This window comes from Falco peregrinus, chromosome 7 (assembly GCF_023634155.1).
Source record: "Falco peregrinus isolate bFalPer1 chromosome 7, bFalPer1.pri, whole genome shotgun sequence".
Taxonomy (NCBI): Eukaryota; Metazoa; Chordata; class Aves; order Falconiformes; family Falconidae; genus Falco; species Falco peregrinus.
The window spans coordinates 12828628-13405343 of NC_073727.1; the positions used below are offsets into that span (position 1 = coordinate 12828628).

General features: G+C 43.0%; 7 protein-coding genes and 1 long non-coding RNA gene across 26 annotated transcripts; 4 read left to right on the top strand and 4 right to left on the bottom strand.

Annotated features, from left to right (window-relative positions):
* Window positions 1–84191: 84191 nt before the first annotated feature.
* ERMARD (ER membrane associated RNA degradation) lies at window positions 84192–102588 on the bottom strand. Of its 3 annotated transcripts, none has more exons than XM_055810664.1 (18): window positions 102266–102588; window positions 100766–100934; window positions 99449–99588; window positions 98822–98923; window positions 96905–96994; window positions 95774–95871; window positions 95069–95205; window positions 93657–93771; window positions 92982–93084; window positions 92494–92523; window positions 91914–91982; window positions 90945–91115; window positions 89954–90037; window positions 89055–89134; window positions 88110–88238; window positions 86436–86645; window positions 85392–85505; window positions 84192–84709 (listed from the first exon to the last, which is right to left on the bottom strand). In XM_055810664.1, exons 2-18 carry the CDS (start codon window positions 100932–100934, stop codon window positions 84550–84552), a joined length of 2001 nt encoding a protein of 666 aa, XP_055666639.1. In that variant the 5' UTR covers window positions 102266–102588; the 3' UTR covers window positions 84192–84549. The 3 variants fall into 3 exon arrangements, with proteins under 3 accessions (XP_055666639.1, XP_027644884.2, XP_005239168.4); XM_027789083.2 differs by lacking the exon at window positions 102266–102588 and adding an exon at window positions 101888–102155; XM_005239111.4 differs by lacking the exon at window positions 102266–102588 and adding an exon at window positions 101711–101881.
* Window positions 102589–104321: 1733 nt separating this feature from the next.
* Window positions 104322–109093, top strand: DYNLT2 (dynein light chain Tctex-type 2). The gene is given in 4 exon segments (XM_027789084.2): window positions 104322–105741; window positions 105744–105820; window positions 106658–106816; window positions 108163–109093. Coding segments are annotated over 4 exon segments (459 nt in total). The 5' UTR covers window positions 104322–105614; the 3' UTR covers window positions 108259–109093.
* On the bottom strand, window positions 105614–114326 carry LOC129784896 (uncharacterized). 2 transcript variants are annotated; one of them, XR_008748104.1, is made up of 2 exons: window positions 114203–114326; window positions 105614–112721 (listed from the first exon to the last, which is right to left on the bottom strand). It is a non-coding gene; the product is annotated as an uncharacterized LOC129784896 (long non-coding RNA). The 2 variants fall into 2 exon arrangements; XR_008748105.1 differs by having other exon boundaries at window positions 105614–112716; window positions 114203–114313.
* FAM228B (family with sequence similarity 228 member B) lies at window positions 114208–132155 on the top strand. Of its 4 annotated transcripts, none has more exons than XR_008748103.1 (10): window positions 114208–114584; window positions 116895–117002; window positions 119091–119192; window positions 120033–120152; window positions 123116–123184; window positions 123841–124038; window positions 127712–127789; window positions 128626–128713; window positions 128818–130701; window positions 131621–132155. XR_008748103.1 is itself a non-coding variant. In XM_055810666.1 (9 exons), exons 1-9 carry the CDS (start codon window positions 114237–114239, stop codon window positions 129057–129059), a joined length of 1353 nt encoding a protein of 450 aa, XP_055666641.1. In that variant the 5' UTR covers window positions 114208–114236; the 3' UTR covers window positions 129060–132155. The 4 variants fall into 4 exon arrangements, 2 of the variants coding, with proteins under 2 accessions (XP_055666641.1, XP_055666642.1); XR_008748102.1 differs by having other exon boundaries at window positions 128818–130561; XM_055810666.1 differs by having other exon boundaries at window positions 128818–132155.
* On the bottom strand, window positions 131749–219268 carry ITSN2 (intersectin 2). 3 transcript variants are annotated; one of them, XM_055810661.1, is made up of 39 exons: window positions 219146–219268; window positions 203835–203898; window positions 186224–186316; window positions 184500–184563; window positions 182704–182867; window positions 181254–181451; window positions 180864–180960; window positions 179157–179299; window positions 177813–177876; window positions 175938–176075; window positions 175748–175833; window positions 174490–174752; window positions 173645–173794; window positions 173275–173415; window positions 172393–172480; window positions 171653–171792; window positions 168798–168934; window positions 166373–166818; window positions 165117–165238; window positions 163269–163444; window positions 162837–162981; window positions 162158–162363; window positions 161274–161338; window positions 160191–160357; window positions 159814–159859; window positions 159508–159629; window positions 157749–157845; window positions 155966–156157; window positions 141153–141274; window positions 140182–140288; window positions 138873–139056; window positions 137922–138020; window positions 137582–137749; window positions 136510–136722; window positions 135664–135785; window positions 135028–135110; window positions 134781–134864; window positions 134357–134530; window positions 131749–133228 (listed from the first exon to the last, which is right to left on the bottom strand). In XM_055810661.1, exons 2-39 carry the CDS (start codon window positions 203863–203865, stop codon window positions 133071–133073), a joined length of 5295 nt encoding a protein of 1764 aa, XP_055666636.1. In that variant the 5' UTR covers window positions 203866–203898; window positions 219146–219268; the 3' UTR covers window positions 131749–133070. The 3 variants fall into 3 exon arrangements, with proteins under 3 accessions (XP_055666636.1, XP_055666637.1, XP_055666638.1); XM_055810662.1 differs by lacking the exon at window positions 219146–219268 and adding an exon at window positions 218825–219139; XM_055810663.1 differs by lacking the exons at window positions 131749–133228; window positions 134357–134530; window positions 134781–134864; ... (6 more) ...; window positions 140182–140288; window positions 141153–141274 and adding an exon at window positions 145593–149291 and having other exon boundaries at window positions 219146–219267.
* A 9333-nt stretch (window positions 219269–228601) lies between these two features.
* Window positions 228602–250579, top strand: GCFC2 (GC-rich sequence DNA-binding factor 2). Of its 2 annotated transcripts, none has more exons than XM_055810373.1 (18): window positions 228602–229034; window positions 229766–229873; window positions 231167–231325; window positions 231981–232199; window positions 233163–233248; window positions 234720–234835; window positions 236509–236695; window positions 237672–237795; window positions 239479–239557; window positions 240758–240870; window positions 241577–241776; window positions 242212–242365; window positions 242649–242770; window positions 243935–244011; window positions 244769–244835; window positions 248369–248515; window positions 248862–248986; window positions 249334–250579. In XM_055810373.1, the coding sequence occupies exons 1-18, from the start codon at window positions 228647–228649 to the stop codon at window positions 249446–249448; spliced, it is 2586 nt and encodes an 861-aa protein (XP_055666348.1). In that variant the 5' UTR covers window positions 228602–228646; the 3' UTR covers window positions 249449–250579. The 2 variants fall into 2 exon arrangements, with proteins under 2 accessions (XP_055666348.1, XP_055666349.1); XM_055810374.1 differs by having other exon boundaries at window positions 242215–242365.
* On the bottom strand, window positions 249133–256340 carry MRPL19 (mitochondrial ribosomal protein L19). Of its 3 annotated transcripts, none has more exons than XM_055810377.1 (7): window positions 256225–256340; window positions 255835–255946; window positions 254000–254118; window positions 253336–253470; window positions 252341–252522; window positions 251382–251573; window positions 249133–249437 (listed from the first exon to the last, which is right to left on the bottom strand). In XM_055810377.1, the coding sequence occupies exons 1-7, from the start codon at window positions 256280–256282 to the stop codon at window positions 249432–249434; spliced, it is 804 nt and encodes a 267-aa protein (XP_055666352.1). In that variant the 5' UTR covers window positions 256283–256340; the 3' UTR covers window positions 249133–249431. The 3 variants fall into 3 exon arrangements, with proteins under 3 accessions (XP_055666352.1, XP_055666351.1, XP_055666350.1); XM_055810376.1 differs by lacking the exon at window positions 249133–249437 and adding an exon at window positions 250482–250894; XM_055810375.1 differs by lacking the exon at window positions 249133–249437 and having other exon boundaries at window positions 251075–251573.
* A 137-nt stretch (window positions 256341–256477) lies between these two features.
* EVA1A (eva-1 homolog A, regulator of programmed cell death) lies at window positions 256478–480887 on the top strand. 8 transcript variants are annotated; one of them, XM_027789182.2, is made up of 9 exons: window positions 256478–256659; window positions 263895–263964; window positions 329684–329898; window positions 341407–341530; window positions 357678–357830; window positions 374795–374938; window positions 467709–467873; window positions 471862–472035; window positions 479412–480887. In XM_027789182.2, exons 3-9 carry the CDS (start codon window positions 329818–329820, stop codon window positions 479780–479782), a joined length of 1212 nt encoding a protein of 403 aa, XP_027644983.1. In that variant the 5' UTR covers window positions 256478–256659; window positions 263895–263964; window positions 329684–329817; the 3' UTR covers window positions 479783–480887. The 8 variants fall into 8 exon arrangements, with proteins under 8 accessions (XP_027644983.1, XP_055666965.1, XP_055666966.1 ...); XM_055810990.1 differs by lacking the exons at window positions 256478–256659; window positions 263895–263964 and adding an exon at window positions 270411–270628; XM_055810991.1 differs by lacking the exons at window positions 256478–256659; window positions 263895–263964 and adding an exon at window positions 270412–270628 and having other exon boundaries at window positions 471865–472035.
* The last annotated feature ends 95829 nt before the right edge of the window (window positions 480888–576716 follow it).

Below are 576716 nucleotides of genomic sequence, written 5' to 3' on the forward strand. Positions count from 1 at the left end.
CGCTGAACACTGGGATCTGCTTAGGCATGGTGCAAAGATGCTGTGAAAAGCCACCAAGCAGAGGCAGCTTGTTCAGTGAACCACGCGGAGTGCAGAGGGAAGCCCTAGCAGGGACCACCCCAGCTTTCCCATTCCCTGGGCTCTCCCAGAGGCAGAGGCTGCCAGGCATAGAAAGCAGAAGCAAAGTAACCAAGTGTAGATTGTCACAGCAGGATGGGTGAAGGGATAAGCAACATTCCCACTTCCATGGGACTGTGAGACGTATATATAGATTTTTCCTACCATGTGGGGTACCTGGCTCTTGTGCTGGCTGGGAGGCCGGCCCAGGTGGGATGGGGAGTGGGCCTCATGGGGCACTGCTGGGGGGAGCAAGGAGGAGGAGGAGGAGGAGAAGTGTGACCATGTGTGAGAGGAAGCAGCAGTGGTGGCGGGGTGGTGTAGCTTGCTGAGGGCAGATTTTAACAGGTGCTTTAGAAACCAGTTGTGCTTTTAACAGCTGCCCTGCTTGCTGTACCAAACACAGCCCTCAAACTAGCCAGCTTTTATTTCTGAGGCGTGCAAAAACCCCTGCAGCTTCAGCTCAATGGGATGCACCGAGCAGGTTTATACCAAATACATCCAGGAGGTAAACGCTCCACAGAGGCGCAGCTCTCCCTGCTCACCCCTGCACAGGGGGCTGGGGAGATGGCAGCCCAGCAGAGAGACAGCTCTCTCCCCCAGTGTGATACCTCTTTATTGGTGCCAGCTGAGTCCTGAAATCTCTGCTTTGGAGAGATGAAACACATGCTCATATATTGAGATGGGACAGCTCTAGGGCACAGCCACACTTGGCTCTGTTTATTTCATTATCTTTCATTTATTCTTTGGTGTTCACCCTACCAGAAATAAAATAATAATCAGACAGATAAATTAAACAAACCAGAATCTCTGCCTAAAGATTCAATAAAAATTGAGCTTAACTGTCTAGTAAGATCAAACAAACAAAAAAAACCCCTTGTAATTAATTTTCCTTTCCATCTTGCCTTCTATTTAATTTAATTAAAAATATTCTGGGTCCAGAAGTAGAACTATCAAAATCCTTTGGGAAATACATCCATTTCCAGCTCAGCTAGAAAGAAATTTGCACAGAGTCTTGTGTGGGGACTCATGTTTTTGTGGCTTGCAGCCTGTTTTAGCAGTTACAAAGAGATGTCAGTGTCTCAGTACTGCAAGCGCCTGTATCAGCAGAATTTCTGAAGCTCCCAAAGTTTGTCTATTACTGTGGGTTTGTTTTGTTTAAAAGTTATAGTACAAACCCCCAAAACCCAACACAATGAAATCAGAAATGACCTAATGACTCCTCCAAGAGGGAACCAGGACCCCCTCTGAGCTTTGGCACATCTCAGCGTGCCAGGCTGCTGTTGGAGTCTGCACCCATTCCCATCAAATGAGTTCATTCAGTTAGTCCCCATCCCTGCAGGGGCATATCTTAAAGCCAATTTATTTTGATCACAGTCACTGCAAAAGCAGACCAACCTGCCAACAAATAGCTGCATCGTTCAGTAAAATTCACTTGTTCCTGTGGCTTCCTCAACACAAAGTCACTAATCAGTGGTGAGAGGAGAGCTAGAGTGATGACATGTTTACTCAGCATCATGTACCTATGCCATCCATGTCACCTGAGCCACCTGGACATCACAACTTTTCCTATGCCATCCATGTCACCTGAGCCACCTGGACATCACAACTTTTCCTTTCTGGCAGCATTGATGTCCTTCAGGAAGGTGGCAGTCAGGGGATGATGTGAGGGCCAACGCAAGGCCTTCTTGTCCCCATCTTCCACTGCTTAAATTTTGTTGTTATATCTGTTATAATTAATTCAAATAAAGACCTTAACTGCTCAAAGATGTATTCATATTTTCCATCACTGAAGCTCTACAGGCCAGTGAAAGGCATTTCTAGGAAAGTGATACTCCAGGATATCTCTAGGCAATAAATTATCCTTTCCCCACTCCCCCTCCCCACTCATTTCATTTAAAAGTGAAGGGTGCTGAGTTTTATTAGGCCCCCTCTTGTCATCACAGCCTGTGATTTGCAGTCCCAGGGCCAGACTTTTCTTCCCTTTTTTCTCCCAAGCGCCGCGAGATCGCATTACATTAGACGGGGAGGTCTGCCAGGTCACAGCCCCGGTCGCTGTCACCCACTTCCCGTTTCCTGCAAAATCCATACATGGGAACATTTTCCCTTTATCTTTGTGAAAAAGAGAAAAAAAAAAAAAAAAGGAAAAAAATGGCCTGAGGGTTTGTCTGTGCAAAGGCTGGCAAACAAAGACACTGGCTGTATTTGTGTGTGTGTATTGATGTACACAGCTCTACCTATGAGCCAGATGGGAAGAAAACCTGAAAGAAAACGGAGGGAAAGTGGTTAAATCTGGGTGTCTGGAAAACACATTCCCCACTCTTGTACCACTTGTCACTGCCTTTCAAGCAAGCCATCACTCTGATAGCAATGTCCCGCTGTTCAGCAGTATCCCTCTTGCTACCTGGGCACACAGCGAGCTGGTCCAGCTGCTGCTCCAGGACCGGCCAATTATTAAGCTCAAAGCAAAGTAAAACAAACGCTGACACGAGCATCAGTGACAGCAAGGGAGCAAAGTACATGCTTTCCAAAAACATTTATGATGTGAGACCCACGGGGACCCGGGAGGATACTCAGAGAGTAACATTGATGTCCGTCTCCTTGCAAATATAGGTGTGAGTTGATACTGTATTTCATTTGTCAAATGGCACATGCACCCAAACCTGCAACCTGCCCACATGGGCACAGCTGGGCTGGCAGAGCCCTGGGCTGCCCAAGAGCGAGTACCCTGCGGTGCCAGCGGAGGGATGAACCGGGGTCTCCACCTCCGTCCCAGAGCAAACACCTATGGCTGTGGGAATGCTGGTGGGTGACAAAAAAGACCTTGGGATTGGCCAACAGAATCTGAAATCTTAGACGCTTTTGCTCCCAAGTGATTTAAGCAGCAAGTTATGCACTACAATCACTGCAGGGGGACCAAGGGTATCTCTGCCGTCTGAGTACTGGAAAACAAAGACGGTTCCCCTCAGGGGAGTGGGAGAACCAAATAATTTTCTTTCTTCTGTGTCTCTTGGATTAAACCCTTGTCTTCTCTGCTAACATAGCCCACAGCCAGAGCTGGAATAGAGGGCTGACTTTATCAGACTCTGCAGGTTAGCTCATTCTCCTTTATGGAATCAGTAACAGGAAGGAATTTTCTTTCTTATGTAGGAAGTGAACCTAAAATTACTTTTCCTCAGGCTCCTGGCTTAACTGAATGGTATTTACCATTAAGAAACAGCAACTGTTAGCTGTAGAAGAGTGGGGCCCCTTTCCCTGGGAGGGTGATGGAGATGGCTCTGCTAGCATCTGGAGTGAAGGGACGGGAAGCACAGCAATCTTTCTTTTATGAATTATTAGCAGCACAAAGCGGGTATGCAGTGGAGGTTTAACCACATGCTTACCCAGCGTCTGAGGCAAAACCAAAATGGTGTAGACCTTCAATACTGCAAAGCTGTGGTTTTGAATGTTTGACATTTACAGTGTAAGTCAGACCATATTCTGTGTTCTTCTTACAGGTTCATCTTCCCTAAAGGTCCCTGTCCTGAAGCCATATTAACAAGTAGGGACACCAGACTTCTTTTTGAAGGTAAGCTTCCAAGCCTTAAGTCCAAAAAGAAGTTTGAATACATGAATCTTGAAGGCTATTTAGGTATATTAGGTGTAGAAGAGTATACTGCACATGAAGACAGCCACGAGAAACCAGGCCTGAGATATTTGAATAGGACAAGGAATGAAAAAAAGCAAACCCAAGGAAGCTGGCTGAAGGGGAGCTGTGTAGAGCTTCAAAGAGAAAGGCAAAAGAGACTTGACCTTACCCTGGGGTGCCAGTAAGAGTCTGGGAGATTCACATGGGGAGTGATGTGTCTGAGAAGAAGGGAAAGATGGTGCTGGTAGAGACAGTCTGTGTGAAGTCCTTCCAGAGCAGACAGGAGAAAATGGCAAAGAGCAAAGCAAGAGTTAATCAATGCTTGGTCAAGGGATGTCGCAGTAAACACAGGAAGAAAAACAAAGTGTTGGAAAGGAAGAAAATACTCGACAGTTTCCAGTAACAAGCCAGGGTGATGAAAAGAGAGGAAAGAGGGGAATAAAATCTGACAGTAGAGGTGCAAAAGGAGGTAACAGGGAAGTTAACATCAGTGAGAGAGGCAAGTGGAGCATTGCAAAAGAAAGCATGTCTTCTGTGCCTGTCATTCTGGCTCTGCATAGCCAGATGGGAGGGTGAAGGAGCAGGCAACAATGTTCAGTACAACATAAACGGAGAAGCCAAGACAGAGAAGTTGGTCAACACAGGGCTGCTTCTGCAGTCCAAGATGTAACTGAAGTCACCTTCTAGAAGGCAGAGAAATAAAGAGGATCAAAAGCCAAGTTGAAAATGAACTTGAAAACCAGAAGCAAAGATGGTACCTGCCAAGAAGCAGCAAGAGGAAGAGGAGTTCCCTGAGAATGTAAAGAGCACAGGAGGTGAAACTGTTGTGTTCTGAAATGAAATATTGAGATAAATGGCCAAAAAGGGGTCTCTCCCAGCCAAGTCTGCACAGTAGCAAAGCAGTCTCCCCTCACTACATACATGCTCCAAAAAACAAGCAGTTTGGGTTTGATAGCAGACCACTGGGGTGGTGTTCCAACATTAACTGCAGGCACAAAAATCAAAATTGATGGAAGTATCCTGGCTTGAGATTCAGGTGAGAAGAAGGACTGCTTGGCATAGCACAGGTTCGCAGAGGGAGGAAACTGTACCCTTCTCATGTGGGGTGTGAAGGAGATAAGAGGGTGTCTGACCTGCCTGGAAGAACAAACAAGGCCTCTGTCAGCAGCGCAGTCATATTTGCAAGGAGTCTTGATATCAAAACACAGCATGGCAGATATAAAAACAACACAGGAAAAAAGCAAAGGTGGCCCAAGCAGACACTGAAGAAGCACAATAACACTTCAGATGGCGTGGCAGTCTTAAGGAATAGCAGAGCTTTATGCAGCTTGTTATCTCACAGCTTTTAAACCTGTCTACCCATGGTGAGTCACTTGCATGGGCCTGACCAAGTATCACACAGTATCTTAACAGGAGTTTTAGCCTGGACCCTCCCCAATTAAGAACCACCAGGCATGGCACATTCCTATTAGGACGGATGCAGGAGAAGGAAGCAATGCTTTGTTTCAACAGGCTCACCCTTACCAGCCCTGCACGGCCAGCAAGGTTTCCAGCCTGCTTTATTACTTGGGCTTCTTTCAGTCTTCCCACCTCTCTCTTCTCTGGTGTCTCAGCTCCTCCTCCTGCCTGAACCTGACCTCTGTGGGACTTGGTCTGGCAGGTCAGGACAGAGAAGCAGTCTCAAAGACCATGTTGCAGGTGGGTTACTCTCCATCTGTGACTGCCACCTTGTTTGTCATGCCCAAACTAGCTAATGCAGTGAGTGGGAGAGATCTCTGTGTGGGCTGCAAAGCAAGTGTAAATGTGCAGGGAGTTAGATGGTGTGGAGCTGCCTCCTGGTGTAGCTGTACTGCAGTGCTCAAGGGGCTTGAAATTTTCTGGGAAGTGTCTTTGGGAGCTACTTCCACCATTCAGGTGATGGGCAGGCACCCCTGGGAGAAGCAGTGTCTGTTGCAGGCGTTGGTGGCTTTGCCTTGCTCTTTTCCATGGCATGGAGAAGCCAGCTTGCAGTGAGACCTATGGCTCTCAGTGAGTTTTGCCTGGCTATTTGAGAGGGAGATTTATTCCAGGGTTTTTCTCCCTTTTCTGCCGCAATTTTTCTACTCCAAGTGTATGAAGCATTTGAAGTGAATCTGATTTCCCTGGCAGTCCCAAGGGGAATGAGGGGAAGCCTCAAGGAGAGGCAGAAAATTGAAGATTTAATGACTTATAGATGCTCTGCTCAGCCCCCTGCTCTCTGGTGAGATTAAAAGCTTGACCTGCTTCCTATGTATCTCAAGGCTGGATTTTTGTTTTATTTGAACAGAGCAACACCAGGTCTGTAAGACTTGCTACTTCTTTTCTTCTGCTGGGAAATGTGCTGTAAGAGCGAGGGTTTGTGAGTCAGACCTCTCCATGGGTCAGAGGGCAAACAAGGAACAAAATACTTCTAGAAGTAGACTTCAGAGTGGCACATGAAACATGAAAGTCTGATTGAAAACCGTGTACAGCTGTGAATGTGTCTCCTCTTCTGCACAGGCAAATGCTCCGGAGTGTCCAAAAAGTAGGGCATGGGGAAAGAGTTCAGGCTGTTAAATTAGCAGTAGAGATAATTCTAAACAAATTGCCTGAGAATCCCTGCCAGGCTGGGATGCCACGGACATTTTAGGACATGTGTTTTCTTTCTTATAATTAATTTCTTGAGTATTAACCCCCCCTTGGATTCTTTCCATTGCCCCATGAATGGCAAAGATACTGTCTGAAAGAACTAAATTAAAATTTCTGGATGAGCATTTGGGTTTAAGTTCCCTAGTCTAGAATTCATATAAAACACCAGCAAAACTGAAGCTGGTGAAATTTCTGGCCTGAAAACACAACTCTCTGACAAAGCACTCCCAAACCTACAGTGCCTTTCAGACTGGTTGTGGACATCGTTCTGTCTCATGCCAAGGCCACTTACTGTGGCTCTAACTTTCGTATTGGGAATACAGTCTTTCCACTCACATTCTGTCAGGTAAATGAAGTCTCAATTTCTAAAAATATAATTACCTCTAAAGTGAAAGACACATTTATAAAATTATAGCGGAACAAACTTTATAAAAGTTTGTAAATACTTAAGTATTTAAAAGCTTTTCATAAAGGCTTCTAAAAACTCTTTCTTGAAGTTTCTTGCTCCTCCTAAAATTAAATTAAAATTTCTCATAGCAAATTGGACAAAATTTTGCAACAAGGATGGAGTTTTGCTTGGTCTAAGCTTTCACCCCACATCAAACTGGGTTCAAAACTTCTGAAACATGTAATGAACCTGTCCCAAGTTTACAGTTTATATTTTTACCTAATACTGGCAAAATTAAACCTGATTCATTGTGAAAGGTAGCCCAAGGTTGAATTTTTAAGCTGGCAAGGCTGCAATAGACAGCAAAGTTGATGGTATTGCATAGAAAATGAGTCCCATGTTTGTGATTCAAAAAGTACTGGGGCATTCATCTTTGAAGCATCAAAGCTCTTCTGTTTCTTTAGTACTTCAAAAGCATACAAATAGCACCATGGAGATCACAAATAAATTTAAAGTTACACATGGTGTAGTCCATTGCTGGATCTAGGAACAACTAAGCATGCCAATATATAAAATCAAACCATGGAGGATGTCTATGAACACTTCAGCATCCCCTATCAGTCTACTATGTTGGCATTTTAAATGTTCAGGTATGGGTACAGATATATGTGAAAGAAGTATAAATTTTTCCTACTTCCATTTAGGTTGATCCTAGTGACAGCTACTCTTTCATCTAGAGAAGCCTACAGAGAAATTTTTCATCTTTTCTACTCTGAAAACACCATCCTGGTGTTGGAGATAGAACAGTCCTAGGCTCTCACAAGGTCTCTTGTTTACCTGACCCAACCAAACACAAAAGAGTTTTTACCATTTAAATGTTTCATTAAGCATTGATTAACAGGGGACTGACCTGCCCCAGCTTTTTGCTCTCTGTAGTTGAGCACAAGTGACTGGAGTCAGGGTACGAATGAGGACGTGATGCTGGGTGACTGGCAGGTGCTTGTAGGTGTGAGAGGATGGGAGGGCAAAGTTGTCTGCACACAAGCACATGCCATTTAGGCAAGAGTTAAAGGAGAGCTATAAAAATTATTCAGTTCCATGCAGGTTTTTAAGGTGAGAGATCATTCAGGCCTGTCAAGCAGCAAGCAGAAAGGTCTTTTGGCGCTAATGTCTAAAGCTGTGAAAATGGGACATTTTTCCTATCAATGCTTTAATAATCTGCCATGCAAGGCAGGGTTAAATTTTCTCTTTCATCACATGCCAGTCACTCCAGGTGTTGCTAATGTCTGAAATAAAATCTCAGTGTCTTCCCAGCTCAAGTGATGCTCTGGGCCTCTTTTCTCTTTGGGTTCCCATCCCCCGGAACCTGTCACCACATTAAATATGTATTGTTTAAGTTGGCCTGTGGGAGAAACAGTGACTGTGTCATGTACTAACAACTGTATTTTTAGGGGGATTACCTCCCAGGGTTGTATCTTGGCCAGTGACACATTGCCTGAGAGTGTAATGGTAATGAGCAGATTTGCACCTGACTTTGTAAAAGATTATTACTCATTTGCTATTTTTATTTGCTCTCCTTAATCCCCTCTGCCCTTCCTCCTTGTGCTGCGGGATGCTGTGAGGATGCAGGGAAGCTCACTGAGCCCCGCACTATGGCTCCGCTGTGTGCATGTACACACAAAGCAGGACCAACCTCCCCACTACAAAAAAAGCTGGGAAATAGCAACATCTTGCATTTTCCCTCCCAGACACAGGCCTTAAAGGGCCCTGATATGCCTCAGTGGCATTTTTACATCAACCTGGAAGCAGAATCCAGACTTGAATAAACAGATCTTTTTCGCCTTTGGGTTCTCAGCAGGGGTTATTTGTGCCGTCAGAGTCTAGGGAAGACAGAGGTAAATACTTGCTTAAGAGGAACCCCAGGCAGACAGAAGGAGAGGTAGACTGGTCAGACACCAAGTGGTCTGAAGTGTCCCCACAGTGGTGGAAGCACAGATCCCAGGGAGCTCCACTCTATGGCTTGGAATAGGACGTGTCCTATTTTGTTTCATTATAGTAACGCTTCCTACAGCTGGACATAGTCAAACCACAGAAAGATACAGGTTCAGCTGCTTTTTTCTTCATGAGATTTGGAGGGTCTCACCATATTTTTTGGATACCTGCTACTTTTGCCAAAGCACTGGAGGGAAAATCTGTATCTCCCAGAACAACAAGAAAGAATTTCTTAGGTTTTGGCTAAGATTTGAGTAGGTGTGCGCTACCTACAAACTCGCGCAGTTTACAGAAATGTCTGTTAGCTTCAAGAGGACCAACTAATGAACACAAATTACAACATACCACCCAAAAGTTGTTTGACTGATGACCCATTGGGAGCTAATTTTACTTCTAGTCCTGTGAAAGAACAGTACATTCCCACTGTAAACTCACATCACCTTGCTATGACATTTGTTCAAAGCAAATGAGGTCTCAAGTTTGTTCCGCTGCTTTCTCTTTTTTTTTTCAAGGTTCTAGCTTCAATTCCCAGTTCTTCCAAATCTTTCTTCACCGGTTTTCATACTGTTGTGAAAATATGTGATAGTGGAAGAGTTTGCTCTAAATAAGGAGTGGAAGAAGCTGAAGCGACAGTCTGCACACTGGCTTTCTCAGCTCAAGCATGGACACAGCTAGCTGTCAGCATTTCAGTGGCCCCAGGGCCTGCTGGTCTTCTGGTGAGGATATGGGCATGAGGATGGGGAGGCATGAAAGTGTGGGTAGGTCCAGGGCAGAGCAGCACATCCAGAAGGTAAGAAGGTGCTTAGGCATAATCATCATCCTGCCATGCCAGGGGTGTAAAGAAGGCCACATGGAGCCAGGGCACTTACCTCTGCCCGCTCCTTTGGGTGTTGAGGGTCAATTCATAGCCATCTATCTGCAAGCAGCACTTCACCTTCAGAGTCCCACCACCTGCTGCAATGTTTTTGGTAGGTGAGATATTTTCCTGCACAAGCATAACACAGCCCAGCTCATCTTAGATTTTGAAGTTTCTTGGAAGTCAGCAGAAATGGAGAAGTAACCTCACCCTGGCCTTCTGTCCTTGATAAACTATAACCAAAGAGTTCAGCAAAAGTGCCCCTATGTTGTCTTTCTCTATGATTACCTTCTCTTAAAAGTCAACATTCAACTGAAGGCAACAAAAAGTTAGAAAGAATGGTCAGGTATGAAGAAGACATATATTTCCTTAGGAGGCAGAACTCTGGGGAGGGTAATGGGGGCCAGTGGATAAAGAAAATTTTTGCAGAAAACAACTTGGGTGGATGAAGGTCTATGCCATGAAGAGGTGTTTCAGATCTCAAAATGCAGCAGCCAAAGTAAATAAAAAGTCAGACCTTTGCAAAATTGTAGTTACATCTAATAAGGTCTGTTACTCGATTCTTAATCCAGTTTCAAGGGCTTGCCATCACTTGAAATCTTCTGTTGAAATGCATCTGATTTTTGTTGCATTCTCTGAAATTTGAGAAGAAGCCACTTGAAAGACAAGCTAAAAACTCTGCAATAAATTAAGGAATTTTTTACATTTTTGCCTGTGTAACTGGAGAAGCCAGGATTGATAGACTGAGACCACTGCTCATAGAACTCAGTGCAGGGCATTCACAGTAAATTTAAATCAGTAAATAAATAGGGGCAATTTTGAAGAGTTCCCGTTAACATGATAGATAAATCCAAAACACAAAAGCAGATTGAAGAAGCTGAAGCCACAGTATTTCAACAAGCAAAGGACAGGTCCATTCTGACCTTACTCATTAAAAATTAGTAAAAAGGAAGAAAGAATTAGGAAAAGACACTGACAGGAAGGAAGTTAAGAAGCCAAGAGTAAAGCGCTAGAACATGCACCACCATATCATTTATGGAGGGGAAGATTTATGAATCACAGAGGACTGCAGTAGGCCATTTGCAGACAAAATTAAACAACAGTCATTTCTTTCCTAAAGAACTGCCAGTCCAATGCCAACTACTGAAAATTATGAAAACCAAAATGATTAATGGGACAAGAAAGATGGATGTTTCCTGTTCCATTGGTGTACAGCCTTAAAAAATCAAAGGCAGGCTACACTGTACCCTCCAAAGCATATCCAGAGCGTTCAGTGGTTTTATTTGGATAAAACAGGCACAGAAACAAAAGGGGAAAAGCAATCTTAAACATAACCTTATCACCACACTTCCTAATCAGCAACCACCTACCAAAACATTTTGACTACTTTTCTGGTCTTCTTCCTTTTCTAATTTCTAATTTTCAGATGGGAGAGACCAAGATCATTGAAGGAGTCTCGGGATCTGGATCCTTGACTGGCCATTGCCTCTGCCTACCTCCATCTTTCTCTGACCTCAGGGAATTGATATGTCCCTCTTTGATTCTGGTTAGTATATACTGTGAAAGAAATAACATTTATTTACTTCAGATGGGTGTCAGGACCTGTAAGAACTCTAGAGAAATGCAGGTGCTTCTGAAAGGACAGTGTGAATATAATGAAATACAATAGAAAATACCAACAATTAGGCCAACATTGTCCAACATTGGTGCTGATGCTTACATTTCTAGACATTAGTAATAAGAAATTTGTTTCACCATTGAAGTCAGTGGGCAATTAAAGTGCTCATCACATTAGTATGAGACCACTTACTTACATGCCTCACCAGAGATAAAGACTAAAGTCTCTGTGTTTCAAAATCCTGGCCTTGGTTATGAGCCAAACTGTGTTATACCTCCTTTTTTTTAGCACAGGAAGATTCTGCGCTAACTCTGACTGCAGGAGCAAGCAATTATCTATGACTGTTACTCTGTAACTTGGTGTCCTTAAGAAAAATAATTTTACAAAATAGCTGAAGAAATCAACTGTTTTTTCTTGGCAAAAAAATGGCTGAGAGGGGATGTGACTGCTGAGTGTAAATACATCAAGGAGCAGTAAACCTGAGGGAGGTGAAATGAGCTATTTAAGCTAAAAAGTAACCTTGGCACATGAACAAACAAATGCTAACTGGCCATGAATAAAATTAGGAAAAGTAGAAGCACGTTGCCAGTGATCCAAACAATGAGAGAAGGAAGGACCTTCCCAATAGAAGAAAAGCAAGCACAATACCAAAGTACTTCTTTTTAAAAAGGAGTTTTAACTAGTTCCTGAAAGGGAATAAAAGCATTCAGCTGGTTGCTGTGGCTAAGCAGACCGGCCTGGTGTCACTTCCATGTCAGGTTGATATTCAGGTTGGATAACCTCTTTCTCCCACCTCCTTGCATCCTGTTTTACATCAACAAAGAGAGCGAGGCCAGCAGCAGAAGGCAAAGTAAGAAGGGTGATGGCACAGCATGCCTCAGTTAGATCTCTTTCCTGGAAATTCAGGGAATCAAGAATTCAGTCAATGCTGCAGAGTGAACCCTCACCTAGGTCTCCCTTGTGATACTGAAGGACTGTAGTAACATGCTCACAAAGTTGCCTTTTCTGTTTCTGTCAGTTAATACTCCTGTATTTTCTATATTTAGAAGATATTTAAAGAAAACTCCCCCACATTATATATACATAAAAAAGCAAGACCTCCCACACATACTTTGTTATCATGATGCCAGACGTGCTGAGAGAGATGATCATTCCAACAGCTAAATAGCAAATCTTTAGTTAATTAAACAACTGTTGATTATTAAACTGAACACCTGACTGTGATCCTTACAAGGCTCTGTAGGACCACAGGAAAGCTCTGATCCTTTGACTGGCACACTGATGTGACTTTTCCTCTTTGAAGAATATGACTTTTACGGATGCCACATCACTGCTCAAGTGTTTGTTCTGTTTCCTGACTTGATTTTTACCCTGTCACTGTAAAAGCTCCTTAATTACATGTACTGGTTTGTTATATATAACGAACACAGCAACAGCTTCTACCCTGTCAAGTGAAATTGCACCAGGTAAAAAAAGATCGTCTAAAAAGTAGAGTTTGACGATTGATGTTTAATGTGACACACGTCTTATTCAGCTGCAGGCAATGTTACTCTATTCTTTCTAAAATGATGAACCTGTCTGCTTGTACTGATAAAATAATTAGAGCTAAAGTGTGATGATCAAATTGAGTTTACAAAGCTATTTTCTAGCTTTTTCCAAAACTGCCAGACAGACTACTAAGCCTCAAATGTCTCACATACCATACCATCATTTACTTTACCATCAAACTTCTAGCTGGAAAGGTCATTCATTTTCTCACCAAGAGGTCCCATGACTTGAAGTTTCTACCATGAGAATATTGTCTGCAACTTTTATGTGATGTTGTCACTTTTTTTGCCTTGCTTCTGTCCCTTGGCTAACTGACAAGCCAGTTTTGTATCGAGCAATACAAGGCTAAAGTCCTCATTCCTTGGACGAGCAGCTCTCCCACATTCAGACAAAGCCTTGTGGAGACAGTTACCCATCACATTGCTTGAGCACTGGTGCCCAGCCACTTACCTCAGGAAACAAAAGCAAAGACTCCAGTCTCACCATCATCATGAGGAGGATCTTTTCACTGTCCCTGTGAGCAGGTGTTGATTAACCTCATTTCCTGGGTGCAGGGTGTGCAGACAGCCTTTGTGTCCTTGGGAAGTGATCCATGCACAACTCTGTCACTTCTCAGGTCCATTATCATCAACTCTTCCTCTTTGCTGATCCTTTGGAAAGGGGATAATTTTTTTCCCAGGCTGTTCATTACTGTGAACAAGAGGAGGAGGGGCAGAAACAGCAGCCACAGTTTGACAAATGACCCTTAGTAACAGATTAAACAAATGGTAAAAATTAGCTGTGCTACAAACTCCCTTAACTCCCGCTCCTTTCACTTCTGCACAAGCCCCTTCCTTCCCACCTGCATCCATATAATAGGCTGAAAGAGATCTTCTCAGGGTCCTTAATTAGCAAGAACACATTAATGGAGAGGAAGGATGACCAAAGCACACACAATTAGTCACTGAATATAATTGTAATTCAGGACAGATTCAGTGACTAATTGATTCTCAAATCCAGTATCACCCAGGCACCAATAAGAATGCCCGGCATGGGAGTGCTCTGCCTCTAGTAATCACTTTCACACCAAAAACTGTGTCACAATGACTTATACCAACAAAAACAATCAGTATATTTGCAGCTGAGTCAATTGTTAACCTACCCCATGCAATGGACCTTCTCACTCCCTGGAAAAGAAAAGGTATGGCGTTGGTTCAGACCTTCTAGCTCCCACCTGGAGCTGAGGAGGCAGCTGGAGTTTCATCATCATCAGTCAGTTTAGGAGCACAGGACTGGCCCAGTTCCTCCTAACTCTGTCAGACAGTTTTGAAACACCTCCTCTTGCAGGAATATATTTACACCTAGAGCTTGAACACAAAAATAGTGGCTCTGCATCTGGAAATCTCTAAGGTCAAGATTAGTAGAGGCTGAGAAAATAGACCTCTGGCCTTACCCAGATTGGTCATTCTTATGATCTCAGTGGAGGCTGTGCGGGCACACCTGCCTTGCTGCTCAGCCTGCCCCATCACGTCTCTGCATACAACCAGCCAGCTGGTAGGGGAACCTAGCACTGGGGCACACCTCTTATCCTGTGCATGATCATGCTGACTTCTCATCTTTTTCTAAGCTTCATCTGACAAGAGCCCTTTTATCTCCTGCTGTTGCTTTATATTTGTCTTCTAGTGCATTTAATGGTAGTATTTGAGTGGAAATAGTCAATGAGGTCAAGCTCTCTTCTGTTGCCTTTTCATTTTTTATTAAGGTGCACAAGTTCTGCCCTGTTGTTAAACAGGTGCATCTTTTAACCTCACTAGGGATTATTCTGTTTCTTTCAGCAAGTTTGAGGGCAAATCCTTTGAATGATACTCTCCTTGAATCCCTTGAATGAAAACAAAGACCAAGCCCATCAGTGATGGTGGTAGATCCTCTGGGATAATGTATTTAAGAAGGGGAAAAGAACCTGTGCAATAAATTGCAGCTAGAGACAGGAAGGAGTGAGAGTAGGCGAGAGCAACAACTCTGTAGACACCAAGGTCAGTGAAGGAGCGGCAGGAGGAGGCAGGTTTGCTGGCAGGACCTGTGGCCCCATGGGGGACCCACGCTGGAGCAGTGTGTTCCTGAAGGGCTGCACCCTGTGGGAGGGACCCACACTGGGGCAGTTCATGGAGGACTGCCTCCCATGAGAGGGACCCTACACTGGAGCAGGGGAAGAGTGTGAGGAGGAAGGAGCGGCAGAGACAGTGTGTGAGGGACTGATCGCAGCTCCCATTCCCCATCCCCCTGCGCCACTCAGGGGGAGGAGGTAGAGAAATTGGGAGTGAAGGTGAGCCTGGGAAGAAGGGAGAGGTGGAAGGAAGGTGGTTTTAAGTTTTGGTTTAATTTCTCATTATCCTGCTCTGATTTGATTGGTAATAAATTAATTTCCCCAAGTCAAGTCTGCCTGTGATGGTAATTGGTGAGCGATCTCTCCCTGCCCTTGTCTCAGCCCACAGATTTTTGCACAGTATCCAGAAAGGTCTGAGGGTTTTGGGGTGCAAAGGAAAGACCAGGACAATGTCTGAGCTCCCATCGCAGACCATGGCCAATGCCAGCACACCTCTAGGAATGGGACCATCCTCGGGCCACTTGCCCTCTGTCCTTTGCTGCCAAGTCAGGGAAGGAGAAAGGTCTACAGGAGATCTCAGCAGATCTCTGAGATTTCCTTTCAGCTCATGGAAATAGCTCTGCAGAGAGCGCACACAATCATCTTGTAAATAACTACTCTACCGAATCTGGGTCTGTTAGGAGTGATGAAGGCTTGACTCCTGACAAAAGCATGAGGGGAACATTTTGGGGTGAAGAGTGAAAATCTGCCAACTCACTTCAAGTGAAATCCCTGAAAGATGGCCTTGTTGGACTAAGTGTCTGTGCAACCCAGCTTATCTATTTTCTTATCCAAAGTCATAAAGTAGGATTTTAATAGACCACCTACCACCTCATCCTCCTGGATAAAGGCTTGATTCGGAGCTGGCAAATAGTTAATTTCAATGTAAACCTGTTCAAGGAACACTGCTGCTTACACAGGGCTCTATTTTTGTTCAGACAGATGATTAAATCCTCAGTTTTGTTTGCCATTAGCAATGCAAATAACAGTGTGTGGCTGAGTCATCGCTAACCCAACACTGTTTCAGGAAAACTGTAGTCAAGCCTGTCATGAGTGCTTACCTCCATGTGATGTTCCTGTACACCCCTATCGTCCCCAGACATTCAGCCCTGCTGGAGGCTGTGGGTATCATCACAGTCACCATGGTGGAAGCATTTAGCCTCTGCAGCCTGCAGTGCTCCAGAGGAGACTGCTTTTCTCAGGCATGGCCTTTTACTCACTTACATCAAGAGTATAACACTGACTTGGCATAATGGGTCAACTGCTCAGCTGTATAAATCACTTCAGCTCCCTTTATTTGCTGTACCAGCTAACTCCAAGGATGGGTCATCTACCACCTCTCTGAGCAACTTGTTCCAGTGTTGCACCACCCTCATTGTAAAAAATTTCTTCCTTGTATCTAGTTTAAATCTACCCTCTTTTTGTTTAAAACCATTACCCCTTATTCTATAGCAACAGGCCCTGCTAAAATGTCCTCATCTTTCTTACAGGGATGTTCGACAGGAGTACAGAAATCACTCTGAAGTGCTGTGTTCAGCATCTGGGTCTTGGGATCCCCTAAGGTGGCCAGCGTTCATGCTCACACTATTCACAATTGTTGTGTGCAAGGCAAGTACTTTTAGTGTGAAGTCTGGGGCTCTCCACAGGTTGCAAATAGCCAGGAAAGTTTGCTATAGTTGTGGTCTGATATTTCTACTGCTCTTCTGAGGCCAGGTCCACCCTTAGTAAAGTGTTCCATGGAAAGGAATTGCCTCACAAAGGGCCAAGTTTCTAAAGAAGCAAGAAACCGAGAACTGAGTCATTGCCCATTACAAAGTCAGGTAACATCACTCCAAAGTTTTATCAGAAGAAGCACATAGAATCACAAAATCATTTAAGTTGGAAAAGACCCTTAAGATCATTGAGTCCAAACACACACCACCTTTTTTTTTTTCCTCTGAAGGATTAAGCTGACACAAAAACATTTATTTCATAGACCTAGCATAAATTACAATCTTATCTGACTGTGCAAGCCAGGAATCTCACAATAATGTTTCCCAGTAAGATTTCCAAAACATTGCTTTTAGGTTTGAATTTTGTGAGAATAACCCTTTTTTCCTGGTATTTTGGTGCTCTTTCTTCAAGTCAAAAGCAGAAGCACAGAATGCTAAAAATGAGAGGGAGAATTCCAGCAAAATGGGAGTCAAATGGGAACTTGCTAAAAGGCTCAGTTTGGTATGATTTGGCGATGAAATGGGCAGAACTAGCTTGGTCTTCACAGAACCCTGTCCCAGCTGGGTCTGTGTTCATGCTGGTCCGTATCCCATCAGCGAGGATGGCCTACAGGGTTCAGTCCTGCCTGTTTGCAGAGTCTTGTAAAGGCAGCCTTCTTTTGCACAGAGAGAAGCTGTTAACAGCTCTGTTGAGATCCGAGCTTCAGCGAGTTGACTCACAGCTCACCTCTGAATTTGGCCCTGTGAACTAACTCTGGTATCTCTTTGATGAAAATGTTTTAAAACAACATATCAGCAAAAAAGTACGGTAAAAGCTAAGTGGTTTGCAGAAAGTTTTGTCTACCCCTTCAAAGCTAGAAACTCTAAGCAAATATTTACAGTCTGCTTATTAAGAGTTTAGATACAAACCTACCAGACCTATTTACAGTCTGCTCGTTAGGAGTTTAGATACACACTGATATCAGCCCTCGAGAATTAGTCACTCTTCCTTTTCCCATTCTGCAATGGATTCAAGAGAAAAGCTTCCTCCTCTGATGTTTGCTGTGGGGAAGGTACATTTAACCATGAGGGGTAACTTGGTCAGTGATGCAGAGGTCCCACCTCACTAGCATCCTAGGCAGTGTTATGTGAACAGTGGGAATCCTTCAAAGTAAGTGTCTGGCTGTGGCAGGACTTCCACACACCCCAGCAAGATGCCTTGATTCCCTTTTTATGGGGTTATTCTTGAAAGTGGTTGAATTGAGAGTAGTTTGACAGCAGAAGAAACCAGTCGGAGGCCTCCCACATGAACACCAGCTCTGTCCATGGCTCTGTTTTCCATGTCACCTGTGCATGCACCAAATGCTCGCAGCTGCCCACTCTCCACACTGCTCAGTAACTGCAAAGAAATTAAGCAAGCAAGCCAGAAGCCACAGGCAGGCTCTCTTTGCCCCTGTCCCATAAACCAGTACCGTATATCACAGTATATCACAGCTCGTACTTCACTCCTGCACATGTGCTTACCACTTCACATTAACCCCTGCAGACTTTGCATGTGTTCACCATGCGCATGTTGGGAAAAAGCCTTTGGGAAACACAGCTCTATAATAGAAAAGATTCTGAAATACAGTTGTAAGAATAGTTAGCTTTTTTATTTTCCTCACAGTGTTACTTATATTCATCTTTAACAAGGCAAAAAGCTTCTACAGGTATCACTCCATTAGAGGACAAAGAAGAGTGAGCTTGAAATGCAGCCCAAGCAGGTGCATGTTGCCCTCCTGAATGCTGTTTCCCTTCTTCCCCAGCTCCTTTTTCCTCCGACATAAGCTGTTTTCTTAGCAAACTGGAATGTAAGAGTGTTGTGGTCTGAAGCAGGATAATTTTGGGCAGCCATGAGTTAAGAATTAGTTAATATTACTTAAAGTAAACAGCACTATTAGTTTTACCTTTCCAAAATGTGATAATAAAACAATAATGTAAGCCACCGATTCCTGGCCTTTCTCCAGTATTCTGAAGTTTTGTTATGATTTACTGGATACAACAATGTCAGGCAAATCTATTATCTTTCAGATGGCTGTTTATCTCAAGCCTGGTCTCCAGACCTGGCTGTTTTTTTCAAGGCATGCAGCTTTATCTTGAATTCACAGAGATTGACCTGTCTGACTCCTGCTAGAATATGCTATGGTTACTTTCCAAACTATACACAAATATATACATGAAAAGCAAAAAAGAAGCATATAGTGATGCCAGAATTTTAGTTACATTTTGTGTTGGGGCAAGTTTGATTTTATTGTTTTTAATGTCTTTGGTGGAATGAAACCGGCGGTATACAATTGCATGCCTACATCAAAACATTGACAGATATATTAAGTGATAACATTGTAGTTCCTAATTCCACTGACATAAACTCCAGTGTGGATCTCCTTCTTCTCTTGTTACTCATTACAAGTTCCACTTTTGCTTTTTGTTTTGTTGGTTTTGTGTGTTTGGTTGGTTGTTTTTTTTTTTTAAATCTGGGATTTGAGCCTATTGCATTGAAAGAAATGAGACATCAGTAAGATTAGCTTCAGGCCCCAATGTCTTAAAGGTGGGGTAACTGCAGTGTGCAATTACTTTACACAAGGTAGGTAATTACAGTGTGTGGTTCCAGGCCTGGTTTAGAGCTGTCTGCAGGTGTCTAACTGAAGAGGACTCATAGCTAGGTCTGAAAACATTTATTGGAGGCTATCTGGCTCCCAAACTTGCTATGAGATCCATCTACTCAGGTGGCGTGCTTTCTCCTTCCCACTGCAGTGGTTCAGTAAGTCCTTTCTGTCCATCACGTTAGTTTATCAAGCAATTTATCGCAGGGTTGACTGTTCTGTAAAAAAAGCATCACCCCACAAGCTATAGCATGGGAGCACACCTGTTTGGAAGCATGGGGTGTAGAGAACATAGATTTTGCATTCTGTGGTATAATTGCTTAGATATAAGCATTTTCATAGTTAAGCAAAAAGGTGATATTAAATAGGAGAGCACTTAAAACACTGGGTTCATGTTATTCTTTGATGCCCAGCATACAGAGAGGATTTTTTGTTATTTATTAAGTGTTGATTAACTCTGCCAAAGGGTAGAGTTTCCTGGGGCTCAGAAGAACATTTTCTGCTTCCAGAACCAGGACCACAACATCAAATGGGCACCAGAGGGCAATAACCCACCTGACGTCTTCCTGCTTCTTTACAACACCTCAGCAAACTTTTCAGTCTAAAGCTGTGGCCCTACCTTTTTGTCTCCTTTGATGTACCCCAGTAGCACATATTTGCAAAAAAAAATGAGCTATTGCAAAATTGCAATTATATTTTTATTTCATGACAACACACTGGGAACTGAGGACATGTCTTTGGCGATGACAACCTAATTGTCTCATCCTTGACAATGCAACTGTGGAGGAGGATGCTGAAAGGACATCTCCTTTGGGTTTATATTTGCAACAGTACAATGGAGAGATGAATTGTCCTGGAGAAGTTCTTGTGCTGTCTCTCTGTTACAGTCACATGCAGAAGAACCACATTGCGTATGAACCTTGAATGTGTATGATGACTTCTTCTTAGGCTTACAGCTGATTTCTCCTTCAGAGAGCTAAAGTAAACAGAGTGTTGATGAATTTTTAACTTGGTTATCTAAGAGATATGTCAAACCATGCTTAGTAGTTTGGGAGGAGCAAAGGGTGCCCACAGCTGTGGGAGGCATAACCCAGGAGCTGACCGTAGGTACATCTGTTGCTGGTCTTGCTTTTCGCAAGAACATCTGTCCTTCCCCAGCTTCTTCAGTGGGGCTTCCCCTGAGCTCTGACCTGGACAGTGAATGAGGAAATAGCCAGCCTGCAGCCACATTGCCCAGCCATTTGTCCCACCATCTCTGTTGAGCAGGAAATGTGATGGAAAATGGCAATGCCATTGCCTGTTTTGCTCACCAGGCTCCTCTGGCTTGAAAGATGCAAGTCATCAGATGCCCCGGACTGAGGCTGAAGGCAGGATGTGAAACCTTTATGTCTCCTCAACTACTGTGTCCAAGGCAAAGTTAAAATCATTGTTTCTTCGGTAGACTGACGAAGCCATGTCAAGGCTATATATACTTCTGCCTGTATTTTTTCCCAAACAGCGAAGAGTTTAACCATGGAGCTTGTGGCTAGTATCCTGCGTACTGACAGAGGTCAGGCACTGGCTGTATTATGTCCTGGTTTTTTTCACGCAACACCTGTTTTCTTTTGGAAAGAGCATACTGGATGTGTCACATAGCATATTTTCTTTCTTCTTTTAAGCCATCATCTTTCTAATAGCAGCAGCTGCAGAGGTTTTGTGTGTGATCTGAGTGAAATCCTAGTAGCCCCACACTTTCGTCCTGTGCCTAAAACTCAGGGAACAGGAATCTTTACAAGAGGGCAGTGGCCAACTGCATTTTCATAATTGGTATTTTACTATTAGCAAAAACCAGCAACAAGGCTACCCCTCTTGTGTCTATGAACTGCTGTGATAAGCTGTAGCTGCTCTCCTCCAGCAGCAGAGAGCAGAGGAAAGGCTTGTGAGCAAACTTGTCCTGGCGAACCAGCTTTGCCAGGTGTAGGCATTTTCCAACTGGATGTTGCAAGGCATGTACTGACTGAAAGGTTTGGTGTGATTGGGAAGCAGCTTGTGCCATAGATGCTGAGGAACAGCAGCCCTGCTTCATGGTTCTTGTATAGGACTAACGGTTTGATCCTTTTTGATCAGGAGCTGGTTTGATCAGGAGCTACTGAAAGAAGCTGGACAGAAAACCTTTTCCCTAAGGTGCTGGGGGAAGGTTGAATATATTCCACTAAAACCAGCAGTAGATTCAAGACAAAATATTATAATTGGGGTGGGAAGGAATCACAAAGAGATTGTGTTATTTCCATTGAGGCAGTCTTCCTTCAGTTCCTGAGCCCTAATGCTAAGGCTGGATGTCAGCCTGTCATGCTTTCATTGGGTTATTCCTGGAGAATGACACCAAGTATTGCCTCTAGAAATGGAAAAGAGCCAGAAATGGTGGTTTTACACAGCTTGCTTTAAAATACTGCTAGTAGATTCTAAATGTAAAGCAGGAAAATGCAAATACTTGCCAGGCAATTAAGCTGGAGTTAAAATTTACCTTCTGTTGTCATTACAGAGATAATTTTCTCCATCTTTCAGTGAAGTCTCTGCTACCAACCTAGCAGTTTCCTGGCTTGCCTGTTAGATGCAAATGGCTGCCCTTGAACTCCCATCTGACTCCCCAGGGCTAGATATCATGCTGCCATGTGCCTTTGCAAGACAGTTGTCCCAGATTTGCAATGATATCCTTCTTTGAATGCTGCACTCCTGATCACAAGGTTTGGGGGGCATTCCTACTTTTGCTCCTTGAAGGACATTAAAATCTGACCAGTTTATCCACAGAAAAATACCCCTGGTTGAACTGCATTTGGTGTGTCTTATTCTTTTTTTTTTTTTTTTTTGGAGGGGGGGGCGTTAATTGTGATTCTCTAAACCAGTCAACATCATCTGGGAACGGCTGCAAACACCAACATTTTTTAATTATATGCACACATAATAGTGAACAAAGATTTGTCAGTGATCCTCCCGTTGGCACATCTCTGCTCAAAAGAAACGTCTGTCTTTTAACCATACCCCTCTAAGCCTTTCTTTTATGAGGCATCCTGTTATGCAAGACCTTGGCTGCGATCCAAACCATATTGGGCCCCTTTTAAGCATCCCTTTTACAACCTATCTTTTACAGTAACACACCAGTCCCTTGTTTCCCAACAACAACTTTCTGTACAGAAAGCTTTCAGTCCCAAAGAAGCCTTTAGACCCAGCGGTCGTGCGATTTTCACCATAAATAACAGCTCTTATTAATCAGCAGCATTAATCTATAAAGGCATTATTCCCCAAACTTGCAGCTTTTCAGAATTTGCTGAGAACGCTGCTAGAACAGTAACACCTAGAAAATCCCTTGGATTTGATTAGTGTTGACTTTCTTTTGGGTTGTAATGTTCAGTGCTGTTAAGATATCCTCAGTCGCCACTTTGGTTGACCTAGAGGACACAGTGTATACATTAGCCATCTACTGATCTCCAGAGAAATTCTCCTGAACTAATCACTGAGCCCGTTATGGGCTTATTTCACAAAGACTTAAGAACTGAGAATGTGGAGATCTCGATATCCCGTTACACACCCGCCTTGCGCTGCCAGCTGGTTAACAAGCCACTACCCAGGAAAGTAATTCGTCAATCCATAGGTCTCCATGAAGAAGGCAAAGAGAATGAATTTCTGAATGAAATTCAAAATCAGATCATTATTTAGGATATGGAAGAAATCAGAAAAAAAGAAGGCACCACCCAAGACTTGTATCTCTTGCAGTAGATGGAAATGTAAAATTTAGCAGCCTAGTTAAGAAACATTTCTGTCCTGTAGACAGAATACCACCTGTTCATTACAGTGGCCCACCTCTAAATAGCATGAATGAGTTTTAAACTGTTAATATCTTGATTTTTCAAGTATTTTGATTTTGCAAACGTAATAGGTACATATGGATGCTTTGCTAGGGAAATTACAGTTGCTGCCTTGCAGATTATGACTCAGACATAGGCCTGGAGGAGATGGTATTTTGGCAGGAGGGTAAAATATCACTGGATGTTTTCATTATCATTGAGTATAAAGGTAAAATGAGCACATTTTATGCCTGGGCTGGTAAATTTTCAGGCCAAATTGAAAGCTGAATTACAATACCTAGTACAGAAATTGCTTATTGGACCATGCTAGCCATAGTCTCTAGTGGGAATTTGGAGAAGTCTGCCTTTGAAAGACTGGGAAATAAACCATAATGGATTATTAGCAGCAACTGTGTTACAGTGACAAGCAAAATGGTGATCTGCTATCATGTTCTTGGTCCTGTGACACACCCAAAAAATCCTTTGGTCTGACTTTTCTTAGAGTTATGGCGGTGTAATTTAGAGATGATGAGTTGGATGGGAAAGGAGAATCAGAATCCAAATCTGGCATTCCTGCCACTTACATGGACATCTATAGAAGGATGTTATGGATCACATCAATGTATGTACACCTTTGTTGTATGTTCAGTATTGTCCAGATCAGACTGTCTCAGGTTTGCTACTCCTCACTGACCTTAGAACCTGGTCTCTCCACACACTGAGCCAAGGGCAGCTGGTGAAGGGGAACCTCACTTTCTTTTTTATTATGCACATCTTACTGCTATATCCAGTCGGGGTCGCTGATTCTGCTTTGGGGGTAGCCTCAGGAGAGTGACACTCACAGCTCTGTGTAATGGAAAAAATCAGCCACTGTTTGTATCTGCATTGTGCAACTTCAGGACCTCTTGCAGTCCTCTCCAGGCTCTCTCCAGCCTCACCAAAAACAGTTTAATTAATTTGTGAGGCTAGCCTGGTCTTGCTAATGTATTTGGGAGCAGTTTTCAAGCTAGATTATTAAATATATTTTTGGAAGGGAGTGGGAATAGAAACAGGGGAAGGGCATTTTTCCTATTAGTTCTTCAACTGAAGCTATCATTGTACAAACATGATTGGAAAAAAACCAAGAATAAGCAAATACATGACTTCAGCAGGGCTTTAATTTCTTTGGTGTCAGGTATTAATTTAAGCTGCAACTAAAACAATGGGCAGTTGGGTGCTATTGGTGCAGCCGAAAGCCTGGTGCACATGACTTTTCCACTGGAATGCTTTCAAGGTCTTTTTCCTCTTCCTATCCTAGCTTCGAAACCTTTATGCAAACGGTCTTAGTCACAATTAGATTACATCAAAGAATGTTTGTCTTGGTTTCAAGCCTGCTTGGGCTAAAACCAAGATAAATTGCAAATTGGCTAAAACCACCAAAAAACACCCACTTTTTCTGGTCATTACAGATGAGGAATGTACAGTGCCTTTAGGTCTTATATTTCCACCGCCCTATCCTGTCCTTAGTCAGCAATTTGTTAGGTAATTGGAAAACAAAGTTCAATAGACTGTCTCAGAGCGGGTGGGGATTTTTTCTTTCCTCTTTTGGCTTTTGTGCGTCACAGAGTACTTACAAAGGAATCAGCTTATAACTGGACACATGTAAAAGCAGCCACATGTGAAGCACAAAGAGAGGAGGCATCCCTCAGTGCATAATCCTTGAAGGCAAGTAAAACTTAATATGACAAACGACAAGGGAAGGCAACCCTTTTCTGCCTCCTCCTCTCCCTCCGCAGTCACAACTGAGGAAGGTAAAGAGTTACCGAGCGAGTTTGTTTTCCCTTGCTAATGTAAAGCTGCCACCCTCAAAATTGTCTGCAGGCTACAAAACTAGATCGGGATCCTTTCAGCAGCCACTAAAAGAGAAATGCCTCTGGAGGGACACACCACACCATGGCACAGCAAAGCTCCAGTTGGGAGCCCCGGAAAGGCTGGTGAGGGTGGAATTAAACACCCTGCAATCAGCCAAGCAGGGATGTGAAGAATGCATTAACACAACTATTTTTTGCGGGCCTTGCCATGAGATAGGTAGTGAAGTTGAGAGCCAGGACTGACTTCACAGCCCATGGACTGGAAATGAAAAGTCACTGTTGGTGTAAATGGAGTTTTGCTTCTGGAGGCTGAAGGGGGCCATGCAATCCCACCCTGTTAGGGCCGTGCTGTTCACCTCTCTCTGCCCCATGCCAATTTCACTACTTAAGTTTTAAATCTGTGTAGCTCAGTAGACACTCGAAGAGTTATTCTAGACTTATACCATTAGTTTTTAATAGAGGTGGCCAGAAAAAATAAATATGATCCATGAAAAAAGTTTAAAGTACAAAAATACCCTTGGCTAGATATTTACCATGAGGAATATTTGCTCCTTGATATTTACGTTGGCCAATCAGCCCAAAATAGAAAATTTTCCAAGAAAAAAATCCATGAAGGTACATTTTCAGAGACATTTTTTTCAGACTTTTTCCCTTAAGTATTCCTGCCAGAGCTCAAGGTGGCTGCCACGGCTGCTAGTGCCATGCTGAAATCTCTGCCATTTAATCACAGGGTGGCATAAAGGCTGTGCAGAAAATCCTAACAGCTGGAAATTCAGGATGTCAGACAGTAGTTTCAGCTGTGTGCTGCTGCATGCAGTCAATTAATACACTCCTCTGGAATGCAGAACAACCATAATTATCACTTAGCCCAAACTGAATGAGAGAAGTGGGACTGATCATCTTCCCAGGTATGTGCAACTGTCTGCTTCCTCACTTTTCCTTTCCAAGCCTTTATCCACCTCAGTTCCATGTCCTTCACACCAGAAGTTCCCCTGGGTTTTGGTATTTTCACCCACCACCATTCTTTTAAAAGCATCAAGCTTATTCTAAAGAGTAATGTAATCCTCTGCAGTCAGAGCAGAGGCACGAAAACTGGTCCCTGAGCTAGGATGGAAATCACAGTTTTAAACATGAAATAGATCCAGCTTTTAGCAAGTAAATGTGTTAGTACATTTTCATTTTACATGAATGGTAACTGGTAAGCTAAAGGTCACTTTGAACATTTCATGGTGGATTTTCTCTAAGAGGTTCTGGTTTACATGGCGAACTGATGCTGAGTTCAGTGGGGTAGAAAATGGCTCATACTGCTCCCAAGAGTAACTCTTCCAGTAACTGTGCTGATATTGGTACACAGCATGGCCTGGTCTGGAACAGTAACAAGGACTGCAAATGGATGTTTTCATCTTCATAGTCACTGAAGCTGTCACCAGAGACTAAGCAAAAATGCGATCTGTCAGAAAATACCCCGAAACACTTTTTGAACAAATTTGTGAAATATAATCCCAGCAGATTGACTAGACATGCGAGCCTACAATGAGCATTGAATTAATCTGTATTGTCCATTTAGACCCGTGTTCAACATGCAGCACAATGTGCCCTGGCGTCTTGGCCACCTCCAGCCGTGCAGGGGGCACAGTGGCAAAAGAAACCTGACAGAGGAGGACAGCTAGTGCCCAAATCTCAATCAGAGAAGAGTCCTTAGGTGGGCTCGGTGCTGCACCCGGACTGGGGGACTGTCTCCCAGCTGTGAAAACACAGATGTAGCCTAGGGTATAATGGATACCTCTACTTGACATAATGTGAAAGTTAGGTACAAGCTGATAGGTAACCAATCCCAGTGCATTATTTTCTGATGGAAGAAAAGGTTTTAAAATTAATTTAGCGCCTTCCACAGGCTTTGAAAGCCCTCATGATTTACTAACCATATAGGCATTTTCTCCAAAAACTTGAAAAAGCAAAGTAGCACTCTAAAAAGTACAACTGACATTAAAGAGAACAGTTGTTGCTATTATGAAGTGTTCGGTTTCTAAGGAGTTGGCAAATGCTTCTTCCCTGATGCTTTGATAATGAAGTAGAAATTAAGATTTTCAAAAAGTATGGGTGGTTGGGGGTGAGTTGTGTCTGTGTGTCAAAGTGGTGTCTCATTTCAGGCCTGATTTTCAGAAATGCTCAGAAATGCCTCTCTGAAAAACGACCCATCTAACACTGTTGAAAATCTCAGAGTTCGGATCCAAACATAGTTACAAATTTCAGGAGTGATTAAGTCAGTGGTCTGGTTTTTATCCTTTACAATTATTGTGATGACTTATGAGGCTGGGATCTGATTCCAGATTTCCCGAAAGTGTGTGACAGTTTTGATCTGGCATGTCCTAAGGCCATGTGCCCATTTAAATTACTTGACTGAAAAGCGTGGATTAAAATAACATACTAGCTTTTAAAGATAAAGCATCAGCAAGCTACTGCAGCCTACGTACATATGTGATTGCCAACCAGCAAAATGTTTGCAGATTCAAAGACAAGGCAATGAGAAGGGTTCGTTACAATCATTGAGTAAGAAATTTTACAGAGCTTTCCAGAGTGAAAAGTTTTCACATTAATTTCTGCTTTGGATCCATAGCTTCTGTTGCACAAATGTTTTTCTGATGAATTTGAGGCCAGAATGGGGACCCTGTGGACAAGGGTTTTATGGCTCTCTGTTGTGCCCTGCCTATGCTTACCTTCTACATGCTCTGTAGCAGGGTATGCCTTCCCGTTCCATGCCTGCAGCACACAGCAGTTTCATTCTGCCATCATATGCTTATTTAGGGTAAAAAGACAGAAAAATGCATGCCTGGTATTAACTAACATTATCAGATGCTCACGGATCGTGCTTTGACCTCATCTGATAGAACAGCTCTGGTCAGGTCACATAGAGCATTCTCCCGTTTTGTAACCGTTCAGCTAAGCTGATTAAGGCTGGTGGGTCATAGGAAGGTTGGTGGTGGCTGGGTCTCCTGCAGGTAGCAAGGGCAGCTGGTCAGCCCCCCGTCTCCTCCTTGTGACTGAGTCTGGGAGTTTCTGGACATTACTTTTGCCTAGAAATGCCTTGATGGAGACAAAAGAAATTCTCCTTGTCCTCTCTTTAGGGCATAATTCAAAGCTCGCTGCAGTGGGAAGGTTTCTTCTAAGCTTTACATCGGTCAAGGGTTAAACTACATATATAAACCACAAGCTGTTTGGAGACTTCTTGTGAAAGTCTCTGAAGTCTGGGGTGTCCCTGCCTGCAGTAACAAATCCAGCCTCACTAAGAGATGGATATGCTCAATAAGACAAAGAAAACAAAGCAGATCTGGTGAACAAAGAACACATCGTATCAGAAACAAAAGCATAAGCCAGAAAATAATTCAGTTCAAAAAGTTGAACCAGAAAATCATACTTTTAATGCACCTGATTTCTCCCTCACCCTGAAACAGACCAGTGAAGCAAAGAACAAATCTGATCTTCCAGGGAAGAAAGAAATGTTGTCATGGATCAAGTTTTGAGGGAAGGATTTTCAGCAGAGTTGAAAACTAAGTTCAGAGTGCGCAACTACAGTCAGATTTAAGCATCAAGCACAGTCAGTGATGGCACCGGGATGGTTCAGAACAACCAGCAGTGATTCAGTGCTGTGTTTGAGGACATTGTGGGAGAATTCTGCATTATTTGTTTTCATAAGGAAACATTAATCTTTCTTACGTCCAGCTAAAACCATTTGTTGTTGGAAGGAGCATGTTTACCAGGGAATGTCTGCAGGACTCTTGGGTCCTCTATACACTGCAAATGTGACCTGCATGTGCAGGCACAGCCCAGGGAGGAGAAGACAATGATCCAAGCACTTTCCCTCCCACCTCTGCGTTACATCCAGCAGGGCTGTAACAGCAGCAGAAGAGGCAGCTACTGTTAATACTACGTGGAATGGTCCAATCAGAAAGGGAGAAGTGATGGGGAAATGCCAGTCAGCAGCGGTCGTAGGAAGGCATCCAGGGCTGAATTCCTGGCAGACTTGGGCTGTTTTTATAATTTTCTTGCAGGTTGCCAAGGGTTTTGTTTTTTCTTCCTTTCTTTCTTTCTTTTTTTTTTTTTTTTTAGGCAGTGTGCACATTCCTTAGAGTGATTTTTTGTTCCTCTCCCTCACTTCTCTGCACACTCATGCGTCACTGCACAATTTTTCTGCCTTGCTTGGTGGTGTGATGGGGAGGGAAGGTGTGGGGGGCAGACGAGTCACTGCTCATGACCCGACAGCGTGGCAGCCGTTGCAGCTGGCAGGGAGCAGAGGGAAGGTTCTCAACGGAGCCATTGCTGAAGTTGGTTTTAATCAATTTAATTGTTAACGTTTGGGGGAGAGAGGGAGGAAGCAGACCACAGACTAACGTGGTGGGGTTAATGGAAAGAGAAGTGATAAAATATAACCTTACAGCCTGCTGTGCAGCAAGTCTCTGAGAGATTAAAAAGTTATCAAGCGAGAGAACAATTAAACTGATTTGTAATTAACTCTGCAGAGAGTAAAACCAGCGAGTTAATGGAAGGCAAAATACTGCTTGCTGCGTTTGTCCCTAAAAACTGTTTTGATGCCTGACACTTTTTGTCTGTGCCCTTTTGCAATCCCAAAGAGCTGGCAAGAGGGTCGGCGGCGAGCTCACCCTGGGTGGGTGCACGCTGGTGCTGCTGGGCTTGCTGCAAGCCCACAGTAGTGCTAGCCCCGGGTGCTAGCCCTGCCGCCAGTGCTCAGCGCTGAAGAGGAACAGTGGGGAAAGGGAGGCAATTATCCCTGATGCTTTAGGCAGCTGCACAAATACTCGCCACAGGGCTGGCAGGCGTGTGGCCACCGCCAGTGGACCAGGGCAGGGGGGAGGTGGTGAGCCCCTACCCCACACCAGTGCGCGCAGGCAGGGCTGTTTGGGCACCCTTGCTCTGGGCAGCCGCCACGCGGAGGTGGGGTGACAAACCGCAAAGCCCTGCTAGTGACCCAGCAGGGCCGTGTGGACGTGGGTAGTGTAACACGGATGGTGGCAACTGCCCTGGAAAGGCTCCTTGCTGCTCCTGTGTCTTCGTGGTCACGCTCCCCAGGCCTTGCGCTCGTGGCTGAGTTTGTCAGAGCAGCAATGTCCTGCTTGCTTGTGAAAACATTAGTTTCTCTGGCTTAATGTGGATTTGAGAATAACCCTGCTCAGAGAGCAATGTCTCCTCTTGGAGGGGATCTGTGTTTCAGGACGAACCCTGGCTCACTTTAACCCAGCTCCCATTGGCTCCGACAAGCCCCTAACTCAAGGCTACCAGTGCGTTTAACTAAGCCATTCACCCTGTCTTTGGTTATAAACTAAAACATCACTCGCAGCCTGTTTACTTTGTAGTGTGGATATAACCTAAACCCCTAAATGCTACCAGTGTGTTCCTGTCTTGCCGTAATTAGCAGGATGAAGTCACTGCAACCACACGGCAGCTCTGCGGCGTGACTCTTCTCCCCGGGGCACACACCATGTGTGTGGTGCTAACCACCACCACCGTCTGCGGGGAAGATGTGCTGTTAATTTCAAGCTTCCCACTTATCTGTGCTCATGGCTCACATGGCTACTTGGGCCACAGAGGTGGAGGAAAGTCCCCAGGCAAGGGGACAGGCAGGAGCAACGGGCTTACCTCCAATGATTTGGATGGATGAGAGAGAAACCTCACCCAACCAAGAGTTTTGCTCAGCTGCCTTCTATTTCTGCAGGTTGTTTGCCTGTGTTTTGCTGCCTTTTGGGGACACAATGTTTTTTAGTTGCAGGTTGTTGTTCTAAAGCTGCTGGTAGGCTGAGAAAATACAGGGTGAAGTTTTTTTTCCTTTTTGCAATAAAAATGTAACATGGAAGGAAGCAAGGGAAGAAACAGGAGAAGAGAGGGAAGTAAGGAGACAGTTAAAATAAATACAGAGGGGAAGAGGGAAGTTAATGAACTTGTTCCGTCTAATAAACAGTTTCCTTCTCTCCCCCCTGTGAATGCTGTTGTTTCACCAGCCCGCGCCAGTGGCTTTTTCCTGGTGCTCCCTGCCCAGGCTGCTGGGGAGCGAGGGCCATCCACCACGCACCGCTTGAGCGATGGGGTCAGGGTTTTCCGCAGCAACTCCAGAGGCAGAGGGGCTGCCCTGAGGAGGGAGCGGGAAAGCTGGTCTCCATGGCCCAGACAAGCCCTGGTCTCTTTTCTCAGCATGCCAATAGGGACAGCAATTAATGCCAAGGGGGGTGGTGGCTTTAATGATGTGGACACCTGTTCCCCGAGAAATGGCCTCAGCTCTATTTGGCACGAGTTGCTGCCGAGGCTCCTCAGACACAAATTGCTTTTCCATAAAGGCAAAGCAGCTTTGTTTATAAACTGCTGTAGATAGGCTGGAGTTTTCATGATGAGAGCACAGAAGCAACAGTCATTACAGCCATATAAATGAGTTTATTTATTCAGCGAGAGCACATCTGCCAGGCTGTCGTGAGGTAATCTGCTGCTGCTACAGCCCACAATTAATGGCTGCTGGGGGATGAGCGAGACGAGAAAGCGACTCGCCGGTGGGGAGGGGATTGCTCCACCGGCTTCACAGGGGACCCAGTGCTGCCTGCACTGGCACCAGTGCCCTCGCGGCAGCGAGGCTTTGGCCAGGGACCACCGGAGGAGTGGGGCTGGCAGACCTGGCCCCGACCTTACCTCGGGCATGGAGCTTGCTGGAAAGACGAAGGGGCTGGAAATGCAGCTGTAGCAGCTCCACCCCAAAATGAGCAGCCTGGAGGGTAGAGCTGTCCCTGCTTATTCTGCTGGACGCTGAAACAAGAAGCAAGAATAAATCTGGGCTGGAAACAGAGGGTGGATTCAAGGCTCAGATTTCAGATCCAGGCTGTTAAAAATGGTACCCTTCAGAGACTGTTTGGATCCAGAGCTTTGACTTGATTCACCAAAGAAGTTGGAACCGTTTCTTGACTCTGTATCGGTTTCTTGGCTCTGATTTTGGGGTGGGGGTGAGTGCAAAAGAGGTGTTAATCCAAGGGTTTGGTTTGGACTTTTGCTTAGCTGGAAATGAATATCTTGCCTGTGGCACAGCTCCTGCGGGCAAGTTGCAGATGATTAGTCGGCTGTCATATATTTGACCCAATGAGGCCTGAAGAATTTGTTTGCAATGCCACTAAACTGGTCAAATGCTGAAACATGAAGGACAGATGGAAATAACCGTAAAATGCTGTAACCTGGCATGTCACCAACACTTCACAGCTTTCATAATGACTGCCAGCAGTAGCAGAAACAGGCATTAACAGGAAAAGTGAAAACCTAGAAGATGACCTCAGTTATAGGAGGCAATGCTGAGAGAGGTTGTGAGTTGTTCCGCACAACCGAGTGTAATCATTCAGATGGCTGGAGAAACATGGCAAAATAAGAGGATGTCACAGGCAAAGACAAGATGAAACCCCCCCCATCCTTCCCCTTCCACCTCCAGGGTGAGGTAGACGTGACTGGCAGGCCCAGCTGATACTACTGCTGCTGCTTGTCTGGTCCCATCCAATGGTCCTGACAGATGTTTTAATCTACTGTTTGAAGAATGACTTCTGCACAGCTCTGCTGTTCAAACATCTGTTTCTGTTTAGATAGACAGAGGCATTTCAAACTGCACTGGCCATGCCACACACTGGGAATTGTTTAAACGGCAACCCAAGTTGCTTACATTACTCAGTTACAGCATGAGGAGGATTTACTGCAGCAAACCTTGACATATTTTTAAGCCCTGTAAAACAGATCATTCACTAAAAAGGAACCATTTTGCTTCCTAAATACATCCTTTAAAAAAAGGGGTATTTAAAGTTATAAAACCATAAAGGCATCTCTGAAAAGCCAGGGCTTTTCTACTTGCATCCGGGTTCCCACGTCAAGGGAAGAAATACTTGCTTAATCATGATTTCACTGTCCTTGGCTTTCCTGGCTTTTGTAGTTGAGTGTGTGTGTGTTTTTGCTGTACCACTTCTCGCCCTGCTGTTGTCAACACCCTCCGATTACTCCTGCTCCAAACAGCCCATGACACATTTCATGTCAGATGATTTCTATGCCAGCCTTCTCAGTTTCTCAACAGAGAGGAACAAGAAGCAGATACATTCCTGATGACTATGGTGAAAGGTCAGTATCACTAAGCCAGTAGAATTCAAAGGACTTTCTGCGTACCTACCATCCTACCCATGAAATTAAAGAAGATGCTATCATCTCCCTGCTTTTCCTCTGACTTGCCTAGTTGTTCAAGCCTCGAACTACAAAGCACATGGCAAGATTGGATTTTCCGTTGGTCAATAATTGCTGTTTATCACATGTAAGAAATATCCTGATTGCTGGCCATCAAGTGGGAGCTGCCATCATCCAGCCCCTTGCCTGCATTCTTGTAACAGGTGGAGCACTTCGTTAATGCATTTGGCTTTTCATTTTCAGTGGTGAAATATTCCCCTGGGGTTCTGGTTTTAAAAATAGCAGAAATCAGAGCTTGTCTACAAAGTGATAGAAGGAGCACAGTGAGCTTTTGCTTCTTTTGTCCTACTGGGAATTACCAGGATAAAAACACACGCTGAAGGACATGCTGCTTGTTTTCTTTAGCATCCTTCCCCCTTCTCTGTGACTTTTCAGATTTGTAAGCCAAGGAGCTGGGGTACAAGTCTCCCTGGTAAGCTTTTCTTTTCCAGTTGCAGGCTCCATTAACAAGCACCTCTCAAAATCAAACATGCAACAATACTTTTGTCCTTATACACTGTTTCTATTCTCTATGAAAAAAATAATAGGTTAAAAGGAAGCCCTTACATAAACATGAACACGCTGGTTTGTGGCTGGCTGTGTCTCTGTGCACGAACGGTATTTCTGTGCTATGCAATACTCAAGGGATTAATTTTCCTTTATGGGTTTGGTTATACGGCTCAGCTTCATCAAAGTCCTTAACTACTTGTGTAACTCTAAGCCTGTAAATAATCCCAAATTGGACGAACAGCTCACCTTCTTTAAATTAGATGTGTTTGAATACGCTCCTCATTTGGGTCCTGCAGTAATTAGCCTGGAAACAGCAGATAGCCAGTTGCATTGAGCTGAACTTTTCTTTCAAAGAAATGCCAAAAATTGAAAGAGACTAATGATATTTCCTGAGATCCACCTGTTGCTCAGTTTCCCTTCAATTAAGCGACAAAGGGGAGGTGCAGGAACTGCTTCTAGTTATAAACACAAATTAGTATTCGGACAAATGAAGCTGGGAAGAGAAAGGTGAAAGCAAGGCGAAACAATGAGAGAAAAGCCGCCTCTGCTTTATCACGGGCTGGCCATGCGCAGGGGCGCTCAGGAAGAGGCACATTCCGATGCAGCACGAAGGCTGAAAGAACAATGCAGTCCTTCCTCAATAAGGCATTTGAACAGGCTAAATGATCCCTCTGGAGATTATATGGAAGTGAAATACATCAAAATAAGAAAGGAGAAAGAAACACATTTCTGCCTTGATGAGGCACAGCCCACGTTTTTCTGAGACACGACAATGGACTTCTAGTAAATAAACCAAGCAGCAGATGAAGATTTTTCAGGGGGTAGTCGCCAGCCTGTACTCTGTGGCTGTGTGAATGTCCCTTGGGGGCACCAAGCACTTAGCCAGCTGTCTTTGCTTGTGCCGTACTCCCGGCTACCCCCATGTCCTTTTCCTCCATCCTGCAGTTCCTTGACAGCACTCTCTTCTGCATGCTTTATTCTAGGTGTCTTTGGCATCTCTGATCAAAATGTGGGTTTAAGGAGCTACAGCTCCACTGCAGCACTATTACTTTAATGCCTGTAGGCACAAAGCAGAGGAGGAGATGACTTATTCATTAGTCTTCAGGAATTACCCAGCATCCGGAAGCACCTGCACAGTGTCATGGCCTTGAAGTCACCCCCCTGTGGAGTCACTGCTTCATGAAGCAGTGGCCATGCCTCTTCTCACTGCACGTTGGTCCCCATGGCATGAGTACTGTGGTGCCTGTCAGGCAATTAGGCCCACCTGCTAGGGCAAATGAGGAACTGGGTATTTACTGATGATGGCCAGTGAGGGTTAAAGGCCCTGTTTCAGCCAGGACATGCCCCAGGGCTGCCCTGCCAACTCCCTTTGTCCTGCTTGTGACTGAGGACAATGGTTATGGAGGTGCTTCTCAGCCCTTGGTGCTCAGCAGCCCTTGTTTTGTCATGGTACGATGCCCAGCTCTGGTCTTAAGCCCTGTTAGGAAAGGGACCCCTTGTTGTCTTCCCTGTTGCCACGTGGGATGTCTCCAGGACCCTCCAAGCATAAGCTGGGAATCAGAAGGGATTTTGCAGGTATTCAGGATGCCGGCAAAGAAGCAGAAATCCTTAAACAGGCCATCCTGTACCTCTTCTATTGCTGAACAGCACCCGGGCTTTCACTACAGACTAATTTCCTCAGTCTCCCTGAAATCTTCCACAATGCTGCAGGCAGCCTCACAGAGGAGCATCACAAATTCATCCTGAACCACAGGAAACCTGCGTCTGCAGAGTGGTGCAGGTTGCTCTGCAGTTCCCCCCGCCAGGTGCCACATGCAGCATTCTTGCATCCCTGCCCCTGCATGTCCTTATCTACTCTGCAGGGAAACTCAGGTGTACAGTCCCTCCTGCCTGGCGACTGAGGGACCACTCCTCTGCTGTGCTCCAAAAAGCACATTAGCCCCATGCTGTCAGCACAGCCGGGAAAAGCCATCCTGACACTTGTCCAAAGGTGTTACAGCATATTCCATACCCTATGGTCACATGAATTTCAGACCCAGGTGACATATAGGCCTTGTTATGGAAAATCAGTAGGGGCTGTTGGAAAGACTACTTATGACCTTTGTCTGGGAACCCATGCCAGCATTTGTTAGTGGTCTCCTCAAGAAGCTCACCTACTCCTGAGTGTTTTGTAACTTCAGGTAATCCATGTGTTGTTCAAAATATCCCTTTCTTCACTCCAGAGATCTCATTGTCCCACCACTGGGAGATACCACAGCCAGGTACTTTCCCAACAGATCAGGTAAGAGCAAGTAAACGACTCTTCAGGAGGAGGCTATTCTACTTTCAATTAAGTTAATTTGTGATGAGATTATACTGGCGCCTATACTTGCGGACCATTCAGCATTATTTAGCAGATGATTTTCCTGGTGATGTCCATTTAGGCAACTTTATCCTTGCTTTGACATGAAACAAGTTGCTGTCCAGGTGTATATTCATTCAATGTTCAATTCAACAATCAGAAGGAAAGCAAAAAACCCAACCGTGTCTTGAAAATCACTAAGGAGCACGCAGGCCAGTATAATTTGAGTATATTGATACAGGTCTCAGCTGGGGTGAGCATGGAGGTGACAGGGACCTGGTGGCGTTACTGTGAGCTGGGATAAAGTCATGTGGAACAAAATCTGCTGACAACCACTGCTCTGGCACCATGCTGCCTGGGGAGTAAGTTTTTCTTATGTATAATGTTTGTGTATTTACATCCATTTGCATCTTCAGACTGCACAAGAACTGTTCTCACCACTCTTTGAGCCTGCTGGTATCGTGTTTTCACAAGTCTTCATAGAATGGGCCAACTTCTACTCTGACCTTGAAGCAATTTGTGAAGTTCTTTCTTCAGAAGCAAAGCTTCATTTAAAAACTGTGGTTTCTTGAAGAAATGCTCTTCAGGGCAATTCCCTATTTTACATGAAAGTAGAAGACCACAGAACTATTGCTACAGAAAATAGGTAAAGCTTCAGACTGGATCACATTCATAAGTGTATGAAAAAATGTCTGCCTTTATAGATAATGTAAATACCTTTGACAAATACCCATTGCTTCAACTATCACGTTTGAGGGTTTTTTGTGTACACATGCACTAATAGCATTTTACTTAGGGAGGAAAAGCTTCTGAGGTAGATGATTCATTCTGTCAATCATTCCTTGAATGATTTATATAGTATTAGCATGTAATTAGGAACTGTCTTTAAAGTCACAGTGTAACACGTTCAATTCTTTTAACTGTTTTGTAGTCTGTGGCAGTGAATTGTGAGCACTGGGTTGGGTTTGTATGAGGCCGGGTACCTGTTGTCCAGAATAAAGGTCTCCATGTAAAGGTTGGCCTGTGTTTTCAGCAAGATATCCTGCTGACCTTTGCTGGGGAACAATGCGTATCTTTTGCCTAGATACACATATACATGTTTATTTGATGGTGTGGTGGAAGATGTTTATTCCAGCAACTGGTTGCTGGAGGCAAAGGAGCTACCTTCTAGGGGAGACCTCATGAGACCAGTGAGATTCACAGTCCTTCGTGGGGCTGGAGCAGGAAGCGCTTAGCTGTGCCTCACACAGTCTTAAATCCTATACGTACTTGCAAAAGCCAAAAAGGTGTGTATGTCTGGGACTGGGGAAATGGAAACCTTCCAACCTTCCCGTCTTACCTTGGCTCAGTTTGATATTATTTCGACCCAAGTAAAAGCAACAGCTGATTATATATAATAAAGATAAATGCTACATTGCAGTACTGTGTTTATTAAATCACTGCATTTGTAGGGGAGTTCCTTGGTATTGTTTGTCCGTGATATAAATATTTTAAGTCTCTGTTGGTAAGTGAGGCTGGTGTGTGTATATTACATAGTGTACTCTCTTATCCGGTTAAGAAAAGCAACAGATGCAAATTGTCCAAACAAACATTTTGTTTCTCCCCACAGCTGGCCTGATTGTCATTATTCCTTCCAGCCTCGGGCTCCTTCTCTGCTTTGGGTCAAACGTTTTACAGGTGTGGACTGCACTGGTGAGGACAATCTGAGCCGTGGATTTCCCCCTTTCTCCACTGCTCAGATCATCTCCTGTAAATTCAGCCCACCGCTCGCTCCACCAGAAAGCCAAGGCTGCATCCATCTGCAGTCCTCCAGCACAGCCCATTTTTCTTGCCCTGTCTACAGTGAATATAGAGAAGAGTTTATTTCCTTCCTCTTTGCAGCAGCCACTTACACAACTACATTTATGTTATTGAACCTCCTCTCAGTCCTGTCCTTATTCTAAACAACCTCAGTTCTTTCAGCCCTCCCTCATAGGTTATGTTTTTGAGCTCTCTCATCACTATTCCCCGGACTGTTTCCAGTTGGTCCACATCCCTCTTGAATTGTGGTGCCCCGGCTGGGACACAGCACTCCAGATGAGACCTTCAAGCACAGAGGAGTTACGTTGCTTGCCTTAGGATGTTCAGCAATCCCATCGTACTTCATACTTCACATTGCAAGAACACAGCAAAATTACCCACTACCAAGGGGAAAGCAGGCTTTCTCTGTGTCAGAAATGACTGGTTCCTTACAGAAAGCCAGAAGATCACACCAGTTGCATCTGAGCTAAACTGTAGTGTTCTGCTATGGCTTAATTTAGGGTGCTAAGCACTTAACTCTTACAAGCCACTTTCTGATGAAACCAAGATGTGAGTTTGGCAGTTGGGTCTTATCCTGCTCTACAATGACCTGGTAGCATGCCTGAGTCCCTCCTCAGTTTAGACAGAGGCACCAATGGTAAAGCTCAGAAGAAAAATCAAGGCTGCCAAATGACTGGCAAGCTCCGCAGGGGGGAGGGAGGTGGCTGAGGGCAGTGAACGGTGGAGTCATAGCAGCTACCAGCACAGGACATCCTATTCCTGAAATGGATGAGGGAAAAAAAAGGACTTGAGGAAGGGTAAATTTCACTCAACATCAAAAGAAATGCCTGAAAAAGGGTTATTTCTGATCTTGGCCACTATTGCACAGAAATAATCACAGGAAATAAACATGGTAGAGCTAGAGAAACCCCCCACCAGAGACTAATGTAGAGTCCAGCAGCACTGATGGATGGATCCCTGTGCTTCCACATCCCAGTTGTGTCCAGACCCTTAGAACACACTTCACATTATAAACAGAGGAAAAAATTACTGGGTCTGGATGAATTTAAAGGTCTGAATGAAGTGCATGCATGAACAGCCAAGAAAAGTGGGATGGAACCACATTTTTAATGGATCAGTAAAGATGAGTGTAAATAGATGATTGACAGGTGATACTGAAAAAAAATTTTGGTGTGAGCGTTCTTTGTGTGAAATACAAAGCTAACATGGGGGCTGTAAGAGCAGGAGTGTTCCTGGGGCAGAGCGGCTGGGGTCTCAGGGTTTGGAGTGCAGGTGTCCACAGCCGGGTCAGTTCTTCATCTCAGAATCAGCTCCTGCAGCATCCCCAGCACTGCTGTATCCCCAGTGCATGTGGTCTTGCGTCGTTTTAACAGCGCCATTTGTTTAACAAACTAAAAGACACCCAAAGTAATTTGGTGCAAAGATGAGGAAGTGGACATGATTTCAACTGCAAAAGGTAGCTTCTTCTCTAACTGCTGAAAACATACTTTCTTCTTTATTATCCAAGCAATTGAGAGTGCCTCTTATCAAAATGTAAAACTTTAAATGCATCGTTTTTCACCATCTTACGTTATTAGAAAGCAAGTTATTTTGGTAAAAAGACAGATGTCACGCTTACATGCAGTTATAAACCATAACTATTTCTGTTGCGGGAGTGATTAAGAAAGATATTTGGCAGTGGTTACTACAGTTAGAAGCCCAGAAGGATTCAAGAGCTGTCAAAGGAGTGGCCCAGAATCATTCATTCTGATTTTTATAAAATAAATCTTGATGCCCAAGAGACAGTCTGGTGTATTGGGAAAGATCTTCATGCTGCCTCCATACTAAAGATCTGAATTGGATAACCTGGTGCAAGATAAAGGAATAGTTCATGTAAGATGCAAGCAAGAGCTGAAACTTCATTACTGTCATTAACACAGTCAACATGGGCTGACAGACAGGTTTTACCTAACTAGTCAACTTTTAGACATCAAAGTTAAGGCAGCCTACATATCTTTTAAACTACGTATCTTTTAAACTACCATTCAGATTTAACCAACAAGGGTGAAAGTGTTGATGAAATTACCAATTAATTTCCCTCTTTTTATGATGTCATTTTGACTGAAGATACTGAGGAATGTACTAAGGGATTTAAGTCTGTTTTCTTTTTCATGTTACCAACTCATCAGATTCTGAGGGGAATGTTTACAACCAGCAGGAAACGCTGCTTTGTTTCTTCGGCTAGGTTATAGTCTTCAAAACCCAGGTGGGGTATAGATGCTCAAACTTTTCTTCCTACCTCATGAGGACATTAAAATTGGAATGTACCTCTAAAGTTTTCTGATTAACAGTCTCCAAAGTGCACTTACCAACTGGCATCTCCAACCAGTCTCAAATCCTTGAAGGCAGCAGTCTGGACGAGTATCCTGCACATACAACAGTGCCTGCTAAACTCCTGGGGCCAGTATCCTAGAAACAAAGAATTAAAAAAACCCAAAACAAACCATAAAACTCTAGCAAAATCAGGATGCTGCACTGATCACCCATTCCCAGAGTATTTTCCAGGAGGTGCACTGCTCAGTAGGTTGAAGAAAGCAAGTCTAAAAATCAACTTGAAAAAAAATATTTCCTTGGAAGGTATAAATAAGCTAATCCATCACCTTACGCTTCCTTTTGAGAGTGACAAAACCACCAGTGATTAATATCCCAGCACAAGATCACATGACAGCATCTCTACAGTAGGACTCACCATATGTATAATAACATCTTGTCATTTGTCAACCCCTGAGGTAACCTGATGGCTTTTGTTACGCATGCTTTTGGCAGTGACTGTGCTTCCTCTGAATTTTTGCCGTTAAAAAAGTGAGGAAAAAATCAGAATGTGACATTAAAAATATAGAGATATGTTAGAAATTGATATTCTGACACTTTAATTGTGCTCACTGTCCCAAGTATTAAAAGCACTTTAGATATAGTGGCTGAGTTCAGCATTTGCTCAACGGTGGCTTGCTGTGCAAAGCTGCAGGAGGCAGCATGACTGCATTGCTGAGAAGTGAGTGACCATTTTAGGGAAAAACTCTATGAAATGTGTACTTGTGTGTTATCACTTCTCTTTCTGCAGATCACACTGGACCTGAACGATGCACAGTACTAATGCACAAGCTCGATACACCATAAGTCACAATGGCTGCACTATATTAGCAATCTAAATGGTGCTAGGGCCCATTCCCTGGTCCTGAGGCCAGCTAATGCGGTGTAGTTAAGTCCATGCAGCTGAACTCCCCAATTGCCAAAAGCTGCCAGTTGCACCTGAGCTGCCTGTTGGGGATGGCCGGCGTCCCCCGCCAAGCCCTGGGCTGTGCCCAGGATCTGTCTGTCACTCCCGTCTGTGTGGGGCCAACACCTTGCCAGGAGATACGGAAAATATTTACCGGTGTAGGTGGACTTCCACCCTGAGGTGTTTAATTTAGTGGTATCGGTACAGCCAGCAAATGTTAAACCCTAATTTAGTTACCATTGTGACTCGGCAGCGCTGGGCGTACGCAGGGATGGACAGCCCAGGAGGGAACGCAGCGCTGGTCCGCAGGAATGGGCTGGCACGAGGCACCACCCTGCCAGCCCTTCCCTGTGGGAACAGCCGTGGGAGCAGACGCTGAGAGGAAACGTTAGGAAGGGAGAAAGAAAAATGGGGGAGACTAGAAAGAGAACAGGGAAGGATTGGGCAGAGTGGGCAGTCTGGGGCAATGGGGATGTGGGGGGAGAGCAGAGAGGGCACCAAGACACGCCATGCCGTGATGCTGGAGCATGGTAGGAAAGTGGAACAACAAAGCCGAAGAGAACAAAGAGAACAAATACACAGTAAAAGGCCAGGAGACTTCAGGTTGTTAATACCTGCTCCATTAATTTCAACGGCCTTCTGCAAAGGTCTAACTCACTTTGACTTTTAGCGGGATCCAGTCAGAAGTGTGTTACTAGAACCATTTTAACAGGCCGCAGCTACTCCTCCATGTTGTTTTCAGGCAAGTATGCCATTGTACCAAGCCCCATGGAGAGACAGGAGCTGAGGCTGAAGGAGGGAAGGGTCATAAGGCAGTGCTGGGAAGTCAGCCCCATGTGTGGGAATATAGCTGCAGTCCTCTTGTTTAGTAAATAATTCAGTAGCAAATAAGTCAGTTTAGTCTTACGATGACTGAACTCTCTGGTGTTGTTTCTCAGTCCATGACACATTTCCTACTGATATTGATGGTAAAAATGTTCTTTACTTGACAGAAAACACAATGTTTAAAAAACACTCTGCATTTTGTGTATTCATTCCTGTTCTTCAGCTGATTTTACCCCTAGCCTATGTTGAGTTAAAAGAGATAGCTGCGCCTAGGTCCATAGCTGACATTTGGATGTCCAGAGTGAATTCCCATATGTTGTTCTTGGCTGCTAGCACAACCCCTGTGGAGAGTGCTGGAAGAGGGAGCCCAGCCCATGCCCGTGGCACAGGGATGGAAGGTTTGCTCTCAGCCTCACCTTGAGCAGGATTTGGCGTGATCGATGCTGTGGGCATTTGTCAGCAGGCCAGAGGAGGGGCGTCTCACCTGCAGCCTGGCAGGGGTGTGAGGGCAGCCCGACGCATCTCTCAGCCCTCCAGTGTTTCACTTAAGCTTTTTAGAGCAGGGATGGTGCTGAACAGGAACGTTCCACTCTTGAACAAGAACTCTAGCAGGCAATATAATTAAGCTCTTTTTAAATGTACACTGTATACATTTTTTGCATACATTACGGTAGTTCCTGGCACAGCCTTCAATATGTGCAAATGCTGATTGTAGAAGATTTGCATAGCCTTTCACTTTGTCAGCTGTATCAAGCCAGCCATGGTTCCTGCACCCATTCGAACACCTCCTTTACCTGCCTCATATGGAAATCTTCAAGCTTTTAGCTGAAAAAGAAAGATGGAGCAAAGGTGTGATATGATCAGGCCTCCACACGGAGCTGTAATAGTTGGAAATGTAAATAATCTGCTTCTAGTCTGTTCCTCTGAGCCGTATTGGTATTACTCAAGCAGGTTGTGTATGCTGGAAATGTCTTAGAGTTTTATTCTGTTCTGTTCTTATAGTTTTATTCTGATTTGGGTCTCCCTGAACTGCCTACCCTGGGAAAGTTAAATACCGGGCACAATTGCTTCCTCAAAGGGAAGTGAGTATTATGCACAAACACTGCTTTTCTTATTCCCAGGAAAGTTTAGCATTAGAGGTATCCAGTGTAGCAAGCAATGCACATCTTATTGGGCATTTTCCAGGAATGAATGTTGTTCTTAGAGGATGGCTTATTAACAAGGGAAAGCAGCCCAACAAATTTTGTATTCACATAAATCGACATAGGATTGTAACAGATGGGGTCTGTTTAGGTTTGGCTTTTTTTAACAGCACAGGGAAGGGTTCTCAACTAAACTACATTAGATGATCCATCAGCAAGAGGGTTCAGTCGAAAGGACTGAAAGGAGAAAAAAAAAATCCCATTCATTTACAGCTACAGCCATCCAAGTTAAAGCCTCTCTCGCCTGACAGCAGCAAGTGGCAAACTTAGGGAAGCAATGGGTCATGGGAAAGGTCCCATTAGATCAGTGGGAGCACACACTAAACAAATACAGCCACATGGATGCACACATTTAAATACTGCCCAAGGGAATATGTGGACATATGTTCAGTGTGGCTGAGAGAGGCAGGCTCTAGGCCTTGAGAAAGCTATGTTAAAAAAAAAAAAAAAAAAAAAAAAAAGAATTCCATCAATCAGTCCTTGGGCCCTGTGAAGTATGAAGATGAAAACTGCAAAGGAAACATGTGCTCAGCTCTCTCCACCAGCTGCCCCATTAAACAGCACTGTTCCGCAATACTGCCCTGGAGACCCTGCAACTTCAGTTCCAGCCTCCCTTTAAGCCCGGATGAGAGAGGGAGGGAGGGAAAAAAGAAAGAATTAAAAAGATAGACTAGCATCGTTTAGCTTTTTCTGTGACCTGGTTTTTTTGCTAGTGATAATGAAATTTACTTTTTATGTTGGTCTCTGTCCTTTTGAGAGGGCTGATTGAGGCTTATATGGTAATAGAAATGCTATTAGCACAGCAAAGCAGGGAAAAAAGAAAAGACAGACACAAACTCGAACATGATAATCTGACAGTGCCAACTCAGCTGCTGCCAGCCGGGGCTTTGTGATGCCATCTGCAGTGATGCTGTCACTGGGGCATTTCCCTGCTTCGGAAATAAGATCAAATCAAAGTAAAAGAAATGGGTCTTCAACCCATAGCACTGTGCCACTTGCAGATGTTATTTTTAACAGTCGGGTGTGCTCCCTTGCTTCACATTGCTCAGGCACATTGCCCCAGTGCGTGCACAAAGCCTCCTCCGGGCTCTGCCCATGGGGCAGGCAGGGTGGCTGTGCCTGGGGGCAGAGGGACAGGGTGGCAGTGTCCATGGGTGGGTGCTGGCCTCGGCTGGAGGCACCTTGCTCATTCCCATGTCAAGGTGTCAGGGTGGCTTTGTTGGGAATATCCCTAAACAACTGGCCTGTCATCCAGTTCTCTGTCCTCCCTGGTGTCTTTAGAAAAGCCATAGAAAGGACCTGGGACATACTAGCATCAGCTGTTAGCAGTATTTTCGAGAACTGCCTTGCAGCCAGGAGACCTGGTTCTAACCTAGCCATGCTTCCCAAACCTGGCCCAGGATTTGGTTTTTTAGCTTATGCCAGGCAGGAGCACCAGCACTGCAGGAGATTTGCAGGATGATGTCTGGGGATGCAGGATGCTTCAGCCACCAGGCAGCCACCAGAGAGCAATGGGGCACTTTGAAGGCTGTCCTTTTGCTTAAGGGAGCACCTACTCCTGTGTGCCTGGGGGTATCTTCCCTAGGAAAAGGAGCACCCTGCCCTCTCTTTCCAGACCAGCCTTCCTGGTGGCTGGTACTTCTTTCAAAAGTAATTCTCCGCATCAGAGCAGGGTCCGGGTACCAGCAAAGCTGGTTCTTGGGACAGTGCAATGTTAGAAGCAGCAAAGTAACTACAGACCTGCTGCCTCATTTGTCCCTGCTAGAGCCTGCTGGCCCTGAGGGCACGGAAGAAGCAGGATACCTGCTGCGGCAGCACTGCAGGAAGATTTCCTTTTTATGGCATGTAGGAAGAGAAAAACCTAACTTTACATGGATATCCTGCAACTCTTCAGCCCCCTCAGAAAGTTGTGGGGAGCTATTTGTTAGGGTTTTCCACCAGGTTCAGCCCACGGTGTGCAATGCTGCCATGGGCACTGACAAAGTTGCACTTAGCCTCCGCAGGACCTGTCCTTGCTGAAAGAACATGCCCTGTACTGTGGGATCATCAGGTACAAAGGCTAGATTTCTAGCTTTATCGTGTAGGAGCCTGTAAGGGACATGGCAGATTTCCAATGACAGAAAAAAACCCTAGACTATGGCAAGCGATGGAGAGTTTCCCCCTCCACGTGCTTGGTGCTCCCTGCCAAGAGACCCCCACAAGTTCCCTCCCAGGAATGGCATCTGGGAGCTGGTTAGAGGGTGGGGAAAAGAGGCGTGTGGTAAGCGAGGCTTGGGCAGGTTAAAATTTGACACTCAGCTTTATATTGATATCCCAAAAGATTTCCTCCACTCCTTCCCCCACCACAGCCCCAGCTACTCAGAGGCAGGGAACCTCCAGAAGTGTGGCCACCCCAGGGGCCTCGTGCTGGAGGGACACAGAGCGAGAGACAGCCCCAGTCCCTCCTACGGTGCTGGGTACCCATCTGCTCACTTCAGGAGGATCTAAACTCCTTGTCTAAGATTTCTCACTATTTGACATTTTCCCTCTGAAAGAGAAGAAGACCTTATATATTGAGAAGAAGAAATACACAGGCATCCTTACATAGACTGTAAGCTGGAATACGCAGCTGACCACCACTACCGACTTACGAAAAAATTAAAATAAATAAATTAATTAAAATATATCTAGCTATCTCAATATATGCTTAGGAAACTGCTCACAGGTAATTATCGCTCCCATTACACACACAAGAGCACTCCCCCCCTCCCTCTCTCCCCATGCACAGAGCCCTTCACACACAACAAAGAGGGAGGCAGAAGCCTGCATTTTATGTCCCTTTTGACCTACAACATGGATCTGTTCCAATCTAGCAGGTAATTAAGTGATGAGGCATCTTTTTAATCCACATTTTATGTTCACAATCAGGTCTTTGGGGTATTGATATAATTAAATCATGTGATCCCCTATAATGAAATCCTTAATTAGGGAAAATATAATTAAACTGGGTTTCTTAAAAACTGAATGTCACAGTGCTTAAGTGTGTTTTTCTTTTAAACATGTGCAGCAATCAGGCTAAATCTGCTGATGCTTTGCTCAATCTTCTGTTTGAAATGCCACTATCTATATTTATAAGTTTAAATAGAACAAAAAGATTTGAAACTAATTTTTAAATATAGCTTTTTAAATTAGCTCTTAATGCAAGATTACCAGATTCCAGATATTTTACTCTGCAGAACAGGAAAAAACCTACCCAAGCTGAGGAGTGTGTTTGGCAAATCTCATGCTTATAATGTTTAAGCTTTCAATCATTAAATACTGAAAACGAGACATGTTTTTGGCTGCTTTGTTTGCTTTTTAGCATGAAACCATTTCTTCATAAAAGTTGCCACGCAGAGAGCTGCTGGAGACCCCAGGAGCAGTTCCTTCCCCCGTCCCTAACCTCACGCTGTAACATCTTTCAGCAAGCTTGCTAGGTGGAGGCAGAGGTGGCAGGGGTCTGAGGCTGGGAGGTAGCCCACCTTTCCCCCCTGTCTGTCTGCCCCTGTAAGCTACTGCTTTTTAGTATCAGGTTTTTGGGGAGATGGATGGCCTTTTTGTCCTGTATTGGTACAGCCCATGGCACAGCACCGCCCTGCTTTGTACTGAGGTTTTGTGGTTTCTCAGGCTGTGGGACGCGTGACATCCAGACGGCATGGAGGGGCATCGGTCCCGGCCACAGGCCAGGTTTTGCGGTGGGTGCACACCTGATGCACAACAGACATGTACTAGTGGGCACTGAGGGGACCTGAGCATGAGGTTTCCAGGCTAAGCTTGCGAGTACCCTGACATGAGAGTACAGAGACATCCCTTCATGCTATCTGGCACGTTCATCTACCATGCTTTCCTGAGAGGACAGTGGGAAGAGATCCTGGTTTCTTTCCATTTATGCTAATACATGGCAGACTGGTGACAAACAAGATTTGAGTTCAATGTTTGCTAAAAGGATGAAGACCCTAAGCTGACCACCATCAGCATCTGCTAGCTGCTCAGGGCTGCAGGGCTTTCTCTGGGGCCATTGGTGTCAGCGACAGGTTTGGTACCACCTAAGCAACAGGCAAACAAAAAACCTGGCTGTGCTTTTTGCATCCTACCGTGGATGCCATCAGGCTTCTGCTCCTGCAGTGACTCTGGGCTGGTGGTGACACCGTGGCTCCCGCTGCATCGAGCAATACATCTTATGCTGGTTTAGGCAGGAAGGAAGAAGGACTGGAGGAATGGAGAAGGCAGTGTGTCTGAAACTGGTGGAAAACAGTGTTTGAAATAAGAACCATAATTTTATGCGTGGTTGTCCAGAAAGCAAAGAAAGTTTTCTCAGTTTCTAGTGCAGCAAAATCAGCAGTAGCACGTTTGGTAATGAACAATACAAAAAAATCTATTCTGTTTTATAACCAGTGAAATGCACTCTATTTTAAAATAATTTGTTTATAACTGCAAATGCTTTACTACTTTAAGGCAGCGTTTGCCTGGTTGTTTGGGTGCAAGTCAATCTGTTGAGAGGATAAACACCACATCTTAGACTTGTGATTGACGTTCCTCAAGGAACCGATTTTGTCAGAAGCTCTTCATCACCAATAGGTTTTCAGGGCCCACATTAATCTTGACTCCTGAAGACAAGTATATAAAAAGTTTGCATTATTTCTGGAAATAAATAACTCCTTAAGAGAGAGTACAAGCTTCTGACCAGTCTCCTGAAGGAAGCAGGTGAATCTGAAGCCAGGGGCTGATGTTGATACTCCAAGCATTTGTATTTTAAGATTCATTTCATAAGGAAAGTATTAATGGGTCTGGAAAATAACAGACTTCACCAGACACATGATATTACCTGTAATCACTTTCTGACTGAAACTGGCAATGAGATTGGCATTTCATCTACGGCTCATCCGTGTCACCCTTCCCACACAGATGGGACACCTGGTTTTCCACTGATCTTGTCCAAAACTCCTGTACTGCCCACTGCCTGCTGTGTGGGTGGTCACCGTTAGTGTTTCTTACAGTGCATTTGCTAACGGGTGGTGTTGAAGCACACTCCTAACACCTAATAACCCTTGCAAGGTAGCTGTAATAAGTCAAGTTTCCCAGCCATTTCTCTGAACTTGAAGCTGAAGTTGATGAAGAAAATATATAACAGTACCAATCTAAAGTGCTTTCATGTTCGTGTTTCAGTTCAGATCTGTACTGCAATTCTGAAGTGAATTTTGTGGTAGTCCCCACCTACCACACTTCAGTTTACACCAGAGAGCAGTGCCAGAGATCCCAAATTGGATTTCTTTTGTGCAAAACTAAGCCAGAAGACATGCTGCAAGAGCACAACCTAATTTGCTCTGGCCATTAGTGGACATTCAGTTCCTGAAATTGGAAGAGGGCAAGAGAAACCCCTCAGAACCAGCCAGTTTTGTCTGCTGGTGCACTTGAGGAGGTGCCTCCGGGATTCCTCAGAAGGCTGAAACTGCAGCCAGTGCTTCCTCCCAGCCCTGAAACACCATCCCATGGCTGCAGCGGGACTGCCTGGGTGGGACAGGGCTGGCACCGAATCTCCCGCAGTAATCACAGACGTGGGAAGAGCATGCCCAGGAATGGGGAGTGAGCCCCACTTGTGGGAACTTGGCAATAGGTACCTAGAAAGTGAGAATGAAGGGGCAGGAGTTCAAGCCCAGCATCACAGTGTAACCTCCTGCCTGGCAACTGCAGCACTTGCAGCAAAACCGCTGGCAGATGTGGTTTAGTCTTTGGACCACAGGGGAAAAAAGAACCCAATCCTGTTGTGGTTAGATCCGCTTTTTACCACATTACATCATGACTGTGGTGCAGTACGGGAGAGAAAAGCAGCTTCTCCGCATAGATGCATGGAAACAGGCCAGTGATGCCAGCCTTACCTTAGCAGCGGCTTTGAACGGAGGCAAACAGCACAAAGCAACACGATGAGGAGAAAGCCAGGCATCACAGGGCCAGCCCAGCCAAGTGCTGGCCGTGCACAGAGCCTTCCAGCTTCAGGACGTGGGCTTGGGTCAGGGAGGTGCAGGGGGCTGACACCCCGCTCCAGTGCTACAAGGCAGCCGAGGCTTTTCCACATCTTACGGCTTCTGCGGCGCTAAATGTCAGCAAGAGAAACCACAGGCACAGGCCAGGCACACAGCCCACACAGCCCTTCCTGCATGGCAGCCCTGAGCTCCCAGTAACACCGGAGCCCTAGTGGGTCATTGCTACCAGTGTCATTGTAAATCAGGACGCAAAATGTGGAGAGTAAGAGGAAGTGAGAGCCTGCCTGCTTTGCCTCATGCAATCAAAAGGTGGGTCTCTCCCATAATGGTCTCGTCATGTTGTCTGGCTGGAAACAAAAGAGAAAAAAATTCAAGTGCACAAACTAAGTAAACAGTAGCATGGCTGAAAATATGTGGCCGTTACAGTGCACCTCCAACCGAGCAAGCAGTCGCTTTTCAGATTTTTTTTTCTCCGAAAGTGAAAAACCACATCCTTGACTGGTCCACGCACTCCTGCTATGACAGTCGTTGAAAATACTTACTTCAAATGCCCCTGAGGTCTCAGCTGGGGTAGTGAGTCTGGCTTTGGGGTCTGAAGGCAGATACTGGAAGGCAAGCCAAAAATACAGAGCTGAGAAACCACAAAAGGCTGCAGGGAGAGGCTGGCAGAGATGGGTCTGCCTCACCAGGGAGGAGGGAGAATAAAACAGGCTGCAAGGAGAATATCCCAGTATTTAAAGTGATGTCGTTTTAGTGAGTATGATCCACTATTCTTCATCCCCTCTGGCGATGTGACAAGATTAACTGTGTTATGAAGTAACAAAGGAGATGTAAGTAATGCAGAGGGGAAACATAATAACTAAAAAGGTATAATAGACTCTTTGGTTTGGTGCAGTCATTGGTTACATCAATGGAGCAGGGTAGCTTGTAGGACTGAAAACCTCCTCACTAGTGTTTAAGCACAGGACCAGGCAAACCCGTGGTCTCAGGGGAGCAGAAGCGGTCCCCTGCCAGGGGCCACACCACCACGGGTCACGGGGGTCCCTCCAGCCACCCATTCCTCTGGGTCTTTGTGAGAGACACCTGGAAAGAAATAGGAAGTCTGTTCGGGTTTTTAGCATAAGATTCTTATTTTCCTGCTGATTAAGAAAGCAGCAGTCAGGAATGGCGGTAGTTATTAACAAATTTAATGAAAAATAACAGCCAAAGGTCACATATTTGGGTTATTGTTATTTTTTATCAGTACTGTATTTTAGTAAATATCAAAATTTACAATTTTTTGTTGTCATGGAAAATGGTGTTGGGACAGCCACCTTTGATAGATTATATATACCATCACATATGAAATTGAACTACTTTCATGCATACACTGTTATTTGTTTCACTGTAATTGTTTGGCAATTGGAAGGCTGTTTATCTTCAGCTCTGATTCTCGGCCTGAAAAGAAAAAGGAAGCCTTCCCATGGCTTTGTATCAGCTTAGGCAGTCAAGTATAAAATACAGTAAGTTAATTAAATGATTCAGCATGTTTCTCTGCTCCAAAGTGAGCATTTTTAGCTGATGTGACCAAAGAGAAATTGTTCCAGTGCTTCTCTTTGCATTCTACTTTCCCTAGAAAATGAGTTTGCCTCAGTATTGGGGAAAAATATTTTCACACAGCAATGCTGTTCCCTGCAGTTTCGCTAAGGTGCTCTGTCTGCAGATGAACCTAGTGGCTGCTAGTATGTTTTGGGGTTTAGTAGATAACATCTCTATTAACACCTTTTTTTTTTTTTCCTGTTGACTGCTTTATGATTTCTCTCATTTCTGAGGAGGATTTTAAGCTTCAGCACTTTTCACGTTTTACATAATACTCCCAAAGTAAGAAAATCAACTTTATTGTCCTCTTCGTTTTGTACACATCATGCTGATTTCAGCTTAATGAAACACCATGTCAGAGCAATGCTTGGACTGCATGCAAGTTTCACAACAGCATCCTCCACACAAAGATCAAAATAGAGCCTCTTGTTTGCACATTTGAAGATCACAGAGAAATGACCCATATTTTTTTTCTCCCAGTCAACATTGTCTTTAGTACCATGACATGAAAAGTACATGAAACACCCAACAAGCTCACATGAACATGGTCTCTAACATTAGCTTTTATGACACCGAATTGCTGCTGATGCACAGAGTTTTCCCAGAGAACGTATATCCCCCCAGATTGCTGTTTAACAGCAGGCCCCAAACTTTGCTTCCATTGAATCAACTTCTGATGTTTGAACACAGTTTTTGCACTTAACAAATTTTGTGCATATACTTTAACTGCTAAAGCACCCCCAATGCCAAGCTTCCCATTGCACCCTCGAGCTTCTTCAGCAACCAGAGAATAATTGAAACTTTGCAAACTGTCAGCTATTTGTTTGATAACTGTCATATGCTTCAGGAAGATATATTGTCAATAGTTGTCATCTCAGGAGAAATGTTTAACAAGAATGCGTGTTTGCTTAGTAAAACTAACGAAGGCTTGAAAATTGAGCCCTATCATAATACACGGCACGCACCGAGTCCCACAGGACCTCATCCACCAGATTTGATTCTCTATATGTATGCCCCAAGCACAGCACTCTAAAGTTTTATGAAGTTTTTTCTCAGGCCTTAATTTGATGCAACTAGCAGATTCATTTTTTTTTAACTACCCAGAAATTGCTTTCTTTACCATTTGCTTCACTGCTACAATGTTTGTGGCTTGAAATCATAATATCCACACTGTTCCTTTTCTTCAAACATTTGCTTCCAGCTCTTTACACTCTGTGTGACGCTCTTTAGTGGCTTCTCCACACGTTCCATTCTCACAAACCAGCTTCGCATTCAATTAAATGTACATCTTTTTTGCATCTAAACATCAGGCTTTTATTGACAAGTTTGTTTTGGCAGGGAGGGAGCATGGCAGAGGAAAGCCAATTACAAATTGCTTCTTAAGAAAAAAAAAAAAAAACAAAAAAACACACAAACGCAAAAAGTCACCATAGTCCACCACCGAGTCTTTTAGTGAGGAACACCAAATTGGAAGGGGATTGCTTCAATCCAAAATACAAAAAAAGCTTTATGCTGGGTAGTGCTTACACTTGTCTCTCTCCCAGTCTCCTGGAGCACCCAGTGTGACAGATATCAAGGTACACTCACTCATCTCTTCTTATCAATAGCCTTCTCCTAAGGAGTGAGGAAACTTTAAGGTGTCCATAGCTAAACAGAGAATATAGGGGCTCACCACCTCTGGCTATGGAGAAGAGAAAGCACATTATTCAAAAGCTTTGGGCAACATGACCCTTTCTCTTCTCTCATTTTCTAAATGTACCCTCTTTTCCACTGCATTGCTTGTATCTCATGCACTTTTCCATTCCAGGCAAGAAACATCAGTTAATTTGGTGGGCTCAGAGCTATCCCTGTCAAAAGAGCTCCTGCCATACATCCCCAAATCATCTTCCAGCATCCAAACAGCTCTACCTTTAAGACTCACTTAACCTCACCCCACCCCTACAAATAACTCATATTCCTTGGCAAGCTCTGGTCCCACATCCTCTGCCCTCCCATCTTGTCTCCCAACACCTTCATTACCCAATATGCTGCTCCAGCACACAGACCTCTTTCCATATTGCTAGAGCCAGCAACCTTGTGTTCTGCTGATTACACAAAGATAACATTACAGATAAAAACAAATAAATCTTTCTTTCAGCTGCAACATTACCCTCCCCAGCACAGAATCCTCTTTACTCCCCAAGACTGGAGAGACCCTCCTGTCCCCTATTTATCTGCACCTGTCCAATTAGCACCTCATTAAGAAACACACCTGCAGTGGCTTTACTTCCACCCACTGCACTGTAACCATTAACTCTCTATGGTACGTTACATGAATAGCATCCTCTGCTTCAGAACCACTGAGACTTTCTCTATCTGTTTTTTCAGCTGTTAATTGAGCATTAATTTAGCCTGAGACTTGGACGGTAATAAATACAATGTAATGCAAATTCACACCTGAGTAACACTGGGAATTTATGCTGGTGTCAGTGAGGTGTCAGTCTAGTACTATGGGCTGTTCTGTGATTTCTGTATATCTAGGACACAACCCATCCTAGCACTGTGTTGCTGGAAAGGAGGGGGTTATACAGTGTGGAGGACAAAGACAATGGCACATCTAGGTGGAACAACATGAAATTACTTTTCCTTTGAATTATTTTCTACAAGACAGCACTGTTTTAAATTCACAGGCAATTGGAAAGGACAACAGTCCTGTATGATTAATCTCACAGGCAAAAATTAATGAAGATATTCTCTCTGTACTGCTAAGGACACATAAGTAGACTTGTCTCTGATCTTCATTTTGTTTTATGTTTTTGCTAGTATAGCCTGTGAGAGGCAACAGCTGAGGGAATTTGTAGCAGTAAAACCTGAGCCAGATCACATCACAGCTGACATCGTACCTCCAGCAGCAGCCTCCCGCTCCATGCTCCAGGCAAAGACAACAACAAAAAGCTCCAGCCCAAACCTTGTTCCCAGTGGGCAGTCCCACATCCTTTAGCCGCAAAAAAAAACCCAGAATCATAAAGAAATCAAGGGCGCCACTACATTAAACTGTATCAGGACTCAGCTGATTTAAATTCTTAATAAAACTCCAGGTGTCTTTTGTGAAGCAGGCTTAGGCAAAGCTCCAGTGAACTGAGGTGGGCTTCTCCTCCATCTCGAGGCATTCATGGAGCGCAGGTCACTCTTTCTAAGCTACCTGCAGGAGAAATTTCTTCTTATACCTTCTAGCAATTGATCTGTGCCCTACAGCAAATTCAGCTTATTGTGCAGATGAACACAGGATCTCCTGCTCTTCTTTTATTCAGATCTGTTCCCCAAAAATTAACTGTGTATTTGATTATTTTCCCCCCAATGTAGAGAATTTCACAGGCTGACCATCACTACACAAACCAACCTTTTCTTATTCTGGACCCAAATTTTATCCCCATTTATTTAATATGATGTCGTAATTGCCCCAAAAATATCTCCAAAAGGTATAAAGTAGCCTTCCCTCCACATTTCTTGACTATCCCACAAATATTCTTTGATAAATGAAACTGAAATAAGCCCAAGATTTTCATGAGTTTGTCTTCTGTTGAAATTGTTTTCTGATCAAAAATATTCATCAGTTATAAAGCCAGCACCACTGTAATCATGCTGTAACACAGCGTGTAAAAGTCTTTTGAATCAAGTAAAACATCTCTTTTTTGGTTGGGGAAGAGATGAGGAAATTCTGAGGTGATTTGAAATTCTCCAGTGACAGGGAGTCCATCACAGCCCTCAGAAAGTAACGTCAGTGGTTCATTATCCTCTCTTAACGAATCCTTTCTTTAGGATTTAGCTTTAGCTTGCATCTGCCTAATTTCAACTTCTTGCTCTAGATTTTGTTATACCTCAGCAGACTGAGGACTGATGCTTTGCCAGATTTCCTTTCCCAGAGGAGATGCTTGGGGTGGGGAGCCCTTGCTGTTACACTGGAGCTGGACACATGTCCCCATTTTTCATTCGAGCTTATAGCTCTGCCCAGCACCCTTCCCTGAAGCCTGCTCTGCCTTCCTCACCTCCCTTGCAAACTTTGCTCTCTGCCAGCCTTTGTACATAACATGGCTTTTATTTTATTTCCAGATCACTGATAAAAGTGTTAAAGAACTTGGTTCAAGAACACATCCTTTGAAAGCCACTAGAAACATATTTTTTGCTTTCTATTAACTTTGGAGATGTATCAGCTGTTTCCTGTGCAATCCATTTAGTGCATTTTATATCTTTCTAGCCTCTTCATTAATAAATCTTGCAAAATCAAGCAAAACGTCCTTACACAGCCCAAGTGCCTTAGTGACCCAAATACACAAATTCACACACACACAAAGAGAAATCACATTACTCGGATAAAAGCAGTTTTCCTTACTTCCTAAGTTACTGGCACAAACTATACAAGTCCCTTTTAATTCCCCATTAAGTAAATCTCACATTAGCTATTGACTCAATATTATTTGTTTGTTGTCACAAGAAAACAACCTGAAAAAAATTTAAAGGTCAAATGTAGGTAGGAGGCTACATGGAAGAAGAACATCTGTTCTCATTAAAAGGATGGGTTTATTGCCTAGCATTGATTGCTGGTATCGGGACCATACAGCAGCACTTCAGGGTGTAACCACCCAACACTCCAACGTTTTAACATCAGCGCAGGCCTTTTAAACAGCTGTGAGCAAAATGAATGTGCTCATGCTTCTCTTTGCCTGTGTGAATAACCTTTCCCAGCAATGCAACCAACATGGAAAGCAAGGGTTGCTTCTCTGAGAAATCAGAGGAAAAATAAGCCCTGTCCAAAAAACACCCAGCACAGCCTTTTTCTCTTCATCTTCTTCTCTTTTTTTGTTTTCTTTTAAGGGGAGGGGGGAGCTGGGAGGAGGCTCAGGCAGAGACAAAAGACTAGATTTGTCTTCAAATAGCAGCACTTAAATGCTAAGCCCCGACCACGGCAGGTGTTTCAATCCCTGATGAGCAGGTGCAACAAACTGGCTATTGGGCCTTGCAATGCCCTCCAGCCAGATTAGACCATTCATTCAGGGAAAGAAAAGGAATGTGCAAAGCCATCGGGGATCTGGCCAAACGCTGGGTGACTCTCAAGAAGGCCACCGCTCCTAAAGTGCCCAAGGCCAGAATAATGGGAGCCTCCACTCTTGGTGCCTGCCTTGCATCTGTCACCCTGTCTCCCCCAGAGAGAGGGGGACAGGGTGAGCCCAGCAGAGCTGCCGCCAGCCACCCTGAGCCTGCAGCATGTGGGGCCTCATCCTGCACGCTGTCCCTCGCCAGCACCAGGGGAGGCAAGCCTGGCCAGGAGGCAAGTGAAGCGGGCATCGTTGGGATGTCCCCCCTTCCCCCTTTGGGGATGAAGAGATGGGAGCTGGGGGGCCCGGGGAGCAGCCTGCATCCCCTGCCCCATGGATGGGGCATGTGGGGCAGGGAGAGGAGCTGTGCCATTGGTACAGGGGACAGGGGGGAGTGTAGCACTGTACGCACAGCATAGGCTCTGCTACTGCAACCTGCACATCCGAGTTCACCCCAAATTTTGCTGAGAGTTCCTCTTGGTTTGCTTCAAGCCTACAGTTTGTACTGGAAAAGCATCCCACTGGTGAGCAGAGCCCTGAAGGTGCCCCTCGGATGCACGGGAAGCCCAGCTGGTGTGCACACGGGGAGAGGGGCTTCCCAGCATCACCCCCTCCTTGGGCAGCTGGGACCGGTGTCCCACATGGTTGTGTCTGCGTGGGACAGCGGTGATGGGGGAGACACATGTTTCTCCTAAGAACACTCTGCAAAATGCAGAGCAGCTGAGTGCCATCTGCTCAGGGTGGCTGTGCCACCAGCAGCCATACACCACGCAAGCCTACAGCTGCCAGTGCCGGGCAGCATGCCACACGCATTCCTGGGGACACGGTGCCCCCATGCAGGCTTGGAAGCTGCTGGGTGAGCATCACACTGTGCAGGGCAGGTTGCTCTTGGCCATGTCCACGGGTGGCACCCTTTTGTCCTTTCATGTCCTCCTCAGCTGCTGGCCCCCACACAGCCCCCTGCTTCCCTGTACCCTGCCAAAATGAGGTGACCACAGACATGCCAGAGGCTGACCCCACGATCCTGCTGCCTTGTCATTTGTGGACAGGATATGTGGTTGCCCAAAAGCCAGTAAAGAAATCAAATCTGTTGGCAAAGGGCAGGATCCTTCCACCTCCTGCTTATTAGCTCCATGGCTGCCATTAAAACAGACAGCTCATTAACAGCTTGTAATGAACATCAATAAAGCATGTGCTGGTAAATAATAAATATATGTGGTTATCCGATCCGGCAATTACAAGCATAGATGATGTTGTTGGATGACTCAGTTCTGGAATATTATGGTTGAGCAGGATTTCACTAGCTAGGCGCAGCTCGGTAAGGAGGAACCAGCAGTTTTTCCAGACCTTCCTTGCCCATGGAGGGTGCTGAGTGCTCTTCTTCCATCCTCGCTGGCTGCACAAGCTGGGCTCAGTGGGTGTGATAAGGAGCACGTCCTCTGCTGCATATTTGCACAGAAAATATCTCACTGTCTGTAATCTCAACCATGCCAACATATAACTGTACCTATAAATCATTTCTGCAAAGAGTCAAGCAAGCTATGAGGTCAGGATCTGGGAAAGCTCCCGGCAGTAAGCTGAACTTCAAGCATCAGTTGCCTCATTGGGATGGGTATAGAAGTAGGCACAGTGTGTTTGCAGGACAGGGTCTGAGAGTCTAGAAATGCTTTGCAAAGCACGAATTAAGGTCCTGAGCCCATAGGTATGTAAGAACGGTGCTACTCGTTCAGAAAAACAAACCCAGGCTTAAGGAAGGTATCTCAGCAGGGCTGAGTGTGGCAGGGGGTGATGGGCAAGGGGTGGGCAGCCAGCTGAGGTTGTCCACTCCCTGCTTGTTGCTTGTTCGTATGGTATAGATCCTGGAGGATGTAAAAAATTCAACCCGAACTCCTACAATGGAAAGTGCAAAGGGTTGTTCTGAGTGTAACTACACAGGAAACTGAAATGGAAAGATGAGTCTGTCGTTGTGGTACAGGCACTCTCATGAGCCATTTGAGAAACCATCACCAGCTGGGTGAGTGGCTGCCCTGGTGTCACGCGTTTCAGGTCCATTAGCTTTACTGGGGACCAGAGCATCCTGCCTGGCCTGCGCAGCTGGAGAGGTGCTGAGCACACGCAGGACAAGGCAAGCTCAGAGGCAGCCCTGGATGGATGGATGCTTTTACCTGGGTTTTGGGTAATGGCAGAGAGAGCCTGGGAAGACTATTACAAACCCCTGTCTGGACCCATCATGACCCATAAGGCTTCCTAGGGGCACCTCCATGAAGAAACATCTTGCTCAGATCCCACTGCCTCCCAGTGTGTGCTGTGAAGGCTGCGCATGGATGAGGCTTGGCATGGAAGAGATGCCCCACATGCAGTCTTCAATTTACCAAGCTCTTGCCACCACCTGATTAAATTACACCCCTTCTGCCACACACAAGCTTAGTGGCCTAGAAAAGAAGGCTGAATTTGTCCCAGCTGGTCAAAATACTATGAAAAAGTCTATTTCCATAATCTGCCAAACAAGTCAGTGCTAGAAAGCCCTTAAAGGATCCTGATGGCTGCAGTTTTGTGAAGCTGGCTCATCAAAGGGAAAGGGCTTAAAAAATGATTCAAAAAGCAACCTGCCTTATTCCCCCACATGCAGGGGCAAGAGAAAAAGAAAACTGCTTATCCTTGCAGCTGCCTACTAAACCAACCCCCGAGGCTGGACGGCAGCCCCTGGAAGGGTGAGAGGGCACAGGACAGGGACAGTTCAGATCAGCACACATGGGACAGCAGTGATTTTGCTCTGCAATCATAATAAGCATTTGGGAAGAGGGGAAAGGGAAGATCAACAAGCTTTCATAGGGCAAACACACATCCCAGTCTGGCAGCAATGCATCACAGCCATCCTCTCTCAGGCTCTTTGGGTGGGCATGTTTACAGCATAGAGCACAGAGCACTAGCAGGGGCATGAGGAAAACATCACAGCTGCAGCAAAGAAAAGTTTGGTTAGACCTCCTGAGTTCATCAGAGCATTCCTGATCTTGGGAGTCAGATGACACCTCCTATCGACAGCAGTCAAAACCTCGTACACACAGCATTTAGCAGAGTGTGGTCCTCCCCGAGCCCTGCACACACCAGCATCACCAAGTATGCAGCCCTGATCTGCTGGCTCTTCATCTGCCTTGGTACATGGTTTAATGCACCTCTCAAAACACTTTTCAAACAAGCTGCCTTGTGCATCCTGAACTTCTGATGCAGTAATGAATGAAAGGTGTAAAGTAGCTTGTTTTGCTTTGATTTCTTATGTTCTGTAGATATCTCATGGTTTACATTTTGGAGGCATCTTTTACACATTTCGCATCCCTTTCATCTACGCAGCCTTTCATCTCTGAAAAATCATTGTTCAAAACTTCAAGAGTTTGGGTAGCTATCCTCATCCAACCAAGCTGTGCTGGGAGCAGGACAAGGCTGGGGAGGGAAGGGAAGAGGGGCATCAAGTCTGTTACATCAAGTCACTCTACCCCACTCAGGACCATGGCAGGGATGAGCGCTGTCTTGCGTGTCTACAACATTGTGGCAGGCTGCAGGTCCAAGAGCACAATGCTACGGGTTATTTTGCTCAGTCAAAATGTGGCTGCCAAGGGTGAGCTCAGGTTCCTACTGGGATGGCTTGCATGCTTCCAGGCTGCTTCCTTGTAAGTGTTTTTTTTTAATCTCCAAAGCAGAGTGTCTAGAAAGTGGGACCAAAGAAACCTAGGGCTTGAAAATTCCTAACACACTATCAATTTCACTGCCAGTGCTGCAAACGGCTCCTTTGATACTCTGCAGACGGATGCTTTATTTGTGCTGTAATTTGGCATGGATTTTATTCACCTTTTTGTATATGTGCCAGGTGCCTTGCTGTTCATGAACCCCAACCCTGCTGCTTCTAAGGAGCCAGGAAAGCAAACAAGCAGTGGTGACATGCCAGTGGCACAAAATGCTCTCATCTCCGAAGGCCAGCAGCGAGGGCAGGGGCGTACGGCATGAGCTAATACGCGAACGGCAGCCAAGAGGTTGAATGTGCCTTCTCATTTCCTCTGCTTCAGGAGGTTAAAGGTGGGCCTTTCATGTTCCTTAAGTGTAGCTTTGGTTTTGATGACTCTAACTAATCATACATGGTTGGACACCTATATTTATAGTAGATTGTGCCTCCTGGTAGCTCTCTCACCACCGCGGAGCTCCTACCCTTTTAAGGAGGGGCCGGGAGCTATCAGCTAGTTGATATTCATTTTGAATTGTATACTCGTTTCAAAAGCTTCATCCTCTTTTCTCCATGGCTGCTTGCTGCCAAGAGCCCCTGACCGCTTGTTTCCTTATCTTGTGTGCCCCCCTCAGTCGCACGCTGTCCCCAGCTTTTTTGGCAGTGAGCTCTGCAGACGCAGGACTTGTCCAAGTCCTCCTCCCAGCTCTCCCAGTAACCTTTGCAGGAAGAAGTGTCCCATTAAATGTGAGGTGTTAACTGCTCTCCTGCCTACATATTCCAAGATGTTTCCTGCTCATATTTCAGGAGCGGTCTGCAATGTTGCAACCCCCACTGGGGCCGTTCTGTCAGTCCAAGCATTTAATTAGCTAATTACAACCTGCTGACATGAATACACAGAATATGGTGTTCGAAGAGCAATTTTTTTTTCAATTCATTTATTATTAACCCCCAGTAAACATCTGATATGCTCTTCCCCGAGGGGACAGAGTGGTAATTGGTCCCTTGAACACTGAGTTCCCTTTCTAATCTGCCTGAGCTGGAGCCGAGTGTCACCATCTGTCAGTGTTTGCATATACAGCCCACCACGCGTTTCACGTGGTGAAAGGGGAGAAAGAGAAAAAGGAAGCAGGAAAATCTCAGGGAAGGACTTTGAATGTAGTCAGGTCCCAGATCCTCTGCCTGTCACTCACTGCTTGCACATCTGCACCCGGCCCGGCGGGCGGTACGCAGGGACCAGCTGAAACGCCCTGCCCAGGGTGCTGCGCTAATTGGGCTGGTTCCCCTCAGCCTTGCTTTCTTCCGTGCTTCATCAGGCATCTGCACAAAGTCTGAGGTAGCAGTGGAAATGACTCTCCCCTCCAGTGCCCTGACCAAAGTGCTACAAAGCAGCAATAGCTGGGTTATGTTTCTGAAGGGAGCAAGGATGCCTTATAAATGTAAAATGTTATGGACATCTGATCCTGGGTGAAGCACCGTAGCTGGAGACTCTCTGGTGAGCACAAGATCTACCAGATGAGGCTTGGCTGGTCCACTCAGTGCTTCTGGAAGAAAAGAAAATTATGTTTGCATCAAAATAGCTCCTACAAGCCCCTTGGTGCTGTTATGTTTGGAACCATGGCAGTGCAAATCTCACATGGACAGAAACAAACCCTGCCCCATGGAGCTGGGAAGGGCACAGGCAGCAGCGGGTGGGCAGGCAGGGGGAGCAGGGAGCAGGGGGGTGTCCCAGCAGGGCACGGTGGCTGCTGCAGCATGCCCAGTGTGCACAGCCCAGCTTTTCCCTCTGCCTTGGCCACCTTGCTCCCACAGCACCAGGCTGCACCCCCAGAGGTGTTAGAAAGACTTAAACCAAACTCCTAAGTATTGACATTAAGAAAACTCAGAAAAACTGCTAGAAGACTTGTTTATGATATTTTAAAGCACCTGGATTTCAACTGTATCCACGCTGCTCTGGTATTTGCTTTCTATGAATGCAACAGATTGCCAAAACACAGTAAATGCTGAGAAATGCATGGAAAAAGCAAAATTCTAGACTGATTTTACCAGTAGAGACATTTCTGCTTAATGTGATGAGAAGTCTCTCGAATGGGTACGTTGTCTGCAGTGTTTTCACAGTGGTACACGTCAGGGTCCCACAGTCCAACAGCAAAGTCAAGGTGGAGACATGGAAAAAGGCAGGTGAATCTGGGAAACCACAGCAGTCAGGGATCTTTGGTTATAAGTAACAAAACCTAGCTTATAGTCTCATCAAATATTTTCAAGATTTCAACAAAAAAAAATAACACACATCTATCTCTGGGCTTATAAAAATGTGATTTTCCCACATCTGCCTTGGAGGAAAAAGCAGCAGAATCCAGAGGAAACAGAAAAGTAAATAAATAAATGAGAAAAAGAAATACAAATGTGTGTCAGAGGGTGGATGGGGGAAGACTGAGTACCTTGAGCTAGGTAATTGAAAGGCAGATGTCTGACTGTAAACAGCTTGTCTTGGTGCCATCCTGCACAGATGGGAGAAGCTGGTGGTTATCCAGAACTTGTCCTATACAGGGTGAATCAAGCACAGGCAGGTGCAGTTATCATTGCTGAGCTTGACTAAGACCCACGCGTTTAGCTCTGGGAGCAGAAAAAAAATTACAGTGCAGTGGCTGGGTGGTTTAAACAGAGACTAACTTGTGGCTAGACTTCTCTGGCTCCAAATGTTGACTATATCAGTGCTGACTCTGAGCCCAGCATGGCTTTTTTTGCTGACGGGCTATGAGCACATAGCGCAGAATCCGTCACAAAGCCAGTTAACAGCATTTTCTACTCCCATGTATTAATTTCTAATTATTTCTAATGTAAAGTCTATGAAAAAGTTTCTGCTTTGGGAGACCTTGCTCTTTAGAAAGCCTTGGGCTGCAGTTCAGGCACAAACTAGTGACATTTTGGCATCCTGAGAGATCATTCAAAGCTGCTAAGGAAAAAACTTGTGCTATGCACAGTGCTCAGGAGGAAAACCTTAGGTCTAAAGCAGAGGGCTTTAAAAATGTTGCTTTTACCCCACATAAGAGCAGAGTCCAGCCTTCAGATCTGGGAACCAAGCACGAACTTCATCTTACTTCAGGCATATTTGGGGGTTGGATCTGGTCCATCTCCTCCTGCAAAAGAAAGGTTCCATTCTGATATGATTTTTCGCATGTGGTCCAGTAGAGCAAAGGGGCGTGCATGTCTCCTTGTGGGAAATGCTTTCCCTTCAGGTCCCTGTGGATGGATGGCATGAGCCTCTGCGAGCAGGCTGTCAACTGCAAGGAACCCTGTAAAAGGTGTCATTTTGGCTTTGGGGCATCCCCTTGCACGTGACCACTGGTGTCCCGTTTTGCCCTCCAGTGGAGCCTATGGACACCATGCATTGGGAAGGGGACAAGCGGTGTTTCTGCCCTGGGGGCGGTGGCACGGATGCAGCGGTGGGTGAGGGCAGAGGGCTGCCAGTGGCAGCGAGCGACAAAGCGGCTGTTCTTGGCGATTCAGCTAAAGCTGCCCAGGGTGCTGAGGCATCCCTGACATGGCTCCACAGCCACACAGCTGCTCTCTTCCACCTCCAGCTGCCCTGGGGCTAAAGCAAAGGGACCTCTGCTGCCCTTCAGAGCAAGGCTCAGGCAGGCACCAGGCACTCCCAGCTCACATTTTTAGGCCTTCCTTCTGTGGATTACAGATTTCCATGCACAACCCTGTTCTTTCTGGATGAGCAAAGGACAGGGCCATTGTCGTGGGCCTTGGCGCATTTGTGTTAAGCAGGTTTTGGGTAGGTGCCATGCACAGATGGATACAAAACATTTCAGCTGTTCCCTTGTTGTTTGCTGCAACAAAGGGACGCGATAATTTCACTGAACCTTGCTGATAGTGTAGAAAATGTTTCTCTTCTCTTTTAGCTGCCCTGGCCTTTTTTTCTTTCTTTTTGTTTTTTTTTTTTTTAATATTTTTAATGCAGCATTATTCAAACAGGTTGGCTACCGACAACTGAGATCATGATGGCAAAGACAGTTTAAAAAAATATCATGAATTAATTATTTTCTCCCATGGCCGGCTGTATCACTTATCAGGCCTTCAATGGGAGCACTGGCCCAGCTCTTACCATGTGCACACTAATGGCTTGCTCCTCTATTATCCCTTTTGATCAGACACAGGTGGACAACAAGGCTTCCTCCTTGTCTGTTGAAAAAGGTGCACACTGTTGTCAGGGTGATTATATCTAATTACATCCTGGTTAATTATCAGACATGAATAATTATAGCAGAGCTAGTCTCCTCCAGAGATAGGTGCATCTTCCAGATGTCACACTGCAGTCTCCACAGGGCAATTTCCCGAGACCTTTTGTTGGGATGTGCCGGCTGCAGAAGGGGCTGCGGGGGAACCGCTGAGACCCACTGACGACCAAACAGCCCAGTGGCCTCTGCTTGCCCTCCCTGACCTTACAGTTAACTGGGCTGGGTCACTTTCTGTTATTTATACTGGTAATAGGGTCACGCATCCCTACAGCCAGGTTCAGTGCTTGTGTGGGGGCAGATGGATGAAGGAAAATACCCCTCCTGCTGCCACACAAACACTGGCACGCTGCTGGCCTGGCTACCGCCCAGCGCTTGAGCACAGCCATGTGCCACCACTGTCCCCTGTCCCCACGGCACTGTCCACCTCAGCCCAGCACAGGAGGTCCCAGGCCCTCTTCACAAAGCAGAAATCTGTTGTCTCCTGGCAGAGTCCAAACACGGCTCTAAACCCCCCAACAAGAGTTCTTGTCACCTGAATTATTGTGCTGGCTTGGCTATCACAGCTAAGGTACTCCTTGTGTCTCCTCGTCTCATTTACTGGTTGACAGCTGATAGTTGGTAGATAGTTTCAGAGTATCATTTAGGCAAAACCTAAGTAAGGAACAAATACATAACATTTACCATTCACGTTAATAATAGCAACGCCTGTCTCCAAGTCCAAAGTTGGGAGGGCTGTTGGTGCATGAGCTTGTGAGGTTAATCAAAATGCGACCAGATCTCCTTCAAACACAATCCTGTCTTCAAATGTGTTAGAGAGCCACCTATGGTGCGGATACTGAGGTGCCCGTTGTGCTGTGGGTATGTCAGTACGTGGCATTGCTCCCACTCTAGTGACATTTGCAAGATGTTTGGGTTTGCATGGCAAGGTTTTGGTGGCTGTGAGCTACAGGGGTGGCTTCTGTGAGAAGCTGCTAGAAGCTTCCCCTATGTCTAATGGAGCTCATGCCAGCCAGCTCCAAGATGGATCCGCCACTGGCCAAGGCCAAGCCCATCAGCCACGGTGGTGGCGCCTCTGGGATAATGTATTTAAGAAGGGGGGAAAGTTGCAGCGTGACTGGGTGACTGTAGCTGGGGAGAGGAGAGGGACTGTGTGAGAGCAGCAGCCCTGCAGCCCCCAGGCCAGGGCAGGAGCAGCAGGAGGGGCTCCAGGCCTGGAGCAGAGGTTCCCCCCCAGCCCGTGGTGAAGCCTACGCTGAGGCAGGCTGTCCACTCAGCCCCTGGAGCCCACGGAGGAGCAGATCCCACCCGCAGCCCGTGGGGACCCCACGCCGGAGCAGGGGGATGCCCGCAGGAGGCTGTGACCCCGTGGGCAGCCCGTGCTGGAGCAGCTCCTGGCAGGGCCTGTGGCCCGGCAGGGACCCACGCTGGAGCGGCGTGTTCATGAGGGGCTGCACCCTGTGGGGGGACCCGCGCTGTGAGTGTGAGGGGGCAGGAGCGGCAGGGACAGCGTGTGGGGGACTGACCCCAGCCCCATGCCCCATGTCCCTGCACTGCTGGGGGGAGCAGGGAGAGAAACCAGGAGGAAAGCTGAGCCCGGGAAGAAGGAAGGGGTGGGGGAAGGTGTTTTTGAGAGGTGGTTTTATTTCCCATTATCCTACTCTGATCTGGTTGGTAATAAATTAAATTAATTTTTCTCCAAGTTGAGTCTGTTTTGCCCATGATGGTAATTGGTGAGTGATCCCCCTGTCCTTATCTCAGCCCATGAGCTTTTCATTATATTTTCTCTCGCCTGTCCAGCTGAGGAGGGGAGTGATAGATAGACAGGGTATCTGGTGTCCAGCCAGGGACAGAAACCTGTGTCCCCAACCCTGCCCCCGTCCCATCCCAGAGTAATCCTCATACTGTGTCTTGGTGGGCTAGATCAGGTATCAGCAATTATCTCACACCCCATGTGTTCATATAGCCCATGCCGATGCCCTACTCCTCACCTGCAGCTGGTTCTGTAAGGTCTCCTCAGCCTGGCTCTAGCTGTTCTCTGAAAGATGTGACTATCTTTGATAACCTGAAAATAGCAGAATAATTTTTTAAAAACTTTATCTATTGGATTTGGTGTAACACGACTGCTTTCACTTCACAGGCTACTCCAGAGTCTGCACTGTGAACAAGAGCAATAAAGAAACCTGGCACAAGAAAGACCCTAGAAATTTACCTAAATAAATGCATGTTAAGCTTGCACAAGCTTATCAAATAACTTATATTAAAAACACTGAAATAGCTCATTTAATGCCATGATTGACTGGCTGTGAAGAGACATCAGAGACTTCTGTCATGTTTTCCTTGGTTCTTAACCCAAAATGTTACATCCTCATTGTCAAATAATGAAAAAAAAATGGAAGTAAAATAAAATAAAAAAAAAGTTATCAGCTTCCTTCTGCTAATTCTGATATTCTTTTAACAATATAAATGTCAGGCCTTACTTTGAGCCTTAGTATATCCTTGGGCTCAAAAGATCACCCACATTAACGTTTGAGTTTGGATCTGAGGTGTGTTTTTTACCCATTTCTCCCTGTTTCCCATGTACCATGTTTGGTTCACAGTGCGGAGTGTTCATGTCGATCAGCTGGTGCACTTCCACTGGGTGAAAAGAAACCACAGGACACCCCCAGGGAGTGTGACTGACCAGCTGCTGCTGCTGAAGGTCTGGTCTGTGAGATCAGGGCAGGTCTAGTCCTGTGTTAGAGCCCCAGAGGCACGTAGCGTGGGTGGTGGGTCCCCTGCAACCGCCGCTCGCTCCACCAGCCCGCTCCCATCATGACAAATCGCTTGCTGCTACAGGCTTAGCAACCAGTGTCTGATGGCATTGAGGCCAATGATATGTGTGCAAAATATTTTCTGTTCTTAATCATCTCTGAAATTGCTACTTTTTCAGTTAATTCACTCCTCTCTTACTCCTGATTTGTAACACAGGCCAAACAGGCTTTGTATTTGCTAGCTGCATATCACAACCTACCTTTACAATATTTATACCATATTACCTCTTCTTCACCATGTTTTAAAAAGTAAACAATCCAGTCTTTCCAGTCTCTTCTCACATGGGAAATTTCACATGTCCTTTTCCATTCCTGTCACCTTTCTCTGAACTCTGTCTTGCTTTGGTGCAGGCTTCTTGTGAAGCTTCAGAGTGTTGGGTGACCAGTTCTGCATATGTTATTCCAAATGTGAATGCATCATCGACTTACATTATTAATTGCTTGTATTTTACACATTATTCTCTATCCTGTTCCCTTTTGCAGTCTAACGTCTTGCCTGACCAATAAATTAGAGCTGTGCTTTGCATCCAAATGATCATTGAGCCATCCATGGTGACACTCAGCTGCCTTTCCCAAGCCACTGCAGGTAATTGAGAGCCCTGTAAGGCATACGAGCACATCCATTTTTTTCTCCCCTTCAGAGTGCAACACTTTGTCTGAACAGAGCTGAACTTTGCCTGACACCATGTTACCCATTCATCTATTTGGATTAGGTGCCTCTGAAGCTTCTCACAGCCTTTTCAGAATTCAACTAATTCTGTATTCTTTGCAGATTTGGTGGATTTACAGCCACCTTTTCCAGATCTTTCCTGAATATCTTGAGCAACCCAGGAGGCAGTAGAACCTTAAATAACCTGAAAGGCAAATTTTTGCCATGATGAAACATAGATATGTAAACCCACATTCTGTTTCCTACATCGGAGGTAATTAAAACACTTCTATGAGCAAACGTTATATGGGACTTCCCCCCCCCCCCCCCTTTTTTTTTTTTTACCTCACTCCTCCCTCAGTATCCAGGGCTGTCCTACCCCTATAGATGCAAGCAGAGAAAACAAGAATCCATTAAGGTCGGCAAGAGGAGGAATCTTGCCCCAAGATCACTCCAAAAAACTGTGGTTCCCAGTGGTATTCACTAACAAACAGCCCTATGCCTCCTAGGGGCAATTTTCTTTTATTCTATTGTAATTAAAACATCACCATTTTCCTTTATTCTTCTGTCAGCCCACATTTGCCTGAGGTTTCAGGAGCACGGTGTGTCTGTCCCTATTTTTTACTTCTGTTTTATTTTGAGGGAAGAACAGTGCATGAGATGGCGTTGCCCAAGAGTTGCAGACTCAAATGTGGCAAAGAGAAGAGGGACAGGAAAGGTGCCAAGCATGAATTAAGTCTGCATTCTGCCAGAACAATGCCGCATCGTACAGACGTGTCCTGGAGCACACAGCACCCTAGTGATAATTTCACAGAATTAATTTTCCCAAAATGAAAAAAAAAAAGGCAACAGCACAGAAAGGATGAGGCAAATTACCAACACTAATCAGTCTCCCTCTCTCTCTTCCCTTTCCCCTTGTATGATAATTATGATAATTAACAAGCTAACAAGCTTCTAGTAAAAACAGTTCCAGAATCTCAATGTATAATTAATATTTACATCCATAACAAGTTGTCATTTATGGTGCATGTTGATTTTCTTTTTTCAAAAGAAACTGCGCTTTACACTCAGAAAAGAAAAATCCTTTGAGAACATGCACTAAAAGGCATCCTAAATTCAGAAACCTTGTCCTCATTTGCTATTTATTTATGCAGGGATATGGAAGTGTTTTAACATCTGGGTTTCTTACAAATTATGAGTGCACATATGTAAACAGATGCAGTTTCCTTATTTTTGTTCACAGAAGAGAAGGCCACAAATCCACCACCATACTCAAAACCAGAAAAAAGATGCATCCACAATGGAGTTGTGTTTCAGGTGGGTCCACGCACGTAAACGCGCATCATTATTTAGCAACCTGTAAAGCCAAGTTCAGATGACCAGTCATTTGCAGAAATAATGGGTCCTTAGTATGCAAAATTCTGCTGCTTGTTATTGCATGTTTTCTCCAGTATTCCACCTGATGGGGAATATGGAGCAGGAGGCAAATACTTCACTAAAATAGGATCAAATTTCTGTGCTCATGTAGGGTGGGAGCCGTGCTCCGATACCACAGTGATGATGGAGAAGAGTTGCACAGAGAAGTAACAGTCAACAGCCACTTCTCTTTGAGTATAAAAGCATCACCCGTGGGCAGCTGGGTAAACTGGCTGCAACAAACACCTTAAAATAGCGGGTTTTGTTTTACAGTAATAATGTTTTATAACCTGAGAAATAAGAATGGTACTATCTTAAGGCCAGGTGCCAACTGAGTTCTTCTGAATCCATCCATATGCAATGGCTCTCGGCTCACCCTATGGCAAATTGCTGTCCTCAGACTCTCACAACACAATGGAACACGATAGCACTTCAAAGCAGAAACTGGAGACAGGACAATGATTTACGTGGCATCAATAGGTTAAACGATGAAGCAAATCTCTACAGAGATACAGAGAAGAGAAGCAATGGGAGATACAGCCAAGAAAATTTCTGGGAAGACTTACTGTGCTTATTCATTAATATTTGATCCAACAACATATGTTCTTTGGCCAGCTGGTTTTCAGGTTTTGTCTTTCCCACAAGTGCAATCATCAAAGGAAGCATGGGCGGTGGGGTGAAGGGCTTGTTCCACCAGCCCAGCCCTAGGGCAGGGACAATGCTGCTGCAGGGCAGGAGCCCAGTCATCCGCTAGGTCCCTCCGATGGAGACCACAGCCCGTGCTCCTGGGGCATCTGCTTGGCAGAAGGATTGGGAGCTGGGAACAAGGGGAAGAAAAAGGGAGGGAATACACACCTGGTAAACTAGGGTGGCTTTGATTCTTTCTAAGATGCAAGTATTCAAGAAAAGGAAAGGCACTATAAATATCCACAGCTGAGAGAGAAACTCATAGAAGCATCCAACTTCAGAAGGCAGTCAACACTTATTATTTAAGTCGGAACTGAAGGTAGATTTCTATGAAAGTGAAGTTGGACCTGAATTCTGGCATTACTTCTTTGCTAGATGAGACAAAACATGTGGTCTAGATACAGAGTCAAGTCCACAGAACCTGAACTAATTAAAATAATTCATTAAATCAGCTGCTTACATCCCAGCTCTGGAGGTGTGCTTAAGCAGTCATCTACACCAAGTCATTATTTTTTACAATATCTCATGGGAAGAAATGAAAGAGTCATGAACTTGTGCTTCTTCCAAAGTGCTGTGCAGACAGATCCCTGCCAAATGTTGACAGCGGAGTCATCTTGCAGTGGTTTCGCAAGTGACTGGCAAACTTTGAATGAATTCTCTACATATGGATTCCACCCATCTTGGTTAGATACTTGCACAAAAATGATTAAACATGCACAAAAAGTCAGAACAGAAATAGGTCTTGTGTACAAACCTAGAAGACTCCTCCTAAGCTCCGACTCCTGTGGTTATTTCAAGCCTGAAGGAGGGTACTTTTCCATGATGAAATGTAAAAGAAGTATTGTACAGAGGATGCTCAGCAGCTGTTGGACCACAGGTTTGATTAATAAGGGCAAAATAATGACACAGGAGATTTAGATTTCTTCCACAGAGCATTTCACCTGGTAGCATGTGGCATTTTAATTAAGAAACTAGGACACTACAAGATAAAAGCTCTTAGATTAAATTTATTAAAAATTAACTGATAGTTCTCAAAAGTTTAATTTGAAATGGGAAATCTTTATCATGGGCGGCAATCTTCAGTAAGTGGGTGTGACTTTTATTTGTATAATGTATATTTATATCTATTTTTATCAATAGGGAAAAATTAGTTTTAACATTGCAGGTGGCACATGATAACACTCTTCTATTTATCTATGTGCAATTTAAGAAGTACGGTAGAAGTTAGGCAGTTCAAGCCATAAAATATTGTGATGTACTGGAATCCCCCTTTTACTGTGGAAACTGAAATATTTCTCTGCTGGAGAGTCAGTCATTTACCAACTGTTCACTGATCCAATAGTGGGAATATTTAGAGGTTTCTTAGGCAAGGAAATGGTTCAACAGGGTACATCTATACAGAGGCAAATTAATAGCACTAAAGCAAAGAAACCTGCTGTCAGTAAGGAGAAGGATGCAAAATTGCTTTAACACTAAAAAATAATGACTAAATAATAAGCTTCAGATGAAAAAGGAAATACAGGCACACTTTCTTGCAGGAATTTCAGTCGAATCAGGGAACCCTCTAAGGACAGAGAGAACAAGTCTACCTAGACATGATTCTGAAGGAAAATTAACAACTGCAAAAAAGAAGTTGAATAATTTAGAGAGTTTCACCCTTTTCTAGCTCTTCAGAAGGATGACAAATCAAAACAGGACAAAGATATATAAATGTGCTTATTATTTCTTCAGATCTTGGTCTCTCGTGTTCTGCTAAGCGGTTTTCAACACTACGTGAGTAGTCTGGTGCAAAGCCTGTCTGTGCCTCTGTACGCTCGCACTGGGTCTGTCTGCAGTCCCCACGTGCCCCTAAGGATGCAGCTTTGGAACGGGCTGGGTGTGCAGTAGTGGGCAGCCTGCAGCTCACAGTGCAAAGGCGAGACCCCTTCCTGAGATCCCAGAGCCAGTGGGCTGTGAGATCCCATTATGAGAAAATTCTGGTTAGAGGGGATTTTGGTTTGCTTTGGACCGACACCAAATCCCAAACACACAAAAATTTCTCACAGGTGGGAAACTTTGCTCCTTACTCAGTGGTAAAGTAAAAGTTTGGCCATGGTCTTTGCCACATCCTTAGAGGATGCCTCAACAAAGCTTCACCTACTGCATTTGCAAACTTTATTCTTAGCACAGGCAACTCAGTTTTACCAGAAGAAAGATGACCACTGGCTGTTTTATTCATCCTGTACAGTTAAGGTCTTTTTGATAGCCTGGGTTCAGGCCATGGGGACTTGGGAAACAATGACTCAGATCTTAAAATTAAAAGCCATCGCTGTGCTGCACATCCAGATTTTCAAAGGGTCCCTGCTTGAGAAAATGTGTTTTAAATTAGAATAGAGAAGGAAACAAATCTGTTCACACAATAAATAAATAAATATTCCATTTCTGGTGCACAGTGCAAGACTTGGAGAACAAAGAAGCTGTTCTCATCTCAGAACACGGCTGCAATAGGGACACAGCCCGGAGTGGCTGCACTGTATTAACTTCCATCTTGGACATGCTAATTTTCTTCTGAGTGCTGCCTACACTTAGGCAGTTCTGCAGGTGGGTTAAGTGGAGTGACCAAAAGACATTCTTTGTGACGAGTAAAGGCATCCATTCAAGGAGCAGATCCAGAGCATTGTATTAAATTCACCCCCTCACACGCACTCAGCTTGAAATAGCCTCCCCGTGAGGACAGGTGCTGAGCCTAGAGAAATGTAGGTGCTATGGGAGATACGTTTGCTGGGGGAAAACAGAGAATCATAGAATCATTTAGGTTGGAAAAGACCTTTAAGATCATCAAGTCCAACTGTTAATCAAGTCCACCACTAAACCATGTTGCTTAGCACCACATCCATGCATTTTTTAAACACCTCCAAGGATGGTGGTTCTACCATGTCTCCGGGCAGCCTGTTCCAATGCTTGACCACCTTTCAGCAAAGAAATCTTTCCTGATGTAGCTTGTCATCATGATAGATGCACTGACGTCCTGTATTTTGCCCTTCTACTGATGCAATTTTAACGGATGTGCCCTCAGTAATAGGTGTGTTTCTGTTAGTCCTCAGGACTTCTCCTCCCTTTATGTCACTCTATAAAAACACCCAAGCATGAGGTGGTGCAAGCCCCCTGTGACTGCCAGGGCATGGCTCTGCAGACTGGAAGGAGGTGGGTGCACTCCAGCGTGCCATCCTTTAGCCCCCAGAGAGGTTACAGCATGTAACGCAGGGCTCCCAGCTGACACCCGGGCAATCCATTGCCCCATAGCTACGCAGGCTGAGGCAGGTTGGAAGCTGCAATAAGGTTTGCTCAGCCGTGCCGAAGGGTGAGTTGGGCAGGCGCTGTTGGCAGTGAGGAAGAGTGAATGGGCTTGATCTGCAGTCAATCTCAAACGCTTCTGAATGAATGGGACACGCTCTTGTGCCTGCTCAGGGATGGCAACGCATCATCAGGCAATTCTCCCTCCAGACATGATAATACAGTCTCCTCCGTAGACAATTCCCGGCACCTACAGAGAGCTGGGAAGAGACGGTAGCTCTTAATAATCTTGCTCTGGGTGGGATTTCCAAGGCAATGGCTCCCTGGAATGTCCCTTTTGTTCCCAGGAGAAGCAGCCATCTACCCCTCCCCTGACTCAGCCCAAGACTAACAGCTGTCCCTTATTCTCTGCCAGTGCTACCCCAAACAGAGCTTTTAAGAGCGCCTCATTGCTAACACATGTAAATCTCAAAAGATTCCTTAAGAATCAATATAAGTTTTTCATGTAAGTATCGGGACAGTACACAGTGAAAGAGGTAGACAGAACAAAGGAAATGGTTTAGCAGCAACTACTTTTAAGGAACCCTACAACAAAATATGTATGCTTGTACATTCATGCTACTGTATTTTACTTTATGTCAAATAAGACTCTGAATTTATGAATACCATGACCTGTGCGTGTGCCTCACTGGGAATTTGCACTTCAGGCTGCGTGTTTGCTATTCTCAGTCTCAGAGTCCTAAATGTGTAGGCACCATTTGAATGAGTCTCCCCAAACCTGCTCCATTTTTGCACTGAGCGTACATGTGGCTCTTAGTCACATGTTTAAGCTCCACACATCACAAGCAAGCTCTCTCTAGAAAGGGAGCACAGGGAGGTGAGGGGTGCAGCTGCAGCCCCCAGCCCCCTGGCCGTGTTCCCCTGGCTGCAGGCATGGGCCTGCTGCCCATCTTTCCGTCTGCAGCAGGTTGTGCTTTCTGGCCTGTTCTCTGCCCCTGCATGGAAGGAAAATGCCCATTGCCTTGCCTTCTTACAGGCCATTCACATAATGGAAATTCAGGAGCTTTGCCTTAGCTGGGACGTGTCAGCATTTGAGTCCATGGCAAACCTGATTTATTTTTTCTCCCAGTAGGTAAGAATGTGCTTCTGTGCACCGCAACAGAAGATATCCTCCACCGCCCCCTCCTTGCTGCCTATTTGTTTTCTCCCAGTTAAGTCTGTGAGGAAATCCTCTTGGTAAAGCCAGTTAATAAGATTAGATAAATGTCTTTGAAACCGAAATGCTGATATAAAAATCAGAACAACAGAGCACCAGCTGGCTTTTCTTTTGCTCATTCAAATGCAGCTGGAACGCCACAGCCAGTAACGTGCAAACTGGGAGTGATAATCAATAAGGAGTGAAACAAGAGCAAGATGCCTCTGGAGGAATTTTCCCTTGGTGAGAAAGATGGATTAACTCTAATTCTCAAGGCAACTGAACAAAAAACATTTGCCTAAATTCAGACATAATTTAAATACTGCTCCAGAGAAACGTGACAGCCTGAAATAGCAGTGAAACAAGATCCTCCAGTCACAGCCAATGATGTTATTTAATGTTGGCACTGGCCTTTTTTTAATGCAAGGTAGCTGCTGCACTGTACAATAAGGAATGCATATTAATGATGTATAATGATTAAAGGCTGTTTAGTTAAGGACACCAGGTGAGAGAATGATATTGCTGACTATTATAGCTCTGAGCATACAGAGGCACACAGTTCTGGGCAGCTTATCCAGCAGGGCGCTGTGTACACAGCAGGCTAAAGACTGAAACATTAACTAAATCACAAGATTCGGATCATTTATCTTATCATCACATGGGGGAAGAGTTTATCTTTCAAGCAGGCACACCTGCTCTCCTTGTAAAACTTTACTCACGCCATTACCAAGCATGTTATTGTTTCTTGTTCAAACACGCCGCTGCAGGAGTAGGATGGAGCCAAGGGTGGGTGCCTGCCCCTCTGTGAGCAAGCACCCAGCCCTGCATCTGCACATCCCACTGGGGCACCGGTGCATGGCCGCAGCAGACAAGCTCCATTACCCATTCGCATTACCCGCAAGAAGGGTGCTGGGCTAAAATCAAAGATGCTTTAGAGGATTTTACAGAAGCAACACAAACTTCTTGTTTGTGCTTCTGCCCTGTGGGATAAAGTGATGAGAATGAAATTTGGGGATTTAATTAAATTTGAGAATTTAATCAGCTGTGTTAGTGTAGTGAACTGAGTTGAAAATCTCATTGACCTGGATTTCAGAAGAAACCTGGAATGTCTTCAAGACAAAATTTAATTGAAATGTCAAACTTCTGACCAAAGGGAGAACTCTGTAAGGGTGGCATCACACCCATGTGGATGAATGACCACCTCAATAAGTGTATTGAATTAAGCAAAGATCACAGAAATATTGGAAACTAGGATTGGACTCAGAAGAAATCACATTGAAGACAAGAAAGGGTGCCACCAAAGTCGAAATTTTTCTGGTTGATCTGACCTCAACCTTACCCAACAAAACAAAGTAAAAAACTAATCAGGCATTAAGCATAATGAAAACTACAGAAAAATGAGGCTTTTCTGAAGTTAAAGACATCACAAATGTTCTAGCATGGCCTGAAACCTAGATGAAGGCTTCATCACCAGGTCTTGTGAGGGAGGACAATGTAAAAGGTGGAAGCAAAGGTAAGATGGCTAAGGGGAAAGAGGCTTTGGAGAGGGAAGCCACCACATCCTAAAAAGCTGTAAACGAAGAAAGAGCCTGAGTAGAAGCTTGAAAAAAACATGCATCATGGGAAGCTGTAAGATCAGTAGCAATATTTTTAAGAAATATTTCAAGTGAGGAAGGGGCAAAGGAGATCTAAGTAAGTGCATGGCATTGTTTCAGATTAAAAAAAAAAAAAAACCACCAAAAAAACACCTGCATGCCTAATTAAGGAAGACCAAGAGGAAAAAGACCTTTCTTTATTAGATGATCAAGAATGACCAGGACCTATCAACAGGAGATGCTGCAAAGGCAGATGTGGTCCCAATGCATAGCATGTGAAGGAAAGCCACTGCAGGCAGGCAGGCGGGTATTTGTGCTGCTGTGCTAGATGGCAGTGCAACCTCCTCTGCAAGACTGGGAGGGCTGTTCAAGTCTGGTCCCATGGATAAGGAGCTGAAACCAGAACAGGTGCAGGGAAAGGCTACTGAGTATATCCCGGAAATAACAAACCTATTTTATGAGTTGACACTAAAAAAGCTGGGCTTGTCTACCCTAAAATATCAAGACTGAGAAATTATATGGTTCCTTATTATAAATACATCGAAGTGATGTGTAAACATTAGATAGAGAGAAGAGCTACCTAACCAGGGGACAATACTGGCACAAGAACAAATGAATATTAACGGGACGTGAAAAAAAATGGATACTAAAAGAGGGTTTCTAAGCAACCTGAAGAAGGTTCTGATAAGCAGTACAGCAAACAGAAGAGTAGGAGACAAATTATTTCTGGTATTTGATACAGCTGAAAAAGAGCGTGTGCAATCTGGCTGGCTGTAACAGCAGCACACAGCCCCTAGGAGGCCCCTTCTGGTCCCATCCTTGACATTTCTAAATGCTTTTCACTAATTGGAGGGGAAACTACATATACAAAGGTCAAACTCAGGATCTTTGGAAAATTTGTATAAAAACACCTGAGTAAACAGCACTTATATTAGGCCAGTTTGTAAAAGTCAAAAGGAAACGATAGCTTCCTCTTGATTGCTAACAGCTGCAATCCCTGCCATCCAGCAAGGGTGTTGGCAAGTGAATCCCCACCGTCACAGACCCACGACGTACAGGGCCAGTGCACTTGTGCTCACACCCTATTTACTATGAGCCTGCAGAAGCCACAGCTACACATCATCATGCTGCAGGGGCAGGGATGCAGGGCTCCCTCCATCATGCGTCCTGTCTTTCCCACAGACAGGACTACACCTTGCTTGAATGTTAATGCAAATAAACTGTCAAAATAGCCACAGCATAGCTTTGACACAGTCCGTGATAAATTAATCTCCATGAATCAAGTACATGTATTGCAGAGGTGGTTGCTTACTCCTGATCTGTACGTAGCATCAGACAATGAAACTGAGAAATCTAGTTCAGTTCAGATGATTTATAATGTCACTTAGGACATCCAGTCACAGCTACAGTGCAAATAATAAACAAAATGCAGTTGTATTCCCTGATGAAAGGTCCCTTTTCTGAGATTGGTAATGCCTCCCTGGCTTCAGTACATTAAACAAAAAAAAAACAAAAAACAAAAAAACCACAAAAACCAGAGCTAAGAATCTCTGTTGGGCACTATCTCATATTACCTGGTACTGATAATCAACCAAAAAAGCCCCAAATCAACAATACCACCACACACACACACCCAACTTTATATATACGCAAATCACATGGGAGACTTCAGCCAAAAAAAAAGGAAGATTACAGATCAGGTTAAATTGGCCAGTATTTCTAGCATGAATAATAAACTGTAAATAAACAAACAACAATGGTGTGTGGTAAAGCTTTAAAGCTCACAATGTGATTCCTCATGTCAAGCAACTACTGATTAATCTGAATAGAAATTAACAGGAAACTGAAAGATAATTGTGTAGCAGCTCTGTCTATCTGAGATCCAGAGCGCAGGTGCTGGGCCACATCTGCCCCTGAGGATAGCACAGAGACAATTATTCTTAACCAGAAAATGCCCTGTCCCACTTTTACAGCAGAAGACTCAGGAGGACAGAGAAACGCCATCAATTTGATGGCCATCAGTTCTGTAATCATCCCACAGCCATCTCCCCAGAGATGTATTTAGTATCAGATGCATTTTTCAACCAAATAAATATTCCAGACTTCAGTGTTAATACACCATTAAAATGACACCATCATGCTACATGGAACACTATAAATTAGACCTTGAATATAACAGGCCAGACAGAAATAGCTATTACTCTTTCCCCTGCCCCACTTTACTCATCTCCGCCTACCCTCCCAAAGAAAAATATTTGTAAAGGAAGCAGAAAAATTGCTTCCTTGTAACAATGCCTGTCGACTTTGAGGTAGACACTCTTTCTCTGCTGATGCAGGTCCCTAAATATCAAGAAACGACTGCCAAGATGGTCAGCCACAGGACATTGTCAGTTCAGTGTGGTGTTGAAGGGGTCAGCTAGGTTTGCTTTATCGTCCCTCCAGCCTCTTCTTCCCCTCCCTCTTCCCTCACCTCATCTTTCCCTACCCCTTCCCCTTGGCACTATATAAACCAGAGGGCAGGGCATCCAGCTGCTTCCACAGCAGAACAATGTTTGGGCAGAGTCCATGTTGACACAAGTGCATTATATCCTGAAGGGTCAACTGCAGCTTTTTTTTTTTTTTTTGTTACTTTACCAACTGCATTGAATTAACCTTCCACTTCTGCACAGATGCCATTGGTCCAAAATTTATGAGCTCATCTAATTGTCATCTCCTGCTGGTTTAAGAGTATTATTATTTTCCTATTATAACAGTTAGAAACCCTCCCCTTCCTTAACATTTAACAAAAGTTACACCTACAAGGTGCACGTAGGACAGGTTAGCCAACCAAGACTCCCTTCTCCCCTCATGGGCTTTTCTGAGCAAGGATTATTTCAGCTACAGGTCAAACACAAACCCACAATATACTACTCCATGGTCCAAATGCTGGCTACCTTGCTATCTACCTACCCCCTTGGGCAGTGCAGAGCTGTCCAAGGGCTTGGTATGCTGTACATAACCCCTCTCCACAGCACACCTATGCTACTTGGTCCTGTGGTCCTTAGGACTTTACATGGGAAGGCCAACAGCGTAGAGCCAGTTTGAGAAGTGCCTTGGTAGATGCACCATCCTACAACTCTGAAGGGGCAAAACAGCTTCAGTCACCTAGAGGCAACGGCCCTCCCAAAACACTTTGCTGCTTCTGGGAAGCAGAAATGTTCCTCACCTTTTCAGAAAATGTCCCACTCCACAAAAAGTACTTAAGGTGGAGTTCAGCTAGTGGAGCTGCTTGCAGAGAGGTTTATCAGACGCAATTCCACCTATTACACAAGGAAGTAACATTACTTGGGAAGCTCCTCCCAAATCTGAGACTGACATTCTCAGGACGAGGTCAGTGATTTTCCTAGTTATTTTAGGCACATTTTCTCCACATTGTACATTTTTTTTTCGAGTGGCAATATACTCCACAGTCTATTCAAAATAGACTATCTGATAGTGCTTGAATTTTCCTTCTCTAATGGGATTTCTACTAAAATCAGCACAAGGAACTTCAGAAATACACCCCATCCACTCCACTTCTAAATATTGATTGCACATCACTAGTTCAGTGTCCAGACATTTCAGATACAACACAATCAAACCAATTAAAGGAAAGATTTTAATTTCTTAAAAGAAATTTTCACCATTCATTTCTCCAGGCAAAGTCTTTGTGTGTTTGCTCTTCCAAAACACAATGCTGTGGTATCTCAGTTTCTGAAGTGGCAGTGTAGGCACTGTACTCTAATGTTTCATTGAGTGCTCGTTCAAAACAGCTGTATGTTCTATATAAAACATGTTTACATAGTAAATGTACTTCCTGTAGACACAAAGAAATGTTAATGAATAACCATTCCTGCATTTCAAATTTTGCAGGGCTGTGGGAAGGATCAGTGCATGACAAAATAGTTAATGTTCACCCACTTTCTGGCACATGAAATCTGTTACTACAACTAATCCCTTACAGAGAAAAGAAAACATGGAAAACAAACTGGTGCTGGCTGGTTCTACTGTGCTTCCCTTCCTTCCCCCCCCCCCCCCCCTTTTTTTTTTTTTGGTAGCGAAACTGTGAGATGCATATACATGGGAGAGGAACAGAGGAGGTATTCAGTGGAGAATGCCAGAAGGCATGGACTCCTTTTGGTAGGCGAGGCTGTTGGCTTTAATTGTATATATTGTCTTGGATTCTCACCTTCAGAAAAAATGCCAGTTTGATCTCACACAGTATTCACTACCCATATTTACATCCTATTGCCTGGGGCCCAGGGAAGGCAAACAACAGGCATTTTCCTTTCAGTCAATTTATGTCTGGAAGTCTATATGGCTTAAAAGACTTAAATAACCGATCTGCATTTATCCTCGAAGATTTTTACAATGCAAAAGCAGGTGATCTAACCTACAACATTGCCCCTGAAAGAGCCTCAAAAAGAAAACTGATTTATACTCTAGCTGAAGTTCCTTCTGAACCATAAAAATATTAAAGAATTAAGCATTTGTTATAGAGTTGTGAAGTCCCACACATGATCCCACTTCCCTGCAAAGTAAGCCACTAAATTAATTAGGATTTGTTATACAGCAACTTTACCTGAAATACACCACTCTTTTTTCCAGTCCCTTAAAAATATGCAAGCCTGCAAAAGATGCACAAATAGGAACCAACCTACTTCAAGGGAAACCCAAACAGCATGGGGCAGATCCTTAGTGGAGTAAAGGATCTGCACTGAAGTAGATGGGCCAGGAATAGTTTACGCCAGCCAGGAATCTGCTCTGCATCTGCAGACCAATTTATGAAAAAAAGGTGATACACCATACATAGACCAGATGCACTAATGTAGTATAAGGCAAAAACAAGCTCTGCTGGGGATGTTCCAACATTTCTACACAAGATTTCACAGCGTACAAAAATTACTTCATGTGAATGAAAAATCTTTTTTAACTACAACCTCTCTGCATGGTTTGAAAGCGCTACTGTGGACAAGGTTTTCAAAGGCCACCCAACAAGCGATGCTCAACTATATCTTCTTCACAGGGTGGCATATGAATAGCACGTTTCAGTTTTAACAGACCAAGAAATCATTACTGCAGCAATAAGGCAGAGACCTCAGAGCAATTTTCTCAATAAACACGTTCCTTGACAGTAATTATTTTTGTTCAAAAGATACATTTTGCTTTTGAGATAAGATTTTTGGTGATATCACAGCAATTAACAGAGGACAATGTGTATTTCTTCTTAGGAATGTCAATACCTTCTTATGATTAGTAATAAACAATAGTTTGTTAAAAAAATCCACCCTATTTATTAAATTCAGAGAACTCATTCACTTAAACTGCCTGAGGAGAGGGGGGGTTGATGATGAACTTCTGGAAAATTTGAAAAATCCTCAGCAAGTAGTGTGCTGAATGTGATGAACCTCTATCTATTCACATGTTGTTTGCAAAACATTTTTTCAGAGGTGTTACATTTATCAAAAAGTCATCTGAAGTAAATGAGAAAAAAGTTTCACCAGAATCAACGGCCTCAATTAAAGTCACACATAACAAAGCTTATGAAATCAGAAGAAAACCTGATTTTATAGACATTAGCGGGAAATGTCGGGATGCAATGCTATTTTTTGAAATGTCAGGATGCAATGCTATTTTGACTTGCCGAACACTGCCACCATGTGCTCACTTCAAAGACTATCAGGCTACTTGAAAATCAGCTAAATAAGTATTAAAAGATAAAGTAAATCAAATTTGTTGCTCTCTCTCTTTAGGTAAAAGAAGCTTCTGTATGACACAATAGTGATGACAACCCCAAAAAGGTTTTAAGTACTTCTAGTCACTTTTGTTACCTTTGTATGAGAACATATGGTTCTGTTTCTAACGCCTCCTGTCATCATTGTGGAGAGCACTAGCTAGAGAAGGACAGAGAGAAAATAATGGACAAGCTTTTGTTTCCACGTACAGATGCCTACCACAATAGATGTTTCATTGTGTTTGTGTAGCGCCCACCTCGGTAAACTTCTAGTTCATCTTGCTGGTCTCTAGAAGGTACCAAACCCCACAAATGCTCACACAACTACAACGCAATTATTTCAGAGACCGGCTTTTCCTCAAATGTTTATGCGTATGAACAAAAAACTTGATGATGGAGACAGCAAATTCAGAGGACTTCCTCCAGCATTCATTTTCACTAGTTCTAATGTAAGCAGCAAAGGATGTCTACTCTTACTTGAAAACTATATCTATTCCAATTTGAATTAAGAGCATTCCATTTCTTATTATACAATACAATCTCTCACCTGAAAACTCTCCCTGAGTTGGAAGGCAGGCAGAACTGCATCTCACTACTGAAAAGCTAAAATGATTAGAGCTGCTCCTCTTCTGGTTTCGATGGGATATTCAAGCAGATGCAAATGAATTCCAATGGCTCAGCCAAAAACGTGGATACCTGGTTTGTTTCTGTGTTTTCAAAACTTCTGTCATTAATTCGTTGAGTTGGGATGCCTAACATTAGCTTGTAAGATCAGGAAGAACTAGAAATAAATTCTCGGCTATTTTTAATATATACAAACTCACATATAAATTGATTAATTGAACTCGGAAGAACTGACTGAAGAATCATTACTCCCTCATCAGTATTATCCAGGTAAACAAAATATTTCAACCACTTTCCTTCAGAGGATGCTGCAGATTCCACGTCTGTATCTGTATAGATTCATTTAGTGAATACTAGCTCCCGAAAATGCAGACCTCGGGGAGCAAGGCCAACAATCAAAACAAACACAAGTAATACTTGAATGAAACACCACACTTGCAAGAAGGCATTCTTCGGTACAATTCTAGGTATTTGAAATTTCAAGAATGAAAGAATTTTGAAAAAAGACTGAACAATACTTGAATGCCTAATGGATGACTATGCAGTTCTGGACAGCTCAGCTCCAGAATTTATTCCCTTTAGGACAACAAAAATCAGAACATCTGCCTTTAAAAAGTTGTGGCAATGTGCTATTTTGTCAGCATTACTTATGCATGTACACACAGGGTGTCTTTGGTTATTCCACGTTTCCTTTGCTCTCAGGAATACTGAGTGTTCAGAGTCAAGATTCCTTCTAATATCTTAAAACTCAAAGCGACTCCAAAGAGACAGCAAAGAGAAATAACCGGATAAGTCATTTCAAGTAACTGACAAAGGACGAACCCTGTGATCTTTACCACACCTCTTGCCACTTGTTCTTCGGTATGCATTGTAGAACATACACTTACTCTGCAGCTCTATTCTTCAAGTCTTTTATCAGCGGGAGGAACCATAAGCCCTGCAAGCAGCTCTACTGGCAAATGACAGCATTAAGTCAGAGTAAACTGGATTGTCCCAGTTTGTTCCAGATTTGTTTAGTAATAGATGGAAGCTGTGTTCCGATCAGAGACTTCCTGAGGTAGAAAACAAACTGGAAAAGCATCTTGGACAAAATTGCCAGAAGCTCATCATGTTTCTTACTGCAGACTTAAAGCAGCAAATCACATCTATGGCACTAATTAGCAAAGGAGAAACTGTCAGTGTGCTCCATCTTAGGTAAAAGCATATGAAGAGAATAGCATACAAGAACATTTTAGCAAAGTTTAAATACAGGAACAAAAGGAGAAATTATGTCGCTGAAAATATACACCTATGGTCTATAAGGTGCTTTTCAGTACAGAAACATACTTTCAAAAGGAGAAAGCGTGTCAGCTGTAAATGAACTTTTAAACCACGACTCTGAGTTTTAATTTCTTGATCTCTTTCCTAAAGTAAATATGTAAAGCTTAAATAATTTTTTTGCCTCATAATACTTACCACCATCAAAGCAAGTGTCATCATAAATGTCACTACAAGCTACACTTAGCAGAATGTAACATGTCTAAGCAAAGTCGGTAGGTACAAAATAAGACTTCAAAAATATAGTTAAGGTTTGTCAACTCGGGTGTTAAAAATGCTGAAATTTCAGACTGTGGCTTATATACTGCATTTGTTTCATTACTGTCTATTCTTTGTTTTAATCTTTTTTATCTAGTTCACACTTCTTCACGTCATTTAGCTCCACAGTAACAAAAAAAAACTTGGAAAGTGACACAGCTAAATTTCAAACACACACAATACTTTGCAAGAGTTGCATAAGGGAAGCAATACGATGTTAATTTATATCCACCTCCCACACCAAATAAACGAAACTACTAATTCTCTCACTGTGATTTCCAGACAAGAAACACTGCAAAGAAACTTATTAAAATGTAACTTGAATCTCTAACCCTTTGTAGAGCCAAACATTCTCCAGATACTACCCTCTGGTTTTACTCTCCATAGCAGAAAGCAGATGGCTAGAGATTGGTGGTCTTCTATGAATTTGTTCTTCAACTGAAGCATTCCTTTGAAATTCTACACTTTCGGGATGAGAAAAGGCAAAAATTTATTTTGAAAAAATAAACTATTCAAATGAATGTTGTGTGCAACAAGAGGATAACTTGCTGAACCATAGTGTTTGAGAGCATGTGCATGTGAGTGTTCATATTTAATGTGCATGAAATTAACTCACCAACTAACTCTGTATGCATTGGGAATGAGCAGCTGAAATTAAACAAGAAACACAAGTAACAAGAAATTTGTGCAAAAATTATTCTTCCCTGCCTCCTTTAAATTCTGGTATACAAACAACTAGTTACTTGTTTTCAGCTCTACCTCAGTACAAGATCCAACTCTGTTTTGAACTAGTAACAACCACCACAGCTGCCAACAAGCACTACTTTCTGCTAAATGTTCATTGTTTCTTAACCTGGTGATCACAGCATCTCATATAATTTCCAGTATATTACAAAGTAAAAAAATACTTTTTGGATTTAAAGTTTTCCAGAACTTTTATTCGCACTCTCTTCTTAGATATTTTCAGTATAATAAAAATAATTTTAAAAAAATTCAAGATAGAAACCCCATAATATACTTAAAGTATAACTTGAATCATCCTGATACAGCTCACAGTAAATCCTTTCCACTGGATTTGTCAAACAGTCCATTCTTCGGAAGCTCAATCATTCAACTCCAGTCTCAACAACCACATTCTAGGGAAAAGACTAATTTTTGCATCCAAAATTTGACAACTATGGATGAAGTTTGTCTTTGAATTAGACTTGTGTAATCTGAGGACCCCAGAACTCTTAAAATATAACAATGTCCATATAATCTTAATCCCAATTGATTTATGTAGCTAGCTGCATTAACATTAGCTTTCTGTCACTGATTTTTCTTATTTTTATCAAAGCCTTGTTTGTAAGCTCCACGGTTTCATCCCACTTGTTTTTCTCGGGGCTTGTGTATGTCACTAATTTCTCAGTATACTGCAAGACTGACTTCAAAAACCTACGGGAAATAAAACCAAAGATTAAGTCATTAAAGGATTTAAAATGAAAAAGAAGGAAAGAAGGAAAGAAAGAAAGAAAGATATCTCAATGCCTGATTTAAAGCTGCTAATGTCTCCAAATTTCCAAATCTCCCTCAAGATGACCAATACAATAGGGTTTCTTCTACTCCTGGGAGAGAACCACTCCCTGATTCTCACATTAAGCAGCAATGATTTTCAGAACTGCTGTTAAACACTGCCATTAAAAGAATGTGGCGATAACATATGTGATAGATTTTTCCTCAAATGGCTTCCTTTCCTTTCTCAGTTAAGTATTTCCCAAAGACTATGACATCCAACCAGCTGTTAATTGACACACAAGGAGTAAAATTACAAATATATTAAATACAGCTTTTGTGTATTAGTATTTTATTCAGGATGTGATTGTTCTCTATTTATACTAAGGAAGTCTAATAGAAATTAAAAATGTGAACAACCAGTCCATATATTTTCAATTACATTATTTTAGTTCTTCAGTGAACATTGTCTGAGATATAATGATGACTATAATGGTAGAAAGGATGACGATGTACCAAAAGTCATGCTGCTCCTTTTTATTTTTTCTCTACAGGATTTATATTACAGATCAAAAAGGAATGTGTACAACTTCCTATTTTCAGAAAGTAAATCTTAAATACTCACTTTAGATACTGCTGATAATCAGAAGGGTTCTTCTTACAAACCGAATGAATGTTGACTAGTTCTAGAGCAGTCAACACCAAGATGAGCCGCAACACCAGAGACAAAAATTTAATGCTAGAAATAAGCAAAAGTATTTTAAAATAAAAAAAAAACTAAAACCAAATTAAATAAAAATCATCAATATAAAAAAATTCTTCAGACTTCTGCATCCAACCTAAATAGCTGGATATTGCATAGTGCATGTGGGTACATAATTATGAAATGTCCTTCAGCAAAGAGCAGAGCAAATATCAAAATCATAAACAAAGACTATGAATTATGAAACTACAAAAAGAGAAACACATATAGTTAAGATTCCACAGGAAACCTCACCAGCACTCATTACTCCATGTAAAGTGGAGTTCAACTGAATTGCAAGTATGTATCGCCAGCTGTCAGTTTAAGCTCCGTTTTTAACATAATATAGTTAACATTTTTAGGAATATAACTTGGCCAAGAATACAATATTTACAGTTTTCCCAGTTTTTGAAGTAGATCCATAAATCCCTGGGAAACACTTCTGAATAGGAACAAAATGAATGGAATACTAAAGACTCTTTTCTGTCTATAAAGATGCTGATCCAGGAATAATGATAAGAAGCAGCAGAACTAAAGTAGGTAGAGTCTTGAAGTCTGCTTAATGTATTGCATTCAGATAAAACTCGAACAGCTTTTGTATACTTAAATAGGAAAAGCTAGTAACCAAAAAATACAATCTAACATTTAAATGATACTTTTATTTGAAAGCTTATAATTTACAGTGAAGTAACCTAGCAACGCTAATGATGCCCATTAAGTTATTTTCCAATTTGAGATTTCCTTGTTATTTCAGTATTAGGACATAATATAAATCTGGGTTGACACTTAACTCTTAAATGGTTAACAAGAACACATGAAAACTGTTGCCTTTAAACTTCTAAGACAAACCCCTGAAAGCCAGCAACAGCAGCATGCACCCAGTCTCTCATAAACCTAACCACAAATAAAGAAACACCACGAGCCAACCTGTTCAACATTCGTAGATAGTTATGCCTCTGGCGAGAACGTAGAGTCTTGTTCATCCACTGTTTGTATCTCAATTCGGTGCTGGCAATAACTTGTTCAGACACTTGATGGCACTGCGTGCTTATTTTACGGAGTACCACCAATATTTCCAGGACAGGTCGTGGAGAATAAAGTGTGCAAATACGTGTATCACAAAGTTCGATCACCAGCCTCCAAAACAGGAAGAAATTGTTAATTTCCATCTTTTGTTAGCTCGATTTAACATGAGATACGTTTCATATTTGGTGTGGTTTAATCATAATGTTTTAACTCAGAAAACCTGGAAACATTATTGTTACCTCATGACTGAGAAAAAGCGAGGATCTATGCATTAGGGCTGTGACTGTGTTCTCCATCACTTAACTGAACATAAATGCAAAACTGCTGGTTATGAACACGTTTCCCATTTCAGATCAAAGAAATACAACCACAATAAACAAAACTGCCTGGCTGAAACGATATGCTGAACACATCAAATCACAGTAGGTTTGTGGTTGAAGCCTACCACCATAAATTCAATTCACAATGAATTAACATCCACCATAATAAAACTCGCGCAAAACAAATGGTATTAATTAGCACTCACATTAGTGTGTGGTCTTTCTTCTGGGCAGAACAAGAAGCAGACGGTATCTTGTAAAATGCAGGTGGTGAGGCCATTGTTTTAATCAACACCACACCAGATTATGCTTTGTTAAAGCACCCAAATATCTTTCTTCTGTCATATTCTAATCTGCTAAACTAATATGTCACGCACCACTTGAAACACTACTCTTATATAAACGTTTCTTAATCTCCTTCATGCTTAAATTACCTCTGAGACAGCAAAACATTAATGACTAAAAAGCAATAAAGGCAGAAAACTCTAAAAATGGTTTAACACTTCAGTAATTAGACTTCTTTTTCATAAATGAGAAAAATGCAGATTGGTGGGTAGGAAACAGAAGGCACACAAGCTACATAAGTAAAGCAACAGGTAAAATCCTCTTTGCATATCCTGCCCATGCCTAATGGGTTTGGTTATGAGAGTTTTGTTCCAACATATTCATGGGACTCTTGAGACTGCTGTAAGAGTGCCAATTAAAAGTCAAATTGTTTTGATCATTATTCTAAGTCAGATATAATTGGAACTAACATACCTAAAAGTCTGACAAGTATAACAAGGTATCTTCTGTTTTGGAACCTTGACACTAAAGCATGTAAGAAAAGAATTACGTAGTGACATATTGCTATTTTAAATGCCATACACAGCTGTGACACCAAGCACATTAAAACAAACTTATGATGCAGTTTTAGCAATCAAAAGAGATTAAAACCAACTTAGTACATAAATATTTAAAAAATTCTGCTTTCGGAGTCTGAAAGAAAAATGGTCATTTTTTTCATGGTAATTTCCAAATGAAATCTCTACTGTAATAATCTCCCAAATCTAGAATGTCTCATTTTCATTTTGAAGATGATGTTCAGCTGTGTTCCTAAGATTTTTCCATTAAATCATCAGCATTGTTAAAAGAAGTGCATCCAACATTTCAAGCACTGTTCTAAAATCAGTAAAATGAGTAACTTGGATTTGAGAATTCTTGTGTTGGGGTCCACATAAAAGCTGACAGCAGAAACTAGGAAGACACAACTCACCTCTCTGTTAGGACACTATTGATTCGATCGTCTGAATTACAGCAATCTCGGGGCATATATTGCTGCAACTGAGATAAAATCTCAGATATCATAAAAATTAAAGTACTAGCTTCAGTATTTCCTTCCAACCTTCAAAACAAAACAAAATAAAGAATATTTGAGATGATAAAACTATGTAGTACTTACTATTTCTCAAATGGCATAGATCAAGATGCAGATTTTCTGGACAGCAGCATATTTCAACATCCACTCTCACTCTCTGGTATTATGGTTCTTTTTCCTCTACCTTACCACATCATTTCCTTCCTCTAACTAAAATTAACCTTTTCTCAGTCTCAGAAGTCTCCTGAATCCCTCTTAATCCTCTATTCATTCATCAAAATCCTGCAGCATATTGAGTCTGTGCTAGATGCATTGAATTTTCACCTCTCAGCTGTAAATATGTACAATTTCCTCCAGTGAAATTTTTGAACAACTTCCTCCTTTTCAAATAACAAGAGAACATGACATTCTTTTTCTAAGTAATATCTCATGTAAAGTCTTCCACTGATTTGGTTACCAAGCCTTTTTCAGAACAAGCAATTATCTTCTGTTTTACATCCAGTGGGCCTTTTTTTTTTTTTTGTGATGGACTGAAGCTCTAATTTAACTTCCTACAGCCCCTTCAGCTCTCTTCAGAAATAGAATATGAAGTCACTAACAATTTTGTATGTTTCAGATGTCTTCTCATTCCCTTCAAGTTAGCACACTGTTCACAGACTTTATAGTATCTATACTGGTGTGTATAGCACAGATTAAGCTAAAAAGAACAAAGGGGTCTTCTCACAACCCCAATGGTGTCTATCATCTTCCTAGTAAAGTATTTGAAAAGACATTTCACCATCTCAAATCCTATTCTTTGTAAATATTTTGAGAACTATCTTTTTTTTAGCAGCATACACATACCCTTTAATTGTCTGAACTTGTTCCTCAGGCACTGCTGGCAATTCAGGCCATAAATGAATGCTCTTCATACATTCCAGCACCTCAAAAATGTATCATGAAAGATGTTATGTATAGTGCAGCCTTTGACAGACAGGACAACAAAGTCTACTTTTCTTAGTGGCTATTTTAGAAAAAACTGCAACAGGTAGTGAGTTACTTATTCAGTAGTCATAACTGTGTAAGCCGACATCAGTTGTTAAGGTTTATATTAGGGCAAAAAGTCCTGATGTACATTTTCATGCTAAACCGTCATCTGAATACACTAATTTACTATTCCTTCTTCCATTTTTTTAGTATAAAAGATTAACTAACATGACTTTTCTAACATAGGGTTTGAATGCTGTCAAAAATGAAACTTACTAAGTATGTCCATTGCAATTCCCATCAATAGAGGAACATCTTCAAGCAATTCAATAATACATAAACTGATAAGCAGAGAACTACCACCACACTTGAAAGCAGATTTTGCTACAATGACAGAATCTTAATCAGCTGGCTTTCGTACAACAAAAAGTTATAGCCTAATCCAAGATTCCTAGAGACATGACCAAATAGTGTTCCTGACATAAGAAAGCACAAGGAGATCAAGAAAACTACAGAACAGCAAACATTCAAGTAAGAATAAAGCTATGCAGTGATCCAGAGTACAAACACAGCCCCAACTGCATCAACAGGAGCGTGCTTAAATTACATCTCATTTTAGCAACTGTAAATTCTGAAAGATAAAACTAAAAAACTCCTTAAAAATATGTAAGATTTAATTTTTTTAGGACAATCAAAGCATGAAGACAACAATTAGACCAATTTTAAGGATTCACAATTTTAAGGACCAAAATGCGTTCACAGCTGGAAGTACCTACCTGCTTCTTGAGTCGGGAAATTGGATGAAATTGAGAACAGTAGCAGCTTGCACAGTTCATCAGTGGTTTTATGACCATGTGTTCCTGATTTACGAAATCATAGACAATACACAACAGTTTCTTTAAACTGTCCTAATCATATGCAGACCTAGACTTATACTTAATTTTATGCAACCCACCTACAGTACTGAAGTCAATAAAGATTTCCAAATGTCCAAGGGCTGAAAGCAGTAATCAGCACGGTGAGTGTTAAAAGCTTAATTTCTTTGACACATTTTAACTATGAAATCTGACAGCAGCTGACAGAAAATCAACCAAGTATTCTCTTAATGCAGCAGCATGCAATATATCCTGAGAAAGTAAAAAGAGCTGGAGCTACAACTAATAAATGGAGGATTTATCTCACAGACTGCTGTATGATATTGAAAGAAGTAATCCCAAATATTAACAGAAAATTCAGGGGAGCAAACTGAATAACTGCTAATGTTGAGAACCATGTACTGCTAGACAAAAAGTGTTCACAAATTCACAGTATGGAGAGTGTATACAAATCACACCTCCATTAGTGAGCACCATTACTTAAAGTGTCTCAGAGAAAGAAAATCTCAAATATTACACACCTCAGTGGCTGAGCTACAGCTGTTCTACAGACCTTGCAGATAATTCAGCAGATATTGCTAGGTATTGATATAATTTGACAAACAAAATTAAGTGGAATCATTATAATTTATGAATCAACCATAAGAGTAAGAAGTGGTTAAGCAAACAAACTACAGTACAGTAAGAACAAGTAACTTTTTTGGAAAACTTTCTGTACTTATTTCACTACAAACTAGAATAAACATATTTTCACAATTTTTTACTTGGAAGAATACTTCATTTTCACAAAGACCTGCTGTCAAATAAAATTCAGTCATAAGACTCTCTAAAGTCAGATTTGGCATCCTACACAACTGAAAAAGTATTCTAAGAATGTAATAGTGATCCCTACCTTAAAAGCAAACATGTCTTTATCTGAGAATCTGCAGAGAAGAGTAATTGCAAATGCAACTATCTGATTAGCTATTTCTCTGGGAAATGCTTCCAGATTGATCTCTCCATGGCTTAAATGATCTCTTATACGTGGACCCTCCTGGTGGTTCAAGAAATCCCAAAGAAATTCCTGCGAAAACATACACCAAGCGTATAGAATTCTATTCTGTGTATATATGCATAGAATACCACTAAAAGATAAGTATGTAATCATACATATAAGGAAGGGGCATTTAGATGATCAGAAAAAAACATGCAAACTCTGCTTGTAGCAAAAAAATAATAAAAAAAGGCAACTTGTCCGTCTTGGTAGCGTTTGCGGAAATTCAAAACTAACATACGTACTATTTCATAAGAAGAAACAACAGTTTCCTTCAGCTTTGTGTCACAAGATCTCCACAGCCCGACTGTCTTTGGCAACAGGACAATAAACTGAGGTCTCTCCTACAGTCTCAAAAGGCCTCTAAATTCAACAACCTTAGTTTTTATGTTCATTATCTGAGTGGTACGATGTGCTCTGATAGGTTTGCATCTAAGTTTTTGTGCCATCTACCAAGGTAGTGCAAGATGTGTCCCAAGAGCAATAAAAAAATACATTTAAATTTTCTCTGTATGAGGTATCACTTTCCTCCTGCTCCATTCAGATGATCTTCAGAAGCCTACAGACAAGTATGTCTGAGACTTCTATATTTCAGAAAGAAAGACAGTCTTATATCCTAACTCAATATAGCTTGTCAGGTACTACTTTGTATCCTTCACAATGAAAAAGGGTAGAAAGCTTCAGATTCTAAGAAGCTAGAGATAAGCCGTGTGAAATAAATGCCTATTAGGCATGATCATAAACATATTTTTAAATTTTAAAAGAAATAAAACAACCACAAGAAAAAAAAAACAAACTACCAAACTATAAAACTTTCAAAACACTTGCCATGGCAGGTTCCTCAAGAACAGCAGGAAGCTGGTTGACTTTATCATTTTCCAGATACTTTGCCAGCATCTAGAAAAAAAGTAATTTGTATAGAAATTTATTATTGAAAGCCAAAAAAATAAAAGAAAAAACACCAACTAAAGTAATTACTTTCCCTAATTTGAAGCCAATACTTTTGGCCCTCCAGAATCAATGTACCTAATTATTACTGACAGACAATTAGATATAATTCAAAGAAGCTGTAAAATTCAGGATTTCTGCTTGCAATGTTTATTTGTATTTTTAATAACTGAATCTAGGAAAAATGACAGAATGTTTCTATGAGATGAAGAATTTCAAGACAAAAACATTTAGAAGAAATAAAAGTCTGTTCATTAGAATTTGTATTAATTTTGGTATTTTCTAGGGGATTCCAAATTTAAAATGTTTACTGTCCGTCATCATCTATTTAGAAAAAAATTAGGAACAATGGCTTATCCAACACAAGCATGTGCTTTCTGGTCTTTAGTAATGGAAAGCATGCATGTGCTTAAATTCTGACATTGATATATATTTAAAAAAAATATAAAATCACAAGTACCTCATCAAAAGTGGTGTAGAGAGCAGAAGGCTAGAACAAAAGACAATTAATATTATTTGATTTTCACATGAAAACAGTTAACTAGACATGTATACCAAACTTGTATTTATTCATTTGCATGAGATACCAGAGGTGCACGAACTGAAAAAAAAAAAAACCCCAAACCCTTACAAATGAAAAAAGATACTTTTGGATTTTGTCCCAGGTTTTTTAAAATAAATATAACATGACCTACTTTTGAGCCTGAACTACTGTTTATGAATACTAACCTTCAGGTACTTATTAAGACCTCTTTTACTGGCAGACATCTTTACAAAAAAATTAAAGGCATTCATGAAACTCTACTGGAAATACGTAAGTAATGTTCCACAATGGATTGAAGAATTCTGGGGAAAATCTGTAAACGTTTAGACACTACACTTCTAGAATGATTATTTTGAAAATATTGTTAGCACTAGATCGTAACTGACTTTAGACAGTAATTTTACCTCAGCTGTTAGCAATCGATTTGGACATTTATTAGTTGTAGTGAAGAGCAATCGAAGTCCAGCTTCCAGCTGAGGAAGTAAGAGAATCACACAGTCAGCATACCTGAAAAAATAACAGAGATACTCAAAGGGCTTTTCCCCCCTTATAAATATAATCCAAATGAAAATTAGAGCAGTTTCAGAGTTACATTCTCAGGCCAAAACCCCAGAACAAAATTCCTTTGTAATGCACTCTGTAAACAAACAATACATGACTACCTGCGCCCAGCAGAAGCTGACCACCAAATTCAAACCAGTTCAGAGATAAGAATAATGTACAAAAAGTTAGGCTATGGGAGAGGAAAACAAAACAATGTACTTAATTTCTTTTTAGCTCAAAATGTTAGTATCTGAAGATTTGTTTCCGCTTGCTTTGTAAAAATCTTCCTTTTGGCTACATCTACAGTAGTTCTTTTTAGATTTCAAAATATAGTTTATAATCCTAGTTGGCACAAAATAAAGTAGCAAGTGCACAAACTTTCTGAGAGACCATTATAATAACGTGTAACTATACATTGTTAAGCAACAGATTTAGCAAAAAGCTTTGGAATCTACAAATGCTGCTATTATTCTATAAATATAATTATAGTTATATTCTACTAAAAAAATAATTTAAATGAAGAAATTGACTGTTACCTGTTTTGCTTGAAAGCTGTTAAAGCTGCCATCCAAAACGGTAACATTGTTTTTAATACAAAACTGGACAGTTTCACTAGCTCTTCAGCTATGGAAAGTGCCTCATGATTAAGATCTGCAAGTTAGCAAAACAACATTGAAAAACTACATACAATCTATGATTTATTAAATTTTTATATTTCACTGAAAATCTAGGATTATATCAGCATCTGTAATGGGAGGCTTAAATGTTATCCAATTTATTTTAACTATGGAAGTACAATGACAGTCATGTTTAAGGTCAGAAATTGAGTTTGCAAGATTGCATTTTTTGTGATAATATAAAATTACAGAGTAAAAACAGTTAAAAAGGTCAAAGCTGCTTTTTACTGAGACTAAAAGACTACCCAGCAACTAGACCCAGCTTCTGTTGAGTTGTTCTGCACCTATTTTGAATACTTAAAGTGTAATATATATTAATAATTCTAATTCAGTAAAAACAGTACAGTAGTATGAACATTTGAACATGAGCACATTTTTCCTACTTCATCAATTTTCTGTGCTGACATTTAGCATAACTAACATTTAATACTTCAATGAAACATCTAATGAAACTCACACTTATGAATTCACATTATAAATATCCACAAGAAAGTTCAAAATGGCAAGTGCAACTTGACTGCAGTAGCTGTTTTTGAAAGCAAATCAACAGTTATAGGATTTATACTACGTTATCAGCTTGATCTGTATCCCCAAAACCCTGCCTCAGTTCTGTGAACAGAGGCAGTTCCACTGGCAAATTGATTATGTAGCACAAACTGACCACGACCACCACTGATACCAAGACTCCCCATATGCTGTTGTTGCTTTTAAAACAGTAGGAATAAACCAAGTAAGGTCTGTAGCCAGGGGTATGAGATGATTTTGACACTTCAGATCCTTCCCAGAGAAAAGCATCAGTGTACTGAAGATGCATCACCATCCCTTGCTCTGTTTCAACACTACCTTCCCTGTAAGATGCAGGGCACTCCTGCTGGGATCCTTGCAGAGGGAACCCACTAATTCACTGAATCTGGAAAGAATTAGATTTTGTAAAGGCAAACTAGATGACAGTTAAATGAAATAAACTCTCATCATGAAAAAACTGGAACAAACAGCTTTGGAGTCCTTTAGAAGCAGTAATATCAAATGCTTCACTGTGTTACAGTTGTTTTCGAATGCAGTATTTTTTTATGCAATAGTCAGTGGAACTGCTTACATACTAAAAAGTTGTCCTACAAGCATGAGTGATTCATCTGACACTGTATAAAGGTATCTTAGTTAAGATTCACTCTTAGAACTGTGGAAAAAACATTATTTTCAGCAGTAGTTTTGGACCAAGAAACAGTAACAAATATAGCATACTAAAAACTTGCTAATGGCTTAATACTTGCCTGGAAATACCTCAAACCCCTCCAAACTAGTGAAAATCACATGAGGTCGATGTACTAAAACGCATTTAGTTTGCAGAAGATATGCCTGTAGCAACTGTCCCAATCCTGCAGTTAAAAAAAGCAGCATAGCACAATATCTAGGGAGAATACCATAATATATTAGAAAAGCTTATACAACTAAATCTTTTGTAAAGAATCAACATTTGGGGACAAAGCAGTTTTTTACTCTTTCAAAGAAAATCCAAAACCTATGCTCCCTATCTCTTTTGAGTAGGGGCACTTGCATTCACAAGCAAGAAAAAACAATGCAGAATTAGGAAAAGAGTATCACTATTCTACACTGGCTGCTGCTGTTGCTTCTCCTCCTCCCCCATTCCTCTACCCATTGTTCCAAGTTATACATGACTGCCCTGACAGACAAGGAACCAGGTTTCAAAAAAACCCCTTAAGCTTTCTTGCTTTTCTGGCTAGTAAAAAAACCACGGGTCATAACACTGACCAGCTTTATACTGGCTGAAGTATTCTAAGGAAATCCATTCCAAAAGAAGCAGCAATGGCAGGCGAAAACTGCGAGGATACTGCCAGAGGCCTTTGGGTATTTTTTTTAATAATATTTTTCAATAAGAGCAGTAGGTTTTACTAACAACTTTTCAAGCACTCTCAAGTCTGACCGGTAAGGAAATGAGATTCTTTTTGGTAACTTACTTTGCAGGAATTTCTTGTGGGGATGCAAATCCATGCCACAAAACATTACGAAGATTCAGACCATATGGAGATCCAATGAATATCCTCAGTACATTCATCTAATTAATAAACATGAAGAAATGTATTATTTAATACATTGTATCTTTCCTTGGCAGAAAAATTCAGAACTTATTGAGAAACTACAACGTCTATGGTCAAGATGACTGGCCACAGCTTGTCACAGTAACAGCAACTCACTATTTGCAATTCCTAGTGTTCTCCGAAAGAAAAACATGCAGCTTACTTGTACATGTTATAGGACATAATACAGGAAGAACAAAACTAGTTTTAGACATTCCAAACTGTTATGACAGGCAAACAAATGAGATCAAGTTTAGCTCTTACTGCCTGTAGCATAAATCCATCATAATTTAATACAAATTAACATAAAATACAGAATTTGCATTCAAAGCTGTATTCCAGATCACTATCAAACAACAAGGGAAAGCCTGGTTTTATTTTTTAACTGTAAGAATTGAACTATGTTAACATTCCATCAAAATTCAATAAATAATCCTTATAATACTACTGGACTGGCTATCAATATCAGCTTCTACAGTTCAGATCCAATATTTTGTACTAACAAAGAATTTAGATAAAACTGTATGAGAAAGATCACTGTTTACACAAGAGTGTAAGTATCATCAGAATTTTGTTATTATTATTTGCTTGCACATGGGATGAACAAATTAATTTCTCTATTTTGAAAAATTCTAGTGTGGTAAATGTTATAAAGTATCATATGACACTTCTGGTAAAGGGGAACAGCTTATCAGAAGCAGCCAGTACAGGATACTTATTTTCAAGTACCATAACTCAGACAACTCTACAGCTTGCTCATGCCCTTGACAGGTATGTGAAATTCTACGTATGTAAGTTTTCCTGTAGAAAAGCAAAGAAGAATATAAGAACTATTTTTGCCACATTTTTTGGCCCAGACTGTAACATGTATAAAATGAAAGTTTTTCCATTATACTACAGAATTTGCAAACTCTTCTTCAGTGCAAGCAAAGGCTATGCTTGGAAACCTGCCATTTGGCAAGAAGAAAACCAGCTCAGCATGTATTACTTATATCAAAACTATGCACTTACTACAGCTTGTCCAAACACAACCGCAAGCTGCTTAGAAGCAAGCAAATCTCTTAGAAGGAAAGGACAATCTTTATCAATCAGTAAATATACCTATTAAAAAAAGAAGAAAAAGAGATAACATAAGTAATTCCATATACTTCTTTGTATTTCAAACATACAACTCAACTATTTCATCCAGTGACCATTTTCATTATTGTAAAAACACTAACCAAACAAAACCCACCAAATCCTTAAAAAGGCTTTGAATTCTGTAACTTAATGGCAAATTAAAATTTACAGAACGTATCAGGAAAGAATGGATATCCTACTTAATGTTCCCGTAGTTAGGATTTTCACAGTGTTTGTACATGTATTGCTCTTCTCCTCAAAAAAACAAATAAACAAAAAAAACCTAACCCACACCAAGAACACGTAATTAAGGGAATAAACTCTACCCAGGACACCACACTTCATTCTTACTCTAGACATCCCTAGGGTCTGTCGTTGTTAAAGCAAGGAGACTTGTGGTTTGTCTTCTGATTCTAGCTGTTCCTTAAACTAGATTTCATGCTAGTTGGGCAATCTCAGCATCTTTAGTCTCAACTGCTATGAAGCCTTCCGTTCTTTGTATTCTCCCTGATGTTTTTTTTCCAATTTTTAGCAATTTTCCATTACTTCAAAATTTACCATGCCTCATACTTGGGCAAATTGGTTTGTCTAGGTGTGAATTAACCCACATCTCCTTCTCCGGAGTTCCTCATAGAGATTTAACAACCTGCTATTTTATCTTATCTGTGGGCAATATACCCCAACAGCCAAGCCTCTTAAAACAGCTGTTAATTCCCTTCTCCCTAACCTGCACGGCCATAAGCAGTGGTGGCATCTGTTCATGTGGTTGCAGTGAAGCAGACCAAAGAACTGATCAAACTGAAAAACAAAAATGGGGGCAGGGGAAAAAGGTGGGAAGGTACCTGGACCTTCAGTCAATCAATGGATTCATCAATCTAGCTTGCTAGCAGGCCTTCAAATATTTGCAACTCACATAACATATAGAATACCAGCAAACACAGCAGATGGCTGTCAAGCCTGATTGAACAAACTTCAGCAGTGCTATCACCAAATGTTAAAACTACAGCTGAACTCATGTTCCATCAAAAAGGGTTCACAATATAAGTTTTTTAACATCAGTCAGAATTCCTAAGTCTAAGTCATATTGCATATGCACTCCTTGCCTCATGCTGGTCATGAACTCCTGCAGCATTACTCTTTAAACTTAACAAGAGTGCATACCTTTACTAACTACTACAGGGTAAAGGAAAGATGGAACATGTTAGCAAAACAAATGTTCAGGACTACAAGATGGATCCCAGACCCATCCAGCTGATCTGTTTGGTCAAGAATTTCAGTGGCCAGCTGACTTCTAGATGTTTTTGCAGCACAAGACTCATGTTGAAGCATTTATACAGATGTACACTCTGTGAACAGAGCTCTGAGGAAAAAAGTTATCTAGCAGCCTGTTCCATCTGCATACTCCTGCCTCTCTTCACAGAAGTTACTACATCATCAGATCTACTGCAGAAGGTATGCTGCTCCCTCTTTCAGTTAAATAAATCGGAGTAACAAAGACTTATTATACATATACTGATGAAGCCAACTTTCCTCTTTAATAATGAAATTCATTAGTAACAGCACTCACACAAGCAACTCTACCAGCACAGGTGAAGGAGCCCCAGAAGATTTTTCCATTAGCACAAGTGGGTCCAGAAAAGAACATCTGTCCAACTCAAAATACAGCTGGGCTGTTAGGGTACTACTACAGCGTCGTAACAGAGAGATTACTACAGGGTAATCTCACTTTTTCAACGTGTAATTAAATCCAAGAGCTCATTCCCATCTTCTAAAACCAAATTGCAATAGACTCCTCATGTTAGCACTTACATCACCCAAGGCTCGCTCCAAGCATGACGTTAGTTTCATTAAGCCAAGAGCAACTTCTGTAGCTTGTGTATATTGTAGAACATCAAATATTTCAAGAAATAACTGTATGGTGGGGAAGAGGAAGAATGTTGTGTTAAATATTCAGAAGGAACAATCAAATTGTCAAAAGCACAGAGAAACCTAAACATTTCTCTGTGATAGTTGTTATGCAAATGCAGAAAGAAAACCATGCCATGAAAATAAAAATGTAGATGCCTGTAAAGGAAAATGCCTTAGAGCATCTCCTATATTTTTAGTTGCAATGTATATTGTGCCTTACATCTATAAAAATTATCAACAATAACTTTACACTGTAAAACTTGATATTAAGCACAGATTATCAGAAAAACAAAATCCTACCATCTTACGTGAAAACAGGCCCACAGCACCTTATGTTCTCCTTGTGATAACTTATATAAAGTCTCATTACAAAGTCAGGAAAACTAAAAGCAACTGTATTACAGAGAAGGACAATTAATTACAAATTCTAAGCATTGTGGTTCATTGACATATCTGTGTGTTCTTACATTAAACTTCCACAAAGGGTTCATATGCCAAAATACAAGTTGTCAACAGACACTTCCGTACCTCTGTGCAGTTTGTCCAGCGCAGCCATAATCCATACTGAATTACAAATTGTTCCTTGGTCAGAGATTTGAAGTGCAAATTAACAGATTCACATACAGGTCCTAATGATCGTATGCTTTTGATATAATCCACATTTTGATCTTAAATTGAAAAACAGAAGGTGATTAGAGTACCAAACTTCATGAAGGTCCAATATTTTAAAACTCACAAGGAGTAAAACCTGCTACAGCTTCTGTACATATTTAGCACAGAGGATTTTACCCAGACTATTTTAGCACAACTAATACACAACAATTTATTGTTCAAAAGACCACACAGGTAAGATACAGAAAAGCAAAAGTGCAGTGTGAAACCAGGTAAGATTGACTACCTTCTCCAGATAAAAAAAAAAACCAAACAAAAAAAACCAAAAAACAAACCCTAATGCAAGAAAATACGAAAGAGGATTATCGTGTTCTGGTTTTGCTGAAATGGGAAGAACCTCCTAGAATACATAAATTCCACATAATCAAACTGGAAGCTAGTGCAGGCTCAGAGATATCCATCAAGTTGCACCACTTACACCTTTTAAAGAATGCAGATGGATGTGGTACCTTACAGAGTGGTATCATTGCTCCTCTTTGGTGGGATACTTTTACATGAAAATAAGTTCTTCTGAAACATACTGCTAGAGGCAGAAACGTATCATTTTTACCATCTCTGGAAATTAATAACAGAGCTTGCAATTTGACAAATTAACATTCAATGAGTTCATCAGGGCATAAATACTTTATTTTGGTTGAAAAGCAACTATAAACTGTTCTACCTATAGAAGGCAAACCAAAAAGTCAGTACTTTGGTATAAGCTAACGTTGGGGAAACAAAGCCAGAAGCAACAGTAGGAACACTGATGGCCTCAGACTATCTTAAATTCACTGCAAAAGGGATATAAAGAACACAGAAGAAAGCAGTTATGAGGTATGAAAGAAGCAGAACTGAACCCATTACATACAGGCACATGAAGCTGGGAACCAAGATGAATGAGGAAGCAATGGAGCAGCTGCTTATGTAGCACAGGTAACATGAATCTTGGGAGCCAGCACAAACCAAATACCAAACAATGTATTTGAAATTACTTCTTTGAATTTATTGATGCATTTGAAATTTAAATTAAAAATTTAAAGCCCTTTGTAGATATGAACTGTATGTACTCTAATCTGCAGCAAAGCCAATGCTGCACTGTAATAAAATATTATACTAAGCTAGGACTTCTATGAACTGTACTGAGATTCTGCATCAGTCTAAAATGCATCACTAGTACAGCAGGTAAACACCAACCTGATTCAAGGTAACACACGTGCTCTGTAACAGCTTGCCAACATACTTCACCATTTTCAGATAAAATATTATTAATATCATAGGTGTCCTTCTTCTCAAATCCGAGTTTGCAAATCACATAATGCACAGGTGGAGAAAGACAAGTAGTGACCGAGTCTGACAATGCCATCTAGAACACACACACACACAAAAAAGGCCTTGCATTAAGAAAGTAGATTAGAACAAAGAAAATTATTACAAAAGTATACCCATAAGCACGGGTATACAGATAGCAATACTGCATCCATAAAGAAGTTGTTAAGGTTTGCAATGCAACTTTCATATAGGCACATGATGAAAGGAACTCTGAGCAGAACCACCTTGCAGAAAACTGAGGGGAAGAATTGCCCGATCTGCATCATGTCAGGATGATGTATTTCTGAATGGGTTTATGTAAAAACTGATACCATGATAGATTGAAGCAAAAGGTCCCTGTTTACATATAACCACTCCATCTAACCTCTGAGTTTGCATGGAAAATGATGCTACTTGAAGCAAAACCAAGAGCTTCAGTCCTTATGACCAGCAAAATCAAAGGGGGGGGGGGGAGGGGGGGCAGGGAGCAGGAGCAGGGGGGAGGAATGTGTGAATTCTGTATTGAATTGGTAGCAGTGGTAGAACAATTGAAGCATAAACGTTGTTTGTACATTAGCCTAAACAAAGAAATGGACTGATTCAGAAGCACATATCTAAAAGAATTTACAAAGATAGAACTGCTCATGCTTAACTATGAGGGAAAATGCTTCTGATTTTAATAAAGTGTCACACTCCCCCATTAATAAAACAGAACAGACAAAAAAATGTTTGAAAATAAAGTACCATACAAAATATAAAAAGAATCCATTAAATTAAAAACATTTTTTTCCTCTTTAATCAGGTGGTGGCATTGACCTTCACAGTATGTACTTTCTGAATTCATGGCTTCAAGGAGAGACTACATATTTACGTGGGTAACAGCACAGAGCAAGTACGATGGCTCTTGCAAGGAACCAGTATTAGCTGCCATCAGGAGTACCTTATCTGCTATTAAAACAAAAAATAAAAATCCAAAGCGTTCATGAAACATGTACTCCAGTCCTTCACCTAATTATTCTGAGGCTCCTCGCGTTCCGCGGTCAAGAGACTGGAGGCCAGAACAAAACTTAACTCCCACGGCCACCCTTTAGCGCCTGAAAGAGGCCAGACGCGGGCAGGCAGCTGCCATCTCAGGGGGAGAACGTGGCCAAGCCCCGACTTTCCACCGGTGACCGGGCCGCGCCTCACAGCCACGGCCGGGCCCCCCGCCACGGCCGCCCCCGGCCCGCCGCCCCCCGGCCACAGCACCAGCGTTTCCCCAGGGCCAGCAGCGCCCGCGCAGGGCCGAGGGCGGCGGCAGCAGCCCCCGGCCCGCAGCCCCAGCCCGAAGCCCCCGGCCCCCCTTCTCGCTCGCCCCGCCCCGCCATGGCGCCCCGCTGCCGCTACCTCCGGTACCGCCGGGCCAGCCCGCTCTACGTCATGACGCTGGCTAGCGCGCGGCGTCACGCCTGGCTCGCGCGGGAAGGGCCCCGCCCTGGCAGGGGGCTGAGCGCGAAGGCGGCCTCTCGCCGCGGCCCGTCGGCGGGGGCGGGGGGCGCGGGGCTCGTCCCCGCCGGGCTGGGTGGCGACGCTGCGTGCCGCCAGCCACGGAGAAGCGCTCCGAGATGCCGAATTTCGCCCCGGCCCCGAAGGGAGGAAAGCGGCGCCGGGGCCTGTTGGATAAAGACAGATTGAACGGCCGCCTGGGCGCGGGCGGGACGGCCCCGGGGGTGAGGAGGCGACGGCCTCCCCCCTGCTGTGGCATTCCCCTGGGCGGGCGCGTCGGCCCGGGGCTGTAGCGCTTCAGGCGGCCCTGAAGGAGGGGGGGGGTGGCCCGTGTGTCCGTAGGAAGGCTGGTGCCGTGTGTGGGAGAGCGTGGGGGGCAGTGTGCGAGTCAAAGGTGAGTGTGGTCTGGTGGAGGCTTGTCTGGGAAATGCTGTTCCCGTGGGCTGTACGCCCGGTTTGGGATAGCTCGTCCCTTTTCTGCCACGCTGCAGCTGGTGTGCCGCATTAGGCATGGGGAGGCAGAGGTTTTAAAATTTAGCCAAAATGAAGGTAAAAAACAGCCAAGGGAGGAGGTCTTCCCTTTGGTGGCGCAGTCTCTCCCACTTGGGCTGCTACTGTAAGTTCCCTAAGGTAGGTGTGCCCTTTTTTTGAAGAAATAACCAGGAACTGTTTCTTTAATGCAGCTATTGCCTGTTCAAACAGACTTACTAACAAACATTATTTCTTTCAAATAGTAAAAGCTTTCTTCTCTTGCCATACTTAGTTACATATGTCCAAGGCTAAGCCAACACAGTGGAACTCAGTAACATAATACAGGCTTTTGTATAGTTAAATGCAAAGTCAGTTCTTTAATTTTTGGAAGATTCTTTCACAAAGGACACAAATACTATATGGAAATGTAATTGCAATGTTGTACTAATACTTGGAATCACAGTATTTGTATTGTGAAAAACAGAAGTATGTCTATTAGCCTTTTGTGTAGAGATATCAATAAGGTTTTTGGTTGCCTCATTAGTAAGTGGCTTCTTGCACATGAGCAAATGATTACACAAACTTCTGTCACTAAGAGTAGCAGTTAAATTTGTAAGTAACAGCGTTGTTAGCGGTATCCTATAGATGTGAATTTTCTTCCATCTGTAATAGTATAGGCCAAAGGTGGTGTACTCATGCTGAGCCATGTTAGCAAAGAATTGCTGTTTGAATTGTGACTTTTTTCACAGGTTAATTTCCACTGATGTGGATTGGGATGCTGATTTGAGCAGCTCAGCTGGGAGACTTGAGGTGGTTTTTATTCTGTTAGGAGACCTGTGATGAGTGATGTGAATAAGCTGTAAATAATATGGTCAAGTTTGTATTCATAAACCAATATTCATTTCAATGCATAAATAAGCTTGTAATTGTATAGCGACAAAGGGGTTAAAATGTCTGAAAGATCATATAGACTGTCTGGCGAGAAAGTTGCAAATCTCTGCAAGGGGAGCTGTCCTCCTTATCTGCAAAGCAAGCTGCCCTACCAAGGAGATAACGGGACAGCAGGATGGCCTTGAGTAAAATTAACAAGGAGTATTGTAAAAACCCTGGGAAAGATTTCTACAAGTCTGCCAACTCATCACTTTTGAGAACTAAGGTGAAAAGTACACCATGAGGAAGACCTACGGCCTTCCTCCCATAGACCACTGCCCACATTCTAAAGACCCCGGCCCACAATTTTTGGAAGAATCTGCGCAAGCGTGAAAGACTGATAAGCTAATTAGCATACGAAGCGAGGGTAGGCGGGTTCGGGTAATGAATATGTATATGCATTAATGGAATATTCATCGTTTCATTATATAAATATAAGATAATCTGCCCCTCTGGGTGTGTACGATTGGTGGAAGGATCCCCCGTACACCCGGCGCCGACAATAAAGAATACTTAATCACTAAGAAATTCTGAAGACGTTCTTTGAAACATGAGCAGGCAAGGGCTGTAGTCTTTAGATAGATCTGAATTTCAGTTAGAAGATAACGAGTGTCCACAGCCGAAGTGCAAATGTGTTTTCTCCTTGTGTTTTTAGTGTAGTGTAAGTACTATTCAGAGTCTGCATTGTTGTCATGGTATCTACAAACATCTGTAGCCAATTTGCGCAAGAACTGTTAACATCACTGCTTTTTAACAGTTATCTAACGGTAACTAACCAGAGGAGAGTAGCTAATGTCCATGGTGTTGACAGGGCTAAAGTGATTTCATAGAGAAGAAACTGCACTGCTTCCCTTACTCTCAAACTCCTCTGACTGAAAGATTTGTGAGCCTGGGTAGTGCATCTTTTCAAATAATTCTCATGGAACTTGTGTATTATCCAGAAGTGTTTGACTTTTTTCCTATACTACTTAGTGTAAGCTTTGCACTGTGGTGTTGTAGCACCTTTGTGATCTTTTCTGCTCTTCTGAGCAGAAACTGATGATTTTCTGTCACCTAAGTTCTAGCTGTAGTGGGAAGTGGAGTGAGGGACTGACGAGTCAGCAAAACTTGGAAGTGGTTAGTTAGGAGTTGTCTGGTGTAGAAGACCACTGTCTGTAGCATTTGTTATGATCTCATTGGTTCCATGTGCTTTTCTGTCTGTCTTGTTTTGTTACTGTTTTACAGTTCTATTCTAAGCCAGCCATGGAGGACAGCAGGTGAGTTGCTGCTTGCATTTGTAGAGGGACAAATTTTGTTATGTACATTGAAGGGAATGATAGTATGCAGACTGGGTGGGGAGAAAACATGGATCCTCAAGAGTTGTGATGACAAATAAAAAGAATTATTACTCTGTTTTTAAGTGCCAAGTAAAATTACAAAGCTTGCAAATTGGAGCATATTTTTATCTCTTTATTAATGAGCAAATTAAGTCATTAATACATAAAATATTTGTTTACTAGCTTCACAAGGAACAAGGACAAGTAATATGATGTAATAAATTAATGGGAACATATATTTTGGGGTTTGTGTATGCTGTTTGAATGAAAAGCTTGAAGTTGTGGTTAACAGTCTTGGACACAGATGTTGATATCTGTGTGTTTTTACCTAGAAAATTCAGTGTATTAAGAGCGCTAGTATGGTGTGTCTGATTAACTGAGTTTCAGATGAAGATACCTATTTCTTTTTTGGTAACGTATTCCTAGACAAATTGTTCTTTTTCCTCTTAGCTGTACACTATAAGTATTATTTAGAGACTATTAAATACTAAAATACTGGCATGTGATGTGGACTTTTTTATTCTTTTGCACAGATGAAAGGAAAAAGTACACAGTCAAATTATGAGGCTTTAAGTATGGCTCCAATGGAAGAAGAGTATTTTACTGATTCGATGAAAGCTAAGCTATTGATGTTCAAAGCTAATAGGGCAAAGATAAAACATCAAATACATACAGACTGGAGTCACATAATAAATTTAAGGATTATTTAGTAAGAGACAAAGCTCAAGTGATACTAATGGTATAGGGGTTTTTTAATTGTAATTTTATTGCAAAAGCAGCTTGTCTTGCAAAGAATATGTTAGTGGAACACTGTACATTGCATAAACTTAACATATGCATAAATCTTTGTGGACTTGTAGTTTTGGCACACAAATGTAGTGTGAATATGCTCTGTTTTGTAAAGTGCAGAAGGCGCTATGCAAGTTCGCCACTGAGCACGTGCTGTTAAGGTTGAGCTGAAGTTTCCTAAACCCATACCTGTTTCTAAATGAAATTGAACTACAACACAGTTAAAAACAATCTAATCTCCCAAACATCCAGTTATCCAAAAAATCTTGACCTTGAATTTGTGGAATTCTACCCTTTCAATTAGTTCCTCTAATGCCCCATGACCTGCAAAAAATACACTTAGTGTCCTTGGTAGACTGACTGCCACCTAGAAAAATTAACAGATTGTTCTCCATCAGTTTTGCTTGAGATAATATGTAGCTGTTAATGACACCTTGCATAGTTACAACCAGCTCTTGTACTTCAGCTGTCTGGAAGGCATGCCTTGAATGTCTGGAACAGGTATTTGTAGTGCTATTTTCCAGTGAACTGAGCCCAAGTGAAGAGAAGAATACACTCCTGATTATTAAATGGAGATTGGCTGAATGTGTTTGTCACTTTTGAAAATTAGATAATACATTTTAGAGTAAAAGTAATGCAACCTTTGCTGTTTGAGAGCATCCATCTATGTTGACTATTCTGCTCATTAGTTCTTCTAATGTTCTTGTGATGAAAATGACTGTAAAAGCTTTTTTGCAAAAGACTAGCAGGATGAAAACTTAAGATCTATCAAAAACAATTTTGAAAGAATAAACTTCAACAAGCCAAATATGATGGAGTTTCTAGTCCTTCCTTGTGTGCTTCAATCTCAGAAGAAATATTAAAGGCTGTGAAGGAATTGGTATTTGATCGTTACAAGTATGTGGTATCCGTACTAATTGTGGAAAAGGCAGGTCAGGCAATAAATGTAAGCAAACACATTACCCGCAATATCTTTTGCAAATTGAAAATAGTTTTTATAACTGTGTGTTATGTAGTAGGCGTTCATCCGCATTCAGCAGCGTAGCTAATTTGAGTTGGTCTTGAAGCCAACTCAAGGTTCTTTATGGAGAGTAATATACCAGGCGATGGGTTAAGGTACTGCTGTGATTCTACCTAACCCTGTGAAGCTGGTTGTCTTTTTTTAATTCAGTAACAGTGGTAAGCAGCCTGTGCTGCTCTTCCCTGTCAATGGGTTATTACTGCTGTGTGCTGTGCCAGTATAGTTACATGTCTGCTGTGAGTTTTCTTTTTCCAATGTACTTTGATATCCAGCTGGGTCATCACATCCAGTGCAAAATGCTGTGCAGTTGTAGTGTGGGGTGACATGGAAAGGTACAGGTGGCAAGGAAAGGGATGGAAACTCTTTCAACTGTAGCTGCTACCAAAGGTGCTTCTGGCACTATAAATTAACATTAGTGATCTGAACTTGGCACACCCAAAAGAAAAGCATTCTTAGACTTTCCTGTGTTGGATATAAATTTGTATGTATTGCAAGCTCCCACTGGCATTCAAAACACTTTTAGGTATCTTGCGGAGCGTCAGAGCGTACTTCTGTTTAGGAGTGTTCATCATCAGCTCTTAAACCTCGATGAAACCATACCTGGTTTTAGCAGGTTACATGAAACAATGTTTGAAGGGTTGTCAGCTTCAGTAATGAAGCTGGTCTGAGGGGCCTGCATCTACCTGCTACTCTGGTGCTGTCTCACAGCATGCTGCCTCAGAAGTTGTACTTTGACAGAGGAGCTGAGGGTTAAAAGAGATTACTGAAATGGTCCGAGTTAACTTTTTCCCCTCTGAGGAATGTGTTTATTCCAGCAGTCAATTCACACATTTTAGCTTTGAAAAGAATTTCATCAGAAAAGCAGAGAGCCCAGTAAACAGTCACAAGTAGACTGGTGGAGTAAGCTGGAGGTGGAGGAGTGGGGGACGTGACACCTTAGTTGTATATGTTCCCAAAACTAGTGTCTATTCACATTGATTTTGAAGGGGTGCTGTTAGAGTACATTAAAGTGCTAACAAGTGAACATCACAGAGAACTGAGTTTTTGCCGTAGAAATTTTTGGATCTGTGGGGGTGGGAGTTTCACTGTGAAGCAAGGATGTGTATTTCAACATCAGACAAGACTTGTTCATTCTCACTGTAATTTTGCAATTGTTATTTCTGCTTGTAACTTTCATAATGCAGTTCTGTCAGCATTTATATAATACTGTGTTCTTTAAACGAACAAAAAACTGTGCAGTATATAGATTCACAGTTTTTTCTTTTCTTTAGGTTGCCAGCAGATGGATCTGGGATGTTCAAAGAGACACTTGGATTTCAGCTAAATGTGAAACTGAAATTAGCTTAAATATAAGGCCCAATTCTTAGATTTAGTAAGTCTTATTAATGCTGCCCTAGGTGGAAACAATCCCTTGAAAACACCCCTGACCTGGAAGGACTATCCTGGTTTGGTTCCATTTCATGCCTGTTTTAACCCAGTGATTAAAAACTCGGTCATGCTCTCAGAAGACTTAACCCAGTGGACATCCTTGAGGTTACTGCTGGAAGCTGTTAGTCCTTATCTATGCCAAACAATACCAAAATGGGAAATTTGCTTGCTCCTCTGTTCATAGCCCAGCATGTAAGTGTCCACCAAAATCATCTGAAGTTAATGTGCTGGCTGTGCATGTCAGTGACAAAGACTTACATTACCTAATCGCTCACAGATCCATCACAACTGCTAAATATGACAGACATGAGGCAGAATCCTGTCTGGAGCACAAGAAGATTGAGGATCTCTAGGCAGTGCAGTGCTGGTACAGTTGTTTTGTGCTCAACCTGTGACGAGACACTAACAAAAGCAGTGGCCAAGAACTAGAGAAAGCAGAACATAACATAAAGTTATGAGGTTGCTCTGATAGTTGAGGCTGAAATGAACATAGGAAAGATCCACAAACATGGGCAATCCAATTCCTTCTTCTTCTGGCCTGTCTGCAGTCAGATTAATTTTGGATAAAAGTGTGAAGAAGTGGAGAGGCTGCAGTGGGCACCAGCCTCTGCCAACCTGGCACCAAGCACAGACCCACCAGCCAAGAACCAAGCTTCTGAGGGTCCAGCAGGCAAGTTTGTTTTAAAACCTGCATTATAGTCTTTATAATCCTGTTCTTGATTCTAGCTTTTTGAATTGTAAAAGCCTTTTGAAAAAGGTCTGATGAAAAATTTATTACTGAGAGTTTTATAGCTCATTCCAGACTAAACAGCTTATGCCCCAAAATACAAAATAATTCCACTTACTTTTGGGCATCTAAAGGAGGAACAAAAGTGAGGAGCACAATGGGCCTACAATTTCATTCCTGTTCAGAGAAAGAAGATGCACATATACACTGATTAAGTTGAATCTTACTAGTTTACAAAATATTCCTTAGAAATACCCTTGAAATGCCTTGGAAATTTCTTAGAATCACCCCTGCAGTGAAAATCAAGGCTATTCTGATAATCTGCAGTTGTGCATTTTATCCATTTGGATGATGTGATAAAATTATTGTATCCTTGATATGAAGTCAGCCATGTATTAGTACATCAGTAAGATGTGTAAGCCTGTTATTTATCTCCCAGACCAAGGCCAATGAAGAATGGTTAATCCTTGCCAGCACCTCCACACAAAAGGAAAACTACATCTCGGATGCAATCAGGATTCTGCTGCTGGTCTGCGAAGGGCTGAGTTTTGCAGTGTTCCTAAATGGACAACAAAGAGCTCGATATCGAGCAGGAGAGGGAAGGAAACAGGCACTTTTGTTAAAGAAGAGGTGATTTGTTACTGTGAGACAAGGAGACTCGCTTCATGATGTCTCAGAATTCACAGGCAGGAAAAGAGACTCCAGCTTTCTCCTAGAGACTAGGATTTCTGTAGAAAGTTTGGAACGCTTAGAGAGCTCATGTGTCTTTGAAGAAGTGGACTGTGAAACAGAGCATCAGAGCTGATGCTCTACAAAAGTGTGCTTAAGACCTCAGCATCAGGTATATGAGGTCAAGAAAATGTGACTGCCAGGGCTCATTTTGTTGAAGGGTAACTAACAGAAAACTTGTGCAGAATGGCCAAGGAAAGAGAGTTCGGTAACCTGTTCATACCTACAGAGGCTGTGGAGCATGACGGGATGTGATGCCTGGAGAAGGTTCAGCTGTGGAGCCATAACAATGCCTGTTCAGTTTTCCAGATTTTTAGGATTTGGTAGTTTGACAGATTGGTTTTTGAAGCTGTTTGCAGGGGCAGAGCTAAACAGTGAGATGCTGGCAGGCAGGCATACAGATAGAGTCATTTCTCTTACCTGGTTTCTCTGCAGCTTCCACGCACACACTGGGATAGATGCCCGCTCTGTAAGTAGCAAGCAGGATGAAAGTCTTTGTCTTCACAACTATCAGGCCTCCATCTGGCTAGATAGTACGGAAAATTGGTAAAAGGTTACAAGGTTCTAAAAAAATACATAGGTATACATATTTGCCTGATAATTTGGGCCAAATACAGGCATTTCTTTGCCAATATACCTATTTTCTTGGGGGAAAAAAAAGGCAAATATTGTCTTAAAGTCTAAGCCAGGATGCAGATAAACAGTGATAATGTTCTGAAGACTGCTGACTATTAAAGCAGGTCAGTCAAATGCTTTATTATATTGCTTGTTCTCACTTCCATTGATTCATGTGCTATTGTACAGCATTTCAAAGAAGTGTTATCCTAGTGCTTGATGTCGTATGCAAAAGCATGATGAACTGATTTCAAGGAGAACATGATGGGTCCTGCACCTGGTGTTAGGGAAATGAATGGTGTTACCCATTCTATTTGTATTAAACAGCTGACACTTGTGTATCCTGCACTGATTTCATTCCACGCCTGCTGGGAAGGTAATACAGAGAAAGAAAGCAGCATGTGAAGGCTTTCTGCTTGTGTTAAGGTATTCATGTAACCAGGCAGCAAGGGAAGGAAGTAGGAAGTCTCCAAATTTCTCAGGATGGCTACAGCTCTTGTCAACGTACATTCTGAAGATACATGGAATGCTCATCTGCATGGACACATTTATAATACGCCTCCTTGAAGCAGAGTCCTCCCCTTCTAACTTGCAGTAAGTTCTTGTAGAAAGTGTAGATAAGGTTTAAAGCACTCTGGTGGCACCTGTGTCAATACAGCACAGTGTAACGGACCAAAAATGCACCAATTTGCAATGATGAACTGCTTTCCACCCTCCCACTGTTTTTGATAGTTCATAAAAATTATGATGTTAAAAAAAAAAAAATCTGCGTGCTTTGAAACTAGACCTAGTTCCTGTACAGTCCACTATATTTTCAAAGTCTTATTTGAAGCTATCTGCTTAGTCTGCCATTACTATCTGCGTAGGCCCATTACTCAGTACCACGTCTCTAGGTAGGCAATGTGCCTGTGGTGACTGGACCCAAGGCAGAGCTCACCCAAGGATGCCAATTTCAAATACTCTTTAAGTCTTCAATGGGAAGTGTAACCTTTAGCCGGTCCAGAGCAGATGACCACACCTCAATGGAGCAGTTTGCACAGGTCAAATCTGTTCATGTCAATGACTTCTTGGGCACAGTGTATGTGTAACTGGCTCACTGGTTTGGCAGATTTATATTTAACTGGTTGGATAAGATGATCCAGTGATCCCTCCTGGCCTGAAATTCTTTCAAGTCAGTGGAGATGGTGATAATTAACACCAGCTGAGGACTTCGCTCTGCACCTCAGCATGTAATCTTTGCTGAAAAGCCAGCAGGCTGGCATCTCTGAAAGCTGTGGTTTATACTTAAGATCATTTATATATTAAAGATTATGTCACTGTTAGCTAGTGGGCTAATGGCTCGCTCTGCTGAAAATCTGTCTCTGGGGATGGGGCTATCTTAACAAGGGCTTCGTCTTCTGAACATTCTTCTGAGTGTGCCAAGGATAGCAGCATGCACCCCTGGAAAAACTTCCTGGAAGTGTTTGAGAGCTGGTATCATGGGGTTTAGGAGAGGAAGTGGTACCACCTTCCAACGACATAAGGGGAGGACTGTGGTGTGGGAAGCATTTCTCAACTTCTAGAAAGTTCACAGACTTTGTCAGAGAGTATTAGTTTTGCCATATAATATGATATGACTAGAAGTGCTTTTATTCTGCTGTTTATCAGCTGATGCACAATGAAAACAGATAAACTACATATATGCCAGCAAATTTAAGGTGCCAGGGAGCAGTTCTGAGTGCTGTCGGGACAGTCTGGCTGGTGTTTTGGCCTGAGCCAGTAAGCACTTTCCCAAACAATTCTGAGGCACAGTCTAAATTTAGAATGGCCCAGGACTGCTCCCCATAGGCAACCTGGTACAGCCACTCTGTTTCGGGGTTATAGTTATGGGCACGGCATATTCCATACCAGCAGGTCTCAGTGCCAGAGAACAGACCTACGTACATGTGCTTCACTGGTGGAGTCATTGAGTGCGGAGTGGTTAAAAAGGACTCCTTGAAAATGCCAGTTAAATGGCATCTTTCTTCTGAAAATCAAAGATGTGACGTTAGCTTCTGAACACAGTAGGTAGGCTGCACGCCTGTAACTCGGTCTCTGAGGTTGAAAGAATCAAGTGTATTTAGTAAAGCGCTGTGCTCCCTGCCTTTTACTGCTACTTTGTGCTCTAGATTCCCAGAGTTTCTACCTCTGCTTCACTTCCCTGGATGCTCTTGGATCTCTTACGTTAGTAAAAGCCATAGGTTGATGCACAGACTTGTCTTTTATGTCAATGATAGCTGCGTTTTCCACATGCTTTGTTCTGATAAGACTGTCATTCAGCAAAGCCTGCAGCTGGTTCATTTTCCTTCTGTTCTGTAAAAAGAAATCGATGTATAAGTGTTCATTCCCCTTCCCATTTATACTGGAAACCAGATCTTCCTCTGTGTGGATTCAGGAGTTTCAGCAGAAGTAATGCTAGGTCTCAGATAAGCAAAATAACAAAACAAAAATCCTGAAAACAGGAGAACAGCAGAATAGACCAGCAGGAAAATGCTTTCTCAGAAAGGACAAAAAGCCTCTCTCTTTCCGAGAGGCTGGGGGTGAGGGAGGTGGGACTATTTTCTCTGGCGGAAGTACACAGGTTCTTGTTCTTGTACTCAGAAAGGAAAAAGCCTTTCTCAGAAAGGACATAGAAATCCAGTTACATTTTTATAGTGTAAGTATTTCTGGGTGCTTTTTTTCCTGGCATTTAATTTTCCTCTCACTGACGAAACTGTCCACAGTGAAAACACTAAGAAATGAGATAAAACTTGCTACAACCAGCAGATCAGAGCAGAAATAGGAGGGCTGGGGGTGCTTCTGGGGCAGGCTTGACACAACCCCAAAATTACTTTCTTTTTAAATGGTCAGCATTAACATGGTTATTGTTAGACCTCTGGGTCGCTGCAACACTGCTGGGGTGCTGCTTGGGAATAAATCTTACGTTTCTCTCATGGGATGGTCTCTCTGGCTGTCTGCATCAGCAACAACAGAAATCAGATGCTGATTAAACCTTCAGAGAATTGTCACCAGGCATCTTCTTTACTTCAGCCCTGCCCAGCCACTAGGTGCTGGCAAAAACTGCAGGCCAGCAATTCTGTCTGTGCCATTGTGTCCGTGCCCCTGACACTAAGCACATGGACATGTGCTCAAATCATAATTAATTAGCAGAAAACTAGTATTTTTATTCTCACTAGAGCAAAGCCATATCACACATCAGGTTTCAGTTTTAGTTTTATGAAATCAGTATGACATGATAATGTATGAAATCTTGTGATGGAATTTAGTAAACTAACTCTGGATAAACCTTGTGGCTTTATTGCTATGTGATCTAAAAGGGTTTATTTTAAACGAGGGTATTGGAAATGGCGTTAATATTGCAATTAGATAAAGCTGCGGCTTGCCAGGCAGCATAGGGGACGGCCTGTTAGAAGGACATCAGACTAGAGCAGTTACTGTTCAGCCTGAGCGATGGGGGGGTGTTCGAATCGCAAAGCAGTGCGGCGAGGCCTGCCGGCGGGGTGACGGCCGCACGCCCGGCCCCACCAGAAGCCTGGCACAGGCCGCGGGGCGGCACGGCGGCGCCAGGCCCTACCGCTGCCCACAGCCCGCCTCGCCGTGCCAGGCGGCGGCCGGGCCGGGGCCCCGCACCCGGGCTGCCTCCCCCTCCCGCCCCGCGCCAGGCGGCTCACGGGGCCGCGCACGGCAGCTCCGCCGCCCGCACAGGCAGCGCCCGGCCCGCTCCGCCCCGGACCACCGCCCCGCTGAGGCGTCGCCAAAGCAACCCGCCCCCTCCCCCCGCTCACCCCCTGCACCTGCGCGCTGCGCCGCGGCTCCGCCACTCTCCCCATGGCGCCCCGCGCGCTGCCGGGGATGCTAGGAGCTGTAGTCTCCCGGCCTGTACGGCATAGACCTGGCGGGGCGCCCGGCCCGGCCCGGCCCGGCCCGGCCCGGCCCTTCCTTTCAGGCTCAGTGCTGGAGGCGGCACGGCCTCTCACCTGCCCTGGAGGCAGCCTGTCCTCGCTCCTGATTGGCTCAGGCACCCAAGCGCTCCTTTTTCTGATTGGTGGGAAGACCACGGAGCCGAGGGGAGGGCGCCCAGGTTTGGGTTGCCATGGCAGGGAAGGACGCTGGTCGGCCTGGCGCGGAGGGATCCGCCCGTGCCTCCGCCCTGCCTCTCCTCAAGGACGGCAGCCAGTGAGTGCTGGCCCTGGAGCCGGGGAGTCGCGTCGCTGTTCCACCGGGCGGCCCCTGCTCTTTCCGAGAGGCTGGGGGTGAGGGAGGTGGGACTATTTTCTCCGGCGGAAGTACACAGGGTGCGTGAGGCTCAGAAACTGCCTAGCAGGCGCCGCCATCTTGCCCGGGGTGGGGGTTATCATGTAGCGAGGCCGTGGCTCCCACCACAGCTGCTTCCCGCCTCCCCTGGGATCTCCCGGAGCCTCGCGGGAGCCGGTGAGGGAGCCCGGAACGGGGGCGGGACGGGAGTGGGGCTGTGCTGCCGGCCCTGGCCGCCCCTCGGCCTGCTGGCACTGGCCTCAGCAAACTGGGTCCCTGCGGCCTGAGGGGGCCCGGCCTCTCCCTCTCACCGGCGTGGCCGCCATCGCACCCTCCCAGGTGGAGGGGTCAGGCCCGTGCCCGTGGGCTCTCCCTATGCGTGCACGTTATCTGTTAGCTTAGCATTTGCACAAGGTTCTGTTCATAGAGCTGCCCTGTTTGCCCTAGAGGCTGATTCTCTCCTCGTGCTTTGGCCTGGCGCCTGAGGGAATTGGAGGAGACCAAGCCCCCGTAAAGGCAGCCGGCTGTGGTTGCAAAGGGTGACATCCGTGTGTGCTGGGGGGATGGTGAACACATGGGCCTACAGGCATGACCCGTATAAGGCTTTCCTCAGAAAGTGGTTTTTGAGAGGACTGAGGCATGTGTGAGGATCTTTACTGTTTGTCACAGAAACGACTGAAATCTGTCTTCTCAAAGCTGCCGCAAACATGCATGTTTGGGCAAAGTCTGTGAAAGGGAGAAATAGTGTGAAATAGGGACAATGGACATCAATTGTGATTGTATGTGTCTGCTCAAGGAATGTGGGTATGGTGACTGGTCACGGGTGTGGTGTCTGGTCACATAGTCACACAGCTTTGAGGAGACACCTACCCTTCTTCCTCTAACAAAGGGGCTATTTATAAAGAGGATGAGAAAAAGATGAGAGACATTCCAATGTTATCTAGAGGGAGGGAGTGCTAAGTGTTCTTGCTGGAGAAGATCAGATGGTCACAAGGACATGAATCGCCTACAAACCTGCAAGACCACCACATTCCAGGCAAAGGACTGATAAGCTAATTAACATACGAAGCGAGAGTAAGCGGGTTTAGGTAATGAATATGTATATGTGTTAATTGAATATTCATTTGTTTTATTGTATAAATGTGAGGTGGTTCGTCACTTCGGGCATGCACGCTTGTGGTGGAGCGATCCCCCGTGCATCTGCGCGCAATAAACATACCTACTTTATAACTTTCGAGTTATAGAGTCTATATTCCGTACGTCATTTTGGTGAGCCAGGCAGGAGGATTTCTGTTCGGCTGAGGGACCAGCTGCGGAGCGGACGCTCCTAGGCGCGCCCTGGGAGATTTCCTCGGAGGAGCCTCCTCTTCTCAGCTGTTCACCCGGGAGCAGAAGAAAAACCCCTGGATTCACGGATAAAACGGTATGTTTAGAAATGGGGTGGCTGGTGAAACGCACGGAGACGTCCAGCACGCAGCGTAGTCCCCAGGAGGAAAGGTACCTTTTTTTACTGAACAGGACTCGTGAAGCAAGAGAAACTGTCTTTAAAAAAATTACAGAGACAAAGCTGTACTGCTGACAGCAAAGTAGGATGCAGATATATCTAGCAAGACATTTTAGGCAGGGTTATTCTCAGAGTTTGATCGTAGAACAGGTGTCCTAATACAGAACAGCCAGCCTGCTCACAGGCTTTAGCATTTGTGGGCTGCTACTGTTAGATTAATTTCAGATCTTGTTTTATCCGCTCAGCATTTGGAAATCCTTTACTGTATTTCTGTGCTAACATGTGATTAAACTTTTAAGACCTGCAAAACAGCTGGTGTCTCATGTAAGTAGGGTCTGCCTTTCCCAACCACAGAGACTTGGCATCTCCTAGCAAGAGTCCAAACAAAACAGAGGGAAAAAAAAGATTAATATTCAGTGGCAACTTGAGTTATGACAACTGGGGGGGGAAAAATATGCAGCTAGAGACTACCACTTGTTGTTTCTTTAAGGCGGATTGCTACAGCAGACACGTTTTCTGTGTTTGCTCTGTTTTGTCTCTTCTCTTATCCATGGTGATGAGAGCAAACATCTCTTTTGTGCTCCCAGAAAGGCTCAGTCTTTCTTTGTAAGATGGATGGAGTCTTAATACTAGTTACAGAAAACAGATGGAAAGGAAGCTAGTGCGGTGGGTTTGTTTGTTTTGTAAGCTTAGAAACTATTAATATATGTATTTTCTTTCATCTTAAGCTTGTCCAGGGATTTACAACATCCCTATCTCAGAAGAACAGAACTGCTTTGAGCGGAGGGAAATCTGCAAAAGATGGCCTGAAGCAGAAGCTCGTGACACCTTTGCAGGTAGGTAGGATATATTGCTCGTAGGAAGGTGTGTTGACTTGTCTTAATACCAAATTTGTAGCACCTCAGGTATCTGGATGTTCTTAAGTCCTCACTGTTTGCCTTTTTATTTTATATCAGAAATTGGTTCAGTGCTAATCGGAGCATGCTTGCTGTTATTTATCTGTGTAGGTAATATAGTGCACGGTGTCCTTTAATTACTCATTGCAGGATGAAGAATAAACTGTGAGAATCCTTTCCCTGCTCCTCAGAGACCATGAGGTCGGGTAGGCTTTACAGCATTCCCTGGAGCTTAGTAGACCTGGGCCGTCTGGAAAAGGGGGAGATCATGTTCAGAGCAGGGGACTTGTCACAGGGAATAACAGCCTCCATGGCAGGCACGACACTGCAGAAGCCACGGGACACGCAGACAAAAAAAATCTTCATTTCCCAATGGAGAGGGGCAGGATACCTGCTTTCCAAACCATGTTGCAGTGTCCCAATTGTAAGCCTCTATTTTACTCTGTGTCTTTTGTCTCCTCTGTATAGAGAAGGCAGGAAATCATGTTAGAGGAAGTGCCCAGTACCCTGCCATAATGCTAAGGCTAGTATTTATTTCTGGTTTTGGAAACTGTCTTACAAGGGCTGAAAAAAATACAGTAGAGGATTCGGATGTTGCGACCTATTCCACTGTGAATCTTTTAGATTTCCTTGTGTCTGGTGAAAGAACAGAATCTCACAAAATCATGCAGGAGGGAAGGAAATCCTTTGATGCCATGTGCGTTACATTGCGTTTTTTTCCTTGCTTTGGTTTGGACTGGATTACATGGCAGAAGTGAGGATTTTCTTTTTATGGAAGCAGGTGGAGTGAAGGACATGAGCTTGCAAGTTTGAGGAAGGAAATTTTCAAAACTTCACTGGGCAAGGCCCTGAGCAATCTTGTTTATGAGGTTAGCTGTTCTTCAAGCAGGTGGGACCGGATGACCTCCAGAGGCCTTTCCAATGTGTGCTTTCCTGTGGTTTCTGACTCTTTCAGTCAGAAAAGACAGGAAAGCATTTCTGTGAGGAGGCAGGAATACAGAGACAAATGTGTCTATCAGTGCATAAGGGCATGGAATATGAAATGAAACGAAGATGTAGATTAAAGACTTCACCTTGAACCAATGGTAAGAGATTTGAATCTGCAGTCTGGAGAGATCAGTTGGGAGTCAGATAGCTTTTAAGAGTTTATGCTGTCCAACTCAGCACTTCAGTGACACTATCTTGTACAAAAAAATGTTGTTCTCTTGTAAGAATACCTAATTTGGAGAGTTGTAGATTCTTTTAAATAGATGTTGCCAAAAATAATTGAAGAACATATTTTTTCATAGCTGAAAGACCTGTCTGAAGAGTGTGGAGGTCAGTGTCTCTGCAGAATTAAGCTTTTCTTTTAGTCCACTCTTTACCTAAGTAATTTTGTGAATATGTCATATTCTGAAAGCAGTGTGTCTCCAGTGAATCTGAAATGAACAGAAGTTTAAATGGAAGATCCTGTAAAGGGCATTTTGCCTCTGTGGTTCTACTGTCTCTTATAAATAGATCCAAATACACTGATGCATGTACAATAATGGAGATAGAATTTCCTGGCTGAAGCTCAGAGTTGGTATGTCAGCACAAGCTTTGTCTCTTAAAACTAACTTTAAAAAACACTAGAATGCAACTTTCCTATGGTGGAATATAGCAGTTATTTGAAACTGACTTCTGTGTAATTGAAAAAGGCACAAAGGGAAGAAGTAAAAGTCAGGAGGTGGAATCTGATTCTGAAATGTTTTCAAAGCTGACAAGCATTCTGGAACAATTTGTGAAACGCTTTGTTCTCTGAAACAAAACGTGCTGTCCATTGCTGATAGAGATGAGGACAGACAGTTGCTATCAGAGGGATAATCTGACTATAAACGTGATACTTCATCTCTCTTTAACTTGCTGTGATAGGAAAATGCTGCTGGTATCAGCATTTCAAATTCCTTTAGAGATTTGTTTTGTTGTTTGGTGGGAATTGTAAGAATGCTAGGTTTTTGCTGTTTATACAATAGTTCTATAAGTTTATGAATTTTTTAATGTTTCTCCCAGACTAGGCTGATATGTAGTGTGAATAACTCAGAAACTCCCTGGCTACCAAGATTTACGTGTCCAAGACTTGTGAGAGAACATGATCAGCAAAGCCCTTGGCAGGTGACTGACTCTTAACATTCCTTCAGCTGTAGATTCTACTGTGAAGAACCAAAGTTCAGGACACATGAAACCAGTACATGTAAGTGGGATCCCAGAGTATTTGAGTGTAATTGAACTCCTGTCTTGGAACTGCCCACCTAATAACACTGAAGTGATCTGGTTGGTCTGTGTGCCAGGACTGCCATCCCTGGCATGTGCCTGCATTCAGTTGTGAGTCCTCCTTGGCAGGAACTTTGTGCTTTAGTCTGTCCCTCCTAGGCATGCTCAGAAATAGGTATTATAGGAAGATGTGTGTGCTCTGTCCTTCCTGTCAGCTTCTTGTAGGCTGAGTCTGTCTAGTGTTCAAGTATTGTATGAATCTTCCAGAGGAATCCCAAAAGTTAGTGCTGGTTAGCAGTGTTAGCACATTCAGAAATTATATTGCAGCCTGTTTTACGTATGCACGAGTAGGCTGCTGACTCAGTAAGCAGCAGCCTGATAGTACAATAGGTGCTTAAACTGTGAGTGGGTGGAATTGGACCTATATCTATATCTTTGTTCAGAGTGTCTAAATCATTAAAATCATGGCTTTAAACTGGGATATCCCCATCTCCATTGTTTCATCTGTGTGAAATGTTGTCCATCTATCCTGAAGTATTCTTGACAACTGCTACAAGGATGTTTTGTTGCACTTCGTGCACAGAAATAACGAAGCATCATGATGTGAAGATGCTAGGTGAACTTCTTACCGTTCTATCCCAGGTTGTAGCTTGATTGTGGAACCTAGATGAGAACCTGATCTTTGTAAAGCAGGTTGGCTTTTTATGCAGACCTATATCTTTTTTTTTTCTGTTTATCCAGAGGTTCTCCTCAGCACCAGCAAAGAGTGGCGCAGAAAATACTTTTGAATGCAGTAGACGTTTTGGGAAGGAAAATAATACCAAAGATTTGCTACCACAGAGAGACTTCTGTCGTGCAAAGGTATGTGTGGAGGAATGAAATGGAATGGAAGGAATGAAGGGAGGAATGAAAACTGGTTATTTTCTAAGTCCTGTAAAATCTGGGATATATTTGTCATTGGGAAGGGGAACAAAGAACTCTGGAAATAGCAATCCAGTTTTTGGGGGGTTTTATCAAGCCTTGCATCCTTTTGAGACAGCTTTATTGAGTTCACTTTGGTATGTGGAAAAGTTTCCCATAAAACCTTAAAACAAGCTTGTGACTAGTTAGAATCATGGACTCGTGGAACAGCCCAGGCTGGAAGAGGCCTCTAAAGATCATCTGATCCAACCTTTCATGGCAAAGGGACACTAGATGAGATTATCTAGTACCCTGTCCAATCACATCTTGAAAATCTCCAGTGATGGGGACTCCACCACATCTCTGGGGAGATTGTTCCAGTGAATGATTGATCCCACTGTAAAAAATTTTTCTTATATTAAAATGAAAACTTTCCCAACACAATTTATACCCGTTGCCCTTTATCTTCTCCATGTGGCTCCTTGTGAAGAGTGCGCCTCTGTCGTCTTTGTAGTCAGCCTTTCAGTACTGGCGTACTGTGATGAGGTTCCCCCTGAGCCTTCTCTTCTCCAGGGACAAGATACCTAACTCACGCAGCTGAAGGAGACCTAACTCCTTTGGTTCTGTAAGGACTCTTCAGAGGTCTATCATCCAGAAGAGAACTTTTCACCTGTTCACCAGTGTGTGTTCTGAGTATGTTCTGCTAGTGGTTCTTCTCAGCTGGAGAGATGGCCATGTCTCCCTGGTGCTGTTACGGTACTGGTTTTAGAAAGGTTCTGTGATTACGTGAGGTAGATCTATCAGATGTAATGCAACATGCTGGTTGTTTCAAATAGTAGGATGAAAGGGTCTTAAAACATGCCAGAAATTCAGCTTTCCCCTTTCTGATTTGCTTTTGGCTTAGTTTTTTGTGCTGCTTGTCTTTTCCCTGCTTGCTCTGATATATGATGTCCCGCTCATCTCAGGATAAAGCTGCCTGTTGGAGTGTGAAGCTGGTCAGTGGGGTCAAGGCATACATGACTGGGAACTACACTGCTTGTTGGGATTAAAAATTAGTATTAAGTACAGGGAGTAGCAGGCTAATTTTTCATTCTGTGCATCAAATGCATTCCTTGAGTCTTGTGCTGCCACTGGCATGGTAGACAGTGTGTGATGTGCAGAAATGCGATGACTGTAGCTCAGTTTTTAAATGGCATGAGAAGGTCACTGCAGGGATGACTTTGAATTAATCTATGGGAACCATGGGAGGTAGGCAGCAGGTCAAACAGATAAAGTTTGAATGTTTCAGCCCTGCCTCTGGCTTAGGTCTAAGTAAAACCAGGTCACTTGGGGATTAATTTGTGTTGGTATGAATATTTAGTATGGATGTACAAGATAAATTTTGCTGTGGAAATAATATTTTTTGTGAACTTGTCATGGTTTAACCCAACGGGCAGCTAACCACTACACAGCCGCTCACTCCCCACCCCCTCCAGTGGGACAGGGGAGAGAGCTGGGGGGGAGTCGGGAAGAGGGGAATTAATGGGTTGAGATAAAGCCAGATTAATAGGACAGAAAAGGAAGGGAAAATAATAATAATAATTATAAAAGAATTAGAATATACAAAACAAGTGTTGCACAGTGCATTTGCTCGCTACCCACCGACTGATGCCCAGCCAGTTCCCAAGCAGCAGCCCCCAGTCAGCTTTCTTCCCAGTTTATATATTGAATGATGTCCTATGGTGTGGAATATCCCTTTGGCCAGTCTGGGTCACCTGTCCTGGCTGTGTGTCCCCTCCCAGCTTCTTGGGCCCCCCAGCCTGCTCACTGGTGGGGTGGGGTGAGAAGCTGAAAAGTCCTTACTTGTTGCTAAGCAGTGTTCACACTAAAACATCAGTGTGTTATCAACATCATTCTCATCCTAAATCCAAAGCACAGTACTGTACCTAGCTACTAGGAAGAAAATTAACTCTATCCCAGCCAAAACCAGGGCAACTTGTGGCTTATAAAAGCTTTTGATTGACTCATGAAGAAAAGATCCCTCTGGTTAACCCACAGAGTTGGTGCTGCCTGATCACAGGGGAGATACCCCCATTGCATGTGTGCTCTAATCTCACCTGGAGGGACTCCATCCCCAAGTGGTAGCCAAATGTGGTTTGTATTCCTTGTCCTTCTTGGCCAGAGCACAGGAGTTGCAGTAAGAAGCCACATGTTATAAGACCTGTTTAAAAATCAAATTGACAACAGCAGTGTGTTGCAAGGGCTGTTCTTAAATCATGTTCTAGTGTCCTGATATTCACAATGCAGGGAACAGCTTCTGCCTATCCTGATCTTCAGAAAGAGTAAGGTGAAGATGATGCTAGAGAACTTGGCTGATGTCACAACAGTAACAGAGATTTAAAATACAAATTTGTGAGCAGGGGCAGCAGTGAGGGAGTTTACTACTTTGGAAGGGTTTTTTTCTCATTAGCTTTCCTCTTATACTTCACTGGTTTCTTCTGTTTTTCCTTTTACACTTTTATGAATTCCTTGGGGTTTTTTATGATTCCTTGATTTATTTGATTGCTATTTGTATAGCATGGCTATATTGAAAGTGAAGGTGTGGAGAGGTTCCTTGGCTATCTTCGTTGGGCACACGTGAGCAACAGTAGGAAGGACCAAGTGGTGGTGCAGTCGCAGTGAGGAGCAGCCAAGGAGATATATGGTCTGGTCTCACTGAACGTATACATTCCAGTTCTTCCAATGCTCTTCTGTTGCTATGTTTAACCTAACTGTTAAGAACAGGTCTCCCAAGCATATGCCTGCCTGTGCTATTCTTCCAGCTGGGTTGTGGTATAATAATGCCATTAATCACAACACAAGTCATTATGTTGAATTTGAAAGTAATTCTAACCCTTATTGTAAGTCCTGCTTTTACTTCATGTATGTTTTGGATGTTTTGTTAGAGAGCACCTGATGAAGACATTATTGCTTCTGTTCAGTGCATCTTGGACAGAGAAAGTTATTTTGTAAGGGTAAGAAGTAGTTTCTCTTTCCTCATTTGCTGTGTGTTTTCCTGCATGTCAATGTTTTTTTCCTCTCCCTCAGTGATTCATAAAATGTCAATTGTATTAGTGAAAAACTAAATCTGTAAGTACAAGTTACCGGCCTCAGTCTTCTTGGGATAGGGCTGAAATGATAACCCTAAAAATGAGCTTAGGAATCATCTGTCTTTGACTTATGTGCCCCTCTGCACCTAACATTTGTTCTGTGGATGATGGTGGGCCTGCAAATGGAGGGCAGGAGTGCCGATCTGATCTAGCAGATTGCCAGTGCTGCAGGGAGAAAGTCCTTCTCCTGCTGCCTGTCTTGCAGTCCGGTGATTATCAGAGCCCTGCTCTGAAGTGATTTCAATCCACTAACCTGGTGGGGGAAAGTGAATGTTTTTCTGCCAGTCTTGCACTACAGCTTAAAAAATTAAAGTCTGAATGCCAGAGCTTGAGCCAGGGGGAGCTTGGAAACAAGTGGTAGGAAGTGGAGAGAGGGAAGAGAAGAAAGAAGGGCTGGAAAACAGTCTTTGCAGCAGTGACCAGTCAGATCACATCACCCAAGCTGCATGGCTTCACCTATGGAATCTTTAATGTGGTTGGCCAACAGGTTGTATGGTTTTTATTTTCAATTTCTGTCTTAGGAGGTGGACACATATTTGAGGCACAGTGATTTCTTAAATCTGAGAAAGAAGGAGATCCTGTACAAGAAATGGCTTGAGGATGTTTCAGAGCCACTGCTGCAGAAAATTGAACACAAAATGGACAGCCAGTCAAGCAAAGAAATACAGAAAAGGAAAGAAGAACAACTCTCTCTCTATTTAGACTACTGTAAAAAGAAGGTATGGAAGAGAAGTAAATTTCTGTCAGGAGAGCGTTGCATACAGAGGGTGTAGACAGGATCCAGGTTTTAGCTGTTACTTGCTGTTCCATTGAGTAGCCTGGAGTTAGGTATGCTTTACCTGTAACTTACTCTTTCCAAGGACTTCTGTAATGGTGACACACATCGCTACAGCTGTTTAAGTTCACCATCTGATGGGAACTGCATTGTTCGTGAGCATGTGCTGGGATCTGAATGTGGTGAGATGCCATGATTTAGTGTATTTCCCTCTGTGGGATGGACCACTTAGAGGGGAAAACCTTGAGCCCTTTCAGCTGAAACCAAAGGCTGGGTCTGTGAGCAGGGAGTATACCATGCTCTCATGTCTCAGGAGTTCAGCTAGAGCAGTACTGCAATATGTTGGCAGAGCAGGAGTGAAACAATTTCGTGGCCTTGGATGCTACTGGTCAAGCTTTATAAAAGAAAAAAGGTGGGAACAGGGAGACACAGACAATTTTCTTAAGTCTGCGTGCATGTTAATAGACCCAGCTCATGGATTCTGTAGTTCCACGTGTTTCAGTACTCACAAAAACTGCAGTCACTGTAGGAAATACTTGTTGGTTTTCTTGATTTTGCTCTGCTGTTGAGTGTCAGATCCCATGACTCAACTTTCTGCAACTTAGGAATGGATATATAGAGCAGTAAGAGCAGTTACATAATCTGCCACAAACAGAATAGTATTTTACACAGAGCAGGCTTTTGTTGTCAGTGGAAACCACTGCACATTGGAGTTATGAGACTGTAAGCAAGCTTCCCATCCAGAAATGAAAATGCCATTGGAGGTGTGTTATTTTAATGAGAGCAAATTACCTCTTTTTCAGAGAGATGTGAAAGACCCATGCATTTAAACTGCATGTAATAACAAAGAGCTGAACCAGCCGTACTGCTGAAGTCCTGGGATGTAGGATATGCTGGGTGTACTGTACATATCTGGGTCTGCATCAGTCCACCTTGCAAGCTTCTGTGTCAGGTCAGGACTTTGCTGGGTGTCCTCCGAAAGCAGTGGCTGGTGTACTGGGTGGGATGTGTCCTTCTCCCTGAACAAGCCCAGCACCAGTGATCAGCCTCCACCTTTTCTCCTTGCTCTGTGGTGTCGGTTCTATCATCAGCATGACTGAAAAGCAGGCTGAAGCCTTTCAGAGTAACAGGACAATTAATTTGCAGGACAGTTAATTTGCATAAGTTTGCATTAATTGTGGCAGCATATGATAAATTTTGCAGAACTTAAGACAATTCTGTGGATTGGTTAATACACTGATTTCTGGCTGTGCATTTTTTCCCCACTCCCTTTTTGTCCATTTTCTCTTGCTCTCTTCCCTGCTATTTGGCTTCTCCTTGTCCTGTTCCCTGGATCTTTTCACCTTCCTGTGCCTCTGTCACCAGTCTGTTCCCTCTTCCTGTATCTATTCTGCTTTCCTCTCTGTCTCCCTCCACTCAACTCTTTTACTCCATCCCCAAGTCTCACTACTTTGCCCCTTCTGTCAGACTTCTGTCCAGTGCTGTGTCTCCCTCTCCTTGTTGCTTCTGATGATTCCTCCAAATTCTCCACTGTCTTCTGCTTTTCAGAACTGCTTTCTTCCCCTTTCCTCCATTCTCCTCCTCCCTCTAACACTCCTCACTGTTCTTCCAGGCTCCTCCATCGCAGTCTTTCTGTCAGCTTACTTTTCTGCCTCTTTTTCCATGCCATCTGCGCCTTCCTCCTTTACCTCCCTTCCTTGACTCTCCTTTGTTCCACTGACCTGCTTGTATGTGGGGGTCTTGCCTTAAATCTGCCTCCTTTTCACCCCCTTTCTCACCTCCTCCTTACCTCCAGCCTCAGGGGTGTGGATTGCAGGTGCACGATAAGTTGGTTGGTCGCTGTGTGAAGATGGCAGCAGTGCTGCTTTTCTTCTGGCACCAGCAGATGTGCACACCGAAGCCTGCAGGGAGGAAGAAGTTTCCCTGGCATGGGTTGCTGCTGTGTTAGCCACAACTTAGCTTCTGGTAGTCCAGGATACTGTAGGCATTGTATGCTGAAATGCTGCAGAGTAAGAGACCCTTTTGACTCACTTTTAAGAGCAGGCTGTTACTCAGCTTTCTGCCAAGGGGTGTGTGCGTGATAATGCATCGACTGCAGGAAGGGATCAAACATGGGGTGCACTGCACAGCACCTAGCACAGCTGACTGAGGTCTCAGCACATGTTGTGACGGGTTGGTATGTAGTAATAAACCAAGTGGTGGCACTAAAACTCTGCAAATTGAGGCATGTTAGGGCTTAAAGCTTTCCAGGGAAAGAAACAGGAGACAGTGGGTGCGGCTGCTGCTTGCTCCCTGGGAAACGGCCAGATCCTGGGGAGCAGAGGCCGCTGCAGAGGCAGCAATGTTCATGCTTAGCAGTAGCTGAAACCCCATGGAAGCTGCCCAGGTGTTTGCTGAGTGTCTGGGAACAGCAGAGGCCCTTGGGGCCCAACTCACTTGCCCACCTTCAACATAGTCACATCTTAAACATACTGCAGATCTCACTTTGTTTGGTTTGGACTCTTGCAGTGCTCCTGAACTGTTCAGGTCAAAGTGTGGCTTTTCTAAATCTTAACTTGAAATCACATCCACAGATTGCCAAAAAGAACTGTGTATGGCTGAGATCTAGAAGGCCATGGGCTGAATGCTTCCTTCCTTCCTGGGACCCCCCTGGAGAATCATCTGCACAAGGAAGCTGAAAAAACTATCTCCAAGGTTTTGGAAGAATGACTGAAAACATTAGGGAGAAGTATTTTACATGCTTGCCCCATTCTTACTATTCTTAGGGCATTGTTTGTGGCCTCTGCTCTTTTATCTTTCCTTCTGGTTTTGTGTTCTCCTCTGTACAGCTCTTATTTGATGCAATTTAGATGAGTCCTGGCTTATTGGCTGTAAACAGTTTGGAGACAAGTGGTTGTAATTGACCTTTCTCAGCATCAGGTTTGATCAGTGTGTTGACCTTGGTCTCTGTTCAGCTTCTTGGTAGCCTGTTTGATCAGGTGACCTTTGGTCTTGGCCTCAACAGTGAACGCCAAGTGGGGGTACTTGGTGTTCCCCGGCTAACTCTGGTCATAGGGAACTTGAACTGCAGGATTTGTTGCCCGCGGAGTCCTTGATGAGACGGAGCTGTGGTCTGGACCATCAGGTATGGTTCAGCTCTTTACTCCTCTATACAGATAGAAAAGCAGGCTAACCACGGGGCTTGGAGCTCGCATCTCGCAGGCCAGTGACCTGCCCAGAGCTATGGCCGGTGAGGGCTCTGTCACTTCATTTTTTTCTTTCTTTTCTTCTTAATACCTGTTTCCTTCTCTGTCAAAACATTTTCCCTTGAATGAAATTCCCATTTTCTTGACAGCCCTAGTATTTTAGCTTGTAATTATTTCTGGATGCTTCATGAAATAATTTATTACAAATTTATGCCCATGATAAATTAAAATGGGTGGAGGAATTTTCCTGTGACATTTCAGTCACCTTCTTTCTGAGGTGCAGCGTGTGAAAATTCAGGCGGCCTTCTCCCCGCCAGCTCTGGTGCTGAGTTCGTAGCATGCCTGGCTGTGTAGTACCTAGGCTGGCTGCTCTCTCGCTGGTTTATCACCAATAGCTTTTGAGACCTGACCCAGTACCGGCTTCTCCCACAGGGCTACGTGGCTTTGGAAACTTATGACCCATCAGAATATGACCCGTTCTTCCTGAAGACCCATACGGACTGCTGGAAGGTGGGATGGCCCGTTACCCCCTGAGGTTTAGAGGCACCCTTTGACCAGCAGGAAGGGCAGGGTTAGGAGGCAGAGCATGTTACTGACGTGCTGCTATGGGGCTGGTGTACAGCAACACATGATGGTTTCATTAATAAATACAGGTCCCAGCTCCTACTGCGTTTAAGCTCAAGAGCGTTTGAAAAGGGTTTTCACTGGGAACATGGTTTGGATCCATACTAAGCCCAGATTTGGAGGCACAGTAGGCAATGGCAGGGGGATGTTTGTTTTCCTTATCTCAAATTCATTGTGGCAACCTGGGAAGTGTCATGTCTAATGAGGGTTGGTGAGCTCCCGGGCAAGCTGGGTGTGTGCTTTGTAGAAGGAAATAATCTGACAGTTCAGGTGATCTTTACAGAAGCTCACTGTGGTAACAAAATAGAAGAGTTAGGTTGGACTGACACAAATCCATGAAGTAAAAGTCTCTAAATCCCTTCTGGGTGCTGTGAGCCCTTAGCAGCTGTGGGGACTGAGCCGATACTTCATTGCAGTCATGTGCCACGCAGGGTTCATCAGTATCAGCTGCCCTCCAGGAGCTCAGCTCTCATATCTCTGGTCTAACTTTGTGGCAGAGTTGTTGAATGTGTTATGGCCTGCCTGAGGAGCTGAGATGCTCAGCACTTCTCAGGCCACTCCAAGTCTGTGTCTCATGGTTTTACTCATAAAAAATGAGGCTGATGCTCCTTCCCTGCTAATCAATGGTACTTTGACAGTCATCTCCGACTTTGGTCTTTTGAGGCTCTCTGACAAAGTGCTTGTGTTGGTGCATAAGCATGAAATAACTGTCTCTGTCACAGGTTTCAATACCACCTTTACAGGATCCTCTGTTAAAAGACATTCAAAGAAAATTAATTGAGACGGGCATTATCAAGCAGTGTGAGACAGGTATTTTGAAAAATTGTTATCCCTTGGAAGTGTTTCATATGAGGGCACCACCCTTGCTCGTGACAGTAGATGCTCACATGAAGCCCTTGTTTCTTTCTTGCCAGGAAGACCATGCTCTACCAGAGAGCTGAACAAACTGAGCAGAGCAGAACTGCCACAGCTTCCCTTGGGCCGGCAAGGCATGGATGCAGCCCAGTGGCTGAAGGTGCCACACGCCTACATCGCGAGCGAGGTCCACCAAAGGAAGAGGCAAGAGCTAATGTGGTGTTTACTGAGAGGCAGCACAACAGCTACGGTGGATGAGGCCTCTCCTTGGCTGCATAGCAGAGTATTTGCTAAAACTTAAATTTCATGGTGAATTCTGCTTTGTTGTGTATTTCTCCTGAGAAAGGAGTGTTGGTGAAGGGAAAGCCTTCAGGTATGGATTGGACAGCAGGTTGTATTAGAGCAGAGCATTGATGGTCAAGCTGAGCCTTGCAATAAAGTGGCTTTTGGTGGGGTTTCCTGCATTTTCTGCTTGCAGCCTGGCAGGCAGGCCTGCATGTCAAGCTGTGGAATATCTCCTGGACGCTTTATTGGAAGATCTGAAAGGGTTTAGTGTTCATACTTGCTTTGGATTTTGGGGGTTGTTTTGCTATCAGTTTCTAGATTTTTGGGAGCAGAGCGAGGTCCCCTACTTGTATCACAGGCTGGTTGAGGTTGAAAGGGACCTCTGGAGGTGATCTTGTCCAACCCCCCAGCTAAAGCAGGGCCACCTAGAGCCAGTTGCCTAGGTCCATACCCAGACAGCTTTTGAATATCTCCCAGGGATGGAGACTCCACAGCCTCCCCGGGCAGCCTGTGGCAGTGCTTGGTCACCCTCACAGCAGCGGAGTGTTTCCTGGTGTTCAGATGGTGCTTCCTGTGGTTCAGTGTGTGCCCATGGCCTCTGGTTCTGTCACTGGACACCACTGAAAAGAGCCTGGCTCTGTCCTCTGTGTACCCTCCCTTCAGGGGTTTGTACACAATGATGAGATTCCCCCTGAGCCTTCTCCAGGCTGAACTGTCCCAGCTCTCTAGGCCTTGTCTCATATTTGCTCTTTGACCACTGAGATAAGGTTACATGTCCTGGCTTAAGCCACCAGGCTGGTCCTGTACAGGAGCAGCCTGTGCTGAGGGAGCTGCGCACAACTCCAGTGCATTGCATCCTGTAGCTGAGCTTCATAACAGGCTTTTTTTTTTTTGGTGTACGGGCTGGTTGGACTCAGAATACAGTAGAGGTCACTAATGGTGGTGCAGCGGTGCAGCTGCCTAAGCTGAAAACACTAGAGCCCCAGCTAGCCCTGATAGAGAAGCATTTGGGATCAGTGAAGAGTGATTCTTATTTGTTGGGTTTTTGTAATTATGTTGGGTTTTTAAAGTCCCAGTGCTTGGACTCGCCCCTTTTGAAAGCTCTCTGGTTCTGCCATTGCAGAGCACAACAGTTAAGGGAACTGCTGCTCCCCAGTGCCAACAGCGTTAAAGCTGAACTGGGCGCCTGATGTCCTTCCCGAGCCAAGCCCGCTCTCTCCCCACCAGCCCCTGCTGTGGCCCAGTGCTTTACCCCAGCATGTTTACAGCAGTTATGGGATAATGACACGTTCCAGGAGGAAAACTAGTCACACAAACATTTCCTGGAGTGACTCGGTGTGGGAACAAGCCAGTGCAGGAAGCCGCGCTGGGCTACAGCAGCCTTTGTGTTGCACAGACTGGCAATTGCTTTTACTTCTTTTTTAAGGCAGAAAGTCATCAGCCACCACAAAGGTGGCAAGAACCGATGATGGCACCTGTCCTCCAGCTGACTGCAGTGGCAAGCGCAGCCATCGGAAGGTACCAGCTGCAGAATATGTCACATCTTCTGCCACAGCAAGTGATAGCAGGCTGAGTCTTGGGGCAAACTGCAATAAACTCGCCGTCTGAAACTCACGGCTCTGAAGTGCCGTTACCCAGCAGCCAAAGAAGCGTTTGAGGTGCTGCTGCTGTTATTTCCAGCTCCAGTTCATGCTCAACAGGCCAAAACCTGCTGTTCTAGGACAGGGGTCCTCAAACTTTTTAAACAGGGGGCCGGCACGCGGATGAAGTGGCAGGCAGTCATCTGCAGCTGCTTGGTTCGCCCCCCCCCCCAAGTACCAGGGGCCAGACTGAGGACCCTGGGGGCTGTATCCATCCCGTGGGCCGTAGTTTGAGGACCCCTGTTCTAGGAGGTTTGACTTAGGCTCAGCTCTGTGAACGTTCTGTGGGTTATAGGGTGACAGTCTTTGTATTAAAGGAGATGAACTGGTGAGAGAAGTTAGAATAAAGTCTGGTATAGGCTTCTCTTTGCTGCAGTGCAGAATCTGTGTGCGACCCCCAGGTCTGGCAACAGCTACAGCTCCGGGTACTGCAGGAAGGGTGAAGGTCAGCAGTGGGCAGAGGGAGCAGCAAAGCTTGCTAAATTGTAGCTGTAATTGTTGCAATTTTGCATGAAGCTGAAAGAGGCCACCTTGAGATTTAGGAACAAACCCCCTCCTTGAGAAGAAGGTGCTCCTGGCCGTGTGCCTGGCCAGCAGACCGGTACGGGAGAGTGGCTTAGAAGGCACTGATAGGGAAATGATGGTTGGTTTTGTGCAAATCTTTATCAGAACTCCCAAAGTGAATGTCTTGCAAACTATTATTTGCAAAATAATGTTAGGCTACTACCAAGGTTTCAAAGGACTTTCTCCTGGAGGCAGTGTACAAGCAGTAAATCAAACTTTACCATACGTATTGAGTGTTCTGAGGAGGCAGGAAATAATGAGGGGGGAGGAGCGGGAAGCGTGCTTGTACAAAATGCCTGGCATTTTCCGGGAGGTCAGTGCTAAGCAACAAAGGCTGTCAGCACCCTCTAACTCAGTTTCTCTCTTGTTCCAGTGCGGTCCCTGTCTCCCTGCGAGTGTGACTGCACAGCAGCTCTCGTGTCAAAGCCTGGAAACGGAATTTTCCCTCTGCTTGTACAAGAAGCTCCAGTCTCCCACTGCACAGACACCATCTCTCAAGAGTTGCCAAGATTTAGTTTTATTTAGGATTAGAAATACTGAACCACAGAAAACTGTTAAAAGTAACAGAGGTTTACTCAGCCCTGTAACAGGAGGGTACACAGATGGCAATCAGGTGTGAAACTGTCAGACATCAGCATGTATTGGTGCACCCATGGAAAACAAGAGCAGGGGCTGCTCAGAATTGCATGCTGTGCTTTTTCAACAAAGCAGTTTAAGGAGGCAGTAAAATGGTTACAATGTATCAAACTCTTTATAAACAAACTTTTTTTTTTTAAAACCATCTCTGATTTTGGTACCAAGAGACAGTTTTTGGTGTTCTATCAATCTTGTTCTACAGATTCATGTTGGGGTGACAGTTTCCCCCGAGCAAACCTTTTAAACTCGTAATAAACTCTTCCTGATTTTAATCCTGTAAGTTTTTCTCATTATTTCACATTCCCCTGTACAATAAAATATACTTTTTAAAAATCACTATGCATCAATAAACATCTGTAGACAAATTACATTAATAAACTTATATTTTACTCTCTATATACATGTTGGCAATGTCAAAAGCTTCAAGATTCACATCGAGGTCTGCAAGACCAAGGAAATGTACACAAATAACTTACGTTTAGGAAAAAAAACAAAAGCTGAAGAATATTTTTCCACATTATTGTGGGTCACAGTATTTAAAATATTTTTTCTAGTTATTTTTCACAACCACATTGTCTCAGCAGAGAATGATGAATCAAACTGAAGCAGAAAGAAAAATCAAGTAGCAGTTACTGATTTCAGTGCAGAACTAAGTCAAGTAAAGAACTACACTTGATTCTTACAGAATATACAATATATCGGAGACTTCTCCAGTGCTAAGGCTTCTCCAGCATTTAATCTTAAAACTATCATCCTGAGACGGGAAGATTCCAGTGGATATCACCTTTCAGATTTCAAATGGAATGATTCTAGTTCTGAGCTTAAACCATTCCTCAGTCTATACGTCAGACTAAGTGGTAAAATATACATACATCTTGATGCCACACTTCTACTTAGTATTTTTTATGGCCCTGAAAATGGAAACATTGGCATCCAAAACCAAGATATTCCAACATAATAAAAAGGCACTGAACTATAGTACTGTATATACAGTAACATTTGTGTTTGCATAGATCAACAACAACTTTGAGCACTGCAACGAACTAAATGCAACCAGTAACTAAGAGGAAATACGGAAGCAGCAGGAACTCTTGCTTAATTAACCAGCATGGGGCAAGGAATCTTTTAAAAAAAAATGTTCAGGCTGTCAGCTTCAGTTGTCCTTCATAAATTAAAAAAAAGTGTTCTTAGAGGAGTGTTTTCTGATCAAAGAGCTGCAGGTCAAAACGAACCCAGACTTCACCTGTTGGAACTTCATGCAGCAGTAAATGTTTGGTCATGGGGCCTTTGCTTTCTTGTTCTGTTCTGATTTTTGCTACTGGAACTTCAGTGCGACCCAAAAAATCTGTTGGGTAAGCATGTAAGAAATTTCATTAAGCAAAGATGTTAAGCTTAGAAAATCTGAAGGTGTTGGATTAAGCAGCAATGCTGCATGGTACGTATTCAGTTCCAGAGCACTGCTCCCAAGCTTCATGTTTGAAAAGCCCACAGCCCTGTGTAAATTTTGTGAAGCGGTGACAAAAAAGAGCCTTTCTAGAAGACAAAAATGCTATGGAATTAGGATGGAAAACATGCCTTTATGTCACAACTTGATCTAAGGGCTTTAAGAATACAGTTCCCTTTCAGAAACACAATTTCAAAAGTTCACCTGTCTTTGAGCTGGAAGGTCAGAATTAAGTGATGGAACCTGTTTACAAGTCACCTGTGCTGCTACAAAGACAAAAATAAATCAACTATTTTGGCTCAGCCAACTTTCAATGAGGCTTATATATCATCCTTTTCACCAGAACAATGGCCTTGAACAACTGCTGCCACTAGCAGGTTTACAGTCCCAGTCAGGAATGACATACCCTCTTTGTGGCCATTTCATATATAACACCTTTGTGTCTGTGTGTGCATTAAAAGGTTTACCATGAACTGAAAAACAACAGACTCAGCTGTCCGACTGGGAAGAGCCCAGCAAAGTCACGTTCCCTCACAGGAGAAAAGACTGAGCTACAGTTACACACAGGGCCACTCGGGTCAAGGCACTACCTTCCAAATCTGCAATAATCAACCGTGTGTCAGAGCCCTGATAAAGCACTTACCCTTTTAAAAGAGTACTAGAAGTGACTGACTGTGGAAAAAGAAACCTTATCAAGCTGTTGCTGTGCAAATATAACCTAACACCTTATTTTCGCGCAGCTACGCTGGGAGAGAAAAACTGTGGCTTTTGAACTTCTCCGTCTTGCCAGTCTGACAAAAAAAATAATTCTGTATCTGACAGAAAAGCCAGAGTGGGACCAAACCCGACTGCCCAGAGCTCCTGGCTTGGGAAGGCTATTACCGAACCTCTTGAGTAAGGAGGCATTGTTTTTAAACAACGCTTTCCAGGAAGCAATCATAGCTACAGGTGCTTGGAATCCTGGTGAGGAGCTGTGCACCCCAAGTCACAGAAAAGCATTCTTTTCCTAAAATAAATGTTCACACTTACCATCGGGTGAGAACTGATCCCTGTCAAACATGGTGATACACAGGACATCCTGATACAGATCCTTAATGAAGAACTGGCAGTTGAAGTTCCACTTGGGGTTCAGGGTATCCTGCAGGGTCCTTGTAGTGTAGCTCTGGGAGCCCATGCTGATTTCACAGTAGGGGTTGCTCTTCCCTAAACACAGAACACGCAGTGAGACACCTCTGCAGTGCAGACACCTCCCCCTCGGGACACACATCGATGCTGCCGTCCAGCAGATGTGGGTCAGGCAACCCCTATATCCTCGAGCAGCACAGAGCTGGTTCTTCACTTGGTCCTCTGAAGCTAAATAATGGCTAATTCGTTCAGAAGCTGCAGCTGAAAGCACAAAGTTTCCCAAACCACCGAACTCCTCCCAGCAAGCCTCTCCATTTCCTTCACTTACCATTGGGCTTACAGGCCTTGAGTTCTGTCGCTTCAATCACGTGCACCATCAGGCGTCCTATTCCTGAGGTTTTCTGTGAGCGAGCTGGGAACAAAGAAGTCAGAAATAAATGGATCGATCGCAACCGTAACAATTGGCAATGGATCTGAAGAGGGAGACCCTACACAGACACCATGGCATCCTCCAGAAGAGGCCCTGCCCACATGTCCACAGGGGTGAGGGGGACGCTACAGAACTCGGCGGGTACCTTGATAAGCCTTTTCACGTTTCTTCTTCTCGGTTTCGATGTACTGCTCTGATGCTGCTTTGATTTTCTGGACCCAGGCAGTACTGCAAAGAGCAATCCCTATGGTCAGGGTCACACCACAGGCTGGAAACTCTTCAGTATCAGCGACTCTGCCCCCGTTTCTTTTGCCATTTCTCCCACCACCACCACCCCGGGTTTCAGAGGCATCGCACATCAAGTCAGCTCAAGGACTAAAGTGATGGGGTTTTTGGATTTAATCTTTTGTCCCATTTACATATCAACCTAAATAAGTGAAAGCGGTGCTGCTGTTTTTTATTAAAAACTGCTGGGTCACGCTGAAAACAGACCAGGACTGGGGAAGAATCCTATGGGGCGCTGGACTTTGCAGCCCTAAACTGTTCTTCTATACGACTGTTACATCAAGGAGCAGTAGATGTAACTGGATTCCACTGCAAGAGCTGCTGCACAAGCAGAACAAAATCAGAGAAAACTTGCAATTCAAATAAAGAGTCAAATGAGTTTCTTTCCTGACCAAGAGACTAAACCCGTTCTTGAACTCAGAGACCCCCACGTCTGCTCAATGGGAACAGCTGTGAGCAACAGGTTTAAGCTCAGGTCTGCATTTTCTCTACTCACCGCTCATTAATGTTGTCAGTTTTAAGCGTGTAAACTCTGTCAATGTGTGAGATGTGGAAAACTGGCTCATCACTGGAAGGATCTGTGGGCAATTTCACTAGGACTTCGTTAAGGAAAACAGGCTGAAAGAAAAGCAAATATCCCTGTGGCAGCATCACCCTGACAATAAGCGGAAACTCTACAAGGATGTTTAAATACAGTTTTACTGTAGGGAAAATGAAAGTTGTAGGACACAAGACTAACAGTCAGATCACCCTGCAAAGGATGTGAGAAAGGACTGAGGGGAAAACTGCTCCGGTGATACACCCCATCCTGTCTTCCTGGATGAAGAGCTTTGTGAAAAGGGCAGGACTGCCTAAGCAGAGCTGCAGTTCAGAGCCTGGAAAGCCTGGGAATCTCTCAGGTTCCCCGTTGGAAAGCAGCCCTGATACTTAAACTTATCTCCCAACCCAAAACCCTGAGAACACACACTGTGTGGGCAGAGACTAAAGTTTTGCACTTTTTACTGTTTTCTAAAGAAGTACAGGTATTTTTCTTGTGGATGCGGGAACCTGTGCAAACTTAAGCCGAGGCTCCTGCTTCTGAACATCCCACCCAGCTGCTCAGGCATGACGCTGTTCCTGCCTTTTCACCCCAAGGTGGACGGAAGTGTGTATTAAACCAAGACCAGAAGCCTGTCTTTTCTGGGGACTAAGCCCATTCGTGCATGTTGGCTGACAGTACGTGCCCGTGTGACAGCTAACAACCAGGGCCAGCCGGCTAATCCCAGCCGGGACAACAGCATTCCTCATCCCGAGCCAGGTCCCACTGTATCAACAAGACCACGGAGCACCGTCAGTCACTCACCATTTTGTACATTTTGAACTGGGAGTTGGATTTGGGGCTGAACAGCTTATCGGAGCCGGAAGATACAAACTGTTTAACCATGTAGGTGAGCAGGAGAAAGTCATTGAAAAGGAAGCCATACAGCTCCTTACTGCTCTTGGCCTTGTACAGCTTGCCACTGTGCAGGAGTTTCCGTGGGCCCAAGCAATTTGTGAGGGAGTTGAACACGGGTTGCTAGGAGAGACAAAACTCATTAGCAGCAGTAAGTTGATGCGGATGTCAGTTCCCGCTGCTCTTCACAGTGAAGGCTACTCAAGCTGCTCAAAATGCTCTTCTTTTCGGTTTCATGACTTTAGTTACAAATGAAGAGAAGGGAAACTGGTTTATGATCTGCCATGGTACCACCACTACTCCCAGCTTAAAGGAGATTTAAGCTTTACCAACACCACACACGGGGGTCTGATGGATGAAGGCATTTACCTCACAGCCACTGTTCTGTTGTCCAGAAGCTGTGTTTAGGAAAAGCCTGCAGAGTCTGCACTCAGGTCACCTCTTACGGGTGCAGGACTAGGTGATGCAACCAGGACAGACCCGTTGGGCCTGTCAGGTCCTGGTTCCTTACGCAGCCAGTGGAGACCTGTCACAACACCTCACTTTGAAGGCTGTCCTGAAAGGTACAGGAGCCTGAACCCCACATATCTGTAAGGACCTGGTATTAAGGGCTTCTGTGCCCCTCCTGGATGAAGGAAGACCCTGGGAAACACACACTAAGTGAAATTCCACATAGTAACACCTGACTTAGCCAGGTGGCACCACAAGCAGAACTTCAGAGATAGTTACTTTTGTTTGCTTCATGGTTTAGATGGTATCAGTTTTAAGCTGATAAATCAAGATTTCTCCACTGCCACAATGATGCAAAAAGGGCTCATCCTGTTATGGCTGTGAGCAAAGTTTAGTAAAAGCTGCTCTGCCACGAGCTCGGCAGTGGATGACATTCCAATAACGGATGTGAGCAAGGCCTCCCACTCCTTCCCCCAGCCTTTCTGAAATGACTCGGAAAAGTCTCCGCCATACGGTGTATCAACGCGGCTACCTCAGCAAGACCTTCGCACTGGACGTGGGACTGTATCCATTCCAGCCTGTCCGAGTTCTCTTTCTCACGCACCCCTTCATTAACTTGAGAGCACAGCTCCTCCGCGCGCTCCAAAGCAAGCTTGAGGTTACTGTGATCGGGGTGATTTTCTGGAGTGTTCTCTAGAATCTGGTATGGATCAAAAATGGGAGAAAACAAGATAAAACCAGACGTAAGCACAGGTCCTGCTTCCCCATGCTCTCAGAGAAATCCCCATAAAGGGACAAGGCTTTTTTTTGCTTTTGCTATTGAGACCAAACTCAAAAGTATTCACCTACAAAACCTTGCTTAGGGTACTCACACTCTTTATAAGCAGAGGATAGCGGGTTATTCTTTGCATAGGTTTCAGGAGGAAACTGGAGAGGGGCATTCCTTTGCAACGAGGGTCCAAGGCAAGTTTCTATGGTGCAACCCAGAGATTTAACAGAGACACTGCATTACTCATCAAGAAACAATTGGCTCACCGCACTGAAAACTGATCAGATTCATTTTTCCAGGCATTTCAAGAAATCTCAGCTTTTTCGGTAAGCAAACAATACTTGTATCTAGAACAAACGAGAGCTGGTGCTGTCATTGTACCCAGACGCTTTGCCAGCACAAGCTGCAGGATCATTGCTCATGCAGAATCCTTACATTCAAAAGAGTTCCAGCTTTTATTTTGACACTACAGGCTCCACTCAGGTTGAAAAAAACAAAGCAATGAAAGAAAGAAATGCCTGCTGTCAACAGTTCTGGCATTTCTCCTTTCATGGCCCCAAAGCCACCACACCACCTGCAGTATGGCAGCAATTCTTTATTTATTTCGGCGGTGTGCCTGCCTGTGACGCTCACGGCACACCTCCGGCCCCAGCAACCCCACCGTTCAGACACACTGCACGCCCCCCACTGAATTACAAACGTGTTCAGAACAGCAGCTTTTTTATTTCAACTCCACAGACTCTTACCCCTTCTGACAGCGTGAATTTTTGGGATGGTGCAGACACCGGCACCGTAGCTTTGTGGGGTTAGCGTTACACTGAAGTAACAAGCAACGGAATGGGAAATGGAGTAATAAATTAGCTGGAGAGAAAGACAGGTACATAAATGTAAAGCATACACAGCGTTAACCATGGTCATCATATAAATACACCTTGGAAGGTTCTTAGCTATTTTTGCAACATTTTACTCTTCTGGGTTATTTTGAGCTGGTCAATGCCGATTAGATGGGCTCCTGTCATTCAGGAAAAGGCACAAAAGCTACCGAATAAGATACCTTCAAGTAGTCTTTGAAATCAGCATCTTCATCAGTTTTCTGCTGCAGCAACGAAGCTCCATTAAGCTGGCAGCTGCAGAACCGAATGTAGGCCTGCATGTGAGACAGCTCGGCGGCCAAGATGTCCCCAATCATCTGCACGGGCATTTTTTCTCCTCCTGTTTTCTTACGCACTCGCAAGGCTCTGAAGAGGAAAGAAAACACCATCCAACTTTGCTGCCAAGTCTGTGAGGCCTAAATCAAGATCCTTACAACATCAATCTCTGAAGAGCAGCAAGCCTGCCAGGTGAATTCCCCTACGTGGCACCAGCATTTCCAGGTGGTGCAGGGTCCAGCCTGAACCCCCAGGAAGTCACCAGCACAACACAGCCAGCTGAACGACCTGCCTAAAGGCGTCTGTGTGACTGAGCCTCTCCTTTGAGGTTTCTGGGACAGTCGGCATCAAGCTCTACGCTGAACCAACATCCCGTTTCAATAAATTATTAGCCACTTCGTCTCTCTAAAGTTTATTTTTAGAGAACTGAAGGTTGCTTTGCAGAAAACTGGAAGAACATCTCCCATGCACATGCTTTTGTGTAGGCTCTACTTCTAACTGTCCTGGTGCCGGCTGGGATAGAGTTAACTTTCTCCCCAGTAGCTGGCCCAGCGCTGTGTTTTGGACTGAGCATGAGAACCACGCTGATAACACAGGGATGGCTCAGTTGTTGCTCAGTCGTGCTCACCCTAAGCCAACGGCTTTCCAGTTCCCCACGCTCTGCCAGCGAGGGGGGGCACAAGGGGCCGGGAGGGAGCAGAGCCAGGACAGCTGCCCCGAGCTGGCCAAAGGGATATTCCATAGACAGACCGTCACGGTCAGTATATAAACTGGGGGAGCTGGGCGGGAGGGGCTGATCGCTGCTCAGGGACTGGATGGCATTGCTCAGCGGGTGGTGAGCAACTGTGCATCACTTGTCTTTTGGATTAAACTCTTCTTATCTCAGCCCATGTTTTGCCTTTTTCTGATTCTCCCCATCCCACCAGGGTGGGGAAGGGAGCGAGTAGGTGCCTCGTACTTAGTTGCCACTTAGTTACCACAACACTAAGGTATTATAGCAAATGTGCTTCTGTTCTTGCTGTTTATTCCTTCCCCCACCTCTTGTAACAGCGCCTTCTTTCTGAGGTAGTCTGAATACATACAGCTGTTCTGAATGCATGCATGCATGGGAAATAATCAGCAGGGACAGAAATATTTACTGTAAAACCAGAAAACATCCTGGGGAACGGAACAAGAGAATAAAGAAGAAAAAATAAAAATGTCTGTAATACTCACTTCAATAACTTTGTATTTGACATGATAAGCTCCTTCCAGTTAACAAAGATCAGCCCCATTTCTCCTTCTGTGAGACAGCCTGAATCAGCCATTGGTTTTTGGAAAACCTGCAGTCAAAAAACCAGAAAGGTGAGCAATTCTTCAGAGACAAAAGCAATTAATCCTCTTGTTCAGCCTAGCAGTGATTTTAGTTTTTTTGAACACTCAGTGTCCATATTCTCAGCAGTTCCTTACTAGCACTTGTGACAGCTGTTGCTATTTTTCCTAAGCGCATGACCTCGTTCTGACACTGGCATCACCATTTGCAAAGCAGGGACAAGCACCATGACCTGCAGGCTGACTTCTAAGCAGAAAAGCATTCCCATGATTTCAGAGCCAACTGCTACACAAATTACACCTCCGCATCACACCCGTCCCCATACCCAGAGCGCTCACAGCCAACCTGCGTGCAGCTTCTTCCAGGGGTTCTCGGCACAATACCTCTGACAGCAGCGTACCCGTGTAACTCAGTCTGTTTAACATCTCCAGCACTTCACCACAGAGTTTAGAAAGGTCATCAGATGTCCAAGACCACCTAACACTGGCCAGTTCCTGCCCTGCCTAGCGAGGTGGTCTTGATTCCAGACATAAAACTGGAGATGAAGGCAGATGATAAACTTTTATAGTGCTTATACAGCTCAGCTTCTGTCATGAGCCTGTGCAGCTTTGCGAGACACCCCAGTCCAGCCCATTGTCTTTACACTGAGCCCAAACACCTAAGAAAGGGTTTGGGAAAACAGGAAGGTCCTTGTACAACGTGATGGTTTTGCCTGGTGGCCAGCCACATAACATTGGGTAGAATGGGAAGTAAGTGCTCACACCCCCTTCTTCCCCCAGCTTTTCACAATTCGCAAGAATCCCTTTATTGTCAATATTCAGTAGGACAGAAGTGTTCTTTTTCCAAATGCATATTCACATCCAAGGCATCTCACCTCCAAGACGAGCTGAAGATCGTCCATATACCTTTCTTCCGTCTGAATGAGTTCGTGAATATAGCCCTGCCTTTTCCTTTCCATCGGTTGCATAGTGTCAAGACTTTGGAGGTCAGCACACCCTACAAGAAATAAGCCAGTAGTTTAGATCCCACTCAGGCCATCAGATCTGAGAAATTAACAAAATTGCATCAACACACACCAGCCTATGGTTCAGACTATATACACAGTGGTAAAACCCTGTCCACAGCAGCAGTGAGTTTCAAAATGAAGTGATGTAGCGATCAACCCCCTCCCCACTTCATGTCATTTTTCAGTCCATCACCTTTTTATTTCTTTGAACATCCCTTGGTCTTGTACTGTGATGCAGAATGAGAATTCCTGACTTCCTGCCGCTCCATTTGTCTCATGATTTTTCTCATCCCTTCTCCTTTTCTGCCATACTGTTTCAAAACTGTGGTTTTTCTCTTACCTTATATGATGCCTTTTGTGAGACGAAGTCATCTAAAATGTGTCTGGTTCTCACTTAGGACACTGCACCTTTAATCTCCATGCCATTTCTAAAGCTCTCTGCCTTGGTTATTGTTTTCTGATACAAACCACCAGTACAAATTTGTGAAGTCACAATGCATAATGCTACAGTTGTTTAATGCCACAGTTGCACAACATTTTTTCCTCATTTAGAAACAAAATGAGCCTGAAAGATGCTGAACTATTTTTATGCATCAAGTATGAACAATCGGAATCATGCACAGGAACACACAGACACTCAATGACACAAACCCCAAGTTTTCAGTAGTAACATGCAGCCCCTACAGCTTCACACTACTTTTCTCTACTGTACACACTAGTAAGCACGACAACAATGTTTGAAATTTAGTAACCAAATCAAAAACTGGTAAAAAACCAAAGTGGTAAATATGTTTAGATGGGGAAAGTAGGGCACAGAAAGTCAAGCTCTGATCCTTCTGTTAGCCATTCCATGCCAGCAGAGTACTGCAAAGTAGCAGAGTGGGGGAAAATGAAAAAAACCCAACAATTACAGAGCATTTGAGAACATACATCTATCACTTGATGCGATGGCATCAGATTTTGATACAACATGAACTGTGGATTTTGCAGGACAGCAGAAAGGACATCACAGGGACTCACTTATATCCAGCATTTCTAGAGGAATGATACTTTTTCAGAGTTTACAGGTGTCATGAAAGGCAGAGTGACCTACAGCAGGAAGGGCCGTGTCTCCCTAGTCACCCTAACACACCGGACACTGGAGCGTGACTTAAGTCTATTCGCTGCTGGTGCATACATCTGTTTATGGGAAGGCTGCTCTATACAATGAAATTAAAATGAGTTAGTAATAAACCAGGGATGCGCACACACACCAAGAAACACTAAACGTTTGGCTAAACTTGATGCGACAGTGGCCTAGGGGGCAGCTTCCTGCTGCACAGGTATCGAGCTGCTTCAGCAAAAGAGAACACTTGTCAGATTAAGTTTTATGACACCGTTTGAAGTATTTGAACAGGGAAGCCCTGTGAGCAATGCAAAGGAGTAAAGGCAATAGCTAGATTTAAAATCAGAACTTTTTGGTTCTGTTTTGTACCCCTAAGGAGGGTCACTGATCGCAAGCTTTCTGACTAGATTTGAAAAGAAGGCAACTTTTTATGAAGACATCTGGGACTGCAGCTCTTTTAATAGTGCAGGATGCTGCTTTTGGCCTTAGTTCCTCCCAACCTTACCATCAGGCCAAAATCAGATGAGAAAAAGGAGTAAAGTTCCAGATCAAAGTGATTCCTATGAAGTTTGATACTTCAATCCATTGCGATGGACTGTGGCCAATGTGTACTACTTTTGGATTCTAGTGCCATTCTTTAGTCTGTACAGGACTGAGTTTAAGGCCACCTGGTTACTAAGACATGAAATTTTAGGATAATCAAGGGCTTGCACAGTGACCAGATTTAATTTGTCCAGATTTGAAAGTCTCAGCTTTGACCACATGGTTCTCTTTTCTACTGCAAGATACGCTCCTACCACAAAAGCAGGAATGGACTGAAGCTCCTGCTGCTGTTTGCTTCTATCACAGCTGTTAAAACAACCCACACGCTCAGGTTTATGCCTGTCGCATGCTGTCTGCTTGAAGTTGAAGCCAATGCTGGAAGGAAAACAAGCCTCTTTTTATGCACCTAAAATAGATTTGCTTCATAAACTCATTATCAGATACAAAAAAGCAGCTAAATTAACTGGCTCCTGCACTAACCTTGTATTTGGACTGTCAGCTTTTGGGATGAACAGATGAGTGCTATTTTATATTTAAATAAAGCACTAATGAAAATGCCCCAAATTTTGATTGATCTGATGACACTGGCATAAAAAGTGAGTTCAGGCATTTGGATCTGAAGGGAAGAAAAGTGAACGAGGGAAAGAATAGAACTACCACCTGCCTAGTGCCTTTGGCAATGTTTTTCCAAAGTGGCCATAGCAACCCATGGGCTCACTGGAATGGAAAGGGTGGACCGACATCTCTATACCCTTTCTCCTCCCACGTTTCCATTCCCTCCTTTCCTTGCATCAGTTCTGGCATTTAACTGACTCCCAGCTCACACCCTGGCAGCAAACAAATCCCAAGGGGGAAAAAGAAAACAGTAGTTTTCTGCTAGTTTAGCAGCCAGGAATGTGCATGGAAGCAGTAAAACTGCCTGTTTTGGCAGATGAAAGCTGTTGGTTTGGCTTCTGTCTTGCAAAGCTTCATCCCAAGCTCCCCATATAGCTTGTGAAAAGCAGCGAGATTTTTGGGAGCACCTGCAGAGGGGCATCTCCGCTGCCCACGCTGGGGGCTTGCCTCCCTCTGTTGACTTGGTAACAGGTCCACATTACCTCCGGAGGGCAAGCCAGCCTGCCGCTCCCACCGAGAGCGGGGTACCGTTCAGAGAAAGTGGGGCATGATCTGCCTAGCTCCCTCTCAAGACCACCGACCTTTGATGCTTAGGGCATAGCAAGAGAGAGATGCCTGCTGTAACTGTGGCACCCTTCACGATAAATCCTGCTCTCCAAGATGAGGAAGCAGCTGTCTTGCAGGGGCAGGGTAAAACAAGCTGGAAAGTTTATAAACAGGAAACCCAGTCGCTAAAGTTGTGTTTAAAATTATACTTCCCTCTCCAAATATACCTGAACAAGAAATACTTTCTTCCTACTAACATAACTAACCCTGCATGAAAAACTACGGAGTTTCACAGTCAAAAGATGCTCTGCAGGAGATTCAAATGCCTGAAAAACATGGGGGGCTGGGGGAGAAAGCCTTTCCAATTACTGCCATATTTTGGATTTGAGTACATAGAGGAAGAACGACACTTTCTGAAGAAAAGAAATCCTCCAATGAAAGAAAGATGAACCAGACCTATCACGATTTCAAAAGATGTCCTTTTTATTCTTTGTTAAAAAAGGGGAAGTGAATTAGAATTCTTCACTGTAAAGCCAATTCCAGAGAACTGAAGTAAAAAACAGATGGATAAAAGGTTTACAAAGATGCCCAGACCTGCTAGGGCACCGAGTGCTTTGTTCCCTTCCCCAACAAACAATGAAAAACCACATTAAAAATGACAGCTCTGGAAAGACATCTTAAGCCTCAAACATGAGCTCAGGCCCTTACCCTGAAGGATCCATCTATACCAGAGGCATCACTACTTTGGGTCACCACTGAAGACTGTTTAGGGGTAGAGGTGGCCTATGTCAACTGCATTGCAAGGAAATAGCTTGGTTTATTTAGGGTTGTTTGGATCGTTCTTTCTTTGGAGGGGGGAAGGAGGGTAGTGGTGGTTGTAGGTTTGGGTTTTGTTGGGGTTTTTTTGGGTTTTGGCTTTTTTTTAGCTCAAGCCAGTTGATATGGCTGGGAAAACCATGTAAGGGTTGGGGTTTTTGGCCCGTATAAGCCTGCCTCTACTTTCCCAGGCTCCTGTGGAAAGACTACATCTCACCTTAAGGACCATGGGCTGGCATCAAAATAGTCCCTTTGGTACAGCCAGAAAACAGACTGGTGGTATCGTGGGATGTCACCCACAGCCATTTTACAATCTCTACTGGCACACATAAGGCTAATTCACTTGCAACGTACTCCTGTCACTGCCTGTAGCTGTCAGTAGCCTCTGTGCCTACTGAAACCTGTGAAAGGAACTAACTCAAGATATCTGCTGCCATGGAAAAGCTGGTTTCAATCAGGCCCTGGGAAAAATAACAAAAACTTATGCAATCTCCCCTAATCAGTAAATGATGTATATTCTCTCTGCTCCAACAGAAGAAATTTATGATTCAATTTTCAAGCGGTAAAAAGCAAAATCAAGTTGCTCTGACACAGAGCCAGGTAACATAAGGCTTGTACCAAGCCTCTCCGATGGGAAAACATCCTTCCCCGATGGACAAAAAAACCACAACAGACAAACTAGATCCTTTTATGTGTCCCTTTAATAAAATACATTTGCATAGTTATCTTACAACTTTGTTTAAAAACAAAGATGAACAATTGCCTCATGCTAAGCACAGCCTGCATTTGCATGTCTTAACAATCATCCTCAAACATTAACACTCTAGCTTGAAAAGAACAACAAAAAAAGATTTTAAGGCAGCACACACCATTGCAGCAGTTTTATTAGTTCATTACATTAAAGTAGCGTGACCCTGCAGCAGCTCCCAACACTACTACACGCCAAGGTTGGTCAGCATTCCTATGAGCAGACTTATTTACAGGTGTTTCCAACCCGACTCAAGAACATCACACAGGGATATGACCTGAGAAAGCATCGAGATGGCATAAATATTCAGTGACTGGTAGGAGACATTTCAATTATTAGCACGTAACTTTTTTTGATGGAGCTTTATGCCTTCTGCACTAACTGTAACATTACTAACACTGACATTAAGATAGCGCTTTGTATGCTTTCACAGCCCTTCACAATTCACTGACTACTCACACACCCCAGCCCTGCAAGCAGGTCTCGGTGGTGGCACAAGACTTTCCTGCATCGATCCAACTGCTAGCTCAGGAACTCAGCTCTGTAAACTAAGCTTTTGCAAAACTACACGTTTGTAGGTTGTTAGTCCGTTATGCAAACTAGACAGTTAAAAAAATCAGGAAGCGTTTCAGTACCTGTTCTTGCGTATTTGCAGCATCGTTCTCATTTTTACCCACAATTACACCATGGCCCCTATTCTCTGCTGGCCCGCAGGAAGCAATATTAAGCAAGTATTACACTGCAGGCAACAACGTATTTTGCTTTCCTGGTTGGCTTCAGTTTTAACTGCTAACCTTGGCGCGGCTCTGAGCAACATTTAGACTCCCCGCTCTTGACTGGGAACCACCAGTTCAACAAAAAACCTCTACTTTCCACTTTGCCTTTAGTTCCAAAGCCAACCTTTTTCACCTAGATAAATGAACACTTCATTGCTAGTTTTACTTGGCTGTCTGGGATGACAGCTGAACTCAACTCTTTTATCAACAAGAGAATAGATTGCACACAACCAGACAGAAAGTAACATTTTTGAAAGAAAAAGTCTTATTTAAACCCAGCTTTTATTAGCTATACCTCCTCATTGTTACAGAACATTATTTTAAAATAAGCTTGCCTTATTTTAAGGCCATCCTCGGCCTAAGTCTTTCCTATCAATGGTCTGGTGTTTGTATTCAGTTCTTTCTGCAGCAGTGTGCGACAGGAGAGCAGAGCTCTCAGGTGATTGTGCTTGACCTGTGTTAAGACTTTTGCAATAGATACAAATACTGAAGACAGAGACTACAGCTCTTTCAGTCAATATTATTAAGGTGTATTATTTATCTTTGTTACTACAGTTAGAGAATTTAGAGCACACTCAGGTAATACTGAAACATGAAAAGCCCAAAATGCCTCATTTCAATACTCATCAGTTCAAACTGAAGGACAGCTGTTTGAATAATCATCAATGAAACAGCTGTTTCAATAATTATCAATGCTCATACCTACATACCCAACAATACCCTAATCTCCAACTGTATCAGTTAAAAAATGGGTAGAATGCCAGTTGGTTTTGGAAAAATGCCATGTAACTACATCCAAGAACATCCCAGATAGGATGTGAAGCTGTTTTTAATTTTTCAATGACAATTAGTAGCAATTTGGCATTCAAGGAAAACTGTCACTGAACACTGGGAAACCAGTTTGGTTCAAATCCCACATGTTAACGGTGCCTTTTAGAAATGGGATAATTTGTAAGATCACCTAATTATTAGACTACAGTAAGTGACTGCTCAATGCCACTGGTGTAGCACAACACACTTCACCCTGCACTAAACAGGCTTTCAAAGTCAAAAAATCCGAGAAGGCAATTCAGGGTGATTAGCATATTTTTAGTAGAAATACTTAAAACGTAGTTTCATAAGGAAATCAGGTCAGCTAGAATACTTGAGGAATTATCTAGCACATTATTTGCCTACAATAACATGATTTCATTCTGTAACAAAATATTGGTTTAGACAAAATACATCCAGAATAAAAAAACATTTGTAGTTTTATGTAGGCACATTGCTGTAGTCTGTATTGCACAAAAGATATATCTCTGAACTCAAGGGCACATATACGTTATTTGATCAAGTATATTAAATATGTAACAGAAATTTTGGAGAGAGGCTTTTAAATCTCTGCAATTGGACTAACCTTTTCCTGATAGTACCTTCACAACATTCATATATATATAGTAAACAAGCAGTGTTTTGTAAACATTTCTGATTGCATAAGTGACCTTTGCTGTTTTGTAACCAAGTTCAGAAAACCAACTAAATTAAAATACTGCACCTACTAGATCTCTCCTGTCATTACAGAAGCACAGAACTATTTAAGCAGACAAGCAGTCTGTATTAAACTAATAATTTTATTTAGAGGGGTATCAGGGTTATACTCCTGAAGTCCTGGTCCCTCCCTCCCCCCAAACTAATCAAACATGGGCACCATTACTGCACCATATTGCTGACATGCCATAACTGTACCTTTAAGGACCACTTTTGAGCTGGGGAGTATAGTTCCTTTCCTAAACCCAAACGCTCTGCCTTCAGCTCCAGGTGTCTGTTAGTGTTTCTTTTCTGGCAACATCTCTTTATCGAGGTTACCTACATATTAGGCTGCTCCAATTTATTTAACAGAAGACCAGCAGGATTCAGGTAGTACCTACTTTAAGTCACTCCAGACCACAGCCAGATAAAAACACTATTTGGTACCGTTAACTATTTAATGAAGAAAAGGGGCAGGGAAAGGGTCTTGTAGCACAGGGGCTGTGTAAGTGTACTTACTGCAGTAACTAGTACATGTTTGCTATTTACCAAAACTGAAAGCAAATACAAATTATCAGAATTAAAGTATTTAAAGGAAGGAGATTGTTTAGGGGTAGGACATATTGAGCCAAAATAATCCAAATTTCTGCTACAGTACTACTGTGAAGGAAGAAACAAATTAAAATATCCTCCACTCTACGCATAATAGTTCTTTCCCTAGTTAAAAAGGTTATTAAAAGGGTGGATGGACTGCACCAGATCTGTATCTTAGATCTTGTAGCATGTTTATAATCACAGTGACTATCAGCAGCAAAGACAACTAGGGTTTGTCCTCTGGGTGAGCCTTGTAGGCTTGCAGTTTTAAAAGCTCAATATGTACGAGATTAAATCAAGTCCAGTAGAACAGTAGTCAGTGAACATTTTAATTCTGCAAAGTACGTACATCACAACATCAAAAGAACAACTGCCCAATCAAAACAGCTCAGATAAACTGTGCAAATAGTGGGTCTTTGTGTGTCTGCAATCCCACCATGCAAACGGTAACTTGGTATGCATGCTAATGATCTACGATTATCAATACCAAAGAAAAATACTAAAGGAAACAAGAATGAACAGCAGTGAAAGCCACACAAAGACCCACTATCCCTTCTGCTTTTACAAATCAACCGTAACTGTAGATTATAAGAAAACCCACAAAAACCTAATTTCTTGACTGGATCTAATGTTCAAACGAAGCAAAAGGATTGTGTCAGAGATATGTGAGCAGGGCTGGCCACCCTGCCTCCACGCTACAGTCAAACTTGGATAGTGGGTCTCTGAGGTGCTTTCACACTGGAAGACAACATTGGGTCCTAAAAAAAACAAAAAAAATGAAGGATAAAATGAACATAAATTTGAAGAGTGAAACATATGAGTTCTACGGACAAAGACAGAACAACACCAAAAAGCTCAGAAAGGAATGACGAACATTCAACTTTCTGAAAACAGACATCATGAACTTCTACTCTTAATTTCATATTTATAAACACACACAATTTTAAGCACTTGTGACCAGCCATCACTTGACTCTGAAAAACACATGTAGCTGATTTGCTTGAGGAAGAAAGTTTCTTCCCAAGGTAGACCCAACAACACAAGGTCAAGCCCTAGGTTTTTTTAAGGCAATGGCAAATTTCCCTGAATTTTCAGCAAAGCCAGGATTTCTCCTGAGAAACTTGTAATGAGACATTAGAAAACCAGATAAAAACCTAAACTTGTAAAGAAAAGCCTCACTGGGATTTGTTCACATTGGCACACCAAAATCAACCTGTTCAAGACTGTTCAACACCTGAAAGGAATTCAAACCTTGTCTCTAGTAATTTGTGCGCATGAAGTAGCATGTACCACATCACTCAATATACCCATCAGAAACCAAGGTCTACACAGTCTAGAAAAGGAACTGCAAAGTCAGGTTAAAGGCAAGTGGTATGAGATGGGCTGCAGCTGCACACACCCTGCGGACAATCCAGAGACTATTCCAGACCCCAGAATTTCAACCTGGGAGCATTAACAAGCCTGACTGACATTCACCAAATAGTTTCACAAATACAAAATGACTGCATCACTAGGGTCACTAAGGGAACTGATTTCATATGTGATCCTCGGTAAAAAGAGTAAAATTCTGGAGCTGTTGAATAAAGTCTTAGAATAAATTATTAATCTTCATGTGTTAAAAAAAATGAATGTGGATCTGCAACACTTCAAAGCCACCGATACCATGAACTCTTACTCCATAATCATAACGGGAAGCTAGCTGGCAATAACTTGAGAACTTCAAAACGTGTTATCCACATATAGACACAGACATGCACTGCCACGAGCGTGTCAGTTCAGAAGTTGTTTTTTCACTATGAAAACACTTGAAAAATCAGTCAGTTTCATTCATTAGACAGTGGCAGACAGGAATTACTAATGACCTTTTGTGCATGGAGGTAAACTTCTGAAAATACAGATCGTTGTTCTTGAAAGGACAGGACTTGCCTCATGTCTCTAATGTGTCACATCTACAGCTAAGGTTTGGGGAGAAAAAAAATTAGGTAGATCTAGTGGTATTACTATAAACATCAATTTCATACCTAAGGAAATTCACACTGTTGTCATAGGCGTGTCAAGAACTGTCTATGGAGAGAGGATCTGTTCCCAGTCTAACCACCTTTTGCCACTGCATTGGCAGAAGGCAGAGCAGGCAGGTTTAAATAGGGGAAGGAGGTGTTTATCAGGCTATGGGGACTACCTGGAGCTCATGTCTGAGCACCTGAAGGAGTAAGTTAGATGCCTGGGGAACTGCAACAATGTTGGCCTATGAAAAGAAAAAAGATTGAACACAAACAGTAACTATATGTACACTAGAGTAGCTAGAACTGGTGCAACATGCAGCTCTGTGAAAAAACAGTTTCATAAAGGAGATGAGGTACCTCAGCTAAGATGAGCTACAATGCACACTGAGCACAGGCATGTCCACCTGGCTGAAGTGTTCAGCGCTCAGCAAGAACGTCTCAGAACTGACCTGATCTCCAACACTAAAAGACAGCCAGCAACCAAGCATGCAGACATTGCTGGAGCATCTGTCTTGCCTCCATCTGAGGTACCTGAAGGGAGAAAATCCCAACTAAAGAAAACATAAGAACAAGGCTCAGGCTGGTCCCACAGATAAGAGGGTAAACTGAGAAAACTTATCTCACTGAGAAAGCCAACCGGAGAGAAGGTTCTAAAGGCAATTGTTTAAAGCAGACAAAGACTGGCTGAAGTAACAAAATTATCTCCAAACCAAGCCACTGGAAAGAACCATAAAGTGGTAAGTGCACCATGCCTACCCTGCCCTACACACCCCTTGGGAAGAAAACCTGGTAGATTCGTCCTAGACAGGTACTGGCAATGCACAAAAGATCAGACCCTGAATGATAAAGCAAGCAGCACTCAAAGAACAAAAGATTGTGAGACTATGCACACTCCTTTACTTTAGATCTACAGCTATTTATATTCTGAAACCTCCTGTGTATCTTATTTATTCTTTATGATGACTTCTCTGCAAACATTAGAATAAGGGCTATTAAAATGTCATTAAAACTGAGTAAATCTAACCATCACCAAGGTCACTGACAGCATGATTCTCAAGTGTTCTGCAATCACTAGGACCAAGTTGTATTTAAGAGACCTGTTGACAGACCTGTGACACCCTTGACTCTCTGCCAGGATGTGCAGCTACACCAAAAGGTAAAGTGACTTTGTCAGCACAGCTTACCCTGTCCAGAGAGCTATTTCAGCAACCTAAGCGAAGAAACATCTCACTGACCTAAGTTCCTTCTTTGCTAGGGAAGTTTGCCATTACAGCTATAACTAGCAAGTCCCAGGGAAGACTCTGGATACAAAGGTGGTCCATATAACAGTTTAAATTTGAAGGAAAGCAGAATTTTCCTAAGTCACAAACGTATCTGAGTAAACCAAACCTGTATGCTCCCTTTCAAGTACCGTTACATTTGACCATCTAGAAGAGACAGTGGGAGAGAATGCTATTTTTCAACAGAAACATGGTACTCAGATTAACAATTTTCTAAAATATAACAATGCATTTTTTATATTATACTCTGTCATATCTCTAAGCTGGTCCCTAGAGGGCCACATCAGCATTTCTGTGGGACAATTCATTAGTGATTTCTTAAGAATACTAATAATAGTTTCTACACTATATTTAAATAAGAGCAAAAAATATTTTAAGGAATTCCAAGGAAGTTTGAAAGTTCAATCAGTACCTATTTAAGGATTTCTCTGCTTACAGAAGAATGGTACAGGCCTAGCTTCCTGCTAACACAACCTATTAGCTCAGGCTTCACACCATATGAAAGCAGCCCAGCTGAAATCTCTGTAATGGTATTTGCATAATGCTGCACTTGAGCTAACAAGACACACTGGTTTTGAGCAGGCTCTGGACTTCAAGACAGATTTTTCTGAGGTTTCCAAATGCATGTTTTAGTATCACAAAAGAGCGCAAGCCCCAGCACAAAAGTGATATATGATAGCTTATTTGAAATACTCAGAGAACTTAACATTCAACATACTCTTCATTCACCAACAGGTGTATTTTGTTAATTAAGCACCAGCAGATCTGCTTCATAACAAACAGATTACTTCTTAGACAGAGGTTTAACAACCAAGTACAGGTGACCTGGTGCACATCTGCTCATCTGGGTGCACTGGCTGACCTTTGTCCTATGAAGACAGGCTGAGAGAGCTGGAGTTGTTCAGCCTGGAGAAGAGAAGGTGCCAGGCAGACCTTATAGCAGCCTGCCAGTGCCTAAAGGGGGCCTACGTGAAAACTGCAGAGGAACTTCTAACAACAACATGTAGAGACAGGACAAGGGGTAATGGCTTTAAACTGGAAGAGGGTAGATTTAAGTTAGATACTAGGAAGAAATTCTTCACCGTGATGGTGGTGAGACACTGGAGCAGGTTGCCCAGAGAAGCTGTGGATGCCCCATCCCTGGCAGTGTTCAAGGCCAGGCTGGACGGGGCTTTGAGCAACCTGCTCTAGTGGAAGGTGCCCCTGCCCATGGCAGGGGGGTTGGAACTGGGTGATCTTTAAGATCCCTCCCAACCCAAACCATTCTGTGATTCTAATATACTTTCAAAAGGAATATACTGTTCACAAAGCCACAGTTTGATATGAATGGAAATATTTTTAATCCACAACACTGAAACCTGAGAAAAAGCCTAACAACTTATCAGCAAATAATGAGAAAAAACTTAATAAAATATTTCAAAACTTTCCAATTACAATTTGGTCTTACCTTTTGTTGAAAAATAGTGGCAAGTGTTGAAGAACAGTGCTATACGTAATCACCTTGCCTGTATCATGTTCAGCCACAGGGACCTTATCAATGTCTACAAATACCTCAAGGGTGAGTGCCAAGAGCACAAGGGTCAGGCTATTTTTAGTGGTGCTCATCAACAGGACGAGGGGCAACAGGCATGAGCTGCAACACAGGCAGCTCCACCTGAATATGAGGAAGAACTTCTTTCCTCTGAGGGTGACAGAGCTCTGGAACAGGCTGCCCAGAGAGGCTGTGGAGTCTCTTTCTCTGAGGACATTCAAAACCCACCCAGACATGACTGTGCAACCAGCTCTCGGTGACCCTGCTTTAGCAGGGGGTTGGACTAGATGATCTCCAGAGGTCCCTTCCAACCCCAAGCATTCTCCAAGTCTAAATAGCAACGCACCTGCTATGAGAAGCTAGTATCTCTACCATTTTTGAAAATTCAGAAAGTTTTAGCATTCGGCCAGAATCTTAATTTTATAGTCCATCAGGATTTAGTCTATACTATTTCTTCTACTTCTTCGAAAATGAGATTTTGTAAACAACATAAAAAAAAACCTTCAAAAGATCATTTTAATGATCTAGATATGCCTAATTAAAAGTACACGAAGTTCAATCTAAAACACAGAAGTTTTTCACATCATAGACAAGAGGCACTTAAAAAAATATCAAAAACGTGTTACTAAAAAAGTGAGCATGGATGTAATTTAGCTAAAAAGAAAGCCTTCAGAGCAGTGCATTACTCTGTTTTGCCCATGTACCAAAACAAGCTATCCAAGCAAAATATTTTAACTTTCCGATCCAAGCTGTACCGTCATTACCGAGTCTGTGAATTCTTCTGTACAAACACAACTATGCTGATCATATCTTAAGTGCAAACTGGTCCTACACACTAGCTATAGGCTAATTGTCCTGGTTTCAGCTGGGATGGAGTTAATTTTCTTAGTAGCTAGTAAAGTGCTGTGTTTTGGATTTGGTGTGAGAACAATGTTGATAACCGCACTGATGTTTTCAGTTGTTGCTGGGTGATGTTTATACTAAGTCAAGGCCTTTTTGGTTTCTTGGGCCCTGCCAGCCAGAATGCTGGAGGGACACAAGAGACTGGGAAGGGACACAAGAGACTGGGAAGGGACACAAGAGACTGGGAAGGGACACAAGAGACTGGGAAGGGACACAAGAGACTGGGAAGGGACACAAGAGACTGGGAAGGGACACAAGAGACTGGGAAGGGACACAAGAGACTGGGAAGGGACACAAGAGACTGGGAAGGGACACAAGAGACTGGGAAGGGACACAAGAGACTGGGAAGGGACACAAGAGACTGGGAAGGGACACAAGAGACTGGGAAGGGACACAGTCAGGTCAGCTGACCTGAACCAGCCAAAGAGGTATTCCATACCACGGGGTGTCGTGCTGAGTATATAAACTGAGGGAAGAAGGAGGAAGGGGGGACATTTGGCATTATGGTGTTTGTCTTCCCAAGTAACCGTTACATGTGACAGAGCCCTGCTTCCCCGGGGATGGCCAAGCACCTGCCTGCCTATGGGAAGTGGTGAATGAATCCCTTGCTTTGCTTGCGTGTGCAGCTTTTGCTTTACCTATTAAATTGTTCTTATCTCAACCTGTGAGTTTTACATTCCTTTCCAATCCTCCTTCCCATCCCACTGGGTGGGGTGGGGGGTGAGCAAGCTGCTGCGTGGTACTTGGTTGCCAGCTGGGGTTAAACTACAACAGCTATTAAGAGTGACCTCAACCAAACTTATGGATGTGTGTCTTTATACCGAGGAAACCATAAATGATGCCTAGGGAAAAAACAGCAAGTAAAGGAACAAGGCTTATTATGTCAAAGGAGCAACTCTGACATCAAGGTATGTCCCTGAACCCACCGATGGCATGGGCTGATATAAAAGTTGGTTCAACCACAGTGCCCGAAAGATGGAAAGCTGAGCCAGTAAAAATGGTGGTAAATATCTCTGGGGAGAGGGGCCAAAAAAATGAGGTGTGCATGTGGAGGGGACACCAGATATTTTTACTGTATTTAAGTGCAAAAAAGGCAGAGAAAATGCTGACTGTCAGATAAATGTACATTCCAGCATTCAATTCTCAACCTGCTGCTGATAATTTTCAGCTTAACATATGCTTTGATATGTATCTTGTTTCTCAGAAATGGGTGAGAACTGGATTGCTAGGAGCCAGGACACACATATTTACCATAGGACAGACCACTTGCTAATACTAGAAACTTTTTTCTAACCTTTTTTATGGTTATTTTTACATAACTGATAGTTTAAGTTAAAGATTACTAAAACAGACACTTTTTCAAATTTTGTACAACTCAAGTAAGTTCTATACACAAGCATAATATGCCTGCATTAATTCCCAGTCCATGTCGGTTATCAAACTTTAGCATCTTTAATGGAAGGGGAACACCTACCAAATCTAATGTTTTTAGCTCATCCTAGAACTCTTACTATTGTACACTGGTTGGTTGGTATTGTACTGGTTGTAGATTAAATGGAAAAATATTTAAAGTACTTAGTACTATAGTATAGTACTTAAAGAAAGAGTATTTAAAGTACCAATAAATTTAGGGGATGTCTGGAATTCCAAATTCCACACACAAAGCAGAAGAATAAATAAAGTAACAAAATTAATAAAAAATAGAAGATGCTTACACTGCTGACTTGGATCAGAATCCGTGGTCATCTTCACATAGTTTGAGGGGAAGAGACCTGTCACGCCACTGATTTCTCCTTGCCACCAGTCAGCATCATCTTTGCTCAGTACATTAATGAGCTGCCCTTTGGAGAAACTGAGCTCATCTTCATTGTTTGCCATGTAATCATACATCGCTATCACTTGACACACTGAAGAAAAAACAAAAATAGCAGAACAGTGTTACACAAGTATTAAGATTGGTTTTTCAGTGTTTTACATAACCACAGGAAAAAAACAACATGTTACATAAGAAAAATGCTACATGATCTTATCTTGACATGGAACTATCCTCCCTTTTCTTTTACTGCCCCCCCGCCCCCCCCCCCCAAATTGGGCCAGGCAGTAATCTTTATTTCCACTTCATCTAACTATGCACTTCCATAGCAAATGGATTCAGTTAGCATAGTATCTACTGACCTTCTAAACACTTTAAAATATAATCAAGTATGCTTCTATCTCCTACTGGCTCAGAAAGGATAGTGAGCTTGATTATCTACAGCTGATTCTTGTGAGAAAAACATGGCAAAGGAAGAGGAAATGTGCATTAGCTAATCACGAACTGCCAGTTTAGTCAAAGGGAAGTTCTGTCCAGTGATACCCAGGAAACTGTTGTATAAGCAAATCGTAGCTGTGGAGAACAGCTCAATTTAAGCATGCAGAATGAAAAAAGCTCCTTTTCTATGAAATACTCTCATTTGTACCCAGCCATTCAAACCTAATGAAAATTTGCTGCTTAGTTTCCTTCCTTACAAGGAGCAGTGCATGCCATTCCAAGGTGTTTGTCAATGATTGCTAGTTTTCTGTAAGCTTTTTGCTAGCATTTGGAAACATGGAGTTTCCCAGGGAAGGCTGGGAACAGCCAAACCCCTGGGCAACACCAGGAGCAGTCAGAAGAGAGAGGAGAACATGCAAGAGCAAGAACGCTGCAGCCCCCCAGGCCAGGGCGGGAGGAGCTCCCGGTGGTGGAGCACAGATTCCCCGGCAGCCCGTTGGCTTTGTGCCCCCAGCCCACGGAGCCCCCGGGGGCAGCTCCCCCCCCGCAGCCGGGGCAGGGGGTGCCCGAGGGAGGCTGTGACCCGCGGGGGCCGCGCTGGAGCAGCTCCGGGCAGGGCCCGTGGCCCCGCGGGGAGAGGAGCCCGGGCTGGGCGGGCTGCGGCAGGGCCGGTGCCCCCGCGGGGACCCGCGCCGGGGCCGGCTGGGCCTGAGGGGCTGCGCCCCGCGGGGGGAACCCACGGCGGGGCCGGGCGTGGGGAACGGCAGCCCGGCAGGGCCCCGGGCCGGGGCAGGGTGTGAGGAGCCGCCCCCGGAGGGGCAGGAGCGGCGGGGACCGTGTGAGGGACTGACCCTGCGCCGCGGCCGGGGAGCGGGGAGGGGCCGCGGGGGGAGGGCCCGGGACGGTGCCTTGAGCTTCGGTTTTATTTCTCGCTGCCCTGCTCTGCTCTGACCGGCAATCAATTAAACTGATTCCCCCCGGCGGAGCCTGTTTTGCCCGTGACAGCAGCTGCGGAGCGATCGCCCCCTGCCCCGCTCCCGCCCCACCGGCCCGTCGCTGTTTCTGCCCCGGCCCGGCTGAGGGGGCAGGGACAGAGCAGCTCTGGTGCCCAGCCAGGGCCAACCCACCACAGGCCATTAAACAGAGTATTACGCTAGTTATGCAATTCAGACTAGTATCTGAACAATTGAAACAGTCACATAAAATACTGTAAATAAAACATAAAGCTTTTTTTTTTTTTTTTTTACCTGAGGGAGCAGCAGATGTGGTTCTCTCACTGCTCAGACCCAGTAATTTCACATGGCTGGCAGGGAACCATCCTTTCTGCCTCTTTTTCCCTCTTGCCTGTGAATGTTTAAAATGGTTATTACACAATTAGGAAACCAAATAGTCTATAGATTGGAAGAAATGCAACAAATGTGTCACACAGTTTTACCAACAAGAGACAAAAAGCCAGGCTTCCAAACGCCAACTAAATACTAAACACTAAACAGAACTCAAAAGGAAAAAATATCTGGCTAAAGGATAAAACAACCCCGTTCAAATAAAGCTGCATCATAATATGTTCTGGCAAATGAGTTCATCCAAAATTTTCAAGCACAGCTAATGATTTCAGTGTACACTTTAATTGTAAGGCTGAAACTTCACTCTATGAACATTCTTACACACCGTATCAGGAGTCTCCAACACGATACCCAGAACCGAAGTAAGTACCTAAGTATTCGGTATCACTTCCTACCTAGTACAGCGTGTGAGAGTTCAAAAAGATTTTCCTCATTTTTTAATCTTTGCTTTTTCAGTCCCACAGGTAAAGATGATCTCTGCACATACTGAAGAATCAAATATACTTCAGAGTACATAAAAAGTCAGGATGTAAAAGTCAACATTTTAGAAGATGATAGAAACCTGGAACTGCAGAGTGAGCTCTACTACAACAAAAAAAGGAATTCAAAGTAGCAAGAATTGACAATTATGTATCTTAGTTTCTCTTCCTGCACTTTTTAAATTATTCTTTGAGGCTTCTTCCTGAACCAGCACTGATCTACTTTTTATAAAATACAAACTTTTCATTGTTTTCTGTATTTATTTTTTTGCACATACTATGAATAAATTTTCCACTGTCGTTAATTCACAGAAACTCAGTGCAGCAATTTCTCAACTGGCTCGCTGTGATCTCTCGTCCTGTATCTGTAAAGCTGGCTAGCTGAACAGTTAGATCAGCCCTGTTAAAACTGCTGAAGAGGGAAGATAGGTGTTAACAAGAGTATTCACTCAAAACAGCGTGTGTGGCTGTAGAATACCTTGGGAAAGGCCAGTTAAGTGATATTAAGAAGACAGAACTTTCTATTATGCTGTTCAATCCCAATATTGGAAACAACATTCAGTATCGGAAGCAACATGTTTAAACTCGGGCTAACGCTGCAGATTAAGCTAAAGGGTAACAAAGAGACATTATAAAATCATGATTTAACTTTCTGCATTGGTTGCAAAGATGAAGGCTATTGTGGACAAAATCCACAGGGCTGCAAAAACTGAAGTTTAAGAAGAATGTCATGTAAAAGCACCCTTAATCCTTGGGACTTTAAATTCATCACTAGGTGAGGGAAAGAGAAAAGAGGGAACAGCAACCTTCACAGGAAACTAGCTTCCAACTCCAACATCCAAGAATTCCTATTCTTTCAACAGAATAATTTTACAATTTAATTTTTTACTAATTAAATCCTAACCAATTTATTAACTGTCAATACCAATCTTCTCCCTCCCATGCACATGTTCATTGACAGTTTTACCTTCTCCTGTGACAAAAAACCAAAAAAAACCACCCCAAAAAACCAGCAACCCAAGGTTTAATTAAAAACTTTTTCTCCCAAAATATGGTTTATACAAAATGAAAGTAACTTTCTAGCCAGCTTTTGGAACACTATACTTAGTTGTTTTCTCAAATTGAACCTAAGATCACGTAATTGCCATTCATGAAGCTGCAAATATTTCTCCTTCAATAGCTACCTGCAACTCTCCTTGCCACCATCCACTAGAATTTTTCTTCAGAATAAGTATTAGCTGTCCTGGAGCAAGACTAAGCTGTTCAGTTCCTGATGCAGCATAGGCTGTAGTAACCTGAGCAATTTCTGAAAAAGATGAAAAAAAACAACAAATGCAATGATCATTACAGCAAGAACTAGATCCACAGAAATATCCTGGTACATATCTTGCAGCCAAGAACATTAGCCACCGTTAAAACACTGCTGTGAACCTAAATGCTCATATTCGCTTAAGAAACAGTCCCAAATATTAAAGCGATCACACACTTACCGGGTTTCTTATTTACTGTTCCAGTTTTGCCAGCATTACTAGAAGCCTACAAAGACACAACAATAAGCTTTTAATGTGCAATAGAACCAGCGGAGTTTACACCAACTATAAGCATGTGGACAGAAAATCACATGGAGATTATAATTTTGAGCCTGTATTTAACAAAATACCATCCTAACCAATTTATAAAATATCATCTGTACAGAGACAGACAGTGTGACTGTGTCTCAGAGGCTAGGGCATAAGCTACGTAGGCTTTTCTCTTCTGTCAAGCACGTTAACCTCTGCTTAAAATTACTATCTAAGAGTATCAATACTAGGAATACAATAAATTTGAGAGAAAGTATTGTGCATTAATTCTCAGAACATGAACTCACTTCTTGATCCTTTGGTCTGACATAATTGGAGGGAAAGATTCCAGTTCTGCCATCAATGCTCCCAGTCCACCATTCCCCTTCTTTCTGGGTCACTAGGATTTCCTCACCTTCCGTGAAAGTCAAGTCACCAGGCTCAGAGCTTGAGTACGAATAGAGTGCAACATACTCTGCAAACAGCACGTATAAAGAAGACGACAATAGTTTCAGATAGGAAGAGAAAAGTATGCTAGACGCAAGTAAGGTATCTTTGATACCAGCATTCATCAGTGTGTTCATAACACAGATCAGGTCTTCACAAGTTTGTGAATCAACCTACCTACTTGCCTGATGGTAATCACAGCTTGCCTCATGCTTACAACTCTGAATTACAGGCACACAACTGTGTACAGAGAGATGAATTTGGCACAGGGGGTTACTAACCTATGATCATCCTGCGGATCAGCACAGGCCTGTAGACCATGGCTTGAAAACTCATCTCTTGCATTAAGTATTCCACCCTACCTCTGTGTTTGACAGCAAGAATGTGTATTACACACCTAAACCTGATTAAAACCACTCTTATCTGACTAACAGCAAAAATTAAAAGACTCAAGTGGAATTAATGTGTAATTGGGGAAGCATGGAGATACACTAGATTAAAAGGCTTAGAAAATGCTTTCCACAAATTTTTTCTCCAGTAGTATTTGTTCTCTGTACTCCCTACTGATTGAAAGAGAATGATCCACACTCAGGAGACTGAAAATCCCTCCTCACATCTCTAGAGCATAGCATAATACAGTAGAGAAGAGCAGGAAGAGAACTTGGCTTATGGATATGAGACATATTTAGGTTTTCAGAAATAAGTTGATGCTTGAGCAGAAATCTTAAAAACAAAACCAGGCCTATGCTCCACCTGAATTAGTTGTAAGTTTTACTAAGTTCCTGTTTTAGAATTCTCGTATCAGTAGCTCAACATTTGTACTGTTTCTTCTGGAAAAGCATTAAAAGGCCTGCTCAGAAGCTCTTCATATATTTAAGCTTATTCACATGCCATTAAGCAGAAACAGACTGTACCATTAAGTAGCATATTTCATGCTGTCTTACCCTCTCCTGCTGTGTAAGGCTGTGTATTAGGCTTTTTGTTCACAGCTGCATAAATAGCTTCTGGCCTGTAGAAAGAAAAAAAGGTTTGTGTAACTAAAAGTTTGAGCAAAACCAAATCTCTTTATTAGGGTGAGACTAATATCTCCAGACTTTGCTTATCTCCAAGTTGGTATTGCCTCTGAATTAATTGCAAAGGCTTTCCTGACTGTCAAACAGTGACAGGTATTACTGATATTTAAGATATGAATGCATCCAAGAGCACACCACTTCAAAAAAGAAACGTGATGAAAGATGAGAGGATATATTTGCAAATTATGCTATCCAAAAGACATACAAATTAAAGATTGTCTAAATTCTGTCATTCTAGAGAATTTCTAAGAATTTTTATCATAACCAGTGAAAAGAACAATTCACACACAATGGTACAGTCATCCCAGCAGTAAGGAACAGTTACCTTGCAGCATTAGAATAATGATTTTTTCAAGCACAGAAAAATACACTACTTCTGCAAGATGCAAGTTAAGAGATTACAAATATTTGTAGGTCATTTCGAAATTGGCACCTTCAGAGGCAGAACACAAGTACACTGCAAGAGAGCTGACTCAGTAATGAACTAAAACAGAGTCTGGCACTTGATGAATAATCAAACACCACGGATTTTTCACAGCACTCAGCCTTGAAAGACCGTCTGTTTACACAGTAGTGAGACCAACATTACTTGGCTTGCCAGAATGAAATAATAGAAGCAGAAGCTTAAAATGGCATGGTGTAAATTGTAAATGGTATTTATGTTCTGCACTTTAAAGCACTGCAAGAATTGTGTTGCTCTAAACCACCTTTTTTTGTAAGCTGTTGAATAAACCAAAACCAGAAGTCACACTTACTCCTCTTTCTTGATTTCACTCCCAGGTAAGAGCTTGACATACGATTTTGGAAACCAACCCCTTCCTCCATGTACCTCCCCAAACCACCAGTTTTCCTGTTGCTCCAGGACAGTAATAATATCATTTTTTGAAAAATTCAAGTGGTTTTCTTTTTTTGCAGTCCAAGAGCAAAGTGCTTGTGCTTTTAAGTTCTCGACAGGCTGCCCCTGTTAAGACAGAAGCGGAGATGTTGATTGGCCACACTACCCCAAACTGGTGCATGTGTTAAAAACGAACGAACAAACATTGATGTATCCTTTATTGAAATTTAAACAACTTCATTCCTAACTGACGGCTGAATAATTTATATTTTTTTACACAGATGTATATAAACCATTGATTGAAGAACAATCTCTCAACTCTGTTTCTTATTTGTTACAAACATCTGGTGTGTCTAGTTATAGGTGAAAGTGATTTTAGAATTATGAAACATATTGCATGAGTCTTCTTGCTCAGTGGTTCCTGGAAAGATACGGAATTATGTCAGTGCACACTAGTGGAGCATTCAGACTCGCTTCTTTATCCTCTAGCCTGTTCAGTGCACCCAGTATTAGAAAAGTTGTGTTTTGTCTTTTCTTTAAATCTGTTTCATTAACATGAATCTAAAATACAGCAAGTTCTCCACTCTCACACAATATACCTGTCCATGAATGGGTGAAACAGATCCAGGGGATACAGTGCGAGTAAAAGCTGATTTCTGTTGCCATGCTGTATTAACATTCAGGCTAGAAAAAGGTATATTTTGGTAGTCAGATTCTTCTGCAGATTTACTTGATGAAAGTGGTCTGCAAATTGAATACAGGCATATTTCAAATAAAAATTGTAATGTGTTAAAAGTACCTCAAATAGAATAACCTTTTTTATTTTAACATACAGAAAACAGATATTCTATACAATGCAAAGCAGAGTTGTCAAATACTTAAATTTCCAAGGTAAGACTTTCAGGTAGGTTCTTCAGTAAGTTTTTTGCATTTGTATTTTAAAAACAAACACCAAATTAAGCTATACAGCATATTATGTGTTAGCTAAATTTAGGAAAAGCAGTTTTAACAGAAACACAACAAAAACTCACTCTGAAGCAGTTGAGGTAGTAGATAATGATACTGTAGGAGGAAGTAAGGCCTTCTTAGGAGATAAAGATTTTTCTCCTTCTGGTATTTTTTCTACATAATTGCATGGAAACCAACCAAAATGTCCTTGAAAACTCCCATAAAGCCAACCAGGCTCTCCCACAGTTTTTTCATCAACCTATGGACAGGAGGATAAACACAAAGAAAATGCAATTAGCAGCATAAAACAAACAGGGTATCCAGCATGTCAGCACCTGCTGGCACTCTGAATTGAGCAGTGCAAGCAGCACACATACAAGAAGCAGCATTTTCATTCTCTTCCCTTTCAGAATGGACCTGGTTTTGCACTGTTCAACAAACAGGGCGATGATGCAACTGCACAGCTTTTAGACACAGGTAGAGACAGGCCTCAAACACAACATATTCCTTCAAACAGGCTCCAAATAGGCACACCGGGGATCAGGTACTATACCTGGAGCCAAAAATTACAGTGCATTGTGTTGTATTGTGCCAAATGTGCAGCCAAGAGGCAGCGGCTGGCAAACTTATCAGCTCACGGAAACAACTGCTGTAGTTTTGCTTACAGATATAATTAACAGTGTCATTTGCATCCAAAACACGTCCAAAAATTCTGATATTTATTATACAATTAAGTATAGAGCATCCTTAAATGTTCATAGCAATACTGAAGCCTCCATTATGCTGCAAATTAGTCAAAATTAGCTAAAAATTTGCAGCTCATAAAATACTATCACCTAGTTAGCTTAGTTGAGGTTTAGGGTTTGAGGAGGCAGTGGCAGCTGTTAGTCTATTTCTAAAATGAGTTATCAGTAGTTATGACAGTTAATTATATCTGAGAAGGAAGCCAAAGCAAAACCTGCTTCTCTTGTTCCCTCTTCAATGCTTCATTGGTAGGAAAATATAAATAGATGATTTAACACTGCCAAACTGAAGGCTAATACTTAAGTGTTTTAATACTTTGTACCACATTGCTTTGTAAATTCTCCCTTTTCACCTACCTATATTCTTTACAGTCTAAATGAGGAGAAACTATACATATATTAGATACATAAATAATTGTACTGCCACGGCTGTAAGTCAGTTTTCACAAGTCCACCTGAAGGCACATGCTTTCAAACACTTGTATGCTGTCAAGGGACATAATCACATGAAGGGACACAGATTTCAACTGAGACGCCAAAAAACATTTCCCATCTTATGGTCCTGCTGTAATATTATAGATAGCATATTCAGCTGAATCCAGAAAAAAGTGCTACAAAGAACGGACACAGAATAAACTACTACAGATATCTGCCTGAGGGAGCATTCATAAAGGACCAGCTAATAATATTATGGTGAGGTTAACCAGCCTATGTCAACAAGACATTAGAAAATTATATTAAGATTCTGAAGAACCATTCACATCTACTTGTTAAATAAGTTGTTTTATTTTCATTTAATTGCTATTAATTAATAATTCATGCCTCTATTTACTATGCTTATATTTCAAGCAGGCACTTAGAGGCCAACCTGTACACGTACAACGCACTGCAACCACCGTATCATTCCTGACCTACTAACTTTAGAAGTCTGTTTAGCATTCACTATGTTATTTTAAACAGATTCTCAACACCTATAGGATGTGTAAGATCCAAACAAAGATTTTGGCTGAACTAATTCTAATTTCAGCTGTTTTTAAAAAGCAATCCAATTTAAATTCTGAGTAAGCCTTAGCCTCAAAATCTATTAATGTAATGCTTTTGACACTTAAGACCTCGTGTATGTCAAGGCTGGGGAAGAGGGTGCGTGTGTGTGATTTCTGCAAGTCAAACACGAATGGCAAATCTTACCTGAATTATATCGCCAGTATTAAAGCTCATTTCATCATGATTCCTTGCTTCAAATGGATATAAAGCTCTGTAATTTACCAAGGCAACTGGATTCCTAGACTCTGAGACACTAACAGCATTGCCTGAAAGGGTAAGAAAACTAGTTACCATTTTGATACAGCTGAAAGACATGCACTTTGTTGGAGCCCAATCATTCTAAGCAACAGGTATGAATACAAGAGAACAGTTCTTGCCCCAGGCACTATGCAAATACTCAGAGATCACCAGCTACAGCAGGCCGATGGGATGCATACAAGAGTTTAACATGCTAATCATAGTAAATATGACATAGGCAATAAAACGCATTGATTTCTGAAGTGAAAAAAATTACACCTTTACTTTCTCATCTTTCCTTGTCAAACTGCCTGGCTAAACCTGACTAAACTTAATATAGTCTTAAGGCAATTATAATTTTCCAAGTTGAAAAGATACCACAGTTGCAACAATAAGTATTCAACAGCACGTGTGAAGATTTTTCTTAGAAACCTAGAATAGCAAAATATCATTTCCATTTCCTTTGTATCTCTGTTCTCCAAGTCTGTGACTGATGTTGCTAACAGTGAATGTTTTACAAGGTATAGCTGAAGTGTGCAAATATCTTTCAGCACTGTTCTAAATTGGTTCTTAGTGAACTCAGTGATAAAAGTGGCTAATAAAACTGAAAAGAACTAACGAAGGATGGAACTAATCAAAAGCGCCTTTAGCAAAAATACTGTTAAACCAGTATTTTTTTTAAGTCACGCAACTACAGTTAGGTCTAGTCATTCAGTTTTTTGTTATTTAATAAGATGATTCAATATAGTGCAGAAATAAACTAGATTTCAATGTTAATAAAATGCTTCACTGAATGTTACCTACCCATCCACTCATTACTGAACAAAACTCCTCCATATTAGCATTCTGCTTTAATGACAGAAAGTGCAGGCCTTAGGAAAAAGCTAAAATATTACTGTTTCCAGAATCTGGGATGTGTTGACCATGATCACTGGAATATTGGTCATCAGAGTTACAGGTGCTGAAAACTGACAGAAGTAACCCAACTTAACAGGATTATTAAAAACTAAAGACATGAAACATTACTAGTTTGATTTTTTTAAGTAGTATTCTAGACAATAAGCCTGCCATAGTGTCACATTAACAGTAATGCATTTAAAGAAAGAAATAACTCTCAGGAAAATAAGAACCATTAAAGCAAAAATCTAACAGACTAAGATTACCTTCATTTTTCCAGGGTGGTTTAAGATTTTTACCCTCTGTTGGTTTCAACAGATCTGCAAATTTCTCATTTACGCTTAATTTAGAAGTACGTTTCTCCACCTCTTGAGAGCTGGTCACTTCTTTTGTCTTCTTTATTTCTTCGTTCTGCTTACGCCTCTCCTCAGCTTCTTTTGCTATTTGTTCTTGCTTTCTTTTATCTTCTTCCAGTTGCCTCTGCCTTTGTTGTTCTGTCTCCCTAAAGATCGTGGCTTGCCTGCTTTTTTCCTCATCTGCATGAAGCTGTTGTTTATTTTCCCTTTCTCTCATCAGAGCAATGGCTTCTTCAGCTTTCAGCTTTTCTTGAACTTTTTCCTGCATGCGCTCTTCCTCCAATCGCTTCTTTTTCTCTTCCTCTTCCCTTCGGATGTTTTCCTGCCATCTGTTCTCCTTCTCCCGTTTTGCTTTCCTGAAAGAAAAGAGTAAAAGAGAAGTAGGAGAACATTCATACAAAAATGAATGAGATTATGATCATAGAGTAATTGACTGCACTTGTCAGTAAAACTCAGTCCATGATATTGATCACTCTCCTCTCCCGGTGTAAGCTCCTCGATGGGAGGCCATGCTTTGACTAAACATGACTGCCAGTATATTTCACATACAAATAACAAATGGATTTACATTCTTGGTACAGAAACACTGCCACAGGGTTACTTGCGCAGTGCTTCCATGGGCACTTCTTGCTCATCAGGACAGGTAAGCAGAAGTGTACTGTTAATTGAAGAAACGTGTTTTTTATGCTGTCCACCAAAGTAGTAGCCAAGATTGGAAACTAAGATTTCCAAACAGATTAATAACAAAATTTCACTCTGGTACATACATATAAATACCCTTTGCATACTGATTTTTGCTGCTTGAACTTTTTGCCTTCAGCAGTTGTAATCTATTCAATATGCTTATCCCCACCATGGCCACACTCTTCAGCAGACAGAAACCGGACGTCTGACTGTATTCTCTGCCCTGATTCTAGCCTGTGCATCTCTCCAAAAAAGTTATTATCCAATTCAACACATTTAAAAATCATTTATTTTTAGCTGTCCAAGATCTTCCTTCTGAAAAGAGCGGGACCTAACCCTTTGGGCCACCTTCTGAAGAGATTGTTCAGGTCCACGCCTAGAGAAGACTGCTTCATCAAGTAACTGGGGGCGTCCACTCATTTGATGGCCATTTTATTGCGTTTTCAAGAGCATGACAGGATCTAGTAGGAGCTGTGCAATAATGCTGTTAATCTAACATACAGATTCAACAGAAAAATTAACAGGATATCACTGTACGCACAGCATACAGTTTTCTTAAAGGGAGCGTTACAAATGTTACGAAACACCATCAACGCTATTGTAGAAATACGCTGTCATGAGTTAAGACCTTGAATCACACGCACTACGAGGTCACTAGCTCTGCTTCACTTACAAGCAGTCAAAGAAAATATGAATCACTGAAAATCTCTCTCAAATTAAAAAGACAAAACACGGCAATCCTCTGAATGAGGAGAGCAGTCAAAACCAGCACACCAAAGCAATTCCACAGCTGAGGACTGGCCACTGAGAGCACCCACCCGCCCTCTCCCTGGCACTGTTTCACTACAGGGCTGCTAAGGGTAAACTAGGTAGCTGATAGCAGAAGGTTGGAAGAGAGGAAAAGCAGAGTGGCATCTTAAGACAGCCAGAATCAGACCCTAGAAACCATGTTTTCCTAATCAGTGAAACAAAAGAAAACAAAACTAGCTGGGAACAAGATCACAAAAAACCAAGAGCTGAGGACAGCAAAAGTTTGAGTGCTTCATACAAGGCTGGACTGAGCAAAAACAAGACCATATACATGAAGGGATGATCCTCTCAAAGACTTATTTGAATTTTCTCATTGTCCTCCTAAAAAAGGAACCAAATCTAAACCTCAGAAATTACTCACTCATCCAGCTTTCAAGAATAATACAGGAATTAAATAGTCAATGCCCTTCCTATTATCTTAAGTATCAATCTGTCTGGATATACATGACAAAAAACTAGTTAACTGCTCAGTCAGAAGTGCTTTTAAGGAAATAGGTCAGATGTTTTGAGGCCAGCAAAACAAGGCAGAATATATGAGGAATTTTAGATTGTGTGAGGATTATCTATTGAAGGAGCTAAAAATCTTAATAGCAAAAGTGCCTACTTGGTTTATTTATCCATGGCATCTGACCTTTTTTAAAACAAAAGACAAAAACAGATCAGAAAGAGAAAATTCAAATCATCTTGTATCAGTGGTACTCCATATGCTTCCTCTAAGGCAACTCAATAGGATGGATTTTTACTTATTAGACCTCTCGTTTAATACAATCAGCATCTTAAAAGTCACCTCAGCATTATTTTGCTTTAAGAACTGCAACATTGATACATTCAGACATGGTACCTTGCAGCCTCATCTTCCAGTCGCTTTTTCTGTGCAAGTTCAGCTCTTCTTTTTTCTACTTCTTTTATTTTGTCCTGCTTGATCCTGTGGAGCTGCTCCAAGGCTAACTGCTGTGTGCTGTAACTTTCTCTCAGGTCCTAAGGAGGAAACACAATGAAGTACATCAAAGCCAGTCTTTCGAGAAAAGCATCCAGGCATTTTAATGCTTTGTGAACCAAGTTTTAATACAAATGGACAAAGTAATATTAAGTTATTAATAGTCCTTGAAGGTCACTGCAAAGAAAGTAAAATAAACACAAGTATAAAAGGATGGCAGATTTGCAAAGCCTTTGATGTAACTTAGACTTTCAAAGAGCCCTTCCAGCCATACACCTGCTGGAAATGGCTATTACGACAGAGGAAAAGGAAAGATATAAAACTGAGTGTTCAAACACAACATTATCTAAGGGCACAGAAGGCAAGGTAGTATATTTTGAATAACTACAAGGAAGGAGACTTCAAGTGAAAGTCAACACAATACCATAAACCTGAGAACGCACCCCTTCAGTAGGGTGTTTGCCTTTGCAATGCTTTCTGAATGATCAGTCTCATATTTAAATAAAAAAAAACTTATAAAAATATCCAGCAGGCTTATCACTGTGGGAGGCCACAGCCTAAAGACACTAAATCAGACTGGAGTTTTCCTGTATTTGTAAATATCACAATTTTACTCTTTTTCTTTTGAGCACATCCTTTAATTCCTATTGCATCTCCCTCTGATAACAACTTTTTCACAGCAGAAAAATCTGCATGAATCTTTGGGATAATTATGTGTACAGAATTAAAAAACCAACAGTAATAGAATTACTTTAGATTGTACTTCACCAAGTCACAAAACACCTGTAAGACATTACATTATTTTTTCCTTAGGATTCTCATTGAGACACACTAAGCAATGCAACAGGTATACTCTGACTTTTCATATCTGATCTCATAAATGCAAATAAAGCAATTAAGAATGACCCATTCCTGCTACAATATGCACCTCTGCCAATAATCACGTTGCATAAGAGCTATTGTACAATTTATATGAAAAGGGCAAGATAACAAGGTTTCTGTGTCAGCGAAAGTCTCTGTAGCAATAAACTAAATCAAGCAATTGACTACAATTTTTCTGCAAACATATTCAGCTGAGAATTCTCATTTTGCATAGATATTGAGGAACACTGTGGAAACAACCTGCATCAAAAAAAAATTGCACCTTTGATTTAAGGACAGAAGAACCTTTATGCAAAATGGAAAGGTCAGTTAAGTAACTCTGGTCTGCGCGCCCCTCTCAATTATTCTTGAAGTCAGATTTCGGACCCCAACAGACAAAAGCAGTGTTGAGGAAAAACAGCAAGTAGGTTTTAGTACTGGGTTAATCTGGAGGTTTAATAGCGTTACGTTTGCCATATCATATACCATATTCTGTATAATGATGTTATGTCTAGACTTTTAAAACTTAGATGAGAATTTGTATATCTGAGTCACAGCTTAAGATGTATGGACACAGGTAGAGAACAACAGATGGAAAAGTGGGAGAAGACACTATTTCCATCTAAGACAGTGGTTTTTTGGTTGATGTTACCTTAACTAAAAAGAAAAAAATAACTGAATAAACCAAATTCGTGAACATAGTCTATTAAGAAATAAAATGGCTATCAGTATTTTGCAGTTTAGATTTCTAAGCAGGTAAGAAAATTTTAAGTCTTTAGAAGGATGTAAAAGCTAGCAGAAAGAGAAAGAGCCTATTGATTTTCTTTTAGGAAAAATTATTTAATAGAAGTTGTACAACCAAACAGAAAGGGTAAGCAGAGAAAAATTGCGAAATAATTAAAAACCAAAAGAGCCAAAGATTAGAAAATAACCTTAAGTAAGAGGAAGAGGTTGTTGAGACAGCTTAGCAGAGACAAAAGGCACTGAAGAACAGAATCATCCATATTCTCACACTGTAAGATAAGGTAGATAAAAAGCCAATTAATCTCTGTACTGTATTTTGAAAAACATATTTTAGGGAAGACTGAACTGTGGATGCAGCCACTGAACATAGCAAGCCATGCAATAAACAAGTAACTAAAAATACATGCTATACGTAGCCATTTTTTTTAAATAAAAGAAACTCCTTAAACACCTACAAATTTTACTTTGTGCTCTTTTTATTGGAGAGTGCAGAGCCCTCACACTGGCCCAGCATAAATCCATTACTTAAGAATAAAGTTCACATCAGTGCCACTAAGAGTAAGCTAGTAAATAAAGTTAAGTGGATGCACGCTACCCTGCCTGAGAGTTGCATGCATTTTTAGGCAAGTCAAGAGCTGCCTCTGAAACAAAAACACCTTCAGGGCCAGTGGTCGTTATGTCTTAACTTCTACACAGATAAGTGGTCTGTGCTTACTTTTAGAACAATACTTAAGCCTGCTACCAGATCTTGTACAATGTACTAGGAAACCATGTACTTCTTTCAATAAAAGTGAAATGTTCCATCCACAATTCAAAAATAGTAGCCAATATAACCTCAGCACTGTAAGAACAGAATTTGCAAGAGCCTGAAAAACTTCAATGCGAAATCAAAATGAGTTCTAAAAGGTCAAAGTTGAGAGTGAGCAAGTTGATTCATGCAAAGCAACGATTAGCAAGAGATTCACATTTTAGTATATTAGCAACAGTTTTAAGTGCATGTTTATTGCATTATTTACTCCAAGACCTTATTTGACATTGGAAGTTGGGGAAAGCTTTTTGGAGGCCTGGTAGAAGTGCCACCAATCCTTATGACTGGACAGACATAAAGATACTGCTTACTGGTCTAAGACTAAGAATTTAGATAATGCAGGTACCTTAAGCTGGCTGTTAAATGCATCCATCTCAGCAAGTTTAGAAGCAGTTTCTTTCTCAAGGGCATCCAGTTGATCCTTAAGTCTTTGGCATAATTCTTCCTTTTCTAGGGACTTCTTGTGCACTGAACTGATTCCTGTACCTGCACAAGGAAAACCAAACCATTTTACAAGGATTTCTGTTTTCACAAATTATTATTTTCCTAATATACACGCATTCCCAAACACTTCCCTCAAAACTCCTTGATTTACCTTCCTACGCACATACAGCACAAAGAAGAAATGGCTTCAACCCCCAACTGAGACACACATGCACTACATGTAATACGTACAGAATAAATTACAAGTTGTATTTTGTAGTATCAGACTAATCCATAGCAAACTTCTAGATAGGGACTTCTAGTGTGATTTGATGTGAAGACCAGTGTAGATTTTACATAAATGAACTCTCTTGAGCTTACACTACCAAAAAAGACAAGGTGTAATATCATCTGTGGGCTGTATAGTCTGTATAAATCAATAGTTTCAAGCAAAATCTGTGCTTTCTCACAAAAGTGTCTGTTTGCCCCTTGTTTAGAGCAGGAAGGAAATAATGGAATGCAGACGAAACAATGCTAACATGGCACTAACTGAAAAGATATAAAAGTGAAAGTGCGATTAACACTTCTGTATCCTTCAATTTTTTAACAAATGATGAAAAGCCAGCAGTGCAAACAGAAGAGAATTCATGTGCAGGCACTTACTCTGAGTGTTTTCAAGTTGAGCATTTTTAATTCTTTCACTTAACAACTGCTTTTCAGGAACTAAATAGATTAGTTTACTCTGATATTCCTGTAGATATTGAAGAGAACATAACAAATTTTTATTACTTTTTATAAATCAGTAAGTAAAAACGGATGAATTTTCAAACATAACTTCAATTCACATTACTGAAACATGGATACAAGTCATCATTATGGGATAGAGGAAAAAAATTACTTCTATACCCTCAATATAAATACTATTAAAGCTGAATGCTTTTTCACCCAAAAACATTAACACAGTTGGACAAAAAATTAACAGGCATGTTAAAAGTGTAAATATAATCATGAGAACATGTAAGTTGATGGCCCCAAGCCTAACAAAAACCAGTAACTTTCTGTGACACACAGGAACATGAAAAGAAGTTTCCTGACATGCACGAGCATTACATAAAAATACAGCAGAGGATGATTTATGGTAGTCAACTAATTTGAAGTAATTCATGTCTTGCTATTCAAAGAGATTAAAAAAAGAGCAACAAGATAATTCAACCCAAAGACATCTTGCTCTACATTCAGGAAAACATTCCTCCAAAATTTGAGTCTGGAGCCATAAAAGAATTCATAATTAAAGAGAAGTCACTATTATTGGTTCACAAAAGAACAGCTAAGGTTTTAACTACTGACCTCATTCAACTATCAGCTTGTTGCAGCACATACAACAAATAAAAAAAAGTAAAACACTGCAATGTTGATAGCCTTGCTGATTTCCTCTCTTCACTATAATCAAACTGATTCACTATTCCCCCCTACGGGAATGTATTATCAACAGCATTATGGAAACACAGAATAGGAAGTAAAGGAAAACTACAGAAAGTCATATACCTGAAGCTGCTGTTGTAGTTGCTTGACTTCCATGATTCCTTGGTCATATTTCTTATCTAAAGCCTCCAGTTCAGTTTTTCGAATTTGCTTTTTGCTTCGAATATCCTCCAATCTGCCTGAGATTTGCTGATGTTTGTCCGTCTAGAAAGAAATCAAAAGGCAAATTATACCACATACGGCAAAAATTTCCTCTCCACTAAATCTGTGGGCAAGTATTTTATGATCAATTCTGTAAAACAACCCAAAATATCTGCTTTAGATTCCTCATTCAAAATGGAATGAAACTCCTAACAGACCATTAACATAGACTCTCAGATTTGCCTACTTTAAAATACTGTATTTCAAGATTGTAGTGAAATTTCCGTCTTACCAGGGCTTCTAATTCAAGATTAAGGCTCTTCTTTTTAGAGGTCAACTTGACAATTTCTTCTTGTTCCCTGTTACGTTGATTAAGAAGTTCGTGGCGACGAATTCTCTCCCATTCCAATCGTCGCTGGCGCTCAAGTTCTTGCTTTGCTGCCTGCAGAAAAGTTCCATTACCTTAAATTCCAGTGGAGACACAGAACTTGGAGACTATGATTTAATATAACATGCTCTATTTCTAAATAGCATAACAGCAACCAACGTATTTCTTTTTTAAAGTGCTTTTATATAGAGCATCAAAGAATGGAGGAAGTGATCCTGTAAGATTCTTCATGCCATACTCTGAACTCTGGATGAAGAAAAGCTACGTAATTCAAAGATAAAGTCTAATTAGCTTGAAATACTGCCCACAAATGAGCACATGGGCAAATATTGCTCATAACCTCCCTTGAGTATTTCACAAAACTACATAAAATATCTTATGCGTGCGCTGCAACACCAAGTAGATGCAAATTTGTCTCAAGTTCAACTGTCAAAATATTATCCATTATGAATTCTGTACAATCTTGTTTGGTACAGACTTTTGCACAAACCCAAGAAATCTGTCCAAGAAAACCTCATCTGGCCTATGAAGTATCTGAAAAATCTTCAACCTATACCAACACTTGATTAATTTATAAGACGCAATGTTTCCAAACAGAAACTGTGTTCTCTTTCCAAGACAACCTGCCAAAGGCCATGCGAGGAGACAGGACTAAAGCCAGCATTCAAATCCTGAATGCACTGTTAAGTAGATACTGTATGCATGTACATATTCCTTCAAGCATTAAAAAATAATTTCAAGAAAACAACCTCCCGCCTTTCTATTTCTTTCCTCCTTTCTTCTTCCCTTTGTCTTTCCAACTCTCGTTGTCTCTCCAGTTGCCTTTCCATTTCGAGTTGTTTTTTCCGTTCCTGTTCCTGACGTTCCCTCTCTCTTCGCTCTTGTTCTTCTCTTTCTTTCTGAGCCTTACGTTCAGCCTCTCTCTGCTGCTGCTCCAAAAGGACCTGACGGCGTTTTTCCAGCTCCATGTTTCCTCTCTCGTAGTTGGCTTTCCTTTTGTCCTCAAATGTCACTAAAATAAGGAAAGGTGGTTATTTCTGTCCTGTGCAAAACACTGCTCTCAAAGTACTACCTCAGTCATGCCACTAAAGATACTTTCTTTTTGGCAAGCTCAGGTTGTTGGGTCATGGATGATAGAAGCATTTTATATTTGTTAAAGTATTATTTTTCTTTTCAAAAATAACTTTAAGTTTTCCTAAGTCTTTTTTTTTTTTTTTTTTTTTTGCAATTGGAATAAAGTGTTGTAGTTTAAAACAGACCATGAAAATTACTTGTTTCCTCCAAAATTCAAAAGACCTCCTTTTATAATCTAGGAGAAGACTATCTTCTGTTAAAAAGGTTTTACTGTGCAAGAAACATTAACACACAGAGAAAGATCTTGGTTTTTAAGGGTGTTCCCAGTAAGAGCTCCTGGAGTTAAAAACAGCAGAAAACAAGACAGGATCAAGCTCAATTCCTGCACTATATGATCAAAAGAGATACAAAGGAATGGTTTAGGCTCCCAGCAACCACCCTTCCAAAAAGACAGGCATGTCGTGTCTCGCAGTGTGCATGCAAGCAACCTTTGCTGGTAGCATCAGGGAGTCAATAGTACAATCTGTGTTACGTGCAAACTGCATCTACTTTTCTGAAAATTAAACTACATTGGAACTCCTCGCTTTCAAAATGTTCAGAACAAAGTAATGCCAGGAACTTTCAATGGAAAAAAAAAGTTGCAGTAGCATGGCAGTATTTGGCCATGAATGATTTCTTTGCAAAAATACATTACTAATCACCACACTTTTCCTTTCCTACAGCTAAAAATAGCCCCTATCTCTGCCTTCTCAATTCTATTAGATGTAATAGGCTGACTACATCCACTTAATGACCTTCCTGCCATCCACGTTAAAAGGGATCTACCTCCTGAAGTGAAGCTCCCTAGGGATCGGATTGTATCTTCCACTTTCCAAAGGTTTCAGTGCTCTTCAAAGACAGCCCTATACATTAAGAATGTGAACCCTATTTTACCTGGCTGTTTTTTCTGTGGCTCCTCCTCTTGCACAGGCTGGTAAGATGGCAGGGTTCCATTTACATTTTCAGTATATTTTCCACTTCTGGAGGGAAAAAACCCCCACCGTTGTTAGAGAAATAACAGTTTTCTTTGTATAAAACACTTCCATTGAAAATATATTGTGTTTCACTCTCCTCGGTGACATACCTGAAAGAAGGTGGCACCAGTTCGAGAGGCAGAGTTAGTGGCAGAGGTTGTCCGGCCTTGGCCATATCAGTTAGGTGCATGGCTAACACAAACTCATCAGCTTTGAGCTGTCCATCTCCATCAACATCAGCTAGTGACCTGCACAGTTTTAACAGCAATAATAATTAGAACCAAACATCACAGCCACTCACAAATGACAGCTGAAAATTTACTGTAAATATATATTTTTAAATAGAGAATTCCTGTAAAATGTTCTGGCAAAAATAACTACAATTAATAACATGAATAGCTGATGAAGGGATCTATTATTTTCTTTAATAATGCACTGCTATTCAGATGTTTTCATAAAATACAGCAAGAAGACATATCTTGAATTATTGCATCACTAAGAGAAGAGCTGAGAAGAGAAACCAGGACTGTTCTTAAGCAGCTCAAAATGCTAGAAACCACTTTTTCAAGTGTTGTTTTTTTTTCAAACAAAAGCAAACATTATACAGAATTACATGAAATTCTACAACACGAACCTTTGCATAAAATTTCCACCACCACCCCTTGTGTCTCCTTCAACAGTACAACGAAGACACGAGCTGCCCCACAGTACCCTCCACGGGTAGGAAAAGGATCACCCACCCCCTCTACAGAGAAGGCAAACCACACAATTGTATTGTTAGTCTACAAAATGCTTCCCACACAACCAGGGTGGTGGAGGTATGTGTGGGAAACCAGAGATGCAGGCAGGAAAGCAGGAACCTTTCTCCAAGAACTATCTATGTAGACACAACTGCAGGAATGCATCCTTAGACTGCACTTCAGTGAAACGTTTAATAAAGTAACTGCTTGTTTAAGAAGAACAGTTAAAAAAACCCCTACTAAAACCAAAAAGAAACCATCCAACCAAACAAAAAACCCCAGCACCACAGTGAAAAACAAAAGAAAATGATGAAATAAGACTTTATTACATTCACAGACAAGCACAATTCACACGTAACAGTACTATTATTACAGTAATTACCATGAATGCAGCACCCCAGTAGAACCACTAGTAACATCTTGCTTTGGGCAAAACTGAAATTTGGGCCATTAATCTCTCTACGTGGGTACACAGAGCTCCTTGCATTGGCTAGGGCTATCTTCAGGCTAGGCACCCAGAAGGAAAACAGTCGCTACACACCTGCTTCATTTCCCCATGCTCCCGAGTGGGGGAATACAACCTGACACTCCATTTCTACCTTCACAGCATGCAACCAAACAAGCTGAACAAATACAAGGAATATTTCAGCTTGCTGCTTCTAAAGACAAACAAATGACTGCCCTGCGACAAAGACGAAGAAGAAAGGGAACTCAGAAAAAGGTACTGTGAATTCTGCTGGGCCATTAAATTTTATGTATAACATCTGAGTTATGTCTGAAGGCATAATCCAAATTACCATATCTAGCAGGGCATATTATTCAAGCCTTCAAACAACTGTAACCATTTCCATCACCAGAGTAAAGGCATGTCTTAACAGATATGTAAGACGTAGATATCTTTACGGGGACCGCAGTAAAACTAAAAACTAACAAGCTTGATTTCAGAATCCTACTTTTAAAATTAACAAGCCCTCATCTCAGCTGAACTAGTTCATCACTGAATGAGAAACTGAAATTAGTATCTGTACTATATGGAGTTCAACGAACAAATGCAAAGAGTGAAAAATTATAATATGTCATGGTGTCTTCTCAAACTGTTACTAATGAACGAACTAGTTTAAGAAGTAGCTTAGTTTCAGTTTATGATTTTAGATCTATGGTGTCCCTTTATCATTTCTTATTAAATAAAGTACATATCCTTTCAACACCACAAACAGTGAATTCATAATCAGTAACTAAACTTACCAAATAGTAGCCAACTGAGTCTGTGAAAGGTTTGATTGCAGAAGGGCATTCCTTGCTTGAAATCCTTAGTGAAAGTGTAAAAGGTTTTAATAAAAAGAAACACTTTGAACAAAGATTCACATGTAGCAAGAAGTGGGTCATTAAAAATAAACATGCCCCAGTTCATATTAATCTAATCCATTTTCATCAGAGGCTAACAGTTGGCTTTATTTCCAGGCTTAACAACAGGAACATGATAATGATATTAAGTATTCTTGTGTACTTCCCTCCCTCCACCCCCCGCCCCCCCTCAGAGCACCTACTAGAAAAGCTCACATGAAAAACGCATATTTACGGTAATCCTCACAGCTGTTAAAAAAGCACAGCTGACTGTCTACCTAAACCTTGAGCTAGCATGCTGGAAAGCTGTTGGTTTTCCTTTGATAGAAAAGAACCATATACCTTTCTAGGCAGGTCAATGAAACCTTCAGGCCAAAATCAACTGAGCAAGATAAAAAGCACTGAGTCCCTTTTTAGAAACAGAGAACTGTCCTCCTTTTTTTTGTAAGCTAGGTAAGTGCTTATTCAAAATACATACTAACTTTACAACTAATAACTGCTCATCCAGGGCTCCAATCACTGCATTACAGTGAGTAATCCAGTTTTTTAAAACTCTACTCTTGTATTAACTTTGCATTTAGTCTTTTGAAACCACCATAATGCTGTGGTATGGCATAAATATCACTGAAAGTCAACCAAGAATAACTACCTTAAATTACTTCTGAAAAATTCCAAACATGGCTGCAGTACTGCAGCGTCTTTCCTGAATCACTTTCTTTGAAAAGATAAAGCCCAAATATCTAAGCAATTACTAACAAATATACATAGGAGCACAGGGCACAAAACCAATCATGGTATGTTCCCCATTTTACAAAGTCTTAAGAAGGAGTCTCAGTCCAAAGAGTGATGCTTGAAAAATGACGGCTGACTTCATGGGGCTAACTTCCCCAGCCTTTTGGTTCTCAGGCTCTTCTAGTTAGATCCCACCACTGCCACTATTTTCTTCTTGTCTCCTGCTGTAGCCTCCCCACTCTGCCTGGGGAGACTGCTGCTTCCTCAGGCTCCTCCTCCAGGTCTAACACAGAGCCCAAGCCAATAAACTGATGGTATTTCCATTTCTTGGCTGACTGGAACCACTAGCTGAAACCCACACTTTCCTGAGTATGTCTGAATGTCAAACAATGTCAGCTTTTATTTCACATGGCAGTCAAATCCCAAGCTGGGATTTCACCCCTCAGCCTGTGACACTCCAAAGGTAGAAAAGACTGCTCATTCTCCCCCCTCTGTATCAAATGCCATACTCACCTGATAAATATCCACTCATACTTTTATCAAGACTGTTAAATTTCTGTCTGTACTTTAATCTGGAGGCCTGAGGAACCGCCCAGTCTGAGGATGCAATCTTTGGTGAATTCCCAGCTAATGAAGCACTAGATGAAGAATTTGAGCTGTAATACAACACACATATACAAAGATAAAGAAAGAACTCTAAGTTTCTTGGCTTAATAAACAGGTATTGGAACAGAAAATATATGGCATCTGTGGGTAATATGAAACAACTTCCACAAAGTTTTACTTCTGCTAACTTGCTATATTTTCATCACTAAGATGGAGTTTTACTGTGAAAGTAGGGACACATTTCAAGATCCTGTTCCCTTGGTATCACAGGCACTTATGTTGCATAATTAATCAGTCACCACTGCATAATACTACTGGAGGAAAACTCAGCTTTTGTAAGAATGTTTACAAGGGCTATGAAGCACTGGACAGATATCTAAATAACTTTAAGAGGTATGTAAATGAATAACCATGAGCATAAAAATGTACCTGATAAACTCACAACCAAAAGCAGGTTCTAAAGCCACTGTATTACACCCCTACCTCTTCTATTAGTGACAACGACAGGCTGAATGGAAGTTTTCCAAGTCATTCAGTTTCTGCAGAATAGTGCTGATGGACCTGTAAAAATTCTGCCTGCAACTCCCAGCATATTTTCACAGCATCCCACCTTTGAAGATCAGACAAAACCAGGTGCATCCAGCTTGCCTTGTTTAAGGTAATCCCCTACTCTGTCAAGTAAAAAGCTATTTGCAGGTATGCAAGGCAACAAAGAATGCTGACAGAAACAAAACCTTTCTGGCGAGATGCTGGATAGACATCCTTTGCATTGAATTAGATAAGGCAATGGTGGAAATGCTGTCAACAGCAACATCGAAGAAGAGCTACTTTGTAACACTAACACCAGCAAAGAAAGCCTTCCAATTAAAAAAAAACAAACAAAAAATATTATTACAGGCACACAGCATGCCTACCACCATCTTATCGAACGTCTGCTAACATCGGGTGTCTGTCTGCCTGTGTGAGGAGCCCAGAGTCTGACATGTGTTCATCCTCAGGCCTTGTATCAGCAGCCAAGAGGTGCGAGCACTTCTGGGTCACCTCCTGGAGCTGAGCTGGGGCGGAGATGCTCTCTGGACTGCCTTTTGGGAGACTGCTCCTGGGATGCCCAGCTAGCATCTAGGCCTCAGCCTAGTCCCTCACTTCATCTATGGCAAAGCTCTAAACCCAGTGAAACTGAGCAGCTGATAATAAAGATTCATAATCTTCTATTATTCATAAAACAAACTCACACATAAATATTTATAACCAATACTATTCTTACATGCCTGCTAACTACACAGTGCCCTCTATAATGAACAAGCCCATCAATCCTCGAACATTGCTTTTATAACCACTTGGTAAGTTTTACTTCTATTTACTAATGAGGTACATTCCTTTCTTTTCGGCGCCACTTTCTCCCATTTGAACTCCTCTCCTACTTCAGATAGTTTTATCAGATTTATTGAAAAGATTATTGTGCATATCAAAACAATCTATATTCAGACTTTGTAGATTATATCGGATGGACTCATTTTTAATGAATATGCTTTGAAAATAGAAATGCTCTTTAAGTTTTGGAAGGTATGCTACTCAAGTTTAAGACACAACCATTTTAAAATTAAACTTTCATACCTGCTAGATCCTAAATCGATCAATGACTGTGCCTTCTGTATACTAGTACCACCAAACCCTCCTGCCATGGGACCTAAAGAACCAGTATGAGGCAGTGCTGAAACAAACAAACAAAAAAAACCACCAAAAACTGTAAAACAACTGGGTAGAAGGTAAAACTTCGTAATAAACACTCAAGGCTTTGACAGAAGTAAGAAAAGCTAATCAGCGCCTTGTTGTTAAGATTAACTAGTTAGAACCGATTTGACAAATGTCAACTTTGGAAGAAATACAATTTAACATGTTTTTTTTTAGCTCACATGCAAGTATTAGCATTCCTGTCTGAAACTAGCCATAGAGAAAATGAGATTCACAATTCTGAAAGCAAGTACTGCACTGTACTATACTTACTTGAAGAGAAAGGTACGGACAAAGGCTGCAGAAGGCTGGATGTTCCATTTGGCAACGAGGAGGTACTGGCAGAAGGCACCAGGGGAGCAGAGATAACCAAAGGAGGAATGGAAGTCATGGAGGTCAGAGACATGGGAGCTAATGGTGTGATCGTAGACATAGACGTTGGCATGGACAGATTTGGCATACTACCCATTCCTAGAGCAAAATCCAACAAGTCACGATTTAATACTGCGAGGCTCCAGCAAGAAATTGGGTCCATTATGCTAGGCAGAAACTACACAAAACAACCTGTGTCCAGAGATACAATGAGTTAAAATAGATGCTCATGTATAATATTTACTTTTTCTCTAAAATTTAGAGAAGACACAGAGAAAAATACATTGAAGAACATGAATTTAAGAAAAAAATAATCCTTGCAAGCAATTAATTCTCAGTGTATATTTAACTAGTATTTCACAAACAAGTAAGATCTGGTTTTCTGTAATTGCATCTTCAACTAGCTCTTCAACAAGCCTTTCCATGTCTGGCCCCCGAGAGAGACTTCAAGTGCAAGTCAGAAGTTGTGACAATCCTCTACAGGGAAAAAGCTGGTATTGTTTCTGAACTAAGACTCTTCCAAGTGTTGGCTTAGGAAGAATCCATACCTGTGAAAAGTGCATACTTAGGGACTTAAGCCTATCAAACGGTTTCTTTAAGACAGCTGCCTGAAGCAAGTAAGCACTTGAATTACTGGCTGAATCTTCTCAAAGACAACACTATGCAGATGAGATGATGGAAGGTTAGTAGGAAGTAATCATATGCCAACCATAGCTATCTATAAACACATGCACTTGCATGCAAACACACAAGATTTAGTGATGGACAGACACTTTAAACCATGTATGTAATTACTATAGGCATACATCGAATTTCAGAAAAGAAGTATGCACTAAATAACAGGCATGCACTGAATCCCAAAACACCATCAGAAGGGGAAAAAAAAAGTAAGTAGACTCATATTCAAATCGATCGTATCAACAAAACAGACAATCCGATTAATTTTGGAAAAAATACTTTAAATAAGTGTTCTACCAAAACTCTGACCTTTACTAAGTTTAACTTTAAAAAACCCTGAGTATAAATAGGTGAATGAGTAGGAGGGAGACAAAAAAAGACCACCAGTACAAGATGACAACCTGCAAGTCAGATGGCAGATGTCAATGGCCTTCCTGCACCTCATGTCAAAATTCAGTAGAAGGTTTTTCTTTATTATTAAATGTCTTCAAAGAATGAAATTATTAAAAAATGTCAAGAAAGCGACTTTGAATTTCCTAAATCAGAATATCCTTGGGGTTTTTTTTCCCACTGATGCACTCAACTATTGTGGTCAGATTAATGCTTGTATTTGTCTGAAATTAACTGTGGGGTTTTACCGCTAAACACTAAGTAATTATATATTCATAAGTACCAAAGCGAGCTGACATTAGCGGCGAAAATACTGGAGTTTGTTTCATGACAGGAGGGAGAACCGCAGGCAAGTGCTGTCCTTGCAATTTCAGCTTGATGAGTTTCATGGCTATAGAGAACTCCTGTTGATCCATTTTTCCATCCTTGTTCAGGTCCGATAGTGTCCTTAAAATAAAATAAAGTTAGAAAAGCCCGCAAGAAAGAAATGTAAATTTAACTTCTTCACTTAATGAGAAGCTTTTCTATCAGATTTATTTACTGGTTTTGTATAAGAAAACAAGAAACTTACTGCAACCATCTGTAGATCTTTCACTTTTGACAACGTTCAAACCCTCAGAAGTTTGATAAGTTTGATTACCCACTTAGTAGCCTTCTGCAGAGTTCAGTTTTACAGATGCTGTATACTAAATACTTAACCTGAGAAACAGGAAAACACTTGGAAAAGCAGTAGTATCCTGCTCAGTAGATACACTTGCTGCCTCTGCTATGCTTTTTTCTATGCTACTAGCTAGACTAATTATTTTAATTAATGTTTGGTAATGTAGGGAATTAACACAAGAGTCTGAAACGAGTACACAGAAACCTGGTAAAGACACTATATACCACTATGAAAACTCCATTAATTCACAAATAGTGTTGGGTTTTTTTAAACCACACTGTCATCTTTTGACACTTTTCCAAATAAATACAACAGGAAATATATGCAACAGTGCATATATAAACAGAAAATTTCTGGTCAGACAGAAAATATGAGATCTTATTAATACTTAAACATGAGAGGACTAGGCACAGGACTGTAAATAGAATTAGGAGAATTAAAAAATCCTACTTGATATTTAACTACATTTTCCCCTTCATTCTGTTACTCTTCAGTATAAAATGCCAAGGTCCTGTGGAAAAAATTCCTTACCACTCTTTTCTAGTGTTTGAAGAAGAAAATAACTTTGCATGTAGTTAGTTTCTGTAGTATTCTTTCACAAGCGAGTTGTTCTTAGTTATTATGAGCCTCCACTCCATGTCTTTTAACAGGTGAAGATCTTGGTAACAACCAAGTATCCCCAAATGAACACAGTATTCTAGTGACTGAAGAGTTACAAAGAAGAAAATGTTTTGAGTGTTGCAATCACCACATATATGCTGCAAAGAACAGCACTTCTTCCAGTTCCAGCATTACGGAATTGGTTGGTATTATACAGTATAACTGACCTCCTACTAACATTTTCTGTGGCTTCAGATTTTTTTTCCTGTCTTCTACTTCCAGAGTATTTTCCACTCCCAGTTTAGTAGCACACTTAATCTTAAGTAGTTAATATTCTTTAAAACATCATTCAATTTGGTATCTCCAGCAATTCATTACCCCAGTATTTACCTCTTTTTCCATATTATTATTTAAAGTGTTATTTTTTTACCTCTTTTTCCGTGCTATTATTTCAAATATAAAGACAAGGGTTAACAATGACCTTTGTGGCACTCCAACAGGCACTTCCCTCTACAAAAGCCTTGCAATTTATCATTGCTTTTTGTTTGAAGTACTTACTATAGTTTAAAAAGGCTGTGTTCAGAATGATCTCATTTGAATTAACAGCCTAAGAAAGACTTTAAAAAATATTGCTTTTTAATTGTGTTGGTACACATACGGGCTCAATCCTTCCCCTAAATTTAATAAAATTGAAACAATGATTCATACAACACTCCTACTTTGCTGAAAGCCTCCTTAAGACAACACAACACACCAAAGGCAATATTTGAATGCTACACATCTCCCATGTTAAAAAAAAAAAAAAGTAAGTACTTTACCATATTTCAGCAAGAATTGAAGCTGGTAGACCTGATTGCAAAAAAAAGGTACGTGCTTGATCACCTATGATAAACAAAAAAAAAAAAACTGGTAGACTTTTACAGTACAGACATAGATTTTTCAGAAGATCTCAGGACACTTTTGTGGGACCAGATTTTCAAAAGGAACCAGCACGCTAGATGCCAATCTTTCCAGTTTTGTACCACCTAACTCCATCCCTGGTGACAGCAACTGTCAGATACCCAAGTATTCTGTAATCCTGAATCTTTGCTCCGAGAAGTTATTTAAAATAGCTACAAAAAGCTTTAACAGGTCACAAATCAACAGCTGCTAACCATTTAAAAAATGCGAGATTTAAAGAAGTAAAAATGACTGATGATTTAGTCCTGACTCAATTACTTTTACAGGAAAGGCTGAATATGCTATTTCTTTCCTTCTCCTTTATCCACTCTAACTTGAGCCGGTATTGCCTCTCTAGATAATATTCTGTTCCATCAGAGAACATCCACTATTCCAGTATTTCAGGAAGGGGACTGCTGTGCATTCCCATACCAAGTTCCATCAAATGGTACCAATCATGCCATAAACAAATGCATAATAAAACATGGATAGTGGTTTTTATGCTTACCTATGAGTGCATTACAGATGCTTAAAAGCCAAGACTTCATGTTTTTCTGTCAGCTCTTTCTTCCCTTATATTCATACACAACCTTTCACTTCAAGCACTTGCCAAATAATTCATGAAGCCTGCAGACATACGTGCAGGTAAGAGCCCAGATGTGGCCTAAAGGCAGCCCCTGGCACTGCATACTTTTCAGCTGGTGGTAAACACCAGCCTCCCAGTGCCGTTTGGCCAAAGTAGAAGTTATGTATTACTCTGCCAGAAGACATGCATGTTCCAGACAACTTCCCACTCTCTCCTCAGTCCTTTTCAGCCCCAAAAGCTGAAAAGCGAGGACAGTGGAGTCACCAGACAGGGCATTAGCAGATAAGGCAGGTAAGAATGATCAGGGCTGGTCTTCAGTGCTCATCTACACGCAAACAGCAATTAAGTCATCTTTGCCAGTGAACTTGATTCTTTTCTTGGTATCACAAGCAGATTCTTAAATCTAAAAACTGCAAATCCCAAAGCACACAGCAATGTGACCCAATTGTTTCAGAGGAGAAGTAGCTGAATGCAACTGGAACTGACAGCAGGCCACTGCAAAATGCCATTTGCCTATCCAGAACTCACTGAAGGCCCAGGGGTTAATAACTTCCAAGCAGTCATTAACGGGGACAAGCTGTCAGCATCTCCCTCCCTGCCTCCTCCTCCAAGACAAAGATATCTAAACAGCACAGCATTCTCCAACACTGTTCAGACAGAGAAGAGCCACTTCTGGTGTCTCTGGCGTCACTTTCCACAATAGCTACTCTAAGTGCTCCTTGGCAGCCTCCCATCTAAGCACAGATTTTGTCTGATATTGTTTTTTGAAACTAGACAGAATGACAGCACATAACTGCTAGCTTCAGAAGTGACATGGTTAATGAAAGAGCAGTCCTGTGCCAAACTTCAGCCAAAAGCTTGTAGAAGTTTAGTAGTAACCCATGGCTGTTTGCCCAAAGAGTATGGTTATTAATCACACAACAAAGGGCTAGAAATAGGATGTACTTTTCAAACTGTTTTACAGAGATATTTATGTGTACACAGAAGTTAATGTGTAATGCAGAATCTCAGACCAACCTGTAATGTAGCCTCCTGTGGGTTTAAGGCTATCAAACTGCTTGTCATGCTTGGCCCGCTCTTCAGAGGTGATGGCCCATATGTTCGGACCTCCTAAGGGAAAAAAAAAAAACAAAACAACCAACTCCAAAACACTGAATCACCAGATTGAAGACTTTTTAAAAATAAAGCATGTCACTTGTAAAATAAATGCTTGGCTTCTCAAAAGACTAAGTTAGATCTTGACACACCCAGCTCCTACCAGTTTGGCAAGGACGTTGTGAAACACAAACCTGCTTCCCAGATGTGCAAGCACTAGCTGAGACAATCCCTCAGCTAGATTGCTTTACACTTGGCTTTCAAACAAGCTCTGGCGTCCTTCAAAGCTGGTGCAAAGCAGTTTCCTGTTGCTGCTGATTGTCAGCATCCCCGGCAGGATGCACGTTGCTCACCATACCCTGTGTGAACCGAATCCTCCTCTGGTTCGCCGATAAAACAAATGGCATTCAATGTCACTTAAAGGTTCTCACACACAGGGCTAACGCTACAGCTGCCAAAAAAGACTCACGCTTTGCCTTGTCAATACTCTAAAACCAGAATTGGGACTGCTAACAAAATAATGTTGGTTTTGCCTGACAAAGGCGTAACACACTGGGTTGTTGGTTTGGTTTTTTTAAACAGCATACAATTTCAACTCACCATTTTCCAATGCTTAATTAAAAACAAAACAAAACAAAAACACAAGTATAAAACATTACAACCTCAAAGTAACAAAGAGAAATTGCAAGGAATAATCAAGTTTACAGAGCTGTGCTGATATACCAGGCAGAACCAGAGTGGCTTTCAGAAATGCTCCAACCTGATGTGTAAAGGTCAGGGTGTGCGTCCTTTGCAGGAAAAGTAGTTTGCCAGAAATAACTGGGTTTAGGTTTGGTTTTTAAGTAGGAAGAAGATTTAATCAGGAAGTTCTTGACAAATATCTGATTTTTTCAAATCAATAATGCAAGAATTAGCCAAAATTCTGAATGGAAACTCTGGAAACAGCATTAAAAGGATATTACTTCAGAAAAATCCTTCAAAAATACATTCTATTGAGCATTACCACTTCCAAAGAACTGTTAATCTGTTCCTCAAGTATTTGTATTGCTCGCTAAAAGACAGTCAAGAGAATAATTATTCAAATGAGATATTAACAAATTGCTTTAAAAACCACAGCACTTTTAAAGTTGCTATAAAATGCTTCCTCTTTTCCTACATAAACGTAATTTCAAAGCTTTGATTCTACAATATTTCAACAGGTTTCTTACTGTTTCTCAGAGAATAACAAATATACAATATAGAGACATTGATGCTGATAATCATCTCTCATCTGTGTTTATCCATACATGCAAACACATTTTCCAAAAAAAACCTTAGTGTCTCCTCTTATGAAGGTCCTGTTAAGACTGTCATTCTTCTCACACATGTACAAATTCAGTTCTTCATCCCTGCTGCTTTAGTAGGGAAATACAAATAGTTTTTTTTAAAAAAACAAACCAAACCAGAAATTCACTGGGGAGATGAATGACAGAAAAGATGGGAAGGCATTAGAATATCACCTTTATGCACCTGAATTTGGAGTTTTACTTCCCCCTCTTGAGGGTATACCAATTTTCTTTTGTGTGGCCTCAATGAACAGGTCTTCTTGCAGGCTGCACACAAAACTGCACTTCAAGAACTGCCCCTTTTCTCTTCCAATTAAGTGAGTTTAAATAAATCTAAATTAGATATGATAATAAATCTAAAATAGATACAATAATAAATCTAAATAAATCTAAACCAGGTGCCTGAAAGTTGATCAGCAGTGTGAATATTGCTCTAATACACAAATGAGGACAACTTATGCCCAATGGCAAAAATCAGAGTGGCACTTAAATCTTTTTCAAATGTTAATTTTAAGATATGAATGGAAAGTGCATGATGCGGTTAATGCTTACAGAAATTATCTGGACAAGATGAAGAAGTGCTCCTAAAGTTGTCAGCAGCAACTTCAGAAAACCTGACCAGTTCTTTCATTTATGAAAAATAAAATACTAGCAACATCACATTTTCCTTATATGAAATACCATGTTTTGATCATCTTTTGAAACAGGTAGCTACAACACTCCTCAGCTTTTTACAATCACTGACAGAAGGATTAAGATCACTGCAGTATCTTCATGTGGTCAGTGGTTGCAAAGTCCTAGAAATACAGCACAATTCCTTGACTGGAGTTACCACCACCACCACCACAGCCTCTCTAATAAGGAAGCTTCTTTAAACATGTACCAAAATGCACAATTTCATATTATATCTCACAAAGAAGATAGCAACCAATCTTGAAAGTCTTCTAATATATTTCAGCAAAACATCTATTTGAATGAAATCTGGTAAATTAAGTTTCCTCTCCAAATATGAAATTCAAAGCTCCACATGGCATTGTCTCAAATGTTTTAAAATCTTGCAGTTCACAAATCACCAGATTCACACCTCTAACTATTACAACAATTAACATCTCATTCAAGAAGTGTTTCAAGATGCACATTCACCCTTCATTCTCATTTTTGCCTTCATTAACACTTCCCAAGAATCTCACTATTCTTTGCACACTGAATATTTTACACATTTTTGCTCTGAGCTGTGATGGCTTTTCTCTGACACACAGAGTGTCATTGCCCTGATAGCAACCCAGAGCTCTCAAAGGCAGAGGGTGTGGGGTGCATGATGGCTCACAGTACCCCATCTCCAGCTTTGCTGACTCTTACCACCATGCACTTCACGCTGCTGATCCTAGCCAGGTAGATGTGCGTGTATCACCAGTGCAGCCGTAACAGAAGTCCTTTAGACGCACACTTTACTGCTAAAATGACACCATTAGCATAGTTTATTCATTCCCAGATTAAACATGCAAAAGCATTTCTCCAGCAACCATCTCCATGACAGGTTTCTTGCAAGTGTAAGTTTCATTAAAAAAAAAAAAAAAAACAAACCAACAACTATCTTGGACTATAACCCACATTGTTGTAGCCACAAGTGCTTCTAGCATTGTCCTAGCAAGTCAGCCTCAGCAGCTACTGTCACAGCAAAGTGGTAACCACAAACACACATTATCAAAAGTATACTGTGTGGATGTTTCAGAAAACTGAATATATATCCTGAAAAGACCAACCTGCTACTAATTTACTTTCAAAGGCAAGAAGAATTTCAGATTTTCCCTATCCCTGAGGTCAGAGACTTAAGATTATTTTTTTTCTGGTGATTAATTTCACAAAGATATGCTCTCCACTGTTTTTTTTTATAGGCATGGAAGAAAACATAGTAAGTCTTAAAATCCAAAGCAGACCTCCTCTCACGTAATTTGTGTGTTTCACTTAAAAGTAAATATATTACAATATACATACTTTGTAAATATAAATTCAAAACACCTTCAGTTCAGAAAATTTTAGCCACACCTCTCAACACCTACAACGTTCAATAATACTTTGACATTTAAGATGTCTAAAAGGAGATGTAAGAGCATCTTTTAATTTAGAAGACTGAATGAAAACATACTAATTTCCAGTCAGAAATGAGATGGGGGAGGGACAGGGGTAGCAAGGCAGGACTCAAAGTCCTTCCAAAGCTGCGATTCCTTACAAGCTTCTAGAAAGCAATATGTTGGTTTTTTTCCAACAGGAATTCAGATCTAGAGAACAGCACACCTTCAAGTCAGCACAGCTCTCCCAGTCTAACAGTAAGATTTTTGGTGCTTGCCTATAACTGAACAAAGTCCCAGAAAACTAAGTTTTAACCTAACATTGCTTAAGAGAGAGCGTTCCACCATTTTCAGCCTGAACTAGAACAGGCCATTGTTTTATGAATACAGGTTAATAACCACAGGACATTTGTTTAAAAGGAAAAAAACACAAACCAAAACCAACACCCAAAACTTACAGTAGGGATGCACCTGTGTGGGCATTCAAACGCTACCCAACACTTCTCACTTACAAGATTCACTGTTTTTTCCAACTCTCACCCCAACATGCAACAGAAAAACTAAAGAGCACAGCACAAGGGGGAAGGTTAAAGCATTGCGACTGCTTATTTTTAGCTTAACCGTGTGCTCATAACTCTTGCACGTTACCATTTGGTGATATGAAATCTATGTACAGAAAATGTCATTTAAATTATGATTCCTCAAAATACTAAGTAAAAATACCCCGTTGGTCTACCTGAAATTAACACTTTGAACAATGGAGATCACAAGGTCTTGGCAATTCCACAAAGCACGTCATGGAACCATTCTTCAGAGTAATTGCCATGTTTACTTATAGTACAACCAAGGCCATCACAACAAAGACTTGCCACAGACAAAATTAGTTTGAAACTCAGTCCTCCTGTGCAATCACCATCAAAACATGCTACAATCCTCACATATACTGTGGTTGCTCCCCAAAGCTACCACCAGTGGTAAAACTGGCCACTCGGCATCACTGCCAAGAAAAGATTACACTGCCTGGTTTACTAACAACCAAGTTTTGGGCACACTGAACTGTGACAACTTCCTTTTCTTGGAAAGACAAAGCTGCAGGAAGAGTCAAACAGAAGTATCTGCCATCCAAGACATATCATCTAAACTTACCCGGCTTAGCTCAACATTTTTTTGCACCACATGCCTTCAGTCCCAGGGCTGAGAAACATCTTGCCCATAAGCCAGATCCAGCTGAAGGGAACAATTAATTTCGCCCAGAGACATCACTGTTCTTCCTTCCTCACAGCCCCAGACCTGACTCATGGCAAGTCATACACTAATCACAAAACCAAACTGCAGGCATCTCCTCTTTGCAGACACCCCTCTGATCACAGGATGGGGCAAAACGTATGAATCTTCTTGATGGAGCAGTGATGAACCTTTGGCTCTTCAGATGTTCTGAACTGGCACCAGGTAGCAGTGAACTACAATACTTTACACTATCAGACAGATAATCTTCTGAAAATAAAGGACTTGCTTTGACAGGCTGCCAGCATCAGAAATGGAAACACATACTGTTCTTTCCTTAAAATGGTAAGTTGCCATTGAAAAAGAGGAGAGAAAAGAAAGCACAATCCTAGAAGAAAAATGCTCTGTAAGACCTCTGCCACTGGTTGGTACCACCCACAGGTAAAGGGTAGTTGTACTGAAAGCAACACTATTAGCGAAAAGGATAAAGGCAATTTTTCACTTCTGGAAAATCCTAAGATGTTTCTCACATTCTCCAAAGAGCTATGTGTGTTTTTCACTGATAGGTGTTTGTTTTTCTCTAATAAAACCTATGCTCTTATGACCTACAAAGTTAATTAATAGAGATAATAAACCTTAATTGAAAGAGCATTCCTTGTACAAGTCGCAAGGATGAGTGATTATATCACCACCACCTTTTTAACCATCCAAAAAACCTAGCACCAAGCTTCATAATGACTCTAAATAAATATTTATCCTCATGTTTAAAGATGGGGAAATTTCAACACAGACACGCAGCAGTATGCCTTGAGCTGCACAACAAGGGGTTTTCCTTAATGTAATCAGCAATTGCATTACTATATCCCATTAGGAGACTTGAGAGTTGTTTGGTATAAGACTAATAATTCCAGTCTTCCTCTGTCTGTGTTTGTAGGTAAGTTTACCACAGAATTATTTATTACAGATTGGATTTAATGCTCCCAACTGAGATGCTGAATCACACTTCTAATTCTTCCTCAGTGGTGAGTAAACACTCCAGGAGTCTGAAAATACATAGAACATTTTACCATGAGTCTAAATTTCCAGATTCCTTCTGGAATCTTTTTTGTTATTGCTTTTTTCAATATTTACTTCCCTCCTTTCCTGTTGATTCTTTGTCTCAAACATAGGAGAAAATGCTGACTGATAATAAGCACTTAATTCTCATTTAGGTGTGCAAACATGTTATGCGCTACTACTGTGGTAGCTTTGGGTCCACCTCAAAGTACCACCTGCTCTTCCTTGAGGAATGCACCTCCTATTCCCAGCTCCCTGCCAGGTCATGGCAGGAGCCACATGCAACCTCCTTTCACAAGCCTCACAGAGGCTCTCAGCATATTAAGCAACACTGCAGCAAGTGCCAGAGGGAAGGGGTATGTCTACACTTAACAAGAACTTCAGCAGTTTAAGGTACACACAGTTAAAAGGAAACAGCTGTAGCTAAAGCATGTTGAAGAGAAGGGAAACATGTTCCTCCTTCAATTTTGTATTTTCATTAAAATGACAAGAATTGTGCCCATTGAAGCCAGGAGAATTTTTGAAGATTTTCAAGTGTCTCATGTGTTATCAAAAAATAACTGTTACCTGCAGACAGGCTGTTAGATAGCATCAGGCAAGTGCAGAGCTATACAGATTTGGCTGAGAAACACTTGCTTAATTGAGAAGCATGCTTACAGAAACGTGGACAAAGCAGCAGCAGCCGCATTGTATTTTAGTGTACAATTCATATTTTCTACATTATGTACAGGATTTCTAGATATTTTGGTGTACTGGGAATCCTTAGGTTCAGCAGTTCACTAAAATCAAATACTGGGCTCCTTTAAACTAACCACCTGCTCCTACAAAACAGGAGCAGAACTCCGTATGATTTTGCCTGATGATGGTCACTGGCATCCTCCTCCTTTGATACACAAAAATCAATCTGTAAAGGAAGAACATTAAAATTTCTGTGCAATGTAATGATCTCAATGTAGAAACATAATCCTTGCTTTTAGAACAAGTATAATCCGTAAAACAATTTTGAGATACACAATAGCCTAGTCCATGCTAACAGTAAAGATCCACTTGGTTTTCTGGATTTTACAGTGCAACTTGACAATTCCAATATCCTTTATAATAACAGGACAGTATTTCTATACTTTATAAAAATCACAGAATCATTTAGCTCATTATGGCTATCCATTTTCAGAAACTGCTTTTTAATTAAATTACTGTCAAGCTCCACTGAAACAGAAAGCAACACACCAAGAAAAAAAAAAAAAGGCAAAATACAGATACGTAGATGTAGCAAACTGCAGCAATTTTACTTGAAAATGTATAAACAAAACAAAAAAAAAATCTTCTTTAAAGTTTTGTTAGAGCTCCACTAATGTACAAAATATATTTGGAAATAATATTGTGCTGTACTCTCAACAGCACAATAGCATGCTACCTTTTACACTAGTATTCTATAGAATTTGTTACAACTCATTCAGTAGGTTTTTTTGAAGTTTTCATGAAACAGGTTTTCTATTTCTCATCAAAAAGTGCAATTACTGTAACCTACAACATTTGGTAAACTCACACTTTATTCTTGAAAGCTAATTTAACTTTTCTTACAGGAAAAAGTCAGCACACAGTCTGGCTTAAGCCTTCCCCCTATCTAGATTAAACAGTAGCAATAAATATCAAAGTATTTTCTGCCAAATCTGGAAAAACAGTGCCACTGAAATTACCTGTAGTTGTTGAGTTACTAACACAGATGCAGCACATTAAACAAGCCCATTCTTCCATCCAGTGACATATCCACGCCTTTGCCCAGAATCATAGAATTGTTTAGGGTGGAAGAGACCTTTAAGATAGTCTTGTCCAACCATTAGCACTGCCAAGTCCACCACTAAACCCTGCCCCTAAGCAGCACAGCTACACATCTCTTAAATACCCCCTGGGATGGTGACTCAACCACCTCCCTGGGCAGCCTGTTCCAAGGCTCGACCACCCTTTCAGTGAAGGCATCTTTCCTAATCTCCAACCTAAACCTCCCCTGGCACAACGTGAAGCTGTTTCCTCTTGTCCTGTCACCTGTTATCCAGGTGAAGAGACCGACCCCCCCTGCCTACAGTCTCCTGTCAGGCAGCTGTAGAGAGCGATCAGGTCCCCCCTGAGCCTCCTCTTCCCCAGGCTGAACCCCCCCAGGTCCCTCAGCCGCTCCTCATCAGCCCTGTGCCCCAGCCCCTGCCCCAGCCCCCTGCCCGGCTCTGGACACGCTCCAGCCCCTCCACGTCCCCCTGCAGTGAGGGGCCCAAAGCTGAACACAGGGGTCCAGGGGCGGCCTCACCGGTGCCCAGCGCAGGGGGACGGGCACTGCCCTGGCTGGTCCTGCAATTAATACTTTTGGATGGATTTTAGAGACTGGGGGGGGAGAGGAGAGAGAGAAGAAAAAAAGTCACACCTACAAGAGTCTTTCCAATGGAAGGTATGAAAAGTTCAAAGCAAGCAATATTATCAAGGCTTAAAATAAGCCTACTTTACCAAATTCCCCACCACCAGCTGCAAGACCTGCCTCCATTTGTTGTTACAGTAAGCATACTTCCAGCTGACAGCCTTCGTAGCCTTGCTTCCCCATGCAACAGAGAAGACTGAAAATATACTTACCCTTAGTCTAGGACAAGTTAGAATTTTTTTTGAGTGAACTCCTCTCAACTTGTATAGCATCAAAGTCTTCAATGAGGAAAAGAAAGTTCTGAGTCACCATGTTTGAGGAAAAAGGCCACCAGAGCTTAGACAAAACTTTCCTACTTCTGAAAACTGATTTTTTTTTTTATACTGCTGCTGCTGACCAGTATTCACAAAAAACCCTACAACTTAACTAAAAATTTACAAAAGGATAATTTGTTTAATTATTGTCTAGCAAATCTTTGTGAAATGTAGCAAACCTAATACGATTCAGGCGAATTTCCACCTGTGGCAGCTAGCAAACCTTTCCACACTGGGAGAAATGCAGGCAATATAAATACCAAGTAAGAGGATGCAAAATGAACCTTGAAATTAGGTGGAGTATAGCAAATTACTCTTCTACAAAAACATACACTGACATAAAAGTCAGACCAGAACTCTGTTCATGGAGTATTGGATCCTTTATAGTAATTTTTGTACTTCTTGTCATTATCTGGCCATTAGAGTAAACCCAACATTTTTGGGTTCTCAGACTTGAGGAGGAAGTCTTGGACCAGGAGGAAGGCTGATGGGCTATAATTTACAACGGAGAATTGGGATACAGACTTGAAAGAGGAAAAGAGAAGAACCATCAAATTTTTAATAAAGTTACACAGGAAGCGTGGCAGGGAAGCAAAACGAAGAGACATTTCACAAATGTTTGGTAGAATAAAATTAAATTAGGACACAATTTAGGAAACAAAAAACAGCAATGACCCAGCCAGTACAGACAGAATATTCACCTAGCTAAGCTCGTCTGGCACGGAGTGACAGGCTGAGGCAAGCACACAGTGGTACTTCCCCAGTGTAGCTTCTCAGCCCCCAGTGTAGCTCCTGGATCATTAACAGAAGGAAAATCCACTTATCTCTCAATTGCTTAAGGAACTTTTTGGCACCCACAGCTCCTTATGGCTTTCAATGTTTAGTTGACACCTTGCAAAGTGCTCCGTTTGTTTGGTATCTGCCAATGGTATTTTCATTTGATACTGGTTAATTCTTGTGTTATCAGAGATTAATTAACATTCCCTTGCCTACAAAACAGCAAATAACCTTGAGAAGGTGACATCCACTGTATCCACCATCCCCACCATTTCTTTTCCAAGGTGAAATGTCTTAGTCAATGCAATTAACTCCTCATATGGAAGCTGTTCTGTATGGTTGATCATTCCTGTCACCCTCCACTTTGTAATTTCTAGTCCTGACAGAGAGAAAACATGTAGGGAAAACTAGAAGACAACACCAAGCTAACAAGAACAAGAATAAGAGAGATTGCTTAAACAGTACTCCTTACAATGTTAAGATTACGCATTAGCAGAACCTGCGAACTATATCCAGTACGTATATAATACTACTTTACCAGCTCACTAGGGAGTCTGATTTTAAATATAATGAATTAAAATTGTCTAATTTATGTTCACAAGACCTTGTTATCAGTTTATGCCATAGTCCCTAATCCTGGCTCCACGGTGGCTCATAGGGCCACTTAGGGAATAGAATTAGGAACAAAGTTCTTCCCTGTGTATCAGTTTCTCAGCTGTCAGAAACCAGTAATTCTGCAGACTACTTGAGCCAAAAAAAGCACCAAAAACCAAGAAAACCCCAAAACCAACTAAAAAAACCAACCCGCAAAACTATCTAATAGCCATGGCATAGATGCATAGATCCTTCCTCCCCAAGTTCTGATTCCATGTACTTGGAACCTTTGGTTCCAAAGCATCTTGAGACAGTGAGTCCCAAAACTGAGTTCATTATGTGAAACCAACCAACCAACCAACCAGTTTTCTTCAGCCTGCCTTAAGCTCTGTGATTTCACTAGGTATTACTTTACTTTTCAGTTACAAAAAATTAGTGAATATTCTTCCCCTTGTCAGCCTTTTCTATGCTATTATAACTTTACTGATTTCTATCAGATCCTCAACTCAGCTGTCTCTTCTCTAAACTAGAGCAGCTCTAATCATTCAGTCTCCCTTAACACAGGAGCTGCATTCTCTCTTTGGCCCTTTTTCATAGATATTCTTACTCCATGTCTAACTCTAGGTTTTTCCAGAGCCTGGAGTGTAACAGATCCTGGCAATAGCAAAGTGTCTAACTTTCAGAAAGGTGAGCCTGGTGGATGTCAAGTTATCTTCAAGTTAGGTTAAAAAGTATTGTCTGTGTATTTCTTAATCCAGTCTGAATATAGAGAAATATGAGGAGTAATTTTGCTGGCCTTCCAGCCCACATCATCTATATCAGATGCAGTTTATACATTAACACACACACACTTTTTTTCCCCCCCAAGGCTTGAATATTTCTTGTGAAATAGTGTTGTGAAAGCATTATTATTTGTTGCACAGAAAAATTTACCTGTAGCTCTTAACAACATACAAGCATACTCTCTTCCATACTGTTATACTAGTATCAACACACACTGTAACAAGTGCAGAGTTCTTCGATAACGGTGAAACCATGCCTTTCAGGCAATACACGTTTCCTAAACAAACAAAAACTGTACTGCAGAGATCACAAACAAAATTATGGTTATGAGAAATGCAAGGGAAAATGTTGGTACAAGCTTTAAAATACAGCAACTATTATAAAAAAAAAACCACTACTACTTTTGAACAAATTACTTCAATAAACAGGACTAAGATACCTCTTGATATTCAGCTAACCTTACCTGTTCTTGAGACTCGCACACAGAGAACTTCACATCCAACTAAACCACAAATGTTTTTAAGTTATTAAAATATCTTCTCTGAAGGCACCTGCTAAGAATGCCAGTCTTGTGAACAGTGATATTCTTTCAGGTTTCCAGGGTTCCATCCCTTCTAGCTATCTCCATTATGATTTAGGGTTACTGTTCCATTGTAGGAAAACCAACGGATGTCCTAAAGACCTGATGCAGTATATTGAAAAGCCTGAACATGCAAGATTCCTAATTAAAGTAACACAGCATTATAGAAATACATTTGACGGACCACAATGCCTAAAAACGTGTTTATTCTTGCACTATAATTAGTGGGCTAAACCTGAACTCATTCTGCCAATACCAATTAATAACATCTATGGCCTGTTCGAAGTGGCCACGATGATCACAGGCGACATGGAATTCAGTAGAAGTTAAGATGGTACCACTTCACACAATGCCTGTCAACCCTGAACTGCAACAACCACGCAAAGTGGTTTATCACAGTAGCGCACTTCCCAAGCTTCTGGAGTTAAACCTTCAAGGAAATGAAAATTTTAACAGTCAAAGCTCAGACAAATGATAGATATATGTTTCCGAGTCCCTTCAGCTAAGCCTTCAGTCCTCTGGCTCCATATTGGGAAAGTATTTATAGATCTTCTTGTATTATTTGTTTAGGTTTTTATATGCTTTGAAGAAAAAACATCAGAAGGTCTCACTGACATCCAGAATGAATAAAGCAGCTTGCATTATAGTTATTATTATTCCAGATAAAAACCATCCTGGGTTCCCCAGTCTAGCGTAACCTTACCTTACAAAAGCTAAGACATTATACTAACAAAATAAAATCTCAGCAAGACAAAGCAGCTTAAAGTAAGTTAATGGATGAAGACCTAACACTAATCTTCACTAGGTTACTATCTAATTTTTCTTATTTATTTTTTATATTTTAGGAGCATAGGAACAGAAGGTACTTCCAAGGTCACCATGTCCAGACTGCTGCTACTCCAAGAAACCCTAATACATTAACTCCTTCCTAAAACGCAAGCTCTGCCTTAAGGCGATCAAGACTTTTTCCTTGACCATGGTCCAGAACACCACTGCTGATGGAACTGTTCCCATTTCCAGACCAACTGCACCAACATCTGATTCATCTCTATTTAACCTTGTGCTAACATTGCACTGCAAAGTTATTTTCCCTCCTTGATGTTTATCTTCCTAGTTAGAAAAAATAAAGAGCAAATTTATTTACTGCAAAGTAAATACAGTGAAATTAAAAAAAAAAAAAAAACAAACAGTAAGCTTTTATTTTGGTGGGTTAACAAAGCCAATCTCTTTCCTTTCTCAACACTTAATGCCTTTCTTCTGGGTAACAGTGAAGCTTAACTCTGCATCTATTACACTTCCTGGGTTTTTTCCTCTCCTAAGCAGATAACCCAAATTCTACATTATATCCCACAAGATCTCTCACCAGTGCCTTATGCACTGGTACTCCTTATTTCACCCACCACACTTTAGGATGTACTTCCTTTCCCTCAAATCATGCAATTATTACACAATCTTCTAATATATCCGGTTGTCTTCCTCCTTAGTCACAGCAACTGACGAGTTCCCAGCACAGAGCAAAAATTCTTCTAGACCATAATGGTGTGACTAAAAAGCTATCTGAAGACAGTCCAACAGAAACGTGATGGAATTTAACCAACGATATGCAGTTCACACTGTGTAATTCTGGCTGGAAAACGACTCCTAAGTTTGCATCATCAATCAATTTAACCAGCACACATTTGCTTTCTACTGATGATGCTGCCGTAAATAGTAACAGCTAAAGCTGGTCTCAAGATAAAAATCCATAAAGAATAACACTATTACAAAGTCCAGCTCAAAATCTGCGTTTTCTCTCCCTTTTAGCCAGTTACTTCTCTAATGAAGTCCAAACATAAGATCTGTTACACTTTGTCTACAGAAGTCAGTTACCGAGGAAGGCATAAGGTGCAACCTTCCTTTCTTGAAACCTAGTTCCATTTATTCCATTCAACATTTGCCTCCATGTCTAATTATTTCTTCCTTCCAAGATTTTGTCTTACATCTTCCGTGTGAATCTTATTATCCTTATAATTCAATATGAATAAGAATTTGTATTCCACGGTCCTAGAGCACTATTTTGTACTTACTTAAAGGACTGAAGAAAACATGTAATACAGCACATAAAATTGGAAATCTCATTTTTTGCAAATGTGATAGTGCAAGAAGATAATACACCCGTCTAACGTGAGCACATGACTTCTTCTGTGTATCAACTGACACCACTGTCATCACTGAAAAGTAAAAGGAAGGATTAATTTATAAGTAAGGACACAAAAAATATTTGTCCTTGTCCTAGAATTTCTTTCCTTTTCCGTCTTTTAGATGGGAGAACAAGTTCTGATATTTTCTTTGCAAGGTCTAATTCAGCTTAGTATCTTTTATCTACACCTGTTGATATCCAAGCCTACAGTTTCCGTATCTAAGTGCACACAAGGTTAAGAGTCAGGTTGCATTCCAGTAGTTTTTAATTCAACTGTGATGACCAGGGTTTCTCCTAATGAAAAAAAATAAATAATAATCAGACCATGGATCTTGGGACAGACTTCTAGATGGAGCAGGACTTACCATCCACGAGTGTTTTACCCTTGACATCAGTGGAACCAGGACCTTGCTCGAACCATTTGTGTCTACTCTAGTCTCACACACACTGAAGTGCTGGGACACAAAACTCAATTCTGTTCACAACAGAATAACATTCAGTTTGATTTACAAAAGTTGAGAATCATGTGAAATGAGTTAAACTGAGGTGCAAAAAATAATGCTCTTATCAGAGGTATTTTCCTGCTGGACCACAAAAAAAAAAATCTATCAAAAGGAAACAGGTGGTAGGAAGGAAGAGGAAGGACAAATAAAAACAAACAAAATAAAGCACAGCCCAAAAATTCCAATGATACTTAAGGAAACAATGTGAAAGATACTGATCAGCAAATACTGCCTTCCTTATTCGGCAGAACCATCAAGATTAAACCTCCCCAAACCAAGATCCAGCATCACCATGGACATTAAACCCTGAAAAACTCTACCCTGCAGAAGAAGGGGAGTTGGGAAAATAGCCACATCTTGGAACTGCTCTTCAGCTGTAAAGAAGGCATCCCGTGGCAGTGAAGGGTACTTCTTCCTGCTCTGTGATATTTATCAGCAGTCACAGAGACAAATTAAGTGGAAGTACATTTTAATCTGTTAAAGCCTTTAACCTTCAAACTGGCCTTTGTAGTTAGTGTATTGACTCCTACCTTTGAAATACAGTTGTTGAAGGTATTTGTTATTTAGTGTAACTAACTGCCACTTTCAAAAGCTTCTGCAAGACTTAGGATGAATTCCTAAGAAAGCTTTGTCCAGATGGAGAGCTATATGCATGGAGAATAAACTACCAGAAACTGGGGGGGGTTATCATTTTCACAGTCATAATGATCAATATTCAGACTGTCACAGGATAAAACTAAATCCTCAGTAGGGAATCCCTGATCTCATTTGCAGACTGGGGAGATGGATATGCCTAGAGTTCTTTTATAGAAGTGGACTCCACAGAGATAAATGTCTGTTATCCATCTGGTGCTGCATGTCTATTTTGTAATTGGCAGCCTTTCTACGTAAGAAGAAACATGTTACTCAGCCTTGCCTGTTCATAAAAAAATGTCATCACAACCTTTATATTTTGCACAGGAGATAAATTTGTAGTAACTGGCAGGTCTGCCCTGAGATCGACAAAAATCAACATGCGCTCTTTAAGTCCTTTTCCTCTTTGACTTTCCAGCCTGTTAGTAAGGTATCCACAAAGGTCACTGTGGATGGAAACGGAGAGTCAAAGGGAACTCCTTTCTGTTCACTTCATCCTTTCATGACTTCAGAGAAGAAAGGTAAGTGGTCTAGTAAGACAACGTGCCCCTCAAGCACACAACGTCTACAACAAGCTGAAGTTTACTTGGCCACATAACTTAAAAAGAATATGCCAGTTCTTAGTACATGCAATTTGGCCATTGGCCACATGCTGAGGCTGGAGAGTCTTGGGATCCTGCTCTGGTGGAAGTATGTTCTGAGGAACAGCTCAAGGTGCCCTCAGCGAAGTTCAGTCTCTCAACTGGGACTTCAAGCACACGACTCAGTTACCCTTCCTTCTTGAGGTCCTGCACAGACTTCCCTTTCTCCACTTAGTTTGGTAAATAAAGTGTTATAGCACCTTCTACTTGTATTTGTTTGAGACTATTTGAATATTGTGCTTTGTCATTTGAACCCTGCAGTTCTCAAACACTGTCACCCTGTGTCATATAATTATGCACTTGCAGACACATCCGCTCACTTTTCTGTAACATTGAATGCCAAAAATAATCTTGAAACAGGAACTACTTTATGCCTACCACTACTAATGAACTGAAAGCTAAGTATACTGTACCTTGATAAGAGTAAGAGTTTTTTTCCCCAGATGAAAAAACACCATTTTCCCCTAGCAGGATACAAAAGGAAAGGGTCAACGCTCTGCTAGCAGGAAGGTGTAGCTGGCAGCCAGTGCTCTGAGGCTGCAGCAACGCCTAATGGTCTAGTTGCCTCACACATAACCTCTTTCTTCATCTCATGCTTCAAGTCACTACCAAGGTCTAACAACATAATTACAGGTTTCCACTGAGCAACGAGTGGTAAATGCAGGTGATCTACTTTGAATGCGAACAACAGCGGCAGTAAGCAGCAGGGAAGAACAATTTCAACAGCAAGGGTTGCTCGGTATTTAGCCAGTGATCACATTAAAACTACTCTCTTGTCCCCACCTGACTTGCTCACAATTTAATAAATTCTGATAAGAAATTTATCTGCAAAACTACAGACAATCATCCAAATATTCTGTGAGGAGCAATAGTTTAACCATTTATTGCCTGCTATTTTTCTTACTTTATTCTACTATGTTTTTCAACATGGTAAAACTCTGCCAGGGGAAAGGCTGAATCTTGTGGCACTGTTCCTTTTGAGCAGCAGACAGTACTGCCCAAGGGATTTCAGATCAAAGAAAGGATCACTCTCCCAAATTAACACTTCTGAGATCAATTCATGTACGCGCTCAGTGCTGTCAATACACTTGCAAGCTGCCAACAGAATGAAGGAGTAAAAAGCCAAACCAAAAAAAGATACTAAATAGTTTATGTTTAAATCAACCATAGAGACGGTCAAGAACATAAACGTGTATTCTCCCCGAAGAGAGCTTCTCTGTTTATTTTAAAATGAGAAGCAAACAGCATGTGGCAATTAAAAAATACTTTTTCATTATGTCCAAAAAGGGGGGGGGGGTGTGGGGGGTGTGGAAATTCTGGTATTTAGATTTTTCCCTATTATATACAATATATTGACTCCTTTTACATCTCTTTTATTGTTAAATCTGTGAAACCAAGTCTGGAGCAAACTGCAGCTGACTGTATAAAAAAAGGTGTTGATCACATCGATTATTTTTCACGAAGTGTTTTATGCAGATGTGAAATATATGTAAAAAAGAGGACATTTAATCTGTAATCTGAATGTTCTTCTGAAAAAAAAACACTTCCCCTTACTCACCCAATTTATCAGCAGTGACAAGTTTCTAAATCAGTTAAAGACCTCCCAGTCCTGCAGTAACCTTCACAGATAAATGAGACAAAAAGTACTTCTTGCATCTATTTCCCTATTTTTGTTGGGAGAAATACTCCCTATCTGGACTAGCTGAAGTGGAAAGCATTATTCCTACACTTGTCTTTTCATTTTGGCCAGCTCTGTAAACAACAACGTGCAAGCATCAAATTTCTCAGCAGATATTTGCAAATTGTGTCTTCACCAATAAGCTTGCTCTAGAAATAAAGAGCTCCAACACACACATACACAGAGAAACAATTTTAAGTTTTCAAATCTCAGGATGTCTCTGAAAAAAAAAAAAACACCAAGAAACAAATCCAAAAGTTTCTATAGTAGATGGGGCACAGAATAAAGAGGAAAATTTGAAACTTTTTTTTTTTTAGAAAGACTGATTATTTTTGTCCATGTAGCATATTGCTTAACACATTCAAATATTTTGGTTTAAAATAAATAGCATCACATATTATAATTAAACACATTTTGGGCTGAATTACGTAACAGAAAAGGTATGCAAGTTTAATCAGCTATTACTTAGCATATTCCTCGCTTGAAGTCAGGCAGCATTCACACTACAAGTCACACATTCCTCAGCCCTTTAAATGATCTGAGGTTACTAGATGGTCCAGGCGGATCTGTACTCCAAATTATGCTGCAGTAATGCTTCTACCGAATTTCTCCCTGTCTTACAGTACAAGTTAGTCTACAGGAAGCAATCTGCAGCAAACTGACCAAAACGCTGCTGCAGGTATTATTTAATCAGCATTAAAAAAACAAACAAACAAAAAAAGGAAGATAAACGCTCCCACCCCTACCTAAACCAACCGACCCGAGCTACTCACCATTCACGGCTGTGGGAAACTGAGCCATCATGGTCCTGAATATGCCTTGCTAGCTCTTAGCCATCTGCAACATAAAAACATTGTGCCATTAATAATGCAACAAGGGCAAAACACAGCTCTGCGCTCCCGCTGAGTAGGGGGAACGTCTGTCCCCTTTAGCTCGCACTTCCGATAGCAAACAATGCCAGGCTTCAGGATGCTGCTGAACAAGCTGAATTTACGTTTTGCAGGGGGTGGGGGATTTTTTTTTTTTTTTTTTAGAGAGTATGCAGTGCAGTTCTGAACCTAGTGGCACATTCTTAAAGGAAAACAGTACCAACTGTTTAGCAACTGCTGCATAATGTACGAGAACAGTTGACAACATGTCAGAACATATGGTGTGGCAAACAGCCCTCTCCGGGCAGAAGGACAGGCTGGAGGTCCTAGCACACCTCCTCCAGCTCTCCCTGGCAAATAGTTAAGCATATCATAAAAATAGTTCCGTATACAACTCTCTTAACTGAATGCTTCTTCTGAGCAAAACTGGAAGAACAATTAGTAAAATTTATCTCTTTCACTACTCCACACACTTTTTACAAAGAAAACACTCTCACATCATGTATTAAAAAAAAAAATTACTTTCCTAATCAAAATTTGTAGTCAGTTTCCCATAACCAACACAACAAACTTATTCCTCTGCTTGAGCTACTGCAGAGTCCAGAGCAGCATTTAAAGGAGTCTCAATATAATTTACTTTCATCATAGATATCAGAGTACAAAGACTTATTTTCTTTTTCTAGTATGTATTCTTTTAAGAGTACCTGTATTAATGCTATTTAGAATTGCAAAATATTCACCAATACTTACTTGAGGGATAAGCATAAACACCACTTTACAAACTTAGAACTAAGACAATGCAGCAAGCTTTTGCTTTGCATGAGATAGATAAATACTGAAATTTACACATCATTATCCTGCGCACTACATGCGGAAACTATTGTTCAGGACAACATTTTTATTTTATTAAAAAAAAAAACCAACCACCCACATCTCAGACCCCTGTGGCACTCCCTCTTCAGATACTAAACCTTCTCCCCACCCACCATCCCCCCCCAAAAAACCCTTCACCTCTATATACAACCACAGATTTTCATATTAAGTACAGAAATAACACATCTCCCACAATCCCGCCCCCTGCAAGGAAACTCCTGCACATCTCATTAGAAAAATCACACAACTGGAAAGAACTCTGGTTTCATGTGTGGACAGGAGAGCATTTTTTGTATCTATTCCCCATTTCTGCAATACAAATAAAAATGTCTGCCATCACTTGCTAACAATCCACTCAATATATAAAGATATAAATAAGCAAACAAATATAATAATAATAATAATGTAATATATATTTTTATTGCTATTTATATATCCTATAAATAACATCTAAAATCATGCTACTCTAACAGGCCACAAATCGCTCATTCTCACTGGGTCATCTGTAATCCTTATAACCCCATGTGGACCCGGTCCCTCCCCAAAATACACGAAGAACAGTATTTTATCTTAAGTTATCTTGCTCTATGTTGCTTATATAACTGTCCAGTGAGTAATTTTTATTTTTTTTTAATTCTGACACATTACAGACAGTCATTAAGACACTTACACATACATTTCTGTGTGCACACACACATATACATATATACATAAAGTGGAAAGATGGGCGAGTCCAAATGATCTCTCAGGGTGACAGTAGGTATCAGCTGCAGAACGATGAAAAAGGAAGCGTGGATCTACTCCAAGACATGAATTCTAAAACAAACTGGAGTATTTTTAGGTTACTTACAGCATCCCCTTCCTAGGCCTTACCAGCAACCTACCAAGAGACACTTGAAATCTATATATAGCCCTCCTGAAAAATGCTTCCAATGTTGTTAAATGTTTCTACTGCACACTTCTCTTCAAAAGCTGTTCTGTCAAGGAGGGCTAGAAGAGAGCCATGGCACAGAAGCAGGATGCTGGAGAGTATCTCCAGAATCAACAGAGCAAAGCTCAATAGAGCTTTGCATTGACAGAGACATCCACCTGCACATGACTTGTTCTAGATTTACAGTCTTACCACATAAAGGCTACACATTTAATCTTTCCTACAACGTATATTATTGTCTTATTTTCAGATCACTTTTATAGTTTTTTAAGTAAGTAATTACAACAGAATCACTTGATAAACAGAACCATTGAATACCCCAAGTTGGAAGGAACCAACAAGGATCATCAAGTCCAGCTTCAGGCTCTACACATGACAACCTGAAAGTTATATATCTAAGAGCATTGTCCAACCACTTCATGAACACCAGCTGGCTTGAGGCCACAACCACTTCCCTGGGGAGCTTGTCCCAGAGCATGACCACCCTCTCAGTGGAGAACTTTCTCCTAGTACCCAATCTTAATTTCCTGACACAACTTTAAGCCATTCCTTTGCATCCTATCACTAGAGAGGAGAGACCAGCACCTCCCTCGCCGCTCACCCTCATGAGGAAGCTGTAGACAGCAATGAGGTCACCCTTTGGTCACTTCTTCTCTAAGCTGAACAAACCTAGTATCCTCAGCTGCTCCTCATAGGTCTTTCCCTCTAATCCTTTCACCCTCTTTACTGACCTCCTTTGGACACATCTGGATATTTTTATATCCTTCTTACACTGTGGAGCCCAAACCTGCACACAGTAGTCAAGGCAAAGCCTCACAAGTGTCTTGGTTTCAGCTGCAACAGAGTTAATTTTCTTCTTAGTAGCTGGTGCAGTGCTGTGTTTTGGATTTGGTGTGAGAACAATGCTGATAAACATCACCCAGCAACAACTAAAACCACCAGTGTGTTATACTAAGTCAAGGACTTTTAAGTTTCTTGGGCCTTGCCAGCAAAAAGGCTGGAGGAACACAGGGAACTGGGAGGGGACACAGCCAGGACAGGTGACACGAACTAGCCAAAGAGGTGGTCCATACCATATAATGTCATGCTGAGTATATAAGCTGGGGGAAGAAGGAGGAAAGTGGGGACATCCAGCATTATGTCATTTGTCTTCCCGAGTAACCACTACATGTGACAGAGCCCTGCTTTGCTGGGGATGGCTGAGCACCTGCCTGCCGATGGACAGTAGTGAATGAATTCCCTGCTTTGCATGCATGCACAGCTTTTGCTTTACCTATTAAATTGTTCTTGTCTCAACCCCTGAGTTTTACATTCCTTTCCGATCCTCCTCCCTATCCCTCTGGGTGAGAGGGAGTGAGCGAGTAGCTGTGCAGTGCTTGTTTGCCAGCTGGGGTTAAACCATGGCAAGTCAGTTAATTATCAGACAATACAAGTCTGATAATAAACTGATTAATTCTTAAAGCCCAAAATCTTAAGATGTATTTTTAAAATACTTCATACAACTTACACCTATAGAGAAAGTCAGACTTCACCTTCTTTGGTTTTGCTGCAAGGGCTCACATAGATTGAGCTTTCTAAACTCCCAACTGCTGACCACACGAGTGGGAGAAGTAACCCAGGCATCTCCATGCACACAAAACATATAAACCCCCTCTCTCTTTTTGATGTCCCTGGAGTCTCAACTATACCATATTTTAAGATAATTTCAACTGAAAATTTTTGAGGTCAAAGTCCTCGTATTAACTTGGTGAGGGCCCTTCCTATTTATGAAAGCTCTGCATCTATGGAGCACAGGTGTTCCTGGTTCATTTTCATCAGCTGGGGTAACTCCAGCCCACTGTTAACATCAGCTATATACACAGGGCCACTACCTTTCGCTAACCTGTATGACAAGCGATCTCTATCCTGGGCTGCATAACAAGAAGGGTGGCCAGCAGGTCAAGGGAGGTGAGCCTCCCCCTCTACTCGGCTCTCATGAGACCCCCCCTGCAGTGCTGCATCCACCTCTGGGGTCCCCAACATCAGAAGGACATGGACCTGTTGGAGTGAGTCCAAAGGAGGCCACAAAGATTATCAGAGGGCTGGAGAACCTCTCCTGTGTGGACAGGCTGAGGGAGTTGGGGTTGTTCAGCCTGGCGAAGAGAGGGTTCCAGAGAGACCTTATTGCAATACTCGAAGGGAGCTCCTAAGAAACTTGGAGAGAGACATTTTGTGAGGGCCTGTAGTGACAGAACAAGGGGCAATGGTTTTCAACTAAAAGAAGGCAGATTTAGGCTGGACAGAAGAAAATTCTTTTCTAGTAAGTTGGTGAGGCACTGGAACAGGTTACCCAGAGAAGCTGTGGATGCTCCATCACTGGAAGTGTTCCAAAGTCACACTGGATGAGGCTTTCGGCAACCTGGTATAGCAGAAGGTAGCCCTGCCCATGGCACAGAGTTGGACTAGATGACCTTAAAAGATCCCCTTCAACCCAAATCATTCTGCAATAACAGAAGTTTCACCGCTCATGTCAAGGAGAATTAGAAACTGTATTCAGACACTGAATACAGCACACCCGAGTTATCATCAATACCACTGTCTGTCCTTTCAAAAAGAGTCCAAGATCAGATGTTTCTAATACCACACTGATAATCTGTTCCAGTGCAGTGCTCTCAAAAATAGTGACCAGACAGCCCAAATTATCAACACAGGTTTTTTCAGCATACCTGAAAATTCTCCAAGTTTCCCAAGCCTGGGCTAACCCAGCCCAATGAGTCTGCACCAGGCATTGTCATGTAGATGCACCAAACTTAGGTCCAAAAGCAAGAGAGAACTGCCCAACAGATCTGTACTAAGAGTACATTACACCAACGTGATACAATAAAGTCATGATTTAGCTCTAACATCTCACTATTATGCCTATAGGCAGACCTTGTCATACTTTAAAATGCTAGACCTGAAAGGCACCAAAACCCTCCTACATTAACCCCTATAAACAATACTGAAAACTATGACCTTACAGAAGCAGCCAAGAATCATAAACGAGATTTTTACAGGATTTCAGATCACACCAACGCTGAGACACTATTCTATGCCTTTGCACAGATCCATTTCATTTGGACACCAGGGTTACACCAAACACACATGCTTCTTTAGTGACAGATTCCTAATTTGTACTGAAAGGTTAAAAAAAAAAAAAAAGGAAAATAAAAATATTACTGCAACATTATTTCCCCTCATTCAAATTTTTAAGGAAGGAGGAAACAGCCCAGTAAACTCAAAGTCTACACGCATTTTTCAAAGGTCTGTGGAAACAATCCCTATCAAAGAATAGAGCTTGCTCTCAACAAGCATTCTGCCTTTTACATTTCCACAGCACACCCCAAAGGCTTGGATATTACGCATGTATCAAAGTTAAAAGCAGCTTATTTTCATGAATTCCAAATTACTCTAGTCACCATCTGTAAGAGCACCTTTGTCTAAGACACAGGTGTGCGCCATATATTTACCAAGGGAAATCTCACCAAAATAGTCTCACAGTAGGCCAAACTTACTTTTTAATCATTAAGAGGTGAAAGTTATAAATGTCTGAAGAAACTTATTACACAATATCATAGAGAAACCCAATGCCATATAGAAACACTTACTGAAGAAAAAAAAGCCTCAGGAAGACTATAACCAGTATCTGAAACAGATGATGAAAAACCAGCCATTCCAACCAGAATCTCTCACAGGAAATTACTTGGTTCTGCAAAATGTTCTAGGAGAGGTGCTTGGTGAACTCCAAGTTATCAGTCCTAAGAAACCATGACAGCCACATCACAAATCCACATTGTAACAAAAAAGTATCAAAACATCCCTGTGAACACTGTACATAACATTAAGCCATGCTGCCATTTAGGCTGAAAACAGGAAAACTTGGATGTTACATTTAAATAGCAGAACAGCAAGTTCTTGTAAACAAACCATCTGACTAGTCCCAATGTTTAAAGCACTAATTGTTTTCACAAACTGACCTGCCAAACTGCAACTTCTGTTGCCTCTCTGTGTTCACTGTAGTTGACCCAAGTTGCAAAAAGAAATGAGGAGACTGCAAGAAGCAGGGGGGACCTTACCACCGTGCTGAAAGCATTAGAAAACATTAGAGCTGGGCAGACTGCAGGAGAAAGCAAAAAGAAAAAGCTTCTCTTCTATCATAGGCATATTGCCATTTTACGAAGAACAGCCTCACCACAGTTGTTGTTAATATTTATACTTGAATCAATTTTTTTCAAAATATTTCTCAGAAAAACCGCAGCCACATAGTTTTAGTAGGAATGACAGTCTGGTGCATCAGGCTCTGTCCAATCCATTTTAACTGGAAGAAAGCAAACAGCAGAAGCACCATGTGTGGACACAGTACTATTTTGCTTTTCTCAAGGACAGAGAGAAGGTATATTGGAGATTTTTGCAGCAAGAACCAATTAGCAAGGACAGAGATTGCAGTACTAGTTGACCAATTTATCTTTGCAACACCTGTAGATCTGGACAACACAAAGACTACTCATTAGTATTTGCAAAGCAAACAGTGGCAGTATAATAGCCCATGTAGTTGTTCTGTGCTTTTTTTTGTTTTTATTATCCTCTTGAAAATCAGAGAATAATAAACATTAGTAAGGCATTATAAACAAGCACAGTCTAGAATTCCTCTTTGTTCAACACATATCAGTAGAAAAGTTTACCAATTAAAAAAAGAAAGAAAACCAACACAACATTTTGGCATGCCAAGAATTGGTATCTCCTTTATGCAGTGGAGTTACATGCAGTGACACGGCCTTTTCAAAAAGAACTGCAACCAGCTTCACAAAGTCCACCCACCCTGATAACAAATGAATGACATCAGTTACAAAAGGAAGAAGTCGGTCCTGGGTAGCTAGCAGATCGCTAGCTCTTCCTGCTCCCCCTGCCTCCCTTACTGTGGATGAAAGTACTGCAAACTTTAGTTAATATTTGGACATTTCGGGGGGGGGGGGGGGGGGGTGGTGGTGTGTGTGGTGTGTGGTGTGTGGGTGTGTTAGAAAAAGTGTTAAATATGTTACTTCTTAACCCTATGGTATGCAGTCCCTTCCTTGCTCACTGTTATAGGGCAATTTGCTTCCAAACAGTGATTAAGATAGAACACAAAATGTGGGGGTTTTTTGGACAAGTATCTTTCTGCCAACTTTGCCTGACAAACAGGCTTTCTGAATATACTGACCATACAAAATGGATGCCATGCAAAATACAAGAATCTCTGTTTCTATTTAAAAAAAACATAATTGTGTGGTCAGTATTGATGGGTTTACTCTGTTTCTTACACAGCTGCTCAGCTGTGAAAGCACCCATTCAAAATATCAAGATCCAGTTCAACTCTCCTCTCTGTTTTCAGAAATTGGTACCGATCTTTGCTTCCTCCTAGGAGATGGCCTTTCCGCATTTTATTGCACAGTTGTTTAAAAAAACCCATGCACAATGTTTGGAATAGTAACACAAACTCAGGATTTCAACTTCCTACATGAAATTCTCTACCATCAGAGAGCCACAGGTCCCTCTCTGTCCCTGCTCCTCCAGCTTTGATTCTTCTTGCAGAGAAGAAATTCCGAAGGTGGGTATGAGAATCCTGCTTCAGGAAGCTCACTATTTAAATCCCTGGCCCTTCTCCCAGGAGACAAGTACATGAACTTCCTCAGGAAAAGATGGGAATTTAACCCAGCTCCGTCACACCCTGGACGAATACATTCATGAACCTGATCCCAGACATGGACAGACTTCACCACCTCTGCTTGCTTTGCTTAAAAAGGCAAAGAAAAAAAGAGGAAAAAAGCAGAGGGTAGATTATTTATAAGGTTATTTTTTTTAAAAGGCTCTAAACTTCTACCTTTGAGAAGGAACTTCAGCCTGCATATTATAACCTTTCCAGAGAGCTGAGATACACTTGCTCCTGAATGGGTGGTAACTTAAAATACACTTTTTTTGCTTCCTACTTTCTAATTTACATGACTCCCCACTCCATATGCTGTTTTTTCCAGATCTTGTTCTGAAATATATCAATTCTCACATCTAATTACTTGCAAGCATAGTACAAGAGCCCTAAGATGTGGGGTCCACACACCCTGAAACCTGCAATTCTCCACTCTCACACTGTGATTCCTAATTTATGCCAATGTAGACTTAGGCAAAATATAAATCTTTGATGAGTTTTCTCTTCTTTTCATTATCTTATTTCAACCATGACTGGGAACATTCACAGCGTATTACTTACGAGCTTATCCATTTGAAATCTTACCATCTTCAGAGGAAATTTCTGAGCCCTTTCCCTTCCATCAGAAGCACAAGCAAAATCTGCCTCCTAACACAGCAAAAAAAAAACCTAACAGAAGAATTCTTAATGCTATCTTTTCCTTATGATACAAGAACTGCTACCTAACTTATTGCTTGATTTTCAGTCCCAGGTAACAGTGCAAAACATACAGAACATCTAATGGACTGCTATAGCAGTGATAGAATACACGGGCAGTTTTCTGTCCCCAGCAGAAAACAAACTTTCACCATTTGTAAAACTAATGAAGGCAAAACATTTAGCAAGACTTGGGTTTCCATTTTATGTATCTGCTTTCCAGCTGGGTAGATGCGCAAAACCATCTCAGGCTTAACTCCTCAAAATTGAATGAGATGACAAGCAAAAAGGAGACAGGCCATAAGAGGCCTTTAAAGCAAAGAAAGGTAGTTTATCTTTAATGAAACAAAAACCAGAGAAAGCTCACGGGAGAAAAAGCAAAGATCAATATAAGGAAGTTAAACCAAAAACAAATTAACTAGGTGGCGTTATTCCAGGGGGGCAACGGGTGGGCAAAAATGCATTCCCCAAAGCAAGATAGAAGAACATGGGTGTAATGCAGGTCCAAGAGGTCCCACCCAGTGTGGGAGCCCCAGGAGCCAAGCTGGTCCTGAGTTGGACCCAGGCAGCGTAGCCACAGCACCTCTTCTGCCCCAGTCTGACCCTGCTCTCAGCCACAAGTCCTGGCCACACTATATTAACCAGAATGGTCCCTCAAAGCATCCAGTTGAGATTTGGTCTCTTAACCTTTAACATTGAGCTCTACAGCATACGGTAATAATGTTCTGACCACCACAAATTAATTTCATGAACTTAAGGAATTAATTATCACCTGGGTTAGACACACATCTCAGTGTCATGTAAAGTCCCTGTGAGCAAAGGTATATCTCAGAAAAACACTTGCCCTACCACAATACTATGACTATGCTAAGAGCGTATTGGAAAAATCAAGGGAGTTTTAGATTTTGATTAGTAGAATTCTTGAGACGTTTGAAAGCTAAGACTAAAAGTATTACTTAAGTCAGCTCTGATTTTTGATACATTTATTAGTATAGCCATAATAGGTCATTTTTTTGCATTCCAGTTATATTTTTAGGAACAATGAAGAGTAACTCCCATTTCCTGTTCTTCCCTTACTTCATGTGTATGCTGTTGAATCACTAACTGCAGATACCAGTCATGACCAGTGCCACAGCATTTCACAATCAGCCTTGAAAATTTTCACTAGGAAAGCCAGCTCAGAATCATTATCTGCTACTTCTGAAGCAACAACATCCTATGTCAAAATGTCTCAAGTCAAACTGGCTGCTCTCAGAATCACTGTTCCAAAGAAGCTGTGACTTATCTGGATCAACCATGTTTTTTCAGCTATCTGTAACTGCAAAATTGTTTAAAAATAGTCCTCAGGTAATTGTCCTCTATTAGGTAATTCCAATTGTGCTGCTACTGTCATCATGTTACATCACTTGAATTTCATGTGGTGTTCTGAAAATAAGAGTTACACAACACTGTGCTCATCAGTATACTAATGTTCAATCCATTACTTTTAACTCTAGGATCCAAGTAACCAACCTAGCCCGGCTGCATTCCTATACTGACAGTCTTAAACATTCCAGATGTGAAGAAAACCAAAATTTCATCAGCCCCACATTTACTTTATGATTTTTCTATAACCTAATCCTCACCTTTTGAACATTTGGTGCTAATGGCACAACAGCACCGGAAAAACAAGTTACTACAGTCTCTGTATAATCTTGCAATGGGCAATAAAACAAAGTATGCATGAATGTAAGAAGAATCAAAGACTCCTCATGAAATAAAATCACCTTTCTTGTTTTCTAGAGACTTACACTTAAATAAATCTGATAATAAATAAAAAAATAAATCCTGATAGACAAGTTAATCAATGAAAGGAGGAACATTCTAGTAACCAAGTAACCAGCATGCTTCAGTCCTTAGCTTGGCTTTCAAAGGGTATGAGACACGAGTAGTTAATACATACTTCAATGACTCCCATCATCACACGTGAACCAAAATTAACAGAAGGGTGTGCTTCGCAAATATCTTGACTGCCTACATGATTCATGAAAAAAGGCAACCAGACAGAGAAGACACTACCAAATTTAGTGCCCCTAACAGACTGCTGTATGTTTGCATACTAATATTAGACATTAAAGAAGCCGGATCAATAAAAGATGCTCTAAATACACTAACCATAAGAAAAACTTCGACACAAGCTTAGAGCTGATTAGACTTGGACAGCCAATGCCACAGAAAACAAGGCTTCACCAGTGGCATTGCTCACAGCTGGTTTGAAATTTCAACTTACATGGGTCCGTCACAGGAAGGAACTTGAACTTACAGGTAGAAGTAAGCCTCCCAGTTCTACACCAACTGGATTCAAAACAGATTTCCAGAGGTCATTCAGGCACCTGCAATATTTGCAACCTAGCATTTGAAAATCTCAGGAATACTTAAACAGCTGCTTAGCACTTCCAAAAATCCGATCAGGCACCCTAAGAAGAGTGCTTCCCCCCTAAAAATAGTCTGTTGCATCACCAATCATCAAGCAGGGTACACAAGGAAAATGCAGTTTTAAAAGGTGAAGTTAAAGGGTGATGATGTGTTTTTAAAACAAACTACCCTATTTCACCCCATGCCTAGGATCAACCTCTGGACCTTGAAGAACACTTTGTATTAAATTTTTTACTGACAAGTGGTAGTGCTTGAAATAGGTCAGTCATAAAAAAAAGAGAATTCTCTAATTAGCTCTGCATTATCTTTGTTATCTTTATAATCACCAGTTCTCACCTAAAACAAAAAAAGTAAAGAAAGGTCACTGACTTTCCCACATCATTCAGCCACATGAAATAAGCCCTCCAATCTAAAAGCAACACCACAAATTCACAAAGTCAACAACCTACTGCTCTCATGACTTTCACAAAAGGACTACGTTTACATCAAGCTTCCCCCAGAACTTAAAAACATGGCAGGATCCATCATCTAATATACCTTGCCAAGAGATGTGGCATTACATGGAACCGAAAGCAGCTTTCAGAAGTCAAAATAAAGTAACTTGAAAACAAGCAAGTATAGCACACATACATATGGAACAAATCACAGCACCAGCGCTGCCAGGAACACCAGTGGATGTCATTGCAAGACCAAGTTCTATGATTTCTGGAAGGTCTTGGTGACTGGTCAAGGATCCTGATGACTAGAAAAAGGCAAACATCAAACCCATTTTCTGGAAGGGCAAGAGGGACAGTTTACCAATGCAAAAGGCTGCTAAGTCTGACTTCAGTCCCTGGAAAGATTATGGAGCAAATCCTCCTGGGAGCCAATGCTTATAGAACAAAAAGATGATGAGAAGGTGCCAGCACACCGCTATCCAGGATGAACCACGCCTGATGCATCTCATAGCTTTCTGTGTTGAGATGACTGGCTCTGGGAACAAGGGCAAAGCAGCTTGTTTTGACTTTACAAAGGCTTTCAGCAACATCTCCCACAGAATCCTCAGAGCCAAACTGGTAAAATACAGTTTGAATAGGTTGACTGTAAAGTGGGTGAAAAACTAGCTTGACCACTAGACTCCAAGGGCTGTGATCAGTCATGCAAAGTCCCATCCGGTTGGAACTAATTATGTTCCCCAGGGGTTGACACCATGGCCAATACTGTTTAAAGTCTTCAATGCCAACGCGGGCAATGGGATGGGATACACTCTGACCAAGCATGGATACCAGACCACAGAGGGCTACCCAGTGAGTTTATGGGATCTCCACCCTTGGAGGTAGTCCAAACACAACCAGATGTGGCTCTTAGTCAGCCCCATCTTAATGCCACATTTTAATGAAGGCTGGACCAGATGATCTCTACAAGTGCCTTCAAAATTTTATTACTCTATGACTAGATTTCAGGTAAAGAAAAGCAAATAGAAGCAGCTAAAAGCCATTTCAAAAACTGAGATACTGGAGATACAAGAAGGACATGGACCTGTTGGAGCAAATCCAGAAGAGAGCCACAAAGATGATCAGAGAGCTGGAGCACCTCGCCTATGAGGAGATCTTATTGTGGCCTTCCAGTACATAAAGAGGGCTTATGAGAAAGATGGGGACAGACTTTTCAGTAGGGCCTGTAGCAACAGGACAAGAAAGAATGGTTTCAGGCTAAAAAGAGGGTAGGCTTAGATTAGATATTAGGAACAAATTCTTCACTGTGAGGATGGTGAGACACTGGCACCGGTTGCCCAGAGAAGCTGTGGATGCCCCATCCCTGGCAGCGCTCAAGGCCAGGCTGGACAGGGCTTTGAGCAACCTGCTCTAGTGGAAGGTGCCTCTGCCCATGGCAGGGAGGTTGGACTAGATGACCTTCAAAGGTCCCTTCCACCCCAAACCATTCTATGTGATTTCCTTTCAAGTGAAAATAGGCCAGGAATTAAAATGTCTGACTTTTGAACCAGTCTTAAAAAGACAAAGATAACAGTTCTGGACTTCAAAAGAAAATCTCATTAAATGCTGTTTTCACAAATTTTACACGCTGATCAAACTAAATCTTTTCAGGTAAGAGCAGAGACTTTACTTGTAAACTCTTAATTAACAGGTTATCTCTCAGACCAGAGACCTGTACCTCAATTTGCAATCTGGACTACACTGCTTTTCAGAAACTAATCACAATCTTTTCCTGGTAAACACCTGTTTTCAAGGTGCATGACACTTTTTGATAATGCCCCAAGCAAAGCATGTACATCACCTTTCACTTCTCAAATGCTGTCCCATTTTCCCCACCAACTCCAGAAGAGTAACTCAGTGAAGAATTACTATTATCTACAGAACTTAGTTTTGTTTTTCATAGCTGCTACTTTCCCATGGCATGCAATTAATTCACTTTTCAATATTAAAGACTACAACAGAAATATTTGTAAAAAAAGCCAGCGTAATTTAAGAAGTGCCGTGGTCCCAATTACTGTAATACCTGAATCTCAATAAATAAAGGCTTCTCAACCACAGTTCAAAGTCATCCATGGGTCACTTCTGCCTTATCCTATCTCACTTTGTTCACAAGAACGGTGGAAAAAATAAGCACATAAAGCTCTAATAGCACAACACCACCTATGCTAGATAAGCCCATAGAGTTATTAGCACAAACAGACCACAGGTACTGCATTTTTGTTATTGTGAGTGCTATAGGAACATACTCTTTTTTTTTTATATTCCAGTGGCAGCTAACAACTCAGTCAGGGACACATCCCATATTCTCAATCTTGTATAGAGAGAGGAGAAAAACTAAGTGCAATTCCCTCAGGATAGTAATTAAAAGGAGAAGCATATTCACTTATCTAATTTAGGCATCTGAGTCAGGAGGCTAATCCAACCAAAATTTGTGTATAATAGAGCATGGAACAGCCCAAATCCATGTTTGCAGGGATACATGCAATTGTCTTAACACACAAAGCCTAGAGTCTGAACTAAGATTTCTCTAAATACCCAGAGGTACAGCGGTGTGAATGCTGCTCCCACCTTAGCCAGAATAAGTAATAAAAAAAAAAAAAAAAAAAAAAGGAGACAAACCAAACAGGGAAGGTACACTGGAAACAAGGAAACAAAAACTAATGAGGTTTAGTAGAAGAATGAACCCCAGCTACCTATTTATCCAATCAGTTCCTTATGTTCGTTATTTCTAAACAGCACCATCACATCAGTGAATATAAACATCTGTTACAGCTATAGTCTTTGAATTTGAACGAAGTTTCAGATGAACAACTTAAAATTCCTGAAAACAAACTGCACGTTATGTACCACTGACGTTACCCACACCGTGGCAAAGCCATACCGCTTCACACACTTCGTATGTGTTCTGTGCACATACCAGCCTGGGAGCTGCTCCCACCACAGGCAAGCACGAACAAAAACAAATTTAAAAAACACCACGTTCCCAAAGATGCATACGACAGGGCAGCCTGAATGCACGAACAAGCAGCTTGCAACTCCTCATTCCAGTGTTTCAGATGGGGAATTTCCAACCGAGTAAGCCTAAGTTAAAGATCACAGGTACTATCGAAAGCAAAATCGACTTTCAAGCTCTGCGACAGGGCAGATGTCAAAGCGTCGCTTGCTATGAAAACCATTTAACGCATTCAAAATAGTAGGCTTACGGAACCCATCACGCACCTCAGCCTCACTTTATTTTCTGCATTACTACACGCCGCGGTGTGAGGCCGAGAGCCCGGGAAGCCAGCCTAGCTACAGGCACAACACTTCACAAACTTTAACTGCAGAAACCAGTTCCATTGCTCCAAATCCCAGGTTTTCACTGCCACTACAAGAAACAAAACCACCATCATCACCGCAACAAACCGGAGTGTCTGAACACATCCGAGCTCCCTCCCGCGGCCGGGCGCCCCCCTGGGCAGAGCGAGCCGGGCGGGCACCCACGCCGGTGCCCTGCAAGGGGAAGGGGCGGCAATAAAGCGAAGGCGAGCGCCGGCAGGCAGCCCAGCCCACTGGGAAACATCACTGCCCGGCGCCGGGAAACCTCACTGCCCGGCGGTGGAGCCGGCTCCCGGGAAGAGCGGCTCCCATAGAAACCCCGGAGCGTGCGGCGGGGAGCGGGACAGCAGCTGCCCGGCCCGGCTCCCTGACAGCGCCCGGCCCCTCCGCCGGGCTCCGGCCTCGCCTGCTCTCCGGCAGGGCGAAACGCAGGCGAACCGCTAATTTTAAGAGAAAACAGGAGAAAAAAAAAAAGCCGAACCCCACCAACCTGAAGGAGAGGGAAAAATATAAATACAGCAGCTTGGCGTAACAGAAAGCTCGCCCGTTCCTCCCCACCGCCCGGGCGGCGGCTGCGCTTACAGGGCAGCAGGACCAGGCGCTTCCCCTCGCGGCGGCGCGGCGGCCGGCCGTGCCCCGGGCCCGCAGCGAGGCCCCGCGGGGCGGCCGGGCTGACAGCTCCGCACCGCCCGAGCTCGCCCGCCTGCCCCCCGCGCCCTGGGGACGCGCCCGCCCTCGCGGGTCAGGTCGGGCCGGGACGTGGCCCCGCTCCTCCGGGCGCGGAGGAGCCGCAGGCCCCCGCCGCTTGTACCTGTTGCTGCCCGTGAGCGCCTGCTCCGCAAGGGCCGCCGCCACCGCCTCCAGCTCCTCCTCCGCCTCCCGCGGCGGCGGCGTCAGCCCCACAACATGGCGGCGGAGGCGGGGGCCGCCCGCTGAGGAAGAGGCGGGGGGAGCCGGGGCCGCGGGCGCCGCTGGGTGCCGGCTCCTAGCCCGGGTGAGGCCGCGGGGTGGGCGGCTGTTGCCACGGCGGAGCTGGGCCGCGCCATCCCCAGTGGCGGGCAGGCGGACCGGGGCGAGGGGGGTGCCGGTGCCTGGGGCGCAAGGCCGCAGCCTAAATGAGGGGGTGGCCTTGCCCGGGGGCGCTGCCGCCCGGGTCCCGCGCCGGCTGAGCCACCAGCGCTGCTGGGCCCGGCGGGGGCACAGCCCGGGGCTCACGGGGGGACAGGCCGGGGAACACGGCGGCCCGGCGGGGGGGACAGGTATGGGGTCACGGCGGCACTGCAGCGGGGACCCCCGCAGCCGGCCGCGCCGCCCGGTGCCCTCCGCTCTGCAGGGGGTTCCTGCACGGTAACCAGCTACCCTGCAAAGACCTTCACTGACTGAAAACTTCCAGCATCCTTACTAAACTTTTTCTCACTATTGATTCCAACCACTGCCTCCCGATTTGCTCCCTAAATCACTTTTTCATTGGCTTTCTACCTGTATATTTAGGGAAAACAGGGTAATAAACCCTAAAAGAATCTCCGTCCTATCTGGCCTTTTGTTTTCGTGTGGAAGCTGAAAAGCGCCCCCGGTTTGATCATTCTGTGCAGGCCGGGCTCCCAGATCAGGCTCATTTTTCCCAGCTCCACACCCTGGGAGAGGGGTGGCAGCACCCTTCAGAGCACTGGATTCGGCACACCCCAGGCACTGCTGAGCCTACTGAAATATGTGGGGTTTCAGGGATTTACCTTTTCAGAAATTAAAGAACCCTGTGGAAAGAAAATACATGAAAAATACCATCACTTTTCAACATTCAACATTCTCCTTCAGCGAGTGGATCTTGCTGCGTGACAGTGCCTTTCTACTATGTTTTTGCTGTGTAGATAATTGCATATCACCTTCGTGCAGAGCAGATTTTTCCACTGACTCATTCTTCTGGGTTCTTATTGAGCCTTTCTAGTTTGTTACACCTTTTACCATTCGTCGTGATTCCGGAATAGTCACGTTATTGTGCCATGTAATGGCCATAGTCACACACTAGCACATACCACTCGTTGGTATTTTTGCTTAGACACCTCATATTTGCCTTTGCTGTTACAGCTGCCACATTGCATTGGCAGCTCGCATTCATGTATTTATCCCTCGTGATCTCCTCGGCCCTCATCTGATTCGATGCTTTTGAACATCCAGCATTCTCCTTCCTTGCTCCCAGCCCAAAAGCGTGCTTTGTATTTTTGTTCCTATGCACAACCAGCGATCTTGTCTTTGATGTACAGGTATTTGCCAAGTAGGTGGATTAAAACATATGTTGAAGGGGTGCCTGATGATGTTGTGACTGAAATCACTCGGTGGCCCCTAGCCCAGGTGGCCTTTGGCTGTTTTGAAAGTCATCTGCAGATTTCATGAGCAGCGCTTCATTTAATTCCAAATAATTGACTGAGATAATACAGCAGCCCTGGGTCAACAACAGTTTCCTCTGGAGCCCAGTAAAAAGCCTCTCATCTGACACTTGTAATTTGAATTACTTTCTAATGTCTTTTAAAACACAGCCTTTAATCTGTCTAGTACACATTATAGTGATACGGCGTAGTGCTAAATATGACTCTGTTGTGCAGGCAACACCTACAGCCTGCTTCGGGTTGAAGGTAAGTGCTTGGATCAGACCGAACAGCCTACAGGTTCATAAAGGCTACTGTAGAGAGGATTAAGATAACAATTAACCAGATGAACATGTTTCTTCTCATAGGAAGAAAAAGATAAGGTTACTGATTACAGTAGTTAAGTATTGGGAAGGGCAGTGGAAAAATCTATCAACAAAAGTCGGTAAGAACAGGTTAGACAGATATCTGCGTGGAGTAAGGTAAATACAGTTGATCCTGCCTCGAACACTGAACTACGTGTCTTCTCAAGGAACCTCATGGCTCTTTTCTTCTATAATTAATGCTACTGCCAGGTCCTGCCAAGCAAATGGACTTGGACCATGTCCTGTGTGACATTTGAACTGCTGGACAACATACCCCGCAGAAAGCTGGGAGGGAGGGCTGGGAAGCTGTGCCAGGGGCTGGGTATGCGGTAGGGCATGCGTCTTGCGCACAAGATCAAGGGGAAGATGAATCATACCGGGGTGAGTTTTAATGTATATTTAGTTGATTTTTATTTTATATACAGTTCTGCCACTACGTAAGCCTATAGCTAGGCTTAGAACATGACCTCTAGTGACTCTCATTACCTGCTTTGCTGCCTCTGTTGCAGACTCCAGCAGAAACATGGGAGATGCCTGCAAGCTGTAACATCTTAAGAGTTGAACACCACCTTAGAACACTGCGTGCGATTTTGTACCTTAACAATGTTTACAACTATTAATTACATATGTTGATATTTTGTGTTCTTACTGTTGAACATTCCTCTCTCCCCACATAAGATAATTCATGTGCTAAATAAAGGCAATAGTGGCTTGTTGGGTTTTTTTCGTATGCCAATCTGTGCATATGAAAGATATATATATATATATGCCTTCCTCTATATATATGCCTTCTTCACAACTGGGAATGAGATTTCTTATATGATACTGAAAAAAATACCAAATTGCTTCTCTACCCCTGTCTGAAAACATACTGCCATCTGAAGATAAGTTACTAAACTTAGTAAAAAAAAAAAAATAAGACAACCAAACATAACGCTTAACCATTGCCTTTGAGGTGACAAAGTGCACAAAGCAGGAAGCATATAAAGGACATTGGGATACTTGATTCCATAAATATGACAGATGGAGGACGACTCATCTCTGTTATTAATGTTATGTGAGATCCCTACAGAAAAGCAGCGATGCACCTCATTTTGAGATAATGTTGCCTAACACCTCTTTTGATACAAAACTGAAGCCAGAAAAACCTGCAATACTGGGAGCTTTGTAGCCCAGGAAGGGAGAAGTCGAAGAGAATGCAAAATTTAGCTGTCTCCCTTGAGAGAAAGCCTGGTGTAAAGAATTAGTATATCGAAGCTTTATGTATTCTTATTCTAGGCAATCTGAACGCTGTTTCACCTACATTACCACAAACAACTAGAGCTATTCAGAGATATTAGAACAACAAATACCTGTAAGATTAATCAATTAGCAGGAAGTGGAGCAGGACTCAGGCTGCAGTGTGGACACATTTCAGTGCAGCAGCCTCTCAGTCACTCTTCCTTGGAACTGGAGCATGTAGACATCCAAAGTTTAGTGTGAGCTACGAAAAATGCATCCTTAAAGTGAAGCTGAACTCTTACTCAGCCTGAAAGGACTCTTACAGGGACATCTGTTTAGTGATATCTGAGGCACAAACTAGCATTACATCCATTTTATCTAAATTGTTTGTTTTGTTTTGTTTTAATTAGTAACTACATTACTATTTCTTTAAAATGAAGACTTTTGCCCTCTGGCTTGCTAGAATGAAATTTGTTTCCATTCAGAGTTTGACTACTCCTTAAAGTAGGTTCAAAAGAAAAAAAAAACAAAAAAAACCCAAACAAACAAAAAAAAACCCACTACTGTTATGAAGGTGGAGTTTCTAAAGGCACTGTTGCAGATGCTGCCTTTGGGCATCTCAGGGTTTGAGGAGAGTGTTTTCTGCAAGCTTCAACACGCAGTTTTGGGGGCTGATGTCAAGTACCAGGTGAAACAAAGTCCCTGCTGGTGGTAGTTAGTACTCTTGTAGCAAGGAGCAGGCAGTGGCAAAGCAACTTAAAATTGGCAGGAATTAATTTGTTGGTTTCAGAAAGCCATTAAGGTAAGGAAAATCAATAATAACTGATGAGTAACAGAAAAGACAGCTGGAAGGAGAAGAAACTGATGGTTTGGTAGTGTAGAGACTTTGTTCCAGACGCAGGGGCAGGGTTGCAGCACAGCAGCTACTCAGAAGAGACCAATTAAGATGAAATGTGTAGGAGAAGCAGAAAAGAAGTCGGGTTTACTATAAGCAATGTCTCAACCTCTAGTCTTACTATGTTATCATTATGTTATCATATATTATCCTGCATATCCTTGTCATATCTGAGTCAAAACCAACTTACAACAGCAAAAAGCTAACAAGATATGCTGAAGATGGAGAAACTATAAATACTAAAAGCAACTCAGTTTTCATATTAAGGCTTTACTTTTTAATCATTATCTGTACTTTGTCCTCAATTTCCTGTTACAGGCAATTTTGCTATCTTAGAGTAATAAAGGAAGATCTCCACTGATAGCAAAAGAGTTCATGAATGAAGTTGCTTAGCCTGAACCGAGCGGCAGTAGGCAATGTGACTTCTTTGTGTCCTCAGTTTACTCCATAATATTGCTTATTTTCTCTGCTGTGCTGCAGGAACACACACACCAGAAGTGAATGTTTTGTTCTCCCTGCCCAAGCCCTCTGACCAGGCAGTGTCTAAGTTTGTTGATAGACATGCTTCTGTAGGCATGTGTTTAAAACATACAAAGTTAAGCCAGAACATAACTGAAAACTAGAGATCAGTTACTGCCAAGAATAAGCCACCCTTTGGGTACAGTTACTGATCAGGCATCAAGGAATGTTAAGTAAAGCAACAGCTATATCTGAATGGTCAAAAAGCAGAAACTGCAGCATGGGCATCTGCACAGGTTGCTCATGTGTCATCCTGTTCAGTTTTGGTTGCTAAGGAGAGGCATTTTTTCATCTGGAGGGTCCAGCTTGTTGTCCCAACTATGAAGAACTACTTAGAAACAGCCACACCTACCCAATGAGTGACAGCGCTGACCCCTGTATTAGGTTCGACTCTATTCACGCTAAATTTGCTTTTGTTCCTCCTTTCTTTCCCTTCAGCTAATACAGAAGCAATGCACCCTCACTTAATGCTGCTGCCAGGTTTCATTTTTACATCAGGATTCTTTCCTCTGGGCAAATGCTAGATACTGTCTTTAGCCTAGGTCTTTACTTCAACCTGGAGGTACAGAACACAATAGGATAAACAAAAGGATGAGTTAATATTTACTTTCCACACCTAACACAACAAGGGAGGTGCATTTCTGGTGTTGATCCTGAGTAATAAATTGCCAAAAAGGTATAGAAGGCACAAAGAACAAGCTGCATCAAAAATAGTACTTACAGGATGCTGGTTTGATTTCTGAACCAGAAACCCACAGTTTTAAAAACAACAAATGGTACATGCTACTGTATTTATTTGCAGGATTTTCTATTACTTAATAGCTGTATCAAATAAAATATTGATTTCCCAGCTTTGTTCCCTGCCAAGCACAGATACAATTTTATAGGGGATGGAGAGCTGGACCACATTTGTTCAAAAAGCGGCAAAGCCTTCTTTGCCTACTGCACTGAAATTATTTTGAGATTTATAGAACATCTATGTAACCATAGAGAAAGTCGATTTCCAGACAGGCCAGAATGTGTTGTGAAGGAAGGCAGCGCTGACTCATGTAGATGGAATTATGGCAAATAAAATTTTGCCAACTGCTGAGCAGACACAAGAGTTTTACTTGCAAAACCTAGCTGCAATGCAGGCAGGCAGAAGCATTCAAGTACACACGAATTTCCCAAGTTTCAAGTGCTCACAATAACACAGTAGTGGGGTTAAGCAAGGTTATTTGTTGCAATTTTCAATCCTTATAATTAGTAAAAAATACCTTGGTAAGCCAGTGCTGTGAGTTCATTTCAGATGCATTTGTTTCTCCACACTCATGTTTTAATTCAAGCCAGGAAGCCAGTCAAATCCCAACAGGCTGGTATCCCATGCTGCATTCACCACAAATTATTTTTTTCCCCAAGCTTTCTGTTTTAGGTGCTAGAAGCATGTCATTGGGTACACATTGCTAGGTTATGTGAGAAAACGTCATGTGCGTGCCCACAGAGAGACAATGGTGGGGAAAACCAGAGAATACCCAGGCCAGCTACTCGTCACAGGGAGCATGTTATATTATGTTTAGGGGAGGAACTGAAGGTGGGAAAAGGAAGGGATTTAGGTGATTTGGGGAGGAACAAGTGTGGCAAATAGAGGAACCTTGGGGGATCACATGTTCAGGTGACAGCAACTGGGAAACCAGAACCCAGGGACCAGTACTGCTTTTAAGTAGTGTAGCTCATGGTATACCTCTTACCCAAATTTTGCGAGGTTCTCTGGAATTACATGTTGCTTTTAAGAGTTGAATGATACAAGAATCAGCTTTGAAATTAATATCAGATCTTTCAGAATGTTTTGTGAATTACTGTGAAAAGGAAAGTTTTCCAGATTCACAGACTTCTGGAAAGATGCAGACGTGCTATAGAGGAAATAAATACTATGATAAACATAGGCAAAACAGTGTAAGACAGTAAACATATGACTAATGATATAATTAGTAAAACCAGGGATTAATTGACAGGGCAAACAGATCACTCTGGCCAGCTTATGGGATTCTACACAAAAGCTCTGCGCTGATGTTATGATGATGATGATGAAATTTCCCGACTATGACTCCCGCTCACCGGCTGTAACTTTGACAGCTGGAGGTGCTACTGACCTCCTCTGCCTGACATTCTGCTGTGCTTTTCCATGACAAACAGAGGCTAAGGGAAACTTCTCCCAGCTGCTGCTGGTACCAACACTGCGTACCTCCAGTCAGGGGCTTAAGGTTGTTGTGGTCGGGGGGCTGGATCTAGTTTTGCAGTCTTTTGCCAAAACAGAGTCGACCTTTTAGATTTAGGGTTTTTCTGCACCTGAAAGTTGTTCTCTTTGAAGACGGGTGAGTCTTCCAGAGCAAGTCACTTTGTAACTTACATTGACGTTAAAGTTTAACAGAGTTCAAGCCAGAGCTGAAATCAAGGGAGTGTGAAGAGACACTGTACTATCAGCAATTAATGCTTGATTTGGATTTTCATGCAAGTTTTGTCTTGCTTTCATGCTGCTTCTTACTTTGGAAAGGGAAATCTGTAACAACTTGGTGATCTGCATCACTGATCTCCTCAGAGCCTTTTTAAAAATTAATTTGCCTGAAGAATGTTATAATGGTTAGACTGCAGAAATAGTATTGGTTGTCTAATGATTCTAATATTTCTGACCAATAATCCTCACCTGTTACTTTAACTTTCAGCTCTAAATACTTTAAGGCAAAATTACCTTTTTGTCCTATGTCAGCATTGTGAGGAAAAGAGCTTTTAGTGCTTAATAAAAGAAATCCATTGGCACTTGGCACTTCCAGTCCTTCCAAAGAGATCACAGAATCACAGAATGGTTTAGGTTGGAAAAGGCCTTTAAGATCATAAAGTACTGTGCTGTATTGCTACAGCTGAATTTGCTTTTCCTCTTCTGCACTGGGATCATCTTGATTAAACGCCACTGCCTAGATTAATGTCTGGGTACTTAGCGAGATATTAACTGGAGTGACTGCTGCAAGCATGGTGGTTTTAACCTGCTAGAAAAAACAAGTGTAAAATAGTTGTGTCCCATGTTTCTGCCACACAGAAGTCCTGGACCATTTTGTCTTATAAGGAGCCATCTCATTCTTGCCTAAAGTAGCACTCACTAGACTGAGAGGATTTAAAATCAGATGAAAGAGAAGAAACTCTTTAATACAGAGTCACAGCAAAGGAAAGTAGCTTTGTCACTGTTACAAGGACGTCAGAATAACAATAGGTTGCTATTAAAACTCCCAAGATCTTTGTTTAGCATCACAAAGTCTTCATCAGTCCTGGAGTGGTAAACAAGAAACAAGTAACTTCATGGGTATTATTCTAGGACAATCTGCATAAGCAAACTCTGCATTGCCCAGGTTACAATGGCGAAGCTCAATATACCCTGTGCACTCCCTGACTACCCTTGACTTCATCCCTCAGTCAGAGACACTACACTGGGAAAGCACGCAGTAGTTCCGCAGCGATAACGAAGCTCTGAATATCAGAGCTCACAATAACTCAATATAAGGCACAAACGTAGAAAGGTTGAATTCCAGTGCTTGCAGAACTGTATTATTTCTTCACCAGACCCCTTAACTTTGTCAAAGCAGAAGATGAATAATGCTTGTAAGATGAATGGTACTTACCCAATTGTTACTTTAAAGTTTGTATACTCTTCATTATTCATTGCATAGCCTTGGGCTTTATTTAATGTATACCATTCAGAGGCAGCACTGGATAGAAATATATTTTAGTTGGTTTTCTCTTGGGTTTTTGTGTTGTTCTTACTGTAAGGGGTGCTTCACAAATGCAGTTTTTTCTTCACAAGGTTCCTGAGGCAAGTTAATATTAGTATCTTCATCTTACAGATGAAGGACAAAGGTGGAGCAATTTACACAAGAACATTTCAAACGTTTGCTATTTTTGGGTACTCCTCTTGGGATACAGAGGCCTTGAAGGACTCGCTCTGCCTAGCTGTCATGGTTTTGTTTGAAGCTGAAGCTTTCTTTGCAGGCAGCCCATCGCACGTAGCTCAAGGCAGCGCCGCAGAAAGCGAAGGCTGGTATAAGCTACAGCGCAACCCCTCACCAAGCAAACCGACTTAAATCATTGCTTGCCACAAGCCCACCTTCCTTCTGTTCCCAGCCATATGTTCCCAGCCCCTCACACCAGTGCTGGCACCTGCCTGACTCCTTCAGAGAACTAAAGCTGGAGAAAGAAAGAACAGTGCGCAATCGGTTTTCAACAGGCTACAGAATAAGCTTTACTTTTATAATAAAGTATTATTAAAAAGTATATTTATAATCAGTTGATATTATTAACAATTTTAAAATAGATATTTTATTTGTGAATAATTATGCATTAGTAATTATATATACATGTATTATTCATTGACCTCACGTGTAATAATTACGAATTCACGTTATGAATATTCATTATTGATTATGTAGTTACTGTGATTTGCAACTATTCATAACTTATTTAAAATTATTATAAATCATATTTATGCATACAAAACCGAATAAGCTTTTGATGACCTGGCAACAAGCTGCAGAGCGGGGAAGCCCCCACCAAGGCAGCCCCTACCACAAACGGGCCCGCGACCCCTCAGATTCCATTTTTGCGCATAAATAATCAATTAATTACCAGAAAAACACCTCCTCCTCCTCCTCCTCCTCCTTTCAACCTGCAAAGCACCTTCCCCTCAGCCCGCCCCTGCGTGCACCACGCCCCGCTCAGCGCGGCCGCCTCGCCCCGCCTGCGGCTCTTCAAGGGTTAAGCGCGGGCCACGCCTCCTCGCCCTCATTGGACAGCTGTTCCCAGGCCCCGCCCACCTCCGGCGGGACGGGCGGCGGCGGGGCATGCCTGCGCCGAGCGGGGATTGCGCGCCGGGGCTGTGGCGCATGCGCACCGAGAGGTGGCGCGGCGCGGCCCCGCGTTCGCGAGCCGGCATGTTTCGGCGCCCCCCGCGCAACTTCTGCGGCCGGCGGCGCGCGGCCTCCAGCGGCGGCAGCAGCAGCAGCAGTGAGGAGGAGCCGGAGCCCGAGCCCGTGGCCGCTCCATCGCCAGCCTCCGTCGCCAGCTCCCGCTCCGAGCGGGAACCGGAGCCTGACGAGGGCGAGGGGGACCCCGGCCGGGCCGCCGCGTCCCCTGAGGGGGCTCGGGCGCCCGCAGCGGCGGGGCCGCCGCCCTCGGAGGAGTGGGCGGGCAGCCCCGGGGGCCGGCAGGAGAGCGGAAGAGCGGCTGCGGGCGGAGGGCCGCGTCCGGCCGGAGCCGGGGCCGGGCCGGCGCGGCGGGGAAAGGAGCTGCTGAGCTTCGGTAGCGAGGAGGAGCGGGAAGGTAAGGGCTGGGCGGCGTGCCCGCTCCGGGGGGCCGGCGGAGTCTGCCCCGCTGCGGGGCGGCAGCCGCCCCTCACAGCCCGGCGGCCTGCAGCTGCCAGGCCGGGCGCTGGGGCGAGCGGGCCCGCGGCCCGCCCTGGGCGCCTGCCTCCCACAGCCCGGGCTGCTGAGGCGGTGCCGCGGCACCCTGCGCAACCGGCAGTGCTGTGGCATGGTTAGGGCTGCTGTGAGCATTTGTGAGAGAAACACATATGAAATTACTTCGAAGGTGCTGTATGTCTGTGTGCTTCTGGCCGGGAAGCACTTGAAAGCTGCTTAGACCTGGAGGAAACCGTAGGGAAGCAGTAGTATGTGGTTCCCAGACTGGGCTAGTTAATGATGACCAAGCTTAAATAATTGAAATTTAAATGTTGAATTGGCTCTTTTGGGCTGTTGCTTTTGTGCATGATGTCACTAGACAGGTCGGGGCTGCGTAGAGGTGTCGCTTTGGACACAAACTGCAAACAACCCTACGTTTCAGCAGGCCAGTATTGAGGACGGTGGGCTGCACAGCTTTAAATTAAGAGGTGGTGGATTGTGAGTAATAAAGCCACAGAATTAGTTATACTTAATGCAGCACGAGTTTCAAAAACTATGCTGTGCACACATAGAGCTGTGTATGTAATACATGTAAGAGAGCACATGTACTGCTTTGTTAATGTTACTCAGAATCACTTTGTTTTATCTGGGTAGGTGAAGAATTTTTTAAAATTAAAAAGCCTTCCTTCAATGAAGTAACCTTTAGAATTCAAAAGAAGGAAAGACTGCTGCCTGCACAGTCGGAAACTGAAGAAAGCAAAAGTAAGTACTTTTTCCAGTTAAATATTTTATGGAATATTTACATGAAAATATATTGCAACATCAGTAAGTAAAGTGATGTACAAATACTGTTGATGGGGTTTTTTTTTTCCCCACTTGTTAACAGAACCCAGGATTATACTTAATGTTACTTTACAGGTTTAAAATTTTGATCTATTTGTGCTGAGATTATTTTCCGTATGGCCTTGGTAAAAATATCAGAACTTGGAGGCTGTTCTTGAGAAGACCTGGTTATGCAAAACACCTGTAGTACATCAGAGTTGTTAAACTTCTGACAAATCTGTGCCTCAGCATTGTATCTTTCAAACTGTGGGGCAACTATCCACTGCTTATTGCTGTCAAATTACAGTTTAATCTGAGTCTTTGCATTGAGAGAAAGTGTGAGCTTAGTAGAATTTTGTTTGATAAAACTTAATGTAAACTTTAAACTTTGTGTTATTAAACTGTATGCTGTTAACAGCATACAATGTTTTATATTGAATACAGTCAGTAGCCTTGATTGCTCTAGTGCTGTTCCTAGTCTCATTGAACTACAGAGAGTGTGTGTTTTACAGATGTGTCTAAAAGTTCTCTTCCCCTCTGCTCCCCTTTTGAGATCTCTGTGAAACAGATATACACACCTAATTGCTACTGTTAGATAAAAATAAATGAGATTGAGAAATAATTCCCTTTGCGATTGTGATTCAGATGAGATGGTAAATTTTCTTAGTAATTTCTTTTAAGAAATTACCTCTTAGTCATAACAGGTGGCATATTCCCTTGTTCAGTAGTCTGATTTACTGAAGATGTAGTGGCAGATGAAATCAATGCTTGGAAAGAATTCGGGGGTAATTGGAGACAAGATAGACATACATAAACCTTTATAGTTTAAACGAGGACTCCCTCTGTTAATGCTTAAAAAAACCCCCACTTTCTAAATATGATTTAAAAGTCAAGGGAGATGAATGCAAATGTGCTGCGAGCTATCAGCATATTAATTAATTGTCATCTGGGAGCTGATACTGCTTTTGTGCATGCAAATGTGCTCTGTGTCTCAGAAGGACATATTAGTTTAGGACTATCGCATATGCTTTGATTCAAGACAAGAACTGGCTTGTAAATAACTGTCTCGTAATGTCAGAAAATTTGTGTTTTGATGAGCACAAGTGGAGATAGCTAAGCAACCACTCTTTGCTGCAGCAAGGTGTAAATAGTTACTGGTAACTAGTTATGACACATCAGATTCCAGCAGCTGAAACTGAAATTATGTATCTTACTTTTTTCCCCCTAATACAGAAATCTGTCCGTTGGAGCCTAGAACTGGCAACACCACTGGCACTCATGAAGAAGAAGAGAAGGACGATGAAAGTTATTCCTCACTAAGTGAGGACTACAACAGCTTGGACTCTGAAAATGAATCCAGCTTTCCATGGAGGAGGAAGGATTTATCACCAGGTTAGTTATCACCTGGATATTTTTTTCAAGGAAGTTATTTTACAACATTCTTTGTTTGAAGTACATGACAAAATAGGTGAGGTGAATCCCACTCAGCTTAAATCACATAAGGTGTAGGCATCTTGTTTGTGCTGAATCAGGGCTACCCTTCTCCTGAAAGAATAGTGATGGTTCCCCAGTATTTTTGGTTGCAGATGTTTGTTGTATTTCTGTTTTATTTTTGGAAATGGATGTGAAATTATGACCATTGGTTTCAGAAGAAAGGCAGCAAAGCATTCCTGTTTAACAATGCAAAATTCCCTTAATGAGATTAAGATATAACCTCACTTGTGCTGGTTTATAAACTTTCAACTCCTTTGTAAACTTGCTAAGTTTAGTAACCCTGATCTTTTGGGGAGATGGAAAGGAGAAGGACAGGCAAACAGCGACTTACTTAAGAGAAAAAAAGCGTAAGCTTTGTTTTTAGACTGAGAGACACTTTTTAAGGATGCTTTTCCGTCTCCTTATATTCAACATGGTAAGCACAGTACAACATTTTTTGTCTTATGTTCAGAATTTTACAGTGATCCTGAACAGTGGTGATTATTGATGTTAGGAGTGATACAGAGTGTTGCTTTTAGTCTTTTGCTGAGATTTTTCTTTCTGTTCAATGCAGGTAATATCCCCAGTGCAGCGTGTATCGAGGCTGCTCAGAGGAAACGTCATTTAGCCAGGACACAGGCTGATTATCTTCCACTGGATGTTTCAAACAGTCAGCGGGTCTCTCGAAGGAGAGGAAGCAGTGATTTAGAGAGTGAAGACAAGTCTGATATGAAGAGTCTCAGTTTTGTTCCTAAAATGAGAACTCTTAGGCAGAGGATGACTGAACACATGGGTGAGTGTGTGCCATTTCTCCCAGTGGTTGTGGCTTTGTTTTACTGGTGTCTGGAAGCAGGACTTGTACGGTAAGGAGTGAGTGCAGCTCAGGGCTTTGCTCCTCAGGGTCTTGGCAAAAGGCTGTACGATTGTTACTTGAGGTTTATATGGAATACTAGCCTGGTTTAGGTCTCACTAATGGGGTGGTGCAGGATGCTTTGAGAAACATTGGAAAAAATTTTGGCCTTGTTGACTTCAAAAAAATTGCCCTGTAGGCAGCACAGCATGTAATGTAAATGAAGCTGCTGTAGATCCTGTCTCTTGCTTCTGGTCCAGTCTTCTGAGTGCTCTCCCTGCATTGACATTGTGACTGGTTTTGGAAAAAAACCCATGTCCTAGCAACCCAGCCCTTGACAAGTAGTCAAGCCTGGTGCCTGCAAAGCATATCTAGCTTTTCCATTGCTTTATCCTTTTATAGCTGCTTAGTTTTGTTTTTGAACCGCTGGCTTACTTTGTTATTTGAATAAGGGTATAAGGAATGCATAACTACAAGCTGATTCTGCAATTCTAATTAATGCTAATGAGATTTTTGTTCCTGTAGTAGAGTGTATGTTCTGGAACACTCAAGGATTTGCTATGTATCATGTCACTTGCTGTTATACTCTGTACTTTTATTTACATGTATTATACACAGCTTTGCTTGGAGATGTGAAACAGATGTTTGTGCTCCTTGTAATGCAGTAGTAGTTGCCTGAGAAACTGTGTTAGGGAAATTAATACTGGTGTCAATTCTACAAATCCCACTAGCCATTTCCAAGCCTTCCTTGCCTTTCAGTTAGGAAGTCCTCCATCTGCACGTTTTAATTGTGCTGGGTTTTGTGTCTATCACTTCTCAGTAATGGCTGGGAGAGGCCTTGTTGCTTTAGAGGGGAGAGAAATAAAGAATGTAATTACATCTAATAATGATTGGTTTAACTTCCAGTGTCTGTGGGTGATGAATCAAGTGAAGAAGAAGCACAAATGAAGTGGGAAGAACAACAAATAAAGAAAGCCATTAAACTCTCTCAGGTGACACATGCTTTCCTAATCACTAGAAGTTGCTTTTGCTTGTAGGCAAGAGAGCTTCTCTGTAGTACTGTTGTATCTCTTTCCTGCCCTCTCATTAGAGGAGATTTTAAGAAGTTATACCCTGATTCTTCAGGGAAAAGATGATGAGAAATACGGGAAGATGATAATGAATATCTGTGATTTCTGTCTAGCTGTTCAGAAGCATGGTATTGTCTGCCTCAAAGGCAGGTACCCGTATGTGATGGAAGACTGAAAAGCAGAGAATAAAATTCTGAAGCCTGACTTATTTGCTGCTGTGCAAGGGATCTTAAAAGCAAGAGTATTCAAATAACACAGATGTTAAAAAGTCGCAAAGCAAAAATTATTCTTTTATTACGCTAGATTTGTTTGGTGGCAATCTGAGAGCTCTCTTAACAGTTCAGTAGAATTATGGTTTCTTTCTGTTAAATAATTGTAAAAATAAACTGTATCTTCTGATGAGCTCGAAGTTTTTGTTTCTGGCTTGAATCACCTACTCTGGATCAGCTAGAAAAATCTGAATAACCAGTTATTTATGTCAGAATAGACCATTGTAGACATTTTTGCCTGTTAAAAGGGCGTAGTTAGAGGACTAGGAGAAAGTTGCATTTTTCTGCTGCTGAATTTCAAAGCCAGTATATGACTGGTGATCTTAGGTCCTCCTAGCCTACTTTGTTTCTGGAAAACTTATTTTCTGATGTTCAATAAACAATTTTTAGTAGCAGACCTTGTTAGTCACGGACTTAATTGCTTCAACTGTTTGTGTTTTGGCTACATTTTAATATACAAACTTCTACTGGTTTAGAATGCAAAGTGTCTTAATTTATAAGCTAAAATTCAGTGGAACTTTAGTTACAATTGCATTTAAGATGACTTGTCAGTGACAAATCTGTCTTTTGGCCACTAGCTTTGTCAGAAGATACATACGTATTTATTGAGGGTGTCAGAAAGTTTACTCTAAGGAAACAGAAAGTTAAGGGACTCATAGGTGGCAAATAATTTATCATAAATGTATTCAAATAGTTTTAAAAAAGCAAGATATGAGTGAAATTAGATATCATCACTGCTTGGCTATAGTTTATATTTCTACATGTTATATTTGGAATCATGATACTAGTAAAGTCTCAGCTGTTAGTACAGAAGCGTTATGCATTATTGAAAGCTATTTTTTCAGACCAAGACAGCAACTTAAGTGTACCCTAAATTAGGGATTACTTTGAGCTATTTATATGTGTATGCACTGTATGTTTTTATACAACATACATATGCAGTTTTTATACTTTGTTTTCCTTGCTTGTGTGTTGTACTTTTCTGTACTTCATTTGATGATTGAAATGTATTTTTATGTCATATGGCTTGTATTCTCAAATAATAAGCCTTGTGATCTATAGAGCTGTAGATGGAAAACTTGTGTAAATGGTGTATTAAAAATTAACACTTAAAATTCTTGTAGGAAACTTATGATGAGGCTTTCCTGCATAAACCTCAACCAGCTAAACCAAAGTTTGATCCCTCTGTTTCTCTACCATCTGTGAACTTGGAAATTGTGAAGAAGCGACTGACTGAAAGGTAAATCCTGCTTTTGGATAACTCAAAAGTTAAGTTCATGTACTGGAGGATTTTTTGGTGGTTATTTCATGTCTAGTATGCGTCTTATGTCTAGTAGGGTACTACAAATTTTTAACTTTACCTTGCAACTTTTCAAGAGTGTTTTATCAAGTGAACTTTAGAGAGTAAGTTCATTGAAATGACAGCAGCTTTTCATGCTTGCTAGTAGTTTTTGATAGGAGCATTGGTTCAATGTTATGTTTGCCCAGCAAGCAAAACTTCAGCTGGGGCAGATGGCGCTGGCAATCCTAACTCTCTTACGGTGGTTCTTTCAGCTGCAAAAATAGCTCAGTATTTTCTAAAGCAGCAGTAAGTTCTCTACAGCCTGTTTAGGCAACGTAGAACCTGCTTTGATTTTTTTCTTCAGTTGTATGCCAGGCCATGACTTCTCTTTAACAGTTTAGTTACTGTATGGGCACCTGAAATGTCCTGGGATGGAGGTGGGAACCTCCAAGAGGGAGTGTGAAAAGGACAGCTGGGGTCAGGCATCCTAAGGTAAGCCACCCCTGTCATCTCTCAGAGCACTGGGAAGCAGCTGTTCAGATAAGTTTAGACAAGTAATATTATACAGCTGAGACATAAATGTGTGCTATGAACTTGTATTGAGCTCTCTCTGAATGCGCTTTGCTTTGTATAGACTATCACTGACCTGCTTGCTAAAAGCATTGCAACTAAATTGGTTTAAATCTTTTTGTGGAATTGTATGCTTTGCCATAATCAACTGAAAGGAATTCAGTTAAACGAAGTAGGAATTTAGGTACAGAATCAAATAAGAAAAGTTGGAGTAAGGCTGTCAAGAGTGGGAAACCCATCTGGAAAATAGCAATAAGGGGATGGGGAACCTGTTTGATGTAAACTTTATAGATTATAGTGTTTAACATGATAAATACTAATTTATTTTTTTTTTTTTAACTTGTAGCATGATAGAAAGCAATAGCTTGGTTAGGTTATTGTCATTGAAAAGTGTTCCCTGCTTCAGGGAAGTGAAAGAAGTTGGGGTCCATTTCTTGGTTCTGTTACAGGCTTGCTTAAGCTGAGCAAACACTTGAGATATGTAAGAAGGGAAGGGGGAGGGGGAAGGAAGCAGAGTTGTTATAATGTTCCTCTACTAGCTATTAAATATTTAGTGACAGCTGTAGACATATGTTCCTGGGTTTGATCAACTACTAGCAGCAAGAGTCCTCAGTTGGTTTGTATTTAGTAGTGAGCATGTGGTGATTGCTTATAGTTACTGCTATCCGTGCAACTTATATTAAACTAGTATGGACATGCTGACGTGAGCTGTATTTTTTCCCAGGTTACATTGGGTAGAATCCATTTAATGTGAGACCACAAAATGTGGCTTTTTATGTTTTTGGGAAGCGTGGTTATTGAGGCATCCAGGTAAAATGTCAGTGGTGCTTTCAAGACTAGCACCACGCAAGTGATGTTTGAGTCTCCAAAGCATGACGCTTGTGCACACCTCATGCTTCTGCAAATATTGGCATGAGTAAATCAGCACTGCTTCGGTCAAATACAAGTACTATTATTAGCACAGGCAAAGATTTTGTATGTGATTATAATGAGAAAAGTATTTTGGAATGTCAGCTGTTAACTTGGCGATAATTTTAGTTGTTTGGGTTTCTCTTTTGTAGGATAGCATCATTATTGGATGTGCACCGTGCCCACCAGCGGGAGTATGAAAAATATATGGAGGACATCAAGAATTCAAAGATCACTGTCCAGGAGTTAGAGAAGTCTTCAGATGCAGCTCTGAATTACAAATTCTACAGGGCCATGAAAACATATGTAGAAAACTTGATAAACTGTTTGAATGAAAAAGTGTGTGTATTTTCTTCCCTCCCCTCCCCCCCCCCCCCCCCCCCCTCCCCGATAAAAGTGCATTCTGTTAATGAAAGATAAGAGGTTTTTGTTTAGAAATGGTGAGGGGCACCATCCAGTTAATAATCAGTCCTATCCAAAATTTTAATGTAACAAGAAACAAAATATAGGGAAAACAAATCAACCCTCACCTGAAGTGATGATCGAGCTGGTATAGGTATACTGAACTGAGCTGTGGTCTCACCTAGTTTCTGTTGCATGAAAACAAAGTGTTGTTGGAGGGAGTTTTTTGCAGGTCTAGTAATCAGAGCGCACTGCAGTTGAATGAGAGGTGGTGCATAAATTCACTTTTGGAATCTCAAAATGCCTTTACTTAGGGTTACATAACAGATGTAGTAAGGATCTTGTGTTAGGTTCCTGTTGGAATTGAGTTAGCAGAGCTGTGTGAGAATTTGTTTACATTATTGGCTGCATCTGTTTTCCTGAACTGCAAACTTTGTGTATTTAAAAAGATGTTGGGAGAAGGGGAGGAGCCACCTAAAGTTTGGCCTCACTGAAAGTAAACTGCTGTTATCCTCTACAGATAGTGCTATCAAATCTAACATATGTCACTTAATTGCATTGCAGTTGTGAATTTTACATAATTTTGAAGAGGAAAAAATACTAATTAATGAATAAATTTTAACACCCAGTGGCTCAAAAGCAAACAGAGCAAATGAATTATACCAGTAGTATCCTGTTGAACGCTTTTGTATGAAGTCTTGGGTATCCTTTGAGGAGTGACTGGTATTTAGTTTGTTTTTCAGCCTTACAAAAAAAGATTGAAAAACTCCAATGACCGGGATATTACTTTTCAATGTATGATGCTTTGGTTCTAATTTCACAGCTATACTGCAAACCCATAGAAACTGTTATTTGTTTGTTTTTTGGGGATTTTAATTAATTGCAAACCTGATTACTGTTTACTGTATTTCAGCTGAAATACATTAATGAGCTAGAACTGGCTGTACATGTACTGTTTGAGCAACAAGCAACGAGAGTATTGAAACGAAGGCAAGATGAGCTGAAAAATGAATCTGCTTATATTCAGCATCTGACAAGTTAGTATGAAGTTAGAAGTTACCTTCTTATTGAAACATTCACTCTGAGCAGAAATGTACAATTACCATTTGGATGAAGTTTTTCATTTTTCTTTGATCTCCTTTCACACACCCTACCCCACTCCCTCCATCAGTAGATGTGTTCTGCTATACCTCAATTGAAATCCGTACCTCAGTAACACTCATGATACTATTTTTCCTCTGGTTTAATAGTGAACATAACGTGACCAAGTACTTGATCAAATTCTGGTTATTAAACTCAGCAATTTTATGTCAATATTTAAGAATTAAAAATGAGTCTGTTTTCCAGTAGGTCTTAATTTGGAGAAAGCTTGCTTGTTATGCTATTCTGTGAATATATGAGAAAGCAACGTGTTTAGTTGGCAACATCACTTTTACATGAGTGTCTTCTAAGACTGTGTGTGCTCAGAATGAAGGTCTCAAACTAGGAGGTCACACGATGTGACGGAAGGACATGAAAAAAGAAGCCACTTTGTTGTAAGGGTTCTGTCTAGCAAAATGGTGTTTTTCAGTCACTGTAGGAAAAGTTACTACTATTTTCTCATCTTGTATTTTCTTTGCACACCATTGTTTGAATGCCATGTAAATCTTTAGCTGTTGCTATTTAAAAAAAACAGACCTCCAAACCCCTTACAACTGTTTGGGCAAAGCTAAGAACAATATGCTTGGAGCTCTTGGGAAAAGATGGAGGCCAGGTGGACCAGTTTCTGGTAACTGCTGGTCATATGGGTTCAGTCTTCTTGCTACACAGGATCAACTGCTGATTAGGGAAAGCTAGCGGCCTGTATGGTTTTGTAAAACGGTGTAGCAAACTGACAGCGGGTATTAAGAAGAAAAAGGTAGTTACCATAATAATAGTTGCCATTAAAATGATTTTACTTCCAGCACATTGCAAATGAGACTGTACTTGCATGTTTAAGAGCACTTTTAATAGTTTTTTTATCATCTTAGTTCTATTTAATATAGTGGAAAGGCTGGGTTTTTTTGATATGATAATACTTCAGCAGTAGTATGCTTTTTTTGGCATGTTGTGCGCCTATCAGCCAGCTGATAGTGCTAGAAATGAATGGCCCAACTAGCAAATGCTTCTAGTTTCTACTTCTGTGTTGGACTAGAGGATCAGAGTAGGGATAGGTAATTGGAATTACACAGTCAGTGACCACTCGGGTAACAGGAAGCAGTGGGGAGCTGACTAGTCTTGAAATCTAAATGCAGTGATTTTGAATAGTGTAAATTGGGGATTTGACTTCCATTGCAATGTTGGAACCTAACCTCAAAAGTTATTACGTGGTTTCGCTTTTGACATAGAGGACAAAGGCAGGTTCCTGTACTTGCCTTTCACACTGCTAAGAACCTATTGTGGAAGGCGCTAAGTCCCTCTTCCAGGATTAGGAAGCAGTGAGCATTGACTGGAATGTCATCAAACTCACCTTTTCATCAGCTGCTGTAAGCGAACAACCACATCTGACTCTATACAGCTGGCAAGTAATATTTACTGTGCTTTGCTCTGGAGACTGTTAGGGTTTTGGTTAGGAGGGTTGATTTTTCTTTGGCTTTTTCCATATGAAGTACAATACTAGAAGTATCTGTGTTTCCTGTTTGAAAAAATAGGAACTTTAAAATCATACAATTTTACTTTTGGCTGTTTCTGTCTTCTGATAGGTGGGAGTGACAAACCAACTAATGGTGGATTGGAAGGTGATGAGAAGGTACAGCTTCTGGAAATGTGTGAGCATCGAAGGTAGGTGTTACATATAGGTGCGCTGTGTACTGACTTCCTGTCATTTATGTGGCGATGAATGTAAACCTGTAGGATGACTAAATGAGATTACACAAAAAAATACATATTTGCTTTCCAAAGCTTGAAGTACTTTGAAACCATATAATTGTGAATCTGTTGTTTTCATGTTGATTTAAATCTGAATGCCAATAGATCTTTTTATTTTAAATTAACAAGTCTTAAATGTGGCAAAGCTATGACGGGAACTTTTTCATTCCTGCTGTAATATGTAATAATTATGATCTTACACAGAAATATATTGTAGTATTGTATAGATACCAAAATTAGGTGGTATTGTTACTGCTGAGGTGGTGGTGGTGAGTGGAACAAAGCAACATCTAGCCCCTACTCTGCTATCATTGTAGGTCAGACTGGTAGTATGTTTTGGAAATTACGGTGTTCAGAGATTGGTACCAATTTTTTTAAGTTATTGGGAGTTTTGGAAGTTTTATGGTTGCATTGGTGCCTCAACTGATAACTATACTTTGAGACAAGAACCTTGGATTTTAATGGATGAAAAATAGTATAATAAGAACTCCCACTTGAAGCAGATAACCTTTAATGCTGGTTGATGTAAATAACTGTATAAAAGTATTTATGCAATACCACTTTCATATCATAGCATCACATATTACTTTCCTGAGGCAGAGATGCGAACTATTGATTTTGCAGCCTGTTACGATTCTTGGTGATGGCAATAGTTTTTTGAGCCTAATCTGTACTTGGGTGCTATCACAGTTTTTATGTGGGTTGTTGCATGAGTGATCCAGAACTGAGATGGCAAAGACTGAGAGCTCAGTAGTTTACACTATAACGGTCAGAAACAGTGTCCAGTACCATGCTTGATGTTCAGTGTTCCAGATAGGATGAGTCATTTAGCCTCAGTGGAAATGAGGTCAAGTGAAGGTTACTACATGTTTCATAAGGGGAGATCAGGGATGTTGCTGTAACCTCTTTTACATCAGTTCCCAAATCCTCTCCTTCCAGGGTTTATGTGTCCATATGGTTACATAATTACTGTTGCTCCCTCATTGTGTTTCCTTATGCTGTTGCTTTTGAAACTTGCTTTAAGTACTTTTTTGAAGTTGGATTATTTTTCATTAAGCTTCCTTCTGCATACATGGGATAGAGTAACTCATCTGGGTTTGTTACAAAATACAGGACTTGTAGACGGCAAGTGAGAGAGTGTTCGGGAGAAACTGATCACCATGAAGGCATGTCAAGTGATGATGAGCTGACTCCAACAGAGGTGAAAGAGTTCCAGAAGAGCAAAGGTTAGTGACAGTCTTAATGTGATGTCATAGAACAAAATATCTCTCTCATATTTTTAAAATATTTTTTTATGGGTGGGGAAGGTGAAGAAATGCATCATTTCAGTTACGCATTGTTAGTTACACGCTGCAGAAAAGAAATGCATTCAGACAGGTCTGACCAATGATGTGGGAAGAATAGGCGTATAGTAGTAGATTTCTTTTGGTATGATTTACGTGGTAGTGGCATCGCACATGACTGTTTCAACTAGAAGTAAGCTCTTCTAGATTATGCCATAGCTGATCTGAGTACTCAGTGCAATGCTACAACATGTTTTGTGTAATCAAAGAAGACAAGACTGATTTAAAGGTTGGTGTTTTAACTGTCTTGAATGAATAAATGAAGAGGAGTAGGGAAAGGCATGATACCCGTTCTCCGGATAACAGCAGAAGGGTTTTCATGTCTGAAACTTATCACTGTGGTACATAGTTGTTGTATAAATCTGCAGAATAGGTGATGAAGCTTGCCTTTTTTGGTTAGACTTTTTTTTCTGAAACTGAGTTTTTCAGGGAACTGGTTTTAAAACTTGTTTCAGTGTCAGGTGTGTCCGATAAGTGACAAATGCAATTATACAGATGTTTCTTTGTCCTGTAGATGTATAAACTTCAGCTTATGCCTCAATAAGTTCTGTGATTGTTTCTTTTTATTCCCAATGAATATTATTCATAGATAACGTTTTAGAGGATAGTAGGAAAGTCTTTGAAGATGTACATGCAGATTTTTGTGACATCAGAAAAATCCTGTTGAAATTCCAGGAATGGAAAGAGAAGTTTCCTGACACTTACTGCGATGCTTATATCAGTTTCTGCCTGCCTAAACTATTAAATCCTTTGATCAGAGTTCAGTTAATAAATTGGAATCCTCTTGAGGTAGGTGCATCAGCTGACTTTGTGTTCCTCAAAAATTGTATGTGCGTTTGCATTACGTGTTAGTACGAAAAATGAGATTATTTTTTTCCTATACATAGTACAGTACATTATGTATGAATAGAAAGATGCTACGTTGGGCTCAGAAACTGAAACATGTGGTTGGAGTCATCTTAACTTTCTCCTTTCCCCTTACCTTCAGGCTCTTTTGCAACACCCCCTGTAAAAAGAATACTTCTCCTGAGTTCTCTGACAACACTTTGACAATCCCACCCTTTAAATTCTATCTTGGAAATCTTTTTTTTTTTTTTATCTGCTGCTCTGGCCCATTTAGTGATAAGGGTGGATCTGAAATTAAGTGGGAATCTGTGGTATCATTGGATGGAGCTTTTCTTTTAATCCTGACCAGCTGAACAACTAACAAGAATGATCTTTCAGCAGAATTTTAGAGAGTTGGAAGAGATGCCCTGGTTCAGAGCTATAGAAGAATTCAGTGATGCCAAACATGAATCTGAATCAAAAAGGGATGATGATCCTGATCAAGAAGTTTTGCCTAGAGTGATTGAAAAAACTATCCTTCCAAAAATTACAGGTAGAGTAAGAATATCTTGAAAATGTTCACTGCAGCTAGGCAATCAAATGTTAAATAAAAGTGATAGCTATCAAATAATGTTAGTTATATAATGGTACTTCAAGATGTACTGATTACATAGTACCACAGAGTGAGGTTAAGGTAGCTGCTTGTTAAGATTATTGTGAGAGGCTTAGCTTTTTATATGTTTACTTCTGTTATCTTGTAATGCCTTGAAACTAGAGTGGATAACTACATGCATATTGTGAATTAAAAATAAATTGGGATTATTTTTTTCCCCTAGCATTTGTAAAGAGTGTGTGGGATCCTTTGTCGTCTTCACAGACAAAGAACCTTGTACAGCTTTGCAATAGCATCTTTGAAAAACAAGTCCTCTCCAAAAATGAATGCAGTCAAGCAAAAGAGGTAAACACTCCTGTGCTACTGGGGAAGGGAAACCTTCATCCACTGTGTGTACTCTCTGTGTGGGCCCCTAAATGGGCACTTAGAACATTGTCCTGAACTTGTTTGGTTCTGATTACTTGTTTGCTTTGTCACTCTATTAAGTTAAACTTCCAGCTCTCTGGTGCTTTCATTATTGAAGATGGTGGGAGATGGGACATTCTGGAGGCAAAAATTAGCTTCTGTTCCTAGAAAAATTTTGCCTGTACCTGTCAGGTATCCGAGTGTAGATCTAATCTTGCTTCACTGCAGTTACAATGGTTAGAATTTAGATTTGTGTTTAAATCTTTCAAAATTTGAGCTTTAAATGCTAATAATGCTCCAGTGGTCAACTCCTTAAGCTTAGAATTTAAAATTTGAAAATCCTCAAGGGGTGGTTAATTGGCTAGGTAAAGACTACTTCATAATCTTAGCAATCTTTTATTAAATACTCTTATACACAGTCACACTAGCATGTCTTCCTTCAGCATGATTCCAGTTTTATTCTGATGTAAAACTGGTGAAACAGGGTGGATGTTTGGGCTGTGAGTATGAAAAGAAATTTTAAGGAAATGTTTATGCCTTCCAACTGTGAGCCTTCCAAAGTCTGCTGATTTGAAACTATGACTTGAAGTGGTACAATTGACCTTAGCCAAGATACAGTTTGTACAGAAAATAAATGTGAACTTTAAATAAATAGGCTATAAAAAAAAGGTAGGTGGCAATCTATGGCACCTAAAAGCACGTTGCCTAAAACCACATACTATCCTAGCTATGGTTGTATTTTTTTACATAGAATTTCACAGCTTTAGAGAGATCCTATTTGCATTACTTATTTTGTTCTTGAGCTATACAGTTTTCCTGTTGCCTTGCAAATTAACATGCAAAAAAAGGCCTCACTTAGGGAAATAATTTCATCTTTAAAAAATTCCTCTAGGTTAACCCTGTAGATAATTACAGCTGTAATTTGTCTACTGTTTTTAATATAGCCATGATCTTGGTGTGTATTACAGACAAGTAGCAACTGTATTTATCTTTAACACATTGCACTTTTAGATGAACAAAATAACAAAATAACCATTGAAGTTGTTACAAATGGAGGAAGTTGTCTGTCTTGTGAGGACACATTAATAATTCCTTTTTTAATAGGATTTGAAGAACACTGTTGTCCTAAGAATGAAGAAATCTATAGAGGAAGATGTCTTTATTCCTCTGTATCCTAAAAGGTAAGCTGACTCTGGGACTCGTTCAAACTTTTTTTTTTTCCCCAGTTCTTCTACCCTTCTCCCCACAGATGAAGATGAAATACTGTATTCATCCATTAACAGCTAATGGAACAAACAGGCCTTCTACTGTTCTATAATGGGAAAGGTTATGAAATATGATGTGTGTTTATAAACTCTAATGAGGGTAACTCCACTGATTTAATGGTGTTGGTTTTTTTTCTCTTGTCATGAAAAGCTTTCCAATATATGCGGTCCATAACCTGGTTTCAGCATAGCTACTTGTATCTGAGGGCCTGTCTTAGTTTAGGTGGTCTGGTGTCACGTGCATGTGTCCCCCAGTTCCTCCTGTCATTCCTGAAACAGGGGTTTTATTGTTCATGCCGGACACTTATTTCAAAGATGGGAATAAGTAGGAGTCTAGGAGATGCGGGGTCAAGATACAGCTAGGAGAGAAGCTTTGCTCAAGTTTGTGTAGGTTATTTGGTTCTAAGCAAAGCTGTTCTGCTATGATTCCATGAAATGTAGACACAGGTGTTCCCAATTGGTAACTTTATTGGAAATTATTTCATAGTAATTATAATATAATGGATCCAGATTGAAAGATGTTTCCCTAAACTTTCCTTTTGGTTGTAGCTGTCGCTGCTGAAAGAATTTCAGAATTAACATTCATAAGTATTTTAAAGATCAATTGTCTGTTTATCATCTTTTAAAAATAAATAAATCCTTATTTAACTTATTTTCTTCTTTCCATGACCAGCACAGTGGAAGACAAGTCATCACTATGTTCAAAATTTCAAGAAAGACGGTTTTGGTCAGCTGTTAAGGTAGAGAAAATACAGCTGTCTTTGACATTCATTTTAGTAAAAAAATATTTTGCAGTTATTCAGGAAATATATCTTCAGGCAAGCCAAATTTGTGGGAGATTAATACATTTTTATTAGGACGGATAACTATTTTTCTCAGTGAAGGGTGTGTTCTCTGTGCAACCTGCATGTGATGATTTAAGAATGAACTAAATGAACACACAATTTCTGTTTACCCAGCTGGTACATCTTCTGCAAGAGACTTTGATCTGACCATCTGTTCCTACTGGTTCTTTTTTTTTTTTTTTTTTTTTGAGTGTCTCAGCCAGGCCTGTTGGCCTTATACCATCTTAGTCCCTTTCACCCAACACTGTGGGGATAGCTAGGCTCTTTTGGGGATCCTGGGCAGAACTATGATGGCACTAAGTTGCAGATACAATTAAAGCTTTATTTTTTTTTAACAGAATTTTATGATCAGACTAGCATAATATTTTTATCATCAGAATCAGTGTAGCACAATTTATAAGTAGCGTAGCACAGAAGAGGTTAGCTTACGGTTCCTCATCACCTGAACTCTCTGCAGATTGGGTCAGATCTTAATATTTGGCTTGCAGTATCAATAATGTAACAGTCATAACCTAGGCTAGAAACATGTAAAGGAGTCACTCAAGCTTTGGAGGAAGCAGAGGATGGCGGAGGTGTCCCTGGCCTCTGTGGGGCTCGTGGCTCTTGCTGTCCAGCAGCAGTTCTGTTGCAAGTTCCCCATAGGACTTGTAGCTGCTTAATTTTACAGACAGTGCTCTGTCTGCTGTTATGCTTCCCTGTTCTGTGATGGGGTCATTGCTACAACCAGCTTGGCTGGGTGCCTGGCACCTTCAGGGCTCCTTAGGAGGGGAGTAGTCAGCCTGGCACCCAGGAATTTTGAGGCTGACAGGGAAGGAAAGAGAAATCTGTTTGGTTTGTCTGCTTGGTGCACAGGACCTTCATGGCCTAATAATGGGGAGAAACAGGAATAATACCTGAGTACCTGAGCAGTTTGGTCACAGTGAATGGGTATTTGCTTTACGGTTAGCATAACTAATGCCAGTTTATTATTGTAGAATATAATTACTGTGTGTTCATATCAGCACATTGTTGTAATTTTATTTTTGGGGTGCTGAGTTGGGAATTTCTGAATGCCTGTGATTCGGTTCCTACTTAAGATGTGTTTCCACTCGGAGTGGATTTGGATTCTTACTAAAGATGAGACTTAGATGCATGAAAACCATCAAAATCCCTGACAATATTCTGGTTCGCCTGCTATTTGTGATGCCTAGCCCTGCGTAGGCTTCCTGTTGTCATGATGCAGAATTTCCTTTCTGTTGAAAAGCCTGGAAAACTGGATATGTTGAGGTCTATTTGGCAAGACTTGTCACCTCTGCTCCTGAGGTGAGCTGCTGTGCAAGAATCAGTCATGGACAGACAAAGAGAAAGCAAGAGGGAGCTTAATAGTTAGGGGTTAGGACACCTAGCAAAAGCCGAGGCAGACTTGGAATTCTGATCCCACCTTCTTAGGATTGTGTTTTGTGTTTTCCTGGTAGTCAGACCTGGGTGGTGCTTTCCTCTGTAGACTGAAGTTTTCTCCTTCCAGCTTTTGATTTGTCTTCACTGTCATAGCGGTCACCTTTGAAGGGGTGATAATGGAGAGTAGTTCAAAGCGTTTTGTTCTGTATATCTGTTGAATAATTGTCACATCATTTTTTTTTCTGGAGTGGAGGTGTGAGTTTGGTCATTCCAAGGTAAATAGTACTGCAGCTCATTGGTGTCAAGACTCTTGGGACCTGCTTGGACTCTGGCACTGAGACCCGCTGCCGTTGTGCAGCCCCCTGTTCATGCTGTTAAGCCCAGCCTTTCAATATGGGATGCCATCTTCACAATGCTTATTGGGAACAGCCTCTAAACCATGCCCAGAAATTATGTGGAGGAATGCTAACTGGCTTGGGTGAGAAGTGAGCCAGGAACTCTTCTAATGCAAAGTCTGGGTGATGGAAGTTCAGTGTTTGTACCCTGATACTGCCTCACTTGCTTAGATACAGTGTGTAGCTCAAGATGTGCTTCTTGTTTACTACACTGTGTACTTTCCTGATTAATGCTGGCCAGTGGAAGCACTCCTTTTTTTGATCAATGTTTTGGCTGCTCATGCAGTTGGATGGAGTATTTGATGGGACACTTCCAGAAGACTGTGCAAAGGTGGTGGGCTTTGTTAGTGCTTTTTGATTGATGACTGCAAAGACAGCAGGCTGAACAAGTTCCCTGAAAATTAATCTATTGCAAGTTAAGGGAAAAAATACTCATGTTCTTATGTCAGACTCAAGAATAACAATTGTAAGGTTTTATAGTGATGGGGCAACAGAATTAAACTTCTCAGTACCTAATAATACTGAGATCAACTACAAAAAAAATCTTTGTGTTGCTATGAATCATGGCTGCCTGCCCCATTGTGTTATGAGGGACTGTGTGTAGTCTTTCCCTGAGCAGATGTTGTTTTGAGGGACTGTGTGTAGTCTTTCCCTGAGCAGATGTTGTTTTGTAACTTTTTTTTTTTACTTTCTGTCTCTGATTCTGTTTGCTTAGGATTGGATAGCACTTCATTTTACTAATTCTTGTAGGGGGAGTGTCTTTAATACTCTTCCTTTTTTCATGCTTTCAGCTTTGACTGCTAGCTCTCCTGTGTAAAGCACAGTCATCTTCTGTATTTGGGCATTAGCAAATTGTTAACCTATTAAAGGGTAAAATACTCTTCCCAGCGTGGGAAGTTACCTTACATATATGCATTAGAGTGCAGTTCATATGCACATGTGAAATTATCCTACTTGGTATGACATGCAGAATGAAACTTTATAACTCAGGATAGGTTATAAAGCAGGTATGTTTAATTTACCAGCGGGCATCAGGGTGGATAATTCCAAAAGCACCTGTTGCCCGGACTTCTTTGTGCGCACGTGATTTAAAGTATACATTCATTACATATTCAGTAGATGCCCGAGAATAGGTTGCGTTAGGATAATTAGGCTACCGAGAAGTCATTAACATAAGTTTCCTCCCATTTGTGCTTGTGCACTGTCTCCTGGTGGTGGTCGTGGGGGCTGTTGTTCCAAGTTACTTCGAAACCAAAAAACAGGACAGATCGCGTACCAGTGTCCTCTTATCAGCACGTGAGCATCCCAGGTCCATCTTACCAGTACAAAGGGCCCCAGGACCGGGCCCAATTTGCAAAGTCATACTGTGAAGATCCTCTTTGTACATACAATGAGAGTTTTAATTATTCCAAGTTTTCCATATCCTATTAATCTAGTTATTTTTGAGCTTTCTATCAGGTAAGGTTATTTACTGTATGCAGCTTGTTAGTGGCTAACTGACAGTTAAGTTTGGAGAGTGTGAATCCTGGGATTTGAGTACTTTAATTGGATGGACATAGTATTTTTGTCTTTATCATACATAAAACTTGAAGTATTGTGTTTTAGCACATTTCCAGCCACGAGGTATATACATTCTATGTTTCTTCACTACTGCAGCTCCTCTCCAATGTTCTTCTTTGGGATGGGATTGTACAAGAAGATACGGTCCGGGATTTGGGACTGAGCAAGTTGCTGAACCGTTACCTTCTTCTGAACCTCTTAAACACACCACTAGGGCCGGATAATATAGAAAAGTGTAAGAAGGTAAAAGACATTGTACATTGGAAGAGGGTGTATGCTAAATTCCCACCCCACCCCCCCCACCCCCATGTAAAGGGGTTGAAACTTAAGATAGAATACTTAAAAAAATTAAACCCCAAACATTTAATGTTGTTTAAATTTTATGACTTTGGTACATAAAAGCATTTTTAAGCAAATATTGGTCCGTAAGATCTTAAAAGTAATTACTTGTGGGGATAATTAATCTGTTTCAGAGAAAAATCACACTACTAATAATGACTGAACCTGCCAAAAAGTCCCTGTGAGAAGTTGCTATGACTTGGTTACATTGAAAGACTTCTGAAACTTTCCAAACTTTCTGTGTGAACAGGTGGTTGCATGCCTCCCAGAAAGATGGTTCCAAGATCTTAAAAGTGGGTCAACCCTCCCTGAGTTACTGAACTTCTGCCAGCACTTGCTGCGATGTGCTCAGACGCTACACAAGGATAACCACAGGTAAGACTTTCCTTGGGATTCAAGCACTTCCTTGAATAGTTTGTATTAAATATTTCTCAAATTCCTGAAGTCTCATATATTCAATGCTTTCAAGGATGTTGTCATCACATATACATAGAACAAAAGATGGAGTCCATAATGTAAAGGATGTTTCTGCAGTTGTAGTTTAATGTGATAGTCTGAGGTGCTGGATGCTGAGTATTGTTAGTGACCAGTGTAGCCAAGGTCACCTGATGACAAGCAGCCAAGAAGAGATACATGACTTCTTACAATTAATCAGCATAGTGTTACATACCTTAAGTAGTCAGGTACGTAAAAGTGCTGCTATATAATATTTTTTTCCCCAGTGATGAAACAAAAGAAGCTCTCCTCCTGCTAGTGAAAATCAAAGCTCTGCATATTGTTGAAGACTTCATTGAAGAGTATAAACTTGAACACCTTAAACCTATAACTGGGAAATAGAAATTTTTGAAGCAAAATTTATATTACTGAAATGAGCCTGCTATTAACACTAAAACAGTTCTAACATGAAATTTAATTAGTGGATCCTGCCTACTCAAAGATGCAGTGGTAATCACTGTCTTATTGTTAAATACTTCTGTTTTTTCCCAATGTCTTCTACTGCTGCCTACTCCTAGGTTAAGGAGTCTTTTTAGAAGTTACAGTTGTCGAAATAAAGTGATGGTGTAGGCATTCTAAAAATACATGACAGTGCTTTGGAACAATTCTGGAAGGACAAAGTGCCTGTAATGGTTATTATGCTAGCCAATAGACAACTTGACACACTATTTTGGAATTCATTGCTAAATATCACTCTGACCCAGCAGTCATTGAACTCTTCTAACTTGTGGTGGACAGTGATTTTTGGTAGGGTTATTGTTAAACCATCCCTAGTGATAAAGTATTTGTAACGTTGCAGGGGCTTTGACCCTGGTACAGAATCAAGGGGAGTCAGTGTGCAGATACGGGGTTTGAGTGGTGAGTGTTTATTGATGGAAATGTGGGTTCAGTGAGGTACGAAGCTGTGTGACAAATGTCTGGGGAAGAGCAAATACATAGTGAAGATTGTGTCTGACATGTGCCTGTAGATACAGGCTGCACTAGTGTGCCCAGTGCTGCAGCTGTCATATGCCCTGCTCTGTCAGGCTGTTAGGAACGGACATCTTGATGATGAGCAGCACAGGAACAACTTCAGTTACTTTCTAGTAACTGAAACTCTTAAGACAGTCTTCCTTTTGTTTCCCAGTAAGATCTAGTCAACCTTACTTCATCATACCCTTATTAGTTTTCTGATGTTTTATAACTTTGTATATTTACAATAAATGTTGTTACAGAATAAAGATGCTCTATTGTAGAAATTATAGTGCATCACAGACTCTGTATGTTTAGTTGTGACTGTATTTCTCCCAAATCTTCTGGGACTAGAATTTAACTCTTGCAGACTTAATTGCTTTGATTTCTTTTATAATTTTTAAGTTACAAATATATTTTTGTAAAATATTTTAAATGTAAATAGTTTTGCTCAGTGTTACAGACAGAAGATGACTCTTTAATTGTTTTATTTGAGAAATAAAGTAAAAATATCTTGCTGTGTTAATGACTCCTACAGTTCAATTCTTTAACATGTGACAAGAATGTTGTTAGAACTATCAAAAAACCTCAGCCACCATTAGTCTTCATTATCTTTAGGAGTTATAAGTTGATGTTTCTAGTAACGGCAAACTCCTGTTGCTTTTCCTCTTAGAATGCCAGCAAAAATGATCAGCAATCACCCCAAGCTTGTGATCTCAGTGCTTTTCTCCTGTTCTTTGTGTCATCCCAGTTAAAGGTCTCCCCTGAAGCACCCAGTCTCATGGCATTATGCAAATGTAACAGATGTTGTCTCACACTTTAGCTCTGTAGATCTTTCTGGAAGAAAGATTACTTGAAATGACTTGTAAGCATAGGAGGGCAGTTAAAACTGTATTTCCATAGCAGAAGCAAGTGTTGTGAAACCAGCTGTCCCAGTATTGAGATCCTACTCTGACACTTTTGAGTACATTGCCACGAACCTTACACTCATTCACATGATTTGACAACACAACTAACTTGACTGGGTGATACAACCCCCTCTTTTTAATTGCAGTATTAAAAGGCTTCTCATTTCTGGAGAAGGGGTGAACATAGCATTACACTCAGAAAAAGGAGTGGCTGTTTTCAGGAATCAGTAGTTCAAACACAAAAGTCTGTACACTTCAAAATTTTATGGAATAGTTGACTTCATTTTGCTTATAATATGCTAGTAATATTTTATAAAACTTGACAACTGATAATCTATACAGTAAATTCAAAGTAATTAATTTTCTCAGTAATTCCTAGACTACAAAACCCATCATTTTTTAAGCTCTTCACTCACTTCTCTCCAAATTTTTTCCTCTATTTTTGAAGTATCATATTCTCGCAGCATATCAAACTCTAGCCATGGCTGGCTCCACTTCTGTGCTTCTTGCATTTTTTTTTCAGGTAGCTCAAACTTTATTCCTTTTACATTGTATTTTGGTCTTTCCCACCGTTTTGACCATGGTTTAGGTTTCATTCGTACCTGCAGCTAGGGTGAAAGATTCAAAAAAATAAATTAAAAGGTATTAAGAAATCAGAACTTTGATTGTGAGTTTAGCAAAAGGTGAGACAACTGCTGCTCTAACAGAAGTAACAGAAAACTGACCAATCTGTCAGCGTTTGAAGGAACTACCACTTTACACTGTTGGGAGAAAAGAATTTTTTTGAGTCCACATCACTGTTGCCGTAGTATCTCACAGAACTTTTTAAGCAACACTGTCTTCATTTATTATACTGTCCTTTTCACTTTGTGTTGTTAACTGATCTTTTGTAGTTCTACTGTTACTTTTTAAGGAAAAAGTAGCATACCAGAGGAGGAATGATTGCTCTAAGTCACTTCAGTTACTAGATAACACTCTTTGACAGCATCTGCTGGTTTCTGGATCTTCTCGGAGATGCAGATTTTAGCAGACTCCTCCAACCTTACCTTCTTTCCTGACACCTACTACTCCCAATATGTAACCACATTAATATCTCTCTGAGAAAAGCTTTCCTCTGTGCACAAGGTTATACAGAGGCACATGGAGGCCACTGCTCCTTGCATGTCTTCAGAATTAACTACTGACAGTGGTAGGTGTTGACATTCTCAACATTCTTTCACTAGAGAGATGGCATTAAAGCCTTGCCTTATTCTGTATGCTTTTGTCACTGGTAACTAGTGTAGCAAAGAGCTGTTTAACAGCCTTCCAGGATAAGTCAGAGATGAAAGTTACCTAAGTGATACTCTGCTTTCCTTCTGAAACATACAGCTCTTACCTTGTTTACAGGAATTTCTTCATGCTCTAAATGAGACACAGGTTTCATATTCATGTCGAAAGTACTGTATTCAGGGAGGGCATCTCGCAGGTACAGCAGGTTGTCATCCAGTCTCTTTTCCAGCTTGAGAACCTCGATCGCTTGGATTCGAGGACTGTATAGTTCATAACGTATTTCAACACCTTAGAGAGAGAAAAGTCTGGTTTAATGATCCAAATTCATTAGAAATACTAACACCAAATTAGTATTTCTTCAGTGTTATACATTTCTGTATTATTCAAGAACTGCTTTTTACTTGTAAGAGAACTACAATATACAGTGCTGTGTGCACCTGCGATCAATCATACATGTGCATTATATCTGCACAGGCAAATGCAGATTTATTTTGTAAGTCAAGTCTTTGATAACAGAATGGATTAAGAGACATTGAATGGCTTGAATTTAAGATAAGCCTGGGTTTTAAACTTCACTCCCTTTTGATTATAAGGGCTGTTACCACCTATCTCATTGCATGCGTAACGTATATAAAGAAACACCCACCCCTTTCATACTTGCATCGCCCCCCTATTTTGTCATAAACCAGAATATGAACCTACTATAAAACTCTGCTCATCAGCTGCTAGCTGAAGAGTTCATGCCTCTCTCCCCAGTTCATGCAAACACACAGCCCTCAAACTGGGCTAGTATTTACACAGCAGTAAGTGGCCCAGGCTCAGTATAAGCACCATACCGGATGGCATTCGGTCTCATCAGAATACAGATCTAAAAATCACAGAGTATACAGATGAAATACTAAGCTGTTCCATGCCTTCAAATATATAGCACATCAGCACCTCCACGCAAAGTTTTAAACTTGCAGTATTTCCTAGCAGGCAGATTCACGATTTCACTTTAGTCTATTGTCATCCTCTCCACAGACTGAATTTCTACTCCAGATATCCCTTCACATATAATTTCAACATTTTTTTTCATAATTACCACAGTTAAAAACCCACCTTGGTCTTCTATAACATTTCGAAGGACAAAGGTAGCGCCAAGTCCTTTTCCTCCTCTCTGAATGCAGATGCCCACAAACCGGTTGACTTTGCCACTGGCATATGGATCTGCAGTAGTAACAGCAAGTATGCTGCCTGCCAAAAAAACCTTAAACTAAATAGACCGTTCAAGTAAATATGTACCAAAATGTGGTAGGAGAGTCAAAGTGCATGCATTTAGGTACATTTTGAAAATATTTAATTTTCCACGAGAACCATCAGAAAGAGAATAAACTTCTAACATGCCCTGAATTAATATATATTTGAGTGATTCTGCAGATTAACTATAAAGCTTCTTCACCTTCAGACCTTCATCTTTATTTTTCACTCTTCACTATCCAAACTGAATACAAATAATATTTTCCTTTCTTGAGCCTTATTGGTGAACCATACGCTAAAGCGCCAGGATTGAAAAAAACTTAAGAAACACATTAGTATTATAATTTTGATGGAAAATGAATGTAAATATGAAATTAAAATATGAGGTAGAATGTATAGAAACACACACTAGTTGATCTAACACACCTGACACTGTGATGCTCTTCTACATCTGACCACACTTTCTACCACTCCACCCAATGTAAAACAGTGACAAAATTATGGAAATTTTAATGCTGTTACTGACCAACATAGAACTCTGGGATGCTGAAGGCTTTTCTTCTCTGTATCATATCCTTTCTTTCTATATAGTATTTAAGAGGATCCGTTCTCCCTCTGGGAGGTATAAATTCAGGGCTCAGGAACCTATAAGAAAATCCAAACTTTAGTAAGTATAAAACAAAAGTATTGGCATAAAAAGAACTAGAGAAGTCCAAGTATTTGGCCTAAAAATTACCACCACAACCACCAATACCAGTTACCTTTTCAGAGACATGAACTGCAGTCCATGAGGTTACCAATGGTTTTTTTTTTGTTTTATCTAGACGTTTTTTTGTGGGGTTTTGTTCATGGGTTTGGGTTTTTTTTTTTGTTTTTCTTTTTTTTTTTTTTTCTTTTAAACAGTTGGAATTTCTTTTTTTGCAAAAACAGTAACAAATGTTCTCAGAGGAGCTGACTGAAAGAGAACAGTGCAGTTACTGCTGTCACAGCTTAGGAACAGGTTATTTCATGGTTTAATTGTAATGCATGTGATGGAACACTTACTATTTGATGACTTCATAATAACAGATATGGCACAATCTATTATCAGTTTTTACAAACTGATTCTACAAGAGACACCAGATAAATGTTCTTTTGTGTAAGAAAAGCTTAAAGGGACTCTTGAAACTATTTTCTGCTCCAATAAATTAAACCATGCCAAGAAATTTCCTCATGTCCTGGAACTCAGTTATCTGACTGCTGAGTTGAAGGCACACTTACTTCCTGGGGCAGCACTGGTCTGAGCTGAGGACCGTTCCCAACAGGCCATTTGGATGTGGTCACTCTGGGTTGGATAGTAATATCTCTTGGCCTCAGAGCTTGAGGATGAAGCTGGATGCATTTAATTCACAGATGTATCTTAAAAAAATCTCTTAAAGAGAAGAAGTAGCTTAAAAGTCCTGGATCTGGCCAGGAGAGAAGTGCCCAATGCAGAAAAGGACAAATGCAAACGCACCTTACAAACCTTATGGGGGCTGTGGGTGAGGGGGGCACAGGGCAGCACAGAGGTTCTGGTTGGTGCTGCTACCCACAGGCAGCCACGTACACAATAAACAACATCAAGCCTATTCATGATCTTCAAAGTTGCACAATCTCAGGAGAATAAAATGTAATTTAAATGTAGTTCCCTGTTCTGCCCAGCTGCCACATCACACTGCATTTCTTAGAAAAGCCACACTGACTCTTCAAATCTTGAAAGATATTTCCATTAACGGATCTGAAGACAGAATGGAAATTTTTATAGTCTGATTTTTAATACTTTCCCCATTCCTAGGCTGCCTCCATGTTATGGGTTTTTTGGGGGGTTTGAGCATGAAAAATAACAGTACTATCACTCTGCTTCTGAACACAGCACTGCAGTTTTAACCACTGAATCATTTAGAGCCACTCAAACAGGTTGAGGTGACAACCAAAATACTTTGAATGAGAGATGTCTCATGGTTATCACTGCTGACATTAGCTCCATTTCACAAACAGGAGCAGTGTATAGACTCACAGCTGATCTTAAGATCTAAGGCAAAGGCACCTTGTGGCATGCTGAAGAGGTGTACACCTTCAACAGAGAGAACCTCACACATTAACCCCAAATTTGCAAGGGTGTTTGCTGCTATACATTTTTTCTCAAGTTTCACCACTTTCAGGAACTCCAGAACACAGTATTTTAAGGTGTTTTAAACATATTTCAACATAAATGGTCTTTGCTAGAACTTCGCAAATGCTTTTTCTGTAATAAAGCCTTGGAGAGTTAAGGAGGTGCCCACAAAAATTACCCACATGATGGCAGCCCTGCACAAACCCACAACAAGCACCAGCCCACCCTACCTCCTCTCCACTCTCTGCTTCTGCTTGTCAATAATGACGGGCTTTGGAGGCGGCTGAAATTTTGCTGGCTTTCCATCGCTGTTACTTCGATACCCCGAGAAAGAAAAACACCCTGTAAAAAAAGAGAAAAAATATTAAATATTAAAAAACCAAACAAACCCAACTGTTTTCAAGCTGAACCGCCCCCAAAAGCTGCACCGTTCGAGACCGCGATGCCGCAGAGCAGGCTCCGGGCCTGCCGCCCCCGCTCTCCGGGCACACACGCCGCGGGGCGCTGAGGGGCAGGGGCAGGCCAAGGGCCAGAGGGGGCACCGGGTGGGAGGGACAAGGGGCTCGGGCGGTCGGGGGGCACCGGGCGGGGGGGACACAAGGGGCTCGGGCGGTCCTCACTGGCAGGCAGGCCCGCCGCGGCACTGCGCGGCACCAGCCTCCCGCAGGCGGCTGCCATGGCGACTGCGGCCGCTTCCGGGCTGCCGGCGCCTGCGCGCAGCGCCACTATGGCGGGCGCGGCGGGCCAAACTACCCCGAGCGCGAAGCGGAGCTGCGGCTGGCGGTGCTGCCCAGCCGTGCCTGCGGGGGGCGCCGGGCGCGGGGCGCGGGGCTGGGCCCGCCTCGGCGCCTGCGGGTTTTCCCGCAGCACGGCCTGGCTGTGGGGCAGCACTGTTGATCCTGAGGCCTGTCGTGCTGGGGGGTCTGTGGGGCCATGGCTGGTGCCTGCCATGGGGCTGGGCCCCTGCCCCAAGTGGCACCCTGAATGGCACCCCAAGTGGGACCCCGAACGGCACCCCGAATGGCTGAGGGCCGCGGCTGCCTCCTCACAGTATGGTAGGTGGCAGCAAGAGCAGGCAGCTGGTGCTGGCGCCAAGTGCCCCCTCAAGGGTGGGGAGGAAGCAAAATGGCTCCTTTCACCTCTCGCACTCAAGGAGATTTGGGGTGGGGGAGAAGGACCCAAAAGGAGGACCCGGGAGCACCCCTGGCTATGAAGGAGATTTGGGGTGGGGAGAAGGACCCGGGAGCACCCCTGGCTATGAAGGAGATTTGGGGTGGGGAGAAGGACCCGGGAGCACCCCTGGCTATGAAGGAGATTTGGGGTGGGGAGAAGGACCCGGGAGCACCCCTGGCCATCAAGCAGATGTGGAAGGGGAGAGGGTCCAGGTGCTGTGGGTTGCAATGCTGGAGCTTCCAGTGTGGCACTGGGCTCAGTAGTGGTGTGGAGAATATGGTGCAGGCATGCTTGTGGTAGCTCCTTGGGACATCGGGGGAATCCACCACCGTTTATTACTGCTGCCTTCGCTGATGAAAGTGGTTTTGTGGTTTCTAGAAACACACTCCTGTCTGTTTCCATGATAGAAAGGCTCACCTAATAATTTTTTTCTGGGCCATTGTACACTCTATCCATAATCAGATAACTTGCAGTCCCAGTGTTTTCACCATGATTAGTTTAGATTAGAAAGTATTATATACATTGGTGTTACTTCTAGTATGCTTGTTTCAGTCAGATTTCCTCAGGTATCGGTAGCAGTCTGGATTCAATTAGCAGATACACAGGCACGAGAAAAGTGAAGTTTAAATGCAAAGTGGGGCCCTGTAAATAACATTCCACTGTTTAAACTTTGCAAAGGTTGACTTCAAAATATGCCTGACCTCATCAACTACTTTGATCAATCATGTTGCCTCTGATGTTCCCCCAGCCCCTTTTATTGGTGGCAGCTGACTTTGTAGCCCACCTAAGCCCCCACATTAACAAGAATTATTTTCTACTTTGTGACTGTTTGATTTCTTAACTGTGCTTTAGAAGATGATAGGGTGTGCAGAAGACAAGTTGCAGTATTTCTTGATAATCTGATCTAACACAGGAGTTAGTAATCAGGACGCAGATGGACAGAGGAGGGCACTCTGATCCTTAAAATACAAAAAAGCCCTCGACCAACATTAAACACACCACTTGAGGCAAAGATTCCTTCTCGAGATTTTTTTTTTTTTTAAAGTTCTTGTCATTACCTAAGCACTATTAAAAGGACAGAAGAATATATCTCAGCATGGGTTGTGGGGGTATGAGGAATGGAGCATATAGGGGTAATTCTAATAACTTAATGCTGATTGAAGCAATCCCAAAACAGCTATAAGGAGATGTGTGGGTTACACCTTGGAAAAATGCAGACTTGTGGCTGATGACTGTCTTTAAAGGAGAGAATTGGATGCTTCAGTGTAAAGGAGATATTTCTAACTCCTTCGTTGACCACTGTTGATTGCAGCCTAACAAGACCATCTTGACAGGCTAGAACTGCATTGAGGTCAGGGCTTCCCAAGTTACTGTAAGTGGACCTCACTTCACTTGAGGTGCCCTACAAGGCCCAGCACCCCTGCACCTTGTGTCTAGCTCCTGTGTGGCTTGTTGAGGCATCCCAGCATCAAGGCACTGTTGATTTGCTTGGCTAAGCTGGCCAGGTATGCCCCAGCCATCCATTTTTATAGAGCACAAGTACAGGAGATTATCAAGGTTGACTTGTAGACAGCTGTTTCCTTAGGTTCATCAGTTGTACTGTGTGAGCTTCTTACTCATGGTTGACCCCCTGTTCTTGGGACCCCATGTTCTCTTTTTAGGGACAGCTTTCTTGAGTTTGAAATACAAGGAACTTGGTCTTGAGTGCTGGCATGATCAGCAGCAGAGCGCTCCAGCATGGTGCACAGGGGGGTTTCCCAGACCAGAGGAACCTCATGGGAGCTGAGAGCTGTACCAGCAACACCCAGCTCATGCCTCTCGGCACCTGAGGAGAGCTAGGCAGGGCTAGGAGCAATGTAGCCAAGTGCCCTGCCCCCCTCCCCCATAAAGGAAGCCCTTAAAGAGGGCAAGCAGCCAGAAGCACTGCCATTAGGGCAGCCAAACAGGGCCTGGTGCTGCAGTTTGTACAGAAGGGTGTGCAGGAAGGGTGCTGAGGCCCTGCTAGCCTGACCAGGGAGCAACGGTATCCACTAGACAGAAAACTATGACTTCTTTAAGCTCTGCATCCGTGTCAGCTGCAGCTGCCCAGACAGAGCTCCAGTGGGAGCACATAGCCACGCAGGTGCCAGGCTGCGGAGTATCTGAATCTTCCAGGCTTTTGTGCAAAACCATGTCAGCATGGGCACAGCCTGGGTTCCTCCATGTCCTCTTTATCCCTGGTATTAAACCAGCTGTATAAGTTTCTCTGGAAAGGTTTGAGTGTAGTGGATTGGATTGAAATATTTAAAGAACATGATGGCAGCTCTAGTCTTTCTGGAAGCTTCCCTGTAATGAGACATGGGTTGTTGGTTAGCTTGAGGTGAGTTGACCTTGCTGAAACTTAATAATTGGAGACATCCCAGAACGTTGCTTAAAATAACCTAAGGTGGCAGCCCCTTCTGGCCTGCACAGCTGTTTGTTAAGGTGGCCATCAAGCATCCACAATTACATGTTTTACCTTACTGTAGAGCAAGCAAAGAGGAGCGGGAGAACTGTTCTTCAGACACAGCGTCCTAACCCTGAGCATGGAGAATCGATGGGCTGGAAAATCTTCAGCTCTTTCTGTCAAAACAGCCCCAGGCCTGGGTTGTTTTGGAGCATACATCCTGTGGGAGCCACGCGCGGCTAACCCTGCCAGACCAACCGCATGTTCTCCCTCTGCGTGCGCTTGCTGGAGCAGTGATCGCATCTGCTGCCCTGAGCCCAAGGCTCCTGGCAGGCCTCTGGCAATGGGCATGGCTTCCATGGCACATCACCAGCGTGCTCATGCATGTCTATTTTCTCCCGTTTCCTTTTCTCTTTGTTACATTCCAGCCCTGAAGGATCAATTGGTATTGTTTAACCTTTATGGGAGAAGAAAAGAAGCAGGTGCCAACAATTTCTGTCAGGGTGCAGGTGATGCATGAAATATGAACTGGTCTGTGGGCAGCTTTGCCAGTGCCTCAGTGGATACTGGCCCAATGTTCAGAGTCAGAAGTGTCTTTAATTTCCTCTTGGGCTCTGTGGTGTGTTCAGATCATTGAGAATTTAAGATGTGATGGGCTTTGCAGGATTCTCTTGGGGTTTTGGTCTTGGTTGTGTCCCCACTCCATATTGAGTTTCCTATGGGATGCCTGAGGGACAGCAACACTGGCTTATCTCAGCATTCACAAAACACTCATTTTTCCTAATTTTCTGACTCTGTAACACATTTTTAAGAGGAATTGAATCTAATGTGGAACCGAATGTTGAAAATAATCTAATATGGACTCCAACAGTATGTTGAGAAGACAGGTATAGCGTTGCCTCAGAGGTTATATGAGTGAGATATGAGTTGGGAGGGGTATGAAGAATGTGTGACAAGGCACGATAAGTTCAGTAATTGGTGCCAGAGGCTCTTCCCTTAAGCAGTAAATACTTGGGTCCTCTTGAGTCCTGTATGGGTCCAGATGCCAAGGGGTGTCTGTGTCCCTAAGTTTCTGTAAGTGATGGAGGGTGAGTCTCTGGAGCCATCTTACTGAAAGCCATATAGAAACATCATGAAACAAACAACTCATTATCCAATCTAGGCAGCTCCTTCAGTACTTGTGTCAAACTGAAAGACAACTCTTGGATTGGGGGCATCTACCTCATTCCAGAAATCAGAGGTACTGTCCTTTAGAAACAGTCTGGAACATCTTGAAAACTTACAGAAAGCACTGAGTTGAATGTCTGTATCCTTTTCCCTGAGATGGTTTTTTTAAAAAATAAATCAAAATGGATTATGAACGAAATCCCATTCATCTTGGAAGGCAAGTGTAACCTAAAGACTGATGAGTGAACTCCCAGGTACCTTTACATTTCATAGAGTCAATATTTGTTCTTTCTCCATTTGTAACCCCATTACTCTCTCTAGGTGGGCAGGAGATTTCAAAGGGGGACCATTTCTTTTTCTTGATTAATGCATTAATGCTAGGTGGTTTGTCATAGTAAATTATACCTACTATCACAACCTGCTCATGCAAGAGAAAAAAGAAGATAAAAATTTATGACCAAATTGCTCAGAGTCACAGTTTCTTACTATTTTAAACAAAGCAAGCCAACTTCTGCTCTTCATTACTGTGTGAACAGTGACAAAACTGAGGGGAAAATGTGATCCCATATCCTTTGTTTTGCAAAACCCCTTTAGAAATCATAACATTAATTTCCACTGCACTGGTTCAACTGCGTGCCTTATTATTGCATGAAGATAGGTGGGAGACAGAAAGTACTGCTTCATTTTATGTCTCACTTAGCTTCCCCTGGCTTCACAGCAGGGCTTTCACCTGAGAACCAGCCTTCACAAGCTTTGCGTCTCTGCCACCTCCTCCACAGAAGCAGCAGCCGCTATGGACACTTGCTTCCTAAACCAGCTGAAGAAGCCCTCATGTCTCCTAGGTATTCATAATATTATTTGTGGCAATCTTCTTTTGGTGAAAACCAAACTGCCTCAAATCAGCACTTAGGACTGGGACTCTTTTTAATGAACACAGCTGCTTTTCCTTTAATGTCAGAAGGTAGTTTTTGCAGCGGGAGGACTATATGGAGGCTAGTTGGTGTGCTGTGTTGCGGTAGATTCAGTGAGCTGAAAATAAACTATTTTACCTGTCACTGCAAAAAAGGAGAAGGTGATTTGGCTAGTTGTGTATGCCCAAGATGGCGCTGGCAAGTGAAGCAAGAAATTTTCAGCAATGTAGTAATAAATATGAAAGATACTCCATGGGCAACAGCATCTCAGGTTGGGAATGACTAGGGAAGGGCTGTGCATGAAATAGCAGCCAGGGGATTACTGCAGAACAAGGTAGAGAACAAGCACCAGAGTGACAGGCAGGGGAAGACTGGGAGGGTGATGCTGGCTTGTCAATCTATTGCAAAGTACTGGTCCAGCAAAAATCCAGAAGGGCTTGAAAGCTGAGTGGGCTCTAGTCCCTTTTTACCTCAGCTGAGGTGTTTCTGAGGCAAGTTACTTTTGTATAGAAATGCCACCTTTTATACGAGGCTGATGCAGATTCCCATTGCTTGCAATCCCTAAGCTAATGATTAGCATACACACACAGCTCTGCACATAACAGTGCTTTCAGTTCAGACAGTGCCTAGCCTGGTGAACGCAGACATTTGCAAATCTCTTGTAAGCTACTGTATAGTCTCCTTCCTTCCTCTGCTTTCTTTGTATATGGCCCAGTAAGTAACGTCACTGCATTAGGTATTAGCGATGTGTCTTTGAGCCAGGTGCCCAGAGACAACGAATGCAGTAAAATTTCAGTATGAGCTTTCTTCAGTGGGAAGTATCTCTTACCCTAGAAACAAGTTAACTGGAGTTCCCTGATGCTAGTATTGTGGCTACAGAGTGCAAAGGTTTGAATGGTTTGAACTTCAGTGTCTTTGGAAGTTCCTTAGGCTGTTTTAGATTGGATAATCCAGCACTGTCTGCAATGCCCAGCACACCTGGACTGTGTCACTGGGTAGTCTCTTGAGACTGTAAAACTAATAACTGACAATATTGTTGTCCTGAGTACTTAAATGCATGTGGAAGCATACAGTTACTCCTGAAATAGTCCTTTCAAACAGAAAAGAGTAAAAAAAGCAGAAGAAAATGTATTTTTAAGCACATGTGAAAGGAGAATATAAACCTGTTCTTCATGCAAATGGCAGACCTATTCCATTGTTGAATTTGCACTGAGGCCAGTGAATTTACACTTGGGATTAATTTTACCCATTCAGCAGAAAGGCATTTCCTCTGATTCCCTTTGATTTCTTACCAGTTTGTGATCTGTGAGCCAGACTTTTTTTGTGTGATTTTCTGTCTGTACAAAAATGAGGGAAATACCCTGTGCCCCTAGGCAAAGATAAGCCTGAGGCGAAAGCTGATCTGTCCGTGTTATGCTGGAGATTTGCTTGCTATATGTTCCTCACATGTTCTTCAGCTCTGCCTTCTGTTAGACCTGTCCTTTAATATAGAGAACATGAGCAAGTATTAAGCTTCAGTGAAATTGGTTTTCTGTAATCTAGAATTGTTCAAATCCATCCATGATCAGAGACATGAGGATGGGAGGGACTTAGAGAGATGTGTTGTTGGTTCACTGTCACAGGAGAAGATAGTCCTGGCCCTGAACCTGGGGAGCCAATAAGATTTTTTCATTGACTTCACCAGTTCAAACTTGAGTGCAGTTTATACTGGATGCCCCTGTAGGAACGGTCTATCCTGCTAACCGCTGTAAATCGATGGGAGCATGGCGGGTAGCAGCCTGGGCTGTAGCTGTGCTGGAGTCTGGAGGTAGGACTGCAGGAGGCACTGTCATTCCTGGGCAGCTCCAATCAGGCATGCCTAGGTAACAAGATGGAGAAGATGCTGTAACACTGGCAGACAGTGCCAGTCTGCCCTGTGGGTCCAAGGTTATTTATTTGGTTCTTAGCCCATGCCACTGTGTCTTCGCCATGACTATTAAGAACTTCTGAAACACTGGTGAGTCTTTTAGCACACACCATCTGGCCATGTTCCAGCTATGAAGCTCCAAAGCAGGATTCCTTCCTACCTGTTGGGAGTAGCCCAAGTCCCTGCCAACTCCCAAGCCATGCTCAGGAATTGTCTGGATGCCAGGTGGCCTATGTCAAAAGTGTGCCAAGGACTAGTCCAACAGGTAGCTGTAACCAGATGGGTTGCAGTGCCTGTGTCCACACCCTTGCTTGGTTCCGCTTATTACTATAGACGTGGATGTTATGCAAAGGCTTCATGGCTATACTTGAAAATGTAGTTTTTGGGAAGGAAGATCTTTGGCAATGAAAATGGCTTTCCCAACCTAAGTGTCTAATGTGAGTTATAACAGTAGTTGCTATAAGGATGGGGTGTGATTGTGTGTAGAGGATGTGTGTCCATGAGGGACAGGAGGATCTGGGGGAGTGCTGAAGGTCTCTTTTGTTGTTCTTCAGCTATTGCGCTTGCATGCCCTCAAGGTGGAGTCCACAGTACTAGTGAGGTTTGGGGTAGGTGCCGGTAGTATCATTTTAAGTATCATTTTAAGGTTGAATATTGAGATTATTCCTGGTTTGTATCAAATTGCATCATGGCATGTTTCTTTCACAGGACAAGCAGAGAACTTCCAGATGAGTAAATCAGAGCAAGAGTTCTGGTTCCTGTGGAAATGAACAACAATGTAAGTTATCTGTGAGGGTTGGTAGTATAACGGGAAACAAAAGGGACACAGTGGAGATCAAGATTAAAAGGAGTCTGTAGCCTGAAGTGACTCTCTTACCTACACAGCAGCAGGATAGAGACAATTCTCCCTTGGTTACCATAGGTGAGATAATAGAAAAAACATACCCCTGCTCACATTGAACAATCTGGGATGTCTCTGGTCTTCAAAGCAAAGACCATCTAGGTCAGAGGTAGGTATCTGCAGGTGTAAAATTCATCCTCTTATCTAACAAGCACTCTTAGAGAGCTACAGAGTATACTAAAGGAAAGATAGCAGTCGCAAAAGAAAGCCAGTACGTACTGTCATCCAATTGATGGAGAAATCTTCCCAGGAATACTGTTAGAAGAGGACTAATGAGTCAGGTCAAGTGGGAAAAGCGTTTCATCTTACAGATAAAAGACAGTGCATGTCCTGAAGGTCTTGGTGAACTTCAGGGTCTCAGCTGGGTGCTGTATGCCCACATAGCAAAAAATCTCAGGGAACAACATCCAAACAGGCAGGACAGATGAAACACAGGGAAAAGGAAGGATCCAATTCACAGCTGAGGAACTTTGAACCTTGAAATTCTTGTCTCTTGAAATCCTTATGGGACTCACAGGGGAGTACAAAGATGAAGATGATTCCATATCCCTGGAGTTCTAGTACAGTGATTAATCCAAGAACATCCTGTACACAAGGCGCCAACTAAATCCAGTCAGATATCCCCAGATAAAGCACCAGACTGTACAGTATCCTCTTACATAGAACATGGCATCACTATACTGAGGAGGATGCTAGCTGAGAGAGGTTTCAACATCAATTACTTGGTGCAGACACAAGGAGAAAGTTTTCTGCTTTGTTGCAGGTCACTTTGTAGTCTCTAGATATTTTATTTTTGACATTTTTGCACATTGGAGGATTTTGCATTACTCTGTACATTTCCCAATGTTTTAGTGGGGTAAGTGCATCAATTAGGTCCTTTGCTCTACATGTAATTATGTTAAAGCAACACTCTCACTCCAAACCTGTCCCAGTATGGAGCAAAGTCCCCCAGGTTTGTATTTGTTTTGTAAACTGGTGTGATTGAATGATGCAAAATGTGAAAACTTCAAAGGCTTATCAGTTTGAATATTCTGCACAGCTGTTGTTTAACATTGAATATGAACGCAGGGGAAGATTTTACTTGTGAGATGCTTGGTGTTGTATTGCAAAACTACATTATGTGAAGTCCTGTGCCTTCAAATTGATGAAAGCAAACAGCACTTACTTCCATGAGTAACCCCATCTGTTTCTGTAAGACACTCTAAGGGGAAAGATTAGGGGAAAAAAAAGAAGAGCAAAGAGCTGTACTATGCTGGGAAGCTTTGCTATTTTATATTTGAAGCTCTGTCCACACAGTTTAGATATATTTCTGTAGGTAAAAATGCACAGATACTTTGTCACAGAATCACAGAGTCACAGAATGGTCGGGGTTGGAAGGGACCTCTGGAGATCATCTAGTCCAACCCCCTGCTAAAGCAGGTTCACTGAGAGCTGGTTGCACAGAGTTGCATCCAGGCAGGTTTTGAACGTCTCCAGAGAAGGAGACTCCACAGCTTCTCTGGGCAGCCTGTCCCAGAGCTCTGGTCACCCTCAGAGGAAAGAAGTTCTTCCTCACATTCAGGTGGAACTGCCTGTGCTGCAGTCTGTGCCCGTTGCCCCTTGTCCTGTTGCTGAGCACCTGGATTCATTCTAGGTATTTGGTGATCTCGATTCATTCTAGGGCTGATTTTTGGTAATGCTTTCCTGTTTTTCACTAACCCTGCACCACTGCCCTCTACCTTGCTGACTAAACCATCAACAGCTTGAAGAAGGGCTGCTCAGTAGAAAAGCCAGACCAGGATTAGCTTTCAGCTAGAGAACCATATGTAGGGTTGAAGCCATTTGTTTATACAGTCACAAGCAGGTTTATTTGTACAAATGTGCTAGGACTGGCCTTGCTTTCTGAACCCTAAAGAGCCTGGCCCTGTCCTCTTGACACTTGCCCTTAAGATACTGGTAGACACTGAGAAGGTCCCCTCTCAGTCTTCTTTTCTCCAGGCTAAACAGCCCCAGGTCTCTCAGCCTTTCCTCATCAGGGAGATGCTCCAGTCCGCACATCATCTTTGTAGCCTTCCGCTGGCCCCTCTCCAATAGTTCCCTGTCTCTCTTGTTATTATTTTATATTCATTTACAAGGAGGCAATGTGGCCAAGTGGAAAGAGCCCTAACCAGACGTAAAGACTGAAAGTGTTTACGTTTTCCTATATATGACAGTTTCCCCTGGCTGACCTTGAAAAAGTAGTGACCTCAAACATATGACTGTACTTCACCCATGTGTGAAATGGCAGAATGCAACAGTGGTCTTTTGGGGAGTGCTTTGAGACCTTATGGAAAAAACGGGAAGAAGTAATATTACTAGGGTTCAGCAAGCAAGGCTAGTCCTAGCACATTTGTACAAATAAACTTGCTTGTGACTGTATAAACAAACATGGCTTCAACCCTACATATGGTTCTCTAGCTGAAAGCTAATCCTGGTCTGGCTTTTTTACTGAGCAGCCCTTCTTCAAGCTGTTGATGGTTTAGTCAGCAAGGTAGAGGGCAGTGGTGCAGGGTTAGTGAAAAACAGGAAAGCATTACCAAAAATCAGCCCTAGAATGAATCGAGATCAGCAAATACACATGAAACTGGGAGTCAATCTAACTGAGTCCATTCCTGATTACCATTTATAAACTGGGTGATGTTGGGTGACAAAACTGGATGACAAATTGCTTCACTTATCAGTGCCTCAGTTTCCCCAGTTACAGTTGCACTTAACTGCTTTTAAAGAACTCTGGGAATTTGCATGTGTGTTTCAGACATTATGGGTTTATGTATAGCAGAAGGATAGGCTCTGCAAGAGACAGGAGTATGGGAGGAGAAAGAACAGCGCACTTAAGTATCATAGTCAAAAAGGATAACTGAGGTACAGTTCTCAAGCATCCTGGACTAAAGCCAGGTTGGGATTCAAGTGCCTAACTTATGGTTTAGCTGTGACTGGAGAAGTACCCCAGGAGGTGGGACTGGTTTGTGTGTCTTGGTGCTGAGTGGCTACAGCACTGGTTTCTGCAGGGGAAGCTGAGGGGTGCTGACCTCAGGCCTAGGCTCTGTGTATGTAACCAGGTGCTATGGACTTCTTCACTTCTTAAGCTGGACATATAGACCCCATGTGCTTTTTGCTATGAGCAGGAAAGTATTAAAGTCCAGCTCAGACACAAGGCTCTGTGTCTTCCAGAAGGACAAAGCGTTTTTAAGTACACCCAAATGATGTATGTAAAAAAAAAAGTACTCATTCTCCATAGTTACTCTGTGAGAGAAATAAACCAAATAATCATTCCTCCAAGCTAAGATGTATTGCTGAACTGCCTCAGAACTGGCCTATTCCTGCTTCTGGGTGGCTTTGGGGACAAGTATCATCATCTGCATTATTACCTGTCCCCAGGAGACATATTTAAAGCATGGCTGGATTTCAAGGGCTGTTACTCCAAAAAACAAAAGGCCATATTGGTGTCCTCTTGATTCATGTTTACCCCATGAGACTGCTCATGGAGAGAGGCCATCCTTTGTCTGTGCTGCAGTTGGGACAGGTGGCCTCTTTCCGTTTGAAACACACAGCTGATGTTCCCACATGCCCTAAGGAATAAGGGCATTATGGAGATGGGCTTTAACTGAATTGTCTGTTTCCCAAAGACGGATCTATCTATCTATCTATCTATCTATATTCCTTTGTATATATATTTTATTTTTTCCTCATCAAGAGCTGCTTTCCTTTTGGAAGGCATCTTTACAAACTTGCTTAAATACAAAACCTTCACATTACACTGATGTAAACTTCTTCCCCTCTTCTTTGACTTTATTAGCAATGACCTAAAGGGCTGCTCAAGCACACTTCCCATGTTTAGCCTTAAACTCTTTGTCACCAGATTTTTTTCCTTCCTCATATACTGAGTCAGCCAAACCTAATTACCCTTTAATCAGTAAAATCAACACCTGCTAACAGGGTGGGCTCTTTTCAGCAAATAGTGCTTCCCTTTTCCAGAGCACTGATAAATTTCCAGGGACCCTATTGTTTCTTTGTCCTGCTGATAAGGATCTTTGATTGCTAATCTGGTAATGGGTATGGTTATCTCTTGCCTTTAAGGCGATAGTGGTGAATCTTCCCCTTGGCAAGGGTTGCAGAAATAAGTGAGACAAGATTTATATATAGATGCTAGGAGCCAAACGTCCTGATCTTTTCTCTTTAAAACTTAAGTCAAAGCTGGAAAGTATGGGTCAGAGAGGTCTGACATGTGAATTAAAGTCTCAGGTGAAATGAAGAGTAAGGCAGCCCATAGAAGCTCCTAGTCTTTGATCTTGCTTAATCAGCCATCTGCAAAAAGTAAAGGTGGCCGGATTGTCTGCAGGGAGGGACTGGGACTGGATTGTACAGAGCCTGGTGGACCTCAGGGTATGTCTGTGCTGTGAGGTCTACCCAGAGCCACCACTGTCCTTGAGAGGAGACTCATCTGTACCTTCACTGTAGATCCTCAGTGTGTGAAGAGCTGTTTGTGGGAAGGAGGGGTGCTTAGATGCAATTCAGGCCAGACCAGCCTCTTGTTCACATGGTCTGGGTGAATGGGTCATGGACAGGATTTTTGCTCAGATTCAAGATTTCCCATGCTACCCTCATCCTCAGCGTGGCTGGCAGGAGATTGAGCAAATGGCAGTATGGACAGAAAGCCAACAGGGCTGCGGGACTTACAGCTGTCCTTGAGGTTGGCTTCTAGCACACAGATTGTCCCAGGACAGATTTCTGGTGGAAACAATGACTGTGGTGTTCATGGCAGCACTCTTGAAAATATCTTTCACATATAACCTGACAGCCAGTCTGATTTTCATCTGAGAACAGCTGAAACATTGTTAGACATTTCAGCATTAGAAACTCTATAAGCACTCTCAGCTCTGAAAAAAAACCTACTCCCTTTGGGCTGAAGTCTCTTATACTTGTTTTCAGTCTAAGGTGAATGTCTTTGGGAAGTTTCACTTCATTCCATGTGGATGAACAAGACAGACGAGTAAAAGCCAGCTTTGGTTTTCCTTGGATGTTCCCACGGAGGTTATTTTTGCTGGATAGAATCTGCAGCTTTGTTCAGGAGCTGTACACATGCCTGGCTACATCTCGCCTTCCCTAGCAGCCCCACACAGAGCTGCTCCATAGGTTTGTATAGGTGTATACACAGGCTGCTAAATGGCCAGTGTTGGCTTTGCCTGTGAAAACTATCCCCCGCTTTCCCACACTGACACTCAGCCTCTGCTCTAGCCTAGATATGTTGGTTATGTCCATTATTTGTCTGCAAACCTGTGCCTGAGCTGCAGCTAACACTGATGGCTGAAGCTCAGGATCTCCTTCCTGTACCCAGGGAGAACAGGGTCTGCCACTCCAATCCACCTCTGTGTCCCAGCACTCAGCTCAGCTCTTCCAAGTTAGCATGGATGACTTGATGCTGCCAGAGTATGGATGAAGATCAGGCGGGATCAAGTACTGGATGTACTTCCAGGTGAGCTGAAACCTTCCTTTAACTCTGTAGGGTGAGTAGTGCTTGAGTAAGCAGCTAAGGCCATGCTAGTTGCAGGTTAAAGTAATTGCTATGGAAGGGACAGGTCTCCTGGGTCTGAACGCCACAGGTTAGGATCTGCATGAAAATCCTCTGTTGAGTTTGATGGAGGGGAGAGGGGTCCAGTGGGATACAGGGAGCCTGGCATAGCTGGCTGCTGTCTAAAGGAAAGAGGATTTTGGATATGTGGGCTGACACCAGTCCCAGCCCTGCAGGGAGATCCAGGAGGGGTTGATTCCTGGGCCTGTGCAAAGTCTCTTCCGTTGTAGGATCACTCTCAACAGTGGACACAGCTGAAGGATTCTCCTGTCACCAGCCTGGCAGGACACCACTGCTCACAGTAATGTCAGCAGCAGCTACAAACACCCATCACTCCAAAAATCTGTGTGAATTCAGGCACTTTGTTTTGGGCTCCCTCCTTTGAAAATACTGCCCATCCTTCTGTCCATCTGTCTGCACCAGAGAGACAAGATCCCTGGGTATCTAAATTAACAGCAACAGGGCTTCTCCAAACCAGCCCCCCGGCACACACACACACCCCCGCCCCGACTCTCCCCACTAACAGCTTGCAGTGGCACTGCTGGACAGCTGCACAGTCATTGTCTGCAGCAAATTTGGGTGAAGCGGTGGCTTTTAGGACCCTGGGACCTCCGCCAAGGCTCAGGTAGGTCTGTCTCATTCGTCAGCCTCCCTCAGCCGGGATTCATTCACTCCCAGGGATGTGTGTGTGTGTGTGTGTGTGTGTGCTGAGCGCTTTTCCCTTCCCGCTGCTGGCTGTGATCCTTCCAAGCAATGGGACTAACATTGTTCTCCGGGCAATGAGGAGTACTGGACTGGGACAGAAAGCACTTTCCTTTTCTCTGGAAGTAGAAAAGCTGTGAGGATACTTAAGGATGTGCTGGCCAGATGTGTCTCCCACCTCCACCTTCCTCATAGGACTCATGTGCTTGACAGCTTTCAGCAACTTTGCTAAGACTTCTGCAGACTTCTCAGGTAGGGGAGAAGCGCTGATCCCTTGTGTGCTGGACGGCTGCCTATGGATCGGAGCTCTTCTTACAGGGCTCAGAGCAGCTCGGAAAGTGGATGTGAGCAGATCTAGGGTAGTTATGTCGGGAGTAATTTTAATCTTTTAAAAATAAGCCGATTAAAAGCATCTTCTGTAAGAGGATTTTGAGTTTGTTAAAAGCCTTTCTCAATAACCCTTAGTAAAACTATTTCAGCAGAGTTCGAGTAACTTTGGGAACAAGGAAGGGAATAGTGTTAACTCATTTAAGTTTGTAGCAGGTTTTGTGCTGTTTCTCTGAGGAGTGAAAAGAGCTAGATTAGCAGACTGGGGAGGTCTAGGATATAAATTAAAGCTAACATAGCAAGACCCAATTATTTTGTAGTGGGCCAGGTTCCCCTCCTCTTAATGTACAGCTTCCGATCATTGTAAAAGCCCCAAGCTGAGATAAAGGAGATGTTACATGCACAGAATAAATTATATTCTGAGCCTATGCTTACTTAAGCCGGGAGAAGAAATTTCTCATTTCTAAATAATCTGAATGGAAAAATATTTTGAATTGTGCATAGCCAGTAAATAGAGAATACTTTGAAGGTATGGAGTCCCATGTAAATTTTATAACTATGTACAGCTGCATCAGTCACTGTAAAATTACCTTGCTGCTTCTGTCCTTTGTGGATGTGCATGTGGATCAGAGAAAATATAGATCTCATTTTACAGTTGAGCAGGGTTGATTAGTTTGCTCAGGAATGCCTAGTGAGGGTCATTTTGCTTTTGGGGTATTGATTCTAATTTTGGGTCTTAGTGTGAAGAACTAGTCTGGCATATTCTTTAGGTGTGTGTTGCAAAACTCTTGTAGTGGATAAGAGCTGCTAATTATAGTTAAAAGTGTCATTTGCAAGAGCTGAGTCTCACTAGACTTGGGTTTCAACACACCACAACACTGCTGCTCACTCCTGGGAGTGCGTGTGTCTGCGTGCAGTGAGAGGTTTGTGTTAGAAAGGAGGAGCCTGGGGGGGAGGGGGGAGAATATACACACTAGCTTGAAGTCTTAATGTAAATTGAAGGGGGCTGACTTGCTTGTGATTCAGTCTCCTTTGGAGGCAGATCAGTCCTGGGGGCTGCCATTCAAGGCAGGTCTGCCTCTGAATGGGAAGGACTGAGGCATTTCCGTGTTTCTGGTGTGTTTTTATCACTTTCTTGGCATTGAGCTTTCTCTATGCTCCTCCTTGCAAACAAGTTAATGAAGAAGGGGGTGCACGGAGCAGGCACAACAGGAGCTAAAGCTGCAATGGGACAAGTTCTAGTCCCTCTGAAATATAAAGGTTGTCCCAGCCAGGCTAAATTGCTAAGCATTAAAATGTACGAAAGCGTCCCAGAGCAAGGGTATTTTAAAATGTGGGTATACAATACAGCCAGAGCAATGGAAGCAAATTCAACAGGCTTTGGTGATGCTGGCGGGAGATGGGCCGGGGGGGGAGATGCTGTTGTTTTGAAAAATGGATAAGGTTGCTGATAACAAAATCATGTTTCCTGCAACATCCAACTGTACTGTTATACTTTGGGAGGAGTAGTTTAAAACCCTGTGTGCATGCATGGTGAGGCTGTACTCTGAAGCAGGGTCTGTAATCCCAACAGCACAATCTCCCATGAGTTTCCACAATTGTTGAAATCTTCTGCCAGATCCAAGCTATGTTTCCTGATAGCAGCTTGGCAAATGTCCCCAGTCTTGTTGGACTGACCGTACCTTGCAGCACAGGAAACATGGTTTGCCACAGGAAAGGGTTGTACCCAGTGTGTAGCAGCTCAGATATGGTTTTGTAAGTTATGGAGCTGGGTAGCCACAAGGTGAAAGGGGGTAGGAAAAGGCACAGCATTGCCCAGATCACACCTTATGTTCCCCCAATGCATTTTGCAAAGACCCCATTCCTCTCCCTCCAATGCCTGAGGGTACCATGTGTGAGTGAAGGCACAATGGCCCAGATAACTTATGGAGCACGTGGTTTGTTACTGTTACCCCTATATATGAATTGTCAGCTGGCATGAGGAATGAAAGGGACTAGCCTGTTATCATAATTTGACCGTAATGTTTTCTGGCTACTTAAATTTTCTGTGCTACAGAGTGTTCTAGGTTCTTCCCAATGTGGCTGGAATTGAGCAAGTGAAAGTCTCTGGGGAAACCAAAGCTTTACCATATGACATCCCATGTAGCAGTGGTGGATCAAAAACATAAATTGTCTGCATCCCAGGGAGATGAATGGATTTGTATTGCTTATTGCTGCTGAGGAATGCAAGGCTTGCTGGGTCCTATAGAGGTTTCTGCAGGAGTTCGACTGTTGCCCGCATGCTGCAGGGAGATGACACAGCTCATTGCGATGTAAGGGCTTTTCCAAGTTCCAAATACCAGTACCGTCCAGAGAGAGCAGCAGATGCTCTTTGGAGAAGAATATTTTTTTTTAACTCAGCTCCGTAGACCTTGTTCAGCCACAAAGCTTCACTGGCTTCTCAGCTTGGTTCAGCTCAGCACTACCAGGGAGGTGCTGCTGTTAGTGATAGGTCACAGCCTTTTCGTGGTGGGCCAGAGTGCATAGATCCAGTCCTGAAAAGAAACAGCTTAGGGATGGTCAGTCGTAAGCTCTAAGTAGATCACAAAGAGCACTGATCTTACTCTCACACTGCCCCTATGCATTAGGACTGGCCAAAAGACTTACCAAGAATTGCAAACCCACCCATGTCCTACTCACTGCTCCCAATATTCTCCCACTGGCTGGGTCTTCAAGGTGTGTGTCTCTTGGCTGCAGGAAGATGTCTTTCTTACATAGGTTATGGCAAGGCACCCTGAGGGAGTGCCCAGAGGTGTGGTGAGCTGAGGCAGTCATGGGAAAGCACAGGTAGAGCTGGTGGGGATCTCTGTCATCTCTGCTCCCAGGCCTCTGAGCACATGGTCTCACACTGTGACTCCATCCCTCCTGTTTGAACAGCTCAAACACCACAATGTGAACATGATGAGTGCGTGTCCTGCTGGGGACTTGTGCAATCTGAGATGTAAGAATTAAAATTCCTTTTAAGTGAAGTATTTGAACTATGTGAAGAGTTTTGAAGTTGTCTTCTTTAATAGTTCTTTAAACATTGATGTTTGCGGGAGGGTGTTGGGGGTAGGAAGTGGGTCCTTGGGGAGAGAGTGGAGTTATCAGGCACTTTGCAGCCACTTCTTAAGAAGGCCTGGACTTTTTCTCTGTGGCTGCTTGTAGTATGGGCTCTTGATCTAATCTCATTCTGTGATCAGTTCTTGTGCTCAAGACTGTTTGAAGGCTTAGGACCTAGTGTCTTGATGTGTCGCATAGCCCTTATGTTCAAGGTGACACTTGAAGGCTGTGATGAGGTGTGAGGTAAGAGGCTGGTCTTTTGAATCTCTGTGCTTTAACTATAAACCCTTAATCTAATCTCAGTCCTAGCAATGAACTCTCTGAAATCCCTGCTGGCTGATAAAACTTCACCTTTGTTTTAGCCCTTTTCTGTCTGTGGTGGGTGTCCAAGAGAAAGTAATATCCTTGCCCTGCGAGAGGAAGCTATGCCACGGCTCCTCTGCATAGGCTCTGGGAGGCAGTGATCCATGTGCAGTGCATAGAGCTTGCTCCTTAGGGGGACTAGGTTAATGAAAATGGGGCCAAAATTAGTCATTGGTACTAACTTAAAATGCAGGCATTGAAAGCTGTCAAAAACTTAGTCAACAGGTATTGCTCGTTTCCTGTGTGGTGTCTCTAGCTCCAGCCATGGGGTTCCTGTCTCTGAAGTTAGTCATGCAGACACATGTTGAATTCTACTCTGCCCACTGCCAGCCAAGGTGACCATTTAATTTCCAGCTGCATACCTGCAGGGAATTAGGCTTATGTAATTATGATGCTGTGCTCCAATTCTCCTCAATAACTTTCCCATTCATTAGCTAATTTCAAGCACATTGGGCAGAAAGGTAGTGGCATCAGATCTATGTGATTGCTGTGAGTTTCATGTTAGTGGAGATGGGTCCCTTCACTGTTGCCACAGTGCAGAAAAGGTTGTGCTGTGAACTCAACCACTTGCAGACATAGAGAATCCCCTGTAGGGACCTAAGCCAAAACCATAGGTTTCTAGGCATGGAAATAGCTTTGATGGGAGCTCATGCTTTTTCTGACACAGAAGAACCCAGCTGCAGGACATAAAGTTGTAGGAATAACAGCCCCAGAAGTGCTACTCCCCCTGGGCCTGCTTTAATATTTATGTTCTTTGCATCATATTTGGCACAAGTTGGATGTGAGCAGCACTTTGCTTAAGGGAGCTGATCCGGCATCGAGCCAGATGAATACTGATAACTCCCATCCACACCCTACAGGTGAGCCCTGGGTAGCTTTTGGGACCTCTTCCGAGAGGCTTTTCCTGGCTTTGAAAGCACAAAGATATTTTTTGTTGTTGGTTGTTTTTTTTCCCCCTTTTCCCCAAGAATGGCAGGTTTCAACGGAAAGCTGCTTTTGCCACATCCCTGCTAATTGGCTCAGTGTGTTTGTTTGAGCTGATGAGGGCTGGAGTTGGGAGGGGAAAAGCACTTCTCCCTGATTGCATTTAATCGGTCCATAATAAAGGCAATTTGTTTGACAAGTCCATTCACCAAATTATCACCAAAATCTACATGCTAACAGCTTCTGAATGGCTAACAGCTCTGAATGGGTCGATGGTGTCAAGGGGGCTCCGGGATTTCCATGTGTTGAAAGCTGCAGGCTGTAAAAAGGGGATTTTCAAGAGAAAGGCAGATACAATTTCTCTTCCAGTGTGGTGGTGTAACTCAGTAATGAGGTTTGTGCTTTTGACCCCAGGGACAGATATGCTTTACACTTCGTTTAAAGACTGGGCCAAACCCAGGCCACCCCTATACCTTCTCTTGGTGAAGGGCTCTGAGTGATGAGGTTGGAGGGACCTCAGGCTGCTGCTTGAAGAGGTCCTTGCCCCAGGCAATGTTTTCCTCCTCAGCTGGAGGTCGTACATGCCAAGCCATCAATCACAGCTGTGTGGGCTGCAGTTTGGCTTGCTGAGGGACATCTGTGCTGGGGTTGAGAAACTCTCCTTTGCAGAGGTAAGAAAACCCAAAATCTCATCAAAACCACTGTTGGCCTCTTCTGGTAATGTTGTTGTGCATTGTCTGGTAATGATGTGGCTGCATGATGAGCTGTAGGAGATGGGTCTGGGGAGCTGAGAGGGTGGCTGGGTCTGGCAGCCATGGCAGAGCGGTTCTCACAAGGTTTTGTGTCATGTCTGTCTGTCAGTGAGAAGCAGTCTAAAGACCTCAGAGAGCTGAGAGATGTTGGAGGAGGAAATCGGGGGGGGTGTGTGTCCAGTGCCAGTTCTGCTGCTGTTGGGAGAGGAGGAGAAGCTGTAGCACAGAAGCTGGGACTATTTCAGTGCCTTAGTGAGTTGTTCCAGTTTTTCAGCAGGGATGCAGCTTTGTGGGCATCAATATACCACATTAAGCAAAGATGTAAGTGTCTATGCACTGCTGTCCTGAGGCCTGCTCCAGAAGACACTGTGTATTTCCCAACAGTTGTGACGATAGTGCTGTGAGGGCTTGCTGACTCTTAAAATGTTCAGTTTACTTTTACTGATAGTCGAGGGCACCGAACTGAGTTTCAGGAAGAGAAACACGTGTTTCCAATTCTGTGTGTTTGTGGTCCTGGGCTGTGACTAGAGGTGTTGCTGTTACTGCTGCAAAAAAACAGTGGCAGGTCTGTATTTGTGGTGCCAGGGAAAGAAGGCACTGTTGGGGAGGGATGGATGGGGTTGCTGTGCATGCCAGGATGTCTCATGAGGGGTCCATGTGAAACCTCATGTAGGGAATGACTTCAGCCTCCAGAGCTGTATGTATGCATCTGGCTCATGTCATACGGAAATCCACTGTTTTAGTCATCAGAGCTGTCAGCAAGAGCCAAGAGACCTCAGGGATCCCAATGTCTGTGATGACTGACAATGTTTATATAGTATCTTCTAATTGCAATGACCCAGAAACTGATCCACTGATGCAAACTTTTGTCAGTACCAGGAACACTTTAATTAGTATTGTTAAAAAAAAAATAATCTGCTGTGGTAATTTTAATCACTTCAGAGTATCCCAGGTTATCAGTACCCACTAGATGCACAACCTATTTGAGGAAAATGTCCTTGCAGCATTCTTCCTTTGCCTGCATGTTGTTAGGGATACAAATGCTGCAGAATTAAAGAAAACAACTGTTTCATGTCCTCAGGTGAAAATCGTTCCCTGATTTAAGACACTGTGAAAGCAGATTTTATATAGAATAGTTTGGTCAATTAAAAAAAAAAAGTGGGAATTTTAATGTATCTTTTCTCAGCAGATCCTAAAATCATAATTTAAAATACCTAGAACCTAAAATCATAATTTAAATTTGGGGTGGGGGCACGATAAGCTTAGTCTCTGCAGGGGGAGAAGAACATGTATTTACACTTGGCACCTTTGCTGATTGTTTTGTTGATGCTAGTTTAAACATGGCCCGATCTCCCAAAGTGCTCAGTGTTCAGAAAATGGGATCATGCTGTGTTTAGGTGGGTGTGCAGTGATTTAGGTGGCCAGGACTGTTTACGTGTGTTATTTGAGATTGCCTGCTTGTGCTTGGCATGTTTGCGCATGTACAGGTTGAACTTTGTGCTTTCTGTTCCAAGATAGCAGTCCCAGTTCCTGTGGGGGACCATTCAAAGCAACTACTGCTGGGTTTTTTTGTGCTGTCATTCCTTTTTATCCAGATATCCAAGACCTTCACAGATTCAGGCTGTTTCTGTCCCTTGACAAGTATGTGGCTGCCTGCAGGAACAGACCCGATGTGCTGCTGAAATTAGTTCAAAGGACTTTTGGTCAGGTTGGTTTGGTGCAGTACTATAAGGTTCCTTGTGTCTTCGCCAGTGCTGTGCCTCACTGACCTGGTACTGCTGTTGTCTGGGATTTATGTGCTCTTTCCAAGAGACAGGCAAGGGCCAAATTCTGCTCAGCTGTGAGGCAACTTTGCTGACTTGCAAAGAGCTTTACAGGATGCACAGAAGTTAATCCAAAGTCATCTTCTTGCTGATCAAATCTGGTAGAGAAGTAGTAATTGTGAATGTGTTTAAGAGAACTGCTTGAGTTACCTATTCTTCTCCTTATTTATTTATTTACCTAGCTGCTTCTTTTGCCTGGGGAAAGATGGTGAGTTATGTCTCTCTCAGCCTAGGTTTGGGCTGATCCAAGTATGCCTGGCTCAGCTCACTAACTGAGGATATGAGATTTTTCATAGTAATTAAAGTATGTGTGTCTGCTCTTTTGGGGATGCTTAATGCTTCTCTGCCTAGAACCCAGCAAGTGTCTTCTTGTGTCAGAGAGACAGTGATGGTTTGGTAGTTCTGAGTTGCACTGTAAATAAATCTTGGCAGAGTCTCTTAAAGTATACCGTGTGCTCTTGAACCATGTTGATAGTTGCTGTGGTGCCAGTGTTGATGGGGTTCCTTTGGATGTTAAGACTTGCTGTGCAATAACCACTCGTGGATCCATCTGGATCCTTGCATGAAGATGGAGCAGTGTGTGTGGGACCTGCAGTTTGGGCAAACTCTCCGGGTGGTCAGGTTTCAGAAGTGTATCTGAATTAACAGATGGATGTAGCATACTGCTGAAGAATTTGCAGTAGATGTCCAAGCATTTCAGTTGTGGTAGGCAGGGGAGGTCATGTTGACCAGCTGGCAAAGTATCCCACATCCTTAACAACAGAGGAAGAAAGATGTAAAAAATGTATTTCCTTTTTAAATGTTACATTAAGAGAAGATGGCCTTGAGACCTAGAGTATGAGAGGTTTTATCAGCCACTTACAATCAGAGAACTTCACTCTGTACTTTTGTGCACCATCTTTTGACCTGGTATCAGCACACTGGTTGCCAGCAGCAACACTTTTCACTCTGCCAGCAGCCCATAGAAGCACCAGAGTTGTCAGGCTGTGAGAGGACTCTCTTAGGTAAGTTACACTAAATTCTCAATGGACTTGGTACCTGATGGTGCTTCTTGTCAAAAGGGCCCATTCAGACCACCTACTATGAGACCCCCTATGTGACTGTGTTATTTTATTTTTATCTGCTATCAGATGATTGTGGTTTTGCTGCTATGATATTATCGCCGTGTTGTATTAGCCTCAAGGATTTAAAATGGGCTTTTACTCCAACAAGTAAATATAAAAACAAACACAGCAGTGGGAGGATTTTCTGCTAACTTTTCCTCTGTGATTTTTGTATCGCACTGTGGGCTGGGGTGACCTGCATCCTATGCTTGGGATCTGTGGGCTCAGCTATGATCCTTTATTGTTTGCTGCTCTGCATTTATAGCAAGGTTGCTTTATGGCATTCCTGGCATTCAATAGTGTATGCTATTCCTGGTGTTCATTTCCCCTGTTTGCTGTATTTTGCAGAGGCTTTTGGCTCACATGTTTCCCTTAAATCTGTGTTGGGCCAAAAGTGCAGACACTTAGTGCAATTAGACTGATAGGTGGTAACTTGACCTGCTGTAGCTGGATGACGTTCAGTTTTGGGACTCAGTCTTTGGGAAATCTCTTGCCTCTGTGGTCTGTGTGGGACCTGTAAGTACACTGCTGCTGTGGCCCTGGCAATAAGCATAAGATGCTATGGGAAAAAAATTGTGCACTTTGGTTTTGAAAGTTTAGCTTTTGTGTTCAGCATTCAGAGAACAGCATTAAGGTTGCAAATCAAACATTTGGAAGTTAAGGAATGTTAAAAATTAAGGTAGTTTAGCTACTTGAATCCAGACTTTTGGATTTTTATGTTGTAAGTTACTCTTTAATGAGAACATGCTACTTTTTCTCCACCTCCTTGGGATTCCTGTATTGTTTTCTTTATCCTTCTGGTTCGTTATGGTCCTAGGGCCTTATTTACTGTGTGCTATTCAAAACCTATTCGGCTTGTTGCGAGTATGCTACAAACAGGGATGTACTTACCCTTCTGGAAGCAAAGTCTGGAGCACCACCTGCACTGCGTGCATGAGGATCCAAGGCAGAGAGATTAGCATTAGGAGCTCTAACTTTAGCCCAATATTTCAGAGGTTGTTTAGTATCTATCTTTTTCTCCAGGAGCAGCCCCTTATCCATTCTATCAAGCTGTGATAGGCAGGAAGAAACATGTGGTACTCGATACACAATTCCTTCTCCAGTACTGTAATGCATATGCGCAAATGGACTGCACAGGTTATAATGAGCATTATAGTTGCGAGTCAAGTGCAGGTAACTAAGTGTTGTGGGTTAACTCCTACAGGCAACTAGCAGCACACTGCCTCTTGCTCAACTCCCCTTCCCACCCCCAACAGGATAGGGGAAGAGGAAAGGAAGAGTAAAAGCAGAAAACTCATGGGTCGAGATAAAAAATAGTTTCATAAGTGAAGAAGTGGAAGAAAGAAAGAAAAAAAAAACCCCAAAGTGATGCAAAGGCAATCACTTACTGCCTCCCACAGGTAGACTGATGCTCAGCCAGTTTCCAAGCAAAAGATGGCTGACTTATCTAACCCCACACCACTCTGTTTTATTGCTGAACACGACATTATAGAGCACGGAGTATCTCTTGATTAGTTGGGGTCATCTACCTGGTTGTGTCCCCTCCCAACCTCCTGTGCACCCCCCATTCTACTCACTGTGGGGGCAGAGTGAGAAACACAAAAAGCATTGGTGCTGTGCAAATATTGTTCAGCAATAGCTAAAACATTAATGGGTTACCAGTACTGTTTTGGTCACAGATCCAAAGCACAGCACTATGCAAGCTGCTATGAAAAAAAATTAACTCCATCACAGCCAGACACAGTACACTAAGGAAAGGGCAATGTTATGCCTGTATTTTATATGTAATACAAGCTAGAGGTGGATATGATAGCAAGCTTTCAGTTGGCAGATATGATCTGAGCCTATAAAGTGCAGTCGTAAGATGGGTCTGGTTTTGCGTAGTTCTTTTTCTTAGAGCAGTCATGCTTCAAGGGTTACTTTACTTGGGACAAAAGTACTTAAAATTGGGTTACAAATCTGGGATCAGTCCTTGGAATGTATTTAAAGACATCTTTAAAAATTAGTTTTGAAGACATTCCCCCTCCAAATTTTTCTTGGTTTTTTCGGTCCCTTTATAGCAGAAAAAAAAAGTAAATGTGTCTATTGAAAGGCACAAATACAGATCCTCTGGTGCAAGTGATATCACCAAAACTAGAGCCCCTGGGATTTATCCGGTTTAGTTTCCTCTCTAGATTTTTATGATGTGGGTAACCCCTTGGAAACGGAGATTGTTGTTCTGTTTCCAAAGCATGTCCATCTTCATGTATCTTTTGTACCGGGGCCGCTTCTGTTGTGTTAACACTGCTTCCTGGTTTATGTGCTCAAGCTGAATTCCAGCTCAAAGAGGTTAAAGCTTTATAAAAGTGAGTTGAGCAGGGAAGTGGCTCCACAGCTGATGATGAAGCGCACACATCTGTGACCCACGCTGTGCTCACATGTTAGTTTATTGTTAGCCTCACAATAAAGGATAGCACTGGGTTTTGTTCAGCTAAACAACTGATGGGATGAATTGTATAGAAAAAAAGAATAGATGAAGCCTGGCTGTTATTTGCAAAAATGTTCTTTGTTATAGCTGCACTGTGTGGGACGCAGAACTCCCAGAAGAGGATAGTCTCTGTAGCAGCCAAGGGGAGCTGATGGATTGGATAGGGAGGCAGAGACAGAAATTTAGCAAGATGAGATGAAAAAATTTTCTGCATTTTCCTGCCATTTGGGTTAGCTTGTTTTTAGCTGACAGCCCTAGGCTTTCACTTTGGCTATACTACAAGAGTAGAGGGTCTGTTACTCTGCTATACCAATAAGTTGCATTGGAAACACAGTTGGTGCCGTTTGGCTTGGTTTTGGTTCAGAGTTAGCATGCAAAGATAGATAGTGCATTTTGACAATGGTATAGCCAGTGGCTGGAGTGTGAAGGTCTATCAGCAGCTGCAGGAAGCTGAATGCTTGGTGTTAGGCAATCCATTTTTCTTGCTGGATAAATGAAAATCACTTTTTCTTTATCTCTGTTAAACATTGTTCATATAATTGGAGGGCAGTGTTCAAATTCAAACTGATAAGATTATTTTGCTTCCCTAACCTGTGTGACAATGGTCCCCTTGGCAAATTGAACCTCCTTTTGCTGTAATGGGAACCAATCTCATTAGAAACAGAGCTGGATTAGTGAAGAGTCCAACCTACCGTACAGAAACGCATTCTAACCCCAGCAGGCCTGAAGTGTCTTTTGTTCACTCCAGCCTGCTCTGCATTTTCCCATCGCTTATACATCTGTGTGGTGGAGCTGACGGTGATTATTTCTGTTGAAGAAAAGCCTGCTGGGGGTGAAAAGGAAGTTGATTGACCAGCATGATATCACAATATGAACAATTAAGTGTTTTTTAAATGTTTCCCTTGATATCAGTCATTGGAGCACAAGACTGATTAAGATCCCTGTTGCAGGGTACTGGAGATTAAGGGCTGCTTGTCACTGGTTTGATCTGTGAGACAGATGATGATCCTCTTCTGTCTCTGAGCGTTACTTTCTTCTACAGATCAGAAAATCTGGACCTACTGACACCAAAGTCTCAGATGTCTGGACAAAGGAAGCTCTTATTTTGGGGGAAAAAAGGCAAACCTTTACATCTGTGGCCTGTGTTAGTTCTGTCTGTCCTTCTTGGTGATGGTTGTTGGCTCTTGATGGGTTGTGCATGGACCGTCCAAGCTGCTTTATCAAGCGGTTGGGACCAAGACCCTTGAGCTGGCTCTATGCATGCCAGTACCAGCAAGACAGCAGCATGACTGTGCCTGCAGCAGGCTCTTGGGGAGATGCTGTGGCTCAGCACCAGTGCTGAGCTGTGGGGGTGCTGCTTCTGGAGATGCTCATATGTATGCTTGTGTTTGCCCTAGCTCAATGCTGGTGTTGTAATGTGCTGCTGTTATCTGTTGTTTGCTTTCTTCCCTTTGCATCCTCACATTCTGTTTTTGGGATCCACCCTATCTGTCTGTCTACTTGTGTTATCTGCAATTTTTCCTCTTTCTGAGGTTTCTCAGCTCTGGGAGATCAAAGGTACAGCCCTGGCTGATTCCAGCTGTTCCCGTGAGGTGAAGCCATGCCAAAGATGCTAAGGTGTGAATCCCACCACTTCCTGGGTTAAGAGCCATTTTCTGAATCCTTAAGGAAATCCTTGTGCCCTTGCATTTCTCCTGTGTCCTACTTCTCTGACTGATCTTGGAGGTGTTGCCTGGAGCTTGTCTCCTGGCTGGAAGTTTGTGCTTGAAGCAATCTGGTGGGGAGGACAGACTGTGGACAGTGTTTGAAAGTGGCACCAATGAAAGAACGACCCTGGTCAGTTACTGTAGTAATTTGTTGCTGTTAATTAACCTGGAGGCTAATGCTTAAGTGGTGAGGAGTCCTGACTTGGTGAGTAATTCAATATAAAGCAGTGGGGCTATTCACATGAGGGAGAGCTGGTTTCTCTTTATGCCCACTCCTGATGGATTTGAAGTGGGTTTTTTTAAAAATAAATGTCATTAGCAAGATCAAGGGTTAACCAGGGTAATTAACAGTGCCAAGCTATAGCCTATGTCTGTCTTACCATCCAGGCTACAAATAGGCAGCTTAAGAAATAGATCTGTTTTCTGTTCTTGTTACATTTCTGGATATATTTTAAGGTTTCTCAGAAAGACCTTGAACAATGAAACACCCTTTGACAATAGCAATCCTTTTCTTCATGGCACAGCCTGAGCAAGCATTCAGACCCTTTCCTTCTGGGATTGCTCATTTCCTTTTTTTCTCCTGAAATAAAAACAATACTCCCCAAAAGCACAACTTCTGCAGTGCTGTGACAGAGACAGCCTCTGTTGCTCTATCAGGCAGGCACTGGATGGGACATTGTCTTCTGTTTTCCCCCTTTAAGCTGCAACTCGGGGAAAACAAATTATAGCAACAAAACCCCTCTTTTCATATGTTGTTTTAGTGCTGTCAAAAAAAGTAACTAATGCCCACCCTGAATTTCTCAGTGCTTTTTCAAAGACTTCCATCCTTTATGTGCACAGGGGAGAATGGGGCATGTGGGAAAGAAATTACATTCAGTGAAATGAAATATTGTCAAGCCAATTGAAGCCACAGTCCACAGTGTGTATTTTACTGTAGCTTGATTCCTTGATGATTTTTTTTTGGAGCCCAGATTCCATAGTTACCTGGATTGTGGTGACTTCTAAATAGTTTTGGGGCTGGGAAGTTGATGGGCATGGGTACTGCCCCGTTGATAGTGCTGCCTCTTTGAAGATTTTATGATACAGAAAGGTCTCCTGAACTAGATAGATAGCTCTGAGCAGATGGTTAGGTAGATAGTCCTGTTGATCTGCTGCTTTCAAATGAATGTTTTTACTTGATCCTGCCTGTGACTAATTAGATGAAGTTACTCCTGGAATGGATGCCTTTGTTTGCATTTCCGCAGTCCAAAACATTGAAGCGGGCTCAAAAGCAGCAGAGGGTTTATGCACACCTGTAAAGTCTGCCAGCAAATGCTTTTGATGAGACACTGCTTCAGCAAGACCTATGGTGGCTGTTTGCCTATACTGTGCAGCAGACCTGGAGTAAGGTAAAGGTGCAGCTGTGGCTGGTGGGAGCATTTTCTTTGCCAGCTTGGTCTGACAATGGCAGGCTCTGATGTTACCTTCTCCAGTGTCCCCATGCCCTTCTTGTCAAGGTGGTAGAGAAACAGTTCTACTGCTTTTTTCACCACTGGTCCAGCTGTGCCTGCTCTGCTCCTCAGTACTGTATCAGAATTGTCTTGATCCAAACTTTATATGTTGTCTTACAAAGCATCAAATCAGCCTGACCCACTTTGATGTCCAGGGCAGACCTTGCTGCAGCCTTTCAGTACTTAAAGGGGACTTAAAGAGAGAGAGGGACTTTGTACCAAGGCCTGTAGTGACAGGACAAGGGGCAATGGTTTTAAACTGAAAGAGGGCAGATTTAGACAAGACATAAGGAAGAATTTTTTTATGATGAGGATAGTGAAACACTTGAACAGGTTGCCCAGAGATGCTGTGGGTGCCCCATCATTGGAAGTGTTCAAGGTCACGTGGGATGAGGGTTTGAGCAACCTCACCTAGTGGAAGATGCTTGTGGCGTTGGACTAGGTGATCTTTAAAGGTCCCTTCCAAGCATTCTGCGCTTGCTCATAAGAGATTTCAGAATTGTCTTTGAACTCAGACCTGTCCCTTTATGCAAAGGTCTTCCGCTACTTGAAAACTGTTTTTCTGCGGTGGAGTTAGTGAGGGCTGCAGGATGCTGCTAGTACCCTGAGTGAGTTATTACCCTAGTATCCATGCCTGTTGGATGTAGGATTGCCTTTTAAAGCCCATCTCAGCCTTGCCAGTGTTGGGGCATGTAGAAGAACGAAGCTGGGTTAATTAGCATTGATAATATACAGCTGTGGGCTGGCTTCAGGGGCAGCGGGTTGGCTGATGTAGATAAGGTGCAGCTGTGGCTGGTTCTGTTAAGTGGGTGAGAGCCAATGAAGAGAGAGCAGCTGAGGAAGAAGAGGGGAGAGGAAGAAGCACGAGAAAAGAGAGCAGGCCCTGGATGAGGTGAGACAAGGAGAAGGCAGCAGAGGGGCTGGCATGAAGAATATGCTGGTATGAGATGGTAAAAGACCTTGTTGTAGCTTGATAGTTTGGAGAGTGCTGTGACAGGGGCATTAGTACAGAGCTGCATTATTGTGTCTGCTGGCCAAAGCAGCCTACACTACAAAATGCTGGATGGGGAAGGAGGCTGGCTAGATGCTTAATCCCTTGTTTCAGGGCTTTTCTGGTCCATTTCCTAGTGCAGTTTTCTGGAGGAGACCAGAGCTGTCTCAAGCCCAGTCATATGTCATTGGCTTAATGGCAGCACTGGTGGATGTGGAAGGAGATCAGGCTTTTCCCTGAGCACTTGGCCTGGTGGTGATGGTGCAAGAGGGAGGTCAACACCCTTTTTGGCTCTCCAAGGAGTGGGTATCAAGGGGCAATAACTCTTCATTTAGGGCTTTTCCCATTAGTGACAACGAGCCTGATTTGCATTATAGAGAAACTGTCATGTAAATGGTGCCTGGCTCAAGATAACAGAGCTCAGCTGTGCTCCAGCCCCTGTGGGGTGTGCAATGAGGGTAAGAAGTTTTCTTAGACGTTAGGCTTGTGGAAGGAACACTTATCACAGGAATGTGGTGGGGAGACATAGGGAAATGTCCATCTGATGGTATTTTTAAACAGAGATTGATCATGCAGGAGATCAGTGGACAGAGGTGGAAATTTACTCTTCCAGGCTGTTCTCCATCATAATCTTGGCTGGCCATGTCGGGGGAGCATCCAGCCTTCCTGATACACCAAACCACTTGTGCATGGGCATTTTGAGTGCTCTGATGAAGGCTGTTTTATTCTCAGTCTGGTAGCTTGTTCATGCTAGTGTTTCAGTGATAAATCATTATTGATGTTTCTAATGAGGCTCTGGAAACTTTAAAACCTGTAGTAGTAAGGTAAGGCTGCAGGTTATATACCTTGGAGGCTTGGTGTGCCTGCAAGGCAGGCCAGGTGAGGTGCTTTGTTTGTGACTTCACTCTAAATTTTCTAGCTTTTCTTGAAGGTTGTAATGCTTTCTCCCTCTTCTCCCTCCAGTTCTGAATTTCCAGCAGGTCTCCAACTAATATGTTCAAGCATACTCAAAAAACCCCATCAAGAGTAATTCGGTTACATGGCACTTATCATTCATGGCTGTGGAAGCATTTTGCTGTAGAGACTACTGCTAGCACTGTCTTGCAGATGGAGAAACTGAGGCACAGATTGTACCATTAGCAGTGGGATTCCATTTTCCTTAACTGTTCCAAAGACACCTTCTCAGCTTAGCTGTTCCTTTGGACTTCTAGGGGATGCATCATCTGACTTGCATTACAGCTACATCTAGAGATCACTGGCATCTCATGAGTGCCGGTTCCTCTCCACTGACCCAAAGAACATCCAGACAACTAGCTTAGACTAGATGGATCCTGCTCAAAACCACTGGAGAGCAGTAAAGCTGACAACCTGGCTTCTATCCCATCTCTGTCTATTTTTTAGTTCTTGGCACTTTGCTGACTTGCAAAGAATATAAGGTGATTCTGTAACTCTTTCTTTCTGTCTTTTTAGGACACTTCTTGCAGGAAACTCCCTATTATGGTGGTGAGGTATGGAACTGGAATACCACCCTGTGTTAGTGTCATGACAAGTAATGTCTGTGTCGTAGATTGCAAGCTTTGCAGTTGCTCCCTTACCATGAGGAATGCTAAGTAATTCTCCTTGTACTGCTCCGGTAGAGCTAAACAAGCCCAAGGAGCAAGGAGCCTGGCATTAGTGGTTTGAGACTAGTGAGATTCGAATTTTCTATTTTTCACTTTCCATCTTTAGGACATTGATTGTTTTAATGGATGTGCTGTCTCCTATTCTTAGAAATGCTGTGCTTGTTTGAAGAGCAGAATGACGTTCATTCCCTCTGAAACGACCTGGGCTTGGGCATTTAAAGCAGACTAGGTATAAATGTTGCAATTGGGAGGTGATGGGTTTATTTCATTAGTCAATGGGAGGAAACACTGTGGTCAGTGGGATAATGAAATCTGAAGATAAATTTTGATGTGCCAGATGGCCTGGCATAGTGGTTCCACTAACTGGGGAGGAAGGAGAGCCAATAGTAGCTTTGAAAAGCTGTAGCAAGAGGCAACGCATGATTTCTCTGAGCTAAAACCCTCTTTTTGTGATGTCTCGGTTGAGTGCAGGCCTGTGGGATTCATCCAGACCTGCTGTTTTTTTGGTTTTTTTTTGGTCTTTTTGGCCAGTTTTGGGCGGTAGGAGACAGGCCTTCAGTGAAAGTCAATGAAGCATTGGCAGTACTTGTGTGATCAGTGGCTCGGCAGGAAAAAATAATCCTGCCATCTCACTCTTTTGGAAGGGGCTGATAATTGAAATTATCTTTGTTCTGTATGGAAAGTTGTGTTTATGGTGTCCCCTTATCCACAAATATGTAAGACTTAAGATTCAGAAATCCTGATATTTGTTTTTGGGATGAGATTGTAGGCTCTTTCAGCATAATGCTTTGTTTGGGCTTAACTCTTCATTTTCTGGGATCAGCGCTTTCATCCCCACTGAAGCAGGCAAGAAAAAAAGGTTTGGGGACTGAAAAATATATTGTAGTTTTCAAGAGTGACCCCTGAGATAGGAATACCTCTGTTCTGGCTTTGTCCAACCTGAGATACTGTCACCAGATTTTGCTTTCACAGAGGACTCACTGGCTCCTTTCATTTCCATTCGTTTTTATTGTGCTTGGCACCACTTATGCACCAGCACACACTGAGGCACTTCCCATCCTGCGTCTCTCTGCAGGGTTGTGGCCCAAGAGGTACCTCAAAGGCAAGTGGGATGAAGTTGGATATAGCCCTTCTCCTTTCTGCTTTGCTCCCTGCTCAGCACAAGTACTCATTCCTTATCTCTCTCGCCTACCCACACCAACATTTTTCCAGGAAACAAACAAGGAGCAGGGTTTGCCAGGCTTGGCTGTATTGTCTAAATCAAGAGCTGAGGAAAGCCAGTTGCACATTGGCCACCTCACCTGGCAGCACCCTGGTGCTGTTTTCTTTTAGCGAGCGTCCAGTGTGGGCAAAAGCATGTACTTGGGCTCTGGGCCATTGCAGCAACTCTGCTGATGAGTGCCCAAGCCTGGAACAGTCTGATAAAAGCTCTTAATCTTTAAAGCAGTGTCCAGAATAGTAGCTAGACTTCATCTGGCTGTGAAATAATGAAAAGTGTATTTACAATAAGAAGCCTTATTGAAAAATGTAACTGGGACACAGCCAGTAGCATCTGTATCTCCTGGCAAAAGGGAACAGAGGAACTTTTTCATAGTAGTTCAGTGTGTTTTGGTATTATGAAAGCTCAATGGGCTGAATCTTCAGTGAAGTCTGACAGCAGAGATGCTGCAGTGATAATGATCTGTGTACAACCTGAGAGTAGGTGTCGTAGCCCCCATCTTAACTCCTATTTACATTATCATGGGTCAAAACCACCCCTTTTTTTTAACCCATAAATACCTTGCATACTGTAGCATTTTGAAACAATACATACAGCTGAGCCATTTCCAACCTAATGCCTTCTTTAAGAGCAGACCACATGCTGGCAGTAGAATTTAATGTGGAAAATGTTAATCTGGCAAGTGAGCTGCTCCTGTTGCAAAGCGTCTAAGTTCTGCCACTGTAAGGGGACCCAACTGCCAGGCAGTCCAGTGAGTGGAGGCACTTAGTGGTGGCAGGGAAAGTCCCAGAGGAGACACAGCTGTGGGGCAGGCTGTTATAACCGCAGTGGTCCCAGCTGTCGGGCAAGGCAGAGAAGAGATTGATGGGGTGGGTGGGGGACCTGAGGCAAGGAGAGTTCGAGCATCACCCTGACCCGCAAGAAGGGAAAATAGCCCCAACCCTCAGCAAAGTTTGATTGAAACCTGCTGTTCCCCCGAAGGGGAAAGGTCAGGCTCCGCTTTGTCAGGCGCACTCAAACAAAAAAACCTGTTTATTCGGGACCCACCCCTGTACCTTGTGGGGTGGAGGGCAAATGGGCTTGGAAACGTTCAATGCTCCTCTCTCTGGTAACATTTGTGTTGTTGAACAGTGGAAATTCAGGTTGGGCTGGAAGCAAGTGGGCAGGTTAAACGCCTACGTACACATTAACAGCAGGTAGCCTCCATAAGTGTTACATTGGTGGTCTGGGAATGGTGCTGGTCAGTGCCTTGGCTGCCCTGAGGAAGGGATGGGTTGTGTTGGAGGTGGTGACTGTTGCCAGCATGCACTCGTTGGCTGGGAAAGAGTTAATTTTCTTCTCAGTGGTATTTAGCTGCTGGCTGGGGTTAAAACACCCTCAAAACCTGAGTTCAGTGCGGGGTGCTGCCGGCACCTGGGCAGAGGAGGGGTTCCACACTTCATTGCCAGCACTGTGCTGCAGGTAGCCCAGTGACCCAGCATCGGGTTTGGCCAGCCCTGATGTTTAGCTGGAAGTGAGGTATAAATACAGTGTGTCTGGGGACCCGCCGCCAGGAGGGCAGTCATTTAGAGGTGTCCTGGATTCTCACTGGTGGAGGTGTCTGCCAGAAAAACTGACCTGCTTTGCTCCCAGGCATCGTCTTTCTTGAGCCCCCCAAAATGTGGGCAGGGAATAGTTTCTGGCCATTTGAACTATTATTGTGACCTGCTCCCTGCTGCAGTCTTTCAGAGGGACTCCGTTGGTCCCATGTAACGTGATGGGTACTTGTCCAGCCATCATACTATACAGACAGAAATGGCTCTGTCACTTGTATATACATGACAGAAACATGGATATTGGGAATCAGATATGACTCCATGTTCTGTCCTGCATCTGGTTTGTCATCATATTGTAAATAAAGCTGTTTGAAACAAGGGGTCTGTGTGACTTGCCCTAGCCAAATGGGCACCTCTTCAACTAACCGAAGTAAGAACTGGCAGTTCAGGAGGCAATTTCTGTGTGAGTTGGGTGTTTCCATCAAAGGATGAAAACAGCTTCAACCATCTGATTTTAATGTACCATCACACATCTGTTGGAGTCCTCCCAGCTGCTTTCCAGTCTCTTCCCTCCCTTTCTGCCCTTACATAGAGGAGAAGCTGAACCAAGTACAGGTCAGCCAAGCATGGGCAATCTGGCATCTCTGCTCTGGTCCTGCATGGCTTTATCTGTTTGAAAGCTACCGGTATAGAATACATTGATTAATGGCCCAGTAAATTATTTGGCAGCCTTTATACATTGTTCTGTAGCTGTTGGCTGCAGAGAGCTATTGGAGTGGAAAAGCATCACAAAGTGCCAGCTTACTAGGCTGTGACGGTGCCCACTGTATGGCAGGCATTTTTCCTAACAGGAAAGGAAATAAAGGCATTTTGCTGAGGAATGTTGCAGGCAGAGACTGGCTCACAAGCAGGGTAGGAGAAATGAATTTTTAAAAGCCCCAAACCAGGGGGAGAAAACCCCAGATGTGTAGTTCAAACACAAAGCTGGCACTCTTCAGATAATGGAGTCTTTGCCACAGGATTGTAGGTCAAAACTGACTTCGATTTGATTTTGCAGAGTTTGGTTATATGGTGTTTGTGCGTTGGAGGGAAGATCAAATTCTGCCCAGATCTAAGGCTGCAAAGTTCTCTCTCCTGCTCTTTTTTTCCAAGGCAGTGCAGACTAAAGAGGGAAGAACAGGCTGTGTCTCTGCCAGCTGCTGCTGAGGCACCGGCTTTTCGCAGCTCTCCAGAGTCACTTCCTGATCAGTAAGCACAGCAGTGACTGGGAAATATGACCTTAAAATACTCCCTATGGGTGCCGAACAAACTGTTATTATCAAATATCAAAAGCAAAAAGTTTCTGTTGTCCTGTAACAAATTGAGATTCTGGTCCATGTGGGGAGCAAAATGTGTCATCAAGAAAGAAGAAAAATTATATTAGTTGATGACATATGAAATAAAAGATATTAAAACATTTTTAAAATGTCATGCAGGGCATCCCCTTGCCTGCCTGATGCATTCATTCGGCTCTTTTGTGCAAGCCCTGTTGTTTTGTTTCTCCAGTTTTGTAAAAGGCGGCTATCAAGGCTTATTTGAGTTGTCTAGGTATTACAGGAAATAAGCAAATGCCTTGCTCTGCCCTGGCCCGATGTAGTTACTTGTGTGAAAAGCCTGCTTTGCAGTGATCTTTCCTTACCTGGGGGACTGGAATTTAGCTCCTTCCATGTTCAGTGTTGTTACAGTTCCCTTAATGGGCAACGAGGAGGGAGATGCAGCTCCAGAAGTCAGTTCTTCTAAATGGTCTTTTAAACGCTGTGACTTAAGCAGGATCTGAACTCCTGCTCAGACTCCTGGCTTCTTGGTTGATTTTTGGTGGGAAGTAAGGATTTCAAGCAGGACTAAGAGCTAAATTTTGTATTGAATCTAAGCCCATGTCACTTAAAGTCGCTGGATGCTTTGCCTTTGGAATAACTAATGGAAAGAAACTTTGCTGTGGGAGTCTGGTCTTACTGAAAAGGAAATCTGGCTTTAGGGCTTCTGCCATCAAAAATGCTGCAGCATTGTAATGCAAGAACTTCCTCTGCTGGTTCAAAGTTGTTAAAACTGAATTTGATGGGTTTAATTTTATATTCATTCAGAAGTGTGGTCTTCTGCAGTTGGGATGGGCGAAATGCACGCAGGAGTTGTGGAAGGGACTGCAGAAGTGCAGATTTCCAGCTGTTGCCTGGCACCATGGCTTTTTCCCCACCACTTGGCTTGCTGTCACTCTGCCTGCCATGTGAGAAGGCCTGTGTATGGGGATGTAAGAACAGTCTGACCAAAATAAGATAGAGCAGATGGTTGGGAGGGGAGAGCTAGAGATAGTAGGACAAGCAACTGGTCACTTGATGGGTGCTATGGGTTCTTCAAAGAGTAATGAAAGGCCAGGAACATTTTACCTGAAAGACCTCACTGTAACTTTTTGCACGTCTTATGTCCAAGGTGTTGATCAATAGGATTCTTTACAGGAAAATAATGTTAACTTTACTATTTTGATTTGATTAGAGGCCGCAGGCCTGCTGCCAGACTATTCACTTGGCTGCCTGACCCCAAATGGCTTCAACTGAAAGAGTGGGGGTGTGTCTGCTCACAGGTTATGTGTGTTGGCAGTGCTGGTTGTGTGCTTGGTATCAGCAGGTCTGGTAAAAGCTACCTTCTCTCCCCGTAAAGAGGGAGAAGAGCACCTTAGTGCCTAACCCAGCAGATCTTTACTTAAATGCAGTCATGCCTCATGCTTGGTTATATAAAGCCAGACTTGCAGCCCTTATGTTTGGCCTTGTCTTTGCATAATGAGACACCGAAGTATTGCTTGTCTTGGCTAAACAGTAGAAATTGGCTGTGATGAATTGCATTTGTGCCTCTTTCTGATCAGCTTAAGGTGACTATTTCGAGTGGCCAGGAAGAAAGATGAGTGTTTACATTTTCTTTAAACGGCTGGCGCAGGCTCTTGGCCCCTAAGTAGCCCAGATTAGTGCATAGCCAAGAGTTCTGGCATGGGGCCACAAGGACAGATTATTCACTGTACTTTGAAAGGGTGTTGGGTTTCTGGATCTGACCTTTTGGGTGGATAAATAGGAGGATTAGCTGCTAAGGAAGCAATTATCCACTCTCTATAATTAATATCTCCTCCTTATTCTCTGGTGTTACATGACCTGGAACCAGAATCTGTTGGTGTTGCCAGTTTTGTGTAATTACCACCTTTAAAACAAGGGCTAGAGTCCCAGACCTTTCGAAGTCAGCGCAGTGGAAGTTGGGAGTAAGAACGCAAGGGTGAAGGTATTGAATCAAGCTCCAGAATCCAAAACAATGAGGACTGGGATGATTAAAGACTGTAGTTTTGTCCCTGAGGTAACTCTCTACGCTTTAATGCCACTGTGTCTTTTGACATGAAGATTAAATATGCTTGCCATTCTTCTTAAACAAAGCCTGCCCTGTCAATAAAGCAAACAGGTGCCTAATGCTTCTGCACATGCCTTTTTGAAGGTTGCCTTTCCCATCAATTCTGCTGTGTTTCAGCTGTCACAACTTAAAATGCAATCTTGATCAGGTGCAGCTAGAGACTGTCATTCTGCACTACCATTTCCCATTTACAAACCCATGCAGATGTAGACAGATGTTGATAGCATCTGACAGTTCTAGGTTGAGGACATATTCTTTTTACCCTGCTTTTAAAAGTAAACCTAGATTCCTTATTTATTTCTCCATCTATTTTGAGGTATTTATGATGTCCATTGCCATTATAAAGGAGAGTGAGACTCAAAATATTTAATGATTCTCTGGAAATGTCCAATTTTGGTGTGTATCTGGATTTTTTTTTAAAGGACCATAATTTTAAGAAGAACAGAGCAGTGGCTCAGCCAAATCAAATCAGATTCCCATCTCTGAAAGCTCTTCTTGTCAAACTTTCACACACAAAAATCACTTTCGGAACAAAAAGCTAAAGGAGAATAAACTTTTAAAACATGTAGATATAAAGTTAAATATTAACTTCTTTTTAAACTTCTAACAGGATTAAGTGGAGCTTTTAAAATGTATTTTTAAGTTAGAGATTTATTACAGACCCCTATTTGATGCCATTGCTGAAGTAGTAGCATAGGTGGAAGTTAGTTATTTCCCCCCTGCACTGTATTTTGAGATAAAGGCAAATCAAGGGTTAATAAATTAAGGAAAATTAAACCTTTTATTACATATTTTAGACTATGCTATCTGCATACCAGGTGTTATCAAAGGAATTGTCAGTTGAGTGAAAAGTCACTGGGGAAATGCTGCTGGGTTTTAGGGAATGATGAAGTTTGGGTAGGTGAGGTGGGACTTTATACAGCACATATGTAAATGGGGAAATCACATAAATACATAGTGAGTTTATGCACTGCAACCCAGCTTGGGATTATCTTTCTACCTACTGCACGCCGACAGCAAAAACAAACAGAAAAGGTTAAGCATTTACAGTGCCAAACAGCACTATTTTACTCAGAGGAGACCTCCTAAGATGTGTCCTGGGGACCACATCTAAGAAAGGGCTAACCTATCAAATAGTCTTCTGTAGAGCATGAACTCCAGTAAAACAGCACCCAGTAATCTGATTATCTAGCCTTGAGTGAATAGAAATTTTCATTGAATAGTCAAACATAAAGCAGAAATTTGCCTTTTGTGAACTAAGATCTTTCTCCAACTGACCATGGGAGGCTGAATTCCTGGTGCAAATACCTTCCATGTTTACTGCAGATACTAGAAAATGTCATTTTCTTGGTAGAAGAAGGTCTCGAATTGCTACTAATACTGTAGAGTCATTCTCAGAGTAGTGGGTTCCCCCCTGCCTTTGGAGGGATATGTGGGCTTGTTTGTCTGAGCTCAGTGGGAGACCAACTGAATTAGCCTGACTTAACCCTGTGCAGTGAGAACCTGAGGACTGTTATATTACCCTTAAGGCAAATTGAACTTGGAGACAAACACTGACAGTGCAGATTCAGAAGAAGAAAAACATGTGGGGAATGTGAAAGCTGAACATCCTCTATACTCTTGCGGATCAGTGCGGTGCTGCCTCTTATTAAATCAAGGAGGTCACTCTGTGTTGTTGTAAAAGATATTTGTCTTGGTTTTCTGGGTACCCAAGGACCAGCCTGCAGGGAAACTTCAATTAGATCTCTGTTATCTTCAGTTAACTTACTAGTTCTATTCAAATAATAAATTCAAATAATAGAATAACAGAAGTCACCTTCAATTAAGGGATCATCACTAAGTAGCAGTAGCGATAGTTTATAGGAGTCATCATTTCTCAGTTGCTGTGTAGGACTTGTGTGTCCTGGCCAACACTTGCTTTTTTTTACATCAGGACAACTGCAGGAGGTGCATGTACCTTGACATGTTCAGGTCAGCAGCTTGCTGATTTTTCTGTGTCTCAGTTGATACTGCATATAGGTATCCTTGTAGGTCTGCTTGGCCAGAGCAGATTTCCATTGGCGAAGCAGACCTCGGACTTTTCTAGATGATGAGAGCTGATACCTGATCTTCCGAAGTTACCAGCAAAGCTGACATGAGCTCCCTTGATGCCTGAATCATTTCTGCTGGTGGTGACTGCCCAAACCTCAGAACTTGTGGTCATGTTTCCTCTCAGCCCCAGAAGCAGGACTTTTTGGTTTCTTTTGATATTCTCAGCCTTTACTTTCTCAGAGGTAACTCTACAGTTACCCTCCAACAGTTGCAAATCATGACATCTGCTATGATCATTAATTTTAATGAGAAATAAGTAAAATTAGAGTTAATTCAATCTGTCTTTGGTTGTATTCAAGGCACTTACAGATTTTTTTTTTCCACAGTATATCTAAAATGTACTTTTAAAAGTAAGTGAAGTAGGCATTCTCCCACAATCACCTGTCTCCAGGAGATGGAGCTCCAAGAAAAACACTAACTACTGTTGGGTTTGTAATTTAAGTTATGAAGGTTAGCAACACTAATTCTACGTCCCTGGCTGGGAAGACTTGTCAACAGCTCAATTGCCATGAGTGAATCTCATTTTGTATTCCAGAAGTGTAGTGAAAGGGATTGAGAGAAGAAAAATGCACACATTTACCTCGGAGAGAGCCTGGGCCTGTATCCAGTTGTGAGTAATGCTTGCTGGAAACAAGGCATGAGCACTTAACAAGGAGGGTAATTAACTATAACTGTAGCTTATGAAGATACGCCACAGATTTTTGCTTGCTCGGAGCTTTTCAATCCGAAATGCAGGGGTTTACTCAGTGAATACTTCTTTTTGAAGTTATTGAGCTTCAGTGAAAGGTTTGTCATGTGAGCACCTAAGGCCTGTGTTATGGTGGAGGTCTGGCTAAACGGGCTTAATAGCTCTGCTTGGCTTTCAAATCTCAGTAATTGGGTTGCACCCAGATGTGAGGCTAGGGTTTGGTCTTTGCTGATTAGGAAAACTTATCCCAAAGAGACCTTGTGCATTTGGAACTTGAATAGACCGCTCTCCTTTGGCTCTGACAGCTTTCAAAAGAAAGTCCTGAAAGAGGTGAAACCCCCAATCCATCAGCAGCAGAGCCCTTATGTCCTGCTGTTCCCCTTGCCCTGGCTGCTTCTCCTTCCTCCCTGGCTGGCCTGGACGTGCTCTCCTGTGGTCTTTGGGAAAGCAGGGGTTTGCTGCAAGAGGGCTCTCCTTCCTGGGGGAGAGCTGGCTGTGCACATGTGCATTAGAGCAGATCCTGGGCTGAGGTTTGACGGCAAGAAATTCAGCCTATTCAGTGCTGGACTTCTTTAAAAATGGATTTAAATGACAAATTTTTCTTCTTGAGAGGGACCATGACTTGACTTAACAGGCTACCAAATAGGTCGAAGCTGTTTGGCAAACAGCTAGTCAAAAGTGTCAATTATTATTGTTGTGGCGGAAAAAAAACCCTCACTTGAAAACAGAATGCCAAGTAACAGTCACAGCTTTTGTTTTAAATAAAAATTAAATCGGGTTCTACAAGTTCTTTTTTTCTATGAGATTTTTTTCCCAGTTTTTGAACCTGAAAACTCCAAATAAGGTGAGAATTTTCAGAGAAAAAATAAACCAAAACCTTTTGCTCAAAAACCTCTTCTTTTTTTTTTTTTTTTTTTTTAATTGAGGAGGAAAAGTGATAGGAAGAGAAATATCGATAGTGAGGTACACAGTTGTGTTTTTCATTTCTTTTATTCTTAATAATTTAAGAGCCTTTGGTCACAATGAATTAAGTGTTTTAGGAGTTTTTTAACCAAGACTAAAATCAATAGTGAAGATTATAAAAGATGGCAGTTCAACCTGAAAAATAACTTTTGCTTGTGTAGGCAGAAGTGTTCATGTATACTTAGCTGGAACCCTGAATTTGTGTTTATCAGTTTACACCAAACATTTATCTCAATAATAGTCCATCTAGTGGATAAAACCAAATTAACACGCAGCTTCATGCTGTTGGAAATGCTCAGAGCCCTTTTTCTGAAGATGAGTAATACAGAAATCAAGATGTCTTTTCAGACAAAGAGACCTACTTTTGTGAGTGCCAATATTGCTGGGTTTTAATGTTATTTTTTGACATGTGGGAATGCTTTAGTGTGCAGGTGATGCTCTGAAGTGCTGAGTTCTGTCTTTGTAAGCTGTAACTCTCCCCTGGATTTCATTATTCACCATAGATTTTTGGGAATTATATGCTCCTGTCACTTGTAGGCTCTACTCGATGTACAGTAAAGACTGAAGAGTGAGCCTGAGAGGTTCCTACTGTGCCATAGCTTTGGTATGGGCTACACCCTTTCTCTGGGTTGTTCTTCCTTGTGATTTATAGAAGAAATCATAGATCATGACTGTAGTGCTAGGGTGTTTTGATAGTTGTTGTACTGTCAGAGTGATCCCCTGGCACTTTCCTAAACAGTTTGTATGCAATTTCTGGAGTAGGCATGGGCATGTGGGGTCCAGCAATACCGGTTTGGAGGCTATGAGGGATTAACCATATAGCCAAGGCCAGACCATGCCGGTTGTCTCAGAGTAAGAGAAGGGCACCTGCCACTAGTTATTATTTTTAAGGGTGTACAAGAAAAACAGGTGATGAGGGCATCTCTTCTTGTCATATGACAAGATATGTGAAGGAAATCATCTGGGTTGGCTGAAGGTGATGGAATCACTGGGAGGGCCCATAGGTACTTGAGTTGGATGACTGCGCGGCATGGCCCCTGGGGTGTACCTTTCTGTGGCAGATGTGCTGAAATCATCGTGACTGCAGAACTCACCAGCTCTTGGAGGAGGCAGTGATAGTTCCCTTCTAGGAAAGTCTCCAGGCACTATCAGTCATACTGCATTACAGCAGAAGTGAGAAAGTTGAGAGAAGCGTGGCCTTGAGCACAATCTAAAATTTAGGATGCTCTTGGGGCTCCCTTGAACAGCACGAGCTCCTCTGTTACTGCCGTTGTGGAGGGTGAAGTTCTGTGGATGATCTCGCATTTGGCCTCAAGCACAGGACCAAGACCGCCCTTGTGTAATAGTGTGCACACAGACATTAATACCATATTAATGAGCGCTAAGATGTCATTCTCTTCAGGAGCTGAGGGCTTGGGTTAGCTTTATGTAGCCATCAGCTCTGTTGTGCTTGTCCTTTCTGGAAGGAGGAATAGTCCCTCTGGCCCTTCTCTCACAATCTAAGGGCAGCCTGGGGAGGAAATGTCCCCTGAGACTGTCACTTCTTCACAGAGCCAGACTGCTTAGAAAGTAACTTGGTGCCACACAAAAGTATGGAGCAGGTGTCTCCAAAGAGTCGGAGGTCCAAATAACTGCTGTCCCTAATCCCATGGTGCAAATACTTGCAAGTACCAGCTTTTACTTCTGCTGTTTTAATGGCTGGCAAAAGGAGGGTTTGCTTTGCCTCTTTTAATTTAGCGTGCTCATGCTTGGGTCCTTGTGTATCACTGGTCCACATTGTTTATTATTGGGGAGAACTATCAAAGGCCTGGGGGTCTGTAAGAAGCAGCTGAAGTGCATTGCCTTTCTCCCTGATTTCCAATGGCAAATTCCAGAGGAGCATGCAGGTCCCTCTTGGCTTCTCAATGTGGAGTGAAGAACTGGGCTTTTCTATGCACCTAGTGTTTCTTGGCAGCCTCCTGAAGTGGGCTGTCTATGTCTGCAGATTTCAGGAGTTGTTTCTGTGCACAGATTTTCCCAGGATATTTCAGGGGTGATTCAATGAATCATGCAGGGGTTTCGTTCCTCTCCCCACTGGACCCTCTCCCCCACTTCTACCAAAGCAGCAGAGCTGTCGCTAATTGACCTGACAAGTGGAACAGCTCCTTTTTCAGGGAGCCTCTTACCCTGTTGCAGAGAGGAATTTACTTTGAAGTTGTCTCCCTGCCCTGTATTGTCTACACACCTTGCTTTGCATGAGTGTGATAAATGGAAATCAAGCAGTCCCAGACCAAGGAAACGACTGCTAAGTCCTGCCTGCTATTCCAAAACGTTTGCTGTGTTTATAATAAAGGTGTCAGGGTTGCACTGAGCTGCCAGATTCAAAGCAGCCAAAATGCTGAGTAGCCAAGTGCTTCTCTCCTCCCCTTGATCCATTTTTTGGGGTTAGAACACATCAAAGCTGATGGAAGTGGGTTGAAGTGAGCTTGTCAGTACTAACATCTGTGTGTGACAGTGTCAGAAACACTGAGACCCAGCACAGCTATACCATTGCAGTAAGAAGCCCAAGACAAAGTTTGTAATTGGGATACTCAAATGGATTATTCCCACAGTGTTATTACTGCTTAGAGCCCTCAGACTTTTCTCAGCCATGTAAAAAGTGTGATCTCATGGTCTAATGGTTAAGATGAATAAACCAGTATCAGTAGGGCACAGGGCTGGGTTTCAGTTCCCTGGTACTTCCACTGAATTGCAATGTGACTTGGTATGTGGTTTCATTTGTCTGTGTCTCTCCTCTTCCTCTCTTCCTTTGCCTCTATCATCTGCTCTGAGTCAGATGGTAGCACTGAATTAGAGCCTGTACTTACAAGGCTAATAAATCCTTCCGTTTTGTTTATCTTATGTGTCTGGATGGGGAAAAAGGAGGTGACTCTCCTTAAGGAAAAAAATAAAAAAGGAGAAGCACTTAAAAAAAAAAAAGTGCAGGTTTTCAGCTGCTACTCAGAACAGCTAGTGACTGTGGCTTGAGAAGGAACCTGGAACAGAAGCGGAAAACCACCATTTTTCAAAGAACCAGGCTTGCTCCAGGTTCCTCAGAGTTGGGGTTTGAAGTGCCTATTGACAGCTGTGTGGAGGGATCAACAAATGGGCAGGTTAAAGGACTTTTGCTTCTTGGGTGTACTCGGAGGCACTGGTTGATTGCCAAAGTGATTGCAGGGGGATGGATCCAGATGGATTCAGCAGTGCTATAGTTTTCTAGTTTCATGTGCAAACTGCTTGCAAGGAAGGACTTGTGCCAGGATGACATGCTTAGCATCTCAAAGATCTGGGAGGGACAGGGATTTATTAGTCCTTTAAAAGTTGCTTAGAGCAGCCCGAACCCCTTGTTGCTGCTGTTGACTAACTTGTGCAAAGGATGCGATCACCATGTTGCTTCCTAATGCAACCCAGCATCGTGAGATGAAACTCCAGAATTACTCCACCACCTGAGGACTTCACTGTATCAGAGACCACGTATGCAGCAGACCCCTTTTCCATATGGAAGCACTCAGGCCTGACTGTGATACAAGGGGACTCTGCACCTCCACAGAGTGGCTGGCAGCTGTGAAATTCAATATGACAGCAGGGTATGCCAACGGAGCAGGGTTATATTGGCTTGGCAGAACATTAGCTTCTCACCTAAGAGATTTCTATTTCCCACCACAAACATAAAAGATGTGAAGTGGGCAGGGAGGGAAAGCACGTAGCTGTTAGCCTGTCCCACCACTCTGGAAGTGGCAGTGGCTGGAGGGTCTCTCCCTGCTGAAGAGCTAAGTTGTGTGGGGAGGGGATGCAGTGGCTTTGAATGCCAGCAGGAATAACTGTGTAATCCAAACTTTCTTGTTTCCTGAATAACCCAGCCTCTGGGCACAATTGGGCTTCAGTGATGTGGGGGGAATCTTATTAGGAGGTTGCAATGAGGAAAGAAGACTGGCTTTTGTAAGTGGTAAATGAAGTCGTTATTAAAAAGGAAGGACAAAGCTACCAAAAGCCTCATTCATGTTACAGGTTCAGGCATGGGACAGAAGAGAAATCCACAAAAATCTGCCTTTCAGCTTTTTCTATTGCCTGTGTTTGAATGGGAAATTGGATATCCCCAGGATCCTGGGAGACAGCACACATGAAAACAGCACCGAATTCCTTCAGGGGTATGCAAGGAGGAAGTGACATCTGTTTTGCATCCAAACATTACTTGAAGTCTAGTTAAAACTGTTGCTGTGACAGGGGGGTGAAAAAATACAGAGAAAATCCTCCTTCCCTTTTGGTTGGAATCAGTGCAGCCAGGCGGGGGGAATACTAATGGAGGTCTCTGATCTTTCCTCCACTTACAAATCAATGCCATCCCCATTTCGAACAAGCCACTTAGTCACCCATGGTCGAGTCTTCAGTAAATGTGAAACAACTTGTTAGTGATAGACGGGATCATTCACATTGGGCTATCTTGGCCTCTCTGTATGAGGAAGAGAACAGTATTAATCTAAGCAGGCATTCATTCACTGTTCTTCAGTTAATTATCTTGACTTAATTTGATTTTAATATGGAAAACAGTGGCTCATGTAAGTTAAGGCTGGTATTTCAAAGGAAACATGGGGGATTTAAGGTATTGAGACCTCTTGGGTGGGGATGGACAGAAAACAAATCTGTATGTCATGAAATGTTTTGAGGGTTTTGGCTTTGAAGATCCTTAGGCATTTTTCATAAGGAGAAAGGAGTCACTAACTTTCCCCTTACTCCTTTTTCTAGAATACACCTTCTCTTTGGATGCTCACCTGAGAGCTAGGAGAACCACATTCAAGTGCCCAAAGGCCCAATCTATGACGTCCATTTGTCTTTGAATCCCACCAGTCAAAGCTCTTCTGTCCTGTGGTATATTCATTTTGTGAATGGGATATCAGCTGATCTTCATCAAAAGAGCGCAGTAGTTACGGCAGTTGCCTGAGATGGAGAATTCATGGACAAGAACCTGTCTTATATAGGACAGCCCAGGGATTTCCATATAGTCTCATTTATCTGTCCTAAGGTTGTAGCTGCTCTACTATCCTGCTTTGGGAGTCAGGAATAATCCCCATCAAAATGAAATCAGAATGAAAACAAGTTTGGAAGTGTGGAAATATTTCATTTTTCTTTGGATCCTTACCCACAGAAACAGCTTTGTTCTTTTAAAATGTGTTCTAGGTCTTTCAGCCTGTAGCTAGGCAGGTAGGCAGGCATGCCATATAAAATATCCCCACATTTTGCATCTGCCCTGTGCTGTGGCTGCTGTTAAGCCAACGTGGAAGGCTATGGTGAAACAGGGGAACACCTGAAGGGCTGCATGTGAATGGCTCCCCAGTTAGATTTTGCCAGCACCCATGTTTTGTGGCGGTTAAGGCAGCACATCTTTCACCCTGCTTGCGAGGGGGACTCGAGCTGCTGCTGTCTGCACTGAGATGCTTCCGAGCACCCATGTAAGCAAGGCTGAAAGCTGAATTGTTTCTTTTTGTTAGGCAAAAGGATCAAGCAGGCAAGTTTGGGCTAAAGATTACTCTGCTTTATGAGACCACACAGCCAATCTCACCTGCTCTCTCTGTTAGACAAAACGCAGAGCCTGGAGGTGGGAATAAATGCTGGAGGAGGCCAGTATGGGGAGGGACTGCTGAGATTCAGTCAGGGAGATTTTACCTGTGTGGTATGATAAACGAGGCAGCTGTGCTGGGTTTCCTCTTCTTCATACATGGAAATGAATAATCAACGTATTGGCTGTCTGGTGTTTGTCCTATCTCATACCCCCATTTTGAATACACTTCTAATTAGCAGGAGGCTGGAACAACCTCATGCCATAAGTCTAATCATTAGAGTGGATGCACATTCCCTGTTGGTCTGTGCTGAGGATGGTTTTTCGATTTGTCTGATAAAATCCTACTGTCTTTTCCCCTTCTTTCTCCTTCTTTGTCCAGTTCCACAGTCTTGAACTTCTTGAACTCCTCACTGTGGAAGGCAGAGAGGGAAGATGGAACACCAGAGGTCCCTGGCATGTGTGGGACTGCGAGACTATCACTCAGATGATGTTAGCGTGAAATTTGCATTGAAGAAGATGCTGCAGTGCAGTTATATTTGGCCGTGGAAAACTTTTACCAGTCTTGTAATACAGTGGTAGCATTTTTTTTGCTGAAAAGCAGGTTCTGGAGCTGAGCTGCTAAACTTTTTTGTTGTTAAATTATGTGTAGTATTAGTAGTAAGGAGGTGGTTAGAAGGCTAGACCTTTGTGTGGCGGTGGTGGTTACTTTCACTCTTTAGGAATTAAAATACTGGTTTCATGCATGGCTCTTCTTACATTGACACAGGTAGCAGATACATCTGCATGGACCCCTCTTTGGGTAGTAGAAGCAGCAAAGTTCACCTTACTTAGCATGGCAGAGATGGTAATTTAATGCTCCAGATCTGCACAGAAAAGTCTCTAGTCTGCTGAGACACCTGAGTGAATGCATGCTCAGTTTTTAAAAGCAGGTTAATATTTCCATGTGTCTTGCCAGAGTCAAGACATATGCTCAAATGCATAAAATATTTGCCTGGATTGAGACCTAAATGACCTAATAGCACTAGGTCCTGACTGAGACAGTGTCCAATGTCAGGAATGACAGCAGGTCTTGAACTTAACGCTTGATCAATCTTCAAATGTTCTTTTAGTCCAGCAATTATTATTTATAAGGCTCTGGAAGTGAATGGTTCTGTTAAATTTTAGATCCTTGAATTGCTCTGCTGTGGTTTTGGTCTCCCACGGTGACTCAGGGGGCCTGATATACTTCAGTGGCTGTTCTTGCGAAGAGCTGGATTATAAAAGTCTTTCAATTCTTCCCTTATTAGAACCTTGTAGTTTATGAGGTTAGAAACTTTTCTGGGTTAAGATTTCTCTTTGTGATGATATGATGTTTTACAAGAGTGCAATGAATTTCCCTGCAGTTAATTTCAACTAAACAAGTCCTTTTCACTGTACCTACAGCAGAAGAGACCATCTTTGGGGTTTTGAAAGGAAGTCTTGCAAGTGAGCCAGTCAAAGACAAACAGTGGGTAGCTGTACCAGCACAGAAAAGCAGGGGAAGTTTATTGAAACAAAGAGACTGCTTTGTTGGACTTGGGAATTGAACTAGGAATTTATTTTTTCTCTGGCCGTAAGGCTTTTGCAATGCCTGGCACAGCCTTACTGCAAAGAGTGGATGGATAGTGACGGACTGGATTTCTCTGGGTGATTTCCCTAGCTCATGTATTCTCCAAAACCTACCTAACGGTTTTCAGTGTCTGAATGTTGATCTTCATGTAGATGTGTGTTCTTTGTCCTACAGACTGTAAAAGCAACTGCAGCAGAGAGTGGGTTCAAAAATTATTAATGTTGGTACTGAGGTATTGGTACTGTAATGCTGGGAGCAAAACAGGGACTGTAGGGGCACCTGCTGACTGAGAGATTTTCAGCGACAAAATCCAGGGCATAAAAGAAGAGGACAGAATGGGAAGTAACATGTATGACAGGCAATGAAGAAGACTTCCAGGACACCACAAAGCAGTTCAGTGACTTGGCTGGAGCCCCAGAAACCCAGTCCAGCGCTTTATCCATTAGACAGTGGTCTGTTTTTGGCACAGTTGTGTTTTTTTAAGGTTGCAGTCATCACATTTCTCTTAACATAAAAGCATTATGTGTGATATGGTGTGAGCGAGCTGCGTCCAAACTGAAACTGGGATGGTCTCTATTGTGCTCCAGTGGTCTCTTTAACGGCCATGTTCAAGGGACCCTGAGCAGATCTTTGCACAGAGGTGGTAGAGGTTAATCTTCATTTCTCTCTCAGCCTCAAAATGTTCTTGCCCTGGGAATGACCCAGAACTATTCCCTGCTCCTTGGATTCCTGCCTAGATGGCTGCACAGGGACACTCCTGGAGGTTTTTTTTCTTCCCACCCATGTTACGCTCTTTCAGGCAGTGTGTGGCCCTGTTGGCTGCAGAAGGTCTGGCTTCTTACTTCTGTCTCTGTAGCATGCTCTGAAGTTTGATAGTGAAAGATATGAGCAAAAGAAAGCCAAATAATTAGCTATCCCAGCCCTAATTCCCTGGGCAGAAGTTCACTTTTCAGTAACTGAAACTGGCTTAATCCTAATCCCCTGCAAATCCCCCTTCCTAAGAGTCTTTGTGAGGCTCCCTTACTGGTGAGAGCTTCCAAAAAGACTGGTGCTGCTGTTAGGGTGCATTTTCCTAAAGCCTGCAAACGTTGTATCTGCGGTGGGATATAATACGAGGATAGTGAATCTCTGAAGCCACAAATCCCTTAGCGTGTGGGTGGGGTTATTAATGTGCAAAACAAACTGGAAGAAGAGCTCTAGTGTTGCAAGCACAAGCCTGCTCCCCTCATTATTGGTATAAACCTCATTTCTTGCCCTGTGCAGGCTGGCCGTTTTCTGGGAGAAAATTTCTCTGAAACAGCTCCACTGCCTTTTCTGCTTTGTTGACTGACCGTGGTGGATGTGAGGGGGTGCAGTGGGATCACTTGTCATTGCTGCCTCATTTAGCCAACGGAGAGAAGTTGCCACAACTGATATATTGCACTTGATTCTGATGATCTGAGTGATGGGGTCAACTTCTCTGTGTTGTCTGTGGAAGGAACCAGAGCCTGACTGCCCAGATCACTTCCTTGTGCTCTTGACCATAGATGACAGAGTTAGGGCCCTGAGTTAGCCTGCCTGAACTGTAATTCATGGGCTGCATGTCTCCAGCATATACAGGAGTTACAAAAGATAGAAATCTCCGCCATGAATCCCCCTTTGCCTTCATGGGGAGGGGAGGTAGATATTAGAGAGAAAATTAGATGTTCCTGTCCTTTGCCTGTGGTGGATAGTCAGTCTGCTCATTGCTGCATTGCTGATGAAACTTACAGCTTTCTTTTTTGCAAATAAATGCATCAGTTTCTGTTGTCTTCCCACATCTCTCCTTTACCTCTTACTTCTCGTCTTTGCTGTGTGGTTTTCATCTTGGGAAAGGTCTGGGTGAAAGACCCTGCGGTGAGTGGCACAGGTACTGCCCCCTCCTCCTCTGCTGTTGCCTTCTCCTTTCTCTGCCACAGGGATCAGGTGGGGCACACCTAGCCCAGGGTGAAAAGAACAACTGTTTATCATGACAACTTGGTAGATAAACATCTTTCTTTGAATAGATAGGCTGATAAAGGCAGTGCGTGCACTAATTACTTTGTTCCCACTGTAACCAAGAAAAGAACTCCAGGGAATTTGCTAGTCTCAGCAATAGAACAGAGAGAGGATGGTTTGGGGAAATTTATGGTCTAATAGTAAGTGAAGCTTCCCTTATCTCTATGGGTTTAAGGAATAGTCTCTTTCTGCTGTCTCTTTTACTTGTTTCCTTCATAAACCTTTGGACTAATTAACTTTGGTGATTTCTTTCCTGGAAAAGGATTAAGGACAAAGGCTTAGGAGATAAATGAACCTAGAATGTGTGTTTTGACAGTGTTGCTGGTATACTTTTTTTTTTCTTTTTTCCTTTTTAAAATCCCAAACTGGATCCATTTCCTTTTCACTGTGCATTTTTGATGAAGCATCAAGAGTCTGATATCGTCTTTCTGAAGCTTCATCCATGCTTTGGGATTCCCCATGCCTTGTGACAGAGTTGTTTGGTAATCACTTCTCCTCCTCCTCCATGAGCTACCCCTCAGCCAAGTTCAGCGCATTCCAACTCCAAGGAGCAGGGACTTGCTGGCTTGTCTCAAGCTAGGTCCTAGATCAGTGGCAGCTGCTTAGGAATACTTGGATGGGATTTAAAAGTTCAGCCCAGATCTGTAAAGCTGTTATTCAGACGCTAACAAGATGTTGTTCCTTACCTTTAGAGGGGTTCACATCTGTCAAAGGTTTAAATGGCACTAAGGGAAGTAACCTGCTATAGTCCTATAAAGAAACGTCTGTTAGGAATCACAGTCACAGCACAGCCAGGGTTGGAAGGGACCTCTGGAGATCATCTAGTCCAGCCCCCTGCTAAAGCAGGGTCACCTACAGCAGGTTGCACAGAGTCACATCCAGGTGAGTTTTGGATGTCTCCAGAGAAGGAGACTCCACAGCCTCTCTGAACAGCCTGTTCCAGAGCTCTGCCACCCAGTTCTTCCTCATATTCAGGTGGAGCTGCCTGTGTCGCTGTTTGTGCCCATTTCCACTTGAATGCATGTAGCCTGGGTACACCCTGTGATCTGTGGAGGAACCCAGGCACCTCGTGGCTTATTTGTATCCCAGGCTAGCTGAATTGCCCAGCTGAAGTGTTCCTCTGACTCCATGGATCATCTGCAGTGATGGTGCTCCTACATAGCTCAGTGAATTGGCAATGTGAGGTGGGTGACCCTGAACACGTTTGCTATAGCCTGGTCAGGACTCCAGTGCTGTTTTTAGAGATGCTATACAAAAGCCTAAAAAGTGCCTCTCCTTAACCTGAAGCCAGCATTAAGTCCTAGATTGCAAACTGTCTGGTGCATTCCCCCCACTTGCTCGCAGAGGGAAAGACAGTAATATCTAGGCTGGGATTGCCGTTGCTGCCCCTTGTTGCCAAACTGCCTCATATGGGGGGACCAAGTGTGGGCATCAGGATGTGTCTAGAGCCTGAACTAATCCAAATAGCTCAGCTGAGTGAAGAGGGACTCGGGTAACACTGGCTTTGGTATCCTTGAAGACTTTCTAAATTGCTGGCTTTTGTTACTCTAGCTAAATCTACCAGCCCTTACTCTTCTGCACAGTGTGCATTGGTGGAGGTCGACTGCCCTAAAGTGAGGGAGTTGGCATTAGCTTTAATGAGGGAATTGATTTCAGTGTACCTATGTGCATTGAAGAGCTGCATATTGTTATGCTTCATTTTAGGACCTGCCTAGGAAATGCCCTTCACCAGCCTCCAGGCTGAATGGGGCTTACACCAGTCTCTCCTTGCGTCCATGGGTCATTTACATTTTGTGGCTAAAGGGACAGCATAGCTCAGATCCACGGTTCTTTTCAGAGAAAGGTGATAGTTCCACTATCAGCTGAAATTTAATACTTCTACAGCAGGCAAAGCCTGTCATATCAATTTATTGTTCTGGCCCATTCCCAGGCAACATGCCATTCCCTGGTACAAAAGCGCCTATTGTTACTGAGCCGGTTCCAATGTAACATGCTATATGCCTCCTTCCTCAAAGAAGTACAAGCTACAATCTGGAATACAATTTTAAGGATTATAGATTGAAACTAATTCTCAACAGTTCAACAGAGCAGACTATGGTAATTATGAAAGTCTGATGAGCTGCCTGAAGATGAGCAGGAGATAAAACATTACATTGTGTAAGATGGGGAAATTAGTCTAGTATTACAAGCCTTATTTCTCCAAATTATTCAAAACACATTTAATAAAACATTCTATCTTTTGGCAAAAGAAACTTCAATTAAAATTAGTTGGGGGAAGAGAAGGTAAAGGAACAGGTCTCTGACTCAGGAAATCATATCTGTCCTGTGGAGAGCAATTGTACTCTGTGGCTATGTGGGTACTAGAAAATAAAACATTTTCAAGGGATGCCAAGGGAGGGACTGGAATGCAATCACAAAATTATAAAAGGATTTAAGGTGGCAGAGACTACTGGAGGTCTTCTAGTTCAAGCCCCTGCTTAAAGCAAGGTAGATCTCAAAGTTGTGTTAGGGTGCTTGTGACCTTGCACTGTTGAACCTGAAAATATTCTGAGGATGGGGCTTCCACAGGCTCTCTGGGCAACCTCTTCCAGCACTTTACCTCTCTGGTGTAAAAAATTAAGTTTGTTTGGGTTTTCCTGTGTTGTAGCTTGTGACCTTTGCTTCTTGTCCTCTCTCTGTGCACTTATGGGAAGGATATAGCTTTCTTTTCAGTAACCAGCCCCATTAGGAAATGTAAGTCTGCCGTTAGGTCCTTCCCTTAGTCTTTGCCAGGCTAAACAAACATACTTTCATTAGCCTTATATGTTAAGTGCTCCAGCCCTCTAATAATCTTGGTGGTCCTCTTGGTGAACTCTTTCCAGTTTCTCAACATCTCTGTTTAACTCTGTTCATGAGGGCTGGATAGATAGGAGACATCAGTCACTCAGCCACTGAAGCAGTGGGGATTTCAGCACATGCTTAAAGTATCTCAAAGTGGAACATAGTTGTGACCACAATGGTTCTGAAGTTGCTCAGGGTCTTGTTCAGCTGAGTTTTGCGTATCACCAATAACAGAGATCACACAATGTCATCTTAAAAGGATCTGTGACAGCCCACTAAATGTCCTTGGGACGTGCCTGTTTCTCACTATTGACTTTAAGGAGATGCAAACATCAGTAGTTCAGATCTTGATGTTTATTTTAAATCCCTAATACCAGGTGCATGCCTACCTGATAGATCCTTACACAAATAATCTGTCTCAGTTTAGATCTCTTTCTGAAGAGGTGGGTGGCCAGTCAGGCGTGAACAGGATTGAGCAGATATGCTCTCAGTGACGTGACAGTCTGGGTTTGAATGAGGATGTTGTATGGGTATTATAGTGGTAAATTTGTTTAGTATTCAAGGTAGGGAAGGGAGAGGTGGGTAAACTTAGTATCACCTGTATGAGAACTAGATAAATTCCCCTTTCCTGTACTTACTCTGGACAATGCCAATTTTCAGATGTCTGGATGTCTTGCCAGCTGACTGAAACTTTTTCAGAGGGGATTTTGAGGAGTGTGACATGGTGCTGATATATGAGGATTGTTGTGTATTTTAAAGCTCAAAGTCACCTGAAAACATCAAACTGTGTTTGAGTTATAAACATCTCCCAGCTTCTGGGTTGAATTTGGGGTGAAGAGAGCAAAAAGACAGCTACACTCTTTTGAGCGGACTGGTTGGTCAAAGATTTGGGGAGCTGGTTTTTGTTAGAAGAGACACTCCATGGGCAGCCAGCTCTTTTTTGGTACCATTTTAATCATATAGGGAGATTGCATATGATAGTTATTGTTATAGTATATTGGGGTGAAGACCACTACTATATATGCTGTTGCTTTTGTCTCTCTGAAGCCAGCTGCTTCAATGACATTTCCCCCAGTTCACACCAGGAGCTCAGGGATCAGAGATATCAATACAATCAAGTCCTCTGTGTTAAGAGTGGGGGTTTTGTCAATGCCTAGTCCACCTCTCTTCCCCTTGATTCACATTGGTTCTGGTGGAAAAAGAGTCAATACTACTCTTTTCAGTGATGGATATATTAGCTGAGCACTTCAAAGGAGTTCCAGCCAGCACAAGCCTTCCTTCTGCCTTTGGAAGGGTTGTTGTGGATCACCTGCCTCCAGCACTCTTCGGGAAGACTGTGCCCTTCAATCTTCCCTTGTGATTTTGGTTGAGAACTAGGTGAAGGGTTGGCATGACCATGAGAACCTGATGACAGCCATGCGTCCTGTCTGTGCCTGAGCTATGCTGAGACTGCTGAAGGCTACTTGCACCCGAACGTTAATGGTCCTGTCTCCCTCTGTCTCATCTGAAAAACATCTTGATACCCAGCCTGGGTGAAGCATGAATAAAGTACAATTTGATTGCACTGCTGTTAGGTCTAGTGCCTTGACAGAAAGAAACATGTAAAAATTCTTCCAACCAGCCCTTCTGCCTGAGGTTGGACAGGTTGTTGAAAGACTCTTTCAGTTACTGTTTATTTTGGAAATCTCTGGATCAATGAGCTGCGTATGGGGTTCTGAGTAGCAGATCAGTCTCTTTTAGCTGTTGGTCTTAGAAGGATCTGCTGAGTTAAGTATCCCAAGAGCCTCCCATTTTTGCATTTTCCTGTAGGGAACATGAAGTGCTGGGAGGAATTATTTCAGTCTCATGAGATCTTTGAGTCACTGAGCTCTGAAAGCTGCTTTTTGGAACTGTTAGCTTGTTTTTGGCAACTATTCTTTGCTGTCCTGCTCTTTCCAGTCCTGAGGAAGGTTTCCATCCCACCTAAGTGCTCTGCTTTTCTTTGGAGAATAATTCTGCTTGACCCCTATGACTTTAAAAGCAGTATGAGGAGGGTTTTGGTGCTGTTTCCCTCTGCATAGCCAAGAGGCAACAGTTCTGTCGTTCTCAGTGCAGGGAAAGTCAAGTCTACACTGAAATTGTATCCAAGAAGTTTCTCTCCTCAGTAAGGTGCAGGTTGTGGAAACCCAAGTTTTGTGCCCTTGGTTTATCCTCTGCGAGGGACAGTTCTGCTCCACAGAACACAAGGCATTCTGCCAATTCCCCATTGTTGTTTTTATCCCCTGACCTTTCTCCTGGCTTAACCCCCCTCCCACCTCGAGGGTGAGAGACAGTGAAGGGAAGATGGAGTTACAACTTCCTGGACATTTGGCTGTTTTGTCTTTTGTACATCACTTTGTGGCTGACAGGACATTTTTTTTTTCTTCAGAAAATACCTTGCATGCTAATCTCTCTGCATTAGCTGATCACAACGTAAATGCTTGTCCATTAATCCAATGCCTTCCTGTGTGTCTTTCATCTCCATGCTCTCCTGTGGTCTCCTGTTTCACTTTTCTCCCTCCTTTGTCTTTAACTCTGTTTAATACAATCCACCTCAGTACCATGGCTCCAGGCTATGGAAACAGGGACAGATACTGTAAACGTATTGATAGACTCAGTTAATAAACACACCACCCGATGCTGAAGGCTGTACTCTCTGCAAAGGCCAATCTTTGATAGACATGTTCCCTTCCACTATTTCTCTATCTGCCAGTAAGAGTAGCCTACTGACTTTTCTGCTGTACTAACATGTTACGCAATATGCTACAGCTTATTTCCAGAGAATTCAACTATTATTATTATTATTGGTGCTCTCTTACCATCTGATGGATTGGGTAGCTTAAGAGCCAAACCCAGTACAAAGTAGGGCTGGGATTACTCTGTCTTAACTTCTGAGTCTACCATGCAGATTTCTGTATCAGAAATGCTCATCCTTGGTCCCCTGTATAGGCACTGCAGAGATATAGCTGCTCTTGCGTTATGTTTAAAATGCCTGTACCAGCTTAAACCAAAGGGCCACCCATAACGACTCTGGGGAACCTGTTCAAGTGTTTGATCACCCTCAGAGCTCAAGGATTTCTTAAATCAAGACCTGTGTATGAGTTCACTGCTGCTTGATGGATTTTGCTTCCATTCGTTGATGTTGTGGTGTTTTTACTCCATGTAAATGTTTGAGATCTGCAGAAACGCAGTGGCAGTAATGCCAGAGCTCAGCTTTGGAGAAGGTAACAAAAGGAGGCCTTTTGTTTATCTCATTTGATGCCCCTACACTAACCTATTTTGTTTCAAATGAAAGGAACACTCTTTCAATCCCTTTACCTCCCTTCCAGTTCCTGTGTGGTCTGTTGCACCTCTCTGTTGTCTGTCTTCCAGGTAGAAGAGGGCTAATTACAACTTAACACCCTTCTCTTAACTGTCTCCTAAGTTCACTCGTGATTTCTAGGGGTGGGGTGGGGGTGGGGGAGGAGATGGGAGGAGGACCCAGGAATGCAGACAGTCTTCTGAATGTGAGTTCTTGAATGGTTATACAGTGACACCATGGCAGTTTCTGGATTGCTTTCTATTCCTTCCTAACAATTCCTAGTATTTTTTTTCCCTGGTTATTAGTGAATATTGATTTTAATATTTGCATATAACTGTTACTACTCCAAAATCTCTGTCATGTGTTACTTTGCATTTATTTACTTTGACTTTTATCTGTGTGTCATCACCAAACTTCTCAGTATCATGCGATCTTTCTGCTGTTCACCCTGCAGTACTTGCAGCGTGTGACACTTCAGACTTGGGTGATGTATGTATTAGCACAAGACATTACAGAAATGCCTGCTTCTCTTCACTAGTTCTGAGGGGAGGCTGAACGTGTCACTTGCCTATGGAGCCCTTTTACTGGACAGTGCATGAGGATAGACCTCAAAGTGCTGAGTTTGCTGCAAGCAAAGTAGGTTGCTGCTCACAAGTATGTTGTCCTTCCTTTTGGCACTGTCTTGGGGGAAAACCAGAGGTCAAGGTGGCTTTCATCTGCCAGTACGTTTTCTGTAGCACTCCTGGTATGGCCTTTTCTCCTGGACACAGAAAACAGCTCTCTGTGGAGAGTGGTGTTTCTGGTGGGAGCAGTGGCAGATGTCTCATCATCTCTTCACCTGCCAGGTGATTATCTCCTCCTTGCTGAGAGGTTGCTTGTGATGATCTGGGAAGGCATTTTTTAGATTTAAAGAACATACTTCAGAAGGAGTAATCAAGCAGACTACAAGGGCATGCTACTGGTTGTGTGAAATAAGTCATTAAGTAAAATTTGTAACAAATTCTTTAAATTCCATTACCTAAAACTGTGTTCCCGTAGGACTCTCCATGTTTGCATCAGAGTAAAAGTAATGAATAAACATAAATGTGAAGACTAAACAGATCCTGAAAGGCGATCTTGTTACAGCACTTAGCAGACACAGAGTGTCAGGTGCCATTTCCATTGTCTGGAGCAGCAGTTTGCTTGAGTGATAATGTTTATACAGGTCAGTGATGCTGCTTGTCCAGGAGATGTGCCTGGGAAAGCCATTTCTTCCCTGAACTCTGTTGCAGGAAAGTCTGAGTCTAACTAGTAGGCATCTCTATGTGAACAGAGCTGAGATGATGCTGAAATGCTACCTGAGGTCATGGCAAACAGAACTCCAACTTTGGTTAAAGTTTTTTTCCAGGGTGTTTTGAAGGAGACTGGAGCTTGTCAATGCATTCTGAGAAGGGATTTGATATCACAGAATGGCTGAGGTTGGAAAAGACTCAAGATCGTCTGGTCCAACCTATCAGCTTAGAGCAGGATCACCTACAGCATGTTGCTCAGGGCTGTGTCTAGTTGGATTTTGAATATCTGGAAGGCTGGAGACTCCAGAACCTCTCTGGGCAACCCATTCCAGTGTTCAACCGTCCTCATAGTTATACATTTATCTTTAAATGGAATTTCCTGTACTTCAGTTTGTGCCCATTGCCTCTTGTTCATTCACTGGATACCATTTGAGAAGAGACTGTGTTTGTCTTCTTCACTCCTCCCCTCCATCAGTTATTTATATATATTGGCAAAATCCCCTGAACCTTCTTTCTTACAGTCTCAGCAGTCCCAGCTCTCTCAGCCTCTCCTCATATGACAGATACTTCTGTCCCTTGATCTTCTTTGTGGCCCTTCACTGGACTTGCACCAGTATGTCCATGTCTCTCTCCTACTGGGGAATCCAGAACTGGGCACAACAATCCAGACGGGTCTCGCCAGTGCTGAGGGGCAAACTTACCTCTCCTGACCTGCTGGTGTCCTACCAATGACTGCCCTTTGCTGTGAAGCCACGTTACTGGCTCATGGTCACCTGTCCACCAGGATGCCCTGGTCTTTTTCCACAAAGCTGTTTTCCAGCCTGTTGGTCCCCCCAGCGTGGTGCATGGGGATACTCCTCCCCACGAGAAGGACTTGGCATTTTCCCTTAGTAAAAATTCATGAGATTCCTGTTTGCTCATTTCTGCAGATTGTCAAGGTCCCTCTGAATGATGGAACAACCATCTGGTCTGTCAACTGCTTCTTCCAGTTCTGTATCATCCGCAAAATATGCAGATGTCATACACAGGTTCAGAAGTGTTCCTTAGCGTAACGTTAGACTCAACAGCAGAATAACTGGGTGCAATTCCCTGTCCTGTCTCAGGCCAGGATAGTGTAGGAGGGAATATTCATCAATCTAAGCTGTCTGAAGATAAAAATTAATAATAATAATAAAATAATCACCTTTTCTGGGGAGGGATGGTATGTTTGGTTCCAGCATGGGGATGGGATACCGCTGTGATGTGTGCTCAGATCCAGTGACTGGGAAATGCTCCCAGGTCTTGCAGTTTAATCACAGCCCTTAGCTGTAATGCTGTCCATATACGAGCACAATTCTCACCGAGTTCAGCAGCAGCCGACCCTGAAACTGTTCTGGCCTGTGATGTGTTTTGGTATGTAACACAATAGGTAGGAGGAAAATGTGTGCTGTGGATGGAGTTGCTGTTACAGCTGTGAGGCAAAGAGCCCTTCAAAGTGTTACTCTGCAAAAGAAATCCCCTTCCCTAGCCTATTAGTCAAAACAACTGCTCTGTGTCAAAGCAGCGCAAATAGCTTTTAGCCAAAAAGCTTTTTGAACGGCTGTTACGCTGGGGCCATTCTGCTCCGCCTGATTGCTGTCCCTATACAAGGGGTTAGTGTAGTACGCGGCTTCATAAATTCCACTGTCGAATTTCTATTGTCTCTTTGTTCTTCGTTGCCAAGGAAGCCAAATATTATTTCTGCCCTTGAAAGAAGCTGCAAATATGGGGAATGGCCTCAGTGAGAGATGGGGGAGAAAAGGGACCCTGTGGAAAAATACCTTTTGTGCTTTCTCTTATTGCCTTTGTAGAGATGACTGGGGTGATGTGGTAGAACGGGGCTGTTCTGTCTTTTCTCTGTTAGTCAGATGTCTCTATTACTATTATTATTAACTTATATTCCAGGCTAAGAAGTTCACTCTCTTTATGTATACTTTCACCCTCTTTGCCATGTCCTGAAGTGCTACTGAGCGCTCCTGATTAAAAATCAGTATGCATTTATGTCTCTTTATCCCCAGTCTTTCTATAGCCCCTGTTACTTCATGTTCACAGGTCCTTGTTTTTTTCCTGGCCTTCCTACAGATACAGAGACTGGGTCTTCCTCAGCTGATATTTGGGAAACTGAAGTGTGGATGAAACTGGTATCAGATGAAGTGTGCTGGGTACTCTTCCCTGGCCCTGCGTCTGGCAGCCAGAGCTGACCATTCCTGATGGCACCAGGGAGGAGACAGAAGCTGTCTGTGAATGGCTTTTTGGGTCCCAGGAAGCTAAACTAGTATAGTTAGACCTTTATACTAGTAAACTAAACAGCATCAGGGGGATGTGCTAACTGCTGCCACAGAATTATCCCGTTCAAGTTTTTGCGTGCTCAAGGTCACCGTTTGGACCTGCACTAACTAGCAATTTCCTAGTCACTGTCAGGGCATGGCTCAGGGGAGAGTGCAGGCTGTCCAAGTAGACAACTTCACCTTGTTTTGAGGGCAAGGAGAAGAATGTAACCATTTTTGCTTATCAGTCAGGCTAGTAGTGTTTCATCTTTCTCCCTCGGGGCGTGTTTTATTTATTTACATAAATGCAGTCTTTCTTTCGTTTTATGTAGGAATCATTTCAAGGTGATTTCAGGTACTAAAGACAAAAGTTACAGTGGCAGCAAGACTTCAGGAATACCAGAGGCTGAAGAACATCAGAGTCTCTCCAACGACTGTGTTCTAGCACCAGCAACCACTGCATTGCTGTACCATAAACCCTCGCTCACCTGTGGGACTCCAGAGGGATGAGGGCAGTGAGCTGCCACTGAGCTCCACTTTGGGAAACCCTTCACAGAAGAAGGTCATGAAGCCATTACTCGGTGTTAAGATACACAATGGCAGTTCAGCTTATCTTTCTTTTGATTCCTATAATGAAAATATTCTTGAGTTCCTTACATGGGGCTCCCTTTACAGTCAGCAGAGAGGTGTAAACCAGTTTCAGACGTGGCTTGTCTGACCTCCACTCCTTTTCTCAGGCATCTACTTTAGAATAAAATGTTTCACGCCTGACAGTGCTTTCTTCTTTCTACCGACTGTATGGAGAGAGAGCTCAAATGGTAGCTAACCCCCATGCATGGTGGGCTGTAAGGGGCAGTCTTCTAAGCTGAAGCTTTCCTCCACCATATGGCTTTGCCTAGCTGGGAAGCAAAGCTACCTTCCCACCAATGCAAAGAAGAAAAAATCTGAGGACAGGGATCTAATAGCTCTAGACAATGAAGCTTAAACTAGGATAAACTAATATAGCCAGTAATTTTTAAAGGCCCAACAAGATCACAAGTTCTGTGATCCAGTGACTTGGTTCTTCAGGAAAAATAAATTGGTGAGGTGTTTTGAGACAGGCAAGGCTTTTCACTTGAGCACCAGGAAGGTACAGCTTGTTTAATAGGCAGAAAGGAAGCTCTTGCATTAATGCTTGATCTTCAGCCCAAGGTACAGAGACAGTCCTGCCTTTGCTCCCAAGTGCTAATTTCCTGTCCGTTCTTGCAATCTTTTTTCCAGGAGAAGCATGTGGGAAGTTGAGGTTAGCTTCAGGCTGCTTGGGCAGCCTGACAGCCACAACTGGTGATGCTCAGGATGCCTGTTTCTTGTTAGTATTGTTTATATCAAGTAATAAAAAAAAACAATTTACCTGTGAAATCATCATTCCTGCTACCCTGACAACATTTATTGTTGCTTTAAGTTGTCCAGGTACTGATGAATAATAAATTTCCTCTTGGCTGAAGTCAATGACTTAAACAGAAGATGCTGATCTGGCAGTTTTGCCTGGTTGTTGCATATGTAACACACTGCATATTCTGTTAAGGCAATATTTGAGATTTGAGCCAAGTCATCAGTGATAGGGCATATCAGAAATTACAGGAAACTCATGCAAACCTACTTTTTTATCTTTTCTTTTTTTCTCTTCCTACAGCCAGTCTGAGCTCCCTTTTTTCCTGGATAATATTTATCTCTGGGTAACAGAGCTCTTTCTGCAAATAGGTATGATTTTGAGCTTGACCATGTAGGAATATAAAGAGAGGTCACTTACAAATGGATACTCTTGCTCAAAATATTTCTCTTTGCTCCTTTTTAGTATTTTAAGGCTGTTCTCGTGTTTCTGCAGTTTCAAGTGACCCAGCATCCATGATGCAACCAGCTGATTCTTGCTGGCAGGATAACCTCCTGGGACTACACTTCTAATTGACAAATGAGAAAGAGAATGATTTTTTTTATATGTCTAGTCTACTCGGTTTCTCCTTTTGTTTTCCCTTTTTCATTTCCTTCTTTTTCCCCTGCTCTGCTTCTTCCTTTCACTGTTTAGCCTTTTCTATCTTGTCTCAGTCTCTCCTCATTTCCTTCCCTCTCTTGGGATTCATAAAGCTGCCAAAGCCTGGCCAAAGCAAAGAGAAATATGCATTTCACAGGCAAAGGTCATGCAGAGGGCAGCATCATAGTTTTTATTGCAGGTCCTGGGGAAGAGGATGCAGGTTCATTCCAGAGTTGTTGCATTCATTACATTTGTCAAATCTACTCTGGATAAGAACAAATAAATAAAGTATGGAATTTAAAGCAGAAGGAAAAGGGAAATGTTAAAATCCCAGTGCTGGAAACAAGCTTTTGTCTAGTTTTTGAATTTTCTTGGGAGGTGAGTTCTGGGAGAATTAAGCACAAGGTCTCTAGTCTAGAGGGGAACCACAAGTGTGGATTCCCCACAGTGTCTCAGCAGAGCTTGCGCTGTATATCTGTGAGCAGTAGCTGTCCTTCCCACCACAGACAGCAATTTGTCATTGTCCCAAAAAATTTCCTGCTTCTTCAGTGGAAAAAATGCTAGGTGGCAAAGCAATCCAGAGTGATTTGACCTACTTGAGCATGAAAATTGCATATCCCCTACCCTTATTACACAATGTCAAATGAGGGAGGCCTTGAATTTCATAGTTCGCAAAAAAGTTGCTGATAAAAATGACCATCAAAGTGTTGTTAAAATCAGTGACAGAGACTATAACCTGATTGGAAATATTTTCCTATAGGAGAACTCTTCACTGCCAAGACTGTATTGGCACGTGTAAGTCACACTGTATTATTCCATGCAAGGTAACAGGATTTCAGATTTGCTCTCTGGGATCACAGGGATTGTTCAACATTCTGACCTGCCAGTTGAAATCTACATTTTTCAGGGATGTGTAGGTCACTCTGAGAGCCCCAGAGCTGGCCTCTGCTGCTGTGTGCAAAGCATTTACATCTGTTTGTGATGGCTTTAGCAGCAGCTCCCGTAGGGTTATACACTTTTGCCTTCACTCCTGCTATTTGCCCTATTCTAAACAAAGCTGCCATCTCTCTGTACTCATTGCCTTGTCAGAATAAGTTCTCCTGAATGGGCAGAAACCTGTTTATTTAGCGTTGGTGTTTCTTAGCCCTTATCAGATTGTCATGGCTTAGTTCTTTATTTCTTTAAAGAATTGGTTGGTGAGCATACAGTCCTGTCTGTTCACTTGTGTGGTTAAATATCTGTTTTCTTCATCCAAGTCTGATACATTGGGCAAAAGCTTTCCTTTAATTTGGGTGGTACCAGGATACTTCCCTGTGTCACTCCCAGTAAAGCTGTGGACAAAGGCCAGGCTGCTTTTAGGCACTTCTGCTGTGACTCTGCTGAGGCACGTGGTTATAGCAAGGCTGATTTATATTTCCTTTGCTGCACGTTTTTCATACAGAAACAAACCCTTCCCCCTGTGTTTGCAATGGTGAAAGGCTGTGTTTTGGTCACATTGGATGGTCCCCAACCTCCACAGGCTGGTGCTCTGTCTCTCACTGTCATGCTGTGTGGGGCCATGAAGGAGCTGTCACAGACCTTGCCAGATGCTTGATATACAGCAACTGCTTTTGTGACAGATGCTAAATATTTCCTATTTCCAGAGAAGATTTGGGGCTGAATTTTCTTTGGTACGTGGTGAACTGGTAAAGCCTGCACTTTCAAAATACTAAAGGAAAAAACAAAAGGCATGTTCACGGGGCATGAAGGTGCAATGGGAGATGACTATCAGGTGCTGTGCTCACCAGTGTTCGCTTCCCTGTGGATGATGTATCTAAAGGAGGGCCCAAGAAGGGGTTTGGTGGAGGTAAGGAGGTGACTTGCAGAGATTTATAGGGTTCTTCTCCCACGGGCCTGGAGAAAGTGTGATGGTGTTTATTTGCAGATTGACCCCATGAGCCATGGAAGTGCAAATTCTATGCTGTGCTATTCCATATCATGGGTTAGGTGGAGGTGGACTAAGATGTTGATCACCATAAAACCTTCTTGGCCTCTTGAATAAGTAGTGAGACCTTCAGTGAGCTCAGAACGTGTCCTGAGGGAGATGCATGGGTCTAGCTCCTGACTCCTTTCCCTGTTACGTAAGAATATTGTGTTGGTTCATCGCTTGAGCAACACATGAATAAGTTAGTCCCTGGCCCTTGAGAAATGGCATAAATTTGATTTCAGAGGTTTTCGTGACCAGACCAGAGGGTGCAGAAGGACTGTCTCTTGCCGTAAGACCCAGTGATGCTTGTCAGAAAGGCTGTGCACCAGCCTGCCCTGGGAGCAGGCTGGGGGGTGACAGATCCTGTTTGAGCTTTTAAACTTTGCTGCAGGCAGTTCTGCCTGTGGCTGTGGGAAGGCACCAAGCTTTGGGACTGCTTTTTCTTAGCTAGGTATTTCCAGCTGTTGATTTCCAGGGTTGAATTTGTTTTCTCTAAGAACTGTCACAGGAAGGAGTGGGATCAAAAGGACTTTGTTGTGGAAATGGAAGTCAGACCGATCACCGGTGAAATGTGTCTACCTGAGGAAGTTTACCAGCAAAGGTGCATTGGTAGTTATGCACGTGTCCCCTTGTTACTATGCTTACTATGGAAAATTATATGGGTATCATTATGGCAGCTTCATTATATCACTGCAGTTTTGCTGTTAAAAATCTCTTGTATATAAGCCATCTAGAGAAAGCTGTCCTTTCAGCAAAATAAACCTGTTATAACTTAATTCTAGAAGAGCTACGTGACTCCCAGTGGTGTGAGCTCCTTATCACTACTTAGAATGTAATAGCAAGGGCACAGTCAGCAGTGCTGTGATTGATTTGTGTGATGACTGGGTTTTGGAAAGGACTTGGGTGACAGCCAAGGAGAAAGAGCCAACTGAAGCTGCTCAGGAGGTATCACCCATGTAGTTCCTTCAGCTATAAAGCACTGACCTTAACACTTCCTGCAGCTGTATCTTCAGAATGAGACAGCGCCTAGCTTGTCTATAGTGCGTGGAATTGACCTTTTTGGGCTGTAAGAAGTATACACTAAATCTTTCTCAAAATTACAGCTCTCAGTCTCTGAGTACTGAACAAATCCCATCGGGCTTCCTAAGGCAACCTGGTAATTATCTTTAGGTTATGCTGTAAAATGTATTTTATAAATGTGATTGTGCTGTATGCAATATACTTTATATAATTGACACACAATGCATACTAATGCATGCTAAATTATACTTTTTACAGTTAAATACATTAATATTTAATGCTACCATATTAATTATGTAATGTATTAATATTTATAATGCTATAACACTATTTTAACAAAGTGTTCTAAGAAATTCAGCACTGCAAAAATGAACTCTGCAGTTATAGAGGGGTTTAGGCTTCTCCTGCAACTTAAACTGGGTAAAATATTCTGCAAAATTGTTTGGGTATTTTTTAACATATGTGTATGCATGTGTGTATGTCTGCATATAAATATATATTTTTTTATATATATACACAAACATGTACACACACACATGGACTTTTTAGTGGGAAGTGTTGGGAGTTGCCAAATCTGGTAGCCCAACAGAGACAAGGCAGTGACAGCCCTGTGTTCCCAGGTGCAGGCAGCAGCGATGCTGAGCATCTACTCCTGATAGAGAGAGGTGTGTGTCTCAGACCACTCGGATCAAATCGGGAAGAAACACAAACAGCACCAGTGGCCTCATCCTGTTACCCTCTCTGGTTGATCAGGATGAAAGCCTGTTAGTAGAACATATGCGTACATACATATATCTCCCAGTAATTTGCCTTAGTCCGTCCATGCAATAGCTGGCTCATGGATCCTCTCATCTCCAGGCACCTCACACACAGACGTGTGCCTGAAGATGGGTGTCTCAGTTGACTCCTTGACCCCTGGTCTTCCCATAGCTGGCCTGGACCTCCTGGTCTCTCCTGGAGCCAACACTCAGTCTGTCTGGTCTCTCCAGTATTTGACTCAGACTTGTGGCCACTTTCATACCTGGTTCCCAAAGCTCTTATTCTACATGCCAACAAATCCAGCTTGATAGTCACTGGTGATCACAGACGAACATACACACCCACACAATATGCTGGAAGGGCACACACACAGACCCTCTGACCTGTGCCCAGCTCTGGTTGCTGTCATTGAGATCCCCATGTGGACACAATTCAGTGGAAGGTGCTTTGATCTGGAATAGAGGAGCAGGAAGCAGCCAGAGAGAGGGTTGCAAGTTGGTGAAGTCCTGGTGCAGCTCTTTCCAGCCAAATTCTCTGTGCTGTCAAATTTCCTTCAACATCATTGATGCCTGCAACCATAAACATAGTGAAAAAAGAGTTTTTCAAAAAATTCCTTAAATCCAGGGGAACTGGATGGTCAACCCCTTGAATCACAGGTCAAGATACTGGTACAAGTTTGTAAGAGCAACGTTGACAAACTGGAGAGCGCCCAGTGTAGAGCCAGTAGGGAGGTTTGGGCTGGAGCACATAGCATAGGAGGGGAAGCTGGAGAAGAGAAGGCTGAGGTGGGACCCAGATGCTTCCTTCTGCTTCCTGAAAATTGTTATACATAAACCAAAGTTAGGGTTCTCTCAGAGGTGCAAAATAAAAAGGCAAGAGGCAACAGAGGAAATTCTGAGCACTTATTTGAAAACAATTTTAATCAGAAGGGTGTTGAAACACTGGCATAGGTGCTTCAGAGGCTGGGGAATCCCTGTTCTTGGCAGTCCTTGCTGAGAGCTGAACAAGGTGTGCTGAGCAGCTTGATCTCACTTTGATATTGGCCCTACTCTGAGCAGCAGTTTGGACTAGATGACTTGCAGGAGGCCCTTCGAAGCTGAATTTCCCTGAGTCTAGAAAGATAAGCTTAAAAATAAGAGATAATTTTAAATGCTCTTCATTTGCCTTTTCAAAATGTAAAAGATCAGGGAAAAAGATCTCCATATCCATAAGGGCTTTAAAAACTTACTTTAGAAAAAAGTAAGGTCTCAAGAAACCACAGACTTATGTAACATTCAAAGAAAATAATCTAAGATGATATTCAAATAGCAAAGGAGATCTTTTGCTTTGAATATTTGGTGCAATTCTTTATAAAGTTTTAGACCTAAAATGCTTGCAGTTGGAGTTGCTTATTAAATTCTCTAGAGTTATTCCAACTGTCTGTGAAAGGGCTGCAGTGTTTCATTAAATTTTATAGGTGTTTACAGTTAGGAAATGTAAGGGAATAATTAGCAATAATCCTTACTGGTATCTGAGTTAGTTATCTGTTAGGTATCTGCAGAGTTGAAAACCACCTGCTTTTATTCCTGTCCCCCCTAGCCCTCACCAATCTAATTTCCACTACGTTCTCATCCTTATACAAACCCAGGAGACCTATGAAATACTGTTCAGCACTTACAACACGTTACCTTGTTTAGCCTTGAAATGCTGGCACTCATCTGTAGTTCTAAATTCACTCTCGTTTCAAAGCCGTTTTTCTAAGTTAACACTGGATACTGTTCTGAGCTGCAACTGTGGCACAGAAGATCAGATAGTGGGCAAGGAACTGTTGGCTTAAAATAAAAATATTTTCCTAAGTATGCTTACAAGATGCTGAAGTTTATTCAGTGCTGTATGGTATCTGAAAGGTGAAAGCGTTGGGGAGTAGCTGAAGGGAAAGCAAATCTCTCTGTAGAAGGTTTGTAATAGCAAATTTTAATCTCGGGTATTAGTACCAAAGCAAAACAAACCCTGCTTGTCCGCACTAGGCTTCTCTGTGATTTGAGAGAGCTGCTTTTACTACTGCAACCACAGGATTATCAGTAATGCCTGGTATGAAATACATTCATTGAGTTACTTGCTCTGGCTTCAAGCCTTGCCTGGGGTCACATTTCAGCCCTGTTTGCCTGTCCTTGTGGCGTGTTATCCTATTCCGCTGGCTTAGCACTGTTTCTGTGAGATGTGATGAGTATCGGCGTTCTGTGTATAAAGAATAAGCTGAAATTCTGCAGTCCCTAGCCTATCTGAAAGCCAGTGTGGTACAGGGGTAGTCTGAGCTCCAGAAAAGTATCTGATTATGGTCTCTCCTGGAAGAAAGTTCTGTTTCACATCCAAAGTCTCAAAAACCTCTGCAAGGAAGCTGAGGAAACAAGAAGAAAATAACCATAGATACTGGGGAAAAAAGTATATATATTTGGAAAGTAAGAGGATTAAAAACAAAAGAATCTCTGCGAATGAGGAACAAGGCAATGTTTTTATTCACTAACACAGTTAATTACACTGACTTAATGTGTTTCAGATAAGGGGAAATTGCATATTTCTAAGTAGTGTTCTTTTTTCATTATGTTGATTTTACTCTATTGTGTGTATACGCTTCTGTATTTGTAACTACAAAAGCTCAAAATGGGATATTTTAACAAGACATTACTATAGCATAGATATAGCTTGATGCGGATACTAATGAAGCACTCGTTTGAATTATGTGTAGTAGGCCATAAATCATTAAAATAATTTGAGTTTCCTTGTAATTTATTAGAAGTTTCAGATCTTATCCGAACTATACAAAGAATTAGTTTTATTGTTATTGTCTCTATTCCTCCAGCACACACCCACAGGTATGTTTACTGGTGAAAGATGAAATTTGTCTTCTGATGATTGGCGAGATAGTGTGGTGCTATGTACCTTGTCAAACAAAACTAAAGCAGTATTTGGTAGAAGCAGGAGAAGAGGGCTTACTGCTTTTAGGCAACCATGGTTAAATGTGATGTATGAATCAGTGTTTGTATACTCTACTAATTTCATCTGAGTGGGGTGGAGGCTGTTTTATCATCTGTGCTTTTGTAAAGAGCTCCATCAGTTGCTTTGGTTTCCAAAAAGCAGGGCTGCAGCTCTGAGAGAGTAAGTAAAGGACGATGTTTAGATTCACAGTACCTGTAAAATGATGATATTTTGTATGAAACTGTTATTTTTATCTAGTCTGCATATGTGTTAAGGGTTAGAACTTAGGCTGTTGGATGAGAACTGAGAAAGAGTTACCTGGAGAGGCAATGGTGAAAATGGTTCTTGGGAACTCGCATTGCTGGGTGGGATGGAGTTACAGTCAGCGTGAAGCATTGTATTTGGTGAGTAGTGGAGAGTAATTGCCAGTGACTCATAAGGGGTCGAACTGGACTTTAGAAAAATAAACTGCAAATGGTGCTTGAAAGGACTATTACCTTCTTGTTAGAGAGAAAGAATAATCTATCGTTTTTATGATGCACTTTTTTTGGTTGTTTATTTTGTCTTCAGAATGTAAATCTCTGCTTTGGTAGTGACATCATCTTTTGAAATGAGATATTTAGCACCTGACTCGTATACATTGATTTAATTTGGGAGTATGGATGCCAACCGGCAAAAATCCAGTGTCCTCTATACAATCCTTAAAAAAAGAAGAACGCTAAACCCAAGATACTTTGAGATTGTTTTTGTTATCCCAGATTTTCAATGCATGTGGTACTTGGAAAGGGTTTGGTGGGCTTAGTGCTTCAGATTTATTTTATGCTTTTACCATGCTTTCAAATGAAACATGTATTTTTAAAGAAAAGCTCAAATTACCACTTGCTCTAACATTTCTTGCCTAGGCAGACTGATAAGTGAACCACCAAATAACTTCCTGGTAAAATCATGAGAATTTACGTCACTTCCATTCCAAGATTAACCATGACAAAATAGAGTAGATTTGGCTGTAGCAGTACAGCTGGGGTGTTTTCCTAAAATAATTGCTTGCCTTCAGGTCCTGGATCTGACAATGGAGATTTCACGTGCCAGAATTTGAAGGTGAAGAAAGAAGTGGCAAATGTCTTTGGCCATCTTTAAAAACAGCCTGCCTTATCTTTCTTTGGAGTGGACACTTACAAGACTATCCCAGATACAAGAGATAATCATATCCCAGATAATGCAGAAACATACACTTGATGGGGAATGATAACATCATTTGATAATACCTTTATCATCTCAGTTTCTTGACTGTCACATTCTGTTGTCTATGAATAGCTGATCGGTGATCTGCTCTATCATTTTACTAAATGAAAAACATTTCTTGCAGCCATCAAAAAGAGATTTTTTTCATGCTTGCCAGGAAAGAGTCAAAGAGCTCCCTAAGCTATTCCTTGTATGCTTATGAAGTGCTTCTTACCTTGGTATACAAGTGCCATTGACTACGTGTTTATGCATTTCATTCAGTAAAGAGCTTCCCAGCAGTTCCCTCCCTGGTACCACATGCAGTGGTACAAAAGGTCACTGGAGGTTTGCTACCAAAAATTCAGCAAGGATGCTGAAAACAATTCAGATTTTGTACTACTGAACCGTGAATGAATGGGCAATGACAGATCAACACTTTCAAAAGAACTACCAATGAATCTAGTACAAATCTGGTATGCTTAAGGGGGGGGGGGGGGGGGGGATGGAGGGGAAAAAAAAGCACATTACTCTCTGCAGCCACTTCCTTCTGCTCTTTGAAGAACATCATGTCATCCCTGATCATGCCCATGCCTAATCCAGTATCTTCTCTCTGACAGTGGTGAGTGCCAGATGTTTCACACATCGTGCTTTGTTGGTTATTAGCCAGTCATTATCAAAGCATTCAATCACTCCAATATCTTGAGCCTGAATGAACTCAAGTTATTTTGAGATTGCTGATGGAAGATGAGGGGAAGGAGTTGTTTCAACAAGTGATCTGTGCTAATTGCAGGGGTTGAAACCTTCCCTGGTCCTGAATTGGTAATATGAAAGGCACACTCTAGGATGGCTGTTCTGACAGAAGAATTGAATATTCAGAGGAGCCAGTAGAGTACTGATTGCACTTTGTATTTCTCTGGATCCCTGATAGGTCAGCCTCAGGGAAAAGTCCTAATGCACTGGAGTAACTGTGTGGAAAGGAGAGTTTAATGTTTTGTGTTATGTTCTGGTTTTGTTTGTAGTTTGCTTTTCCTGATGCCCATGTTGTATGGTTGCCTTACTTTTGAGGGAGAAGAGCTGATCTTACACCAGGAGTAGGTGTGCAGCATCACACAGTGCATGTGTTCTACTGACTGGGGAAGGAGATGCACTCCAGTAGTTCATTTTGTCCACAGAGTGCTTCCTTGAATAAGTGAGATAAAGGCACTGAATTAAACAGTGCTGTTCCGGATCTGATGCAGCCCTGTCACTCTAGTTACTGGGGCTGTGTCTCAGCCTTTTTCTTATAAGTAAATGCTGCCCCGGGGACTTGGAAATTATTATGTTGATTTGAGTAAATATCTACTTGGCACACACCTTGGGGCACTGCAGCAACAGAACTGCTAAATAAGAACTACAGGCTAAAATTTAGAGAAATCAGAGAAAACAGCCCTCACTCAAGTGGCAGCTTGAATGCTGAAGCTAAATTACTGTGTGTGGGTTATCTCTAAGGGCAAGGATTATAGTTCTTTTAGGCACCTTGAAATTTGTTCAGACCAGTGTTCTTTCATGCAACTCCTGAGCTAGGTTTCAGTGTTGGTATGGAGGAACTGTTCCCAGTATGGCCTCTGGATGTAGGTCATACTATTTTGGAGAGGAAGATGAAGTTGCTGGATATGGCCTTGGGGCAGAGAAAAGGCTCTGGGAGTGTTTAACTTGGTGGAGTAAATGTACCCTACAGATGTGTCTACAAGGAGAGCTACAGCTGATGTTGGAATAACTCTGAGCAAGCCACATGAATTCTCTCAGACCACGTGAATTGCCCTTCCCTGTGTGCATTATCCTGTCTTGGAAGACATGATGATGAACATGAGGAAGCAGTGCACCTTGCAGTAAGGAAGGGTAACTGCACACCAAGCTGGCCCCTCAGTATGGCAAAGATGTTGAGAATCTGGAGAGAGTCCCTTCAGCTGCCAAGAAAGCAAGGGCACTGGAACGTATGATAAATAATAAGAGACTTGAGGGAGCTGGTCTGTTCATCTAGGAGAAGTAAAGAATAAGGAGAGTGGGATCTAATTACTGTTTTACCTAAAACTATAAAGGACATGGAACCAGTCTTTTATCTGAAACGTACAATGGAAGAACCAGAGTGAACAAAAAGAAGACATAACATGGGAAATCTCAATTGCATGTGATGTAAACATTTTTCACTGTGAAAGTTGTTAAGCATTGGTACAGGTTGCCTGGAGAGGTTGTGGAGGCCCCATCCTTGCAGATATTCAGGATAAGGCCCTGGGAAACTCAATCTAAGTTGGCCCTGCTTTGAGCAGAAGCTTGGACTAGATGACTTGCAGAGGTACCAGCCTAAATTATTCTATGATTATGGGCCACCAAGAGAACAGTCACATTCCAGCCATCTTTTAAAAACAAATCTAAGTTATACATCAGGTTCCCTCTTAGGAATGTGTCCAGGGATTACTTGTTTCTTTAATGGTTTTGTCTTTTCTCTCTGCCTCTTAAGAGTCTACCAGCAACAATACCACAATGTCCTGTCCCTGGCTTCCTCTACCTTTTCTTAAGAGGAAGACAGGGACAGGGCACCATGGGATTGCTGCTGGCAGACTTGTGTGGGTGGCCAGCAGTGGGAAGGGGACTTCCAAGCTCATGACACAGAGGACATCCGTAGGGTTGAATGGGACCATGGCTGATGCTGACCTGGGACATGCTATAGTCTTCCCTGCACAGATGTTTCTATACCAGCACCACAGTGCTTTCCCCTCATGCCTGAGTGTGGCAAAGCCAGGATTTGTTTGGCAGTTGCCGTGGCAGGCTTTCTCCCCATGCTTTATTCTTGTTAACAACTTTATTATTGTGGATAATGTCATCCTCTCACAAACAAGGAGACATTTGGTTCTGCATGCTGTATGCCTTCTACAAAGATTGAAACTTTGCAAAAAAGGAGAGAAAGCAAAGCTTTTGTGTCAAAGGCCTAGAAAAGAAGGTGCAACCAGAAGAATTGAACTGACATATTGTGAAGAGAGATCGAAGATGTGACTGGTGTGCCATGATGGAATAGGCCTTCATGCAACCAACTGCAACCCCAGCTTTCCTTTTAGTGGCTCTGTGTCTGGGCCTGTCTTGCTTATGATTGTAAGTTCACAGGAAAAGTGAGGCTGGGAGGGACTTCAGGTCTCTAGTCTAACCTCCTGGTAAACTAGAAGGTCAGACCAGGGCACTCAGGGCTTTGTCCCAGTAAGGCCTTAAAAATCTCCAAAGGTGTATACTGCACAGCTTCTTTGGGCAGCCTGGTCTACTGCTTGACTGGCCTCACAGCAAAAAATTTGCTTCATACACCCAGTCTGAAACTCTCTTCTTTTGTCTTGTGCCTGTTTTATCTCATTCGTCTACCATGCACCACTGTGAAGAGCCTGGCTCCATCTCCATGACACCTCCCTGCAGATACTGGCATGCTGCTATTGGTTTCCCCCAAAGCTGTCTCTTCTCCAGGCTGAACAAGCCACTTCTTATAGGGCAAGTGCTCCAGCTCCCAACCATCTCAGTGGCCCTCTGTTGAGCTCATTCCAGTTTATTGAAGTCTGTCTTGTACTGGGGGGCCAAAAATTGCATGTGGTATCTAGATGTGGTCTAAATAATGAGTCTGGCTTGGTTGCGTTTCCCGTAAACTTGACACATGCTGGTGTCAATAAGTGGTATGACTGGACTAAGAGTTTGGAGCATCTGAATATTGCTTCCACTGAGGATATATAACATGGCTGAAGGTCAAATCACCAAGCCACCCCCACCATGTCATTATCTCTCTCCTTTGCACGTGTGTGAGATGGGTAATAAAATCCATGTCCCTCATTGCTTGTTAGTTGTGCGTTTGTTAAACTGCACTGCTGTATAATCACCTAAATATTAACTACCGTTCACTAATGATGTGTTTTGTCTTGGTTTTTGCAGGTTACATATCACAAGTACTAAAGAATTACACTGACCATGCCTGTGATGGAGAATATGTTTCCCTGAGATGTCCTCACAGAACCACCATCAGCATCCAGTCTTCTTTTTATGGCCGAATTGTACCAAGTCATCAGATGTGTCCTTCTCGCTATCCCCACTCCTATGCAACTTTAATTAAAGAAGATGTTGCCTGTTCAGTTGGCACTTCCCTTCAGGTACTGCACATTAAACTGCATCTATTCACTTTGGACTTCCATCTTTCCTTGGCCAAGCCGAATCTTTCTGTGCTGGTGCTGCACAGACCTGTATTAAGCAGTGCTACCCAGCATGGGAGCACTGACGTCTCACACAGCTCAGTGGATAGTTCATCTTTGTAGTTTAGACAGGACTGAATTAGATTTTGCTGATGAATTTCTTAACTTGGCTGAAACTACTCAGTAACTGATCAGGGATGTGGCTGAAACAGAATTACACCGCAAAACTACATTAAGTTTGACTGGGTTTGAAGGTACATTTTTTTGAAATAGTTTTCCTTCCCAATGGTTAGGTTTTTCAACACATTCAACAATTGCTGTGGCATTCTTTTTACTTTAGAACCGATCATATTTCAAGAGGCTTTTACTTTGGTAACCTGAAACGCAGAGAGAATACTTGGGTTTACTTCTGACTCATTTGGCTCTTAGGCCACAGTAAGTGTTCGTACATCACTTAAGCTTGTAATGTCCCTAGCATCAGTAGTTAATCAGCTCTGTCCGTTTGTGAGGGGATGTTGACAATATGTATCCTTCCAAGAGCACATGTGACATTGGCAAATCAAAGGATTATTTGGAAGGTACCAGTGTTACTCAACTGTCAGTAGGAACAACTAAAATCAGAAACGTGAGTTGGCTGATGTTGTTGAGATGAATGGGGCCTGCCTCCTGGGTGTTGAAGTAAGCACAAATCTTTCCAAATACAGGATTTGGGACTGTGAAAACTTTTGGGAAAAGATCTCAAGCATCTAGTGTGTTTATGGCTATGAATCAATAATGGCTCAAAATTTTATAGCAGAACTAGATTAATGAACCTACAGTGTTAGTGAATAATTTCTTTTTTAATTTGGCTAAAGGCCAGAGTTTCCCAAGTCACTTCTCACTCTTGCACCCAGAGTTTTTAAGAGGAATTTACAGCATTTTTTTGAAGTTGATTTGGCTTCCAAATGTCAGTGGGAAATCCTCAAGAATTTGCACGGGGTTGGAGTTTGCTCACAGTGTAACCCTTAAGCTGTCAGATTTGCAGTTGCCCTTGTAACACTTCTACTGCATAACAAATGACTGAGCTGCAGTAAGGGAGGACACGGTCCTTATCAGTGGAAGGTTTTCCCAGATATGATAACAGAAGTTCATAATACAATAGGCAAGAGGCAGCTGTGTTGTTTAGGGTGGGAGAACGTGGACCGAGAACTTTGGCAGAGGCTAGCCTTCCCTTCTTCATTTTACCGATCTACTGCAAATTTTACTTGAAACTTTTCATTAACCAGTGTGACTGATAGCTGTGATAGCTATGTGTGTAGCCTCATCCCTTGTGGGTGAGTGGCCCGCTTAGGGCATGTGGAAGAACTTGAGAACAGGGAAGATGTAACCTTTGGCTTTCCACACCACGGTTTTATGTGCAGGAGGGATTTTAAAAAGTTCCTTACCTGCCTGGCTTAGCTCCTTATGTCCTTAGAGCTGTTACCCATTAGCTTTGCCTCCAACACTTACAGTGCTTATAATTACAGCTCCTCTATTTATCAGAGTGAGAACTGTGTTACCTGTAGGTAGTCTTGTAGCAGATCTCTTGTACAGTGTGTTTGTTACATGAGTGAGACCAGAACATTCCTCTTCACCCATTTCTGGGGATGTAGATGTACTAGAGAAGTATCTGACATTCTCTGTTATGCCACAAATTTCTTGGGGGGACCTTGGACAAATTCCTGAGTCTCTTTGAAGGAGATCCACAGTGCCGCTTTGGTGCCTCTGAATGTGGCTCTGATACCTCAATGTGCTGTCCTTAGCCAGGGTAGGATGACTCTGAATGCCAGAGACGAATCTTGTCTTCTTTCTCAGTCCTGGAGGGGGTGAGGCCTCTCTGGAGGGTAAGCAAGAAACTCTACAGGCTGAATGGCAAGCTGCCTGCAGCTTGCTGGTAGGAAATACATGTATGTAGGAAACTTGGAAAGTTGTAGACAAGGAAATTGCATGTATTTTTGTGGTTTTGAAACTCAGCTGTATGGCTGCTATAGGCAGGACCAATTGTGTGTATTTTCTGATTGGCAGTAATTAAAAAAGTCAGCCAAACCAAACCCTTCAAAATTAAGTACATAAAATTGCGTGTCTAGTCAAACCCGTGACTGTATAAATTTGCTGCTTCTCTGGAGAGTGGCCTGGAGGGAGTGTAAGGGGCAGTTATTAATACTCTTCCCTGCAAACACTACCTGTGAGTAACAGTTAATTCCCATTTAGAAGCTCTCTCCCCTGGAAATGTCCAGTTCAGACATTGCTTCTATGTTTAAAAGGGAAAAGAAAGGGTTGATCATACTGAGACAACCACTACTAATCCAGCCTCATGTGGTTGGCTGCCAGGATCCCTCACTTTAGTCACTTGTTTTTGTTTGAAATGAAATGCAGACCACTTGGGGGATCGTGTCTGAGATGTTAAGGCAGTGACCTCAAACTACACATTTCTGTTATTCTGACACCGTAATGTCAGATTCAGTGGGAGATTTCCAAATGCACAAAGAATTTGGACATTCAGACTGGGATTTCAGTTTTGATGTGGTTGGTCTCTTGTTAACTTTTAGGTCAAGGCACACGAATATGAAGAGATCAGAACAATGAAATGAAGTTGTGTGGAAAGCCAGACACTATTTGCTTTTTAAACAAGTCCCCCTGCTCCCCATGCTTCATTGTTTAACAGGGGAGCCCAGAGTTCTCATGAGCCCCATGAGATACGTGGCAGGAAGGAAAGAGAGATCTGTGCTGTGAAGCATCAGATTCCATCTGTGAAGCGTCTTTGAGGTACTTTGAAGATGGAAGTGCAGAAAACTCCCACTCGTTCTTTAGTAATAGAAGCTAATTTGGGGCACTAGTGCTGTTAATTAATAGTCTGCTCTGGTATTGGCTATTCTGTGCTTTCCTTGTGGAGTCTTGCAGAGGGTGTTCCTGACTGCGAAGTAATAAAGAACAATGTCCTTGTCCCAACCAGGAGGGATGGATGAGGGACAGAGAAAAAGAACATCTGAAGCCTTGGTGGTTCTGGTAAAAGGGACCCATGCAGTGCAAACTGTCCTGCCTTGGCAGAGGAGGTCTGTGAGGAGGGGCTTTCTGGTGGCTGAACCATCTCTTTTCTTGCTTGTAGGTCAGGAAGGGCAGCTGGCAGGACCGAAATCTATTAATCTTTCACCCAGAAAAGTAAATCCTTGAATATTAAGGGTCGTTTAGGCATATTGGGGTCATGACACTGAAAATAGTTGGCAGTAGGTAAGAGGGTGTTTGTCCACACTGTGTGATTTACGTAGAGATGAGTTGTATGCTCACTAGAAACTGTATTGTCAAAGCAGGATGGTTTGGGTCCTGAAGGGCAGAGCTGCGCTAGCATGGTCCTGTGTGTGGTGGTGTCTTTGTGATGACCTCCCATGTACCTTTACCCCTTTGGAGCGATTGTGCAGGTGCAGCTGGTCTGAACATGCAACAATTTTGAGAGCTTGAAGATTTTTGGTAGGTCTGTGCATTGTGCTTTCACAGTGGAGTTTTTCTCTTGCTCTGGCCCATGTCACCAGACAGGGTCAATGGCCAAGCCCATTTTTAATTTGCCCAGTGATTTTTTTAGTGTGAGAGGGTGGTGAAGAAGCTAAATTACATTGCTGCACAGCAGGGGCTGACATGGGAACATCTGGAGACACCTTTTACTCCAAGGAGATCTGCTGGGGGCCATCCTCAGCTGCTTTATCCTCTCCCTTATGCCATGGCCCTCTCACCTGTTAGGCTACTGTATACATTTGCAGTTCCCTGCCATGGGGACAACTCATGAGATCTTGCCTCTGGGGAAATAAGGAAGCTGATAAACAGATACAGAAACAGTGTGTTTATTCAGATGAAGGCATAAATGCTGGCACAGAGGACAAAGGAGAAATAGGAGGGCTAAGTGTTCTGCATTGCCTAATGCTAAGTGTCTCCTGATATGTGAATCTGGTAAGAAACCTAGTCACTCCTAGCCAAGCTTACAATGTGCAACTTGTGCCTGCAAAAATACATGGAGGTGTGTTTATATTTGAAGGAAACTGCTCAGCTGAAGAGGAGGAGGTTGGAGTAGCTTGCTTATAAAGCTTTTTGCAGCCTCTCATTCCTGAATCAGTATTCCTGATGTCACTTGTTTTCAGCAATAAACCGCTAAAGGTCTGTAGGGAAGAATGTTTAATGGTTGGTCTAAAATGATTGCTTGTTACCAGAAAACTAGATTACACTTTACAGCAGATTACCTGCAATATTCTCATTTTGGTAAACTGATAGAAAAGTAAACCCACAGTTTATTTGGAAGGAAAACAGAAAGCCCTGGAGCAAAGCTTATTTAGAAGGAAAATAAAAAGTCCTGGAGGGGCATGTAGCCTTTGTGTTTCTGCTCCCAGATATTTATCAAAGACATTGCAGGCTAGCTTCTGTCTTCATATATACACATACTGAATTCAGCAGGAAACTACACTTCAGAGGGCAATGTTTTAGCGTGTGACTTGTTTCCCCAAGAGGAACTGTGCTTAGAAGGTGCTCTGGGTCGGAGTCATGCCTCTCCTTAGAAAGATTAGCTAATTTGGGGAGGGAGCTTAGGCACAGCTGTGGCCTGGGCCTCTTTCAACACTCTGTGGGACAACCAGTTGTTGGTGATGAGAATCACTAGTGCTGCTGATGTGGTATTTCCTTTTGTCCTTTAAGGGTGACACAGGACACCTTGGCTGCCACTGTCTCCCTCTGTCACTCCAACAGCATGTACAAAAGGGAGCAGATTCCTTGCATGCTAACCACAGGATTCCCTGAACCCTCCTTCCCCCTTTTCTAGTTGCGCGTACCAAGAAGGTTTCCGTGACAGAAAGCAAAGGGGAGCTGACCTCTTCGGTGATGGGAAGATGAGATAAACTTTCCAGTAGCTGCTGTGACTCTCAAAACATGGGCCGTTGATCACAAAATGAGGAGGCTGGAAGGTGTGTGTGTGTTACTGTTTCTGAAGAGGGTTTTATTTTCCCCAAGTATTCTGGATTAACTGTGGCAGAGCAAAATACAAAGTAGAAAATACTCCAGCTGCTCTAGGTTTCCTGGTTATCCAAGGACAATGGCTTCTGCCATGCCCAGTCACGGGATATTGCATAGTCCCACTGATGTAACAGCTCTAAGTGGCCTCAACAGGAATGAGAAAGGGCCCTTTCTCATGACCCCGAATGTCTGTAAGATAGTGAAGGTCAAGGCGAAAGAGGGAGGAAACTGATAGAAAGTAAGAGTAATGATCGTCAGTACCACCGGGAGGGGAACCCACTGTTCGTCATATTGCATGTTAGAAGATTTCCACCACTTAGACGGTTTGAACAAGGAAAGTTCAGAAATGTCAGTGAATTAAAGAGCAGTTTGGGCTATGCTTTGTCAAACTATATTAATGACTTTGCAGAGGATGGTAAGCAGTGAGCTCAGGGTCCAGAAGAGCTTACAGTGCCAAAGTTGCTCTTGAAAATCAGAGAACCAGTGCAGCTTCGTTCATTAATCTGGCCCAGGCTGAAACAGAACTCTCTGGCCAGCAGCTCCCCCAGCTGATTATTTGAAGCAGAAGTACTGCTTGAAGCAGAGGTGATAGGTAATCTCTAAATTGCCATGTATTTGAAATCTTTGGCTTGACTGAAATAGCTCATCAAAGCAGTGTGATTATGTACTGCAGAAGGGACGTTGGAAGCAGAGGTGGCCGGTGCAGCCTGTCTCCCTGATGAGGCAGGACTGCTCCCTGGGGCGTAAGCCTCCTCCTAATGCTTTGTTTACTCTAAATTTAAACTTTCCAAGTCATGGGGTTTCCAACATTGCCACCAAGACCCTGCTTGATGGTGTAATGGTTTGCTTTGTGTTTTAAGCTTTCCCTTTCTTTAAGACCATGACTTTTGGTTATGCACCCTTGTGTATCTCTGCGGCTTAGACCTCCTTTCCATTTGAAGTTGACCCTGCATACAGATTAAGTTTTGTACTGTTAGGAAATGTAGGTAATGTTAATTAGGTGATATTCGTAATGCAGCTTTTATCAGGTCCTTCTGTTTGCTGAGCATGTTCCTGCTCTTTGTGAGCTGCTGTCTCTGGGCTCTTTCAAGGCTCTGCCAGAGGAGCTCTGCTGAAACTTGCTGTCATGTTTTAACATCCCAGCCCACTGCTGCCTGCCCTACTGCCCTGCTGGCATTTACTACTCCTATAGCAGAGCTAGTGAAAGGGGGTGTGTGCCCAGTTTTTAGTTCTTTAGTTCAGTCTGGTGTGTTAATGTGAGTAACCAAACATGTGGGCATAGTTCCCTCCTCCTGACTCTGCTATGAGCTTAGCCAAGTCCATGGGAGAGTGATGAGAGATCTAGTAGAGTACTAAAACCTGCCATAGATCAGCAGTCAGGCTTTTGATCTCTTCTTCATGTGATGTGCAGATTGAATGCAGTAATTTGGGCAAAGCTGAATTATTTTCTAGTGAAGCAGGCTGGGAAGGTCGAGCGATGAAGCTGTAGGCAGGTAACCTGTATCTCATCGACATGGATTTCACTTCCTTGTGTAGTCTGTCCTTTCCTGTTGCTGATCCTTGGAAAACCTTGCTTCACGGACTTCAGCACTTTGTGTGAATGGATAGACATGAATGTGCAATCTTCACACAATCAGGAAAAGGACCTGTCAATAAGTTTGCAACCTGAAAGTACTAAGTTCACAGCATGTTTTAAAGTAATATCAACATTCAGGGGTATATAATAAAAAGTATAAAGATTCAAATGAAATGTGACATGAAGTCATTATGAATGCATTGTGCTATGTGGCTTTCTAGGGAGAATTCATGTTGCCTTGTTTGTTGTATTTACTACTTCTCATTGCAAAACTCATGGAGGTGCACCAATAGAAGTGGTGGTGTAACTCCACCATAATGGCTATACCTGGACTGAATTTGACCTAAAAATGTTTAATCATATTTTTTAAAGTTACAGGTATCTTCTTGTGTAAAATTTGTAGTACAAATCTCTGCTCATCTTCATTTGACTGCACACAGCTCTGATCCATTCACGCAGTTTGTTCTCTGAGTTATTCTCCTCAGCAATATACAATTTGGGCAATTATTTAGTGGGGTTTCTCTGTGTAATTTCATGCCTGACTGACATGCCCTGCAGTCATCCTTATGTTCCTTTGATGATGGAGGCTGTACAGAGAGCAGCCCTGTGGCAAAATCCTAGTTCCCATTGAGTTTTACTACTGGCTTCTATGGGTCCAGAGTTTCACCCTAAGTGTGTTGAATCTATGAGCAAGGGACTAAGAACTGAGATAAGTTTAATTGTCTTGGGTGTTAAGCTCAGTTGTGGTTTATTTTAAGTGTGCAGGGGAAGTGCTTCTTAAAGAGTGATTTGAAGAGACAGAATAAAAATGAGTGCACCCTTGGGAATGGCTGAGGACAGCCTTCTTGCAGAGCTCACATGCAGTTCCAGATTTAAAAGGTTGTTATCTAATAAGCACAAGCGATTACTTAGCTAATGAGCACAACAAAGTGAGCACAAGAAATGTGTTTCATCTGCAATGCCCACTAGAAAGACATGGTTTTGAGCTTGAGGCTGCCCTTGCTTTAAGACCTGGGTCACTGCAGTGAGATTAATCCAGGGCATAACTCACAGGGGTTAGATTAGTGTTTGTTTTACTTGAATTCACATTTCTTGCTCTCTTATCCCCTCTGAATCTTGCAGCTTCTTAGCTCAGTCATGAACCAGGGAATGGAATGGATTTAAACAGCCGCAACTTTCCTCCCGAGCATTGGCTGTCAGCCCTCAGGCTTGATTTACCACTGGAACGCAATTATAAAATGGCACAATGCAATTAATGTGTCTTCCCTCCCCTTTCATGCCAGACAGGAATTTCTCCTCCACCTTCTTCAGCTGGAGTGATTTTTATAATATAATCTATTCCAATGCGACTTTATTTTGCATTAGTCAGGGGTCTACCAAAGGGCAGTGACATTAACAGTTGATTATATATCCTGCTTAGGGATGACTCTGCATGTCTGCTACTATTTCTGTGTAGGTTCACCTTGTTTGTGGGCCTCTTTTTGTTTGGTTTTCTGGTAGTGTTTCCCCACCTTTACATCTGACAGTGACAATCAGAAAAACAAGGCAAACATAGAATGAATTGTCTAAATTTTTCCAGCCATTAAGCAAAAGCCATGTGAGCTCAGGACATTCGCTCACTACCAAGTAAACACACAGCCTTCCTGGTGTCAGTCTAGTTGATCATCTGCAAATAAGTCAGAAATGACACCTGACAACTGCCAGAGCTCTGATACTGCCTAGAAGTATGATTTTTGAGAGTAAGACCAGAAAGCCAAGGTCTTGATTTGTAAGATCCCCTGTAAACACCAGATGTACTGGACCCGCAGGGGAAGCATAGCTGTAGTGGATCATCTTGCCACACATGTTCTGTAGAGTTGCTGTGTTGCACAGTGTTCAGTGTGTGCTATATACCAGCATCTTCCTAATGAAAGCAGTGGTGAAGAAGATTTCTGTGTATGTAAGGATAATTAAAAATTCTATGTGCAAGTTTTTAAGTTAACCTTAGGGCTGGTGTAACATCTTTGTTCTTTATTTTTAATCAAGAATGTGGCACAGTCAGCCATCGCTAATTTTCTTTGCATTTCTCCTGGTGTATTTCAATGAGCATCAAACGTACTTTTTTATTTTACTCTTTATGGATATATTTCATTATGCCCAAGACTTCACTCAAACAGTCTGCAGGAAGTCGGAAATCTTACTGGTTTTTTATATTTTCAGGAAAATTGATGCCCTTTGGGGGTAGGCACATTAGAATTATGTGAATAAAAAGGAAATATTGATTTCTCTCCCCCCATGAAATAGCTTCTCAGTGTCATGGCTATTAACAAATTACATTGAAACTAGCTAAACACTAAAACCAGTTAGTAAAAGGTATATTCAACCTCAAGAACACTTCCCTTTTTCTGTGGCATGGTACGTCTCACCATGGCATAGATGACTTTTGCCCACTAATTTAGGTACAAGCTTCTTCCTAGAGCTCTGCGTTCCTTTGTATACTGTAGGAAGTAAACTCAGGAGGTTTTACTTACGTGGGATACATGGAGTAAGCAACAGCTGCCAAAAGGTAGCGCAGAGCAAGACAAAGTGGCAGTATGTGAAGGCGGCCCGTGTTCATCGTTCTCTGAGGCCGGTAAGTAATGGCGTTTGCTCCTGGTGCTGAGCCTAAGGACAGATGAACAAGTGCTGCTTAGGTATTGAAGCTGAGGTTTTCCAAGAGGCTTCTTGTTGGCCTAACTCAGTCTCTGCTGAAAGCCAGGGCGGGTTTCCCACTGATTTTAATAGCACCAATTATGCAGTGCTGAAGGCTTTTGAAAATCCCATCCATCTGCTATGAACAGGTTTGTTGACCAAAAACCCGAGTGTGCTGCTTTTGAGGGGAGAAAGCTTCCCTTGTGGGAAAGAAAACATGCAGGGTGCTGCTTCTTTCCCTTTGCTCCATATTCTTAGTGCTGCTGGGGTGTAAACATAGCGGTGGCCATCCAGTACCAGCAAATCCTTTCAGATCTGCAGTGATTTGGAGAGGATTTCTCTCCATATGTGAAGAACTCAAGAGTTGTTCCAGTTATTCTTTGCCTTTTGAGATCAAAAGAGGTATCTGCATTGAGGCATCGCTTAAATTCCTTTGCAACTCATTGGATTTTGCATTAAATTAAATTTCACATGCTGAGTGAGCAGTCAACCCTTATGGGCCTAAAGGAAAGAATATGCTGTTCCTATGCATTTTAATGTGGTGGTCAAGTTAGGGCTAATGCTCCCAGCCACCTCCTTCAGTGTTCACCTTTCAGCCTTTCCATCCTAAGCCCTGTATTTTGAAATGAAATGCCTGCATTTTATTACTTTGTAAGTGGAAAACAGCAGCATATGTTCTCTGCTCGCTAGAAGAGGCCCGAATTGTCTTGGTTTGAACTTTAAAATAAAGGTCAGACTTGAGGCAGGCACAAATTATTGCATGTGTCAGCCCAAAAGGTGAAAGCTTTAGGAAGTTATGCGCAACTGCAAATGAGGCAGTTTCAAATTGCACTTGAAACTGGAACAGCTGTTGTTCCTGTTGTTTGGAGGGAGACATTCAGAGTTATAATACTGAAGATTATATATGTATTATGTTCAGGGAGAACTCAAAAATAGAAAGTAGTCACTGAGGCGGAGAGAAAATTGGTTTGGGTGGTGCAGGGTAGGGAAGGAACAACCTTTATGTTAATGGAACAGGGGTAAGATTGTGAGAAAGTCCAAACATCGAGATGGGTGTAAGAAACGGGAACAGGGAGAAGACAAGAGACCTGGGGAGTCTAGGAGAATTTCTGAGAAAGGATTTTTTTTTTTTTCTATCACCTCCTTGCAAATGAAAATTAATTGTTTTGAGACTGTAATTCACCGCTCTGTATTGCAGGGACTTAACGAGGCTGGTGGATTACCTCGCTCTGTGGTCTCAAAATGCTCTGACAGGTTCATGTGTGTCAGGCAAACATTATGGTAATTTTAGTGCTTTAGGGGCTCTACAGGAGTACATAAATACCACCTAAGCCATCCAGCTGAATTTAAAACTTAATTACTGCCCCACTTAATAATTTTCTCTCCCCCAACTACTGCTTTAGAGGATCATAGGGTTAAAAGAAATCATTAATCTTCCTTAATGAAGCTGTTTTCTAGCAGGAGACAGAATGTCTTGCCCCTGTGGATTCTGAGATGGAGTTTTTATGAGTGTTATGAATGGGGAAGTGGGGAGTGAGTGCCAGAGGAAAAGCAGAGCAGAAAAGGGGATAGAACCCAAAATGCCAGTGGTGGGAGGGACCCTCCAACTTGCAGGTCCTCGCTGAGTTTAGCTGAAAGGAACGCAATCGTCAAGGGGGAAGAGGGGTAAGCCCTATTAAAAACTTAAGTTGGCTGTATAACTGTGTTCCCACCACAGCTACTAATTACTGGAATACCAGTAATTGCCAAAACTTTTATATGACCAAGACAAGAGCTCTCTTGAAAGCTGTGGCTGAAATTGTCCATCTCCAGAGAAATCTAAAGCAGAACATTGATGGCAGTGTTTGGGTCTCTGCTTTTTATTGTCGAGGCTGATCCATGTCCTTAAAGCTGCTTTTTCTGGGACAGTACTGCCTCATACTGAGATTAAATTGCAAGCAAATGGTTCAAAATTATCTGTGACTTTCCCAGTGCAAATCTCTCCTTTTGCATGCGTGAAAGGGAAAGAAAGCATGCTCCTCAAAACAGTGCAAGGTTTAGTCCTCTCCTAGGCCAGGGCTCCTGTGGTACCCTGTGCTGAGCACCATTGCCCGCCTTGTGCCGGGGCTGGTTGAGGAGGCAAGGATGGCCTTGCTGGTCTCCATTTGATGGTTCCTTTGGTGGAGATACTGAAGTACTTTTGTTTCTCTGTTTCTTGTGTGCATCCCCGGCTGCAGAAGATGCTGGACGAGTGCCAGGACAGGCGGAGCTGCCAGTTTCTTGTCAATAGCCGGCTGTTTGGTGCAGATCCATGTCCTGGAACCGGCAAGTACCTCATCGTGTGGTACAAGTGCAGGCCAAGTAAGTATCTCACTATTGAATCTGTTTGCTCTGGCGAGACCAAAGCATTTCATACTTAATACTTGCCAGAGAGGCCTCTTAAGACTTTTTGTTCCCTTCTACCTTTATTTTTGGTGTAACATAACCCCTGGGTGCAGAGCATTTCCCCTCCTCCCCTTGCTTGCTGGGATGCTGCTGCTCTGGCTCCTACCTCCTTGCCGGCAGCCCGAGTTGCAGATTGTTTTTGCAGGTGCCAGCAAAAGCCTTTGCCAATGCTTGAGCTCACGCTGTTGGCAGTGGGTGGGCTGCTCCCGCTCCCATCTGTAGCCGTGCTTCTGTCCCGGTGGGCTAGTGGGACTTGCCCCCTCTCCGCCTGCCCCTTAAGGAGCGGTAGCATTCTGCATGGGCAGACTTCAGACCCAGCTACTAAGGCAGGCACTGAAGATGGTAGTGCAACGGGGAGCTCACTTGCCCACACCATGCCATAAGCCAGCTTTTAATTGCTCCCAGATCAGCCTGGGAAATGTTAACCTGTGTTTTGTGTGATCTCATTAGCTGTGTTTAAATTAAATGGAGCTGGCGCCTGGATACTGGGAGTGCAATCATGCATGCTGTGGAGGAGTTAGCCTGGTGCAGCTTTGGTCCAAGACAACCAACACCCTCTTGGCCAGTTCCTGGGGGAGTTAGCACAGCCTGGGCACTGTTCTCCATCACTGCTTTGGAAGCAGACACATTAGTTTGGAGATGGCTAAGGTTTGATGGTGGCCAAAGTATGCCAGCTGATTTTAGCTGGAGAGCAGGACCTGACTCTATTTGAATGAATAGTCTGGAGATGTCATTTTAGACCAGCCTAATCCCAAGATTTTTAGATGATATAACTAACATGGTTCCAGCATCACACCAGCAAATTTTTTTTGGAATAAATAATACAAAAAATACTTGTACAGGGAAGAAAAACATATATGATTTCAGCAAAGATTTGAAACAAAAGAAGAAATATTCACTCTGTCAGCAGCACAGAAGAAGACTTTTTGCCCCTGCACGCAGAGACCTGTGCTAATGAAGTGATCTGGCAAGATCTGTGAGGAATTCAAATGAAAAGTAGGTAATGAAGCACCTGCATTTGTTGTGGGGTTTTCGGGAGTGATTGTAACATCCCTTGTTGGGTGAGAAATGCATCTCTCCGAGAGGGGTGATCAGCAGGGTGTTCTGACAAGTCCTTCTGAACCTGCAGGTTTTGTATCAAAGCTCAGTTGAAAAAACTATTGAGGCCTGTGCTGAACTTCTGAAGGTGCTTCAGGATCCCATCTGTGCATAAATATTTATGGCTTGGCATTCTTTGCTAATTACAAATATGCTAGAAAAGAAGGAGTTTAAGTGTGTGCTGTGTAGGTGATTTTCCTGAAAGAGAGCGGGGGAAGCTGCTTGAAAACATTTCCCCAAGACATTTTTCAGGCAGCTCCAATTTTGCAGGGTGAAACAGGGTAACCTGACACAAATTATTGTTTCTTAGTCACTGGGCAAACTTTTAATCAGAACCCACTGGATTAATGACAAGGTTTGAAATATGTGAGGATTAGCTTTGCACAGAGATACCAAGGCACAGTCAGCCTTTCCTTGATCATTCAAAATGTTAATTTTGAGTCTTGCTAACAGGATCTAGTGCTTGTGTGAGTTCGATAAGCCTTTCCACCTTTCTGGAGGGAGAAGGTTAATGACTTAAGAAAGATGGATCCATAGAATGCAAAATACAGGACCATGAGAAATTTTGGTGGACTTTTTGGGTTACTGAGTATTTACTCTTGTTTATGAGCTGTAAATGAATACATGTTTAAGAGCTGATCTCAAAAGCTGTGGTCCTATGAAGTGTTGACCAGCTCCAGAAAGTCTGAGCCCACATAACTGTAACTGAAGAGCTCTGGAGAGTCCTTGTTGAGAGCTCACTGCCTGGCACATGGTTTGATCCATAACTTTTATCAAAGGACAAATGCAATTTTTGGGGTTCTGTTCCTGAATCTGTCATTCTTAAAAGTAGACATGACAGAAGTACTTTAATAAGAAGCTATCCTCCAGAGACACATTTCTTTCCTTTACTTGTTGAGGAAGCCTAATGTGACCATGACACTGAAGCAGATACCTTGGTTAAGTGCCTACCTAGGTAGAACGAATGTGAGTGGTATATTGACCTGTATACAGGTATGAGAGGCACTTTGGACAGGACATCTTTAACATAAAATAAGGATGCCCAAGCCTTCCCACTCCGAGTCATGTTGGAGCCTCAAAAGGCCCCTGAATAGAGGCAGTTATCTAAAAAGAGACTTCCTTGAAAGAAAGCAAAACTGAAGTTAGTGGCATTTGCTTGTACCTTTGCTGAAGAAAAACTAGATGGTGCAGTCATCCCCTCCAGCCACTGTCAGTGCAGTTATGCCTCTCTGACATTATGTTGTGTTTGAAATCTAGTGGTTTCGATGCTTGCTGGCTGTATGGGGTTCACTCACAAGGCAAGGCGCTATTTTGGTCTCTCATGGGCAGAATTTCAAGGAGATGGAGGACAGTAAATCATGCTGAAACTCAAAGCCCCAGATTTTTCAAATGGTGGGGCTTCAGGGAGCAGGGCAATGGTGGGGATCTCTACTGCACTAATCACTCTGAGACTGCTCTTGCTGGAAGCAGGGAAGACTCACGCAAAGGTGTTGTGGTTCACCTCCTCTAGAAATTCAAAGAAATAGTTCAGAGAAGTGCGCACTTAACTAGAAGCCATGAGAAATTCAATGGCTTGTGTGTTTTTGGGGAAGTTGTGTGCTAATCGTGGTTCCCTCTGATCCAATGGGTGGATCTGGGGTCTAATGGACATTCAGCTTGCATGTACTCAGATATGTGCATGGGACTGCTTTTAAATGTCAGGTGTTTGGCAGTTCTGGGTATTCTCTGTGCTTGTAAATAAATAAATACACTATGTGTGTGTGCACTTTTAATTTTAAGGTATAGGGTATTTAAGGAGGTCAGAAATAATCAATAAAATGTTCTGTTCTGTCTCAGTTTGTGGAAAGTGAGACTTATTTGTTGCTGCTATGTGATTTGAGGGTCAAGGTTCATCAAAGCGTAGAGAGGCTTAGCTTTTATTGTATTTTCCCATAGCATGTGAGCCTTAGATTGTAATACGCACCAGCCTTTGAAAAGATGTTTGAAAGCGCAGTACAGGTCTCAGCAGAGCACAGCTATGACTGGTGCTTCTAAACTTGGAGGTGCCTCTGCAATCATCCTGCTATTGGCAGCCGCAACAGAGTCCCCAGAAGGTCCCTGCAGGTCAAGGTTGGCACATGTTGCCATAGCAGTGAAACCTGAAGTTACTCACTGCTAGTGAAGGTGTAGTCTGGCATCCAGCACTGGCCAGGGGTGGTTTCCAGTGCAAAGTCTGGGTATGGACACTCTGTTTTAGAGGATAAAGAAGTGGACCAGAGTGGGTTGTCCCATGCCAGCTGACCTCAGTGCCAGAGAACTGGCACATTTAATTTATTATCAGGGCCAATGTAGCCTGAGATCCACACCCAAAGCACACTGAAGCCTAGGATCAAGCCCTGAACACACAGAGGACTTCAGTCTCCAGGTTACCTTTCAGGATCATTAAAAAATTGCCCACAAATCCAATTATTTCTCAGGTAACATGCTGATTTGATTTAGGCCCATTAAGTATAATTACCGGGTAGGCTGCAGAAACGCATAATTAGAGAGAACTGACATACTATTTAATTGGTCTAACATGAATTTCCTCTAACTGAAATCTAGATTCACCACTGTTATTCAAACAATTTAGTGTTTGTTCATCCCCTTCACGTCAGAGACAGAGAACCGTGTAAGATCGTGTGTTATTGTAAGCTAGGAAATATTTGCTCTGTGTGCCAGACTTTCCAGAGGGGCTGCGTGGTCTAATCCTGGCTGGGAACAGGATCTGTGGGGCTGCCCAAGTCATGTTGAAGAAATAATTTCTCTTCTTTGCACTCCAGCAATACCATTGCAGCTGATTTTACCAGGGCTGGTTTGGCTCTGGGCTATGGCACAAACAGGGATCGATCTGCCCCTGCACAGCATCTGTTTGCTTACAGTGGCTTTTTGGTTGTTTAGTTATTTATTTGGCTTTATGATTTCAAAAGTGCCAATGCTCCTGAAGAAAATGGGGACATAAGCTCTTGCTTTTCTCTGCAAAGGGATTACAGAGGATGAGATGTGTTGTCTGAGTGGCCATTCGCTGGCAGTGCTGTTGAGATAGGAGAGGGCTCCTACTCTGCTTCTGTGGCTTCCCTCACGAGTCCCCCACGCAGCACCTTTCTCGTCTCTGCCACTGCCACGCTGTCCTTGATGCGCAGTCCCATTCTTGGCTCTGAGTTACCTAAACTGCAGCCTCCTGTAATGCTGTCGTGATATTTTCCCTCTTTCCTATTGGGCAGTTGCTACTTTAGCTTATGACTTCGAGGTCTCTGGGAGAGATATCTCCATCCAGTGTTTTTTTTTTAATATTATTATTTTTATTTCATATATAAAATACTGTGTGGAGTGGCTGGATGTGATAATTGGAGGCTGGCAGGTGTGAAGCCTCCCTGTATTAATCATCCCAGTGACGTAACAAAGTGTAAATCCAAACTTTGCTGCTCTACCTTCTATTCACAAATACAAACCTAAAGCCTTTGAAGTTTCAGTAAGCCTGGATTGTGACCTGGGCTCCAATTGCAGCTCAAATCCCCCTGTAACAATACAAAAACATATTTGTGAAAGGCACGTCAAGGCTCTGAGAAATGCATCTGGGAAGGAAACTTGCATTTGTTGGCAAAGGGTGAAATGCCAGAAGTTTGTGTGGGAGTAGTAGGAGGAAAGGGGGTGGGGGAGGTCACTTTGTTCTAGTTCAGAGCCTGTAGCTTTGATACATGGGAAAACGTTTGTGCTGAGAATTGACCTGGACACAACGTTTTGAGATCAAGCAGTCATTCTCTCCACCATAGATTTAATTCTAATCTAAGCAGCCCAGTCAATGCTTGTGAAATGTCAAAGGCTTTTTTTCAAATATGGAAATGACCATCCTGATATCCTTGCCAAAATCTTACTCAGGTAACTTTATTTTTCTTAACAGCCTTAGGCAATTTTGATTTGAAAGCAACTGATTTTTAAAATCGGGTAGGAATAATTCCAATTAGATCATCTTCTGATAAAAGTGTCATCTTCATGTTTGTACTCTATCATACAGTGAGGGAGCTGCCACACTGTGTCCTAGGAGTATCTACCTCTTGGTGAGGATGTGTGATTTTATTTTTGCCAGTGGTACTCCAAAACCTATACAAACAGCATAACACCATTACTTGTGGCAGAGCTTTTCCAGCTGTCAAAGAACTGTGAAGAGTCATCTTCTGTTGGCGGTTCCCAGGTGCTGGCGAATGTGAAGCTGCCTTATGTCAGGTCTGCTCATCAGGTTTCAGTTGGATTGGCTGAAAAGGATGAAAAGGACATTTTGGAAGGACGACCGAGGCTTGCAGTGAATGCACCTTGTTCTGCTTTTCATTTCCCTACAGTCCATTCCTTCAATATTGAATCTAGTGTGGGGTTTGCTGTTGGCTTTGCTGGGCTGAGGATTACACCTTTTCTGTTAAATTCAGTGAACGTGGCATGAAAAGCCTGGTTGCATCGTGCACCCTCAAGGCTTTCACTGCCTAGGCAGAATCTGCAAAATGCTGTGAGCAAGAGCAGCGGGCTGGAGAAAGAACAGAGGGTTTGCAGAAATTTCAGATGAGAGCAGAGCAGGACCTAAATGTATTCCTGGACCCCTTAACACTGGTGATTGATTTTAGTGCTGGGATAGACTGGTAATTCAGTAGTTATCAACCCTTTCAGAAAAGCATTAATCTCCTTCATCAGACAGGTTTATTGGTGGCAGGAGAAGTTCACTGTATTGTTTGCTGCATTGCTGTTTGGTGGGCCAGGCTTTCCAAAGCAGCACGATGGAGTGAGGGCCATTTAATGGGCACATCCTTCTGGCACAGCCACCAAGGCAACAGAATAAGCCTTTTACCTCCTGCATTCATCAGCTTGCTCTTGCTTATCTGTATTATTTCAAAACTGTTAAGGTGGTGCAGGGAGTGGAAATTTATAAGGGCAATAAAACCAGGCAGCAAACGCTGTGGTGATGAAAAGGTATAAATAAAGAAATGTTGTAAATAACAGAGGACAGATCCATCACCCTACACAATCAGGGTCAGAGAAGCTTTAATGCTAACGATTAATATTGTTCTAAGCTGTTGATGCACAGAGATTTTCAGATGTTGTCAAATAGCCCTATCTCTGTAGCACACTAATCACTTGACTGTCAGGAGCGGGATTAAGAGGAATGTGTGATTTCATTGTCAGCAAATGCAGAGATTATTGTCAGCCCCTGCCCCCATGGAGAAGGAAACTGCTGCTGACCTGGGAGAGTTAAAATAAATAAGTAATTCCCAGTTTTCTTTCAAACCTCATCAGTCAGCCCTGATTGACGTAATAATTAGGAGCCAGCAAAGACCAGGGTGCTTTCTACTGATGTAGTTGGAAAGATCCCCTTTGCTGGATCAGGTCTCTAGCATCCAGATGTGAACTGCTAAAAAAGACAGTTTCTGAAATCTGCCTCAATTGTATAAACCATAGAGCTGTGATTACAGACCCCCTTTGTCCACTGGCATTTAAATTTTCTGGGGGGTCCTAGGAAAAAAAACAAGGGTAAGAAAACCCTTATAAGCCATGACTTTTTAGTGAAGGACAAGGAAGGGATACGCCGCAGTCTCTGTGCTGGGATGGGTGGGTCAAGAGCATTGCCAGAAGGAAGCGGGAGCCTTTGCCCTCATGGACTTCAAGAGATCCAGCCCATCCTTAGGCATTGTGGGCACATGTGATACCTTTCCGTGCTGATGGTGGCAGCTGCATTGTGGATGGTGCTTCAGGTGTCATAACTGGCTTTGGCTGCTGCCAGAGACAAAGTGATCTGGGAGCCTTCTCCCTAGAAGAGCAAGGGGGTGTTCTCAGGGCAATTAACCAGAATGAACACAAGGAAACCAAGTTTTTAAAAATGAAACCCATAAATCTAAATCTCAACACGGTCCTACTGTGGTAGAGGTTTGCAAGCTCTGAACAATAGATTTTTAAAATTTTCTGGCCTACTGATGGAGAACTGTGAGAAGAAGAGCATGTCCCGGAAACAATATGCTTATGAACCAAACTGAGATGCTGCAAAGGTTTACTTCTGTGAAAGTTTGGATCTGTTATATTGAGTCCAGAGTTTAAACCATGCATGTAGGCCTCACAGAACACGGAGGTAAATTTACACAGCACTTCTGCAGGGGGTCCTGTATATGGACTTACTCAAAACAGAAAATATAGATCAATTGCTCTCCTCAAATAACTGTCTCTTGGCAAAGAGCAAAGAAGAGTAAAACTTCTTTGGGGTAGAGGTGTGGCAATGAACTCCTTCCCATACTGTGAATTTCTTCAATAGATTTTCAATATGAGTCCTGCATTTTTAAAAGAGGTATCTCCTGCTATTTTCAGCCTTTCCTTGTACTAATGCTGCATCAAGCTCTTCGCGATTACATGCTTATTTTTCTGACTACTTAAAAGGCACTGGAGGCTGTCACCTAGTAATGACTTTGGGAACTGGGACTTCTAAAGCAACTGTGATGAATTTGGGAGATTTGGTAACTGTATTTATCTCAGCTGCACTTTTTCTTCTTGGGCAAAGCCATTGAGAGAATACTGTGTGTTTAATTATTTAAGTCAGTAACGAACTAGCTTTGAATCTTGTAAGCCTCACTTTCCTGTATTTTATGCTCTAGGCAACCCCATGGATTATGTGTAAAAATATCAATCAGGTATCCTTTTAATGTTCCTGTGTCAGAATTATTACTGCCAGTATTTTAACATTTGGAGAAGACTGTTTTAATGATATAGGACTAAATTATCCCTTTCAGCTATTTTAGTAATAACTTTAAGGAGCAATACTCCAGATTTACACTGTCACTTGAAGAGAAGAACAAAAGCGCTGTGAGCAGTGGTACTAATGAAGTCTTTTTATATACAAGTAATTCAAGTAATTTTCCAATTCAAGTGATTTTTTTCTGTAGTGCATCCCTCCCATCTTTTCTTTGAAGTATCAAAGATTTTCACTGTGTTTCCTATGTTGCCTCCTATGGTGTAGCTAGTCCAGAATTATCCATGCTAACTGCCAGGTATTACATCCATGCTGGCTGGCTGGTGGGACAGAGAAACAATTACAACCAGCTTTGGCACTGAATTGGCTCCCTTCTGTAATTGGCTACCAGTTCTTAAAAAATGTATAGGGACTTAACTAGATTGGTCATCTCAATGTTTCTGACAAATTTCACTGAAATTTAGTCAGCAGGTCCTCAGGTCCTTGGAAGGAGGACTAATAAATGGTGAGGCAGAGGTTTAGGCAGCACAACACCAGTAAATCACAGCTGCTTCAGAAAATCAGCCTAAATTAATTAGTGGAAGAAGCAGGGTAAGAATTAAATTTGTCCTGGGCTCCCAAGTGTTTTGTTTAGCTCTCATCTCACAGTCTAGCATGTTTCATCTGGAAGAGCTTCAGGGGAACCTTAGTGCTCTCTACAACTACCTGAGAGGAGGCTGTAGGCAGGTGGGGTCGGTCTCTTCTCCCAGCTAACAAACAATAGGACAAGAGGAAACGACCTCAGGTTATGCCGGGGGAGGTTTAGATTGGATATTAGGAAAAATGTCTTCACTGAAAGGGTGGTCAAGCATTGAAACAGGCTGCCCAGGGAGGTGGTGGGATCACCATCCCTGGAAGTGTTTAAAAAATGTGTAGCTGTGGCACTTAGGGACATAGTTTAGTGATGGACTTGACAGTGCTGGGTTAAGGGTTGGACTTGATGATCTTAAAGGTCTGTTCCAACCTAAATGATTCTATGATTCTACATTTTGATATTGTTCCCTTTTTTCTCCTTTGATAACCGTATATCTCTGTCCAACAGGAAAGTGCAACTAGGTGCGTGTGAACTCTATTTTGGAAATGAAATGTAGCAGTTAATTTGCAGCACTGCAAGCCTTTGCACAGCAGAATATAAAAAGGCAGCTATTTCAGACTAATGAAAGTGACAGTGGGGAAAGGAACCTTTTAAACATTGCAAATTGGATGGGTGCACCGGAGGTGTAATTTTAAAGGAATCTGACAAGGTCATTTGCAAAGAACAATCTTCTTACTTGTCGAAATGGTTTCAGACCTCCAAAACTTGGTGCTCTTGAGTTTTCAGGGTACTTCTGAAGTTGGCAAACTGCCTATTTCATGTAACTCTAGACTGTCATCTGAGCTGTATGTTTCAGAGTTTCAGATTAGCTTCTGCAGTGCACTCCATGCCATCAAGGGTAGCAAACTTCAGTTTTTAAAATTTAATTTACAGTATCTTCACAAAAAATTTCTCAAGGGAGAATTGAACTGAAATAATGTTAAAAGATACTTCTGTGCAAATGTATGAAATTGTGACAGTCTCACTTTTTTATGCTGCAAATTAAAAGCCGCAATCCTTTTTAGATCCTGTCTGTTGAAATAAGGGAATGACCAGGTAGCCCACAGCTTCAGTGCTTGTGGGGGAGTCAGAGGAAAGGCTGTACTGAAGGACTCTGGAGACCTTTTCTGTCCTGGAAAGGTTTCCCCCCCACATTCCTGCTTAAGGGAATACTGACTTGATTGAGATGGATTTATTCAAATCTTGAGATGAACGGAAAGTTCTCATTAGCAGCATGTTCACATGGATGAGGAGGAAGCTCTGGAACTCAGGATACGAGGTGCATGTTATAAGTGAAAGGAAATTGGAAGAAAACAAAAAACAAGGAGCCATAGCAATGTACACTGGTCTAAAGAGCAGGCATTTGCCACTGTGAGGAATTTCTGATCTATGTTGACCTCTTTGCATTTGGGCACTTGGAGGCCAGAATCTGTTTATATCTTCAAAAGTGTAAAAGAAGATGTAAAATTCAGGTAACAAATACTTGCTTGAAATGAAAAGTAAGTAATTGTATGAACACAGGAATAGGAGTATGGGGAAGAGGTTTGAACAGGAGCACTGACTGGAAAATATCCTTTTAGTACAATTACCTTCTTCACAGAAGACTGTAGGAGTCAATGAAAGCTGTCCAAGGCACCTTTGCTCTCTCTGCTTTGAGATGTACTTTTCTATTTTAATTTTGGGAGGATGGGCTTAAATTTACATGCACTCAAAAAAATTCCCTATATCTTACAGAAGGTCCTGGGAATTAGCTGATTATGGGGGGAAATAAAAATATATAAAATCAAGAGTCACAAGTTACAAGGAAGGGTACTGGATGGGTATCTCCAAGATGAGCTTTTTATGGGCAGTCCTGTTGCACAGGCACTCTTGCTCTAGGATGCTGCTTAGAGGTATCTGTCCTAGTGTTTAATAGGTTTCTTGTCTTGAAGACTCACCTTCGTGGTTCCCCCAGAAGAGGTAGTAACAGGTACTCACTTACTCATCTCTCACGCGATTAACTGGATCACTGAAACAGATTGCCCAAGCAAGTTGTGGAGTCTCAGTCCTTAGAGGTGTTAAAAACTTGTATCGGCATGGCCCTCAGCAACCTGCTGCTCTAGTTGACCCTGGTATGAACACGGAGATTGGCCTAGACAGTCTCCAGAGGTCCCTTCTGTCCTTTGTGACTCTGTGAATTATGATCTAGAGTGGCTACATCCATAGTAAAGAGTTCATATTTCCATGGTTAACCCTTATTTTGGCTTTTCTCTTTAGGCTGACACAAAAGATTGTTATGTGGTGACTTTTGCAATGTAAATATTCTGCCTAGACATCTGCTGAAATGAGAAAAATCTCACCGCATGTGAGACTGTGAGGTCACCATATTTATTATTTGGTGATGACTTCCAGTGTCCATAAAAGTTTGTTGAATTTTAACTTGTGACTAAAATGTCGCGTATCCCACGTGTGCTGCCTGGCTCACTGTGCATCTCAGCTGTTCAGCATTGCAACCAGGCTGCATCTGATAGGTACAGTAAGAGATGCAGGCGGGAAGAGTGACATGGACCGTCGGAGCTGTACCTGCCATTAACACAGTTCAGAGTGGCTAAGTGAGAAAGGGAGCTGTCCCTTCACCCTTCTTCACAGGTGACCACTAACCACTACCCAATACTTCAACACATTCATACATCGTTTAAAGGAAAATAGGTGTTGGTGGAATGGCTGGATATAATGAAGAGTTACAAATTTCAAGGCAAGAAATTTTCTTTGTTTTGGGTGGTATGCAGTGGAACAGCTAGCAAAGCTGGGATGAAGGTGAGCAAGGTAAAAACTGGGCTAAAGAGAAGCTATTGGCTAACATGGAGTGCAGTTTAATTCTGAAGTGGCATCTTGGGTGCATTCTCACTAATTTAACAGTTACAAACTAGTGAGATAGACTTCTATGGGAAACAATCCTGACCTGATAAGAAAGTGGGCAAACCTATCTCCTACAAAATCTCTTTGCTCAGATCCTTCATTCTAAGATTTAAATCCTTTAGGATTTTGTGAGGAAGACACATTTCTCTCTACATGTGTTTCCAGCTCTTTGATCTAGGAAATAGGGTCAACTGTTATGCTCTGATTGTGTGAAGCACACATATTTTAATTAGCAAAAATTCATAATTTTTTCCACAAGTTCTGTTGAAAAACACAATTTTAGGCAAGGTAGACCTCTGGCATTAATGCATTCCATCACTTTGTTAGACCCAAAATCTTTTTATAAGCTTTCTCTCTGAGGTCTTGCAGAGATTGAGCCAACTGACATTTAGTTTTGAGCTTCCTAATCATGATCAGTCAAAAAATTGTTATGGACCATAGTGAAAAAAGACACTGGGTAAATGTGTTTACTACAGGTCAATACTTTAGTATTCCTGCACACATCCTTAATTACAAAGGGTCGTCTTGTTCACTTGACTGTTTAAGAGAGCCAATTTTTCCATTAGAAACATTTATAATTGTTTTCCTTTAATTGTTCTAGCTATGTTGTAATCATGTCATTTAATGACCTTTAAAAATGTGTCTAGAAAAGCCTGCAGCTGTTCCCTCCTTGGTTTCTCTCTACTGAGTTATATTTAAGCCAGTGTCTCTGAAAACAGTCAGTAATAAAAGGGATATTATCCTTAGCAAATATCTTAATCATGGTAAATCTCTGTTGCCCTACAAATGACTGCATGGGGGATTAGAGTTGAGTAAGCCATTTGCTGAATATCACTGCCACCTTTCCTAGGCCATTTAAGCATGTTTAATTTTTCAGGGTGAAACATGAAACCCACTAATACAAATGTTTGCATTTGGACTGAATTATATCCAGACTATAACAGTTATAGCAGGCTTAGGACCAGATTGTGACTGATCTGTAGGAGGCCAGTTCTTGGGAGAGTGAGAGAGAAAATGTAGATTCGTTCCCAGCCCCAGCTCTATGTCACTTGTGCTGCCTCAGTTCATTTCAATATTTATATAAGGCTATTATGGGTTGAAGTACCAGTAAATATATGGATGATACTTAGCTCTGTATTTTTTTTTTATATCAGCCACAGTCCTTACCGTCATCCGATGCCTGGGAGCCATCAGTGCCTGGCTGTGGTTCATCCTGGCTAAGACAGAGGTGGCAATGCTACAAAGCAGAAAATACTTCCAGGGACTTGTCTCCTCTGTAACATCACTTTCTATCTGCTTGTTTATCCAGATTTCTATCAGGTTGCCCAGAAACACTGAGAGTATCTGTTCTCCAGTGATCAAGCTTAAGGGAACCTTTTGGGAGTCTGAAATACTGCTGCATATTTCATGCTTTCTTTTCTCTTCTTTTTTAATTCCTCCTAAGAAAGCAGTGTCTTCTATGTGTGCCAGCCCAGGGGACTGCAGCCCTAACCAGTTTGGACTCGGCCAGATCCTTGGGAACTGGCGGCTCCAATAGTTGTTTCCTAAAGCAGAATTTAGTGATGGTGAGGTCCATCTGTTTCAGGTGGTACAGCCCTCTTACTCAACACTGCAGTGTGCCACGAGCATATCGCCCATAAACTGTGCTGGTTCCCAAGGAGTGTGTGCTCAGATTCACCTCCTTGGTCTAATGTCTTGAGCCATCCATCAGGCAGCTTCCCCTATAAGCCCTGAACACAACTTCCCAACAAGGGTAAGAACTGTGGATGTGAGAGGCAGAGGTTTGTTGCTGACTGTCTTGTGACTGGTGGACTGATGTGCAGTGAAGATGTGAATGTCTGTGCATCCCAGTGTCTTCTGGGCTAAATGCCACACTTGCTGTGTTTAAATCCCAGTTGCCAAATGACTAGCCCTGACTTTGAATGGTTGGCAGAATTTAATAAATATTCTAAGGACCTTAAATGGGTCCACAGGACATGTGATTAAGCAATCACTTATACTTGTTAATTGGGAGATGTAGCTAATAATAACCAAATTAGAAGAGGAAATTGAGTTAGTGCCTTGTAAGAAATAAGACCTTCACAGAGGACCCTGGCACTCGCTCATTAGAGGTTTCAAAATTGATCTTTTTCTAAAGTTAATCAACTATTTCGTATTTCAACCACTTCAGCCAGTCACAAGTACTCTTCTTTTCCATAATATTGGTTTAACGTTAACTATGTATAGCTTGTTCTATTGCAGAGTTTTGTGCCTTTGTGCTTTTAGCTTGAATCCATGGGGTTTTTTTCCCTAAGGGAAAAAAAAAGGTCTATCAAGTCTATAAAGTTCTATTATACTCTGTTAAGTTTTACACTGTATAACCAGATTAAATCTTTGATCCCATTTCCCTCACAGGAGAACCAAAAATCCCATGGGAGACAATTATAGGTGAAGACAATAACCCTTAGTACCTTCAATGTATTATTCAGGTGCTTTCATGGTGATAGTGGATGAAATACGTCCATAAATAAAATGGTGATTGATTCTTCACAGCTGTATGAGGTTCCTCTTTCCCTACATAATTGGATGTTGAAAAGAGATCTGTTCCTGATTCCTGTCACTGTTTTACGCACTCCACTGGTTGTGGGTTTATATCTACAGGTATTATTGAAGGTTGTGTGTTCTTCACACAGATTCTCCCATGAATGAGTTAGGTCTTAATTCTGTCTTCATCTACAGGGATAGATGAGAAAGTGTTTTCCCATTCAATAAATATTTTAGAGGTTTAAATGTTTCCCTGCATTGGGATAAAAACTAGGATTTCACAGAGATTTTTGGAAAAAGGCTGCAGAGTGAGAAGGAAGATTACATACTGGAATAGCGTCTGGGCTTAAGATTCTCACCCAGACTATGAGGGTTTGGATCAGGGTTTTCACATTCCAGGTGGATGCTCTGATCACTAGGTAATAGGCTATTTTTAAGGGGGCTATTTTTTGGCTTTGAGTAGGAATTTACAAGCTGAGCATGAGAAGTCATTTGTTCTCAGATGTTTCTTTTAAATCAGGATATGCTTGTCTTGGTATAGTATGTGTTTTCTCCATGCAGTTTCTTCTGAAAAAATCTCATCTAATGTAGAAATTAGACCTACTTTGAGAACAGGTTAAACCAGATGACCTCCTGAGGCATCTTCCAACCTAAATTCTTCTATGATTCAGTTTTGGTGGAAAATTACTCCATCTCCAATAAGGAAAAATTATTCTTAAACCTATAGTTACAATACAATGAAAAAATGTCACATTAAATGTTAGCTGTCATGTTGTAAAGACTGAAGTATTAAACAATAAAGTAATTATTAGCTAGTGTTCTCAGTTACTGAGTGGTTTGATGCATATGGACTTTGCCTAAGTTCTTATATACATATTTGTGTATACACACACACACGTATAGGTGTGTTTTTGTGTGTGGTAGTAGGCATAGAGGACCAGTGACAAGGAGAGACAAAAGTCATGTCTATGCTAGTTAATGATACAGGGCCAGGGGCAGCTCCAGGCACTGGCTGATGATTGTCTACGCTTTTTGGTTATTAGCGTGCTCTGTGGTACAATTTTGACCTGGTACAACTAGAAGCATTTCAGATGAAATGACTGATCATGCTTTGGAGGTTACCATGGGTCAAGGACCCTTCTCACTAAGCAATGTCAATGCTGTTGTAACTACATTTCTAATAGTAAATAACAGAATCAAGTGGAATGTCACTCTACTGAGGCTGAGGGGTTTGAGGTTGTTATATTCCTGGCTGTGCCCTGGGTTGCCTGTGGGGTCTGTAGACATGCCACTGAAGTTTTCTTAGTCTTTCTTTCACACTTGTAGATGTCTAGCTGTAAAGACTCAGCTCTTAAAAATGTTTGTCTTCTGTGGTGTGTTGGCAGACACATGGGAAGGGCCTGTTCTAGGTTGGGACCTCTAGAGGTTCCCATAATACAAATAATAATAGCAAAGAGAAGGGAATGACATGTGATGTCTGATGAAACAATTGCCCAGTCTCCTTGATGGATGTAAACTGAGTGATTGTGCTGTGTGCACCAGCCTTACAAAAGCAAGAGTATATTTTGCTTTGTCGGATGGACCATTTTAAGAAGGATTTGCGGAGCAGCTTTGCGTATCTGAATTTGCAACATGCAAGAGCAGCTTCCATCATTAACAAATTTTGTATAGTTCCTATTGAATCTGCCAAGGGACACCTGCTGTGAAAAAAAAAAAGCTATTGAGCATAATTGTGTTTGCATTTGGGCTGCTGTGACGTAGGAAAAATGCTTGGTACATAAAAGGCTGATCGTTGGGTGAGAAAAGTGCCTAAAGATAGGCTTTTACCTTACCCTGACACAGGCTGCTGATATTGCTGTGTTGAAGTCCCTCAATGGCCATGCCTCACTTATTTGTCTGCAAAATGAAATTATTGGCTATTTACTGGAACTGACATGTGCTTGGTTAAAACACGTTCGTTAAATGTACTGATAGTGCCAGAGAGAGAATGCACAATGCAAATGATCAGTGCTATTCTAGCAAATGCAGTTGTAAGGCTGGGATCGTGCTGGCAGCTGATGTGTATCTCTGGGTGCGTGCCCAGGCTGGCTGCTGCCTCTGACAAGCTCACACCATGGTGAGGTGAGGAGGGCTCCTTTCATGCTGAGTGCCTGCCTCTGGATCAGCTGAGTAATTAAGTGTTTGTTTCCTTCCAGATGAATACAAGAGTAAAGTAGCCTGTGAAGATGACAAGCTGAGGCTAAGCTGTAAGAAGAGCATGGTGATAGCCATTTATTCTGCTATCTTTGGAAGGACGCAAGGAGGCAGCCTGGAGTGCCCATACCAAAACCTAGGGATGCCCATGATTGGTAAGCAGGGGAATGGCTTGACAGAGCACACTGAACTGGGCAGGGTGATTTCATTTACTGTCAGCATGGTAGAGCTGACACAGACTCTGATTAAGAAAAGCAGGACTGGGACATGTAGCCTGCCGACAGTGGTGCTCCTGGTGTGTGGTACCTTGTTAACCAGTGGCGAGCTCCATCATGAGCACTAAACTGAGGTTCAGCTAGATGCCCTACCCAAGTCACCAGGCTGCAGACTTTTAGCGCATTCATCAGATTATATGCTTGAAGGTAGACCTTGAATTTCTTGTTTGATTTTCTGTCCTTCTGGTGGTTCATAGACTGAACCTCTAGTTATAATATGGAGGAGGATATTATTGGTGGATGTTATGGACCATCTGCGCCCAAGCCAAGCCTTGAAGTTGCATTTAAACTTCAAGTTAAAGCAAGGGGTGAAAATTCAAAAAGCAAGTTGTTAAGTTGCGTCATGTTACTGTTTACTTACAGTACCTTCAAGCAGCTGCTTTACTCTCAGGCTATCATAGTCTCACATTCATGTGTGTAAGATCAGTAAGTTTAGAAAAAAGTCACTAGAACTGTCTGTTTTGAGCCAATGTGAAATGACTTTGAATATTTTAGGCTGTGGTAGAGAAAGCAACCGCCTGCAGCACAAAATCCTGTGGTCAGAATTTCTCATCGTCTTGCTCTGCAGAGGTGAGGCGAAATTAACTGGATTCCCAAAGGAATCGCCTCCAGAGGGGGAAAGGCTTTAGAGGGGGCTGTACAGGGGAGCTCGAGCTGCTGCTATTGCCTGTGCTGGTATCTGTTCCGCTGTATCTGGGGATCTTTGGCTTCATAGCTGGTGATCCAGTGCTCTTAAGGAGTTAAATGCTATTCAAATGGAAGCATATGAAGTGACTGCTTGGAAATATGATATGCAGATGCTGGGTGTCAGTAGGAAACCACAGGTGGAATCAGGCCAGTCGGGTTATTTGTGCAGCGTGGTGAGCACCTCAGTTGTGTAGCTGTGAAAATCTGAGCACTTGCAGCACAGCTGAGTAGTGCAGGGTGTCCCACCCAGCCCCATGGTTCAGATGCCTGGGAGAAGAGTTACCGTCCTTTAACAAGGACATCTTCCATTTCCTGAGGTGACCTATGTCCCTGGATGTGCTTCTGTTGTCCGGGGTGCAGAAGCCATAACAGATATGTGCAACAGGTTAGCCTAGACCTCTTTCATGTGGTGTTTGGGATGGGCTAAGACTGTGTGTGCTGGGTGCTGTGGCAGTTCGGCTGCTGGGTGATAACTTGCCAAATCAGCGAAACACGATGGGTTTCTAGCATAGACGTGAGCACACTGCTCCTTTGTCCGAGCTGGGAGAGCAGGAACAGGCACGTACTGGTGACAAGGTGCTAGTGCTGGGACTGGCTCTTGAATATTGGCGTGAAGCAAAACTCTATGTGAAGCCACAAAGGGTAAAGTTTTACCCGGATGCAAACTCCCGAAACTTGTACTGGCTGAGAGCAGGGTATGTGGCAAAATCCCATCAAAAATGGGATGGGAAGCAGTGGAGCTGGGAGAGCAAGGCTGTAGCTAAGAGGACAAGCAGTGAGGTGTGACAGCAGGGCTGCATGTGCCATACCATCTACAGAGCTTGTATGCCCTGTTGTTTTCAAACTGGTCTTATGATATCTACAATTGGACTTTTGCCCAAGGAAATAAGGTATTGGATCCTGGAGTGTGGCATGGAGTCTGCTGCTGGGACCAGGCAGGGCCTTCCTCCAGTGTCAGCTCTTAAATGAGACCAGTTACAAGAGCAGGCTCAGTATAAGACAATGTAATGCCAAGCAAGTGGTGGGAATGCAGAGGCAGCTTTACACTGAAATCCAGTGCAAGGTTTTAAGCTGTGAGCTGATGTTAAAAATGACAGTTGTTGGACAAGAGCAAATATCTGCATGCTTGGAGTTGCAGGGCATCTCTTGTATCTGTTAAGTCAGCCTGGTGCTGCTGGGGTCCTGAGGGGGGAGGTATGTCCTGCCTGCATAACAGCAAGGGGAGGGTGGACAGTATCTCTGGAACATTGGCTGGCTGCATGCCCTGCAGGGCTGGGGATGAGGGGTGAGGTACTTAACCTTGGAGCAATGTCTTCCCCAGGGTTTCCCAGGCATTTGCGCACTGTATAAGACAGACAGTATAGCTGTTGATGCTGGTGTCCCCTTGTGTGCTGAAATCCTAAGTGGAGGGTGTGTGTGTGAGCTTAACTTAAAAAAAAAACCACACGTGAGCAAGCAGGTGGTCTTTTGACTCACCATGCTCCATCTTTCAAATCCCAGCTATATTTGAGAGTGTTTGTCCAGGTCTGCTAGTGGCTGTGGTTATCACTTCTCTTGGCCCCACAGGAGAAACTGGTGTAGGATCCATCTGCAACCCAAATCAGAAAAAAGCATATTCACACCGTGCTTCCCCACAGCACACTGCAAGAAATAATAGTCCTGCCTACATTTGCAGCATTGAAGTGAGGGGGGTGTGCTCCCAGCTGCTGCTAGCAATCGTGGGAGCAGCGTGCAGTCCCCCAGCCTGCTCCAGAAACTGTACTCCTGCTACGGGCCTGCCTTGCCCAGCAGGCAACTTTGTTCCTTCAGGAGCAGGTGAAAACATCACGGCTTATAAATCAAAGCTTTCTCTAGCTAGTGAACATTTCTCTGCACGTTTCCACAGCCCCGTGATACAGGGAGGGCTGCTCCATGACAGCCTTTGATCCCAGACATTCGCAACGAGCTGATCTTACAAATATGACCGTATGACTCAGACTTCGCGGCAGCATCCAGTTCCCGTAAGGCAGAACCCAGCTATGTTCTGCACATGGAAGATTTATTCTGTTTAAATTTCATGGGACTGATGATTTGTGTCAAGTCTGAGCCTTGGCGAAGGGCCTTTTCCCGGGAAGTAGGTCCTGGACAAGTTTGCAGTGATTATTTTTATCCAGGCAGCATCAGTTTCTCAATGAGTGAAGAACCCACACTTGCCCCAAAGGTGGGGAAGGGTATCTTTTCTTCCTCTCCTAATGAGAAACAGTTCAGAAAACTTTATTCCATTTTTTCTGTGAACAAAATGCACATGTGGGTTGAATATAGAAATCTAATTTGTACAGATGAAGCTTTTAACTGCTGAGGTCTAAGATGGGGAGGAGGGGTGGCCTAATAAAGCATTGTATATATTTTTGGCTCTGCCATAAGGTAAGGGAACAAATAATGAAAATTGTATTGTTTTTGCCTTCAAAAACAAGTCCTTGTACTGCTGTAGGGAGCGTTGAAGAGGTAAAGTCCACTAATGGTGAGTTTCTCAGATTCTGCAGAGACATGAGGTATACATTAGGTGCTCAGGTGGAGGCATCTGAGGTATGGTGACATTGCAGTCCTTTATCACCTGCATAACCCAGCGATCGCTGTGCTGGTTTTGGGTGATGTAAGATCTCCAAGTCAGGCTTCACACACCATGCCGTGCCAGACACAAGTTTTCTCTCTGTCTAACATCTATACAAATGTGCTTAGCATCTGTGAAGGGAAAGTTCTTGTGAAGAACTCCATCCTATCCCTGTTATGGTAAAGAGAAAATCTGCCAGGATCCTCTTTTAACTGGCAACATGCTGAAACTTGTGTCTCTGACCGTAATGGGAAGCCCCTGCAAACAGCTGAACCACTCCTTGAAAGCCTTGGGAACTCTGAAAAGCTCCTAAAGGAATTTGACCTTGTTTGTAACTCTCTTAATAAAGCCTCCACTTTGCTGCCAGCACGTACCAAGAGAATATGCAGAGCATAGGGAGGTCTCTGGGGAAAGGGCTGTTGGCAAGCAGCAAACCATTAATATCCCTCAGCCTAGTGAGCCCTTTGCCCCTTTATTGTGCTCTTTAAAGCTGCCTCTGCCTGCATCTCCGAGTGACTTCTTTATAGCAAGGGAAGCCGATTTTAAAAAATGGCCTTTTCCTGCAAGGTGGTGATCTAATTACCTAGTGGAGACTGAGGAGGAAGAACCTGGATGCAAAATGATTAACTTTTTTTTATCATTCAGTGGAGTGATGTCTTTGATCATATTCAGGGCACCTGACATGTTCACATGTACATTTTTATGGGAGCTACCCACCTGAACTAGAGTGAGATGGACATGTTCAGCTGACCTCTAACATCAGGATCCAGGTCTCCTTCTCAAGGATCCTGTCTGTCTTCATCAGGTACACAAAGTGCTAACAGCAGCTTAACTCCTCACCCTGGGCAGAAGGAATCTGGGCTTGGTTTGGGAGTCGGTGCGAGATCCTGGGAACTCTGGCTCCAAAGCCTAGCATTGGGCTGTGGTGTGTGGGTTAAGCTGAGTAGTCTGTTGAGAAGTGAAATGTCCTTGTCACTTGACACACAAGTTCTGTCCTGTGCCTCTGTAGGGGGAAAATGGATGCGTTTACAAAGCCCTGAGGAAACTCAGATGGTCAGTGGCGCTGGCGCACTCTAACTCATGGGATCTGATAATGGAAAAGCAGAGGAATGAGTTCAGCAAAGGAGCCTGTGCTTTAGGTGCTCATTCCCTGGCATTTTTCATTTTAATGTAGTGACAGAAGGTGATCCAACCCAGTTTGTTTCGATTTCCTCCTCTTAATGCAGATGTATATATGACTTGAACCAGAGCCTTCACAGTCCCTCATATAAATATTTATTATACCATATAAATAATGGACCTTTCTAGTTTGTTTATCTGTGATCAGATCTAGCACGTGAATAAGTATGAAATACATACAGTAAAAAAATCCCTTTTATTCCATGGTACATGTTACTGTTCCTGCCAACACAGAGCTGGTTTTAAGAGACTGCTGCCCCTCCAGCAATGGATTTCTGGCTCTCTTCTGTTTCACCATCCGTGACCATTTTCCACCCTGTGTTTCCATCAGCAAGTTTGTGGCTGTGCCCTAATCTTGGTCTTAAGTGAGATACTTAAAAATAAAAGTCTTTCAAACTATGGAGCTGGAGCAATGTGGGGTAGTAAGCTCTGGCACTGATGGGGGAGGCAGTGGGGTACCGGGGAAGCAGGAGAAGATGGGGTATCCACTGAAATCCGCGCTGGTCAGGTAATGCCATGTAGCATGGCCATCCTTTAGCAGGTTCGAGTGCTTGCGCCTGAAATGCTGTCATGTTATGTCCTGATTTCACCGTATGGGAGATGGTGGCCTTTAAAACGGCTGTAAGGCTGGGTTGTGGGATGAGCAGCAGATGTGGAAGGGAGTTAGACTGCGTCTTTCTAATGTGCACACCAGGTTTCCAGAGCTCCCCTGCCTGTAGGTGTGACTCTATGTACATTTCATTTACATCCAGTGCAGAAACTACTTTATTATGTGTATAGCTCGTGATTAAGAACATGTTTTTAGAGGCCAGTCTGCTTGTATGTAATAAAACCCACAAGTATCCAAGTTTGAAGGCTAAATAAATATCAGTTGCTGTTCAATTCACATATTATACCTTATTAAATTTAAATTGAAATGAAATTCCCATTTAGAATGCTATGTTAAAGTGGGACAAAGCCTGCTTTCAGAAAGTTGTTTTTCAATTTTAGATACTTGGTGTGTTTCACTTGTTGTCTTAAAACACCAGGAGGTAATTAAAATCACTTTACAGCTCTTTCTAGAAAACTCAAACTATTGTTGGATTCCATAGAATCATAAAAAAGATTTATATGAAGTTGTTTTTATATGCACACAATTGCTATTTTTTTAATAAAAGAAAAAAAATCCATCCAAATTTGCTTCTGGGCAAAAGCCTTCTCAAATCCAAGGGTCAATTTGGTTTTAAAAAGTTATTTACAGTGGAGTATGACCTCATGCAGTGCTTGTAAATAAAAATTCTGAAAGTAACAATTAAAATAGCACTAGCGGGCTCTCTTATGATATTGGTATGATATTTGAGGAAGTAAAGTGGGTATCAGTTGTATCACTATCAACTTCTTTAGTCGCTGATCTTATAAAATATGCCTATTGCACAACTATTAGTTAAAAGCAAAGCCAGAATATAGTCCTAATAATAAAGGGGCAGAACTTAAGAGATTTAAATCTATAGCATCTCAATTTATCATCACGGAGTTACTTTGAATGAAAACCAGTGTAACTTGTTCAGAACTGATAAACTTCCTCTTAAAATAACTCAGATGTCACTCAAGAATATTACAAAATTACCACAGTGGTGAATGCTGGGCCTGAGAAACAAAGGTAACGTGAAACCTGTGAGTTTGCAAGCATGCCATGCTTTTTATTTTAGGAACCGAGGGCAAGAAGTGACTTGCAGATTGTGTCAGCCAGGTAGTCTTTTAAAAAGCAGTGGACCAGTCCCACAGCTTTTAAAGATCAGGCATCCAGATGACGTTCAAGCATTGGAACAGACTGCCCAGGGAGGTGGTGGATTCACCATCTCTGGGAGTGTTTAAAAAAAAGCATAGGTGTGGCACTGAAGGACATGGTTTAGTGATGGACTTGGCAGTGCTGGGTTAAGGGTTGGACTTGATGATTTTAAAGGTCTGTTCGAACCTAAATGATTCTATGATTCTTTGACTCAGATGTTGTTTCAACTTAGGTCTAGGCATTTGTGGAACGATACTTATGTTCAGGAAAATACTTTTGTTGGGCTGTAGTAAATACGAAGGACAAATGAACTCAGGAACTTCACAGAGCAGTAGATGCACTGAATGCACCATGCCTGTCTTCTAGTGGGTGAAACAAAAGCTGTTAGCTTTGCTTTTTATCTTGAATGCCTTACAGCCCACAATCAACTCATCTCTGGTGCAAATTAAATAATAAAATTTTACTGTCGTTGCCAGACCAAAACTGCTTTGTTCTCTGAGACTTCTTGGAGCCAAGTTTGAAGCTATCCTCAGATTCTGACTTTAGCACCCAAACCTGCAAAATGTTATTAATTTGCTCAACTTTACACACTGAGTCAGTCTCTGCAAAATTGGAGCCTCATGTGTTTTATATAAGTTCTGGTTCCAGATACAAAGGTGATAAGATGATTTGAGTTCACGTTAATAAACCGTTTCTACATGTAACTATAGCATTTGTAAGTAAACCTGCAATTGATCCTTCAGCTGAAGTTTCTAGATAAGGTTTGTTTCTTCTAAAATAATTTTCTCTTTTCTGGCCTACTGCTGAAGTTTCCAAAGTTTTGTTAAGTGTGTGGTGAGTAATTTTTCTCTCTTTTTCATTAAAATGTACTTTTTAATGTAAAGCTGGCCTTCTCTGCACATCCTTCTAACGTTTGGATGTAGATTTTTTGGCCAGCTGTTTTCAGTGACATAGATGCTATATCCAGTTGCACCAACACAAAGTTTCCTGCTGCTATTTGTAATAATGATGATGGCAATTTCTATTAGAAACCCAGCACATTGTGACACCAACGAGCCCAGCGCCGCCAAAACAAAAACCAAATAGAAACTCCTTCAAAAGTAAAGCTCATAGAAAAAGAAACAGCATGCTGGGACTGATGCTGTTGTGGGGGAGGTAGACTCTTCTTGGCCTCAATGTTGACCATGGGATGTTGGAGCATCTCTCTGACCCTTCTGCACAGCATCAGAGCGTGCTTATACCACAGCTGGGGAGCAGGGACCTGGGAACCCAGACCTAATGTGTGGGCCAAATCCCCAGTGATACTACCCCACCAGTCCTGAGTACAAACCCTTTCCATAGACCAGTGGCTTATCAAGCAAAAATTCTCCTGAGCCCATGCTTACAGCTCAGAAGTGCTTTTAACAATCTCTTCCAATGAATTGATTTCTTTCATTTCCGTACTTGAAGAGGATTCTCTTGTGCTTGGAACAGATTGGCTGTGCAGGTTTTCTGAAGCCCATTTTGTTCTGGCTTCCAAACAGACAGCCTTTTCATTGTGTTGGGTCTCTCTGCTCCTGAGCTTTCCTCTTTACACATCTGCTTCTGCATCATTTCTTGTTTAAGGGGAGTCTTTTGTTTTAATTGGTTGGTTTTAAGGGCTAAGTATCTGTAGTTTGGTTTTCTCCCTCTTGTCTTCTATGCTCCCTGTGGTTTTATCTTGTGTCCTTGTGTCCTCTGTAGAGCCTTGTGTGCCATGGCAAGGAAGAAAAATCCGGTGTATTTCTGTTGGCTCTGTCTGAAACCGTGTGACAGCACTATGCTGATAAAGAAATTACTTTCCCAGGCTGCTTACTGTAGAGAGAAAGTGGATAAAGCCTATCTTTATGTCTTTTCCTTATCCCATCTTCATCTTGTCCGTCGTTTAGCCCATTTTTATCTTCTCTTCTGTGGTTGCTTTTAAAAAGAGCATCAAACTTAATGGCCATGGGTTAAGCTGAAAATGCCTGGAATTTGATATACTGTTCCTGGTACAGGCCGGTTCATCAATACTCTATGAAGACATCCTTCACAGACTGCTAGGATGGCTAATTTTGAATAATTTGTGCTGAAACAGGCTAAAACATCTCCAGCAGCTGACACTTTATAAAGGAGCTGAACTTTGTATCTATTGCAGCTAATGGAGCACCTTTAAAATAAATGAGAAACTGTCCAAGACTAGAAGAACTTTCTTCCCTCCTGTTCATGATAGAGATTCTCCTGCAGCACGAGGCAGTTTTGAGTCTCTCCTAGGTAAAAAGTTAAGGAATTTAGGCAGCTGCCTCACCTGCAAGGCTGGAGTTACTTTCCTTCCTGCTTACATCCTTTTTGCCATTCCGTGGAAGTCTGCTTTCTCCTTTGGCAGATGAGTAGATAACCACAGCGCTGATTCAGGGATCTGTCAGCTTTCTTTGCAGGAACTAGATTTCTCTCCTCTTAGTTAATTGACTCCTACATCTTCCGTCTTTCATTCTGTCCTCTCTGCTTCATAGCTCTGAGTAAGTAACTTTTCCTGTTTTATTCTTTAGCAAGAAATCATGCTGCATGTTTTGGAGAAAAATCCTGTCCTCTGCTTGAGAGGAGTTTCCTCCTGGAGCCGTCAATTGTAAATTTTCCTCAAGGGAATATTTATCTTAGGTTGTTCCTTTCATCTGGTCCTCAAAAGATGGCAAGGAAAGCTAGGGTTCTGTTGACTTTTTTTAATTTGAGATGCAGGTCTGCTCCTGATGCCTTTTACACTGACCCAAAATGTGCCACAGAATTTGTCTCTTGATCAGGTACCACCAGTCCTGTTCCAGTTCCTAATCACTTACCTCTCATGCACTGCTGGAAATAGTATTTTAGGCAGTGATTCTCTCCCTGAAGCCTTTAATTACAGCCAGTCATTTGGCCATTTTGATACTTCCAGGTCTTATGCTTTGTTTGTTGAAAAAGTAGAATGAGCACTCCAGTTCTAGTTGTTTGTTTTTTTCTAAATTCACGGACTCTGAGAATGCGTCCTCTGATGAGTGGGTGGAGTTTTCTTCTCAGGCTCTGTTGTACTTTTAAGTGCACGCATGTTGGTATGGGGGTGTGCTCTGTGCTCTGCTGCCTTTCCAGATCCACGGACAGCCTGTGGAAAACCACTACCTGGCAGCCTTACAGGATGCTAATGTATTCATGCATTCAGGTGTGCATGGTCCTGCTTGCTCTGGACAGCCTGCTGCATCTGTGCAGGAACCTGCCTTTGTAGTCTCAAGATGGATATGGCAGGTGAGTCTGATCATGAGGTTAACAGACTCATGGATGTTCTTGAGCATCTGGCATGTGTCCAACTTCGCTGTGGGATTAGTCACCCGTCTCAAAACTAGGTGTCTAAAGCTGTTTGTGGATCCATCTGTGATGACTGCTGCCTTGGAAGAAGCTCTCTTCTCCACCAGAGCATCTAAGAGTTACTGTAATGCAAAAATTCAACTGTTTGAAAACATTATTTCAAACCCACATAAGTTTTGCAATCAAAAGCAGCAACGTATGGCTTGGATTTCAGATTTGGATGTGTCACCCTTATTGGAGAAAAACAAGTAATAGTGAGTAACCAAAGTAACGGATGTGATTAATAGGCATTGGCTCTGATTTCTTTTTTTCACCAGGAAGAGGTAATAAAGAAATAGTCATGCTGGGAAGCAGCCTGAAACTGACTAAAATCCATTCATTGCGGTGAGCTTGATGATATGGACATTACATCACTCAGACTGATTCCAGTTTTAAAGCCAATGCTGCCTGCAGCTGGTAAAATCCTCCAGCGTGCTTTTGTTGCCATCTGATCTGGGTTTTTACTCTGTCAGAGGTTGGGCTGATAGACAGTAGATCAAGGAGTATTATCATACTAAGTGCGACTGGAAAGATGAGTTAACGACTGGAGGCCTAGACAAAGACCTGAGAAATGAAACTGGCCAGCAGTCAGCATCTGTGGAGTGATCCTGAAAAAGGGAATTTACCTTGTACCAGGAGCAAGGCTGGTGGGATGTGCAACTTTAGAAAGTGGGGCCAAGGAGTAAAGAGGATAAAGCGAGCTGATCCCACTCTCCCCTAAACCCAAACCTTAGCTTAAAATACCATATTGCGAAAGCACAGTTGATATCTTTAAACACTTCCACATGTGGAAGTTTCACCATAGCCAGGATTCATATTTGCTCTGCGGCAGTGTACTGAAGCAATCCAAGACTAATGAAGGCCGAGGGTGACTCTGGCTCAACCTGTGTAAGTGGGCTCTCTATCATCTATGAGGTCTTAAAGTGCTTTTTATTGCTCTGCTGTGGGATTTGAGCTTTGAGGGCTTTAAAAGGCTCTTGGCAGGGGCCTGGCTTTGCTTAGCAGTACTTACCTCGGACTTGGCGATATGGTGTTGGCATTTGCGAGTGTCCTTCCCATATCTGGCACGTGGGATCACTGGCTTTTCAGTGGTGCCAGGACAGTATTTCATATAACACCTGTAGTTTGCATTTAGCAAGCAAGCAGCAAAAGAAAGGAGGTGTCCTGAATGAGCACACCGTCTGGTGCAATAAGAGTGCCACATCTAGTCTCCCACTTCTGAAGACCTGAAAATTGTGAATTTGGCTGAAGGGGATGTTAGCCCAACTCTTTGCAACATTGTTGGGACTGGCTTCCCTGCATCTTTTTGAGAGGCTAACTGCGTGCTTTATGGATAAGAGAGACTGTTTTCTGGCCTCTCTGAGCACTGGGAATGGGCACCTGGAGGTGAAGACTTCTGATCTGGAATCACCTCTTGAAGAGGTACTGGTATACTTGGAGAGCTTAGTTTAACCCAGCTCCCTAAGGACTTCTTTACATTTGGAAGTTAAATTACCTACATGGGTTTCGTAACAGCCAACAGGAGTGATGCTGAGTGTTTTTTATGCTCCTGAGACATGGGGTAAAAGAAAATACCATGTTGTCACTTCTATAGCTCTGAATGACCTGGTGGTGGCTGTGATTTATGAGGGTGCTGTAGTCTTATCTATCACTCAGCCATCTCTCAGATGTGTTATCGATATCTTCAGTGCTAGTTAGCTAAGGAATAAGGATGCATGAATATGACATTTTGGCATCCAGCTAAATGACCTCCTTATCACAAATCCTTTGAACGGTATAAGGGAGATGGTCCCGTTTGGAGGTTTTGATTGCTGCTCTTACATATTTCAGTACAATGTGTTATGTGAAGGATGAACATGGCGACAGATCAGAAAACCAAGAGAGGAGACCAAGCTAATTTCAGTATCGGTGTAGTCCTCCCCCACGGTACTGCTGGCTGCTTGCTCTTGCATTTATGGGAATGCACAAGGCATTTGTGCTTAGAAATTGTGTGGAGGAAAACCCAGGGAAAATTCCCTGTAGTGACCAAAGGGATGCCTTTGAAGTGAATATTTTGTCCACAGAGTCCATGTTTTTTGTTCAGGGCTGGAAGACTATGACTGATTCCAAGAGAATGGCTCAGGCCTTACCATGGGGAAAATGAGAAGAGTATTTGGATTTACCATGTGGGAGCCTGGTGCCATCAGTAGAGTTTAGCTGGACCTTGTAATGTAGGTGCCTCAGATGACTTTCTGCCACTTCTGCATTCACCAGCTTTTGGTGCTCACTAGGAGTTGGAGGTCAGTGGCAACAGTAAAGACTTGCCTAAATTGTGGCTGTTTGCCACAAAAGCCAAGGACATGGAGGGCTACAAGAAACCTCCACAAAGCATTGTTGAAGTCAGACTGGCAGCCACTTAAAAGCAGTCAGACGTCAGTATTGCTTAACATCTTCAGTAATGACCTGGATAATAGGTCAGAGTTTGTAGGTGGTACCAAATTCAACGGTTGTTACAGCAAGGGGTAGGGACCTTGAAGAACCACAGTGAGCTGGAGAAACCTTATGAAACCTTGTGAAGTTCAACAAAGGCAAGTGCAAAGGTCTGCACCTGAATAACATCTCCAACAGCATAGGCGAGGGACCAGCTGGCTAGAAAGCAACTCTGCAGAAAAAGGATCAATGTGTCTTGAGGGACAAGAAGCTGAACTTCAGTCAGTGATGTGGCCTTGTGGCAATGGTGACTAAGTAGTTACAGGACTTCTTTAGCAAGAATATTGTAAGCACATCAAGGAGAGGGTTTATTCACTCCATTTGGCATTTCAGTACTCAGCTGGAGTACTGAGGTATCCAGTTCAGGGCTCCCTAGACAAAGAGAAATGTTGAAGACCTGGAACAAGTCCAGCAAAGGGCCACCAAGCTGGTCAGGAGGCTGGAGCACACAGCATGTGGGGAAATGCTGAGGGACCTGGTTTTGTTCAGATGCAAGATGAGAAGGCTCAGGGCTGGAAAAGAGGCTCAGGAAGAGAGGCTCAGGGTGGGATCTTATTGCTGTTTTCTGCTATCTAATATTTAGCTCTACAAGAGACTGTTCTTGGAAACGCACAGAAAAACCAAACACCAAAAGCAATGTATACAAGTTGCAGCAATGGAAATCTGATTTGGTACAAGGAAAAAAATTCTTCACCTGGAGAGTGGTTTAGCTCTGGAACAGGTGCCCAAGGAGTTTGGGGAATATTTATCTGCAGAGATTTTCACAACTTGCCTGGGCAAATTCCTGAGCAACCTGATGTAACATCAAAGCTGGCTGTGCTTTAAGCAGGAGGTTGGACTGGATCTGCTCCAGGGGTATTCCTTCCAACTAAATTATTGTATGGTTTATGTGCTGCAGTCCCAACAGGTGACTTTTTTTCCTGGATATATTTTCAATATTAAGGTTTGCAAAAAATCCACGTAAAATAAGCTTTTAAAATCTCAGTGCCTTACTTTCTGTGCTAGGGGATTTCATCCCCATCTGTAATTGAAAAAATTGAAAAAAAAATCTGCTTTTCTGCTCATTTTGGCTAGCGCAGGTTGAGCTGGAGCAGCCTGGCAACTGGTGAGTTGAGGATTTCACTGCTGATATTTGTGAATATGGAGGCCTGGTCTGTGCCTGAAGACGCTGGATATCTAGGGCTATATGTATGCTAGTGGACTAACAGTACCAGGGTCTGGGCACAGATCCTGGAAATAGATCTGTACTGTCAAAATGTAGCGTGGTCCATGGCATGGTTCATTGCCTTGGCCAGCTAACGCTCTCCTAGGCAGTCCAGGAGATGGTTTGAGGTTGGTTATAGGATAGGGACTGGGTATCACCACTCTGTTTTGGAGGGTAAGAGTGATGAATAGTGTGGTTGTGGGGTTTTCCACCACAGTTGGCCTCAGGGCCAGGGAATGGACCAGGATAACTTTTCATTCTCCACGTAGCTAAACAGCACAGGTTGGACCTGGGCACTTCTGAAATACAAGTAGGGGCTGCAGTTTAGGACCTGTTCTGGCAGATGGAGCTGCATGGAAGAGGCTGGGTATCTAGGGATATGCAGGAGAGGCTCTTATAACTCAAACTACATCTGCATTGGTATTGGGGCTGGTGAAGGGGCTAGAGGAGGGTCCCACAGCTGCCTGCAAGCAGTGTGGCATGTTGTTTTCAGTGGGTATCATGGTCAAGGCTGTCTTCTCCTGGGGAAAAAAAAAGTGCAGCTAGTACCTGGTAAAGGTAGCATCAGGATTGTGCTCACCTACCGTGTACACCCCAGCTACTCTGTATTGAATACGATGAGGAAGAGCCTGCTGCTTGGCCCTGTGGCTGGCTGACCTCACGTCCCTTACAGCTAAACCCCCCACCATGTACTCTGCTCCTCTGCTTTCCATCCAGAATATCTGGGGGGGGCCTTCTGCAAATTGATGGTTGGGACTAGCCTTGTTATATCTCATACTGTATTACCTGTCCGGGGTAATGCTGGTTCGCAAAATCATTCTAAGGAACAGGGTAGCACTTAAACAAGGGGGATAATGGTAGGTCTGGATTTGAGCCCCGTTTGGTTTCCTAGTGCAGATGCTGCTGCTAAAGTCAATACAGGTGGAGACTATAGCCTCCTCAGAAATGCATAGGAGGAAGGAGGTCATCAATACCAAGACATGACTTGCGATTGCTAGAACAGCTGATGATGTTAGTGTGAGTGCATACGACAGATAACTAACTCCTAGAAGCATTTTCAGTTTGCGGAACCTACAGTTCAAGCACCTGAAGAGTCAATCCAGTTTGTTAAGGGGGAGGTCGGGGTCTATGGTTTGTTACGTCTCATTCCTACATGAGAAGTGTCCCAAAGGCTGACCATCTCTGGTGACAATGACGAATGCAAAAGACTTGTGCCCCTCATAGCACCAGTGACGGGTAATTCCCCACCCTCCCACCCAGGCACTGTGCTCCTGTGGGCCCTGTGCAGACAGCCATGGGATGCTGTCTGTTTTTCGTGAGAACAGTAACAAACAAAAAGAATAGGCACTCTCCATGAAATCCTGTGTAGTGCTTAGATTTGATGAGTTTCTCTAACTGGACATTTGACAAATATAAATATAAAGCAGGACTGCTGCATGCCAGATGTTTCCACTGGAACCTCTGACACTCATCGGATCAAAAATCTCCTAAGTTTGGGTGGTTTAGTATGAAAATGCTCACATGGGGCCCTGTTCTTTTGTCATTTGCAGCATGTGAAATAAAATGCTGCCTTTGATTTGAGGAAAAAAAGACATGTTGCCCTCTAGGCTTAGTTTTCTGTGGCTTTCCCTTGCCTCTCATGACTTTGGTTATTGTGCTGGTTCTAGCATTCGATACCTTTTGAGGTTCATTTTCCCTTTCCCTGCCTCCTGATGAGTAACCAAAAGGGGTTTGTATTTCTTTCTCTGTAGCTTTCCTGTGGCTTTTAGCAACAGCTTGATATTGAAGAAATGGCTTGTCAGCTTCCCCTTGTACTTGGCCCTGGCTGGACACTGAAAGGAAACTGTCAGTCTAGCACCTAAAAGCTTGGGAGCTTGTCTGTACAGATCATTTCACCTTAGCTGAGAAAACAGGCGCAAACTGTCTGATAAAAAATAATACTTGGGAAAATATTTCATTTTGGAGCTTTCCGTAGTCTAAATTTTTAGTCTAAGAAACATTTCTGTTTCCATGGAATAAACATGCTTAACAGAATATTTCTGCTGAGATGCTAGATGGTAAAGTGACAATTACTCGATCAGATGGTAACCCTCATTAGACGACTTAGAAACACAACAGCTTCTAAGAGCAGACAGGGACACTGATGACCTCTGTCTGCAGAAGGGGGCCAGGGACGGTGACTGGAGACAACCCTCATGGACATAACAAAGCCTAAAAAAGCCTCCTCAAACTCTCTCTTTCCCTCAAAATGAAATAAGATGTATTGGGTTTGCATGGCAAGGTTTTGGTAGCAGGGTGGCTACAGGGGTGGCTTCTGTGAGAAGCTGCTAGAAGCTTCCACCATGTCCGATAGAGCCAACGCCAGCCAGCTACAAGACAGACCCACCACTGGCCAAGGCCCAGCCCAGCAGTGGTGTTGGCTGCGCCTCTGGGGTAAGGTATTTAACGAGGGGGGGAAAAAGTGTGTGAAAACTGCAGCCCGGCAGGGCCCCGGGCCGGGGCAGGGTGTGAGGAGCCGCCCCCGGAGGGGCAGGAGCGGCGGGGACCGTGTGAGGGACTGACCCCGCCCCGGGCCCGCCCTGCGCCGCGGCCGGGGAGCGGGGAGGGGCCGCGGGGGGAGGGCCCGGGACGGTGCCTTGAGCTTCGGTTTTATTTCTCGCTGCCCTGCTCTGCTCTGACCGGCAATCAATTAAACTGATTCCCCCCGGCGGAGCCTGTTTTGCCCGTGACAGCAGCTGCGGAGCGATCGCCCCCTGCCCCGCTCCCGCCCCACCGGCCCGTCGCTGTTTCTGCCCCGGCCCGGCTGAGGCGGCAGCCGGCTGGGCCCAGCCCGCCACACAAGCAAAACCTGGAAAAATCAACACACCCAAATCAAACCAGGGTTTTACCCTTCCCTGAACAAGACCATAATGTCAGTCTCCCTCACACCTGCGAGATGGGAATTTACTAATTACTTTGCATGTTACTGTGATCAGTTGCATTATCAGGCAGCTAAATAAATCTACATTAATTCCATATTAATATTATAATTGTAGTATTAATGTATTTTCTGTTCCTATGACAGTCTCTTAGTTCATGGGGAAGCTTGTAGTAGTTCTGGACAAATACATTGGAGTGAGACTGAGCCTTTTTCTATGCTCTGCAATGATTTACTGTTGTTATTTTTACTTTTCTACAACTCCACTTCTGCATCTGTTAAAATGAAGATACTGATACCTGTCAGTGTCCTTTCAGACCTTTACAGAATAAATGCCAGTTGAGAAGGAATTATTTTTATTATGGATAGCCTTTTCCCTTTGAAAACAAGCCATATTTTATTTGCAGCCTTCTTTCTATGGTTGTAATGGGGTTTCTGATTCTTCACTGTTCTTTTTGCTAATTTCCTTTCATCAATTTACAGTTTATTAGAGGTGTTTGAGAGTCAGCTACACCTTCCCAAGTAAACACAAAGATTTTTAAACACTCATGGAAAGCTCATATGTATGTGTTCTCACAGTCTGCATTAGGTAATTTTTTTTAGGCGTTTCCTGATGCGTATGCACAAATATTCACAAATAGGTGTCTTTTTTCCCTTTTAGAGTGTCAGTCGGCTACTGCTCTCCAACTCATGATCAAGCGCTGTCATGGGAAAAGAAGTTGCAGCATATATGCCAGCACCTATGAATTTGGAGACCCTTGTTATCCAGGCATCCAAAAGCATCTTAATGTCATCTATACCTGTGGTGAGCCACAAAGTTCTCTTTAACTCTCATTGGGGTATGTGTTTGATTAACAGTGGTGTGTGAAGAATGACAAGACTTGTAATCACATATAAAAAGTTGTTGAACTTCCAGTTGGCTCATAGGGATTCTTATAGGGTCAACGAGGGAAAGCTCTGTGGATCACCTGAGTGGTTTAATTCTGTCTCTTTTTCTACTCATTGGCTTGGTAGAAAAAGCAGAAAACATGGAAAAGATATTTTGTTAACCCATTCAACACTGCCTCTGAAAGGCAGGAAAATCTGGTGGTGAAATCAATCTGCTTAGTGGGGTGCTTCCATCCTGAGTGTTAGCACCCTGCTGTTTCATTTGACTGAAACAAAGCTGTGGTTATCAGTAGGATCCTTATCACTTTGTTCTGTATTTCATTTTGAGCAGTAGAATAAGACAATCACCAATCTATACTAATCCATGGGGTTAGTAGAAAATCACTCCTAAAATCTTCAGGTGAACATTGCAACATTTTCCTAACAAACAGTGGGAGCTCTCAGCTGGGTCTTAAGTCAGTGTTGAGCACACACTGTGTTCCTACCTGACTGATCATCTTATTTTGCAACAGAGAAAAAAATTGTTCCTTTGAACTCTGTGGTGTGAAAGCAGCATCAGGTCTGTCTTCTCCTTGTGATGACAATTTTGGTCATTTGTAGCTGACATATTTGAAAATATTTGCTTCAGGGTTTTGCTTATATAGTTATTGGTAGGATCAGCTTAGTCTATCTCTCTTTTCCTTTCCACATCCACCTGGAAGAGGAAATTCTGGTGTGATTTTGAATCTGCTGAGCTGATGGTGGAGCCTGTAGTAGAGGAGGTGCTGGCTGTGTCCTCAGACAAGAACAGGTCTGTGGGTCAATCTCTGTGTGTAACTGCAGCACACTGAGTCTGAGAGATAGTGTCTGAGATGGAGTCACTACAGCATTTTGTATAGCTGCTATAGCATGTGGATGTACAGCACCTTGAAGAGCAGAGAGATTGATGCAGGAGCATCAGGCTATGAGCTCCTGTGTGGCTGTTGTTTTGTTTGGCAGGAATGGCAGGAAGGTTGACTTTTTTTTCCTCTTGGCTTCTTGTTTTTTGTTTGAAATGATGTAGCAAGAAGTAGCAAGGCTATCCATGGAGGCCCAGTGTATTTTCTGGCCAGGAAGACGGTGGGTTTTTATCTCTTTTCTCGTAAAGAGACTGGAGAGAAATTTATCCTCATGGGGATTCGACAGAAATGAAGGCAACGCAGCAAAACAGGAGGTCAAAAATCCAGAGGATATCTCCTTCAAAGACCTCTGCAGCCTTATTCTGGTCCTGGTCTCAAAGTCCACTACAAAAGGCATTAATGATCTCTTAATCTGAGTTTAATTTTCCTAGTCACAGCCTAACTGCATCAGGAAATGAGTCACACTTGAGAGCACAATATGACATGTTTTGCTTTTTAGTGGGTGAAATCTGCCTCAGCCTTTGAAGGTGGCCATGGCTCCTTTTCAAACTGTGTTTCAGATGTGTCTCTGAGCTGGATTTTGTGATCATCAGACATGCATTTCTCCCTTCAAATGGCAAATATCTTCAAAATGTGAAAACCAAATGAACAAGAAATCAAATTCCAGTCCCATGTACTTGTGCCAGACAGAAGTAAATCCTGTCATTCTTTTATAAGGAATGGTACAATCAAGCAATTTTATATTCTTATGGTTTAGAGAACAATTGCAGTGTAGAAAGCCTCCTGTTGGATATCTCTTTGTTTCAGGTTTCCATAAAGCTGCATGCATTATTGCTCCTGGTGTGGTGTTCTCCTACTTTCACAAAACCTGTGGGAGTGAAAGGGGACAGGCTTTGACTGACAAACATGACTGCACTTTCCTGTGACCTGTATCTAGATACATGCCCCTGTTCCCCACCTCTTGCAGTTGGAAACGCTTGATCCCTGGAGTGCAGGATGCAGCTTCGCTGCTGTTCGCTGGCGAGCAGTGAAAGACGCAGGGTGACCCTGGCATAGCTTAGGAAACACAATGGGTGTACAAAATGGGTTTCTCTGAGCATCACCTCAGCCTTTCTTGTTGCTGCTTCAAACAGGTGACGACTTCACTCGCTGAGATCAAGCAGTACAGTTTGTCACTCCCCAGCTGCCAAGCTGTGGCAGAAATGTCCTGCCATGGTTTGGCAGTTTGAACCATGTCACCAATCTTACCTGTGTAAAAAAACTGTGATGTGTCCTTGGCCAGTGTTACCCACCTGCTGTGCTGTTTCAGAAGAGGTGGTGAGAGCAAGCATACTGATGGACATGGCAGCATGGGTAGGAGGGCCTTCATGCAGACATTTCCCATGTGAGAAACTTCAGTAATTATGGGGACAGGGCAGCTGAACCCTGCTTTTGGTGCTAAAGCATGAGAAGAGCTGGAAAGAGAAAAATATGTCTTCTTCTGATAGCTATTAATGAAAAAAAAAATCTGTTGAAAGAGTAATTTATGAGCTGACAGAAGGTATTATTAATTGAAAACTCGTGTTGTTAGCAGAAATCACTGCCCTTTTGCTGAGATGGACTTTGTGACAGGCATTGATGCTGGTGTTGGCTAGTGACCAATGACCAGCGAAGAGCTAGTGAGGTGGCTTATCTCCCGGCCCTGGCAGGAGAACATCTGCAAGTGTCTCTCAGGTTGGCACACACAGGCTGTTCTTTTCTGGCTTGACAGCAGGAGCTGAGCCCTATGCCAGGTCTCCAAGAGGTAAATGTGTAGAGGTAACATCTTTGCTTTCTTTAAGTCATGTCCAAATTTCTTGGAGGTTCATTCCTTCAGCCTCCATTTTATATTGGCCATGAGAATTCCTGCCAGACATGCACAATTTTGTTGAGGAATCTGGTTGTGAGTAAAGGTATCACCGAACTTTTTGCCAGCTATATTTTTTTTGAATAATTTGTTGTTATTACTCTAGCCAGTAAGAGTATCTCACGTCAGTGGTTCTCCATATTGTATCATACCCTCGTGTTAACACCTCTTGGCATCACTGAGCTGAGAGGGAAATGCTACAAGTTTGCATGTATGTACAAGATGATTGAAACAAGCAAGTGACTGGCTGCCCGATGCGATAATGATCTCTCGTGTGCGTTAGGGTCCTGTTATCCCAGCCAAGGAAACAGATGAAAAATCCTGAAATGTAAAAACACTCCATACCTGAACCTTGGCAGGAGCTGAAATACTGAATTTTGGCCCAAAGCCAGATTTGTCTAATAGGATGGTGTGGAAGGTGGGATTTTCCAGTATGTGGGTCCCATTACCGCAGTAATTATTTTTTCAAAAGCAAAAGGCAGGTTAATTCTGGGAAAGCACATAATGCCTGGTGAGGTTGCTTTCTGAATGTGGCAGTTTTTACTAGAGTGAGATTTAAAAGTTTTAGCTCTGCTTTTTCTTCAAAATGCCCTGAAACTCTTAGAGGGTAACAACAAATAAGAGTATTAATGCAACTGAGAAGAATAGTGCGGTACAGACTGAATAAAAGTCTGTCTTTCTTTCTCTTCCACTGCCCCCCTCCCGCATCTCCCTGTGTCTCTGTCTTTCTTTGTTATAAAACATTGTATTTATAATATCTGTGGGTAGCTTGCTAGTGGTTTTGTACTTACTGATAAAAGTTACTGTGCTCCTGACCTTTTCCTTTTCCTTAATTGTCCACTTATTACCTTCGAAGACTCCTTTTAATTCTCTAGATTTCTTGCCTCTCTAGTATGCTAGAATTTTATTTTTTTTTTCTTCCGGCCGCTGCTGAAATCCTAACTCAACGATATATTAAAACCTGTTGAATTTTTTCACATGCATGATGCCACTTGGGTTGAAGGAAGTATTTAAATATGTACTTTATTTTAAGACCCATGCATAAATACCATGAAAGTTAAATATTTTCTTAAATGCTTCCTTGAGTGGGGATGAGGGGCTTGTCTGTGTTTAAAGAGAAACCTTATTCTTAGCACTGAAAGCCAAGGGAGCAATCCAGAGTGCCTGCTGTCCCATCTGCCAGGCCTGCCTCCCTGTCCAGTCAATGGGAGCTGTAATGCTAAACCCTTTGCTAAGTACCTGCTATTCTTTAAATACAGGCATCAATAAGAAATGGCCTGATGAGAAAAAAAAATAAAAAAGAAAAGAAAAAAGATGGGAGTTGTGTATTTCTTTGTTTCTAGGCATGTTTCAGTGGGTTGGCTATTGATCCTGATAACTGCTGATAACTGGTAGGGGTTTAGTGCCTTTGTTAGAGATATGTTGGACAACATGGAGGAAATGTGGCCTTGGATGTATTTTTGATGTGAATATCCATCGTGCGTTTAGATGTGTGTGTGTGTCCTGCTTGATTCATGCTTGATAGAAAGGGGTCATTGGGCTGGAAGCTAATGAACTACCATGGTAACTCATAAATTGTTTGGAAAATCCTGCAGTTCTGCCACATTAATAATCCTGCCATGCTGCTTTATGAGGCAATAAGCCAAGTCCCAGAGGCCAAGTGCTTCACATCCCAATGAGAGAACTGGGCAGGTAAAGGACAAAGCATGAGTGCAGGGACAGCAGCTACTGTTGTTTTGCGGTGTCTGGTGCTGCTGGGAGACCAAGAGGGATCAGTGAGAGGTGATGGAGGTGCTCTGGGGTGATGGAGGTGTGCTGACCTTCGCTTTCTCTGAGTACTTGGGAAAGCAGTTTGGATTTGCCAAAATGTTGTGTTTCAATGAATATTCTTTCGAGCTCGACTAGGGGCGTGGTCTGTGTTAGATAAGAGAGTTCTGAGGTAGTTGCCCTCATCGTGGTAATGAGAAGGGAGGATAAAGAACTGCACAAATTCTCTCCTGTCCTCTCAAAGGGACTGTGCTGTAGCCCATTAGCTCCTGTGCAGTAAATCTGTCAATGCCTCAGGCTGGGTGAATGTAATGGTCCCTTTTGCTCTTAAAATTTATGAATTCATCAATGTAGAAAATGTATTTTTATCACTGAAAAACTGCTTTATTTTGCTATAAAAAGCAATGTTCAAGATCCGCAAAAAATAGAAAACTAGTAATTCCAGACGTCCAAGAAAAAACAAATGTCTTTTACACTCTTTTGAATCAGGGCAATGCAGACAGGGTCTTGCTAGAGTAAGATAGACACAATATATAACGCAGACTTCCTTTCTTCAGAAGTTGAAATAAAATTGATGCTTACAAACAAGTAAACATTTTAGGCAACCTAGCTCTAGAGAGGTTACACTGGCAGTATAATGTTTAATGATGTCTGTTTAACCAGGTTTCTTGTGTCATACTGTAAAGCAGAACTCACAGACATAGATTTTAAATTCATGGCCACATAGTTTGACCTACCAAATAAATAAAGAACGTAATAATAATATAATATAATCCCATTATGTGACTGCTTTCAATGTCAAGACAGTGGGTTCAGAGATGGTTTGGGACATCTGTTCAAATCCTCTGTCTTGTTTTCCTAAGATAATACAAGTTTGTCTGGTAATTTTTGTATCAAGCCTATGCTTCTTTTCAAGCTATAGTGTATTTTTTAAAAGCTATCCAGTCCTCGGGTAATGACTACAAATAATGAAAAATTCATGAAGTGGGATTCATCTGACCAAGTGTAGACACATAAGCCATAGAAATTTATAGTGTAGACATTCCCATCTGAGAAGAATTCCTTTTACAGGTAATGGAGAGAAACAGCTGCTTTTGAGGCACAAATCATTGCATCTAAACTAGGTGCCTGCGAGAGATGAATTGTATATTTGGAGTGACAGTTCTCCTGTACTGACTATAAAAAGAGTGTCTGGTGCTTTGATGTCATTGTTATCTACATGTAGAACCTCTACAACGTAGATGTATACATCTGGTTAGATGGCTTTCAACCACTGTGTTCTTATGCAAATGCTCCTTTTTGGTCATAATTATCACTGCCACATAATGATAATGGTAATACCAGTGTTTTCTCCTTACATTTATTGGTTTCCACTCTCACTGTTTGGATCTCCAATTATCATAGATTTATCTAGGTAAGAGATGAATGTGGTGGTACTTAAAGTTCTCAAGGGGGATTTCTTTTTCTGAACCTTGAGAAACTACCTGTAGCCAGACAGGAGTGTTAGTGCTGAAAAAGTTCTCAAATAGCAGCTTGGTGTCTTGTACCTCAGCTCAAGGTTGTATCGGTCTCCAGACTTGGGTTTGGAGAAGGATTTTCTTGTTAATTGGATTTGCATGGGATTGAGATCTACTTTCTGCATTTCACCTTTATGAATTCCCTTGGTGTTTCTAGATGTTAGGATGTGGTTGATAGCTTTGCTATCTTCTTTGGCTTTCGGGGTTTTCTTCTTTTGGTCTTTTGTTCTCAAGGTCAGATTTGTTGTAGACTGTCAGGAACAGTGGCTGATGGTATGGGAGAGTGGGCAGAGTAGATTTTCGTTGGTGATGTAACATCTGTTGCCAGTTCCTGCAAATGAATGGACTTGTTGGACCTCTGTGCAGCCTTTTATACATTTCCATTCAGGGGAAGGAAAAGCAAGGAGCTTGTTTCTCCTTTCAGAAACTTAGACCTCACTTTCAGAAATGTTCATACTTCACAGAGCCTGTCAAAAAAGCATGTGGCAGGATAACTGAAGACTGCACCATGATGGGTGAGCACAAAGCTCAAGGCTGACATTTTTCAGCTTCTGAGGCTGGCACTTTGTCATCTTTGTTGTTGACATTGTCTTAACCATTTTTGTGGATAACAGTTTCCTAGCTCTTAGAAGCAAAGAAGGAATCCCCTCAGTCAGCAAGGCTCATATAATTTGCATTCATGCTGGAGGGTCTGTTGGAGATGGTGGATTACCTGAGGGCAAATGCAAGATGCCATCTCTTTTGCTGACCAGTGCTAAAGTGAGTGGGGCACACATTTTACTAATGGTCGTGGAGGTACCTGCTAATAACAGAGACTGTAGTAGTTCTGCCATCCTCCATCAAGGAGGAATATGCTATAAAGCAAAGAACTGTTTAGGTTTGATGTTACTGATTGCACAAGAATGTGAAATATGAGTGACATGGCACAAACAGCCTGATTAGTTTTAAGGTGAAGCTTGGTAAATTAGGTAATTGGAACCTGTCATTGTGCTGCTCCTGTTTGCTTACTGTAAAACTGGCTGCAGCTTGATCTGAACCACATGTCCAGAAGAGTCCGAACACGTCCGGTCTGGCTGGTCCAGACACAGCAGCTCTTCATTACCAGGGCAGAATAAGCCTGTGTCTGACATAGATTGGGGTAAATAAATATTCTGAGGAAGCAGAGCTCTGCATCTCAGGTGGAGGAGGAGCAGGTAATGCTGTTACCTCAAGGGAAGGGCTTGAAAGCTCTTTGATTCTTGCAGAGAAGAAATGGAGACCTGGAGATAAAAATCATTGCCTTGGGGATGGGGAGGAGGGAAGATGGGGCTGGAGGAAGCAGAGAGGGAGTTCAAAGGACAGCTTTACGATGACCCTAAGCAGAATGAGCTGTAAGACAAGTGCCACCTTACAATTAGGCAAGCTTTGCAAGCCTGCGGCCGTGGTCCTCCATCTCTGCCGTTACTGGGAAACATACAGAGCTTCTACTATGGAAAAAAAGAGAGTCCCATGAAGAGTTAACTAAAGTACTCTGCAACCCCAGAGTCCTGCTGTTCACAAGGTGTGTGCACCCGAGGCCTTTGTTTATCTCTATTTTTGGGGGGGTTGTTTTAGTTGATAAGGATCATGACCTAGAAGTCACAGGGGAGAGCATCAGGGGCTGCTGCGAGACTAGGAGTGTAAGGGGCTGCTGCAGGTCATTTTGCCTGGGGTCGGTGTGCTTCTGGCTGGGGATGCTGGAGTTACAGCCATGTCTTGCTGCAGGGAAGGGTGGTCTGACTGTCCTGGTGGAGTGGGTGACGGCAAGGGTGCGAAGGAGACAGGTGGGACTTTTTCATTCTGCTATTATCCATATATTCTAGAAATTTATAAATTTAAGAAATGTTTTAGAATGGACCCAGAGTTTCTATTCTAATAACTGTAATGCTAAACTGTAATGTAACCCAGATTTCACGGTGGCTGACAAACCTTTGAGGTTTCTAAACAGATTGGTTATTGAATGATTTCCTCTGGCATAAATATGCACATGTCCTTGGGGCTGAACAGCAATCTGCCATCTAAAGAACTGATTTCAGGTCAGGGGGTCTGCCTGGCTGTCCTGAGAGGTCCGTGCTTGAATAGGGTGGGTACGTCCTTGAAAGCAATTGTGATCCATCCATGATTTCACCCCAGAAAAGCAGATCTACCTGAGAATGATTGTGCAAGATGACATCTGAATGTAATATAGCTAAAGGAAATCTTTAAGGAAGTCTGGAGAGAGATAAGTTGAGCATAATTAAAGTTAGGTGGGTTATTTACGTGGTGATTTTTTCCTGTAAGCATAACCCTGCTGTACAGGCTTTCTGTTCTTTGACATACTGACTCCCTTAATGGTGTTCTTTCAAAAATTCTGACCATGAATAAGTGGTAGATATTTACCATTTTGTTGTCACAGGCTGCTTTTTTTACCAGGGAACCTCATTGAATAACCTCATTAAATAGGGTTACTTTTGATTCTCCATGCCTGTCAAGACCTGCAGAGGTTTCAAGTGTAGTAATTAACAGTAATGTTGCCATGTATGAGTCTTCTTTACTGAGAAGGCGGTAGGCAGCCAGTCTGCCAGCCCCTTTCATGCAGGAGACTGCAGGCTATAGCCAGAGGAATGTCTCAGCGATGAATGGCTGACCCTTCATTCAGTGATCACCCTAACTCCTCCTAATTGAGGTTAATGCCAAAAGCATTGACACCTTGATGCTAACTCATTAGTGCCTGGAGGCTACTGGAGATTGCTGACAGCTCAGTGAAACACTCATTAGATTAAATTTAAAGGGAGTGTTTGACACCATGACCAATTAAGATATATTCGCATGGATCAAATATATGTTTGCCTTCCCTTTTTGAAATGTTTCAAGACAATGCCATTTCCTTGCACCGTTTATAGAAGGATTCACAGCTGGTGTCTTTCTGCCAGCACGTGCACATTTCTCTGCTGTGCACGTACCACTGCCCCGCTGTTTTCTAGCTGCCCTCACTTCTCTTTCTCCACTTTAATGTGAAACAAACAGGAAATTCTCTGGGATTTGGAAAATCCTCGTTCCTGGCCATGAAAAATGAACTGGAAGGGCAGGGTGGGGAGTGGAAATAAATAGCCATTTTGTGAAAACCACCAAAGATGCAAATATATGCGACCTCCTTGGTGGGGTCCTTTGGTACAATTGGAGTTTGTGAGCTGCTGCTGAAATAGAGTAACAGGACCAGCAGCTCGGGGGTTTCTATAGACCATTGATGAAAGGTACATGGGCATCAAATGTATGTTTAGTTGCTGGGAAGTGCACTTATGACTGCACAATATTGCCATTCCTACAGGCCCCAGCAAAGACTGTCCTGTTGTGTAATGCGCTGTCTTGTTAAGAAGCAGTCCCTGCTATAACAAATTTAGTGGTTACACAGGCAGGGCCAGGCAGACTTTGGGAGAAAGTGTTAGTCTCATTTCATGTGCGGAGACAGCATTTATACAAGGGTTTGCATCATAGGAGCTGAACCTAAGATCTATCAACATAATGCCTTACCTGTGCAGGCCTCCTCCCTACCTAGTAGCTTATTGATGTATATTCTGCAGTGACTTTGTTTATTAGATGGCTAGATCCATGCTTTTTTCTCCAGGTGGAGTTTTTACCATGCAGTATTTCCTGCCTAAGCCTTTCTTACATGAGATGAAAAGAAAGCAGCAGGATGTGGCAAGATAATTTATATTTTATTCCTGTTTTGGACCTGAGCTGTGGCTCTCCATGGCCAAACCAAGTAGGGAGGGAGCTCCTCAGCAGACAGCTGTAACACCCCCTGCCCTGCATGGACTAGGCAGGAGGGAGGATGCTGTGCCTTATATGACTTTATGTGATTTATAATGGCTGGATGATAGTCAACCTGAGTCTCTTTAGCCATGTGTCACTAATGAATGTTTCTCTTGTTCCAGTTTCAGTTCCTGGCTGGGAGAGGCAAAGTGATGGTAGGGCACAGAGGCTGACATTTCTGTGTCTTCCCACTACCCGGGAAGATGCCCAGCCTCATGTCATCCTTCAGTGGTATAAAAGAATTCCAGAGAATGGCTCTTTTCCTGCACTTTGGACATTTTTTTGCATTCCTGTTTGACCTCTGAGGTCCTGGATATTTTATCTTCTGGTTGTATGGAGGTCTTAGAATGGGCTTTTACAGCCTTGGTGTGTGGTCATCCCTGCACACTGGTGCTTAGACATGGGGATGCCAGTGAGACATTTAAGAGTGGAGACCTCCTAAAAGTTCCTTAGGTAATACCTGCTCAGTGTGGATGACCTTTTGTGGGGCACCCCACCTTACAGTGGGGAGGAGATTGCCATGGAATTACATGCCAGGAGTCTTGTTCTTCAGGAAGCTTTCTTACACATTGATCTGGCATCTACTTTTTCTACCTCCGTTTCATGACCTCCAGTTCTTCAAAGTGTACACACCCAAATGGTTAATGCCCCTTCAGACAGACACTCCAAATACTGTTGACAGTGGCTACTTTTCATGCCCTGTTTTAGTCATTGTTTAGCTAAGCCATTCATGTTCAGCTCCTTTAATCTTTCCTCATAAATCAACCTGTCCAGTTGCTCAATTGTCTTTTTATTGCTCTTTTCCACAATTACCTATATCTTTTAACAAACACTGAGCAGGCTTATGATTATTTTTCCCCTGGGGGCCGGCAGAGACTTAACATTTCTTTGCCATATATTAGCAATTGCTGTTGTTTTAGCATCGTGCAGTACCAGCACCACTATCCAGGAAGAAAAGCCGACTCTCTCTGGAGTTGAGTCTCAAGTACCCTGCTGCTCAGTACTTCACTGATTTTCCTTCATTCAGGTGAACTGAGCCAAAGGAAGTAGCAGTTTCTGAATGTCAGGGTAGGGAAGCATTTCTGCATGGGGAAGACAGGATCATGGAGGACAGTATCAGTGTCCCTTGCTGGCTGGTTGTGTTCCCAGCCTTACTAACACAAAGGCCTGGGGCCTTAAGGATGACTGATAGTGCATAATATAAACAATGAAGCAAATCCTAGTAAATCCCTTTAGAAGATATTTAACTAAATTCCTAAACCATGAGGCTATCCTGGTCCATCTCTTATCTTTGAAAGCTATCTCACAGCTGCCTGCAAAGACTCTAGAGGCTGGTTAATCCAAGCAGATGGTCGCTTGGTATCAGTGCCTTCAGGGGAAGGAGTGAAGTAGGGAGGGCAGAGACCTGGAGGTCTCTTTTTTGAATGGGTATCAATCCATTTTGGTCCAAGCCAAGCCTCAGGGAGAGGAAGATACCTGGTATGCAGCTCCATCTGGAGTCCAACAGACCTGTTCTCTAGCTGGGCAAGAGTTGCCTTAGCCTGGATGCTCAAAGCTCACAGTGACCTGGGGATTATGTATCAAGGATCAGCCTGTAGATGGGACTTGCACCATGTAGTCCCTAGGTCATATTTATTTGCTTCAAGCTTTGATGAAATGCTTGTAGTATTTCCTTTAGAAGAAAAAACCCCAACTCTTGGAATAGACAAGAAATGCCTTTTTTCACAAGGATACATGGAAAAATTAGAAAGAAAATAGATCAGCTCATAAAAGGGCAAAACCTTACCACATTTCCTTGCTCTCCTCCTTATCAACAAGTGTTACATCTTTATGTTTGTATAGGCATGGCACTGGCCTAAGGCCAAGAGGCTTTCTTCTTAACCCTGATTTGTCACAGCTTTTTGGTACTGGGTAGTCACTTGGCTTCCTCCTGCCTTGTGTGGTTAAGCTGCCTGTCCTAGGGCTGTTTGCTCAGCATCTGGCATGAGAACAGCAGCCTCACCACCTCCCTTGGGGTTTCAGTTTATGCATCTAGTGCAGACATGATTACACAGATGTGATGAGTCGCTGCTTTCAGTGTCTACAGTTGCTGTTGAACTTTATTGACACAAAGCTTTGGGAAGATCAGGTGTTAAGCTGCTGCCTGACATATCCATTGTTGCCATGATAATTCACTGAGTCATGAATTCAGTGACTATCTCACATTTCATTTTTTTGTTTCTTTTGAAGTATTGTTATGATCCTTATTACTATGAAAAATAACTAATATTAAATTATCTTCTCCCTATGTTTTTTTAGCGAAAAAAATCAAACTATCCAGGATTTATCCCAGGATTACATACTACCACACATTTTTAATGTGCTGTATATTGATCAAAGGTCTGATTTCTGCTCTGTGAAAGCTGTACCTGATTCTCACAAGTAAGAAAGGCAAAATTTCTCCTCTATGCTATTAGAGATTATCAACACCTTCTACAGATGCCTTGGGTATCGGTGAAAAATGAAGTATAGGATGTCAGTGCTGTGTTGTGACTCTTTTGAGAGGATCAAACCACCTAGTAAATTGGAGCTGGACCGTGTGTAATGTAAATTGTCCTGTCAGATAATTCTTAGTCTATTACAGTATTAACAAACAAATGGATTTTCTTTCCTTCCTCACCTCATCATTCTTTGTCTCCTAAATTGTGCTTAATTAAATATGAGGGTGCCTTTGACAGTAAGAAAAATTAAATGGGGAAGGCACAGATATTGGTTTGTATTTTTTGTTTTTCTTTCCTTCCTGTTCTTGTTCAGCATTGTCAAGGTAGTGATTTTCTCTTGAGCAACACTTAGGCATATGCATATGTTTGCATTTAATTTCCAGATGAGGAGGTAGGCTTATAATAACAGTGCAAGTTGCTGCTTTATAGATCTGGATGACTGACTGACTTACCTTCCTTTTGCAGCTGCCCAAGAAACTGCACCCCATACCCTGGGATGCTGACATACTCATGGCTGAGCCAGGCTTTTTTACTTTCAAGATAGACTCATGCAAAAAATGATTTACCTGTCCCAGACTGCAAAAATGTTCACCAGCTCTTTACGTACACTAGACTCTTGAATTCAGGATCATATGAACAACTGCTTTACGTTTTGGCATGATGGCTCTTTGTAAATGTGTTTCCTGAAGTCTTGGGTAGATTTTATTCAAGGAAATGTATTTAATCATTAGCACTGACGTTTTGGTTAGGGCAAAAATATTTTCCTAAGTTAAGGGATTTGTAATGATTCCTCTCTGTTTCTCCGTAAGTGCTCCTCTGCAGACTTCTTGGAGGGAACGCCATGTCCCTAGCTGCGTCTCAGGTGTCTTGTCCTGGCTTGGTGAGTTGTGTTTTCCTGAGGGAACTTACTGAGCGAGTCATAGATCTTGGTCTAGGGGTCCAGCCTACAGATGCTTTTGAAGTTCAAGGCTAAAGGTTTGGATGAGCAGTGGATGCAATCTTGAGTGTAAGTAGAGGGATGGAGTTCTGAGAGCGCAGACATATTGATCTGAATAGGAATGCAGTTGCAAATAGGTATGTTATTAAATGCACTCTAATGCTGTCCAGATGTAACTGTCTACAATATAACCAGCTACATATGGACTAGATATGCTGGCCTCCCTTTGTAGTCAGTATATGAAAAGAAATAGGCATTTCTAGATTGCAGTTCATCTCATTGTCAAGTAGATATTTCAGATGCCTTACAAGTGCCTATTTCTCTCTTTTGTTTTCAAAGGAACCCATGGTGACTAGACTAAATGTGAGTATCTGCATTGTTGACATCTAAAGTACGGTCAGATGATTCTTACCTTTGAGTATGCTTTCCACAAATTTGCATATTTTCATTACTGATATTGTCACTACTTTCCTGAGTGTTCAAACCTTATGATACTTAAGTGAAGTTCTAGCACTTTGTTGATTGTTTACTAAATTTGCTTCAAATATTTTTTTTTAAACTTACTATTTTTTGACAGTTTCATGTCTTCTTACCAGAAAAGACAAAAATTAGGTATGTGGTTCGATAATATCTGCTTTCAGCAAATCATGTCTCTTCTGAAGAGTTCTTAGCCTTCAGTGGGTTTGAACCCAGTTTTGCTGTATGGGATTCAGGGTTTGATTCTGATGCTGAATGTAGCTGTCTAGAGGTATCAAAGCTCTTGCTGTAGCCAAGGGAACTTGGTTTTGTACTGTCTAGATATCTAGAGCTCAGCAGTCCATATGTATGTATATAGTGATATTTTAGACAATTTGTTTTATTTATGGGTCCTGCCTAGTATTTGCACACTCTGTATTTGATGTTTCAGCCTAGGGCCTTTCAGAAGCACTGGATCATGGGTATTTGACCAGCTGAATTATTCTCAGGCTATAAAGACCAGATCAGTGCTGACAGTAATGCTGACAATAAGTGCTAATACCCATGTGGACATCTATGTTGTGCATACTTAAATGCAGGTGTCTGAATCCAATGCTGACTCCTCCACTTTTTGTCACTGTGCAAAACTGAAACCCTGGGAGGGGTTTATCTTTTTTCTAAAGGATGCAGTGGTCCTAATATAGTTTCATTACTCTGGCAGCTGTGCCTGTGGAGGACAGAAAGAATGCAAGAGAGAGGCAGCTAGTGTTGCTATTTATTTCTTGTTTTTACCCATCTTTGAAAACAACAGATCCCAAAAATGGGCATGGCAGTATTAACCTTCTCATGGCACAGAAGAACACAGAGGGTCTTCTCTATTTTGAGACATCAATGGAATCCATGTCCTTCCAAAGGGCATTGCCTTTCCCAATTAGTGGTAAAAGAAAAATTTTCCCATTCTTTTTCTTGCTGTGGAAACTTACCCAGTTCAGGAGCAAGGGTTTGGGGTTAGGGCTAGAGTCTATAACATTGAAAACATGATAATTTCCAACCAGAAATGCTTTGAACCAACCCAAGAGTAACAGCCTGTCCCACAGTCAAAACTCCTGGTGATATTTATGCACTGTAAAATAATACAGAGTGCTCTAGCAGGTCTGTTTTTGCACGCCAGCTCTGTGGGATTTTTGTCCACATGAAAGCAGCTGGGGTGACACCAACAGAGCCATGGGCATCTCCATAACCCTCCTGCTTTCTGGCTGCCTGGCTGTCCTGTGTGCACGCTGTGCTGCCAGGGTACAGCTAACCATGGCATAACCTCATATGCCTGGAGGTGTGTTACCCTGGCAGTCTGATTCAGGCATGGGATGTCCTGCTGATTTGGAGGACATGCTCTGTCCAAGCCTGCAAGGAACTGCTTGCTTGGACAACCTGTGTCACCTGGAGAAAGGACCAGGGCCCCTCCAATGGAGTGAACACCTCCAGTAACGCAGGGAAACTCTCTTCTCTCTGGTGAAGCGGAGTATTTAGTGCATGCAGTTTCCAGCCAGACCTCGTGACCCAGGAGGCTCTCCAGGGACTACCCAGCCCTGATCTTGGCAAAAGCCAAGACAGCCTAGTGAGAGCCCTTTCCAGCTGGCTCTGAGCCTGTCGGCACCATCTGCCAACGCATGTGTTGCAGTGTGCCATGGCTTAGCCACTCCACTGTCCCTGCCCCACGGAGATGTCCCGGGAGCTACTGGTGTTTATTCAGTGCCCATGGGTAGGAAATGTCTGTGCCAGGCGGAATCCCCCCAGCTTGCAGCCCCCAGCATCTTCTGCTCCCCTTGTGTTTCCCAGGCAGCAGAGAGGGCAGGAGATGAGTCTGAATACATTGAGGAGGCAGCTGCAACCTGCCAGGCACCCCTCATGCACAGCAGTGGCCACAACTCTGTGCCAGTTTGGACATTTAACTGTGTTTAGGAGAGTCCCTGTGTGCTACACTTGTACAATAAAAATGTTCTCTGGCCCTAAGGGCAAGTAGCAAGGCATGGCTTGCATTTGAATAGAAAACTTGCCTATACCCAAACCATCTGCAGTGAAAAGTCCCCTGGCCATGCTGTCCCCTGGACCATGCCAGGGTGCTGTTTGCATGGGCACGGGCCAAAATATCTCTTGAAATTTTGTTAGTTGCAACAGTGTACAACTGCAAACCAGTGTTTGAGCCCTTTAGCTTATTAATGCAGATATGCCCTGGGTTTGACCTCCAGATCAAGGAAGTTTATTGATAATTAATCTTCCAGTCTCTTTTTGTTTATTCTTCAGTCTCTCTGGAATAACAGACTACTGCATTCAGGAGCCTGGCATACTTAGGAACATCCCTGCTCCAGATCAGGACAGCTTTCCTGCCAGAAAGGGCTATGGGGCTGCAAAACAGCCTCTTACTGGGTAAGTGCTGAGACAGTCTGGCCCTTGTGTGATGGAGAGTGAGTCTTGCGTTGGCCAGGGAATGACCAGCAAACCCTGAACTTGGGAACATTTTCTGTCTTGGCTGCCATGATAGCGGGAGAGCAAGAGACTGTTGCAGAGGAAGCCACCCCATTTTTTGCTCTTAGGCTGTTCTCAAATATTTTTATCCAGTGTTTTGTCTAGTTTTTGTTGCTGTAAGGTTGGCAGAGCAAAACCTACTAATGCCAGTGGTTCCCTCCACATGCAGGACATGTCTGTTCAGCTGCTCCCCAAGTCTCCTCTTCTCCTTTTCCTGGGCTCCCCTTCTCAGAGAGTAGCAGCTGCTCCCTGTACTTCTAGCTGGTACATTCAGGGTAGGAGCATGTCTCCTCTCTGATACTAAGGACCTTGCCCATGATTTCTCAGCCTGTTTGGAAGGAAAAAGTTGTTGTTGTTGTTGGACAATATCCACCATTATTTAGATTAGCAGTGGAAACCAAGCTGGGCTAATTTGATAATTTTGAAAAATACAGACTCTTCAGACCAGTGTTTCTTTTGGACAGGTACATTCAAGTAGCATTTAATTTATTTCTTTAATAAAAAAACCCTCTAATACTCTTTATTCAATATTCCCAGTTCAGTCTGAACTCTAATTTGCTTTGAAGGTGTTTGGGATCATAGAATCATTTAGGTTGGAAAAGACCTTTAAGGTCATCGAGTCCAACCATTAACTTACCCAGGAGAAGCTGGAACATTTCTAGTTGTTAACCAAGAATAAGTCTGAAAAGGGTCTTTGGGGTTCAGAAATGTGGAAGTGTTGGAGTAACCTTTCTAGTCAAGGTTTCAATTCCTTCTTAAACAACGGCTATTGCAGGGAAAAAGTCCAGGCTCCCCAAACACACAGGGCAGAGCAGGTCAGTGAGAAATGATGTCTTGTCCAAGCGGGTCCTGGGACCTGCTGCAAAATCTTTCAGTGGAGTCAATAGGCTTTGAGTCAGGTCTCAGATTATTCTGTTCTGCAATAACCATAGAGGAACAGCAGTAGACTATGGTGTTCGTTTTGGTCACTGCGATGTTATGACTGATTCTCAGTTCACAAACACACCCTGTTTCCTTTGCCTGCCTAGCAGCTCTTATGAACCAAACATGCTGTTGAAAGGGAGTTGCAGATAATGTGGTTTCCCTGAGCTTTTCAAACATGTTATAAATCCAGTGGAGCCAAAGTAATCATCATTATTAGTAAGCAGACTTGGAGCCTGAGTCTGAATCTGCTGTGATTATAAACAACCTGTGTTCATGTGCAATCTCCCTGCCTTTGGTGACTAACGTTGCACTGAGAGATTAGGGGTTGAAGGCTCTGAGATAATAATTTCAGCTGTGTGCCTCTTACTGCTGTAAAGCCCATAGAATATCAGAAAATTTATTGCTGTGACTTAGTCGCAAACTCCCTGGAGTAGACAAGGGTTACGGACCTCATGATAAATAGCACGTGCTAATAGTTAGCAAATGATAATGTGGGCCACAGAAAACTGTGGAGAGAGGAAAATAAATTCCCAAGGGCTGATAACTAATGTAAAGAGCCAAGAAATAGTTTAGAGTGGGAGGGAATTTCCCCAGCTTCCCTCCTCCATGGATAAGGCCTTACTGATGCACTGCAAGGGCCCAGCATTGATCCCCCCAGCACCAGAGTTACTCCTGGCAATAGTTCAGAACATACAAATTCACAAAGCAGGCAGAGCAGACCTGATGTTTTCCAGCCCCAGCTGGAAGGTGACAGAGCCTATATTCAAAGCAGATGAAACGGCTTGTGGCTAAAGCTCAACTGATTGTTTACAGGGCTTCTCTGATGCCTCTGAGCCACCCGCTCCATGCACAGGACAGGTATTTTGCAAGACCATTTCCCTGTCACTACTTCCTAGCTAGTCCCTTTCTAAAGAGCTAAAAAATTCTCTGTCTTCTTGCATCCAATCAGCAAGGGCATATCCCCACTAGAAATCTCCCTGCGCCTGGGATATGCCCTCCTGGAAGAGTCACGTTCCCTGAATGTGAACAGAAATGTGCCATCAGAGAGGATGAGGCACTCATCCTGATGTCAGATGGTGGTGGGTGAGCCCTACTTGAGTCAGGATCACTTGGTGAGGCATTAAACATGTGTGTGCCCAGACAGCGCTCTTCTGGTGAATGCTGTGCCAAATTATGTCAGTCCTTGAGGCAGGGGGGTTTGTACAGCTGGTAGGTGGTTGCAGTAAGCCAGGGGCTGGGGTGACCCACAGGCTCTTTTCCTTTTTGTGGCATTAAACGGAGGCAGCTGGAAGGTGGGTGTTGCCAACCAGCTGTGTCTGCCGCTTGCAGGCTGTGGCGGGGAGGGGGGCAGGCATGGTGAATTCCTGCTGAATAAGTAGAAGACGATGAGAGGGGCAAATTGTCACCCTTGAGACGTGATGAGGCTGCTTCCCCTTGATGCCCGCAGGAAATCTATACCTACTTCATCACTCTATTCTGGCCTGCGTTAGTGGTTGGCTTTTTCACCTAAAATATTATATGCAGAGAATCTGTTTATTCATCCCCAACCCTGGCCTGGTGCAACACAACCTTGCAGCGTTCCAGGGGCCATTACAGGGTGGTGCGTGCCGCTGCAGAGCTGTCTGAGCTACAGTGATGGAAAATGCCCACCTCAGGCACCACCACTGTGCTTAACCCAGAACTGAAAGGAGCAGAGGTCAGAGGCAGAGGGCAGCAACTGCCTAAGGACTTTAGGTGTTGCTTTGGGGTAGGAGGTGCAAAATGATGCAGGTAAACCACTGATCATGAAGGGTAAGGCTTTGCTTGAAATGGAATTTGAATCAGATTTTTTTCCATCGTTTGTGAGAAACGCAGCCTGTCAGTGAACAGAGATACAGTCATGACACTTCTGAAAGACAAGGATTAGAACTGCAGCCTATGTCCAGCGTTATGTGTTTGTGCCTGGCCTCCTAAGGTGAGAACTAAAGTTTCCTGTGTGATTGTATGGAAACTGCAGTAAAACATACATAAAACCAAATTGTGGGTCATGCGTTTCAGATGCTGGAAAGGGAGAAATGATAGATAGCCTGTGGCAAAATCCAATGTATGTATGTGTGACTGCAAAAGATCAGAAGAAGGCATAAGTATCTGATTTAGAATACATGTACTTCAGAGGCAGATTCATAGCATATGTTGAGAGCTTATAGGGAACAGACCATGCAGTATGTGATACCACACACAGAGAGAGCTAGCGCACTGGAAATTTCATTCTCCTGGGAAAAAGATCATGGAGCAACATTTATTTTTAAGAGGCACCCTCATATTTTATTTATGTGTGCTTTCTGTCATGATATTTGATAGCATTGCATTTCATCAGTTGGAGACATGCTGCTCAGGAAGGCAGGCTTGGAGAATACCTGTGCTCTGCTCAAACCCATTTCCCTGTGATCGCATACCACACTCTCCCCATTGTTTGACTGTTGTGTGTCCTGAGAACAAATTGTGTGCTGTTAGGTTTAGCTAATGAAGTATATCTTGGGGCAGATGTACTGGAGGACGATGCCATAGATTAATAGACCCAAGGAGTAAGTCAGTGATATGCTCACAAGTAGTTAGTCCAACCCTTCCTTCTGAGTTTAAAAATAAATTAACATAGAATCTGTATGCTTTCAAACCCCTGTATGCTCAAATCAGAGCAGCAATGTTGTAAATAAATCTGCTTCTCATCCTCGCTCCTTCCACATCACACAAGCGAGCCGGCTGTCCTGCCTGTGCCCTCTCTCTGCTCTACCTGGCAGCCCTTTTTACGAGCAGACTGAAATATTGTGTGTTTCACCTCTAGCTGTGGGTGAGCAGGAGCACCTTTTGCTGGAGTAGAGGTGACTGGTGGAGGCACACCCCTACCAGCCAAGAATCTCTCATCTATGATGACATGCAGACCCTTCTATCAACATCTCTTTCATGCCAGATGAAATATCATTTGGATGAGGCCAGGGGAGCAACCTTTCTCCTTGAGATCCCTTTTCCAGTCACTAGGGGCTGTCTCCAGGGACTTGAACAGGCAGCCAAGGCCCCTTACTGCTCTCTCTACTGACACCGTCGCTCAGCATCCTCCTGCAGCATAGATAGGGGGAACTGGGAGTCTGCTGGCTACTTTCCGGCCACCAACAGCTGCATGTTCGCCTCCTGAGAAGCAGCTCTGGCCCTAGAGAGATGGCCCGATGCAATGAAATTTAGGGAAAGACCTGAGGCAAAGCTGCAGAACCAGGAGGAAGGGATCATTGCTGGAGAGGGACAGTGGGGAAGACTATAGGGAGGGGAGACAAAGGGAGAAATGACTAGCAGCTGGAGGAGAGTGGGCTGACGGAGAGGGAATGGAAGAGAAAACTCTGAGTGCTTCAATCACTTTGTTGGTAATACAGGATACTTGAGCCAAGATTTTTTTTTTTTTTGTTATTCCAGCTCTGATAGGTGGGTTACTGCAGAAGAATTGTTTTATTGTTGTGTGTCTGACCTTCCCCATTTATGAAACAGGGGTAATGGCCATTAGCAACCCTATAGCGTGTAAGGGCATCTTAAGATCCCAGCCTGAAAGTGTTGACACTTGAGCATTATTGATAGACGTGTGGAGACAAGCTGTCTCTTTGAGTACTTCTGCAAAAATCTTGAATGTCTTTAGATTTGGTAGCTCCTAGAGCACATGCACCAAACCTGAAGCACCTTCACAAAGTCTGACACTAGTACTTATGCCCTTAACTGTTCTGCCTCCTCGTGACAGGCTTTGCAATGTCTGGTGACATAGAGGCACCAGAGGCACAGCACCGTGAACAAGGGGAGGGAGCAGGAGAGCTCTGAGCATGTCCTTACGGACCAACCAGCCATAAGATTTGTCTGCAGCTCCAAAAGTGCAAGTGATGGAGGTCTCTTCCTGCACCAGTGCTGGAGACCGGGATAGACCTAGGTGACCTTAGACAAGTAATTTCTTCCCTCTCTGCTTCAGCTCTGTATTTAAAAAGAACAAATATGAGGATACTTCCCAGGAAAGTGATGAAGGTAAGCAAGGTAAAGAGTAGGATGTGATGAGGTGTATCGAGAGTCCATGGAAGTGCACAGATAGTAGTTCATCAGAAAGGTGGATGTTTGTCATCTGCCATTCATCATGCCATTCACGGTGCTGCACAGCACCCTCAGTCCGTGATCATTAGCACCACTCAGTCTTGAAGTGATTTTAACAAATTGCCTGAGATGTGCTGTTTCTCATTTCAATAGATGTCAGTCAAGACAACAGAGGCAAATAATTCAGTGTCACAATGCTGATAGCAAAAATGCACAGATGCTGATCTCAAGATATTTACCTAGTCTTCTTTGTCTTGCTTTTCTCATCTCATCAAACAGTCCCTGCTGGACTCCACTGTTGGGTCTCTTTGAGAGCCTCTCTTAGGATCCACAGCCCAAGCCTGAAGCTCCCTGAAGCACTGGACATTTTGAAGATCTTCACCGTATCTTCAGATGTGCTCAGTTTCCTTTTCAGAACCCAAGTAATTGATGAGGTTTTCAGATAGAAGTTTTTCAGATACAGTTGTGACTGTTAGGCTGGTACTTGTCTACCATCATCTCTGTGCTTGTGCTTCACTTGCCTACATGTACAGTAGATATGTTGACTGGTGGGTCATAGTGGGGAGCTAGAGATGTTCAATAGTGTGGTGTTCAGTTACTTTAAAGTTTCATATCTTCTGAACCAAGGCAGTATTTGGCCTTTATTTTCTCCCCACTTCACTGTCCAGAACTGGCCATGCCAGTTACTACATTTATGCCAGTCTGAGTCAGAGGGTAGATGGAACAAGATGTTCTCTTCATCACTCTTTGGAGAAGCCTGCCTGCTTAAAAGGGTAGGGCCACTTGTAGAGGACACTTAAATTTCTTCAGTTTGCATCATTTTCCTGCTCAGATGTTTGGCTTTTTTTGGGTGTGTGGTGTCTCTCTAAACTTCAGGAGCTCTGTTGAAACAGCTATTTCATTTCTGCTGATGGAAATTCACATTTATGTTTAGTGGAATGACAAATAGAAATGAAGAGCTCTTTCTTCATGACCCTGATCCCCCCCTTTAATCACAGAAAATTGATTCAGATATTAAACTGATCCAGAATCCTGTTCTTATTACTGGGGTAACCCCCATTATGTGTGGTGGAAAAAAGAGTTCTGATTTCTGCAAGGAGTGGCTCTAGGCACTAACTTTTTCACATGCCAATATACCTGACTGCTGTTCCCGTGGGTTAGCTAACTTTCACCAAGTTGGGAAACATCCATAAGCAGGGCTGTGAGTGGAAGTGACACATTTACCTCGCCTTGTCTCCTTTCATCCCATTTTAGACCTCAAACTGTCTAACAGCATTAGGAAGCCCCACAGAATCAGAACTTGAAGTCAGTACTGCTGGATTTGCTGAATGTCTGTGCTATTTCCTGACACAGACATTAGCTGAACACATTGGGAATGGGGCAGAATACGACCTCAGTGAGATGAGATTCAGGGATATGGGAAACAGGAAAACTTAGAAATAAAACTTGGGAGGCCAGATCTGCCTGCTATATTTTTCTTGTAATTAGTCAAGGAGCTGGCTTACATGCAGCTATCTCTGAAAAACAGAAGAATCAAACAAGAATGAGAGGACAGAGGAAAACATGTTGCATTGATCTTTACGAATAAACAGCAATCATTAAAAGAGCTAGTAACTATCCAATAACTTTCACTTCCATCTCTAGTAAAACAGCCTAAATAAGGAAAGAAGAATTTGCTGTGCCATGCATTTGGATGAAGCCATGTGTATATTAGCTAACCCTCAAGACAGTTGCCAAAGCAGAATGTAAATGATGGAAAAAGAATGGAGTGAATTTTGTTGTAACAGAATAATGGAGAAAATACTAAACAAAGTAAATCTGTAAGCAGTTAGAGCAAACTTTATCCCTGGTGAAGAAGAGCTTATTGAGTTTTCTGTGTGATTCAGAGCACACTTAAGTTATTAATTCAATTCCTTTAGTGGCATGTAGGAAGTATGCAGGCCCTCTACACAAGTTTACTGTTGAAAAGGAACATGAATGATACATGGAGAGATTTGTAAGAAGCAAATCCAGACATAACTTAATCACTTAGTTTGATCCAACTGTAGAGCAAGTAGATGAAAAGAATGTGGTCATTTAATCTGTGTAAATAAGATATCTGTTCATGTACTGAGGCAATTAATGTATTGTTTCATGAAGACTGAGCTGAAAAATTAATATAGATTTACTGGAGATTCAGATTATAAAACAGACTGAAAACAGGCTGGAGGAACCCAGAAACACATAGTGATGAATAAATGCCAACACTTGGTGGGAGATACCTCAGGGGAGCAGTAGAGAACAATGTTAAACTGTTTTTGCTTAAGATCCTTATTAATGATTTGGAAGGAGGGCTGGCTATGATGTAAGCTCAGCACTGGGATGGTGCTCAGTTTGGGAGAGATTATGCTTTCCAAAGCACTAACAACTTTTGATCTGGCAAATTTTGGATAAATCAGAAAGACAGAAAATGGTGCCAGAAAGTTCAGTTTGGGGGCCCTACCTAAAGACCTAGTGAATGCACCTGTGTGTAGATGCTTCACTTTGAAATCTAGGTCCATGAATTCCACCATTCAGTGCAAATGTAAGTTCTCTTGGTTTCCACTCCGATTCAGCCTCTCCCACTTATTTATCTAATGTCTGTCCAACTTTGTCCATGCTAGAATCTCCATACCAGAGCCTCCTGGCTGACCCGATAAACATGCTGTTTCATTATACTGGTATTTAAACACGTGTTGTGATTCTAGCAAGTACTTTGATAATATTAAACGTTTCAGACAAAGGCTGGTGAAGCAATAGGGAGTCGTAGGGTCTCTGTTTTCTTACTAAATTTGCTGTTCCCAACCTGTTTTCAGAGGCCTGGGATTTACTCAGTGAGAGCTGCACTTTGAGACTGACCTTTGGGGACTATTGTCATTGCTTTGAGAATGGACATTGAGTCCTCTGGGTCACCTGTCACCTCTTGACTTTGATCGTGGGTGTTCGGCAGTCCTGCTAAGGGGAGAAGGGCATGGTGTGGGCTGGGAGAAGGGATGGGGCAATGCAGCTTGCCTTGCTGCACACATCCGGGCAAAAAGAGCTGGACAGGTAACCCCATCCCCTTATTGGAAAGAGGGGAAGGGAGAGTTTCAGGAAACGTAGAGCAATTTTGCTATCATTTTGCAATATGTTTGTTGGCACTGTCCATCACTAGTTGTAAGGCTCAGTAGAAATTATTCATCCATTAGGCATTGCTGTGCTGCCCCAGGAGTACTACATCACCATGCGTGTCTCCTGTAAGGCTTGGGAAGAAATACGGTGGGATTGTTTGTGCTGGATCAGTTTGCAGTCCACCAGTTCGACAAGGCTGGTTTATATTCTGTGTTGTGAACTCCCTGGGGCAGGAAAAGTCTTAATGGATTTCATTTACACAATGGGGTTGCTTCTTTGTGGTCTTAAGGAAACATATTAGGAGGCAAATTAAAACATGAATGACAAAAGGGACAAGCCACAGCCAAAAAGCAGGTGAGGATGAAGAGAAAGAGAGAGCATTAACCACAGAAGCACATTTATTTTAGCCTCTGTAAGAAGCTCAGTTTTCTTTGTGGAGTCTTCTGGTTGGGGTAGAGATACCATAAAATACGGCAGGCAGTCTGAGGGTCACAAATGCCAATTTTCCTTCTTCTCCTTCTGCACTGCTTAGTTGAAGGAAACATTCACCACATATTCCTGTGCTTAAGCGCACAATAGTTTGAGACTTTAGGAGGAATGATTAAAAACTAAGGATTAATTGCTTGATTCATTCTCTGATCATTCTTTACAAGTGTTAGAAAAGGTGTTATTATCTATTACTGCTAAAAGATCATTATTTTAATTGTCCTTTGATGAGAATAGAAAACAAGGGAATCGGTTACTCAGTGTGGTCCATTAGTAGTGTGCTAAAGAAAAAAACAGAATCCCATGAAGCTTTTCCCAAAGATGACATTTATGAAGTTGTAAAATAACCTCCCACAGAAGCATTTGAAGCCCTGTCACTTATTTGATAGGTTACTGAGACCAAGAGGCCATAAGAGCTCCCTCAATTAATTGCTGTTTAAACTGGAGCGAAACTAAAAAAGTTGGTCTGAAGATTCCCAGTGACTGTAAGTATCCCATGGCCTTTGCATAATTGCCAAAGAAACTGGCTTTATTTCTGTTCTGAATGTCTAGATTTAGCTTCTAGCTGTTGGCTATTGCTAGATCTTTTACTCTTAAGGCTGAAGAAACCTCATTAGCTAATTCTCAGTCTCTCTTTAAATACTTGTAGTCTGTGATTCAGAAACCTATCAGCCTTTTATTCATAAAATTAAAAAGGTAAATCTTCTCATATCTGTCTCCAGAATGAGGTTTCCCAATTCTTCATTCATTCTTGAAGTTTTTAATTGAATTATTTCCCATTTCTTACTATCTGCAGCCTCTGAAATAGGTTCTGAATATCAGCAGCAGTTGCACTAATGCCACATTGGGATGATATATAATTTCTTTGCTGCTTCTACTTGATAATTACATCTCTAGTATGTGCATTACCCTGCTGAAGATGTCAGGCTTAAACCGGTCCATATTAAACCAACTGGATTCTGTAACTTGCTAGGCTTTTTCCAGTTTGCTTCGGGCCTCCTTTCTCATGTCTGAGAAGCAAGTTCTCCACTGTTAATCTTACATTCAGGACTTTGGATACGTCTGTACTGAAAATCATAGTGTTGGCTTATGTGCAGTTTACTGGATTGCTCTCTGGATTGCTTTGCTTTATTGCCCTCTTTGGTCCATACCACTTCCCAAAATTTCACAAACTTACTAAGTAATAATTCAACTTTTTCTTCTGTGTCAGCAATAAAAATATTAAATAGCAACTGGTATGCCAGGATCTATATGGGAACAAAACTTCACTTGCTGAGTGAACGTTTGCCATTTACTGTTTAATTTGGAAAGGTATCAGGTAGCTGGTCTCCAATTCATCTACACTGTACTATGTTGATTTTAAACCAGTCATGTTTATTACACAATCATTCAAATCTGCTTTTCAGAAGCATATTACATCAACCCTGTTATTTTTATCAACCTCATCAGAAAGTACTGACTTTTATCAACCTCATAAAAATGTGAGACTGGATTAATTTCATAAGATTCCTTTTCCATTACACATCGTTGATGGACAATAATTATTTATTTGTTGAGTCCCATCACAGCTGTTCTGTGTTTTTGCCTGGGACTGATGTGCAGTAGACAAGCCTATGACGATAGGCCTATTTACCCCTTTTTAATGTATATATGTGGAGGATGTGGAACATGAATTTATTTACTGCCTTCTAAAATCTTCCATAAGTTACAGAAAGGCAAAGTTACAGAAAGCAATGAGTTGGGGGCATGTATACAAGTAGCTACTGGATTTCCGTAAGGGCTTTTAATTTTTAATATTATTCTAAATGTGTCTGTTGGTTTTTATTATTGTATCATACTCCCTTCTGAGTAGCAGTTTGCGTACAGAATCTCTTGGGTATGTGCCTTTTCAGAAAACAGACAGGAGGAATCTTTAGGAAGATCACCTGACCTGGCCTGAACTATTTTATTTTCTGTTCTATTCCTGCACCCATCAGACGAGCATTTGAACATCTTCCAGCAGTGCATTAAAACCAAAATGATTATGCATCTTTCAACTATTGTTTTCACAGACTCCCCTCTGGGGAGGAGTGTTTGAAGTGCAGCATATTATTTTGATAGGATTTTAAGGCAGTTTGGTTTTTGTGAAATGTGTATCCTCTTATGTATTTTAGAATCACAGAATCATTTAGGTTGAAAAAAACCCTGTAAGATTGTTGAGTCCAACTGTTAACCCAGCACTGCCACGTCCATCGCTAAACCATGTCCCTAAGTGCCACATCTACACATCTTCCAAATATCCCCAGGGATGGTGACTCAACCACCTCCCTGGGCAGCCTGTTCCAGCACTTGACCACCCTTTCAGTGAAGACATTTTTCTTAATCTCCAATCTAAACCTTCCCTGGCACAACTTGAGGCTGTTTCCTCTTGTCCTATTGCTCATTACTTGGGAGAAGAGACCGACCCCACCTGCCTACAGCCTCCTCTCAGGGAGTTGTAGAGAGTGATAAGGTCCCCCCTGAGCTTCCTTTTCTCTGGACTAAACAACTGCAGTTCCCTCAGCTGCTCCTCATGAGACTTGTTCTCTAGACCCTTCCCCAGCCCCCTGCCCGGCTCTGGACACGCTCCAGCCCCTCCACGTCCCCCTGCAGTGAGGGGCCCAAAGCTGAACACAGGGGTCCAGGGGCGGCCTCACCGGTGCCCAGCGCAGGGGGACAGGCACTGCCCTGCTCCTGATGGCCACACTCTTTCGGATACCAGCCAGGATGCTGATGGCCACCTGGGCCACCTGGGCACACAGCTGGCTCATGCCCAGCCGGCTGCTGACCAGCACCCCCAGGCCCTTTCCCACCAGGCACCTTCCCAGCCCCCTGCCCCCAGCCTGTAGCGCTGCCTGGGGTTGCTGTGACCCAGGGGCAGGACCCGGCACTGAACCTGGTTGAATCTCATACAGTTGGCTTCAGCCCATGGATCCAGCCTGCCCAGATCCCTCTGCAGAGCCTGCCTGCCCTCAAGCAGGTCAACACTCCCCTCCAACTCAGTGCCATCTGCAAACTGACTGAGGGTGCACTCGGTCCTCTCATCCAGGTCATTGATAAAGACATTAAACAGAACTGGCTGCAGCACTGAGTCCTGGGGAACACCGCCTGTGACCAGCCACCAACTGGATTGAACTCCTTCCACCACCACTCTTTGGGCTCGGCCGTTCAACCAGATTTTTATCTGGCATAAAGTGCACCCAGCCAAGCCACAACAGCCAGTCTCTCCAGGACAATGCTGCGGGAGACAGTGTCAAAGGCTTTCCTAAGGTGCAGGTAGACAACAGCCACAGCCTTTCCCTCATCCACTGAGAGAGTCACCTTGTCATAGAAGGAGAGGAAGTTGGTCAAGCAGGACCTGCCTTTCACAAACCCATGCTGGCTGGGCCTGATCACCTGATTGTCACGTACATGCCATGTAATGACACTCAAGATGATCTAGTCCATAACCTTCCCCAGCACTAAGGTCAGGCTGACAGGCCTGTACTTCCCTGGCTCCTCCTGCTGGCCCTTCCTGTAGATGGGCATCACATTGTGTAACCTCCAGTCAACTGGGACCTCCCCAGTTAGCCAGGACTGCTGATAAATGGTTGAAAGTGGCTTGGTGAGCACTTCCACCAGCTCCCTCAGTACCCTTGGGTGGATCCTATCTGGCCCCATAGACTTGTTGTGTCTAAGTATTGCTAATGATTTCACCTCAGATTATGGGGGCTTCATTCTGCTTCTCATCCCTGTCTTCCAGCTCAGGGGGCTGGGTATCCAAGGAACAACTGGTTTTACCTTTAAAGTCTAGTAAAAGAGGGCATTAAGTATCTCAGCCTTTTCTTCGTTCTTTGTCATTGTTTCCCCCCCATCCAAAAAAGGATGGAGATTCTCCTTAGCCCTCCTTTTCTTGCTAATGTATTTAAAGAAACATTTTTTGTTGTCTTTTATGAAGTAGCCACACTTTTATTTCACAAAGGAGGTGCTAAAGAATTGCACCGTGTACTTTTAGTGAAAGGGGATGGGATTTCAAGTGGTCTGCATTGCTTAAAGGAATTCTTTCCACCATTTTATTAGACCATTTTTCCTCTTTCCATCGAGCCAGAGGATCATAGCTCCTTACCACTGTCTTCTTGGAGATGTCCGGTGTCCAGATGACAAGGAGGAGGACCAAGGCACAGAAGTGATTTCAGAGTTCTTCAGGAAGCTGGACTAGATGGTGGAGGAGAGATTTGATGTGCAGTGATGTTCTCAGCTGGCAGAGTTTCTTGTGTCACAGTATCTCCATGCCAATATCTGCCCATGGTTGGACGCATCTAGCCAGCCCAACCTGAAAGGCATTACTCAAAAATAGCTGTATATGGGAGCTTAGCATCAGCAGTCAGTGTCAGCTGTATTACTGTGTGTTGGAAGAAAGATTCCTTCTCTGAGGCACTGGGGATTTTGGGTTGAAATGTAACCATGGCACAGGATAGGAGGAAGGGATATTTGATTCAGGAATCTTAGTTCAGAGTTCAGAACATGTTGACAAGGCTGACTTCTGGGTATACCGGTGGGCTAATGGTTAATGGCTAAAAGCCAAAAAGAGCTGTGTTACTGAGAGATACGTGATATTTCTCACAGGGCATGACCATGCTTCTAAGCAATGACGAGTTTTGATGCACGCTGTAGTTATTGAGAAGGTTTTGCCATCTGGTAACATGTGTGGGAAGAGTTTATAAGCTTCAGGGAGGTCAGAAAGGTTTTATTTGTCCTGTATTTTCTGACACCTTGCTTATACGGTAAGCCTCTTGCTCAAATTCATCACCTTCCTAAGCGTAGAAATGCAACTCTGAAGGTTTTGAATGCAATTAACCCTTAACAAGACATGACTAGAAGCATCTAACTGAAACCCTTAAGAGCAGCAGTTCCCAAAGTTTCCTATCTGTGAAGCCCTTTTGGTGCCAAGGTAGAGTTTTCCTGTGCACTTCCAGGACCATGAGCATTCCCAGTTCTGGGCTTGGGATGCCGCTCAGTTTGGGAACCTCTGCTCCTGCTCTGTGGGTTCCTGACAGAGCATTCTCCTTGCTGAGCCCTTTGAGTCACAAAGTCTTGACTTTCATGGGAATCTCTGTTTCTCTCTCCTCTGTAGCCTCTGTTAGAGATGAGAAATGAGAAAGCGTTAGCAGGGCTATGCAGGTGGGATGAAGGCTTTCATCGCTCCTCTGTATATTATTACCTTTTTAATTTTTAAGAACAGGATTCTTGATCTCATGTTTTCCTCTGTAGCACGTGGGATGTGCTCATGGATAAGTAGCTACTGAGTGGATTTGGATTTGGGAACAGATCTTTGGCTTCAAGAACATGGAGTTTTCCACAGAAGGTCTCCCAGTGAGTTGTGTGCCCTAGTTTAAATAACTGTTCCTTGAAAATTGATGTCACTTTCCACTTTGACCAACTTAGTGCAGCCAAGATGATGTTGGTGTCAGTGGTGCAAACTGACTGCAAAGCCAGCCTGCTATTAGTAAATGATGTCTGCGACCACACTGGTGTTTTACTGTTTTTAAAAACATGCCTGCTTTTGGCTGTGCTGTGGAAAAATAATGCCCACTGGAGTGTTTCTGCTTCTGACCATCTTCTGACTGTGACCTGACATGAACTCATTTATGTAATGCTTCCTAGCAGCAGTGCTACTGCTGGAGGTGTGGCTGTTCCTGTCACCAGAGGTATTTCCATCTCAAATTTTAAAGGTCTTTCTAGCTATTCAGTTCAACAAATGGCATGCCAGGAAGGAGGAGGTTTCTTCATGATCATCACATCACTGGCACTGGAAGCCACCAGTGTTTTATCGATGCCTGCTGTGCCAGGTTGGCTTGCTGAGAAAGGCTGTGTTTGTTCTTTTGTCTTGTAGTGTGTTGCGAAAGACAACTCCTTTTTTTGTGTTGCAATTCCTTCCCTCCTGCAGGTAAGGGATATTGGTTGAGTATTGCAGTAAGGCGACTCCTGATTGATATGTGTAAATTTTTGCTGTTGTGCCAAATGCAGACCAACCATGTGGTTTCGGAAAATTTTAATGTCTTAGCTCAGGGGTGAATTTTCAAACAGTTGACTTCACAGGAGCATTGCTATGGCAGTCTGAGGCTCTGCAGCTGACACTTCATGGCTTTGGTATCAGCAATTTTTAAGGAGTCAGTATCAATGCAACATAATAAACAATAATATTTAGTTTCAGGCCAGGAATTTCCTTCATCATCTATGATATTAGTGGAAGTCATGGTTTCTTTACTGTAGCGCAAATCTAATGTATGCAAGGATAGACACTTCCAGATGTGCTTCCAGGCCTGAATCCAGAACTAGAAATTTATACTATACTTCATTCACCAGCAATGGAAATAGGGCCTGGATACCCCTTTATTTCTTTGAGCTGCCTCCATATTTCAAGAGCAGGGGCTTTGTAGCATGAAGGTGTAATTCAAGGTTATTCCTGTGCTGACTGCAAGCATTCAATTCTTTGCATTTTAAGAATTAAGTTCTCTTGGAGTGAAGTGGTGTGTCTCAGCTGAAGACTATCTTAAGATATTCTGGTAGTGATCAGTTGTCTATAGCCAGACATCTGGCACAAATCATATGGCAAGAATCAGATCTGTGCCTTACATATCCCCCTGAAATGAGTTAGACTGCTCCCGTGGAGTGTGTTCCTTGGGACACTTCCTTGCCACAGATTTGTGCATCCATTCACAGCAGCTCTCAAATAGCAACACTGGACACCAAGTATTCTGCTTGCTTCTTCTCAGATGCTAGAGCTTATTTATAGGGCTTTTTTTTTTTTTTTTTTTCTTGTCTTTTGTTCTTTATTTTCCCTCTTCTCCACTCTTTCAATTTCTATATGGGTAAGATTACACATCTCAGCTTAGAATTTATGTAAACATGTACTTGTCTCCGGTTCTTGCTCATGATGGCTTAGAAACCCTGGAGGAAAATTCTGTAATTTAATGTCCACTGATGTGTGTTTTCAGTACTTCATTTTAAACAAAGCTATATACAGAAGCTTTGGCAAGAACAGAATAACAGAAACGCCGTCCCCACTATTCCATGGAGTACGAAGCGGTAATTATGGGGATAAATTGTCCTTATTTTCTATGGGAGTATCTCACCACTTCAAAGGCTTTCCTTTTGACTGCCCAGCTGATCTATCTCACTGTTAGGTGCTGCAAACTAGAGTTGGAAGCATTTGGGTAGATGGTGCCAGAGACACCTGAGCTATAGTCCCAGCAAGGCAAGCTCTGAGGACTCTAGTAAAACTCAGCTGTAATCACCAATTCATATTACTGCAGAATACAGTATGGTATGGAGGTGTCTGGGCTGGCTCTCCATAGAGTCAGACAATACCCACAGTACATCCAAGCTCATGTGCTCTGTCGGTAGGGCTTATCAGTCCAAGAAGCAACGTCCCTGGCTTAGCTTCACTGCAGCTGGACCAAACTGATGTGTTTACCTACCAAGTGCTGTCCTGCAGTGTGAGGTATCGTTGCCAGCTTGGTAGGGCATCAGCCTGGGGACCTCTCCATGTTGTGGCAAACCTGATTAAAACCTACATGGGGAAGCACCCACATTTTTATTACAGTTGAAAACATCCTCAAAGGCATCCGTGCACTTCTGTCCTTTCTCTCCTAGGTGCCTGTTATGTCTCTGGCTTTCATTGCTCAAGGCAAATTTTGTCTTATTGGCAAACTGCCTCATTTTAAATAACCTTCCATTTTAAATTTGCAGTATATAAGCATGGCTTTGGTTTGCTTCAGATGACCAGGGCTGTATTCTGCAGCATAAAAGCCACTAGTAGAAGGCAGAGAATGTAACTGATTCATCAGTAATAGAATCTCAAATGCATTTATTTACTTCTGAAGTGCCCTGGGAAATGCTTTCCTTGAAAACTGCAAACTGCGATACGTGTAGGTTGATAATTGGGTGGTTTTGCTGAATATAGAAACCAACAACTCTGCACGTAGACTAATTGGAAGCATAGAGACCTTGCTGACACCTCTGTGATGCAGGATAATTTGGGAAGGATAAGGTCATACTAGAAAGCTTGCTCTCAAAGCAGAATCTGACAAACCTTGGAAGGTCAAAAACGGTGTTTTGCCTGGATTCTCCTTTTCTGCCATTGGACCCTGCTTCCTCCAAAAGAGGTTAAAAGAAGAAGGGTACTTTCAAGTTCCTCTTTGTAAAGGAAATCATAAGTGATGGGAAAATAATGCAATTGATGTAATGTAAACCTCTCCCAAAGTAACTGGAGAAGGTGCTGCAGAGGCTTCCCAGCAGTTATACATTGAGAAACATTCTTAATCTCCTAGATAATGTGGAAAAGTAATGACATTTGTTATCTACAAGTCCTCACAAGCTGAGGATGCAGTTTATAAAACTGTATTTGGCTCCCCCTCCTTTTTATCCTTTATTGTAATCCTTCATCATGGATCATTTTACATCCAAACTCACCTTCATCTACTATCATACTTCAGTGATTTATTGACATCACAAACTTCTGATTAATAAAGCTAGAAGAACATCCATCAGAAGAACTGAGAATGTGTGATCATTTCCTCTCAGGCTCTCATTAGCTGTGGTTGTCCTTCTGGGAGTTTTATCTTTGTCTTTCTATTTCCCAACTAAATCATATGATGTTTAAAAATAATTTCCTACAATTAATCTTTTGTTTCTCTGGCTTTTTAAAAGCTTTGGTTAAGATGGAATATGATCTCTATATTGTCAGCTGAAATAAGTGGAAAACAACCCAAACTGTCCATGTACGCTCTGAATGAATGAGAGGGCAAGTCGGAATTAGTAGATGCTTGATTCACCTTCCTTCATTCCAGATGGACAATACAAAGCTCTACAGATAATTCTATGACCATATAACATGTTTGTGGCATAGGTAGGAATTGCACTCGCGGTATCTTTTCTAAAAGAATTTCCTTTTTCTTTACATTGCTTCAGTTTTAAATGACATGAGTTGTGGTGAAATGCAACTGTGGTATTTTCAGATTTCTGCACCCAGTAAACAGGCAAGGTTTTGTTTTAGAGATTCCGTACTAAGTTCTCCTTTTGATGAGACACTCCTAGGTTAAAAATACCCTTCAAAACCGACTTCCCATGTCTTTTCTACATTAGCGACAGACTGGAGAAGAAAATACGTAGTATGCCTGAAAGTGATAAGTTGAGGTTAGAGGTCTAGTCAAAGTCAAGTGCTAGGGAGTTACAGCTGTAGAGAGCTGATGCTTTGAATTATAATCATGTGATTAATGTTTCTAACATAAGTGGTTTTGGGAGTTACAAGGACTTGCAGCAACACCTTGGATAAGTATGTTGAAACCTGCTTTTAGAGATACTTTATTTATAGCACATTCATTAGGTTGGACAGAATGGACAACATGTGCTTATGTGGTTAATGATAAATCCATCTGAGGACTAAACTGGCCTGCTGAGCTATGAGAAAGCCATTTGTAGGTCAGATTTCTCTGGAGAGGGATGGACTTGAGAGAAACAAGTCTTATTTGTTTGGGTGGGGAGCAGGGAGAGGGAGGAAGCTGAAAACAACTTTTCTCTGCTGTAATATACGTAGGATGTAAACGTTACAGATGGTTCATTCATTTTTAAAGGTCATTTGCTTGTGAAGTCTGTGTAGCTGGCTTCATAAATACCAAAACATGGGAAGGAGCAGGCATGCCTGGGAAGGTACAGGAATATTTTTTATAAAATAACAGGTAATTGAATGTTAACCTATGAAAAGTGCAGTGATCTCTGTGAAACTGCAAAAGCTAGAAAAGGCCCCACCTCTGTGGCGTTACAGTTCCGCTTGTGGGATTCAGGCATTCTAATGTGAAATGAAAGGTATTAAACAAAAAAATTGTCTGTAAGACAGTTTCTTCTGTTTGAAGTCACCAGAACTTAATCCTCCTACTGTAAGTGGTTTAAGATAGTCTGTCAAATACAAGTAGTTTCCCTTGACAAAACAAGGTGAGAGTATAGCTAAGAAAAACAGTGTTTTGGCATATGGTTAGTGTTGTGGCTCTAGTTATAGATCTACCTATGAGACAAAAAAGATTGGTTCCCGTCTTATAGCCCTCTTCAGGGTAGTGCAGGTCGTTCATCCACAGATCCCACTGGTTCCCACCATGGACCATGATGCCACTGGATTTCAAACGGAGATCTGGACAGTTCTCACTAAAAAAACCCTCAACACCAACCGACACAAGACATAAAACAAAGACCTTATTCACTCCCTTTATGTAGCACCCAAATGCAGAAGTGTGTTATTTCTCTCTAGAATCTCATTACTTGCTTGTCTGGATAGGACAGGTAAACCTTGTAGACCTAAACACCTCACAGGTGAGTGACCATCGGAAAGGCATTGCATGTTGCACATCCTCACAAATAAACAGGTAAAAGCTGTCCTTTTGAAACATGCCTTTTCCCTGCTGCTAGTCTTCTTTTTAGGCAAAAATGGAAACATGAGGTTCATTGTCAAGGAAGCTAATTGCAAAGTGACTACTCTCAAATGTGTTGCCCATATCTTTTCCAGGTGTTGCTGCTGCAGGTGTTATTTTAAGTGAGATTAGTTTATCAGAACTAACTTTCAAAAAAGCTGGCTGATTATAGTAAGTAGTTTTAGATAGAGAAAATGGCAGGTAGCAAAGAGATATTTAATTATACACATAAATGTACAACAAAACCAAGTTCAGGAAGCTATCTCAGATTAATTCACATTGAAAATTCATTTATTACTCTCAGGATAATGAGCTGTGAAAGAAATGGTGGCTTCTCCCCTCTCTTGACACCTCATAATCCAGAGTGGATGCCCTGCTGAGAAGACACACTTTAGTGCCACACAGCTTACTGGGCTCCAGCAGTAACTGTGTGAGACCTAATGGCCTAATCAGAGTCTACCTCCTTCAGAGGCTACACAAGATTACTTGTTTCTGGCATCAAAAGGCATGATGACACTATTATCATATTTGTTTTATAGATGTGGAATAATCTGTGCTCTGTTATGCCAGGCAAACACATATCTTGCTTTTGGCCCCCATGTTAGACACTGAAAAATTAGGTGCAGAGATTGAAAGAATTAGCTGGGCTCCCTCTGTAATCCCTGGCGCAGGAGGGGCAGCTCTAGAGGTGATTCATCTCACCTGTCTTAAACTGTGGATAAGACAAATTATCCTTCACAAGTGCCAGTTTCTTTTTATTAACTACAGAGAGATGGCATTAATTAAAAAAAAAAAAAAAAAAGATAATAAAAAAGACGGTATTAATTCAGATCTGCTTTTGAGATGGCTAAGCTGAGTGGAGATCATCTCACCCCATGGATTTAAGGAGTTGTGCTAGTGCTTTGAACTGCAAGGGTAAAGCTCTAGGGTTAGATGTGCTCCTTGCCTTGGACAGCTTATGGACAAAAGTCAGTGTCTGAAGTGCAAGAAGTAAGGATGTTAAAGCTGTGTGGAAGAGTCTGAGACTCACGGGAGCAAACTTGCATTTATCTGAGGGTTTGGGTTGAAGCAAAAGCCTTGTGGGCCTTTCTTTTAACTTGTCATTCTAGGATTATCTATGTTTTAGTTAATTAAGTGAATTAAATAGTACCAGGGCCCTGCCACTGGAAAATTTTATCCATGATCTTAAATTTCATCACGATCCCTGTTTATCCCAGCCCAGTGGCAGCCCTCTGGTATGGCTTGAACGTTAGCATTGGCCAGAGCTCATTCCCAACACGTGGTCTGGATAGGGCTGTGTTTAGCCTCCAGCGTGCATGTGGCTGGACTGTGCTGCTGGCCTCAGGGCCAAAGACCAGTCCTGACTCTGTTTAGATCATTACAAGGTGCACCAACTGTCTCTTGGTTTTCTGTTTTTGTTATTTTACCTTGTCGGGATCAGAACCATGGGGAAGCTGGCATAGTATTGATGGGCTTGATACAGGGCTATCCTTACTCTGAAATAGCATGGTGCTATCTAAATCCCTTCTGCTGTTCTCTCTAATCTATAAAGACCTTGTAAATCTGATTTTGGCCTGGATACCCTAATCTGCATCATGGGCTGCCCTGTTCACTGATTTCAGTGGGCCACACTGGAGTATGTCAGGGTTTGGAGCTGATAGTAGTTTTTTGAGTTGGTTGAGCAAACAGATCTGCAAGACCTCTTCTTGACAGTACACCAGCTCTGATCTGAGAGGAGACACAGCCTTAGACATCTGTTTTAAGGGCATAACTGTTCTGAGCTTATTTGAACTCAATACAAGGCTCTGTTTATATTTCTTTGATTAATTGAAAATAACCTCTTGTTAGGGGAGTGACAACTGATACCTTAAGATTGTGCTCAAGTCATTCACAAGGGGAAAAAAAATACACCAAAGGTTAGGCAGGTCAAAGCCCTTGTTTAGATCAAAGCATATGTTGAACACTGTATAAATGCCAAATCTTAAAGTGTTTTGTATTTAAGGTTGAAGTTTGGAGTAAAATGATACTGTAACAATAAATCCCTAATTCAGCTTGTTAACGCACTACCACATTCACAAAGGCATAGCGAAGAGAGTGATGCTTCTGATGGAGCAACTGGATACTGGTCTAAGTGTGTTCAAAATTTGCAGCATAGGTGAGATCGTTACTGTAATACCACATCCAGTTCTGGTAGGCACATTTCAAAAAGGACTTTAATGCAATGGAAATGGATCTCAAAAGAGTGACAGGCACAATTTGTGGTCTGTCCGCAAAGTCTGCCTTTACTGTGAGAGACTAGAAAAGCTCAGCTACTTTTATTTATTCAGGACAAGGTTACAAGATAACTTGTCTGTGGTTTTGTAAGGTCAAGCCTATGTGGTGAGGGAACAGCAGGCTCCAGCTTCCACTTGGAGCTGCATGGCCTGGGTGCTTTCAACTGCAGGAACCCCAACTGTGCCTGAGCTTGAAATATTCTAGCTGTGCTGAGGGTAGACTGAGGCTGGGCTGTACCTTGGTGAGCTGCAGCCCTTCTCTGTCCATGCCTCATCTGTAGCTTCCTGGAGTGGATCAGTAACTGATGGCTATGGTTGAGGGGGGAGGGTGAGATCAGACACATACAGAATAAAAAGGCAGCCTTTCTTCTTGACAGGGTGATAGCCACTGAAATAACTTACCTGGGGTAGATTGTCCTTCACTGAAAGTCTCTGATTCAGGGTGGGATGTCTCCTTGAAAGATGTGCCATAATTCGTAGCAGTTCTGGTCTTGGTTTGGGATAGCACTCTGTGGCTTCAGCTGTGCAGGTGGTCAGACCAGGTGACTGAAATGATCAAATGAGTGATCTCACCTGGCCTTAAGATACCCCCATTAAATAGGAATATTTAAAAGTTCTTATTTTAACGGTAATATTATATTCCTGTTGAACTGACTGGAGAGTGGAGATGTCTCAGTGAGGCCATCTTTAGCCTGAGAAAGCTCAATTTTAAGGAAAAAAAACCTCCCACCACTTTCAAATTTGTGGCCAGAATGACTATGCTTATATTTTATTTCCAGGAAAGAGCTGAATCTGAGGTTAGACCTGGGTTCCAACTGTCCCTAGAGCTTACTGTATCTGGTAGGACATCTTTGAACAGCATGAGGGGTGATTCACCTACTTCCAAGTGAAAAGTAGCCATTTGACCTGCTCCTCAGTCTATAGTGACCTGTTGTGTGGACATCTCATCCACCCTATAGTGGTGGTATGGGTCCCAAATTGGGAAGGCAAGAGGACCCTTTAGAAAGCCCCATGGGCCTCCTGCCAAAGGGTTTATGGCACTGCCTACTGCAAAGGCAGGTGGAATTTGCAGAGACCCTAAAGTCAAGGAGGTCTGGGCTGCCTGCAAGGACACGTGCATGCCAGGTGTTAGGTCTAAAGGATGCTTTAAAAACTGCCACCCAGTTCAATAGCCGTTGTACCCTCCCACCATGCATGTAGAGAGGCGTTCAGGGGATTTGCCTTGCTGGAAGATACCCACCCAGCTTTGTTCAATTAAGGCAGTATCTTGCATCCATCAAGGCAAAGATCTGACCACATGCCCATGTGATTTTCTGCTTCTGTGGGTCATGCCATCATCATGTCTCGCCTTGGGCTGCCGCCTGCCTTGTCCCCGAGGTGTGTGGAGCCGTGTGCTCCTCACCAGGCTGGGCACAGGACCCCAGCAGCCCTGGCCCGTCTCCTGTGCCATCCCCATGCACCGGGAGCTGTGGGCAGTGCTGGGTTTTGAAGCGACTGGCTGCAAGCGCAGGCAGAATTACCCGGGCTGTCGCAGCAGCTGACCCACGGGGTGCAAGGGGGGGCCGTTGCTTCCTGCCTGCTGCTCTCAGGCACAAGCTGGAGCATTCAAGGAGTTTAGAAAAGCAAGGCAGCTGCTGAAAACAGCATTTTGCTCTCAGTGTCTAACATCATCACACCACTCCTGCCCAAATAAATAAACTCTGACGGGAATCCCCCCCGCCCTGCGTCATTCTTTGCTTTAATAAAACTTGTCACAGTGCTGTGTGGGTTTTTTTTTTTTTTTTTTTTTTTTTTTCTTCTTCCCAGTCAGCAGATTTTTAGGCTGGTTAATGAGGGGGAAAAATTTTTCTTCCCCCCCCCCCCCCCCCCCCAAATTGCCTCCCCCTTCTTTCATGTCAGGGGCCAAGTCTGGATTGGAGCCTGGTGAAGTTTCTGTGTCATTTCCTGTTGCTGCCCTCCTCGACACTCGCTCCCGCGCCCGCTCCGCGCTCCCCTCCGCCTGCAGACGCACAAGGCGTCCGCCCTGAAGACTGGCGGCTCTTGGGGAGGATGTGAGAAGGCAGGGGCATACCTCACGCTCTCGCCTGTCACGCCACATTCCTGCTCTCGCCATCCCCACAGGCTCAGCACCCAGCCCCGCTGCCAGCAACGACGAAGAACCGAACGGTAAAACAACTTTCTTCTCTCCGAGCAGCTCGGCTGTACTTCCCAGGCTGTCAGCGAACCTAGGGTGGTGAGAGCAAAACCGTCCTTCTGTCTTGCAAACTTTGTCACCGGTAACCGTGGTCCCCCATCCGTGCGGGCGGTGGGGAGCGAGGCGGTTGCGGGGTACCGGGGCTGTGGTGCGGGAGGGACGGGGCAGGGACCGCGGCCGGGGAGCGCCGTGTGCGGGAGCCCGGAGTGGGTCTCGCCCCATAGGAGGGGTCAGCATCTGTGAGCACTGGTGTTGGTGCTGTTTTGCAGACGCTGGTAGCTGGATGTGACTGATGGGGAGAAAAAAAAAAAAAAAAAAAAAAAAAAAAAGAGCTGTTTAAAGGAGGGAGAAAGCAGCGTTGGGCTGTACAGCAGCCAGGAAGGCAGTGAACAGAGGTGAGGGAAGGAGCAGGGGGTGCTCAGCATTTTCACTTATGTGCTTGTCTTTCAGCTTTGGTTTAGGGTTTACAGGTTTTTCCTAGGGCTTGCTTGTGGTAGTGTTCGCGGGGTTTGTGTATGTATGGTCCCAGTGACTGCTTTCCTGACCAGAAGGAACCGATACTTGCGGGAATCGGTATTGCACTCGCTTGGAGGAGCGGGCACAAATCAGCTGGCATCTGTAAAACCTGTCTGTGATGCCTTTCCTCTGCCATTTCCTTATTTGCTTGCTAAACACACATATATTTATTTATTTGTTAGGAAAATTACACAAATGCCTGTGCTTAAAAGTGGAGCAACTGTGACTTCATGTACTATTTCTGTCATTCCTGACTCGTTCGGTCTTGACTGTTTCTTAGACAAACAAGGCATAACAAACTGACGGATAAATCCTGAAGCATGTGCTGGAGCTGAGTCCCAGAGCTTCCAGAGTTAAAAGGCTTTCTTGAACTCACTGACACAGGCAGTAAATTTCAATGTGTCGGTAACTGAGGGAAAAAAAGCACTTGCAGAGCATTATACACCATCAGATAGAGTCAGCACCGCACAACCCCAGGGTCTTCGCAGGCAGGATTAGTTCCCAACACCTCCAGCTACTCAGCAGCATTTAGAAAGGTCAATTATATGTACACTATTCACCAGCTAATTACAAGTGGGGGGAAAAAAGCCTTGGAGTTGGCCCTGGGAAAAATGATCCTAAGGCTTTGTGTACAGTGTGTTTACCTCCAAGTCATTGCTTGATTCATGTTGCTCCCGCAACTCTCTCTCATCTGATGTCAGTTTTGTAGTCTCCCTGTGTCCCGTGTCCCCCCCCCAGTGGGAATGCAGTGGAAGAAGGCACAAAATGAGGAAGGGAGCAAGGGAGCTCTGGGCACACCCTGAGCACATCAGTCCTTTGCCCTGGCCTCCAGCCAAAGCACATCACCTCCCATGGCTGGGGAAAGTTCATGCTCCCTGTCCAGCCTTGGCATCCCTTGTCTTGCTGTCATAAGCAATGGGGGACCCAAGAGACGTTGCTGATAGCTTTGCCTGGAGCCAGTTTCTAGGTAAAACCCCAGAGTTTGTTTCACAGTTCCTATACGAAAGGCACATCTTTAAAAAAATTGAGTTGAATAGGATATACTTTTTGGGGTCTGTCTATCTCTTAGACTCTTTCTGAGTACTGTGCTACTCCTTACTGACCTGTCAAAAAGCATTCTTCACTTTTGGCTGGCTTGTACTTGTACTAGTAAGCTGGTCTTGATGATCTGTGCTACCACACTGGTGATACACATGGATTGGTCTGAGACATCTTCTGGGCATTGCTGGGAGTTAGGATGGGCCAGGGCACTTGAAAAAACGCAGTTTGGATGCAGCCACCTTGTTTCAGAGTGTAAGAGAGCTTAATAATATGTAGGTGTCAGGCTGTGCCAGTTGGCTTCAGGGCTGAAGAATGGGCTCTGGAACGGTTTAGTGTACTAGCAGAGATGTAGCCAAGAGGCTAATGAGCTCACGTAACAGAGGGAGGAGAGAAGCTGTAGCAGGAGTCACTCCCAGCACCTCTAAGGAGCTGAAGAAAGTGTGTTTGCCTGGAACTGCACTCTGTATTTCTTGAAATCTAATAGAGTGACAGATTGACATTTTTGCAGGGGTCCAACAGGCAACAGCTCTGAGGCGAATTGAACCATTGTCTGTGCAAGGTGACTGAGGGGAATAACTGACCTTCAGGTGCTGCTTTTGAGTGATTGAAGGGTGGATAGGACCTGAAGTCCTTTAGAAATCCACCCATACATACAGGTGTTGAGAGATGAGCCTCTGTCTCAAATGCAGTTTTTGGCAGTCTGTTTCTAAACTATCCTAAAACTTTACCTATGGGATGCCATAGTGGGAGATGAACATAATTTCATCCTTAATTATTTTGGATCTAAATGTGAACCCAATTCATTTTAAGCTCTCATTGCTCTACTGATTTCAGTGAAATTATTCTTGATTTACATCAGTTGAGGACAGATAAGAATCAGTCCTGTCATAACTGCTTTTTTCTGTGACTTGCAAAGGAGAAAACAAGACAAGAGAAACCCACTTAGGGTGAGATCATGATGGGAACTGAAGGGTCTTGAGTACCACAAAGACCTTTCTGGCTTTTATTTGCTTTCTTGCCCTAAATCTCAGCTTTTTCTTCTCCTAATGGAACCTTGCTCTTAGCTTTTAGCAAGTTCTGGGTCCCTGCTTTTACACAGAACTGCTGTTAAAAGCAAAGACCAAGGTTCCTGTCTCGCCTCTCTCCTTGTACGAGCGCGTTCTCCACTCCACACTTTCAGTGCTCATGTGGCCCAGACAGGTGAGTCAAGGAATGGAGATTCCAGTTCTGCTGCTTACCTTGGGAAAGCGCTCTGGAGCCCAACAGATTTTACTGTCTGCAAATATTTCCTGTTGCACAACATAAATTGTCTGTTTCAGTTTAATCCTGTTGTCTTAAATTACCTCACCAAAGCATTACCTTGAGTAAGGCCTCTTCACGGCCACTTCACTGCAGTGGGGGAACCAGTACTGTAAGAGGCCACAGGCTGTGAAGACTCTGCAAGAAGGTGAAGTGAGCACTTGCTTCCCTTTCTCCATCTTGCACAAGGGCAGGGCGAGCAAGCCTTGCTTTGTAACAGTGGGTCTGTGCTACTTCTAGCCTCTGAGCCAGACCCTTTGCTCCACAAGCCCATGGTGGCCACTGATATCTCCAGGAAAGATCTCTCGTTACTGGTGGCTTCTCATGGCTCTGGTGGTCCTTTTCACTGAGCAGCTTTTCCCTGCTTCAGTGCTTGAGCTTGGTGTGGTGCTCCCTGTCCTGCTTGAGGTTGTTCCAAGGATGCTCTGCTGCTGCCCAGCAGGGTATGGTTCTGATGGGGTTCACCTTGGCCCATTAATGCTTGTGGGTGCTTTCTGGCTCTTCCTGGCTGCCTCCCCAGGCTGAATCAGGCACACTGTGTTGATTCACTTTGCTCTTGTGTCGCATCAGCTCCAGTTCTTGTGGTATTTAAGTGCTGAGGCACAAATTAAGGTAACATTTACATGCTCTAGTGAGTCTTCAGCTTGCCTGCACAAACCTCTTGTTTTCTTTCTTCTAACATTGTGCCACTACCTGAGAACAGTCCTTGCCTCCTTGCTCCAGGGAGCTGTTGGTCCCTACTTTGATTAAGGGACATTGCCATAGCAATGAGGACGTGTAGCAGAGACAGTCAAGATGGACCAGACCGACATCCCTGCTGCTGGCCAAACGTAGCCAAAAAGGTGCATGCCTCCTTCCCTCTCCAAACAGTATCGTGTTTGCTTTGGCTATTTTTAAACATATTTGCTACTGTAGACTGAAGCTTGCTATCAGTCTGAGCCTTGCCACTGTACGACTCACAGCTATTTAAAATAGGCTAATGCTGAGGATGGAAGGACCGTTTTTGTTATTCCGTCTACTAGCTTGGGGCTGTCTGATGTGTTGGTGGTTGTGGCAGAGTCCTCACTTCCCAGTAAATGGGCTAAGGGCACCAAACAGCTCGAAGCCAGGGGCTTTTCTTCCTTACCCTGACTTCTTCTGGACTTGAACTGATAAGGGGGTGAGAGGCCTCTGTATCCCATCAGCAATCTCCTCAGTCATCCCCTCCCTCCCTGGAAGTGTTATTTTTGGTTAATTCAAACAGGTCTGGGCCTCCTTGGTCTAGTCTGTGGGAGGAAGCTCAAGGCAGGAATTTTGTAATAAAAGCCAGATTTTTCTCTGGAGGTAGAGTGGAGGAGGCCAGTCTTGTTGCTTCTCCAGTTCTTGTTAGTTCTTGATCAGCTTAATCTGGTAGCTGTGAAAGGTTTTCTTTCCCTGCTGAGAATGAACTTGGCCTCTGAGGAAGGTCACCACTGGGATGTTCACCCTGACATACCTGATTTTCACAGAGTCACTGGTGGGAATCCCAGCTCAAGCTGCTTGGACCTCATCTTCCTGATGCAAGTTCCCAGCAGTTTACTGGGGATGAGTCTTTCTGAATGTGCCCCAGGCAATCTGCACCGTGGCAGAGCCATGACATTGCTAAACACAAGTTTTTCTCCAGTGTGCTTGGCCAGAGTTAGTTTGCTTTTACCCCGAGCAGCACAGACCAGTATGTCCCCTTTCACACCAGCAGCAGCTGGTTTTGTCTGGAGCAAACACATCTTTGTACCTGGAGCTTGTAGAGTGTCTTAGAGGCTTTCTGTGGTTACGAAAAAAATACAGATCTGGCCCTCTGATTTCCTCTGGGACCAAGTATTTCAGTGTTCTCCTCCTCCACTGACCATTGGCAATGGAAAGACCACCACTCCCTGCTCTTGCATCTTTGACTGTCTTTGGAGTGGGGGGTGTTTCTATAGGGAGTGATGCAGGGAAAGCTGAGAACATCTGAAGTTGCCATAGTTCAAATATGCAGGCGCTACCTTAACTTAAATTTACACAGAAAGCTTGCTAATTAAATCTGAGTTTGCTTCTTGGCCATCAGTCACTGCAGTAAGGATAGAGCTGAAGCTGATATCTCATCCTCCCTGGTACCCAACACACTACCTGTAAGATATTCTTGTAGAGTTTCCCAACCGGAATTAATTTCACTAGCTTAATAATATACATCTTGTGCTCCTTTTATTTTACTAGTCATTGTGATTCCCTTCTGACATAGCCTAAATTATGCTTGGATTCCTTTTTCTTTTTTTCTTCTTTATTAATGCATACATGGACTGTATAGTCTTCAGAGATTTATTTTTCTTTAATGAAATCAGCCTCCTTTTCCTGGCTAGTGTAGTGCATGAATGTCACATTTAAATATGTGCTTTCAAGTTCAGTCCTTTCCCTCAGACATATTACTTTACACTACATTTGGCTGTGTTAAACCGCAGTGCTGATTTACTACATCAGTGACCATGAAAGCCTCAAATTCTTCTGACTCCTGTTTGGTTGTTTCTCTCTGTTTACTATCCACAACGCTCTGGTTTTTGGAACAGTTGGCAGATTGTTGTAAGCTTAAATTTCTTATTTCTTTTCCTCCACTTGATACAATGGTTGCAATCAGATTAATATATTTAGCAGATTTGGAGCTGATTACAGAGCAAGAACAAAAAGATATCCTGAAAGCAATGATGCTGTGAATGTCACAGAAATGTGTGGTGTCGGGTACCAGGTGTGCACAGGAATGAAGGGGTAAAGGTTTGCCCAAAGTTCAGGGAAGATCCCTTATCTCTCTTCCACAAGCAGGACCTGGGAGCTGCAGGTGACAGTCCTTCGTGCTTCTTGCTTCCTTTTTTTTAGCTTGAGGAAATCTGTTTTCTGTGCTGCAGTTCAGAAGTGAGAAGGATGCTCTTTAGCCAGCTAAGGAGGCTTGAACAGCACTGAGCCTGCAAGGAGGGTTCCTGTCCCCTCCTGAGTTTTGTGTCCAAAAAGTTGTCACCTCTCTTTTCTGTCCCAAACCTGCAGCTGCTGGCCTGTATGGAAGCTCTGCGTATGAGATTTGGTCAGCCAGAGTCTAAATAGTTTTCAGTATTGAGTCTTACTGTTTAAAAAGCAAACAACTGCAAAATTGGGAATTCCCTTCTTTTCGTTTGCTTACTTGAAGAAGCTCAGACTAGGCAAATCTGCCAGGCATACTAAGTCTTCCTGACAATCTGCTTTAAAACAGGGGTTGTATGTAGTGACAGCAACAGTGGCAGCAGAAACCCTTCCCGTAGAGGAAGGAGTACACCATGGGCACCATGACAGCAGTCAAGTCAACCTCCATCGTCTGCTTGCATGTTCCTGCATGGGTCTGCATCAGGTGGATGCTGTGTCAGATGGTGGCCATCTCACGCACCGCTAGTGAGAACTTCCAGCTGATACTCAGGAAAGGCTTTTCTGCCGTGTCAACCAGGCCCTGAGAGGACTAACCAGGAGGTAGGTGCCTGTTGGGATATATCCCTGGGCTTGGTGTTCCCAGCTGGCTGGCTCTCAGCAGTTTCTCACTCTGCACCTGGGAACACCTAATTGCCCTGCACAGACACCCTGTCTCCCTGGCCCATACAGATATACTTATGGGTTCTGAGTCACCCCTCAGAAATTCCGTGCTCTCCTTTTGGCTGTGCTGAATGCCTGAACAGTTAAGATAGGTGCTCTGGGTCACGCTGCCGGGCGGGATTTCTACAGGTTTGTTATTTTGACACCAAGGTAAGGCTTTTGTTAAATGTGGCCTGAATTCAACTTTCCATAGCTCAGCAGGTGCAAAGGACAGGCTACAGTCTGGAGAAGTATTGTTGGCCTTAATCAGTATTTGCAAAGCAGTGTGCAAGGCATTGCCTGTTGTTGTTACTAAGAGAAATTATGCATGTTAGGAGGGGCATCACACAGCTATCACGGTATGCAATCTGACATTATTTTCCAACAACACTAAACACCCACTGATTCTGTCCAGACCTTGCCTGTTCTGTAATTTTCTAGAGTTGTCTCTGAGGCAGGAACTTGCTTGTAAAAGGAAAAAGAAAAAAAGTATCCATCCAGGGCCCTAAGCTCTCCGCACAGCTTTGTGCAGCGCGCTGCCAAGCATCACACAGCAGAGCAGAAAGCAAGGCAGAGCAGTGCTTGTGAATCACCATGGAACAACATCAGACAAGTGAAGCAGACCCATGTGATTTTAGGCAGGGCTCAAGAATTTAGTTCCTTTAGCTTCAACCCAGGGGGCAAATTTGTTCATTTCCCTGGCATTGCAACAATGATAAAGCCTCTGCACCCATTTGCCCTGAACCAGTAGGGTTTCTGCTCTGTTCTGGCTGTTCCTGTTATGTGTGATAACAGCGGTTAAAGGCAAGTTGGAGATTTGGTGGGACTAATTCTCATGTACATTAAGCTGCTTTTACCCGCTCCTAACTACAAAATATCCTGAAACCAAATGTAAATTGTGTTGTCAAAGCAGTAGAAATGGATTCTGGAATCAGACAGACAGATTCCCTGGTCTGAAGTGAGTATGTTTTGCAAATATCTGTGAGGAGATGGATAGCAAACTGTGAGTTGTCACCTGCCCCTCTGAGACAGATGCTTAGGACAAAATACCGACATCTGATGGCCACAGTGGATGCTGGAAGGAAATTTAAGGGCAGTTGAGGCACCTGTGTCTGTGGACACAGAGTGGTCTAGTGGTTCATCTTTTCCATGCACTTGGTGCATGCAGGTTTCTGAGCCTTATCTGCATGGGTATCAGGTGGCTTGGACTAAAAGCATGTGAGCTAGCTAACTGTGTAACAGCACAGACACTCAAGTTCCAGCACCCATGCTTGTGTCCTGAACTGTTCGCTACGAAAGGAATTCACTACTATAGCAATAGCATAAGAGCTTTCTTGACCTGTGAATTTTTCCTGTCATGGAAGAGGTCACATAGTTTGAATTGGCTACGAGATGAAGTGAAAACAAACAGCAAAAGACAACCTGAACCGGGGAGAAAGGAATAAAGGTATTTTCTAGCAAATACAGGAATCCAGGCAAAGACAGGAAGAAAACCACCTGCTCGAGAGAAGCAGCTTCGAGAGGTGGACATAAAACTTCCTAGCTTGCCTTTCCGTGTCTCCTGGACAGTCTAGAGTTATTACACAAAAGCACAGCTTGAAGCAAGCACCCCAAATGATAGCCCTATTGCAGTGGCTCTTTGGGACTTAATGCGCCCCATGGGACCACTATGGACCTAAGGGGGAGACCAAGTGCAGCTGTAAGAGCTAAGAAGCCCTGTGTCCTCCACCAGTCATGACAGTAGGAAGGTCACCTTATCCAACTGCAAAAGGGGAGTGCTACCTCAAAGCCATCTGTCAGAGGGTTCATTCCTTCTTGCTTGCAATATGCTGGAACAGTGAAAAGCTCTATGTGACTGCTTTGTGTTATTAATGAGGGAAGGTTGGAAGAAATCCCCGTGACTTTCTGTTGTAGATGTTGCTTGAGAAAAGACATGCTATCCATGGCGGGACCTCACAGCATGCTAATTCTCAAAGCATGTATGCAAAAGTTTGAAACGGGAGGTTTTGTTGACCCTGGAAGAAAAAGCAGATTCCAAACAGGGACTCAGAAAAAAAAGATCTCCCATTTCATTAATATTTGCTCTTGCTTTATTGAGGAATGGCTGCAGCTTGCGTGTGTTGTGGTTTTGTCCTGTTTATCTTCTGAATTTGCACTTATTTTATTTCCGGGCAATTATAGTTTCAAGAGCTGACTGCAAGATAGGCAGCTGAAGAGCCACATCATCTCTTCCATCCTCTCTTTCACTGAATTTGCAAGCTTGGGGTCTTGCTTTTGAGCAGAAATTTTGTGATGGGGACTGTAGGGGCTAGATTATACAGGGAAAACGTGAACCTCTATCAGGGTTTGAATTTCGGCCTACAGAAAACAACCTGATATTTCAATCTGCAAAATCACTTTGGGCCATGAGAACCTACAGATTAAAAACTCATAGTATAGGGAAACTTAACATAGAATCTCCATGGCTTTTAAGGGAATTAGTTCTGCCTTGTTGTTTCCATTGAACCATGTGACTCGGAGAAGTGTGAAGGGAACCTGCTCAGAAATCCCCGGGAGGAGACACAGACTGCTTGAGAGTGGCTGTGGGGTTGTTTCCCCCTTGTCCATGGCTGGGCAGTTGATCCAGCTGTTGCACTGCCGTGGTGCAATATACAGTGCCAAGTCTTTCCTGTAAGGTTCAGGAGACCGAGAGAAGTCGGTGCTAAGGCAGGCTCCAGTGTTTGTGGGGGAACACCTGTGATCCCTCGTTCCTTCTTGAGTATTTAATCTGCTTGATCACTGTGCAGAGTCTGGTACTGGGGGACGATACCAGATTGTTCCATTTGACTTCAGCTTTTTTTGGGCCTTTCAGTCTGAATGTAGGCTCATTACAGCTGCTGTTTACCAGTAGACATTGTAGAAAAATTCTAGCATGCATTTATTTAAATAACATCTGATACATTCTGGAGGGTAGACAGCACGGAGCAGCTACAGCGCTGTTTCCAAAGAGTTTAAATGGCATCTTTGGCAAGAAAATAGAGAGGAGAGAAAGATCTGTTACATGTGCCTGTGCATTGCCCCTAGAATAGGATCAAAGCTACAAAAAGAAACTGTGTTTTTGTTTCTCCACAGCTGTTAAGAGTTCACAAACTTCCCAGGATCTACATTTCAAGGCTTTCATCAACCAGATTTTGTACATTTACATTTGTTCAAAATAGTTTCCAGGCAGTGGGTGATTAGTGGTTAGAAATGGCTTGCAGTTTGGTGATAATTTGATTAAGTAAAATCTTTAGGAAAATGAACATTCCAGATCTTTCATGTTTCCCTGCTTCACCTGTGGAGCACGACTCCTTCCCCACGCAATCTCACAGGAGGCATTTCCTTTATCTCCTGCATTTCAGAAAGGAACTGATGAATGCTAGTCAGGAAAGACAGGAGGATCCCTCCAGCCAGAATGAGCAGCAGGAAAAGACATTAACTCAAAAAAAATGCCAATTTTACATTTTTCCAGGAGAACTTAAAATGTAGTAATGATATCCCTCTTCCCAAGAACTCCATGTACTCTGGTTCTTTTGAATTAATTCAGCATTCAGGACTGTGCTACTGCGCACTGAGGAGTTATAGTGTCTCCAGAGGTGGAGGAAGCACAAGATTCATGGTATCTTGAGAAGACACCTCCTCAGCATGCCAAGGAGAGTCCTCCCCCGCCCAGTAGCATCGTCTGGAGCAGCACGACTTCATCTGTAAGTCTAAGGCAGTCTGCAAACAAATAAAGATGACCCATATCTGCACATTTCCATGCTGTGCAGTAAGCCAACAAAGAGAATGGGGAAAATAAAAATGAGCAGTAAATATTGAAAGTTTAGTCAGTTTTTAAAGTATGCATAAGTGAAAATAATTTTCTAATGTTGTACAAGGTGGGGCTTTTTTTTTTACTTATAAGAAGGTAAAGTGGTATAAGAATATAGCTTGACTTGTCGGTCCTTGCTGATAGAAGGACCATCTTGTGTCCTGCTCCTGCCTATGGCAGTGGGGAGAGTGGGAGGGTGAGTTAAGTACTTAAATAGGTAGTTTTACAAAAATCTTTGCTTTATTGATTTACCTCAGGAAATTGTGGTTAAAAATATTGATTTAAAAAAGGGTGATGTCTTTCTGCCTTCCTGTAAAAACTGTTGATATATGCCTATCATAGTCACTGACTCATGTATTTCCACTTGGTGGGAATGGATTTACAAATGTTTGGACTTACAAACACACATGGATTTACAAACAGTTGCTTCGAGTGGTTTGGCAGATCTCCTTGTGATAATGACGTATCATTCGTGTCTCCAAACCATAGGCAGAGCTATTCTGGGGTGGCAGAAGTAGGAAAACAGTCTCACCTTCCTTGTCTCCTGGAGATTTTTCCAGCACTTGGCAATCTGGCATAGCCCTGCATGGAGCTGTTGCTGGCCACCATCTCCTAAAGTAGACCAACCCAGCTGTTTTCATAGGTACTTAAATAAAAGGTGAAAAAGGACCAGTGAGACCATTCAGTCCATCTTCCTGGATAATGGCAGCCATAGACTTTCCTTGAATTAACTCCCATGGCAATTACAGCAACATCTCACCTTTGGTTTTCAAGTGGTACCGTCCTTTACAACAGTACTTCCACCATTGCCAGCAGCTGACACGGGTATAGCTGTTACTGTCTCTCTTCTTGGCCCTGTATCCCTCTGTAGCAGTGTGTGTGATGTTAGTGGTCCATATGCCCATGGCAGAGGGATTGGAACTAGGTCATCTCTGAGGTCCCTTCCAAACCATTCTATGATTCTATGTATCCTTGTTTGGGAAACCCTGAGCTGCAGTACATTCTCTCAGGGAGTGTCTCCAACTTCATTTTCAAGACCCATGTACGAAGAACATGTGACATCCCTCAGGAAGATTTTCAGTCTAAACCTATTTAAAACTTTATATGGAAAAAGAAAGGTTGGAAAGTCTACACTCAGCAGTATAGTATGCAGGAGACTCAGTTAATTCACCTTGAAAGAGGCTTTTAACAGGACTTGCAAATGCATGCTGGTTAGGGATAGGACATGGGTGAGCGCACAAGAGCAGCATCAGATAAACAGAAAACATTGCGGCAACCTAGCTTGGAGGTCATGGGACCCACATAGCTGGCAGCATTGCTAAGCAGATTGGTTTGCGCTGTGGCCATTTTTTCTCACAGATGGGATAAAAATAAGATAGATTAAGTATATCCAAGAAAAAATAGTTTTGCAAAGGCTTGAGCAAGCTGCCAATGTCAGCAAAGGGAGCCAGTAATGTAAGCAAACTTCAGAGAAGGAAAGCTGCAGAGCGTCCTGCTGGAGGGAGCAAAGGGAACCGGCTCTGCACACTGGTTGGGTGTGGGATGAGGGGCTGGATGGGTGATTAGGTTGATTTGTGACTTCTGTGTTTACCAAGGCAGATCCCAATGGAGAGGGAGGTTTTTGTTTTAGCTGATAAATATTCCTGCCTCTAATTTAAAATGGTCGTGTGTGTCCCCCCCTTCTGTGGCTCTGCCAGTTAACCTGTGCTGTGCCAAGTCATTCAGACTGATAGGTAGGTGTTGAGGTCCCTACAGGAATTTGAAACTCCCTGTCACCACTGTTAATGTCTGTTCTGCTTCTCCAGAGGCAGGTCTACATTTGGCTTTTATTTTGCACCCAGCTTTCCAGCAGATCCTTAGGAATGGCCAATTTAGGCAAGGTGAGGAACTGTTCCCTTAAACTGGATCTTGTATTGACAGAGTGAGCAGCAACGACTCTCGGCTTTCTGTGCTGTAGGATGCTCCCTGGTGAGTATGAAACTGCAGTTAGGACAGATGATGGAGCAAAAGCAGATGGTGTATCAGGGCTTTGCAGGCCTCAGTGAGCAATAGTTACTGCTGCTCGGTGGCTCTGTAGTAACTGGCTGCAAGCTTGGTCTCAGGCAGTGGCAGATCATCTGCCTTCATGTAGTCGCCTGTGAACACAGCTTCCTGTTCATTTCTGCTCTTCCTTTCCTTGTTTTGGAGAGTCACTACAGCTGGGTCAAAGCTAATGGTGTACTGGGGCTCCATACATTAAGTCTTCAGGGGTGCTGATGCACAGAAAACCCCCTTACCCAGCAATACGAGAGGGAGACCAAGTGTGAAGTGGTGGTCCTCTGATTTGGCAGTACTTTGCTTTGCGGAGGTGTAAATGGTAAGGGACATGGCCAGACGAAACAAAGGCTGGAGGGTATTGTTCTCCATTAAGTAGCAGTTATTTGTTGGTCTCTGGAGTAGTTCAGACAGGTTTTTAAATGCACTTAATTCAGACAGAAGTAATCTTGGTGAAAGGGAGGTTGGGATCATGTGGGGAACATTCTGGGGATAAACATCTGCTGCTTTTTGGTTAACAACCATATTTGTTACATTAAAACAAATACCACTATCTGACCCAGAGAGCTTGTGGAAAGAAGCCAGAAAATAAACTGTGTTGCTACTGACGAGATAATGGATCAGAAAAAAACCCCACCAACCAAACCAGATTGCAGCACTAAAAAAAAAAAAGCAAAAAAACCTCAGTCAAAAAGCTGCTTCTCATTTCTTTCTACATTGCCCTGAAAATTAAGACAAGCATAGTTTTTCTGCTCAGCCTCACTTTGTAGAGTTGGTGGGTTTTACACTTGGTGAAAGAGAACTGTAACTTTCTCACGTTGTTTGTGAACCGCATTAGCAATGTGTCTGAGTGGCAGAGTTCTCACCCCTCCAGGGCCAAGGGCCTGATGCCCTTTATAAGAGAAACAGTAACTAGATACAAAAATTGCATCAAGACTTTGGGATGGCCAAGAGGGAGTTGGATCTAGGCATTTGCTTTGGCCCTCTTCTCTATAGCTGGTGTCTGTCTGGATCTGTGGAAGCAATGCCATTAATACCAGCGCACCGATCCCCTCTGCCTGGCCGGCCACACTGGTCTCCCATCTGGGTATGATGCAATTTCCTTTGCTTCTTTATTGGGAGATTAAAGGAGCTGCCTCTTCTCCCTTTTCCTTGTAGATAATTTATTGTTTCTGGATTTAATAACTTTTTGTATTTGAAGGTTTCCTGCAGTTGGATTAGGAGCAAATGTGAATGTTGCAATGACAGCGTTTTTAAGACAAGTATCTACAGCATAGGCTACCTGTTTCCTGATCCCCTTATTGTATAGATTGAGATTCACTTATATACCCTAGCTGTCACTTCAAGGGCAGCTTTGGCTAATAGGTATTGTTTCTTATAGTAAATATAAGAGGGAAATTATCTTAAGTGTCTTTCTGGTAGTTGTTAGTAAGTTCAATGGTGACATTAAGAACTGTTTCAGAAAGTTCGGAATTCTCCTTCTCTTGTTGTTTGTCCCATTGGGTAATGTATGTGCTCTTGAAACAGCTTGTCACCAAGTTTTGCATCTGGATGCCCCTCCTACCCAAAAGCTTCCTTTGTCTCTCTTGTAAGTGGCAAATGGCATCTGCCATAACGAGTCAGTAGCGTTATACAGGGATTTACTTTAATAAGACATTGAGCTGGAGATTTGGCTGGAGTCATTAGCTGCAGCCCACCTGCTGTAGGGGCCAGATGTAATTCCATAAGGTCTCACAGGGCTATACTACCTTAGCACATGGCATCTCATTGCCTGGAAGATGACCCTGCAGCTGTGAGTTTAGCTGTGCTGAGCTGACGGTGCACAGGTTGGCTCTGCTGAAGCCGTTCTGTCATTGCAGCCTTGTGCCCTACAGGTAAGCTGTGCTTGTGGGACCGAAAGGGATTGCTTGTTCTTCAGCCCAAGCGGTGAAGCTGTGCCCTTTCGGGCTCTCCAGGGACCAGTTGCAGTCCTGACACCTTGGAGGACTTGCCACATGATGTGGCTGTTCTTTCAGGACACAGCTGACTAAAGCTATTTATTTATTTTTATTGCTAAGCACAGAAGTAGCATAAACAAATATAGATGTCAGTCGACTTTGCAGCAAGTTGCGGAGATGACTTCTTGGCAAGTTTGGGTTGCTTCCATATTTCTAGTTTTCCCATTTTCTCAGATGTAGAAGACTCCCCTGAGTCTGAAACTCTGGCCTTAAGGTTTCCAATAATTGTTTCTTTCTGCAAGTTCTGATGGAATTTTTTTTTTTTGTTGTTGCTTTTCTAAGAAAAAGTCTGCATGGGAATGCTCTTCCCAGTTGTACCTCCATGGTAGGTAGTGTCAGCCCTGTTGGTGATACATATCCAGGTCCCCAGGCTGCCATAGACTGGCAACATGGGTGAGCATCCCAGACAGGGTTTTGTGAAATGAGCATCAGAGCAGTGCCCTGCTTCACCACGAGGTTGTGAAGAGCAGTGTTTTGGAGACTGCGACTTGTTTGGGCATCACAATAGATGGCAGGTGCATTAAGTACATCCTCACATCTCCTGTTAAATGGGGCCTCATGCTAGTTTCAGCAGAGACTCCAAAGAGAAAATTCTTGCATATCTGCGAGAAGTCTGTCTTGCCCAGAGCCAAGACACGCAGGAGAAGCAGCTGACACAGCCACCGTTGCTCTGCTTATCTTGTGTGTTACTGTTGAGGGCTGAGCTTTGGCCAAAGTGTCTTCTGTCTCCGTGCAGACACTCTGCCATCACTCTGTCTGGGCATGCACTCTGGTGAGGAGGAGGCAGGTAACAACTGTGTGACATGGCTGAGGATGACACCTGCCCGAGGAGGTCCTCTCCTCCCATATGATGCTGGGAAGCCTGGCGTTGGCTGGGCTGTGATGCTGGAGGAAATGAGACTTCCTCCTTGGCTCCTGGGAAGCAGCGTGCAGGTCTAGTCATGTTACAGGTGGCTTCAGGCTAAGATTTGTCCTGACTGGCTCATTGAAGAAGGTTCAGGAGGATGCTCCTCTCAGGTTTAGGTGGTTACCAGCATGCATGGGCAGTGGATTAGGGCTTGAACACCTGCTTGTGTCCTCGGCCTAAAGTGCTGAGTGACACTCCTGTTTTGTGACTGAAATGAAAACAGTCAGTCAGAATGTGTGAGAGGTGGGTTTAAAGGTCTGTAAAGCAATCGGGTTGCTTTGCTTAATTAAGGCAGTGGTGGAGAGTCATCTTGTAATGCAGGTTATAGAGGGACAGTCTTTCTGCACCCATCTGCAGGTATTTCCAGTGCTCTGTGGGTCAGTACGTTCCCATTCCACATTCTATCTGCTATAACTGAATAATTAGTGATTGTCCCTGTAAGAGACCTCAGATGTATCTGTTTCACTGGCCACCTGGTGAAGAGTTGTAACCATTGAGCAAGGAGTGGCTGCTAATGCTGCAGAAACAGCCCTTATCAGAGGCAGCTCAGCAGCTGATAACTATCTTCTTCAGGGAGAAGCTTTGCAGGGGGAGTTACCGCCTCACTAGATCTTTGCTTCATTTGAAATTATTTTGGCTGTGTATCTTGGTTCAACAGGATTCCAGTCCTTATAGTTGGTATGCAGATTCACAGCTAGAGTCTTCATATATGGACCATCAGGGCTTGCAAAGCTTTTGTCTTTGGATGCATTGACACTCCCTTCCCCACGCCCACCCCCCCTCGTCCTCATTGTAGGGCAATGAGTGATACACAGGGTTTGGCACTCGATAAGCCCCCTGGACAGGGTGGGAAGGCACTTGGACCACATCACACAGGATGTTAGGGTTTCCCTCTAGCAGAAAGGTGGATCCATCTCTAGTGACTGTTCACAGCCCTGCAATAACACAAGCTGTATCCTTTGTAACGATACCTTTTTTCTTCCTCCTCAAATAAAGGGTTGCTTTACTTACTTGGATTTACAACTCCAGCAGCCAAACTCTATTAATAAATTTCCCAGTAAAGACATAGCTAGTGTCTGCCAAAAAGTTTTATAGCTCATGTAGTTTAACTCTATTGCTTGGAAGGAGAAATCAAATAGCGGATAGAGCTCCTGGTCCCAGCATGAGGCACTCTGTTTGCATAGCCATGTCAAGTGTGTGATTTTTCATGCTTCTCATTGACAAAGTGTTACTGAGAAAATGTTTATGTACAAAATGAGCCAATGTCACTTACCTTCTCCGTCCGCTGGAGAAGGTCCAGTCCCAGTCACCCACCTTTTACCAAAAGCTTGATGGAGAGAACTGCAGAGCTGGTGGCATGGTGATTGATGCAGTAGAGAACAGAAAGAGTTAAATGCCAAGTTTTGCTGCAGAGCTTTTCATCATCACAACTGGGGAAAGTGGAAACAGAGACTGAATAAATGGGTCTGATGATGCTAGACTGTGAGCGGGTCTTGAGCTCCCAGTCTCCCCAGCACACAGCCCTTGGTCTCCTGAGTTATACAACATAACATAGCCCTCTTAAATGGGCTAATTATTTCTCTATGCAAGAGCAACTCAGAGATTTTCCTGTCTGTTGACTATGAAATTTATGTTTCATTTTCTTCAAGAAAGCCAATTCTTATTTGCAATTTGACTGAAATCAATATTCCAAAATGTCTTTTCAATAAAATCAAGGTTGTAAAGTAAACAGGTTAATGAGAAGACAAGTGCTGTAAATAGATTTTCAAATATCAGACAGTTGATATATATTTTCAAAGACATATCTTGATTTCACAGTGATAAATATGGGAGACTGACAGCAGGTGAACAAGAGCTATGGAAGGAGAGGAGCAATGTGGAACTGCCTGTGTTTTGCTGCTTAGCTAGTGGCAACCTGCAGGCATGTATGGGATTCCCCTGGGCTGAAGAGGGAGGACAGGTACTGTTTTTATGGATGGTCTTGGCTCGAAAAAGGCAACTTTGCACTATACTTAGAGCCTTTAGTGTTGCAGCAAGTCAGCTCCTGTGTTTTTTTGCCTCAACAGTGGGATGCGTAGGGGTTAAAAGGAGGAAGAGGGCATTAGAGAAGGGCTGCAAGGGTTGTTACATGAGTCAGTATTGCACTGATGCCCAAGCTGGTGGTGATGGAATCTCCATCCCTCCTATGTCTCTGTAAATTCCCCAGCTTTACCTAACCTTTCACGTGCTATGCAAATGACTCCCGCTTGGCTTTTCCCAGGAACGCGTGTTGTGTTTCTGCTCTGCTAAGCAGTGGCCATGTTCCAAGCAGCAGTGGCTGCATTTTTATGCTCTTGTATTGGAACAGGACTAGCGTAGTTTGAATCATCACTTGCAGTCACCCACAGCAGAAATTCTTGTGATCAGAAACTTGTGAGATCATCCCTGTAGCTTGCAAAAAAGGTTTGGCATCTTTCTGGGGAGAAAAGCAACTGGAAGACTGAAGAAAACACATGCCCTCCTCTGTGAAAGTTGACATGAAGGAGGCATGTGTCGAAGTGCCACGTTACCCCAGCACGGCCTTGAGGGGGTGGGTGAATGACAAATACAGCTATATTTTTCTTGTGTTTACTTAATCACAGTATCCCTCCCTAAAATGTCATCCTGATTTCCCAAGGGATTGTAAGAGTCAAAGCTGGTTGGTTTGCAGGCCAGAGAGAGGTAAATGGACCTAACTCACCCACACATCAAGCTTTCTAAATTAACTGCTATTATTTTGCTTAGAAAGAAATGTTGGAAACACTTTAACATGAAATGAAAGAACCATACAAGAAAGTACTTGAAGTAACAATTTGAGGGGAGGATTGAGATATAATTTCAGTTTGGTAAAAGAAGAAAGACAGAACATGAAGACTGAGAATTAATACAACCAGCGTCTCCTGTCTTTGCAGAGCTGGTGAGCAGGGATATGACATTTGCCAGATGGAGGAAGCATTGCTTTGGTCCTGGAGTTCTCCATCTTGGTGCATTTTTCAGGCTTGTCACCACTAACACATGCATTTTTCAGAGTGGGAAGTTTCGTGTCCATTGACGAGTGATTCGGGGGGTTGGTATGTCTGCGAAGTCGGTGTCATCCAGCAATGGGCTGAGCTTTGCTGAGCTGTTGTTTGTCACCTTGCTGATTTTAGCCGGGTGCTCTGGATTTCCAAACAACGGTGATTTTTTTAATTTGGGAAGCTGTTGTTGACATCACCAGAGAAGTGGGCTTGGGCATTTTCTTTTATGGGGGAAACAGATGTAGTGCTGCCACACTTTGCTGCCAGGAGTCTAAAACTCAGACCTCCCAAACTTTCCTGTTGTTTTGTCTTAATCCAGTAAATCAGACTGACATCTTTCTTATTCCTGCCAGTTAGACAGGCTTTGGGCGTTCATTAGATGCTAGATTTTGATCTTAGCTAATAAAGAGCAAAGAAGTACCATGCACACAGCCTGGCAGGGGGATTGAATATTTGTGCAATATGAAAGGTCCCCGCAGGTGCGGCTTGTGCCGTGTGGTTTGTGTAGTGTTCAGTAAGGCCCTGTCAGTGCTGGGGTTTCCTGTTGCTCATAGCATTCCTTTACTATTACTTTTCTTTTTTGTCTTGCTTTGTAGAATTTGATCTCTGCTTTAAATTACGTCTCCGGTAACGTGTGCGCTCTGATTATTGCAATGTGCCTCGCTGAATAGGGATCATTCGCTTCCTCAGTCTCAATTCACTCCACCTTGGCTTATAACTTTATGTTCTGGGGAAAGGAAAGGTTTGTTTTCCTTTGGGATTGCCAGAGATGATGGTCTTTGATTTCTATGTCCGTGGCCTGAAATTGTTCTCCAATCCAGCATGTCATATTGAAATGATTTACTTCTTTCATTGTTTGAATCTCCCCATTATTTCTTGCCAATTCTGTGTGTGAGAACATTCATTCCTGCATTTACCAGGGCTTTCTGCATCTGACTGGACTGGCACGTCCACATCTGTCTTTCATAAGGAGGACTTTTGCAGACAAGAACTCCCTGGAAAAGGATTAAGCCTATTTGTTGTTGTTGGTCCTGAGTTTGTTGCTGCTGAGAGGATGACAAATGTTGTGCGTGAGACACACCGTGATGAATGACGAGAGGGTGGGTGTAATTGTCTCTTTGCCCGTTATCACCTACATTGAAAAGGAGCTGGCATTATATCCTTCCTCCAGTTTATGTTAATGAAAAGCCAGTGAGTGCTCTTAGTGCAACAACCCATGCAGTGCAGAGCAGCTCTGAGGTTGTGGCAGAAGGCTGCTTGGTAATTCTCAGGTAGAGTCCAAAACTGGATAAAGCAGGACTTTGAGGGGCTGCATATCAGTATTTTCCCATCTTAAGCCTGTCTGTATACTAATTCCCTGTGGGTCAGGCACCTCCATTCAATATATATTTGCTAGTGATGCATAAGACGAGAAAAGTTCTGTCTGTGCACTGCACTAGCTTTTCCTATGTTTCTAGGGGTCTGCCGAATTTTTTTAGGTAGAGTTTTTAATACGACATTTCCCCGCCTGGCACTGCTAAAGTGCCTAAGTCCACACCTCCAAGTAACTATCAGTGCTTACGTGGTGTCTGCAGGTAAAATTGTATCTGGACACCTCTCACGGGTTTGTTGACAGCCCCATGAAGCAGAGAAGCCCTGTTCCCCCAGCATGTAGATCCTTCAGGCCCGGGATCGCAGTTGAGGGGCAGAGTGAGGGAGCAGCTTTGCTGGCTTTGGTTTACTCTGACATGGATTTGCCTTGGTGGCCTTGGGCAAGTCAATTAACTTCCATGGTTTAGCCTTCTCACTTGTGAAAGGTAAATTTTATGCTGGTTTTACAACATAGATGATGTTTTTGAGGGTTAATAATAGAGGGTAACATAATTAATAGTTAAGGTGTTTGAGGCACAATAGTTTTATACAGGGGTTATTCATTGAATCCTTGGTCCCTTTGCTCAGGAGGGTGTTAATTGCTGTCTGCTTACGGGATGGCTCTGATGAGATGAGTGTAAAGGCATACGGAGGTGAGTGGGTGATTAACAACACAAGCCTGGCATTGAACAGATTTCCCCAGGTGAGGAATGGAGTTGCTGTTGGCTGCTGTCTCTCGTTTTGGCATGTTTTCCTGAAAAGACCCCAGCTCGAGGAGCACCCCATGATGACACCACGCTCATCTTGGGGCTTTCAGGGCTGTTCACTTGCTTTCAGAAGTGCTCGGACATGTAAGGGCAGGGAGGATCTGAAATACCCTCCCCCTCCTATTTGTGTGGCCAGGTAAGGAAGTCAGAAACATAATTTCATGCACCATAAATACTAATAATTCCAGGCACTTACAATTTGAGCATGCACATTAATGCGGTGTGAGCTCTCTCCCCTGGCTGAAGTCAGTGTAATCACACTCAGGACCTGTTTGTCTTGGCGGAGCTGCCCTTATGAATGAGGTAACTTAGGAAAAGACATTCCTTCACTCATGGCAAACTGCTAAAAATATCTGAACTTCTACAGGCCTGGGGAGGAGAGCAGAAGCTGAGGTAAAGCTCAGACATGGACCTCTGGAGATGCAACGTTGAGCTCCTTTGCAGAGCTGAGCAGGGGCTGCAGGTCCCTGTCACCCTGCACACACCACCTTTGCTGGCCTGGACTTTACCACAGAGCGTGTCTTGGGGCTGAAAATGCTTTGCTCACATTTACCCACTCAAAGCATGCAAGTTAGAGCAAATGACCTCTGTTCTTGCTGAAAACCCTGTTTTGCTTCTCAGTGGCTTACATATTGAGTTTACAAGAGTGATGCAAGAGCTCCTGCTCTGCAAATAGCTGTGAGAGCATCTTGGATGACTGCTGCTTTGGGACAGAGTACACAGCACTCTTGTTAACCAAAGATGGGTTGGAGATTAATAGGCTTTTCTCCTGCCCTTTAAAATGAAAATTAAGTAGCCTTCCTTTTTGATGATGGGAAGAGATGCTTGTAAAAGTTAGTGAGGGATGTTAAACTCTTTGGACATGCAGGGATGGCCTAGTTTGAACTGGCTGATAGTTGCCTTTCGTGTGTGTGTGCCCGTGCTTAAGAGAAGTTTTTCCAAATGAAACAAAAAAGCATCATTTTACAGCCCAAAGGAAGCTAATGAAATGATGCAGTTATGCCTCTCCCCAAAGAGCTGGCCCCAAACCTTCACGCACAAAGAAAAGGCCTTGCTCAGGTAGTGTTTATTATGCAGTGAGAGTTCCTGTCGCCACTTTTTAAATTTTTTTTTGGTACAGCTGGAACCACAGCCCTGTGTGGTTTTATGTGTGCATGCATGTGCTTACTTAGAGGCACTTCATAAATCACATTTGAAAAGTGCTTTTTTTTTTAAAAAAAAAAAAAATTGGCAATAAACAAGTCAACTAAGAGAAGAATCAAACCTGGGGGTTGGTTCAGTCACCAGCTGTGGTGGGAGGGGAGCTCGAGAGATCCACATATTTAGAAGAGTGTAGTAGCTGGAATGGTTGCATTGGCTACTTTTTTGGCAAGGCTGAAGTTGCTTGATTGTTAAGAATTATTCTTTACTTTTTATGTCACTCATCTGAGGCTGCCGTATCTCTGCAGGTGTGCCCTAAAGCAGGGAAGCGAAGCACAGGCAGTGCAGATAGAGTGCTTAAGTTTTATTGGAAAGCGCTGCTTTCAGTGTGACATCTGCTTTTTATGGCCAGCCAGTTCTGCCTGTCCTTGTTTTCCTTCCAGAAATGCAAGGGGTTGGGGAGAACAAGAAGCAGGGAAATGCAACTTTGATTGAAACTCTGGGATACCATGAAAGAGAGCAGAAAGGAAAGCAAGAAAACGACAAAAACACTGTAGTGGGGGCCAACAGAAGAATGGCATGGTCCTGAGAGTGTGACAGCACAGTAGGAGCTGTAGTTCGTCTTTTCTCATGATGCTTTTTGATTCTTCCTATGAAGAGTCCTCCAGCTTGTAACCTTCACTAAAGAAGTTGGATTGAGATTTGGTTCTTTTTGAAGTCCAAGGGAAAGCAGATGTGTTTTTACTCATTTCCTCTTGCACCTGCAATGGGTAAGGCTGTACCTGTCTGTGAAAGCATTTATGGGTCCCACTCGCTGTCACTCAAAAGCTCTGCATTAGCCTTTGGGTACCCCGTAGGGTGCAGGGAGATGCTTTATGGAGAACTGAGGCCAGAAGGCATGTAAAGCATGATCCGCATGAGCATTTAGGTGCTTGTGTGCATCAGCCAGGAATCAGGACCAGACACCAGTTCTCCCAGTCCCAGCTTGAAGGCTGCAGGAGCTGAATGCCACACTCCCAGCAATTTTTCTGCCTCTGTATCCAGGACCCACTTGAGGCACCCAGTAGGTGTTTGCCTTGTGTGGCTGATGACTAAAGCAAGGAAATGTTTGTGGTCTTTCTTAACCTACATGGCTGGGCTGGCCAGGCTTTTGCTACTGTGGCTCCTGACAGAAGAGCAGCAGTGCAGACCATCAGGACTGCTCTGAGGGACACAGCCCTTCCCCACCTGGGCTGCAAAACTCAAATCTACCCATGTGGTGGTAAAGCTTTGCAGCAAGGCTCTGCCCTGTGGCTTTTGGGCTCAGGGCTGTGCAGCTGCTGAGCTTCCCCAGGAGGAGAAGGCAAGTCCTTCAGCAGGGCTCTCTGGTCCCTTCAGGATGTGGAATTTATTAAGCCCTCCTCAGGCTGAGCTGGGGTTTGGAAGTGCATCTCTTGTTTCCTGAGCTCCACTGACAAGGTTGTAGAAGGTGGCTGTTGCATGCACTTTTTTGATGGAGAGCGGCTGTGACTGCTGGGCTTTGCACCGACACCACTGCTGTCAGTGTGGCAGGAGACTGCTGGAGGAGATGGGTCCTTCAGGGGTGCTTAGCTGAGCTGGTGGCATTCCTGGGCATGCGTAGAGGATGCCAACCTGAGATGTCAGAGTAAGTCAAGGTAGGAAGAAATTTAGTGAGGTGCCTGGCCAGGAAATCAGTATTTTTTTGGTGACTCATTTTGTTAATGTTAAGCACTTAGCTTCTCCCTGAAGTGAAATTTGTGTGCCTGATCACTGTGTCATGAATCCTACCTTAAGTGAGATGCCCAGGGGGAGAAATGACTGCAAAGAAAAAGCAGGCAGAGCCCAAGCTGCTGCTCCACGGTTTTCCTTCTCCTGTGCAGCTGGGACCAACCTTATGGCTTTTTCTTTGCTACAGGTGATTTGGTAACATCAGCAAAACCCTTCATGCCAGTGGTCACAGCTCTGCTGCTCTCCACTGTCTGTTGTAGTGACTGCAGAGAAAGGCTACCTTGTCTGCGACTTTTCTTTTTCTCTTTGCTTTGCCAAGGTGATGCATTTATTTGGGTTAGGTGTCAAGCAACATCCGCTGCTAGAAATGCACCACTGACCAGGTCACTGCTGCTCACTCGCTGATTGCTTGGTTGTTTCAGGCTTTGGCACTCCGCAACACTTAGATGGTGATTTACAAACGTCACATTGTGAAAGCTGCCCTCCAAATCAACCTCCACTTTATAATATGTGTTGGATGGGCTTTGGGCAGGGGGGAGACAAGGCAGGATACAGCTCTGGGTAAACACCTAGATGTGCTTCTCTAAAACAAAAAGTGAGAAGAAAGGAAAGGAAATACAGGTTGAGCAGCTCCAAAGACAGAGTGAAGGTGTAGAGGTGGGTTGTGGGGTCATTTAATGCTGTTACAAAGAAATGACAGTTTGTTGTTTCAAGGCAAAAGTGCAAAAGGTGAATAGAAATACATTCTTCCTTCAAGGATGAAAGCTGTCAGCCTGATTACTGGTGGCTTTTATGCTGCTTGGAAATAGTAAATCAAACACTGAACTGCCTCGCAAGTAAGAGCTGCTATTGAGAAGTTTTCTGTTTCAAATCACAGTCCTAGATAATTTAAGGAAGAGAGGAGGTGGGACTTGTAATAATGCAGAGGTGACTCTTGGGTGCTTTGCCTTCCTCATGTTCAGGGGTTGGGAGCTCTGATCCTGCTGAGGTGTGTTTTGGGGCATGGGAAGGCATTTCCTACAATCACCTCGATACGGTGCACCCCCAAAATTCCCAGTAATATTTGCCGAGTGCTTCTGGTCTTTCTTGCTTTTTTTTTTTTTTTTCCTGTCATGCTGTAGGTTTGAAACATCTTCTTTTTGCTGGTAATGGTTGGCTGCATAGGGAAGTGTGAAGGAAAAAGCCATTTGGAATAAATCTCTGGGACACAGTTTGTCATGTCTGTAAGGACTTGAAAACCTAAATTTCCTCTTCCAATCTTTTGCTCACTGGATCTTTGGCTTGTGTAGGTGACCTGCATAGATGACCTAAAGGTTGACCTTTTATTTAGCTCCCGCTGGACAGATTTGAGTTTTCTATCTGCTTCCCAAACTAATCTGCTTTTCTGCCATCCTTATTAGGTTAAAAAGTGTTTTGGTAAGAGCTCCTGGTCAGCTGGCAACATGAGGCCTGGGTGGCTTAATACAGAGCTTATCATTGCCACCTGGAAGAATAGAGACGATCAAAGATCAGTTGTCATATCCAGGTAAGGAGATTTGATGATCAAGCAGACAACTGGGACTGAGTTAGTCTGGATTAAGTCTAGAAGGCTCTGGAGATTTGGGGAAAGGGACTGGGAAACCAAGAATGATTTGTAATAGTACTGTGTCTGTGGCTAGCAGGCAATTTAAAGTTGCTAGCACAGGCTGGCTTTGTTGGGATCTTCTTGTACACAGGGAGAGGTAACTGCTTCAGTCTTGAGTCATGCAACTGTAAACTTTCAGGAGCTCATTAGTCACTGAGCAGGATGGACACTGACCACTCATGACAGATATTTGATCAGGGGAGGCTCTTCTGGCAATGCATTTTCATGCTTTCCTTTCCATTAGAAGTATTTTCCTAGTGACTAACCAAAATTTTCCTGATGCAATTTCTCTTAGCCCATTACTTCTCATGTGTCCAAATAAGCGTAGAAAACAGATTATTTCTTTCTGCTGTCTAGCAACCTTTATATTTTTGAAGCCTGTTTTCACTTCTCCCAGGTTCCTTCTCAGTCTTCTGCTATTTATGGTGACAGTACCGGTATTACCTAAATTAGTGATTGTTCTTTTTCTTTCTCTGTGCTCTCTCCTGGAGACCCATGTTTCAGCCAAGAGCCCGAGACCAGGCAGAGCACTCTAGCTGAGATCTTGAGCAAAAGGTAAAGGTTTAGATTTTTCTGGTCTGAAGCCCATCAGCTGCCTGACATCACTGGCTGATCTTCATCCTTGAGATCTGCAGGACTGCTATGTGGAAAGCTGATTTTCCTTCTGTATTTGCCTAGTGGATTGTTCCTGGCTGACTTTGGTATCTTGGACTTTTCTGTATCTCCAGCCTCTCCAGATCACGTTGAATTCTCTCCCTCCCCCTTTATTGCAGCCCTTCCTAACTTGGTATCGTCTGCAAATGTAATAAAAATTATCCATATTCCAGCATCCTGGTCATCATCCAGGTACTCTGTGTGTAGGAAAATGAAAATATTTTCGTTAGAACCGGATCTAGGACTGACCTCTGCAAAACCCCACTTGATTTATCCTTTCACTGTGAAAAATGAATCATTGATAACTACACTCTAAACACTTTTCCAGCTAGTTTAGTTCCTGCCCTAATAGCACACCGTGTTTCTGTAGTTTGATTATGAGAAGGTCCTGAGAGACACTGTTCTTTCCAAGACACTGCTGATGTGGAGCCTCTGAATAGGGAGGGTTCAGATTAACAGCAAATTAATCCTCTGGTGAGGGCAAACCATAAATGAAATGCTAGAATACACACCACTCACACTGAAGGCTACTGCTCATTTTTCTTTCCTCATTTTCTGAGAAGCAGCACAGCTCTCTCAAGACCACATGGTATTTTGACTCTAATGCTGCAAGGCAAACAGTGCATCTTTCAGAATATTTCAGTTTTACTTTAGTGCTAGAGGCACATGAAGTCTTCCCTCTCCAAAACACCTTTCCCAGGACAGGGGAATACTGTGTGGAATGAGCATTGGTGTTCCCACACCTTTCTGAATCGCTGCACATTAGGAAGCCAGCCTTGCCTGGAAAATAGATTTTATTTGCGGAATTGGTAAGTCCTGGTTTGTGATGACATTTTTGTGGATTAGAACATAGGAGTCAGATTACTTATCAGCAATAATAAGTGAGATCCAGCCAGGAAGGGTATATGATACTGCATGTGAATAGGTGCTAAGTAGGAATATGCTGTTCAGATAGTTTTTATAGTGCAACTGCATTAGCTGGGAGGAAGGCAAAAATTAATTTTCTTTTACAGCGTTTGCATTGCAGAGTCTGACTTTAGCTCATCTCTGATCAAACTCTGTTTACGTTAAATATACAGACATAGGACTTTTTGTGTGTGTCTCTGATTGCTCTCACTTGCTGCTTCCATACTCACAGGTCCAAGGTGTGGGCTCAAGCACTGCCCTGGATCATCCTGTGCTCTTTGCCCTGGCTTTTCTCCCTGCTAACTAGCCCTCATCTAGGCACGGTTTGGGAATTAGCGTGGGCTCATGGCTATTCTCAGTAAGCAGTATGAATGAAGCCATGCTGTATGGGAGGGTGAGAGGGAGACAATTTAGCCATACGGACACAAGCTGTGCTGTGCGTATTGCCCTGAGGGACAGAGAATGAGCCTTGACCTGTCTTATTTATAAGCATAGACACAGCAGCCGCAGCACCCTTGCAATTGTAAGAAAAGGGACAAAATATTTAGATATACATTTTCAATTATGTGAAAGGTCTCCTTCCCCTTGTGCATCCACCAGGGTTGTTTTTAAGTCCAGATGTTAATACTTGCACATAGGTGAGTTTTATTGCCATTCACATGTGTCTGAATGTGTTTGGACAAAGGTTCTTTTGTCCTCGAGGCTTAGTGTTTTATGAGACATGGGTTTGTCTTCAAAATAGTTTTTTCATGGGTGTTATTAATACCTGATTTATGATGTGGGGGAGGAGAAAGGAAGATTTGTTGTTGAGATTTTTGACTCATTAGCTTTATTCTGTGAGCACATGAGTAACTGTGTATGAGGATGCTTACACATATGGTTCATGACATGACTTGAGCTGAATTATAAGCTTTTTAACACTGAAGCAGGGCAAATGTGGCTGCTTGCTCCTGCTGATTGTTGGATAAATCGGTTCATTCAGTTCACTGAAATGGCACAGAACTAAAAAGGCAAGAAAGTGACTGAATTTGTAAGTGAAATCTGCTTACTTCTGACTGGTCAAGGAAGGAGACATCACATTGAAGGGTGTGGGTATGGGCATAGCTAGAAGTAGGGAAAGAAGGGCAATCAGGGTCAGAAGGAGAGAAAAGCAGGGAAGAAGGGAGGGAAACTTGGCAACAGTAGACTCTTAATTTGGCTTAGGTATTTGATGAATTCTTGCTTTTCTAGGTGATGGGGAGAGCCGGATGACTTCAAAGAACAGGTCAGTTCAATAATCCAGCATACCTATTGTAGGATGGGCTGAATTGCCTTGGGAAGGTGATTGCCTCCATCAGTTAGTGACGCAGGGAATCTCATCATCTAGTTCAAACTAATTTCTTAAATTTTAGATGGGGCCTAATGTTAGGTGAAGCATGGTGTTGGACCAGTACACGTAACATTATCAACATGTGAGCAGGACTGGTGCTTCAACATTAAAAAATCAAGATAAAGATAAAGCAAGACATTCCTGTATGTTTAGTCTCAACCAAAGTTTCTCTTCCCTTTGTTAGTGGAGCTAATATTTGGTACCTTGAATGATATAAAAACTGATTAGCAGGAGCATTTCTTGATGGTTGGTCACCACATACTCCCACACCAGCCATGTTTGATGTTGTGCCTCATTTGTATCAGCAAGTTTGCACATGATATCAAGCTGAGTGGTGCAGCTATTAGTTGGGAGAAGAGATGCCATCCAGAGGGACCTTGAAAGCCTTGAGGAGAGGGCCCATGTGAACCTTGTGAAGTTCAACAAGGCCAAGTGCAAGATCCTGCACCTGGGTAATCCCCAATACCAGTACAAACTGGATGGTGAACGGATTGGGAGCAGCCCTGTGGAGAGGACTTGGGGATACTGGTGGAGGAAAGGATGTGAGCTGGCAATGTGCACTTGCAGCCCAAAAAAGCCAGTTGCATCTTGGGTTGCATCGAAAGCAGCGTGGCCAGCAGGTCAGGGGAGATTCTCCCCCTCTACTCTGCTCTGGTTGGACCCACCATGAAATATTGCGTCCAGCTCTGGGGTCCCCAGTGCAAGAAAGACATGGACCTTTTAGAGTGGGTCCTGAGGAGGGGCTCGAAAATGGTCAGGGGGCTGAAACACCTTTCTGATGTAGAAAGGCTGAGACAGTTGGGGTTGTTCAGCCTGGAGAAGAGAAGGCTCTGGGGAGACCTTACAGCGGCCTTTCTATATATTAAGGAACTTACAGGGAAGACAGAGAGAGACTTTTACCAAGACCTGTAGTGATAGGACAAGGGACAATGGTTTTAAACTGAAAGAGGGCAGATTTAGGTTAGATATTAGGATGAAATTTTCTATGATGAGGGTGGAGAGACACTGGCCCAGGCTGCCCAGAGAAGCTGTGGATGCCCCATCCCTGGCAGTGCTCAAGGCCAGGTTGGATGTGGCTTGGAGCAACCTGCTCTAGTGGAAGGTGTCCCTGCCCATGGCAGAGGGGTGGGAACTAAATGATCTTTAAGGTGCCTTCCAATGCAAACCATTCTGTGATTCTATGATTTGGACTCCTGTTAACATGTTTTGAGACTGGTCCTCAGGTTATTTTATATGTGATTTCTCTGCAGTTCTCTTTCACTGATTTAAGGCTTGCTTTTAAGTGTCTCTCTTAGGTCAGGAAGATGGTGTGGGAAAGCATGCAAAGTCAAAATATGAAACAAGGAATAACCCACCTGAGCTATAAAGAATTCCTCAGTGGGAACATTTCATCACAAGAGTGGTGTCTGGAGTTCAGATGCATTAATGAAAACCCTGGCCACTGGCCTGCTTTTCCCAGGCTATCATTTGTTGTACTGGAGCTCTTGCATGTCAGTTCTAGCCTTGAGAAGCCATTTCAGGTATTCAGACTAGTGGTGGTATTGCTGTTCTTTTTGTACATAACGGTCCTGAAACGGCCTTATCTACCAGGACCCACCATGTCACACCAGCACATTTAACGAGGCATAAAAACTCCCATGGTAATTATGTAATGGAACAGAGAAGAAGTGTACTGGCATATTTGGTTTTTTCCACAGGATACTTCTAAAACTTCATGGATGACTCTTTAAGTCCCCACTTTGATCACTGCCTATAGACAAACCTTCTGAAATGTCCTTAGTAGCACCAATAGGAACTGGTGGTCCACCTTCAAGATTCACCAGCTCCATGATGTTTATTAAGCGCTGATTTTTTTCACACTTCTGATTAATTGGCAGTTACGGGGTCTGTCTGTTACAGGTTTCCAGAAAAATAATCAGTGATTATTTTTCCCTGTTGATGGTGTTATGAGCCAAGCTCTGGGCCTTTGGCAGTTCTCTGAATTGCTCATCATCATCTTGAATTTAGATTTCATGATAATTAGGATGCCTGAGTTGGACAGTGAGAGTGGGCAATCTGATTTAACCTTTCATCATTTAAGTTACTATTTTTCTGGCCAGAAAGCAGACTGAGAAGCTCTTCAAATTGTTAAAGGTGAAGGGGAAAAAACCGAGTTTTCTTTAACAAGCCACTTCTGAGTGGTTTGCAAACCACATCGTGAGCACCAGCAGGACATATGGGCGTGTGTGGTCATGTAACACTGTAAACAAGAATTAAACAGGCTGGTTTGTAGATGCACATTGCTGAAAGTTCCTCCCCACTTGCTTTTATGGCAGGGCTCAAGCCCTGCTCCAGCACAGTCTGGGCTGGTTTGCTCCTTCTGTTGTGTTTGGTTCTTGGTGCTTTCAGCTGCCGTGGGAGAAAAGGAACCTCAGACCCAAACCGGGCACTAGTCACAACCAGATGTTGGGCTGCCTTGTGTGCCAGGAAGCGGAGGGTGATAAATCACAGACAGACATGTGTTGGGGTGTGACACCCTGTGCACATGTGATTGCCATTAACGATTTGCTTTGCAAGTGCAAGCGAGAGTGAATGAAAATAACGAGGCAGTAAACAAAGAGGGGCTCGGCGTCTGTGGGGCTGCGTGCTGATTTTCAAAGGCGGTGCAGTGAGGCACACCAACTTACATGTTGTCTCCATGGGACAAATGGTAAGCGCAGAAGGGTTGTAACTAGGCTCCAGGAGCCCGGACTATGAGAAAAGACATCAACATGAAATAAACACATGCAAAATGCCTTTATTTAGGTTCAAGGGTCGTCCTAGGTAGTCTTAGAGAGAGGATTATGTGTAAAAGACTCCATTGCCTGCTTAATATACTATTCGTGGTCAGATGCCTTTTTTCTCATTTCCTTTTTTTTTCTCCTGAGTGTGGGATCTACAGTGTTGAAAGCAGTAACATACCCAGAGCCAAACCAGGTAAAATAAACCACAATTCTTGCAGGGGGCTCCAGGCAGAACTCTATCACAGACAGGCAATGAAATAGGCTTGTAGGGCACAGGGTAATTCAGGGAGGGAGGGAGCTTTGAAGGGCTCTGGTCCTACCTCCTGCCCAAAGCTGGATGAGCTATGAGGGCAAATTGGGTTGCTCAGGAATTTACAGTAGGTAGCATGTAGGATGCTGGAAAATGGGACAGATGCTGAGAAGGTGTACATAGCTCCTGTGCCTCTTGCCACTTGCAGGTTGTAAAGGAAAGGAAACTGACATTTTACTCTTTGAATTGTCCCTTGCGTAGGGACAGTTTGGGCTTGTTCTTAAAGGGAATGAAAGTGTAGGCAGAGAGATGTCATCAAAGGGTCACTGAGGGCAAAGACAGGCCATGCTTGGGGGTTGCCTGGTTAATCTGTGTGTTGGTGCAAGCCTGGTCTACAACATACTTAGGAGCAGTTACAAGATACCAATAGGAATTAGACATGGGCCTTTCTTTCTATGTGCATGCTGAAACCCTCAGCCTTTAGCTTTGACCTAATCTAGTTTAAAATTAGGTGTTTCTGTTTGAACCAAAATTAAAGAGTTTTGAGCTAAATCCGCTTACCATACAGTCATCCTTAGCTAATACCATATACATAGGCATGGATACAGCACAACTGATGCAAAGTGCCTTAAATTGTCTGTGTTGGTGATGCAGGTTCTGGGATGGGAAGAGAGAGAGGATTAAAATCTAGGGAAGGAGCATGTGTCTGTGTACTGGGAGAAAGCTGACTCTTGGACGACTAGCCCAAAGCAAAACAGAGGATTTAAGAAGTCATGTCTAATTTGGGGGTTTCCTTAGCGACAGCGGAGTGGGACAGCAAGAGGGACACCAGTTAGGGGAAACAGGAGAAGGAGGAGTGTTGGCTGCGTGAGCATGGGGGGAAGAGATGGGAGGGGACCAGACAATTTTGGCAGAAAAGAAAGGAGTCTGGTGGTGCCGAGATCACACAAAATACTACCTTCATGTGCAAATAAATGGTAATAGTGATGCAGGAGCTGAGAGTGTAGGAGTATATGCCATGTTTGGAAAAACATGCGGTTAAGTGTTCTTAGAAACGGAGTTGAGGATGCGTGCTTTAGGATAATGGGAAACTCATTATGCATACATTTAAATATCTTCTCCAGCACAGCCAGTGCTTTATAACGGTCATAGGTTCATTCATAGCGTTTAAAAGCCAGAAGGGACCATGGGATCATCCAACATGATCTAATATGTGTTATTAAGTCTTATCCAGTTTTATACTAAGCTCAGAACAATAAACACATCCCATCTTGGGGTGCAAGCCTGATTTGGAGAACCCATAAGAAGGATAAGTCACCCGTGGCAGTGACGGTAAAGATTAGTGAGCCTGACTGTTGAAGACTTGCACTGTCTCTCTAATTTGGGATGTGTCCAGCTAGTTGTTCATGCTATTACATCCTCTGCCAGGCTGAAGTGTTCACTGGAAGCTGGTAGTTTCTTTTGCTTAATACATCGAGGCAAGTCATCTTTCAGCGGCTCCATGTTGATACTCTAAACATCATGCGCTTTCCATTTTCCAGCATAAAGCATTTTTCCAGGTTTTAAATCACACCACAGCCTCATCTCTGCTGCTTCTTTAATCTTTTTTCAAGTTAAAACAAATGGACTGCCTGAATTACACATGATGTTCCAGTTTCACTCTCACTCATGCCACGTAGGAGAGGTAACATGCCCTGTTCCTAAAATACCCCCCCTTTTACATCTTCAAGTAACCTGCCACAGTCAGAGCATTGCACTGTGTATTCTTTATCCACTGTGACCTCTGTGTGTTTTTTTCCAGTGCTGCTGTTCCCAACATACAACAGCTCCTCCATCCTTTAGGTACAATTTGACTTGACTCTTGCCCTGCTGCTGTGCTGAGTGATGGTTTGCTGCCATAGTTATGTGGGCATGAACAGACTGAGGTCACCTACCCAAGCATGCTCTGTGGCTAACTGCCCCCAGCAGATTTTCCAGTTGGAGGATATGTTTTCTATCTGAACAATTCAAGATTTATTGCTTCCCTTGAGTTTCTTTTAGAACCATTTTTTTTCCATCAAATTGTTCGTCTAACTCTGTCTTTACATGCGACTTCCTACCCTGACGCAAAATCAAACTATGTAGTGTTTACATTTATTTAGAGGCGTTTTGTTCCCTGGTGGTTTTTTAGTTCATTAGCATTAACTTTGCATTTATTACAACATATATTCAGGGTCTGCTAATTTTCTAATATTGTAGTCCTTCAGACTGGCATAAGCTGTCTGATATTCTGTGGATGTGCTGGAACTATGCTTCTTCTACTGTGTGAGTTATTTTAGATGTGAAACTATGGCAGTGCAGGGCATGAAAAATGTTGGTAAAGCTTAGAATTGCAACAAGCAGAGAGTTTATGTGTGTGCTGATGTCAAAAGGAATGAATTAAAATGGTGAGTGATTACTCAGTGAAGCATATGTGTGACAAGAAATGCACATACAAACTCAGGAGGCATTTTTAGAAAATCCTAATTTGACCATTCAGGCAAATAATAATGGTTCTGTCTGAAGGAAATTTGCATGTACAGTAAATGTGATGTACAGAATCCTTTAAACTTGTATTTATTGTTATGGTTTGCCCTGCAAGGGAGAGTGGCATGTAAATGCTTCAAGCAAGTAATGATCATTTTGTCTCAAGCTCGTGCAGAAAAAATATGATCTTTGGAGAGCTTTGAAAAATATCATTAATCATCACTGCTTCCCCTGCAAGGAGGAATGGTTTTGAGATTAGGGCTTTGGAGGGGGACTTGGAGGATCTGGTTTGTGTTTCCCAGCTCTGTCACAAACATTCATACACCTTCAGGTTGTATGTCAAAATAGTTTGTCTAGGAGATCAGTAGAAGCAGAAATAACCACTTTTTCAAATGCAATAATTTTGTTAGGTACTAAGCCCTCTATAAACTCCTTTGCAGCTATGGGAGTTCTTGAAAAGTCTAAACGTGTGGCTGTCTGTACCAAACTCCTACCTATAAAACAGGAATAATCTCCTTCTTTGACCATTTAACTTTCATTTCCCCTTTCCTTTCTGTGTTGATGGTAAATATTTTGGAGCAGGGACACTCTTAAACTACATTTGTGTGGTTCCAGGGAGGACTTCAGCCTTGTTTTTGCCTTTGGGTATAGTTGTGTTATGAATCCTAATTTGAAGTCATTTAGCCTAAAAAGAGAAGTCTGGGAAGAGAGTAGGTTAGTAGTTTTTAGGTACATAAAAGGCTGTGGCAGAGATGGGGAGCATTGCCTGTTCTTAACCACCTTGCTGGAGAGGGTAAGAACATAAATTGTAGCAAAGGAAATTTGAGTTCTTTATTAAAAAAAAATAAATTACAGTGGTGAAAAGAGGGAAGTTCTGGAAGAGTCTGAATAGCAGTCGTGGGGTCTACATCATCGGGGGTCTATAGAAGCAAGCTAGGTTGGATCCTGCTACAGGACCAGGAGGGTGGACTAGCTGACCCTGCAAAGTCGTTTTCAGCCCTGTTAATCTGTGTCACTCAACTGTATTTTGCAGTTACCTCAGGTTGGTCTAGTGACTTGCCTAAAACCACGTAGTATGTTGTCCATAGGGCTGGGATTTGCTGTGCTTCTTCTCTATTTGCCAGTAGATCTCTCTGCGGGCTTCTCTTCAGCAGTGCCAGAAGCTAACGCTGCTCTTTCACTTTGGGATGTTTTTTTCCTGAAGCACAATACTCTACCTTGAAATATAAGTTTTCCGATTGTGAAGTCAGTTGTTTGGTTTTACACAGAACTTGAGGCAGGACAGGAGAAGATGTTTGGGTTTTGGTGACGCTACCCACATGCGATTTTTGGCTGTGTACGCAGAGTGTGGAGTGGAAAGCCTTACTTTCCAGCTGGCTTCACTCTACAACACAGGACTCCCAGCCAGATTTCTCAGGATGATTTAAATCAGCTCAGACTCTGGCTTGCTGTCTCTTGTGCAAATGGGAAGGTATGAGCATGTGCACTGGGAGTCTTCTCCTTACCAAAACTTCTTGAGTTAGGTGTTAATGAACGGTGATGAGAGGGCACTGCTCGGAGCGCAGGGGCTGCACCTGTGCTGGGAAATAAAACATTCTAAAGCCTCTCTGGTCTTGGGGGCGAGTGGCACAGCAGGACTTGCATCTAGCCAGATGTTTTTCCTTCAGGACAGGGCAGTCACACATATCCCAACTGCCTGAGGGCAATGATCCAGGCTATGGCCAGCCATGACTGTGGAGAGACGTGGGCCAAGTTTCTGTCAAGGACTATGTGAACATTTAAAGAGCAGAAATGATCATTTGCTAGTGCTTGGAACAACACCCTGGGCCTCCTTCATTTGCAAGGAGTAGTGTAGCTTGTGGACCTACAGCAGCAGTGCCAGCAGACCAAGGAGCTCAGTGCTTGGAGGACCATGCAGCTGAGCTCTGTGGGATGCTCTGGAGTTCCATCCTGGGGAATTGCATGTCACCCAGGTGAAGCCTCTCTACTGATGCAGCAGTTAGTGACTCACTAGAAATCTGGTGTTCAGACCTTCTAAACTCATGACAGAAGCTCCCTGTAGTGCTCCCGGGGGCTTTGACCAGCCAGCCAGCCAGCCACTCATTTTGGAGCACCCAGACAGGCTGGGTGCCAGCTCTAACCCTGTCCCCTCTTGGGTTGTGTTTGCTCTGAGAGATGATAGTGCTTGTGGTGTGAGCCCAGTGCACCCCTAAGGCCTGGTGGCTGGGCTGAACATGACCCTATACTTAGTGTACTGTGCTGCTTGGGAAACATTTTGGTTGGATTCAGTTTTGAGGAGAAATAGATGGTAATTGTCAGCTATGGACTAAGGCCATTTGAAGACTTTAAAAGGAAATGCCTTCTCCTTGACAAAGGATTGCTTTCATTCAATCAGATTTGATGGTAATCCTTGTATGGCACTGGAATATTTGAATCTAATACACAAATCAAATTTACTTTGGTTTTTATGGTCACTGGGTTATATCCTCTGTTACAGTTCTGTTGCAGACAGACACATAGGAGCAGTCTCTAAACAGTTTATTACGTTCAGCATTTGGCTTACAAGTGGGGGCTGATGGGGGTTGTGGAGCTGACAGCCCAGTAGCCTGGAGGAGATACTCTCTGGTTATCTGCAGAAGTGATGCAGGCTCAGCCCTTTAAGCTTCCTGCACACGTCACCTGGCTGTCATGAGCTTGTTTTGGAAGGACCACGTCTGAAAATCAGTCATGCCATCCCAGGGTTGAGGTATCATTCATTATGGCTTTGGCATGTAAACTCTGACAGCCAACAAGTCTTCCCATTAGTGTTGGTAACTATGACTTTTCCTACTGACTACTGGAACAAGCGTAGCACATTCATTTCACATAATTCATCACTCAGACATAATCTTTTGCTTTTTCTGCGTAATTTTTCGTTGATGTCTGTGTAGTGCTTGAATCCCAATCTGTTGATGCCTTTGTTACGTGGCCAGCCAGGGATAAAGAGCAATCCCTGTGTCCAAACATTCCTCCCAAGATGCCAGGACATGGTCTGTCTCACGCTGGCCTGGCAGTCAGAAACAGCTAACGCCATTCAAATTCCACAGTGGTTACTTCCACACTATGAATGCAGAAGGGCACAACTGTTTTGAATTTTCTCTATATTTGTAAAAAGAAAATGATTCTTAATCAAATAATTATGAGTGCTTTGTTTGATTAAGGCCCACATTTATTGGCAGCATCTTTGCATCTCTTTGCTGCAATTCGTGTTAAAGCTTGAGCACAGGACAAAGTAGGCAGAAGGCGGCTGGGTTCAGGACTAGTTGCACAGCCAACTTTTAATCCCCCTCCTGACAGTCCATCTTTCATGGTGGCTTGTGTCCATCTGTGTGCATGTGCCAGCGCTAGCAGAAGGCAGTTGAAGACCTGCTATTGAACTCTATGACAAGGTGTCTCAGGGCAAGACTTCCATTAATAATTATTTCTAGGAGGGGTTTGTGCTTTCCAGAGTTGGAGCCGGACCTGGGAGCACAGCCATGGTAAGCTTGTCACCCCGGGAAGGGAAGTACCTGTATTTAGGTTGGGTGGAAGATTTCTGTCTCAAGAGAGCCGGAGTGCTGGCAAATCTGAGCTGTGTCTTAGGCTCAACATGCTCAGTGCTGATGTGGACTTATTTCTCTAAGACTGTTTATTCTGTTGTTTTTTCTGATAGTTCAACCGGGGTCTTCCTAGCTGGAAAAACCCTCATAAATACCAACAGAAGAACAAGAAAAGAAATAAATACAAATCATGTCTGCAAGAGACGTTCTTCTTTAAACAGCTGGAGGTGCTGGTCTGAGGGAGCTCCATCAGGAAACAGACTTCCGATTTTAGTCAGTCACATTGAGAGGGAAAAGGAGTTTTAATATCAGACTATACCATCACATTTTTCCAGAAATGCAATCATGATTAATTGTGCGCAAGTGTGGCTCTAAAGCCTTGCCTAGATGGGAATGGATGGGGGATGAGAGTTTCAACGTGGGAAGTTATCTTTTATCTCTGTAGTTGGTTCTAGCACAGCCATGACTGGAGAAAAGCACCAATGGGAAACAGGCTTTGGACAGCTCATTAAATCAAATGATTGATACAAGCATGGCTTAAGAATAAGTTCCACTGTAATTTTACAGAGTGGTTGTTAATGGTATTTAAGAGAGAATTCTTAGGAACCCAAGAACATGGGGGAGATTAGCTGTGCATCTATCATCTATTTTAGCTTTCTGTCACTTGCATCATTTAATTGAAATATGAAAAGATTAAAAGTCAAAGACTTCCCTTTGACATAAAAAGGAGCAACATTTATGGCTTGAATTTGGCCCAGGAGACTATTTTATTCTACCATCTCTCCCTTAAACCCTGCTGCTCTCTTTGATGGATGAGGTGCCCAGTATAATATCCTCTTACAATCACATGAGCCTGCTGGACTCTCTAAAAACAACTTTTTTTGTTCTTTGTGTTTAAAGGGAAAGGAGGAGCATTAGGGAAAGATATGGTAATATGTTTCCTTCCTGTTTTTGGGCAGTAGCAGCTCTATGCTGTGTTAATAAAGTAGTTTGGTAAGAATGTTCAACTGCTCTCTGTGCAGCTCCAACAAGTTGAGGGGATGTGTACTGCTCCATGAGGGCAGATGGTGGAGTACAGATGGTCTGTTGGAGGCAGGTACCACTGTATGAATCTGTTTTTTTTGTTACTGGCATAGCTTGAACATGCGTGCAGGGGCAGTTCAGGGAACGCCAGGCAAATTTTTTCAGCCGTCATCTTTCCCCATGGAGCATTTCAGCACTCAGTATTTCTAAAGGGTTGTCCCTTTGTATAACTCATAGCTGATAATATCCCTGAGCTGAATACGTGTCACAGCCCTGTGTCTGGGTACCGTCCCACAGGGCTACCCCAGCTTCCTTTGCCACAGACAGGCAGCAGATCCAGCTCTTTTCTCAGCCTGACACATCTCTAGGTCATTGGGTCTCATGTCTGTTGTGCTGCTACAGACCTGTGATTTTGTGTCCCAGATGCTTTGAGCCCTGAGGAGCAGCGCTGGCCTCTCAGGCTAGGACAGCTGCTTAGTCTTCTGTGTTTGACCTCTGGGTTTAACCGAGTATGTCTGTACTGATGAATAAAATGATGCCAAAGCCCAGGAGCTCCTGACACTGGAAGTCAATGGACTGTCCTGCCAAGTTGCGGAAATGGTATTTGGTGTTGCATGGTCCTTACATGGCTTAGAAGTTAGCATGGGTCACACGCAATTCCCAGCAGGCATTTTAGATGGAGCCACCCTGTTTTGAATGCTAAGAGAGTTTAATGGCACAAAGGCTGTCAGACTGTACCAAATGAATGGTACCGTCACAGTAATTTCCTTGCATCGCAGCAACCACAGTTTACTTACTTACGTGTAAGGGTGGAGGCTAATGCTCCTTGTGTCTTTGTAACGGTTCCGAAGATGAGATGAACTTTATTTTATCTATCACAAAATCTTCACAGGTCTAAACAGAACTCCGGAACGACCACACACATTTCCCTTCCTGAGCTTCCTCATCACTTCAGGTGCCCTTTGCGTGAAGGTCAGGGTCTGCTGACAGGCTAGGGTCATCCCCTCTACATGTGGGTTCCTTTCCAGATCACAACCTCCCTCTTCCTCTATGGCCAGGTGCTTGCTGCCCGCAGATAGCTGTGGATAGTGCATATTTAGTCTCTGACCTTTCAGAAGAAGGTAAACAAAACAAAACATCCAGATGACATCAGGCCCCCGCTGACGAAGAAGACTCGCCACCTCTGAAGATGATAAACAGAAATACAAAATCTGGGAGTAGACCTCATCTTTGTGCACAGGAAGCAGCACCAACCCCTTGATTACCTGCTTGGCCCGCAGGGAAGCAGGCAGGCTGGGTCTCGGGCACTGCGGCTGGGAGTCTGACCATTCATCTCACCTCTGTCCTTTCAGTCCTGTGACAGTAGATTTACAGGATGGCACAAGCTGCGTGAGGACTGGTGCGAGACCCTGCTTTGCAGACTGCTGTGGTTCCCCTTGAAAGCATCTAGGAAGCTGTTTCTGGGTGGTATATCAGAGTTACTGCTCATATGTTTCATTAGGTGCCCGAGTTTTAATAATGTCATAGCCATTTCACTCCTTTTATCAGCTGGCTATATGGAGACCAGCCTGATGGTAAGTTCTGATTTCCAGCTCTGTGAAACTTGGCTGCAAATCTGTACTTAGGTGCCTCCAGAGCTTTTATTGCTCTTGGGAAATAGGGCAGGCAGTTCTTAGCACCAACTGCTGTACAAGCACAAAGATGACATTTTGTCTGCATACTGTGTTTTTAATTAGTGTGCCTCTTTCACAATGTGCCTTACTTTGAACTCTGTCTTAGGCTTTCCATTACCTGGGATGTAATTGGAAGTGAATTATTTGCTCAAGGGTGAAGAAAATAGCTTTCATGCAAGACTTTTTTAAATACAGATTTTTCAGATGGGTTCTTTATTTTTCACAGAGAAAAGTCTGAAGCAACTCAAAGATGAAAAGCTCTGACTAAGCAGAATAGGGGGCCAGTTCTCACCCTCCGCCACAACAATAATCTTAACAGGATAGTAGAGGTGTAAACAAGGTGGCGATGTAACAGATTTCTACATTGGACTTGCTGAAGTTCCTGGTGAACTGGGAGAATGTTAGGAAGGAGTTTTACCTGAAAGTAAATGAGAGATTACTCTCCTGCCTTATTCCACTGAAACAGCTAGTGCTTTGATCTTTGTTCAGTTATTTGTTTGTACTCCCACTGTGCCTAGGAGTCATGGGCATGAATCACAGCCCTCTCCTGCCAGGCTGAGGTCAGTTTTAATACTTTAATATCTGATATATCTCCTATCAGTTGTCTGCATCTGGCAGTCAACAAGTTAACAACTCTTTTTCTCCTCTAACTGTTATGATCCCATGCAGTTATTAGAGTTAAGGTAATTAAGGTGGATTACTTCAGATTTTAAGTAATGTGGATGGTTATTGGAACAGCAATTAATAACATCTTGTCACTATAACCCAAGCAGGTTCCGAGGTAGATTTTATCCTGTGCAGTTGCATCAATAAGGATTCATTTTCCTTTGGAGGACTGGCCACCCTTATTTGTGAGCCGACTAAATCCTGTAGCATGTGTCTTTACAGAGATGGGCAGTCTCTCTGTTGGTGTGAACAGGGCTTATCCCAGGATGGGATAGAAATACTTTCAAGGACTGGGTTTATGAGTTTCTTTGTCGTTTACAGGGTCTTGTAAACCATCCCTGTCTATACCACCTCCTGGAAATTTGTTTGTTAAAGGTTTACTTGTTCAAAAGATGTTCACAGCCTCTTTGTGTTGGGTTAATCCTTTCATCTGATGATAAGATGTCAGGGTTGGTGGGCTCAAGATATCCAGTAGAGGGAACAAATACTGCAATGCAGAGCATTATATTCCACTTGAAAGAAGTGGCAACTTAAATTGAGTGCATGCCAGATAAAGGACCTGCACTGGATTCAAGTTACTAGCAGCAAAGGTATGCATTAAATATGCATTAAAGTCTTAAATATTTTTTTTCTAAGAGTCCCAGAAAAGAAGTCTGAAATTAGAGGTTCAACAGCGTGAAGTGAGTCCCTTGGCTGTGACTTAGCAAACTGCATTTCCTAGGAAATATATAATGAGAAACACTTAAACACATGGCAGATTAAGATACGTCTCCATTTACACTTTTTAACTGATTGAATTCAGTCATTTTGAAAGGTGAGGCAGGAGAGATGGCAGTTCATGGGCCTTGCTACCCAAACTGGGGCGTGCTTGGCAAAGGCCACTAGAAAGGGAGTGATGCAGACCATCCCAGAACGACTGCCCTAGGGTGGCAAACTGCTCGATCAAGCATTATGAGTAGCTAGGATGTGTCAGAGACCTGCCAGTCTGTTGGAGAGGTCTCAAGGAAGTCCCAGGTAGTCCTGGAATAATTGGTGGGTAGGATTTGGCTCAGGATTGTTTAGCTCTGTTAATTTTGGAATAAATGAGATGAGCCTTTTGCCCAGCAACGTCCTACAACTACGTACATGTGTGTGTGTATATATATATATATATATATGTAACTTGCATACTTGCAAAGCCTTACTTGCACTAGTGCAGGTATTTAAATGACAATGATTAAACTGAGATGTTAGTCAGCCCATCTATATAATCGATGGGGGGATGAGTTAGGCACCTCCCAACCCAGTAAAGTGCCTTCAATTAGGTGGTGTGAATCCAGGTATAATTTGAGATAGGGATTAGGGATATTCATAGAAATGAATCTAATTACACGTGTGAAGAGTGGAACTAGTGTGTATGAAATACTGCCCTTGCTGAACATTTCATGAAGCCTAATAGAAACAAACATTTAGCTCTAAGAACCTTGTGTTCTCTTAAAAAAAACACAACATTATTTGGTACTGGAAATTTGCCACAAGCATCCAGCACTGCGTATTCCCACAGTTGTTTCCCCATGCTCCCAGACTGTGCTGGTGGAAGTAGCTGCAGGGCAAGTTGTGTAAGAGCATAGGGTAGGTGCTCAGTAACATCCTCACTGGGCTAAACCAAACCCCTGGCATTGCTCCCCATGGTGTGTATCTGCTTTTATGTGGCGTCAGGAAAGTGGCTGTAATTTGCTATTCCCCAAAACTGGCAGTTACTCACAGTAGCAATTGTAGTAACACTTGAACTTGCAGTCCTTACTGCTCCCTCAGGATATGCATGGAAGCAAGATGATGCATGCTATGTGTTTTTCTACCAGAAAAAAACCCAACAAACCCCAAAAAACATAAACCGTGCAAAAAACTTTTTACAGTCTACAAGCCAGATAATTTAAGGCTAACACTGTATGTTAGAGAGGTTCTGCCAGTTAAATGTACTTTGAAAAAACAATTACTCTCATAATTCAAAAACATCTATAGGGTTTTTCCTCAAACTTTCCACTGTGCTCAGGAAGTCTTGGCACCAAAGGAGCATGTCTCACAGGTTATGACCATGTGAATAGGATTTATATTGAAAACAGTTTTGCCACTTCGTTCATAGATCCGTGGATTTCAAGTTTGTTAGCGTAGCCTGGCTTCTTGTAGAAGCCAAGTCCTGAACAACAGGAGCCAATAATCCCTGCATCAAGTTCTGGATCTCAAACTAAATTATATTTTTATTCAGTAAATATTAATCTGCCTTCATCTGTATATAACTGAAGGGCATCTAACACTGTAGCTACCTTCCATTCTGTTCACTCCTAGTCTTTATTCCAGTGCTATTGATAACCTTTCCATGTGCAAAGTTTCCAGTCTGGGCATCTCACGGGATCCTGGGAATTGGCACACTAACTCAACCATGTGTTCAGACAAAGTCACTGCCTTTAATGGCAGAGGTTACTGGCTGCTTTCTGATGACATTCCTCAGCTCATGTCATCAAAGCACTGCTATCTTTTTGGAAAAAAATCTAGCTCCTTGTCTAGTACTCTGCTGTTTGATTACTGAGAGGAAATGCTGATGAACTGATAAAGAACTAACACACACTGTCCGATAAGTAGCACTTAGATAAAAAGAAAATATTTTTTTTACAGAGCATAGTTTTACTGCTGTAATTACAAACATTTTTAATTAGACAAGGAGAGCAGATGGGAAGCATCTCCTGGCTGTGCCTGCCAGCAGACACTGAGGGATCATCCATGGGGAACATCCATGGATAGCCTGGTTTTTGTTTTTCTTTGAATTAAGATTTTTCTGGATCAATTTTCTGGTACCTTACAGGTTACCAGCAGTCTGTGGACTACAGGATGGGTGACATTGCTTCAGAGGTGGGCCTAGGAAATCCCCTAAATGTCTCACTTGGTCAATAGTCTCAGATGAGAAATTATATTCTTAACTCTTGGAATATAATGGTTGGATCATACCAGGCTAGTTCTTGGCTCAGGTGCTGAAGCATGAGGCTTCTTACACTTCATTCAAATATTTGGGCAGTGCAGTGTAACTGTTAATGTTCTTACTTTCCCTGGTGCCTTCCTTTCCTGCCTGGGCTCTTGCTTCCCTGCCATCCCTCTCCTGTCCCTGGTGAAGGTTGGCATGGCTTCCCATCAGCTCCAGAGTGTTTCAGGGCCTCTGGCCCTTTACTCCATCCTTTTCTCCTTACTTTATTATGGATAGCCTTGCCCTGGCTATCAGTTCAGTGTCTCACAGTGATACGTAATACTCAACCCAGCCACTGCCTTTGGGTACGTAATAGGAAAGACCTCCAAGGGCCTCGTTCCCTGACAGTGCTTGTATACCTTTCACTGAAATTTAAGGGAGCATCTTTTGCCCCGACTTTTACAGAACCAGTTGCTGTGACTCAGCTGATTCCTGGTAACTTGCAGGGCTGCAGCCTCTTGGGTATGTGTTGGCATCCTGAGCACAGAAACTCCTCCCTTGCTGGCGAGCAGTTCTCCGCATGAGCAATGCCCTGGCTCTGGATCAGCCACACTTGAATACACAATGCTTACTGCTCTGTCAGCATCCTCCTGGGAGCCACATATTGTGTCACATATTTTCCTGAAAAATAGATAAGCTGTACAAAAGACCTTCTGCCTAGCTCCATAGCCTAAATAAGTCAAGGACACAAGACAAGTTCTGTAATATAAAAGTAATTTAAAATGGTAAAGTCTTCCAGTGTTAAATGTCAGATTAAAATGACTGAACATGATGAGAAAAAATAGGAATTGTGTCAAAACCTGAAATTTAGCATTATTCTGCTTTGATCCAAAGTAGAGTGGAGATACTTCGAGCATTGTGTAAAATTACAGTCTGTAATAAAAGTCTTCTCTGAAGAGACTGATGAACTAGTATTCTCTATAATGCCTAAGAAATCCATACACAAGTAGGGTGGTTTGCAAAGTACCAATGCAACTATGTGATAGATGCTGTCCAAATAGGGAGAACAGGGAAAACTAGAAGAATGTGTCTGACTTAGTTATTAATCTTACTCTCCTTTTTGTGCCATCCTCTGTGTTGTGTCTTCCTCTTGACTGGCAGAGGTCCCAGGGCCCCAATTCAGACATCCTTGTGTGCTGCAAAAAAAGGAAACCCAAAACTGACTCTCAGGCTCCCCTGCCGTAGCCTTCCTAGCCTGGGAGACTGGCAGCTTCTCCCAGGTGCTGTCAGTTTGTGCTTAATAATAATAATTATTAGGACTTTTTTCTCCCCTGTTGCCTGCTGGAATAGAGGCTATGTAATTGAAAGGTCAGATTCTGATCATGCTCAGCATGTAAATAAAGGGAAAGTTGCTCCACTCAGCAGAGTTGAACTCACTCCATATGCGAGTTTCAAGTCAGATTTGTTCCTGTAGTGATCTTTCTGCTAGTAGTCACCATGCTTCTAGCACTAGCACCTGGAGGTGATGTTAATGGCTTAATCTAGACTCATCTCAGCTCCCCAACATACATTTTTGCTGCTCAGGTGTATAAAGTTACTGTCATAGGCTGTGGACCTGGTGGAGATTAAATGCAGCCGGGTTGCCGGAGAGGTCCTACAGCTCTGGCTGGCAGAAGATCCCATGGAGGGGGATGTAGCTGAGCATGCTGGAATTTGGACAAGCCTCGGCTCGAGTCTCATCCTCCTGAAGATGTGTTATCTTGTGTAAACACAGAACTCTTCTGAATTTGGGAGCAGGCTGAAATCTACCAGATGAAAGTAACTCTTAGTATCTGCAGGTATCGCTTACAAGGCTTTCTTCCTTTTGATCCATTTTTCTTTCCAAATAGAACAAGTAGGGAGCAGTCTGGTGCATACGATGCTTTCCACTGTGCCCTTTGGAGACCAAAAGCCACATCAAGCAGGAGATTTATGAGTTGCTGGCAATAGATGCTTCATGTTCTGTTATTACATTTAAGATGATGAAAGAAGAACAACTAACTTTCATGGCTATGAAAGCAGGAGAAAAACTGCCTGTGGATAGATCAAGCACATGCATCATTGGATAGAAATTATGTTTGTAGCTTCAAATCCTGATCTGAAAAGTTCAAGATAGAAGAAAAATGTCTGAGTAAAAGATGTGAAGCAGTTCATAAGATTTCAACTCAGATACACTCAGGAGAATAAATCCAAAGGTAACATTATGATTCATTAACTATCCCTAATTAGCCTCCTAAATTTAAGGAGACAGATTCTCCCCTGGAGGCTTTCAAAGGCACCCACCTTTCACTGTTGACGATACAGGGAGCTTAGGAGCATAGCTTACTTAAGGAGGACTTCTTCATTAGTTACCTACAGGGCGTGCATGGGTTGAGTTCCCCAATTAGGTGAACTGGATCTTTTAATAAGATTGTTGCATTTCTGGATGGGCAGAAATAGGAGGAATCGGGGGGAAGTGTTCTGCAGCCCTGTGCAAGAGGGGAAGAGTCTGGGAGGGAGCAGTGCTTGTGCTGGGTTCTGCCTTGTGGAGTGTCACTTGGAGGTGGCACCGTTTCCTAAATCTCCTTCATCTCCTAAAGCCTCTCACATCACAGGGCCATATACCTGCAAGAGATTTCACTGGGAGGAATGGTGAGACTGAGCTAATTTGTGTTGCATGGGCTTTGTTTCTGGACTGGAATTGCTTCCTCTTCTGAGGTGACTTCTCTGATTGCAGCTGCATGAGAAAAGGATGAACATCTCCTTTTCTGGGCAGGACAAACAAGATAAACGGTTGTCTGTGTTATATTTATATTCTCATTGCACAACCTTTCTGTAGTTAGCTGCTGTCAGAAGATGCAGTAAAGGGCGAAGCATCTGGGCTGCCCCAGGAGCAGTCTTGGCAGAGTGGTCTGAAAGTCTGTATGAGTTGTGTCAGGCATCCCAGCTTGTACCGCTTCCCACCAGCCCAAAATCACCAGCAGAAGAGCTGGGTTTCTGCTTCGGGCAGTGTCTGAAGGGAGGGGCAGGGGAGGGGGGCCATGGTGCAGGCTGTGGGCTCGGGGGGTGGTGGTGGTGGTGTAGGTGGCTTTGGTTATGACAGGGCTATTTTCCCAGGCAGTCTTACTTGATTTCTGCATGGTGCTTGGAAGTGGACTTACTGTAATTGGTGTGAGTCACTTCCTTGTTATCGGTGGTTTGGAACCACCGCGCACGGAAAACACGCCTGCAGCAGGCTGAGTAACTCCCTCTTTCTTTGGGATTTTGCATTCGGTTTCAGGGTTGCAGCGTATATTGATGCTGGGTGAAAAGATTCTCTTTTTAAAATGACTGAAGGAGGTGGAAACCTGAGGTCTTGACTGCTTGTGTTTGTTAAGCTTCTGCTCTGGTTTATTTTTTGTGACTGAAGATTTTACATGGCAGCCTTTTGATCAAATCCCAGCTTTCAGAGTTATGTTCCGTTGCACAAAGTCCCTCCACATCTCCTGCCGTCTCCTGGGACACTTCATGCTTTCTGCGTAAACTGTACTATACTTTTACTCTAAATATGATATGGGATGCCCAGAGGTACAATATGGCTTTGCAGCCCAGGCACAGAGTTGATGCCCAGTGCACTCAGCTTTTTACATAGGGATATCCAGATCCATCTAGCTGCTCATGGAGACTTCTGAGAGCTGTGGGATCTGATGGTCTCCTATCAAGTAATTATACCTATGTCTGACTAACAAGCTCCCCTGTCAGGTGAAGCGGGAATGCTCGCTGGCAGGTCAGGAACTGAAGGTAGGCTTTGGATGTCTGGCATGACACACGCCGTCACAAGAAGGAAAATCTCTTGCTATGTGGCACAAGGGGTTTTATTCATTTGAAAGGGGCACATCCAGCACTGAGCTAGGCAGTGCTCAGGCAGCTGGAAAGTTTCAACTTGCTCCTTGGCCATGTCCGAGACCCTTGGGGAAAAGCCAGGGTGGTAGGCTGTGCCTCAATTTACTTTTGTTAATCAAATTAGCATCTTCTACCCCCATGTCTCTAGCTGCACAGTGGTGTTACTGTTGTCACCAGGTGCAGTCTTCTTATGTATGGGATTTTTCCTTCTTGCTCTCTGATTATATTGTGATATTTTGTGGTTTGACACAGCCCAAATCCATTATTTTAATAGATATTGTTGACTGACTGCTTAGTGAATTTAGGTTTTACAGCACATAAAACACTTCTAATTCTGCAATCTGACAGCGCCGTATACCTTACATATGTGCTAAGAATTGCTTTCTTGTAACAATTCAGAAACGTGAATGATCCCATTTCTGGCAGGATGCTGTGCATTTTCAAGTCTCAAATGAAAATCCTTCAGAGCTACTACCTCTAAAAACCTGCAGTAGTTTATATTGGGTGTTTACTCACAGTAAGATTTTTTTAATTGTTATTTTAAAAATATGTTGAACATCAACAGTTTCTGGCCCCAACCTGCCCAGACAAAAGGCTTGGTTGTAATTTTCATTAGTGATGGAGTCATGTTTTGTTCAAATTGCACACTGCTTCAAGCATTCACAGGAAGATTTGCTGAAGGTCCTGCAGATTTGCTTTAATCATACTGAGCTTTCAGAGTAAACCTTGTGGGCTGGAAATGCACAAGCGAATATATAGCAGAGGACTGGAGAATGACAAACGTCCTGTCTGTATGTTTTTAAGATCAAGCTTTCATTGATCTCCCCTCCAGCTGACTGATCTGTATATACAGTGAAGGTGGAGGTCAAAGGATAATTGCTTCCTGGGAGTGGAAGTCTTTAAGCATGTTTAGGACTGAGCAAGCATCAGGAAACACCAAATGATCAAATTAGTAAAGAGAGGGGATGGTTTGAGAGCAAGGCTGAAATACAGGGAGCTTCCTCTCTTTGGCACAGACCCTCTTTGTGAGTTTGGACAAATCATTTTGATATTTAAACATTTTCAAACTCTGTCCCTGAGCCAATTCCCCATCTGTAAAATTCGGGGGCTATAGCAGTCAAATGTTCTGATCAGGAGAATAATATATGTGCTTAAACTGAAACACTCAGCAGCATACTGCAAGAGAGTTCCTCAGAAAGAGCAAGAGTCCTCTGCAAAATAATCTCTTACGGCAATTGGCTGAACCTCAAGGGCTGGAGCGCTTAAAACTGGATAGATCAAAATAGTAGAAAACACAGCAAATTATATTGATGAAAGAGGTGAGGTATCGACTGGTCCTTTCCTTCTCTTAAACTGTAATTCAGAATTTTGCTGCTTGTAGGCACAGTAGCTTTTTTCTGTTCATCAGCCCTCAGTTTTTTGGCCGCATAAGAGAGCGTGTGTGAAAGTCCCAGCAGAAGGAGTCTCCACCAAGTACAAATAAGGATACTGTCAGCAGCACCAGCATGTGCCTTTTCACACTGTCCTGCTGGTGGCTTGTACCCGAATCTGATGGGTCTGCTCTGCCAGTGAGAGCACACTCCAGCTTTGATTTTCCTTTGCCCCTCTTCCTGCAGCCGGGAAGCTGCCTGGCAGTGGTGGTGAGGTTTTGATGTGAGATTGATACCATTAATTAGGTGCAAATGGGTAATGCAGGTCTTGGATTGGGAACTGGTATAAATTATTGCTACCATGATGTCGATTCAGACAGATGAGCAGTGGGAGCTGGGAGCTGGGACTGCTTTTTAAACTGATGCAGGGAGATGATATGAAGACATGAGAGCCTGTAATGGCAGAGGAATGAACCTGCTGATCCAAGAGCTCCCTTGCAGGTTTATAACCTAGAACTGCCTTCCGTAAGGTGCCTTTGTGGAGTAACACAGCGGTGGTGACACTTTGCCCTCCAGATCGAATCCTGGCTCATGGGGAGTCTGTGAGGGGACGCCCAAGCTAGACCCGGGGTGGGTGACAGAGCATGACTTGCCATCCAGAAAGGTACACCTCTGCCTGTGCCGCTCAGCTGACTAGCCCAAGTTAATTGGAGAATTGTATCATTTGGATAAATACCCACATCTCAGTGCTGACTGCTACACCCTGAGAGACTGAAGGTCCCCAGAGGTCCCCAGAACAACTCAACTCCTCTCTTCCAGATGACCCCAGCTCATTTCTCATGTGCATTTCAAGGTGCAGGGCTCCTGACTATCAGGCCTGTTAACACTTTGGTTGAAGGACCTGTTTCTTCCCCTCTTGTCCATGTATATCGCTTCTTCTGCTGACTGAGTTGCTTTACCTTCTCCACTTGATTGAATGGAGCAGGCCAAGTGCCAACCCTTCCCTGCCAGGATGCCTGTGCTTAATGCTCAGATAAGACTAAAAACCCAGGTACTTTCTTCTGATGGTTTTAATCATAAATAACTTTTCTTGACACCTTGCTTCAGTTCATGCCATGCTTTGTGTCAGTTTCACTCCTCTCTGGAGAATTTAAGGAGGGTATTTCAAAGGAACCAGATGTTTAATCTTTCATGTGGAATTGGCTGCCACACAGAAGCTAACTGGAAATTGTGAGGTGTTTGCACTTGAGAAAGCCTTTCCATTTTACTGTCTTTCTAAATCAAGCTATCTAACCTGCGTGTTGGTTTAGTGTTGTATCAACTAGAAAAAGAACAGATTTGCTGCATGCTGTCACTCTATCTACTCTTCACCAAGATAGGCCTTTCCCGGAAAATTGTCCTTAAGATGTTTGTGGAGTCCACAGAGAAAAATGTCCCCTTGAAATGGAAGAGTCCCAGGTTCATGTGTTGTAGGCATCCTGTGTTGCACCAAGTTGCTTCCAGGGTTTTAAAGGGGTTTAGTGGCTGAAGACAAGCACCACTTTGAAAGTACAAATGTGCATGCTAATCACAGGCATTAAGCACATGCCTGCTTTTGGGAATCTCTTTACATACTCACCTTTGGTTTTAGGCACCAGATGCCTGCTCGGTAGTCATCTTTCTTCCTCAGCCATCCCAAAGGGATAGCAGCATCACCGTACCCCATTAAGGTGTTGTGACAGCAAATGGTCTCTATGAATGCTTCCCTCTGAATACTTCACCTCTGCTCTTCCTTGGGATGCTGTTGACCAGTCTGTGACTGATTTAGCAGCCTTTTGCTTTACCCTGACTCCTCTCTTGGTCTTGTAGGTAGCATTCATAGCAGTGGTGGCACAGATGCAAAGGTGGAAAAGCCATAGATCAGTTCCCTGGGTGTGCTTAGGGAAAGATGGTGTTTCTTTCCCCCACACTTGGCTCCAATGCTTAGGTGTCTGGTGGTGTCACCTTTTCAAAGAAAGATGCAGGTCCACCCAGCCTGTGTTGTGCCCTACAGATGGTTGTGAATACTGGGAGGTGAAAGGAGACGTTTATGAAGAAGAGTCACTCTGAAATATTGGACTAGTCAAAATCTGCTAAAAATTGTCTTGGTGTTCCGTTTGCTTCTTTTTCTCCACTGGATGCATATTAGCATTAGGTTATTGGGATGCAGTCTGGCTGAAAAGTGTGTAAGGGAAAACTGAGTTGTGTCTTTTAAATGCTTTTCAGGTCCTCAGCCTGAGATACAGCGAAAGGGGTGTTTATTTTTGGAGGGTGCTGAGCCCTATGCTCTCTGAATATCGGGTCCCTTTGGGTGCCTCAGATTTGGCACCCAGAACTGCAGTTCTCCTCGGCTGTGTGGTTTGCAGGATAATCTCTCTTCTACCCGCCTCCTTCCCAGACTTTCTGATATTTCCCTGGCACAGGTATCCGGCTTGCTTCTGTCTAGTTCCTAACAGGGGAAGGGTTTCTTTTGCTGCCTTCCTATCAGAGGACAGTTGCCAATTCAGGTTTCACTAGAAACTGCAGTGCCAGCTCTTTGATATTCAAAAGCGATGGGGTTTTATGTCTGTTTCCTGACCTAGCATGACTCTACTAATAATGCAAGAACTTCAGTGCTGATATCTTGGCAGCCTAATATAGGAGGTCAGTCAGTAAATATAGTTACAATTTTCTTTGCCTCAGCAAGACAGTAAGTTGAACACAATGTAAACAAGGTGGTTGGATTGCTTCCCCCACCACTAATATTTGTAGTTATGCAGGCAAATTTCATGGGCGTGATTAAATCTCATGCTCCAGCTTGGCAGCTGATTAGCTGTGGGGGCAGGCAGGAATTTCCTTTCTGTTCCAGAGTTGCACACTTTCCAAGTCCTCCTTCAAGCTTGTGCCGAGGATCTTGAAGTGTTTTGCATTTTTAATTACGCTTCTTTATGCCCCTGTGAAGAGTGGAGATGAGAGATAGATGGTTGGCAGTGGAGCAGTGGGGAAACTGAGGCTCTAGGAGGTGGCAGCCTGCTTGGGATGAGAGAAGTAGTTGCCGTTAGACTCAGAGAAAGAGCTGAGCATCCCAGAAATCTTATCCTGGGGTTTCTTTGGGTCTAGTGAACTTGTGCCTAGTTCTCAACAGCTCCTGTCTTTAACACTCTGAATTCTTGGTTGTCTGCAGGGACAAAACGGTGCTTTTAATGTATATGTTAGTACACAGACACTGATGGGGAAAATACATCTTTCTCCTCTGGAAATTTTGATTTCTTTATTTTTGCCTTTCATCACTCTGTTCCTCTAATTTTTGAGCAGAACACCCTGTATATGTGTTTCTTCTCTCTGTATGGAAAAGCACTTTGCTCTGAAATAGCCTTAGGTGTTGGCGGTGGCTGAGGCAGAGAACTGGTTCAGCTCCATAAATGACATGCTGCTTTGTCCCTACAGGGCAAGTTAGTGAATTTACTGTGTGGGTTCACCTTCAGTGGGTGTGCACTGAGGTAGCTACACTGACTTTGATTTCTTTACCTGGATGTACAGCTGAAAAGCCAGCCTTGCAACATCAAGGAGGAGAAAATACTCTCCTTATTATGGCATGCTTTTGTCCAAGGAAGAAACCATAGATGTTTTGACAAAACTGTCACATGTTAACCTATCTTGCCTGTGTATTGCTAGCGCTGTGGCTGACCAAATGTGGAGAGCGGTAGGAGTTGGCTGAGTCTCCACCTTCCTTCTCAGGATGGTGGGAATCGAGAACAGGCCTTCCCAGCTTACTTAAAACCTAAAGCCCCATGGGGAACAGTGTATTTTGGATCTGGGGAGTGGGGAGGGATTCTTACAGGTGAGGTTTCTTACTTCTGTGGGGGAGATTCAAGGTTTATGATTTCACGTGAAGAGCACCCTCCAGAAGCTGGCTTTGTGGGTCTGGAGTGGACAGAAACTTCTGATGTGCAGTTTTGGGCCAGCAACTTGATGGCTGGAGAGAGGCAGGGATTCAGGCATACCCTATAGCCCCCGCTGGTATGGGGCGTCCTGCCCAGCCCACTAGCATGGTAGGAACCGAGGTGTCTGGCTGGAGTACTCTGAAGCTTAGGGCTGAGGTCAGAGCCTGGCTTACTAGGCATTTTAATTTCTAAGATGGGTGTCTAAATAAGATGTCTGAATCTGATCCTCAGTCTAGTCTCAAAGCTTAATTGTAAATAAACAATATCTTAATCACTTTATAGTTCCCAGCGTTCTCTCATTGAATGTCTCTGTGCTGGCATTTGGAGAGCATTCATCATAGCGGTAAATGAGTGTCTGTTTGGTCTGCACATGGTATAATTAAGTATCAGCTGAGCTGATCACATATGATCACGTAGCATAATGTGATAATTCTCGTTCTGACCAGCTGAAATAACTCACTCTAACACTGTGCTCTTCTTACTCCTCTCTTTCAGTTCCCAAGAAGCTTCTGCATGAAACCCAGCCAAGACCAACGAATTACCAAGGATTTCAGAAGCCACATTTTCCACTGCGGCCAAGACTGTTTGAACCCAATGTTATAGGGGACGGCGTGTTCTTTACTAATGTCTCTCCTTCCAACATAGGGCGAGCTCTCCCAGGTAGCTATGACTGATGCGATGTTGTCCCAAACCTAACTGTGCTGTGGTAACTATTCCCTTCTCTCTCCCCTTATCTGGGCTTCTATATTGTTCTCAAACCCCATCTGTGTCACAGTCAGAAAGAGAAGCTTCAAGGCGTCACCAGTGATGGAACTAGTCACACTGGGTTTCTTGAAATAACAGTCATGGCCATGCATGTCAAAACTCATCACAGAAATACTTTGCAGTGGCAAAGAAAAGACTAGGGCAGAGATAGTAGATCTGCCTCACAGGAGACAAAGATGTTTTCAGCTCAGCTTTGAAATATGATGCTAAATGCATAAACTGCAAAGTCAAGAGATATGAATGAAGTAAAATCTTAGCTATCTACAGGAATAGGTGAGTAGGAGGAAGGGATGTTGTATGAATAAAGGAAAAGCCCAGGTGAGCATCTATGGGGCTAGGCAGTGTTTTTGCATTGTTTCCCAACGTACAGGAGTTGATACATGACATTACTTCTGAAATTCCTGGTCTGTGCTCCCAGAGATTCAGCTCTGGGTTAAGTATGGGCAGAGCTACCTTGTCTCTTTCTGCAGTCCTGGCAAAGTTAATCCACAACTTGGATAGTTAATCCACAGATAATTAAGAGTTGGAAATAACGGATTTGTCACTTTGGAGGCCTTACTGAAAAATTGTCAGGGAAAAGAATTTTGAGTTAGCCCAAAATAAATTTTGTGATCATAGTGATTCTTTCAAGCAAGAAAAAAATAATATTCTGAACTCATTCTTATTCATTCTAAACATTTGACACTTTTTGTTTAGGTTTCACATTTTTTTCATTAATTTTTAAAATGTGCACCACTTTTCACACAAAGATGGCATTTTGAAATTAAAAGCTGAAAGAATGTTTCAAAACTAGCGGAAGGAAGTATTTGGACATTTCTATAATCTCCCTTCCCATCTTATTTCTTTTATTAAAACTATTTGCTGAAGTCAGCCTGGCATCATGAGTAACCTCTCCTGTGCTTGTACTGTGGTGTTGGGCAAATTTACTGCTAACTGAAAGAATTTTGCTCAGCTTTGGTGTAAAGTCACAGGGAAACAGTCTGAGTTACTGAGAACAGCTAAGAAAGGGTGGTGAAGAAAAAAACAGTAGTAGGTGAGCCGATTATGTGTAGACAAGGTCTTCAAAGCCAGCAAGGAGGAAAGGGGATGTCTTCTAGTATGATCTTGGAATGAATACCAGACCAGGGAACCACATAGCGTAGCAACACATGGCCTTTGTGGAATTGTGTTTGTTTTTTCCCTCCTGCATAACTCCAGTTGTTTTCTGTCTTTCCTGTCTGTGCTTGTACAATCCTGCAGAGGACAAAACCAGTTCTGTGGTTTTGGGGAGCTCTTTGCCAGAGTATAGTGTATGCAGATGAGTATTCATTTAAAAACTTGTTTGATTGCATCTGTTCTTTGGACAAGTCTGAAGTAAAAAAAAATAAATATTTTTCTTAAAGCTCTCATGAAAGGGGTTACGCCTTACTCCTTCTCCCAAATACACCACTATTGCATGGCATGGTTTACAAGGGCTGCCCCATACCCAGCAGAAGCGGTGTCCATCAGAGCCTTTCCTGGTGGATCTAGCACATGCACAGGGAAGTCCCCACTGCAAGTATAATTGAAACTTTAGTCCTAGTGAGATCCCATCAATGTGTTGACAGTGAGGGGCAGGTGGGTTGTCACTAACCCAGAACTGGACACGTGATAGAGCATGGCGCAGAGGCCCCAGGTTCATATCCTACCAGCTCTGTAGGATATGAAGTATCCAGCCACACTAACTGGACTTCAGTGCAGTTATAGAAAACTTCAGAGACCTAGCAGGAACCTGGAGCCACCTAACTCAGTGATCCTTTGTACGATGAGATACATGGTTATGACATATATATATATAGAGAGAGAGAGAGATGAGATTATATCCTGGTGGTGCCATTCATTTTCATTGTAAAGAGATTTTAGATTAACTAGTTCAGAGGCAGACCTCCGTATGTAGACATCTCGGGCAGGATTCAGTTACGCCCCTTCAAATGTGTCATTTGAGATGCTGCCCTAGAAGAGTGAGTGAGCGTTTCCCCCACATCCCTTCTCATACCTGTCACCTCTGTATGGATGTCCTCCTGACCCTGGGGTGTCTTAGGGGCCTGCATATGAGCAAATGCATCAAGCTGTAAGTGTCTGCTAGGGGCAGAGCTGAAGTACTCTCTGGGATCTGTCAACTAACAGCAGGATTCAGTTGCCTCAGTTTAGATGCATAGTGCTACTTGAGATGCTCTGAAGTATCTGATTTTTAGGTTCAGTTCTTAGAAATGAAAAAAAATACCCTCCTTCCATGGATTTCTTTGCAGGAACAGTGGTAAAGAAAAATCCAACCGCTTGTACAGACATAGATTTATCAGAGAGATGAAAGGAATGATTAGAGGGCACACTGGTGCCTACATCTGCCTTAAAAGATTTTCTAAAACTTTACTATTGTTTTCCTGCTGAAAGTGCCCTTGGCTCTCTGTGTGCCAGTGCCTCCCTTTGTACAACTGATCTTCCGTGATTTCTGTTCTCCTAAAGCAAGAGGTTCTTGGGATCTGCCACCCAGGCACCGATGTTTAAAAACTACGCTTCAGGGCCAGTCAGCCAGTCATTAACACCCTGGTAGCTGTTAACGTGTGGCTTTCCCAAGGCCATGCAGCTATTCAGTGGCAGAGGTACAACTGTGCCTGTATTCCTTGGGGCTGCTCCCTTACAGCAACACCTGGACATCCATCACCGCTGCTTCTCCTCCGAGGCACGTTAGGAGCTGGCATCCCTGCACGCACATTCATGCACTCAGTCCCTCTCCATCCAGTATTACCTGTTCCCTTTGACACCCCTCAGTTCCTGTTCCTGCTTCCCTGGGTTGAGCCGCTTTCTGGCACGCGCAGTGGGAAGCTGAACATGACGTCTCATGCTGCGGGGTTTGTAGGGAAAGGAGACAGATCAGGCAGCCGGTAAACACAGACCATCTTGTGTCATGGCTGCTGTCAGGGTGCCTTTGCTCACATGGCACTGGTGGCATCATCAGAGCTGGACCTGACAGTTTCCTGCATTTAATACCTGTGGATAAGAGGAAGCCAGGTGCAAGTCTGTGATTTTGCAGTGCAATGCTTGCTTTTGGCCAGAACCAGATGCCCAGGGAAGGGAACCTGAAAAACTGTAATAACTACAGTTAAACAATCACATGGATGATGGAGCTGGATCCTGTGCACTGACTTTTTCGTGTGTTTAAAACAATTAGTGTTTTGTGACTAGTGGGGGTCTCTGCTTGCAGATCAAGGTGCGGGGGAGCACTCAGCAGCGAGCTGATAAGGTCTGAAAGGGTCTCTTTGAGCCTCCTGGAATTAGCTGCCTCCTTAGCTCCAGTCTTCAACAAATAAAATCAAATCATTAACCCATGTTCACTCACCTCTCCAAAGGGGAAATGGTTTCTGGGTGAAACACAATACGAGCGGGCTTCTGAAGGAAGTCATAAACTCAGGTCTGCCCTTCCCTGCAAAGGCTGAAGAGAAAGCACGTCTGTTTGCCAGGTGTGGATGGATCACTACAGTGTGACACTGGCAGAGGGTTGCCAGCTCTGCCTGTGTTTTCCAGTCCTTATTACAAGCTTAGCTGAACTCGCTGTTGATAAAGGCTCCTTTGATTTACATAAGAGAAAAGAAACCTGATTATATATTTGCTGTAGCATAGGTGGGTGTGTCTAAGTGGTGACATGAAAGAGCAGGAGACGGGGGAGAGAAGATGCTGTCTAGGTGCAGACAGGTTATGTGCTCAGCCGAAGCTACCTGAGAAGGTTTAGTTGCCCCCCAAAGAGGGGCAAATTTGGGTGCCTTGCTGTTGAGCAGCTCCAGGTGAAGGCAGATGCTGACCTGATGGGGATAGGGCAGGGTAAGGCTGGGGCACGTGCCTCGTTCCTCATTCCCTTTCTGTTTCAAAGCAGAGAAGAAGAAAGGGAGATCGGCCACCTTCTACCCTCTAGACAACTCCCCCTCCCTGGTTCCTGTGGATGAGACACAACCGCCGGCACTCAGCAGCAGCATGGAGCCCGTGGGCGTTAGCACAGAGATGGCACTGCTCAGCAACATCCTAGCAGCGTATGCCTTTGTCACAGGTAGGTCTGGCAGCTGCCATCTCTCTGGGCTCTCACAAGCTCTTTGTGGACCCTCAATTGAGCCTACATTTCACAGTGACCTAGGGCTAAATCTACCTCTTTGAACTGTTTATATTTTTCATTCATCTCTTAGCAAATTTTCCCTTGAAGGACCTGACCAGGGCAGCTCTAGCAGACAGTACATAACAAGGTTTATTGTGCTCTGTTTTCCACTGGATTTGCTCTCATCTGGAGTTAAATACAATGTAATCTTACATGTGGTATTATTCCTAATGCTCCATTTTCCTGGAGATCAAAGCCTGGCTCAAGGCAGCAAGCTTGTTGTCCTGTAATTTGGAAAATAAGCAGCACTCAGATCATTACCCTGTTTAAGAGAATTTGGCTTATCTTCAGTAGAAGTGTGAATATGAAATAACTTGAGAGTCTACTTAATTGTATATTTAAATCTAGTTTAGAGTAAGTTTTCCTTGGATCACAGTTTATCTTTCACCCACATGTACCTTTCAAGTAACAGAGGAGCAGTCTTCTAATAAGATTCACTTTAAAAGTTGAAATAAAGATTGTGTGCCTTACTGAGTGCTTCCGGTCAATACTGTTGACAGCAAAAAGTACAGTAGAGGCAGGTGATATAGTGCAAATATTTCCCATCCCACAACTGCATGAGGTACCTTGTCAGCAGTAGGCATTGCCTAGACAGTTGGAAGACCTAACTTTAAAAAAGGAGGAGCACTGGCTGAATAGCATCAGATGCACTAATTCAGCATGTTTTAGGCCAGTCTCTGCTGCTTTTTCCAGGAGGGCCCTGGTTTCTGTGTAGCTAGCTTCCTGAGGAGGACGTACTGTTTGTGGTCACTTTTTTCTTATGGGTGTTCTCCATTTGGTTAATAGAAGGTTTGTATCCTTATTACCCCGCAATGCTTATTACCAGGCAATATTACCTTGCTAGTAATATTAATATGTTGCTTTTCTACTACATGCTGTTAATAATTCTGTGTACTGTGGCCAGTCTGCTGGCACCGCTGTAATGCAGTTATGCTATTCTGGAGCACTGGGGTCTGTATAACTAAACCTCCAATATCTATGAGCTAATTTTTCATGTCTGTGTGCCATTTAGTCTTGCTAATTCATTAAATACTAATGCATTGTCGGTGCTGTGCTCTTGCTCTTACGAAGATAGCACCACACTGCTACAGACAAGTATTTGGATTTGAAACAACTAACTTGGGCTTTGCATTTTGGAATCACTGAGTATATCTGCACGTTTAGTGGAGGGTCCCTCTAAAAGGACCATGAGTGGTGAATGCAAAGTTTTTCCCTTCTACATATCCAGTGGTAGTATCAGGATCCATCTTTTTGTGACCTTTAAGAAGCAGGCAGCTTAAGTGGAATTGGTAGCGTTCTTCACAAGATAGCTGAGTAGCATATATTGTTTCTTGCTGGGCTTCTCTAAGGAAAGAAAAAAAAAAAAAGGAGCCTTCTGTCTATCAAACTTCTCTCCCCTCCCCTTACTTACAGTTGCCTTTTTTTTTTTTTGTCATGAGAATACCTGCATTCTCAACCTTACTGTAAAATAGAATGCTGTTAATATTATTTTCCCCATCTGAACAGTAATGGGCATGGGCAGCAGAAGGTCTTAGGATTTGTGGTCAGGGATAGTTGGGACTATGATTCAGGGCTGCTGCTGCTGCTGCTGCCCCAGAGACTTCGCTTCCATTGACCACAGCAGAACTCTTTGACCCTGCCTTCGTTTTGTAGGGCACAAGGCCTCAATTCATCCCCTTCACAAGGTGTCAGTCTTGGTAGGAGCCTCTAGATTTTACTGTAGCACAAATAATAAATAAGGATGGCTTTGACTGTCTTGTTGCTGTGCAATTTGCTAGCCCTTTCATGATGTGGTCTTGTAATGCGTTCATATCCACTGGATGTCAAACAGGTAAAACTCAGACCTCATGACTCTGGTTTCCAGTGACGAGTTCATGTTTTCCAGTGTACTTAACCATGTCTGTTAGATGGATTTCATGTAACATCTCAATGATATATATGTTCAGCTTGTTATTTATTACAAAAATAGTTGATAGCTGCCCCATGAATTGAAGCAGCAGATGCCCTAAACCATCTTTATCTGTTACATGTAATTTAGCCCTCTGCTTTTAGCAGAAAGGATGGATTTGGCATGATTTATTTTGTTATATGTGAATATGGAGAGGTTTTAGATTGTGAGTACGAAGACAAACTGTGTCACAGGGCACAAATATAATTTGCATAAAACTAGAGCACTGCACATCCCTCTTCATATTGCAGAATTTGAGCAGCAGAACAGTTGGAAATTTTTGCGCTCTTCTGAGTTTGGGACCCTGAAGGCAGCTTAAGCCACAGCAGCTGTTGATGTCTATAGAGGAGCCATTATAGTGGCTCAGGAGAGGCAGGGTATGGAGTGGCCAGGGAGGGCTGGTTCTGGCTCACTCATCTTCCCAACACTCCTGACCACAGCCTTGGTGCCAAAGAGAAACATTAGTGCAAGAACTGCTCTGTTTCATGACACTAAAACCCTCTCTCAGGTAAACTCTGCAGACTGAAAGTGCTGTATTCAGGGCTTCCCTGTGCTGGTGAGTTGGCTCAAAACAGGACTTCGCAAGAGAAAATTGTAAATAGGCAGGAGCAACATATAAAGGTGTTTTTTCTGTTGGGGCAGGGGGTGGTGTGTATCCTCAGACCCACTCTGGGAAAAAGAAGCTACGGGCCCTTGCTGTTTCGTGGGTAAAGTGCATGCTTGAAAGGATGATCCACTCTACTACTTTTCCTGCCTCCTTGCAGTGGAGTGTCTCTTAACCCGGGGAGAGCATCCACAGATCAGTGGGATCCCACCTGTGCTCAGCGGTGTTCACATTTTCTGCACAAAATGGCAGGTGTGGGCAGGCAACCGCAGGTGAAAATCTGCAGTCTCGGTCACTTGCACCTGCAGAGTCTTGCAGTGCACAAAGGGGTGAAGTGCCAATATTAGCGAATGACTCTGTGCTCATTTCCACCATCTTTTTGACTCATGTTCCCATATAAAAGTTGGGAATGTTCCTATTGACAACTGAGGAGTGAAAAATCACAGCACAGCAGGAAGCAAAGCCTTTTTGCAGGAGTCTCGGTTTTCACTGTTGAATCTGTTTGCAGCTATCATCATGGTTAGGAGTATCAAAGCCAGTTAAGTGTTAGTCTTCTGCCAGCTTCCAGAGCCTTGAAAACAACATTTCTTTGGAAAGAGGGAGAAAAACTGAACGTTATCAATGAGAAGTGAATTTATCAGCTGATCAAACAAATAAGTATTATTTAGAGTTCAGTCTTGCAAAAGACTCAGATACCCTTAATTTATAGAATTAGGTTTTTAATTAGATGCAATCTCTGCCTACAAACCTCAGACCTGTTATTTGTCATGGAGCTGTTCCAAAACCTGTCTAAGTGTTTGGAAAGACTTCACCAGTCTCAGTGGCAGCTGGAACTGTCTTTGCAGTCACAGTCTACCAGCAAGACCAGAACTGTCCGTTGTGGTTATATAAATATTAAACATTCAAATTGTATTAGAGAACTTCCAGTGCCTCCTTTTGGACAGGGGACTTTGGCTTTGTTGTTGCATTCAGGCTGAAGTAGTCAGAGGGAAACCTCTACAAATCCCTGTTTTATTCTTCTTCCACAAGCAACGCTTTGCTGCCAAGTTATTAACAAAAAACAACCCAGGGGAGATCATTCCAACTTTTAGACTGCTTGGCCTGAGCCTTATTAACAAGGGGCTCCTGGAGAGCTTCCTCTGTTCTACCAGGGGATTTCGGCAGCCTGTGGGGCTAACTGTAAATTCCCTGGAAGATATTGCTCCTACTGTTTGCCTGGCCATACTTAATGCTGAACCTTTTACTGGGGCCCTCTGAAATGTTCCTCCCCACTGAGGTTTCTGAATGCATGAAGCCATCACAGGAAGCCAGCACCGTTAATGCCTAGATTGTTTTTTATTTATTGAAACAATTTATTATAATAGCAATAACAACCTTGGCCTGGGGCATTTCCTGGGGAATTAATGGCAGTCTGGGCTGATGCTCCCAGCAGATTGTTAGCCCTCAGGAAACAGGCTCTGTAATTGCTGCTGGTTTTGTTGGAAAAACAAAATAAAATGTGTTTCTAATTTTTGGCCAGTTTGAGTGCCTAGAAAATGGTGGCTTTTGTATACAGGGTTATAAAAAGCATATATCTTTTGTCTGCATGTATTAAATTCAGGCTTGAATCAGTGACATTTTCATCAATGCCTTCAGTTCAGAAAGAGAAATACCAGGAAGGGGAAAGGTAAGCCCAGCTAAAGAGACTGACAGCAACTGGGTCCTGCCAGAAGTTTAGGAGAAAAATATAGCACTGAGCTGTCATCTACAGCAGTGGAAGCGAAAGCTACACTGGTCAAAATCCATGCCTTAATGGGTGCGCACACACACATGCACACGCGCACACACACACACACACACACACACACGCACAGCAAAACTGTGTTACTCTTGCTACTGATGTCCATGCACTTTTAAAGAGCTTTTTTTCAAATATAATGAGTGTTTTGAGGAGCTTCAGTTGACATGTTGAACATGAGCCACCTTCAAGCTTTTGGAAGATGCTGAGCATCCATTTGCTGAAAAGAATGTCCCTTTTTGGTCGTTCCAAGTAGAACATGCAATGGTGAAGGCTCTCAAATCACTTATCAACTGTCAAAGCCCTGAATCTAGGCTGTTGCTGACTTGGCTACTTCAACTGAGAAGAAGCAGAGCCCGTGGTTTTTAGCTTAAGTTGCTCTTTCTGCTGTGAAAAAACAGAGATGTTGCCATGCAAGTGGATTGTACCTATGATAAATACCAAGACTGCAGTTGAATGTAGGGTTACAGCTCAGTGAGGAAGTCCAGACAGTGTCTTAGATGTTGACAGAGTAGCTGTAGGAGCTCATTAATGCCACCGGAGCCAAAGATTCAATTACAGCCATTGCGCTGCATGAAGGGCTATACATATGAGCACAAGCAGGGGATGAAAAATGGTTGCTTGAGCAGCAATCAAGGTGCAGATTGCTCATGAGCTGGGTGCAGTAGCATGGAAAAAGGAGTGTGGAAGAGAAAGGAAAAGCAGGACATGGACAGAAATGGGGGAAAGAAACCACATATCTGCGTCTCAGGCTCCATTGGATTAATTTTTTTATTCGTTACTTTAGAAGAGTGAGCAGTGGAACTAGTGCAACCAAATCAAGCCCATGTGTGTGCGGGGATGTGGTGCTCGGGAAAGTGTGCCTGGCATCCTGTCAGCCAGGCAGAGTGGAGGCAGACTGCACCAAGCATCTTCCAGTACAAACAGATCAGTCCTGCTCATTTGTTCTCATGCTCCCATGCTCTGCGTGTCCCCTGAGCCCTCCTTAGGCCTTCTTGCAAAAGGAGCTTTGCAATTACTGTCCTGAGTTATACCGCATATGAAGGTTAAAGCACTACCGGGTAGTGATTCTACTTTTCCGTGGGTTTTCAAATCTCTAAAATTTAGGCCACTTATTTACTGTTCACTAAGTGCCAGATGGGCAGCAGCTTTGCTACTGTGCAGACGGGGCTGTGGTTTTGAGTTCTGCCCCTTGATTTCAGAGTTGCCATTAGCGTCATTGGAGCCAGGATTTCACTTGGCCAGACTGCTACAAGAGCCATTGGCTCATCCTTCATGCCTGCTTTGGTATCTTCTCTTTTACCTTTGCATCTTTGCTGTCTCACTTTTGTCAAAATATCTTAGCTTAAAACCTCTGACTTTGGCCTCACTTCACTTTCCAATTGTTGCTACTTTTCTCTCCTCTTTTTTCTTTTTTTTTTTTTTTTACTTGTTGAATGCACCTGCTGCAGTTTTCTTCTCATTTTTTTTGTAGTTTCTCTTCAGCCTGTTTTTTCCCCATGCCATCCACACCAACCACTCCAGCAACAGCTCATCTTTTATGAGCCAATTTTCAGACTATCATGACATCTTCCTCCACCTTGGCTTGTCAGTCGCCTTTGAGATTTGTTTGAGAGAGAAGTGCACAAAGGCGTTTCATCTCTGTAACTGTTCCATGAGCATCTTCAGGCATTGAACTATATGTTGCCTTGAACAGTGCACAAGTCAGTGTTTAGGCTCTGGCCACAGAATCAGAGAATAATTTAGACTGGACGAGGCCTCCACGGGTCACCTGGTCCAACCCCCTACTAGAAGATGGCTAACTTCAAATTTAGAACCAGCTCTGAAATTAGAGCAGGGCCTTGAATATCTCCAGGTAGTTTCCAGTTCATTGTCTGCAAACTTTGCTTTAAGGAAATCAGCTGGAGAGGGCAGTTTCTAAAAGCACAGTGTTGGGAAATGAAGGTATTGTCCATGAGAGTAGCCTTTTAGTTACAGAGATCTTAGGCGGCTGAATGTTAGGCTCTCAGCTAGTGGGAACTGTTACAACTCCATCGCTGAGTTCAAGGGAGCAAGATTCCTTTGAGGAACTGACTCCATCCTTGAACTCAGGACTCCCAACAGATACAGGGAAGTAGAGCTGGCCTTGACACGTCTGCTTGGTTCACCTTCACCCATTCAGCATCTCTATAAACCAAGATGATTCAGCCCAAGGGAATTGCAGTAACAACATTTATCATAATTACGCTTCTAAGTAGTCCCATGAACCAAGAGAAAAAAAAAAGGTAGTAAATAAACAAGATGACCTAGTGTAAAAGGCATTCTGGATCCTTTGGAGTCTTGTTCTATCACTTCTGAAATGTGGCTATGCAGAATTCATCCTGTTAGTACACTGACTCCAGCTCTGCTTGTGTAGCACAGGTATACATTTTGGTGGTCTGGGCGGAAAGCCAGCACACTTGCCTTAGATAAGCAAATGAAACCTATGAATAAATAATATGCATTTTTCCATGCTGCAAGGCTTCCCATTTCAGCTGGGGCACAGCACAGGGCATATAAAGCTCTGTAATCATCTTTACTCCTGGTACGATGATAATGGATGTGACAGCAAGATGCACTTAGCTGCTGCTGGGTGCGCAGCACCCTGGTGTCAACCCCACTCACGCAGCTACTGGAATTAGCATTTAATTCTGTGGGCTGCTCCTTCCCCTTCCAGAAAACTCCGAGACACGACTGCAGCGAACCCACATTCTGCATATGGACAAATGCCTTGGGAGCAAATCCACCGTTTAAATTCCCCTTCCTGATTTCCCCGGGGGATGATGCGAAGGAGGGCATGGAAGTCAAACCCAGCTATTCAAAACCCTGCCCCTCCAGAGATGGCGGCTGGTACGGGCGCAGAGGAGCTGTGTGTGATTTGTTCTTCTAAACATTGTTCTCAACAATTGTTTCCTTCCTCCTTTCAGAAAACCCCGAGCGGGCCGCTCTGTATTTCGTCTCCGGCGTGTGCATTGGACTTGTCTTGACCCTGCTGGCCCTGGTGCTAAGGGTGTCCTGCCGAACTGACTGCAAATGCTCCTCCGCCAAAAAACCTCCTCGGGAGCGGGAGAGCGACAGTGACAGCAGCAACAGCGACGATGATTCAGACACCACTTCGGACCTGTCTGCCCGCAGGCACCGCAGGTTCGAGAGGACTTTGAACATGAACGTCTTCACTTCGGCGGAGGAGCTGGAGCGAGCTCAGCGGCTGGAGGAGCGGGAGCGCATCATCCGGGAGATCTGGATGAACGGCCAGCCAGACATTCCAGGGACCAGGAGCCTCAACCGTTACTACTAAGCGATGGGGAGTGCAACCATCCTGCCCTGCACCCTGTGGCTCCTCCACACATGATAGAGGAGAGGGAGGGAAGGAGTATTATGTGGGTGTCTCCCCTTGTCCTTTCAGGCATGCTACTTGGAGCAGTGTGGATGGACAGCAATATAGCTTTCCCCGTCTCCTTCTCCCTGACATACTGCTATCGCTCCTCTTCATGGACGCTTTCTCACTTCAGCAGAGTTGGTTGTCAACTTCATTTCTTAGTAGGAGGCAGGGAGGTGACAATTACAGTCCTCCCATGTGGGACTTGGAGTTTGGCATGCTGTGGTACAGATGCTCCTCTGTTGGCTGAGGAGAGAAGTCATCCCAGATTTGGTGGTCATTGAGGATTTTTTGGTTTCCCTTTCCCAAGGACTGTGGGAGAATTGTGAACAAAACGACAAATATGGAAGGATGATTTGGGAAGGGAGGGGGAGGTGCATCCTGACTGATTGTCTTGTGACTTCAGAAGCCATAAGATTAACCTAATTAAAACCCAACGGCAAATATGACTTGTTAAGAATGGGGGGTGGGTGGGGGGAGGGGGATTCTTCCATCGTGAAATCATCTCGGTGCTTGGATGTTTGCCCTAGTGTATTCAGTTATTTATGGCTGTCCTTTCATCTTCCTTTTCAATGGGAACATTTAGGTTTTTTACTGACACCTCAGGGATAAAATCCTATTATTTTTTTGAGTCTGTTCTCCCTGCTGGCCCCTGTCAAACACAACCCAACCCACCTCCAACAGTGAAATTATGGTAATATAAGAGATGTGTCAGTGACTGGTGAGAAGTTAACAACCTCAAAGAGGTTGAAAAGGGTTTTCTTTTTGTTTTGTTTTAAATATATATATATATATTTGAAGATGCTGCACAGGAATGTGCCTTATTCTTTTTTTTTTTGTTGTTGTTGTTGTTAAACTACAGTTTTCCTATGGATAGCAATGCACAATGTTTTATATATTTTATTAAAAAAATAATTAAAAAAGAAAGGTCTATGTTTACCAGAGGAAAACGGAGACAGAAGAAACCACATATGACAACAGGATGGGTAATAAATGCTAAATAAACTCTGGTTTGCTTCAATACGTTTGAATTTGCATTCTCACTTTTGGCATAGGTGTTCCTCGAGGGAGATGCTTTGGAAGAGTAGCGTACCTCTGCAAGCAATCAAGGCTGACATCTGCATGCAGGAAACTGGAGGTGCATTTTTTCGTTGGCTGCAGCCCATCAGTCTTCTTCTGTGGTGCACATGGTAGGAGCAGCCAAGTAATGTGTTGGTTCTCCAGGTACTATCCCAAAGCCTACCTACATCAAAGGAAAGTCCCGGTGATTTCATGATGCTTTTGCGTCTGTCCCCAGACCCAAGTCATACCTGGGCCAGAAACAAATGTTAAATGAACGAAAAAAAAAGACATGGAAAAAAAGGCATAATATATTTTAGTGCTCTTTCAGTTGTCCTATGAAGTGTTCAATGGGGTATCACCACCCTATTCACTCCCAAGCACCAGTTCACATCGGTCATAGAGCTTGGTGTTTTTCAAGTCTGTATGATGCTGCTGTAGTCTGCATGGCTTTGGGATGTGCTCCTCTGTCACGTAGGCATGCTTATGTCTTTAAGAGTTCACAAAACGCAGGCAAAGCAAATAATGACCAAAAGCTCTGAATGCCCAGAGCTTTCCCCTAGCCTCGAGGAGAGGTGAAGATGGGTGGATTTGCCCACAAGATGACTGAAGAGGTTAGAGTGGGGTTGCTGAGGGTTCATGTGCTGGGCCAAACAGCTACATGGTGGGACAGACCCCTGACACCAAGGGCCTTTTTGGCACTCTTTGGGGTCACTGTGGGACGCCTCTGGCAAAGGAAAACTGCATTTGAAGTACCCACAACTACTTCTCCTGGCTCTTGCAAGGCGAGAGCAAAGCTGAGTAACTGCAACTGGTGGTACTGGTAATGTCAGGGATCAGGCTAGCTGGTGAGAGGTGGCTTCACCTGGGAAAGCAATACTAGTACCCCAGAGCGGGTCTTGGTCCCGTGGAGGTTCAGATGGAAAGACTCGCTGTTGACCCAGGATGTAATTTTGCAGCTGATATATAGAAATAAAGCAGGAGGCAGGTCCCAAATCCTGGATGTATCGCCAGGTGCTTTGCTTTAGCTGAAATGTCAAATGCACTCTGGGGAGGGTGTTGAGCAAAACGACAGCGGGATCAGTTTTGTTGGCCACGTGTTTTTCCCTATAACAAGATACAGTCCCTCATCCTTGGTGATGAAGGGACAGCAAATTTTCAGATTTAGACTGCTGTGTCCTGGGAGATAGCTTGCAGAACTGATTTTAAAAATGATATAAATGAATGGGTTTATGTATATGATTTTTCCAAATTAATTTTTTTGACCAGAGGAAAGAGCAAGTGCAGTAAGTCTGAGTATACTTCATATGCAACTGAGGGATTAAAATACTGCTTCAAATGTAAATCACAACTGATCCCAAGTTAAAAATGGATGAACCATTCTCCCTTAGCATTGCTAGTGCTGCTGTAAATCTTCCAGACGAAGTCTGCAATACAAAGGAGCGGGTTATGCATGTCTCTTTTCAGAGCTGAGCAGGCAAGCCCAGCTCAGCCTTGCCCTAGGTAACAAGATGTAACAGAAGTAGACCCACTGTCTTCGCAGCACATGCAATACTTTTACGTACCTTCTAGCTCCTTTTGTCTCAAGGCCATGTATTTCTAAAAAGGCTTTGACTAAAGGAAAAGAAAAAATACAATCCTTTGAACCGCTGTAAACGAAAGACTCTAAGTCATTCTGTAACTATTTCTGGATTTGTCCCAAAAGTGCTGAATAGTTTGTCTGGGGGGAAAAAAAACACAATCATGATTCGTGGGGCAGGAGTTGGTGGTTTGTGTTTAACTCTATAAACCAACGAAGCAAAACCACTCACCTGGAGTACAGAAGAGCTGGATTTACTGTGGGAGGGGGTCAAAACCATATTTCTCATGCCACAGAAGAGTATTTTAAGCACACAGAGCTTTGGACTTGTCTGGTTTCAATCTTTTGTGTTGTACTCACCATGTCATGAAACATTTAAATGCTCCTAGAGCCAGAGAGCAGAGAATAAATGCTTTTCTACCAGCCTAATGTGAATCCCTCTTTTAGGAGGTTATGCACCGGTCTGCTCTCCTAATTCCATGCTTATTTAATTTTTTACATTAAAGTGAAATATTGTTTCCAGAATAACACTATTCATATTCTTCAAGCAGACGAAGGAGGTGAAATCCAATTCCTCTGTTTCATGAATGAATTTCCTAATCAGTGACCTTTGGGATAAAAAGATGCTGAGGTCATTTTCCTTGTGAATCTATTCTTTGTGCCTCGGTTTGCCTTTATAATTTTATAACAGAGGATAACAGAGCAATCCTGGACTCTGAGTTACTTGGCCATTTGCTAATAGGGGGAAGCACATGATACTGTATTTAAAGGGGATAGCATTGCAGCTGCCATGTACCCTCTGCTAGCCTGCAGGCGTGTGACAGGTGAGTCCCAGGAACTGAGCTGCCTGTGCTACATACCTGGACACCTTCACGCTTCTACAAATTACAGGGTACTTGGATTAGTAACCACAGAGTCATTAAATTACAGTTTGATAACTCGTACCATGTTAGCTTTGTAAATGAATGTGATGAGTTGGAAAATTCAGGGTCATACTCCTGGGAGGAGCTGCACAGATGGAAAGAATGGGTCAGACTTCCAAAGAGTCAATAGCACGTTCATTATCCTCCTGTCTGGTGGGACAGAGGGGGCTGGTTGCAGAAGTCCTAGCTGCGTATGGAGAGACTGCAAAGGGTAGGTTGTTCCACTTGGATGGCTGCTGTGCTCTCGTACTTGCTCCCCATCACCCTTGACTTCTCAGGGTGGTTTTCGCCACCTGCTTCCTCCAGTCCATCGACACTGACCTCTTTGCGGACCTGTGTTCAATGTACCCTGAAAATCTCAGTAATATGGTGTTTGCTGCCTTTCCCATGTCCACCCTGGTGTTCATATCCTCGATGAATTCCAGCCAGTTAATGAGGCATGCCTTGCCTTTCCAGAAATGGCAGTGCTGCTACTTAACCCCTTGCCTGCCATCTTTCCCAGCACCCCAGGGGCTACACAAATAAAATGAGCTCGCTTAGCTATTGTACTGCCAAGATGTAAAGCATATGCTCGTGGTGCTGTGGGGAATCTGAATTTCTTCTTGTGCCGCATGGACTCTCCCAAGTTTCTGGAGGCATCACAAGCAATTAATCACTTTAGATTGGACCAGAAATCCTTCTGCTAACAATGTTTTCTGAAGTCTCCATCATAGTGAAGTTTTAATAATCCAATCTGAGTTTCTAGTGTCCTTAGACACCTCTCCCCCACAAACATAATTTTCAATGTCGCTTGCCTTTCCTTGTCCAATCATTAGAACTGGTGCGGCTTGCCCCTTCATGTAATTTCCTCTTTGTCTATTAGTCCGTCTCTGTCATTGTCTCAAGGACTGTCAGTTAAACATAACTCACCAAAAGGGCAGCGATGGGTTTGGTTCATTACACTCCAGCTCACCATTATGTTGCAGTATGTGTGCATATGCTGCACCCCGGGTCTGAAGGTGCTGACTCTGAGCAGATGAGGTGGTTTAGTAGTATTTAAGCAAATCATTTGCTTTGGGAGTTTTCAGTTATCCATCACTGAAGGGACCTGTTCCAGCAACAGTGATGGAATTGTCACCATTTCGAGTATTGCATTAGGGAGCCCTGGGTCACTGGTGCAATGTCACTGGAAGTTACGTGTTGGTTGAACCATGGCCACCTGAAAACTGCTCAGAGGTGTATGTGTGATGGGTGCTTTGGGAAGTGCATTCTGGTGGAGACTTGCTCACATTGTGAAAGCCTGTCAGTTCCCATGTGGGCCTCTCTGGAAGGATAGGTGGACTTGGATTTGTCCTCAGGCTAGAAGAGTGCAACTGGCCCATTATTTCCTTGGGAGGTGCCCGTTTGCTGAGGGGAGGTGTAAGATACATTCCTTGGTCAAATATCTGGAAATATGGCCAGAACAACTCCAGAGGCAGGTTTAATGGATGTCAACACCAATTCTCTTTTCCCTCTCTTTGATCACCAGTGGACAGCTCAGGAAGGTCCTCAGAAGGAGAGGAGGTGCTGGACTGATGTGCTCCACACCCAACCTCTGATCAGAGCCCTCGGCAGGTTGGGACTGGGGGACAGGGGACTCCTGCTGCCAGGCCTGTAATCACCAAACAGGGTTTCCTAGTGCTGAAGCTTCAACAAGAACCAAAGGCATGGAGCCACCCTCTGCTGTCAAAAGGCTGTAGACTTAGTACTGGGGCACTGAGGTCAAGACTATGAGCATGGTCAGGCATCCATGGTCTCCATCATTATTACTACAACCTTTCAAAAATTGCAAAATTTTCTGGCCTGCTCTTCTGGGACAAGTTCCTGCAGGACCTGGGGGACAGTCTGGTTTTTCTGTGCCAGAGAAGTCATTGGTTTGGGGTGTGGGCATAGACTGGTAGTGTCATCCATCTACGTGCATGTGTCAGTGATCGCTTCAGAGTACACTTGTACACTTGTGAACACATGGTTGCTTCCCAAACCACTCAGAAAACTTTTCAAAATACGGATGTGTTTTTAATTCATGAAAAAGCACCATGTGATTTTATGTTTTGTTTCACCTGTTTTCTCTTTTCCCTTCCATCCCAATAGAAAAATGAATTGGTAAAACTAAAGCCTCAGCATCCCCTCCTAAGGCTTAAGCAAACCCAAGCATATTTTATTTTTTTTCATTCTACAGTAAGAGTTTAAACAAAGTATTTTGCAAAAATATTCAGTTGGGGATTCATTTTTTTTTTTTCAGTTAAAGAAATTAATTGAAAAAGTGAGTTCCTCAAAGAGTATGTCATGTTTTCTTATCAGCTCTCCCTCTTGAGGAACTTCTGATGTATGGAGGAGGGTATGACATTGTGCTAATGCCCAATTCATCATTCCTTGGAAGCATTTTTCTTTGAGTCCCAGTCCCTCCTATGTTCCTCTTTTGCTGAGTAACCTCTTAGAGTCCTCGTCCTGTTTCACCCGAGATAGCCCAACCATGGCAAGGACTGTAAATTGTGGCAGACCGCATTCCTGTGGATGATCCCTCCTCCTTCTCTATTTCTCCCAGCTGCCTGGGGACCTGTGCTACCTGTTTTCCACTAACTGCTGAGGAAAGTCCACATTTTTCATGGCACTGGAACGGGTCTTGGCTTTCATTAGTTCATCTGCCATTTTTCTGTTGAACAACACGTAGTTTGGGGGGTGCAAAGAGAAAATCAGAACTTGGTTTTGGATGTTTTTTCCTGTTGAAGGACATTGTTCTGAGCTAAGCTGGGTGACTGTGAGGGAAGGGAAATCCTCATGCTGAGGCTGAGCTTGAACAGGGCAAATGCAGTCTTGAGGGGGACCTATTCCTGCCAAGGCTTTGCGTCCTTTGCCAAATGCAAACATTGCCACTTTGGCACCTCCTGAGAACCTTACTCATTTCTCCTGCATAATAAGCTTATGTTTTTGGAGCAAACACTTTCTGAGGATGAATAGTGACAGCAGATGGGAACAAAGTCAAATTTCTTTCTTTGAGCTATGAGAAAACACCTTTCCCTTTCCATTATGACTTCATGAGGAAATATAAGCTATAATGAAGTGATGGAAAGTGGCATTTAAAAACCCTGAGATGGGACATCTGAGTGAAAAAGGTATCTTTCCTTCTGGCACAGCACTGACTTGACTTGTTTATTTTCTGGTAGTGTTTGGAGTCTGATGTTATTCTGTATCGTGAGTGAAATGTAAACTCCCTGCAGCACTTTTCTGTGGATGTGGTGCCATGCTGGAAAAACATCCTTGGCTTTTAAAAAGGCAGTAATTTGTACATTCCATTTCTTGCAAAACTCTTTAAAATCCCCTTTTATGTGGAATGGTCCTTGCCTCATTTTCAGTGTAAGAGGACTTTTTTTTTTTTTTTTTTTAAATGAATGAATTGTTTAGAAGGGACAGAAGTAGTTCTCCTTCCTCCAGCTCCTGCATTTTTGGAACCTCTAGACCACCCAGGAACAGCGGAGCTCAGAGGCATCCAGTGCTTTTTCTAAATTGTTCGTTGTATGTGTTGCTTTCCTGTCTGAAAATAGCACTGCGCTGCTCCAAAGTAACAGACCCAACCGTATCTGTGTGTTGCTGTTTCAGCCCAGAGCTGTCCTAGATGTCCAAGTTCCCAATGTGATTATGGTACCAGTAAAGCATCTGTATATTTCTGGCATCTTTTAGAGGGACAATTTAAGAGAAAAAGTTTTGGAATGATCAGGCAAACCAATGTGAGTCAGAACTGGTGGCTTTGCATCCAAAACCAATGCAGGATTTTTCTCCTGGAACTGGAAGTTGTCTGGCAATGACAAGTTTGCTTCTGAGCACTGACGAAAAAAACAGAAAAAGTGATTGCTAATGATACTGCCTGAAGACTAGGGATCTCACCAGGGAGGGCTTCCAGAGGATCATTTTCCTGGAAGGGAAGGTTGAATGCTGTCTGACAAGACCCTGAGAGCTGCCACCCACAATCTTGGTGTACTTTTGAGACTCTGATGCTTCCTCTACTATAGCAGCATCTCCACAGGCTTCCCTATCTGAGTCCATGTCAGAGTTTACAGTACCAGGGAAGCTGGATCCCTTAGGAGATTGCCTTGTGGATCAGGGGAGGACAAATGTCACAGAAGATCTTGTCACAGCACAAGAAGGGATGAGGCTGGTGAAGCTGAGCCTCTTCCCTGCCCACTTGCTGAGGGCTGAGGTCCACCAAGCAACAGGCTACTGCTCCTTGGTGGCCCCTTCCTGCTCCAAACACGTTTGTCTACACACCCTATGTCCCTCCCTGCCCCACACAGGTGGGGGGCAGCCAGGAAAGCAAACTTCCTGCTCCCTCTGGGGTTGCCTTCCCACCTCCAGCGCTGCCTCCTCCCTGAGGCAGGATCACGACTTTCCCTGCATGGGGGGACCTGCACAGGGAGGAAAGGGCTGACCACAGCAAGGAGACAGGCAGCAGCGTGGGAAGGCTGGGGGGATAGAGATGTGGTTGTCATCTAGGGTTCCTGATGGACAGAGGAAAGGAGAAGGTGTCAGGAACACCTGGAAAATAGAGAGTCCCTTGACTCTAAGCACTCCACTTCCCAGGTCCCTCTCCCCAATACCAAGGCCTTCCAGAATTCCTCCCAGCCATAGTCTTCTGAGGGCTGGTTCACCTGGAGGACATAGGTCATGACAGTCTCCAGTAGGCTAGCTGGTCGTTTTGGATGGAAGCCTAAGCTTTAGAATTTTTATTTACACAACATGACCCACTTTCAGTGGTGAAAACTTTTTTTCTGGTGCAGAATAAGTCCTCTTTATCTTCCACAAAAGAAATATCTCATTTCTCCTCGTAAACAGCTTGGTGTGGCTGGTGCTGTATGGCCAATTCAGTTCACTGATTGCATGTGATTTACTACAGACATATTTATACACTGGCTATAAAATATACTCAGTTTTCCAGGATGGAAAAGTGCCATTTGAATGTGAACTAATTATATTTACTTCCTTATTGTAAATTGCCATTCAAAAGCAAAAGCAGCAGTGACAGCAGTCAATGTTTATGTCTCATACACCCACACAGACCTCTTCCAGTGAAAGGATGAAGCAGTATATAATTTCTGAATGTGTCATTTTGATTTGGACCATTTCTAGTTCATATCAGGCTATGAAATTGCCAGAAAAAAACCCCATAGTTTTTGACTGGTAATCTAGCATGTCGCAATCAAAAATTGCCTAACAGGGATGAGTTGAGAAACCCCATCACAACTAACCCTTCTCCACAAATCTGTTTGGTTGTTGTGTTTTTTTTTTAAACAAAGAAATGTTTTACTGAAAACTTCTCAGCTAACTCTACCCACCAAGAGTCAATGAAGCTGAAGCTAAAGTCAGGCTGGGCATAAACCAGACTTTTTAAATAACAGCAATAATTTGGGATTGGAATAAATTAGCATGTGATGGCTGTGATGGAAACTTTTAAATCAAAGTTGGGGGTTGCTGAATGACTGACTTCCTTCTGGATCAGGTGGAAATTCAGAGGCGGTCTCCACTTGTGTGATACTAGATGGTCTGAACAGCTCCTGCCAACCATACAATGTTTGGCACTGAGACCCCCTCCCACAGGCAATGCGCTGCCTTCAGCTAAATGCAGGGCTGTGCTATGGCCCACGTACTGGTAGCAGAGCAAACCAGCAACAGCACAGAGCTGTTCAACACCCTTCTAGCTGGTGGTCCTTGCCCTTAGGTTGAGGCTTTTGTCCCTGAGCAGAAGTTGGCCCAATGAAGGGAAACTGGCTTGTTACAGAAGTAGTTACTGGAGATTTTCCTCTTATTTAAGTGGTTTGAGGAGCTGGAAGTCCTGGGTTCACTTTCTTGGCATCACATTAACGTGCTCCCTGGGGGCCCTGCAGACAGCATTCACATGGCTCGGAGAGGAAAAATGACATTTTGTATTCAAAGCATGTCTTGGGGCTGAGGGAGAGAAAGGTGCAAGAGGGAGAAGCTGGGGGTGTGTGGTGCTTGCCTCCACTCAGAGGTAGAGGCCTCTCCAGCCGTTCTTCACCAATGAAGACTCATGGAGTGGCAGAGGTAGGTTGTTAGTGAGGACGTGTCCCTTCTCCAAACTCTGTGAAAGTCCTCCAGGCTGTTGGGATCAGGCATTCAGAAAGAAAACCAGAATGAAAGTTGGCAGGCACCTTCAAGTCCTCGGTGAATGCTATAATTAATAACATGGTTACATGCTCTGTTTTCATGACTGCAGTGGGTACTAATGAGGTTTTTCTTTGCAGATACTTCTCCCTCAGGCTTCATTTCCTGGAGCTGTGTGCCAACCACCTATAAAACTTTATCATGGCTTGCAATGGCTCCTCCTCCCTCTTTGCAAGGTCATGGCGGTGTTGGGTGCTTTACAAAGAGTACATTCACATTTTGTGAGCACAAAAGAATGTTTTGATGAGCGTGACCATCTTGGAGCTGGGGGGAAAAAGCCGGGAAAAAGCAAGGTCAAAATACCTCTTTACCTTTGTTTGGGCATGGCACCATGCAATGGCATTGTGTCTAGCGCTTGGCCACCAAAAAGGTTGACCATCTTTGGATATCTGCCTAGTTCATCACATAAGAAAAATGCAAAAACATATGCAAAAGGAATTCACATTTGCAGGGGTATAATAAAATTCAGCCAGTTTTAGCATGTAGGTGGGAGGTGGGTCAGTAGGACTTGAATTTTCTGTTTATGCGTTCTGAATATTCCTTTAGAGGTGCTTACATCTCCCTTGGCTATATAACTATAGCCAAAATAAGATATTTAAGATTACCCACTGTGAATAACTCCAAAGAAATTCTCTGCATCTAAATGTCCTTTGAGATCTCCAAGTACATTCACTGCATAGCCAATACAATGAAGACACTGTGCTCATTCAAAATAATAAAATAGTTGGGGTACTTGCCTGGGAAAAGGAAGATATGGGGGTTTTTTAGCTCTGCTGTTAGTGTAGCTGCTACCACTGATAGTAGCAAAGGACCAAACTCAGATCTCTGTGGTATAACAACACTCTTTTTAGATGCTCAAGCTAAGAGTGTCTAAATACTAATCGACTTGATTAAAGTCGATAAAGATTAAAGTGGAGTGGAGTAACCATGAGGCTTAACATAGGTCCCTTTTGGGTCATCTAAATATGGCCTTTATATGTTTCATCACGGAGATGTTTACCCCAATTTTGCTTGGGTGGAAAAACATTGCTATTCAGATAGGAAGAAATCTGAAGACATTTCAAGAAAACTCCAACCAAATTCTCCTTGAGATGAATGTGAGCTCTTTCCTGAATGTATTGATGATGTGGAAGAATGACATTTTTGATTTCTAAGCAGATAGCTGAATCTGTTGCTGACCCTATGGGAAGAAACTGCAGCAGCACAGGTGCACTCCTGTGTAAAATGAAACTATTTGGGGCAGAGTGGTTTAAAAAGCTGGCAGAACTTCCATTTGTATGTATGAAATATTGATGAAGTCAAGGTCTGGGGAAGAGACTTGCATTGGTTAGCTCAGTGCAGGATGCTGTATTTTGCTTTAGAGTCATTTGTCTCAGAACCAACTATCTCTTCTGAGAAACCTTTGCAAACTGATTTAGAATTGCAAACTTCTGAAGAGAAGGTTGCCTTGGCTGTGAATTTTCTCATCTTTCAGCCTCAATTCTGTGCCATGTGGTTCTAATCTTATATTTTATCTTTGGTTTTATTCATAACATGGCTGCAGCAATAAAAATAATTTCCTTGCTGACCTTCTATCAGTGTATTCATTCTGTTTCAAAGGGCATATTGTCCTTTGTTGCCTTATAACTGCAGAGGCAAAATAACTTAATGGTGCTGTGCCTGTTGAGCAATCACTGGGCCTGTGGCAAAGATGCTTTATAAACATGACACAGTGCACAGTGCAACTACGCACCACACCTTGAAACTAATGAGCCCATGATTTTGCAGCCTACAAATTATTTAGTGACTTATGTTAGAGAGATCTTCCTGAGAATGAAGAAAGTTTTTGTGCCTTTTATCTCCAAAGCCCTCACCTTGATCACCTCTGTAGAAGTTACTGCTTCGTTTTTTTTCCACATGTGAATATTTCTAGCACTGAAGAGTTCAGCATCTCAAATACAGGCCAGCCTTTGCTAGTGCCACCAGCCTGGTGGTTGCTCTCCCTTTTCTGAGTGAGAGATGAGGTCGTTTATTAATATTGAAGTTGTAGGCATCAAGAGAGCACAACCCATTTTCTGTTACAACTGCTTGACCCTTTCATTTACAGAACTAAGAAACATTTTCAAGATTGCTCTTGGTTCCTGGCCCAGAGAGAACTTTGTTATCCCATGCAGATAGGAAAACTGCAGCCAAAAAACTGGAAGCACATTAAGATGCATGTATATGTATACATAAGTACACAAAAACACATGCAAATGAACACACTCAGACCTATATCATGATGATGAGACACTTCTTTGGAAAATGGACACCGTGTAGTCAACAACAGTAATACCTTAATTTTACTTTATGGGGATCCACCTCAAAGAATTTGTAAGCTTTTTTGCATTTCTATATAAATTGTGCTTAAGGATTTTGTGTTCAGCACAGTTTAACAGAGAAAGCTTAACCAGCAGTTTAACAAGAAAGGATTTAGCACCAAAACTTGAGAGCAACAGTTTTTTAGATAGGATAATTCTGGTGGAGCAGGACTGCCTGCCTCAGCATCCTTTGGGGCAGCAGCAAACAACTGTCTTCTCTCAAAGAGTGTTGAGGTTTGTAAGGAGCAAGTTTTGGCCACAAAGCTGCAGCTTTTGAGAACGTGACCTTGCATTTATAGAAGAAAAAAAAAAAATCCCAATCAGGGCTTGACTGTTGGTATCTGTGAGCTGTCTGCTTCCATGTTTAACATTTCAGTCCTCCCAATGACTCTTTTGTCATTGTTCATTCAATTGTAATTGTCATTTGGTCATGAATTTCAGGCTTAACCCTCCCAACATGCATGCTGATGTATGTAAGCACTTCTTCATTCAAGTGAAGCAGATGTGCATGCAGTAGATCTTTCTTTTGCATAAAGAACAACTAGGAGAACAGATGGCAAAGGGTCTGATTTTCACTTCATGCTGCTTTACACATGACATTATTTTTAGTGACTGATATTTCATCTGTTTTTTAAATGTATACATAAGAGGTGAAGAAGGTCCTTGCAATTGATTCATTCGTTAAAAACAAATGAACTACATTGCTCTACTATAAAGCCCAGTAGTACTGGCTTCAGTAGACTTATGCTGGTTTAGGTTGTACAAGAGAGAAAGTAGTCAATAAATGCATCAACGAAAGCAGCCAGAACTCCACCGCAGTCACTGGATCTGCAGGAGTAAAAAGTATAATGTTCTGGTTTTGCTAAAGAGAAACCCACCTCTATGTCTGCAGCAGACCTAGTTCTCTCAGATGCCGCATGTATAGAATAACAGTATGGGTCTGTTAGATTCCCTTGTGGCTTTGCAAACAGGAGGCAGGAAGCAGGGATGTGGCTGGCACCTCACCGATGTGTGCAGACTGGAGGACAGTGGTCCCTGACTACAGCAACCCTGTGTAGCTGGAGATGCGTTTGCAGAATGACAGATAAACACGTGCTTCCCATACCTTTTGGCTGGGGTCTATGCTATATTGAGATAATTTCTCCTTGAGCTAAAAAAGTCATGCAGAGGGAGTAGCGTGATGCTTTTGTGCTACAGTTCTGCATTGTGGGACAGAGGTGGCTAATTCAGAACATGGGGTGAGAAAACATGTGCCTGCCTGCAGAACCCTTCGACCTGCTCATAACAACTGTCTATTTTGATACCTCTGTTCTTCATTACCTGTATGATGCAAAGTCTGGATTCAGACCTAGCTTCTCCTTTGTCACCTGTAGTTGCTGGGACTTGATCCTCATTAGAACTTACTAGCGTTAAGTGAGAGAGCCAGTGCTAAACAGGAGACTGTGTAGTGGAGTATTTCAGGGTTGGTATCCAATGCTTGAAATAACAGTTGTGCTGTATATTCTTTCCTGGTGTCCTATTAGAGCTGCAGGACAAGGACAGATAATTTCCAAGAACCAGCAGTAGTGAGTCTGGGAATGATTTGTCTGGGGGCTGATTGCTTGGTTGTGGAAGTAGATAGGCTCTGGCTGAAATACATCCTCTGAGTCTTACCCATGAGCAGCAATCTGATCTCCAGATGTCATTGGTACGTTCCTGCAGCTCTGTACCACATCTGGGCTCTGTCTGCCCACGACTGCTGTCAGCTCAGTATCACTGGCTTCTCACAATGAAGCTTGAAGCTGGGCAGGCTGCATTCAAGTAATGGGCTGCTGAAAAATTAATCCACTCTGACAAATTAAGAAAAAGAAGCTTTGGATCCTTCCCAGATATGTGCTGAAAACACCATTTGAGCTAAGCAATGTCAGCTCTCCGGTGTTAATCATAACCAGAAAAACATGGCACAGCCATCAAGTAGGCTGGTTTCCTGAGAATTTTCTCATAAACTCCATTCCAGTGTTTCCAAAGGCAAAGCCATGTACACAACTTAGTGTGCATTTCCTTGTATGCAGCAAGCAATTTATAATGCTCATCTTGAGCTTTAGAAAAAAAATAAATTTTAAAGACAGAAGCATAAAAACAGTACTAAGGAGTCGTGGGCACTAGTTGAGAGATCAGGTTTTGTTTCGGCTGAAAGAAGTGTGTTGGATAATAACCTTGAAATCAAGCTGGTGCAGGGAAAATAATTTACCACAGAGTCACTCTCACTCTATAAGTATTCAGTCAGAGCATGTCGGGATTAAGCTTTGGCTTGGAGCAGTGTGTTGGAAAGTTTTTGCTGTTTTTCCCACTCCCTTCTTGTGAAGGGTCTGGAAGATGTGCCCATAATGTCTTTTAGGCATTGTAGTGCCTAACTCTTATAAACTAGGTAAATTCACAGCCCCAAGCAGAAGGCTAGGTCTCTAATAACACATCCATCCGTGGCACTGCCTCTTCGTTGCTTGCTCCAGGATTCCATGTTCAAAACAGTATTTATATACTCCGAGGACTGGCCGGTCACCTGCCTTACGTTGGGTGTGGGGCAGGTTGTGGCACCGTCTTGCAAGGCCTCAGATTCAAAAGAAGCTGCCTGCTGTGGTCCTTCCCCTGTTGCACCATGCTGCTCATGTGGGTGCCAACCACATAAGAGCAATCACAAGGGACTACTAGACACAACCTGCTGTCATGAGGCCACTGTATGACGTGGCCTAAGAGATGTGGACAACTGAGATACCACTCCCAAGCAAGCAGAATGAGGGTTTGAAAACAAGCTATCCATCTTGTGGGTAAGTATGCAGGTACTATGATTAGCTTGTGCCTTGGGTGGGATTTTATAGAAGGTCCAATGTCGTGTGTAACCTCAGAAAACACACTGACTCAGGTTCTACTGATAAAATAAGGAAATGCAACGTTGAAGCCATTGCTGGGTTTCAGGCAAGAGGTGGGGGTCCAAGCATCTTGGAGGTGTGTCAGGACAAAGGTGGTTGTATGTGTGTATTTTTGAAGAACAACAGGAATTATTTGGGTGTTTGGGTCTTTGGTTATTTCACTGAAGTGTAACTGAAGCTCAGCAGAGCATTGTGAAGGAAAGGTCTATTAGATATGGTGCACCTAAGGGTGGGACCCATCTGCCCTAAGCTAGGCCAAGAGCAAGACATTTAAGTGTGAGCTAGTCTTTGCTGGCTCCATCAACATATAGAAGTCAGAACCTCTGGAAGGTGATTCAGCTCATCTTGAGATAGGTATCTAAGCCAGAACAGATTATTTGTTCTCTGAGGACTTTTCTGGGCACCATCAAGATCCTATGCTCAGTTGTCACATGGTGTCATAGAGGGATAAGGGAGGCAAGTTGCCTAAACCATAATGCTGCCCGTGACCACATCCTGTGGCCTGCAGCAATAAAGCTACGAGCCACCAGGGCTGATCTTGTAGCCAGGCTCTGTGAAAGGACATGCGCAGCTTTGGCTCAGGTCTGTCCAAGAAGACATTAGTAATTAAAATATTCATCCTCAGTATAGGAACATTTTTCCAGTTCTCACTTGGCTTGACTGTGAGTCTATCCACACAGAAGGGAGATCGTGGGTACTCTAGGGTGCCTTAAGGCAAGTGTCTCTGTGTCTTCTCCGTGCAAGGTCTTCTACCCATGTAACTATGCTCATTCTCTCATAGTTTTGATAATCAGACACCCCTCCACTCCTACATCCCAGGTCCATCTCCTAAACTAGTGGGGTGTAATATTCTTCTCTTGTTATGCATCTGTGTTCATAAACTGAGCATTCAGTATAGCAGAAACAGTGGGACAACGTAGGTGACACAAGAAGATGGGTAGTACCAGCTATGAGGGGACATTCATGCCTTTTCTCTTCCTGGTAATGTGGTACTTTGTTCCCTCTGGCCTGTGGCATCTGGAGCAATGTGTTTCCCATGTGCTTCATGGAAGAAAAGGAAGTAAGGAAACGTCTCTTTTGGACCTATGGGCTCCAGAGACTTCAGGGTCTGGTTTGCCCCTGATCCATGTTACTGGAAGGCGATGTAATGTCTCAGTGGTTTTGCTTAGGGCAGAGAAGAAAAATGTGAGGCTCTGGAGAACTTTGGAGGTGGGTCAGAGGGAGCCCTGGTGGATTCTGAGGACTGCAGCAGAGTTAAATGTTGAGAGTAGGAACCTACTTCTCTCTGCAGGTCTAGACTCCCTTTACATCACATTTTGTAGCGTGTTACCCAGAGGACAGTGGATCCAATGCCTTTGGCAAATGTTGCATTTACATTAATATTTTAGCAAATGAAAGAGAGAAAAACCTTTGTTGCACTGAATCACCAGGCTGGTGTAGCAACACAGTTTCCACATAAGTGACGTGATTCGTTTTGACTAGATGAAGCTACATTTCTAATTAGATTTGTTTTTTTCTGTACTTTGTCTTGCCTGGGCTTTTGGAGCAAAACTTTGCCATTTAGTGCTAAGGGTGACTTAAGTCTGATGGAGAGATTCAGACTATGGCTCAGACTGTGCTCTCTTCACAAGACTCTGTTTTGGTTCATCATTTATGCATTTGACTTTGAAAAAAATATTATTTTTTAATTTTTCAGAAATGAAGAAATGATGTAAAAAAACCAGTAAAGCCAAAAAAGAATTAAAAAAAATGTGTCTGGATGAGAAGGCACAGCTTGTGTGTCTGCACTGAGAAGCAGTTTAAGGTTAGACATCTGCTTTGTAATAGTTTACGTCTGGACACAAAATGCCAGTTTTCACCAGTAAGCCTCAAGAAATGCGAAGAGCCAAAGCATAAATTTTTTAAGGTCTAGCATAAATCATGCATTTTATTTCCAGGTGCTTTTAGTCCTGAAAACAGATCTTCCCTTTCCTTTGGGAAAGAAACAAAACAAGACAAAACAAAACCCCAGAACATTCCTGTGGAGATTAAAAAAAAAAAAAATAATCATAGTCTTTTATTTAAAAAAAAAAAAAAGTTATGGGAAAAACTGGCTATTTCTGATGAGCTCTGGCGCTGGCATTTCATAGCTCATTTTATCTAATGGACAGAAAATATTTCACCTTTGGAAGACTTCTCGGCTCTCAACTTCTTTTGAGTTACCTGTGAGCAAGTAGCCTTGTTTTTTATCCCAAAACAACAGCAGTGCACCGCGACCTTTGGTGTAAAATGAATTTTTTGCAGGCAGATCTTTTCTTTATGGAAAAGAGAGAGGTGAACCACCTTGGCCTGGCTTCCCAGCAGTGCTGACTTCCCCTCAGCAGCACCACTGTCCTCTCCTCAGCATCTCTGTTGCCTCAAGGAACTCCTGAACTGGCCTGTTCTATCCTTAATTTGCCACTAGCTGCTCCATCTATAGTAGTGAATAAAATGGGTGAGGAGCTGCCTTTGGCTCTGAGGCCGATTTGTGCAATTTATACTTATATTAATCCCTTTAATCCCCAAATCAGGATGGCTGCATCCAAATTGCCTGCTGGGCCTTGTGCTAACCTGTGAGTCCTGCCCGTGCGCTGCAAGTTGGCCCAGGTCTGGCCAGTGCCAAGGGAGATGCAAAGAATATGGGTGTAGATGGCTGCGTGGCACCTTCTTGTGTCCGTGTCCTCATTTCATTTAATTTACTAGCGTAGGCATAGGCAATGAGTTCTGACAGGTCCAGAGGCAAGGAGAAAGCAGCAGGACTGCTCTGGGTGCCCACATATAATTCAAGGATTAGTTCTTGTTACTGGGTAGTCTTTAAGCAGAGAGGTGGACCCAGGCCCCCCGCTTCCCCTTGAAGGACTTGCATGTCAGTCTAAGGCAGCAGCCGCATGGTTGAGTCTCCACCATTGGGCTTCTTCAGTGACCTGGCAAATCAAGTGTGACTCAGATCATCTCTTTTACCACCAGACAATGCAGGGAGGAAACTGCAACCAGATGGGAACGGGTGAGGAGAAATTCCCATATCTTGATTTCTCCAGCCCCTTACAGTGAAAGGAAAGAAAGAGGTGATATGATGAGGAGCCAACTGCAGAATGAGCAGACATGGAGGAGAAGGGCAGGAGAACGCCCAGATGAGGTTTAGCTTAATCCCCAAAGGGTAAAGCTCCTACAGCTTGGGGCACTGGGAATACATGTAGCTGTGAAAGTGTTTAAATGAGTTAATCGTGTCTAAGCTGCTTGTTTAGGATTCCAAATCTTTTCACTAAAAGGCAGATCAAGTTAATCCAAATCAATTTCTCAAATCCATTTTTATTCAGATTATCAAACTTTAGGGCACATTAACCATTCTCTAGCACATATGTGCAGGTTACATGGCAGCTCTCCCCTTGTTAAATCTTTTAAGCATGTGGATTGAGGCATAAAGCAGTGGTTGGATTAACTGGACATTTATCTCTCCTTCCATGCTCCCTCTTTTTTTGGGTTGATTTTGTGTCCAGTTAAGAGGACAGCATGGCACTGGATCTTTTGAAGATTTTTTTGGCAGAAGGGGGATGAATCACCTCCACTTAAAGGGGCTGTGTATCATGTAAATCCATAACCTCTTTCAAGCTTCATTTTTACAATCAGCAAATCCTGAAAGGCACATAATCCTGTTGAGCTGAGAACAGGCACTCACAGATTCACAGAGTCACAGCATGGCCGGGGTTGGAAGGCACCTCTGGAGATCATCTAGTCCAACCCCCTGCTAAAGCAGGTTCACTGAGAGCTGGTTGCACAGAGTCTTATCCAGGTGGGTTTTGAATGTCTCCAGAGAAGGAGACTCCACAGCCTCTCTGGGCAGCCTGTCCCACTGCTCTGTCGCCCTCAGAGGAAAGAAGTTCTTCCTCATATTCAGGTGGAACTTTCTATGTTGTACCCTTGTCCTATTGCTGGGCATCACTGCAAAGAGCCTGGCCCTGTCCCTTCAACAAGATATTTGTAGACGTTGGTAAGATTCCCACTCAGTCTTCTCCTCTCCAGGCTAAACGGCCCCAGCTCTCTCAGCCTTTCTTCAAAAGGAAGATGCTTCAGTCCCCTCATCATCTCTGCAGACCTCCACTGGAACCTCTCCTGTCTCTCCTGAACTGGGGAGCCCAGCACTGGACCCAGGACTCCAGACCCAGCCTCACCGGGCAGAGCAGAGGGGGAGGACAACCTCCCTCGACCTGCTGGCCACGCTCCTCCTCATGACCCCCACAATCCCATTGGCCTTGCTGGCCACCAGGGCACACTGCTGGCCCATGGGCAACTTGCTGCCCACCAGCACTCCCAGGTCGTTCCCTGCAGAGCTGCCCCCCAGCAGGTCAGCCCCAGGCTGTGCTGGTGCGTGGGGCTGTCCCTCCCCAGGGGCAGGACCCTGCACGTGCCTTTGCTGAACTCCATGAGGTCCCTCCCCACCAGCTCTCCAGCCTGCCCAGGTCTGGCTGAAGGGCAGCGCAGCCTCTGGGGAATCAGCCGCTGCTCCCAGTCTGGTATCACCAGCGACCTTGCTGAGGGCACCCTCTGTCCCTCCATCCCGGGCACTGATGGATAAGTTGAAGAGGACCCGACCCATCACTGACCCCCGGGGAGCCCCGCTGGCTACCGGCCTCCAGCCAGCCTGTGCCGCTGGTCACAGCCCGCTGAGCTCTGCCATCAGCCAGTGCCCAGCCCGCCTCACTGCCCACCCATCAACCCCCCACTGCCTGCGCCTGCCCATGGGGGTGTCAGGGGAGACAGTGCCAAAAGCCTTGCTGAGGTCAAGGGAGACAACATCCCCCGCTCTCCCCTTGTCTACCCAGCCAGACATTCCAGCACAGAAGGCTATCGGGTTGGTCAGGCATGGTTTCCCCTTGGTGAATCCATGCTGACTGCTCCTGATAACCTCCTTTTCCTCCACATGCTCAGAGATGACCTCCAGGATGAGCTGTTCCATCACCTTGCCAGGGATGGAGGTGAGGCTGACTGGCCCGTAGTTTCCTGGGTCCTCCTGCTTGGCCTTTTTGAAGGCTGAGGTGACACTGGCTTTCCTCCAGTCCTCAGGCACCCTGCTGTTCTCCATAACCTTTCAAAGCTGATGGAGAGGGACTTAGCAATAACATCTGCCAGCTCCCTCAGCACTCACAGGTGCATCCCATTGAGGCCCATGGATGTGTGGGTGGCAAGTTTGCCTAAATGGTGTTTAACTGGGTCTTTCTTTCTCCAGACATCCTCTCTTGCTTCCAGGGTCTGGGAAAACCAGGCTATTTTAGATCTGATTCTGGATGGCTATCTTCTGGAACAGGTAACATTTGCAAAAGCTTAACTTCATGACAAAAGGTCTTGCATAGTTGGAAAAGATATTTATTGTTTTTTTGAGGTAAATTTCATATTGGTTAGGAGTTACTATTTGGTTTCTCTTGATAACTCAAGTCCTATAGACTAGGGGAGAAGCACTGATTTCCTCACTAGCTAGTATGCTTTAACGAACCTATTTAAAAGCTAATTTTCAGGTGTGCAAAATAATGCAGTATGATTGTCCAAAGTTTCTGTTTCTAGGGTCTGAATGAATAAGTAATACATGTTAGAATAGAAAGGACAAGAATTTCTAAGTTTGCTTTAATCTGAATTAAGTGATTGCCAATATATTAATGAACATGGTTGCTGCTGCTGTTTTGGGAACTGAATTATTCCCAGACACCAAACAAAGTGAATCGCAAACGTGCATGTCCTGAGATAAGCATCTGCAGAATGCCTAAATTAGCATTACCATTATGGATTTAACCTGAAGAGATTTTTTTCAAGCCAGAAGGGACCACTAGATCATTCATTCGACTAACTGCATAACACAGAGTGCAGAATTATGCTGAACGATTCCTGTCTTGACTCTTCAGGCCCTGGCTGAGCCAAAGCAAGGGGAGGAGAAACAGAAAAGGGGAATGTTTGCAATGGCTTGGATGAGAATAAAGAGAGGAAAACTTGAACAGCAAACACAAATGAAAGGTGAGGTTTCACATCAGCACCCAAAGGTCAGTCACCATATGTTTGTTTAAGGTCCAAGGTGCAGCAACCGACCTGCAAAACAGTGGGGAAAGTATTTCTGTCTGTGGCCATCAGTCACATTGTTCAGACAACTGTCTTCCCATCTTTGACTAACTGCCATGAAGCCAGTTCGTTTCCCATGAGCTGTCAAATGGGAGCAGTAAATCTGGATTATTTCTGGGATCAATTGACAGCCACATGCTGTAAGAGGGAAATCCTCTTAATTTCCCTTTCACTAAAGTTGCATAGTCCAGATAACTAGAAGTTAAAATTAAGGATGGGACTATACCAGGGAGTTCAGAGTAGGATCTGGGTTCCTCCAAAAAATGGGAATGTTTGGAGGCAGGGTGAGCCAGAGATGTAAGATGTGAACATATCAGGAAAAATATTCTGTAAACCTGCTTTGGAAAAATGTTCATTGACACTGCAAAATGCTAGACTGGACACTTTCTTCTGGTTTCCCAGGATGTCCCTGCAAACATGTCTCGGAGATGCCCCAACACCTTTTCCTTGGGAGTTCCCCTCCTTCTCCGTTCATCCCTGCAGATCTTCACAGACAGCCGGGAACAGACGGGAACTTTTGTGTTATAGAAACCAGTCTGAGACCTTGTGGTCAAACCATTAAACTAAATCTTCAAACACCAGACCTCTCCTCTTCATCACTCATCTTACTCAATTATGCTTGATGTTTAGTTGAAAACCACAAGTAAAAAATGGAGATAAAAAAAAAAACACCACCAAACAAATGACAAAGAAGGCAGAAAATAGACATTTTTTGCAGAGGCAGAAATTGAGGAGACCTTTGGATAGGTTTCTTCTGACTGTTTTTCAGAAAATAATTGGAGACAGTTTCCTTACTCTCTCAGTGTGTAGGTGGTCCAAACGAGAGCTAGCTGCTATTGGTGCCAAACTGGTATCCTGATTAGTTTTCTCCCTGCCTTGGCAAAGAAAGGGTCTGACAGCTATGGGGGGGGTGTGTGTGTATCTGGCACAATGCTCCTGGGTCCTTATTCTATCCTGCTAGTGTGGTCTGAACAGGACCCTGTAGTGGGACACAATCTCCACCCAGTGAAACCAGCAACCTAAATAGCCTAGGCAGGCAGGAGAACTGGGGGACTATTATTCCTGTCCTACAGATAGGGAAGGGAGACTCACAAGATGAATACAAAGGATCCAAATGACTGGAAGAATGCAGAAAGCTGGAGAGCTGCGTTCCCACTTGAAAACCAACACGCGATTGATTCCCCACTGGTGTGTGTGTAAATTCAGTCCCTAGGTGTTATAGAAAATAATGGGCTGAAGCCTACAGAGCCCTGGCTCGGTGCCCTAACTACAGGGTCACTGTCTGTCTTTTGGTTAAGACCCGCTTCTCTGGGTACAAGAATTTCATGCCACAGATTCTCAGACACAGGCATGCTGATACTCGGGTGCATATCAGCTTACACCTTCCAGCCCTACTTGGCTTCAGCCTTTTATAATACTAAACCTCCTCAAGGTCCTTGCTTCCAAGCAGGTCCCTTTTTCCCTCTGTGAGAAACTCCTGTTCAGTGTCTCATCCTCTGGATCTGCTGTCCTGCAACACTGATTCTGTTTAATTTCAAAAGCCACCTAAGCAGTATCTCCCTGCTCTCCTGTTTATGCCTATGACAATTTATTAAGTTATGCTTCAAACATTGCAGATCCCAGTTGGGCTGCAAGGCATTGTACAAAATAGGAGCAAGGATGCTTCCTTGCTTTCAGGATTCTTTGTGATGTTTGGTGTGTCTCTTGTTTGGTTTATACTGATGAGCAAATATCCTGGTTCTTATATTTTGATGTAATTGTTTCCTGGACCAACCCCGTATTTTAACTCCATAGTAGGAGAGTGGGTGGAAGCAGAGAAACTGATAAAATCTCCCTTTGCTGTTGTGGCGTTTCTGAGATATTTCCTTCAGCTTAAGGTGTGGGGTTTTTTTTAGTGTTGTGGCTGGGAATCCAGGTTTAGTGTTCTACCATCTGATATTGAAGAAGCCCTGGCTGGGGGCTGGTTTGATTAGAGACAGGAGGGTGCCTCAGTGGAGGTTTCATTGAAGTTTATAGGTATGCCCAGCGTGCTGGGACCATTCATTTATGCAGACACACTAGCAGGGAACTCGCAACTCTGTGTAAAAATTATCTGCATTCAGCTTTGCGTTGAGATTCAGACAATCCTCCCCTGAGAGCTGGATAGCTTACACCAGCATAGCTGCAAAGGATTCATCCTTCCCTGTGTTGAACCCCCTTTGCACAAGTATTTTGGCCACCCATCCGGCAGTGCCCGAACATCCTTAGCATCACAAAATCCTGGCTTTTAGGGTAAAACAGCAGCAAATTCAGCACATGAGACTGTGATGGTACAGAGGCAGCTTGGCTGAGGAGAACAGGGCAGAGAGCATGGGGTGGCAGACTTGTCGGCTGGCCTTGTCAGCTAGCCTCGGTCACAATGCTTTAGCATGGGTTACTCCAAGCGAACTGCAGGGTGGAAGCCAAAATGCGTACAGTTTCTTAGGGTTGCCCTCAAATGTAGATGCATCACATGCTGGAAGACACCTGCCTTGGATACAGGCAACATGCATCCCCCAAATCTTGTATTGCCCATGCAAGCTCAGAGAGTCATGTCCTAATGTTCTTGCCATGTGGGAGGAAGGAGGACAGTGCATGCAAGCTGTCTCCAGACCTGGTGGCCTTCCCACATGCTGCTTTTTTCAGAGCTGGTAAAGGTTCACAGAGCTCTTTTGGGGGGAAGTAGAAGGGAGGGAGAGGCAAGCGAGGCTGCCATATGGGAATATGTAATCCTAAACATGTGCACTCATCTAGTTAGTCACTGGAGAGCAGAAATGTCGTGCTCCTTGCGAGCTGGGGCAGAAGGGGCCCCATGTCTGAACTGGAAGCAGAGCCAGGGATCATAATGGAGTCCAGAAGACGAACTTCCGTGAATCAAAGGCACGCATGTTTATTTAGAGTACAGTCAGCAGCGGGGAAGCCGCCCCAACAAGCTCATAAACATATTTACAAGGATTTCACAGCAAGGTTTGTAAGAAACAATAAAGCAATCACTCAGCACCTCTGCTTAGGAGCTCTTTATAGCATGGAGTCTTACCCAGAATCACTAGATGCTGGATGGGTGACTCTTTAAAAGGCCTCTGGCTCAGCCTGCTTCATCGAGGTTTATTGCTTTTCTCTCCTAGAAGTTTTCCCAATTCCCCCTGCTCCTGTAAGGAGCTAATCTGTTCTTTAACCCACCCAGGACCAGCCTAACTCTGCCATGCTGTCTTCTCCAATGGGTGGATAAGTAGCCACCCCCTACATGCACCATCTTTGACATCCCACATTTCTGAAGATGTGTGGGCACCATGTCCTGTCTGGGTGCCAGCGCTTCTGTAACCAGCTGCTTTCCAAACACCAGCACCCACCAAGGAAGCCTGAGGACGCTGCAGCTGCCCTTCCAAAGCCTATAAATTCAAGGCCTTTGGTGTATGTGTCGCTGCTTTACCAAGCATGCTATACCCACAGCATGTCACCTCCGCCTCTGTGCCCAAAAAAAGAGCCAGCTTTGACCATTTTGGTCAGGTTTTCCAGTTCAGGGGATGCTTTCACTCTCCATTAATTATTTTTCTGTCTCTGGGAACAGGTCTCAAGGGGGAGGCCATGCCAGGTGCAGCTGCAGGGAAAGAAGCAGGCAGCAGAGCCATGTCTGCACTGGTGGGAGGCCCTGGTGAGAGGTTGGAGGGGGGGGTGACACTTACAGCCCCCCCCAGCATGACACTGAATCTGTGCAAGGCAGGTGATGCTCCTTCTTCCCACTAGCATAGGTTGGCAGCAAGGAACCCCCTAGAGAGGCTCAGGATTTCTTACGACTGAGTCATGGGGCCCCACATCTAACTTGTAGGCTCTTTGAAGCCTCTTTCAAAGCTTCCACCCTTCCCAAACCCTGCACTGGGAACCATCACCTACACTAGGTCTTATGGAGCCTGAAGAGATCCTCAGGTCTGAGGAGAAGAGTAGCTGAATGAGGAAAGGAGATGGCAGCCGTGCCCCTTCACAGCTGTAGGTCTGTTTGAAAGTTTTCAAGTGATCACAGGTTTGTAAATTTGCAAGGGAATTGCAGAGCTGCCCCCACTGCAGCAGCTGTGGTTGTCACCCCGTGTGCTTCCTGGTGTTCTTCAAAGAGGGGGACCAGTGATGTCCTTTGAAACACTGCGGGGAAAAGCCAAAACAGGATTGAGTGTTATGGTTACAAATAGGACCAGGAGGAGTGAATTAAAGTAGGGCAGTGGCGTGGAGGAAGGGAAGAAGAACGAAGTGGGAGAACTCCCTGTCTCCATCCACCCCTGAGCTGCTGGCCACCAAAGCACATACTGTGCTGCCCTCTTGGCTGGGCCAGCACCCTCTGCTACAGCACGGAGGCTGGTGTATGGTGCTTCTCCCTCCGATAAGGCACGTGAGCTGAAAGGAACTGGGGTATTTTTAGCAAAGAGCACAAATGTGTATGGGAAGGGTTGTGACATGAGTCGGCCTGTGAAACAGCAGCTGTTTCTCAAGACCTCGTGTAGGAGGGCTGCTGGTCTGGAGGAGGAATGTTGCCAGGCTCTGGCGTGGATGAACCCCTGGGAAGGGGTTGGTCTCTCTGCTGTCTTTGAGGACAAGTGTTCAGGATAAAAACAAACCGAAGGGTTTTAGTGGTCCGAAGCGAAAGGCAAGCTGGGCCCGTTGCACTTGGGATATCCTCCTTTACTGAAACAATTCGGTCCACCACTTTATTTCATCTGCTTTCTGAAGTGTCCAGCTAGTAGCATAACCTTCCTAGACCTTTAGAAAAGGTCTGTGTGTGAAGAAGAAGGTATTTTGGCCAAACTTGTTATTCTGATTGCAAGTTGGGGAATCACTGGGAGTTACTGGGTGAGTGCCTGCTTTCCCATGCTGGTTGGTGCTGCTCTTTTCTCTTTGGAGAAGAACATGGTGGTGGCAATGCTTGCACATAAGACTGGGAGCAGGACAGAGAATGAGAGATTGAGTGCAGCATGGAGGGTCCAGGTGGTCTCTTAGGCAAGACCAGTCTTGGCTTTCTAAGTCATGATGCTGCTGGGGGTTTGGGTTCAAGCTCCAGGTAGTCTCCTCCAGAGTACATGTTTCCTGTAGCATCAGCATGTGCTGTACTGGAGCCTAAACATGAGCCATCCCGCAAGCAGCAAGGCCAGTGGACAAGTCAGGGACTGAGGGCAGGCTGAGCCCTTCTTTGTATAAAGGCAACTCAATGTGTCTGTTGTGGTTTAACCCCAGCCAGCAACTCAGTACCAGGCACGCCCTGCTCCCCCTGTCTCCCATGTTGGGCTGGGGAGGAGAACTGGAAAAAGGTAAAACTCATGGGCTGAGATAAGAACAACTAATAATTGAAATAAAGTATAATTAAAAAATTAAAAATAATAGCAACAACATAAACTGCAATGAAAAGGAAAGAGAAAGAGAGATTAATTAAACCCAAGGGAAAAAAACCCCACAACTGATGCCCAATACAGTTGCCCTTCATCCGCTGAGCGATGCCCGTCCAGTCCCCGAGCAGCGATCAGCCCCTCCCGCCCAGCTCCCCCAGTTTATATACTGGGTGTGACGGTCTGTCTATGGAATATCCCTTTGGCCAGCTCGGGGCAGCTGTCCTGGCTCTGCTCCCTCCCGGCTCCTTGTGCCCCCCCTCGCTGGCAGAGTGTGGGGAACTGGAAAGCCCTTGGCTTAGGGTGAGCACGACTGAGCAACAACTGAGCCATCCCTGTGTTATCAGCGTGGTTCTCATGCTCAGTCCAAAACACAGCGCTGGGCCAGCTACTGGGGAGAAAGTTAACTCTATCCCAGCTGAAACCAGGACAGTGTGAGAGGCCATTATGAGTGTATCTGCTGTCTTGTTACCCTTGGTGACATGAGGTCACTTATAACCCTCAACTGCTAATCCACAACCTCTGTAGTTTTAAAGCAACTTGGTAGCAGGTTGTGGATGGACAGAGTCTGATGTCCTATGACTCTCCAGCTGTGCAACTGCAGCTCTTCAGGGCTTGGCAGGCCTGACACCATCGTACAAAGCTACCAAGCATTATCCCAGTTGAACAGTAACCTTTAGAGCCCTTATCTCATAGCAGGCCAGTGGGCCACCGGTCTGGGATGGCTGGAGTAGCAGCAAGCTTTGGTTTTCAAACAGCTGGTGGCTCTTGTACTTCGTGTGTTTTTGTGCTGTGTGAAATACTTGAGGGCTTTTTCATGCTGCATTTTATGGCTGTTAGCTGCCTGCTAACATGCCAGCAGTCATGTATGGAAAAGTTTGGGGAATGCAAAAAAAAAAAAAAAAAGCACTGTTTTCAAGTTGTATCTTGGCTTCAGGGTTTGAAGACATCTGTGAGAATGGGTGTCTGCGTATGTGGTTCCTGGTTTCTAAGTGTCTAAGCCACCTGAACAAACTCGTAGTAAATCATTAGTAAAATCCTATTGGAACCACATCTCTTTTCCCTGCTCATTGCAGGGCTAGATGACCTTTAAAGATTCCTTCCAACCCAAACTATTCTTTGATTCTATGAATTCAGATGCCCTTAAAAAGGCTAAATGTGCCAGGAATTCTAGAGACGGATATTGATTACAAACAACTGTCTTACCTGTCACATGAATGAATGCTCTTCAGGAAGGCAATTTGTTGTTAAATCCTGAAGCTGTCTTGAAGGATTACCAGTGTTAAGAAATGGTACAATCATTTGGAAGAATGTCCTGAAATTCAGTTATCTTTTTTTAAAATGTTGCTTTTAGTTTGGATTATTACTGATGTGTTTGATTTGGGAGTTTTGCTTCCATTTTCCTGCCAGTGTATGTTTTCCTGCATATTTTTTCATTGATTGGGTGCCAGTGAAGTGAGGAGTAAAGAAAACCAAACCCAGTATGAAATGTTTCTGTGTTACTGATGTGAAGTGTATCAGAGAGTATTAGCTTCAAAGCTGTTCAAAGTGAAATAACTTGGGTAATTTCTATTCCATTATGAAATTTAGAGCATTGTATTTTAAGCCCAGAAAGGACTAAAAAAAAAAATAAAAGGAAATTGTGAGATATTTTGCTGGAGAAAAATGTCAGCTGCTCCACTGTCTGCTGAGGATTCAGCTCAGTTCTGAAAGAAGCAGCATCTTCTATTGAATGTCCCCAGTCAAGGATTTACTTGGAAGCTGCCCATGTCTCCTTTAGCATTTGAGAGCTGCTAAGAAGACAGGTTTGTAGATGCTGTTGAACTGGAGATTTGCATCTTGCAATCATTTTTTAAAAGTTCCTTTTCTCACTCTGAGAACACTTGCAAATATTTTAGGAGCGAGAAGACATTTGGCCAAGCAGCCAAAAACACATGGCTGCGTGAAGGCTGTGACCCCTCAGGTAGCAGCTCATTCGCTCCAGGGCTGTATGAACTGTGATTTAAATGAAAAAAATGACAGCTTGCTTCCCGAGGTCTGCTGAGGCACTGCAACATTTTCTCTCCTCCCTTGGAATGAAAGCGTAAGTGAGACAAAGGTGAGAAAATACAGCACCTCCCTGTGTGGCTCTTCTGCAGAGGAAAAGAATCATTGTTGCCTAAATTCAGTTTAATCTGCACTCCGTCCCTTGGTCCCAGGCTTTGCTCTGTATCAGCCAAGTGTAAAACACGAAAGAGCAGGGAAATAAGTTATTTTTGGCTTTTGAATTGCATAATCTTTTAGGCAAGGTGTTTAGCAGATGATGGCGCAATAAGGGAAAGCGGCAGGGCTGGCTCCGTAGCTCATTGCCGCTGTGGAGCTGAATGCGCTGAGGTCTGGGGCGGAGTGGTGTTAATGGGCTGTAGCACATAGGAAGTGAGCAGGATGAGTGATAAGGTCTGGATCTGGGGTTTGACAATTCCCTCAGGTACCTGAAAGATCCAGCTTTTCTGCGTGAACTGTTAAAGGGTCTACTGCAGAAGACAGACTGCACGATGAATAAAACCATCTGTTTCTGGCTCTTGCCACAGCAAATTCAATATTAAGGAGCCACAGGGGTTCCAGCTGGGTCTAAGACACCCTGTTTGCTAACGTGTACCACATGCAGCAGCCATATCTAACCGGCTTCTTCTGGCAGCCTGTTCGGTTGCTTTGGGGACATCCCAGAGAAGGAGGACTGTAATGTGCTCCACCCGTGGGTGACAGGCTACCAAATAGGACCAGTATGCTGTGCAAGCCTTGGAGAAATTATGGGTTGTGTGACCATGCCCACACTCAACACATTCTCTGGATAATGTATTTCATGGCTGGAGCTCTTCTTGCCTATTCTATCACAAGAGGGAGCCCCTGGTACGTTGATTGCTCATGGTCAAGGAAACAAGGTACTACCTGGGATGTCAATCCCTTTCCATGTTTGACTGTCAGGGCTAGAAAGATGGGAAAGTGCCATCTCTCTCTGTTTCCCAGTATGCCGTGTCAGGCTAGTCATGAGTAACTGTGTTTTGCCTCCTTTATTTAAAAAAAATAAAGAAAAAAGAGGGAATTGGCCCAAGATGTCTAACTTTTTGGCTGTAGGAGACAGCACACCTGATAGCATGGCTTTGACCATGCACCAATGTGGTTTCTTCCACTCACTGATGACCTTGTCTGGTCTCCACTGGTGGCACCACTAGGGCCTGTGCAACCCCCAAGAACTTTTGCACGTTTCATGTTTGCACGTGTGCTGTATCAGCACTTTCTGCCTCCACGTTGCCGACTTTGCCATCCTTCTCCAGCGGTTGCTTGGGAGACACATCCAAATAGCAAATCCTCCAGTGCTGCTGCTCGCAGAAATGTGCTGTGCCCTGTGTAAGAGATAGCTACTGACCAGCTTGCAGAATACCAGCCAATCGAGAGAAAAGTCTGCTTTCAAATGCGTAAACGTAGATTATCCGCAGTCCAGGGGGAATAAATAGCTGTTGGTCTGTGTTGTGCGTCATGACAACACCCCTGAGAAGCCATCCTCTGGACACCCAGAGGTCCAAAGCATGGAAACTGCTGCTGCCATGAAACGATGCCAAGCAGATTAGAAAAACATTAGAAAATGTCAAAATCCAGTGCTTAAAGGCAGGCACTGACACCCATATGCAGGCATCTAAATGAATGTGATTTCACAGCAAAAGGCACTGAGCACCCAAAGTGGCCATAAAAGATGAGACTACAAAACTGATGTGCAGCTTCAAACAGACCCAATAAACCTGCTTGATCATGCTCTTATCTGCTAAATCACAGCTTCTATTACAAAAGAATTATTGTGCCTCTACTTAATTCATGTTAATCAACACAGCAAATTACTCAGTTCCCCCAGGTCTTATTAAGAGCTAACAGCAATTTTCAGCAAGTTACCAGATTGCAAAGGCTGTGACTTTGACAGGACATGTGAGAAACCATTTCCTAGCTTATCTAGAATAACACCCATGATTTTAGTTATTAAATTTTGTGTTGCATTAGTTCAGTAGTTTAACAATAAACAAAATCCCCTATTTGGTGATCCAGGCTGGGCACTGAGAAGTGGGTAAGGTTGAAAATGTGGGAACTCTAGTTAAATGTGCGCATCTTCCAGCCCGCCCTGGGCTTCTTACTAACTCATTGACTTAAGAAAGCCAGTCATTCATGGTGGGTTTTAGATTCAGCAAGAATTACTAACTACAATTCTAAAGCAATGCATTAAAACAGGTATCTTTAGGGACAGCTAATGGCTCGGTGAGCTCTTATTTTCCTGGAAAGCAGGATTTTCCCACTCCACCTTTTTTTTCTGCTCAGCTGCTTTGAATTAAAGCCAACTCTTCAAGGGCCCGTTTTTTCTCTCCTTTGTACCACTGTAAATCAAAAGCTAACCATGTTAATGTCACTGGTGTAAAACTGGAGGAAATGAGAGAAGAATTTGCCTGGGTAAAATCTGATTTGCTCTTTGCTCTCTATCTTTCCAAGTTGCAATCTAGACTAAAAATATTCACCCATGGATACAAATGAGAAACTGACACAGCATACCAGCTGTCCAGGGGGAGGAAAAGTCAGGATTTTTTCCTGAACCCCCAGTCTTGCCGTAAGCAAACAGAAATGGGCTGAGGCACTTCACCAGTTTCATGCTAAGAAAACACAACAAGAAAGCCATGTAATACCTGCTGATACCATCCAAGGCATCTGGTGTAAGACAGGCTTTGGAGTTCAGCTGAAACCCTGGCCCTCCAGGGTTAATGTACGTTTATACAAGCACCACAAGCTGTCATTTCAGTTCTCTTCCATCCATATTTGCCATGGCCCACATGTACAATAAAGCTCTTTTCAGAGATGGTATAATGTAGTGCTGCGCAAAAAAAATGGGGTGAAAGTTTTCTTTTCATCCTGCCAATGGGAAATGTGTCTTATGTGCTTCAGCAAATTACTGCCTTGAGGCAGAAAAAGCTCTTTGTAATACTTTGGTGCTAAAACAGGTACCCAGTCATCTATCCAACGGGGTCTAACATAGCTGTATCCTCTGGAGAGAGCTGGATGCCTTTGAACTTGCTTTCCCAGCAGTGCTGCTGTATTGAGGTGTGCTTTCAGAGGCCATTTGTCTCTAAGGAGGTCTGCTACAGCTGCAGTACACATTTTATGGGTTCTGCAGCAAGAAATAGTCCCTCAGAAAATACAGTAGCTACATTTAGGTGCATATTTTGCTAGCCTGTCTATTCCTCTGGCAATGCAGACAAATGTGAATGCTTTGGTTATAATGTGGCACGCTTGGTGCATCTTTTTCCTTATGAAAGCATAAAGGAGCATGGCTGCAAGGAGTCACGTTTTCAGACAGGGTTTTGGGCAAGCTGGAGAGGGGAGGATGACCAGCATAAAGAGTTTACTGCCTTCTATGAGGTTCAATGCAGGGGATGCTTGAGGTGGCATACCCATATCTAACACCAAGTCTCTGCTGGACAAAGCAGCGCACCTGAACTAGTCATCCCAGTGACCAAAAATGCACTGGGAAAAACCAGCTTGGACCCAAGCACTTTCAAGCCCTGGGTCACCCAATCTGTTTAAGATGTGTCTGCTTCACCAAAAGGCAAATTGCCTGCAAAGGAGTTATTCTTTGTTCAGGCATCTTCAGGCATCGTAGCTGGGCTGAAGCGCCCTTGCCTTTGCTCTCCAGCCTGACCTCACACCACACATGGTGAATACAGCCAGAGGGAGTGTGATGGTATTTGCCAGAGCAAAGTTAAGCCCTGAAAATATATTGAGGGGGTTCACAGCACAATGAAGAAAAAAAAATAATATCGGAGGGGGTTGGGTAAATAAATACCTGACTTGGAAGAAAAAGATACTGAAAGAAGTGAAAATGGCCTTTAAAGTCTCCAGGGTTGGAGTTGTTTTAGCTTTCATGATCTAAGTACATGACTGGGACAGAGTTTGTGGACAGAGATCTTAACTCTCCCCATAAGCCTTGTCTCACTCAAAATTTGCAGCACTTAATATTCCCGTCAGCAAACCAGCCCTGCTCTGTCATTACTGGGTCACAATGTGGGAAGGAAAATCCTTTCATCTTGCTACGGCTCAACTTGATTTCCCGAGTTTTCAGTGGATTATTGAAGCAACCGATTGTGCAGGTTTAATGATTTCTACTTTCCCCTACACAGCACCAGTTAAATAAGAACTGACTTGCTACTGAGTATAGTTACTGGATAACTTGAGCTTCGTCCCACAATGTCCCACAGCAGAATGTATTTCTCAGGGATGGAGAACGGGGTGTCTGTTTCCTTTGAAACTGCACTTTCTTAACCCAGCCTAGATTCAGGAGTGCAGGTTGTTTAAGCTTTAGTTTCCACATATTGGTTCTTATTATGACCTTCTTAAGAGCTCCAGAAGCTTGTCAGTGTTTTCTGCTATTTTCTCATAAATGTGTTTGTACTCTCAAACTCTTTACACAGAATAAATTCTTAAAGGCTTCACAGTGAAAGGTGTTTTCCCCATCCCTTGAATCTGAGGATCTTTTCTGTGCTTACTGCCATTGCTTTTTCAACATGATTTTAAAAACAAGCTGTGTCAGGACTGTATGCAGTGCTCTATTCATGGTGTCCAGATATTTCTGCTTTAATACTTGCCCATCAGATGAAGATATCTCCACTCTGCTGTTCAGAGCTCTCTTGAGGTTTACAAGACCGTATAATTAAGCATCGTAAGACTTCTATGAAACCAATCCATGTTAAAAGCCTTGTTTTCATGTGGGTAAAAAGAAATGTGGGTGAGTAAATGATCTGCCAAGGCAGCAGAGACCAGACCAGTGCCTAGCGGTCCCCTCCTCTATGGGTTAGAAAGCGGGGTTGCCCACATGCCCTTTTGCTTTGAACCCCAGCCAAGTGACTAATGTTCAGTTCAGGAATGATCAATTTGATTGCTTTCCCATGTAAATAAAGGCTTCATATTGCCATTGGGTGACAAGCAATTTCCTCCTACTCCCCCACTTATAATAGATGAGAAACATTGCAGATGATGTGGCTTCAGAATGACATTGAAAACAGCAATTCATGCATTTCCCAGGGGAGGAAAAAAAGCCAGCAACAAACAGACGACTAGGGAAGACTGTGCCTCCCTGTTAAAACTGCAGCTGCAGGTTGCCAGTGCGGTGCTACACTTAGAGATCCTTTCTTGGAAACGTATGTTTATTTTTATTGCCCCTTGACACCTATAGAAGGAAGTGAGAGGAGAAAATGCAGTGGCAAAGTGCTCCCCTTAGTGGGAATTGTTGCAATCTCCATCCCAGCTCTGTCCAAGGGACAGTTGCTCCTGCTGTCCGCGCACAGCTGTGCTCCCTCCTGCTCACTGCGACACCCAGACCCAACAAGCTGCAGACCTCAGGCCTGACTCTCTGTCATCCCCTCTGGGTGCAGTAACGTGTCAAAGCAGCACACGTCTGCACAGGAATAAATGTGGGGATCCAAGTGTGAAGCCCGTGGGTCTCACTGGAGTTACTCTTCAGGTCAACAAAGAAAGCCTCATATGCTGAAAGTGGACTCTGATCCATACCTGAACCATCTCCAAGCCAGGATTAGTTCGGCTCAGAATTTATCTTTTTCATGACTAAAATGAACCTACCCCTCCCGTGGGCTGGGATTACAAATGTCCTTCAGGGTTTACCCCAACAAAATGATGCTGTTCATTTTTGTCTGTATTTTGCCTGTGCTGTGCCTAGGACTTAAGAGCAAGTAGATGCCATTTAGCTGCTTTGGAACTTTTAGATATTGTTCAGCTCACCTAACTACAGGTGTCAACCATCTAGACACATCATCTGAACTGCTTAGCTGGGGCTCCCTCTCCAGTCCCTGGAGAGAAACAGTGGTGGCAGCACTGCCCTGTTTCACATGCCTAGTTCAGGCCAGGGGGAATGACCTCTCCTTCCTTCCTTTGGCTAGAAAACCTCTCCGATTAGTTCAGACTGCATTATCTACAGATAAATCCTGCTGCCTGGGTGTCAAAGGTCAGTTTAATGCTCTCATATAATTTGTTTTATATTCCACCAAGAGGGGCCGCACTGGGCAATAAAGAAAGGGTGGTGAGAAAGTGAAATCTGTCGAAAGAAGATGGGAAGAGATCAAAGATCTTACAACAAAGGCATTCATTTGCCCCAGATTGCACTCATTAAAAAAAAAATAAAAAAATATATGTTTCCTACCCACATACTGTCTCTCGGCCATAAGGCAACACAGCCTGTGCCAGAGCTGGCACGGAGGTCTACCTGCAGCTGGGCGAATCCCACCCCTCCAAAGCCTCGATTTTAGGAGGTGACAATTAATCCAGGGAAAGCCCATGGCACCATCTAGAGGGAGGAAGAAGATACTGTAGCTTCTGGGTTGTGGTGCTTCCTTTCCTTCGGTGAGTACTATCACCTGGCAGATCAGATGGACATGGAGACAGGCTGGAGGAGAATCGGAGGAGATGCTTTTTGAGGTGTAAAAGGGGAAAAGGAAACTGTGAGAGGAATAAAATAGATCCAATTACTTTCTCTGTGGCCGCCTACGATCAATAGTGCAAGTTCAAGGATTAGATTTGAAACAATCTGTCTGGAGATGATGGAAATGTCTCAGACAAGAAAGTGTTCATGAAATCACCCTCTGAAGATGTGTCAACTTCTTGAAAAGTCTGAAGTCTTTGTTTTTTCCAGCTCTTTTACCTCCAAAAACGTGCTGAAAGACCAATGATTTCCTCCAGCAATCCTTCCCACCTCCCCTTTGGTGACATCCATACCCTGTTGTGGACCATTCCCTGACTTGTATGCTCTCCAGGGTATGAAACAGATTTCCACATTTTTAAGAAGCTCTTCAGAAGTGTTTTAATTCATTATGGTGAGCAAAAGACAAAATTAGATGTTTGGAATTCTATAGTAAAAAAGCCAGTAACATTATAAAGATCAGATGATATCTTGTGGTTATGTTGAGTTTCCAAATAAGTAACAGTCATCTGAGCTTGGCTGCTTCTCCGAGTTTGTGCATCTCAGGATAAAGGTTGTTACTGACTTATCCATCGGATAATATGCTGTGACATCGGTCGTCCTCACAGCCCTGCTTTGCTTGGCTATTGCACTTCAGATGGCTGTGGGGTGCTGGGCAGCCCTGTGTAGGCTTTGTCTGCAGCTTCCCCCATGGCAGTGCCCCTGCTCTGCCGTGCCCTTTCAGGAGGACCCAGCATGGGCACCAGTTAGCCAGGAGAAGCACAGATCAGGGAGGATGGAGCCATGCGTAGGTAAGCTCAGAACGCTTCAGCCCCCATCCATGGCCAAAGTGAACCTTCCCCTGGCAAGATTCACTTTGCCAAGAGCTTCTCAGCAGAACCATATTGGTGAAGCTGGCATCTCCCATCCTTGTGATGCCCAAGAGATAGCACAAAGGGCTGGTGCAGAGGGCAGAGCACTGTGTGCCTACTTGGCTCCATCTCCGTGTGCCTGACCAGCTCCATGCCTGTGAAGTGGAGATGAGAAAGCTCACAGGTTCTACCTGTGAATAAACCTGCACCCCCTAACGCTGACCAAGCTCATGGAATGGAGAAATCACCCTCATCACAGGAGGGTGAGGAGGCTGATGAAGCTCAGAGAGGGTGGTAGCAGTTCTAGGGGTCTTCCCTGCATCACAGGGGACGAGGCCACATCTTTGTGGTGGTACCCCAGTACTTTCCAGTTACTCTAGCATTACATGTGATGGAGCCCTTCTTTCCTGGGGATGGCTGAGCAACTGCCTACCAGTGGGAAGCAGTGAATTAATTCCTTGTGTTGCTTTGCCTGTGTACATGGCTTTTGCTTTAAATATCATTACCTGGTAACTTTCAGCCTCAGTATGCTTTCTGCTGGTGGTGGCCTCCAAAAACTCTGGCCGAGTACAGCAGTACCACAGACACACGCCCCCCGCCTCGAGACATCTTCCAGTGAATTAAAAGGAGCAGGGAAATTGGTGGGATCTGGAGGATCCTCCCTCGCTGTACATTTATTTTCGCCTAAATCTATATGGTGGTGAAAACACTGATGTGGTGAGACGGTATCACCACACGATGGCATGCTCTCTCTTCGGCAGGTGTTGCTGACTGCATGTTGCCGCGGAGGCACTGGACATCTCCCCCTGGTCCAGCAGCCCAGAGCATTTATTTGCCTCTTGAAAAGCAAGCATGAACTTTGGAAAGACGTAGGGGTCTGCTATCCCAGTCGGAACTCCAGCTCCATTTACACAGGGCTTCAGCGGATTAAAGAGACTCCAGTTCTACCTGGAAGAACATACTGAAGATCACAGAAGTGCTGCTGAGCCGACACGAAACCTTCAGGTGGATGTGTGCAGTCAGATCTTTCTAGCACCTGCTAGTCAACGATATGTTAAACATTAGGAGAATTACGAATACACTCATCACAATCCCACATTTCTTTCGGTGTCATTCTCCCGTAGTCCTGCTCCTGCTAATGCAGGCAAATATTATATAGTCCTTTGCACAAAGGGGTTTTGGCTCGTTTGGTCCCACTGCGTTGTTTGTATTAAATGAAAAGACCGAGGGGCTGAAGCAAAAGCTGCCGAAGGGTGTTGTCAAAGCTTTAATGCTGGAAATAGTACCGATCTTTGAGATCTTTCTCCTGGGTGGGAAGATGATTTAGTGATAATTGTATCTATCATTTTCTTTTGAGATGCTGCAGTAACTTAACTCTATGTGTTCAGGACTAGACCTGGCATTTTTTAACGAGAAAATGCAGTTTCATCAATATATAAAAACTTTTCATAGGAACACGTCGATTTAATTAGGTTATATTCAGAAAAAGCATACCAAAGCCACTGTTCTCAATTCCAGCTATTATTGACAATGTTCTTGGAATGGAACCCTGTGATTTTTTTATATTCCCAAATGGCTGGTTTCTAAATAGCTTTCATTTTAACAGTTAAGTTATAAATTTTAACAGTAGCCTCTATTTCCCTTTATGGATAGGCTGGAATGGAAAAAAAAAAAAACCAAAAAAAAACCCTGAAGTGATTTTAAAGGATTTGATTCCCAAGTAAAAAAGAGGGAAATAGATGTTTTCTTTTGCAGGAGAGGAAAACCTGTGGTTTTGAAGGCAGTTTTCATTCTGAAAATGAAACTGTAATGACAAGCACTTGGTGAAGCTGTGTTAGGGGGCCTGAGAAAGCAAATCACTCTGCTGTCCTGAACTCGACAGCAGCAGAATGAAACACAGCAAGTTTCAAGACTTTGACCATGCACCACTTCTTACTGCAAGCAAAGGCAGCCTCAGCAGATCTGGAAAGTTGGAAAAGCCTTGTTTTTCCAACTGATGTTTAACCAGAGTTGTTCTTAGTTTTGTTAGGAAGTTTCTGATTCTTTTCTCCTTTCACTGTGCACTAGTCATGATCTTGAATCCAAGTCCAGCCAGCCATCATCACATTCCTCCTTGCACTCTTTCCAAGTTTCATCACATGAAAAAAATATTCTAAAAATCTGTGCATTTGCTGACTCTCCAGAGAAGATAACTTGGAAGAAATTGCCTACAGATTAATACACTGAAAGAAGCAATTAAAAGGCAGTTCAGCACCACCGCAGAACTTCTCCCAAGTGTAATTCTTCCTGCATAAAAAGCCTATGATGAATGGATTGCAGAAATGTCGTCATATTATACTACTGTGTAATAACCACAGGTTCAATAGTCATCTGCAGAGTGTTTTAGGTGATGCTGATCTTGCATTGGAACAAGTATAAAGTAGGTAACACATAAGATTCCATTTCATCCCTATTTTTCATGATTCTGTGGATTTGCACAAGTTTTAAATGTAAGAATAACCATTCTGGGCCAAGCCAAATATCAGCCATAGATAGTAAATTAGAGTGGAGACTGTTCTTTTGCACTCATATGGCTAACCCTTCTAACTCCCTGCTTTCCAAAAGCAGTGGCCGTGTCCAGACTTTGCAATGTCAGGAATGGTCCCTGGTCTGTGCTAATCCATGCACGATATGGTCCCTGGTCTGTGCTAATCCATGCACAATAGAAACACATCTTGTCTCTAGCAGGGATAAATAGTAAATGCTTAGGCAGGGCAAATACAAAGAGAGGAAATATGGAGAGTATTTCCCCTGTTGAACTCACCCAGGGTCTGGTAATCTGTGGTTTAGTGATTTAAGGACATGATGGATGTGTTTTTAAGTTTTGGTTTTATTTCTCATTAACCTACTCTGATTTGAATGCTAATAAATTAAACTAATTTCCCCAAGACAAGTCTGTTTTGCCCATGATGGCAACTGCTGAGTCATATCCCTGCTCATATCTTAATGCATGAACTTCTTACGTTTCCCCTCCCCTGCCCAGCTGAGGAGGGCAGTGACAGAGCAGCTGTGGTGGGCACCTGGTGTCCAGCCAGGGTCAGTCCACCACATACCTGCTTCAACTTTATGAGCCCTAAAGAAACTTGCAGCCACTGGAAATAGTATAATTAAATGCTGAGTCTTTAACCATGAACTTTTTTTGTCATGACTGAAAGTTTTATTTTCCTATTCACTGAGACGTATTGGCTGGGTGTCGCTTTTGCCACTCTTCCTTCTAAAATCTCTGGCCACATCTGTGTCTGATATAATCCAGATGTTTTCCTTGGCAGAATTGCTGTCCAGACTTCCATCATAACTTGTAATGATTACTATTTTATGCTTGTTCAGGAAATCCTAGCCCAACTACACCATTCAGTTCTATTCAGTGAGCTGCTGCAGACATGTTTTTCCCCAGACTATGGTTTCTGTTACAACACTTCATTTCTCTTTGAGTTCCTCTTCTAAGTTCAGGCCTTTTCTTCCATGTAACATAGCATGTGAGATTTGTTTGCAAACAGGTAAAAGCCAAATGCAGACAGGGAAATGGAGTCACTGACTCTAGAGCTCTCCTGCCATCTTATATGTAAATAATTCCCAGTACAGCAGAAGGCAACATACAGACACTTCACATGAGTATGTTGATGCGAGAGATATTCATCAGGAAATACTGGTGGGTGAGAGTAGTGTTTTTAAAGTCCTCCTTCTCTCTTAGATGCAGGTACCTATAAAAAAATTAGATTCAGGTACCTGAATTCTACTTTTGGATACAGGCAGCTGGCTCATTTTCCATTTGAACAGAGGGGAATTAGAGAAAGGAGGCTGCCTTTTTTGTAAGAACAGTGATGGTAATTGTTTTCAACAAGGATGAAGGACATCTGAGCTCCTCAGTCTGAAGTTCTTCAGGCTCAGCAACTCCTTTTTCCAGTAGGAGTGCCCGAACCAGCTGGCTATTAATTAAACACATACGCAGGAACCCCCTACTTCCAGTTGAGACTGTGAAGACAAACGCTCAGAATTTATGGGGACACAGGGAGAACAAGCGAAAAAAAAAACCAAACCCAAACCAAAAAATCTGGTTCTTTAACTAAGTTATAAGGCATGATGGGGGATCCCAGGTTCTGCTCCCTGCTCCCAGTTTGTTTAATCAAAGAGTCCTGGATACAATGCATGAACTTCCTTGAGGTTCACGAGCACAGCTAACGGAGGCGGCAGTCAGCACATGCAGCATCCTGCGCAGCAGCCTCTGAGTTCTGCTTTGGGAGATTCTGGATCTTGTCTGGACAGTGGTCAGGAACATTGGGGAATGCACAGGAACCCTCTGAGAAACCGGAGTGTGCCTGCTGCTGCCAGGTGAGGACAAGGGAAGGGGAAGCACTAGGGTACAGCACTGAGGAAGCTCTAGCAGCTTCGAATGAGTGTGGGCAGCTGCACTGCCCCAGTGTGCCCGGAGGCTTTGTTTCAGCTGCCCCTGGACAGGCAGGACCAAGCAGCCTTTGAGCTGCTGTTTTCTCCAGCATGTACTATTTTGTATGCATTCAGTTTCACATATAGAAACCTTCTTCCTTGTCATAGGAAGCACCACGTTGAGGGCCAGAAATCACAGGCTGTGCAAGACCTAATCATGCAAGAGATGCTAATTGTCTTGTCCTTTCTTAGAATCAGCTCCTGACTATTACAGAACCATGAACACCCCTATCTGCACTGCAACTGTTTGACTTTGAACCTCTCCTTTAATATCTTCTAACACAAGTGCAGTTCTGTTATTTCTATCTAACCATCAAACACTCAGATACTCTGGTCCTCAGTGAGAAGGAACATTATGAATGTCTACACAACGCCACTGTTGACTTCAGCAGATGTGCGTGTTTTGTAGTTGGTCCAGAGATGGCATTTCTTATATTCAGGAGAAATCAGTTCATAGCATGAATTAGTGATGCTTTATATTTCACATAATTAAACATGACGATGTCATTTGATATGGACAATTAAACCAGTATTTGTGAGCAAAGTATAATTAACAGTATAGACACTGTGCCATTTTGGAATTTGCTTTCAATGAGTTTAATAACATCACGCAGCTAAATTGCAATTGGAAGTTTATCTTTAACTTAGTTCCATCCTTTGCAATTAAACTTTTAAAGACAGCCACATTAGAAACAAGATGTTCGAACAAGATGGTGTCAACTACAATGCATACCCAAACCCTCCCAATTTTTAGGCTATTTCAGTAACAGATACTGTAAATAAATTATGCTCCTTGCAGAAAATGCATTTTATGACTTTACAGATAAGCATTTTTCTTTGGACGATCCTGGGGAAATAAACTTCCTGATACAAATCCTGTGCCCCTGATGCCTTCTTTGTACGACTAAATGTTTCTTTGAAATTATTGAAAGATTTGGCTCCAAGTGTACACCAAACCTGTTACTTTTTTCCTGACAGATCAGATATCATCTACAGCTGCAATGATAATTCATGCAGGAAACCTTTGGTGTTTTACAGCTGTACCTAGAGTGTGGAAGTGAACAGTGCCAGGGGCTAGGCACTGGATTGTCCAACACTCTTAATGGGGATCCCTAGTATTTTCCTGCGTGATTCCCGTGTACGCTGAGGAGTTGTTATATACCATATACTATTTTAAATAAGCAATTTGTGTGCATTTACCCATTTTTTTTGATTAAATGAAAATTTAATAGCATGGCTGTGGTCATACTGGGCCAGTTAAGGCAATGTCACTAGTTCAGTAGCACAGATGTCAGCTGGCTCTCACAACAGTGAACTTCATTACATAGCTGATCCTGTAGGATTTGGCAGGTTGAAATACAAGACTATGCCAGGACATGTAGAGCCATTGAATCAGCTCCATCACTACTTTTAGTCTCAGTATTTGTAAGTTAGGGCATAGCTGGGAATGGCATTAAAAAAATAATTAACTTTTGCTTTTATCCTTAAATAATATTATTGAAATATACAGACCAGAGTCTTTCAAACTATATCAGTCTTAAATAGAGGATCAGGCAGTCAGAACACTGCCTCTCCATCCACTGCTCCAAACAATACTTGTAGGAGTCTGCTAATATAATGAAGATCCTTTCAGTTGAAATGTCTACATCTGAGCTGATTTTCTAGACTTCTTTTAAAGTCAATGGAGAAAACCAAATGCTTTAAAGCTCTTTCCTTCTAACCTAGATGTCCAAAACAGCTCAGATGAGTCACAGACCATTAAGTGTATATTTATGAGAAAGACCAGAAAAATTAACTGAGACAAAATTAGGCTGGAGCTGACATCTGGGTGTCATCTAGAGCTGTGCTCAGAGCAAGACTAACTGCAATGTTAGATCTGGCTGCCAAGGGGCTCCCTATCAACTGTTTTTTGCTGGCCTAGAAAAGGAAGTGATTAGCTCAGATGTGGATGCTCATATATGTCCACATAGAGGCAGATGAACTCTTTCCCCTCTAGCTTGTTTTTCTGTGTGTTTGCTGAGTGTTCAGATGGTGAATTCTTCTGACAGCTGTTAGGAACATCTGGAGCACAATTTCAGCAATTAGAAGTAGAAGAAAGACTATGATGCTTAATGAAGAAAAACTAAATGTCAGACCACCAGGAACATGCACAAAGCTGAGCTAGTTTCATAACAATTTACCAAAAACCCCCACCTTTCTCTAGAGAAGTTGCATGCAGACCTTTCTTAAGTGCATGTCAGGTGAAATGATTTGAGAGGCTGCACCTTCTTCTCTGGGTCTGAGATACAAGTATGGAGGGGCAGGTGTCATTGACTTTATGGGGGTGATTCAGTTTGAAATTTAAAAAGCTTTAGCTTACTACCTAAATTTAGCTATTTACGTAGAGATGTATATAGGCTCTCTAGGAACCTTAGCTGTGCTGTAGTCAGTGGAGAGCTAGTCAGCGCAGTGAGCAGAGCCTAGAGCGATTTAGTTAACCAGTGACTGGGGCTGTAGCATAGATGTTTATAAACTGTTGCCGTGTGTCATGTAGAGTGCCCTAAGGTATCCTATCTGTCCCCATCTATTGTTTCAGGAAAAGAAGTCTTTCCTGTAGGTCTTGTCTTGTGCCACATATGCCAGCTATGCATTGGCTAGTGTCTTGCATGTCCTTCCATGACGCTGGGTGCCTTTGAAAGCCACCTAAGGTGTCTTAATGGTGAATTATGCACATTTGCACCTACTTCCCAGGCTTTTTAAAATAGCGTTTCTCATAAGTGCTGTCCTTTTTCTGAAAAAATGAGAATTCCTCTTGAAAAATGCTCCCTCTGAATTATCCAGAGTCCTTGTACAAGCTGCAGGAAAGTGCACAGAACACAAAAACTTCTCTCCTGAGACCAACACAGCTAAGCAGGCCTGTCGTAATAACACAGATGAAGTCCTTAGGGGCTATCTGCTACTCCCTGGGAATTAAAAAAAAAGTTAAATGCTTAGTGAAAGTGTCTGTGCAATGAAGTAGAGCAGACCTTGGTGCCATTGCTAACTTTGCCACAGACCTACTGGTCAGCATGGGTCCAATTACTGCATTGCTTTGTGTTTTCAGTTGCCTGTAAATTAAACCGAGCTGATACATTTTCTAAAGGCTTTGAGATGCGTGAATGCCAGTGATGTATAACTGCTGAGCAAAATCATCTAATGCTTAAAATAACGGATAAAGATTTTGATTCAAATTGCTGCTGGATCTTTTGAGCTCCTGAGAAAAAAGTAAGGGGGAAGTGAAAGAAAATTACGCTACAAAAATTTTAGGAAAAACAATTAGAAAAATCATCAAATAAACAGGAGAGGAGAGGCAGTTATATTACCTCAAGTAAATAATTCATACAGTTTAGTAAAAAAAAAAAAAGCTCATCATTTAGCTCAGAATTTTGCTTGTCTGGTAAGGAAATAATGTCTTTATTTATTAAAATATTGTTAGAAATGGATTGCAGAAATGACATTTCAATGCTAACTTCTTGTGACACAAATGTGCAGAACACCGCTTGAATTTTCACAGATTTGGATCAACAAGACCAGATTTTAATTTTGTCTGATAAGCTTATAGTATAGACAATACTTGATCTTTTGTTAACTGATTATGAGTCCTTCCTGACTATGGGGGTCTCAGATAGGATAGGATGGTATTTAATTAAATACAATTCAATAGTTATCAGGAATCTAAGATTCCACATAATAAAATGCAGTGAATAAATGAGTCAAGATATATTAGTAAAATGTTTCAACTTTTCCTGATATTAGGACCTCCAGCACGCTGAAATACGCAAAGTAACTAGTCAGTTTTTAAAAGCTGATTCTTCTCCATGAAATTAAAGAGTAATTCTACTGATATTAATGGGATGAGATGATAGTCTGTTCTCACCAGATGAGGTATGGGACCAGCTCTTCATAGACAAAACATTTCTTTCCCATTTTCTTCACTCCCATAATTTTATCTGCCAAACATAGTAAGACCCTCATAGAAAAGATGTTGATGTATCAGCTGGATGAGAGCAGAAAATAAGGTGGATTGAAAACTAGCTGAATGGTCAGGCCCAGCGGGTGGTGATTGGTGCAACAATATCTGGTTGGAGGCCACTAACTACCAGTGTACCCTGGGAGACAATACTGGGTCCAGTCCTGTTCAACTCCTTCACTAATGATCTGGATGATAAGTAGAATATACTTTCAGTCAACTTGCAGTGGACACTAAACTGGGAGGAGTGGCTGATAAGCCAGAGGGTCATGCTGCTACCCAGAGGGACCTCAGCAGGCTGGAGCAATGGGCTGACAGGAACCTCATGAAGTTCAACAAGGAGACGTTCAAAGTCCTATACCCGGGAAGGAACAACACCATGCACTAATACATGTCAGGAGACACCTAGTGGGAAAGCAGCTTAGGAGGGAAAAGACTTGGGGGTCCTGGTGGAGACCAAGTTGAACATGAGCCAGCAATGTGCCCTTGTGGGAAAGGCGGCTGCACCAGGCAAAGCATTGCAAGCAGGTGAAGGAAGGTGATCCTTCCCCTTTATTCAGCACTGGTGAGGCCACACCTGCAATGCTGTGTCCAGTTCTAGGCTTCTCATGCAAGAGAGACATGGACATACTGGAGAATGTCCAATGAAGAACCACAAAGATGATGCAGGGACTGGAACATGAGGAAAGACTGACAGAGCTGGGACTGTTTGGTCTGGAGAATATTCATCACTGTGTGTGAATAGCCTGAGGGAGGTTGCAAAGAGGATGGTGCCAGGCTCGTTTCAGTGGTGCAGTGACAGGACTAGAGGCCATGAGCACAAACTGTAACACAGAAGGTGCCGTCTGAATGTCAGAAAATACTTCTTTACTGTGAGGGTGACCAAGTCCTAGAACAGGTTGCCTAGAGAGATGGTGGAGTCTCCACCCTTGGAAGTATTCAGAATCCATCTGGACATGGTCCTGGGTAGCTGTGCCTAGACGTTCCTACTTAAGCAGGGGGGCTGGACCAGATGACTTCCACAGATCCCTTCCAACCTCTGGCGTTCTGTGGTTCCGTGATAGTAGCCAAATCAGGTAAAAATTTTACAGACAAAATGAAACATCAAAAATAAAATGGCATTTTCCCATTAATATAGATTGTAAAAAGACAGTGGATGAGATCCTGCCTTCATAGTGTCTGTTTCATGAAATAAACTGACACTGGAGTTGTTTTAATGAACTATGGTTTGCCTTTGTGGTTGCGCTTCAGGAAGGTATGTCTTCAGAGAGAAATATTTAATCGGATTGTGGTTGAGAATTTTTCAGGCTTATTTTTAACCTCCCATCTGAATTTGAAAAGTCAGAGAGAATGGATCACAAGCATGGAAAATGTTTGTAAAGGAAGTCATATGCGTATGAAAGAGTCTACCTGAGTGTGAGAGCTTTGCAATTTCAGAGAGCTGCAAGTTGTGACACAATAGAAAAGTAGTTGGGGCTGTGTCAATCAAGGGGAAAGATTGTTGGCCCAAGACCAAGAGGCTGAGAAAACGTTGCTGATTTGCTTATGACAGAATTGAGTTGCATTTATGAGTGATATACAGAACTAATAGGAGACTACTGTAGAAAAGGTAAAGAACCATTGTTTTTAAATCAGTTCCCTGGCCTAAATAGTACTTAATAATGTTTAATGACACTAAGAAATGGCAGGCATGCTTTCTTAAGTGCTTCAGCTGCAGGTTTTTATAATGTGACGAAGACCATGAATAGCAGGCTGGAGATAACCGATATGAAGTGTGAGCAGACCTAAAATATGGCCCATGGTAAAATATGGAATTATGGTCCACAGGCAAAAGAATATGGGTGATGGAGATTTTGTTCTATTTTCAAGACTGTTTCAGCACACACATAATTTTAAACATATAAAGGATCCTACTGAAATCAGTGAATACTCCTCAGTATTTAAAATTATACGTGTTTGAGTGTTTTGGATGAAAGAACATTTCCAGATTATAGATAGATAAAGCTCAGCTGCACAGTGGAAGTCACTTGGACAGGATACAGAAAAAACATCTAATGAATTTATTGTTGAATGGAATATACTGGAATATCTGAATAAGGAAAGCAAATTTCATGACTGCCACAGAATTGGAGGCAGCTTATGAAATTCTAAAATAGAGTGCATTTGAAATGCAGTAATTTTATTTTTTCTTAATTGAATAGCAGGAAGTGGGTTTTGCTGAAAATAAGCCAGCTATTGGCATGCTTTTTCAGCCAGCTGACAACTTTTCAACTTTATTTTCTTTTACAGCACAACATATAAAAAGAAAGCAGATACATTTATTCACCTTAAGTACTTGCCAGAGACTCCAAGGTGAGAACCCTCTGGTTCTAAGGGGGTAGAACCAGGAGCAAGTGGGACTGGTCTAGATCACAACTTGACTCAGGCATATCTATACCAGAAAATTAAAAGGCTTTAGGGTGCAATCCTGTGCAATGAAGTGTCATGGTCTGTACCACTGAATTGTTCAAATGGTCCTTGATATACTTCTAAGCCTGGGCCAAAAAAGTACCCGCCAAACTGAATCCTAGATACAGGGTGGGAACTGCACTGATTTGGATCTCAGTCCAAATAGACAGCTTGGAGATCACCACCTGCTTGTGGAAGTAAGATAATTTAATAGTGCTGTGATATTTAATAATATTCATTAATATTACATGGAGAGAATGTGCTCATTGTCATCATAAACAGAGTAGGGGACAGGGTCTATCACATTTATCAAGGCTTGAGTGAATACCAAGGAATGTGACTGATATAAAATGAAACAAACAACTGATCTGTTGTGCACTGCTAACCTAATTGAACTCTAGGAGAGAGTTCACTTAAATTCTATAGTTTGAGGGCTACACACCTAAGACTTGGTTACGTTGGCTACAAGGTGTCTAGTACTAATTGAAATGCCCTAGTTCTTCAGCTCCTGGTCCAGAAGGACTCAGGTCTGCCATAGATCCCATCACACCTCTGTGGAATTTTAATTTCTGTAGCCAGTGAAAAGAGGCACCTCCAGAAGGCAGTTCACCCCATCCTCATGCACATAGGGCAACTTGCCTTCTGAGAAGTCCCTAAGCTTTCAATTGCTGAAGGCTGGATGGATCTATACATGTAAGTGCCTGCAGCTGTGCTAGGGACTTGTCTCGACTACACACATATGAACACTTGAGGTCAAGAGCAAAGCCCCCAGAAGGGCTTCAGTCTTCTGTGTGTCCTTTCACGTACCTGGCAGACCTGTGGATATCTTGGATATCCGTGCATGTCTCAAGTGGTGCTAGACAGCTATGTTTAAGCAATGGAGCTGAGATCTGCACTGATGTTAAAAGTTGCTTAGACACTTCCAATGCTAGTAGGCACCTGCCTGTAGACACCTTCATAGAAGTGTCAGTCTTGATGCCTACCCTAGCTATCCTATGCTTTTTCCATCATTTGCAAGTTCTCCGAAATGAGCACCTGCCTTTCCAGTAAAAGTAGGAGTGCTTGAATCTAGTTGCGTTAGTTCCCCAAATTCTCAGGGAAAGCCCCTAAATCCCTGTATTCAAACCCTCATGTCAGCTAATCTGTTTTCAGGATTTCAGGTAGGGATGGTTCTAAAGCAGTAGTATGTTTTAGAGCACCTGTGATATTCAGGAGCAGACTTCCAGTTGCTGCAAGTCTCTAGAATGCTTGAACTGGATGGAGTTATGTAGTTTTTCCAGCTGCTCATCCTTCCTGGGAACTATAAACTTTGAAGTTACGTGGGAGTGTTTCTGAGGAACCTTTCAGGTTACTGGGATAACGTTTCAGTCCTTGATTTCAGGTACTTGTACCAATCATCCTCCTGTTACCATGCTTATCTGGTCCTGCTTCTCATAATACCTATTTTCAGTTGCTCATCTGAAACAAGATGGAATTTCCTGCTTTAGAATTACGGCATTACATCCTGTAAATGGAACTAGGTCATGGAACTTGTCAATATTTTAAGCATGTTAAGACACGAAGGGATTAAAGTATTAAATAAATGTCTTACAAACAAGAGCACAATGAATTATAATAAACTTACACTAAAATATAATTTGCTTAAGAATGCATTTCTTAACCTATAAAATGCGTGTAGCTTTCAAGAGAAACAATTTTCTTTTTTTCTGAAAGGTAGCCCAGTGAAATGAAACAGTAATCCTTTACTGGAAATCCTCGACCAAACATGCTTTAAATATGGACGTGAGTGGTGAGACCGTCACACAGTGAGAACAAATGCAATGCCAGTTGTGTTTCTTGAGGACTGAAGACTCAGAAAGCTGCACTCTTGGATCAAATGAACTTGCCAGTTAACTTGCTTGCTTTTGTTGTGTCCTTGGTGTGCCTTTCTGTATGAAAGAGGAACAGAAAGAATTAGAAGAAGACAAGAGTGATGTGGAGAACTAGATGAATGGAAACCTGCTGCACTGTTGCTTCAGACTATGCAGTCCTCCAGCACTGCAGAAAATGGAAGAAGCATGGCTCAAAGCAGAGAGGTCACCTTCCAGAAATAATACAGGTATCCTAAACAGTTGCAGTAGTTAGTGCAAGTATCTTACTTTCTTAAGGGATTTTTTTATTGGCATTTGTTCATTATCTCATCAGCTGTTAGTCACATACTGTGACACAAGAGTAAATTATTATTGCAGAAACTTAAGTGATGGGTCTTTTTTCTCCATCTTATGCTGCTTCCTCCAAGTGGACTGTATGTAATGAAGATTGCATTTGAATGGCTGCTTTTATCTGTAAAGCTTCTACAGATGAAATTCATGTTTTTTTCCTTGGATTGCAGAGGTGAAGTCTTAGTTATCTGTTATATCTATTATAAAATCTCCTTTCCCCTTTCTCTCGTGTGCAGCACCTCTACACAGTCCTCCTGGGGGTCTTCCAGTGGGACTGCCATCCTTGGGGATGAATGGAAGATATTTCCATTTCAAGAAGAAAGAGTTTGATAAGTGTCTTTCTGTTCATAAAATCCTAGCTCCATTTAAGTAAATTTTAAAAATACCTCTACTGTTACTGTGGCCAGAATTTTACTCCTTGCCAATAGCAAAGTGAAGACAGATCTCAGCATATCTGCCTCCTAGCTTGTTTTCTTTAGTGTCAGGGGAGTGGAAAGTGGCTCATGTCCAAACTGGCAGCCTGATGCTGGGACTAATGTACAGGTCCTGTTCCAAAAAGTATTCAGAAATGTCAATTAGGTGACAGTGGGGAAGACACTAATTTGTATCACTTAATAAAGGATCTAAAGACAGTGAAGGTAGTTAGTCATCTAATCCTTTATTTAGAGTGGTGTGTGTGTGAATTGGCATGAGAGAACATTAGAGCTTAGCTTTGGACTAGTTTGTAGAAAAGCCTTGGAGAAAATGTGGAGAAGGCTGAGGTACTTAATGACATTTTGCCTCAGTCTTCACCAGCAAGTGCTCCAGCCGCACTGCCCAAGTCACAGAAGGCAAAGGCAGGGACTAGAAGAATGAAGAACCACTCACTGTAGAAGATCAGGTTTGAGACCATCTAAAGAACCTGAAGGTACACAAGTCCACAGGACGTGGTGAGATGCATCTGCAGGTCCTGAGGAAGCTGGCAGATGAAGTTGCTAAGCCACTGTCCATCATATCTGAGAAGTCTTGGCAGTCTGGTGAAGTTCCGATGGACTGGAAAAGGGGAAACACAGCCCCCATTTTTAAAAAGGGAAATAAGGAAGACCTGGGGAACTACAGGCCAGTCAGTCTCACCCCAGTGCCCGGCAAGATCATGGAGCAGATCCTCCTGGAAACTGTGCTAAGGCACATGGGAAATAAGGAGGTGATTGGTGACAGCCAACATGGCTTCACTGAGGGCAAATTTGTGCCTGACAAATTTCTATGACAGTGTTACAGCATTGGTGGATAAGGGAAGAGCAACTGATGTCACCTACCTGGACTTACAAGACATTTGACATTGTCCCATGCAACATCCTTGTCTCTAAACTGGAGAGACATGGACGTGACAGATGGACCACTCAGTGGATAAGGAACTGGCTCAATGGTCGCACTCAAAGAGTTGTGGTCAATGGCTCCATGTCCAAGTGGAGACCAATGATGAGTGGTGTTCCTCAGGTTGGTATTGGGACCAGTGTTGTTTAACACCTGTGTCAGCAACATGGACAGTGCACCCTCAACAGGTTTGCTGACGACACCAAGCTGGGTGGTGCAGTTGGCACACTGGAGGGAAGGGATGTCATCCAGAGGCACCTTGACAGGCTTAAGAGGTGGGCCCATGCAAACCTCATGAAGTTCAACATGGCCAAGTGAAGGTCCTGCACATGGGTTGGGGCAATCCCAAACACAAATATAGGCTGGGAAGACAATGGATTTGGATCAGCCCTGAAAAGAAGGACTAGGGGGTGCTGGTGGATGAGAAGCTCAACGTGGCCCTAGCAAGTTGCACTGGCATCCCAGAGAGCAAAACATCTCCTGGGCTGCACCAAAAGAAGGGTGGCCAGCAGGTCAAGGGAGGTGATTCTCCCCCTCTGCTTTGTTATCATGAGACCCCACCTGCAGTGCTGTGTTCAGCTCTGGGGCCCCTGACATAAGAAGGACAGGGACTTGTTGGAGCAAGCCCAGAGGAGGCCACGAAGATGGTCAGAGTGCTGGAGCCCCTCTGCTATGAAGACAGGCAGAGGGAGCTGGGGTTGTTCATTCTGGAGAAAAGGCAGCTCCAGGGAGACCTTCCAGTACGAAAAGGGGGCCTACAAGAAAGCTGCAGAGGGACTTTTTACAAAGGCCTGTAGTGATCAGATGATGGGTAATGACTTTAAACCAAAAGAGCACAGATTTAGATTAGATATAAGGAAGAAATTCTTTACGGTGAGGGTGGTGAGACACTGCAACAGGTTGCCCAGAGAAGCAGTTGGTGCCCTGTCTCTGGAAATGTTGAAGGCTGTTGGATATTGGATGTTGGATGAGCAACCTGGTCTAGTGGAAGGTGCCCCTGCCAACAGCAGGGGGTTTGGAACTAGGTGATATTTAAGGTCCCTCCCAGCCCAAACAATTCTATGATTCTGAAGTATTCATTCTGCTGTGGAAATGATAGCACTGGGAAAGACACAATGAGCAAGATGTCCTTTGCTGCTCGCTTTTGTTTTCTCCCTTTCTTCTGGCCTGTTCCTATTCTCACTAACTTTAGGATTTTTAGGTGACTGCAGCTTCACCTGTCTGTTAAAAGAATTTTCTTCTTCTTCTTCTTATTTTTTAAAGGAACTACCAAAAAGTCACAATATTGTTGGGTGTCTGAGCATAAGGATGAACCCTGAAATTTAAATTACCCAGACCTTGATTTGGTTGTTTACTGAAATAATTATAATGCTTACTGTGTATTAAAGTATCTGCAGTGCAACATCATGTTCCCTACTCTGCACAGGCATTATACAAGCAGGCTTCACTTTGCTTCTTAAAAAGGCTTCCTAGGTACAGTTTTGATAGGACCAGAAGGACTTTTGGTATTCCTCTGGTGGGTTTCAAGTCTTATTGGCCATGTGGGGTTCAAAGGTGACTTTGCTTGCAAAGTGAGAAAAAGATATAAACTGCCCTGTGTACAGTCTGTCTGTGAAGAAGATTTATAAACCCTCAAGTGTCAAAATATTAGGTTTAGTATAACCTAACTTCAGCTACATAAAAATGAGCTGGTCCAAACTCATTTTCATTTCATAAAAGTTGGCCAGAGCCAATACCCTGTCTCCAACTGTTCATAGTGAATTCTGAAACAAGGAAGTTTGTTGATAATCATCTATATTTTACATTAATCTTAAATCCTTGAGCTGAGGTACTGAAGGGCAATGTTTTATATCTTAAATTTTTGCATCACAGAGAGTGGATTCTAGTCACCTCCAGCCTCATCAACCTGTGGACTGATGGAGCTGACTGGTGGATGGACTGGTGGCTTGATCAAGAAAGCCATGTTTTCTTTTATAAACCCCAGTACTATTCATTACCTCATCGAAATTTTAAACACTGTCATTGAGGAAAACTGCTACATACCAGATGATAACATTTTATTTGTCTTCTTCCGTGTCTGCACCCATGCCAACTGTTATTGCACCTAAGATGGTGTACTTAGGCTGTTTCTAAATGTAGACGAACCTGTGATCAGTCCCTCCTGTTTCCATGTTATATAAAATATTACCCTTCATTAGAGGTGGGGATCATCCCAGCTAAGTTTGGCTATCTAAAAGCAGTCATCTAGTCTAGAAAAAGCATATAAGCTTTTAAAAAACTGAGATGGGCAGCTCCAGGAGGTGATATATCCCACATTGAGCTAGACAGCCAGAACTTCTGTCCAAACATACCTCATAGGTTCCTTCTTTTCCTTTCCACTTACCCGCAGTTTACGCTTTTCGCTCTCTATAAGTTTACTCCTGACCTGTGTGTATTATAGAACCATAGAATCATTTAGGTTGGAACAGACCTTTAAGATCATCAGGTCCAACCATTAGCCCAATACTGCCAAGTCCATCACTAAACCATGTCACTAAGCACCACGTCTAAGCATTTTTAAAATACTGCCAGGTAGGTTGATTCCACCAAAAGAAAATGTTCCTCATCTCCATTCTAAACCTCCCCTGGTGCAACTTGAAGGCATTTCCTCTTGTCCCGTTCCTTGTTATCTGGGAGAAGAGATGACCCCCCCATCTGCTTACAACCTCCTTTCAGGTAGCTGTAGGTAAGTGGTAAGGTCCCCTCTGAGTCTCCTTGGTGACACATTATTATTGTTACTGTTTAAAGCCATATGCTACCACAATTCCCAACCTGATCGCATTTGTCACTGATGAAGAACATCGTACTCCTGCATGGTAATGCTAAAAGCCTTGTCATTTATGGTGAGCTGAGATGTGCAGCATAGGACAGGCTAGCAAAGTCTGAGGTCATTTCTGTATATACACAAGAGAAAGCTAACCTAGGTGATGCATTTCTGTTACTTTCAGACACTGGAAGAGGTTGCTTGTGTAGGCAGTGTTGACTGTGAAGAATTTGAGGCAAATTTAAGAAGAGATGTTAGAATTAAAATGTGCAGTGCTCAGAGGCAATAGGATTAATTTAAAATTCAGGCAGGAAGTGAAAGCCTTTAAATGAAAGGGTGATGAATTCCATTTTTGTGAATAGAAAAGCATCATGCCAAGTAAGACAGAAGCATTTCTCTGCATTTCTTAAGATGACTTCGCAGAATTGTGAATTCAATAAACGCATAGCCTCGTACACTGACCTTCCTGGTCCTTATTGGCTGATCTAGGAAGCCAAATGTCTTTCCTTGTATTTCTGCAATAGAAGGAATGTGTGCCAAGTTCAGATCACAAGTATGAAAGCCCTGGTGTTAAGACTTACATTAAGATATTAAGAGAGTAAGTAGAGACATTGCTGACCAGAAAGCTCCCAAATAAGGCAGCTGTTTTGATCCCATATCTATCAATTATATCTAATAATAACAATTCTGAGAAATTTTGTGTCCTTGGCAGGCTCCAACATGAGCTAAAGCGATAGCAGTGTTTATTTTCATATAAATTAGATTTTGGTTTCTGATTTAGAAGTAGACTAAATATTGTTGAGCAGGGCTGAATTGAAGATATGAAGATAGTAATCTACTGTTGAGCTCAAGGTCTTGTGCACTGAATGCTGTGATAGCAAGTTTCCTTCACCATACCTTGCCCATGACCCTTAAATGTGTATTGAAGCGCTTCAGTTGTAGGAGCAGCTCCTTAGACCTGTCAGTTGACAAAGATAACAAGGATACAATTTTCTTCTAAATAAACCAATCTTTTGTGGTGCCATAGAAATGGATCGCATTGTCCAGTTGCTATCTCAAATAGCACCTACCCAAGATTAATTTGTATGTATTAACGTTTCATTACAGGCTCAGCTAAGGAGGAGGGATGTGCAGAATTTGCAGAGAAAACACTCACTCAGGCGCATGCATGTTCTTGTGTTTTTATGAAGGCAGGAAGGTGCCTTTGAAGTATCCAGAGGGGAACTTCATCTGCTTTGGGGGCTTTGACTTAGTCAGACAGATGGCTGCTATAGAGGTGTCAAAGTCAGATAAGGTTTATACTTTCTCATTTACTATGTCATTTCACAGTGAGTTGTGGCTCTCTGAAGTTCAGCTTCATGCTCTCTCTACCGCACCACGCACGCCCTGCCTCTGCTCATTGCTTCCAGCACTTCCCTGATGCAGAGGGTATGGAGAAAATACATACTTCTTGACAGATTCCACTGATGTCAAATAACTTGGCACATGTGTAATAGATTGGGAAAATGGAAGTGAAAATTAGTACATCCTGAGTATTTGTGCTCATGTTTTAACATAGTTGATTTATTTATCAAGTCAGCCTATTGCAGAATTTGCAGTTTGAACATATGATAGCACCAACACATTGGTACTGTTTCAAACGTCAGTCCTATAATACATAATTTTCTTGAAATACGTTCTGTGAGGGAATATGAAAGATCGTTATTGTTAATTTAACTTGTCTCTCACCTTTCCTCAGAAATCTCACCTGTTTCCACTGATCTGCTCCATCAGAGCTGTCAGCAAATACCAGTCAACTGCTAAATGGAAACAGTGCATGTGGTGGAAAAAACCCTAGAGTAGAATGGGAGATTCCAACCCCAGCCACTCAGGCGGTCCTTCATTTTGATTTCAGCTTCGCTCCATTGTGGCTGGGCTCATAACCTGGTTCCTGGCATCTATTTTTGATTGCACATCACAAGGTGAAGGTCCAGGCCGTATACTGAGCAGTCTTAGAAGCAATACCACAGCTGCATTTCCGAGCATTTAATCCAGAGTGGAATATATCCTTTTGAAACCAAAAAAATGAATTGACTTAAAAGTTTAAAAGATAAAAATATATATTCTGACAAAGTATAGGTTTGATTTGTCATTATTCGGTGAGTATGATAACTTTTTTCTTTGAAAACTGAATCAAATCTGTGAATTGGTATTGTGATATTTGGGTTTGTTAGCAGCAAAACCCAGTAAAAATGTGATGAGTGAATGGAAGATTTTATGGAAAAATATCAATAAATTGAAAAAAAGTTAAAATGCTATGAAGTCTGATAAGAACATTTTGTTTGATTTGTAGCAAAAGTTTCATTTGCATTTAGCATGACTTTGTATTTTATTGGTTTGGAAACATCTGAAAGAAACTTCAAATAAATATCGATGTTTCATATTAGAAAAAACCTGAAATGTCTGACTTTCTCAGGCAACCTCCTTTCACCTCCAGTGATTCAGGGAAACCAGTGAGGGCTCAGTCCTTACCAGACACCAGAGCATCCTGGCGGTGGTGGCCCTTCTGGTGCCTGATGGCTCACGGGATGGGGGAGCCGTCTGGACAGACCTCAGCGGGGCCAGGGAAGGGGAGGGTGTTGTGCTGGGCTGTCTCAAGGCAGAACAGGAGCCCGTGAGCCCACCTTGGTGTGGATGCTCAGATGTGACCACAAGGGGATCCCAACAGAGTGGCAGCATGAGCATTTTCCTAGTCTGTGGCAGCAGCCAACTCTTGTGCATGTTAAACACAAAGATCCTGCAAACACACTAAAACTGATGCCTTGGGAGGCAACGTTTCAAGGGCTGGTTTAGAGTGTTGGACCTGCCCTTCTCCTATGGCTATTGGGACCACTGGGATGCACAGACCATCACCAGCACTGGTGCTTGCCCAGCCACGTCCTTCTTAACCACCTGCAGGACCACTCAGGATGGTGGCCATGTAAATACCAATCTTGCTGCCCAAAGAAATCCAAATGTCTCCTCCTACTCAAGCACTTATGTTGCTCTGCAGACGGCATCCTGGTGTCTTTGGTCAGATACTGGAGCAGGAGGTGGGGAACAGGCTGCAGCTGGAGACCACCAGGCTGGGAGAAGGTTACACTCGTACCTGCAAGCGTGAATGAAGCCTGTAACCCTAACACTTTGCAGCTCAGTGAGGAGCCTGCTAGTGCAATGTTTCCACTCAGATGCATTCTCGTCTTGACCGCCACTTACCTTTTTTGACTATTACCTATGTTATTTATTAACTTTATCAGGCAAAAGCTGAAAGCATCCCACAGGAAGCCTTTCAGAACCTACAATTCTGTTACTGGAGAATTTATAGCTCAATAACAGAGTACTTTAAAAACTGACTACTAAGAGAACCACACAGGCACCAGTTAATGTATATTTGTAATGTCCTTCATGAATCTGTGCACAGCAATCACAAACAAGGGAGTTAATTTAAAATGTATGTTTTATATGCATAATATCTTGAAATAAACATGGAATCAGCAGACAAGTGAAATCAATGTAAAGAAATATATGCAATGTGTCTCATGTTAAACACCATTTCTGGCAGAGATCTATGTTAAAAGCACTTTATAATAATCTTTCTGTGCAGCGCTACCTCTTAGCAATTCTTTGTTCCAAAATTCTACAGCAATACTGAAAATGAGAACTCTGTTAACATTAAATCAATGTGTTGCTTAATGGCTTGTAATAACATCTCCATGAGGAAGAAATGGACCGGTAGTATTTCCCATAATTGCTACATATAGATATTTTCTATACAAAGTATTGTATGTGCCCTCATTAGCCTAGAAACATTCCCTGCTTCCAAAAGCAGCATTACAGATCCTAAAGGCAAACTGCATTAAAAACTACCAGTTAAAATCCAGTCAAATAACAGAGATCAAAAGCCATTTAAATTCAGACAAGCTTTGAATTGCCATTTTACAGAGAAGAAAAGGCTTGTGTAGTTTTTATTTATTTCAGGCTGCATCCTTTGATCTGGCATCTCCCTCGAATCTGCTTCAATACATGCTGCCATATGAGAGCTGGGAACACTTTTCCCACTGACACCTGAGCAGAATTTGGCCTCTGCTTTGCTCTTGCTTTTCAGCAGCCCAGGTGGTGACTGCCAGGGCCATCCTGTAGTCCCTACAAACCTTCATCTCCTGCTCTTCCTCCCAAAAATGTCTGCTGATGGACAGTGGGAAAGGATCTTGCATTTATTTTGTGCAAGCAAAATTGCTGGAGACATTTTTTTTTTCTAGAAGTGAAGTGGTTTATGTGCCCTTTGGAAGCAGTCCATCGAAGTGCTGATGGCAATGCTGAATTGCAGGGAGGAGAATCATATTAGACTTTTCTTGAGGCACAGAGTAAATTGACATAAATATGAGTTATCTCTTAATATTGTTGTTATCGCTGCCTGGCCTAATGACTATGACTCCTATCTCCTATGCTGGCCAAAATATTCAATCAAGGGAACTATGCTTTACCCCTTTGGACAATAAAAGTTGTTGCTAATATTTTTTTTTAGTCAGTTGATTCATTTTTATTACTGTTTTTGTTTTCTTTCTGCTGATATTTCTGAAACATTTCATTGACTCCGGGAAAATTAGCTGTTTGAAATTAATGTATTTCATTTATTTTAGTGAAAATCATCTTGTGACTCCAAAATGAACTGACAAAAGTTAAAAGTGTCTCTAAGTCAGAATTATTCTTTGTGGCTGTTTGCAAAAAGAGTAGAAGTTTCTTAAATATATCTTTGTTAAAGTTAATTCATAATTTTATTTTAAAAATCCATCATCATTACAAATACTTGCATTCTTTATTTCTTTCCTACTGTAGAATGAGATGCAGAGGTTTTAATTTTCTTACAGGACAGCTCTTGTTTTGGGTGTACATAACTTTTTAAAAGACTGCACAATTTTCCATTGCCAGTGCTTAAAAACAGATCAGAAAATGAAAGTGCTTCTTTAAAGATATTTTCTTATTCCTTCCAAGCCTGACTTTTATTCTATTTTTCAGTTCAGTATAGAAACAGAGTTTGCTTTCAACCAATTTTTCTGTATTAGGGCTATGGCTGTATGCCCTAAAATTGATCCTATTTCTTTTTTCTGGTTCATTGTGATTTTTTTGTATTACTGTCAACTGAGAGCTGCCTGCCGAGACCACAACCCTACGTTGCTAGATGCTGGATGGATGCTTAAAGTAAGGCAACCATCAACCTGAAAATCATCTAATCTAAATCATCCAGGCAAACAAAGAATGCGAGAAAAGAAATCTGATCCTTGCTTTATTGCTCAGGTACTGAGATACATTGGAGATTGATGATGAAGTTCATATTGAAGTGGTAGGAAGATGAATACCTCCCTAGTTGTCTATCTATACATTTACAGTGCCTAACCAGCCCTGGTGCATTTGGGGAGTTTCTTGCTGTGACTGTCCCTTGAACCACATAGCAGGAGTTTATCCAGGGCATGCAATTGTTGATTTGTGGGTACAGAAAATGGTGTAGTGAATTAGTGCAGAAGCACACCTCCTGACACATCGTATTGCATCTGAGAGCATTAATTGCTCATCCCTCGTCTGCCTGCAAGCACGGTTACTGAGCTGGGACATTCAGCCTTCTTCAAGGCTTCACTAAATCAGCCCTTCTTCACCCCCTTATCACCTGCTTTCCTACCCCAGCTTCAGAGCTCTGAAAACACATTATTATTTTAGTCCCAGTTTAAACAAGGACTTCAGGCTTTTCAGGCTGAGCAGCCCAGATGTACATCCAGACCTGTGGTGGGCTTCCCTGGCATTCATGTGTTTAGGAATTGGATAATAAGGCTCCCAGGGCTTGCACTGAAGGCCAGATTAGCCCTGGATAAGCAGGTAGGAGTTGTGGCCCCATAGGTTCTGTACCAAGATCGTTTCTCTGCTTGCCTTTGCTGTTACGATAGTCTGAAACACGGCAGTGGGGAAAAACCAGAATTGTCTGTGATAAGCATTTGCATCACCACATATAGCATGTATTTCACCACATATAGCATGTATTTCACTTGCATTAGAGTATATTAAAACATATTTACTACTACTACAAATTGTTACATTCACATGCTACATGATACCTATAACACATTGGGGTTATATAATGATCTCTTAAATTCTCAGAAAACTTCATTATTTTATCTTTCTTCCCTAGATCCTTTGACCATTCCAAGAAAGGATGCTCTGTCAAAATATATTTCTGCAGGAAAGCTGGTGACTACTGCAAGCAACAGTCACTGGGAAGTGAAGAACAAGACCAGTGTTTTTCAGGAGGAGGTTCTTTTTTGAATGCTGATGGGACATGGCTCTACCAGGCAGAAACTATAAGCATCCACATTGTCAATCTCTGATAGGTCAGGTGCAGCTGTCAGCGCTATAACCATGCCAGCTTCTTTCAGCATGAGGAAACCTGCTTGGTTAGACCAGGTAAGATGCTGAGGAGTAAAGCTGCTGTGACTGAGAAAGCTATTAACCCTTCGGGAGCAGGGAGAGGTGGCAGCAGCTATTATTTGACTTGCTGTACTTCAGGTCAGTCAGTATACAGTTACCTACGCTTGCAGTGACAAAGTCCCTAGAACAGCTTTTAATGGACCATCTCAGGGAGGGATAGCAACCCATCCATGGCACCCTGGAGCTCAGTGAGGCTAATTTACTCTTGTGTTCAGCAGGCTAAAATAAACCCCGTCAAGCTCTGTATGGCTAAACCTCGTTTTGTGTGTTGAGCATCTCTAATTTATTTTGCAGCCTTTCTTACAGACATGCCTCAAGTTTCAGGATTTAACTTGAGTGTGCTATCCACCGGGCACATGAAACCCACCTCTGCTTGTCAAATTGGTACGTTTGCTGCCTTTGCAGGTGAGAGGGGCATCACACAAAGCTGTCATTGTTTTCTCTTAGGTGGAATGTCTGAATTGATGCTTTTTCTTTCTTTCTTCATGATTATCCTGCTTTGGAAGTGAATATTGCAGTAACACCCACAGCAGTTCCTGTAGATTACCTGACATTTCTTGAGGCTGAAAGGCTGCACTTGTCTGGCATTTGTATGGGATAGCTGAATGTTTCTGCATGGAGCTTACAGCTTTGATAGCATCTGAGTTTCCTGCTTTTTAATCCCTCTGGGTGCATGAGTGCAAGATTTGCTGAGCTGAAGGGAAAGGAGGCAATTGATCACCTTATATGTATGTTGCCTTTCCCTTTGTTAGGAGTACTTATGTTGTACTACTAAGAGCAGAAGGGAGATTGAAGAACTCGGAGGGTTTGGAAGTGAAGGGTTTTATTCCTGACTTGCAAATTAGTGACTGCGCTTCCATTTCCTGGAGGCCTTAATATTCTCACAATCCTGCAAGAGGATAGTGTCCGATTTAATGGGGTTAGGGTTTAACTCGCAGGCCAGGCAGTTCTGCTGATGGTGTAGACAATAAATTTGTAATGATGGTTGGAGGCACTGCTGGAGTGTCCGTTCTGGAGCTTCTGAGGCTAGGAGAAGCTGTCTTGAAAAAGGCTTTCTCAGGCATGCTCAGGCAGGTGTGCTGGTCTACAAGCTGGTTCTGAGACAGTACTGAAAAAGGTGGCAGATGGAGTGACACTGGAAGTGGTACCGCTTTTGCCTATTCTCGCTCTGGAGACCTGGTCCTGGAGGCAGAGAGATGCTCCCTGTTGTTGCAAGTTGTAATAGGGTGTCTACCAGGCAAATTATGCAAGTGGGTCCAATAACTACATCTAGAAGGGTGTATGATTTCATACTGCTGGTGCTAAGTCCCGCACTTCTACAGTCTTAGCATTTTGGCCCTCTGGGATTTTAGTCTAATTTACTAATGTTGATGAGCTTTTATTGCTTTACCCAGGTATCCCAACTCTGCAGCTTGTTTTGAACCTCTGGTTCCTGTGAAATGCATATGGGGACTGGTGTTTTTGAGGTTATTGCTCCAGGATAACTTGCTCCTGACATTTGGAATGAAATCAGGTCTTAAAAATAGGGTAGAAGTTCACTTTTGTAACAGGTGTCGCTGACCCAGTGATACCACGGATGTATCATGGACTTCCAGAGGTGCAGAGCAGAAGTTGCTCCATTAAATTAGGCATAAAAAATGCAGAGATTTTTTTCTTTCCCTCTGCCTGTTTCAGAGCTACAAAGCAGCCAGCTGCACCTCTGCTTGTGGGCAAGCCCTACAGACAGGTTTTGCCTGGGCTGGGAGTGTCAGTCCCTGGGAAACCTTCAGCCATTCAGTCCCTGGGCAGCCTGTGTGCAATATTTCTTATACTTGCCTCCAAATGCATGGGAAAAATGTGAACAAATGAGGCAACATGGTAAACAAAGAGGCTTTCTGGAACTTTTTTCAGTGCTTGATGTGTGTGATCACGCACAAGCTTGATGTGTCAGCTCCAGCAGAGAAATGGGAGACCCTGCTGCTCTCCGGATCTGCTTTCAGCTCAGGCTCAGGGAAAGCCTCTGGCTGGGGGCTTGGTGGGTTCAAAGGCAGCTTTAAAGCTAGGTAGCTTGCTGGGCTGACCCAGAAGCCCTCTGCCATGACTGGCAGACAAGCTAGAAAGGGAGCTTGCTGTTGTGATGTCTTGATCTCTGAAATGCATGCAGCTTAGGGGAGACCAGAGAGGGGCAGAGGGGAGCTTTCAGGCATCAAGGTCTGGATTTTCAAAGATATTTTGGTACATTTAGATGTCAGCTGGAGGTCTTGAAAGCCTCAGAGCACATTCTTTCCAATTTTTGCAGGTGGAATTTTTATGCATAATTATAGATATATCTGTCTGACCAAATGAACCTGTTAATGATGACAGGAGAGAAACTGGTGCTTTTAGGGAAAGATTCGTCCGATTGTAAAATAGATCAGGTGGGAAACATCATATGAATCATCTAGTAACAATGCCCACTTCTGTCTACCAACTATGAAGAGAGCTTTCATGATTAGGTCATGTTTAGAGACCTTTGATGTAGGTTTCTAAAGTTACGGATGACACGTTAAGTAGTGAAATAACTTTGGAAATCGGGCTCTTGGTGAGCTGAGGCTGCCCTTGCACTTTCTCTGAAGCAAGTGGGAAATTACTGAGAAAGCAAATAGGCCAGCCTGGATGAATAAAAAAAATAAATGTGATTAGCAAAGTACAGTGACTCTGCTTCTACAGCTCCTATCCATAGATGCTCTCAATGCACTTCCTGCACCCTAGTGAGTGAGTCCTGACAAGTCCCACCCACAGCTGGAGTTTGCCAGGGCTCCCGTCTCAGCTGGGGCACTGAGATGCAGCAACTACATTTCCATAACATCCAGGACAGGGGATTATCCCCTGGTCCTCCTAAAAGCACCCTGGATGACTTCTGATGAGGCCATATAGAAATGGATGTTTTTAAAGATATGGATGAACTTCAGAGAGGGAATGAAAATCAGATCCCCGCAGCTCCCTCTGCCATAGCTTTCTATATGAAAAATGGGAATAGTTTCACTGTTGATAACCTTTAACATTTTGCTCATGCAGATCATAAATTCTTAAGAGTGGGTATTATCTCTTGCTTCTTGTCTGTACAATAAGGGCTTAATCTCAGCAGGAGCCTGTGGGTTTTTGAGTAACTCAAATAATGTAGTATGTGATTTACTTACTTATAAGGAAGCAGTTCATCTGATTCTGGTCTAGATTTTAAAAAGACTATGTACTCTATACTCTGCCCACCACAATAATGACAATAAAAATTCCCAAATGTACCATATAAAATGGTTAGATTTATGAGAGTGTCTTGTTCTTTTTGGACTCAGCTCTCACAGATGTTCTGACAATAATTCAACCCCACTCTTCCCCCACCCATGCCAAATCTTAACAAACCTCACTGTGTTGGAGCTGCAAACAATTTCTTAGATATACAGCCCTAAAATAGCTGTTCCAGACAGTATGCTTTTTATTAATTTTTAAAAAAAATAGAGCATAAAGTCAGAGTTTCAATATTGTTAGCTTGTAGCCAAAGAGCATGTATCTTTTAAAGTGGTAGAACACGTAATGTTAATCTCAAAGACACTGGATCTCTGCATATGGAGTTCAGGATATGCAAAAGGTTCAAAAGAAGTTAATAAAAATCAAAAGTTAAACAAAAAGTTAATCAGTTTAGACAGAGACATATACAAATTCAGATAGAAAAGATGACTTTAGAATAAAGCAATAATTCCTTAAAACAGAACTTAAAACTCTGTGCCTTAATACAGTGCCAGAAAGAGCATTTCACAAGCAACCTAGAGACAGCCTCAGGCACCAAGTTTGCAGAAGCTCAGTGTTGCGGGTGATGCTATGTTCAGCTACCTGTAGAGGCTGGCTGTAGCTTTCCCTCAGCCCTCCCACCATTTCAGGTTGGACCTATAGAGTGATGGTGGCACCCAGTCCCCTGGGAGATGCTTCCCACCTCTTCTGGCTGGGAGGCTGGGAGCTGCTGGTGGGGAGGTGATGGGGAGCAGCCCTGGTCTGGCACTGCAGCCTGGCTTAAAGCCTCACTTGGACTGTCAGCGTGTGCGAAGCCTCAGTATTTGCTGTCAGAGCTGAGATTTTTGCTGGGTGGTGTCTGGCTTGGTGGGCATCTGGGAGACTTCATGAGCTGGGACTTACACCTCTGTGCCTGCTGGAAGGTGCAAGTGAGCCGTAAACCAATTACAAATGAATATTGGAAGTCTACCCTAATGCTGACTGCATGTTCTGCTTTCATTGCTCCCCGCCTTGAGGAAAGGCTGTATCGGGAACGAAATACTGCAGATGTACCTGCAATAGGGTGAAGCCTGGCTCCATCACTCAGAGAATGGGCTGTAGCATGGATGAGGTGCTGAAGTGCTCAGTCCTGAGGGGATGGATGCAATTCTGGGTACAACCTCAGTGGCCTGACCCTAAATGCATGCAGAAATATTACAGTAGTTGAGTTTGGATGCAGACAGCAAGGCAGATCTTTGCAGACCTGTTCTTTGCTAGTAACATGATCATACATTTGCTTTGCTAGGCATCTGTCTGATGCCACCGGACTTCCTCAGCTTACAGCTTCTCAGTTGAGGCCCTGCAAAATTTAGCTTGGATTTAAGCAAAATATACCACAGCTTAGCCCAACAACAACGTAGGTTGGATGTTACAGAGATGGAAGATAAACTTAGAAGGTAGCTGGACTCATGAGGGATTTGGGGGCTAAAGCGCATTTGTAAAATGTGTTGAGAATTGGGTAGATCAGCAGGAGATGTTCTTGTGTAAAGAGCTACCATGTTACCTTAACTATAAACCTTGCCCTCTCAACTTTGCAAACACACAGCATGCAGCAGCAGGACTCAATTTTCTCATTTGACTACCTGTCTCTACTTAACAGGAGCTATGGAATTCCACAAATTAATGCAAATACATTAGAGAACTAATTAGCTGGAACTACTGTGCTTGAAAATAACACATAGGTTGCCATATGCATGGCATCAAATACCCACTTTGGTTTCTATTATGGGGATGGCTTTGTATTAGCAGCAGTCACAGATTGGCAGACAAATAAGAAAGGATTGCAAATGCAGCTTTAATTGATGAAATAGTTAATCTGGAAATTAGGATTCTGTCTATCTGCAATTTTCAGTCACACATGGTAAGTTTCCAGCTCTTGAAGTACATTTTGCGATTTTCTGCTGTGCATAATTTAATACGGTTCTCTAAGCACCTGCCTCGCAGCCTTGTCCTCCCCACAATGACTGACAAATTTTGAATCGATGTGGGGAAGAATAAAAAGCCTCTGCTAAAATGGGCTGAATTACCATCTGGATCAGAAAGGGTTGCTCCTCAGTAGCCCCACAGTATGCAAATGGGCTGGCTCGCTCTCTGCTTATACCAGCTTTATCATGCTGGTTCGCACCACTGAAGAAATTAAAAACAGGGCATATTCTCAGCTAGTGTAAATTGATATAATTCCAGTGACTTTAGGAAAACCATACAGACTTACACTACTTGCCCCATGGATATTATAAGGCTAGAAAAGTTTATTAAGTTCATCCAGTCTGACAACACAGGACATAGACTTCCATCCAGGAATTCCTGTGCCAAATCCAACAGGTTATGAATGAAATAGAGTGTGACTTTTAAGGAGACTTGTAAGGCTGGAGGATTAACCAGTATAAATGACTATAAATCGAAGATCTGCTGTGGTTTCTGTAAGGTGAGATTCCAGAATTGAACCCATCTTAAGGAGTCTAACTAGGAGAGAACTCAACACGTTTCCCTGTTAACTGCTTCTAATGGCCTCGACTGTAAAAAGTACGCTTGTGTTGGCAGGTTGAAATTCCCCAGGGCTGAGATCCATCTACTGGATTTGATTAACCCTTCATCAACAATATTAGGAAGCCCTCCTGTATCAGATATCTTTACCTTGCACAGAGTATTTTAGTTCCTGATAAAGGTACTCCCTTTCTTTTTCCTTCATAAATACAATGCAGTGAGTTTCTACGCTCTCAGAGGAATGCTCCCTGCTTGAACCACCACGACCTAGCCCATTTCCAGGTGGAGAAGATGAACTTGAGGGTTTGTTTTGAAACTCCGGTCTTGCCTGTGGGCAGCCCCCTACTCCCTGGGGCTGGGGCTGCTGCGGTGCAACCCTCTGGGGTAAGCACTGGTGCTGGAGCAGGAGCTATGAAGCTGTTTGTCTTTTCCTTGGGTTTCATGAAGTATTTAGTGACACAGAAGGGTCCTGGATGCCAGCCCAGATGCCAGACTGTTATGCTGGGATGTGACTGACATTATTGCTGTCTGCATCCCTTTGCCGCATCCCTCCCGCTAGCGCCCTGGCCAGCCATGCCTGGTGTGGTCTGTAGCTCCAGGTTACAAATACAGAAACGGAGCCACAGCAGCCAAATATTTTAAGGACAGGCCAGCTAACTGCTGGGGAATTTACCTTCTCCACACGCACTGTTAGGAAATTTTTAGTTGTTTTTCAGCTATTGCTTTTTTATTGTCTCAATGACTCCTTAATCTCCAAGCTTGGGCAGGCCAAGGTGTTGAGAGGGGACTTGAGGCTTACACTACACTTCTTCCAAAACTTCCTCTACCTGCTAAAACTGCAACCATCACCTCAAGGGGATAAAGACAACCATATCAATTCATATCAATTCATGCTGGCAAATGCTTGGGTAGATCCAATGTGTCATGTGCTCCTTTGTGGACTTTTTGTGATGGGATGTACCTGTCACTGAGGACCCCTTGCTGCTGCAAAGCAGCTCGCTCCATGCTGGTACCCAGCCTATCTATGCATGTGGGGAAGGGATCGATGGGGTCTCTGCCCTTGGAGCTGTTAGCTGTGAGCAGAAGTGTGGAGCAGTCGATGAGACACTCATAAGGTCTTACTTTTTGACAGGTGCTGTCTATGCTGTGTTCATTATCTGCAGTGGCCTGAGCAGGGTCAGCTGTCACCTGAGATTTAATGTCACTTGAGATGGTTGTGCAGTACTACATTCAGAGAGGAACATCTCCGGAGTGTCAGGAGCAATAAAGATGACCAGAACTGCCAAAGATGGAGATGAGAAAGCACCTGTCAGGTGCCTCCTTCCATCGGCTGACAGCAAATCTATCTTGCTTCTCTTTCTGTGTCACCAGAAGCTACATTTGTGTGAGAAGGTGATGCTGTGCCAGTCTGTCCCTTGCTTCTAGGCACTAAGGGTGACAAGTGCTGTAGAGATGGACGTGTTCAGGTAAAAAAAATGAAAATGTGCAGAGCAGTTTGACTGTTAGGGTGGCAAGCAGACCCTCAACTTACAGAAGCTGGCATGGTCCCTGGTGTTGGAGCCACTTGTTGGTTTCAGTGTCCATGTGCCAGCCTCCCTTGCTGAGGATCTGGCTACAATCCTCCCCACCCTCTGTCTCCCAAGTGGTGCCACTTCAGTTCTGCCATGTGCAGTTGTCAAAAACAGGCTGAGGGTGCAGGGCAGTGGAGAGATAAACGATTTATTTGTTTATTTAAGTGATATTTTTTTTTAACAGTCAAATTACAAAAAAAGTGCTATCTCACCAATCAAATACAGCTAACGCCTGTGCCAAGAGACAGGGCTGGACGACAGATCAGCCCTGAGTGTAACCAACATACAGTGAAAGCAAGCCTGATGGGAAGAGATGGATTTAATCGGCTGCTTTGCTGCAGCTTTGCCCCAAGCTGCCCATGCTTCCATCTGCTCTACGTGCATTGTCATGATGAGCAGCTGATGCAGAACATTCAGAAGTCCTAATTGCTACAGATGAGGTGTCTGCTGTTCCAGACTGCTCTCTGGGCTCTCCAGGACTTGGATGGGGCAGCTGTGGATGGAACCTACTCACATGGCATTGCATGTTGGCGCCCAGGGAGACCCTCTTCTCTGTCTGGTTTGGGAGATGAGACCAGCAATGCTTCAGCAGGTGAGGAAACAGCTCCCTGGTTAGGGAGTGATGAAGGTACAATTTCTACCTGATTTGCAGCAGAGAATTGAACCAGGGCAGACTACTGCGTATGGAGGCAGTTTCTATGGTTGGAGCTATTGTGCTTCGAGCCAGTGAGATATTTGTTTGCTCAGTGATTGATAACTGCACCGTGCCAGTGGCTGAGCACTGGTCACATACAAGCCAGTTTGAATACATACTCAAAAATCTCCCAGGTAAGATTTATATCTGGATCACCTATTTCCCCAGGTGAATATCCTGGCCTCAGGACTCTTGCTTTCTGCATGTTCTGGTTTTTTGAGGGGGGGGGGGGCTAGATGAAGAACAAAATACAGGATTTTATTTTTTGTGAATGAAACTAAGTTCTCATATTCTAGTCAGTCTTTTATCAGAACCAACACAAACATTTTGTACACATAAAAGCCCCCAAAATATAAAATGCTCGAACAGAGATTATTTGGACAAATGCCCTGTTGCTTAGCAGTGGCCTTATAGTTAATGTGTCTGTGTAGGTACTGAAAGGTGTGAGTGCCTGTCATATTCCTGCCCTTTATTCCCTGTCACTGCTAATAAAATAGATGTTTGTCCACTTCTTGGAGCTGTTGAAAAGTACCATAGGTGAGAAATTACAGGTTGCTCTACTCTTGTGTAGGTGACAGCTGAATAGTGAGTACTTAGTTGTAATGGCCCTTTCTGAGAAAAGGCTTTGTTCATTGCCTGGGTGCCGGGCTGCAGAGTGATTGTGCCTCAAAATGTAGTGAGGAAGCCACTAGCACTAAATCTGGTGCTCTGAGCTCACCTGCACATCAGTTCTGTGCCCACCTGTCTGCAATGAGGGGTGCCCAAAGCCTCCCACAGCTTCCCACAAGGAAGAAGAGACCTCCTCAGCTGAGCATGGAGGGAGTAAACAGCTCAGTGGAGTGTGAACTGGCTGCAAGGGTGCTTTGCTGCATGTAGGTGTATTCCAGGGCAGAGCTTGGGTGGATGAGCGATTGTATATAACTGGCACTTTTGTATGCAATGGGGGATCTCACCTGGGGTCTGTGCCTTGGTACGCGACGCTTAGTCACTTTTGCACATGGATAGCCAAGTGTGCTTTCACAGCCTCTCACAGGTTGTTCTGAAGTGTCAGCTGTATTGATGGTTTCATGAATGAAAGATAGTTCTTTGTTTCCATTCCATCCATCTACTCAGTTTCTTCTGGGCTGGAGGAGTTTCAGCAGAAAAGTGTATTTCTGCTATGTACACTCTTCCAAAATGGTGTAATCACAAACACAGCATGTGCTGAAAGTACTGAAAAGATCAGTGTGAAAATTCCTTCATTGCTGTTAGGTCTTGGACCAGAACATCAATTTAGTGAAAAATCATTGTTTGCAGATCCATGCCTTCTCAAGAATAAGAAGACAATGGCTTTCTCTGGACCTGTTCTGTGAAAAACCTTCTGTCAACACCAACAACACCTGTACCCCAGTGTCCTTCAAGTATTAGTTAGCCGCTTCATTGTTTCACCCTGGGATCCAGTGATAGGATGTGATGGGATGTGCAGGGGAGGTTTAGGCTGGACGTTAGGAAGCGTTTATTTACTGAGAGGGTGGTCAAACACTGGAACAGGCTTCCTAGAAAGGTGGTCAATGCCCCAAGCATTTTAAGGGGCAGTGTTTAAGTGGCATTTGTACAATGCCCTTAACATGCTTTAACTTTTGGTCAGCCCTGAAATGGTCAGGCAGTTGGGCTAGATGATTGTTGTAGGTCCCCTTCAACTGAAAATATTCTATTAAAGTCTGCTCTGTTCTATCCTGGGTTAGGAGCAAGAGATACGTGCCTTTGACCTGTCTTGTGGCGTGGGAAGAGAGCTTTTGGCTAAGGAGCTATCAGCAGAGCAAATAGGATGGTTCCTGCATAGGAAGGTCCACACCTTACCTGTGAAGATGTCCCATAATGCCTCCACTTCTAGTTATCCACAATAAATGCATTTTGATCTCTGTGCAAATCAAACTCTGCACCCCCTTCAAAATTTTTAACCCAAGAAAACTCAAGTTTTTACCAAACTAGATCTCTCCAGACCTTTCTCCTGCTACCATTATCCTCATTCCTATCTTTTGAAAGCAGGTTCCTGAGTGTCAGTGTTTCACCATGACAGATTGCAAAATTTTGCAAAGTTCCTTTTCTTGGTTACGCTTCTGAAAATGGTTTCGCATCCTTCAGTACCCTAGCTAGTCTGATAAAAATGCTTTGCCTAAGATGGGACACATCTTCAAGGTTCCTGGTGTCTGGGCTCTGACATGGCCCTGCCTATGTTTTAGGGCAGATAAGATGCTGGATGGCTGGAGGTAACCTTAAAAGCAATGGCACTTGTTCTAGATGGGTTTACAGTTATCATCACTGGGGTTCCTCTTTTACCTGCAGAGTGTTTCTGGAGTAATGAATGATTTGGATGTTTTTACTTGTACCACCTTATCCTTTGGCCCAATGGCCTAATTTCTGATGCTCCAGTTGTGTTGGTCAAAGAGATCTCTGCTTTCAGACCCCAGCTGCTCATCTCTGCTTGATATTGCCATGGTCTGAGTGCAATTGCTTCTACACTGTGTGCAATCTCTTCCTGTCCTATCAATGTCCAGATAAGCCAGGTTCACAGAGGTTCCTCTGCTTAAATAATTTACACTGGCTGTAACAGATGTGGATGCTCTTATATGGTAAGTTTAGTTTGCAGATCACTGGGGACAGCAAACTTCTACTCTGGGTGCTGAAACGTGGCTGAGGTAAGGCTGTGGGTTGAGGTTTCCTTAGGTATGAAACTAAAGCTGGAAGCAAGTGTTCACCATGGCCTTACTTTTCCACACCCTCAGGTTAGGGTTAACCTTTGGGAAGGGATGATGTGACCACTCACAGTCACAAATGCCTTGTCCGACCTCAGTTGTTCCACATCTGCCTTTTTATCTAACAGAATAAAAAAGGCTTCTATCCTGCTAATTCAGTATTTATGACCTTTTTTGCCACTAGCACACATTTAATGTGGGGGAAGGAAATTATTGTTCAGGTTTGTTTACTCTTGCACCCTCTGGGTTTGACAACCTGCCAGGAAGCAGGTGCATCATTTGACAAATGCCCTACTGTGGTGTCCGCCTCCTCTGTATCTCCTTAGCTTGTGATGTTCAGTGGATTGATATATGGTATATAAAATAGAGGAGATGCAGCTTCTTGACAATTTGATTTTTCTGTTACTAGGGGGGAAAAAAAGTTACTGAGCAACAGTCTTGGACCAGATGGAGAGTTTACCAGTGAATCTGTAGTAATGAGATGTTCCTCATGTGCAGTTATTTTGCCCTTTAATAACTGCATAATGCATTAGCAAAGTCTTTGAACATAGGATCTGTAGAGAAATTATATTGCTGAATGAGAGATGCTGAACACTCTTCTACTCATGACAGAAAACCAGAGGTCTGCACATCAATGACTTCTTCCATTTCCTGGCCAAAGAGGGTGGAAGCGAAGATAGTGTGACTGATGAAACTGGGGGGCAGGGGAGAGGGAAGAGAAGAGAAAACACAGTTCTATTTTAAAGCAAAACCAGGAAAATGGGTGATTTGGGATGGAAATTCTAATTTCTGTTCTTAGTCTCATTTTGTTGTTTGTTTTTGGTTTACTCATTTCTCCAAAACATTTCATTTTCCTTGGCTTCCAATACCCCATTGCCTCCACCTCACCCAATGCTTCTCTGTTGTGTTTCACACATCTCCGTTTCTCCTTTTGCATGTTTTGTTTCTACCTTATCTTCAGGAGATTAGGAGAACCATATGTTGATCTTCCCACCTAGATGGAGTTCACTGCTTCAGCTGCCTCTTGCTCCATCCCTTGTCCAAACTGTATTCCTTTGTATAGGGGGTTCTTCACATGGTGACTCCTCTTCTACATCAGATCTCTTTGCTTATTCTCTGTGGATTCAGCTATATTGGTTAGAAAATCAGGCCAAAGTATGAGCTAGGGCCTTGTACCACTGATTTTTCATGCTACGTAACTGCTAGCGTATGCTTTGACAGTTTTATCCTGTGTCAAGCTACTGCTGACCAAACAAAGCCTAGGCAAGGCTGGGAGAATAACATACATTTGGGAAAAACCCTGCTGAGCTATACGTTCAAGATCAAACTGGGTTTGGTTCCTGCCTTTCTACACTGTCCTCCAAAACTATCCCAGGATGTTTTGTCATCTTGCCTGTCCCCAGCTTGTCTTCCAGCCAGTGCCACAACTTGCAACACCTATCCGGAGCTTCATACTGCCAAAGCTATAACCTCAACCCTCATGTATTCTGAGCCGGAATATATACAAAATAATAATAAATGTATCTTCAGGCCACCTTGGGGGGCATAGAGCTATGAAGTTTGCTTGTGGTCTAGGTCAGCTTTTTTGCCTCCTGATTTATTTAGCAGTAGAAACACAGTCTGTGTCTATGGCTTGTTCTCCTTGTTACAAGGACCGTTGATGTTTCTGTGGCTGCAGTGACTCCACATTACCTCCTTTCTCCTTAATTTTCTTTTTTTTTCCTTTTTTTTTTTTTTTTTCCTCTTACATGAATGGGAGCAGTTAGCTGGTTTTGCTGTTCCTCAGCCAGCTCCCACTGATGTCAGCTGGGTCTGAGTGCTTCAATGCCTTAGAGGAGTCATGCCTCAGTGACTTCTGCTCTAAGCAGCACTGAGGTCAAAGGAAAGCTTGATGCTTTTACCAGTTGCTCAAGGTCATCAAAAAATGCTGTTTTCCTGGTTGAGGGTGTGATTAAGCAGTTATTCTCATATATAGTTGTTTTACTCAACAAAAAACGTCTTTTTTGGGGGGGGGGGAGGGGACGGGGGGGTGGCAAGGCTTAGGAAATGACAAGTCAGGCAAGCCAGTGGAACTGCCTGCCATAGTGCCAGACCTGCAACTGGTGTCCACTGGTAACCCAGGGCCAAGGTGTAGTATGGCCCTTGCTAAATGGTGCGAATCAACATGGATGAGCTATGATCTTCCCTCCCGGTTGTGCGGTTGGCGGAGGAGGCTGGGGGCTGTCTGGCCATGCGACGTGGGGTGCTGAGCCCTCCATGTTGGCCTGAAACCACCGTCATGGCACAGGCTGGTGCTGGGAAGGGTCTTCCCACAGTGATTCAGCTTAAATCCCGTGAGCTATCCCGTGTTATTACCATAACCATTTGTGAGGGAGGTTAAATTATGGGCCGAATGAGCACCGCCTGGTAGAGAGTGGCGGTTCAGAGGCAGTTCCTTTGCCTGTTACAAGCTTTTCATCATAAAATAAATAGTCAAAGCAACCTGAAACCCTCATTCCCTGGTACAAGAAGAGTTACAGGGCAAGTTAGTGGTACTGGGAGCAAGCAGCTGGCATGTGGTGCGCTCCTTTTCTGTGCTGAATGTGGAAAGATGAGGAGAAATGGCATGGAGCTGCCTGATGGGGGGGGGGGGGGGGGGGGGCGGGAGGGAGAAAGAAAAAGACAGTTCTCAGACAATGGGACCACAATTTTTTGCTATTAATAAATAAGGATCTCCTCTCTGGCCTGGAGGCCAACTGGCAAACTGGCATAGCCTAACAATAGACTGTGTAGCTGCCTGACATCAAGGAAAGTAAATTTAATGTGGAGCTAAACCCAGGCTTCGCCTTTGCTGATAGATTCAGTTTGTTTCCTCCTCTTCTGCTGGAACAAACACTTCCATTTCCCTTGCCCAGATATAAAACACAGGAAATAGCTGAAACCATGGAAGGGCTCTTTTTATTTATTTGCAAAGCATAAAAATTGTGTGGTTTCATTTATTTTGTCAGTTAAGACTGTTTTTCTGGCAAATACCTTTTCATCTGGTAATTTCTCATAGTCATATGAGGGTTTTTCTTAAAGATGCAGCTATGTATGATGAGATAGTTTTACTGACATCAGCAACAGATTTGGAGCAGCAATTACATACTGTTTTCATTTTAGCTGCTCGCACCTGGTTTAATCAATTAATATTTACAGTGGACAGCTGACTCCCATGGGAGTTGATTGTGCCAGACTTACAGTTTGAAAACACAGCTGCAATCACTTTATTTGTTTGCCTCCAGCAGCAAAGATTTTTTTTTTCCTTGTAGCAGAGAAAATAATGAGAAAAGGAGGCTAAATAGAAAATTAAATACTGTCATGTCTATACACTGCGGTGAAAATATGGAGGAATCATCTCCCTGTGGATTTACTCTCACTTAAGCCATTAGAATTGTCTCTGCCCCATGCATCTGCTCTCAGCATACATTTGAGGCTGCATGGTTCAGATTCAAAGCTCCATTAATATGCAGACATGAAAAATGAAACTCCACATCCTTATAGCATCCAGAGCTCGTGTTCCCGACAGCGTAATTTCTGCAGCAAAGAGAATTAATGCGAGAATGATGGTAAGACTGAGGAACAGCAGGTGGAAATGGCTGGAAAAGTTACACATCTCTGTGAAGAAGGGTGGGTTAATGAGCTTAGGTAAAATAGCTGATGGAGGCAGCAGTGCCAGCACCGAACATATGCCTGGCTGGACAATGTGCAAAAAGAAAGAAAACTGAGCTAGAGGCTGTGTCTTCACTTGTGTGTTTGTCTTCTCAGACTAAGGCTGTATGAAGCTTTCAAATTGGGGAAAAAGCTTACCATTTCCATTTAAATTTCTGGAGAAAGAACAGTTATTAAAAAGTGCTTTATGGAAAAAAAATAGTCTGGCAGTTTTCCCATTGCAAAACAAACTTAAATGCAGAACTGTGAAGTTCATACACTGGAAGCAGTTCTAATGTCTGAGACTCAAATATTCTCACACAAAAAAAATCCCCATCAGACTGTAAATGTCTCTGAGGACAACTTACTCTCAGTAAGATAAATAGTGCATTTTTACAAATGACTGTAATGTTTTTCTGAACAAGCACCTTGCAATGGAGCCACTAAACACAACAGTTTCAGACAGCAGTTGCAGAGAAAAATCTGGAAAATTCCAGTGGAGTAATTTTACAAAGAATAATTCTGGACTAAGCTGTTGAGTCCCCTCTGCCAAGGTCTAAAGGGAACTGAGAAACCAAGACCAGGCTCAGTGTTGTGAATCACTGCTGATTCTCATCTATATTAAATTAAATTTATAACAGATGAAAAAAATTGATTCTTTATATATGACCTCTGTTTCCCTGTTTGTTTCTGTTGTTGTTAATCAGGTGTGACTGTACTAAGGTCATCAGAGTTATATTGCATGAGATAAGTTTGAGAAAAGATTTAGAGCCTCAATTTTGTTTGACAATACCTCTGTAATAGCTGCAGGTACTTGTCTTGAAAAGCTGTGCCGTGGAGTTTGGTTGTGGTACATCACTCACTGTATCCTGCAGCAGGCTCCCAAAGAGAAGTTGGAGACAGTCCATCAGGACATCAATCCCCCCCCCCCCCCCAATAAAATTCATAGATGAGGAGAAATCTGCCTTCAATAAGCCTAGGAATCTCTTCTTACAGTATTAGATAAGCTGGGAAGATGTTCTTCTAAGCTATTGTGGCACAGTGCGATGATTATTAGCTCAATTTAGTGACACAATTACTACAGACCATTTAACACAAATGTATCCCCTGTTGCTATCCATTATACTATGGCTTTAATAATGTCAGTGCGTACAGCTGAGAGCGCTGCACATCTTGAAAAAAATATGATTATGTGTCACCAGCACAGCTCAGCCATATGCTTTTGATGTGAAACCTATGACAACACCTTACCACTTGAATATTTAGGGAAGGGCTAACTCGCAAACCAGTTGCAGGCTTCTAAAACCAGATATTGGGCTAAAATAAGATTTTTGTTTCATCATCATTGTCAGCTGTTAGTTGCATGAACAATTGTCCTCTCTTCTTGGATCAGGTTCATCTCACCCGTCTTATTAATCTAAAAATTTTTTGTCAACGTCTGAGCTAATCATCTTGGACTCTCTGTAGAGTCAGTACAGAGAAATATGTATCTCCAGGTAATGATTTTTCTCATCCTAAAATAGATGTCTGGGATGGCACAGAGGAACTACACCTTTGCTTACAAGTAACTCTGTGAATCTGCTCATCTACCCCTAAATATAATCATTTTATCAGGCTGTATGGGGGTCAAATAAGTTCACTCTTTTCTCTTAAAGCCTGCCTGGCTTCCAGAGTGACCTCGAGGTGGCTGGGAAGCCATAGAAATTTAATTCTCAGAGTAAGAGTGATCAGAAGTAGAGGCACTGGTCCATCCCGGCATCTCACAGGATCCCTCACCCAAATGTCTGGGACTCACAAGTGTGTGGGATGTTACCCCACCAAGCTGTGGAGGGATTTGCGTATCTACTGCTAATTTAGGACAGGTGTCTTTGTGTCAGCCATCAAGCAGAGTCTTTCTGACACTAGATTAAGGAGAAGCACAACTGAACCTCCTACTTCTTTGAGATTGTAACAGCAGTAGCTGTATTTGTTTTACAGAAGTCATTTAAATGTTTAAATTAAATAATGGAATAATCTTTACTGAGGATTTGGAACTGTGTAGCTTGAAAAGGATTACAAGCTAGCAGTGTAGACTGTTTTGCAGGGGTGGGTACCGGATTTCTCCTCTAATAAATGGTAGCAGGAAAGATTGCTCTCTCTAAGTGCGAAAGCGAGGTAAGGGTACTGTCCTGGTTTCAGCTGGGATGGAGTTAATTTCAGGTACGAACCTACAAGATGTTAAATCTGTCTAAAAAGGCCTTTAGAGATGAGATCCTCTGTGATAATGGCATTGATGCTAGAAACAAGAAGATCAGTGGAGAGTCCATCTCAACACTGCAACCTGCAGACTGTCACCTTGGGTGCCTGCCTGCCGCTTCGGGGAGCAAGAGGCACAGAGGCTAATACATGACCTTCCTACCTCGTGCTTGTGAGGACTGTGGTGCTCTAGAGATACTCTCACGTCTCTTCTGCAATCCCCTCAGTGCCAAAGGGGATAATGGAGGGAAGACTTGATGCCCCTGCAGTGGCAGCTGGCCCAGTGGCCAACAGAGCAATGCATGAGAGAAAATGAAATGGGCATTTGCTGGGTTTATTATAGGCTTTGCAAATCCTGGTTTTAAAGAAATTGCCAGGAACCCCAAGAAGCTGCTAAGAAAGTGCTGAGGAAGCTTTTGAAGAAATCCCATTTCCATCTGCTTATTTAAGTTAGTAGAAAAAATACCTTCTTGTTACCTAATTTGTTGATGAGTTCAGACACTTTCTGGAATTATTTCTTGCATAATTTACCCTGTTGATACATTATTTATCAGTCCTCATTCAATTTCAGGCTCAGGGTTTGGATGTAAGTCTTACATAATGAGTAGCTGGTGTCACTTCATGTCAGAGGAATCAAAAGCAGTTTTGACAACCCAGGGATTGTTGCTAAAGCAGCAATATAATCAGAGTTAATCTTTCATTGCTGAATCATTACAAAATGCTCCCTTGCCATTACCTCATAGGAATCTAATAAATTATAATACCCTTTATTAGTTGAAGAGAACAATTTCCTGAGGAGCATCGGTTCCTGGCTAAACTGCTCCCCAAACTGAAATCCAGCATCTATGACTGGAAGCTGTGCTTTCCTAACTTTCTAAGAGGATCCATTAAAGTTTAATCTAGATACGTGTATATGGGAAGGCCCATAGTGTTTGCACCATGAGCTTCAAAATGTGGGTGCTTTGCAGACTGCAGAGTGATGCGTGTTGAACATAAAGAATTCACTGAGGCTTTGGCTTCTACATGGCCCCCGGGGAGCTCAGGGTTTCCTCTTGCTTCCTGGCAAAGTGGTTTAAAATATATATATGTATATGTATGCTGAGAAGAGTATGTCTATATTGACAGAGTCTCCACTCACTGCGGTTGGGAGACACCCTTTAGTGACAGGCGGGTAATACATTTTGATAGAGAAAGGGCATCAATTAGTTGCTTGAGGTAATAAATCACATGCTCTTCTTTAAAGGTCTGGTACTAACTAGCAAAAAAGACTGCTCAGACTGTCCTGTGAGCTGAAATATTCTGTTTCTGCCTTGATGTTTTGTTTAGTGGAGCAGGAAAAAAATTATTACTTGAGGTTTATTCCATGAAAGTTTATTACCTAATACATCAAGCTTTCAATCAGGCTAGCCTTATTAATATAAGAATTATCTAATCAATGTTCCCTGTGAAGTGTGCCGGGCATTTTAGATGGCATCAAATCCCTGTCTGTCATGTTAATGTCCACTGTAGGAACATTGCTGCTAACTGCAGGCAAACTGAGTTTTGCACCTAGCTGTATTTTAATGCCTGTTTAGTAATAAAGAGACGGGTTTGAAATGGCTATTCTACTATTTCCTTTCAATTCCTGCCCTCCGCCCCCCGCCCCCAAAAAAAAAGAAAAGAAAAACCAGTGCTTGTTAAAATTTTTTAAAAATTTATATTTAAAAATCTTATTTTAAAAATTGCTAAATATTTAAGTCTAGTTGCCAGTTCTCATGCTGTGGTGTTCTTCATGGACTGTACATGAAGAATCTTGTTAAAGCTCCCATTGATGCCAATGTCCCAATTGTCTTCTGGTTTATTATTTTTGGAAACAAATGCTTCATTCTTTTTGCCTGATGGCTTTCAAGGGATTAGTGGGCACTATGACGACATTTTCAAAACAGTTCTCCATACCCTTCAGGACCTGACACATTTTTCTGAAGAAAAGGGAAAGCGCAGATTCCTTCCAATTATCAACATTTGCTTTGAAAATAGTACCTTCTACCCCCACCCACCCCTTTTTAAATAAATATTGAATAAAAATATTTCTATATTCAGTATAATATGTAAATATAATTTTATACATATTATAAATTATAATGTAATATATATTAAAATAACGGAACAATAATAAATAAATAATAGATATTCTTTTTCAGTATTAATTTTTAGAAGCTGGAATTGGATTGGGTGAACGTTTGTACTGAAGATCAGTAAACAAACCCCATCATTACCCAGTTTCAAGCAAGCTGGCAGTAAGTCAGCTACCAAACGTTAATTGCCGGCCCTTTGCTGAATCCCCATCGGAGTCTGAAGCACACCATTCACCAGCACTGTTCATAATCACCCTTCCACACCACTCCCACTAGTGGGAATTCATTAAGTGGTGTACTTAATTATGTAAATACAATTGCTTCTGCCTGCCCTCCGTTTGCACTTGCAAGTTTGTTTATTGATGGCTCCGTTCAGCTCCGTGCAGGCTGTCTTTGCAAACGCATGGGAATACAAGTTGTGCAGTGCAAGCCCGCAAGTTAGCAAGCACTTGCTGTTACAGATCAGTCAGTAGAAAGGCAAGACAACGTATCCTCACCAGAAATATTCCCTCAGGTGAAGACATCCCTGAAGAGAAAGGAAAAGTGAAAAGTGGGGGCTGGGACAGGTACTTTATTTGGAGTAGTAGCTCTCATGGACAGTTAAGTGCATCTTTTCAAATCCACTCTCTCCTGTCACCCACATGACACCCAAACCTGAGACAAAGTGTGGTTCTAAGCCAAATCCGAGAACTCTTTGCAGGGCAGGAGCTTGTGCACGTACTGTACCTTAAGGAAAGATGGATGAGCTGCAACTTTGGCTGCCAGCAGCTGCCCTGTTTCTGGCTCTTCCTTGGTCACCATGTGAACTCTGTGCCCACCTACCACCAGGCTCATAGCCAAGACTGTGAACAAAACGCATGTAGGGCACGGGTACATGCCATGTTTCCCAGCCACCTTGTTGCAGAAGTGTGGACACAGAGGTATCTGAAGTGGTCTTTGCACCCATACTGTGCAGCTAGAGATAGAGAAGTGGGATAAAGAGAGACAGCCTGACTGGAGATGGCCACAAATATTAGCTGCTTTTTTTTTTTTTTTTTTTTTTTTTTTAAACCACCAGCCTTCATTCTAGCACATTTTCTGGAAGGGAGTTTGAAGAACATTAAGTAACTTTTATTTGTGGGGAACTTGTCTATATTGACAACAGCAGAGAAAAATATGGGTGAAGTTGTATCGCATGGGAGAGAAGCACCATGCTGAACACCGCCATTCCCACTGTACTCTGGTCAGAGAAAGGTGCCTGCCTAAGAGTGAAGGGGCTGCAGATGAATTACCAGATGATAATCTAGAGAGGGGACTTCCCCGTGGAAATGCAATCCAGCATTAGATTTGGAGGTCTGCCCTTGTATGCAGATAGTGTACAGAGGTGGCAGCTGAATGCAGGTCAGATGCACAACCCCAAGATGCTAATGCAGGCTGCCTTGTCCTTGCAGCCTGGATTTCGGTGGCTGGCATCGCTGGTCACAGTCTGCAAACACCCTACTTAAGCTGGCAGCCTGGGTAGTGCAATCCTTCCACTGGTACCGTAATCCCGACAAGAACATTCCCAAATCCTGTTTGTCCCTTGCATTAATGTGCACTGGACTCCTGTTTGGCCATTCAGAGGGACAAGCATTTATCAGAGGGTGCTGACTGCAGCCCAATACACTGCAGATTTACCAAGGACAACTTTGCCAGACTCCTGTTTTGCTAGAGTTTATGAATACCTGAATGGCAGAAAAAGGATAAATTCAAGAAGAATTATGGAATTTGAATTTATGGACAGCCATTAGCTGAGTCACCATGACTAATTCTTGTGTCAGGTCACATATAAATGAAGGTTTAGAAGATATGTGTGCACAGATTTTAAAAATTTTTCTTTTTTCATGTGCCATTTATGCATATGTTTATCTTCTCTACTGGTCCTACAGAAGAAGACATAAAGAATATCCCCATGGCTTGGAGTGAAAGCTTCGTTTAGACATGCTGGATGGCAAGACACTTTTATTTGAGTTCCTGAATTTTAGCAATAATTTAATTGCACTAGGTGTGTCAGCAGCTAGCTTAATGGCAATAAAAAAAAAAGAAAAAAAAAGAAAAAAAAAGAGATACTGCTGCTCAAGTTACTTTGGTTCAATAGAAAAGGAAGACAACACATTGGTGCATTGGTGGGTGTTTTATTCTATGCAATTGCTAGAATGCAGTCAGGTTTGCTGAGTAACGTGACCATGATTGTCAATTAAACTAAAGAATTTTGAATTACACTGAGCAAAGTTGAGCAAAATGTTATAAGCTCAGTTTTTGGAGCATGCGCCATAAGCCTTGTGTCTTGGCCTTAACCATTAGTCAGATAATCTTTAAGGTTTGGTAAATATAGCCAAAAGGGCGCTTTAAACATATCTTTCTGCACCAGTTTCTACCAGCACACATAATCATCACCTGGGCTTTGTGATGATTATGAAACAATTCTGTCACATTTGCAAACCTATTTGCATTGCATTTGCAATGAAAGTGAAACAGAAAGAAAGGAGACACCTCAAAGGAAGAACAGAAAAATAAAAATACACCCGCTCTCTCTGTGGTTTCAAACTAGAGCAGAACATCAGAGATGAAAGGATCTGCTTTTCTTTTAATCTCGCAGTGCAGCTGTCTCATCTGTTGTCTGCAATGTGGTGGTGTCACAGTGGCAAGTTTCACCTTTCCCCAAAAGCTACATCCTTTAGACAGCAGTGATAAACAGGAGGCAGACAGTCAGGCTCACAGAATCTTCAAAAATACCTATTCCCTGGACCCGACGTGCATTTCTTCAGGATAGCTGTAAATCATAGTCAAAATTTTCTGGCTCCCAGGCATCTCAGGGGAGCAGAGAACAGCAATGCAACCTGACCTTCCTGGTCTTTCCAGCTTGCTCCTGTCTGAGCATCCCAGTTCCAGGCAGTGGTATTTTTAACTTGCTCCTTTTGGAATCACAAATACAGTAAGTCAGGCAGTGTCACCAGGAGGGATGAGGGTGTCCCCTTTATGCATAGCCCTGCCAAAGGGAAGGCAAAGCCCTCTGGGATCTCACCAACGGCGCTGTGCTGTGCCTCCACTGTAGGATAACAGCAGAGAAAACTTGAGAGTATTTTCTGAATTCTCCGTGATTTAAACTCAGGGATCTCCTATGCCTTGTTTAAGAGGACATCAGAAGATGATCCCCCCCTTATGTGCCACTCCCAAAGTGATCTGGCACATCAGTCGATTAGGCACAATAGTAGAAAGTTGGTAAAGAATCACATCCTCATAATCTGGATAAATTCCACCAAGCCAATATTTAAAGATATAAACAAAACTTTCATTGTGGGAGAGGAAATAAAAGGAAAGTTGGCTTGTTGTTTGTTTTTTTTTTTAGATTCTGATGCAAAAAGTCAATTTGTTGGAACTTTTTTCCCTTTATGAGTAGGGCAAAATTACTACCTGGAGGATACAGTAAATTTTTCTAGCCCTGAGGGTGACACATTTGATAAAAAATAAATGAATACCACAAATCTTTAGCAATGAACTGGTTAATAAAGTATTGATCTCTGAATTAAAAAGTACAATATATCTTTCTGGAGGGGACACCTTTATTTTCAGGTATTCAGCTTATTTACTCCAGACACATAAATCTGCATTACCGAGGATAAAGTTTAGTATAGGGTAATAGTAGCTGCTGATCCAAAATTTGTTAGTGACTTAGTCATGTAACTGGCACCAGCACATGCAAGAAAAAAGTAAAGATGGGCTGGTGTTTTTAACATAAACACAGCAATACAATATTTTTATGACTTGAATAAAGAGTGACAACTAGGTACCAATAAGGTGTAGACAAATCTCCACTTTCCTTGTTTATGCAAATAATGATTTCCATATAAAAATATATGCACAAAGCTCAATTATTATCAGAAAGCTTATCATGAGCAAGAATTAACTTTGCTTTTGCAAAGCACTGCCTTAGTGAGGTAATTGGGATGTGAACCTGTTACCACTGAAATCATGGACAAAAAAATATCATTAAGAGGCAAAATCAGGCTCCTGATTGTCACCTGAATTTCTTCCTGGCTAATGCAGTTGCTCCTGTTTCACCAGCCCCGTGCTTGTCTTTCTAGGTCATGCAAAATCTCGTTGTAACTCCATGCCCATTAAAACTGAGATATTTTTGTTTGGGCTGCCTTTGTTTCTTTAGTTAACTATGATACTACAGCACAGCAAACCATAGCAGGCACCTCCTAAGTTAATGCCAGCTGTATTCACTGGAAGCATTACTCCAGAAGAGGAAAATATGTAGAGGACTGCCAGAGTGCTAACTATTGAGAATACCAGAGGAGAGGTCATCTTCTTCACCTTCATTTGGTTGATTATTTCAGTGATTTACACTTTGAGTTTGCAAAAAAACCCTGTGTGAAGTTGTAGAGAGGAGAATGGGCTGCAGAAGAAGTTTGAAGATAGTAAAAAGATAGTTGTTGTGTGGCAAGATGAAATGCTACCTACGCTTGTTGTGCTTCTAATAATTCCTTTAATAAGGCATCATTTACTTGAGAGTTATAAAATTCTCCCTTGTAAACACATAGCACATAGAGACAAAAAAATAAAAAATAAAGCGTGTACTTTTCTGCCTGCCCCATGGCAGAGAGTTTCAGCAGCACAGCTCACTCCAAGGCTATTGTCCACCACTCCAAGGCTACATTTTCAAAAGGTGCCTGTTCCATGGCCTCTGTTGTCTAGTCTTAGACTAATCTGGCCATGTTCATACTGTTAAAGTCTTTATCTTCTAAATTAAGAATGGACCTGCACATGGAGAATAGTCATTTGCCCAAACTAACCCTCAGGATAAACTTGGGTGGTTTATTGAGTTATGCCTACAGTCGTAACCGTGACAAATTCTGAGTGCAAGCTCCAGTGTGTGGTTTTCTATATTACTTGATTGCTTTAGCACTGTCTCAATGTCCAGGCACTCTTTGGAAGGCATCATAGGCCAGGGAATATTCCTTACAGATGGTATGGATGAGGCCATCCTGTATGGTAAAGGCAGAGTCCAACAGTGTGTGGCTGAGCTGTGCTGTACTGCTAGACCTTGGGGGCAGAGAGAGGAGCCTGTCCAGGGTAGTTTACTGGTATAGATGTGGCGTCTGTGTGTGTTTTGGAATTCTGAAGAAGCACTGCAAAAGTACCGCAAGCACAACAAGTGCTGAATAAATGTGTTTCCGTGGTTAGCAACATATTACTTATAAAACCCCCACAAAAACAGCACTGACTTTAAGAGCTGCTGGTAAAAAATGGAAACAATTATTCTCACTATGTTTGCAAAGCAGTTTCTGTAAAAGTGAACATTTATATTACCAGAAGTATGTGTGGACTCTCTTTTTCTGTGTTTCTTGTCACTACTGCAAATATTTCTGTATTACAGAGGATTTTTTCTATATCCTTGCCTGTTTGCTTGATGCAAAATGAAATAATAATCACCGCTTATTGCCATAAATGTGACAGGGACGCTACAAACAACATTATCACCTGCATCATCTGATGTGTCCCCCTCAGTGCTAGGTGTACATTCCTTTTCCCTACCTGTTTCTATAGGGTCAAATTAATTATAAGCTTTTTATAGCAGAGGCTTTACCTCCATCTGTATTTTTGTGTCATCTTGTAAAAGTTGATTTCATTTTGGTTCCTGGACAATTAAAAGCAAGGACAAATGAATCAATTAATTCTTGGGAGAAGAAGTAGTCCTGTTCAGGTGGTCCTGAACCAAAAAGACAGCTCTGAAGCAGCCTGGTGGAACTGGCCCTCAAAATGCCCCTGTGGTGGCATCAGATAGGCAGAACATCCCATGGTCCTCACACTCATCTTCTGTCACCAGCAGTATCTCACAGCTGGTTGCAGAAAGCTGGGCTCTACTTCTGTGTCTTATCTATGTTAAATAGTATAAAGGGCTTTACTTTGGCTTAGGATCTGATTAGACGACTACTGTGAAAGGACAACTTGCACTATGACAATCAACTGGTTTAGATACATTAGATATAAAGAGCTCTTCTAGGGGGGGAAAAAAAAAAGGAAAGATTGCCTTTAATATCTGAGGGGAGGATGCTGAGCCTTTGCTGTTTCAACATTTGACAATGAGTCTGCCACTCTTAGTCTGCTGGTGTATTACTTGACTCACTCATCTGACACAAGAAGGTTGGCTGGACAGTTGCAGAGTAAAGTTTTGTTCAACATGAGCGACAGAGCTCCATTTTTATATTACTGGAACTGAAATTCTGACTGCTTCATGCTCAGAGAGCAGCAACAAGTGTCCCACTGACTTCAGAGGGAACTCTGGCTCTTACACCAGATACCCCATACTTGCACCTGGTCTAACTCAGCATCAAAACTGCTTTTTACACTCAATGGCCCCGATAGCTTTGCCCTGATTTGTGTTCATAGCTTGAAGCATCTCTCCATGTTTTCTTTGTGGATGGCTCATTTTTCTAATGATTTAAAAAAGCCAAAAGGGTGAAACGTGTGTAGAAATGCCATCAGTCTTCAGGGGATGTTCTATTGATTTCGGATTAGCAAATGTCATCCTAGAAAGGCTAAAGTTCGGCTGGTCTTAAGAAAACCAAACGGGGAAAAATGGTAGCATGGATCTTGCTAAAACACAGTTTTGTCCGGGCTCAGAAACGGAGTAGCTAACGGAATACTGCAGGTCTCTCTCATTGCTGAGCATGGCAGCAGGATTCATCTGGTTATATTTTTATTGTTTGTCAGTTTGATGCATGTGCCATATAGGAGGAAGGCAGGTTTCGACATTGATTTTGATGGGAATAGAGATTTCTCTCTCAGAGTGGGGATGTACTGAGCAGTTCTGGTTGCCCTCCAGATACAGCAGCCTTCTCTAGGGTGCCATCTATTTCGGTATGAAGTATTCAGTAGTCTTAACCATGTGGGTAGAGTTAAATATCAAGCTGATTTGTTGAAAAGGTGAGAATTACAGATGCAGGCTCTTAACTGTGAGAAATAACATTATGTTGTAAAGACAGCTCTTTTTTTAATATTTATATTCTGCACACATTTGGAATTACACTTTCATTCAGCATCCTCATGATGTTTGAAATAGCCCAGGATGAGGCCAGACAGAAGGGTACATTTGAACCTGAGCTCTCTGACGCCTTTATCTGTAGATTTACATAATCTCGGGCGTGTACCTCTGCAGTTAATTACATACATTCATCACTGTTTGATGACATATTTCCATTACATGACATCTTTCTAGTGTCACTTCTTAGCACAGATCAGTTTGTTCTGAAGAATAAAAGGGAGATAATAACAGTCTTCCCACCATCACCTTTTATGACCTGAAATTTAATGTCCATAAATAAAAGTAATGAGGACTGTTGAGCACTACTAAGGTTCTGAAGTTTTCTCTGATCATTCTAAAGAACGGTTTTGAATTATTCAAGGTAGAGTACTATTTTCTTAAGAGCTCAAGATTTTGTATTGGGAAAACTTTTATTCCCTGCTGGTAGAGAAACTTATTTGGAGATCTTCTCAGACCTTCTGTCTTGTGGTATGAGAAATCTTGGGCCGTCATGTGGTGAGGGAAGGGGAGACTGAACTGTAACAGTGCTTCCAAAAGTGCAGTACATAGGTCAGCCTTGAGTCATCCCCTTCAACAACAGAGAAAACTGAGGCACAGAGCAATGAGGTGACTTACTGAAGTCACCCAAGGGCAGACAATAGTCCTTGTAAATGCAGCCACTCACCTCACCTGTCTCCTCTTAGCAATGCCATGTGAATTTTGATATCATCAGCCACTCTGTCGAACAGTTATTTTTGGGCAAAGACAAGTAACAAATGTGTCTAGGGGATTTCTTTTATCTTCCCCCCCACTTAATAATTTCTGAGTGGAAAAAAGAAAATGAATTGAGCAACTCTGTTATTTGTCAAGAAATGTGCACTCTGTCCGTGCTACAGGTGCTGTCCCTTCTCCCGGTAGACAAGTACATATTGCAAAGTCTGAACTGCATCTTACATTACCTAGGTGTTTTGTTTTGTTTTGGTTTGGGGTTTTTTTGTTCTTTTTTTTCTCAGTAGAAAAGGTAAAAACTGAGTGAGCCTGAAGCCTGAACCGCCCTTTCTTTCACTTGATAGCCAGAAGCTGGTTATTAGGGCTTTATTCAAAATAGAGACTTCTGCCCAGGTATCCTCAAAGCAGTACAGGTGACTTCTGGTGTTCCTGAGACAGGGTTGGGGGAAAGAAAAGAATATATAGGCAAACAGGGAAAACCTATAAATTGTCTTGCTCAGGGGAAAGTTTAGGCTGGTGTCCTTTAGCTCAGAAATTGAGATGTAGATCAAGTGCTAGACAAAGGCTGCACAGACTAACTACTCTTCCAGGTAAAGTAATCAAAACCCTGATCAAAAAAGCCCACGAAAGGCAGGGTGGTGTAAAGACACCTGAAAAACTCTTCAGATAATGTTTGAGCTGGTTGTGTTGAGGCAGTGCAGCAGTGTCTCTTCCCTACTGGCTAAACCATGCGTTTGGCATGTTGCTGTGCCTGCCGTTCTGCCCGGCAGTGGCTGTGATCCCCTACACGCACACCTACACCACTTGTGGGGAGGGTCCGGGATTCTCCACCTCTGCCCACTGAGACAAAGCGCCTGGTCATGCAACTACTGTTACTGCTTAGCTTCTGCCAACTTGGAAATGTTAAACCACTGGGTGTGCCAATGCAATTTACACTTTCCTGCAAACTGGACATAATTTTGAATCTTGTCTGATCTCTGATACATGTTCTGATATTTCCAGTCAACAGCACAACAAAAAAAATGCAAAATCCTGCCGTACACTGCTGCAGCTAACATAACCAACAAATCATACCTACTTGTCACACCAAATACAGTGTCTAAGAATTTGCTTGGCTAACAGTGACGTTTGCCAGACACACTTGAACTAATCCTTCCCAGCAATCACGCTGCATTCCTGTGAATATAATTTCACATTTGTTCTAATGGGTGATCGATGACACCACCGCATTCGGTACAGCACAGAATTAATGGAGCATCTGCAAAATGAAAACAACTAACATTCACTACTCTTTTGTCATGGAGAAAATGGGCTAATGATAATAATAATCTAGTTTCCAGACATTGCACACGCATCCTGCAATCTTAAATACTCAGGCCTGGAAATAAAATGTTGTCAACTTCATGCACATGCAACCCTGTTCAAGGAATTCTCAGTGAGCGATCAAGACTTGAAAAAAGTCAAAATTAAGACTATCCATGAAATTTTAATTTGCCTCTCTTGTGTGGCCATGTGTAGAAATGGTCTATAATTTCATGGCTACATTTTATTTGGTTACATGAGGGCATGACATGTTTGGTGTACAGCCTAAGCATTACTTCCAAGGGATATGGACTGTGAGGGTTTATTGATATGACTCTTTCCTTATTTATTGGAGAAGTTGAAATATATGTAGTGATGGAGGCAGATCAATATTCTTCTTCATTATTGGTTTAAATGCAAATCAGCGTAATTCCCTTGAGGTCAAAGCAGCTGAATGTTTTTTTACCTTATGCCCCCAGGATATGGTGCAATGGAGGTATATACTTTCTAAATAACCTCAAAAGGAATTTTCAAATCTCTAAGCATTCACTGGATGATTATAGGGCTGCTTGGGAGGCTGCAGTTCTGCTGGCTTCCTCCCATAGCCTCAACATCTTATTGTCCAGCTCCTGTCTCTCTGCAACACTTCTTCCTCCTCCTTCCTTTCCCCATGTCAGCAGAAGGACCAGGTAGCACCCAAAAGATGTGGCTTGGTGCAAATCAACAAGTGTTTGCAAACTAGCAGATAGTGATCCTGAGCATGCTGAACCTGTTGGGCCTAGATCCCAAGCTCTGTTCCACCTACTCTCCTGCCCTCCACATGGGCGCGAGGTGTGTATCCTGCAGAGTGAGGGTGGAAGGAAGAGGTGAAGACATTCTGTGGACACCCACTGTGATGACTGCAATCCAGTGGCTCACTTCTCCCTCCTTTCAATGCATCCTAAGGAGCAAGATCCTTTTTTTCTTTACCTCAAAAACTGCTTGTAGATATCTCTCCCTTCCAAGATTATTTATCTCAGAAGGCTCACAAGAGACATTCTGGTCCCTCCAACAAGAAGATAATGGTCTGAAGGAGCTGAGGAGCATAAAGACAGACAAACTTCTGCAAAACGTTGGCTGGCAGGATGCCTCAGGAGGTGGAATGGTGCCTGGAGCAATGTCTCCGCTGGATGTCCTACCTGGGAGCAGGTGGAGATAGGAGGTGTTGGGAGGTGGGTGGGATGGAGTGTGGTGCAGGGAGGCTCTGCTGCTGAACATTTCACAGTCCTCTTCTGGTCCTTACACTGCCCTGACTCCACCAGCCCTGAACTAAAGAGCCTCTTGGACACCCAGATAGGAATTCCTATTTGGTCTTAAATTGCAGTCACCATGTGTGCCTATCAGCCAGGCTTTTCTGCCAGCCGCGGCAGAGCCCCTTTCATTTACTAGTCTGCTGGAGGTGTTGCTGGAACATGTATGGGTCCTGGCATGCTCAGGGAACGCTGGCACACCTGGCCCTGAGATTGCTTCTGAGGGGCTGTATCCTGACTCTGCCAGGAGGTAACCCAGGTCCAGCTTCTCCTGCCTTGCTTTCCATGGACTTTGTCATGTTTATTACTGATTAGAAGGGAGCCAAAGCACAATATTTTCAAGGTAAGTCTCTGGAGAACGCTGGGATTATTATTGAACCATGGAAAACGTCTTCTCCATGCTATAGGCATTGCCCCTGTCAGCACCTTCAGGCTCTTGAACACCACTGCCCCCCTGGCAGCACGGACCTCACAGTGGTTGTGTCTCTCCATGCTGCTCAGGCTGGCCATGCTCAGGGCAGGACGACTGGACGCACGATTTTTATGCTGGACCCTAATGAATCTTTGTAAAGGACACACGACCTGAAGGTTTCAAAGTAATGGTAAAAATTGCATACCTGATACTAAATTAATTTTCCTGTCAAAGCTCAAGGGTGAATAAACTTTCTCAACAAAAAGTTCTAAGATATAAAATATGTGTATAAACACACATATATTTATATATATGCATACACAACTGGAATGGCAAACTGATGCACCCTTCTGTTTTCACCCTGGGGGGAAAAACACCTCAAACCTCCTTTTTTTTTTTTTTCCTGAAACCTTCAATTAAAATTATTTTTCCAATTTTAAAAATATACAATAAAATAAAAATATAAAACATATTCTTCTTTTCTGGACATTGATTTTTTTCCTCTTCCCCACACAGGTTGAAAAGGATGCTGAAAATTGTTATGTTTTCAGTACAGGTTTTTTAGGAACAGGATTTTCATTCAGAACAGGAGTGTCTGAGGGCTGAATGACCAGGGTTCACTGTATAATTTTACACTCTGGATTGGTATTATTATGTACCATATCAAATGTAGATGGCATTGAGTTAGAATAGTTTCTATTCTCTCTCCAAACTCACATATTCCCTAAATAAGGGTTTGGTTTTTTTACAGTTGTGAACCCAATGAGAAATAAATACTGCGAATGTGTAAATGTGGTATCTTTCATTTGGATTCTATTCAGAATTTCATATGAGTCTGGGGGATTTAATTATGAATTGTTCTGATGTTCATAGAAATAATTTCTTTATGAAAAGCAAAACATAAATCAGAAGAAATGTCAGGGAGATGCATTACATATTAGAAAATTAAAAACATCTCAAAAACTTTCCTTATGAAAAAATGAATTATTCAAAAGCAATTTTCTTGGGTCCAGGCTGTATTGGGCTGTACTGTCACAATTCAGATTAGAAACCTCTGAGTTACAATGCAGTGATGTGAGTCAGGACCTCATCCCCTCTACAGAACTTGCATCCACCTTGATGATATGACGGGCTAACAGCTTTTGGTGAGCTGTTATTGGCATTTCAGAGGGGAGCATGGGAGTAAGGAGCAGAGAGAGTAAGGAACAGGTATTTCCTAAAAGTACCAAATAAGAAATAGCTGAATGATGGGTGTTTCTGAGGGACATGGTGAAGTTACAGTCATCAAAGTCTCCCTCTATATCAAATGACAGACCTTCAAAGTGGGAATTGGGGTGTCTCTCTCCATTGATGATAGAGGGGTTTCAAAGTGATGAGCAAACAACATCCTTAACTCAGTGATCTAAACTTATGTGGGATGAGTCTAGGTCTTACTGACCTTCCAAAACTCATACAGGTTGCCTCTATTGATAGTAAATGAAACAAGACCAGGTCTTGGACCTTTATAATTACTATGAGAGCTGGATCCTGCAAGAAGAAGAAGGGTGGACCTCACAGAGGGGTCTGTTTGGATTGCACAGAGCCAGCGTAGAGGTAACACACCCTTCTCCAGTGAGAGTTTTAATTCTAGTTCAACAATTTCTTGCCTTACAGAGCAGGTTCACCATAGATAAGTGAAGTTCATTGCACACTAAATGTAATTTTTTCACATTGCAATGAACCAAGGCAATGAGGGACTTGCATTTTCATTCCTTTTCCAGATGCTTCTATACTACCACACAGCATCCACGTTATACAGTCTGTCAGATAACACCAGATACACATTATTATTAATGTACTAGTGTGTTCTTTTGCTTTTGATATGATGAATATGAACAACTGAAACTAGAAAGGAACGATACTATCTTTTCAGAAGGGCCTAATAACTGTATCTTCACACCTTTTTAGAAGGTGGATGCCATGGAGGAATTACTATTTAACTGAACAACAAACAGCTCAAAAATGTCAGGACATGAGTCTTGTTAATGGATGGTGAGGTAGGTAAAGAGGAGGTCAAAGGGTCATCTAGTGTTAGCCTCCAACTAATTGAATGGAATTTACCAATATGATGAAGCTAAACTCTTTTTGGTACATCCATCCATCTTTTCTTGGTGGTGGCAGATGATTTTACATGACATAGGAGCCACGGACAGTGGCTTGGGTTGTTCAAATTGCATATCAGGAAAAAGACTTTTTTCCAAGAAGGTAGAGGAACAATAGGACAGGTCACTCAGACTGGTGTTGACATCCCCAACCCTGGAGGTTTTCAAGAACTGGCCAGATAAAACCTCAGCTGATCTGATCAAGAGCTGGTGATGGTCCTTCTTCAAGCAGAAGGTTGGACTAGAGATCTCCAGAGGTCTGCTCTTTCACACTAGCCTGTCTACAATTCTATGCTAACTTCATTTTCCACTGTTTCTCACCTTAGTTGTTTGTGCTTGTCAAAAAAGTTCTAATTCTTATTCTAATACCCTCATTTCAGGAGCCAGAAAGTACCAAAGTAATAAAGATAGTTTAATTTTCGTATTCCCACAGTTATGGGACCACAGAAATGAAATCCAGAGTGCTGCAAAACTGGTGGTATTATTTGTGCTCTGGGACACACAAAACCATGCACTACTCTCTGTATCAAGTATAACATCTTGTTTCAGCATGCAATCTTCTGACTCCTTACCCCAGCTCCATGTTTGAGAACAAGGATGGTGTAGAGAGCTTTAAAATCACCTCTCTGACTTGAAAGAAAATTCTTTACATGGCCAGAGACCCTTCCTCCCAGTTATATTTTGGTCAGCCAGAATGAGGAGGCATTGCTGACCCTGAGAACAAAGCCAAAATGGGTGTAAAGCATTAACATTTGAATTTAGAAGTAATGCCAGATAAAAATTTTCTGATACCCTTTCTTGTATCTGAACTCCCAGATCTGTTTTCTAGCAGAGGTGGAGATTATAGCTAACTTTCTAAAGTAATATGTATTTTTACAGTTTTCCATACTTAAGAAGGAAATACTCTTATTTTCATCAAGAAAAAATGAAAAACATTACTTCCTGGGGCTTTAAAGTATTTAATGTGCTATAAATTCAAAGAATGCATTCTCTTAGCACTTGTATTGCTGGACTGGTATATTTTGCCAATATAATGTTGGGTGTGATGGTTTAAAATGCTTCCTGCTAACTTACAATGGAAGAAATGTTTTTGAAATAATTTCTAGCTTGTTGCCTGGACTCACATTATGACTGGTATCTCCCACTGTTACATGTGCCTGAAACTTGTGTCGAAATACCCATTTTTGAGATATGATTTCCATGGCCTGTCGGTTACAGTAGAATTGGTTTTTATATCACAGTCAGAGACAGACAAGTAAGTCAGGATTTAAGCATCAAAATAGGAGCTGGTTGTCCAAAACTGCTTTTTCGTACCTGCTCTGATATAATGACAGACTTTCCTGAACATATTGCTCCATTTTGCAATGAAAGGTGTGTGATAGTCATAAATTTACATCTATTGTCATCAAGAAATAGCAAAGATTATTTCATCATGTACAGAATCAAGATTTCAGCTTCCCAAGGCTACCTTGTCTGTGAAGATGAAAGAATGCAGTCATGGACTAAGTAGCATCTTTTGCTTGGTATGAATACTTGTGTCACAGCTGACAAAGCTCTGAGGAAGCTTTGAGTGATGCTTCTTCCCTGGTAAGAGAAAATGCAAGTTGTGTTTGGGTATATCAAACATCCCACGTATGCACATTTGCTGTTGCTAGCCACTGAGGTTAACGGAGATAGGGCCATGGAAATGTCAATCTTCCTCTCCATTTATCACATGGTTGTTTAGGGGGCAGCACAGCTATGCACCCATTGCTCTCTTTTCCCCACATCATCCATGGTTACAGTCCTATAAAGCTATGCTGAGGTGTTTTATTCTTCTGAATCTCTGTGTATGAAGAAATCATAGTCCTTTATCCATTAATCAAGAATCATATTTAAGAATTATAATTAATTCTGTCCTTAAGAATATCATACCCTGAAAACTCTTGATACTAGCTCTTCAATTCTCTTAGTAGCAATGGTCATAATAGTTCAGGTATTTTCCTGGGCAAATGCACTTGTGGAAGCATCTCTTCTGTATAGCTCTTAAACTCTACCCCAAGCACCTGATTTAGTTGAATGATGGGTTTGAGTCTGCAGAAAACCAGTGAGCTCTGCCACATAATTGCAGCTTGTATGAAAGTTGATTATCTTTGTCTTGTTTTAAACCAAGTAACATAGGCGAGGACCCTCTTGTTTAAACAATGCCCTCCAGTTGATGTTCTCCTGTCTTCTATATCCAAAATCCACGCATCCGCTCCACCCTAAAGAGTCAAACTTTGACATGTTTGAAATGACATCCATCCTTTGGACCCCTTCATGTTATTGTATTTATAAATAGTAGAATCACATATCTTTTGTTAGTTAACAGCGTATTTCAGAAACAAGAGAGAAGAAATATCCCATATGTTAGGATTATTCTTTCAGGTGTGATAATGTCACCCCAAAAGCACTGTTGCTTCTTACAGTCAGCAGTGATGACACCCTGTGACACTAGGACTTTGTTGGTTTTGCCTCTGAATAAATAAATACAAAGGGAAAGCAAAAAAAAAATAAATGTTGAGTAGTGAGTGTACTTCCCTAAGAAGGCTGATACATAAAAGGAATAAAACAGAAAGGATAATCTTCATACATTCACCTGTGGACATCAGACTCTAAAGCTCCCCTGGCTGTGTTCAGAAATCAGGTTTTACAGTGTTCCCATAACAGAATAACTAGTCCAGGGCAATATTATTTTTCCAGAGAGACAACAGAACAAGAGTGAAATCAGTAGATGCCTCAGTGGCAGAGAGAGACCTGCACCAGTGGGCAGGAGCAAACAGGTGACTGCCAGTACCACAAACAACGCATCTATTGGAAATGAAATGATCTGAGAACAAAAGCAGGCGTGGCGATGAGGTGTACCTGCACAGACAGCCTTGCAAGGCAGCAGCAGTCCCTGTGGCTCTCAGTGCGCCGTTTGTCCTCACAGACAATCCCGTTTGCTGCTTGAAGATGCCCAAGGTCAGGCTCTGCCAGTTGAGAGCGGGACCACCACTGTATTTTTTGACTCCTGCCTGGAGTGCTCACAGATTGCTCTCTTTTCCCCAGAAGCCTCACCAACGGTAACAAAGTCTTTTTTTTTTTAAAAGCCTGCACGCATTGCAGCCCCCAGGCAAACATGGAGGGCACGATCCTGCAAGGCACTAGGAGATTCAGCTGTCCTTGAAGCTGGAGCTTTACTAGTCACGTGTGTGACGCTTCCAGCTTCAGCTCTTTCATGATGTTTTTGCCTTTGCCAATTCCTGCTTCCAGGAGGAAATCCTCCATTTAATGTAAGGGGATGCCTCTGGCTTTGCCCTGCTGCTAGCATCTTCAGAAGCATTGCCATGCTTTAATTCTAATTAAAAAAAGAAAATTCATCAGTTATCAATCACTCTTGCACATAGATCTGTGTCGTGCTTGGAATACGCTATTTTCTGTGTGCATATTTACCTCAGTACAGTCATACTTAAAAAACAGGGTGATTTTAGTAAAATAAAAAAGCACCGTTCACACTTATTCAATCCAGGCTGATTAATGCTGCTTATTGGAGGAGATAATTCCTCTTCACCAGCACCTTATTCACTTCTCCTGCAACCCACATTTAATCTTGGGTTCCCTAGCTCCCTCAAGGATGCAGCTCTGCTGCTCAGCTGTGCCGTGCCAGCACTGCCTCCAGCCATGCTGATTTCCACTGTCACAGGACACTCAGCACATAACCAGTTCCTCTGTTGGTGGTTCGTCAGTGTGGCATCTGCTACAACAGATCTGATCTCTTTCTGCAGACCCTGAGGACATTAATTAATGGACAAAATCCATAATTTCAGGGTGCTTTTTACTTACACTGAGGAAGCCCAAGCTCTGGCAGCATTACTTGCATCGTCTCCCTAACAGTGTGGTTAGGGTACAACATGTTTGGGCCACCTGAAACACGTTAGACTTTCTCTTTGTGCCCAGCTGATGGATGCAAGGTATTTTTTAGGGTTTTATAAACTTTTTGGTTAACCCAGGTGAAAGATTTCAGTGACAATTATGCCTGTGAAGTTATGATAGTCTTGCTATGCTAGTGAGGGGGGAGACTCATAACAGTGTAGGATGGACTAAGTAACCCATACAAGTGGGAACATACAACCACATGCTCAACTCCGGAGGGATATTTCTCTGTTTTGTTTTTTGAAAAGGCTCACCAAACTGAAATCATACTTTCCATATTCTGCAGGGTTCCGTTGCTTCACAATTCTTGCTTTATTTGCAGCAAAACTTTGTTCTGCTGACTTCAGCAGGATTTGTTATATCTTAGTGCCTGGCAAGTCTCTGTTTAGCAAAAAAGCCTTTGAAAAATCTTAGGTGGTGTAAATAAATGTAGAACACTGCCCATTATGCCTCACTGGTCTGACTGCTTCAGCAGATCACTGCTGCAATAGTAGATTTATCAAATTGCACCTGAGCATGTATGAAAGCCGTTTCTGACTAACAAACACAACTGTGAGAGAAAATATGATTCTTAGTTGCTGGAAAGAGCCTGTGTGCTGTTTCACACTGTGAAAATGACTGGCAGATTCCAAAGAAAAACTGCAGCTTTGTAACTAATTTCAAATTGGTAGAAACATGTTTTCACTTGACAGTTTTGTTACACTCAATTTTTTAACAGTCCAGTCTTTTCTGGTTTTGAATATTTCCAATCAATATTATCTCATTATTTTATTTTAAAGAGCCCTTAGTTTTCATGGTTTTCAGTGTCTGACTTGGCTAATCAATCAGAGCTGCACACTGACAAGAAAGAAAATCTATCAGAAATGAGATCAAATCCTCAAAAAATAACAATAGAAAATAGAAAACTCTAGAAAGGAAATAGAATTTCAAAAGATGCTGTAACAGCAGCTGAATTCTAATAAGAAGCAGTCCTCATAAATATTTCAAGATGTTCAGAACTAAATCTGAGCCAAATCTGGAATATCTGTTGCTGAAGTGGAAGAGAAGATTTGCTGGACCAAAAGCAACAGATGACTCATGAATTTTTACGTCTTGTTTAACTCATAGAAGCTTCTGGACAGTGTGGTACCCAAAATTACGTGCCTGTAATAGCAGTAATATATGTATTAAGGTGAGGGGGACTTTGGTCATCATCAAAGAGTACTTTACAGCCATGTCTGCAAGCCAGCAGAGCCAATCGGACCAGGTAGCACGTGGCAGGCAATGAGCCTGAGCTGGGAATGATATCAGCAGTATCGGAGTGTTCAGGCAATCCTGCTGGCAAAGCAGAGCGAGGAAAAGATGTAACAGATGCTTGCAGCAGTTGTATAAACTCATGGAGGAGGTGATGGTGAAACAGGGAATGAGGTGTTGGAGGAATGAGATAGTGCAAAAGACATTTTAGGGTAATCATTGCTTCTTATTTCAAGAAAGGACCCATAGGTGGACCTCTAGGGAATAGCTCCTGGCTGGTGATCTGAGAGGAGCAAGATGCTGCTGCCCTGCATTATCAAACACTCAGCCTGCCTGGGGTTTTCAGACTGATACAACTATTTCTA

Excerpts from the sequence above, each read along its gene's own strand:
- FAM228B (XM_055810666.1), top strand. The coding sequence starts at position 114,237 with ATGGCGCCCCGCGCGCTGCCGGGGATGCTAGGAGCTGTAGTCTCCCGG. Across the intron at positions 120,153-123,115 it reads GAGACTTCTGTCGTGCAAAG|AGAGCACCTGATGAAGACAT; the intron begins GTATGTGTGGAG and ends ATGTTTTGTTAG. Across the intron at positions 128,714-128,817 it reads TATCAAGCAGTGTGAGACAG|GAAGACCATGCTCTACCAGA; the intron begins GTATTTTGAAAA and ends CTTTCTTGCCAG.
- ITSN2 (XM_055810661.1), bottom strand. The coding sequence starts at position 203,865 with ATGATGGCTCAGTTTCCCACAGCCGTGAATG. Across the intron at positions 161,339-162,157 it reads AGTGAAATCAAGAAAGAGGA|GCCAGAAGCTATTTATGCAG; the intron begins GTAAGTGTGACT and ends TTCTTTCTACAG. Across the intron at positions 137,750-137,921 it reads ATCCTCTGCTTATAAAGAGT|ATTCTAGAGAACACTCCAGA; the intron begins GTGAGTACCCTA and ends GATCCATACCAG.
- MRPL19 (XM_055810375.1), bottom strand. The coding sequence starts at position 256,282 with ATGGCAGCCGCCTGCGGGAGGCTGGTGCCGCGCAGTGCCGCGGCGGGC. Across the intron at positions 252,523-253,335 it reads AAATGTTATAGAAGACCAAG|GTGTTGAAATACGTTATGAA; the intron begins GTGGGTTTTTAA and ends TCTCTCTCTAAG. Across the intron at positions 251,574-252,340 it reads AAGAAATTCCTGTAAACAAG|CTGCAGGTACGAATGAAACC; the intron begins GTAAGAGCTGTA and ends CTTTCACCCTAG.
- EVA1A (XM_055810990.1), top strand. The coding sequence starts at position 270,529 with ATGTGCTGGCCAGATGTGTCTCCCACCTCCACCTTCCTCATAGGACTC. Across the intron at positions 374,939-467,708 it reads TAATGTCATCTATACCTGTG|TTCCCAAGAAGCTTCTGCAT; the intron begins GTGAGCCACAAA and ends CCTCTCTTTCAG. Across the intron at positions 472,036-479,411 it reads AGCGTATGCCTTTGTCACAG|AAAACCCCGAGCGGGCCGCT; the intron begins GTAGGTCTGGCA and ends TCCTCCTTTCAG.
- GCFC2 (XM_055810373.1), top strand. The coding sequence starts at position 228,647 with ATGTTTCGGCGCCCCCCGCGCAACTTCTGCGGCCGGCGGCGCGCGGCC. Across the intron at positions 229,035-229,765 it reads TAGCGAGGAGGAGCGGGAAG|GTGAAGAATTTTTTAAAATT; the intron begins GTAAGGGCTGGG and ends TTATCTGGGTAG. Across the intron at positions 234,836-236,508 it reads AAGAAGCGACTGACTGAAAG|GATAGCATCATTATTGGATG; the intron begins GTAAATCCTGCT and ends TCTCTTTTGTAG.
- ERMARD (XM_055810664.1), bottom strand. The coding sequence starts at position 100,934 with ATGGCATTGTCAGACTCGGTCACTACTTGTCTTTCTCCACCTGTGCAT. Across the intron at positions 88,239-89,054 it reads CAAGTTCAGACAATTAAAGG|GTTGGAAGGAAATACTGAAG; the intron begins GTATGTGTATGC and ends TTTGTTTTGAAG. Across the intron at positions 86,646-88,109 it reads AATAGTGTCCTAACAGAGAG|GCTGGTGATCGAACTTTGTG; the intron begins GTGAGTTGTGTC and ends CCTGTTTTGGAG.